This window comes from Eptesicus fuscus, chromosome 4, assembly GCF_027574615.1.
Source record: "Eptesicus fuscus isolate TK198812 chromosome 4, DD_ASM_mEF_20220401, whole genome shotgun sequence".
In the NCBI taxonomy this organism is placed as follows: Eukaryota; Metazoa; Chordata; class Mammalia; order Chiroptera; family Vespertilionidae; genus Eptesicus; species Eptesicus fuscus.
The window spans coordinates 45,413,717-45,990,432 of record NC_072476.1 but is presented as its reverse complement, the minus strand read 5'-3'; the positions used below and the strand labels follow the sequence as shown (position 1 = coordinate 45,990,432).

General features: G+C 39.9%; 1 protein-coding gene, 2 long non-coding RNA genes and 1 other non-coding gene across 4 annotated transcripts; 1 reads left to right on the top strand and 3 right to left on the bottom strand.

Annotated features, from left to right (window-relative positions):
• Positions 1 to 15,820: 15,820 nt before the first annotated feature.
• Positions 15,821 to 15,902, bottom strand: MIR9239 (microRNA mir-9239). Its single transcript, NR_128940.2, has one exon. It is a non-coding gene; the product is annotated as a microRNA mir-9239 (primary transcript).
• A 103,283-nt stretch (positions 15,903 to 119,185) lies between these two features.
• KCNN2 (potassium calcium-activated channel subfamily N member 2) lies at positions 119,186 to 271,221 on the top strand. Its single transcript, XM_008144465.3, has 9 exons — positions 119,186 to 119,207; positions 120,052 to 121,343; positions 121,993 to 122,088; positions 165,329 to 165,747; positions 238,626 to 238,767; positions 251,747 to 251,857; positions 261,521 to 261,648; positions 267,830 to 267,899; positions 270,616 to 271,221. The coding sequence occupies exons 1-9, from the start codon at positions 119,186 to 119,188 to the stop codon at positions 270,901 to 270,903; spliced, it is 2,568 nt and encodes an 855-aa protein (XP_008142687.3). The 3' UTR covers positions 270,904 to 271,221.
• Positions 248,230 to 251,890, bottom strand: LOC114232586 (uncharacterized). The gene is made up of 3 exons (XR_003618659.2): positions 251,803 to 251,890; positions 250,967 to 251,088; positions 248,230 to 248,404 (listed from the first exon to the last, which is right to left on the bottom strand). It is a non-coding gene; the product is annotated as an uncharacterized LOC114232586 (long non-coding RNA).
• Positions 265,047 to 393,047, bottom strand: LOC129148842 (uncharacterized). Its single transcript, XR_008555822.1, has 6 exons — positions 392,878 to 393,047; positions 270,823 to 270,899; positions 268,844 to 268,980; positions 265,676 to 265,813; positions 265,422 to 265,583; positions 265,047 to 265,326 (listed from the first exon to the last, which is right to left on the bottom strand). It is a non-coding gene; the product is annotated as an uncharacterized LOC129148842 (long non-coding RNA).
• Positions 393,048 to 576,716: the final 183,669 nt, after the last annotated feature.

Sequence of the window (576,716 nt, the reverse complement as noted above, 5' to 3'; positions counted from 1 at the left end):
GTTCCTTGGCGCATTGGTAATCCCCATAGGGGCCAAATGCTTGCTTTCAAAGAATGAGCAATGAGAATGGATTCACGGTACCGAGGCAGCAGTTGTAATTTAGACAAGGCAAAGCTACAACCTGAGTGCCTTTCAACCCTCCCACACTTAAAAATAAAAACTTTCTGTGAAGGAAGATTTTAAAAGCAACCTCAATGTTGATTCAAAGGAGTAATTTTCGTAGTCATCGACAACTAACTTCTATGTTACAGCCACATGGTTTTGGTAACAAGAAACAGATGGTACCTATCATCAGTTCCAAATGAATAATTAGACACGATCTCTCTTATTGTTTACAGTGGAGATCAGAGGAAAGGTTTACTTATCACCTTCACATAACCAAGGGCGTAGGAAGTGGGAGAGATGTATTAGTTTGGTGACAGTTTATTTTGCCAATAAAATAACTTGGATATATTTAATGAAATATTTTCATTTTTCAAAAGGACACAGTTCACAGTTTGTCTTTGTATTGTGTAGGAAGCCAGCAAGATAGCAATCATTAAAATTTTATTCCTATTGAAATATAGACTTGTCAGCTATAACCAGGGTCTAGTTTGAGGATAGAAACTCTAATCACTTTTTATCTTCTCTACTACAGTGAATAAAAAGAAAATTTCTAGAGGGTAATTTTGAAGTGGAAAATATACTTTATATTCAGCTTGGAGACAGAAGCTAGATAAAGAATAGTAAAAAAGAGTTACTTTTCTTCATTGCGGAGCATATTCCTTATGCTCAGTTATACTAAACCCTTTCCAGCATGATTATGAACTAAACCTCTAAGGCAGGAAGGGGTCATGCTGGACCCAGGCCTTGAAAAATAGTCAAATGTAGTCACTATAGTTAAATCAATAATCTGATTAGAACTCAAGACACAAAACTATTACAGATCAGACCTCCCTTTGCATTCTCTCCTTGAGCCACTCTCTCTTCACATCAAAATTTCCACCAGGTATTTCTGCATTGGCCAGTTCCTGTATCCCGTGCCTCTGGTAAGAGATAAAATGGGAAGGATGGACTGTTATCTCATCATCAACTGAGAATCACCTGTAGCCTTCACATTTTAGAAATGCTTTTTGTACTTTTATGTTAGATGGTGGATGTAAATTTGCCTTGGAACATTTCTGTTTGGGCCAAAATTCTTGAGCAGTTTTTATTTCCTAGAATAAAACCAAGAAATTAACAAGTTTTAGTGCTCTACCACCTAGAATAAGAGGCATTTTTTTGTTAACTGGCCTGCTATCCAAGTTACACTCCGGTACAAATGTAACATTTAATTCTTTTTAAAAAAATTGAAGTATAATTGACATATAACATTAGTTTAAGATGTACATAATGATTCAATATTGGTTATTTTAAATTCTAACATACAACTCAGTTATTTTATTGAAAAGAACATTAAGTTTGGTTTGATGAAGTTACTTCAGCTGGGATTCTACTCTCTGGCTATGGTTTTCAAATGCTCTTGATTTAGTGACTCACTACTTTTCAACCAATAACTACATTTCTTTCATCAGTATGACATTACTATACCAAGAAAAAAGAAATAGTTTGAAATTTCAACCTGTGTAAAATGAAAACCAGAAAGTAACTTATTTTCTCAGCTTTGGTCTAAGAAAGGAGACTGTACTTTTTAACAAATGTTACTAGAACAAATAGTATTGGGTTGAGCTAACATAGAAGATAATTGGCTATTAGCACAGGGCCCTGTAATACATGACAATTATGGATGCTCAATTGATTTAATTCAGTTTTGAGCACTTGAGAAAACTTAGGTTGCTGGATCTCCATGTTCCTAAAACCATTATGTCTGCACTTCCTAGGACAGAAGATCTCAAAGTGTGGTCTTAGGACCATTGAATCAGAATCATCTGAGGTCCTATGTGAAAATAAATGCCTGTGCTTCATTTCTGATATATAAAATATGTACAAGTAATATGGTGAGAAACTGAAAGCTTTCTCACTGAGATTAGGAAGAAGAAAATGATGTCTGCTGTCACTACTTTTTTTCAGCATCATACTGGAAGTCCTAAGTACTACAATAAGAAAAGGGAAAAGAAGATATGCAGAATGATAAAAAAGAAATAAAACTTTGTTCACAGATGACATGATTCTCTATGTAGAAAATGTAAAAGAATTGACAAAAAAGCTCCTGGAACTAATAAGCAATTACAACAAGGTTTCTGGATGCAAGGTTAATACATAAAAGTAAATTACTTTCCTGTATGCCATCAATGAACAAGTGTAATTTGAAATAAAAAACACAATACCATGTATATTAGCACCTCTCAAAATACCTAGGTATAAGTCTAACAAAATATGTACAAGTGAAATGAAGAAAACTACAAAACTCTAATGTAAGGAATCAAATAATAAGTGGAGAGATAATCCATGTTCATGGATAGGAAGACTCAATATTGTCAAGAGGTCAATATTGAGTCTATAGAGTCAATGCAATCCAAATCAGAATCCCTGCTGGTTATTTGTGGCTATTGAAAATTTTATTCTAAAATTTATATCAAGAGGCAAAAGATCCAGCATACCCAACACAATATTGAAGAAGAACAGAGGACTAGCCTATTCTGCTGCAAGACTTATTATAAAACTATAGTGATCAAGACAGTATAATATTGATGAAAGAATAGACAAATAGATCAATGGAACAGAAGAGAGAGCCTATAGACCTGCATAAATTTAGTCAACTGATATTTGACAAAATAGCAAAGGCAATATAATATATAAAAGATAGTCTTTTAAACAAATGGTACTAGAACAACTGGACATTTACATGCAAAAAAGAATGAATCTAGACACAATCCTTACACTTTTAACAAAAATTTTGTGAAAATAGGTCACAGCCCAGCCGGCATAGCTCAGTGATTGAGTGTCAATCCATTAACCAGAGGTCACAATTGGATTCCCTGTCAGGGCACATGCTTGGGTTGTGGGCTCGATCCTCAGTAGGGGGTATGCAGGAGGCAACCAATTGATGATTCTCTCTCATCATTGGTGTTTCTATCTCTCTTTTCCTCTCCCTTCCCCTCTCTGAAATCTATAAAAAATACAAAAAATAGATCACAGACCTAAATCTAAAATGCAAAACTAATAATTCCTAGAAGATAACATAGGAGAATATTTAGATGACCTTGAATTTGGCTATGACTTTTTACATATAACACCAAAGGCATAATCCATAAAGAAAAAAATGGTAAGTTGGACTTTAATAACATTAAAATTTCTGCTCTGCAAAATTTCTTCTTTACACTGTCAAGAGAATGAAAAAATAAGTCACAGACTGGGAGAATATATTTGCAAAAGACATCTGATAAATGACTATTATCCAAAATATACAAAGAACTCTTAAAACACAGAAATAAGAAAACACCAACCTGATTTTAAAATGGGCTAAAGACCATAATAGGTATCTTGCCAAAGATGTACAAATGATACATAAGCATGTGAAAAGATGCTTCATATCATAAGTCATCAGGGAAATGCAAATTAAAACAACAGTAAGATACCAGTACAAACCTATGTGAATGGCCAAAATCCAGAACACTGACAACACCAAAAACCGGTGAGGATGTGAAATGAGGGACCCTTACTTATTGCTGGTTGGAATGGAAAATAGTACAGTCCCTGTGGAAGATTACTAACCTTACAAACCTATAAAATATTTTTGAGAACTTCTTGGTTTAATAAATAGTACAGTAAATGTATACTTAAAACTTTAAATTAAAATACTATTGTTCTTTTTTAAAAATATGTTATTGATTTTAGAGAGAAGGGGAGAAACATGATTCCTGCATGCCCCCTACTGGGGACGAAGCAAACAACCTGGGTATGTGTCCTGACTGGGAATCAAACCAGCAAGCTTTTGGTACATGGGATGATGCTCAACTAACTGAGCCACACCAGCGAGGGCTAAAATACTACTGCTAATTGAGGTATCGACCACCTCCCTCAACATCCCTGACATAACAGTGCTAGACAAAATATTTTAAAATACATATTTAAAATATCTAGATGTTATATCTCTGTGGCAAAAGGGAAGAGGAGAAAAATTTGCTTAAGAAGATGAACACAAAACAATGAAAGATGGTCAATAAACTCAGTACATGAGTAAACTATCATTTGAAGAAATACAAATATTAAGGCAATCTTTCAAAACAGATTTTAAAATAAGTATTTTTTGTAATCCTAAAAGGTCAAAGGATGAGTATCATTCATAAAACAAGAAAAAGAAATTGTGACATACAAACAGACAGATGTTTTCCAGAACAGGGAAAATAAAAAAGAACCAATTAGAAATTCCAGCACTGAAAACTATGGTTATTTTTTAATTAATAGATGGACATAACTAAGGAGATAATTAATAAACTAGAAGACCCAAAACAAAATACTAAGAGTTTTTTAAAAAGTGAAGTTACACCTGGTCAGGAAATAGATTAAAAAGTTCCAAAATATGCCTAATATGTGTTCTAAAAATGAAAATTATAACAATGGGAAAGAGGCTAGATTTGAAGAAATGAGAAAGTATCTCCTGAATCGAAGAAAGAAATAGAACCTCTGACAGATAGTGACCAAAGTGGTGAATATGAGAAGTAAAAATTCTATATATAGTATGATGACACCACCAAGCTATATGACACCTTTTTTTGTGAAATATAAAACAGTACCCTCTGACGATGCTGTTCTTTAATTTCATGACTTGAGTGAGCGCCCCTTAGCCTAGTTTTCAGCCCCAACTTGTTCCCTTCGCCGTATTCCTTTGAATGGAACAAGAATTGCAGAAATGTACATAGTGTGGCCTCAAGTAAAAAATGAGAGAATCAAATTAGAATTTGTTTTACAGACTTCTTACAAAGTAGCAAAAATTACATTGAGATTACTCTACCCCTTGTGTTAATACTAAAAGCCAATAGAATAAAATCTTTAAATGATGAGGGAAAAGGAATCATAACTGCAGGCTCTTACGGTATACAAGAAAGACTATATTATCATTCAAGAGTAAGTACAAACAAAGTCTAATGAAATTTATTTCTTACAGATTCTTGCTGAGAGAACTATAAAAGGATGGACTCCAGAAAGTGGAAAAGTGAATCCAAGGAATGGAGTGGGATATAAGCAATAGCGGTGAGTAAAAATAGTAGTAAAATATGTGCATTTAATTAAAACCTAATAGATACCTTTTACGTTTAAACATGGTGATTTTGTTGAAAAAGCTGATCAAGTTAGGTCAGCTTGAATTTACTTCCATTGGACTCCCCTTTCTGCCTATGGTTTCAAGTATTTTCAATGTAGGAACTCACTCTTTTTCAGCAATTAACTGTTCTTTCTCTTAGTAGCTGACCATAATTATATTAAGAAAAGATAAACAGTTGGAATTGCAATAATATAAGAAAAAAAAAGAAAGTCACTTTTTATTTGTCTTTGTAATTCCTGGGAAGTCTCATCTTTTGCTTAGAGAAGTGACTACCATGTAAAAGAAGTTCAAAAAGTATTTCTCAAGTTAATAAATATATTCTTAATTAAATTTTAAGAGACAGTATTTTGGTGGGATTATAGAATCATAGAATTGATTTCTTCTTACCAGAAGACAGTGATAAAAATGCAGCTGGCTAACAACATGTTACAATGTCTATATTTAAAGGACGTATAGCAATCTTCAAAGAGTAATTTTTGAAGAGGCAGTTTTCTGTGGAGTATTTTTCCTTAAATTAATCTTAGGTTTAAAAAATTACTTGGTTTTCTTTGGACAACAACAAAAAAGGTTATTGTTTGAAAAGCAGAAACATTTTTAAAGATAAAGTTCTTAGTGAAATTTTCTTTCAGAATATGTCACACCGTCATTTCTATATGGAACAGAGAGACATAAGCTTTTCACCTTGACTTGCTCAGCATAGAAGCAATTTTTACATTGAAGCTGCATGGCTACCCTAGTATTAATTTTGGGCATTTTCAAACAATGGCCTGGCAGCTCCAACCTTGTGGTAAAATTATCATCTTCGCAGAATAATGGTCATTTTCCTACACTTTTGCTCCATATTCAGCTTGCTAGTCAGTAGTTGCGTACATGTATGGTACTGGCGCGAATAGTCAAATTCCTTTTGTTAATTCTGTGATTACCTTAGAAAGACATGGCTTTTGTCCACGCTCTCCGGGCTGCCGAGTCTGAGTGAGACATTAACGTTAAAAGCCAGACTTTTCATGAAACAGGTGGTCCTGGTCTCAAAATATCTACTTGGTACTTGTTGGCAAGTCAACTATGAAAATGTCTAGGTCTTATATGTGGGTGTTGTTGTTGTTTTTTAATCTGAGGTTATTGATTATTAAAACTGGTGATGTGGCTACCTGCTGAGAGTGAGCTGCCATGGACAGGACATTTGGATTCAGATATTTAATTACTTAGGGCAGCAGGACGGATGCCAGGGCTCACAATCCGTATTGAGGTATTTTTCTGCTTTCCTGCCCTCTGTCTTCCCATGAAAAGCCGTTAGCATCTACGGATTTACAACCAAAATAAAACATAAACCTAGTAACTATCCAATAGTTTCTCCTATCTTTTGCTACATATTTAAAAGAAGATGTATACTTTGGATCAACAGTTAAAGAAACGTAAATACATAGACACAATTATACTTCAATTAATAGCATTCATTGTTTGACATTAACACTTTCCCAGGCTTGGTAACCATGATTAATCTACTGGAATGAAATGATTTACAAAGAGATATAGTGGGAACTCTGGAGCTGTGGGGCTTCAGAAAAACTTGTTTGGAGAAAAAACTCAAGGAAATACATTTATTTACCCCTTCAAAATCAACTTGAATGAACTGCTTTGAAATTATGAGGAAGAGGGGATCCATTCCATTTTTCTTTATCCATATTTGTAAATGTTTCACTAAAATATATCAATAGTGTAGAGTACATTGCACATGTAATAAAATGAATAGTCATTTTCACAGACAGAAGTCACACTGGGTACTCGAAGATAGTCGTGATGAGGAGGGAAGTGTATTACTCAGACTTCATTTAGGATATGGAAACCACAGCAATTTTATCAGGATTTAATATAATGAGTTGTCATCCAGGAAGTCAAAACCTATAAAAGGGAGAAGTAAGGTTTCACAGAACATCCCTAGGGCTAAATAAAGGGAAGAGTTTAGGATTAGTAAAAATGTAGAAGCTTGAATGTGGGGCTCAGTGCTTGAGACTCTGATTTCTGGGGATCTGCATTAGTGCTTCAGGAAGGCCACAAAGTGCTGCATGGGACTGGGAGCCAAACCTTTGAGGAGGGGGCACCAGTTGGCTTCATGGGGGTCCTGTGAGGGGCCACGGTGATATTGGTTCTGCCAGTGCTGGAAAAAAATGTCTAACTGGAATTAACTGCACTCCTGGAATACTCAGCAAAAGGACTGAAAACAGGACCAGGAAATAACCTAGTAGCAAAGTACATCTTCTATCTCTTCTTATCTACTCTCTCCCAAGTGCACCCTTTTGGCAGAACCTAAAAATGATCTAACTAGCAAAAAACTGCTTTGCAGAGCCCCAGCCTCAAGAATCACAAAAACAGTGAAGAAAGAAGAGTAGATTTGTAGTTAAGAGATGATAGTTGAATATCAAGCATAAGGAAAAAAAAAAAACTGACTTGGCTTGCTTGCCTTTTATATGTTTATTTCATGAAGGTTATATTCAATATTTTGGATTTCATATTTTTAGGTAAAAGTAACCATTTTTCAAAAAAATATTATTATTGCTGAATTAGCTCAATGATAATGAAGAGAAAGTCATTGAATAAAGATGGTTGGCTGAACAAATGCTTGTGCTTCCCCAAATCTCTTAAAATGGCTGAAACAGTATTTTTAAAAATAACCTTGATTATAAAACAATAATAATTCATGGCAGAAAGAGAGGACATGAGGTCAAAAGAAAGCAGATGAATTTGATTCATGCAGAATGACACTGTAGAAAAGGCAGAACACAAACGGAAGAAGGCGCACACCACTGCAGATGTGGGAGTGATTCGCAGGGAGCTGCAACCTCAAAGTCGGTGAATGCAAGAAGCGGGTGCGGCCTCTGAAACATGGGGATCTGTAGTAGTGTAATTCCTTTCTGAGGATAAAAAACAGTCTCCAGTGGTGCTGAGCAGGGAGCAATAGCAATTCACTGTCATGATAAAGTGATGACTGTATGTAGCTGTGAGACCAGAGAGGTAGTCCCTTGTGTGGCTAGTGGCCTCCAGGAGGAGCATGGAGCTGCAAACAAACTCACCCACAAAACATGCCCAGGCTTCTCCACAAGCCCCCGAGGGAGCTATCCAAGAAAGGAGCATCCATCTCAAGAGTCAGACATTGACTCTGGATCATCAGAGAATCAAGGATCGCATATGGAAATCTATCTCTATCAGAGAGTCAGTACATTCAACCAAATAGATGACTTGACACCTGAAAGTTCAGTTAATTGCATAAAGAAAAATAGTGAAAGAAGCTATAATTGATATTAAAGAGATGATGTCTATTTTCAAAAGCCATTATTGGGAGAAAAATAGATATCTTGGTAATTATAAATCACTAGAGGCCCAGTGCACAAATTTTGTGCATGGGGATAGGGGGTCCCTCAGCCCAGCCTGTACCCTCTTGCAATCCGGGCCCACTGGCTCCTAACCGCTTGCCTGCCTGCCTGCCTGCTTGCCTGATCACTCCTAACCACTCTGCCTGCCTGCCTGATAGCCCCTAACTGCTCACCTGCCTGCCTGATCTCCCCTAACCACCTCTGCCTTGGCCCCAGCTGCCACGGCTTCATCTGGAAGGCCATCTGGAATGATGTCTGGAAGGTTGTTCGGCTGTCTGGTCTAATTAGCATATTATGCTTTTATTATTATAGATTGGTAATTTTAAAATAATCTTAATTATAAAATAACTCATGACAGAAAGAAAGCAGATGGGAAAAAAGAAAGCAGATGAATTTGATTCATGCATTAACATGGATTAACAACAGTACTTATACCAATTTAAGTATCTCAGTAGAAATTTCAGTATCTCATTAGTTAGCTTAATGGCAGAGTAGACACAGATAAAGACTGAATTTAAAGCGTCAAGGGTTTCTTCAATACAGGGAACAAAAGACAGACATTACAAATGGCTATTGTAAAAAATTTCTTAAAAACTATGTTATATGGAAGATGGGTCTAGAATGTGCAATATAGCTGTCTTATGAGCATTCCAAGCACATAGAATAGAGAGGGTGAAACGGAAGAAGTAATCAAATAAATTATTTAGAAAAAAATTTCAAAGTGAAGTAAATATGAATTCAAAGGGCAAGTGGCCAGTGGATTAAATAATAAAAGACATCTGTCTTTTGTCATCATGTTATATCCATAACATATAAAACAGTGCTTGGCCCATAGTAGGTGCTCAATTAATATTTATTGAATGAATGAAGCTAAACATAAAATGATAAATTTTGAGAACACCATGGATAAAGAAAAAAAAAAACCCAAAGGGGAGTGAATAAAAAGACAGAAATAAGAATTAGGTTTGCACTAGACTTAACAATAGGAGATACTAAGTGGGACAAAATTTCAAATTCTGCGGGATATTTATTTTGAACCTAATATCTTATAGCCAGTCACACAAACATTTAAGGGTGAGTATAAAATAAGACATTGACAAATATGCTAAGACTCAGAAATACAATCATCTACAGACCCACTGTAAAATAAGTATTTAAACTTGTGCTCTGGCAAGACAAAAATGATTGGAGAAGAATATAAACTTGTGAGCAGGTAAATAAATAAAGCGGGTAGTGAAGTCCATATAATTATGCTTCATTAAAAGTCATAAGCCCTGGCCGGGTAGCTCAGTTGGTTCAAGCATCTTCCCAATACGCCAAGGGTGCAGGTTTGATCCCCAGGTCAGGGCACATACAAGAATCAACCAATGAATGCATAAATAAGTGGGAAAAAATCTATGTTTCTCTCTCTTTCTCTCTTTCTCCCCGCTCCTCCTTTTTTTCCTCCTCCTCCTTCTCCTTCTCCTCCTCCATTTCCACTCTCTCTAAAAACTCAATGAAAAAAATATCCTCAGATGAGGATTAACCAAAAATAAATAAATAAAATTGAAAAATTAGTAACCCTTCTCAATTAGTAACCCCATGGAGACCCTTCTCAATATAAGCCTCAAAATAAAATGAAAAGCATATGAATTAGGGGTTCTATTAGGTGAAGTATACAAAATATATATAAAAAGTAACATGCAGAACAAAAGAGAAAATCTTGATATGGCATTTACCAAAATAACAAAATAAAACTAAGTTTGGTGACTGCATTTCACATTTTAAACAAATTTAAAAAGCAGTCAGCTTGAAATAATTGTAAATGGTTGGAATTTTTTCTTTAATCAGAACAAAGACCAAATAGTAGTATAATGCCTGAAATTTAAAGTTCAGTAATTTTTTTATGTTGTTCCATTTCTGGTATGTAAATGGAGCTTTCTGAGTCAGTTCCTTTCTTGAAAAGTGTATGTTCATCATTTTTCACCCCATGCCTTTATTTTATTATGGTTCAGAAAGTGGAGAATATTGTCAATCATTACAAGAAAAAGGTTAATTTTGGATTAATATGATTTAGACTTTATATTATGGCGTTCTCTTTTTACACATAAAATCTGTCATTTACTTTTTGTTTTGTTTTGTGGTTTTGTTTTTACTTTAAAAAGACAATAACAGCAATAAATGATCAATTTCATGGACTATTACCTAGTGCCCCTAATATTTAAAAAGAACATTAGAATAGGTTGTTTCTGAATATAAATATAAAAAAAATAGTTCAGTTAAATTAATTTGATTTCCTTAATTTTTAAAATAATTACCTTAATTAATAGAAAAAGTGAAACTTCAAAAATATATGATTATCCTAGAAATGAAAACAAATGTACTTATCCTTTTTTAGAACTTCAGGTGAAGATTTTTTCATTATATTACTCAATGTTCATTTTCAAAAAGGTTCATGTGATAATGATTTTTTTTTTTTTTAGAATTTTGAGCCCTGGAAAATACGAACCACTAGTTTGTTGTCTTTTATCATCTAGTAACATTTCGACAATTGCTTTTTGCTTTCTTTGTGTCTAGGAGCTTTCAAGTTTCCTTAGTATTCAAATAGAACAATCATAGCACCGTTGGCATAGTTACCTCCTCCTTTTTCATAAAAAGCCCTTCCTTTTATCTTAATGTTAACCACCTTATAGACCCTTGTGTTTTATATGTATGTTCCTGAAGTTCCTTCAAATATTGTACATTTATAAAAAGCTTTCTCTTTAAAAATTATATTTGTCATTATTTGATTTAGGAGATAGGGGAGCAATAGTTAAATATATATGTATATGCAAAGGAAAAATAGCCTTGTTTTGTTCAGATTTAATTATTGGAAAAAGTCTAATTACTATTGTGGGTACTACTAAGAAAGATAGAAGCAACTGGACCTTTGAAACTATGTGACAATCTAGTGATGAAGGTACAATGAAATAAGCCCCCATTCTAGAGCCAGAAAATGGGGTGGGAGGTAGGCAGAGGTTGAAAGAGGACTGAGCCCTGGAAATGGACTTGAACTTGCAGTGGTTACTCCTCACAGCTGGAGCACACCTCACAAAATCTTGCCTGTTTTTGCTTGGATTGAATGTCAGATACCAAGTTGTTATAACAAACTAGAGGCTCGGTGCACGAAATTTGTACACTTTAGTGTCCCTAGCGGCTGCTGGCTGCCGACTGGGTACTCCCTCCCTTCCCCCGGCTGCCTGCCAACACCACAGGCCAGAGCCTCCCTCCCTTCCCCTAGCTGGCCCTGCCATACTCCCGGACAAACTCCTGGTCTAGAGGATAATTTGCATACTATGCTTTTATTATATAGGATAGACTTAAAATTGGAAAATGTCTCAAACACAATAGAAATGAAAGAGTTTGACTTAAAATAAGAGATTGCATTCCTCTTGAGATGCGTTCACAATTAGTTTTGTTCTTTAAATGTATTTATTTTTAAAGAAGAATTATGGGAGGTAAGTTTGAAGCTAAAGTAGGAGTCTTCATTTCTGATAAATATTGACAATCATAGACCAAAAGATGGGTTGGTGGCATTATTTTAAAGTTTCCCAGGGAAACCATTCTGCTGTCTGACATTTAGTTTCTTTATATGATGGTAGATGACATTGTGATCAGTTATGCAGATAATGACCACCATGGTCACCTTTATTAGCCTTCTACTTCTAATATTTCTCTAACCAAGTGTAAATTAAGTTTGCCAGTTATGGTTTAAAAACTATGACAGCCAATTAGAGAAAATTTAGGCTGAGTTGGTTGGCTGAAATTTGTGTAATTAGGAAAGGTGAATCCTCCAGAGCCCTGTCTATCACTGGATGACTTAATCACATCTTATCCTCAATTCCATTAAATACTTCGCTTTTCTATTAAAACCTTAAACTTGGCATTAGGCTGTAACAGGTAGAAAGATCTGTAGAATAATTGGACTTGAGGCCATTCACATCTGAGTTGGCAAAAATAAGTTTAAATGAATTGAGTTCAACGTATTAAGTTCAGTTAAAAATTGCAATTTTAATCCACTGATTTCAATTTACTTTTTTACTTTTAAGACTTGTAGTGATATCCCAAAGATAAATAATATTGCAGAAACTATGGGAATCCCAGCATCTTTATATTCCACAAAGAATCTGTGATTTGGCCATACTTTTTATTGTTTTGAGTTGAAATAAAACATGGCACAAAGAAGTAAATTGTTAAGATGAGAGGCTTCACTAAATAGAGAAATAATGGAATAGTATGAATTGGAAATAGAATCAGAACATGTCATCAGTACTATTTACAAGTTATTACATAAATTTAATTCTAAATTAGTTTAGTGAACATATATAAAATTAATATTCTACCTTAAATTATGCAGTCTTCTCTTCCTTTATAAATTATAAAAATCACATTTAAAATAAAGAAAACTAAATGGTCACTGGTAACCATAAAAAATCATTTCAAATTTGCATATTGCCTTCCAATCTGTCCATATGCATATCAGCCTTGTAACATCCTAGTTACATGAGGGCTTTTTATGTATTCATGAGATGCATAACTATATTCACAATAGGAATATGTCAAAATAAATCACTCTTAACTAAAAGTTTCTCCAAAACTTTATCTTTAGATAATCTCATTTGTTTAAGTTTTTAATAAAAATTTTTCATTTTATTATCTTCTCTAGCATACAGTCCTGTTTTTTAACCCTGTGGTATCACATACTTTTATCTTAAAGGAAATGTTAATAAATTTATAATAAAATCAAAGAACACTGTGTTCAGAAGGATTCATATTTTAACAAATGATTAATTAGCAGTGCTGCTCATGGAAGCAAGAGGTTCTTATGAAGAAGAGAACAGTTATTATTAATGTTCAGAGGTATTTTTTTTGCATTCTATTTAGTTTTCTTACCAGATACAAAAATAATTATCTTGCCCTGTTCTTTGTTTGATAATACTTTATTTTTTAATAATTTTTTAATTTTTTCAATTACATGTGACATACATTATTATATTAGGTTCAGGTGTATTCCTTATTAATTAGACATTGGATAACTCACTAAGTTATCATCCAGAAATCTAGCACCCATCTGAAACCATACATAGATTTAGAATGTTATTGACTGTATTTCCTATGCTGTACTTTATATCCCCGTGACTATACTATAACAACCAATTTGTACTTCTTTATCCTTTCACCTTTTGCACCCATCCTCCCAACCTCCCTCCCATCTGGCAACCATCAAAATGTCTGTATCTTTTCTGCTTGTTCATTTATTTTGTCTGATTTTTTAGATTCAAATGCTGATGACCCTTTAACATCTTACCTAATAAAAGAGAAACATGAAAATTAACCATCACTCCGCTACACCCAGAGCCAATCAGAATGAGTATGCAAATTAACCCAACAAAGATGGAGGTTAATTTTCATATGCAGGCGAGGAGCTGAGTGAAGCCTGCTATGAGGGGAAGGGGGGCGGCAGAGGGAGCTACTGGAGTGGTGCTCCAGACAGAAGCGAGGACTTGCCGGCTCCCGGGCAGCCCGGGAGTGGGGACGTGTAGGCTCCCAGGTGGCAGGGGAGCGGGGACTTGCCAGCTCCCGGGCGGCTGGGAGTGAAGCCAGGGGAAGGAAGGCCTATTCTTGCACGAATATCATGCAACAGGCCTCTAGTTTCATATAATATTGGTTTGGTGGTAGTGAATTCCTTTAGCTTTTTCTTGTCTTGGAAGAGCTGTATCTGTCCTTTGATTCTAAATGATAGCTTTGATGGGTAGAGTAATCTTGGTTGTAGGTCCTTATGATTCATCACTTTGAGTATTTCTTGTCACTCTATTCTCGGTAGCAAAGTTTCTGTTGAGAAATCAGCTGACAGTCTTAAGCAGGCGTCCTCAAACTACGGCCCGCAGGCCACATGCGGGTGTTTTTGCCGTTTTGTTTTTTTACTTCAAAATAAGATATGTGCAGTGTGCATAGGAATTTGTTCATAGTTTTTTTTTAAACTATAGTCTGGCCCTCCAACGGTCTGAGGGACAGTGAACTGGCCCACTGTTTAAAAACTTTGAGGACCCCTGGTCTTAAGGGAGCTCCCTTGTAAGTGACTGCTTTTCTCTTGCTGCTTTGAAGATTCTCTTTGTATTTAACTTTTTGCATTTTAAGTATAATGTGTCTTGGTGTGGGTCTTTTGGGTTCATCTTGCTTTGGATTCTCTGTGCTTCCTGGTCTATCTACTTCACCTAGTTAGGAAAGTTTTCTGTCATTATTTTTTTCAAATAGGTTTTTTTTTTATTTTTTTTATTTCTTGTTCTCTCTCTTCTTCTTCTGGCACCCTTATGATGTGAATGTTAGTATGCTTAAAATTGAGGCTTCTTACATATTCTCATATTTGGGGGATATTTTTTCTTTTTGCAGTTCTGATTGGGTGTTTTTGCTTCCTTAGATTCCAATCACTGATTTAATTATCAGCTTCATCTCCTCTACTATTGACTCCCTGTAAATTCTTCATTTCAGTTAACATATTCTTCATTTCTGACTCGTTTTTTTATGTTTTCTATTTCCATTTTTATGTGTCCTATCTCTTTGTTGAAGGTGTCACTAAGTTCACCTACTCATCCCCTAAGTTCATTGAGCATCCTTATAACAAGTGTTTTGAATTCTGCATCTTGTGGATTGCTTGTCTCCATTTTGTTTAGTTTTTTTGTTGTTGTTGTTTTCTGGAGTTTTGTTCCATTCTTTCATTTGAGACACGTTTCTTTGCCTCCTCATTTTGGCTGCCTCCCTGGATTTGCTTTTGTTTATTAGGTAGAGCTGCTATATCTCCCAGGCTTGGTAGAGTAGACTTAGTTGGTAGGTGTCCTGTAGGGTCCAGTGGAACAGCCTTCCTGATCACCCAAGCTGGGCCTTCCAGGTGTATCCCCATTGTGGGCTGTGTGCACTTCCCTATTTTAGTTGAGCCTTGATTGCTGTTGGCAAATAAATGGAAGGGATTTATCCCCAGGCCAATCAGCTGCAAGGACTGGCTGTGACTGCAGGCCACCATGGAGAATCAGCTGTGCAGGGGCCCACTCCAAAGAGCAATACTTACTTTAGCAGGCTCTGTTGTCCCCTGAGTCTGTCCCTTAGGTGTGTCACTTATGGAGGTGATTGGATGGTGATGCTTCAACATGGTCTGAAGCTGTCCACTAGGTGCTCTGGCTCTGGGACCTCCCAGGAGGTACAGGCCAAGGTCAGATGCCACCTGTGTTCTTCATGAGGCCACCCAGCATGAGCTACAAAGTGATCTGAAGATGGCTGCTACTTGTGCTGGGTTTGGAGGAACCCAGTACAGGCCAAGCTGCAAAGCAAGGCCAGCTACTGCCAGTGCAGAGGCTGGGGCCACTTAGGGAGAGATAAAGGGCATGCTGAGGCCAGCTGCTGCTTGTTTAAGATATTTAGATAAGTCTGAAGCATGAGTCAAGACAGGCCATTCATATGAAAAAGCCACTTGAAATAGCTTGAATGGGTCTGCAATTGGGGTGGGGCATGATCTCAGGGAATTATAAGGGTGGAGTCAACAGGGTGAGCCAGGTAGATGGAGTCTCAGATATGGTGCTCACCTACTGGCTCTGTGGAGGGAGGGGTCATCAAAGGAACAATTGCCTCTGCCAGTGCTTATGTCTTGGAGAAAGCCACCCCTTCAGCTCTCGTCCTGATGCCAGATAATTCAGTTCTTCCTCATATGTTTCTGGTCCCTTTCAAGCTGCTGCTCCAGTGCTGGAGCTCAGAGGGAGTGAGTCTGAGTTGGTCCATGCACAGGCCCTTTAAGAGGAACTGCCTTGTACTCCAGCAGCCCTCTCTCTTCCTCAGCCTCAATCCCCACTGTTTTTTACAACCCAAAGTTATGGGGACTTTTCTTCCTGGCACTGGAACCCTGAGCTGGGGGACCCTGGTGTGGTGCTGGGACTCTGCTCCTCTGGGGAGACCTCTGTAGCTGAGATATACCTCCCAATTGTCCACCACATGTGGGTGTGGACCAGCCTGTTCTGCATCTCCATCCCTTCTACCAGTCTTGATGTGACTTCTTTAAGATCCTAGTTGTAGGACTGCCATTCAGCCAAATTTCAAGCGGTTCTGAATGATGGTTGTTCTGTAGTTTAGTTTTAATTTTTATGTGACTGTGGGAGAATGTGAGTCTCCTGCTTACCTACACTGCCATCTTAACCGGAAGTCTGACAAGGGTTATTCTGAAGACATCATCTCACTGAGATTGATAGTTGTGGGATCCAATTTGGATGAAAATGGACCCTCCTCTCCTTACTTTTCTCCTCTCTTCTCTTTACCTCCCTTCCCCTTTCCTTTTAGAAAGCCCAGGGATGGAAAAGCCTATGGAGAGTTAGAAATGTCAGCAACTTCTGCCTTGTTGCCTCATTACCCTTACTACATTGATTCCTCCTTATAGTCAAGCTCCAGTCATGACCGAACATTCCAGAGGGCAGGAAGGCAGGAGAGGAAATGCCAGTCTCTTGCCTTTTAAAACTAGTTTTCCTTCTTATAACAATGATAGGCAGCTCTGAATCCTTGATCATGTTCTATGTGTGGGTCAATTGGAGTAGCTCCTGACATATTAACATGCAAATGCTATATATTATGATCACTCACATGTCTGAGAACATATTTCTTTCTGCCTTAGTCATGAAAAACAGCTTGTATAGAATTTTTTGAAAATTGTGTCACAATCTTCTCTTATCATTATTTGCATGTTTTTTCCTGGAGTCCTTGTATTTTATAATATGGTGAACATGTCTAGAGCTCACTTAGTTTGGGTCATTTGTTAGAAACTGTTTTGTTTTGTTTTTTTCTCTAATGTGAACTAATATATGCAGATTTTTTTGTTTTATTTTTATAGTTTTAAAACATACCAGAAATTTATTTTTTTCTTATAGTTCAAAATTTGCTAATATGTTTATGTAAATCAGTCATTCTCAGAACACAAGTCTTTTCAATTTGCTCTGAAAATATGGATTGTGCTTTATCTCTGATTGCTTTTGTTCTGATGCTTCTGCTTTTACATTTAAGAAAACTACATAGTTGTTTGCATGTTTTGTTTTCCATCAGGCATCACTTGCATTATTTTAATTTTATCCCATTCTTCAGAGTACTGAGAAGCTATTGAGTTTTCACACACTTCACTGATATACATCTCCTTAGAACTGACACTTCTTACTACAGTCTCCAACATGAATTTTAACTTAGCTATAGCATTTATTTTTAGCAACCAATCTTTATCCCATTTATTTGACTTTTCAACTAGCTATTTCAGTCTTTTATATCATAGAGGCCATGTCTCTTGAACTTTATTGAAGATATCAAACAGTTCTTGGAAGTTTTCTTCTGATTCCTATTCTGAATTATAGGAAGTATAATTTATCTTCTGAATTTATACCTTATTTGACCATATTTTTCATAGTTCCATGTATTTTTTTTCTCTCATTCTCAAACAATGTAAGATCAAAATTTTCAATAAATGGAGAGAGAAGACTGACCTTGATCTTGCCCTTTGTTCAGATGTGTGATGTAAAGTTTTCCTTCTCAGATAGACAAATTGATCTGAGAAGTCAATATGTAGCTTCCACTTAAATTCTTAGATTTTAGATTCTTCACTCAATAAGATATTGTTTGGAGAAACACTCATCCAAAAATGCACTGTGCTACTTACTTCACAGTTGTCAGGGATCTGCAGTCTCAGTTATATGTTGTGTTGAGGAGGTGGTGGTATGAAGACAGGGGAGTGAGGAAGTGTTCAAGGACAGCATTCTACTTACCCTGAGTGGTAGTATCTAGGGATTGTAGCAGATGGCTCCCAGGCTAGTGAGTAGTGTGCCTCCTGGGAGCAAAGACTGTTCTAGTTTGGCCTTTTCCACTCTTTTTTGAGATAGTCTTTAGATCATGAATCAAGTTCAGGATATTTCATTAATTAAAGCCTGGAAAGGGTTTTCTTAATCTGTGTAGACTTACACTCAGAAACTTAAACATATTTATGTGCCACATTGGAAAAGGGGCAATGGAGATCTGCTTTAAGTTTCATAATTATCTGTAAACATGAATATCCTCTTGAAAGCTTTATTTTCTCATCTTCTCCCATATAAGAGCAAAGAAGGACACCCAGTATATCATTTCAAAGTCACCCCTCTTTGTCCTTGCCTGTCCCCAGGTAATAGGGCTCTCTCTTTCATCAGCACATGATTAACCTAACTACTATTCCAAACAAAATAGCAGTTATTTTCGTAAGCATGCTTATAAAATGTGAAAATCCAACTTCTCCTTTGTTTCATTATTGTATCCATTATTTAGTTTCATTATAAAACATTGAGGGTGAGAAAGGATAATTAATGCAATTAAGTTCTCATGGTTTATTAATTCCCTAATTTTAGCACATGTTTTAATGGAATTCTAGCACAAAAATGAAGGAGAAATTCATTACCTTCATTATAGTAGTGCCACATAGAATAAAAGAATAACTCTGAAACTCAAAATATTCTATAAATGAGAATTGATGATTTAATAGAGAGTCTCTAAATTACACATACAGACTACAAATGTGTATGCATTTTTCTTTTGCTATGTATCTGGATAAACAGATTTAGGGAAATGGGAGGAGTGAGACTTAGCTATTCATTTTTAAAGGACACATCTGTATCATCACACTGTAGTTTGCTTGAAATATTACTGAATACGCAACTCAACAATCTTTTTCTTGTTGTCGACTTTGAGATTAAAATTCAATCAGCATGTCTTGGAATACCACTAAGTATTAGATCATGTACTAACAATATTTGCATTTACTTTCTAATGCTCACAACAATGGCTGGGGAGACTGGGGTATAAAAACTGTTTGGGTGATATGTTCAAATCACCCACTTGGTCAGAGGAGAAAACTGAGTGAATGTGGTGAGAGGGCACCATGCTAGCATTGTTAGGATATGAAACTAGAAGTGGAATGCATTCTAAGGCTGCCTAATTTAAACTATTCTGGTTCTATTTTATCCTCTTTAGGTGAGGGGGTATGTGAGTGTAGTATGCAATACCCATCATTGAATGGATCATACATATTTTTCTGTTCCTTGGGGGCATGAAAGCCCATGTTATTTTTAAATTGGGTATCATTCATCATGTGTACTCTTTAGGTAGCAGAATAGTTATTTATTTATCTTTACAAAAGCTACTAATATTATCAAATAATTGCTAATATTCCTTTCAATATTTAAACCAAGAATAGTTAAGTGTTTATGTGGTGAGCTTATGGAGGGATAGACAAACAAGTTTTTCCTCCATTTTTTTGTCCTAAAATTTATTGGGGCTCTTCACTATTATATTTTTCCTTTAGACATAAGACCCATAATTAAATTAATCACAGCCTTAGGTTCAAATCACATGCTCCTTGTTGCTCCATATTTATCTAACTGTGAACCCAGAACCTAAAGCAAAAGCTAAGACCTTGGAAATAATAACGCATCTTTTGCCAACCTCAGTCTAGGCTAAGTATTATCTTGAATCATGTGTTTATCATTGGCCTGTCTTCCTTTCTGTATGTGAAATACATATCTATTGCTTCCGTGTATATTACACAAATACATTTACACACATATATAGACACACTTATTTTTGTTTAACTTTATGAAAAAATACCATGCTATATGTAATGTTTGTAAATTAATTTATTAAAATATTACATTGCCAAGATTCATCTGTTTGTTTGTTTTTTTGTCTGTTATGGTAGTTTATTCATTTTAACATCTGTGAGATATACCACATCATGGTATCAACTCTCGAAAGTAAAATCACTATTCAGCATAGGTTCTTTCTATAGTGAACAAGGCTGTTAAAAATGTTCTTGAAAGTACAAAGATCTGTTGTACATGTGCATGTGTTTCTCTTGGGAATATATTCATAAGACAGGAGTCTCTGGGCCACAGAAGTTATGTGGTTTTTCAGCTGGAGGAGTTCAACATTAATGTCAAAATGTCAAACTGATTTCTAATATGAATATACCGCTTCCCACTTACAGTTTGAGTTGTTTATTGTTACCTTGGGTATATACAAAATTGATGCATCCTTTGATGAATATCCAACCACTGATATTCACTGAGCATCAACAGGTGGACAGTGGGCTAGGCTTGTCCTCCAGGCAAACCAAGAAACCTTCCTTTCAAAAACTTTTCCATCTGGTAGATTCAAATCTTCATTTCATGATGTGGGTTGAAAAAATTCACAGAGAAGGGGAGATAGTGATAAAGATACAAGAGAAAGAGAGATCTGTTCTGTCTGTGTGAGAAAGAACTTGAGCAAGCCTTATAAGCTCTTAGAACTTCTGCAAATTGAGGGAGGTAGACTAGATTGGTACTTTTCAAATTGTATCTTGTGGTGACCTTGCTCAGTATATCTGTGGATGTCAGAGATTATTTGGTGGCTGAAGGTGGAGGTAAGGTAGGGGAAGAAGAGACTTGTCTAGGACTCTAGGACATCCACCAACACTGCTAACAAAGCAGTTTTACTTTTGTCTGTAACTATTTTATATTCATGTGATAAAGGTCTTCTGTTGTTGAGACCAATCAAAAGTGTGAAACATACTGATATAGCTGATCTCTTAAGTCCCTTTCTCCCATAATGTCCTGTGATTGCTCACTGTGTTATTTGGGGTAATTAATGCTAGCTGCTAACACTGATAGAGCCCAAATCCCAGTGGCTTAGCTAACATAGATTTATTTTTAATTCACACATATCCTGCTAGGCGCTGGCAGGGGCTCTTTTCCATTAGGTGACACAGAGCACAGGTCTCTCAGTCTGGTGATGCTGTGCTCTCACCCTGTGGCCTGTTGGGTTATAGCAGGAGAGGTAAAGAACAATGAAGGAAGCATACTCATCTTCAATTGACTCAGCTCAGAAGTGACACGAGCTCAAAGCCCATTGGCCAAACCAAGTAACATGGCCCCAACTTCACCTTAGAGGAGGCTGTGACATATAGGGGAACACATCAAATATTTGGCACATACTAACTCCAGTGCATGGACCATGTACAAAAAACATAAATCAGATGCAAAAGGGCAGAGTGATCACAGACAAGGTGGGATATAGTTGCAGAGATTTCCTCAGAAAGGTGCTTTATTATTCTCATACAGTTATCCCTTTCAAAATATTTCAATGTGTTTTCTAGAAAATATACAATGTTCCCACAAGGACCCATATTTTCTTGTTTTTATGGTTGAAAGGTAAAATATAAAAAATTGGGATATTGTGATGATGTCAGAGGAATGGTGGAGTGAGAAATCCCGTTGGTCTCTCCCCTTGAATTTTCAACAGTTTGAACAGGTAAAATTCAACAAAGGATTCCCTGCTCAATTCTTAAATGCATCTGAGAGATCTGCACATTGAAACATCTAAAGATAGGCAAGTGGCAATGAACCAGGGAGGTAAGGAGGGGGAAGAGCTCAAAGGAGACCTGGACACAGCCCTCTAGCTAGGAACTCACTGAGCCTGGGGAGGGGAGGAATTAGGTTGTGACTAGCACTCCCTTCAGCCAGAATGAGCAAAGAGATTTAGTGAGCATTCCTGCAGGAGTGGGCAGTTCAAGCTGTGACTGAGCCCAATGACCTGGGCAGGGATAAAGCACAGAGGTGCAGCCACGGTTGTCTGGCAATCAGCATTCCAGACAGATAGACAAAGCCACAGAGGCTGTCCACCTCCACTTACTTCCCAGAGCCTGCCTCCCCTTACCCTTTGTGTCAGGTTGCAAAGCTCATTATCTACAAACCCAAGAGCTGGTACTACAAAAGCACTGTTCCTTGGGTGAAGCGCACACTCTGCAACTAATCCCAGGGTCAGGTGGAGGTGCAGGAGGGATGCCACAGAGGTCTACTGGTTACCATGGCGAGGAGGACAAAGCAACAAAAGAGGTGGCTGGGTCACCTGCACATCAAGGCTGTACCTGCAGGTGGCATCTGGCTGCTGGGAACAGCACTGGGATTTCACAGATATGAAGCCCCCTTGCCCACCACATTTCCCTGTGGTGTTGGAACCCTGGGACTGGGGTGACCAGATCACAAAGAAGGCATGCACCTTCCCAGGGGACACAGGCCATTTTTTACTACACCATGGAGATCTTTCAGCCAGAGAAGTGTTTCCATCAAATACTATGAATAACCAAGGAAACAAAGCAGCTCAGAAAGAAAATGAAAAATCTCCAGAAAATAAACTTAAATGTATGAAAATATATGATTTAAGTGACTGGGAATTTAAGAATGCAGTGCTGAAAAGTACCAATGAAATGCAAGAAAACAGACAGTTTAATGAACTCAGAAACAAAAAATCAACAAACAAAATTAGTACTTTACCAAAGAGATTGAAATTTTAAAAGAACCCAATAGGAATTCTGGTTATGAAGAACTCAATAAAAAAGATCAAGAATTAACTAGCTAGCATAGGAAATAGAGCTGACCAGGTGGAGGAAAGGATTAGTGATCTCAAAGATAGAAATACTAGAGGCCCAGTGCACGAAATTTGTGCATGGGGGCGAGGGGATGTCTCTCAGCCTGGCACCTCACCAATCTGGGACCCTTCGGGGATGTCGGACATCCCTCTTGCAATCCGGGACCGCTGGCTCCTAACTGCTTGCTTGCCTGCCTGCCTGATTGCCCCTAACTGCCTCTGCCTGCTGGCCTGATGCCCCTAACTGCTCCCCTGCCGGCCTGATTGCCCCTAACCACCTCTGCCTTGACCCCTGCCACCATGACTTTGTTCAGAAGGACGTCCGAAAGATGTCTGGTCTAATTAGCATATTATCCTTTTATTGGTATAGATGAAAATGACATAGGGAAGAAGAGAGACTTGAGCAAAAAAAAAAAAAAAAGTGAAAAAATTTTATGAGAACTGACTCAATCAGAAAGAGCAATATAAAGATAATAGATATACCAGAAGAAGAAAGGGAGAATGAAACAGAGTCTATTCAAACAAATAGTTGACAAGAACTTCCTAAACCTATTGAGAGAGCTATATGCTTGAATCCAACAAGCAAACAGAACACCTAATTACCTAAATTCAAAGAGGCCTTCTCCAAGGCACATTGTATTAAAACTGTTAAAAAATAAATGACAAAGAAAAAAGTCTCAAAGTAGCCAGGGAAAAGAAGAAAGTAACTTGTACAGGAAAACTCATTAAGTTATGTGACTTCTCAGCAGAAACTCTACAAGCTAGAAGAGAGTAGAACCAAATATCACACTACTGAGTGAGATAAATTACCAGCCAAGAATAATATATCCAGCAAAGTTATCCTTTAGATATGAAAGAGAAATACTTTTCTGAGAAGCTGAGGCGATTTATCATCAGAACACCTTCACTGAAAGAAATACTCAAGGGGGTTATTCCACCTGAAACAAAGACCAAAATGTCACAAAACTATGAGTAAGATCACCAACAAACTTACAACTTAAATAGAGATAATTTGTGACAACAAACACATAAAAGGGGAGGTAGTGAAGATCTGAATTTTCAAAAGAGGATGGAGATTAGATGCAGTCACTTTAACCTCCCCTTCATAATTTCAGGAAATTCTGGATTTGGGGGCAAGTCCTAACTAGATGTAAATGAAGCACCTTTTTAAGCTGCCCATTAGTCCAGCCAGCATGACTCAGTGGTTAAGCTGTATCTATGAACCAGGAGATCATGGTTCAATTCCTGGTCATGGTACATGGCTGGGTTGCAGGCTCAATCCCTAGTGTGGGGTGTGCAGGAATCAACCAATGGGTAATTCTCTCTGATCACTGATGTTTCTATCACTTCCTCTCGGAAATCAATAAAACATAATATTTTTTAAAAAAAGATGTGGTACATATATACTACTCAGCCATAGGGAAAGATGAAATATTGCCATTTGCAACAACTGGATGGACCTTGAGAATATTATGCTAAGTGAAATAAGACAGTCAGAAAAAGCTAAGACCCTTATGATTTCACTCATATGTGGGATATAAAGTTGAAATGAATAGACACAGACAATAGTATGCTGGTTACCAGAGGGAAAGGAGGTGGGGGATAGTAAACGGCAAAGGGGGGGAAATATATGGTGTCAGAAGATGATTTGACTTTGGGCACACAATGCAATATACAGATCATTTATCATAGAAATGTATACCTGAAACCTATATAATCTTATTAACCAATGTCACCCTAATAAATTTTTTTTAAAAAAATTGGCCTGCTTGTCTCTATTGAACTAAAATTTAATTTTTAAGAAAGCAAATTTATCAGGTTCTACCACAAGCAGTAAGTGTAGTAACTTATGTTAATTTAGTATGTAATTCCCCAACCCATGGTTTATCAGCCTGAGCAATCTGTTTTCTTTTATACAGATTGAAATGCAAAGGCCCTTTTCTCATGAAATGTGTACTTGTCTTTTGTGTGTGTCGTGCTGAGATGAAGTAGAACAAAAAGTACATAGTCTTTCTTTCTGACCATCTCTGATGTGTTAATGGCATTCTTGAGCTTGATGACACATCTTTACCATCCAGTTTTGTGTGCCATTTCCTAGTGGTACACATGCTTCATATGTGGTTCACTTTCTGAAACAACAAATTTAATTTTGATATTGCTCTTCATCTGGAGAGATTCAAAGATTGCATCAGACGCAATTAAATCATTTCAGGAAGGGGCCACTGCTGAGTTAGTCTGCTCTTTGGAGGGTGATTCTGGTGACTCAAAGCAATGGTAAGAGTGTAATGAAAAGAAGCCCATGCCAGTGTGGGGGTGTAGCTGAAGGAGAATTGGAAAATAGTTCGGCTCTAGAAGCAAAGATAAAATTACAAACCCAGTGATGTAGAAAATGCCTGCCTTTATGGGACATGTTTCAGCTGCTATGAGAACTAAGAGAGGAAAAGTTTGCTGGTATGAGAAATAGAGGCCCGGGAGCAGATGTTTATTGAAATATTTGAAGAAATATATTTAGGAGCTTAAGAAAATCACTTTTGCAAAGAAAAAAACAATTTTGTTTCCTGACCTTGTTTTGAAATGGAGCCTAACTGGGGCAAGGCAGATTTAGGAACAAAGAAAATGGTATACAACTATATTATTCTTCACCCTGTCTCTCTCAGTTGAAGGCACTCTTGAAAAAGGAGCAAAAAAACTGTTTATTTATGCTCAACAATTTGAATAGTTTGATAACTGTTTGTCCTGCTGCTTCCAATGGTTACTGAAATCCAAGTAGTAAAGATGGTCCTTGGCAGTATGACTTAATGAAGTAACTCTACAATGGTTTTCTGGTGGGACTTTGCTCCTCCCAACCATTTACTTTTTTTTTGACAGTTTTACTGAGGAAGAATTCTGAGATCTTTATTTAATGTCAAAGCCTTTCAATCATCACCTGTAAATACCAAAAAACAATAGCCATAAGAGATATTAGAAAGGTAAATGGGACTTAAGATGATTTTTATAGCTGAATTTTAATTAGACCTTTATAAATAATGTAATTCCTATATTATTTAAAGAATTCAAGGAGTAGAAAAAATTTGGAAACTTCCTAATTCACTTTAAGAAACCAGCATACTTTAACAGCAAAACCTTATAGAGATAGTACCCCATAAGAAAACTAAAGATAATTTTCACTTATAAATATTGATGTGAAAATTCAAATAAAATGTTAGCTTATCCAATTCAGCCACGTATGGAAAATCTAATAATCTGTGAGTAAGTGAAACTTACTTCAAGAATGCAAGCATAATGAACTTACATAAAGAGAAACTAAAAAAATACCCTACTTACCATTGCAACAATAAAATTAATATACATAGAAATAAATTTAACTAAAAAAGTAAAAGGCCTATACTTGAAAAGCTACAGGAAGCTGAAAAAAGAGGTAGAGGAAGATATAAACAAGTGGAAGAATATACCAAGTTCATGGATTGGTAGAATCAACATCATTAAAATGTCCATACTACCCTAAGCAATCTACAACTCCAATGCAATCCCCATTAAAATGCCAATGGCATATTTCACAGACCTAGAGCAAACTCTCCAAAAATTTATATGGAATAAAAAAGACTCCAAATAGCAATTCTGAGAAAGAAGAACAAAGCTGGAGGAATCACAATACCAGATATCAAGCAATATTACAAGGCCACCATTCTCAAAACTGCCTGGTACTGGCACAAAAACAGACACATAGACCAATGGAATAGAACAGAGAATCCATAGAAGCCATTATGCTCAATTAATATTTGACAAAGGAGGCAAGAACATACAATGGAGTCAAGACAATCTCTTCAATAAATGGTGTTGGGAAAATTGGACAGATACATGCAAAAAAATGAAACTAGACCACCAACTTACACCATACACAAAAATAAACTCAAAATGGATAAAAGACTTAAACATAAGATGGGAAACTATAAAAATCTTAGAAGAAGCCATAGGCAGCAAAATATCAGACATATCATAACAATATCTTTACTGATACAGCTCCTAGGACAATGGGAACTAAGGAGAAAATAAGCAAATGAGACTAAATCAAAATAAAAAGTGTCTGCACAGCAAATGAAACCATCAACAAAACAATAAGAAAGCCCACTGCATGGGAGAAAATATTTTCCAATGTTACATCCAATAAGGGTTTATTCTTCAAAATTTATAGGAAACTCATACAACTTAACAAAAGGAAGATAAACAGTCCAATCAAAAAATGGGCAAAGGACCTAAATAGACACTTTTTGAAAGAGGACATACAGAAGGCCGACAATTAACATAAACAAAAGTAAAATAAATTTTATACAGATGTTTAGATCACTTTTTTAAAAAGCAATTATTTATTTAGTGGTTGATTGGTTTTAGATAGAGAGAAAGGGAAATGGAGCAAGAGAGAGAGAAACATTGATGTGAGAGAGAAACATCGATTGGTTGCCTCCCATATGCACACCAACCAGGGACTGAACCTGCAAGCTGGGTATTGACTTGGAATGGAACCTGCGACCATTCAGTGCATGGGATGATGCTCCAACCAACTGAGCCACACAGGCTAGGGCTAGATCACTTTTAACATACAATGTTATGTGAGTGTGTGCATGTGTGTGCGTGTGTGTGTGTGTGTATTTAATGTGTGTGTAAATATATATATATATATATATTTAATATGTGTAGTTTTGACCCAAAAATCCAGTCTTCATAAGTACTTATTTATAAGGATACTAGAGACCCGATGCATGAAGATTCATGCAAGAATGGGCCTTCCTTCCTCTGGCTGCCGACACCACCTTTGCTCCAGCCAGAGCCACCTTTCCACCTTTCCACACTGCCCAGAGGCCCAGAGCAGCTGGGGCAGTGTGGAACACCTGCCCACGGCCGCTCAGCGCCTGCGTATGCAAATTAACCCACCATCTTTGTTGGGTTAATTTGCATACTCACTCCTGATTGGATGGTGGGCATCATGAAGGTATGGTCAATTTGCATCTTATTCTTTTATTAGTGTAGATTACATATGCATTGTTTATAGTGACAGGTATTGAGATACAACCTGAATGTCCATCAAAAGAAGAATGATTACATTAATTCAAATATTTCTCTATTCAGTTATTAGAAAGGCCAGTGTTAGATATAATTTCTATTGAACTGGAGGGAGATTTGTGTTATAACATTAGGTGGAATAAAAGAACTTTAGAGTAAATGTTAAGGAGAAAGACAGGGAGAGGAAGTGAAGGGGAATGAGGGGAAAATAGAAGAAAAGAAAGTGTGTATACTTGCATATGTGTGTATGTGCGTATACATATATATATATGTGTGTGTGTATGTATATATACATATATATATGTGTGTGTATATGTATATATACATATATATATATATATATATATATATATATATCTTTGTGAACATGGAGAAAGGGATAAAATAAATAGATTATATTGGATTCCTTAGGGGGAGTGCAACAAAGGGGGGTAGCTATTAACTTTTTCTAAAATGCTGTTCACCTTTTGTTGTTTCCTCTATTACAAATTATTTAATAAAAAAATGAAAACATAAAATGGACTGTTACTTTAGTAATAAATGAGTCTCAACATGTTATGTTTGGACTCATTCATTCATTTGTTCATTAAACAAATATTATTGAGTATCATCTGTGACTATAGCAGTGAACAAAAAAGTTTTTTCTCACCTCATGGAAATTTTATTATAGTGGAGATTTCAGAAAATATGTAGTATATTTCATACTGAAAAAAAAAATCCCTTAAATCTAACTTGTTTGGATTATGGCTTGGAGAAAGGTATTGTAAATTCTCACTGTTAAGTGGAAAGGAAAAGATAAATAAAAACCTACAATGACATCTGAAGTCAACTCAACCATAAAACAACAATTCATAAATATGCCCATTTTTGTTACCATCAGAGCAGTACTTTGGACTGGAGTAAACAGGAGATGAGGAAACTCCCATCCAGAGGCCTTTATTGTTATAAAAACACTCTTACCCCCCTATCTTCAACCATTTCAGTGACAAGTACTGGATCCCAAAAGCCAGGATTCACTGAAAGTAACTTCAGGACGTGTGGTTACTGTTGAACCTCAGTGACACCCAGCAAACCTCACCTCAGCAGTTGGGCAACTAATACGCAAGTGCAGGTGAGATTGCTCCTGAATGATGTGGTCCTGAGAACCCAGAACTTAAGGGCAGCTTTACAAGGTGCTTTATCCACATCTAGTTAGGACTTTCCCACAAATCCAGAATTTCCTGAAGTTAGAAAGGGGAGGTTAAAGTGACTGCACAATTTTCCTGTTGGAGCAGGTGGTAAACAGATTTCAGGCAGTAGTGTCAAGTAGAATTTTTAGACCTAATAACTACAAAGATTTTTTTTTTTTGCTTGTTTCCTTAAAAGAGAAAGAGAGTAAGCAAGAAAGAAAAGGAAGTGTGTGGACTTGTCCAGACATGTTTCCTTGCTGAAGTTCAGGATGGTAACAACAGCCTCCTGGTTTTATGTTTATGTTTTTCATTGACTGTGCTGTCTGAAGCTTTGCTCGTTGAGTCTAATGTTACAGGTTTTGGGTCTCTAAAGTTATAAATCTAAACTCATTTATTAGAGGGTTTGCTTATCACTTAAACTGGTGTTTTCATTTTGGAGCACCTAGAACTGCTGCATTATCCTATAACTCAATGATAACAATGCAGGTGAAACCCTTAAATAAAATAAAGCCAAAAATGTTCATGGCTGTCTAATTACTTAGCATAAAGCCAAGAAATAATAAATTTACAATGCATTGACTGTTTAAAAAGAATTGTCTAATTAAAGTGCTTACTCAGTTGCAAACAAATTCATCAGACAAAAGCAGGAACTGATAAAATATTTAAATCCTTAAAATAATAAAGGAAGACTAAGGTGTCAAAGTTGATGAAAATAAATGTCCCATGGAAAACGCAGGATAATTTTCTTTAATCAAAAAACTCTGCCCCTGCTGTCACTGTGCTTGCCTTTGGTATGCAGGTGAGGGAGAAGAAGAGGAATTGGGTGTCTGGTCAGACTTAAAATGACATGGATATTGGCAGGATTACTGATGGATAGGCTCTCTCTAGGTGCATAATAAAACGCCTCACATTTGTGCAGCATTTTATACTTCACCGAATATGTTCACATATATTATTTCATTGAATCTTTTCAAAACTGCTGTTAGGAACAAGCAGTTCAATGGGGGAAGATGAATTGCCTGAAGTTTACATGGAAACTCTATCAAAAGTAGATTTTCCAATTTCCCGCACAGCATGCTTTCAGCCACATTATAGCTGCTGTCTTTTTGTTCAGAGCAGCCCTGATGAGCTGCTTGACTATTTGCTCTAGAACAACTTATCTGACTGTAACATAACAATATAAGCAATTTTCTTGACAAGTTCTAATGTTCTTTCTCAAAAAGAAAAAGAAAAAAAGATCCAGAGACAGAGAAACATCAATCAGAACGTCAAACCTCAGAGGGAAGGTAGGGGACGGGACGGTGGGGGTAAGGGGGAAGAGATCAACCAAAGGACTTATATGCATGCATATAAGCCTAACCAATGGACACAGACAACAGGGGGGTGGGGGCATGAATGGGGGGTGGGGGGTAATGGGGGAATAAGGACACATATGTAATACCTTAATCAATAAAGAAATTTTAAAAAAAAAAAAAATGAAAAGCAAAAAAAAAAAAAGAAAAGAAAAGAAAAGAAACCAAAAAACATAGAGCTGCCTGAGACTATCAACTTCAAGCTGTTCATTCCCAAATGAAGAAAGTGAGGCCTAGACAGCAAAACCACTCTGACAGGGTCGTTCAGCAAGGTGGGGGAGCATTGGGAATGCACTAACACACCTGACGCACTGAGCCAGGGAGTACTCTTTCTGGTCTCCTGTGCTCCTCTGCCTAGCTCATCACCCCATGTGCACCCTGCCCTTTCCCTCCCCACACCACATTAAAACTCACAGGGCATTCGTTCTGAAGATCAGTGAAGTTGTTGGCCCCTATCCCTCAGGGACATAAAGGCTTACAAAGAGGTTTCCTAGGATAGAAATGATTTCTTGCAGCATCAGGGTGGTCTTCAGGTTTCAGTCCAGCATTCTGATTTTGATTGCTGGTTTCCACCGATCTGTTGGTTGAATTGTCTCTGGATTTAATTCCTGCCTTCAAGAATGTGAAGCTCTCTCTGTAATTCTGTCTATAAAGCTCTCTCTATACTAGTACTTCCAGAAGTAGCTCTTTCCATAAAATTGCCTTGATAATACTCAACTACTTCTTTGAGATCAAAATGTGTTTCTAATACTAAGGAGGCCAAGGACTACTGTAATTTTGTTTATTTATACTTATAAAAAGCACCGAATATGTGTAATTTGGGATGATTATATATCCCTAGGTAGTAAAATTATTTGTGATTGCTTTAGGCAGTAAGAGTTTAAACTTTTAGAGGTAGATTGTTTTTGAAATTTTAGAAAAGGTAGCTAATGTCAAGGTCATTTTTCATGTCTATTATTTTCTACCTATTTAAATGATGTATTTTGGCCTCTGAGCTGAATTGTTTATAGAGTAGAAAAAAATCATTGAAAATCCAGAAAGGCTATATAATGATTATGCCAAGTTAAATCACCATTATCATCATATAAAACTAAAAAAATATAATGTTTTGTATCTTACTACTGAGTCTTATTGCACATTTTTTAAGTTGATCAAATAGGAGAACATTTGTGAAAGTCATCCTTCCAAGAGAATTTCCAAAGCCAGTTGGTCTTTATCTTTCAAATGAAAAACACAATGTTACTTTTACTCCATTTATAAGCCTTAATAAATAATGTCTTTTTCATCTAACATAATGTAATAGTAATTTCTAAAATCTAAATTAATAAATTATTGGAATGCTTGTAATTGATAAAGAAGAAGAAAATAACATTTTCATTGGAATCTACGTCCTCTGATTTGCCTAATTGTTTCAAGGACAGAAATCCAACAAAACATATGTTACCTGGCAATAGTAAGATAGTATTACTGGCTAATGAGTAGAATCAAAAAGTGATGTGAACTAAAAGGAGAAGGAATGTATGTGCTGACACTGTCTATGATGAACAGTTTTCTGTACCTGCTTATATCCTCTTGTTATTCACTTGAGGGACTAATCTTGGTCACCATCTTCCCATAAACATTTCCAAAGGTTCGTTTAGATTTAAAGGTATCAACAAGTTCAGTTAGTTAGATTTTGAACTCTGGTTCTATTATTTACAAGCACCAAAAAGCTAGCAAAATGCTGGACATGTGGCCCAAAGAATCTTCTCGAATAACTTCTGGGAGGATTTTTAAAATATATTTTTTAAATTGATTTCAGAGAGGAAGGACAAGGGAGAGAGATATAGAAACATCAATGATGAGAGAGAATCATTGATCAGCGGCTTCCTGCACGCCCCACATAGGGATCGAGCCTACAACTGGAGCATGTGTCCTGACTGGAAATTGAATCTTGACCTCCTAGTTCAGAGGTTGATGCTCAACCACTGAGCTGTGCTGGCCCCTCTGTGGGGATTTTTAATGAAAGGACTTGGTTTAAAAACAGATTTAGGACCTACTTTCAAGTTATCTGTTGAATACTTACATAACCTGCAAAAGATTATTACCTGAGTAATCTTTTTCAGTGGCCTAAACTTGCTAAGGCCATGCTCACTCACAGCCCATTCCCTGATGGAATTTGGCAGAATGATCTTTTTCTCAGTGAGTTTTGATGCTGGGACAGCTGTGAACTTCCTACTAGCCACACTGTGCTAATTTGCATATTTTAGAAAACATGGCAGGTGTTCTGTAAGCCTAGTTGAATCAGATGATCCAATGGTGAGACATGCCTACAAAGTTGGTAAAATTATACCTATTTTATAGGGTGTTTAAATGATAAAATATTTTTAATAAGCCCCCCAAAATATCTGACATCTAGGCTGTATTCTAGACCCACGGAATGTTGAGGTAAGGGCCCCGGAGACAATTCTTAACAAGGAATGGATGAGACTTTATGTTTTTGGCTCAGAATGGGTTGGTTGGCCAGCATTTGGGAACTAATTCTAGAATTTTATAAAGCACCTGGCATTCTACCTAGTATATAAATGGTTGCTACTGATGCTACTTTTGTTGCTGTTCTTTATGATTATTCATTTCAATAAAGAAAAGAATAGTCCAGCCGTTAGAATTGCTCAGAAAATATAATGGGTTGCCTTTGAAGATGCTGACATCACTGTAATAAAACTTGAATATGGATGAGTCTATAGCCTGGTGATTAGACTCTCTGGAGCTACACTGCCTGAGTTTGAATACTAACATTTCCACTAACTAGTTCTCTATCCTCGGTAAGTGACAATGATACTGTTGACTCATCTGTTAAATTAGAGATAATAAATAGTACCTATTTCCATAATGTAGTTGTGAAAGTGGTCATATCTCAAAGTATATTCTAAATCAGTGTTGTGTCATAATATAGTTTGGGGCACTTTTTTTCTTTCTTAGTGGTATACAACATAATGATGGCTTCTTACAATTAACAGAAGTTTAGATTTAATGAAATATGGTAAACTATTTAATCCATGGAAATTGCTAATAACAGTGTCTGCCACGTAGCAAGTTCTCAAGAGAGTAGCTATTATTGATTTGTTTCCTTTTTTTCAGGGGAGGAATTATGTTTCATGTGTGTCTCCAGATTTGATAATATATACCTCCTCCAAGTTTAATTTGAAACCTTCCTTGTGCCTCACTAAGCACAATTATTTTCAGAATCGAGTATTAATTTTCTAAGTTTTCCACCTGAGACTCTGGATTTCCCTTTCTTTTTGCTTTCCATCTCAATTTAGAGCAGAACTCTAGGCTCCTCGCCAGATGGATAACTATATAGAAGGGTTCTCCATGCTCCCTGCATTATTTGGATTGGGTCATGGCTGTTTAACTTGATACTCTCAGTCCTAGACATTCGTGTATAAATAATACCATTTCTTTCATTCAAATTCTTACGTGGGCAGGGAAGGGGAGAAATGTTAGGGGCTCAAGGTAATCTGGATACACATGATTTCAGTTTGAGAGGAGTTGTTATCCTCAAAATGATATTAAGAAAACTCATCATCCTCAGTAGAATGCTGACCAAAGGTAGTTTCACAGCCGAATGGTACCTCAAGTACCACTTTTAATTTATCTCAGTTAGAACTGACAAGGCTAATGACTGGTTTAGTTATTTTTGGAATATTCCAGTTAATATAAAATATATACTTGACCAACTTCCAAAAGAATATGTGAGGTGCATGATAATAAAAGGTAAGACACTTTGGAATCAAAGAGCTCAGAATCTGTCTGAATGAAGTAGAGGGTATACTAATAAATGTTCTAGGTACTTTTATGAAAAATTGTATAGCTTATGCAATAAGTTGGGTTTTATTTACTAGCAGTATAAGTAAAAATTAAGTGTAGACCTGGCCGGTGTGCTTAGTGGTTAGAGTGTGGACTTATACACTGAAGGGTCATGGGGTTTAGTTCTGGGCCAAGGGCACATACTTGGGTTGAAGGTGCAATCTCCTGCTCCAGTCAGGGCACATGCAGGAGGCAACTAATCAATGTGTCTCTCTCATATCAATGTTTCTCTCTTTTTTTCTCTCTCTCTCCTTTTCTTTCCCTGCCTCCCTCCCTCTCTCTCTAAAAATCAATAGGGAAAATATCCTTGAGTGAGGATTAACAACAACAACAAAATCAAGTGTACACGGTTTTGTAATCTCATTTATCAAATACATAATGATATCAATTTATTTACAGAGAAAAAAACAATCTTTGAAACTAGTTTAAGCAACTATCATGTTGATTTCTGATCATTGAGAGATATACTGTACATTATATAATGCAAGCATTTCCAAATAATATTACTGGTTCACTTCCATGATAATGAATATATTATTACCAAATTCACTTACGTTGCTCCCATTAACCTGGAAGTTGCAGAACCTTCTCTGAGATAATCACAACATGTAGTGACCAATCTTTCAAACTGGAGCAGTGCTGGGAGGGAAGGCAGCGCTGTTGACAATTGTGCCAGGACAGGAGGAGAGAACCAGGACTATCATGGTGAAGACCGCAGGATGCTCCACACTATCCTGTTCAGACCTACGCTGATAGGAAGTATTCAAGAGTAAAGTGCTATAGAGATAAGGATTTTGCATAAAATAAAGCAGGAGTACAGTGTAGACAATCAAGCTAGCAAGGCATTATGTCAGTTCTAGGGAGGGATCGAGGCAGCCGCTGTGGCTGCGAAGGCCTACTCTTGCACGAATTTCATGCATTGGGCCTCTAGTACTCTTATAAAGAGACTAAAAATACCAAGTCTAGGGTGAGCATTTTGGGAAAACCTTTAGTAAAATGAATATTGTATTACAAACTAGCTATACTGTTTTCTTAACTGATGCCTCTGCCCAAAGTCAGCATGATTCCCTGTTATGGTAGCGGGTGTGGATTTAGGATCAGGGACCTTGACATCATGACTGGTATCTTGTTGGATTTCTAAGCCCACCCACCTAAGGTCTCGGGAGAATTGGAAGTGCCTCTTTTATTGAGGAGTAAAGAGATCACTCACTTAGTGTTGAGCTTATTTTCAAAGGTCCTCTGATACCAGAGGCTTAGAAATGAAAGGTTGCTGTATGTGTTTTGATGTGTCCAAACAAAATTAGAGACATTTCCAGTACTTGGATGAAAATGTCAGCTGATAATATGAAAAGGTAGAGTGCACAGGGCACATCTCAGGAAGTCCGATGAAAATATCATCCAGGAGATGGCTGGTAATTGGATACCAGAAATGATATAACGAAGTCTCTGCCCTCTGAAGGAATGCAGGCATGAGTCTGTGAAATATGCAAGCACGATTCAGAGTGAGTCACACCATGGTCTGTTTGGGCCACACATACAGCCCCATCGGTATGACTGAGTTGCTACTACTGTCTGAGTCTCTGCCTTGTAGTAATTGAAAGGAGATGAATACTTCTCTCCAGCTGTCCCGACACCATTTACCCATCCACAGTGCTGAGTAGATTGTGATTGCCTGTAAGCAGGTTATCTCTGGCTTTAAGGTTTTAAGGACATACCCAGACCAGATGATATCCAGGATGCAGATGCAGTTTGACTGGCCAGCCACATTAGTGCCAATACTTAAAAATAGAATAATTTCACACACAAATATTGATTTCTAATTCTCTGAATAATTGCAAACTCCTGTAATACTGGCTCCACATTGCATCCTGGTAGCAATCACTGCAACCCCTTATCGCATGGATTCCTTGTAGGGGAAAGTGCTCTCAGCTCACCACAGGCCTTTCTTCAATGCTGAATTGTGGTGTCTGCTATTTCATTATAGGGTGTCTGCTTAGCCTTTCTAAACATTTGGCTTTGTAACCCTGATCTAGACTAATGAGAAGTCACCATGGCTTAATGAAAGGTTCAAAGGCTTGGGAAACAAAGAGAGATCTTGAGATTCTTTCTATACCATTTATTAGTTGTATAGCTTTGAAAAAATTACTTCTTCGAGTCTCAGTTTACATATTTGTAAAATGAAAGGCCTGATGCCTACTTTGCAAGATTGTTTTAAGGAGTCAAGAAAATATATAGTAAAAATATTTTAAGAAAATTAATATATAATACGTAAATATACAAGTATATAAATTGCCATGTTGCCTGTTGTATAGAATAATAAATAAGTGCTAATTATTATTTGGTTCTTTCTACATTGTTATTTAATAGAATAAATTACTTCATTAAGACTTCTCTTTTATAACATTAAAAAAACTCTAAAATAAAAATAACTGTGCATTAGATATGGTAACAATTGCATTCCATCGGTCACTGTTATATTTTACATCTTCTCATAATTATATTGTACTTATAGGTTATTTTGTTGTTGTTTTTTCCTTACATTTCCTTTAAAGTATAGATTCCTTTACTTCTGAGTTTATTTTCTTATATTTAATTGCAGAAATACAATAATATAGTAACATAGTTTATGGTATATACAATTTTTCTCTGTTTCTTATACTACTTTACAAATATTTTCGTGTTTCCATTGTACTGTATGTGTGTGTATGCGGGGGGAGAGGGGAAGGAGAGAGATGGTGAGATAATGTGATGATGTTTGTGGATGGCCACACTAGAAGGAAGTGGGGAGTCAGGCAGGGCTATCCGTCTCACTGACATTGCCCTGACCCATCCCACCACTCCAACAAGCCGCTTTGCTGTCACATGCATCTCTTTCATGAGCAGAGTCTTTCCCCTGGCTTGTTAAAAACTGCTTTCATCCCAAGGAGCTCTCTTTCAAGGGTAGCACATATTTTTTTTCAATCCTCAACCGAGAACATGCTTAGAGCGAGGAAGAAAGATCAATCAGCTGCCCTTTGCACATGCCACAATTGGGGATGAACCCACAACCCAGGTGTGTGCCCTGACTGGTAATCGAACCAGCAACCCTTCTGTGCCCAGGAAAACACTCAACCAACCGAGCCACTCCAGGGGGGCAGGGTAGCACTTCTTGAAAACCCTTTCTGTACATCTTGAGCAGTCAATAAGATGCTTTCCATTTTTGCTCATAAAGGAAAGTAAAAGTTTCTTTTCCTTTTTTTTTCCCCCTTGGTAAAACCCACTGACTGCCTTCCATTCCATCTGGGATGCTGGGGCTATGGGCCTAGATATTTTTCCTAATGCCTTCAACTCCTAGATAATGAAGCTCTGGAATTAATAATCAGATAGAAGAGGCTGTCTTGTGGGAATGCCTAATTGATGGGAAGAGCAGAGCACCTGGTAGAGTACACAGAAAGAGAGGAACCCGTTTCCTATTTGGCCAGGACAGAGGCAGTAACAGAGGCAAGATGGGCAACAGATAAATGAAAGAGCTTTTATCTAGATGCTCACATAAAGCCCACAGAAATAAACAATGACAATGTGGTTTTTCTCATTTGTTGGAAGGCTTCTAAAAATGATACTTTAAGAGGAGGAGAAGATCTATCTTTATCTCTTCTCATTATAGCTATTCCATCTCTACCCTATTTATACCATGGGCTTTTTACAGCTTATGCATCTTTTATAATTATTTTTCAGAAAGAGTTTCATGGCTGTATTAGATTGTCGAATGCTTGTTAAATCTTTATTGAATTCTTATTATGCAATTAATCTGTGAGGCTTGGAACTGTACTTTAAGGAGCTTTATTTCATAAATAAATGGATGTAGGTGTACTTCATCAGCATGGTCACTGTGGAAGGCTCTCAGATGCTCAGCAAGAGGAACTCAACAGCTCACACTGTTTTCGCTAATTATAAAGTTTATAGACCTTTTATTCTGAGATTTGCTGACAAAAAATATTTATATACAATGAAAACACTTCTGGGGGAAAATATGAAACCCTGAAAATATATTGCAATATTTTATAATAGACTATTTAGAAGAGGCTTCATCTTATTGAAAAAGCAATACAGAAAGATAGAAAATAGAAAACATACTCAGTATTGCCATCTATTCTTTACTTACTTTTTTGATATAAGGAAATGTATTCTAAAAGACATTTATATGTTTCTACATGAAGGAAAAAGAAAATCTTCCAAATGCAATATCTGAATCTTGTATACGTGCAAATTAGAAATGTTTACTGTACTGATCTTGAGATTATAGGGAGCAGATAGCAGCTTCTCTGAAATGATAAATCATTTTCATTTCTTTAAAACTCCTATCAAGGCAGCTGTAGCTAAAATGCACCTTAGTGTAGGTCATCTAATTTCTGCAGCAAGGTCTGAACCCTTGGTAGAGCAGAGCGGTTGAGTTGAAGCAGCTCCCACTGTCTGCACAATGGGGCTTACAAAGAAGTTTCACAATAAATATTTCAGAGAAAAGTAAGCAATCATAATAAGTATTAAGTTCTTTTAGCTTATATTGTTTTTTATGTATTTTAATATTGCACTTGGATTAAGCCTTTTCTTTAGCATATTCATGCCTTAAGACAGTTAATTATTTACCCTATGTTGCCAGTGCTTATTCTATCTCTTAATCTCCTGAAACTCTAACTTAAACACACACACACACACACACACACACACACACACACACACACTTAAATGAAATGTGTTCATTTTACTTGGTTCACACACAATTGTGTTGAAAGATCAGATCTTACCATCCAGTGACTATCTATAGGCTTGGCTTTGCCAAAAATAAATCTTAAGTAATCTGATGAATTTATGAATTTGGATTTATACATTCTGGTAAATCAATAAGAATTTATTGTTCTGCCACTTAAAAAGCGGGTTGTTTCCAGAGCATAGGTTGCCAAATACAGAGCTCTAAAGTTCGGGAGACAGTTTGTTTTAAGTTAGCCATGCCCTTCTTACATGGTTGGGGTAAGGGTGATGTTACAGAGTTAAAGGAGAAAGATGGACGGATCAGCTGAAGATGTGCCATGGAAATGTGGTGCTTAAAAATAGTCCTCTTCTATAGACAGGTTCTACAGAAGAGGTGGAAACCCCAGGAAATGCTGAAAGTCCTCCACAGTGACTGGGAAGGCTTTCACATTTCTCCCTGGCATATGTCATAGACCTGTGTTATTTAAGAATCATTCTGTGATTAAAAAACAAAGTGAAATGGTCAAAATTGGGAAATATCTTTAGTAAATTTCAAACACTGTTGTGCTTGGTTTTTTTTTTACATTCTCATTTTCTAATTTGTGTCTCCATGAGCATATCTGTTATTTCTTTAGCTTAACTTCTGAGTTGAAAGAGGAGACTTTGATATTCAAATGACTTATAAAATGTAAAAATACTTTTACTCACTAATAACAAGATCAAAGTAGATTCTTTCTGTTTTTAAATGAAAAATCTAAATAGTCTCATTTTCTCTCTAAAGAATACCTAGTCCTAGATTGAACCATTGTTGACCATTTTGGGCTGCCTGCTGTTTAATGAATATAATGATTAATTCATAGAGATTTAGGAGGTGGCTGGGGAGGAAAAAGTAAAGATAAAAAGACGGAAGGAGCAGAGAGACCTTGTGGGTGATGGGTAAATTTAATGAGAAGAATATATTATAGGTAAAAGTAAAGTCCTGCTCTTAGCTTCAATAAATCAATGGCATAAGTACAGCTTATTCTCTAGATCAGTAGATATGCAGAAGGCCATGTGGCTTCCAGAGAAGCTAATGTGATCAGGGCTGCACAACCGGAGAATTTTGTCTAGGCTGAGCAACAGAATAGTCTGCCTGATTCAGTCACTCCCTGAATTGTGCCTGGTCTAGGAACTGTTACTGAAGAGACTACCAGGGCCAGTAGCAAATCCCATACTACCTAATAAAAGGGAAGTATGCAAATAATCATCACTCCGCTACGCCCACGATTGGGCCAGTGGGAGGCTGGGGGCGGGACTCAGGGTGGATGATTGGGCTGGCAGGAAGAGTGGGGGGCAGGGACTCATGAGTCCCTGCCCCTGTTCCTCCTGCCAGCCCCAATGGCCAGCGCTGCGGGAGGACCCATGGGGCCGGCAGAAGGCGCAGGTGGCGGAACTCGGGGTGGCCGAATGCGTGGCTGCCGGCACCAGTTTTCCGCCAGCACCAGTTTTTCTCTGGCCACCCGCTGATCAGAGTGCCTCCCGGGGTGGCCGATCACGCTGGCGGGAGGTGCTCCAATCGGCGGGTGGCCAGAGGAAAACTGGTGCTGGTGGAAAACTGGTGCAGGCAGCCAGGTGAAGGAAGGTCTATTGCACGAAACTTCGTGCAACGGGCTTCTAGTTGTAAATAAGAACTGGGTATGTCTTGGCAAAATGCTGATTCAAGTATACAAAAGGATCCTCCCAGGCTTCCCCATCTTTGTTATTGTTTATTCTGCCTCCAGAAAATATTAGCATTTATTTACTTCTATCTGTATTACTACTACTCTTTACTTTCCAGTTAGGCAGTCTCTTCACTGCAGCTAAAGCACCCTTTTAAACCCATGTAATTCAGCTCATGCCACTATCCTGATTACAGTCCTCCAAATGCATTAAGTAGACTAAAATCCAAACTAATCGCGTGCCCTCAGCACCCTCTGTGTTCCAGCCCCTGCCCATCCTTTCAGCCCACATCCTACCACCCTCTCTATGGCTCAGAATTCTCTAGCCACATAGCACTTCCATTCCTTGAGTACCCCAGAGAGAGTGCATCTCTATCTATGAGCTCTTGAAGTAATGATCCCTTCTGTCTGGAATCCTCTTACCCCACTCTTCCCAATACTTGACCCCCAATTTAAGAACTCTGTTGTCTTTATCAACTCAACCTATATTATTTTTATAGGACTTACCACACATAATTTCCCTGTTTAATTGTTGTCACTCTGTCTCTCTTTCACATTAAACTATAATATGAAAACAGAGATCCTATCTAGTTTGTTGACTCCTTTAATTCAGGCATTTAATACTGTAAATACATGAAGAATTAGAAAAGCATGGAGGCCTTACGACCAGTAGATAAAGAGAGATGGACAAAAAATGTAGTGGGTATATGGAGTTAATAGTAAAGATATTTATGCAGAGGCTAGATGACTGCTTGATAGAGATAGATGTTTTTCACTTAATTGCTTACTATTGATCATTTGTATGTATTAGTCACTGTGAAGGCACATTACTAGTAGGTATACAAAGAGGAAAACATTAGATGCCTGCCTGTGCCTGCCCGTAGGAGTTTTCAATCCAAGGAGGAGGAAAGTATGTGAACAAGACCTTATGAGTGCAGGGTAATGTTGGGTTAGAGCTATACACAAGGCGCAATGCCAACCATTTGACTGAATGAAAGAGGGTATAGGGAACTTCAGTGATTCTTGGAAGTAAAGAGGACTTTTTCAGGTGAGTTAGGAGTTAAGAAGGGCTTTCTAAGTAAGCCGGCAATATAAAGAGGGCATGGTGTGTTCTGGGAAATGTAATGAACTTTCTGTGGCCTTATGGAGGATTTGTAGAGGTGAGAGAGAAACCCACGATGAGATAAGAGATGGTGAGACAGGCAGGAGCCAGATCAGGAAAGGCCTTGTATGCTCCTGTAGGGAATTTGGATTTTATCTTGTAAGCAGAGAAGAACCATTGTGCAATGATCCAATTTTCATTTTGGAAAGATGACCGCAGCAGCAGGGGAGTGGTTTCAGAAGACTGAGATTGAAGCAATTTGGAGTTATTTTTACAGTCAAATCAGAAATGATAGAGGCTTAAATTAGAGTGTTTGGAGGCCATGGGGATACATAGAAACTTAGGAGATAGTAAAACCAAGGGTTTAGGTTACCCTCCTACTCTGATTCAAAAGTTGTTCAAAGTTTTAGAAGAAGAAAAATATTTAGATATCATTTCTTTTTTCCCTCCTATTTCCTCCCAGCCCACACCCAATTCTTCAGCAAGTCTTTTCAGTTTTTTCTCAAAAGTTTTTCTAAATTTGTCTCCTAACCTATATTTCTTCTACCCTACTATTACAAGATACCACCATCTTTTGTATAACTATGCAAGAGCTCCCTGTCTTCCTCCTTCCTCTCTAGTCCCTCAATAATCCATTCTCCACAGAGCAGCTGGAGTGATCTTTCTAAAAAGCAATTCAGACTGTATCACTCCCCTGCTAGCACCTTCACTTTCCACTTAGAATTAAATCCCAAAGCCTTTCCCTGGTCTACAAAATGGAGTCTGATCTAATCTTGAAATGACAACTCAGCTTCATTGTCCTTTTCTCATTGCCTTTGTCTGCAGTATTCTTCTTCCAGATCCTTTCATGCTTTTACCCCCTTCTTGTCAATCAGATCTTTGGATCGTGCTGCACGAATAAGCATCTATAGGTGTTTGTGGGTGTATAAATTTATATGTGCAGAGACCAAGTGTTATTCCTTGTTGTAGTTTTAGTTCTTTAAGAGCAAAACCCTTGTATATCTTGTCCTCTGCTGTATGCCAGTATCCAGCACAGTGCCTGGGACATAGCAGAATGTGATACATACTTTTTAGAATGAATGAATAAATGAAAGAAAAGAGCTCTGTCTTGGTGCCTTTAACTGCTTTTTCTCCAGGAGAACATTTTAGGGGAATCCCTTTCCCTTCTTTGTCTGGTTTGCCTTCCTCTTCCAGCCTGAAGTCTCCTCTTACAGCTGAGTGTTTCTGGAGACTCTGGTAGTTGGCTTTTGTTTGCAAATGGAAAACTGGCAACCCTCTCCCCTTTCTGTTCTTACAGTGTTTGCATGGAGTAAGGCAAGCCACAAATCTGCTCCAAGCTTACCAGCTGAGATTGGAGAGCAGAAGGAGGGGGAAAGACATGGAGACTGTTTCCCTACAAGACCATGTGGCATAGGTCTATCACAGCTCAGTACCCTGGGCCCTTGATTTTCCCAGCGTCATTATGCTAATTGTGACTTATTTTTAAATGGTTCAAGTATAAACGTGTGGTAAATATATGGGGTCTAAATTAATAATAACACATTCTCAGGTGTTTTGTTAACATTTGAAGTGCCCCTTTCAGGAATCTACTCTCCAAAGATCTCTACAGAAATGATTACAACATTATGATTTAAAACGACAAGCATATATGCATATATGCACAACCCATGGACACCGACAATAGTGCAGTGTGGGTATGTGTGTGGTACAGGGGTCAATGGGAGCAAAAGAGGGACATCTGTAATATTTTCAACAATGACGATAAATTTTAAAAATAATACGACATCTACAGACTCATTCGCCAGCAGCAGAGATTAGAGAATTACATTTTCTTTGGTGAAATGAGTCGGGTTCAAGACACTCAGTTGGCTGGAAAGATGACAAAGGCACTTTTGCCCTTTCACGAGGAGAGTAAGGACCTGGGATATCTGCCCTTCTGTGACCCATGCAGGTGGCAAGGCCCGCACGTCTCACAGCACTTTAGGTTCAGACCTCAGTTTGTCCTAGTCCTACTGCCCACTCATCCCTCCCCACAGGTCCTGGGAACACGATGTCGTGAGAAGGCAGGCTAATCACCCCATCAGAATATTGCATGCTGGCCTACAAGCGAATCTTTCCTATAAAGTTCTAATCAGAGTGCCCACAGGCAGAGAACCAGAACATGACTGAAATTATGGGAGCAGAATGTATAATGTTTCTGCACCTGCCTCATAAGAAATGTTTGTACGTGATGTAGGATTCTCTCTGATAATTATTTTTGCCTCAATGTACGACTAATCATGAGGGTGTGGGGGAGAAGGCACCTGTTAATGTCAGACACTGTTGGCATTTATTAAAGATCCTGGTCCTGGTGAATAGCAAGATGACTTAGGATGTGCTCAGCTCCCTCATATCACCTGGATACCAGCAATTGAGGGCCCACCAGCTTTCCTTCGGGCCCCACTGGACAGGGCAGTTGCCATTGAAGAGAAGGCCTGGGGAGAGCTGGACATATAGTGCTGATTGCCTTGGTTGGTCACTAATGACCTGCACATCTGGACATCTTGCCTGGGAAAACTAGGAAGGCTCATTCAAAACAAGCACAGAGCGCTGTGTACCCCTTTGTTATACATTTGAATCCCCATGGTGGCATGGCTTTTATGAAGAGAAAGCTCAGTGTGGGGCTTCAGTAATATATACCCAAACCTAAAGAGATTCATGTCTCAATTTATATGTCCTGGCATCAGCAGGTTGCTAATGCTGATCGGTATTTTCTGATTTGACTTCATTCCCATGCTCATCCAGTTTTCCTGAACCAGCCTTTTCTTATGCAGCATATTCAAACATAACTGTGCAAGAAAGCAGTCTCCTGCTATTAATGGCTCAACTAGTTTTCTTCATAGTTGATCCTGCAAAAGTACAAATTTAATAGCCTCTGACTCTGAAAAGGGAGAATGATATCTAAAGTTCAGCCATTTAGAAAATTAGTATTTTGGTTCATTAAAGCAAATTGCAGTTAAAATGCAAAAGTGTTACATAACTTCCAAAGTTAATATAAGACTTACCAACATGTTTCAAGAGAGTTGAGTTAGCAGAGTGGATAAGAGCATGGCTTCTGAGCCCAACTGCCTGGGGGTGAAGCCTGGCTCTGATGCTGGCTACCTGAATGAACTTGGAAAATTTATTTCACTGTGCTGCAGTTTCCCTACCTATAAAGTGACAAAAAAAAAAAAAAAGAATATCAGCTGTTAATGGGATTGATTTAAAATTAAATTCTGTAAAGCCTGAGAAGTGCTTAAAATATGGCTGAAACTTATGTTTTGAAAAATTATCAATACTTTCGTAATCATCCTTAATTATAACTTTGGTCTACAGGAAGCTTGTAATGGAAAGAATGATGGTTCCTATTTGCAGCATATCAACCAACCATCTCTGGGACTTTTAAATAAAGTGATTTGACTTTTCTGGGCTCTATTCCTCTTATTTATAAAGAGAGAGATTGGCCTTGATAATTTCCATGTTTTCCTGTAATACCTGAATGGTATAATTCTGCTATATCATTCTCCTCTGGAGTTTAAAGGAAGTATTTTAAAAGAGAGCCACAAAAAGACATAAGAATAATAAGGTAAATATAAAAGAGAGTGTGTTTAAATTTCTTTTGACTTGGAGGCAGAACCAACTGGGGCCAGAGCTGGCTACTTACTTGTCTTTCCTAATTTGTTCCAACCTTCACTTTTTCTTCTTCTTTTTGGTCTGGTCTGTTTCTTGGCAAGCACATTGATTGGAAGATAAAAAAGGAAAATGCTTTGATTGAGGTTAAGTGATTTACAGATGGGTGTGATGAGTGTGTGTGTGGTGGTGGGTATGTGTAGGCACACATCTTGTCTCAAGAAGCCTGAAAAATTCAGTATCCAGAGATAGTATGAAAGTCAGGCTAGTGGTCTTATCTCAAAGATTGATTCCTGCACCTCATGGGATCGGAACTGAGAAAGCTGTTATTTTTATTTAAAAATATGTACCCCATGATATACAATTAGAGAGACTTTCTCCTGTATAGCAAAGAGCTCTCACTCCTTACCACACCATGGATGGGTTGCCCTATTCAACTTGTGTTCTTATCTTGACACCTTTGCAACTCAGTGGCCAGTATAATCCACAATCGGGCCTCTCCTGTCCCAACAAGATAACTCTAACTATTTCTGGTTCTTAAGATCTTTGTGTATCAAATATACAAATTTCTGCTTTCAAGGTTTTTCTTATATAGGGAATCCTGGCTTTTCTGAAAAGTGATCCTGTTTGTTAAAATACTAAGTGATCAAACAATAAAATGGCCAACTTGTCCATCACCTTAAAGACTGTTACATCACCCTTCTTCTCCCAGAGGAGTTAGAAACTTCAGGGAGAGTCTCCTCAACAAAGGGATATTTGTCCAAATGGTGCCTGAAGGTCAAGAGCTGAGGGCAGGGGAGTCTCAGTCAGATCCCCTCACTCACCCTGAGCTTGACCCAGAGACAAGCAGGGCCATTTGAGCTGCTACTCTCTCAAGGACATGGCGAAACATTCTCTACCCCACAGCTGTGCAGTGCAGTTTAGTGAGGAAGAGTATGTGTGCCTGATTTATGGACTAGAAAACATCTTTCCAATTAGGTGATTGCTTTAAGCTCCCAGTTAAATATGCCTTAATGATCCACTCTACCTTTATAGTTAGAAACGGTTTACTAGTATCTTCTTTCCCCAAGAGCTTGAAGTTTCCTATCCTTTTCATTATTTCTATACCTTTATGCACTTTCTTCATGCTTGGGACATGATCATTAACAATACTCGTTCTGTGACTGTTTCTGTGTATAATTGTAATGTGTGCTTTGTATTAGCAACCTTTCGTGAGCCACAATCCCAGTCCTTTTGAGCTTTTCTTTGCATAGCACGTACTTTATACCAGTATAAAAAGTGAGGCAAACTAGAGAAATCAACTGGTCTCTTTAGATCAAGCAAAACTTCATAAAATATAAATTTAAAAGTTCTGGTGCTTTCATCAGATAACTCTGAACTATAGAGTAGTAGTAACAAGAAAGGAAATGAAAGTGACTTCTTCCCTATTGACAGCACAGGGAAGGCCCCCCCTCCTGGTATCAATGTTTCTCTGTCCATCATGGTTGCAGCCCTCCTACCAAACCTAGAAAAAATACTCTAGGTTATTATTTTTGAACATTGAAGATTTTAAGAGAAACTGGAAACTGTTTTCAAGAAAAGCAGACTGCAAAGAGTTGGTTTCCTCAGTGAAGTGAGAAGAGTTCTACCTCTAGGCCTGGTATTGGGAGCTGAGCTAATGCTGCTAGATTCTTTGGGTTCATGGATCTTCCCACACAAATGACACCCACAAATGGCATCAGTACCCCCACAGGAACCCATCTGCCTCTTTGCTCTGTAAGTCGTGTCTTTACCTTCTAGTCCCCAGAAGTGTACTACCCTCCTGATGACAAGAGGAGCAAATGCCCCTAGTGATAGACGCATGTCAGATGGACTCTACCCACTGCTTAAAAACCTAATTCAGTATATGCGTTTTTTAATGGGATATATATTTTCTTTGTATCAACCATTTGATTTTTAGTATTTTGTACAGAAGGGAGCTAGGACTAAATGATTTTTAATTAGAGATCATAGACAGCTTTTGAGGGACCAAGCAGTTTCTTCGGCATCATCTCCTTTAACTCTCACACTATCCCTGTAAGGGAGGTACTGTTTTTATAGGAAAAAGTTGAGATTCAGAATGAGTAACTTTTCTGTGTCCCTGAACTAGCCAGTCATAGAACCATTGGTAAAATATATTCAGAAAACTATCCTCTTATTTGCTACCTTTTACATTTGTGATATTGTGAAAGATTCTTTTATAAAATCAATCAGTGTTACACATGTTGTATTAGTCAGGGTTCTACAGAGAAACAGAGCCAATAGGATCTATGTGTGCTTGTTTATAGATATACATATACGTATACATATACATATACATGTACATATACATATACATGCACATGCACATGCACATCCTATCTAATAAAGAGGGAATATGCTAATAGACCCTCATGCCATCGCAAAGATGGCGGCACCCATAGCCAATAAGGAGGGAATATGCTAATTGCTGCCCCGCCCTCAAAGATGGTAGTGCCCACAGCCAATAAGGAGGGAATATGCTAATTGACTGCCCTGCCCTCAAAGATGGCGGTGCCCACAGCCACAAGATGGTGGCGCCCAGTCCCCTCTGCCACACACCTGCCTCCGGAGTCCCCCAGTCCCCTCAGACCCCCAGCTACCCAGTGCTGGCCCAAGGCACTGGCAAGCCTCAGATGGCGCCTGTCCAGTTGACGCCCAAGGCACAGGCAAGCCTTGGATGGTGGCTGCCCAGCCACCCAGGGCCGCCCGAGGCTCAGGTAACCAGGGCCAGCCGAGGCTTGCTCTGCCAGCAGTGGCAGCAGCAAAGGTGTGTTGGGACATCACCTTCCCCAATCACTGGGTCGCCTCCCGCCCCTGAGGGCTCCCGGACTGTGAGAGGGGGCAGGCCAGGCTGAGGGACCCACCCCTCAGTGCATGAATTTTCATGCACTGGACCTCTAGTATACATATAAATACACATGAACACATATGTGTGTGTATATACAGGGAGATTGATTGATTGATTATAAGAAATTAGGTCATATGATTATGGAGACTGAGAAGTTCTAAGATCACCAGTTCACAAGCTAGAGACTCAAGAGAACTGATCATGTAGTTCCAGTCCGAGTCCAAAGGCCTAAGAATCAGGAGAGCCAATGGTATAAGTTTTAATCCAAAATCAGGCAGGCTCCAGACCCAAGAAGAGCCAGTGTTTGAGTCCAGATCTAGGCAGTCAAGCAGGAGGAGTTCCCTCTTACTCAGCACCTTTGGTGTACTTTAACTGATTGGATGTGACCTGCTCACATTAGATAGAGCAATCTGCTTTATTCACTCTACCAATTCAATCGTTAATCTCATCTAAAATCACTCTTAACAGACACACCAGAATAATGTTTGACCAAATGTCTGGATACTCCATGTCCCAGTGAAGTTGACCCAAAGCCTTAACCATCACACATGCAGGATATGGTTTTTAGGCAATCAGCACAGTGTTTATTGACTGCCCACCTGTGCTCAGCTCCCTGACAGGCACTGGAAAAGATTTCAACAAATCAGAGCATATTGTATCTGCCCAGGAGGAATTAGAGAAGACAGGGCTGACCTTACCATCAAGAGGAAATGTTCTTTGGGCCTCTAGAGCAGTGCTGTCTGTTAGAAATGGAGGGTGAGCCATAAACATGAATCACATGTATAGTTTTAGATTTCCCAGTAGCCCCCTTTTTAAAAAGCATTTTTAATAACATACTTTACCCTATATTTCAAAATCTTGTAATGAGTAAGCAACATAAAAATTATTAATGAGCTACTTTACACTCTATTTTTTTTTGTCCTAAGTCTTTGAATAGGGTGTATTTTGCAGCTACAGCACATCTCAGTTCAGACCAGCCGCTGTTCAAGTGCTCCACAGCCACACCTGGCTAGTGGTGGCTGATTGGCAGTGCAGCCACAGCACCTGCTGTCAGTGCTCTACTTACATCTCATTGTGTGTGGCTCTTAGACCAAGTGACTGAGGGTTTAGGGCAGGTGTCCTCAAACTACGGCCCGTGGGCCACATGCGGGTGTTTTTGCTGTTTTGTGTTTTTACTTCAAAATAAGATATGTGCAGTGTGCATAGGAATTTGTTCATAGTTTTTTTTTAAACTATAGTCTGGCCCTCCAACAGTCTGAGGGACAGTGAACTGGCCCCCTGTTTAAAAAGTTTGAGGACCCCTGGTTTAGGGGGAAAAGCATCTGTTTGGAGGATTGCTATAAACACAAGAGAGGTCTAAATGGTATTTCTCAGGGCAAGCTTCCTGGGAAGATCAGACCTGGGTTATTGGCAGTTACTGTCTATCTACAAACTACCAGAACTACATTGTTACTTGATTATCTGTTTGTTTTTTGGTTTTATTATTTTTTTAAGACCAGAATAGGCTTATTCTTGGGCAATCCTGCTTCTAGCTATTGCTTAATTAAAAATTAAATTTATTGATTTGACTTTGGTTAATAAAATTATATAGATTTCAACTGTACAATTCTATAATGCATCAACTGTATATTTCATTGTGTGTCCACCACTCAGAAAAACAGAATCACAGACAAATGAAACAGAAGTAAGAGCCTATAAATAAAGTCACGTGTATATGGGCAAATCATTATTAACAAAGGAGCCAAAAACATACAGTGGAGAAAAGAAAGCTTCTTCAATAAATGGTGCTGGGAAAATTGGAAAGCTACATGCGAAAGAATGAAACTAGACTGCTGTTGTTTCCCATATATAAAATTAAATCAAAATGGATCAAAGACCTAAATATAAGATCTAAAACAACAAATTACATAGAAGAAAATGTAGGTACTAAACTTAGGCACCTTGGTCTTAGAGAGGATTTTATGAATTTGACTCAAAGGCAGGGAAGTAAAGGCAAAGATAAATGAATGGGGACTGTATCAAACTAACAAGCTGGTAGCTATTACTCCTTGCTCTGCATTACTCATGTCACTTCCTTCTCGGGTCTCCTTTACTGTTCTATGCCACATGAGAAATGCCTGGGCCTGGTGTGCAAAAGAATGAGCCAAATCACACTTTATACAAGTTTCTTATATTGCAAAACAATCAAGTGTGAGAATACTAGCGTATCACAAGATTTTACCGATTTCCATGAAATGTACATAATTTATGCATTTCTCTCATTTCTAGTTCCCACCAGCTGCCCCCTTTTAGATAAAGTTCTGCAGTTTCCCCTGAGGATACCTTATATATCACACACATACTCTTAAGATAATGAGAGAGTTCCATTTCCAATCAACCTTTCTCAGGTACCACTGGATTACTGATAATAAGATGGTACAGGAACACTCTCCTCTTTCTTTCTCGATGAATCTTTCTTAGGCAGACTTTTCCATAAGGGCATTTCATTATTCATAGTCTGATTCTCTTCCAGCTCAAGAAATTGCCTTTGATCGCTTTTTTTTTTTTTTGTATCAGTTGGAGGGTGGACAATGTTATTGATATTACATATTCAGGGGAAAATCTTCTCAGCTCTCAAGGAACCAGGGCCACAGAAAGTAGTGGCTGCCCCTGAATTTTGAGGTAGAATAGATTTAGAATCTAGTGCTTATTGTTCTATAATGGTATTTTTCTTAAAACATAATTTTGCTTAATAAAACAGAGAACAAGTTTTTAAATCACCTTTGTCCTCTTAGATAAAGATTATTTTATTTTCCCTGAGAAAGTAATAAAACAATATTCCCTGAATAGCCATTAAAGGGTTTTTCCCTAAAGAAGGGGAAAAAAATTTAATATTCTATTAACACTTACATTAATGTCAGACTTAGTTATGTAAATGTAGCTAATTCAGGCACTTGGGTCTAGATCAGTAGTTTCCAACCTTTTTTTGGCCATGCCCACCTAAGCATCTCTAAAATCCTGATGCCCCCATGACATATAATTCTTATTATTCAAAAAGTGAACTCCTATTCATGTGGAGGAAGCCTAAAAGGTCATTGACTTGACCTAAACAAGCTTCTAAAGAACATGGCATCCACAAAAGAGAAAAATAAAAGAATGAAAGGACAGTTGAAGTACTGAAGAAGAAATCACTAAAAAATTGTTTAAAAAATAATAATAATATGAGGTGATATGAAAAATAGCAAAGTTTCAAAACATATAATAGAGACCTGAAATGCATAAATATGTCACAATAGATATTTATATACTATATATGAGATCCCCTAGAACCATAAGAAATGCAAAAAATTCAGTTAATAACTCTTTCTTGAATTGCCCCCCTTAAAAATCAAATTGCCGCCCCTGTGAGGCATGTGCCCCACTTTGGAAACACTGATCTAGATGCAGAAGTTTTGAGTCAACTTATAGTTAAATTATTTTTCCTTGATGTCTGAAACCAGTCTTTCTTTTCCTCTCTTCAGAAGCTCTATGACCATTGTTTCTTCCTGGGACAATGCATGTTTTTTTACAAGGAGCTCCCTGGAGTTGTGCCAAAACACCTGAAATGCCACTTCCTGTTGATCCCACCCCCACCACTTCTTGATATTTCCCAAGTTGCCTTGTTTGCCCCGCCCCCAAGTTGCACACAGTGTTCACTAACACTCCCGGAAATTCATGTATCTTGGCAAAACCAAATTAGAGGAAAACGCAAGAGCTGATGAATAAAGTGTCTGACCCATTGTACCAACTCATTTATCATGCATTAATTTGCCTTTCTACCCTCATTTTCCTGATTTCTGTCATCAGCCTTTATTATTATTTTTATTAGTAGTATTTTATTATTATTAATGGTGATGAAAGCCAGGGCCAGCTTTTATTATTAATATGCATCTTTATGGTTATTATTCTTTCTATGTCGAATTTCTAGAATTGGAGTCCAGTTCTCTGTTCCCAAGATTAACCAATGATTCATACAAAAGCAGAACAGCCCACAGAGCTGCAGAGCTGATTGTGGTAGCCTCTCTCACCTTCTGCCTCACCAGCCTTTTATTGCAGCACTTTGCACTCGCACAGGTTAATATGAAGCCTCCTTGGTGCAAAAACCAACCCGACTCCTTCCACTGTGCACAGGTGGGTCAGGGCTTGTGTCGGGATACCTGAACAGAAAGAGCAGAGGAAGGAGAGCTTGATCAGAGGTGCCTCCTAGGAGCCTGGGGGCTTACAAAACCGGAACCACTCTCCAGAATCCAGCCTGAAGTTCTGACGGCAGGTCTCAGGGGTCATTTTTCTACCAGGGAGAACCGTTTGATCTAGTCCCTGTGCTACAGCTCTTGGGAATAGTGCTGCCAAGCTAGACAACACTGGGTTATTTTATTTTTACTGTCCTAGAGCTCAAGGTGAGAAACTCAACTCAAGAGTATGAGTGCAGCACAGAGGGCTGTTCCCATTGCCAGGGCAGCAGGTTCAGAATATGAAAGAGAAGCAAGTCATTCTCTCTCAGGACTCCCTGCCATCTGTGGGGGGTCCGCTGCAGATCCCCAGAGACTGGAGGTACATGAGACCCTCTAACTGACAAGGTTGAACCTTAAATCATGAGCTCACCCATAAGGCCTTGAAAAACATATAGGCTCCTCCTAGAAGCTAGTTTTATAAGGCATAACTGCACACACAGAGTACCCTCTCCTCCTTAATATGTCTCTTCATTTCACCCATGTGTCTCCAAGGATCAGAAGCAATATTCTCCAGGTTCACAAACTAGATCTTAAATGCTCAGTTTTCTCTCTTTCCCCCCATCCCCTGCTTTTTCTTCTTTATTGATTAAGGTATTATATATGTGTCCTTATCCCCCCATTGCCCCCCACCCCCCACTCCTCGCCTTACCCCCCTCCAGTGTCTGTGTCCATTGGTTAGGCTTATATGCATGCATACAAGTCCTTTGGTTGATCTCTCCCCCTTACCCCCACCCTCCCCTATCTTCCCTCTGAAGTTTGACGGTCTGATCGATGCTTCTCTGTCTCTGTATCTGTATTTTTGTTCATCAGTTTATGTTGTTCATTATATTCCATAAATGAGTGAGATCAAGTGATATTTATCTTTCTCCGAATGGCTTATTTCTCTTAGCATGATGCTCTCCAGTTCCATACATGCTGTTGCAAATTATAAGAATTCCTTCTTTTTTACCACAGCGTAGTATTCCATTGTGCAGATGTACCACAGGTTTTTAATCCACTCATCTGCTGATGGGCACTTAGGCTGTTTCCAAATCTTAGCTATTGTAAATTGTGCTGCTATGAACATAGGGGTGCATATATCCTTTCTGATTGGTGTTTCTGGTTTCTTGGGATATATTCCTAGAAGTGGGATCACTGGGTCAAATGGGAGTTCCAATTTTAATTTTTTTGAGGAAACTCCATACTCTTCTCCACAGTGGCTGCACCAGTCTGCATTCCCACCAGCAGTGCATGAGTGTTCCTTTTTCTCCGCATCCTCACCAGCACTTGTCATTTGTTGATTTGTTGATCATAGCCATTCTGACAGGTGTGAGATGGTACCGCAACGTTGTTTTGATTTGCATCTCTCAGATGGTTAGTGACTTTGAGCATGTTTTCATATGTCTCTTGGCCTTCCTTATATCCTCTTTCGAAAAGTATCTATTTAGGTCCATTGCCTATTTTTTGATTGGATTGTTTATCTTCCTTTTGTTAAGTTGTATGAGTTCCCTGTAAATGTTGGAGATTAAACCCTTATTGGTGATAACATTGGCAAATATGTTCTCCCATGCAGTGGGCTTTCTTGTTGTTTTGTTGATGGTTGCTTTTGTTGTGCAAAAGCTTTTAATTTTGATGTGGTCCCATTTGTTTATTTTCTCTTTAGTTTCCATTGCCCTAGGAGCTGTATCACTGAAGATACTGCTTTGGCATATGTCTGAAATTTTGCTGCCTGTGGATTCCTCTAATATGTTTATGGTTATCTTGAATTGTCTGTGACTATATAACCTAAAACTATGGCCTACACGTAATCTTAAACATAAGTATCTCTAAAGGCATTTAGCATGATGTAAGTTTCAATTCGTTTTTCTAGTCTTCTTTCCTAATCTCCAACTCTTCACTATCAGCCTAACACATGAACTTTCCTGAAGGGGGCAAGAATGAAGTAGTTTCTTTAAAGTTCTTAGCTGATTGGCAAAATCACAAGTTTTCATCCAGTGATTCTTAACTTTTTTTCCAGGATTGGAGAATGGAGATCACAGAATGCTCACCAAAATAATGACACATGCAAACAAATTCACACTTACAGGTTATTTTACAACTCCATGAAGTCTATCCATTAACCCAGATCCATCCATCCATCCTAAGCTAGGGTCTTGTGACTAGAAGGAAGTCTTACCTTCCAATGAAAATGAAAACCTGCCCATCAGATTCTAAAATATAAAGACACAAAGTCCAGGCCTTCCTCTGTGTGCAGATACTAGGAGAAATGGCAGTTTGCAACCTGGAAGAGGGCCCTTTACTTCCAGCTTTCAGAACGTGAGAAATAAACTTTTGTTGTTTATAAGCAATAAAATTAAATAAATAAAAATAAAGACACAAAGTTCATAGTGGAAAATAATTTGATTGTTTCAACTCTTATTTTAGTAATAGTGAAATTAATATTTCTTACTTTTTAATCAGCATGGATTCAAAGTAATAAAATGAAGGCCATTCTCAGACTTTTCCAAAATAGCATGTGCAAACATTATTTTTCTGATGAATTTTGGTTCACTTTTTCCCCTGGGTACCTATTGGCTGTTTATAACAGCATGCAACCTATCAGGGCTTCTTTGGTCTTAATATTTTGAGAGTTTCTGCTGTTTTTTAAATGCATCTGATCCATACAGTTTGGTCCTGTTACCTTACTTTTTATTTCTATTGAGATGGAAAAAAATTATGGTAATTGTGGCCATGTGAAGGGTCATAATAAAAAAATATATTAGCTCTTATTCAAATGTGAAGTGCTTTTATTGTCTAATAACTTCAAGCAAATCAGGCTGTACAGTGCAATTTGCTTTAGATAGAGAACATGTTGAAAATATGGATAATAATCCTGGCATTTACATCAAATTTTAGTGTTCAAGACAAGAATGTGATAACATATTGTAAAAGCCATTTTATCTGGCATCTTATCAGGATTTTTCTCTACTTATTAATACATTTGAAACCACTAATGCAAAAACAATTGATATATATGAAACTGAAGTACAATGGGACCCATTAAGGATTAAATTATATTCACAAATGTTGTATTGTAATGTACCATCTTTTACTCCCAGTATTTGCAAGTTGGTAATTTATGTTTGATAGATCTGATAAGACTGTACTCAGAACACTTTGTAACAGTTTTAATATCAAATAAGTTGCACAGACAGAGTAAAATCTTAAAAATACAGGAAAAAGCAAAGAAAATTTAAAGTGCCGTAATCCTATTACCAGAGTGACTATAGAATGATAGTGATTTCTCATAGGAAACTTTAACCTCTGTCATGATAGCAGAAATTTTAATCCTCAGTCATCTATCATGTTTGCTTATGCTTTACTTTTTTTCATTTCAACATGATCTTTCTTTTTAATCTCTGTTTTTTTAATAGGTAAACGTTTTGTAGTGTATATATGATGTGTAAGACTTTTTAAAATTTAAAGTGAGGATAGCATAGTGGATAGGCGTCTGAGTCAGCTCTTTCCATTCCAAGCTTGGCCCTGCCATTTTCATGCTGGGTGAACTTGAGCAACTTGCATTTCTCCTTTGTTTTAACTTTATCACCTGTAAAATGGTGATGATTGTCATACCAACATCATAGAGAGAGACAGTTTTCCTAATGGGAAATGAATGAATTCATACATGTAAAATTAAGTGCATTACCTGGTACTTAATAAATGTTAACTCTTAACGCCAGCTATTAGTGTGAACATAGGTTGTGCTTTTGAATAAAAGCAATTTTTCCCTATGTATCACTTTCAAATGTATGTTCTCCAAAGATGTTTGAAGATTGATGAGTGGGCACTGAAGCCACACTATCTTAGTTCAAATGCCTGTTCTGCACTTATTAGTTGCGTAATCTGGGTCAAGCAATTTATTATCTCTATATTTCCATTTCCTAATCTATTAAGTGTATTAAATGTACTTACCTAGCTGAGTTATTATGAGGAGTAAATGAATTAATATGTGTAAAACATTTAGAGTTATATATAGCACATAATTCATAATAAACGTTAGCTATCATATCCACATATATTTAAACATATATTTAAAACTCCTTTTTTCTTCATCAGTGTCTAAAATAGAACAAAATATTTTTATTTCTGCAGAATATTAGAATAACCTGAGAACCACAATCCTAAAATTTTTCATTTTTAATCTATATTTTTATGTCAAATTATTATACTTTAAAATATTCTCTTCAAAAGTTTTTAAAGATTTTAGTTTATTTTTAGAGAGAGAAAAAGGGAGAGGGAGAGAGAAACATGTGAGAGTGAAAACTGATTGGCTGCCTCCTGCACGCCCCCCATCTAGGATCCAGCTGGAAACCTGGGCAGGCCTGTGCTCCCACTAGAACTTGAACTGGCAACCTTTCGGTGCACAGGATGACACCCAACCAACTGACCCATATGACCAGGGCTCTCTTTAAGATTTTTATTGTTGGCTTTTGTTAATAAAGTTACATTTAATCAATTTAGATAGTTGGCACTTGAAAGCTTTCTGTTCAACAGAAATGATCTCATTTTAGCATCTACAAAAAGAGCTATCTTTGTCTTTTGATGGTGAGACTGTTGAAGCCTGGGAAATATTTAATCACTTATTCAGTTATAAGAAGATTAATATGTTAAAAGCTGTAGTCAAAAAGGTAGATACCAGCCGAAACCGGTTTGGCTCAGTGGATAGAGCATCAGCCTATAGACTGAAAGGTCCCAGGTTCCATTCTGGTCAAGGGCACGTACTTAATTCTCATTTACTTTTTTAAGAATGGTTTCGGGCACATCCCCAGTAGGAGGTGTGCAGGAGGCAGCTGATCGATGTTTCTCTCTCATCCCTCTCTATCCCTCTCCCTTCCTCTCTGTAAAAAATCAATAAAAATATATTTTTTTTTAAAAAAAAGGTAGACACCATCCATAATCAGATGGGTAATATCAGCAGAGAAGGCAATTTTAAGAATAATCAAACAGAAATGCTAGAAATTAAATAAAGATGTAATTTAAGTTAAATGAGGTCATAAGGGTAGGGGCCTGGATTGAATAGGAATAAGGTCTTTATAAGAGACACCAGTGAGCTTTCTTTCTTTCTTTCTTTCTTTTTTTTTTTTTGTGTGTGTGTGTGTGTGTTTGTTTGTTTGTTATAGCATTGTTTATTTTTTAAATTTTTTTAAATTTTATTTTATTGTCTAAAGTATTACATATAGTAGTACATATATCTCCTTTTTTTCCCCATCGACCTCCCTCCATCCTCCCCTACCCCTTGTCACATGCCCTCATCCCACCCCCCACCCCAGTGTCTTGTGTCCATTGGTTGTGCTTATATGCATGCATACAAGTCCTTCGGTTGATCTCTTTCCCCCTCTCCCCAACACTCCTGAGCCTTCCTGCTGTAATTTGACAGTCTGTTCGATGCTTTACTGCCTCTGTATCTATCTTTTTGTTCATCAGGTTATAATGTTCTTTATTTTCCATAAATGAGTGAGATCATGTGGTATTTTTCTTTCATTGCCTGGCTTATTTCACTTAACATAATGCTCTCCAGTTCCATCCATGATGTTGCAAATGGTAGGAATTCCTTCTTTTTTATAGCAGCGTAGTATTCCATTGTGTAGATGTACCATAGTTTTCTAATCCACTCATCTGCTGATGGGCATTAGGCTGTTTCCAAATCTTAGCTATTGTAAATTGTGCTGCTATGAACATAGCTTGCTTTCTTTATCTCCACATGCATGCACCAATGTGAGGACATGTTGAAAAGGCAGCTGTCTACAAGCCAGGAAGAGAGCCCACATCAGGAAGTGAATTGACCAACACAGGATCTGGAGCATCTATCCTCCAGAACTCTGAGAAAATAAATTTCTGTTGTTTAGGCTACCCAGCTTTGTTGTTGTTTATTTGTTTGTTTTTTGGTTAAGACAGCTGAAGCAGACCCATACTGTGGGATAAAAGACACTGGCAATGCCAATTGGGGGAGAAAACCTAAACAAACACATGAAAGAAAGAATGTGTGGTCTGTTAGGGTATATCCAAGTGGATTAATATTGCTAGAATGTGAAAAAACAGGACTGTGATAAATGAGGGAAAATGGCAATAAAAATAATGATAAAGAAATGAGACCATTTCCTAGGAGTCCTTAAACATCATACTAAGGAACCTGGAATTTATTCTTAAAAAAGTAAATGAGAATTAAGTAGTGAATTCACAAAGTTATATCTGTGAGGGTTTTTAAATTATTATTTTAAATAAGCAATTAGCAGTTGATGACTTTGTTGTGGACATAAATTGAGGTTGAGGAGGTCATTAGGAAGCTGTTTCAGTCTTCCAGGTAACAAATGATGAAGACTTAAGCTGCTACATTAGACATAAAGATGGAAAGGGATGAAATAGATCTAAACACTATTGTGTAGGTAAAATAACAATTAAGTGTTCTCCTTGAAATAAATTTTAAGTGAAATAGAAATATAAGAGTCCTTGCAGGTAGAAATGGATCCCTATTTTTAAGGACCTGAAGCATACAATATGGAAAATAATGCAAAATTATAAAATAAAAATTTGCTCAGCCCCACCCAATTTAGCTTCATGATAAATGCACCTCCATTGGCATATTTTATGTTTGAATATGAGGGTAGGGCATGTGCCACTAACTCAGCTAACAGTGATAGAGAAAGGGCAAAATTAGGGAGAAAGATTGTGGGCTTAGTTTTGGGTATCCTCATGTAGACATCAGAGAAGCAAGTAAAGGCATTTGAAAGGGCGTTGGATTTAATAGTCTGAAGTTTTTGAAATCTGAATTTCAAGAATTAATTTGAGAGTCATAAGAGAACAAGTACAAGTTGAAACTAAGAAAAATAATTATATCATTCTGGAGAAGATGAGAAGATTGATAAAAGGAAAAGAGTGAGTATGAAATACTGAGGAAAACTAACATTTTAGTGTAAGCAGACTCAGTGCAGAACCAGGTAATATTATAGTTCAGTGGCCTAGGTATTAATGGCCACGGAACTATTAATACCTAGCAATGGAATTGAGAGAAGGGGTGTTGTTTCAGAAATTTTAGTTGACTAATAAGACTAGAAGAACAATTTGACAATGAAGGGATAAAACAGAAATGTGGAATAAAAATGATAATGAGTTTCTAGTGCTTGGGCAAGTTGAGTAGGTGAAACTGTCATTTTCTAATATGGGAAGTCAGACAGAATAGGTGTAGGGAAAAAAATGTTAATTTGAAGTGCCTCTAGGATATCATGATACAAATATCTATTAGTAGTTAGAAATACAGTCAGCAGTTGTTGAATCTCTTCATTTACCAATGTAAAGAAGTTCCAAAATGTTATATCACTTGTCTAGTGTTGCATGGTAACTGGTGCTCCTACAGATGGTGAGTTCAGAATCATCAGCAATTAGTGGTATTCTAAGCTTCAAGAGTGGGGGCAGTTACTGGAAAAACATTCAGAAGATACCCACAGACAGCATCCTGGAGAATACCAAACACCAAGGAAGTAGAAGGTGAAGAGCCAACTTAAAAGCAATTGCTCTTAATCCCCTCTTCCCTCAACTCCTTGACAGTCACCAATTTTGCTGTCTGTCTTTATGGATTTACCTATTCTGGATAGTTCATACAAATGATGCTATATCTTTTAGAGACTTTCGAATGTGGCTTCTTTTAGCATAATATTGTGTGGTATTTAGATTTATCCAAGTTATACCATGTATCAGTACTTCATTCCTTTTTATAACCAAATAATATTTTGATCTGTGTATATACCATAATTTGTCTGTTCATCCACTGATGAACATTTGGGTTGTTTCCACCTCTATAGTTATTACAAATAGTGCTGCTATGAATATGTACATATATTTGTTTGAATATCTGTTTTCAATTATTTTGAGTATATACCTAGAAGAATTGTTGGTTCATATGGTAATTCTGTCTTTTTGTGGATTCACCAAACTGTTTTCCACAGCAAGTGAAATCATTTTATATTCCCATCAGTAATGTATAAGGGTCCTAATTTGTTCACATCTTTGCCAACATTTTTTTGGTGTGTGATAGCAAACCTTGTAGGTATAAAGTGAATCTCATTGTGGTTTTGCTTTGCATTTCCCTAATGACTAATGGTGTTGAGCATCTTTTCATGTGCTTGTCGGCCACTTGAATATCTTCTTGGAAGAAATTTCTATTTATAACCTTTGTTCATTTTATTATTGGGTTGTTTGCTTTTTGTTATTGAGTGTACATGTTCTGTATGTTCTGGAGACTAACCCCTTGTTTGATATGTTATTTGGAAATATTTTAATCCAATCTGTGGGTTGCCTTTTCACTCTCTTGCTAATGTCCTTTGATGCACAAACATTTTAAATTGCTGAAGTAAAAATTATCTATTTTTTTATTTTCTTGCATATGCTTTTGGTGTCATATTTAAGAATCTATTAAAAACCAAGGTTGTGCCCTACCCAGTTTGGCTCAGTGGATAGAGCATTGGCCTGCAGACTGAAGGGTCCTGGGTTCCATTCCGATCAAGGGCACATACCTCCGTTCCAGGCCCTGGTCAGGGCGCATGCAGGAGGCAACCCATCAATGTGTTTCTCTCACATTGATATTTCTCTCTGTCTTTCCCTCTCTCTTCCACTCTCTCTAAAAATCAATGGAAAAATATCCTCCAGTGAGGATTTAAAAAAAACCAACAAACACACACACACAAAAACCCAAGGTTGTAAAGATTTACTACTACATTTTTTTTCCTACAAATATTATGGTTTTAGCTCTTTATTTAGGTCATTAATCTATTTTTAGAGTAGAGGTCCAACTTCATTCTTTTGCATTTGAATATGCAGTTATCCCATTACCATTTGTTAAAAAGATTAATCTTTCCCCACTGAATAGTCTTGGCACCTTTATTTGAAAATCAATTGGTCATAGTAGTCTGTGTTTATTTGTAGACTCAATTTTGTTTCATTGGTTTATATGTCTATCCTTATAATGGTACCACACTTTTGATTACTGTATCTTTGTAATAAGTTTTGAAATCAGAAGTGAGTCCTCCAACTTGGTTCTTTTTCAAGATTGTTTTGACTACTTAATCAGTTTTAAGAGTTTTGGTTTGCAATTTGAATTTAAGAATTAATTTTTCTTTTCTGTGAAAAGGTTTGTTGGAATTTTGATAGAATTGTTTTGAATCTGTAGATCACTTTGGGTAATATTGCCGTCTTAAAATATTAAATATAGGCTATCTTTCCACTTATTTCAATTTTTAAAAATTTTCTTCAACAGTTTCTTTTAATTTTCAGTGTATGTCTTTCACTTCTTTGGTTAGATGTATTCATAGGTATTTTATTCTTTTGGATGTCATTGTAAATAGAATTTTTATTAATTTCCTTTTTGTATTATTCATTGCTGGTATATAAAATTACAGCTGATACTGTGTATTAATCTTCTACCATGTATTTTGCTGAATTTGTTTATTATTCATTAAGGAATATTGGCATGCAGTTTTCTTGTAGTATATTTGGCCTTTGGTATCAGGGTAATGCTGGGCTTAAAGAGTAAGTTAAGAAGGATTCCCTCCTGCTCTATTATTTTAGAATGGTCTGAGAAAGATAGGTATTAATTAATTTTTATGTTTGGTAGAAATCACCAGTGAATGAAGCCTGGTTCTGCACTTTTCTTTGTTGGGTGGTTGGCTATTAATTAAATTTCTGTGCTTGTTATAAGTGTATTTGGATTTTCTATTTCTTCTCAAGTCAGTTTTGATAATGTATTCATTTCTAAAATTTTCTGTTCATCCAGGTCATATAATTTGTGTACAATCCTTTATAGTATTATCTTATAATCCTTTTTGTTTTTTATAAGGTCAGTAGTAATATCCCCACTTTCATTTCTGATTTTAGTTGTGTGCATTTATTTTCTTTTTTCTTAGTCAGTCTAACTAAAGTTTCATTAATTTTGTTGATTTTTAAATTTTTATTATTTTTATCATTTTTATGATAAAAATGATAAAAATCAAATATATGTTATTGATTTTTTACAGAGAGGAAGGGAGAGGGATAGAGAGTTAGAAACATCGATGAGAGAGAAACATCGATCAGCTGCCTCCTGCACACCCCCAACTGGGGTACTTGCCCTTGATTGGAATCGAACCTGGAACCTTTCAGTCTGCAGGCTGACGCTCTATCCACTGAGCCAAACTGGTTAGGGCTTTGTTGATTTTTTTTTTAAAGAATCAACTTTTGGTTTCATTGATTCTATATTTTGCTATTTTCTATTTTATTTATCTTTATCATTTCCGTCCTTCTTCCAGCTTTGACTTTAATTTGCTCTTCTTTTTTAGTTCCTTAAGGTGAAAAGGTAGGTTATTGATTTGACATAGTTCTCTTTGTTAATGTAGGTATTTACAGCTATAACTTTCCCTTTGAGCTCTGCTTGTACTGCATTGCATATGTTTTGGCAATATTGTCTTTTTGTTTTCATTTGTCTACATTTTTTTGTTTCCCTTGTGGTGGTTTCTTCTTTGACCTATTGATATTTAAGACTATGTTGTTTAATTTCCACAATAATAAATTTTTCAGTTCTTCTGTTGTTGTTTTCTAGCTTTATTACATTGCTATTGGGACAGATACTTTATATGATTGTAATCCTTTTAAATTTATTGATATTTGTTTTGTGGTCTAACATATGGTCTATCCTAGAAAATGTTCCACATGCACTTGAGAAAAACGTGCATCCTGCTATAATTATTTTTTATGCATAAAATAAGATACATCAGATTATAAAGGAAAACTTAGAATACAGTTATTAAAATATTTTAATTTGTGTAATATAGTAATATATGGCTTTTAAATTAAAACCTTAAATAATCTACCATAATCTTAAATATGTAATAATGCATATAAACAAAATTTTCAAAATATCTGCATAATCTAATGTGATATAAAAATATGTCATTTCTATTGGTGACAAAGTCATAAGTACTACTAATACTACTGTAGTATTAGTAATTAGAGAAAATAATGCATTTCAGTTAAAGGTTAATGAAAATAAAGGTACCAGTTTTTTCCACTCAAGCTCATTGACACTGAATTCTATCCTCAGACCCTCAGGAGGCCTAAGGACTTCAGGTTAAAATCCCTTGTTTAAAAAACACTGCCATTGGATGAATCTTTTTCCTGAGATTAAAGGAAGGGAAATGGGCAACATCCAAATAGCCCTACAACAAGTCATGTCCAGCCTAATGCTTCCTCCTAATGGCAAGGCCCAAACTGGAATCAAACAATGCAAGTTCATCCTGGTGTCTTGATGGAAGGAAAAGGCTGAAATTCTTCTGCTGCTGCTGATGCTTAGAATATAGCTTTGGGGGCAAAGCCTTAGACATTTCATAAGACCAGAAAAGAAAGTCTTATTTCTGAGGCTTAATTAGTATTTATGAAGTCCCAAGAGGTTTCAGTAAAAATAGCCTTGGGAAGAGTAAATTAGTGTTTTTAATTATTATCATTAAAAATAAATATTTACAGGAAATTGGACTGAAGGCCATCTGGCCTAAGCACATTTGTAAGGGAGGCCATAAAGCACTAAAAGGGCATGGGGAGAGCATGGTACAGAATGGAACTATCTATAGCTTCTCAAGGTTCTAGTTTAGGTCACCAACTGGAAAGGGCATTTACAAATTAAAATGAGCATCAAGTGACTCAGTACAAAGAATTAATGAGTATTGTTTGTCTTTTTAATTTTTGAAAACATTTCCTACTTTGACATTGAAATGTGGTGTTATATATTTCTTTCTTTTCCACCTTGCATATAATCTTTATTATTTTATTGAGAGTTGTAAAATAAAGCATTTTAAACATTATGCTATTTACATGTGGCCTTGGTTTAGGTCATTTTATTTCAGTGGCTCTTTGTGAATAGTATTTTCTCCTTAACTACTTCCTTGACTGAGAATCAAACCATGACTTCCTGGTTCATAGGTCAATGCTCAACCACTGAGCCACACCGGCTGGGCCAACATAATGTTTTAAATACAGATGTTAACTTTATTAGTCAGATCATTTCTTTTACCTACATTTCTTTTTTTTTTGCATCTTATTTTAATATCAAAGGCACTTAATATATTTACTAGTACAAGGAAAATATCCTTTAAATAGTGGACTATAACATTTTTAACTACTATAAACATATTTTTCATTAAATACATTCATTGGTATTATGTTCATGTTTTTTTCTTGAATTGATTAAGTTATTACATATGTGTCCTTCTCCCCCCATTCACCCCCATCCCCCCACTCATTCCCTCACCCCCCTGGTGTCTGTGTCCATTGGTTAGGCTTATATGCATGCATACAAGTCCTTTGGTTGATCTCTCCCCTGTACCCCCACCCTCCGCTACCTTCCCTCTGAGGTTTGACGGTCTGATTGATACTTCTCTGTCTCTGAATCTGTTCTTGTTCATCAGTTTATGTTGTTCATTATATTCCACAAATGAGTGATATCAAGTGATATTTATCTTTCTCTGATTGGCTTATTTTGCTTAGCATAATGCTCTCCAGTTCCATCCATGCTGTTGCAAATGGTAAGAAATCCTTCTTTTTTTACCGCAGTATAGTATTCCATTGTGTTACCTACATTTCTTAATTATTACAAAATATTATTTACTGATAAAAACAAATCAGAAAAAGAATGATCATATATTTTTATATACCACTCAGAACAAATCAACAAAAGAACACTGTTAAGAACTAGTGATAGGAAGAGTTTGATAGGAGGACTCCCCTGCTTTGCTGTTGGGAAAGTAAACTGATATAACATGTTTGGGAAGTAAATTGCAATTTATCTCATGAACCTTGAAATAGCCATACTATTAGACTTCATAATTCTACTGAGCATGTTTCCTAAAATAATTTTGAAATATAAAAAAATCTTTCTGTGAAAATATATTCATCACAGGACTATTTATGAAATTAAAAAGTGAAATAATCTTAATATTATATAATAGAGGTTGGGTTGTACTATTTATTTGGTCATTAAAATAATATGTATTAAGTGTTTGTAATAACATGGGAAAGGTGCAGTATATAACAAGAAAGCTTGCTTGTACAGTGGTAAAACCATAAGCTCTTAACTATGTACTGGGCCAAGTTGCTTAAATTCCCTGTGTCTGTTTCTTTATACTAGTATGTAAAATGGGAGGGATAAAACTGTAACATGACAGTAACTCCTTTGTATGATGACCATGAAGATTAGTAGTATATGTCAATTGCTTAGAGTTAAGTGCTAGCTGTGAGCTGCTAGGTGCTGTTAGTATCATCCTGACTGTAGGCTTATGGCAGTAGACTCAGGCAAAGAAGCCAGTAGATACCAGCAAAGAATACAAGTTCTTCAATGTGGGCAAAAGATCCAACTTATTGCAGAGAGATGTTCTGCTGGGTAAGAGACGCAGAAGTATTCATAGTCAGAGGATCAAGATTCCCTTGCCACCCACCCCACAAGGTCCAGTGCCCACCAGCTTACCAACTGCAAACCACAGTAGCAATCCTGGCACACTCCTAAGTGATCACCAGGAGAGGAAAAGTTGAATTTAAGAACTTATATACATATATGCATAACCATGGATACAGACAACACTGTGGTAGGTCTGGGGGGATAAGGGCAGGGTAGATGGGTCAATGAAGAGAAAGGGGGGGATATCTGTAACACTTTCAACAAGATAAATGTTTTTAAGTTGAATTTGGGTTAGTTTTTTAGGCATATCTTGCCCCCAGCAGGCCCAATCTTTAGGGTTGTGAAACATATTTGAAATTAAATGTTAAGTGAATAAACTAGGACAAAAATGATGATATTAAGTATCATCACAAATACTATAAGAAATAATCCTGAATACAAATCAAGAATCAAATTAGAGAAACCAAAATGTACCCAGAAGTTGTTCTTGAGTAGTAAGGCCATGGATCGATTATTTTGTACTTTCAAATTTTCTGTTTTCTAAAATTCTATAATTTGAATGTACCATATATACACTAAAATGTGTCATATATATAAACTAAAGGAACGACAGTGACTAAGTTCTTTATAATGTGTAATACCTCTATCTGGTGGACTCACTTCAGTGTACAGTGTTTTTCATGAGGCATTTGTGTAATAGGTTGATAAGAATATAGCCAAGCCACATTTGATCAGTATCAGTATAAATTAGGATGCTTCCATTTAAAAGTATCAGAAATATTGATCAAACCTGAATAACAAATATAGGGAATTTATTAATAATCAATACAGAGGGTAAAGGTTAATTTAATGGCTTAATAATGTCATCAAGAAGCCCATCTACCCCCCACCCCACCCTGTCCCCTTGCTTCCTTCTTTCCTTCCTTGCTCCCTCCTTACTTTTCTTCCATTGTCTCACTCTTTTTTGTCTTCTTTTCTTGCTCTTTCTATCTCAGCTTCTCTGAAGGTAGTTTTATACTAAGCCTGTTTCCTCTGTATTTGTCAGCAGCAACCAAGACTATAGCCCTCCTCATTCACACATACACAAAGGTCCTGATTGGGCAACTGAAGTCACATGATTATTTTTGAACCAATCATTTTGGCTAAAAGAATGTCATACACCATTTGGCATAAGCCTGATTTTTTTTTTTTTCTCATTTCTGAATCAATGACTGAGCCAAAGTAGAAAGAATTATCCTGAATGTTTCAGAGCACAATCAGAATTTGCTTTAAAAAACTGTTTAAATGAAAAGCATAAACCCAGCTCTTAAGAGTTGCCTCTTTTTCCCTTTCCTTCTGCTGCTTCTCCTCAGGGTTCAGTTCAAATTCAGGGAGGATGGTTACTGATGTGTCCTTCCATCCTATGGTAAGGCTGTGACATCTGTGTCTTCTGTCTTTACTGGTCTCCACTGCGACACTATCGCATATGATTCCATCACCGTGCCCTGGCAACCACAGTTGATATCTCTGGTCTTGCCCAGCACCTGCAGGCATGAGGTCCATGGACTCTGTTGCAACTTCACTGTTTTGGGGCCTTCCACTTCATTTTCTGCCACTTCTGTGCCCCTTTGAGTAAGTGGTGGTGCCCCAAGTAGGTTGTTTGGGACTTTGTAAACCTACAACTATGTCCAAACCTGCTCAGTCATTTACCCCCTTCAGTCATTACACTGTTTACAGGACCATGCTGGAAAGTAACCTCCACTACAAGGCTCACAGGTTCCTGGGCTACACCCTTGAAAGTCTGGTGTTGAATCATCCCCAAATGGGGTTTTGTTGTCCACCCAGTACTCAGCCTTCCTATTCTCTTCATAGTCAACATTTTTTCCCCTTCTTACAATGCCATTAGTTCTCTCTCTAATAATTTATTTTCCACTTAAACTTTATGACCTCTTCCTTCAGGGTTTAGCTCTTGATTTTCAAGCAAAGTTTTTAAAATTCCCCAAACTTTTTCAGTCTCATGCCCAGCTCCATTCATTTAAAAGTGATTTTCAGGACTATTACCTATACTATAAAAATTTTTAAATCTACTTTGGAGTTCAAAAGCCTGGGAATAAACTCTTTGTTCTCATTGAGTTATTTTCTGTCTTTTCTTCCTTGGGGCAATAGACCTCAGCCTCCCCATCTAGTTTTAATTACAGAAGGGCTTTAGGGTAAAATACAGCCTTCAAGTAATTGCATTGAGGAATATTTTAAAGCATTGTCTTTCTGCCATAATAAATGCCCAGAATCATGCCTACATTTAACAGTACAGGGGTTCAAAGAAAAAAGAAATTAAGTTCTAGCAGAGAATATCAGATATTATTCATGAAAGTAGTGGGACTTGATCTAATTCTTAAAGAATGAGAAGTTTGTTAAGAAGAAAAGGAGCCCTAGCCAGTTTGGCTCAGTGGCTAGAATGTCGGCCTGCGGACTGAAGGGTCCCAGGTTCTATTCTGGTCAAGGATACATGCCTGGGTTGCGGGGTTGATCCCCAGTAGGGGGCATGCAGGAGTCAGCCAATCAATGATTCTTTCTCATCATTGATGTTTCTATCCCTCTCTCTCCTGTCCCTTCCTCTCTGAAATCAATAAAAATATATTTTTTAACAAAAAAAGAAGAAGAAAAGGAAAAAAAGAAATGGAGTATTTTTGGTGGTTTTCCTTTGTTGTAGTAAATTACATGGTAGAATATATTCTATGATGAGCTACTTCTTTAGCAAACTGAGACAGGAACTGATCCGCATATTTGTAGCTATAATTATTTATCACAAATATCATTTCCCTCAAGAGGACACTTGTCTTAGTCCATTTGGACTACTATAAAGGATATCAGACTAAGTGGTTTTCAAGTAACAGAAACTTACTTCTCACAGTTCCAGAGGCTGGGAAGTCCAAGATCTAGGTGCCAACAGATGTGGTGTCTGGTAAGCCCTGCTTCCTGTTTCAGAGAGGGCTATCTCCTCGCTGTGTCCTTACAGAGCAGAAGGGGTGAGAGAGCTCTCAGTCCCCATTCTCCCTCAGAACTCCATATGCATCCCTCCTGAAGCTATGCGCTTGGTGGAGGAGGACAGCTTCTCTGATAGAGGAGAGGACTGCTCTTCGGTCAATTTCTGAGGACTTTTTTTATAAGGGCACTGGTTCCATTCAGGAGGGCTTCACTCTCTGACCTAGGCACCCACCTTCAAATACCACCACACTGAGAGTTAGATTTCAGCATATGAATTTTGGAGGGACATTCAGCGTATAACAGTACTTCACATAGTCTCAACTTCAGAAAGTATTTAGAGAGCACGTATTTGCTCACTTAACTGTCTTAAATTTCATGCTGCAGTTGGTTATCCAGTACTGTTTACACGAAGGCACTGGATTGCAGCAGTGCCTCTCACAATGGGGTCACAAGAGATCTTTGTTCAGTTTCCTTTACATGATAATGTGAAAAACAAACAAATAACAAAGACAAATTTCTTATTTTTAGTGATGATTCACAATGGAAAATATTTTCAAATAGTAAATTTTTAGCTTCTTTGATTAGTGTTCTTATTTGTTTGTATTTATTTACTTTATTTTCAAACTAGAATCTATAGATTGTTCTTAAGAGTTCTTATACTACCATAAATAAACTCTAAGGAGTATCTTCTACCAGAAACTGTTCTTACTAATACCTAAGTTTGAATTACAGTTCCATTGTTTTTTAGCTCTATAATCTTGGATATTTATTTAAGCTCTCTGTTTCCTCTTCTGTAAAATGGGAATGGTAAACATCTCTCTGTAAGGATTAAACGAGAAAACGATATAAATCCTTGCAGCTACTTTCATTATGATTAGAATTACCTACTAGCACAAGTGCAATTTCCATATTGTCATTTCCCTCATCCTAGGTCTGCTGAGGGCATGTTCTTTCTGCCTTTTCTCCATTTACACAAAACTCTCATAAGCTATTATACTCGAATGCTGGTGTCATGAATACTCTGTCAGTAGCTGTACATGGGCCTGCCCTTCTCCTCATCTTTTTGGTGGCACCCTTTCTGAGAGGCTGGAACTGTTTCAGCTCCCCATACACCATGCTTTCTTCACAGTCTTCCTCCTAAGACATCTGCACTGAGCAATAGAGAAGGCAGTGCTGGAGCCAAACTGACATGGCTTAATATTGGCCGCAGTCAGCACTTCCCAGCTGATAGGACTCTGAGTCCTATTTAACCTCTTGGCTAAGAAGTTACTCCATAGAAACGTACAGGAGGGCAGAACTGATCCTCTCAGCACTGGGAAGATTTGAACTCACAGGATAAGAACAATTTTTATGCTGAGGTGAGACCGAATTCCCTTATTTGACTAAAGCAATGTAACACCCAAGGTTTGTTAAGTCACTGGTAAATATAAAACACTTTACATATATTATTTCTAACACTCCCTTCAAAAAACTATTATTATTTCTATTTTAGATGTGAAACTACTGATACCTATTATTAAGTGACACCAAGAAGTATTATAATTCACATCTGTCAAACTTCACTATATCATCTAATCTAATAATAGACAAATATGCAAATTGTCCGCACCTTCACTACACCTAAGCCAAGCCCACCAGCCAAGTCACGCCCACCAACCAATCAGGACGAGTATGTAAATTGCCCCAACAAAGATGGCGTATGTAACGTATGTCTCCACCGAGTAAATTGCTTATGGATTGAGATCTTATTTGTATTTCTTTACAATACCCTGTCATATCTAGCATGAACATTTGTTCATTCCAAAAATATTTATTTACAACCTACTACATTCAAAGAACCATATTAGATAGATGCTGCTGCAGGAAAATATAAAATCACGAGCTCTCTAATTGTGAGGAGGCTCTTTAATAGCAGAGCTAAAACAACTGGAATACTAGTTATCATGGAAGAAATAGAAGTAGATGATGGTTATTGGTGTTTTGGAAGTAATTAGAAAAATGAGATTAGATGGTTGGCAAAAAAAAAAGAAGAAGAAGAAGACCAAATAAATAACAAGATGCAAATAGAATGTTATTATATTTATTTTACATTACATTCCTCTGAGAAAAGGAAAAATAAGAGAGGAGTCTTTTTCAGACCTTTGATTCCATCCTTGCATCTGAAAGTTCTGAAGCAATTAGACTGAAGTAGAATATTCTGGATCGTTTGGTGAATTTTGGCATAAGGTCATGGCAGACTATTTACAACCAAGCCTGGGTTTAGAATAGGTATCTCCGATGCAGCTTAGTATTATAGTTGTCACTAGCAGGTTAAATAACTTACCCAAGCATGTGACACTCTGCATTACAGGGGCCATATTGGCTAGACTCAGAAGGTAAGGGATAACATAGTCAAGCCACTGTAGAAGTTCAAATGTAAGAGAGAAGACTTCTCCCTGATGTCAAGGACCAGAAAGGCTCCATAGACAAGGACATGCAGGCAAATGTAACAATCTTAGCAAAGCACAGTGGCAGGAGACTGGGATATATGCCAGTATACTGAACCCAGTTTGCCAAAAAGTCAATTAAATTTGGCATACTAGCCACTGACTTTTGGTGAATTGTCCTTCTTCTGGAAATCTTAGGACATATGAAAAAGAAGAGATGAGTAAAATGCATTATTGCTCTCCTACTGGTGCTTTGTGTATTTCACTTTCTCACCAAAGCTTTCTGATAGGCATCCTATATAATAAAAGGCTAATATACAAATTGACCTAACGGCAGAACAACCAGTCACTATGACCGTCCACTGACCATCAGGGGGCAGACGCTCAATGCAGGAGCTGCCCCTTAGTAGTCAGTGTGCTCCCATAGGGGGAACGCTGCTCAGCCAGAAGCCGGGCTCACAGCTGGCGAGCACAGCGGTGGTGGTGGGAGCCTCTCCCACCTCCATGGCAGCGCTAAGGATGTCCAACTGATGGCTTAGGCCCGCTCTCTGGAGGGAGCGGGCCTAAGCCATCAGTCAGACATCCCCTGAAGGGCTCCCAGACTGCAAGAGGGTGCAGGCCAGGCTGAGGTACCCCCTCTAGTTAATTATACTATTTTTCAGATGAGAAAAACAACATAATAGTCATAGGGTGAGGGCCCAAGATCCAAGTCACTTACTTAAAGAGCTGTGATTTGAACACAGATTTGCTTGGCTTTAATGCCCTGTAATTCCTGCTTCAACACACATCCCATGTTTCTATTGAAGTAGAGTTTATGAAGAGAAATGGGTGGAAAGAAGTTGATAAGCACCGTCAGGGGCCACAGCTTGAATGCTAAACCAATGAGCTTAAACCTGAGAACAGGAAACCACTGAATCATTGGAAAAAGAGAGTGGCAGTACCTTAAGAAAATTAATCTTGTAGTCAGTGTGCAGTACCAAGACCAGTTAAAACCCTATTGCAACAGATCTGTAAGAAATAAGAACTTAACTAGTGTTACAACACAAATAGGTAGAAAAAAAGATTTAAAAGAGATAGAATGAGAAGTCCATAGGCAGTGTTGTTATTGAGTGAAGTAGAAGCCATTCTAGAGAACGAAAGCCTTCAGGAGGAGGATGTCTTATATTCCTGATGTTTAGAATTTGAGGTATCAATTATACACACAAGCAGAGCCATCCTTCAGGTAGACAGAAATTTGTGACTTGCCCTTGGAAAAGTTTTGGCTGAGATATGATTTAGGAGTCATTTATATAAAAAAGAGAAAGTAATGAGAAATGGTGCCAAGCACTGTTGCATACTTCATTTTGAATAAAGTTACTTAAGAAGGAAAATGCATTTAGAAAATAGAGTTGGGATGAGGACTATGCCTCTACGTACATTAGATCATTGAAGAGGATCCCTAGAGGGAGAAGGGTTGGTCAGAGAAGGTGGTGAAACAGAAAAGAAGACTGATTTTCAGAGGCCAGTAGTAAAAGGGGAGGAATTGGACCATCAATAAAACCAATTATTTCAGACAGTTTGAGGAAGCTAACACCATTGTATATTTTAGTGAATGAAGAAATCACCATAACATTAGGAAATATAATGTGATGAAGAATGACAACCAGGAAAGCTATATAGCTGGAGGTTAGGGATTGGGTGGGCTATTGGCTATGAGGGCTGAATAGCATGCCAAAAGCTGTACACAGAACCTTCAAAAATCCAATGAGACCCACTATGTGCTATGTCTGTTTTTTGTTTTGTTTTGTTTTTTTGGGGGGGGATTTGTGTTGTTGTTTTTTATGTTGACCTTAAACAAAAAGATCACCAGAAATTTTTCTAGCCAAACAGGTTTATTCAGGAAAAACAAACAAACAAAAAAAATTGCAATTCAGGACTTGCAGTCTAATGGCAAACCAAGTTTTAGTCCAGAGAAAGAGAGGAACACTCTTTTATAGACTTGGAAAAAGCTATTGTAAAAGCTATTGTAAATCCATTGGAGGAAACTGAAAGTTCAAAGTATAGTGACTTTTCAGTGGCTGAGCTATGGCAGCCTCCCATTGGCTGAGTTGTTACCAGACAAGGAATCTTTTCTTCTTCCTACTTAGGTAGTAAAATAGTATCACTTCTTATTGCAGATGTAAGTTATGCCTCTTCCTCTTGGGGTCAGTAATGTGTGTTGAGTGAATTGGTAAGAGTTCTCTCTTCTGGCCTCCTGACTCCATTTTAAATGAAGTTTCTGTTTATTAATTTTCACATTTCTCCCCTTTTGATCAAGACTGTTCTCCAAAAGCATTGTTGAGCAAGAGTCAGGTTTTTCCAGGTTCAATGGCCTTTTGTCCCTTGATGCCAGGAAGGACCTTTCCTGGTGTCCTGTCTCACATAGCAAGGAAAGTGTACAGATTGAAAACCTGTTGTGGTCACATCTGAGTCACAAGGAGAGGTAGGAGGGAGATCTCTCAGGCATTTCCCATCTAAAGTCTGTATCGTAGAATAGTGAATAGGGAGAAGGTACATTCAGAACTGAAAGAATTAAGCACTTTGGGAAGACACAATGTAGGATAAAACCTGAGCAATTATACAGTATGTTATTACAAAAGAAATTGTTTGGGGGGAAAAAGTCATCAATAATACAGCCGGTAGGTAGTTTGCAAATCCAGAGACTATGAATTGTAGAAGAATACAGAGTCAGTTAATAGTCCAGATGAAAGAGAGACTTCTGTGAATTTTAAACCTCCTAATTGCCTGGTCTAAACATCTTGGGAAAGCTGTCTCATCAGGTGTCATCTGCTTCAATTTCAGGAAATCTTCACCTTCAGGTCATCGATGGTGTGCAGGTCCAGTCAGGGTTGGGTGCTTTCTTTAGATGTGTCATGTGAGTCCCAAAGTCTACTCCCTGGAGTTTGGCAGCACAAGGGTTGCTTAGCGGGACTGGAAAGGGCCTTGTCAGCTAGGTTGAAGAGTCTTGCTAGAGGTGTCTTTTTCAATATCCAGGTCACAATGTGTTTGGTTTAAGGTCATCTCCACAGAACACACTGTGTACAGATTGTTCTATCAGGACATGGTTAATTTTGGTAGAAGCAATTAGGCCTTTAAAACATTGAAGTACATCTCCTTTTATCAGCTGCAGATCAAAAGAGACAAGGGCCAGGTACCTTGGCCACCCTGCGACTTTCTCAAAGGGTGAAAGTTTATGAATTCCAAAGGGGGCAGATCTGAGATTTAGAGGGACCAATGGCATTGTGTTTGACCATGGTATTTGGAGGGTTTTTACAAATGTTGCCAATTGAGTATTAATAATGCTATTAATGTGCTTGACTAAACCTGAGGCCTGAGTGTGGTAAGTGCAGTAAATGTGTTACAAAATCAGCCAAAAATCACAGACTTGTCAAAAACACCTGACTGGTAAAAAGAGTTCCTTAGCCAGGCTGGTGTGGCTAAGTGGTTGAGCATTGACCCAGGAGGTCATGGTTTGATTCCCTGTCAGGGTACATGCCTGGGTTGTGGGCTCCATCCCTAGTAGGGGTGTGCAGGAGGTAGTCGATCAATGATTCTCTGTCATCATTTGTTTCTTCCTATCTCTCTCTTCCTCTCCCTTCCTCTCTGAAATCAATAAAGGTATATTAAAAAAGAAAAGTTCCCCGAAGTGCTTAAGTTTGTGACAATCTCTTTCCTATTGTCCTGGCTCTTTGCCATAATAGCAGAAATTAGGAGGTCTTTGGTTTCATATAGGGACATTTATCTACCGGAGTTATGAAATAAGAATATTAGTGGTTTTCCCTTCAGATGATGCATCTGGGGTGTGAGCAAGCTGACTTGCCAAGTTGACCAAATCTAGTGTGGCCACAGTCTCCTATTACATTCTGGTCCTATTAACTTAAAAATAAAGGTCTCAGTTCAACCCATTATAAACAGAGTTAAAAGCTACTGGAGTAGGATCAGCATCTGAAGGAAGACCAGAATTTTAGTTGAAAACAATCTGAAGTCAGTTGTAACAGTCATGGACAGCTTCATCAGACTTTTGAGAGTAAGCAAGAATTTTGTTCCATTCAGCAGACTTTGGGAAAGCCCTCAGATTTGCCCGATGAAGTCAAGGATTTCCCAATGCCGATTATATAACCAGCCAGCAGCATAGTCTCATGGTTGTAATCCTAATGATCTTTTGGGATTTTCCCATTCAGCAGTTTTCATCCATTGTTGAGCCTGGCCTTCACCAACAAGCATATAAACTAGCTCATATAAATCAGATTGATAAGTCTGAATGACTATATTAAATTCCTCAGCAACTCTGTGGAGATCTTCAGTTACTTTGGGAAAAGCGTCCACTGTGACTCACAGTTCAGCTTTAGTCCAGGGAATATAAGAAATTGGGGAATTAGCCTTTTGATCTTCAGAAAGCTTACTTTAAAGGGACAGGCAGAAGGGGTAGGGGGAGGTTCAGAGGAAGAAGAAGATGGCATAGAAGTGGAGCCTGAGACAAAGGAACCAGGGAACAGAGCATAAGGCTTGAAGAACCATTTTGCCTTTCCTTAAGTGTTTGTCTCAGTTAATTTTAAAATCTTATTCTGCAAAGAAGTGATTTAGACTGCTGGTAATGTTTGGAAGCCTCAAAATACTAATCAATGCAGGCATTCCATTCAGTTTTGACAGTTTTAGCTTGATGGTTGTCCAATTTGGTTTTAAGAAAAGTAAGTTTGGAGACTTCAAAAGTTCTGTATACTGTCCAATGGACTGATATTGGTCAAATCAGGCCATTTAATTAGAAATGTGCATTAGGAAGGACTGCAGTTTCTAAACATAAAATTGCCAGGGTCCAAAAAAGGGGAGGGGGTGATAATTAGGATCCCATTTTTGTAAAAATCCTAACCATCTTGCAAGACAGACACCAGCAAAGTTTCGCTAGAAACAGTATGATTTCAAAAAGTTGAACCAAAGGTTGAACAGCATAGCTTCAGTAGGAACAGTCTAGTTCCAACAAGGAATTGAATCAAAAGCTGAACAATGGATTTCTAATAGGAACAGTCTGATTCCAAAAGGAATTGGGCTAGCATAGTTCCAGTGGAACAGGCTGATTTCAAGAATCAGTCCCAAGTGCCGACCAAGTACTCACATACAAAACAAGGCCTTAACCAGAAAATGATGAAGTCTTCAATTAGATCCTAAATAGAGTCTGGGTAGGGTCAAAATGCAAACAGTTTAGAAGTTCAGATCCAGAAGAAAGACTCACCCTCAAATTCTAGGGTCTGCGAGCAAGCAATTACATCAGTGGACTCTGTGGGTACCATAGCTGTTTACTCACTACCCCACTTACCACCAGCAGTGGGCCCTTACTGCTATTTGACTGGTAAGTGATCCAGTTCTAATTTCCCACCATAGTATCTTTCTACAGTAGTCTTGATACCAACTATTTTATCCTTGGTTCTACTGAAAGCCCAGACTGAGATAAAGACTTGTGTGAAAGTAGTTTATTTGAGAAGATATCCCTAGAGAGCAAGAGCTGGAGTGAGGGAATTGGGAAGAAAAGCAGAAAATGAGAGAAAGATTATGTGATAATGCACTATCAAGTTGGCCACCTTGCAGATGACTGATGTTTGAGCCTCTGTTTGTTAAGAGTAGCTTCGTTGTCATTAACTCCCCTGAAATTCTAGGCTATGTATTTCCACAAATGTCCCACATGCCAGTATCAGGAAACCCCCATAATAAGGAGCAAGAGCACAGTTGAGGCATTGTCATAGCATGTGTGAAGTTGGCCAAAGATAGTGCGGAACAGGCAGGAAGATAATGGCTCTAGTAAGAGTTGGGGCTGAAAGGGTGTGAAATACTGCATAATAGTTATCCAGCCCACTACGAGAGCACACGGCAGTGGCTCACACCAGGATGGATGGATGATTGGGACTAAATGAAAAATAAATGAATCCCTATTTCTTTGCTTCATATACTAATTTATAGAACCAAAATCTGATGCCAAATTATTCCCTTTGTGAAGAGGAAAGTGAAAACTCGTTAACAATTGTAATTGAGAGAACATTTGTTTTCATGTTCTAACAATTCTTTGTCAAAGGATTTGGTAATTTTATAGCTAGCTTTACCTCAGGACTCCAGATTCAAGAAACTAGAGTGTTGAATTCCAACACTTGGTGTAGGCCCAAAGGAGCTGAACACTTAATGTTATTATCTGATTTATTTTCTTACCATTAGTGAACTAGCTAAAAATATATTTCATTTGGGGGATGTCCGCAATTATACTCACTCACTTATGCCCATGTGAGAGACTTCATATTACCTTTAAAACACTTCATATGGGCCAAGAGTTTTCCCTGAAGCAGACAAAATTGGAGTAGTATGTTACAGAGGAAAAGAGCAATTCAAAGTTAAAATCAGGGTACATAACATAACGTAACGTAACGTAACATAACATAACATAACATAACATAACATAACATAACATAACATAACATAACATAACATAACATAACAAGACTAAATCATGAAAGCCCAGTTCAGCTTTCAGCTTGATCACTCATGGAAGCAGTGGAATAATAAATCAATGTTTATAGACTGGATTATCCTCCTGAGTTACATATATTCCCAGAAGAAAGCAACATGCAAATCAGCCTCATTCTATCATTCCATCTTTCATTTGTATAAGTTGAAGCTTATTAATATACTAGAGGCCTGGTGCACGAAGTTCATGCACTGGTAGGGTCCCTAGGCCTGGCTGGCGATCAGGGCCAATCGGGGCCTTCCCTCCCCCAGCTGCCAGCTGCTGGCTGCCAGCTGGGGCCTTCCTTCATTCCACACTTCCCCCTGGTGGTCAGTGCACGTCATAGCAAGTGGTCGAACTCCCAGTCGGTCAAACTCCTGAGGGGACAATTGGCATATTAGCCTTTTATTATATAGGATTTCCTCCCAACTATTAGGAAAGATGAGGCAACCATTGCTTGGATTAGTCCTTTGCAAAAAGGGCAGACAATTGATGCCACAGGTCAGTGGACATAATAAAGGGAAAGACAAGTGAAGTCATTCATTTATTTGTCAGAGAACCACTTCAGATCTATGATACCTACCAGGCTGGGTGCCAAAAGGGACATGGGAAGCTGGGAAGAACTAGCTGTCCAGTAGAACCAAGACTATCTACACAGACACATGTAAAACAAGAAATGCTACAAGACAAGTTCAAAGTGACTTCTGGTTCAAAAAATGGAAAGAAAATATGAACAGCTTCTGGTGTGGCAGCAGGAATGTCTTTGCAAATAGGCCAGAGTCTGAACTGCACCTTGAAGGGACAGACTGGGTTTTGAAAGGTGAAAGTAAGGTGGAATGGCACCTCTGCCATCCTTTAAGACCCAACCCAAATACAGCTCCTTTCACGAAATCTTTCCTTAGTCCATTCAAGTTGCAGAAATCACCTTCTCGTCAAGCTTTCTGTACCACTTCCCTAGCATTTAAAACATACTGTCTTAGATCATTGCTGCATGCATGTCTCGGTTGCCCTTACCAGAGTGAGGACACAGCTTGAAAGCTGGGTTCATGTCCGACTCTCTCATGGAGCACCAGTGTCCTGCACAGCACTCCAGGTGGGGTAATTATGCAGTAAAACCAAGGCATGGATAAGAAAGGCAATGAGGAGCACAGCAAGCAGATCTTGCTCTGGTCTTATTCTGAGAATACTTCTTTATTCACCTTATTATGTTCTCACTAGCCTAGTCCTCCTTTCTGCCCTGTGGCAGTGTGCCCTCCTCTGTTTACACACTAACACAAGAGAGAAAGAGAAGGAGGGGGTGAGAGACAGAGGATCCGCCTTATTGCATAGACACCACAATCCTCTCATGATAGCACCCGAGTGATAAATGGAAGAGCCTGTGCAAACTCAAGGCTGCCTTTCAGCTGTGGAAGAGCAGCTTGGCAGTGCAGAAGGGATGTTTCGTTTTCTTTCCTCCATTGAAAAATAAGTTTTAAAAAACAGTAGAGTGAGGGCCAGAAAAAAAACTAAAAAAGTGTGGCTTTAATAATCAACATTTGATAATATGTCATTTTCTTAGAAACTCATTTTCCAGGGGGGACTGTACAGTTTCCTTACTAAACTACTCCCAAGGTTATTTTTTTCCCCCCAATGACCATTCACTAAAATGTATTCAGAAAAAACTGGAAAAGTATGAACAGAGGGATAGGACACGCAACTATGCCTTTATTCGACATGGATATTTCACAAATTAATAAGTTACTGAAGGGTTGGCATATGCAAATGGGCAGATAAAATTGCACTTGCCTGTTTAATAATGTGCAGTGGGAAGCGGAGGGCTAAGTGACATATGTGAAACAGGAGTCTGTGCTCATCAACTGTGGCCTGAATCAACTAAAACGCTCCGGGTTTTAAAGCAAAACTCATTTTCCTTGCCTGAAGGCAAATGTGTACCAGGAAATGAGGGACAGCACTATCTAAGCTCCAATATATTGTAATATTTGAGTTGCTCATCAATCAAAGTCTATTTTCCTTCACAGTCACATAACAGTTTCCTGTCTCATACAAGCTTGGGAACAGGGGAAACTTTTGAGCTGGAGAATCTGCTTTTCTATAAACTTGAGCAATCGCTGGCTGAAAGAAGGTCACATTAACATTAAGCCTAAGTGGACTTCATTTAAAGTGACCTTTTGTCTCTGTATTTTTTAAATGTTAGGCACTGGTAAATTTCCTCCTAAAAAGATATTGGCACTGACTAGAAATGACTTTGCCCAGACATATTTGTGGTTATTGAAGTACGAGGTAAACATGTAAATAAAGTACCATTTAATTTACTGTCTCATTTATGGCAGATAAAGATACTCTTTGGATTCAGCAAATTAAAGGGACCCTATTAGCAAGCACTGATTTATAAAATAAGAGTCTCAATGGTTTATTTAGCCATTGGCCATGAATGTGGAATCTATCCAATGAGAGACTGTTTTTGGCCAGCACCCTTTGGCAACATCTTCTTCATTTATAGTCGGATGAAAATTATTATTTTTTTAAAAGTCGACTTTTACTTTTTTTGGCAGACTCCCTCTCTCCTGGAAAATCATGCCACAGTCATTTCTATCCTCTTTGCGCCTCGCATTGTTGTGGTTTTTTTTTTTCTTTTACAGTTTTGTTTTATCAAGATTCAGGGAGTCAAGCATGCAAAATACATAGCCAGGGCCAAATATTTACTAGGTGTTCAGTTTGTTACTGTTGTAATTAATAGGGTCTTTCCTCATGGACTAGGAATGAACCTTTGGTTTCATTTGCAATACATTTGACTTGGATGTCCAAGTTCTTGCTCTGCCACTTATTATGTTGATATGTTGAGCCAGTTACAATTTCCCTGAGCCTCAGTTCCTGGCCTACAAATGAGAAAAGTCTGTACCATCTCACAGAGCACTCTGATGTTTAACGAGATGAATGCAATAATGCATTGGATTCTGTGAGCACAGTACACATAGTATTAGTATTGAGAGGCAGAAAGATCCAAACCTCATAATGAATTATTCCCTGTGTTATCTACTTCTATTTATATCAGTGAATCAGGGACATATCTCCAAAGAGTGGAGAGAATGAATGGAAAGAAAGATCTTAGGAGCCCACTGTAGAAATAAAAGGAGGGAGAAATCTCCTTGGCTTTCTCAGCCCCCTGGCGAGTAGGACCATTGAAATGCTAATGAACAGGAGGGGTGGGGCGGGCGGGCTGCCCCAGCTCTCTCGGTGCTTCTTGGCTGAAGTCTCTGGCACAGCCTCTCTCCTCTTCCTGCTGCTGGCTCTCTGAACAGGCTGTCCAGGCATTTTTAAGTTTGGCAACCAATGCGATGAATTGCTTCTTCTTATAATAACTCAAATAATTTGATTTGGCTTGCCACTAGGCCTTTTCCCCCTTGATTCATTGTGTAGAAATAGAAGCGGGAAATGAAAATGTCCACATGGACCCAGCCTAATTCCATCTCTGTACAAACCCCCATATGGTCAAGAACCCAAGCGATGCCCTTTTCCAGAACAGCTGACCCTGTCCAAAATTCTTTAGCACTAATGCCGAAGGCCTTCTAAGGATCGAATGGAACCCCTGGAAAATTTGTATTTGCAGAGGTATGTAAGCTATCCTCATGTAAATTCCTGTAAGGGTTAAGCCCTAATGATTGAGGAAGATATAAAATGGAAAAATCAGATATAACTGGAAAGGATTGCACTTGACATAATATCCTAGCAACCTCCCAGTTTTCAAGGCAATGTTGATTTTATGTGGTGCTATTCAAAGCTATGCCTTTAATGTTATTGCTAAACATGGCGAATTTTCTCAGTAATGTATGTAGCTCAAGGAAGAGCTATAAGACTGAAAAACCCAAGTTATAAGTAATTGAAAAGTTCCTGGTTAATTATATTTTTGAGCTAGAAACATGTCTTTTTCTGATTTTCTGTATTGCTATTGTGTTTATAAGCTGTACTGCCCCTCTGGAATCTTGTTTTGATCTCTGCAGAAAAGAAGATACTGGCCTGAGTAGTGGTTGTTATATGTTTTCTTTGTTTTTGTTCATTTGGCTTCCACTTACATCGCTCCCGTAGTTGGCTTCATCATTCAAACATTTATTCTGAAATAAATAGAGCTTTAGTTTTCCTTCCGCTGGGACATTGAATATTATCAATTCCTTTACATTAAAGTAGACCTTCTCATTCCCAAGGGGACCATCTCAAGGCCTTCAACAATCCTCAGCTGATTAATTCCAAGGGGCATTTCATTTCTCCTTCCACAAAACAGTTAGAAATAGCTGATAATTTTAACTGAACTCAGACCCTTAACAATTCTAGGTATATGAGCAGAAGTCATTTTTATGTATTTAGATGTTAAAGACACACTTAAAATAAGCCCAATCCAATATTATTTATAATCTTTTCCTAGTAGCCTAAATCAGCAAAACTGCTACAGTGATGATAAAATGTGCTGAAGTGTGGACAAGGATGAAGATGAAGATGAAATGTGTTACACAGCAGTGTGAAGTAGGTCACAGCAGCGCGGGAAGGTGACCCTGAGCTTGGGGCTGTATCTGTAAGATATCAGAAATGTTCTGCCCTCAGACTCTTTAGACTTCCTTCTTGGATATGCACATTTGCAAGAGGCATCTTTATTTAATATATGTCCATTTTCTTTCTTAACCTCTGACGGCATGTTTTTGCAGCTCAGTGGCCCTCTCCTATTAATTTTACAACATGGGACATTTCCAAAAACACTTCCTAAGACTTAATCATGGAAAAGCTCAGTCCAGTCTTACTAAGTTGTTTTGTAGAAATATTTGCTCAGGTGTTGGCTTCTTGCAATATCACTGTTCAGTTAAAAGGTTTTGGGTATTGTTGTTTGTTTATATAACCAGATAACTACTTATTAGATTTTTTTGGAAATTTTATCACTCTTGCTGAAATGGTCTCATGGATCATTTTTGTTTTTTGTCATTACAGTATTTACATAGCTATTCTTATAGCTATGAGCCACCTTCTAATAAATTTTTTAATTAATATACTTTATTTTTAGGGCAGTTTTCTGTTTATAGAAAAATTGAGCAGAAACTAGAGTTCCTACATAACCCTCTTCCCCTGAACACAGTTTTCCTATTAACAACTGCATTGGTGTGGTACATTTGTTAAGATTGGTGAGCTTGTATCGCTACATTATTATTAACTAAAGCCCATAGTTTACATTATTGTTCACTTTTTGTATAGTAGAGTTCTATGGCTTTAGACCAACAAGTAGTGCCATATATCCATCGTTATATTATCATATAGAATATCTTCACTGCTCTAAAATTGCCCTGTTCTCCTGTTCATCTCTTGCCCTTCTGCCCCACCCACCACCCTCCAGCAACCCCTGGGAACCACTGATCTTTTTACCAGCTCAAGAGTGTTGCCTTTTCTAATATAGTAAACCCTCGATCTTGTGGACCTTGATTTAAGAGACTTCGGATTTAACAGACAAAATTTCCGATCCTTATGTCATATGTGAAAATTAACATCCAGTTAATTTTAAAATGCTTTTAACCATTATTTGGTTATAATTAAATTAACAGTTGTTTATTTTTGGTTATTAATTCACTGTTATTTTTAACAAATTTTAGTGAATAGGCCATATGTTGGGGAAAACACTGGAGTAATTTTGCCGACATAAATAAATACTACATGTCTACAACTATAGTCTACATACTTAAATCCAAGAGTCACTGCTCATAAATAATGTTTGGTGAATGATTAGCATGTGACCACACCACATCACCAGCAGTAATTGGTAATGCTGTGCAGTGGCATGACTTTCTGCAGCAGTTATTTTTTTAATATATATATATATTTATATTGATTTCAGAGAGAAAGGGAGAAAGAGATAGAAACATCAATGATGAGAGAGAATCATTGATCAGCTGCCTCCTGCACACCCCACACTGGGGATTGAGCCTGCAACCCAGGCATATGCCCTGACCTGACTGGGAATCGAACCATGACTTCCTGGTTCATGGATTGACACTGAGCCAAACAGGCTGGGCTTTGAAGCAGTTTTAATTAGGCCAGTGTTCCCAGCTGTGCACATTTATTTACTCCCGGTGACTAGTGAATGCATACATTTACTAACTAGACCTATTCAGTATAAATTTATAATTACTGTAATACATATGGAAAACCTTTCTGTGAAATTAAACTTTTCATAGATACTTAATTTTAATTATACAAACATGTCTACATAAGTAAAAACAGGTAAACAAATTTGTTAATTTTTTAACAGATGCATTTGGACAACCTACTTTATAATGTATTACATAATGTTTCATCTTTAATGGACACCCCCTTGCCTGAATTAGTTGGTTATATCCAGGTTTTACTGAACAACTATTCCCTGTTCACACAAATATTTTCTGGCTAAGAACCATGCCTTTGACTTACATTATTTTCCCTTCATTTTCATTGCTGAACTACCAGATATTTTTTAAGAAAAATATGAATTTTACTGCCAAAAGGTTAGTATCAAAGTAGCAAAAGTGTAGAACAATAATAGCCAGCCTGAGGTATAGTATTTAGAGGTCACCTCGGAGAGGCCCACTCACTTGCTAAGTTACGCCCTTTTACATATGAAGCCTTGAAGCATACGAGTCTAATTTATTCCTTAACAAAATGATACATTGCTATGTGGCATGGACCTTCAGGTGCTCTTGGATTAAACCCTGAGAGTTAAATCCTCAAATTCACCCACAACTTAGCTTGACTCGTAGGCTATTAAATCAATGGAATCAGAAGGTATCAGTGACCACAACACAAGTGTCTTAGAATGGGAACAAATAGGAATTCGAATTCTCTCAACAATAATCATTGATCTCAACCATCCTTGCACCAAGTGGTGAGCACCTCCGTTCTCTTGTTTTTGTGTATGAGGTGTTGTGAGTTATGTTTCTCATAAACTATGGTACCTGGCAAATCCAATTAATTCAAGCAACACAGTTACCAGTTACAGGCCCCTAGTAATTTGAGCTCTTTGGTTATCCTGTCAGATGCAGCGCCAGCATTTATTTTACAGAGCTATCAAAAGGCAAGTTTAATGCATGCCGCGGAACATGACTAAAATAAACAGCTCAATACTATACTATCCGTGCAAGGCAGAAACTTAAAAAACACACACACATATCTTAGCCCTGGTTGGTGTGACTCAATTGGTTGGAGCATCGTCCCATAAACCAGAAGGTGGTGGGTTCGATTCCCAATCAGAGCACATACCCAGATTGTGCGTTCAACCCCCAATAGGTGCACATACGGGAGGCAACCGATCGATATTTCTCACTCCTTTCCTCTCTCTCTCAAATTAGTAAAAACATAAATACACACACACACACACACACACACACACACACACACACACATACATACACATATATATATATATATATCTCACATCTGTTTAAAAATTGGCTGTTTTATGATTTAGCATTCATACTCATATTTTATTGCTCCTCTAGTGCTGAGGTGGTTTAAAAATAAAATATTTTACTATATTTTCACCTTCCATGAAATAAGCAGCATCAATTAAATACAGATTGCAGTAGTTGTCAACTCCCATTACTGCATATTTAGGGAACAATTCAAATTTCTTTATTTTGTTTAATATGGACTAATCAAATATTTTGATTGTTGAAATGATGTGTTTCTTGAAATAAAGTAACCACGTTAACACTTTTAATAAAATTATATATAGAAATATATAATAGAAACAGAGAAAGAACACTCAGGAGTTCTCCAGGTCCTTGATAAAGGAGCTTCTCTGTGGAGTGATTTTGTTGGAACATTCCAATCTTAGAAGCAAGGGTTATCTAAGACTCGCAGATACATAGAGTAGGGAATCAGGTATCATCCTGAAGGTGGCATTTGGAGGGAAATAGGAAAACCATTTGGCCTAGGCCTTATATTTACCAAGGACCTCAAATTGAGAGGCTGTCTTCAAATAAGTTTATGCACGTGGCAATGAGAAACACTGACAGCACAAAAAGATGTCCATCGCATACCTTCTATAGCTTGCCATTTTTGTGAGTTCTTTTAGCCTTTCTTCATCTATCAAGAGCCCACTAAATGGAAGTGGCCAGGGGATATTCTGACTTATAGGAGGTGTGGCGTGGTACCTTACAGAACGTACAGGTCTGTATTATTACAAATTCCTTTTTAGCAAGAAGGACATTCTATGCAGAGTTTCAACATACAAAACACAAGGATCAGAACTGCTCTCCTAGAATAAGGTCACCTGAGCCTCCTCCTGGCCTTCAAGGTGACACTGAAATTACCTCTGAGGAAACTTAGGACTTCAGAAAACAAGTTTTGGAAATCACTGGACTGGCTTGATTCCTTAGAACTGTAGATACCAAAATCTAGGCTGAGAGGTTATCTATCCTTGTCAAAATTGCCAAGTAGACTTCCAGAAACACGATTGAATAATTTCCCCCAGTAGCAATGGTAGTTTTTCTGTGACCCTGTGTTATTCTGGGTTAACAAGCCAAGGGTCCTCAGGAATGATGGTGGTAAGCTCTTAACCTGGGCCCACAAATAAACCCATATAGAAAACATACCACAGCCTGTCATGTTAAGAAAACAAATGTGTATAAATATTTAATACATATCACTAATTAGCCCACTCATTTAAAACATGCTGCATGAAGTTATATTAAGATTCTTTCTCTCTCTCTCTCTCTCTCTCTCTCTCTCTCTCTCTCTCTCTCTCCCTCTCTCTCTCTCCCTCTCTCCATATATATATATTAGAGGCCCGATGCATGAAAATTTGTGCAAGAGTAGGCCTTCCTTCCCCTAGCTGCCGGCACCAGCTTCCCTCTGGCACCTGGGACCCAGGCTTTCCTTCGGCCCCACCAGCAGGCACCCAGGACCCAGTGGCTTCCCTCCAGCCCTGGCTTCATCTGGAAGGACGTCCGGTCTAAATAGCATAGTACCCTTTTATTATATATATATATATAATATGTAAATTATATATATGTAAATTTATATTACATATTATATATAAATTTATATTACATATTATATAAATTATATATGTATATATATATAAATATATATATATATATCTGTAAATTTATATTCACACACAAGAACAGTAGTAACAGCTGACTCCATATACACACATGCACAAAAAGAAGGCAGGGAAAAGAGCAGGACAGGCTGCTCTGTGAATCATTGAAGTCACTTAGCAAATGTTTACGGAATAAATTCCAGATTCTGAGCTCATGCTAAAGCCCTTTGAGATCAGCAACTGCCTTCCAGAAGGGGCCTTTTCAGAAGAGTAGCATCCTTGCAACTTCTTCCTAGATCATTCTGCTTTGATTTTGTTTTGTTGCTGCATTTCTTCATTTCTCTTCCTAGTGAACACCTACTGGCTCTTTGCTGCTCCATCACTCTCTGCTTTTGAGACATTGCCTCTAGAGATCTTATAGAAATAAAAAGAAAATAGAGGCTTGTCTGGACTGCAGAAATTTTGAAGCTTATTGATCTCTTTTTTTTTCCAGGAAGCCAGCTGTATAATGTCTGAAATCCAGCTTAAAGGAACATGCTTTTTACAAAGCTTACATCACCCAGTCTTCAATTCCCTATTAGAGCATCATTTCTCAATACACTTTCAGTTAATCCCACTTGCCCAGGTAATTTTGACTTCATAGATCCCAGCCTCAAAATAAAAGGATCCCAAATGGCTGATGCCAATTCTATAAATAATTGTTTAAACTTGCAACAGTAGCGAAAATCACCTGTTCTTCCTTAGACTGTAATTGTTAGACTCACACCTGTTTTGATTTGAAATCACTTGTTTCTGACTTTGATTCTTCTTGGAATTTTACTTTCATATCTAACACTACCCCATCCCCATTTTTGGCTTTACCTATGCTATGGAGGTGGCAACTAGTCTGAAATGTCCTGCCTCTCCATGATGCATAACAGCAAGGCTTAGAGGGAGCTAGCATTTTGGAGATTGATCTTCAAGCCATTTTTCAAGTGAGTAGTAGGGGCTCAGGGAGATAAAGTGCCTTACAGAGGCAGGAGGCTATTGGTGGTATCACTATGGAAGTGAAGTACTGAGAGAAGCAGATCCAATATCAGAGACCTGAAGGGATGGTTAAGAACAAAAAGAAGAAATACCAGTAGAAATGAGAGTGGCTTACACATTAGCTATTATACTAATTTCTACAATAATCACATATTGAGCAAAATGGGCATGAAGTGTTGCCGAGGAACTGCCCACTGCCTGCTGATCTTTACAGCAGCACAGTGTGGCCATGAAGTGGGTTGTAAGACAATGAGGGAAAAGGAGAAAAGGAATCAGGAGGGGACAGAGCTAATGGGCAGATCAAACCACAGAGAAACCATACGCCTGGACATTAGCTCCAGTGTATCAGAACTAAACACCAGCGTGCACCTCCCTAAGCTGCTTTGCATTGCTACATCAGGCACTACACTGCTCTGCTCCCGACATCGATGTGCTCATTCCTGTCTACTCTTCAGCTGGACTTTTTACATTCCTCCTCTCTGGAAATGCTTGTTAATTCCGTTTACTTTTTGCCATTCAGAATAAAGCTGTATTTGAGAAAAGGCAATACAGTTTAAAGACAGGCTCTTTACATGCCCTATCTGCAGATATTGCCTTGAATTCATTTTGGAACATTGGAAGTACATGGCCACATTCTTATAATCACTCATAATTTTTTGTTTGATGTCCTCATGGAACATCTTTTCTAGTAAAATCTGGACAATGGCCACATATGTAGGTATTAGTGGAGTATATATATTTTGTTTACTGTATTTATAACTCCAGATCTGAAAGAGTTAAGACTTCAAACAATACACAAATTAGCTGTAGTATACTATATATCATCATATCTAATAATAGACAAATATGCAAATTGACCGCACCTTCGCTACACCTAAGCCACACCCACCAGCCAAGCCACGCCCACCAACCAATCAGGACGAGTATGCAAATTGCCCCAACAAAGATGGCGGCTAATTTGCATGTCAAGACAGTGTTGAAAGAAGCCAAGAGCTGCAAAGGGGAGTAAAGCTTCGAAGAAGCAAGCAAGCCAGGGGGGCGGAGAAGGGAGGAGCGAAGTCAGGGCCATAGGCGAAGGGAAACGAAGGCGGGCTGGAGGAGAAGGCGGGGCCGGCGGCAAGGGCGGAGCGGAGGCGGGGCCGGGGGAGAAGGGAAACGTGGGCAGGTTGGAGGAGAAGGCGGGGCCGGCGACGAGGGTGGGGCGGAGGCGGGGCCGGGGGCGAAGGGAAACGCGGGCGGGCTGGAGGAGAAGGCGAGGCGGGCGGCAAGGGCAGGGCGGAGGCGGGGCCGGGGGCGAAGGGAAACGCAGGCGGGCTGGAGGAGAAGGTGAAGCGGGAGGCAAGGGCGGAGCGGAGGCGGGGCCGGGGGCGAAGGGAAACGCGGGCGGGCAGGAGGAGAAGGCGAGGCGGGCGGCAAGGGAGGAACGGAGGCGGGGTAGAGTGCAGCAGGAAATCCCATTGCAGGAATTTTCCTGCAACGGGAAAGCTAGTACTATATAAAATCATATACTTATAATAACAACTAGAGGCCCAGTGTGCACGAAATCATGCACAAGTAGCTCACTTCCACTTGCCTCAGCTGGCCACCCTGCCCATCACTGCTGGTAGCTCACTGCCCCACCCTCCGACGTTCATAGCTCTCCCTCAGCCACTAATAGCTTGCGCCCTGCCCCGCCCACCGCAAGAGCCGCTGTTTGTTTGGTCGTGACAGAATTACGGCGTGATGGCCACGGCCTTTTATATAAGAGATTATAATATAATATGAGAACACATGTGATAATCAATTTTTATATATAAATTGCAATACCATATTATTGTTCATTGGTTGACAGGCACTGGAATTATATTATTTCACTAATATAAATTAACTCAGGGTTCAATGACTAAATTTATACACTCTGGCTAAAATCATAGGTATAGTTTAAATTTTCTTCCTTCACAAATCATTTTCCAAACTCCCTACAATATCTATATGCCCTTTGGAAAGTCTTATTTCCTACATAAGGATGTGTCATTTCATGTTTAGTGTTCTTTTAAGCCATTTTCAGTGAACAATGTAAGTGATAAAGCTGAGTACTATCAGTGGGGTCTGGGATAGGTCAAACACAGTATACTTTTTTTTTCTTTTTTTTTCAGAAAATGCTGTAATTCTCATAGTAGTGGGGGTAAAACAAGATTATAAGTAACTTCAATTCTGGTGTAGCCATGAAAAACACTTTTAGCTTTTGGAAGATTTTGGAGAGAGAGAGAGACAGAGAGAGAGAGAGAGAGAGAGCGAGAGAGAGAGAGAGAGAGAGAGAGAATGTATGTGTGTAGAAAGAAAGAGACAGATATTAAGACAGACTGAGAAGAAAGCACCCCCCTATGTTCCCAGTTAGAGTCGAAACTTGCCAAATGGAACGGCAAGGACAGGGCCAAGGACTTGGGACACACAGATTGCAAAAATGTAATTTACCTAAAAATGAAAGCTCCTTCATAAAGACCCTTTACTGAACGCCTAGTGTGGTCGGAAGGCGGTGAAGGCAACCAGCTGCGGGAAGAGAGCTGAACGTGGACCACAGGCAGGGAAGAGTTGGTTATGCCTCGAAGAGTCTGAACTGCACCCAAACTGGGGGGTAGAGTTTTACAGAGAGGCAATGCAAGGTAAGGGAGCATTCCAGTAAAAGAAGCCACGTGGACAAAGTGGCTAAAAGCTGAAAGTGAAAGGTACAATCTGAGGGCCGTGAGAAGGATGATGAGGCTGGGCTATGGGTGCTGAGGGGAAGATGGATCTTCTGCCCAGCTGGGAAGAAATGTGCAAAGAGTGTGCTTTATTGTCTACAACATGAGCCACCAGAGGCCTCTAACAGAGAGTATTGTGGTCATATCTGCCTGCAGCCATATCTTAAAAAGTGGGGGCATCTGGAAAACTGCTTCTCAACAATTGCTCTGCAAGCTCATGAGAGACCAAATCTTGCCACACAAGGTTTGGTCTCTCATGAGCTTGCCTTGTGGCCCATGTTCAGCTCTCTTCCAGCAGCTGGTTGCCTTCACTGCCTTCTGGCTTTCTCTCCCCATCTAGCTCCTCCCAGCAAATGTTGTTAAAAAAGCAGACTTTAAAAGGGCCAAGAGCAAATCTCTCTCTCTCTCTCTCTCTCTCTCTCTCTCTCTCTCTCTCTCTCTCTCTCACACACACACACTCACACACACACACACACACACACACACACAAATGAGAGGTGAAGTGGGATGAAAGCAGAAAAAAAAATGAGACCAATGTGTTTGCTCTCAATAAAAAGTCACATTTTTCCTGAGCCCAAATGAGAGAGCAATTCTTAGTTTAATACTCTGAGAAGTAGACAAAGGATCCCAGCATTCACCCTGCAAGACATTGTGAACAGTCATTTGAAACAAAGTCTTGGTGGTTATTAAAGCATCATCGGTTTTAATTTTTCTCAGCTTCCTCACTTGAAATAGATGTAAAAGTTGGTTTAATTTCAGTTGGTTTAATTTCAGTTGGAGTAGAGTCCCACAGATCCCAGAACCAAGCTGTCCTCTGGAATGTCCTCCAGTTCACAATGGGATCTGAGTAAATATGTTTGGTGCAGTGCTTTTTTGATCTTATAACCCAGCTGCCATAATTACATGGCTTCAAAAGCACAGACCAAGGTCACAAGTCTATCCTGAGTTGATTTCAGTGAGGTATATTGTAAGAACTGAGGAATAACTGGCCAAAAATCAACAACACAACAACAAAGTTTCATAGGACACAGAGGCTTGGAATTAGATAAATTATTGAAATCCAGATCAAACTAAATTTGTAGAATCAAAGGGGCAATTTTCTGATACTGGCAATGATCATCACTGTTATTTGAATTGTCTCAATTTGTTCTTTCTTTTTCTGTGCTGTGACTTCTTTTGGACCAAAGATGAGGCAAAATTTGGGCAAAGATGTCTGTGTTATTCACTTCCAAAAGGAAAGGTTAGCTTGTTCAATTTTATAAATCAAAGAGATAGATGAAAATATAATAAGGACACTGATCATTGCACCTCACACTGCCAGTCCTAGGGTAACAAATGCTACAAGACAATCATCAATAGTCCTTTCAGATGGCTAAAAAGACTATGAATTTCTGCCTGATGCAGTCCTTAATTACATTCCCACATCCCTGTCCTCAACAAATGCTTGCCTTCATCATTCCTTTCTTAGAATGTTCCAACAGCCTCTTTGTGTCTCTATATATTTTTTACCTGTAAAAATATTACCAGCTAAATGTTCTTGCTGTAGACTAAATATCCCTTATGACTTTTTCTTCTTCCTGGATACTGATAATATCCATCCATCCCTGAATGTCCTTAGCACATTACACCCATCTGCTGCTGCAGAATACCCAGCTCCCACCAAGTCTAGCTCCCCCAAGAATCCAGAATCCCCAGAAGGTTTCTTTCCCATATTTTCTACTGCTCAGCCCCCACCTATTGCCACTTCTCTGCCAGGGGTGGTGTGGCCTTGATGCTGCTCTGTCCTGCTCATTTGGGTACCAGCATTTCTCCTGTTGCTCTGCTGGGCATAGTCTTTCTCTATGGGCAGCAACCCTGTACCCCCCTGTGAGAATAACCCTCTGCAGGGGTTTGCAGCAGAGGAGGGAAAACTGACCCTGTCCCATGTGGGCACTGTTCTCTAGATGGATCCCAAGGCCCAACTGTGTTATGAGGTTTGTTGAAATAGCCCATTTAGTTACTCCATACATTTTTCTATTTACACGCCCAAACCATTTTTTAACTCCTAGCAATTCCCAGGCCTAAGTTAGGTATTCATCACATTTTGAAAAGTTGGATTGTGTAACCTCATATTTTAAAGACTTTCCATTATATACAACATGTCAGAGCTCCTAGAATGGTCCCTATAATCCTACAGATAATTCTTTTTTTTTTTTTTTGCCTCATTTCCTGCCACCTTTTAGCACCCCATTCTCTAGATAATAGTTTCCTGTGGGTCTTTGTCAACATATATGATTTTCACATCTCCAACCCTCTACAAGGGTTGTTCCCTTTCTGGGAGCAAACTGTCCTCAATCTATGTGAGGATGCCCACACAACTACTGAGGTGCAGTTCAAAAGTCACTTCTCTGGAAAGCATCCTTTGGTGGCTGTAGTTACTTCCTCTTCTGATTCCTGGGGGCACTCGTCCACACTGAAGGAATTGCTACTTGTGTGGGTAATCATCCATGAGCAGGATCTCCCTCTCACATTAAACAATACTTCCCTTCCAGATAGGATGACCTTGACTTAATTTTATACCTCATTTGACTGCAGAGAAAATTAGCAGTAGTGCTCAGTGTTCATACATGATGGCAAAGTGTGAAAAGAACAATGCTATGATTATATACACATCTTATTTACAAAACAGACCTACCTTATTGTCCTGAATTAACTCCTCACCAAATTTCCTGATTCTCTAGTGGATTATTTGCTCTCCTCTATCACTGGCTGAAGTGCTGCAGAGCCATCAGGTAGCTCGATGGCTGTGCTCCAGCGGTTGGAGAAGCCGTCCAGTTTCTGACAACAAACATGACAGAATTCTGAGGCATGGAAGACAAGCTAAAGGTTGGCTTGGAAGGAAGAAGATGGAAATGAAAAATGAATGAAAGAGAGTCTGAGAGGGGGGAAAGGGCTAGAGGAATTCAGCTTGGGGATGTAAGAAGCTGCATGTGGATGAGCTGGATATGGAAGACTGGGGGGCCACAGGGAAAGGGCGCTGAGAGATGGAAGTTGAGCTACTCCATGAAAGTTTTATTTAACCCTCACAGTCTGAAGAAGGCAGTGTGGTGTAGGATAAGGCTCATTCAGCAATGAATCAGCCACATGCAGGCCAAGAAGACATACTGGTATTTTATCAATATTAACAAAACATCAGTAGACACAGAAGCCTCATTAATTTGAATTCTATTAATATTAAATTTTTGGTATTTTAAGGGGATGTGATGAAATGTAGCTTTTTGCTCCCTGCAGAATTTACTATGCAAATTTACAGTATAAATAATTAATCTACTTAAGAAAATCAACTGCTTTCAAGTACCCTCAGATGCACTGTTTACATTAAAATAATGATTTATTTTCTTCTTTAATAAGTGACCAAATATTTTCTCTATAAACATCTATCAGTCTATTCTTGGTTAAGATATTTTTTAAAATATATTTTTATTGATTTTAGAGAGAGGAAGGAGAGGGAGAGAGAGACAGAAATATCAAGGATGAGAGAGAATCATCCATTGGCTGCCTCCTGCATGCCCCCTGCTGGAGATAGAGCCCGCAACCTACTTGTAGGCATGTGCCCTGACCAGGAATCAAACTGTGACCTGCATCATGAGCCGATGCTCAACCACTGAGCCACACCAGCCAGGCTCAGTTAACATATTTTAATTTATAAATGTCTGTAAATAACAGAACTGCATTTCTTAAGAAGAATTCCCTTTTTCCCAAAGCAGAATGATCTTCTACTTAAATAACACCCATTGGTAGGTTTCCCCCCTTCATTGTTTGAATGTACTAGTCTAGTGTATTGAGCATCTGCTCAGTTACAGGACTTGTGCTCCCCAGCTGGGACTACCAGCAAACCAACCTCAAATCTGTTCACAGATGCTAAGAGTTTAGTTGGGATTTTTAATGTATGCAAAAATGTCTACACTACAAAAATGGAAAACCTAAAATTTTCACAAGGAAGAGTACGCATGAGTTCTTTGGGAGCTCAGCGGAGGCAAATATTGTATTAGTTATTTCATTTGTTTATTCTTTTAATTCCAGGATTTTGAATTTCAGGAGCCATGCAGATTAAAAGAATAAATATTCTCTACTCTCAGGAGTTTATAATCCAGGGCAGGGTTGAGTAGAAGAGACTGAAAGCATGTGACAGAGACAGACTGGTAGTTAATTAGTGGGAGAAGTGGATGACCTACAGCTGGGTGTCTCATCAGCAGCAACAAGTGCGACTTGAGGGAAAGATAGCTTATTAGATAATGGATAAAAATTCTCCTCCACTTTTTGCAACCCCAACAAGGAGCAAGAATTAAGTGAAAGGAAATAGCACAGAAGATTCCAGAATAATTTAGTAGTTAGTAAACCTAAATAATAGGAAAATGAGGAGAGTGGTGATTTGACAGGCAAAGCTGAAAGGAAACTATAAAATGACTTAATTGTCGTGATAAGGATTGTGTAGTTTGTTTGGGGTTGTTATTCAACCAGATTTGAGGAGATTGAGCTCTGAGGAAGTCTTAGTCTCCTGAACAGCTACCCCATAGTGACAAAACTGCCTATAGCCAGCTGGCCAAAAGCTCTTGTCATTATCTGCACACTTGATGAGGATGTGAAGAAAAGGGAACCCTTGTGCACTATTGGTTGGAATGAAATTGGTGCAACCACTACAGAAAACAGTATAAAGATTCCTTCCAAAAAAAAAAAAAAATAGAACTATCATATGATCCAGTAATCCAATGCTGGGTATGTATCCAAAGGAAACAAAAGCACTAGAAAAAATATATGCACCTCCATGTTCATTGCAGCATTATTTACAATAGCCAAGATCTGGAAACCACCTAAGTATTTATTGATAAATGATAGATAATGAAATTGTACATATGTATACAATGGAATATTATTCAGCCATTAAAAGAATGAGACCTTGCCATTTGCAACAACATGGATGGACCTCAAGGCCATTATGCTAACTGAAATAAGTCAGAGAAAGATACATATTGTATGATCTCTCTTATGTATGTAATCTACAAATCAAACAAACAAAACTCAAGCTCAAAATAAAGAGAACATATTGGTGGTTTTAAGAGTTGGGGAATGGGAGAAATGGATGGCCTGATGTGTGTTTTTGGTGTTGTTTCATTTTAGTTTAAATAAATTGAATAAAAATTAAAAATAAATAAAAAACATAAAGTAATAATTAACTTGTCATTAGGACTGGTGAGAAGATTGGACCAGAATTGGCAGATTATTTCCTAATTAAGTTGTGAGATACTATGAACTTTAAGTATGGCAGGAGATTTGTGAATGGAAAGAAAGAATTTAATATATGAACCATCTATTCATAGTTGACAGCACTGGTTGATAGACCTATAATAAGAGGCTAAAAAGGTTAATATCAATTAAAAAGCTAAGTCTTCCACCCCAAATGATGAGGATAATATTAGGATCATTCAAGGAAACTGGGAAATGATTCCAGCCTATAGAGAAAAAGAATACATTCAATTTCACTTGTGTATAGTTGGTGCAGTTATAAGTAGAAGATTAAGTCAAACCAGTCACAATGACATTTTTATGTGCAATGGTCTTTTTGCTTAGCAAAAAGTACTTGAATTTGAAATTAATATTGAATTTATTAATTTTTTTAAAAAATAATGTAATTTTCCTTAATTTTTAATATAAACTTATAAATATTGTTCTTTATAAATCTAGAAGATCATGTAAGATGAAAACAATTATTTTCAAGGGATTCTTTGAATAATATTTAGTAAATTCAACAGTATGAATCCATTAAATAATTTGTCCTATTTTATATCTTAATTAAATCCCCTTAAACATTAAATTGCATTTATAAATTTAATAGAATTCATCTAAATTTTAAATACTTCCCATGTCTGATCTGGAACACTTAGAACCCTCATGTGCAAATTCTTCTAAATATGAATTTGTAATTTCTTATTAATCTAATAAAGTTTGTATGTATAAAGTATTACAGAATATTATATTACATTATAATTTATATGTATTTTATTAGTATGTATTTTATTAAATACACTAGAGGCCTGATGCACGAAATTCATGCATGGGTAGGGTCCCTAGCCCTGGCTGGCAATCAGAGCCGATCTGCGGGTAAACCTGTGGGGCTACCGGGAGGCCTCCATTGGTACCCGCCTTGGCTGGCCTGGGGCCTGTGGGCTGGGGGCAGCTCCTGCATTGAGTGTCTGTCCCCTGGTGGTCAGTGTGCATCATAGCAACCAGTTGTTCCACTCGTCGTTCTGCTGTTCGGTCGATTTGCATATTAGGCTTTTATTATATAAAATATTACATAATTTATAATTATATATAATTTTAAGTCATATATATATATCAATAATTGAATAGACTTAATACAATTTATTATAACTTTCAACTTAAAATCACAAGTCTAAAATTATTTTTATATTTGAAACTGGATTTCAAGGTTAGTATGTCAGATATTCTAATATTGCTAAATTTTCTCACACATTACAGGCATTATAAAAGTGAAATACACAAATTATCTTGATATTCACACTAAAGTACTAATATAATGCACTTAATTTATTTCATTTCTATATTTAATTTTAAATTTTCTCATAGGTAAAAATTAGCTCTCATTAAGAGAATCCATGTGAATAACAAGAGGTTGATTATTAACCAGTGATGTTTGAACAGGACAGAGGTCCTGAGAGCTATGTGGTTTCATGGTAACTCCTCTGGGCTGCAGATAGACACATTGTGTATTTTTTATGGTCAGTATGGCCACTGGGACTCAGAGTCCATCCTCTTCAGCTAAGTCTGGTTTCTCCTGGATTAAAATTCCCCTCTGTACCACTGTATTCCCACAGAGGTCGCAGCAAATATCCTTCACTACTAGATGGGATTCTGCCTATTTTTAGTTTTCAGAACATTGTATTCTGCCTGTTTTTAGTTTTTAGAACACTTGAAGGCCATTTAATATTTCTTCTGTGTATAAGGAAGCCTGCATTTCTAGCATGACAGTTAACTGCCTCACAAACCTCCTCAAATGCCTTCTGAATTCTCTATTCTTTCTTTATTTTCCAAATCATTTTGTCAGGCCCCATCTCTAAGCATTTCAATGCCATCCATTCAGTTGTGCATACCTCACGCATCGAAATAGTCATTCCACTAACAAATCTAGAGAGAGATTTTGGGTAGTCTTTATAAAATGCAGATGAAGCCTGTATCCATAGAAAGGAATGAATGTATTGTTGGTGGGAATGTAAATTGGCACAGCCATTATGGAAAACAATATGGAGGTTCTCAAAAAATAAAAAAAATAGAACTAACATATGACTGAGCAATTCTATTTCTGAGTACATATCTGAAGGAAACAAAATCATTATGCAGAAGAGATATCTGTGTCCCCATGTTCATTACATCATTACTTACAACAGTCAAATAGCCAAGATATGGGAACAACCTAAATTTCCATCCATAGATGAATAAATAAAGAAAATGTGGCATAAATATATACAGATAGACAGAGACACGTACTGTCTGATCTCACTTTTATGCAAAGTCTAAAAATAACAAACTTGTAGAAACAGAGATCAGATTTGTGGTTCCCAGAGCAGGGGATGGGGTGGGGGAAAATGTGTGAAGGGTTCAAAAGGTACCAACTGACAGTTGTAAGATAAATAAGTTCTGGGGATGTAACATATAGCATGATGACTTTAGTTAACAATACCGTATTGTATATTTGAAAGTTGCTAAGAGAGTAGATTTTGAAAGTTCTCATCAAGGAAAAATGTAACTATGTGAGGTAATGGATGTTGACTGAACTTACTATGGCAATTATTTTGCAATATATACATACACATATATAAAATCTCATATCGTACACATTAAACTTATAGAATGTAATATGTCAATTATTTTTTAATAAAATTAGACAATAATGAAAGAAATGAGTGCATGTAGAAATGAGCAGACCAAATTATAGAACCCTAAGTGTTGCCTAAGTTCAAGAATCAAGAGAAGGAAAAAGCAAAAGAAATAGCAAATGTAGTTAGAAACACGGGAGAAGATCCAGGATCCCATGGAGCCATGAAAACTAATGGAAAGAGCTTCTTAGATAGTTTAATGGAGGCTGGTGGATAGTTTCAAAGAACTAAGTGGTCATGTGAAATTAGGAATGAGAAAAAGTATTCAGATTTGATTGGTAAGAATCTAGTTGAGGACTGGTTTTTATTCAAGTCATGTTCCTGATATTACCGTTAAATTACTTTCTCAAAAACTAAATGATGAGAATGATTGTAAGTTGACCCCTTGAAGACAGTCTACAGGAACAAATTTATACTGTTCAAGGCTGAAATAGGGTCATGATTGCATTTAAGTATATGAATAAGTTAGTTGTTTACCATGTTTAGCAAAATGTTTTAATGACAGCAAATATGTTTAGAGCATGCACGTACAAGAAATAATCATTAAATATAGAGAAGAACATCTTGAGAGCTATTGGAGTATCTGACCTTAAGTATCTTTAAGAAGACCATAGAAAATCATTATACATTTATGTATGTATCATCTTTTTAGGAAAACAGAAAAGTGAGATATTTAGGTTCTTTTAAAAGCCTTGCTCTTACTTGTAAAGGAATTGAATAATGTTTCTGAAATGCCAAGAAGAATTCCTAGAATATAAAGAGTACTCAGATTATATTAGACATCTTGTCACCAGCTCTAGATATTCATTCAATCATTCCAAAATTTATGAGCATCCTCTGTCCTAAGTACTAAGGATAAATTATTGAATAAGATATTATACCAACACCCCTACATCCTAATGGGGGAGACATATTACAAAGTAAACAAACATATGAATAATATAATTATAATTTATTAGTTGTTATGAAGAACCTCAATATGGGGACAGAAGTGCAGAACACCTAAGGGCCCTGGGGAAGGCTACTTCTCAAAGATCTTTAAGAATGCCTCTCAGTGAGTTCAAATACTGGGGAGAGGATGGATACCAGAACAAAGATGGAGAGACAAGATGGAGTTTGGAGACACTATTGACAGGACCTGCTGAAATATTGGATGTGATGAAGGAGGGAGTTGGGGAAAAGATATTTAGGGGGTGCCATAAACTGAGATAGGAAATCAGGTGGATAAGGTCTAAGAGAAGTGTGCGATTAATAAGTTAGCATTTGCACTCACTGTGATGGAACTGCCTAGAATACATTCAAGTTGTCATACCGAAGTATAAAAAGGGTGTCCTGTGGAGTTAGAGAAAAGAACACACAGTAATAAATACAGCAAAGAAGCAATTACCATTATTCGTGGAATAATAAGTCGACATATGAAAAAGTGGACACAACTTATTTAAGTACCAAGGGTACACAGTTAATCTTTTGTGGAATGAATCAGGAAAGGTTTCTTATCTTGCATGGTCTGTGGCAGTATAGCTAATGGCTCCTTTGAACAGATATACAAAGTTTGAGAATGTAGCCAGAACTTTCCTTATTGCCATAACAAGGTTTGCTGATTTGTGATAATTTCAAGTTGCTCTTGCTGAATGACCACTGTCAATAGTATTTTCGTCCAGGAAAAAAAAAATCCACATTTGGCTAGTGCGGAATTTTAACATACAGAACCCAGCATGAATTCCTAGCTTCAGTCTAACTAGATTTTTCTTTCTGGGACAAATAAGCCAACATGTTAAAAGTTTTATTTAACATTTGACTTGCCTTCAGTCATTAGACAGAAAAATTAAGGCTGCAAGTCTGAATTGCACCTTTGATAAAAACCAGTCACTGGGAATAAAAGATTTGATGCATTGAATTTGTACCAGTTAGAGAATCTGGTTATGTTTTCATTTTTCTCAAGTCATTTCCTTGAAAAAAAATCAACCAGCTATGCACTTTGAGTACCTTTGTAGGACTTTTTATGAGTAGGATTTTTTAAGGTCCATTAAGCCAACATTGTAGTACTTTCACTTCTGTATTTTAAGTTGTGCTTTCCTTTTATCTTTCATGCACAATTTAGCAGGTGAACACAAAGTATTCAAGTTCTATTTCCACCTGAAATCCTAATACTAAAAACTGGTTAAAGCCAAAAAGGACTTCCATGAATTAGTAATAAGCACAGGGAGGTGATGATAAAGTAGACCTAAGCTGTCACTGAACACTTGTAAGTATGCATCCATAACTAGGGTCAAGGAAAGGTCCTTTCGGTATCTTAATTAAGTGCCAGGCTAGGTTCATTCTCAGGACATTCCAGAAAGGTAGGCACTTTACAGAATAAAGTATTGAAATTTAGAAAGATCAAGTAATCTGACAAGAAAATGGGTGGAGCAGTATTTAAATTCAGGTCTTCCTCTATAGCTTTTTCAACTACTCTATATCACCATATAAGGAGGTTAGGTACCAGAACCAGCCTATCAAATTAAATATAACCCATGAGGAGGATGAAGAATAGTACATACTACAGTTACAGCGTTGGAAAACCCAGCATTATTTCTGGCTTTGGGATTTTCTTGTGGGAGAAGTGACATTTTTTTGTCCCCAGCCCCTGTTGGTGACCCCAGCAGCCTTGGTTCCACGGAAGGTGAAGGTGAAGAGGAGAGATGGCTAATGAGTTGAGAGGCATCTGTTGATTTCCAGTGCACCTTTTCTTAAAAGTTACTGAAGAAGGTATTCCAGCAATATGAGGGAGAAAAAAAATCAGAATGGCCCTGGGCCATTCAAGAACCTGGGGATTTATGGAGTCAGTCCTTGGTGACAGCCCAGGCTGTTCTTCGGTGTGTAGGCCCCTTGGCCCATTCAGACTGGCGGTTCTTCTTTTCTGCCCAACCCAGGTAAGGCTGGTCCTCACGAAGGATCCCTAACTAACAGTACTTGGTGTGGTTTCTCATCGTCAGCTAGACAGCCAGCTCTTGCTGAGGTCTTGCTGCCCCCTAGTACCATCTTGGAGAAGGCCAGCCAGAAAACCTGTCACTCAGGCCCTCCTCCGAGGTGTCATATTCGGTTAGTCCCAACCTCTACTACACCCTTGTCAGAAAATACAGTTTCAGTTCTTCATGGTCCTGGCCCCAAGTTGCAAATGTGTGGTGTTAAACAAACTCTGACTTCTGCCTTTGTATTTGAAACATCTTTAAAGCTACAAATATTTAAAAATTAGAAGAGCTAACATAAAATGTTGGATTTCATGCTTCTCTTAAAAATGCAGGAAAGCTGGCAATATTGGCCCCACAGACATGGATGGCAACAGCTAGCTCGAGATGAATTGGGTCAGTTTCCTTCAGGTGGGGCAGGCACTTCTCAGTTGGCACAACCCCCACCACTCCTATTGTCTTATACACAAAAGGCTTTACTCATTTCAGACAAGTCCCCTGTAGGCATTGAGTCTGCAACCTCTACCTAGACCACACCACAGAGCCAAATTTATTAACCTCTCCCTGCTGAATAAAGAGAGCCCCAGTCTGGGATACAAAGTTCTAGTTCTAGATTTCTCTTGAAAGGGATGAAAAAAGAAGGAAAATAAAATACAAATTGACATTTTTCTCATTCTGCCACCTATAACAGAAGAAACTTTGCTTAGAAAAGATGAAACACTTGCCTATGGATACATAATTCTAATCAGAATTTGAATTCAGGACTTTCTGCGTTCAAAGTCCAAATCTTTTCCAATTCATAATGAAAAAGAGCATTATGAAATAGAGAAAAAGTTTAATATTTTCCCCCAAAAGGAGAGTTTATTGATTCCACCCTGAAATATTTAACTTCATCTATGAAAAGAGAAATTCAAGTGATCACTTGTCAAAAGAGTGAGCAGATTGTCATTGCTTAATTGTGTTCTGTTTAAGTTTTCCCAACCTCACACTTGACAACCAAATTACAATGTATTATTGTACAATTATTTTCACTATTTGTAGCCAATTGATTAAATGCCAAACAACTATGATTTGAGGATTGCTAATGTGTATATATATATCGTATAATGTATATCACATGCATATTGACACATACAAACACACATACACATATATATGTATATATCTATATCTATCTATATATATCTCTCTCTGTCTCTCTCTCTCTCTCCATATATATATATATATATATATATATATATATATATATATGTATATATATGTATATATATATATTTATATATATTTATATATAATGGTTGATATTGCTTCCCCAAGCAGGTGTCTTTCATTAAAATGATCAATAACCAGAGTATAATGTAAATTTCTATAAAAATATGCCATTAATCATAAAATACTAATGACAAAGATTTATAGATTTTTCTATTCTTAGGTTTACTTTTATGGCCAAATTATATAAGTTTTAAAAACTTTTAGTCTTTTCAATTTTACTTGATAATGGCACAAGCCTGCTATTGGTTTAAAATAAGACATAAAACAGAAACTAAAAAGTTTACATAATGTATTTTTTTTAGATTATATCCCCAGAATGGTGTTTTTACAATCTATGTAATCACTTAATCAAATAGCATGTTAAAATACATCCTTAGGCAAGGTATTGTGAGGAGTGTCATAAAACACAAGTTAAATTGACATATTCCCGTAGAGCATTTATTTTAACAAATAAATGCTGAATTGATGTAGTTACACAGAATATCAAGAATTACAGAATTTCTCATCTCAAACAAATCATGTAGTATATGTGGGAAGGGAGGGAGGGAACATTGATTGTTTTTATGGGATGTAGATGAAAGATTCCCTTCAGAAAGATTTATTCAGAGTTAACAGTCAAACCAAGATATATGACCTGCAAATAGGTACTCCATAGTAAAGCCTTAACAAACTCGACTACATTGATTTCTTGGAAAACTAGAATTATTTTTAGAAAACCAATATTCTAAGATAAAGGTCACATAACTAGAATATTTATTTTAATAATTTTTGAGACAATTCTTTAAAAATGAGATATATTTCTCTGTTTTAGTAAATAGACTATGGTTTAAAGTTTTCTTGACCCCCTCAGGGTTACCACCTGTGACAGTAAATTTTGTGTGCCAACTATCAAGATATTTGGTGGAACATTATTCTGGGTGTGTCTATGGGAGTTTTGTGAATTAAATTAACATTTTAATTGAAGACTGAGTAAAACAGATCACCCTGCCTAATGTGGGTGGTCCTATCAATCACGACTTGAGTAGAACAAGAAGGCTGAGTGAGAAGTAACTCTTCAGTCTGACTGCCTTGAACTGGTACATCCGTCTTTTCCTGCCTTCAGACTTGAGTTGAAATATTGGCTCTTCTTGGGTCTCAAGTCTCCTGATCTTGGAATGAAATTTACACTGTTGGCTCCCCTAGTTCTGAGGCCTTTGGACTCAGCCTGGAACTACACAGCATGTGAGCCAATTTCTTATATTAAGTCATGGTAACATGAAGGGGAGCTGAGTGAAGACTAAATAGAACTCTATATTATTTTTTTATAAATCTAAGATTATTGCAAAATATAAGTTTAAAGAAATAGTGAGAACCCTCCCAGAAAGAGTTTGAAACTTAAGGAATGATTCTCAAATTATAATAATTTCATAAAGTGACTTAAAATAATGTGTACAATTAGGACCACATTATCATTCTAGGAGATTAAATGGAAATTGTATCTCAAAACACAGGCAAAAAATACAAAGAAATGAAAATCCTGAGTGAAAAAAAAATATTTGGAAGACATATCTAGGACAAAAAAATATGTGAATTATTTATATTCTAGAAAAAAGGAAAAATAAGAGTTGAAGAATAAATAATAAAATATACAGAGGAAAAATACCCCAACATGAAGAAAGAAGAGAGCTGTTAGACTGACTCATCAAGTCTGTAGAAGAATTCATGAGGAAAAAATTCCAATATATTGAAGTAGACCCTAACAAAAGTTTCTGAATTCCAAGAATATAGAGAAAATCTTACAAGCTTCCATCTCAGAGATCAAAGGTTATTTTCATTTGAAAGGAAATCAAACTAGCATCTAGATTCCCAGTGACAACACTAGCAGTTAAAATATAGTAAAATAACATATGCAGGGTTCTCAGAGGAAATGAGTCCATTCCAAGAACTCTATAACCAGATATCCTAATATATTGTTCATCTGACAATAGAAGGACATCTGAGAGATGTAAGGATTCTGAGAGTATTTAATTCACTAAATGGAAAGTGAATTAAAACATCGTTGAAATAAAGAATGACGAAGAATACAAGAAATTGTGATAAGCAATGAATCATATTTATATACGATATATACACTGAGTGGCCAGATTATTATGATCTCTGAACGCATAATAATCTGGCCACTCAGTGTATATCCTATATAATAAAAGGCTAATATGCAAATTGTCCCCTCAACCAGGAGTTCAACCAGCAGGCAGGCCAGCCAACTGCCCATGTCCCATCCCCCTGGCCAGGCTGGCCGAACCCCACACATGCATGAATTCATGCACCGGGCTTTTACTGAGTGGCCAGATTATTATGCGTTCAGAGATCATTATAATCTGGCCACTCAGTGTATATACAAACACATACATCAAAATTCACTGGAGTGGTGATGAGAATATGAATAGGAACTGTATTATTACAGAATTTTAAGCTTCTCTAAGTCCTCTGATGTAGGAAGATATTGATGAGCAAATCAAATTAGAGAAGGAAAAAAAAGCTTAATATGTATTAAATTAACAATTGCAAAGTTCCTCACAAATATTATTTAGAAACATTTAATTTGCAATGATTATAGTTTTGAAAAATCTACTTATTTATTTGCTACAGAAGATATTGCATGTGGCTTTACTATTTTTAGCTCCCTGAACTATTAGTTTTACCCATTTTATTTTCTTTAAAAGTTTCTCAAATCGTGTATTGTTTTTGGTTGTTTATTTTATTAAAAGCTAATGGGTGTGTTTTTGCCCACAGTTCTCCTTTAGCATGGATTATACAAAAATATTTATTTTTTTATACTTGCTGTCCACATAAAATAAATGCATAGGGTTTTTAACGCTATAGAAAAACTATTGCCACATGAGCACAACCACCTCCACCCCCACCCCCCGAACCAGTGATAGATGAAATAGTTCCAGAGTTAAGTGGAATTAACTATTTATAGTAAAGTTCAGGAAATTGTTACTTTAGTTGGTCTAATGGTCCAAAGATCATTTACCTCCTAAAGGTAAATAGGTACTTCATTGGTAAAACTGGACCCAACCTGTGGTTGATCTCTAGATTCCCTCTTACCTGCATAAAAATCTGATTCCTAGAATCTGATTCTGTCATGGCTCTTGCCCTTATGTGTCCAATCATTTCCATTTTGGAAAAAAAAAAATTCATTGGAGGCCTAATTAACTCTGGGATGGCAATTGGTATCTGGACTTTAGGGGCAACCAACAGAGAGTATTTAGTAACCTTGGAGAAAGACCACAGAATGGTTACATTTCCATAAAGCAAAACAAAACAAAGCAAAAAGAAAAAGTAAGTCCATATCTATGAGTTCAGTAATTTACTCAATACATCAATAAATAAAGTAACAAGACTGATTCTTTGGAAGTTTGTGTAGCCTCTAGGTTTTTCTTTTTGCCTAAAGCAACAACTTCGTATTTATTTAACTTTAATTCAGCATTAATTCAACAAACACCTATTGCATATCTCCCCTGTACCTGATGCTAGTGGGGATGAGGAACCATTGGTTACAATGCTGGGAAATACAGAACTGGGCATGTAAGAGATCATGAAAAGGCTCAGAGTATGTTTGCATGCCTGAGTCTTATGTTGTTGTTTTTTCCCCTCCCTTTCATTGTATTTTAAAAATGTATTTATTGTACAAGTCTCACCTCACAAGCAATAGCTAAAAGCTGTCCTTCATGCCCACAGCCACATCCACTTCTCACTACTTACCATTATCAACCTGATGGTCTCCTTCCTATAACTTTATATACAAACTAGGGGCCCAGTGCATGAATTCGTGCACCTTGAAAGAAACTGTGGGCTGCTAGGCTGTCGTATGCACAAGGGTGGGTCTCGGCCCCTGCCTGGCCCCTTCCACCGCAGTCCCCGATCCCCTGTCTGCTGGCAGCCCCGCTCCAGTCACCACTGCTCCCATAAGCTGACAATGCCGGCCCCATTTGTACCCACTGAAGGTGTGGAGCGATTGGGGTTGGTGCCAGCAGCAGGTGCGAGCGGGGCCAGTGCAGTCAGAAAGTGTGAGCAGCAGCTGCTGCCCTGATCGCCCCTCAGGAGCAGGGGGAGGTGGAGAAGCCCTGAGGGGCGATCAGGGCCAGCAGCCGCTGCTCACACCCACTGATGGCGCCAAGCGATTGAGACTAATGCCGGGCACCAGCAGTGAGTGCCAGCAGTGGCTCCAGTGCCTGCTGCAGGTGTGAGTGGGGCCGGTGCTGGCAGTGGGTGTGAGTGCCAGGCGGGACCGTGGCATGCGGGAGCAAATAATTTTCAGTAACCACCAGAGGCTCGCCCCAATGACAGTGACCGGTGCCCCGCCTTGGTCTAGCGCTCTCGCACACCTGCTCCACCATCCCGCTGCGGGCACACGTCATAGCGACCAGTTGTTTGGTTGTTGAGTTGTTCTGGTTGTTCTGCCATTTGGTCTATTTGCATATTAGCCTTTTATTATATAGTACTATTATATGGGATAGAAGCACATAATTTTTATTTGTGGAATCATGCTGTATGAATGGTTTTGTCACTTGGTTTAATCTAATGATAAATGTTGGTCATTCCAATTCTTTACATATATGTCCTAGCCATCCTTTTAAAAAATTATTGTAGGATCTTTTTAATGAGCATTTATTTTATTCTGCTTTTTTTCTGTAATGTATCATGCTACAGTGAAGAACATTATAAATATATGCATGAAAATATTTTTAAAGAATAGGTTTCTATTAGTGGACTTATTAAGTGAAAAGTTGTATATTTAACATTTTGATGTTACAAAATAGGCTTTACCAATGTATACTCCTATCTATGGTGTATGAGAAAGCTGATTTCTTGCAGCCTCACCAATGCATTATATTGTATCATCATTCAATCTAATAGAAAAAAAATTATTTCAGTTTGCATTTCCTTGATTTTTCAGGTTTTCTTTGACCATTTGTATTTCATCTTTTTAAAATTTTTTAAAATATCTTTTTATTGATTTCAGAGAGGAAGGAAGAGGGAGAGAGGGATGGAAACATCAATGATGAGAGAGAATCATTGATCGGCTGCCTTCTGCAAGCCCCCCACTGAGGATTGAGCCCACAACCTGGGCATGTGCCCTTGACCAGAATCGAACCTGGCACCTTTCAGTTCACAGGCCCACGCTCTATCCACTGAGCCAAACCATCTAGGGCTCATCTTTTTTTAAATTACTTGTTTGTATCCTTTTATTATTCCTCCATCCAGTTTTTAAAATTTTACTCTTAATTTCTTAGACTTTTTTAAAAACATGCTTGATATTAATCCTTGGTCTGTTAAATATGGCACTCATCTTTTTGGTTTTGGTCCCTGTGGATGTCTTATCCTGCCATAAGATCAAATCAGCTGTCTTTTCCTTTATATCTGTTGAATTTAGTCAATTACTTAGGAAAATCTTCTCCATCTTAAGCTCATAAAACTATATCTCCTTTACATTTTTCCATACTTCTCTAGTTTTGCTTCTTACTGTTAGAGTTGCTGAAGGAGGAACACACGAGGCCAAAGTGGTGAGGGATTATAAATTTATTAGGTAATCTGGATACCAGATGGGCTGAGCCCCAAAATGGCGCCAGCCCCCAAAGACGGGGAGTCAGAGGTTTTTAAAGAACCCTAAGCAGGCTTTTTCTGGGCAGGTCTGGAATTCTCTCTGCAGGTCTGGATTCTGGGAAAGTCCAGAGGGGAGAGATAATGGTCTTAGCAAGTGGAATGTGGTCTAAGCCCGTGGTCGGCAAACTGCGGCTTGCGAGCCACGTGCGGCTCTTTGGCCCCTTGAGTATGGCTCTTCCACAAAATACCACGGCCTGGGCGAGTCTATTTTGAAGAAGTGGCATTAGAAGAAGTTTAAGTTTAAAAATTTTGGCTCTCGCCGAAACCGGTTTGGCTCAGTGGATAGAGCGTCGGCCTGCGGACTCAAGGGTCCCAGGTTCGATTCCGGTCAAGGGCATGTACCTTGGTTGCGGGCACATCCCCAGTAGGGGGTGTACAAGAGGCAGCTGATTGATGTTTCTCTCTCATCGATGTTTCTAACTCTCTATCCCTCTCTCTTCCTCTCTGTAAAAAATCAATAAAATATATTTTTTAAAAAAAATTTGGCTCTCAAAAGAAATTTCAATCGTTGTACTGTTGATATTTGGCTCTGTTGACTAATGAGTTTGCCGACCACTGGTCTAAGGAAATGGAATATCCATTGTGAAGTGGCCTAAAGGTCAGTTCCCAGGGGAGGGGGTATCAATTCAATTATTTGATCACAGCTAACCCATATAGTGAGTTGTATTTTTAAGGATTAGTCAGAGCAGCCACATGAAGAAGACTTAGGTTTCTAAACATTTATTTAAGGTAGTTTTCCAAGTTTTAGAAATTGAATGAGAAAGAAACAAAGTGCCTTGTCCTTGGAACTTCTTGAGGACATTATCTGTGTTCTATCCATTGGTATATTCAAGTGTACCCTGATGTTTCCTCCTCTTGTCTATTTCCTCTTCCAGTCTGCAGATAACTGGGCTCTCTCTAGTTAGTTATCTGAAAGACTTCATCCTTCTTTCATTCCCTGACCTGTCCTAATGACTGGGAAACCAAGAATCTCCTTAAGCCTGGGAGAATGAAGGCTGCTTCCTAGGAAAATTCAGAGATTCCTCTCAAGGAAAAAAAAAAAAAAAAAAGGAAACAGATCCTAAGAGCCTCCTAAGGACTACAAGCCTGAGACATGTAAACATAAGCTATTTTCTGTGCAACTTGTTAAAGAGAGGGACAAAGGAGAAGTGAAAGGCCCTTTCTTGCCCCTGTCTTATGTGAATCCCTATGAGGCTAACTTCTTCCGTCCCTCTGCATGGAGCTCTAACACACAAGGCCAACACTCAGGCCCGCTAAGGGGAAAGTGTACCAGTTGTAGCAAACGCCGATTCGAGACCGCCTTCTCTCTGTTGTTCTCCAAAGCCCTGATCTGGGGATAAGCAAAAGACAAAAATCTAGAACAGGAAACCTAAGAGTCCTTTATCTTGGGGCGCCCTTTAATAACTGAGAAAACACTTTTTGCTTAATCTGATTTCAATGGCTTGGTACACGTCATGTAATTTATCTTCCAGAACAAAGTGTTCTGTTCCTACATCTTTCTTGCATTGTCTATGGGACTACTAAAAACTTGAAAAAAAACAAAAAAGTTTTTTACTCTTAGCAAAGTACTTAATAAGTTTAAACAAAACATGGCTTTTATCTTGGCTAAAAACGCAAACAAAAAACTTCATGAGCAAATTATTTCATTGTGTAAGAATGGGAAATGGTCAGGAATTTTGCTTTCCTCTGATACAATACCCACCTCCACACACCCTTAGATAAACATCTGTGAGAGGGTTTGGAGCTGTAGGCCCTGCCTTCTTAACAGGGCCTCTGACTCGCCTGGTCTCTCTTTTGAAGTGAGCATGAGTGTGATCCCAGTGCTACTGTCACTTGTCAATATCAAATAAGTGTCCTGCCCCCTACCGGGTGCCCACCTTGTGCTGTGCCTTCTTGGTTGCTGAGTCCTTTAAGATGTGTGTTCAAGTAGCTGAACCGCATGCTGCAGGCTGGCTGTGGAGTGCACTCTCGTGGCCAACCCTCAAAATGAGAGCATACATAGTACTTCCAAAATGGCCACTGATAACCTCTTACAAAGGCTTCAGTCTCACCGTGCTGTAAGTATATGTCTGTGCTACCAAAGGGTGAGAGAGCGAAGGTGTTCAGAGACAATTACTGGCCATGAGTAACCATTACTAGTCATCTTCAGAGAATGCTATGATTTGCAAATATATTCTCCCACTCTAGATTGTCTTTTCACTCTCCTGTTGATGTGCTTTGAAACACCAAAGTGTTAATTTTGATGAAGTCCAGTGTAGCTATTTTCTTTTACAACTTATGCTTTTAGTGTCATGTCTAAGAAAGTATTGCTTAATTCAAAGTCATGATACACATATGCTTTTTAAAAATAGTTTCACAGTGTGTTTTTGTTTTGTTTGTCTTCACATTTAGGTGTTTAATCCATTCAGAATCAATTTTTGTGTTTGGTGCAAGGAAGGGGTCCAAGTTCGTTTTTTTTACATGTGGCTATCCAGTTTTCCTAGCACCATTGTTGAAAAAACTATCTTATCCTCATTGACTTATCTTGGCACCTGTGTTAAAAATAATTGACCTTAAATGTAAAGGCTTATTTCTAGACTGCCAATTCTATTCCATTGATCTCTATTCTTATTCCATTACACACTTTTAAAAAATAGTAGAAATAGGTTTTTATTGTAACGTCTATAGCATAGACATGGGTAAAGTTGACACTTGTCAAGTTATCTGCCATAATACAAGAATTTTAGACTACCCCACCTTTCATTTTAACAAACATGACAAACATGCTGAGATCAAGCAGCTTGTATATTCCAAAGAGCTAGGATGTCTTTCAGAAAAAATCAGTATCTATTATGAGTAAACTATTCATGAGGCATGTATTCAGGTCTTTCCACATTATGTAGCCCCTACTAGGTACCTGGAATTGTTCTAATTGTTGGGGTTACATTGCCCAGAAAGCATGTTCTAGAAGGCATCTCACAATGCAGGCTCCTATGAGCTCTGCTATTACTCACTATCTTGATTACTATAGCTTTGTAGGAAGCTTTTATTCAACAAATGTGAGTAATTAAAATTTGTTTGTATACTTCAAGATTGTTTTTGCTATTCTGGGCTACTTGCATTTCCATGTAAATTTTAGAATCAGTTTGTCAATTTCTTAAAAAAGTCAACTAGGATCTTGATAAGAATTTGACTGACTCAGTAGATTAATAATATTAAATCTCCTAATTCATGAACATAGCATGTCTCTACATTTATTTAGGACTTATTTAGTTTCTTTCAACGATATTTGTTAGTTTGTGCAAAAAGTTTTGCACTTTTGTTGGTGCATTTCTAAATATTTTTATTGTATTGCACATTAAATTGTTTTTAAATTTCATTTTTAAATTACTCATTGCTAGTGTAGAGAAATACAGTTGATTTTTAAATATTAATATTGTATCCAGAAATCTGCTGAACTTATTAGTTCTAATAAAATTTTAGTGGATTCCTTAGGAGTTTTCTATATACAAAATTATGTCATCTGTGAATAGAGATAGTTTTACTTCTTTCTTTCCCTCTGGGTGACTTTTATTTCTTTTGCTTGCCTAATTCACTGGCTAGAACTTTCAGTGCAATATTTAATGGAAGCAGACAGATCAGACATTGTCTTGGTTCTGATCTTAGGAGGGAAGCTTAGCCTTTCACCAGTAACTATGATATTAGCAGTGAATTTTTCATAGATGCCTTTTATAGGTTTGAGAAAATACCCTTCTATTTCTAGTTGGTTGGCTATGTTTATCATAAAAAGGTTTTGAATTTTGTCAAATGTGTGTTGTTTTTTTTTTGTCTATCAAGATGATGATATGGTTTTGTCTTTTATTCTGTTGGCATGCTATATTACACAAATTGAATTTTGATGTTAAACTAACCTTACATTCCTATGATAAACCCCACTTCTTGATATATATATATATCATACTTTTTACATATTGGTGTATTCAGTTTGATTATATTTTGTTGAGGATTTCTGCATCTATATTCATAAATTATGTCCGTTTGTGATGTCCTCAAAGTCAATGATTTATTTTCCTTCCAGCTCAAATCTACTGTTGAGATCCTCTAATGATTTTTTTCTTTTGCATACTATACTTTTCACCTCCAGAATTTCCATTTGATTATTTTAAATAATTTCTATCTCTTTATCAGTATTCTTTGTTCCATGAGTCATTCTTATTATACCTCCCTTTAACCATTCTTTAAGTATGGTTCAGGGCCTAGTATGTTAACTTAGCTGCTTTGAGACTGGATGATCTGCTTTCCTCTGAATGATGGGAGTGTGCTTTAGAAGCCTAGAACTGCCTGAGTCATTTTTCCTACCTTAAGGTAAAATAACATGAGGATTAAGCCAATATATATAAAGGAGGACAATGATGGGAAGAGATCCAAGGAAAGTGTTGGAACGCTGATGGTGTCTTAACATATGAATAAATCTGCACTGAAGTCTTCCCTAATTATATTTTCCGTTATATGAGCCTAGAAATACCCCTTGTTAAGAGAACTTGGCTTGTGAATGAAAGTATTTAATAGTTTTAACTAATTAAACATGTAGCAAGGGCAAAACACTGTGTCAAATATTGAGTTTTGTCATTATATTTGTCTACTATATGTATGTTGTGTGTTTTTCCTACTATGATGTATTATTTATATCATTTGGTACATATGGATAATTATTGTACATTAATAATTAAAATGGTATAGAAAATGTGCTACTGAGTTTTACAGCCCTAAAATACTATGCTGGATAAAAACCTGGTATATTAGGTGAGGAAGAATAGGCAGATGTTGAAGAAAATTTATCAGTATTTAGAGTGTTTTGTTGCTGATGACACTGTTATGTGTAATTCAAATTAGAAAATTGTGGTTCTTTCTCTTTATTTGAGTAGGGACCAATTCTCCTTGCCCTAAGACAATTATTTGGGGATGGGGTTTTACAAATAGTTTCTGATAGGGAGAAAATAAGATAAAAATAAACAAAGGGTGATAGATTTCTTGAGCCTGTTTGGAAAGAGGTGGAAAAGGAAAAAGAAAAGCATAGAGAACTGATGAATAACACATGGGAATAGTATTAACAGGAAGAGAGGGAAAAAAAGGGATAATGAATAGCATGTCCTTATCCTAAAAGAGAAGAAAACAATGTTGGGAAAATATATTGGATTTCAGGGGAAATAAAGCTTGGAGAACTTTTGTGGCCTCATTATATTTTAGTATTGAGCAACCATGGAACTTTTGGGATCACCAGGTGGTCGATATGACCTCATTATTTAGGGATGGATTTGCATATCTTTGGCCCCACAGGTGTTAACTCTTGACCCCAGCTGTGAGACACAGGGGTTTCTCTCTCTTTATGGCACACAGCCTGGCTTCCTTTCTTGGAATATAGGGAGAAACAACAAGAGAGGACAACTCTTCCAGGGCACAGAGAAGCCAGGGCAGCAGGCTGGATCTCTGTAAGACTGCAAACAAGTTCCTCTAAGCCCCAGGGCAGGGAGCTTAAGTCTGTTCCTTCTCCCTCATTATATAAAAAGACAAAATGGACATTGCATGTGTCAGTATGTACACTTTGTTGACCTTCAACGTGTATTATGGATGTTGCCAAAAATAAGGAATGCATAAGCTGCCAGCAAAGCAGACAGAATACTGTGTATGAATAGACCAGGATATGTTTTTCTAAAAATACTTTTTAATTAGGCACCTTGGACCTGCATGATTACATTCCTGCCATTTCATCCACACTTGTATTAGATCCTTATATATTATTCTACTCTTCAAATAAAGTCAACAAGAGGACAATAGTTAAGGATCACAGAATCCCAATCAAGCCAGTGAGGAAATGTCAGTTAGGCTATTCAAACGCAGTGAATGGTAATGTTAAGTCACTATTGTCCATTCCTGGCCTATCAGTAAAGTGCAAGCCTGTATGAGTTGATTGAGTAATAGGTTATTCTTGTATGAAGGAAAGGCTAAGAGAATGTTAAACAGACTCACCAGACAGAATCAGAAGACCGTGTTTGAAGTCTGGCTATTCCTTGCTACTCACTAGCTATGTGATCTGTGGCAGCTCAGGCAGTACATCTCAAGTGTTATTTATCATCACCTATGATAAAGATGATAATAAAACTTTTTCTACCTTCCATAAGGGTTCTTAATGAGATTCAAATAAAATAACACACAAGAAACTGCTTTATAAACTACAATGTGCTGTCCATTAATATTTTTATGAGAATGGATGCGTGTTTCTAAGTGCCAAGGGATATTTGTTTATGAAATCCACAGACTATTTTTAAAAGACATCATAGTCAATAATTTCAACCTATTCACCTATTTAATTACATAACAGATCAATTCTACTAGCAAAACTAGTATAGTTTCTGCTTTTTTTTCTTCTAGCACTGCTGAGACTTTTTTAGACACTCTAGTTAGCAGAGAAGTAATAGGGGACAAGGATGAGAGTAGATAAATTTGGAAAGTTAATGAAGTTAGTGAATAGGCCCTAACATGATAATTAGTCCCTGAATAAGAGTAGTATTACTAAAATTAACAAGACTATCATCAATAATCTTATTCAGGTCTTGATACTTTCTAATCACAATGCAGAAGAATAGAGAACAAATATAATAAATATTATTCTAATGTTTTCTTTAAATGTAGTAAATTTTGTACGAAGCTAGGGCAATATGTGGTTTAAGAATAACAGCCGTTTTATGACTTTTAAAAAAATTGTTATGCTCCAGGAAATTTAGCTAAGAAAACAACTCCAATAGTGCCCTGACTCCCACTTGCATTTACTGCTAAGCCGGCTAAGTCCAGAGAGGCTGAATCTTATCACAACGTCTGTGTTTGGCACCACAAAATAGCTTACTCACCTGGCAAAGAAAAAAGGAAATCTCAGGAAAACATTTACTTTGTTTCCCTCACCCCGCAGTGTGGGGCACAGATGCCCTGGACCCCTGCCTCTACTGCTCTGGCTGCCTTTGGATATAGATCTGAAACTTCCAAATTCAAGAGAGTCCTGCTTTTTAAGGAACAACAAAGAGAGGGAACACTGACAAAAAATTCCTATGAATAGGAGAATTATAAATAATGGCATAATATAAATCTGAATAAAATAAGGAACCAGAGTGCAAACAACCAGTTTTTCCCCCAAGTCCCTGAAGTCTGAGAAAATTATTCTTCTAAGACGGTTAAGTGTGTATGGGGTGGGGGGACGGGACGGGGGGGTGGAGAGAGAGTGTTCTATGTATTTGCATATTCACAATCTTGAAATACAACAAATATGGGAAAGCAATTATTCTAGTATATAAGGAAAAAATAGACAATTTTTACAAAATAGCTATACTGGTGGAAATAAAGGTGTTTAATTGATTAGTTTTGAAATGCATTTCATGGATGAGTAGGACCTCTGGTGTTAAACTAGAGAAAGTTCACAACTTATATATCTTACTGGCAGAAAGAGAAGCAAATGTAATTTTCCAAAAGCTTATCATTGGAGGTTGTGGGCCGTTGTTTTGCGACCTTTCCTTCAACCCTTCTTCATTTCCTCCCTCTCTCTTCGCCTCCTCACTCTTACAAATATAAATGAGTGCCTATTATGTGCTAGGCACTATCCACATGGAAGAATATCGTCTTTGTTGTTCTGATTGCTTAACTTTACATATTACATGTATTTCTGCAATCCTATGTGGGGGGGGGGGAAGCAAGATTACAGTAGACATATAGCATACATATTTTAAATGTTTATATCTTAGCTTAAAATTCATTTGTTAATTTTATAAAGAAAAGAAGAATGATGAAAACAAGAACCTCTTAAGTGTGCCCCATGTCATAACCCAATAGTGTAAGATGCCACAAACAATAAAGTCAGGAGGATTCAGACAAAAAAATGAAACATAAAATTGCTACGACATCTTTTTAAAAAATATATTTTTATTGATTCTAGAAAGGAAGGGAGAGGGAGAGAGAAAGATCAATAATGAGAGAGAATCATTGATGGGTGGCCTCCTACATGGGGATCGAGCCTGCAACCCGGGTATATGCCCTAGCCAGGAATCGATCCATGACCTCCTGATTCATAGGTCGATGCCCAACCACTGAGCCATGCTGGCTCGGCTGCTGGGACATCTTGTGATTTTTCATCATCATACTAATAGAGGGTTATCAAACTCCCCAAATGCAGACATCTATTAGCAAGGTCATTTTTTTGAGTGTGTGATCAGATGATTCCTGAAAACAGAAAGATAAATATCTGATGGACTTTTCTCCCCCTCCAATCACAGTGGGTTTCACATTATTACGTCATGAGCTTTTTCAAAATATTGGTTAGGTGGAAGCATTTTCAATCTGAGTTTTGCTATTCTGACAGTTCCTCAAGCTGTAGTGCAAATCTCTTTCTTCCTTACCTTGTGCATTCCATCCTTCCCTGAGCCCCCTTTGTGAGCAGTGGGAATCCCACACATAAAGCCAGGAATCTCAGTAAACACTCCTTGTTTCTACATGATCAGTGGCATTGCACCTAATGCCATCCTAAGGCATGGAAATGGACATGAAAAATGATACAATATTTTTCCCTGTTACTTTGTTTATGGAACCTCTTTGAAAGCCTTGACTTTGCTAATTGAGAAAGTCAGTTCAACACAGAGGGTGCAGCCATTACCTTTCTTAGGATATTTTGTTAACCCTAGAAACCTATCTAATGTAATACTGGTAGCAATATTTACATATTTTGGGGGTGGTCTATGTAATTTTCCATCTAAATTTACGAAAAGCTAATTAATTTTCATGAAAACATTTCTTTGAAGTATTTAGATTTGTAAGGATAAATCAAACTTCTTCACTCAATCAGCATCATCGAGCAACTAGAAGGCAGCTGTATAATTTGTTATAAAGTGAAAATAAATGTGATGAATATTGTAATTGAGTTGGATTTTGTTTCACACCAGGTGAATAACTTTTATCTGGAAGTTTTCATTGTAATTCCAAATTACTCATTAGAATTGTTTTATTTCTTTTTCTTTTTTAAAGAATTGTTTTTAATAGTCATTCTCACCACACAATTCATGCAGTATCTACTCAGCCACCCCAAAGATTCAATGAGCTTCATAATTCCAAACAAGTTCTATTAAACTGCCAAAAATCCTAATAGATTATAAAAATGAAACGCTGTCTCCAATTTTTAGCCATACGAATTCTATTCTTAACTATTGAGAAATGCAAGTTCTGACACTATTCATTATGTCAAGTTGAGGACTGTGGAAATAAAAGCAAACCTCCTCCCTTCCCCCTTCTTCTGTATGTTTTTACTTGCACGTACAAAAAAATTAAAATTGTTTAAGCCATGTCCAAAGGATACCCTAAAATGAATTATTAACTCCATGGCATTGAACACACACACACACACACACACACACACACGGAGCTGGTACGCGGTAAGCAACTTCAGGGCAGGTGCAGTGCGAGTAGAATATCAGGAAATTGGATCCAGCTGAGAATTCCAATTACCTAATGAGGGTGATCTGCTTTCACTCTAATTTCTTGGTGTATCTAATTCATTATCATCTCTAGCATAAAAATCATGCTTTAAAATCACACTTAAAAACGGAAATATCTGAAACCGGTTTGGCTCAGTGGATAGAGCCTCGGTCTGCGGACTGAAAGGTCCCAGGTTCGATTCCGGTCAAGGGCATGTACATTGGTTGTGGGCACATCCCCGGAAGGGGGTGTGCAGGAGGCAGCTGGTCGATGTTTCTAGCTCTCTGTCCCTCTCCCTTCCTCTCTGTAAAAAAATCAATAAAATATATATATATTTTTAAAAACGGAAATAAATATTCAACTGGCCGATTTCTTTCGTTTGGGTGGAGGAGACGGAAATTTCAAGTTACAAAGAAAAACAAACGATAAAGACTTAAGATGGAGCAGTAACAAAGAATCCTCGAAAGGGTCCGCTGCTGCTTTGTTCTGGTACATTGCTTAAGAGAAGGACACATCACAGGGAACTGGTGAAACACAAAATGCAATTTTTATTGGTTTATTGGGGAGTAAAATAATTATACCTAACTCCAGCAAAAATCCAGCATTGTCCTCGGGCAGCTATTATTCAGCCCGAGTTATCATTATTAGTAATTTCCCAGCCAGGCTGTGACTACCGGTGTGCATCAGCCCGCGCCAGGCCCCTCTCTCGCCCGCCGCAGCAGTCAGGGCTTGGCCAGGAAGATGCTTGGGGTTTGCGCTTAGGTGACCCGCCTTTGCTTTGTGTCTGTGCTGCAGGTGGGGCGGAGGAAGAGGAACGGAGGAGGAGCTGGCGGCCGGCGGTCGCTGAGCAGCCCCCCAGACCCTCGAGCAAGCCTCCTTTCCACGGCCGGAGAAACCCACGGACCTACCCACTGGGGTGGCCAGAGGGCCTGAGCGCGAGAGCCCGGCACCCGGCGGTCGGGGGCGCCAGCCCCTCATGTTCCGCAGAAGGCGCAAATGTGAGCAGGCGGTAGCGGGGAAAGCCCTCCGCCCCCGCCAGGGGGACCCGGGAAGCCCGCGCGGGCTCCTCCCGCGGTTGGCGGGGATCCCCCTCTCCGGCCCCGCCCCCATCCTCCTCGGGCCCGTGTGTCAAACCGTTAACCCTACCCGCGCCGCAGATCACTAGGGCGAGAGCTCCGCGCCACCAATCCCGCCTCCCGGGCGCTGGCACTGAGCGGCCGGGAAAGATCCGCGCTGATTTTCAGGACAAACCTAGGCTCGGGCCCCGGGGTTATTCCCGAGCCCTCGTGTAGCCAGTCGCCAAACTTTTTTCTCTCCAAAGCGGGTCCCCCACAGTGATTTGCCTGGCAGCCGCAGCCCACTCTCTGCGGGACAGTTGGGGAGAGGTGGGTGTGGAGCGAGGGGGCTGCGGTGCTGCAGCCTTTGGAGGCGTGCCAGGCGGCGGCGGCGGAGGGGCCGGGCTCCGCACTGTCCCTGCGCCTGACCCTTGGCCGGGTGGCCCCACGTGCTGCAGTACCCGGCGCAGGTGATCTAGACCGCACGTCCGGCAGTAGTTAGGTGGGGGAGAGGGGGGGCGCGACACGGAAGGAAGGGAGGGACACCCCTTTCTTTTCTCCTACCCCTGCAGCCTGGCTGCACTGCCTGGGGGCTCCCCATCCTTAGCGGTGCTCACGGGCGCTCCCAATCGGCAGGCGGAATCCTCGCCCTCACCTTGTCCTGCGCACCCTTGGACTGTCACCCTGCAGATCGCTCTCCCTATTTTCCCTCTCTCTCTCTCTCTCTCACACACACACACGCTCCCCTAAGCCGCGCGCGCCGCAAACTCAGTCTTGGTCCCCGCAGGTGATGTCATGCCCATTGTTTTGGTGCGCCCAACCAATCGGACTCGCCGCCTGGATTCTACCGGAGCCGGCATGGGCCCTTCCTCGCACCAGCAGCAGGAGTCCCCGCTCCCGACCATAACGCATTGCGCAGGGTGCACCACCGCCTGGTCTCCCTGCAGCTTTAATAGCCCTGACATGGAAACCCCATTGCAGTTTCCGCGCGGCTTCTTCTCGGAGCAGCCGCCGCCGCCGCGCTCCTCACACCTGCATTGCCAGCAGCAGCAGCAGCAGCAACAGAGCCAGGACAAGCCGTGCCCGCCCTTCGCGCCCCTCCCGCACGCACACCACCACCCGCACCTCGCGCACCAGCAGCCGGGTAGCGGCGGCAGCAGCCCATGCCTCCGGTGCAACAGCTGCGCCTCCTCCGGTGCCCCCGGGGCGGGGGCGGGGGCGGGGGATAACCTGTCCCTTCTGCTCCGCACCTCCTCGCCCGGCGGCGCCTTCCGGACCCGCACCTCCTCGCCGCTGTCGGGCTCGTCGTGCTGCTGCTGCTCGTCGCGTCGGGGCAGCCAGCTCAATGTGAGCGAGCTGACGCCGTCCAGCCATGCCAGTGCGCTCCGGCAGCAGTACGCGCAGCAGCCCGCGTCCGCCTCCCAGTACCACCAGTGCCACAGCCTGCAGCCCGCCGCCAGCCCCACGGGCAGCCTCGGCAGCCTGGGCTCCGGGCCCCCGCTCTCGCACCAACACCACCACCACCCCCACTTGGCGCACCACCAGCACCACCAGCCCCAGGCACGCCGCGAGAGCAACCCCTTCACCGAAATAGCCATGAGCAGCTGCAGGTACAACGGGGGCGTCATGCGGCCGCTGAGCAACTTGAGCGCGTCCCGCCGAAACCTGCACGAGATGGACTCGGAGGCGCAGCCCCTCCAGCCGCCCGCGTCCGTCGGAGGAGGTGGCGGCGCGTCCTCTCCGTCGGCAGTCGCCGCCGCAGCTTCGTCCTCAGCCCCCGAGATCGTGGTGTCCAAGCCGGAGCACAACAACTCCAATAACCTGGCGCTCTATGGAACCGGCGGCGGCGGCAGCACGGGCGGCGGCGGCGGCGGCGGCGGCAGCGGCAGCGGGCATGGCAGCAGCAGTGGCACCAAGTCCAGCAAGAAGAAGAACCAGAACATCGGCTACAAGCTGGGCCACCGGCGTGCCCTCTTCGAGAAGCGCAAGCGTCTCAGCGACTACGCGCTCATCTTCGGCATGTTCGGCATCGTGGTTATGGTCATTGAGACCGAGCTGTCGTGGGGCGCCTACGACAAGGTACGCGCTCGAACCCCTGCCCACCCTTCCGGGGCTGCAGAGCGGGAGGCCAGGTGGTTGGGGTTGGCACTGGCGGGAACTCCCCGCCTGCCAGTTGCGAGCTTTCCCGGGGCCATCGGAGGGCAGTGCCGCTGGGACCGTGAACGCGGCTCCGAAGCGCACGCTTAGTCCCGCAAGGCAACTCCGGAGAGGAAGCCTTTCCGTGCGCAAAGTTCTGGAGACAGTGAGTGCCCAGCGCGTTTGGGTAGATTAAATAAGTGGTTCCAGGAGTGTGTGGGAAAGCATGCTTTACTCCTCTTCTGGTGCTCGGGATTCAGGAGGCCCTTTCGACCCGGAGAGCTTAAACGCAGGAGTAACTTCCTCTCCCGTTCCTAGAGCTAGGAGCTGCACCTGGGTCTGTGATGGTGAGACCCCGCTGCCCGGCTGTCTGGTCACCCGCCTTCCCAGCTCTCCTCTCCTCTCGCTTGCCTTTGAGGCTAAGAGATGTGACAGATCATAGAGCCAAGATAGGGGTCCCCCAAACCCAGCTGGGAGTTCAGGCCCACTTGGTAGGGGACTCGCTGACCCTCCCAACCCCTCACCGCTCAGGGGCCTAGGGTGGTTGAAAGTGCTTCTTTCTTAAAAGTGCTTCTGTCTGACTGTGTTGCAGGCGTCGCTGTATTCCTTAGCTCTGAAATGCCTTATCAGTCTCTCCACGATCATTCTGCTCGGTCTGATCATCGTGTACCACGCCAGGGAAATACAGGTAACTTAGGTTCTGCTGTTTATGAATGACCCAGAGTCATGCCTCCAGCCTGGAGAAGCTCAAGGCAGCGGAGCTTTTTTCCAACCCCTCATGTCCTTGCTTGAGGTTACAGAAGAAACATGCTGCATTCTTACATACCACCTGGCCTGTTCCTTCAAGAAGTTAAAAACAAAACAGTGCAGCATGTAAGCAGGCAGTCATTTCTGGGATGTATTTATCAAGCCCTTCAGATTTTCCCCTGTCTTCTTGCAGGTGATCTGTCCACTTTTGCACTTCTTGTCCTTAAGGTCAGTTATGCACCAGCCTTAATCTGAAGGGTAAACGTGTGTTCTTGTTTGATACCACCTCTTCCTAGTGGTGCCTCATTATGGAAGATTACATCCATTTGGATCATCTCCTATCATGTAGCCTAGAGAAGAAAATAGGCTGGTGATATTCCTAGCTAATGTATATAAATAAGACATGAGAAATCTCTGTTTCTATATCCCCCATCATTAAAAAATAATTGTAAGTTTTGAATACAAATTCTGTATATATGGTATGTGATAGATTCTGCGCTACAATCATTACATCATTTTTCAAAAATGTCAGTCAAGAGCAAAGGCTACTGCTCTTGTGAGCAGTCTTGTTAGGAAAATGTTTTAAATGCAGCCAGGAGCTCTATTGTTAGATTTGGCTGTTGCTGACAACTTCAGAGTCCTCTCTACAAAATTCATGTGTTGTATTTTGAGTGGTTTACTTTGCTGTAGCCTTTAGTCAAAGATATATTAAGATTTGTGAATTAAAATAGAGTTTTCAAAAATGAGGAGTGATTGGGCTTTTCCAGTGTAGAATTTACAATCGGATATATTTTCTGATATTTTTGGAGCAGTTGTGAGACATTTGGTGGAACTATTAAACCATCATATTTAACCTGCTGTCTTTTAGGAGTGGCCTTTGACTTGAAAACATTGTATAGAAGGTGCCATTTAAGGAACTTAGTATTAATTAGAAATTAAATTAATTTTAAGTTAGTAATTAGCAAACATACACTAATTATGGAAGAACCCAATTTTAACAGTTGTCCAAACAAAATAAAAATGCACATGACCTCAAATGAGGAGGGGAAAATTACTTCATTTTGTGTTCAAATTTGTAAAAACTTCGAAAAGTGTGATTTTGAAGGAATGAGGTTAGAGAAAGAAAATTAGAAAGAGAGAGAATATTTAGAGTAAGTAGTAAAACTGCACTGGCAAAACCAGGCAAATACATATTTGAACTCTTTAAAATTTAATAACTTACATAGATCTCTCTTTAATTAGGTACTAATGGTCATAGGCTTTGGAGATTCAAACATTTTAAAGTGATACTAAAATGTAATTTAAACATTATGAGTGTATCTTTTCATTTTGGCTTGAAGAATAGACAGAGCTGGAAGGAACAAAATAGGGTCTAAGGATTCTTTGACTCAATTTTCAGATGAGGACCTGAAGTCAGAAGAGGTGAGTAGCTTGCTGGATCACGCAGCTAGACAGTACAGAGCGTGACCAGGCCCAGTCCTCCGAGCGTGGAGTCCAGAGTGTTTCCTGCTCTTCCTGCTGTATGCTGCTCCTGCTTGCCAGCAGCCCTGAAATGTGGACACTCCGTTTGGTTTCTCTCTACATCCAAATGTTTGGTATATGAAGAGAGTTAAACTTAAAAGATTATAATAGAACATTTTAGGTATTTTTTAAAAATCAAGTAACTTTTTTTTTTTTTTCTTGGAGATCAGAGTGGTTTTACTCAGTTCACTCTAGAAAGAGACCTTGCCATTTGCTGGTTTTTTGTTGTTGTTGTTGTTTTACTTTTTAATAAACATCAGCCTTCCTATTATTACATGTTCCTTCTGAAAAGCACACAGCTACATAAGCATTCCTGAGGGAGGACATTTGATGGTATTAACATCAAAAAAACAAGTGTCTTCCTAAAGACAGTGACTTTTTAAGAATTATTGAGATATTTTTGAAATAACATAAGAGTGTGAGAGGAGCTACCAAATGTTAATTACATGTAAAAAAAAATGATACCATCTTAGAACTCTTGAAACTTACAGAAAATAATAAAATATCGGAAATCATATTTTTATAGATTATGTCACTCTTGAAAGAATTCTGCTCATTGTCTAATTTTGAGGACAACTTCTGTTACAAAAATGCATAGATATGTTGGTTATGTATGGCATGAGTGAGAAAAATGAAGATAAGCACAGCGAGCTTCTCTACTGTTGGAGTCATAAAACATTACAAAATGTTAGATTTTTAAAATTGGGTTTATTTACATGACACGGCTTCTGTTCAAATAATCACACTTAATAGAATTTTAAAATACATGCTTGTGTAATATCAGTTGTTTTGGATATAGATTTTACATTCAGTATTTTATCTAGAGCAGTGATTTTCAACCTTTTCCATCTCATGGCACACATAAACTAATTACTAAATTCTGCAGCACACCAAATATATATATAGCTAGCCAATCTGACAAAAAAAAAAAATAGGTAGTTTTGATTCATTCACACTGGATGGCTATAGTTGTGTTGGCTGTTGTCATAGTTTTTATTTGACAATCTAAGGAAAAGTGGTCAGTGCCCCTGACTAAATAGTCAGGTATTGCATGTTTCAAAAATTCTTATGGCACACCAGTTGAAAATTTCTGATCTAGAGGAATTTCCTCAGGCTGAAGCTCTATATTATTACCTGAAATGCTTAAAAAAAAAAAAAAAAATAGAAATTGACCACATGAATGTGAAAATTCTGACCTAGAAGTCAAGAACCAGAAAAAAAAAACAAAACAGGATTGTTCTAATAGATTCAGAGGATAGAGTTGGTGGTACTGCCCAAATACTTCTGAAGCTCAATGAAACCAAGCTCTCAGACTTATTTTTTACTTATAGATGTCACTACTCTAAGTTCTTTCATAACTCTTAAGCAAATAGACAATCTCAGTTTACTTGTAAGAATTCTTAATATATTTATTAGCTTTGAGTTAAGGAACTAAATGCAGGGGTTATGTTGCCATTCAGAGCATGTTCTTGGATGTAGCATATGTCTAAAATGGCATGTTTTCTTTCCTTTTAGCATATCAGCATGATGATGGGAGAGAGACCTAACTAGTGTCGGTTTCTGGTGCATGGTATGATTTCTCACTGCATTCAGGAAAAGTAAATGTTCTAGCCAACATTCTGGCTCTGTATATCAACATTGATTAACAAATCATGGGGAGACCTTGACATTTCCAAGGAGAACCTTGGAAAGCAAGTCACTGTGACCTTTGTAGAATGTTTATACACACACTGGCAAAATAAGATGGTTCAGGTGAGTCATGGACGGAAGTGCTTGAATTAATATAGTGTAATGAAGAGCAGAGCTCAGTATATTTCAGTTTGGTGTCATTTTTCAGTACCACAGACAGCTCAATGCATCAAGCTATAGCTTGTTCATTTAATTGATTACTTGTATACCCCTCCAATCAAAAATGAAATCACTATATTTTTTATCAGAAGGTTTATATAAAAATCAGATTTAGTGGGCCGAGTTTTCAGCTACAAAGATATTAGACTTTTTCAAATAGACATTTGGCTTTACTTCATATAGTCTTCAGCAAAGCCCCCCTGCCCCCCCCCAAAAAAAAACAGCACAAAATGTATAAATAAAATAACCTAGGTAAATGCCTATCTGTGTATCACAACCCTCTGACAAAGGAAAGATACTATAAGCTAGTTACTATCACTTGATACTAACTAATAGGGGGAAAACCCCAGAGGCATGATATTCCATGACTTTTCTTTTTGTCTGTCTCTCCCTGCCCACCACCCCACCACCACCACCACTTTTTCTGTGGGGTTGGAAGTATTTCTTTGATGGAATAAATACTAAACAAAGTTCACATACTCTTTAAGATTTTCAACCTGAAATGTTTTGTAGATTTCACTTCATCTTTTCAACTTTAACGTGTTCTAATTTCTCTTAGGGAAGTAGCTTTAGTTGAAAGAGCTGTTTAGTATTCTGAGTTAAGCAAACACAAGATTCTAGGTTGGAAAAGAAAGCTCTTTGGAGTCTGATCTTTCTAGTTCTGGTGGGATTAGGAAAAATGGAAAGTACTATACTTTAAAGTTGAAAACATTTTTTGTTTGATTTCATTTTTGTAATAATATAATTATATAATAAATAGCATTAGAGGAAACACTCATTTTTCTTTGGGATCATTTGCAGTGGAATAACTCTACTCATTCTCTTTCAAGGTAGCTTTTCAGAGATGGACAATATAGATCTAAAACTGGAAGATCATAAATTAACATTTCTCTTTGCTTCTGCATCTAGGCCACACAAAGGATGCTCTCTTTCCTACTCCTACAGAGAGCAAGTAGACACTTCCAGACCATGCAGAATATACTGCATATAGTCATTTTTCTTATTAATGAAGTAATAATAAATACACACAGTAAAAATAACAGATAGTACAGAAGAGTTTAAAATAAGTGGTATATTCACATTCTCCATACTCTCAGTCTTGTTTCTCAGAGACAACCACTTTGAAGTTTTTCATATATGCTTCCAGAATTTTCAAGAATGAACACTTATGTGTGTTGAGATAACACACATGCTTTTATTTTGTAATATATCTTGGAGGTTTTCCTCATCAGCACATGGAAATCTGTCTCATTCTTTTGTAGCAGCAGCATATTATCCCATTATGGATGTATTGTGGTTTGCTGATAGGTGCTTTGAGTTTTCTAGGTGTTTGCTATTATAAGCAATGCTAAAAATGAACACCGTGGTATACTTATTTTAATCTACTTATTAGAATATATGCATATGGTAAGTATTCAGTAGTCAGATTTCTGGATCAAAGGGAGTTTGTGTTTTAATTGGAAAGGTATTGTTCACCAGCCCTTCAAAAAGGTTCTCAGAGTTGACATTCCCTGCTTTCCACACATATTCTTCAATAGCATGGTTAACACTGGATGTTATAAAACAGAATTTTAAATATCTTCGGCTTCTAAAATGTTTTCTGCCTTCCTGAAAAACTTTTTGGAGAAAACTTATTTAAGGACAAAGTGCATAGCCTCATAGGCTTATTTGCAACATTCCCTAATATCTAGTGGTGCATTGTCTAATCTGATAAATAGAATAATCATCGTAAAGTTGCCATCAGAATAAAATATTTGCCAAATTTTAACTTACTTTTCTTAAAAAAAAAAACTTGGAGGAGGTTGGTGAAGATGAAAGAAGCTAAAAACCTAGAAGGAATGGTCCTAGATTGGTCTTTAAGTCTCTGCTTTATCTGCGAGGGAGATGAGAATTACTGGGGGACAGTAAGACTCCAAAAGAGAGAGTGGAAAACTTGCATGCATTGCTTTGCTGTGTGGTGGTCTGTATTGCCAGCAACTTCTACATCAGTTGTAATGAGACTCTCGGTCCCTTTGACTCAATGTAGACTCTGTCGTAACGAAATCACTCGGGACTAATTTTCTCCGCCTGTCTGTGCAAAGATCTCTGCATTATTAATGGGTGTGCCGCTAAATAAAACGATCCTGGTGTGTTTACAGAGCAGCATCACAAATGAATGAAGAGTGGAACTTTAGGTTTACCACAAGTGGGTTTGCTTCATCTGCCAAGTTGTTTCTGGGCCACATTTTGTACAGCTTGGAAAGAAGGGCACTGTGGGCTGTTATTGTCCCAACCACCTCTGGCAGGGCACACTGAGGGAGCTTGCACTGGTTTAACTTCAGGGGAGTTACTTTTCATCAGGGTAGAAGGTGTCTAAAGGGGCCATTTTAAATATATTTTTATTGATTTCAGTGAGGAATGGAGAGGGACAGAGATAGACACATCAATGCAAAGAGAGAATCATTGATGGGCTGCCTCCTGCAAGTGCCCTACTGGGGGGTCAAGCCTGAAACCTGGGCATGTGCCCTGACTGGGAATCCAGCTGTGACCTCCTGGTTCATAGGTCGACACTCAACCACACCAGCTGGGCTAATGGGGCCATTTTAGAGGGAATTTTTGCTGATGAGGAAATAATTTGATGTTTGCCACTTTAAAAGTATATTCTTAATCTGAAATTCCCTAAGCATTCTATTAATAAAACTAGAAACCGTGTGGAGGGGACCTGAATTGTTATCTGGCCCAGTTCTCACCCAGCATGGGAACTCCCTTTATGTCAACTTTGATAAAAGTGGTTGCCCACTTTCAGCTTGAACCCTCTTCCCAGGATTGTCAGTTCATCTGTACAAGGCTGTCCCGTTGCCAGATAGCTCTTATGTTTAGGAAGATTTTTCTTAGGTTGAGACAAAGTCTAAACAGTTTTTGAGCTCTGCAAATACAGTAGTGATAAGGCAGTAAGGTCCATTCCCTCTTGCAACTGACATTGCAAGCTGGTGGGGTTAAGGAAGCACAAATTAAGTAAAGAAACAAACTCCTTATTAGTTCTGATAAGTGCCATGAAGGAGGTATAAGGGCTGAGACAGAAAATAATTGGGGGTGCAAGGTTGATGATCAGTGGAACACTCCCTAAGGCAGTGACTTTTAAGCTGAGATGCAAAGGGTAAGAAATAGCTAATTTGGCAGAATCTGTGGGAACAGTCTGTGCAAAGGCCTGGTGACTGAATTTACTGCACCCAAACACATGACAGCAAACCAGTGTGGTCCACACTGGGAGAATGGTCCTGGATGGGGTGGGAGAGGATGCAACGTTCTGATATTGAAGGGTCATAGGGCATGGTAAGGATTATTGGATTTGTTTCAAAATGCAGTAGGGAAGTCATCGAAACACTTAAAGCATGGGAGAGTCATGATTCAGCTTATGTTTAACCAGACCTTTTGTTGATGTTCTGAGGAGATTGGTCTGGAGACTATTAGGAGGCGCTTGGCAAGTCATGTCACAGTGAAAGATGATTACCTGGCTTCGAAGCAGTAGTGGAGGTGAGGAGAAGTGGTCTGATCTGAGATCTATATTGGCGTTAGAATGAACTTCCTAGTGGATGGGATGTGACAAGTGAGAGCAAGGGTCTATACAAAGATGATTCCCAGGGTTCTGGTTGGAGCAATCGAATGTATGGTGCCAGGAGGGGAAAACTCAAACTGAAGGGTAAGACGTGGAATCAGAAATATGTTTTGGCATAATACAGTGGTCGGCAAACTCATTAGTCAACAGAGCCAAATATCAACAGTACAACGATTGAAATTTCTTTTGAGAGCCACATTTTTTAAACTTAAACTTCTTCTAACACCACGTCTTCAAAATAGACTCGCCCTGGCCGTGGTATTTTGTGGAAGAGCCACACTCAAGGGGCGAAAGAGCAGCATGTGGCTCGCGAGCCGCGGTTTGCCGACCACTGGCATAATACATTTGAAATGCCTCTGACTTTATAAGAGAAACTAGAGTTCAGAGGAAAGGTATGTTTAAATTTAAGTTTGGGAGTAATGAACAGAGGGACTATTTAAACCCACAGGAATTAATAGAATTGCTGAGAGAGAATAGAAAGATGAGAAGGTCGACAGCCAATCAACCTCTGACATCTAGAGATTGAGTAAAGGAAGAACTAGGAAAGAGAGATAAGAGTGAACTGTACCCGAGGTGGAGATGGGAGTGTTGTAAGGAGGCACAGTGCTGTGTATGGAATACTGTGACATCTGTTAATGAGGGGTAGAGAAGTCCCTTTTGAAGTTGGAAAGTTGAAGGTCATTGCTGACCTTGATGAGCTGTTTCAGTCGAATGATAAGAGAGAGAAGACAGACTGTAATTTCCAGTATAAAAGAAAAAATTGATTCCCCCTTTTACAGAATCACAGAGCAAACATTTAAATATTGGGTAAGTCCCTTTCAATGTCTTCCTAATTAAATAGTCCCAGTTTCTTTGAATATTACTCATCAGACATAGAATGTCCCCAATCACATTCTTCTGGGCTTACTCTGTTTTGTTGAATTCCCTCTTTAGAGAAGAAGGTCAGAAATGTACCCAGTACTCTCAGATGCCCATGGGGTTGTTACCTCCCTTCATTAGAGATGCTCCCTGATGTTGACTGTTATTAGTCTAGAATGGTCATTGCTTCACAGGAACTGTTGCCAAGTAACACTTGTAAAATTGTAATTGAACTGAATGTTTGTTTTATATTTATTAACCTTGTTAAATAGCATCTTGGTTTAAGACCAAGGTTTCATCCTGTCAGAATTATTTGAGTCCTAATTTTGATGTTTATTTGACAAACACTTTTTTTCGTTTTGGAAAATGCTGTGTGTGGCCTGGCTAGGGGATTGGTAAGAACCAAGGTTTCAAATTAGTGTTAAGTTCTGTTCCAGAAACAGAGTCAACGTTAGTATCTGCTACCTGCTTTGCACATCTGCCAATGACACATTTGACTCTTCTTCCTAGCTTTACGCTAACCACGAGTTTGAAAAGTGATGGTGTGCATGAGCCAGTCAGAACTCAGCAGGACTTTTCTGTCCGCTCATCTATGATACTTGATACAGCCTTTTAAGTAATAACAACTCTGTGAACCCTGATTGTTATCCAGCCCACATTTCTCACAAGAGTGTCATGAGGACTGTTCCATCCCTTGCTGAAATCCGCATGTTCTCTGTGAAAGGCAATCTCATCATCTATTAGTGATATCCAAAAAGAAAACAAGACCGATGCAATGCAGGCTTCATGACTACATGCCTTTCCTCTAAAAATTTTGGTTTTCTCTCCAGATTATAAATTTCATAACCATTCAAGTTAGAAAATCTATAAAACATAGAAAACACTAAAAAAAAGAATATGTTAGTTTAATCCCACCACCCAGAGGTGATTATTATTTATGTTATAATGTTTTATATAAAGTAGATGGTCATAGTATTTACTATATAGCTGTATAAGAAATTTGGTCTTCTTTTCATGTAACTTTCTATTAATTTCCCCATGCTATTAAACATTCTCAGTAGCCCCCATTTCCCCCCATCATATAAATGTAATCAATTTAATTATTTCCCTTATTTTTAGACCTTAAGAAAAATTAGAAAGAACCTATTTGAAATTACCTTTGCATGAATACTATTGCAGATGAACTTTTGTGAGCATATCTGATTATTTCCTAAGGATAAGTTGCCAAGCAAGAAATTCCTGAGTTAAAGGATATTATTTAAGACAAACTGATAGTTTGTCAAATTGTCCTCCCCGAAGTTTATATTACTCCTTTCATTTTTAAAGTACTTACAGACCAGTTCATTAAATGACAGATGTGGTATTTCCTGGAATGTCTAGGTCTAATTGACCGGTTAGTGTTTTGAGTACTTTGTAAGTCTGGGTAGTCTTCTCTACCTTTCTATTTCTCCATCACCTTGGTTTCTCAGTATTGCCTAACCAGATTGGTAAAAGAGGATCTGTTCGTTTTTAATAGTTAAAGTTTATGTAGAAACAGTGTGAAAGCAGTTTTGGAAGATAACTTTGTCCCCAAATGTTCCCAATCCTTTTTATTATAGAAGCTGTAAAAACTATAATTTCTGACATGTTTCTCTAAAACTTTCCTGCTGAGCAGAGCAATCAGACTCTCCTTTGAGCTGTTTAAGGTTTTCTGCAGCATAGCCTCATGGCTTTGTGCACTGCCTCTGGAGCCACTGGGTCTGGGCTCTTTCCCAGCTTTGCCACTAATTAGCTGTGTGACCTTGGGCAAGTTACTTAGTCTCTCTGTCCTTCAATTTCCTTGTCTATAAAATGGGAAATATAGAGAACCTTTTTCTTTGAGTTGCTATGAGAATTGAGTGTGTATGTATACACATACACGCACACACACACACACACACACACACTCAATATGTGTATGTATATAAATGAAAGTGTATATATATATATATGCTCATATATGTATATATACACATTACACACACACACACACACACACACACATAATGTACCTAGAACACTGATTGGCATGTAGTGATGGCTACGTAGGTGTCAGCTGCTGGGTATTTTTAGCTATTTTGGGGTTAACTGGGATGGAAGGGGAAGAATTGTAGCCCAGCCTCTCTGGTCTTTGGGAAATACTAGTAGTAATGATTTTTTTTTCTTCTTTTTACAAGTCTTATGAGAGGGAACAAAAAGATAAAGTGGGCATTTGAACAGTGACCATTAGTTTATTAATAATCTAGACTGTGCATATGTGTGTGTTCTTTTTGGAAAAAAAAAAAAAGCTTTGATCTATAGATTCTATATTGAGGATAGCCTTTTTTTTTAAACTGAGTTACTTCCTTAGGCAAATTGGCTATCTGAAGACATAAATGTTCATTCTGGGTGTTTCAGGTCTGTAAACTAGTGTTACAGAACTATAATGTTATGACTAACAGTTCTTACCAAAATAGCCATTTCCCCTATAAATCTACCTAGGTGTGGCTTCCTGCTGGTGGTAAGGCTGACAGCATCTCCTCATCACTAATTAGGACCTTGGTGACTTAAAGGGCTTACGTGCGGCGCTCTGAAATGTAAGCAAAGGGAATCATTTAGATAATGGAAAATTCTGGTATTCAACCTCTGGTATTCAAGCCAAAGACAAGAGCTTGTTATTGACAGTATTGGAAGCCTATAGGGTATTGAAATATATTTTTTTTCTTTTTATGGACAGGGTTTATGTCTGGTAAGAGTTTTATTTCATATGCCACCACCCCAACCACAGTGCTTGAAGTACAGGTCTGAAAGAATTGAGAAGAAGAATTTTTATGTGTTAACATGACAAGTAGCATCTCAAAGTATTCTTGGGCCAGTGACTAGATTTTTTATAGAGAGCTTGCATCCTCTTTTTTGTTTTCATTTCACTAGTTGAATGTGTACTATGCCAGCCTCTCTTTTTGTTATTGTTGTGTGAGTTTTGGACTTGGCTTTTTGAATTTATAAAACACAGTGGGATTCAGACATCACAAACTTTGAACTGAACCATTGTAGACAGACCAGTTTTAACAGCCAGTATTCTACATCAATAATTTGTCCTTTGCACTCTTGAATATTCTGAGTATTTTTACCCAATTATGTACTTATCTATAATAGTTCTCCAACAGGTGTTATGATGGGGTTGTTTCCAAGCAACCTGACTATTGAAATTTGGATTTGTAGGCTTTATTGCTTGGTCACTGAGGTGGTCTTCTTTCTACCAGGAAGTTTTGGTCTTCCCAGGAAATTCTAAACAGTATTTGGAGATTAGTTTCAACAGAAACATACTGAATTCTGCAGAGGAAGCATTAAGCACTATAGTACTCTTTTCTTGGTTTTGACCTTGGATAGTGCTTTTCTGAGAATAGTGTCTACTGTCATGAGGGTTAAAAAAAAATATGGGTACTCATTTCTAAATTGCTTAATTTTTTACTGAGTGGCTAAAGGAAATTATATCCTGGTATTGGATTTAACATTAAGGTCATGGATTTTTTTTAAAACATTCAAAAATAATAATTAAGCTGAATATTTATTGAAGTGCTTGCATATAATGTGATATAAAAGTGATGGCTGCGTGATTTATAATAGTCACCTCATGCTTTTTCAAAGGCATATCTAGTACTTCTAGAATATATGCAAAGCTATTGACAGATAACAATTCAGTTTATATGGGTTTAGTTATGAGAATTTTAGACTGAGTCTTGACTTTTAGAAACTTGACATAGGTCAATATTCATATTGGTGAATCCTCCCATACTTAGGAAATGTTCTTATATCTGTCCTTGGGAGTGAGAATAGCTTAAGATATATTTATTTAGTTAAATATGCTATTAGTTTGCTATCTAAACCTGTGAGTAATATTGCAAAATTATAATACTCTTTTTTATGTATTATTTATTATATTTTATTTTTCCATCACCATTTATCCCTCTATGCCCTCTTCCACCTCCGCTACCCCAATCCCAACACACACCCCCCCCACCACACACACACACCAATCACTACACCATTGTCCATTGTCCATGTCCAGGAGTTCTCTCTCTCTTTTTTTTTCTTTTTAAAAAATATTTCGAATAGCATTATACATTTTGCATTAGTCTTTTAGTTAAGATCGTCACTATTTGTTTCTATTTGCCAATGTCAAAGAGGATACTTATAGTGAAAATGCATTTGGTCAGACTTTGAAAAATTAAACAGTAGTGCTACAAAGAGAAGTATCCAATATGCCTGTTTTGAGGCAGGGGAGGAAGCAGCAACACTGTAATTAGGATTGAAAACTACTTTTTAAAAAAATTTCCTTGATTTGGAATTCATTGGCTTGTATAGATTTTTAAATATATATATATATTATTGATTTTTTACAGAGAGGACGGGAAAGGGATAGAGAGTTAGAAACATAGATGAGAGAGAAACATCAATCAGCCGCCTCCTGCACACCCCCTACTAGGGATGTGCCTGCAACCAAGGTACATGCCCTTGACCGGAATCGAACCTGGGACCCCTCAGTCTGCAGGCCAATGCTCTATCCACTGAGCCAAACCGGTCAGGGATTGTATAGATTTTTTTATATCATTAAGAAAAAACTCAATCTGTGTTCTTTTCTTTTCTTCCTTCAGTACATTTATCTTCCACCATCTTTTTTATCCTTTTGGAGAACTATCCCTACTTTTTAGTGGCTGTGTGTTGGCCACGTACTGCTTTGCGTCTGGGAATCTGCCCCTTGGGTGTTCCTTGCATTGGGCGATGAAGATCCTGCCCATGCGCTGTCATAGTCACTGTCTCTCTAAGTCTGATACCGTGTACACAGATTGCTTCAGTGGCAGCTATTTCAAAATAATGTATCCATCAAGTGCATCTCTCTCTCTCTCTCTCTCTCTCTCTCTCTCTCTCTCTCTCTCTCTCTCTCTTTTTTTTTTTTACAACTGGCCACAGAAGGAAAGCGAACATGTGTTAAGGACTTAGTCCCACAAGCCCATGTCAGAACATCCTGCATGGAAACCACACAGCATAATCAGTGGGTAAGCACTTGCTCTGCACCATTTGCCCAGCAACAAGCGGTCTTCTCTGCAGCACCGTGCAGGAATGCACATAACAAGATGATCAGTGGGCTGGAGGGTGGGCTGAAGGCTCATCTTCAAGACCTGAATTATGACATGCTGCCACACGGGAACCTATTCAGCAAATGCAAGGGAATAGGATTGAGAGGCTGGAGGGGTAGAGGTGATTAGCTCAGACACCAAGGTGATTCCCAGGCTGAATACGAATTTTCGCTCATTTTCTCTCATTCCTTTCTCCTCTATTGGTATAATGATGACCTGTACCTTCACAGTAGGATTAAAACAGTTGATTTTTACCCTTTTTTCTTAAACACAATGGGGGGAATTACAACAAAGCACGACAAATCTGGTCCTCTTTACCAGCAAGGTAAGAGCAGGATTTCAAAATCATTTCATTGACTTTGTTTTAAATTTGCCTATTGGATCCTTTCTTCTAAGGAGGGCCCTCCCTACCCAGCAATCTCTGAGGCCCCTACTGGGTGTGTTTACATAGCCCGTTGCTCTCAGCGCCCCAGCCTTATTTTCAGTTGGGAATAGTTTGGGGAAACACACGCTGTGTTCTGAGATTGCTAGCCATGTCAGGATTCCCTAGCTGACTCTGATCCTGAGGGACACGGGGAGGATACGTGCAGCTCTCTGATCCCCTTGGGTGCGTCACTGTTGCTGGAGGGAGGACAAATAGGCATACACGTAACGTTTTCTGGTCCTGGTGGACGGTATTTGGCACTTGTATTTATGCTGAGTGGTAAAACGTTGTGAAAAGTGGAAGAGACACAGCCTGGAGGCAATGGGTGCCATCTGGTGGGGCCTGTCACTGTCCAGCAGGGTGTGGGAGGCAACACAAAGGATAGCCGCCCAGAGGACAGGGTAGGACGAGCAGCTGGACAGATACACCTTCTATCTGTCCAGGCACATGTGCTCCTGGGAAGCAGCCAGGGGACAGTTAAGAACTCTGGCTCTGGATCTAGACAGATTGGGGTTAGAGCTCAGCTTCACCCAGGTGACCATGAGAAGAAAATTGTATCCCTCTCAGCCTCATTTTCTATGTCAGTACAGTGGAGATGATAAATATACCTATCTCATTAGATTGTTTGGAGGATTCAATGAGACAGTGTTTTTGAAGAACCTAGCATGACACCTGGCACATTATACATGGCACATTCAGTAAATGTTAACGCTTTCATCATTATTGTTAAAGAGTAAGTACTGTAGCCCTCACAGGGAAGCAGAGCCTAGAGTGTAGGAGGATCTCACGGTAGGGAGGTGGGGGGTAATAATGCGCTGTATTCCAAGGAAGCTGATCCAAGTTCTGGAGAGACACAAATTGGCCAGAAAAGGCTGATACTTGATTAGTTCGAGCAAAGGCGTGGCAAACTGGAGCCCACAGGTCATATCTGGTCTCCTGGGAAAATCTAGCCTGCCTGTTTTTACAAATAACGTTTTATTGGAACACTGTCACGCCTGTTTACATATTGTCTGTTACTGCTTTTTTGCCGCTACAGCAGAGCTGAGTAGTTGCACCAGAGACCATGTGGCCTACAAAGTCAAAAGTGTCTATTCTGGTGCTTTACTGAAAACGTTTGCTGACCCTTGAGTTAGAGCCCAGGATGGTGCAGAAAGGCAGGGAGAAACAGGCACAAAAATGTTTCTTCTGCCTTTGCATGAAAAGTAATTTTTATTCTGTGCTCTGATTTTAGTCTTGCTAAGGTATGTGTTTTGTGGAGGTTCAGGCAGACCTGCTGGCAGCCTGGGAAGTGAAGATTTCTGCTATGACCCCAATCCTCAGTCTCCCTGTAGGAGCTTGCACTTCTGGGTCTGTGGTGAAATGGCCTGTTGGAATTAGACTTATGTCATCACGTGCGAGTAGAATGGCTGTAGTAGGAACTACTTTCATTGGGAGTCTAAGCGGGAACTGGGGGGCTCAGAGTCTTCTGGTGGAGGCCAATGACAAGAGTCTGGTCATCTCAGACCCTTTGTGTTCTGTAGCTGAGTCTCAGGAAAATTAGTCTGGGGGTGCCTTACAGGCCAGCTACACCCCTTTCAGGATACAGGGCTCATTTGTTTCATATTTTGAAGAAAGTGTTTTATAGTTGACTGTTCTCTAATTCCATAACTTTTCATTTAAAAAAAAAATCACAAATTAAGTTGGAAAATAGTAGAGTGTTGTTTTTTTGTAAGTCTGGGATTCTGACTGTGTGTATAATTTATTAATTTACTTATTTATGTCCCTACTGATTAAAGTTCTATTTTATATAGATAATCTCCACTCACTCTCAGCTGCCTCAAGGACAACACCCCTTGGAAGTCCCGTAGGCACTCTCCATCCCCCCAGGCCCCTCCTCAACCTCTTTCATCCGTTGTTCTCTTAACAAAGGATTGCTCTCTAAGCAAAGGACTCCAGCTCTGCTATCCACCCAGGGCCCCAGTGAGGAAGCTTGCTCTTTTCTCCTCTCCCACTCATCTCCCCTCCTTATTCCTCACCCCTGCCCCTAAAGAGTCACTGGGTCCTACAGGTATTACCTCTGCTTCCTGGCAATATTCTCAAATGCCTTAGTTTTGCATTTCTGAACTTTGACTTTTCCCAGGTCCTCCTATAATCTCTACTATATTTATATTTAATTATATTTTATACTAGAAGCCCGATGCACGAAGATTCGTGCAAGAATGGGCCTTTCCTTCCCTGGCTGCCAGAACCGATTTTCCACTCTGGCCTCAGAGCTGCCTCTTTCCACTCCAGTCCCGGAGCTGCCTCTTTCTGCTCCAGCCCCGCCTTCCCATGCTGCCCTGAGGCCCTGAGTGGCTGGGATGGTGTGGAACGCCTGTGTCAATGCCTGTGTCCTGCCCTGTCCCTGGCCACTCGGTGCCTGCATATGCAAATTAACCTGGCATCTTTGTTGGATTAATTTGCATACTCACTCCTGATTGACTGGTGGGCATTGCGAAGGTACAATTTGCATCTTTCTCTTTTATTAGTGTAGATTATGCCATATTATATGCTATGTTGTATATATTATGATAAGATAATATGCAATATGTAATTGTAACTATATATACATATATTGTACATATTACATATTGAGACTTATATAATATATACTTATATATTATGACAATATTATGTACTAGAGGCCCGGTGCATGGATTCATGTACCAGTGGGGTCCCTTGGCCTGGCCTATGGGGATCGGGTCAAAACCAGCTCTCTAACATCCCTTGAGGGGTCCCGGATTGCGAGAGGGTGCAGGCCAGTAGAGGGATTCGTGCACTGGGCCTCTAGTATGCATATAAGATATTTGGTTAATCTCTTCCTGCCCTCCCCCTTCCCCTAAGACTCATCAGTCTGTTCCATGCTTCCATGCCTATGGTTTCCACTCCTGTGTTGAGTGCCTGACCCCTGATCATAGCTACTGGCCAGTTGGCTGATTGCTTAGGTTTTTATATATATAGATTACATATACACTATCCTAGCTAATAAAAGGGTAATATGCAAATTAACTGTCACTCCGTCACAAAGATGGCAGTGCCCATAGCCACAAGATGGCAGCACCCAGTCCCCTTAGCGGCCGCTGAGAGTGGGCAGCGTGAGCAGCCTGGTGGAATGTTTGCTTCGTTGCCACGGCGACAAAGCAAGCAGCCTGCCCTGGCCACGGAGGGCCTCTGGGCAGTGGGCATGGAGCTGCCAGGCCCTGCAGAGAGCTACTGGTGCATGGATTTGTGCGCAGGGCTACTAGTTATAGTATAATATAATATCTAATATAATTATAGATTGTATTATATAATATGTTTAACATATTATATAAAATAAATATGTATATCAAATTTATTTAAAATATGTTAAAATGTTAGTATCATGTTATACCATATGTTATATTTTAATATTTATGTTATTTTATACTATATTTAGTATTTTCTTTAAATCAACTTTTTTAAACCTCATTTTAAGTAACAATACCTGTAATATTATGGGTTTTAGTATAATTGCATATATTTTCTAATGCACAATAAATTACAACTGTAAGTAAACACCGTTCCTTCTAGAATATTCTAAGAGATGCATGCAAAGCCCCTTTGGGAATTTTTGCCTTGGTTTTTACCCTTGTCGTGTATGAATGTATTCTCCCTGCTTCCAGTTTGACAATCTTCTTCTCCCCCCCTCGCTCCTCCCCCCACTTCTTTCTGGTGGCCCAGCCTTCTACTGCTGCAATAATATCTACCCAAACATAAATCTACTTCTGTCACATCACTTCTGAAGTGATTTCATGGCCATCTGTTGTTGTCAGGGTGACCTTCTTCAATGTAGGTGATTCACAACACACCTCTCATGATCTGGCCCTGTCTGCCTGTCCACCCCTCTCAGCTCTGTTCGTAGCCCCCCAATATACCACTTCTGCTCAAGCAATACTGAAATTTTTGCAGTTCCCCAAGTAGTTCAGTATTCCAAGTCTCTGTGCCTAGAATACCTTTCCCCCTTTATTTGTCCAAATTCTGCTGCTGCATGAAAATTCCACTTCAGAGTCATCTCTGCCTGGCAGCTTTCCCTGCCAGCCACCTCACTCAGTTGGACTTAGCTGCTCTCCTTCTTTTCCTGGCTGCCCGATAGTTTCACATAGTGGTAAAGAGCCCTGGCATGAAATGGAACTTGATTCAAACCCAGGTTTTTCTAACTTCCTACCAATGACTTCTGGCAACCTAGTCACAGCTCTCAACTTTACAGTTTCTCATCTGTAAAATGGGGAATGGGGAGAATTGGGCCTATCTCATGAGGTGACTGTGAGTATTATACTGAGATTATACACTTAGACCAGTGCTGAGCACATGGTAATCACATAGACGGTGTGATTATTCTTGTCTCTATTGCATTAGCCATTAGTAATCATTAACTCTGTGATCCTCAGTTTTTTTCATGTAACTGGGGATAAGGATCATGGGGTTCTGTTACAACTGCATGATGGGTTTGGGGGGCAGTTAAGGGGGGAGAGAATGGTGGTGTGCTTGGTACAGCATATGGCCTTTGGGGTTCATTAATGGAGACCATTATTACAATAGCATTGTTTAGGCTGACTCCCACCTCAGTTGTCAGCTCCCTGAGGGCAGGTGTCATGTCTGGTTCTTCTGTACATTCCCAGAACTGAGCAGTCCAGTGAACAGACCTGAAGTGGATACATCTGAGGTTCATACATCTTGCTGCCATCTATCTCTGTGACAGTAAACTGAAGTAGTCATCTTAACAGTCCCCATGTCTTCATCTGTGAAATGGGGACAGCCATTGCTACTTCTGCTTCTAAGTTTGCTGAAAGGTAACTAACCGTGTGTGTAAAACAACTTGTCTTAGTGGAGATGGTATGGCAATCTAACACAGACAATAGTTTCATTAATGTGCCTTATCTTAGCATAAGCTCTTTCTGCTGTTGTATTTTTCTACCATAATTTCTCTATCACTAAAGAAATTTAGCTTTCATTATTTGTAATTCAGCCTGACTTTGAATTATTAAATCTAGATATTAAAATGAGTGAAAGTACAGTTAGATATCATTGGTTATAGTTATGGCAGTGCATTTGCTTCTACTCTTCATAGCTCTATCAAAAGAGACAAATTTTGTAGATTTGGCTGAAAGAAATGTGAAAATCAATCGATCCAGACACAACAGTGTATGCTAGTGTAGCCCTGATCATTTAGGAGGGGGTTGTGATGCAAGTGGCTCTGACAGGCGGTAGGTTGGCTTCCAACACTTCTGTCTGATGGCAGAGCCTCCTCTTTGGGCCGCCCTTCATTTGCTGCAAGATGATCGTGATGGTGTCTCCCACTGTGCTTGTCCCCGTCTACTTCTTGATCCATAGAAAATACTCTCTGCCTTTTTCAGCTAATCTCAACCACCACCTTCTCCACGAAGCCTCACCTGATTACTTCAAACACTTAATCTCTTCCTTTTCTGATTGATGTTTGTAGTTATTGCCATTCTGTATAATTAGGTCAGACTCTCGGAGTTATTTTCTGTGGATATGCTTTAATCCCTCAAGGGCTGTTACACATCTTTTTGCCCCCAAGCAGCATCACCAGCTGCACCACTGTATGCTGCCATCCCTCACTCTATGGAATTTACCAGGGGAGGGGCCATGGCAGGAGCAAGTCCTCTTCTCCCGTCCATATTTTCTTTCTGACAGTGCCAGGACTGTGCTGGGCGTTAAGGGTTGGGTGGGAGACCTACCTTTTGATTGTACAATTTCCTCTTTAACCTGGAAGAATATGATAATATTCATGGATCTAGATAATTGTACCTGTAAGAGAATGATAAATTATCATCCTATTATTAGATGAGCCATGAGTTTAATGTTCACTCATGTATATAACTTTTCCCATATTTTAATCATGGTTCAGAAATAGGCTGAAAATGGTTGCACAGTTGGGAGCAACTTAGATGGCCACGGCATATGTTTTCTCTTCGTTTTACTTTATTAATAATCTGCAGTGCAGTCATGACTTCCATGGATATTAGAGTGGGTTTTCTAGCTTTTCAGTTAGTCTTAATAGGTGACCGCCTCTAGCATCCATAATATCTCCAAGTCAGCTGGTGCCACTGATCCTTTCTATGATAGACAGCCATTTCTGAGGTTAGTTAATAAAGCCAATTGTTGTTGGCAGTGCATATTGGCCAGCCTGAACCTGAATTACAATGGTTTGATATAGAGGTATCTGCATGAGATCATTGCTGCCTCTGAGGGAAATAGTAAATCTGTAGTCATGTTTATTCATGTGTTGGCATTTATGTGCTCTGTGTCCAGGTGATAACATTAGGAGACTTGAGTTACTCTGTTTTGAGGCATTTGACTTAGACACCTCTTTCTATGCATGTTAGCACAGAAAAAAAAAAAAAAAAAACCAACCTGGGAGAGAATTCCTCTCCCTCCCAGGACTCAGTACTTCTCTTGTCCATTTGTGCAACCTTTTGTCATCCCTGGACATCAGCCACTCCCAGGATTAGCAACTTGCTTGTGTTAAACACATGTGATGGGACCTAGTCCTGTTGAGAACTTCTCTCTGGACTGTTTTGTGTTTAATATCATGTTCCTGGTTTAAAGACTGTTTGAGTGAACTTTTTGTGAATATGTGAACCTTCTTGAGTATAGAAGATGAAGTTAATAGGAACAATGAGTCTCTTTATAAAAGTGTTTTCTAATTTGCCCATAGCTATAATAACCAATCTATGACTGTTAGTGGAAGAACTGTTTAGCTAGGTTTTGTGCAGTCTTCAGAAGATTTTGGACAGGTTTTCTTAGTCTAAATCTCTGGTTCCTGAATTTGAGCCTGTAGGCTACAGTGGGGTATGTATGTGTAGATCCTGTATTTTCTTTTCTTTTTTTTTTTTTTTTGGATCCTGTATTTTCTTATTACTCTCCCACTCCTATGGTACTTAGTGAATATCTAAAAATTAGGTGTGGTGACAAAGGTAACATTGAGATGAAAGTGATATTTCTTAAGGAATATGCTAAAATATTGACGCCCTGAGGATAACTGTGTCCTTAAAAGAGAAGATCAGGCAAAGGGGACATATTGGAAGACGTACTAAGAAGCACATAATGCTTCTCAGTGGATGTGGGAAAGGAATAGAAGACCAGCAACATGATTAATGTGGAAACTTGTTGAGCAATGTAAAAGAGAAGTCAGGGTTTGTTAGCCACCTGCTTTATTCTTTGGAAAGGCAAATAACTAATATGTATTAAAATAACCAATATGTGTCATGTATCTGTTGTGGACAGGCAATGTGCTAAGTCTATTTATACACATTGTCTCATTTAACGTAGATTATAATTCTTATTCAGCTAGTGAATAGTAAAGCTGAGAGTCAAATTCAAATCTATGACCTCAAAGGTTCTTTTCTTTTTGCAACATGGCCCTTACTGTTAGGTATAATTTTATCTGGAATATATCAGAAAAGTACAATTTTCCATGTCAGTTAAAATATAAAGTGAAGTAATGACTTCCTGAAAAGCTATGATATTCAAACATTGACTTCACTTTAATATATATGAAGGAGATGGTTTCCTCTGAATTTTACATTATGTTACCTTTAACTCACCATAGTTGATTAAGGAGACTGTGGTAGAACAATCTATATCCATAATTAATCCTTTGATAAAATATGTCTTATTTAGTCTTTTTCCTATGTCTCTACGAGTTGTTCCAAAAGAGCTGCAAGTGAAAGCATAGAAACCAACACTCAATTATCCCTGAAGGGGAAGTATAGGATGGGAAAGAATGCTAATGACTAATAAAATTTGGACAGTATCGGAGTCTGTGCCATAACTGTGCTCCACTCTTGAATTCCCACCTTACCCCCTCATTCAGGTCTGATGACACTTACCTTCACATATTTCCCTAGTGTAGCAATATACTCAACCAAACCAAGTGGCTTGGTAGTCCAAGGAAATATTTCTTTCAAAGGAGACTTGTAATTGACTATAGCGTAGCATTGATAATGATTTTTAGACCACAGAAGGGCTGTACTGGCAAGGACCTTGATTGATTAATCGTATGTACCATGGGTATAGGCCAGAGAAGTGAGTGGCAGCCTATCTCTTTTCTGTTACCGTAAACATATAATTTACCTTAACTTCTCTAAGGGTATAAACTATGAATCTTTGAGTAAGGAAGGTACTCAATTTAAAAAATAATCATTGCCCGACAGGCGTGACTCAGTGGTTGAGTGTCGACCTATGAACCAGGAGCTCACTGTTCTATTCCCGGTCAGGGCACATGCCCAGGTTGCGGGCTTGGTCCCCAGTGTGGGGTGTGCAGGAGGCAGCAGATCGGTGATTCTCTCTCATCATTGATGTTTCTATCTCTCTCTCTCCCTCATCCTTCCTCTCTGAAATTATATATATTTAAAAATAATAATAATCATTAAGGAAACTGTCATGTTAATTCTGCATGTGTAGATTTGTTCCTCTCTTAGGAAGTTTACTTTAATAAACATGGAATGAATTTGGTGTGGTGAAATGCTCTACCTTCTAACAGGAAAGCTAAGCAGATATGTGACCCCTTCCTTGTTAAAAGTGGTGACTGTGAAGATGTTATGAACTGTCAGGCCATCAGGCTTCTCTCTCTCCTGCCTGCCTGCACATGTTTGCTTCCTTCCTTCCTCCTCTTCTTTTCTTTCATTCATTCCTTCCCTCCCTTTTTCATTTTACTCTTTCTCCCCTTTTTTTTTTTATAACATGGGACCTAAGTTAGACCCTGGACACTAAAACCTTACATTGTTTGCTTGTACTGTTTCATATTTGAAATTTAAAAATACCTACTTGTTTTTATGTATATTACTTATGTCATCCATGAGGATCACCTTCAATGCATATAGTGAATACTAGGAGCCCAATTTGAAATCACGCGGTGCCGCCCACCCTCGAGTCGCCAGTCCGGCCCTGCCTTGCTCCCTGGGCCCCACAGCAGCCGTGGCCGCTGCCGGTCTGGCCCTGCCTCCCTCTCCAGCCCTTGAAGCAGCCTCGGCCATTGCTGATCAGGCCCTCCCCCAGCGCAGGTGCATGGAGGCCCCTGCCACCCCACCCCGACAGCCTCCTCCTGTCTGGTTGACCCGTTATGGTGTCCCTGTTAATTAGCATATTTCCCTATTATATATATCTATATCTAGATAGATAGATAGATAGATAGATAGATAGATAGATAGATACTAGAGGCCTGGTGCATGAAATTCGTGCATGGGGGGGAGGGGGGCTGTCCCTCAGCCCAGCCTGCACCCTCTCCAATCTGGAACCACTCAAGAGATGTCCGACTGCCCATTTAGGCCCGATCCTAAACAGGCAGTTGGACATCCCTCTCACAGTCCAGGACTGCTGAATCCCAACTGCTCGCCTGCCTGCCTTCCTGATTGCCCCTAACCCAGTGGTCGGCAAACTCATTAGTCAACAGAGCCAAATATCAACAGTACAACGATTGAAATTTCTTTTGAGAGCCACATTTTTTAAACTTAAACTTCTTCTAACGCCACTTCTTCAAAATAGACTCACCCAGGCTGTGGTATTTTGTGGAAGAGCCACACTCAAGGGGCCAAAGAGCTGCATGTGGCTCGCGAGCCGCGGTTTGCCAACCACTGCCCTAACCGCTTCTGCCTTCCAGCCTGATCACCCCCTAAGCACTCCCCTGCCAGCCTGATTGATGCCTAACTGCTCCCCTGCCAGCCTGATTGCCCCTAACTGCTCTCCCCTGCAGGCCTGGTCACCCCTAAGTGCCCTCCCCTGTAGGCCTGGTCACCCCTAACTGCCCTCCCCTGCAGGATTGATCGCCCCCAACTGCCCTCCCTTGCAGGCCTGGTCCCTCGCAACTGCCCTCCCCTGCTGGCCATCTTGTGGTGGCCATCTTGTGTCCACATGGGGGCAGTCATCTTTGACCACATGGGGGCAGCCATCTTGTGTGTTGGAGTGATGGTCAATTTGCATATTACTCTTTATTAGATAGGATAGATTGTTGAAGAAAAGTCATATACTTTCTTGGACTTACAAGTTTCTTTGTGATCTGATCTTTCCTATCCCTTCAGCCTCATTAATCATTAACAGCATACCCTCCCATCTGTACACACACACATACACACACACACACAGACACACACACACACATTATTGGAACCATCCTAAACCACTTGAAGAGCCAAAGCTATATGTCATTCTCTCAGCTCTCTGTGCCTGTCTGTGCTGCACCTGTTACCTGAAATATATATACTCTCATCCATCTGCCTTTGGACCTGCTCAGGTTTCCCTCTCTGGCAGGAGTTTCCTGATCCCACAGGCTGACCTACTTGTCTTCCTCCTTTACTAGCCTCTTGTACTAATATAATACTGTCATGATGATGATGCACATGGGTAATACTTACTTAGCCCTCTCTGTGTGCCAGGGTGTGTGCAAAGGGCCATGCGTAGATTGCCCTGTAATCATAAATAACTTAGAGTAGTAGGCATTTTTATCTCATTGAGGAATGTGAAGTATAAAGAAGTTAAGTGACTTGCCCAATATCACAATGTTTGACTGTGGTGGAGCCTTTCCAGTGGAATTCTAACCAGTGATTTGTACAGATTTTTCTCCCCTGTATTGTGAAGTCCTTGACATCATCTCCCCTAAAGGCTCACTTGTGGCATAGGCTCAAAACATTGCTCCATTAAATTTGATTGAAATTTTATTTAGAATAGACTATCCAGTCTTTCTATCACTTCTCCAGAATTTAGAATGTAGCAACACAGAGTCAACTGATTTTATTTATTTTCCTTGAGGTTTTTGTGTATTCTCTACCAATTTAACTATCATATATCCTCAGTATCACACTTTGGTAGTAGCCTGAGTTTTGAATTTAATATGTTCAAAATAAATACGGAACTTTAAAAATCCTGCCATCTGAAAGATTGAGCAAGATTTCTTCCTCTCATTCTAAATTTCTGTGTCACTAGCATTAACCTCAGGAACAGAAGGAGGGACAGATGATGCTCTGAATAAGGTAAAGAACTAGATGACTAAAATGATAGCAAATATATTCTTTCTGCCTCTCAGAATTATTTCGCCGTGGACAGGTTCCACTCCTTATTTACTGCCACAAGATTGTTGTTTCTTTTTCATAACCTTCCTTAAGAAGTATGTGGCGTTTTACTTTCTACTTTCCCTTGTTAAAATATTTACATTTTTTTTCAATTACAGTGACACACTATATTATATTAGTTTCAGTGTGAAGTATAGTGGTTAGACATTTATATAACTTACAAAGTAATTACTCCAATAAGTCTAGTACCCATTATATATAATTATTACAATATTATTGATTATATTCCCTATGCTGTACTTTATATCTCATGACTGTTTTTATAATTGGCAATTTGTCCTTCTTACTCCTGTCACCTTTTTCACACAGTCCCCAACCCTCCTCCCATCTGACAAATAAATTAACATACTGTACTTTCTACCTTCCTTATTTTCTGCACCCTACCTTTAGGATTCAGTAGTTTTATGTTAGGCCATTAGGATAGAAAAAGTGGACCTAACATGGGTTCTGGAGAAAATCAAACTCGATTATGACCCATCTGATTATTTCTTCGTTAATGGAACAGGGAGAAAGGCTATTTGTCTAATTTGAATTCAAAGAAAATAAAGTGATAAGTTACCAGCCCCAACTGACTGGTCATATACCATGTCGGTATTCAGAACTAGTCCTCATGATTAGGACTTCATTACATTAATTCAGGCATGGCTAGTTGTGGCAAATGTGCACTTACTGTCAGTCAGGTATAATGTTTTTAAAAGGAAGTTAGTGCATTTTATTTAACCTTGACTGCCATCAGACTGGGTTTAACATATTTTATAATGCTCTATTCTAACTAACTTTGAAGGCTTTGCTTTAAAACATAAAACACAACACAATAAAACAACGAAAAAAATTCTCCCTGTGGTTTGTACTTAGACTTCAGGCTCTTGTATCACATGCTTCTGGGATGTGTTCCCGGTTGCCAAGACTCTGAGCAGCTGAGCTAAGGAGTCATTCTGGTGATCTTCTTCTTTCACAGCTTCTTCAGTGGGTTCAGCTCCAGCAGCCTTTTGTTGTCCATGAGAAAGGAAAGAAGGAAGTCCCCCAGCCCAGTGCTGCAAGGGAGACTCTGAGACTAGATTTCATGACATTTCAGAAGTATTTGTTCTCAGAGGCTATCCAGCTTTTTGCCTGTCAGCAGTAGAGGGTTTTTGTCCCCTCACCCCCACCCCAGATTTTATTTATCATGGGTGAAAAAGAACATTACCGCCAGAGGTGAAATATTCCTCATTTTCTTCCAAATCTCATTTTCTCCTTCTGTCTACAGAGGCTCCTGCCATTCAGAAATGGATGTGTATCCTTCCAGTCCATGCTTGCATATGCTCACAAAATAGAAATGCACTTGTAAACAATCTATAGTATTTGTACTTCTTTACATTTCTCATAGATGCTCTGCCATATCTATCATTTTACAACTTGCATTTTTTTACTCTACATCATATTTTGGATGTATAGTCTAGTTCATTTACATTAATTATAGAAACTGTTCTTTTTATACTTTATTTCTGACACTCATTTTGAGTTCATAGTGCTTTCTCACTACTTGTATCTTTCTCTTTTCTTTCCTTATGTTTTGTGATGTGAGGATTTTTTAAAATTCACTTTTTTTCCTCTAACAGTTTAGAAGTTATACAATTGGTTTTGCTTTTTTAGTGGTTACACTTAAAATTTTACCAAATATATATTTTTAATGGTGTCTGAAGTTAATCAGAAATTCTATCATTCTTCCACACAGTGTAAGGACTCTTGAGGCTCTTCATTTAATCTCCCTTCCTCCCTTCATCTATGATGTCCAGTATTTTATTTACATCTTGCTTTTCCAACATTATCCAAGTGAGTCATTGTGATAAGGTTGATGCTTATAATTATCTATAGTCAATTTTATTTTTTAATATTATTTTTACATATATTTTTATTGATTTCAGAGAGGAAGGAAGAGGTAGAGAGAGATAGAAACATCAATGATGAGAATCATTGATTGGCTGCCTCTTGCACGCCCCCTACTGAGGATCTAGCCCGCAACACAGGCATGTGCCCTTGACTGGACTCGAACCCGGGACCCTTCAGTCTGCAGTCTGACGCTCTATCCACTGAGCCAAACCAGCTAGGACTCAGTCAATTTTCACTTAGACTTACTAGCATGCTTACTTGTTCCTTTGCTCCTCCCACTCCTTCCTTCTGGATTCTGTTTCTTTCTAGTCTATAGTATGTCCTTGGAGTCACTTCCATTCTTCACTTTATGTCTGAAAATGTTTTGCACCTTGTTGCTCCTGAAATATACTGGATCTGTGTATAGACTTCTAGACTAAACCTTAGAACTTTGAAGATTATAATCCATTATTCTACATCAATTTTTATTTTAACAATCTAGAGCAGAACATTTTTAAAATTTACACATAGGTGTAATGTAATGATTCTATATACCATTGCCTTAAAAAAGAGAATCAGTTAAGTCTCATAGAGTCTTTGTTAAAAGTCAGCACCATTGCCTGGACCAGGAGATTTTGCATTGTTCTGTAATATGGTGATGCCATTTTGGTGATTGTCATGGATAGATTGTTTGGTCTTTCATTCAGTGAGTTAAGACTGTTGGGTCTTTTTAGACCTGTGTCTGCTTTATAGAGTGTGTGTGGTTATGTGTTGTGTCTTTCCTCTGTGTCAGAGGTAGGAAGTACAGCTGATTTACTATGACTGATATCATGAATATAACAGTTCTCTTCTTTCAGTTTGTTGTTTTCTTCCCCACTGCTGAATGCTACAGCTCTAGATAACCGAACTTGTCAGTAATACATGGGTTCATTTGATGTTCTTACTAACATTGTCTCTGTTTTCTTCCTAAAATTGTTTTATAACTAATATTGTATTAGTAGCTAAGTATTAATGAGTAGCAGTAAACTTATTATAGTCATAGATTCTAAAGCTGGATTGCTTGGGTTCATATCTAACCCCGTACTTGAATACCATATAACCCTGGCTCATTTCTTAACCCCTGAGCCTCAGCTTCCTCATTCCAAAGATAGGGAAGAAAATAGTATCTACCTTTTTGAGTGGTTGTGTGTTTATGTGAAATCATACATGTAGCCGGTTGGAGCAGCAGCTGGCCCTATTCAACACACTTTAAAACAAAGTTCAAGTTTCATCTCAGGTACTATGTGAAACTCAATACAACCAAAGCTTTACACTGTTCAGGATGAAGAATATCTAACTTGGAGAAAGCCTAAACTAGGAAGTAGTCTATTTCTGTTACCACAGGGCATTAAGTGCAAATGTGCAAGTTTATTTAAGTATTTGCTCCTGCCAGAGAAGCAGAAGGTCCAAGGTGCTACTGTCATCTAAGATCATCAGGGAGTAAAGATGTGACATTTTAGAAAGAATAATGTAAATTACTGGGTAAGTGGTTATTTGCTTTATAAATATTTTATTTGCATCCAACTTTTCAGCTCAACCTGATGCCCCCATTAAATATTGTGAATGCTAGACGACCTGAACTTTAGCCTTGGATTTTTCAGTAATTCACAATGTGACCATGACCAAACTTTTTCAATTGCCTCTGGCTTTCATTGGACTGTTATAAGGGCAAATGTGATAAAAATGTGAGCTGCCTTTTAGCTAGCTATTTTATTTTTAAATTACTGTTGACATTCAATATTACTTTCTATTAGTTTCACGTGTACAACACAGTGGTTAAGCAATTATATAATCTACAAAGTGATTTCCCCCAATAATTCAAGTACCTACATGATACCTACATAGTTATTACAATATTATTAACTACTAGAGGCCTGTTGTGCGAAATTCGTGCACGGAGAGGGAGCGTGTCCCTCAGCCCAGCCTGCACCCTCTCCAATCTGGGATCCCTCTCACAATCCAGGACTGCTGGCTCCCAACTGCTCGCCTGCCTGCCTTCCTGATTGCCCCTAACCGCTTCTGCCTGCCAGCCTGATCACCCCTAACCCCTCCGCTGCCAGCCTGATTGATGCCTAACTGCTCCCCTGCCAGCCTGTTTGCCCACAACTTCCCTCCTCTGCCCGCCTGGTCACCCCTAACTGCCCTCCCCTGCAGGGTTGATCGCCTCCAACTTCCCTCCATTGCAGGCCTGGGTCCCTCTCAACTGCCCTTCCTTGCAGGCCTGGTGCCTCCCAACTGCCCTCCCCTGCTGGCCATCTTGTGATGGCCATCTTGTGTCCACATAGGGGCAGGATCCTTGACCACATGTGGCATCCATATTGTGTGTTGGAGTGATGGTCAATCTGCATATTACTCTTTTATTAGATAGGATAGAGGCCTGGTGCAGGGGTGGGGGCCAGCTGGTTTGCCCTGAAGGGTGTCCCGGATCAGGATGGGGGTTCCCTTGGGGCATGGGGCGGCCAGAGCAAGGGGCCTGTGGTGGTTTGCAGGCCAGCCACACCCCCTGGCGACCCAAGAGGAGGCCCTGGTATCTATAATTTATTTACCTTCTACAATTGAAACTTTGTAGCCTGGAATGGAGCCAAGCCTCCTGCTTGCTCCGTGGCCAGCAGCCATTTCTGTTGGGGTTAATTCACCTTCTACGGTTGAAACTTTGTAGCCTTAAGCGGAGGCCTGGGCTGGCCAGGGTGTGCGGAAAGCTTTGCTTTCTCCGTTGCTGGGGCAACCCTGACCTGCTCTCTCCAGCTCCGTGGCTGCCGCCATTTCTGTTGAGATTTGTTTACCTTCTATAATTGAAACTTTGTAGCTTGAGTGGAGGCTTAGGCCTAGCAAGGGCAGGCAGAAAGCTTGGCTTCCTCCATTACCTGGTAAACCTTGCTCTCTGTGGCTGTAGCCATCTTGGTTGGGTTTATTTGCATACTCACCCTGATTGGCTGGTGGGTGTGGCTTAGATGTAGCGAAGGTGCGGTCAATTTGCATATTACCCTTTTATTAGGTAGGATGTTCCCTATACTTTATTTTACACCTCAGTGACTATTTCATAACTACCAGTTTGTACTTCTTAATCCCTTCACCTTTTCACACAGCTCCAATACCCCTTCCCATCTGACATCCACCAATTTGTTTTCTGCATATATGACTATTTTCCATTATGTTGTCCATTTATTTCTGTAGATTCCACATATAAGTAAAATCATATGGTATTTGTCTTTCTCTTTCTGACTTATTTTACTTAGCATAATACCCTATAGATCCATCCATGTTGTTGCAAATGGTAAGATTTAATTCTTTTTTATGGCTCAGTAATATTCTATTATGTATATGTATCACAACCTCTTTATCCACTTATTTATTGATGCACACTTGGGTTGTTTCCATATCTTGGCTATTATAATAATGTTGCAATAAACATAGGGGTGTACATATCTTTTCAAATAAGTGTTTTGGGTTTCTTTGGATATATGCCCAGAAGTGGAATTGCTGAGTCATAGGGTTTGCCATACATGGCCTTTACATATGAGAGTTCCCTTTTCTCCAAATCGTTGCCAATACTTGTTTTTTGTTGGTTTATTGATGATAGACATTCTGTTAGGTGTGAGGTGATATCTCATTGTGGTTTTAATTTGTAGTTATCTGATGTTTAATAATATTGTGCTTCTTTTCATATGTCTGTTGGCCATCTGTATGTTTTCTTTCGAGAAGTGTCTATTCAGGTCCTTTGATTATTTTTTTTAAACTGGATTGTTTGTTTATTTTGTGTTGGGTTGTATTAGTTCTTTATAAATTTTGGATATTGACCCCTTATTGGATGTATTATTGCCAAATATATTATTCCATTTAGTAGGTTGTCTTTTAATTTTGTTGTTGTTTTCCTTTGCTGTCATTCAATTGTCTTTCAGCCCCAGGAGAGAAATACTCTAATCAGGCCTTAACTAATGATTAAACTGAGGCTTAGAAAGGTTAAGTAATATTTATGAGGTCACAGAATTAGTCTGTGGTAGATGTCAGAGTGGAATCTAGATCTGACTATTCTAGAGTCTAGAGCACAAGCTCTTAAACCATGTACCATATTGCTTTCTATGATATCACTTCTGTTGAGAGAACCTAAAAGGGAATAAAATACTTCTAGCTTTCTGAAAAAGTTCAAAAGTAATTTTTAAAGACGATTTACACAAATTCCAATGCAATGTGAGCTTAGTTAACTGATAATACATCAACATGTATAAAATGCCTGAGTGGAACAGCAGAAGGGGGGGCCCACTTGTAAGAAAGGGAGTTAAGATTCTAAATAAGTTTTAAGATCAGCAGGGCATGAATTTATGACAACCTTACCTAGAATTAGACAATTCTAGGATTTTTGTCTATAGACAAAGCTCTTGTCTAAGTCAGAAGAGAATTTCAGAAATGCATAGTTTTCAGCAAATGTTTAGAATTCTTTCAAAAATAGGTACAGTCGAAGTTTCTAGAGCTCTTTTTTAATTCTGACTTTGCTCCAATTTGTCTTTCCTTACCAATTTCCCTTCCTCCTTTTCCATGGCTAAATTTCCCATTTTCATATCACAAGTTAATATTTAATTCATGTACTTGCCCCTCCTGAGGATCCATGGAATATTATTAGTTATTCATGGAGTAATTTTTACTAGAGTGGGTGGTTGTCTTGTAATAATCATACAAGGTTGAAATTATCTTAATTTGTTTGTAGATGACAAACTGATGCTGAGAGGGATTAAGTATCTTGCTCAAAGCCACTTAGTAAGTGGTCAAGCCAAAAATTAAATCCAAGTTTTTCTGTCTCCAAAACATGTGTGTGTTTCCTAGGAGTCATACTACATTATATTCTGAGCAGGTGGTTGATATTTAAAAAGGATGAACAAACGCTGCCCACCCAGAAATAACTCCACCACTCAATAGTTATTGTGCTTTAAATTATTCGAGATGCACCCCTTTTGGATTGTTCCCTTGTTGGCTGTTCTTTCCTTGAAGTGTTTAAGTTAATAATTATTCTTTATTTTTTAGACCTTGACACAGCACTTGAATGTACATTAAATTAAATGTAGGAATACTTTTAGCTGCTCAAATAATAGGAAACTAACTAACAAGGTCTTTAAAAAAATAGGGTAAGTGGTTGTTGCTGGCTCAGTTGACTTAAGATATCACGCTGGAATTATTGTGATTCTTTTGGACTTTTTTTCATGGTCACTATGTAGCTAGCTGCTACAGACTCAGGCATCTCCTCTGTTAAGGTTTGGAGGAAGGGAAGGAAGAGGGCTATGCTAGCCAGATGTGTGTTTTTTTTATCCAAATAAAATAAGCAAAGACATTCTAATTAGTTCTTCAGCAACCTTTTGTTTATGACTTCCAGTCTGAATTGAAGTACATGGCTACACATACCTGCAAAAGACTCTGAGAAAGTCGATATTTCTGTAGTGGAGATGGGCAAGAGAGATGAGGGATGGGAATTAGGTTAGAGAGTTAACAAGTGTTGTCCACAACATATGGTATGTGTACATCATTGTAATTACTTTCAGAGACAGCAAATGTCATTTCTATTTTATAGATGATGGAAATAAGGCCCATGAAGTTTAAATGACCTCTCAAGGTCATATAACAAACTAGACTATCTGGAATCTGATCCTTGGTTTTCTGCATTCCAGGCCAGGGGAGAGGTCAGGAGAGGCTACATCATAGAATGGTATGTGGTGCCTTCCCCTCATTTTCCCTTTTCTTTATTAAAATATTTATTTTCTCACATGGCTCCAAAATTAAAAAGCATTAGATATTATATAAATAAAAGTCTTTTTTATTTCTGACCCCCAGCCACTGAGTTCCCCTCCGCTAAGTAGCACTTATCATTAATTTCTAGAATTTTCTTTCAGAGATATTTTATGCACATTAAAATACAAATGTATGTCTACCTCTTAACAAAACTACACAAGTAGTGGCATATAGTTTGTTTGTTATTGTGTTGTTGTTTTTAACTCAGTTACTGACTAGACCACTTTCTTTAATAGTACATAATTTTTCTCTTTTTTAGTGGTCATTGTGTGGATGTCCCTAATTTGTTTAACCCCTTTCCCTATTAGTGGATAGTTAGAGTTCTTCACCCAAGGAACAGTTAGCTATCCAGAGATGAATACTTTACTGCACTAATTTTTGAAATCCTCCTCCTTGGACACAGAAAACTCTCGGGGCAGGGTGAGTGCACAGGGCTGCTGGATTGGGCAAGAGGCTCTACAAGCAGAGAGGCTACAGGATGTGTGGTGAGGGGATGACAGACAAACAGCTCTGCTTTTTTCCTCCCAGTTTTGCTCCGAACTGGACAGTCAGTATGAATTCTGAACATAGCCTTCCTGTTCCGCCCTCCCCCCCACCCCCATAATTCTGTGCTGATGGTCTTAGAGGAAATCCCTGTGAGACCATTGAAAAGTCTTCTCTCTTCCCCTGTTTGTCCTTTGACCTAGTCTGTGACGGGCAATCGTGGTCTAACTTCTTTGTTGATTGAGTCTTGGCAATGCCTTAATTAAGAAAAACCTCATTCTTTGGCTTGCCTCTTTAGTGGCTTTTTCATTCTCTTTCATCCAAAAGCTGATTTCTAAGGAAAGAGCCTCTTTTTTGGATGCATGCATTTCTGTGAATTTTCTTTTAAACCATTATTCCCCAAATATCTTAGAACTCAACTTGGAGGTTCAGAGTCCCGAGTTACAGGGTTAAGGCAACCACTGTGAGAAAAAAGGGTGGGCTCCAGGTACCGTTCCATGGTGTAGCCCCCCCGACCCCTTTCCTGCTTTTCCTCAGCATCTTCTTCACTCCCCTGTTACAGCAGTTTCCACAGGCACTGTGATCATTCATCTGTACTTACCTTCTTCACTGCACACTAGGAGGTTTTCTTCAACTTTGTATCTATAGAACCTTACAAATGGAAGCATGCAACAACTAAGTGAAATAAAAAAAAGGGCTCCGTTTTCTTGAATATTTGGTTTAAACGTTAACCAAGAAATTATATTTATTTTTGTTCTTTGTGTTGAAACAGTTATGTAATGTAATGGTTCAAGGTTTTGCTTTAGTAAGCAGAATATTTTAGATATAAATTGGACTCAACATGTTTGGTCCTGTGGGTTGTCCTTATGAATGTCAGTTATTTCTTTCTAGTTTTGTAGTTTTGTACATTTTGGACTATTTGTTGGGATGCATTTGAATGTCTAATGATCTCATTCGTTCTAATTTTTTCTTCCTCTCTTTTTTGCAATTATTTTCTCTTATATTTATTGTTAGCATATTTATTACTTACTTAGTTATTATTAACTTATTTATTCACATGGTTACAAAATTTAAAAGTAATAGAGATAATATAATTAAAAGTCTTCCATTCATTTCTGATCCCCACTCAGTTCATCACCCCTAAGCAAAACTTGTCATTAATTTCTAGAATATTCTTTCAGAGATATCTTATACATGTACAAATACAAATACATTTCTTCCCCCAAGAAGATTTCTGCACTAATTTTTAAATTACTTTACTGCATTAATACTTACTAGACCACTTTCTTTAATAGTACGTAACAATTTTCCTCATCTTTTTTTTAATGGTCATTTTGTGGATGTCCCTAATTTGTTTAACCCCTTTCCCTATTAGTGGAAATTTAGATTATTTCTAGTCTTTTGGTAATATGCAAGCAATGCTGTAACAAATGATCACATAGGTTCACTATTAGAGGTGCAAATATATCAGTAAGACAAATTTCATGTAAGGGAGTGGAACTGCATGGTCAAAGAAGATGTGCATTTATAACCTGATAAATTGTCGTACCGACTTATACTTCTACCTACAATGTGTGAAAGTAACTGTTTCCCTATACCTTCACTAGCATAGTGTATTATAAAAGTTTTAGGTCTTTTTCAATATGACAGGTCAAGAAAAATGGATCTCATTTTTCTCATGGCTGAGCTTTCTTAAAGAGCCATTTTTAGTTCCTTTTTCATTAACTGCTCACTTTTCAGGTGCACTGCCCACCTTTCTTAAGGATTTGTAGGAACTTTGATCTATTAGGGAAATTAGACCTCTGTAGTAACAGTTGTGAACATTTTCTCCAAAGTTTGGTGTTTGTCTTTTTATTCTCTTTACTATACTTTTGGCCAGGTGCAGAACACAAGAGCTTAATGTAGTCAAATGTATCACTGTTTTCTTTTAAAGCCCTATTTTGTTTTGTTTTTGTCAATTAAATGGCCTTCCTTTTTGTAAACTTACAAAGTCTTATATGATTTCTCTTAATATGTTGGTCGATTTATTTTCATATCTAAATCTTCATTCACCTAGAATTTTTCTTGACATATTGATATGAGACAGCACTTCAACTTTATATTTGTCCAGATGGTTACTTAGTTGTCCCCAAGTTATTTTTTAATAAATTGTGTTTCCCCACTGATTTGATTGTCTACCTTTATAATAGTATGAAATTCCTAGTGTATTTGGTTTATTTTGGACTTTCTACTCTGGACTCTCCATTATTTTATGTGCCAGTTCACTTAGCTTTAATTATTAATTTGTTTCATAATTTATACAGGCTGTTTCTCCCTTATTACTCTTCTTTTTTGGACTTTTCCTAGTTATTCTACCTATGCTTACTTTCTTAATCAGTTATTTTATTTAGTATGTATTTTTCTCAGCTACAGTTTGCATTTAATATTATTTTATATTACTTTCAGGTGTACAGCATAATGGTTAGACATGTATATAATTTATGACTGATCTCCTAATAAGTCTAGTACCCATCTGGTAATAACTAATGCATAGTTATTACATTATTATTAACTATATTTCATATGCTGCACTTCATATTCTGTGACTATTTTATAACTACCCATTTGTACTTCTTAATGCCTTCATTTTTTTTCAACTAGCCCCTCAACCCTCTCCCATCTGACAAGCATCAGATTGCTCTCTGCATCTATCAGTATGAGTTTGTTTATGTTTTGTTTGTTTGCTTATTTTGTTCTTTAGATTCCACATATAAGTGAAATCACATGGTATTTGCTTTCTCTGTCTGACTTATTTCACTTAGCATGATACTCTCTAGGTCCATCTCTGCTGTCACAAATAGTAAGATTTCACTCATTTTTATGGCTGAGTAACAGTCTGTTGTTATATATGTACCAAATCTTCTTTATCCTTGCTGGGCACTTAGGTTGCTTTCATATCTTGACTATTCTAAATAATGCTGCAGTGAACATAGGGGTGTATATATCCTTTCAAATTAGTGTTTTGGGTTTCTTTGGATAAATACCCCAAAGTGGAATTGCTGGGACATACGGTAGCTCTTTTTTTTAATTTTTGGAGGAACCTTCATACTGTTTCCCATAGTGGATGCACCAGTTTACAGTCCCACCAACAATGCATGAGGGTTTCCTTTTCTCCACATCCTTGCCAATCCTTGTTACTTGTTGATTTATCGATGCTAGCGATTCTGGCAAGTCTGATGAGATATTTCATGTGGTTTCACTCTTCATTTCTCTGATGATTAGTGACATTGAGCATCTTTTCATATGTCTATTGGCCATATGTATGTCATTCAGTGTGTAGTTTTTAAGAACCACTTTTGTGCTGAGCACTACCCTGGATTCTACTAGAAAGGAAAACCAATATGTATAAGACACTATTCCAGATCAGACCACAAAGCTTACAGCCTCATCGAGGAGGAAAAGCACATGTAGAATGTGGCCAGGGCTTCTGCAGCGGAGATCCTCCCTCTCCCAGGCTGGCTGAGCAGAGGTTTCCACACCAGCAGTTGATCTGATCATGTGGCTGTACTCCTCCCACTAAACTCCAGACCCCCTCCCTTCCTGCTGATCACTCTCACTGCCCATTCGTCTTGGACAACAAGCTTGAAGTATGTGTTGGGTATCTGAGCAAATATCAAACAGCTGCACTGAAAAGTTCAAGTTGTGATGGGATATATGCTGAGGGCACATTCTGTTTTACTGCAAGTTACTTTAGTCCTTTGGCAAAACCATTAACCATAGCTCAAGAATTATAGTAGATTAAACACACTGCCATGCTTTCACTCTACAATCTTTCTTCTCTTAGCAACATCAAAGTGAAAAATGAATATAGAGATGTGTTCATACCTGTCATGCCAATTATTTTAACTCCCCAAGTCATCATAAAACAGATCATATGTAGTATATTGGTCATGTAGGATATAATAGGAATATTTTTATAGTTAGATTTTAATACTTGACTTGGAACCAGTTTTAGATAACTATGATGTTTAAAATGTTTTCATTTTCTATATAGAATATCAAGTGCATTAACATATCTCTACATCTAGTAAATATTATTATACAGTTTGAATCACAGCCCTCTCCCTTGACTCCTAGGACAAAACTTTCTTTTCTTCCTACTTTACAGACTGGCTTGGCCTTCCCACTGCCCTCCACATTTGGGGTTCCACAGCACTTGGCCATTGTTTCTTTGAATCTCATAAAACTACCTAAATACTGAAGCCTTCCAAATTTATTTCAATAGTTCAGACTTCTCCTCTGAATACTGGTATATATTGCTGCCTACATGGCATCTATACTCAGATGACAGAAGCTAAAATTGAACCTTTCTTTCCTCTCTCCCATCCCTTCCCCCCACACCAACTCATTGTACTCAGGAAATGGCGCAGTCACCCGCTGTGTTTCTCCCAGTAGAAACTCAGTTTTGTATGTTTCTTCCCTTTTTTAAAATCACTTCCACTTTAGAACTTCCATCAGAAAGTTCTAGCAAGATCTCCAAACTATTATCTCTAGTGAACCCACTATTTCCATTTCTATCGCTACCCTACCCCCTGATCCAGGTCATGGCAACACTAACTGCAACCAATCAGATGCATTAGAACTTCCTAACATCTCATTCCTCGCGTACTCTGGTTTCCCCATAGCAATAAGGATAAGCCATGTAAGCTATAAGTCAGATGTCGTGATTTCTCTGCCTAATACCCTTCACTGGGTTCCCGCTGCACATGAAATGAAATCAGTCTTTATACCATTGCGAACAAGGTCCTGAATGTTTTGTCCATATTGTCTCTTCAGTTTCATCTCCTTTCACTCTGCCCCAGGATGATTAAGTTTCAAGCACTCTGGTGCTGTTTTTTTTCCTTAGCATGTAAGCTTTTACAATGCCCATGGCCTTTACATGTGCTAGCTCCTCTGCCTAAGATGTTCTTCTCCTGGCTCTTTAGATGGCTGGCTCTTCTCATGACCTGTCCAGGTCTCATCTTAAATGGTACTTCTCCAGATGCTTTCCCTGATGACCACATCTGCTGTCACCTCTAATTTATTGTTCTGTATTTCATCTTTTGTTTGTTTCCTTTAGAGCAGTGTCTACAGACATAATTACTTTATTAAATTGCTCTAAGTCTGCTTTCTTGACTTTGTCTTCTCTGATGGTAAAGTTAGTTTCATGAAGCTGATACTTCGTCGGCTGTAAATCCTATTGTATGCCTAGAACATAGCCCAGTGCCTGGCACATAGTGACTATGCAGTATACTGCATATTTAGTAAATAAATGAATAAACAAAGGCATAAGCAGCAATTGAGAATGAGGATTATGTGGAGAGTAGAAGAAAATATTTCTTCCTTAACTTTAGCATTGAAATATGTATATAATGTGGTAAAATTATTTCAGGTGTTGATGAAATCCCTGATAGAATTAAGCCACTGTGTAATAGTAAATTTTTTGAGGGGGGAAGATACTGAAGAAGAATGCTATTGGACTTCCTGTGGAATTGCAAAATTATGCTGCTGCAGTGACTTAGCATTTAGTAAGATGTGTTCCCTACAAATTTCAAAAATGTCATATATTTATTTCACTTGTGTTATGCTTTAGGATTCTTTTCTTCCATGAACATTTTTATTGATTGATTAATTAATTGGTTTGTTGATTGATGAGAGAGAAGGAAAAAGAGAGAAACATCCATTTGTTGTTCCACTTATTATGCATTCATTGGTTGTTTCTTGGATGTGCCCTGACAAAGGATCAAATTCGGAACCTTGTTTTATCGGGAAGACCAACTGAGCTACCTGGCCAGGGCCTTCTGTGAGCATATTTAATTCACATTAGGGCCTACCCAGTGATCAGGATACTCAATATTAAATGAGAAATAGTAAGGCAGTTTCTTTAATAAACATTTACCTCTACTAAATGGACATGACTCCTGTCTTCAACGAGCCTCACAGTCAAGTAGGGGTAACATACTTACAAAGAAATCCTTATTGTCCTCTGTGACAGCAGCTATAAGAGATATATACAGGGGCTTGGTAGAACAAAAGAGGGGATTTTTAGATTTGGCTGTGGCCTGGACAGTGTCCTAAAGGAGCTGACTTTGGAGTTTTGTTTGAAAGATGTTCCAGTCCATAGGATTGTATGTACAAAGACTTAGAAACATGATTAGGGTGGTGTGCTCCAGAATCTGCAACCAGAGGGAAATGCAAGTGGAGTCATAGGCAATGAGGTTAAAGAGATAATCCAACTGGATTGTGGAATGGGAGCCTTTGAATGGTTTTAATATTGACAGCCATGGAATTATGTAATTCCACATTTGAAAAGGGTTATTAGAGGATGGAGGGTAGCTTCCAGTAGGAGGAATGTGATAGTGGGGATAGAAGGCATGAAGAGATCACTCAGGAGAGTAGAGAGGAGTCAGAGATGGACCTCAGTAGAGCAGAGGCACTTAGTTGGGGAGGAGGAAGGTGGTTTTCAGGGAAACTGAGATGGAGCCTTCAGAGTGGCAGCAGATGGAAAAAGTAATATGTCACACAAGCTAAGAGAAGGTATCTTTTTTAGGAAGGAAGGAGTAAGATCAAGTAAGATAAAAATTAAGCTGAAGGAGTGACTTCGTAATTAAGGTGTCTTTAACAACCTCTATAAGAGTAGTCTTGGTAGAGTGATGGGGCAAAAGCCACTTCAGGGTCTTGGGGGGATAAAAAAGAATTCAGGCCCTGACAGGTGTGGCTTGGTTGGTGGGCGTTGTCCCATGCACCAAAGGGTTGCCTTTGATTCCTGATCAGGGTTCAGGCCCAGGTTGTGGGCTCCATCTCCAGTACCCACCTGGCCCCATACATATTACAATATTATGCATGAGGCAGCCAATCGATGATGTTTTGCTATCACATCTATGTTTCTCTCTCTCCCTCCCTCTCCCTTCTCTCTCTCTAAAAATAAATTAAAAATATTTTAAAAAAGAATTCAGAAAATCAGTACCACCTAGATCATACATAGAGGTTCTTCTTTGTTTGAGAGCCTCTGTTTCCAGTGAACAGTAGAGATTTGACCTTACTTGTAGTCTGCTGAGAGAGAGAAGAAGACAGAAACTAGACTAAGAAAATAGAAACAGCTCATAGATACAGAGAACAGACTGGTGGTTTTCAGAGGGGAGGGGCATTGTGGGGCTGTGTGAAAAAAGGTGAAGGGATTAAGAAGTACAAATCGATAGCTACAGAATAGCCTAGGGGATGTAAAGTACAACATAGGGAACATAGTCAATAATATTGTAATATGTATGGGGCCAGGTGGGTACTTAAAATATCGGGGACCACTCTGTAAAGTACAAGACTGTCTAACCACTGTATTGTACATCTGAAACTAGTACAGATTAATACTGAATATCAACTGTAATTGAAAAAAAAGAAAATAATCTTTCTCACTACAGGAGAATTAGATTTTGGTGTAAAATTGCTTTAGACAGGTAGAGCAAGAGAAAAGGGAAATATGGAGAGAAAGGTGAGATGTAGGTAAGTTTGTAGCTGAAATATAAAACAGAGGATATTTCTGATATTGGGGAGAAAGTGTGCTGAGAGAACAAGGGACAAAGATAGCCCTTGGGAAGAAAGCTGATTGTTTGAAGCAGATGCTATGGAGACAAGGAAAAGATCACAGGAAAAGATGAGGAGGGTTCAGCTGTGCTTGAAGGCATGGGCATGTGGTGGCCCCAGTCCACCCGAAGCAGCGTGGACATCAGGTCCCACTTTTGGAGGTTACGTGGGCAGGCCCACCAGAAGGTCTAGGGGGTAGGGGCTGCCAGGGAGATAACGGTTGAAGTGATGGGAATGAATAGAGAACCAGCCTGGTCAGGGAACTAAGCAGAGGGGACAATGAAAGGGGCCCTGAAAGAGAAAGTAGAGTGAGGTCAGAGGAGCCAGTGCACCGTGAATAATCGAAGGAGGGCCAGTCCCGGAATTGTACATCTAAATTGGAGTTGCTTTCCAAGTTACCTGGGAAAGTACTTACTCTGCATTTATGCTGCTGTTGCCCAAGATGGTATTGAGAAATCTTGGAATTGAGCTCAGAATCTTCGGCACAGCTTTTGATTATCTGGAGTGTTGTTTCTTAGCCCCTTTGGGGATGGATTTGATTTTTGCCAAGTCATTCAGAGCTAAGTTCAGTGAAGAAAGTAGACAATCAAACTGGGTAATACCATTTTCAGTAGAAATGGAAATATAGATCTAAGTAACAATACTGGTTTCTTTCTGTCATTTGTAACAGGACCTAAGAACAATTTCCGAAGAGAGCGGGTACCACATTTTTGGAACATGTGTATAAAGCCCCGCAAAGGAACTAGTTTGAGGGACACATTATTTTGGATATAAACATTTTAGGAGATTTGGGGATCACATTTCTTCAGAGTTACACAGTACTCAGTAAATTACTGACTGATAAGAAGTTTAGAAGGCTTCTGCCATTGCATCTATACAATATTTTGTATAAATTATTGAAATCCTTTATGCCGATATGATATTCAAAGTAGTGATATTGAAAAGGAATATTTCTATAGCCAGCTTGGGATGCTTTATTTATGATCTATTTCTTTACTGGACACTGGAAAAACATAATTTTTGTTATCTATTAGCATCTGTCAAACACTTGAAGGTCCCTAGATGAAAAGTTATGATAAAGGCATACCTATAAGCCATTATGTTGTCATAACTTAATTTGTTAAAACTTGGATATGTTTCTGAGAGATTTTGCTCGTTTTCATCTTCTTGAGATACTAGAAAAGAGTAGTAATTTTGTCCTCAGATGTCTGCCCTTACAGAGTAACACTGATGGCAGTGTTTAATGACAGCATGAGAAATAACTACGAGCTGCGGAAAAATTCACCTAGAATGGGAATTTGCAATCATCTAAAATGGGGGGGGAGGTAGGGGGGTACTTTCCTGACTCTAGAGGAACAGAACATAGAATCCAGCCCTAGGGGAAACCTGCTTTCCCAACCTTTAAGGTTTAATTCCCTGAGAACGTGCGGTTCTTATTTGGGTTGCTTTCATCTCATGCTTTCTATTTAAGCTGGCTACTTACCAGAAGGCAAAAAAAATATGTCATCTTTCCTAGTGGGGGAGCACTATTGGCATTCTGGCCAAACAGGTCTTTCTGGTGCGTGGGACTCCCAGAACTTTGCAGCATGGTTGGCACCCTTGGCTTCCTGATGCTAAATACCAGTAGCCCCCACAAAGTCATTGTGGCCCTCAGAAATGTCACCACACATTTGCAAATGCTTCTGGTTGTTCATGGACTCCTAGAGCATGGTGGACTTGTTTACTGAAAAGACAGGGAAGCCAGGAAACATTCCCCACCTTTCTCTCTCTCTCTCTCTCTCTCTCCCTCTCTCTCTCTCTCTCTCCCTCCCTACCCCCCTCCCTCCCTCCCTCCCTCCCTCCTTCCCTCCCTCCCTCCCTCCTTCACTCTCTCTCTCCCTCTCTCTCTTCCTCTCTCCCTCCCTCTCTCTCTCCCCCTCTCTCTCTCCCTCCCTCTCTCTCTCCCTCCCTCTCTCTCCCTCTCTCTCTTCCTCTCTCTCTCCCTCTCTCTCTCTCTCTCTCTCTCTCTCTCTCTCCCCCTCCCTCCCTCTCTCCCCCCCTCTTTCTCCATCTATCTATATATCTAATCTATCCATCCATCTATGTCTCCTTTTTCTTCCTTTTTTTTAAATTTTCTTTCATTGTGGTGTGAGGAATGACAGAAATAGGAAAAAAGGAATATTTATTAAAGAAAGAAAGATTGAAAACAAATAATCCCAGATGACAGAAATAGGAAAAAAGGAATATTTATTAAAGAAAGAAAGATTGAAAACAAATAATCCCAGATGACAGAAATAGGAAAAAAGGAATATTTATTAAAGAAAGAAAGATTGAAAACAAATAATCCCAGGGAAGGCTAAGGGAGAGCAGAAGAGAGAGAACATATAGCAGGGTGAGGGATACTGGAAGAAAGACTTCTGCCACATTCGACTGTAGTCTCTTGTGATTTTCTCTCTGAAGCCAAGAATAAGATTTCCTGTAAGAACGCTCATGTGTAGTTGCATTATAGGGTATAACTGATTGCAGAGGCACCATAAATAGATTTCACTGAAAATGTGGTTAGAATTGTGTAAGGATTTAGATCCAAACCCTTCAAGGGAAAACAGGTTGTCATAAGGCAAGTTCATCCGACTTCATCTAAGGGGGGTGCTTTACTGGGATAGGCCCCAGCCCCCTTATTTTAAAATGATGTTCCTTACATGATTGGCCAGGAGCATGGACCCCAAAATAATTTCAGCTCCTGGGTAGCACGTTTTTAATTTCTACAAAATGAAATTCTCCTTTTGTGCCAATACCACTTTCTAAAAATAGTGTACCTGGCTAGCATTTAAAATCATACCCTCTAGCTTGCCATGATTGCTAGAAGTCATCTGTTATGTATTTTTAAAATCTGCACTAACACTTGTGGACCATTCATGCCATACTGAAGCTGATTTTCTACTTTATTTTTTCAGTTGTTCATGGTGGACAATGGAGCAGATGACTGGAGAATAGCCATGACTTATGAGCGTATTTTCTTCATCTGCTTGGAAATACTGGTGTGTGCTATTCATCCCATACCTGGGAATTATACGTTCACATGGACGGCCCGGCTTGCCTTCTCCTATACCCCATCCACAACCACCGCTGATGTGGATATTATTTTATCTATACCAATGTTCTTAAGACTCTATCTGATTGCCAGAGTCATGCTTTTACATAGCAAACTTTTCACTGATGCCTCCTCTAGAAGCATTGGAGCACTTAATAAGATAAACTTCAATACGCGTTTTGTTATGAAGACTTTAATGACTATATGCCCAGGAACTGTACTCTTGGTTTTTAGTATCTCATTATGGATAATTGCCGCATGGACTGTCCGAGCTTGTGAAAGGTAAGTTTGTTTCTTTTCCTGAGAACATAATTTGCCATATGGTGTCCTTGAAAGCGGGAGAAAGAACACATTTTAGATTAGAGGCCCACAGTGACTCACTCTTGAAAATTCTGGATTCTCAGATGGGCTTCTTTTAAATGAGTACGACAAAACTTTTCTTAAGATTTCTGCATACATCAAATGCCTTGATTATGTATATTTCTTTTCAATTTGATCAGTTTTCAATAGATGGGTGCCTTTATTATCTGTGAAAAAGTTTGGAGACTTACAAATTGAATAGGAGACTTCTAGCAGAAATGTTTGTTGAAAGGATATACTGAATCATTTTGGTGCCTCATTGGTTATAGCATTCATTACTGTTGAGACAGAAATCCAAGGGGAAAATGGTGAATGCAAGGTGTCTGAACTTTAGGGAATATCTCGAAGTGGTTTGTTGATTGTAATGCCTATATGTAATAGTGTTCATGTGATTACTAATAAGGAGCTTATAGGTATAATATTCAATTTTATCGAACTCTCCACAGTTAGTGAAAGGTAGCAGTGTGTATTTGTTTTGTGTCTGAAGAGCCATGGTGTTCTAGAACTAGACACACATTCTCAGAATATAGGAGCTGCTCAGTGAGTCCGAATTAATCAGTTATGGCATCAGTGATGTTAACCTTACTACTTCACGAACAAACAAAAAAAGAGTTGTTACATAGATGGGAGGAACTCTGTCATGACAGGGGGAATCTCATGTGACCTTGGTTAAGAAAAGTCGAGTTGAAATTAGAAATAGACAGGAGCTATTTAAAAATGTATAGCACTCTTAAATATTAGGGTGTTGGTCTTTGTTGTAACAAGGTGTGTTTTTTTTTTTAATTTAGTTTTTGAAAATACAAGTTTTATACACACACACAGTTTAGTGAAGAAAAATATCTGTATGAGGATTGCTGCAAAAAAAAATAAAAAACAACCATAACACCCCTCCCCATTTCTACTTTCCAAAAGTAATCACTTTAAATTATTTTAGCCATTTCTTTGGTGATTGCTTTTCTTATTTATAAATGATACTGCTTATATTGCTACATCTAGATTTTTCATCTACATTTTTATGGAAGCTGGGGTTTTAGTTTTCTTTCACTTACATGTACCTACCCTTTTATGACTACCCCCCCAAAGTAATTTCTATCTTCCCAATAAGTTATGTAAACACCAATAACCTATATTCCATGTTTATATTATTATGACTACGTGAATTGCAGTTGTAGTTGAACAATGTAGTATATTAGAATCATTTTGCCTTTCCTGCATATTTTTTTATTTTCTCTGGAATTGATAATTGTCTCATTTTATTTGCTAAGTTTTCTTTATTTTTTATTTGCTTAGTTTCCTATCTACATTCCACTAAATCATCTCTAAATTCTCAACATCATGTAAATCTTTTTATATTAGACTCATGTACATTGGGCAGCCTATCAATTTAACCTTGGATAAGTGATTCTTGGGGCTCTTGGACCTGCTTCTCCATAATGTTGGGGATTTCCTTTGTCTTTTTTATGTGGAGAACCCTTTTCCTTGAACGTTGGTTCTCCTTCTTTCTTCATTTATTCCTTTGTTTTGGCAGGATCTATCCTCTATTAGCTTTTAAGAAACGATAGTGGGTGGAGATGTAGGTTTTGAAACTTTTATGGCAAGTATTTATTCTCCTCTGATGTTTAAGTAATAATCAGGCTGGATATAAAATTCTAGATTAGAACTCACTTTCCTTCAGAATATTGAAGACTTCATTTTCCTCTGGCATCCAGGGTCCCACAATCTTATGCTATTCTCATTTTTGATCTTTTATATCCTGAAATCTTTTAGGATCAATACTCTAAAATTGCACAAGGATGTATCTTGGTGTGAATCTATTTTAATACAGTGATTGGGAATTTAGTGGGCCTCTTCAATCTTGGGATTGGTGTCCTTCAGTTCTTGGAAATTTCCTTGAATTATTTAATGATTTTTTTGTCTGTATTTTGGTGTGCGGATATTTGCTCTCCTGCATTAGTTCTTTACTTTTTTTCTGCATTGTTTTTCATCTCTGTTTTTGCTCTATAGGTGGGAGATAACCTTAATTTTATCTTTAAACTGTCTATGGGGATTTTATTTCTTCTTTACTATGCATTATTTTTAATGGCTCATTTTTTAACTCTAAACGCCTACTTTTTAAAAGTCATATTATGCTTGTCTTTTATAGATGTACCGTTTTATTTCTCTGGTGATGTTAATGATAATTTTTTTTCTCTTTGTATATTTTTGTTTCCCTAAAGATTCATTTTTTTTTTCTGTTTGTTTTTGGCTTCGCATTTAGAAGCTTCTAAGTGTTTAGGTGACTGTCTGTCCATACTGACAAGTGAGCTACTAAAGAGCTGACTGGATACTTTCTATGCAAATCTAGAACTTGTTACCGGGGCTTCACCAAAGGGTGATTGGGTGTGGGGCGTGGAGCACTGGTTTAGTATCTTTACATATTTTCTGGGGTGGGGGGTTCTGAGCAATCTGACTGCTCCTTGGGAAGCCTGTTCTCCTGTCCTGCCATGACAATAGAAGCCTGGATGATAGCACTCTGTGAACTGAAGGGGTGAAAAAGGGTCTCAACAGTTAATATGTGAACATGTCTTCATTTTTCTAGTTGCAGCACAGTAGGCCTGTTCTCTACAGTGTTTGATGCCCTGTAGTCAGCCCACAAACCTTGGGTTTTACCCCCTCCAGACAATAAACTTCCAGACTCCTGCAGGTGGGCAAAAGGCATTACCAGTGGGAAACGAGGTATCTAACTGCTTTTATGTAGTATTTGAACCTGTGCTCACCTTTAAGGCTCTGCCATTGTCTCCACTTACAGAGGTACTGGTGTCTAAAATTCCTGAGTCTTTATGGGGTGGGTGGTGTTGATTCTCAGTGGAAATTTGGTTGCTTCTTGATTTTTTTCACCACGGCCCGGTCTAGAATTCTTCTTTTTCAGGTAAGTCAGTCATCAGCTGTCAGTTGGCTTTCTAGCTTCTTTACTGTTGTCTTGTCACTCACTCTTGTTGTCCTTATGATGCCAGAGGGCTCACGCGGAGGCCCAGGGAGGCCTCCACTGAGTGGCTGTGTCCAGGTTCTTGTCACCAGACAAGAAAGGATTCAAGAGCATGACAGAGAGATTCAACAAAGCAAGCAGATTTTTTAAAGTGGCAGTACACACTCAAGGAGGGGCGTGCTGGCAAACTCAAGTAGTGAGTCACATTGATAGGATCTGGGTGGAGGTTTAGATCAGCTATGGATAAGGGGAGGGAGTGGGGGTGGTTCATGGTCTCCGACACTGGGGAGGGGGGTGGTCTTCCAGGCAGCTCATCTCAGTCCCTCCTCTCTGGATGGTGGCATGGTGAACTGAGGGCCGAGCGGGTTCAAAACTGGGAAGTAGGTCAGCATAGCTGCCAATTCTGGCAGAGACCAGTTTTTGTTTGTCGCAACTATTTTTTTTTTTTTTACCCCAGAAAATCAGGAGTGGGACAGCCAGGGGATAGGTATCTAGCCACAAGTCCCATCCCAAGTGTTCTAACCTAGAAGAGGAGGGGAGAAATAGAACCAGGGCCTCTGTTCCCTCTGATGCCTTTCCTGCCTCACTTACGGGTTTCTACTTGTTCATTCCTTTTTTGTTTTAAAATGATTTACAGTCATTTTATGGGGATGTAGGATCAGTGTATTTGTTGACTTGGTCTCCTCTTATCAGAAATTCTGAAGTGTCTAGTTTTTGATATTATGTATCTGAACCTTTTTTAGCACTTCTCTACATAACTATGGCGTGTGAAGGATTAAAGTTTCCTTTTAAAGAAAGGTAGGCTCCTTATGGCAATGCTTTGTTTCCTAGCAATCACAGTATTTAGAGGCTTATATTTTCTCCAGCAGATGTACCAATGAAGTTTGAACAATAAGTATCGAAAACCTTACTTGACATACCTGTTTAGTTTATGGAGATTATCTAAATTAAAAGGTATGCATAACAATGTAACAGTGGGAGGAAAAGCGGTTTAATAATATGAATATCTAAATGGGTGGCCCTTGTACATCTGCTTCCCAAGAGCCAATTAAATAAAACAGCCTCAACATTGTGCACATGCTTTCCATTTTCTTCTCAGAAACAGTTCATCTTAGCTGTTATCATAACCCATTGTTGCCACATACAGTAAGCCTAAAGCAAGTTGCACCAAATCTTCTTAGAAGCTTGTTTTTTAATGTGCTCAAATTGTTAGATGAGGGATCATTCCTGTTTCTGTCTAGAAGGCACTAGAAAGTGGAAATTACCTATTTCCTATCAAGAATGAGAGTGTTTCCAGCAGGTACATAAAAGGGACCCAATCTGTGAAGGTGGGGAAGGGAGAAACATCTGACTTTGGACTGGCACACTGGGATTAAGTCCTAGTGGTACCATGTAAGGCTGAGTGTCCTCAGACCAAGCAGCTAACTTCTCTTTGCCTTTGTTTCTTCATTGAAACCTAAATGGATTGATAAGCTTTCAGCTTCCCAAGGTAACATTTTGTAATTTCTTGTACAAATGTGTAAAAGAAAAGAAAATCATTAACCAGCCTTGTGATGGTAGATTTTCCACATTTTGTTTTTCCTTAAACTTCCCATTTTGGTGCACATAATCTCCATTATGTGGCTTGTAAGAGACAAAGGTATAAAAAATTTGCTTTGTTTTTCACAAAGTTGATTTTAAATATGATGTCTTCTGCATCTTATACTTTTTTAGATGTTTACTTCCCTCCCTTTAGTGAAGTTCATAATACTCAATACTACACACAACTCTCGTATTTCTTTGGTTTGGAATTTGGATTTGAATGAACCCCACCAGCTCCATCTTTGGTCAATGCAAACATTTTATCCATATTAAAAGAGGATTCACACTTGATGGAAATTCTCTTCTTAGTTCATTAGAGTGTCTAAGAATATTTTTAAAAGGAGAGAGCTATGGGTGGGTGGGTGGGGAGGCAGATGGCTTTCTAGAGAAGTTGGACCTATCCCTAGCCTTCTAGCACAGCACATCTAGAGGTTTCTGGGAAAGGTTCACTCCTAAGGTGGAGGGCATCCTGTAGGAGGCATCTATTCCTGGTGCTATTACTTTCCCTGGTAGCTCATACACTGCTGATTTACCCATAAGTAATTACCATCCTTCTTCCTCTGAATGATAGGAGGAAGCAGAGTGGCAAGAATTTGTCTTATTTCTGTGGCCCACATTTGTCAGGAGGAGGCCACAGTATGTCTTCTCTCTGGTTCTAGTTTCTCCTTGTATTTCAGTGGATTTTAGGCCTGGAAAGAGCACTCTCTTGTGAAGCAGCCTGGGGAGTGTTGTCTGATGCTGATAAGGGCTCTCATGGCCATGGAGACCTAGGTCCAGGCATTTAATCAGATATGTCAGTCAGAAACATGTCTTTGAAGAAGTCCAAATTCGAGGGCTTGGGGTCCTGAAATTTTGGAATTAAACTACCTGGAGTTTTGAGGTTCACTGGGTCTATAAAGATAGCATGTTCAACCCAAAGTGGGTATATATATATATATATATATGTATATATATATGTATATTATTGACTTTTTACAGAGAGGAAAGGAGAGGGACAGAGAGCTAGAAACATCGATGAGAGAGAAACATCGACCAGCTGCCTCTTGCACACCACCTACCGGGGATGTGCCCGCAACCAATGTACATGCCCTTGACCGGAATCGAACCTGGGACCTTTCAGTCCTCAGGCCGACGCTCTATCCACTGAGCCAAACCGGTTTCGGCCCAAAGTGGGTTTTGATGGTTCTATAAAGATAGCATGCTATCTTTACCACTGGAGAAGGTTAGTAGCTGTTTTGCAAGGAGCAGGACTGGATATCATGGGCCAGTGCTTTGTTACACAAAGAAAGCATTTTGTTGTGTCTCTTTCTTTTTTACTATGAAAGTTCTCTGAGCATTTAATATGTGAATGTGTATTGGGAATATCCAAGAGGAAAAAAGTATTTTATTTGGCACATCTTCTGGGAAACCCAGTTAGCATATGTCAGTACTGAAGTTCAGAAATAGAAAAGGATGGTAGCTTTCTACACAGTTTGGGAATTTAGATTAAAAAAAAAAAAACAATAGTTCTTTGTTTAACATATTCTATTGTTCCTCCAAGTTCCATAACGTGGAAGAGAGGGCGAGTTTGGGATGGAGAAGAAAAAGGGGGAAAGAAAAGGGAGCTGGGAACTATGTGGCAATTACCAAGCACAAAAGCAGATGCTGTAATCATCTCTAATAAACTGGAGATGCTCAGAACCATTTCTCTTACTGAAAAAAGATTTATTTAGTTAAGACATTAGCAGCTACATTACATAAACTTACTGTTTTTATTTATCTCATTGTTATATCTCTAGGAACATTTCAGTATACATTAAGGAGATGCATTAGTTAAGAGAAAAGTTTTTCTAAAAATGACAAGAATGGTTTGCTTTATTCAAAGTGGAAAAATTGGAGAAACAAACCAATGGAACTTGTTTTGAATAGACTCTGATCATCTAAGCTTCATTTTAGATCTATTAGAATAATATTTCATCACTAAAAACTGGTAGATGAAAATTAATGGTATTTATTTTTAAAATTATCAGACAGCCAGGTGCTTCAGTTGTGTTTAGCATCTATTATACAGTTTATTAAAAGTGTGTTTCATTTCTTCCATTAATCAAGTTAGGCTTTTCTCTGTCTTTTTAACTCTCTCACAAATAATCTCCTTCATTGCACTTTTTTATATTGCCTGTAAGATGATTTCTGAAATGTACCTGATACTTACTTTTTTATAACATAGAATATTGTGAAGTATAACAGTCAAATCATGGCCCAAAATAAAACCTTATATAACATACATCTCATATAAAATAGCTGCTTTAAAAAAAAATCTTTATTGTTGAAAGTATTACATGTGTCCCCTTTTTCCCCATTGACCCTTTCTAGCCTGCCCCCAATCCCTGCCCCAGGCCTTCACCACACTATTGTCTGTGTCCATGGGTTACACATATATGCACATAAGTTCTTTGGTTGATCTCTTCCCACCCACCCACCTCCACCTTCCCTCTGAGTTTAGACAGTCTGTTCCATGCTTCTGTGTCTCTGGATCTATTTTGTTCATCAGTTTATTTTGTTCATTAGATTCCACATATGAGTGAAATCATGTGATAGTTTTATTTCTCTGACTGACTGACTTCGCTTAGCATAATACTCTCCAGGTCCCTCCATGCTGTCTCAAAGGGTAAGGGATCCTTCCTTTTTACTGCTGCATAGTGTAATTGTACCACATCTTTTTTATCCACTCATCTACTGATGGGCTGTTTCCAGATCTTAACTGTTGTAAATTGCACTGCTATGAACATAGGGATGCATACATTCTTTCTGATTGGTGTTTCAAGTTTCTTAGGATATATTCCTAGAAGTGTGATCACTGGGTCAAATGGCAGCTCCATATTTATTTATTTTTTTTTTAGGAAACTCCATATTCTTTTCCATAATGGCCACACCAGTCTGCATTCCCACCAGCAGTGTACTAAGGTTCCCTTTTCTCCACATCCTCACCAGCACTTGTTATTTGTTGATGATCGCCAATCTGGCAGGTTTGAGATGGTACCTCATTATCGTTTTAATTTGCATCTCTCTAATGATTAGTGACTTTGAGCATTTCTTCATATGTCTGTTGGTCATCTGTATGTCCACTCTGGAGAAGTGTCTATTTAGGTCCTTTGCCCATAAAATAGCTACTTTTAACACAAGAATGGGTTATGTCTTCTGACACCAATACTGTGTTACACAGAAGTTGGTAAGGAAAGCCCTTGAAGGACAAGAATATCTTATAACTACACATGTTTCCATCCTTGTAGCATGATTTATAGAGGCTCTATGACTTGGGGTTCCACTCTGTTGAGTATGGGCCTTTAATGTCACCTCAGTTTTCTTACATACTAAGGTAAAATGAATAACCTTACTCCTGAGAACCAATAACCAAATATAGAATGGTAGTTGTTTGTAGCTAGGAAATTACTTCAGCATTGCTGTGGTCACCCTTTTGTGGCTAGGCATAAATCAGTTACTCTAAGATCATACCCGATGACTTCCTCTACATAGAGCAGGATTTGAAGTAAAACTGAACTGTAAGTTTCAATATGTGGTAAACTATTTAGAATGCTTAAATGAACTGGGTTCTAATTTTCAAGTTTCTCATTTCAAAAGTTTGAGTGTGTTTTCATTGTTTATATGATAGAAAACATTTTTGCAAGGAGGGGGAGATAGGTGGGATCTGAAATTCTCATTTGTGCTATTTTTTATTATTATTTATATTGGATAAAGTGTAGGAGAATATGAAAACAGGAGCTACATTTTCAGACACTAGCTTGTTTTCTTGATTTACCATTCATGGTTTTATTTTATATTTTTAGGAGGCTCCGAGGCCTGCAAATTCTCAAGCCCTGCCCCTCGGAGCTGCTTTATTTCTTTTTTATTTACTTTCATTTGAAACACGTGACTTGTGATTGAGTTTCTTCAGTAGTCATAGAAGTAGTCATAAAACATGCATTGCAGGGCCAGGGAAACATCCTGCCGGCACCCTCTCTTCATACAGTTTACTGAATCATTTGATTCTTTCTCACCACTTCAGGTTCCAGCTGTTGCTAAGTAAACTCGAAGCATTTCATCAATGGATTTGTAACTGGTGGTTGATGGTAATGTAATACTTTGTAAACTAAATACTTCCAGGGTGTGATTCATACATTCAGACATAGCATTTTCGGGCTCATAAGTGAGTCACAACTTTAAAATGGGCTCTTTCAAGGTATAAGAACTGGCAGTTTGAAAGCATTCAGGATGCATCTGTGACTTGCGAAGCATCAGTGCTCAGTATAATGTTTTCCAAGCAAATTGGCCATGACGTCTTCCAGAAAGAAAAGCCAGTACTCCCTCAAGCTCAATTTTCTCTTCATTCCTACATACATATGATTTGTTTGTTGTCTACCTCCTGAGAGGACAATGAGGATTAATATTTGTCGGAAAGATGCTTTCAAATCCTGGTTTGAAGAGTGCAGTTTGAGAATATCAGCAGTGATTACATGCAAGCAGAAAAGACAGCTCAGAAATTCAACCTCACTGATCTCAGAGTACATTAGTCCTCCCATTCCTGACACCCAGGCTGATGTTTACACTTTGTGGAAAATGGGTCTGGAGCACCTTTGGAATATGGAAAATCCCTTTGATCATCCATATAGTATTTTAAACAGGGTGCATGTATGCAACTCATGCAACTCAGAACCTTGGTTTCAGATAAAAGCAAAGAACATGTCAATGCTCTAACATTTTGTCTTTAAGGAAATTAGTACATTTCTTACTAGTAGACATACGTGGGGCTTGGTTGGAGAAAACTCAAATTTTTCCTACCTGCCTGCAGGATTTTCTATTTGTTTAAAGTTTATATCCTTTATTTTTAATGTTATCTTATTGCAAAAGCATTAAAATAACAAAAGAAACTTAAGATAAGTGGCTTTATGTGCTGTAAAGTGTACACATTTGAAACATGCAAACAGCTTAGAAAAGTCTTCCTTGTATTATAATGTTACATTTTCCTACCCTTAGCACACATTAATGGGCTCATTTAATGCTATGGCAATTCATTAGTGAATAAGGTGGGTTTCAGAATTGTATCTCAGAGCCGGGGTATGGAGCACCTGCTGTTTGTGAGGCAGACTGCTTGGCTTGAAGTCCCTGGGAAGGACTGGATGAACCATTTCTCCGCCGCTAGCTGGGCTGGTAGAGCAGCATCTGGTCTATTGATACTCTTTGAGGCCCTGAGGAGGGAAGTGTCAGTCCTTGAACTCTCCAACTCTGCCAGTTCCAGCCCTGAGTGTCCCTGATTCAAAACCCATGGATTAATAAATAATCTGATCACTGCCAAATTCCTAGGGATATTGGGAAAGGCCCAATCATCAGATATTTAAACCTAGCATGGTGGCAAAGTCAAAGCCATTTTAAGAACATGGTCATTTTTCAATAATTTATTGAAACAAAGGAATAAAAAAACTTCATGTGCAGTTTCACCATACTTTTTAACTTAAGTGTGAAAAGAAAAGAGGATTCTTGTCATTTTTGTGGGGTTTTGAAACAACTTTATTGAGGCATAAGTTATGTACATATGTTGTGAATATACAGTTCAATAATTTTCAGTGAATGTTTATAGCTGTGCAACCATCACCTCTATTGAGTTTTAATGAGTTTCATCACCCCCAAAATATCCCTCTTCCCATTTGTGCTAAGTCCCTGTTCCCTTTAGTTGCAGGCAACCACTAATATACTGTCTCCATAGATTTACTTTTCTGGGCCTTTCATAGAAATGGAATTAGGTAATATATAGCTTTGCATCTGGTTTCTTTTACATAGCTCAGATTTCTGGTGTACATATTTGTTGTAGTATGTATCATAGTTTGTTTCTCTTTATTTGATGATGAATAGTATTCTATTGTAAGGATGTGCCACATTTCAGTCATCCATTCACCAGCTGATATACACTTAAAAGGTTTCCTGTTTGGGGCTGTTTTGAATAGAATTGCTATGAACTTTTGCACAGAAGTCTCTGTATGAATATATGTTTTTGTTTTTAGTAGACATATAGGAGTGGCTGCACCATTTTACATTCCCACCAGATATCAGCAATATATAAGGATTCCATTTTTATCACAACCTTGAAAACATTGTCATATATATGGATATAACACATTGTCAGGCATATACATATACATATACATATACATATACATACATTTATTTATATAATCTAATACTCACCCTAGTGAGTATAAAGTACTATCTTATTATGGTTGTAATTTGCAATTCTCTAATGACTAATGATGGTGAGCACTTTTAATATGATCATTAGCCATTTGTATATTTTCTTAGGCAAAATATCTATTTAAATTCTTTGCCCATTTTTAAACTGGGTCATTTGTCTTATTAAATTGTAAGAATTCTTTATTTATTCTTGCCGCCCATCCTTTATCAGATATATGATTTGCAAATATTTTTTGTGGCTTGTCTTGTCATTTTCATTCTCGTGTTTTTGTACATGTGGATGCTACATATACTTGCCTTTCTCTAAATCAGTTTGCCTCACCTCCCAAAGTCACACAGGAAAAAAAGCCAGCTACTTATACCCAAGGAATGTGAACTTTTTGAAGAGACTTGATTTTCTTAAGTTTTCTGCTTTCTATGCTTCTCTTTGCTGGCCTTTTCCTACCCTGACATCTTGCTTTTCTAGGAAACCCTATTTCCCAGTAATAGTAAAGAGTGGAAGGAGCAAGGGAGAAATATCTTTCTAGTTTCTTGCATTGCTTTTACAATTGCAGTATCTATGAAGAATGAAGTGCAGAAAGCATGTCATTTTTACACTGAGGGTGAAAGAAGTTCCTGAATTGCCTCCAATGGGGATATTTAAAATTCTTGGTTGTTGTTTTTTTGTTTGTTTGGGTTTTTTTCCCCCCGTTGGGGCAATACTTTGTTTTCATAGATCCACAGCTTTCTTCATGACCAAGGGCAAACATTTGTAACATGTCCGACCCTACTTTAGGTATGTAGATAAAGATTGTTAAAAACCAAGCTGCCACCTCCCTTTTGTGTGGCCTGGCCAGATTTTATGATGGTCCACCCGCATGACTTTGGAAGAGTATTAATCAGGCCATAGGCTTCCTGACCAAATGACCACTATTAGACTGTTCTTCATGGTGCGCGTCATATCACAGTGACAGGATATCATAGTACAGCACACAAGGATGTGGCAATTGATGTTTGCTATTCAGTATCCCACAGTGGCTCAGGGGCAAAAGATTTTGAGTGACTACTGCCTAATATAATTGCTTTCAGGTCTCCTCTCATAGATTTAGTATTCTCAAAGCTTTCTGTGTTACATAATATATACTATTTTCATTTATAGAATTGTATTTAATATTCTAACAAAAGAAGATGATATTGTAAAATAAATTTTTGCAGATTCTGTGGTATCTAATGTTGCAGGCATAGGACCTCTTATGAAATTTCATGTGAGTATCCTTGTCTGTAAATATAAAGTAAGGTACTATGTATTTAGGTCAGGGGACTTGGCAGGAAATCTCTTGCCAATGATCATAGTGAAAAGTTAAATTTAGTAGCTTTCTTGATTTAAAGAAATGGTTCCTAATAGTTCATGTGAATCAGTATATTGGTGATCATAAGTTCTCTGGTTTTGGACAAAAGTACGGCTTTGCTAGGTATCTATGGAGAATCTCCCCATATGATTATTTTGGAGGCAGTTGTATTACAAAATGAAGCATCCAGTACAGAAAGATCACTTTGGTCAGAAATTTAACTTTGTTTAGTGGTGGCCAACCCTTAGAATTTCTGACTTTCTATATGTCTGGAAAGAGATGATTATATTTAGCTGTACTAGTTACTAAGGTAGTCTGCCTACTGTGCTTTCTATTGATTATTAAAGTGTTTTGCCTTGTTTTTTATTTGTTTTAAATAGGTTCTAAGAAGCTCGGGGGTGTCAGTTTGAAGTGAGAGGCAACTCTGTCAGGTTCTGTATTCCAGTTTAAAGATACTTCATTTTTGATATCCTGATAGCTTTTATTCCTCTTCTCATCCACCATTCACCTCCTTTATCATCTGGATTCTGTTCTTTCGGCCTTACTAAGGTCATGGGCATTTATCATGATGGAGTATGTGTTTTGGCTAGGTGCATGATGATGGAGGGTTAGATGGTAAAATAAATTAAGATGCCAGCAGATTTAATGTGGTCTTGAAGAAGAACCTGGAAGACTATTGTAGTCATTAATCATGGGCATAGTAAGCTCAGAGCTTATATCTGATCTGGGTTAGGGGATGAGTTCTCCAGTTTTAAGGTATTCTTTGAGTGCCTATGGTATTCTACACGCTGTGCAAATGGAGGTACAAAAGCCCCGCCTGAACCAGCTTCTCAAGGATAAAGACAATATCTGTACATCTTGATCCCCACAGCCCAGAGCCCTTTAATAACTGGGTCAGATAAGACCTTACAAGTCACCTAACTCTATCAGGTCTCAAGGGTAACACCAAACACCAGCGCTCCACGTGGACCTGTGGGGTGAATGTTTCTGCACAGATAGGCACCATCAGTCAGAACAACAGAAGGCTAATTAGCAGCGCTTCGTGAATTACTTCATATGTTAAAGTGCAACCCAATAAGAGTCATTATAAGGAACACTACTAATGCAAATAATGTATGATGAATGTGGAAAAAACTCTTACGTCTTTATTTCTAGGAACTGGTTCATTTGCAAGTAATTAGAGTTTTACTATTTAGTAAGTTAACAAAGGTTAATGGGGAGCTCTGTGTTCATTTAACATTTCTTTGAAGCAGGAGTGGAGACAGCCCTGGCTGAATTTTTGAAGACTGCAGGCCCACTGGTCTCGGAAACCTGAAACCTTCATTATGCGCTGGCCCCACAGGCTCAGCCTCACGGGAGCCTGACAGGCAGCGCAGCCCTGTGTGACTCCCTCCCAGCGTCCCTCTGCAAGGCCTTTCATTGACTCTGCTGGAGCACACAGACTTCTGACAGACTTGCTTGGTCTTTTATCTTGGATCTTACTTTGTGGGCTCTCAGCTCCTGTGTGGCTACAGTCACTGACTGTGATGAGCAGAGGGAGGGCAGAGGGAACCCCACCCTGCGGCAACTGTTGTGACAGCCCTCCACAGAGCAGAGAAACATGCAGCCAGATGGGGGTGCCCCTAAGGCAGCATTCCATCTTTCTTTCACAAAATTTCTCATGTTCTGAGTTCATTGCTCTTGTCCCTTCTGCCATCAACTTAGGTCCTGTGGTGTGTTTAATGTCATGGGTACTTCCTGAAAGCCTCCTTAATGGTAGAATAGGTGTAATAAGCAACCTAGCCTTGCTCCTGTTAGAAATGCACACAGCAAGGGCTGTTCCCGTGCTCTGCAGGACTTCTGAGAATCCTAGCCACAGGAGAAAAGGAAAAAAGCATCGTGAGTTTTAAACCAGGAAGTTTAACTTTCTCATGCAATCATATGCTTAACCACAGTTTTGAAGGGGTCCAAGTAGGTTTTTTTTTTATTATTATTGTTATTGATTTTTTACAGAGAGGAAGGGAGAAGGATAGAGAGCTAGAAACATCGATGAGAGAGAAACATCGACCAGCTGCCTCCTGCACACCCCCTACCAGGGATGTGCCCACAACCAATGTACGTGCCCTTGACCGGAATCGAACCCGGGACCCTTGAGTCCACAGACCGACGCTCTATCCACTGAGCCAAACCGGTTTCGGCTCAAGTAGGTTTTTTGAAATATGACATAAGACTTTTGTTTGTGGTCTTTTCTTTTATCTGGTTTAGTCTTTGTCTTAATCTGTGCATCTTATTGATCATTTTTTAGGAACAAATACCAGGGAGAACTGAGGGAATGAAAATATTCTTTCCAGTGTACTGAGCTCTCTATAGCAGGGGATCTCAAACTATGGCCTATGAGCCAAATTTGGCCCACTGTTTGTTTTTAGACAGCCCATGACCTAAGAATAATTTTTACCTTTTTAAATCATTGTGACAGAGACCATATGTGGTCTGCAAAGCCTAAAATATTTATTATCATTTTATGGAACAAGTTAACTGATTTGAAAGTAGCATCATTTTTGTCAAATTTGTTTCAAGCACAATATGATATTATAAAAGATTTTTCTAATTTTATTTTGAGTTTCAGATAATGAATTGATATTTGTCACAGCTTAAATAAGGCGTTTTATTTTTCTTTCTTTCAAATGATCATTATAATATATTTAGGACTAAATATAAACTTTTTGTGACCAAGGATCAATCATTGATGTTGGCTTAAGTGATAGGTCCAGGTGTCATAAGGATGTTAATCAGTGACCTAAGCTATGCTGACTAGTACTAACTAAATGCTGGTATAATTTGTTTTGGCTACAAAATAAAAGAAAAACTACATCCTTTGTCCACCTAAATATAATGCAGCGATATATGAGAAAAGTGCTCTGATCTATTGAGGGATCTAGTCTCAGGGGTTCTGACCTCATTGACCTTGAGTAACATCAGTGGAAACACTGAATCATTAAGATTAGCCAAAGAACATATATGCATATATGCATATATGCATATATGCATATATGCAGAGCCCCATGGACACAGACAACAATATGGTCATGGCTGAGGGGCTGGGGAAGAACTGGGTGGAGGGTCAAAGTGGGGGGCAAATGGAGGACATCTGTAATAATGTCAACAATAAACATTAAAAAAAGAAATATATCCACTGAGCCAAACCGGCTAGGGCAATATATATATATATACATGTACACATACACACACACACACACACACACACACACACTAATAAAAGAGAAACATGCAAATTGACCATAACTCCACTATGCTTACCAGCCAATCAGAGTGAGTATGCAAATTAACTCAACTAAGATGGCGGCCTCCATGGAGCTGGAGCGAGCAGGAGGCTTGGGTTGCCCTGGTGATAGAGGAAGCCAAGCTTCCTGCCTGCCCTGGCTGGCCCTGGCCTCCGCTCAAGGCTACAAAGTTTCAATTATAGAAGATAAATAAATCCCAGATATCCTCTTTCAGCCGGCCCTGGCCTATGCTTGGGTCGCCGGGGGGCGTGGCCGGCCTGCAAAGCACCACAGGCCCCTCGCCCAGGCCACCCCATGCCCTAAGGGAACCCCCACCCTGATCCGGGACACCCTTCAGGGCAACCCAGCCAGCCCCCACCTGTGCACCAGGCCTCTATCCTACCTAATAAAAGAGTAATATGCAAATTGATCATCACTCCAACACACAAGATGGGTGCCCCCATGTGGTCAAAGATGACTGCCCCCATGTGGACACAAGATGGCTGCCACAATATGGCCAGCAGGGAAGGGCAGTTGGGAGGGACCAGGCCTGCAAGGGAGGGCAGTTGGGGGCAATCAAGCCTGCAGGGGAGGGCAGTTAGGGGTGACCAGGCTGGCAGAGGAGGGAAGTTGGGGAAAACCGGGCCTGCAGAGAAGGGTAGTTGGGGGGGACCCAGGCCTGCAGGGGAGAACAGTTGGGTGTGTGTGGGGGGGGAACCAGGCCTGTAGGGGAGGGCAGTTGGGGGGAACCAGGCTGGCAGGGGAGCAGTTAGGCATCAATCAGGCTGGAAGGGGAGTGGTTAGGGGGTGATCAGGCTGGCAGGCAGAAGCGGTTAGGGGCAATCAGGAAGGCAGGCAGGCAAGCAGTTGGGAGCCAGCAGTCCTGGATTGTAGGGATCGGGCCTAAACGGGCAGTCGGACATCCCTCAAGGGGTCTAAGATTGGAGAGGGTGCAGACTGGGCTGAGGGACACACCCCTCTGTGCACGAATTTCATGCAGCCGGCCTCTAGTGTATGTATATGTGTGTGTGTATATATAAATGTGTGTGTGTGTGTGTGTATATATATATATATATATATATATACATATATATATATGTATGTATATATGTATATGTATATATTTGTGTTGATTTCAGAGAAGAAGGGAGAGCAAGAGAGAGATAGAAGCATCAATAATGAGAGAGAATCATTGATTGGCTGCCTCCTGCATGCCCCACCTTAAGGATCAAGCCTATAACCTGGGCATGTGCCTTGACCAGGAATGGAACCATGACCTCCTGGTTCATAGGTGGATGCTCAACCACTAAGCCACATGGTGCAATTTTGTAACATAGAAACTCACACCTGAAACCTATATGTTCATGTTGACCAAATGTCACCCCAATCAATTTAATAAATGAAAAAAAAAAAGATTAAGAAAAAACGAAATCTAATATGGACGTTGTGGAGGGGCAGATGTTGGGATGGATTTAGAACTAAAGCCTTCCAAACATAGTCATTTACCATTGCTAGAATGATTTCACTTTGACTAGGAAGATAATCTAAAGTATCCTTTGCCATGTTGTTCTCCACAATATATAGCTGAGCTATGGATAAAACAGTGGCTTCATGATGCTTATTGTTGGCACTTCTAAGGGTAGAATAGTCTTTAATGTGGTTATGTTAATGGAGTGTCAGCATAAAATACCATGATTGTTTTTGTCCTATGGTCTCTGCTTCCAAACGCAGAACTGTTTCTAGCAAGTCAGCTTATGTCACTTTATATGGGACAAATTGACCAGCAAAAGATTAAAATAATTCCTGTTTGATTTTCTAGTATGAATCTCTAGTAAGTCCTTTGTGAGTTTTTTTTTTAGCTATTTCTCTTAAGCATTACTGCCTTTTCTATAAACACAATGTTCCTCAGAGAAGTATAAAGGGAGAAGTATAATTTGGCTAATATACCAGATATCTGGGACAATATCATGGATGTTGATAATATTATTTATATTACTTTAGGAAAGCATTCAGAGAACATGTTTTATAGGAGATTCAGAGCTTTAATGGCATTTTTGCTTGATAAGAATTTCATGTTATTGTTGCATCACAGCTTCCTCCATCTTCACTTCCTCCTCTCATCTGACCCTTCAGACTGACTGTAGATCTATCTCATTTTGGCGAGGCCTGCTCTCACCCCAAAGAATTATCATTTCATGGCAGTTTTCATACTCAGTAAAAATAATGTTTTCCTTCCTTCCCCGATGTTTTTTTTTTTTTTTTTTTTTTTTTTTTAATATATTTTATTGATTTTTCACAGAGAGGAAGGGAGAGGGATAGAGAGCTAGAAACATCGATGAGAGAGAAACATCGAACAGCTGCCTCCTGCACACCCCCTACTGGGGATGTGCCCGCAACCACGGTACATGCCCTTGACCGGAATCGAACCTGGGACCTTTCAGTCCGAAGGCCGACGCTCCATCCACTGAGCCAAACCGGTTTCGGCTCCCCGATGTTTTTGATGGCCACATTTCTCATACTTAAGACAGATAGGTGGGATGTGAAATTGCAATTTGCTTCTTTCTCAAACTGAGTTTATCTTTTGAATGCTACAGATTTTTATACTTTTCCAACCCAGCCTTAAGTTGTCTTAACCACTTTCCAATCGATTTTGCACATAGCCTTGGATGTTCTTGTTTAAGCATATATTACATTTGCTTTTTATAGATTGTCTTTGTTGGGAAAGAAGAAATCTGGGTAATGGTTACTAGTGAACCAATGTACTTAGGTGAAATTGTATAAAAAGGAAAATAAATGAAAAATAAAAGCCAACATGTGGGTTAAACTTTGTTATGGTAGCTTAAATTTTAAAAGAATGTATCTGCAATTTGCTTGCTTTTATTTAAATTGAAAGTAATCTTGGCACGATTTGAAAGGAAGCACCGTGTTTGAACCATCCTTATGTTTCCCAGTTTTTCATGATCAGCATTTAGTCAGTGGTATTCTACTAAAACCATTCTGCTAATTTGTCTTTTCTCAAATCACCACTAGGCACAAAGGAAAAAAGAGAACTTGTGCTGCTCTAAGTGGCATCTCCATATTAAGGAGATTATTTATATGTGTCTTAGTGTTCTATAAAACCAGAAAAAGACTGTATGTGCAAGTCTCTTAAGGACTATGACTGGCTGGACAGTATATATAACTAGAGTGGTATATATAATACTAGAGGCCAGGTGCACAAAATTCATGCACTGGGGTTGGTGGCGGGGGAATCCCTCAGCCAGCATGCACACTCCCACAGTCTGGGAGCCCTCAGGGGATATCCGATTGATGGCTTAGGCCCACTCCCCAGATGTCAGTAGGACATCCTTAGCACTGCCGCAGAGGGGGGAGAGGCTCCCACCACCACCACTGTGCTTGCCAGCCATGAGCCTAGCTTCTGGCCAAGCGGTGCTCCCCCTGTGGAACTGCACTGACCTGTGTTGAGCGTCTGCTCCCTGGTGGTCAATGTGCATCATAGCGACAGGTTGTTCCACTGTTCAGTCTATTTGCATATTAACCTTTTATTATATAGGATTATTATATTATAAACAATTTGAATGCCATTGGATCAAGGGGGAATCCTTCTTGTCATCATGGACACTGTGGTGATGAGGCCAAGCCAGTAAGTCTGGCTGCATTGTCCCCTGCAGTTTTCTTTGGGCACAGCTATAAGCTATTCTCTCTGAGCAAACATGGGCCTCATAGAACCGGCCATCGTGAGAGACTTATAGATAACTGGCAGACACAAATCTGACTGGAATTGCTCAGAAAGGAAGTTCTACTTAGGTCAGTTGGTATTTCACCTGGCAAATGATTAGCACTTTTATAGTCGATAGAGTCCATAGTTTTATGAGCCTTGGGGCTTGTTAGTATTGATTAGCCAGATACTGTCTTAGGAGGTAAAAGTCAGAAATCATATACTGTGGCAAATAAAGTTAAAACAGGGAAATACACTGGACCCCAGGACCCAGCAGATGAGCTGGCGCAAAGCCTGTGCTCAGTAAGTTCATTAATTGCCAGTTGAGAGTCACCTGAAGCAAAGCAACAAGGCACACATCCATTTACAAGAAGTACTATGTAGGTGATTCACAGCGTGGCTCCTGCAGGGCAGGGTGGTGGCTTTGACTTTTCAGGTGCTCCTGACATAAACCCTGGAACAAAGCCAGCAATCAATAAAGAGTTGTTACGTAAGAGAATCAATGGTTAATTCTGGATGTTTTGCTAATTTTTAAGGTCTTGTCCTTAAGTCCTCAGATCTAATTAAACTGGAACAGAGCTTCCCACCCACTCATCACCCACCCCATGCCCCCAAAAATACAGGCAAAAATACTGAATCACGGAATGACTTTAAATGAGGAGACAAATAAAAATCTAACCACTTCAGAGACTTAGAAAGTGTTTCATATGGTGTTTTCTACTCTATAAGTTAGAGTTGCCTTTTTTAGTATTAAGACCTATTTCCAAAGATACTCATTTATTAAGAGAAAAATAAATGCTACAAGTGGGTCCTGGAGCAGGCAATGAGATGAGAAAGAAAATTCCCACCCATTATCTCATTTACTAATATACATATACATTGGGGAGCATAAATATAAGAATGGTATAGTCTTTGCCCTCTAGGAATTTGCAATATAGTTGGGTAAATGTGTAAATAAACTATAATATGAGCGAGAATAAGGTAACCACCATAGCTGAGGGACAAGCACACAGATCATAAATCATAATTTTAAAACTTAGGAGATGACTTCCTATAGAAGAATACATTTGACTTGGGACTTAGAATGTCAGAAGGCCAAACAGTGAGGAAATCTAGCCCCTTCTGAGGAATAGCCTAAATAAGGGGTATGGAGAAGGTAAAGTACAGGGCATGGTAAAAGGGCATCTGTGTCCACAGCAAAGAATTTATAAAGGATTGTGGTTGGAGATTAGCTAAAATGGGGCTGATGTGCAGGACAATGAGGAGTGTGGCTTTCAGATCTATTCCCAAAAGACTTCCTTCATAATGTTTGTGTTACCTGCGTTATTATTTTAGTGCAACTTCTATTAAATTGACATTTATTTTTCTGGAACACATTCACTTTAAAAGGAGCTTACTATCACTATGGCAAATAATAACCCTATATTACCTGCTCTAAATAAATCCAGAAACCCAATACTGGTATTAAATTCTAATTTGACCTTGTTTCCTTTCTACTGCTCTGAGCTGAGCCTATAGGTTTGTTATGGTGGGAGGTGAACAAATGTTTAAGAGTTGATCCTGACCTGCTAGCAGCACAAAGCTAGTGCTTTTTCTTAGCCCTGTCAGAAGGATCAAAAGAGGAGCAAAATGAAAACAAATGACTTATTAAAAATATGATATTTTTAAATCCTGAGTCTCTGTGCTAGTGAATTTCACCTCAAATACCTCTTACAACCTTGGCCTGGGCCACTGCCCCAATCCTATACTTTCAGAAACTTTGCTCCAGGCACTGGAGAGAGCCTGAAGGGTTTTAGGCATATGAGTAATTTAAAAGCTGCCAGTACTTTAGAAGGAAAATCCTGGCAGTGGAATTGTAAAGGGCATCTGGGAACAGGAAATCAGCTGAGAGGCTATCACAGGATCTAGACCAGAGGAGAGGGGCCTGGACGAAGGGATGATCCTTCCACATGCCAGGTACCAGTGACGTATGGGGCTCAGAGGTAAGGCTTTGAAGAGAAATCTGAGATTCTAACTTGTATGAAATGGTGAAGGTTGTAGGGACTTAAAAATATACTGAACACAGGAGGAGAGAGTTGAAAGGGGAGCAATGAGGGATTTATTTTGGAGATGCCAAAAAGATGTTGAAAAAAGAGAATAAGGTCCTTAAGATAAGCCACTGGGATCCCACCTTTATCTAAAGAGATGGGAAGAGAGGAAGAGGAAAAAATAGGTTAAGGCTCAAAGAAAAGGGAGTTAAGAAGATTCCCATCAGATGACCTTCAGTCTCTCTGAAATGAATGATAAAGCTTTGTATGCAAAGCAAGCTTGGTGAAGACATGGTAATCTAAATTCAGTAAAGGAAAGATATTGTAATCTGTTCTACCCAAGATCTTGGTATGAATAAGAAACTGTCATGCTTTTAAATATTAAAAATTCTCCATAAATCTCAAAATATTGCAACTTCAGATTCACTTGACACCTACTAAGGAAGTTCAGCTAGAAACTAATATACTCTGATGTGAGATTCCCAATTCTGTGTGACCTATACCTACAGTCCTACAATGCACAGATCAACGTGTCAGTCACAGGATTTTCAAGTTTAGGGATGGGAGGAATTCTCAAGGTGACCTGTCCAACTATTAATTTAGTTCTTGAATCATGTCAACCTCACAAAGTATCATTCACGCCCTTCTTGGAACCTCAAACGACGCCCAACTCCTGCAAAAGCCTATTCTTTCCTTGGGCCAACTTACTTTATTTTTAAATACACTGAAATTCCCTCAGAGTAGTATGTACAATAAAAATTTTAGTGCATTACTGGCTGGCTGAGCCTGAGTTTCTAGGGGATGCTTCCTTACCTCCCTGCCCTAATGAATCCCATTGGAATAAGAAAAAATCATGCTGGCACCTTGGTTGATGGCCACAGGGTTTACTTAATGTAAATATGGGTTTGCTTCTGTTAGATGATGTTTGGAGTAGTTTAATTATATACTTATAGTGAAAGACCATTCGAATACATATTTGAAAATGCATCGTGTTTCTCTCTGTAGAGCTTCTAAAATACTTTCCTCTCTAACCTGCTTACGCATCTGTCCTCACGTCTACCTGGGATTACACATACTACTCTGTCTGTTTGTGTTGGACCCACCAGACCACAAGCTATCTAAAGCATTCTCTTTCATGTGTTACTTCATTTATCCATCTGTCCACTGCACCGTGGTAGGCTCTGCTCCAGGTCTTGGGACAGGTTGCCTACATTCTCTGGACTCTTCTGTAGATGAGTCAGCAGCCTAGCTCAGTGCTGGGCACATTGTAACTAATGAATCAGCAGCCTAGCCCAGTGCTGGGGACACTGTAACTGTTCCATAAATAGCTGATAAGTCAGTGGAAAGTGTTGGATAGTGACTTAGAGGGTGGTAAGGTCTTTTGCAGCTAAGGTAAGAAGGGTGAGGCATATGCCTCATAGAATTTAAGGCTTAGCAAATTAGCAAATAGTGTTTTGAAATACATTCAAAAAATGAACAAACAAAATCTGTGCCTGTGCCTAGCCCCCAGGACATCTAAGTGCCACAGAGGTGAAGGGTGGGTAAGAAAGCAGTTGAAGGAGCTTAAATGCTTACTGTCTCGTTCTCCATCCTCCCCAAGCATCGGAGGCCCTTTCAGTGTAGCCTTTTATCTGCCTGATGAGCACATGGTTCTGCCTTGGCTGCCAGCACAGCTGGTGTTACAAAGAAGGAAAGCTAGCGGTAAAACATTTATTCTCAAAAATGTTGGAAAGGACGGCTGAACGGGGGTGGCGCATGTGTGAATAAGTGCAGGGTTGAACTGTCCTTCAGTGTTGTGGGAAGTTGGGGGAAATGGATACACGTGTATCATTAGGCAGCATGTCATAGTTCAGGTTCCAGGGAGGGCTGTACTTTCTAATAATAGCACCTGATTCAACCCTGTCACAGTGTCCCTTCCCTACCCTGTACCTTCTCACTTCATTGTCCCAATAGCAATAGATTCTGCCTATTGGTTCCTCAGGGCATAGTTTTGCTTTATTTCACAGGAGGAGGGGAAACTTACAGTGATTTGAGAACAAGTCTTCATTATCCTCAGTTAGCCTCTACAGAAATTAGCAAATAGTGTTTTTTTTCCTAAAATAACTGGGAAAAATATATGTTTTTTTTATTATTGTCAGTTAAGAACTAGCCTTGAACTTTGATTGGCAGAGAAAAAAGGAGAGGATGACATTCCCTTCAGTTATGCCCATGACACAATTGTATATGACTGTATGTGAGCTTTGGTTTCTAGCTTCTGTGATTCCAAAACTTCATTGAAAAGCTCAGAGATTAAGAGAATTGGAAAAATTAAGAAAGCCTGTTTCATAGATATTTCTAAATGTATACCAGACTCTTTTGTATTAAATAATTAACATAAAGGAGTTTTTAAAAATCTGGAATTATGTTACCCAGTTAAAGCACAGTTGAATATTATGTTTTGCCTTTCCTTTATTCAAGTTTCACAAATTAAAAAGGATGTAAACATTTTTATAAGGATTTGTCTTTACTGCCTGTCAAAACCCAAATATGCTTGTAGCTCTATTGGAAGCTTCCTTCCTAAGAACTGAGGTTAAAAAAACACAAATCAAGAATGGATCTGATTTACTCATTTGCAAAATGAAGTAGTTGGACTAACCAGTCTAGGCCCTCCCAGCTGAAATTCTGTTCTTTGTGCTCTGGGATGGTTTGGAGGCCGTCAGTAGGCTCTCTAGAGATGAATCTTCCGGTGATTAAGATTTGTTGAGCCATTGACGTCAGTTAGTCCAATCTAGCAATCTGTGATATAGTGATGCATTATGATAAAAACATTTTCCTGTTCCAGGGGAGGCATGCATGTACTTAGATAAACTACTAAGACGTGAGTTTCATGAGAGAAAGATCTGAACTACTGGTATGCCTGGTGCCTGCTCATGCTCATGAACTCTTTGCCGGACTATCCTGGAAAATAGACATCAGTATCCCAGACATTCTAACTAGGGGAGCTAGCACCTTCAAGGGGATGAACATAGGCCTTGAGGGAATGAACAAATTTTGCTCTTTTGTATAAAATTTAAACATACATAAAATATAAAATTTGATCTATAGTATCCTATGGTGGTATAATATCACGTGGGGTGATTAGGTAATAAAAAAATAAGGCTCCTTAGTGGGGTGATGTGAAAAAAAGGTTAAGAAATAGAAATACAGATTATGCTCAAAGTTGTAGCTGAAGAGTCTAAGGCTCAGAAAGGTGGCCTGACTTGGTTACCCGGCAAGCAAGTGGCATGGCTGGCCCTTGGACCCACCCTGACTGACTCCAAAGACTACTGTGCATTGCAAGCTAGCTGACTTTGATAGGTGGCTGGGAGGGGTCAGCAGGGCAGGCAGGCTTTAGAGACTTTGGTTTGGGTATTATGTTCATAAAGTTTAGCCCAGTGTTGATGGCGTTACTGCGGAAGCAGGGAGGGCTAAGCTCCCTATGTTTCTAAACAGGCTGTTGTGTCGTGCAGAGGAGCGTCCTGTACTGGTGCTTGTTCTAAATTCATTTTACTTATTTCTATGGCAGCCACAGTGGAGTTTTTTAAATGTGTATTTTAAAAGGAATTTCAGGGATTCTGAAAAAATATGACATTGTAAATTTAAGGCCTAGGCCATTGGCATAGGTTAAATCCACACAGGCAAATCATTGTACCTATTTGCTGCCTTCTGGCGGCAAATTCACTTGTTCTCAGCTCTTGAGAATGCACCCAAATGTAGGAGCCACTGGATTATCATTGAAATCTTGTGATAACTTAGATCTTCTTGTGCTTCGAGTGAATGATACAGGTTGAGATGATTTGTAAGAACAGCCTTGCAGTTTTGGGTCCTGTTTATGAATTTAGCCAGAAGCTCTGGGCGGGGAGGTGGGTGTTTACCGAGAGTGAGACCCAAGTACAGCACATCTCCTTGGTGACATGTGCTTGTTCTCAGAGCCTCACCACAGAGGTATTTTCCATTCAAGTCACCTAAGGACGCTCTGCCAAACACCTTTGATGTTCCTGACTTCTAATGCTCCAAGTTAAGAAAAGATTAGCAAAGGAATCACAGTGGGTGCATTTTGGATTTAGTCTAATGAATGTAATGATTCAGCATGGAAATTTCTAGGGTGAGAAAAGAAAAAAAGGAGGGAGGGAGGTTTCCCTGAAATGGAAAGGAGAACTGTAAAGGGAAAATGTGTTTAAATTGCAGCAGCAACGTTTCAGGTTAATGTAAGGAGAATAAGTACCTTGGGAGTGAGAGTCATTCAATACTGGAACCAGTTATCCAGGGAGGTACTGGCATGGCCTTCTCTGTGGCTCTTTAAATAGAAGATTGATTTCTTATCTGCCTGGAATGATGTTGGGATAAGTCTACTTGGAAAGTAAACACAATTTGCCTTGGTTTCCTATGTCCAGTGGGTCTCTGATTTTTCCTTTTGTTCACAGTAACTTTATATAGAGAGTTGAAGAGAAGCAGTACAGTGGTTGTAGCGTTGAGCCTAAAGCTTGATGACTTGGCTTTGAATTCCAGCTCTGCTGCCTCGCAGCTAGAGATCTTGCGGATCTTACCTAGATTCTGTGCCTCCGTTTACTCATCTGTAAAGCGGGGTAAAATTGTACCTACGTGTGAGATAGGTGTCATTAGGATTCAATAAGTTGATATTTTTTTAAATGCCCTATAAAGATTTATTAAAATAAAGTCTTTTAAAGACTTATTAAGTCAAGGCTTTGTCATCTTTATTTAACAACTGCAAAAGGCTCTTACCAGTGCCATTAAAGCTGTATGCACATATTATGAGCTCATATCTAGAAGCACTTTTTTTAAACGAACCTTTACATGCTTTGAAGGCATTTCATGTTTAAAGATTCAGGTATTTGCATGGTATGTTTGAATTATCAAGAGAATCCGAATGAATAAAACCTTCCTGTGTTTTGATGCTTCTGGCACCTTGACAGCTGTGGGTCAGATGGTGTGTTAGTTACATTCGGTAACCTACGCAGGGCTGCCTCAGAGGACACTGCTTCCTGGAAGCTCTCTCCGGTGGTGCTGGAGGTGCTGCCTGTGTCCTTAATGCTCCTGGTTTCTGCTTACAGGCCAGCGATCTCTCTCCCTGTGCCTTAAAGACCCCAGCACTTTCGCAGCACATGCTGCAGATGCTCCTCCTTGTGACAATTCTGCTTGCCTCTTGGCCACTCCACCTGGTACATTACATGTTTACCGACTTTCCCATCATTTCAGTCATATTTCCCGATGCTTTTGATACCCACATGGACAGCACATCCATCACCCTGGGCTCCAAGGTCATCAAGCCTTTGTCCTTGTTCTTTATTTTACCTCATCCACTCACCTCCCTGGTGCTACCCTAGACTAGTGCTTCTCAACCTTTACCATGCAGAGAAGTCACCGGGGTTCTTGTTCTTGTCTGGCTTGAGAATCCGTGTTCTAAGTCCCTGTGCTATTCTGCCCTCCACTCTTTGTGAGATATAACTATATATTTTAGAAATGTTATCTAACATATAAATATGTGTTTGCTATTGCCTAGCTCTCCTAATGGAATGTAAACTCCATGTGGGTGGGGACTTACTTCATTTAGCTAACTGCTGTGGACCCAGCACCTAGAACCCTGCTTGGCACGTAGCAGGCACCCAGGACACTTATTGGATAAATGGATTCTGCTGGTGTTACTCTGCATTTAAAAGCACCATTTGATTGTTTAAAGAAACGTATGTTAATATTAGTATTTTCATGAAAGTATGAATGGGGCCTTTTTTATATTAGAAGACTATGTTACTTAAGGCATAAATTTTTAACAAAACTACTTATCATTACATATTTAGAACCTAGCTTTTCTTAAGAATTTAAGCTCAACTTGTAAATCTTAATGTACTGTTGACAAATATAATAAATAAAAAACAAGCAGCTTTACTATTTCTTTTATTAATGGTTGATTAATTCAAGTTGGTCAGACTAAATTCTTAAATAGTCTCATTTACAAACTTGGTTAATTAAATTGACTTTGCTTTAAGTTCTATTTTAATGTATTCATTTTTCTTTTTATGCATTTCAAATGCCTGATAAGAAACATTTACAACACAAGCCAAACTTCTCAAAAACTTAAATTGCTCTTATTAATCTAATAAGCCTAGCTTATAGCCAAATTCACTTAAATATTCTAACACTTTTTTACAAACTTAATCAAATTGTTTAAATCTCAGCATAAAATCATAGCTTTAGTAGAAAAAAATAGATTATTCCTTAACTTAACCTAAAAATAACATACAAAAGGGTTGATATACGGCATTGTTTCTGTTAAATTTTAAGCCTATTTAGTATTTAAATGTCACCAGCCTTTCGGAGAGTTCTTGCCTCCTAGGCAGGCTGAAGCACTGACCCAGCTGCTCACTGGGGGTGGGCACAGGACATAGAGGCTGTGCTCATGTGATCAAAAGATGTACCTGAGCTGCAAATGAACATGCTAGGCCTTTTGTTCTAGTTGCTCTGCAAAGAGGGCTCTCAGGCATCCTTCCTCAGATGAAATCGATTCTCATTTCCAAGTCTCACCTTCATATCCCTTCCTTACCCAATTCTTTTGCAATTTTTTCTTCAACTTTTAGACTTCATTGCAACTACTTCCCTGACTGTGTGATTGAATTCTGTATCCTTTCCCATTGCTCTGACTCACATCCTTGAGTCATAGTAATGACAGTCTCCATTTGTTGAACTCTGTGTATTTCAGTTAATTGCTTTTTTTAATTAATAGCTTTACTGAGGTATAATTCATATGTATCAGTACACATTGCATATATCAGTGCTTCATTCTTTTTTGTGGCCCAATAATATTGCATTGTATAGATATACCACATTTTGTTTATCCATTTGTCAGTTGATGGACATTTGGGTTGCTTACAACTTTTGCCCATTATGAATAATACTGCTATTAACACAAATTTTTGTGTGGACATACATTTTTAAATCTTTTGGGTATATCCCTAGGAGTAGAATTGCTGGACAGTGTGGCAATTCTATGTTTAATCATTTGAGGAGCTTCCAGACAGATTTCCAAAGTGGCTGCACCATTTTACATGGCCACCAGGAGTATATAAGGGTATGAATGATTTCTTTCCTTTTCTTTCTTTCTTTCTTTCTTTCTTTCTTTCTTTCTTTCTTTCTTTCTTTCTTTCTTCCCCTTTCTTTCTTTCTTTCTTTCTTTCTTTCTTTCTTTCTTTCCTTTCTTTCTTTCTTCCTCTCTTCTCTCTCTCTCTCTCTCTCCTTTCTTTCTTTATTTATTTATTTATTAAAATATTTATTGTTGAAAGTATTACATATGTCCTCTTTTTCCCCCATTGACCCCTTCTAGCCTGCCACCACCCCCGGTCCCAGGCCTCCACCACACTGTTGTCTGTGTCCATAGGTTATGCATATATGTATATGCATGCAAGTTCTTTGGTTGATCTCTTCCCACCCACCCCCTTCTACCTTCCCTCTGAGATTGGACAGTCTGTTCCATGCTTCTATATTCATCAGTTTATTTTGTTCATTAGATTCCACATATGAGTGAGAGCATGTGATACTTACCTTTCTCTGACTGGCTTATTTAATTTAGCATAATGCTCTCCAGGTCCCTCCATTCTGTCTCAAAGGGTAAGAGATCCTTCTTTTTTGCTGCTGCATAGTATTCCATGGTATAAATGTACCATAGCTTTTTTATCCACTCATCTACTGATGGACACTTTAGCTGCTTCCAGATCTTAGCTCTTGTAAATAGCACTGTTTTGAACATAGGGCTGCATATGTTCTTTCTGATTGGTGTTTCAGGCTTCTTAGGATATATTCCTAGAAGTGGGATCACTGGGTTAATTTTTCAATTTGTTGTGAAGTGGTATCTAACTGGTCTTTATTTGCATTTCCCTAGCAGCCAATGATATCAGATATATGATTTGCAAATATCTCTCATTGTGTGGGTTGTCTTTTCACTTTTTTGATAATACTTTGAAACACAGAAGTTGTTAATAAAGCCCAATTTAAGTATTTATTTTTGGTAGTCATGTTTTTTATGTCATATGTAAGAAATCATTTCTAAATTTGAGGTTATACACTTAAGTTTTCCTCTAAGAGTTGTATTGTATTAGTTCTTATATTTAGATATTTCATCCAGTTTTGAGTTAATTTTCATACCTGGTATGACATAAGAGTCAAATTCATTCTTATACCTGTGGCTATTCAGTTGTCCCTGGACCATTTTTGAAAAACTGTCCTTTCCTCCATTGAATACTTTTGGCACCCTATTGAAAATCAGTTGACCATAAATATATAGGTTTATTTCTGGACTCTCAATATCTATTCTATTGACTTCTATGTCTGTTCTTCTGACACTACCACTTTGTATTGATTATAGTTGCTTTGTGGTAAGTTTTGAAATTGGGGAGTCCACAATGCCATTCCTCTTTTTTCTTTTCTTTTTCAATTAAAGTTGGCATTCAATATTTTATTTTGAATGTACAGCATAATAGTTAGATATTTATATAACTTAAGAAGTGATCACCCAATAAATCTAGTACCCACCTGGCAAAATACTTAGTTATTACAATATTATTGACTATATTCCCTTATGCTGTACTTTATATCCCATGACTATTATGTAACTCCAAATTTGTACTTGTTAATCCCTTCACCTTTTTCATCCAGCCCTCCAATCCCACTTCCATCTGGCAAAGATCAATTTGTTCTCTGTATCTATAAGTTTGTTTCTGTTTCATTTGTTTGTTTATTTTGTTTGTTAGATTCCACATATAAGTGGAATAATATCGTATTTGTCTTTCCGTGTCTGACTTATTTCACTTACCATAATACCTTCTGGGTTCATCCATGTTGTACCAAATGTTAAGATTTCATTCTTTTTTATGGCCAAGTAATATCTCATTGTATATAAGTGCCACATCTTTTCTTTCCATTCTTCTATTGATGGACACTTAGGATGCTTCCATATATTGGCGGCTGTTGTAAATAATGCTGCAATGAACATAGGGAAGCATCTATCTTTTGGAATTAGTGTTTTGGATTTCTTTGAATAAATACCCAAAAGTGGAATCGTTGGGTTATATGGCAGTTCTATTTTTAATTTTTTGAAGAACCTCTATGCTGTTTTCCATAGTGGCTGCACCAATTTACAATGCTAGCAACAGTGCACAAGGGTGCCCTTTTCTCCATATCCTTGTCAACACTTGTTTGTTGATTTATTGATGATAGCCATTCTGGCAGGTGTGAGGTGATATCTCATTGTGATTTTAATTTGCATCTCTCTAACTATTGGTGACATTGAGCATCTTTTTATGTCTATTAGCCATTTGTCCTCTTTGGAGAAATGTCTATTCAGTCCTTTGGCCTTTTTTTAATTGGATTGGGTTTTTTTGTTTTGTTTTTTGGTGGTGAATTACATTAGTTCTTCATAAATTTTGGATATTAATCCTTACTGGGTGTATCATTGGTGAATATCTTCCTCCATTTAGGTTGTCTCTTCTTTTTGTTGATGTTTTTCTTTGCTGTACAAAATCTTTTTAATTTGATGCAGTCCCATTTGTTTATTTTTGTTTGTTTCCTTTGTCCCAGGAGACATATCTAAAAAATTTTTTACTAAGAGTGATGTTAAAGAATTTACTACTTATGTTTTCTTGTAGGAGTTTTATAGCTGTTCCTTATTTCAAGAAAAATTTGGCTATTTGTAGTCCTTTGCATGCTATATGAATTTGAGGATCAGTTTATCCATGTCCACAAAGAAGCCAGCTAGGATTCTGACATGGATTGCATTGAATCTGTACATTGATTTGGGAAATATTCCCTATCTTATTGGATGCTCCAATTTACATTGCCACAAATTGTACACAGAGTTCACTTTTCTTTATATCCTTGTCAATGTGTTATCTCTTGTTTGTTTTCTTAAAATAATAATAATTCTAATAGGTGTCAACTGATATCTCATTTTGGTTTTGATTTGCATTACTCTGGTGATTAATTATGTTGGGCTTTTTTTTTTCCCGTTGGCCATCCTTATATCTTCTTTGGAAAAATATCTATTAAGATCTTCTGCCTATATTTAAATTACATAGTTTGTTTTCTTGCAGTTAAGTTGTATGAATCCTTTTTATATTTTAGACTAGAGGCCCAGTGCACAAAATTCATGCACTGGGGGGGGGGGGGGTTGTTCCTCAGCCTAGCCTGCACCCTCTCCAATCTGGGACCCCTCGGATCAAGGGATCGGGCCTAAACCGGCAGTTGGACGTCCCTCTCACAATCCAGGACTGCTGGCTCCTAATCACTCGCCTGCCTGCCTGCCTGCCTGATTGCCCCTAACTGCTTCTACCTGCCAGCCTGATCACCCCCTATCCACTCCCCTGCTGGCCTGATTGACACCTAACTGCTCCCCTGCTGGCATGATCACCCCAACTACCCTCCCCTGCCAGCCTGGTCACCCCCAACTGCCCTCCCCTGATCTTGTGACAACATGGGGGCGGCCATCTTGTGATGACGCAAGGGCGAGACGCCACCTAGGCTTTTATTAGTATAGGTATTAGCCCTTGATCAGATTGTGATTTGCAAATATCTTCTCCTATTCAGTAGGTTGCCTTTTTATTTAGCTAATGGTTTCACTTGCTGTGCAGAAGTTTTTATTTTCATGTAGACCCACTTGTTGATTTTTGCTTTTGTTGCTTTTTCTTTTGGTGTCAGATACAAAAATTATCACCAAGACCTATGTCAAGGAGCTTACTGATATTTTCCTTTAGCAATTTATGGTTTCAGGTCTCACCTTCATATCTTTAATTCATTTGAGCTATGTTTTGTGGATGGTATAAGCAGTAGTCGAGTTTCATTCTTTTGTGTGTTGCTGTCCAGTTTTCCCAACACCATTTATTGAAGAGACTGTCTTTTCCCCATTGTATATTCTTGGTTCCTTTGTAATAAAGAAATTGATCATAAATGCATGGTTTTATTTCTGGGTTCTCTATTTTGTCCCATTGATCTATGTGTCTATTATTATGCTAAGACCATACTCTTTTGATTACTATAACTTTGTAATATTGTTTGAAATCAGGGCACATGATGCCTCTAGCTTTGTTGTTTCTCAAGATTGCATTGGGTATTTGGCATTTTTTATGGTTCCTTACAAAGTTTAGGATTTGTTGCTATTTCTGTAAAAAATGCCGTTAGAATTTTGACAAAAATTACACTAAATCTATAAATTTCTTTGGGTAGTATGGGCATTTTAACAGTATTGATTCTTCCAATTCTTGGGCATGGAATATCTTTCTATTAATTTGTATCACCTACAATTTCTTTCATTGATATCTTGTCATTTTCAATATACAGGTTTTTCATTTCCTTGGTTAAATTTATACCTACTTATTTTATTTTTTGATAAAATTATAAATGAGATTTTCTTAATTTCTATTTCTAATAGTTCATTATTTGTGTATATAAATGTAAGAGGTTTTTTGCATTCTGCAAATTTATTGAATTTGTTTATTAGTTTTCACAGTTTTTAATGGTGTCTTTAGGGCTTTCTTTATATAATACATGTCATCTGCAAATAGTGACAGTTTTACTTCTTCCTTTTCAATTTGGATGTCTTTCATTTCTCTTTTTTGCTTAATTGCTCTGACTAGGACTTCCAGTAGTATGTTGAATAAAAATGGCAAGCATGGGCATCCTTGTATTTTTCCTGATTATAGAGGGAAGGGTTCCAGCTTTTCATCATTGAGTTTGATGCTACCTTAGGGCTTGTTATATATGAATTTTATTATGTCTAGGTATGTTGCCTCTGTATCTGCTTTGTTGAGTTTTCATCATAAATGAATGTTGAGTTTTGTCATATGCTTTTATTGTCTCTATTGAGGTGATAATATTATTTTTATCCTTCATTTTGTTATGTGGGGTATCATATAAGCTGATTTACAGATGTTGGACCATTCTTGCATCTCTGGAATAAATCCTACTTGATCATGTTGTATGATCCTTTTAATGGGTTGTGGAATTCAGTTTGCTAACATTTTGTTGAGGATTATGTTCATCAGCAATATTGGCTTATACTTTTCTTACTAGGTCTTTGTCTGGTTTTGGTAGCAGGGTGATGCTGGCCTCACAAAATTAGTTTGGAAGAGTTCTCTCCTCTTCTATTCTTTTTGGATGACTTTGAGAGGGTTGGTATTTATTCACCAGTGAAGCTGTATGGTCCTTGACTTTGGTTTCTTGGGAGGCTTTTGATTACTGATTCAATCACCTTACTATTAATTGTCTGTTCAGATTTTCTATTTCTTCATGTTTCAGTCTTTGAAACTGTTTTAAGTGGAATTTCTTTCTAATTTTATTTTTAGATTGTTCATTACAAGTATGCAATTGACTTGTGTATATTGATCATTAATCCTGTCACCTTGTTGACTTTATTAGCTGTAATGTTTCTTAGTGGATTTTTAGGGGTTTTTATATGCAAGATCATGTCATCTGTGAATATAGATGTTTCACTTCATTTACAAGTGCATTTTTTTAAATTTCATTTTTCAATTACAGTTTGCATTCAACATTTTTTGTATTAGTTTTAAGTGTATAGCATAGCACAATTGGTAGTTACAAAGTACACATGGAGATGTAAGGTACAGTATAGGGAATATCCTATATAATAACAGCCTAATATGCAAATTGACCGAACAGCAGAACAACTGGCAGAACAACCAATCGCTATGATGTGCACTGACCACAGTGGGCAGATGCTCCGACTGGTAGGTTAGCTTGCTGCTGGGGTCTGGCCAATTGGGACTGAGCAGGACAGGCCGGACAAGCCCTGGAGCCTTACCACGGTCCCTCCCTGGCTGTCCAAACTCCTGCATCCCTCCCCAGCCCCAATTGTGCACTAGTGGGGTCCCTCAGCCTGGCCTGCACCCTCTTGCAATCTGGGACCGCTCGGGGGATGTCAGAGAGCCTGTTTCGGCCCAATCCCGCTCAATGCAGGATCTGCCCCCTGGTGGTCAGTGTGCTCCCACAGGGGTAGCACTGCTCAGCCAGAAGCTGGGATCACAGCTGGTGAGTGCAGTGGCAGTGGTGGGAGCCTCTCCTGCCTCTGCAGCAGCACTAAGGATGTCCAACTGACAGCTTAGGCCTGCTCCCCACAAGTACACAAATTTCATGCACCAGGCCTCTAGTATTGTAATAACTATCTATGGTATTAGGTGGGCACTTGAATTATCAGAGGGAACACTCTTACTCTGTAACCAATATGAATGCCCCTTCCTTCTTTCCTTCCTTCCTTCCTTCCTTCCTTCCTTCCTTCCTTCCTTCCTTCTATTCATTCTTTCTCTTCCTTTTTATTTCCGCCAATTGAGATACTAGGACATCTGGTACAATGTTGAATAGAAGTGGTGAGTCCTTGCCTTGTTCCTGATCTTAGAGAAAAAGTGTCCAGTCTTGGTAGGCGCCGCTGCTGCTCGCCGGCGACGTGCGCTCTTGGGCAGCGGCTGCAGCGCGTGCTCCGGCCGCTCGGCCTCCATGGCGAAGCTGACGGGCCGCAGGAAGCAGATGTCCAGGCTGGACTCGGAGGAGGCGGGCGAGCAGTTCTCGAAGAACCGCCTGGAAGGGCTCCTCGTCGTAGGGCGCGGGCAGCGCGAAGATCTCGCCGCCATACTCGAACTCCTCGTAGGCCGAGGGCGCGAAGCCGCGGGCGTCGGGCAGCAGCTCGGCCGGGGCGCGCAGGGAGCGCTCCACGTTCCCCAGCGAGGGCTCGGCGGGCGAAGGCTCGAAGTCCATCTCCGGGATGGACTGCAGGGGCCCCGAGAGCGCCTTCACGTCCTGCTCGGCGGGGCAGAACTGCGCCGGCGCCAGGAGGCTCTCGGGCCTCTCGTGCTTCCGGCCCTCCATCTCCCAGTCGCCGGGCTTCCCGGGCTGCATGCCGTCCATCAGGCTTTGCTGCTGCTGCTGGCTTTTCTTCATGGGGGGCATCAAATGCCTTTAAAGGGGAAACGGTACAAGAGAGGCGTGCTGACGGTTAGCGTGGGCCTCTCGCCGAGCAGCGCAGGCCGGGGGCAACGCGAAGCCTGACGCCGCTGAGGCGCAAAACGGCCAGCTCTCCTCTCTGCCCCTCCCAAGCACCTGTAGGTGTTACCTGCCAGGCCCCCAGGAGCCCTGGCCCCTGCACGCAGGAGAGTGAAAAGGAAGTACCCGCCTGAGCACGGAGGCACGGCGGGGAGATGGCTGGTGGGCCAAGGATGGTCATCACTCCCCACTTCGAAGCCCTGAACCTCCGCACCACTTGTCAGGGCCCCAAGGAATAAATCTCCAAGGACTCCTTGGCGTGGCCATTTCAGGACCCTTTCCTGCAGAGCATGAAGCAAATCTAGGTGCTGCTGGACAAGGTACCGTAAAGAGCCAGGGAAGAGGCTTGAAACAGAAGAGAGACAGGATCACACAAACCAGGTGAGCACATCAAGTACCTGTAGCACTAGGAAGAAAGTACAGAAAGAGATGGAAAGGGCCAAAGACAGTGTCAGCTTTTGGAACTTGTCCCCCTTGGCCCTGATGATGGTAAGTTGCAGAAAGGAAGGAGTAAGTGAGTGAGGGAAGATTAAATAAGTTATAAAATTTGGATGAATTGTCTATTAAATAAATAACTTTTTAATTAAGTAAACCAGTGATTTTCAACCAGTGTGCCACAAAAATTTTAAAAACATGCAATACCTGATCTCGAGTGTTGCCGCGCGAACTGCTGGGGAACGTCCCGGGGCTCTCAGAAAAGTGGGACAGAAAAACGTGGAGGACCTTTGCACTCCGCCAGGGGACAGGGTAAAGGAACACCTAGGTCCGACCCTGCGTCCACAGGCAATGCCTCGCTTTATGAACTAGCTGGAGTCTGACACTTGCAAAGCTTTAACCGAACTCACCCCCCCCACCCCCCCAACTCCCACGCTCCCCTCTTCCTTCAATAAAGGCACCAGCATCGGAGTAAGAACACCAACAACAATCAAGACTTAACTATACAAAGGAGGACCAAGATGGAGGCATAGGGCGGAAGCCTGATTGTTGCCTACCACAACTTTGAGACTACGACAAGAGAGCAGAGCAGACACCATCCAAGACCACCATAGGGCTGGCTGAGTAGATGCTCTACAACTAGAATAAAAGAGGGGTATGTGGGATGATGCTGATGCCGGTGACCCAAAGACCACACTTTAAGAACTACGGCTCAGGCGACACAAAAGAACTAAGGCTCAGGCGATACAACAGCGGCCTGGAACGTGCTCGGCGCAGATCCCCCGGCGGTCTCCGGCTGAGGGGACGGCTCCACTGGCAGCCAAGCACGGACAGACGAACCCCTATGAGACATGGGGTGGGAGACTCCGCGCTTGCTGACCTCTGAGTCCGTCAAGAATCTCAACGCCCCGGAAGCGGCCAGGTGCGCATGCTCGGCGACCAGCCACCGATGCAGACCCAAGGGCCGACGCAGCGACGCCAGACTGGCCCACCGCCATGCACCGGGTGCACCGGAGCTTCGCCGAGCCGCCGCCCGACGAGTTCTGCAGCAGCCATACTGGAGCTCTGGAAGGATGGCCAGGGGAAATGCTGAGGGGGGATTGACCGGCAGGAATTGGGATCGGGAAGACGGGGCCCCGCTGAGACCTGGGTGCGGGCGGGGTTGCGCGCCTCTGGGCTCGGGTGTGGTCACACGCCTCTGGGTATAAGTGAGGCCTCACGTCCCTGGGTCTAGGTGAGGCCACATGCCCCTGGGTCCAGGTGAGGCCGGACTCCGGGTCCGGGTGAGGCCAAGTGCCCCTGGATCCGGATGACGCTGGATCCCGTGCCCGGGCGAGGCCAAGCGCCCCTGGGTCTGGGAGAGCCCACACACCCCTGGGTCCAGGCGAGACCATGTGTCCCTGGATCCGGGTGAGGCCGCGTGCACCTAGGCCTGGGTGAGCCCAAGTAGCCCTGGGTCTGGGAGAGGCTAAGCGTCCCTGGGTCCGGGTGAGACCATGTGTCCCTGGATCTGGGTGAGGCCTCGTGCACCTAGGCCCGGGTGAGCCCAAGTGGCCCTGGGTCTGGGGGAGGCCAAGCGCCCCTGGGTCCGGGTGAGACCATGTGTCCCTGGATCTGGGTGAGGCCTCATGCACCTAGGCCCGGGTGAGCCCAAGTGGCCCTGGGTCTGGGAGAGGCCACGCGTCCCTGGGTCCGGGTGAGACCATGTGTCCCTGGATCTGGGTGAGGCCTCGTGCACCTAGGCCCGGGTGAGCCCAAGTGGCCCTGGGTCTGGGAGTGGCCAAACGTTCCTGGGTCTGGGTGAGACCGTGTGTCCCTGGATCCGGGTGAGGCCTCGTGCACCTAGGCCCGGGTGAGCCCAAGTGGCCCTGGGTCGGGGAGAGGCCAAGCGTCCCTGGGTCCGGGTGAGACCATGCGTCCCTGGATCCGGGTGAGGCCTCGTGCACCAAGGCCCGGGTGAGCCCAAGTGGCCCTGGGTCTGGGAGAGGCCAAGCGTCCCTGGGTCCGGGTGAGACCAGGTGTCCCAGGATCCGGGTGAGGCCTCGTGCACCTAGGCCCGGGTGAGCCCAAGTGGCCCTGGGTCTGGGAGAGGCCAAGCGTCCCTGGGTCCGGGTGAGACCATGAGTCCCTGGATCCGGATGAGGCCTCGTGCACCTAGGCCCGGGTGAGCCCAAGTGGCCCTGGGTCTGGGAGAGGCCAAGCGTCCCTGGGTCCGGGTGAGACCATGTGTCCCTGGATCTGGGTGAGGCCTCGTGCACCTAGGCCCGGGTGAGCCCAAGTGGCCCTGGGTCTGGGAGTGGCCAAACGTTCCTGGGTCTGGGTGAGACCGTGTGTCCCTGGATCCGGGTGAGGCCTCGTGCACCTAGGCCCGGGTGAGCCCAAGTGGCCCTGGGTCGGGGAGAGGCCAAGCATCCCTGGGTCCGGGTGAGACCATGCGTCCCTGGATCCGGGTGAGGCCTCGTGCACCTAGGCCCGGGTGAGCCCAAGTGGCCCTGGGTCTGGGAGAGGCCAAGCGTCCCTGGGTCCGGGTGAGACCATGCGTCCCTGGATCCGGATGAGGCCTCGTGCACCTAGGCCCGGGTGAGCCCAAGTGGCCCTGGGTCTGGGAGAGGCCAATCGTCCCTGGGTCCGGGTGAGACCATGTGTCCCTGGATCCGGATGAGGCCTCGTGCACCTAGGCCCGGGTGAGGCCACGTGCCCCTGGGTCTGTGAGAGGCTAAGCGTCCCTGGGTCCGGGTGAGACCATGTGTCCCTGGATCTGGGTGAGGCCTCGTGCACCTAGGCCCGGGTGAGCCCAAGTGGCCCTGGGTCTGGGAGAGGCCAAGCGTCCCTGGGTACGGGTGAAGCCAGATCCTGGGTCCGGGTGAGGCCGTGCGCCCCTGGATCCATCCGGGTGAGGCTGGGTCCCAGGCCCGGGTGAGAACACGCGCCCCTTGGGTATGGGTGAGGCCACGTGCCCCTTAATCCGGGTGACGCCGTGCCCCTGGGTTCGGCCGAGACCAAACCAGAGGGAGTCGGACCTCCGTTACCGCCATTTGTCCACCATCCAGAGCTGAGGGGTCAGTGCTGACATGTACACATAAGGAACTACTGGACATCGAAATTGGGTCTCAAAAGAACTGTTGGTCCAGGGGGAAGCTCGCTACAGATTGATTCATTTGCCTGTCAGCATAAATATTATTGCTCGTCTCACATTCAGTTCTTATTAGTATATATCTAGTGACATATGATCTCGTTCATCTAGAGGAAATGATGAACAACATAGACTGAGGAACAAGAACAGAACCAGAAGCAAGGAGGCATCGATCGGACTATCGGGCCTCAGAGGGAGGATAGAAGAGGGTAGGGGGAGGGTGGGGGAGGGGGAGAGTTCAACCAAAGGACCTGTATGCATGCATATAAGCCTATCCAACGGTTAAGTTCAACAGGGGATTGGGGCATGCGTGGGGAGAGGGGTGGGATGGGAATGGGGGGATGAGGACAAATATGTGACACCTTAATCAATAAAGAAATTAAAAAAAAAAAAAAAAAAAGTGTCCAGTCTTTTACCAGTAAGCATGATGTTAACTGTGGGGTTTTCATAGATGGCCTTTTCCAGATTGAGGAAGTTCCCTTACATTCCTAATTAGTTTAGTATTTTGTATCATAAAAGAGTGGTGGATTATGTCAGATACTTTCTCTGTGTTTATTTGAGATGATCAGGTGATTTTTATTCTGTCAGTGTGGCATATTTTACATTACTTGATTTTAGATGTTAAATCAAACACTTGTGTTCCTGGGATAAATCCCACTTGGTCATGTTGTATAATTCTTCGATTATATATATATATATGATCTGAATTTTTTTGCTGGTATTTTTTGAGAATTTTTGCCTCCATATTCATGTAAGATATTGGTCTATAGTTTTGTGTGTGTGTGATGTCTCTGGTTTTGTTATCAGGTAAATACAGTTACTAAAATGAGATAAGAAGTGTTCCCTCTTCTCTACTTTGGAAGTGTTTATGAAGAATTGGTATTAATTATTATTTAAATTTTTTGGTAGAATTCATTGATTTCTTTTTAGGATTCTCCTTTGGCTGTCTGTTCCATCTCACTTCTTCTTAAAATTTATAGTAAATGTGAATATCTATAACATCAGTGGTTACTTGAACTGTTTTTAAAACATGGTAGCACTTTTTATTGCTATTATGGAATGAAGAGCACTCAAATGAAAATTTTTATAGAATTGTGTATTCAATGATTTCATATGGGGGAGGGGCAGAATCACCTGGATTATTCATATCACATAATGTCTAGTAGGGTGCTTCTTGTTTTACTTTTCTAATCTTTCCTCTCAGTTTTTATATATATTCTGTAGTGGAAGTATAAAAAGTTAACTTTCTGAAACCTTTCTATGTGCTGAAGCACTGTAAGATTCTTAGAGGGAAAGGTAAGTTTCACATATCATAAACTGTAAGAGAATTTTGCTTATTATGGGGTAGGAAACTTTTAATGGCTCCTTCTAAATGAACCAAGTGGGAACATACATGTTGCCTGTCACCCTACAGGTCCTGAAGTCATCTCTGTTTTGCCACTATCACACCCCATGTTTCCCTTACTTGTTTCCTTTTTACCTTTTCCCAGAGCATACATGGCCTGGCACTTCCTCTGAATTCTAGGTCTCTGAGGTTTCTTCTTTTCTGCTAACCAAGTACTTTCATAATCTTGCTATTTTCTTTGAAATGTTTTCTAATTAATAATAACACAAAAAATAACACTTGGATGCAATGGGAGTGCTCAAACTGCAGGGGAGAAAGCAGAAAAGGGAGAGATATTAAATAGAGCTAGATGGATGGTGAGTATGATTGGCCACCGTGTGGATTGTTCAAGAGGTGGGGATGGTGGATTACAGGTGACAAGGGCCATCCGAGTGGCCATTCGGGTATTTTTCTGGCTTGTAAATTCCCATCAAACCCATCCCAGTCTTGTTAATTAAAGTCTAAATAATGTTAATATTGGTCTCAAGGATTATAAAATCTATTCTCTGATGCTGTTTTACTTCAATTGGTGATAAAAGCACTATAGAAGAATATTTCTTATATATGCTGATTTCTCCTGGAGTATTTCCTAACAGCTTTCAGTAAATGGGTTCTTCTCCTGATTAGTCTCTTTCTTACAAATCTTTGAAGACTGGTTTGGAACACTAAGGATTAGCCTTATTAATAAGGGGGGAATGGCCTAAATGATCTGAGGCCTTTGGACACTCAAGTGTTTTATTCTGTTTAATCTTTTAATGATGCCTTTTGACCTACTTAGCATTGCACCATAACAGGGTGAATCCATCATAGACATGTCTAAATAAATTAGTAGCTTTAATTTAAAAGTGCTATTTCAGACCTAAATTTTATGTGCCTCTAGCTTGTGAAATTGAAACACATCATAATGGGCCTTTGCTTTTATGAAAGGGCAATATATGCATGAGAAGATTAAAGAAGTTCTAATGTAATACCTCAGGCCTTATTCTGTCACAAATAGGAATAAACCATATTCATTTCAGAACACTTAAGGGCTGGTCAATGATTATTCCTTCTTCCTCTGTTTCATTATATCTTTCATATTTATTCAATGAAAAGATGATAGCTCTTTTATCTGTTTTCAGTCTAAATTTTACAAAGTAATTTTGTTAGAATGTGGTTTTTCATTTCAATGTCTCAACTTTATGGGGATTTTCTCATTATAATAATGAAAGACTGTGTTTTAATAACAAATATAAAGTAATAAGTGCTTTAAAGAGATAAGTATTAAATGAATCTGTTACATCCTTTTAAGGGAGATATTAGTTTTTTCGGGGCTTATTTGCAATACATTATACTCATGGAATACTTGGTATCTCCTAAAGTGTAATTCTAATTCTGTTCCTTGCACCTACAAAATACTAGTTTGAACACTTTTAACACTTTAGAAAATCATGTCTTCAATATAAAAGTATTTTTAAAATATAGGTAGAATTTTTACAACATCACCTAAATAATTAACCAGGTATAATCAATGTTAATACTTCTGTCTTTTCTAATGCATGTTTTTTAAACTTTATTTCTGTTTGTTGGTTTTTCCCTTCTGAAGACTGTAACTAGGATAGGATCCAAAGCTGTCCGCGAGGTCTTGAGGATTCATTGTGTCTCCTTCACCAACTTCATCTGTAGCCATTCTCTCCTCCCCTCCCTGACTTTGTTGTTCCAAATACCACACAAGTCTTTCATTTGTTTGGGCCCCTCAAAAAGCCAAGACTTCACTAGTCTCAGTACCTCGGAATATGATGATTCTTTACCAGAATATTTCCTTTCCAATGTCATCTATCCCTTTTCTGCACCTTAGTTGCAGTGTTGAGTTTGTCATACTCTGCAGTTCATATAATCTTTATTATTCTTTAGTAGTTTATTATTTTTCTTCTTCAAATCCCCTGCCTACTCTCCTCTCCTTCCCCCCAAGAAAGGTAGCCATTCAGTTTTGTTAAGTACAGTTGACCCTTGAACAGCATGGGTTTGTACTACATGGCTGTATTTATATGCATATTTTTTCAATAAATGTACAGTTGACACTTCATATCCCCAGGTTTGACATCTACAGATTCAACAAACCACAGACCAAAATAGTATTTTTGATCTGTGGTTGGTAATTCGGGGATTTGGAAGGCCAACTGTATGCATTGTTCTATGCCATCTATATATATAAAAGCCTAAGTGACTGGCTGACCCACCAACAGTTTGCCCATCCAACCAGTAGCTATGATGCGCCCTTACCACCAGGGGGCAGATGCTCAACGCAGGAGCTGCCAAGCTACGGTGACTTGGCTGCTGTGGTTCTCAGGTGATGCACCTGGAACCAGAGAGAAGGGAACCTGATTCCGGGGTGCATCACCTGAGAACCACCCTCTTGCAATCCGGAACCCCTCAGGGGACATTGGAGAGCCAGTTTCAGCCCAATCCCCGCAGGCCAGTCCGGGGAACCCCACATGCACTGGGCCTCTAGCCTATTGCAGAGGTCATGGGTCTGGCCCTTACAGAAACTTTTCGACTTGATTAGCTAACTGATGAGATGTGCAGGACCAACTGGCTACAGCCCCAATGTCTGGCACCCGTGCTGGCCCATCCACTTAGTATTGATTTCCAGTGGAGGCAGCAAATTTTCCCACTACCACTCTCAGCTGGGAAACCGGCTGAGGCTTTCCTCCTTCCAGGCGGGTGGACAGTAGCGCCAGCGGGCAACCTCCAAGGAAGGAAGGAGGTGAAGGAGCAGCTCAGGTGGGAAGAAGGAGGTTCCCGCCACCACAGGACTCCACCTGGGCAGAAGTGCCTGGCTGGGAGCCTGACATTGAGCAGGGTCCTGCCCTAGGCCGACTAGATTCCAGGCTCAGTAAATCCTGTTTGCTAAGTAATTACATTTTGTAGCTAAATGCCCTCAAGTCATCAGTTACTACCAAACTTAGGGTAAAGTGAGATGAAAGAAGTGAGACATATACAGAGAGAAAGTGACATAATATTGGGAAAAGAGAGGAGGGAGCCCAATTCTGGTTTGCATCACCCAAGAACCGCCCTCTCACAATCCGGGACCCCTAGGGGGATGTTGGAGAGGCCAAGGGACCCTACTGTGCATGAATCCATGCACCGGGCCTCTAGTTTTATATAAGGGAGTCAAGCATCAGCAGATTTTGGTACCCACAGATAACAAGGGGTGACTTTTAGTTAAGTTTTTGGAGAGTCAAAACTCATACTTAGATTTTTAACTGTACAGGGGGTGGGTGGTTGGTGCTTCTAATCCTGTTGTTTAAAGTTCAACTGTATATGTTTTGAGATATGTCCTGTCTTTAAAAGCTATATAGTGTTTTCTGTGGGTGCATGTGTTTTTAATTTTTATTAATGGTATTGTGTTAATAGATCTTATCCAGTTTCTTTTTCCTTTCTAATACTGCTTTGGGACTCATCTGTGTTGCTGTTTGCAAATCTTGCTTATTATTTTGAGTGCTGTGTAGTACTCCAGTGCATGCATCACCGTACTTCACTTTCCTCCCAGTGATGGGCACTGTAGCCATGCTGTGACTAACATTCTCAGACAGGTTTTTCACCCATCTCTTCACAAGATTAATCCCAACTCCTCATTAGATCTTTTTTTAATTTAATTTAATTTAATTTTAATTTCTTTATTGCTTAAGGTGTTACATATGTGTCCTTAATGTCACTTCCTCAGAGTCACGTTGCCTGGCCTTATTAACACCCTACCCCCATTCCCCATCTAAATTAGGCCCCATGGTGGGCTTCTGAGACAGTTCTTGAAATATTGATACAGTTGACTCTTGAACAACACACAGGAGTTAGGGGTGCTGACCCCCACACAGTCAAAAATCTGCATATAAATTTGGAATCCCCAAACACTATAGTCATTTCTAGGTGTCTGCAGATTGGTTACAAGACTCCCTACAGATGCCAAAATCCGTGGATGCTCAAGTCCCTCATACAAAATGGCATAGAATAATGCATACAGCTAGCCCCCCACATCCCCAGATTCCCAAACACGGATTGAAAATACTGTTTTCAATCTGCAGTTGGTTGAATCTGCAGATAGGGAACTGGGGATATGAAGGGACAACTGTATATTTATTGAAAAAAGTCTGTGTGTAAGTGGACCCATGGAATTCATACCTGTCCAAGGGTCAATTTAAATGGATGCCGGTGTTTCCCACCATTTTATTTTAGATGTTTTTAATTTTATTGATTAGTGTGAGCTCTTGACTGTAGGGCAGGGGTGGGGAATGTTTTTTCTGCCAAGGGCCATTTGGGTATTTATAACATCATTTGCTGTCCATACAAAAGTATCAACTTAAAATTTAGCCTGCTGTATTTGTCAAACATTCAATTAAGTCACCCCTAATGCCTTGGCAGGACCAGACCAAATGATTTCGTGGGCCTTATATGGCCGGTGGGCCAGATGTTCCCCACCCCTGCTGTAGGGACTGAATCTTTTTGGTTCATGACTCTTTCCCTACTGCTTGACATGCCTTTCACTCCAACATCCCTGCATATCTGAGTCTGGATGATGCTTTCTTCATCACTTCAAAAAAAATGTTTTGCCTTTAAGTATGTGTTATTCTTATTATTTGAAAGCCAGAGATGAGATACTGGGTAAGAGTAACTGAGGTAGACTGCTTACCTGTAACCCTCTGTTACTACACAGGAGCCCTATTGATGTGTGGGGGCGCATTGTGTGTCCTAAGCTTAGGTCTCGGTCTTTCAGTGAATCCATGCCCCTTGCCTGTGATCATCACAAGGGCTTCTCAGGTTTTTCCTCCCTTGAGGTGAGATAGGATGGCTAGAGGGACTAGAGTTTGGCTAATTTCCTTCCCCCTTATCCAATTTTGGGAGGGCAGGAGTTGGCTATTTCCCTTTTCCCAGTTGGTTATGCTCTGCTAAAACAGTTTCCTATGAGAGCAGGCTCATGTTAAAGGGAACGAAGTGCTCTGGGCTTATTGTAAAACTGTTATTTTTCCCGTGTGGATTCTGAAAGCAGGATGGGATTTTTCTATGATCTTCCCCCTACGGTCCTAATGGGGCTCCTGGAGGTGAAACTCACAAAAGGCTGATACCTCCCCTGCTGGAGGCTCAGGCCTCCAGGAGTTTCCTTTCTGCAGCTAATTGCTGTCTCCAGCAATGAGTCAATTGATTACCCTTTAAATATTCTTACCTGTTGCTTGCCTCAGAGGTGGTTTCTGGGCAGTCTCTGTGCCAGGTAAGCTTCGCTTTTCAATGTCTGCTTCTGTCTCTCGGTTTTCAGGGTGCTTATTGGTCCTATGGTTTCAGTTCTCTGCAGGATCTAAGAACAGTTGTTGATTTTTAAGTTTTCTTGTTGTGAGGATGAGAATGACAATTTCCAACCTCGTTATATGGCAGACTAGAACCCGGAAGTCTAGAAGTTTTATTTTTAATTTCTGCATTGTCTGGATGTATGTCTAACTCTTGTTAAAATTTTCTTTTGAGAGAAGAAAAAATATTTTCATGTTAGCAAAAGCATCACAGAATTGTATGTTTTTTTTAAACCAAGGAATTCATTTTATTTTAGATGTTTTTAATTTTATTGATTAGCAGGCTGTTTAGATTCTTCTCAGTTAAACCTTGCCTTCCACACCTTTAGGAATAAATGTGGTATATTACATAATAATCATTTTAAAATCTATAATTTTAAATTTGTACATGAATATAAAGGCAAAGTTTACTCATTCCTTCTACAAGGAAACTCTCTTTCTTTGGGGTTATTTTCAGGAAGGCACACACAATTCGTTTACTAGATAAATTAATGAGTATTTGAACGTTTATTTTACTTTTATTATTGAACTTCTTTGTAAGGATTGCCTGACATTCTGCTTGTCATTGTTTTCAACCCCAGGTGTGAGTTTTTCTCTCTGAAACTGGTTAGCAATGTAGCTTGTTGGTTTTAATCTGTTCGCACGTGCTTGAAAAGCTGCATACCTTGTTTCTAAAGAAATTGTCAAGGTCATCTCATCGTAGTTGAAATATAAAATGACACCCTGCAGCTCATCATCCTCTAACTTCAAAATAAGGAAATACTTCTAAGAAAAGACTCTACCAGCTTAGGTTATAATTATCAAAGTGGTTAGAATATTTACATTGGTTTTTGTCGCATTTTTTAGGTTTTAGGTATTTCATAGGTATAATACATTTAGGCATGGTTTTCTGTCAGCCTGGAGGTAACCCTCTTTTGGAGTTGATTGTGTGAATGTGGTACTAGTTCGGGTGTTTCTCTTTTTTCCCCTATGGAACCATTAACCCATCATAAATTTAAGAGGGCAGAGAATGCCTTAAATTGAACAGTTGTGGCTTTACTTGTATGTAATGTGATTAGTTGGATAAGCCCTTAGAAAATCAACCCCATGAAGTCAGCATAGAAAGTCCTGGCTTTCGGACTTGATGTTTATTCTGGAACTCCACCTGGACACACAGACACCTGAGAGCTGTTTGTCTTTCATTCTCCTGATACTTTGGTTCTCCATCTTTTAATAGACTGTATCTCACATTGACATTTAATAAATACTGGTGGTAGATTTTTCATTTGTTAAATGAAGCAGGTAAACATGAAAGGAAAAAAGATACAATGCATTATGTATTTCAACTTTCCAGTGTTATTTTCATATTCTATAGTTATTTTTAAACAGTACTGCCCAGCAGAACTTTCCACAGTGATGGCACCGGGTTTGTTTTTTTGTGGGTTTTTTTGTTTGTTTGTTTGCACTATTCAATACTATTAGCCATATGTGGTTACTGAGCCTTTGCAATGTGGCTAGCATTATGGAGGAAAAGATGTTAAAATTTTATTTAATTTTAATTAAATTTAAGCAAGCACTTTCAGCTAGTGGTTACCATATTGGATAGCACAGATTTCAATATTTGTTGGCTGGTTATTCTTTTGATATCTATAAAATTGTGTGTGCTTCTGTACATATACTGTAAAAAAGTTGAACTTTAAGCCTTTCATCCAAAGAAAGCTATCAAGAAGAAAAATTGGCACAAAAAACTATAGAATTGGTGTTATATATAGAATCTGTAAGAATTGTCCAAGAGATCATTTAAAACATAATAAACTTGGTACTCAGCATTAAATGGACATCTTCCCAGAACAATGAGAGAGCAGTCTAGGAATTGAAAAGGGTGTCTGCTAGAAAGAAGGAGAAAAGGGGACAGTCGGGGAGAGAGGGGAAGTGAGGATATGGATGGATGTAGGAGTTATTTATTAAAAATTTTTAAATCTAATTGAGGTAATGTTACTGCACTGGCTCTCTAATACGGTAGGGGAAAAGCTAATTTCATCTGGCTGCTTTCTGTAGTGAAAATAAACAGTGTTCTGCACAGTCTGTTAATTCCTTCACAAGAGATAACCTTCTTTCAGATTAAAGATAGAAAAAGCTAAAAGTAGAAAATAAAAAAGTGTTAAATTTGCAGATCTGGAGGCTACTGAAAGTATTACATACTAGTAGTTCAGAATGCTGATGATGAACGCAAAGGGTTTTTTCTAACTATTGTGGTCCTGTGGTATCACTTGAAACTCAAGAGCCAACATTCTTGTCGGACTACCTGGTATAAGAGGATTTCTGTCCTAGAAGGTGGTAAGTTGTGAGTCTGGGGAGTGAGGGAGGGGTCAAGCAGCAGTGCCTGGTAATGTTTGAGGAGTAAGACTGTCTGGTTGGGCAGTAAAACATTTTTTTCCTCTTTGAAGCTTTATTTCTCTATTACGTTTCTTCATTAAACATTTCTTTTTCTCTAGTTACATCTGTCTTGCTTTTTAAAAAAATCTCTCCCAAAAGATGATCATCCAGTTCGGTGGGCATGGTAACATATTTTGACCAGTTAAACCAAAACAAAACACAAAGCCCCACCTTACCTCAGCCAATCTGTTAATATATTTCATTTCACCTTTATCTCCTTCTTAGTGTTTCTAAAGCAACTGTGCAGCTGTTTCCTGTCTTGGAGAAAGAAAACAGATTGGTAGCAATCTGCCCAGTTTCAGGGTTGTGGCCAGGGTGTGACCGTCCCGAACATAATGGTTGCAGGAGAACACCCTTTCTGTGTTTACGGTTTAAAATGTGGCAGTGCCGCAATGCTAACATAGGGGAGGTTGAATGTTTTGGAGACTGACATGCTGAGCACCAGCCTAGTTTGGACACACTGCCCTGTGGACTGATTCCCATTACTCCACGTGCCTGTATGGAATTTTGGTCAGTGGCATTTGGGAGGATTAAGATAGGAGAAAGTGTTGAATTCCAGAGATGGGACATGGCAGTATTAGAAAAATATTTCTGTTGCATCTTTTGATGTGTTGGGGACAGGATGAAAATGGGCTTAACAGCTAGAATCCCTAATCTCACACCTCACTCTAAAAAAAAAAAAAAAATTATTCAGAAGAGCTTTGGGAATGTGCCTGGGTGTCCCCAGTGGCTAGTTTAGCCATGCCAACACCAGCAACACCAGCCAACAGTCTCTGTGATGCCTCCTCCTGTCCCAGTTCGCGGGGAGAAGTCGGTGATGTTTCCATGCTTCAGACATGTCCCGAGCACGTTGTCAGTTGGCTCACTGGTCGTCTTACCTTAGCAGATGGTCAAAAAGGGAATTCTGCTCTGGTTCCTCCCCTGGAGTTGTGGCTGTTTTCTCTTACTTTCCTGCCTGAAACTGTTGTTCTTGTGAAGTGGGCAACGAAAACGTCAAAGCCCTGGTCTTCAAGAAACTCTTTTCAAAGCCCCTGTCTTGAAGAATGTGTGTGGAAAGGCATGCTTAATAACTTTCTGTGGTGTCTTTGTAGGATATATTAGTGTCAACAGAATATAACTACAACACATTTTAAGGGTAAGCTTAACTTAGACATTATAGTACCTGTTTTTCAATACACTTCAAAGAAAAAAAATATATAAAGAAATCTGGACTTCCATATTCAGCAATATGGTAAATTTGATAATCCTGGTTACCTTTTACAAAACACCTAGAGGGGCTAGAGGAAATGAAAATGCATAGCTGAACATGCAAGAAAGTCAGAGAAACCTCTAACTACAAATTATATAGATGTCAGTAGAAATGCAGATATAAACTGGCTCTCAGGTTTCAGCTCCTCTACTCATAGTACCCAAGAGGTTTAACTTTTATAGGTTTTTTTAAAAGGAAAAAAAAACATAGTAAAGGTTGTAATTTATATTGGAACATGATACATACACGCACAACAGCAGGCAGCAGAGTTTGTAGCAACATGCGCAGTTCTGAGGGTCCATGTTAAAGTATCGTCTGTTATATTGTATTCCATTCTGTTTTGATTCTAAAACGCTGGTCGTGATGGTGATTCTCAATCTTGCCTGTTCATTCAGGTCACCTGGGAGCTATAAAAATATACATTGCTGATCCCATCCTCTGTGATTCTGATTTAATTGGTCTTGGGTTGTAGCCTGGAAGTCAGGGCTTTAAGAGCTCCCTGGGAGATTCTAATGGGTAGCCAAGGTTGAGAACCACAGCACTAAATTTATTTCACTACTAATGGGACATGACAGTAGTTTGAAAAGCACTGCTCTAAGGGGACACACCTTTAATGAATGAACAGACTAATAAAATCTCCCACCCAGAAGGAAACCAAACAAACAAAAAACACAGCTATCTCCCAGCCGGAGTGGTGCGTGTGCTTGGTGGGGTTGGATGTAGAAAGTGGGCTCCTGAAAGAATATGTAACCACAGGCCTGCTCACACTTGTCTTTGGATCTATACTACTACATGTTGCAACATGAACATCTGAATCCCTGGTAGGTAACACCCTGAGTTATCTGGCAAAAGCAAATACAAATCTCTGTAAAGGAACACACCTCAACCCAGGTCCAGCAGGACGTCTTTCCCAGCATAAGACATGAGCCTTTCTCCAACCAGCCAAAGCTGCAAAATGGATGAGGATACAAACCACCAAGAGAGTAAGCAGAAATAACATACAGAAAAACTGAACAAGATGTCCAACCCTCCCCTACACCCGCCCCAACTGCCACCCGCAGAGCTTCAAATATGGAGAAAAAAACCCTAAACTGATTGAAGATCAAATAAAATGCAGAATTACACTATCAAAAGACCCCAAAAAATCATTTAAAAGTACCAAACAGAAATCCCAGTGGTAAGTGGCTGATTAGACACAGCTAATTCACAGAGAATTAGTAAACTGGAAGATAAAGCCAAAGAAATACTTCTCGAATGTTGCATATTTTTTATTTCTAGAAGTAGATGGGAAATCTGAATGAAATGAAGAGACATAGGGAACAGTGAAAAGGTTTAAATACCTCAAATGGGACTTCCAGAAGAAGAAAATAATGAAAATGGGGTACATGACTTGGAGTTCTCTTTAAATTGAGATGAAGCCTCAGATTCTGGAAGCCCAATAAATCTCAAGCAAGGTAAAGAAAAATAAATCTACATATTGTAGACTTGTTGTAGTAACATTACATAACATCAAGTGAAATATCTTAAAAGGAATCAGAAAAGATAAATGTGTCACAATGATTGCTATTCCTATATCCCAACTTAAAAATTAAATAAATAAAAACAGAAACTGGAATACTGCGGCATATCTTCAAAATAGAATTCTACCCCTACCTAAACTTCATTTTAAAACAAGGTAAAAATTAAGCCATTATTAGACAATCAAAAAGTGAGTGTTTCTCATCAACAGATCCTCCCTAAATGGACTTCTAAATGATGTCCTTCAGAAAGGATTAGATTTAAAGCCTTCTGTAGGCCAGATATTACTCAGGGAGAAGGAGACTTACTGACCTGAAATCTAAAGTCAAGTATGTTTTGTTGAAAGTTATAAGGATAACCATTAAAATAATAAAAACTGGAATAATTTAAATTATTGATAATTTAAATAACAATTAACAAGCAAATAGAGGATAAAAAAATTTATGGTATGGAGGAAGCACATAGCAAATAGGTGATTAGAAATTTTAAAATAATATGTTAGAAACAAACCCAAGAATACTAGAAATTACAACAAATGAGATTAGTAATTTTCTTTTAAATTCTACCTATATAAATTTATGAGATATATCTAAAACTTAAGTACATAAGTGGGTTGAAAATAAAAAGATTAGCCCAGCCGGTGTGGTTCAGTGGTTGAGTGTCCACCCAATGAACCAGGAGGTCACAGTTTGATTCCTGGTCAGGGCACATGCCCAGGTTGTGGGCTCAATCCCCAGTCGGGGGCATGCAGGAGGCAGCCGATTGATTCTCTCTCATCATTAATGTTTCTGTCTCTTTCTCCTTCTCCCTTCCTCTCTGAAATCAATAAAAATATATTTTAAAAAATAAAATAAAAGATTGGGAAAAGATGCAGTAGGAAAATACTAATCAAAAGAAGGTTGGTACAGCTTTGTTAATATTAAATAGTCTTTAAAGCATAAGCTTTATTAGGAATAAAAAAGACCATTATGTAACTAAATTACAGTTCATCAGAAACATATAAGAATTCTAAATTTTCTCTTACCATTTGCAACAACATGGATGGAGATGGAGAACATTATGCTTAGTGAAATAAGCCAGGCAGAGAAAGATAAATATCACATGACCTCACTCATTTGTGGAATATAGTGAACAACATAAACTGATAGAAAAAAAATAGATCCAGAGACAGAGAAACATCAATCAGAACATCAAACCTCAGGGAAGAAATTGTGACGTAACCAGAAACCCAAGAATGCCTGAGAACACCTTTCTAGTCATGTTAGCAATCATCAGATGTACGAAAACAACTCCGACACCATGTGGATTCCAGCAACAGAGAGGAATCGACAGGACTACTCCAGCCATGAAGACAGAAAAGAAGCAGTCCAGAGATGGAAGATGCTGACGTCACCTTGCCATACTAGCAGTCAGCAGCTGTGCGTCACTGCAGGTTGCCCAGGACCAAACCAGAGAGGGTCAGACCTGCATTACCACCATTTGTCCACCATCCAGAACTGAAATATCATTGCTGACATGTGCACATAAGGAACTGTTTGACATTGAAATTGGGTCACAAAAGAACTGTTGGCCCAGAAAGAAACTCACTACAGACTGATTCATTTGCCTGTCACCATAACCATTATTGCTTGTCTCATTTTTGTTTCTTATAAGTGTATTTCTAGTAGCACATGATCTCACTCATCTAGGGGAAACGATGAACAACATAGACTGATGAACAAGAACAGACCCAGAAACAAGGAGGAATGGATCAGACTGTCGGGCCTCAGAGGGAGGGTAGGGGAGGGTGGGGATATAGGGGAGAGTTCAACCAAAGGACTTGTGTGCATGCATATGAGCCTAACCAGTGGTTAAGGACAACAGGGGGGTGGGGGCATGTGTGGGGAGGGGTGTGGGATGGGAATGGGGGGATGAGGACAAATATGTGATACCTTAATCAATAAAAAATTTTAAAAAATTCTAAATTTGTCTGTATATATTGAACTCTGTAGCTTCAAAATACATTTAAAAAGACAATAAGGAAATTATTAGCACTAATTTACTCATGCACCATCATAGTGTGAGATTAATACAATCAACATTTAGTGGGTCATGCAGATAAAAAGTTAGAAAGATATATATGTATGTATATATATATATTAGTGTCCAGTGCATGGATGCGTGCACATTGAAAGGAAATTAATTAGAAGAAATATTTTAATATTGCTATTCATGTCTTGCTAATGAAAAGAAAATAGGATTCTACCAAGTCTTCTATCTACCTACTCCAGGACTTCTGTGAGGATCAAATGAGATGAGGCAAGGGAAAACATTGCACAAACATTTGGTTAAACTGTAAAATGTTTGCACCTGGCTATAAAGCAAGTCGGGTTCCTGGGCTGAAGAAACTCCAAGGAGGCTAGTCACTAGGGAGAGGAAGCCAGGCATTGCTACGTAACATCATTACCTGGCACCCACAGCCACCATTTCTGGGCTGGGCTGTGGGCCACATTTTGCGCCATGGGGTCTTGGTAGTATTGGCTGCAATTTGGTGGGGTGTTGCTGCAAGATGGTGGTGGGGCCTGTGTCCCACTTGGGGGAAGCCTAGCGTTGGCTTGTTGGCACCAGGTCCGTGGTGCCATTTATTTTTAAATGGCCAGTGTGTGGTCATAGCAGTTCCTGAGTTGAGCGTCTGCCCCAGGGTGGTCAGTGCACATCATAGCTACCGGTTGGATGAACGGACACTTAGCCTTTTATATATATAGATATCTTATAGATAATTTAAATAACAAAATTAACAAGCTTGATCTAGTATTCATATATTTAATGATACAGCCAGAAATTAGTGAATATATATTCCTTTCTGGCATTCATAGAGTTATTCAGTAGTTACCCATGATTCCTGAAATGTCTCAGTAGATGCTATATAATTAGTATCAAAGGATAGTCTATATTCTTGGACAACAGTGCAGAGAAGTTAGAAATCAGAATTACAAAGGTAACTAAATCTAAAGTAAAAATACCTCCCTTTAGGTTTCCTAGTACCTAGCAATAACCACTATTTTCCCTGACAGAAGCTCCATGATCATGAGGCTTGTATCCTTCTAAACTATAAATCAATACAGAATTTTTTTCAAAATCAGGATCATTCTTATGATTACATCATTCTGTGTGTGTTTTTTAACTCAGCAGGCTATCACAGATATACTAGTATTTCCGTGGTAGTACACGTGGCTGTCCTTCTATAATAGATAACTAATATAGCCTTCTATCTAAAACAATTTAATAAAAGAGGTACATGACCTTGGGTTGCCTCACTTTGCTCTCAGTGGTCTATTGTTCAATAGCCTGTCCTTCTAGAATTCAACTAAGAAAGAAGACTATCAATGAGTAGCCAAAAATATAGGTTTTAAAGCTGTGATGGGTTTTATTCATAGAAAAAAATAATTGGTGGTTTCAGCAAGCATTTTCTTCCTTTTCATTAGACAATATTTTTGTGTTGCTCAAAATACCATTTCTCCAATGGCCGAAAATTAGAAAGGGAAGGAAGCTGCTGGAGTAGGGATAATGGCAGTTAGTGACAGCCTGACAGTATGGCAGTCAGATAAACAACTACAACAGCAAAAATGTCACTACATTAGAAACCACAGTCTAGCGCATTTTTATTTGAGGACAAATTCCCTCCCCAGTGGAGCATCTCTGTCACAGCAGAACAAATATCTAGAGTCAAATATAGAGAGACAATTTATGTCATGAAGAAAAAAGTATCTTCTGTTGTACCTACTCAGGAGGACAAGGACATGTATGTAGTGAATTGGAGGGGAGAGACTATAAGCAGTAAAAATGGTTTGATGTAGAGAGTTACCTGGTTATGTGGGATTCGGTGATCAGAAATTCACCGATGTGAGCTAAACTTTGACAAGACCCTTCACCAATTAGGACCTCAACTGTGTACAGTTGTTTCCTCCCTGCCCTCTTTCAGCAAATCTCTGTTGAGCACCTGCGCTTTCTAACAGACCTTGCCAGATGCTGCCAGGGCTGATGGGTGGCCATTTAAAAAGACTGGGATCGTGGACCTGCCTCTAGAATTCACAGGCTAGCAGGATAGCTGAAAGAGGTGCACCGGTAACAATAGTGCATGTTAGAGATAAGTGCCCAAGAGAGGGACAGAAAATGTTATGATAGTATGAACTATGTGTCATTTGAACAAGACCTGGAGACGATTACACAATTGTGAACCAAGGGAGAGATGGGGGACAAGCTGAAGAGAGAACACACAAGTGGGTAGTTCTGTTCAAGAACGTAGTGTGTAAAGGTGAGGTCAGAGAACAGAGTGGAACCTCATTTAGAGGACCCCCAAATGCCAGCATAAGAGAGCGTTTAAGTGTTTTCTACAAGAGAATGCCTGATTAAATTCCTGAGAACATGGGGGTCTTTAATTCAGTACTAACAGTTGATTTACATTTTTGCTGCTTCAGTGAAAGTCTTATAAGTTATTTTCAGCATTTGGTCACATAATGTTCATTGTTCTCTTGTAGAAAGAACTTTACAATCATTAGAAGCTGCTTCATTGGGATTATGTAAGGAATGTCTTGCTTCCCGAGTCTAAATTGGATTGAAGAGTTAAAAAAGAACAAGAACACAGGATCTCAAATTATCCATTGCATAAAATATTTAATTTCTTATGAATAAGTGGATTTCACTAAAATTATTTTTCAGTCTTCAGGGCCTCTCAGGAAAGCAGTTAATGAAGGATACTGATTTTAGAAGCTTTTAAAATTTTTATAGTAGAAATAATATGTGAAGACACATGAAGTAGATCCATGAGTAGCAAGTATTGAAACCCTGATGCAGTTGGCAAGCATCTCACTTACTAAGAAGAGGAAGCCTGAGCATGTGGTTGGGAGTGTAGAGAGACCTGGGTTGTAATTCTTGTCTGCAACTGATTACTTCTCTCACCTTGGACATTCAGTTCACACTTCTGGCCTTTAATTTCTTTAGCTTTTAAATGAGAAGGTTAAAATAGATGGCTTCTAAGATCCTATTTATCAATTTATAAGTATAGGGAAATAAGACAGTGAATATGCAGAGAAAAAACTTTGGGGAGAAGAAATGTAAGTTTTAATTACTAGTTATCCAACTTTCTTTCTTTAAACATGATGGAGAAGCTATTTTTCCCCCTAGTTTTTCTAAGCTATCTTTCTATCTTGTTTCATTTACGAATGATTTATTGATTGACTTTAAAATCCACTACTGTGGTACTTCCTAGCCTAATCAACCCCTTCCGTTTGTGCAGAGCCCTGGATTGCCTTTTGTCTTGAGGGTTTTGTAGTCATTAGATCCTTTGGAACTGAGGCCCGTTGCTATTTATCTGTGACACACATACATTGTAATAACTTGGGGTATTTAATACAGTTGTTGTAAAATTTGTTTGCTGTTTCACTGTGTAAATCTTGTAGGCTATTTCTAGAATTTTGTCACATAATCTTCATTGTTCACATATGGAAAGAATTTTTAAATCATTAGGTGCTCTTTCATTGGTATTATATAAGAATTACCTTTCTTTTAGAGTCAAAATCAAACTGAAGCGTTAAAAAAAGAACAAAAACACAAGAATCACAAATTAGCACATGCCTAAAATATATAGTATCCTACACATTGAGGAGTTTGTCCTTTTATCTTGGGGAAAGGAGTTAATAATAATTGTATTTAATCTGATAGGTTTAGAATTATTGAACTAAAACTAATATATCCAGATTTTCACAGAATTCATTAAATGTTAATTTGTTAAAGTTGAGACACATTAGCAATCAACAAATTACAACATATTACAACACAAACAGTAAAAACTGTAAGTAAGAGCATGAACATTAATATTCTAAGTAACATATTTATCTTACTATTTGGCTACATGACAAAAATACAGGTGTGTTAAGTTTTGTTTATCCTGCTGTTATGTCCCTATTACAAGCAAATAACTTCCAAAATTAGAATTTCTTTAGTGATTAAGTGTGTAGGAGTTGAACTTCTTGTAATTCATTATGCATTTATTGGGCTCTGACTGGGAACCAAGTATTGAGCCAGTCAGTGGGGTTTCAGAGGCATTCCCCCCTTGGGTGCTCAATGACCATGAACGAGACAAAAAAACAAAATGAAATTGTAATTTAACACAGATGCTACTGTATACACCTGGACTTGTGCCTAAGGAAAGTATGGAATACTTCTCAGATGGGTGGGTGTTGAAGATGGGGAAATGAGGTAAGGACAATTAGCAGAGCCTGGCTGGTAGCTGGTGACAGGAACAAGTACAGAAAAGATGGGTTGGGACCAAATTGTAAGTGACCTTGGATATTCTGCTAAGGAGATAGGAATTTTCTTTCTAAGGAAAATTGAATGTTATGAGACAATAGGAGACATTGAACATTATGAGACAAAGTAACATTGTTAGAATTATGTTTTAGAAAGGCAAAGGATGCTGCAGAGTGATAGGCCTGAGACCAGGAGACTGGGACGCTGGTCAAATGTTTGTTGCATTTGACTAAGCCTCCATCATCTCACTCCTAGAATAAGGTGGAAGTAGGAATTCTTTTACTTATTTATTCACTAAAAATCTATTTTTGCACATCTACCATGCAACAGTCATGGCACTAACTAGCAGTGGGCACATAGCTTTGAAGAGGACACAGCATGCACCCCTGTGGCAGTGGTAAGAATGCAGTAGGGCTGATTACCAGTGCCAAGAGAACATGTGGAAGGGAGTGCCTGATGCACTCTTAGGAGGAGGAGGGGTGACAGTGTTGAAGGTGGGATGTTAAGAACTGGAAGCTAGGTTAAAGGGGAGTTAGGTATAAGAAGAAAGGACATTGTGTGTAGAGGCCTGGAGGGGTCAGAACAACTGTACCCCGTGAACTGAAAGTGCTTCAGCTGGAGCTTAGAATGCAAGTTTGAGACAAGCAAGAACTAAGACTGGAGAGGCAAGAAGAGTCCAGGCCAAGAAGAAATGGCCCAGTTTGGAAACATTTGAAAGTGGATGCCCCAGAACATCAAGGTTCCTTGATTCTAGCGATGAGGCGTAGTTAAAGGTGATGCCAACTTGTCTGATTTGGGGCAGCATAGTGTCTGGAAGTACCCTTAACAGAGCAGAGGAATATGGAGGGAAGACAGCCATGTGATGCATAAATGGCACTGATTGGAGACAGGACCATTGGTATGTCTGGGTGCTGCCCTGACCTGAGACTCCCCAGAGCCCTTGTGTGTACCCAGCTGTGGTGAACACCATACTTCCTGTCTCAACCTCCAGTCAACGTATTAGGACTCAGACCTGGGGGAAGCCCACTGCCCTTTTGAGTTAACCCTCAAATTGCCCCGAAATAGTTTTACTCCTTGCACCCCACATTGCACCAAGCACCATGACTTGCACAGTGCTTCTTCATTGTCTATGAGTTACGTTCTGTTGCTAAGCCACCATTTCAAGGCCACCAGGTGTCCTTGCTGATCCCGGTCATTCTCAGAAAACAAAGTGGAGATGGTCCCTAAGTTGTATATGATGGAGATCACAATTCTGAATGCACTAGTAACATAGCATATCATAGCATATGCCCTGGACAGTATATAAAATGACATCTGCCAAGGGATTGCCTGAAAAGCACCCCTTGTAATGTGTGTGTATAAACTGAGAATCAAATAAATCCTTAATATCCTAGAAACAAAAATGCCCTACAACATACTTTTTTTATCTCCATTTGGTGACTAAGAAAAAATGAGTGGCAGTTATTATTGAGCCCCCTCTTTAATTTTAGAAGTAAACACTTTGATAAAGTGTTCAGCTGCCTTTATGTCAGTGAGAGACTTTATGAAAATGTTATTTTTAAAATTTTTATTTTTGATGCTATTACAAATGTCCCCCATTATCCGCCCCTTTGTCCACCTCCACCCAGCCCCTGCCTGCCCTTCACAGCACTGTTATCTGTGTCCATGGGCTAATCTCTTCACCTTCTTTTATCTAGTCTCCTTTCCTCCCTCCCCCCTGGCAGCTCTCAGTCTGTTCCATACATCCTTGCCTCTAGTTCTATTTTATTCATCTTTTTATTTTGTTCATTAGATTCCACATATAAGTGAGATCATATTGTATTTGTCTTTCTCTGGCTGGCTTATTTTGCTTAGCATAATGAAGCTCCATTCTGTTCTCCACAGTGGCTGCACCAGTCTGCATGCCCACTAGCAGTGCACCAGGGTTCCCTTTTCTCCACATCCTCACCAGCACTTGTTGTATGTTGATTTATTGATGGTAGCCATTCTGGCAGTTGTGAGGAGATTGAAAATATTATTTTTTTAAGAAAAACATACAAGCTAAGAAACACGCATGTTAATTAAACCAAATGGAGCAAAGGAAAGCCATTGTGGGCTCTATTGCTCTTCACACAGCTTCAAAGTTATTGCTATGTATAAGCTACGTGGCTGAGTAAGTATTCATTCACACCATTGAAACATCTTTTTTGAAATAATTTTGACATATGTCAAAACATAGAATATAAAAGGTCATCTATGCACCCATTCCCATGACTTCTTTCTATAGTTTGCTATCAATATACTTATCACTAAACAATACACAAAATTATCTTATAAATGTATGAATTGTTGGATCCTGATTCTGTCCTTTTTTTCAATAGGACACCAAGTGAGCAGAGTTTGAATACTGATAATGAGAGAAGCACTCTGGGGTTCAGGTTGTTTGATTTGGAAAGCTGTCAACCCTAAAGACACCTGCCCTGCAATAACGTTTGTGGTGCCCTCCTTGAGCACCAGCTGTGTCCCACAATGTGGGCAGGACTTGGGAAAGTGACTAGAGGAGGCCTAACAGGAAGAACGCGGGGGGGCGGGGGGGGGGTCTTGGCCTACCTGTGGAGATTACGTTTTCCTTCACTCATTGTTCTGCAGAATTGTTGGGGAGGGGTATTTGGCCTTCCCTGGTGGCCTCAGCCTGCCCATGACTGGGGAAGCATTGAATGTTTGAATGAATTCATATACACAAAGTAATCAAAATTCAATTTATTTCTTTAAAATTCTTTTTTCTTCCTTTACCCAAGAAGCATAACAACAAAATAAGCTGCCAAATGATAATAGAGCATGGATTATCATGCTAAATGTGTATGTCGTTTAAGGTCCTTTAGCCCATTCTACTTTGGTGGAAAGAAAGTTGAGAGTGAACATGATGGTCAAATTAAAATAGCCATGTTTTTCAGGTATGATCATTGGGTTCTGTGGCTCTCCTGCCTCTGCTTTTCTTGCTGTCAGACATGACAGCTAGTCACCCCACATGGCTATTTAATTTTAATTTTAATAGGCACATGTGGCTAGGGGCTACTGAATTGGGTTGCACAGACATTAAACATTTTCATAATTTTTGCAGAATGTTCTTCTGGACAATGCTGTAATGAAGTTCATACTTACCATTCTAATTGTATTTTTCAGGTCAAATATTTTCTATAAGCTGCCTCAAAGCCTATGTAGAACACATACAAATACGTTTGCCCCTGCGGTACCTTGTGTTTGCCAAGCTATGCTCATCCTAATTGTTAACCTGATTTGGTAGCTGGAGGATAAAGGTAGTGTTGATCCTGTTGACTTTTACCTGCATAGCTAGTACCTGCATAGCTAGCTAGCCAGCCCTTCATCTAAGTTCACCACACAGAGGACTCTGTGCTTTTAGATCCAGCTGTTGCATTTGGCTAAGGGTTTGACTGCTATGATTCCCATTTTGTCTTTTTAATGGCAGGAAATGTTTCTGGGCTTGGAAGGCTCACCTTTGGTTAGTACAATTGAACAGGCATAGAATTTAAGAGATCATATCATTGCCATGTTGGTCGTACTGCAGAGTTGACTGACAGGCATCGCACAACTAAGCTTAAGCTCATGGGTTTGTTTGACTTTTGTAATTCTGATCCTGGGTGGCTTTCCATTGCCTGCAAGCGGCTACAGTGCAGAGGTCATTGTCCATCCAGGTTTCCCTTTGCAGTATTCTTTTTTATTGATTCCTGAATTCTCTGTGTACCAAAGTTAATCTCACCAGATTGGCAAGCTAACATTGTGATCCTTGGGGAGGAATGTTGCTGTATGTGGCATCATCGATCATTTTACCTGTGTATTTTGGGGAGCTGAGTATGTAGCCCACTTTGCTAAGAATGCACACTCTCTGCTTTGCTTCTCCAGGTGATGAACATTCAGCCCGGAAGTGTTTTTGTTAACATTTTACATTCTTAAAATACTAAAATATGAAAGATAATGAAGGAATTTTTAATTGTTTTCCTGTTCTCGTTTTCCCTTTCCCAGAGTAGTTGGAAACTTCAGTCGGAACTAGTGAAAGCTATGTGATCTATTTGGGCATGATGCTAAGCAAGGAGGGTGGTTTTTATTTTTTTAACTTGTTAGTAGGTTGTCTAGAATCAAAGCTTTTTGATTATTCATGGTTTATGTGGTGATTTTTCTTCCACCATTGTTTACATTTTTTCAAACTTTCATTTGTAGGAATTTCAACTGTTTACTCACTTTCATTATGCTCAGCCTCTCTGTTTCTTTCTTGTTACTCCACTCTCCTCTTACCTTCATTCTTTCCTGTATTCTGCTTGCATAACGTTTTTTTCTACCTTTAATAAAACATATTGTTTCAACTGCAGTTCACTTTGTTGTTTCTGTTCTGAGGACTCTACACAGTGGGGAATTGATAGGCCCTTGGTGCTGGGCTGGGTTCAAGGAAGCTCTGTCCCTGCTCTTGTTCCTCCTTCGTGAGCCGAGACTTGTGCTTTAATTCAGTGAGTGATGTGTGGCATTGCAGTCTGTAATTGACCTACGCTGGGTCAAGCAAGGTGCCATTAGTAGGCAACCTACGACTAATTTTTAGAAATTAAGTGGGAAATTTAACTGGTAAACCTCGAAAGCTGTCTTCTCAGGAACTCTGCGGTCCTTCTCCTCAGCCTCGTTGAAGTCACCTTCAGCTCCGTGTCCCTGACAGCTCTCTGCACTCCTGATGTGGTGGCTCAGTTTTCTGACTCTGCTTCTTCCTCTCCGAGGAATAAAACGATGACATTCAGGAATGTTTTGCTTCCCTGGAGCATAGCCTGGAATGGGAAGTGCTGGAGGCTAAGACCTCTAAGTAGGAATTTTCATTTGCTGCACTTGGAAAATTAAATATTTAGAAATCGTTTATGATAAGTGCCTACTGTCAGTGTTGCACCTTGGAGCTGGGTTGATTTGGATCACTGGGGCATATTCAGCCCTACACAGGAGCCCTGCCAAACATTTCTCAGAAATACATGGTAGACACTAGACACAGATGTACCTTCCTTCCCCCACCTGCCCCCTAGGAATGGAAGTACGGGTGTTGGTGGGAGGAAGGGCACTGAAGAGGCGGGAGACCGAAATGCATAGAAAGGTTGCAAGCTTTTTTCTTTTTTTTTTTTCATTTGGACTTCTTATTGGTGAGCATCCCTTTTGCTTCCTACTCGCCTTACTGATGCACCCTCACCCCATGGTGCTTTTGCTCTGCCAAGAGAGCTCCTGACTCACGCCTCCTTGCCCGCCTTCCTCTCTGCAGTCCTTTTGCTCTTTTACATCTGAGCGGTGCTGTGTTCATTGACAGTGAGTGACAAAGGGATGTGGGGCAGGTAGAAAGGAACAAAAAAACTGAAAGCTGCCTATGCTCGCCAAAGCCCTAACATTTGCCACCTTCTCTGTGTGCTGGTAGGTACACTCGCACAAGTAATGACTTTTCTTTGTCTACTTTTACACAATGGAGAACACAAAGGTGAGAACTGACCAAGTAGCATTTGTTTGTGTTTGTTTAATCTTTGTTGTTGAAAGGATTATATTGGTCCTTCTTTTCCCCCAATTAACCTCTTTCAGCCCGCTCCCCGCCCCCCCCCCCCGCCACAAGCCCTCACCACCCCGTTGTCTGTGTCTGCATCCAAGTTCATTGGTTGGTCTCTTCCCACCCGCCCTCCCCTGCCTTCCCTCTGAGGTTCAACAGTCTGTCCATGCTTCTATGTCTCTGGGTCTATTAGCATTTGGATGGTGCTTCGTGAGCTCCACACTCACAGCCATCCTTTGTGTATCCGGTATGATCCTCCCGTTGGAGGAAAGGAAGGCTCAGACATGAGGACTCACTGCTTTAGGTCAGAGCGGAATTAAGAGGTGGGTCAGGATCTCTGAATCCAGAGCAGTCCTTCTTTGACTCGATCTCAGAGTAAGTAAAAAAGACCCTAACTTTTGTATCTTCAAATGTTGATTCAATTCCAACATGGCCTAGTTAGAAAAATCCACAGGAATTTTTTTTCTTCTTACGGATTTAGGAAACAAAGCCTGGTCTTCGGTCTAGAAAATCTCAGGGGGGTGAACTATGGAGACGTGCTGCCACCTCCGATTATGTTAGATTGGATCCAGAATGGAGTCAGGGTCCAGACATACGCACGCATGCCTCAAGGGTGTCCCTAAGAGGGCTGCTGGGTGCAGGAGTGACCGCGGCTTGTTTGCCTCAGCAATGGCTCCTATTTCCCACATGGAGCAACACCTGCTTCCAGGTGGCCAGGAGGGGGCTTTCCCTTGAAGGTATTTCTAACAATGACCCTCTCAATCCTGACTCTGGCACTGGTCAAGCCAAACTCAGCAGAGCAGCCTTGGAGATAAACTGGTGTGGCACTGCCACCTAGTGACTGCCTGCCCCACTGCTTTTGTTGGCCTCCAGAAGGGAAGTGAACCTGTCTGCTTACTGCCACCCAGGCAGAAAATCACCGAGGGTAAGTTTTAGTAGGAAGCTTCTAAGACCACAGGCCGCCAGGTCAGTGCAGACACGCTCTGTCTGCAGTCAGCTGAGCCTGGCACACATTGACATGAACTATACTAAGTGTCTATGAAAAATTGACTTTTTGGTAAGGGAATCTTGAATTCTTGCTGAGCATGGCTCCATCTTTGTCTCTTGGCCGTCACCTTCCCCTTGGAAGAGCTCACAGTATGTGCAAGATGCAGGCACAGAGCAGGAGCTGGAGGAATTAGCTGCCCCAGATAATTAAAATAACTACTGGTTAGGAAGTTAGTAAAGAAACAGAAGGGGAGAAAAACTAGTTCAAAAATGCTAGCCCTGGTTATTACATTGCTCTGAAAGTTGATATTTCTTTTATTCCCTAGGGAGTAGCAAAGGTTTGAGAATATAATTTGTCCCAAAACGCCAAGTTTTCTAGCTTCACTGCTCTCCAGATTTTCTGATGGCCGTTGCGGAGTCCAGCGGCCCTGAGACTCTAGACCAGTGGTTCTCAATGGTGGTAGTACTGGCCATGTGGGCCATTTTGTTAATCTGTGGAGAGGTGTGGGGTTTTTTGTTTGTTTGCTTTTGTTTGTTTTTGTTTTTTGCTTGTCATTCAGTGAGCCAGGGGTACTCTGTACTCTGTACTGCATTGCACATTCCCATTCAACAAAGAACTGTTCTGCATCCCACTCGACCTTGGTCTGACCTCCTGGACATTCTCTGTACAAAAACTTTGTTTCTAATTTTCTTCGTTTAGACATAAATCCATTTTAAATAAAAACAATGTTTTTGCTCGGTTATAATATACACTTAATTTTTACATGTGTGTAAATTAAAGGAAAACTGTCATTTGTTTATTTGTAATTTGACCAAAAGTTTTTCCCATCCCAGAAAATCCCATCAGCTATGGAAGTGCCCCTGTGACATTTGAATTGCCAGCCATCAGACTAAATTTATTCCAGTGCTTTTACATGTAGGTGCTAACCACGGGACGCTTCTTATGTCTTACAGGTTAACCTTGCCTGAGAATTTAGATACTGAAATACAAGACTTATTGTAAACTAGTGGCCCAGCGCGTGATATTGCGCACAGTAGGCCGCCCATGGGAGCTGGTGGGAGGGAGCCGCACTGCTTCCGCAGGAGGCAGGAGCAAGCTGCCGGCGCCCGCGGGAGCCGGGTTGGAGCCATGCAGCTTCCGCGGGAGCTGGGAGGGACCCGCACCGCTTCGGGAGGGAGGCTGGAGGGAGTCACTGCCTGTGAGAGCGGGTGGGGGGAGTGGCCTAGAGTTGCTCTATGCGTGTGCAGCCTGTTGAACGGTGGTTACTGTGATGCCGTAACGGGCAATTTGCATATTACCTCTTTCTATATAGATAGATTACTGCTGTTTTACATCTCCAAATCACAATTAAGATAGTATATTGATTTTTGTTTTATAAATCATATATATAGATAACTTACATTATCTGAATTTCATTTCAAAATATTAAAAGAAGACATTAGGTCTACTAGGATTGAGAACTGATGATTACATGGAGTTTTCCATTCAGGGGAATCTCTCATGATGGATTCATACACACTGTGGTCTTTCTCCATCTCACGTTTAGGAGCCAGACTTAATACCATGGTTCTCTGACCTGGAAGTTTTCCCCTAAACCTGGGTATATTTCACTAAACCCCATTATCAAAGAGGAGCTGAATGCTGATTAGACCTGTAAGATCTTTTTATAATACTAGAGGCCCGGTGCACGAAATTCGTGCATGGGGGGGGGCGGTGTCCCTCAGTCCAGCCTGCACCCTCTCCAATCTGGGACCCCTTCAGGGATGTCCAACTGCCCATTTAGGCCCGATCCCAGGGCCTAAACGGGCAGTTGGACATCCCTCTCACAACCCAGGACTGCTGGCTCCCAACTGCCCTTCCCTGCTGGCCCGGTCCCCCCCAACTGCCCTCCCCTGCAGGTCTGGGTCCCCCCCAACTGTCCTCCCCTGCAGGCCTTGTCCCCCACCAACTGCCCTCCCCTGCAGGCCTGGTCCCCCACAACTGCTCTCCCCTGCAGTCCTGGCCACTCCCAACTGCCCTCCTCTGCTGGCCTGGTCACCTCTAACTTCCCACAACTGCCCTCCCCTGCAGGCCATCTTGTAGCAGCCATGTTGTGTCCACATGGGGGCAGCCATCTTTGACCACATGGGGGCAGCCATCTTGTGTCTTGGTGTGACGGTCAATTTGCATATTACTCTTTTATTAGATAGGATGTTCATATGGTACCATTGTGTTCATAAAGGTTTTATTGTTGTTGTTTGGTTTAGATTTTGTTTTGTTTTTTGTTTTAAGGTATTTCTTTTTTTATTATTCAATTATAGTTGAAATATAATATAATATTAGTTCCGGTGTAGCACATAGTGATTAGACATATATAACTTAGGAACTGATCACCTAGTAAGTCTAGTACACAACTGACACCATACATACTTATTTTGATTATTTTAGCTTATTACCTATGCTGTTATTTTACATTTCTGTGACTATTTTCATAACTAGCAATAAGTACTTTTTAATCCCTTTCCCTTTTTCGCCCAGCCCTCCAACCTCTCTCTCAGCTGGCCACCATCAATTTGTTCTATGGGAATATATATATTATCCAGTAGTTGATGAACACTTACGTTACTTCCATATCTTATCTATTGTAAATAATGCTGCAATGGATATAGGAGTACATATGTCTTTTTGAATTAGTGTTTTGGATTTCCTCAAATACCAAGAAGTGAGATTGCTTGGTCATATGATAGTTCTATTTTTAATTTTTTGAGAAGCCTCCATACTGTTTTCTATAGTGGCTGCACCAATTTACAATCCAACCAGGAGTCCAAGAAGGTTCCATTTTCTTCCCATTCTCACCAAGTTGTTTGTTGATTTATTGATAATAGTCATTCTGACAGGTGTGAAGTAATATTTCATTATAGTATAATTTGCATTTCTCTGATTGATGATGGTGAGCATCTTTGCATATGTCTATTGGCCCTGTGCATATCCTCTTTGGAGAAATGTCTATTCAGCTTCTCTGCCCATTTTTAAATCAGATTCTTTTTTTTTGTTGTTGTTATTGAATTGTATGAGTTCCTTATATATTTTGGATATTAATCCCTTATCAGATGTATCTTTGTTGAATATCTTCCCCCTTTCTATCAGTTGTCTTTTTAATTTGTTGATGATTTCTTTCACTGTGCAAAACTTTTTAGTTTGGTTTAGTCACGTTTGTTTATTTTTTTTATTTTGTATGCTGATCCTTTGCTGTTCTTTTGGTGAGTGGAGCTTATTATTGTACAATGAATTCATTGTAAGGTGGCTAGGTGGAAAGCTGCATTTTTTATAGAGAATTCTTGTTATTAGTATGTGATTGTCTTTTCATTGAAGCTGTTCTGTTTATCCAGAGAAAAAGTATTCTTTCTCTGTACTAGTTAATTCTAATATAGAGTTGAGAATGGGGAATAAAGAAAGGAAAATAGGAATGCTACTGTTCAGTTTGGAAACTTGAATTTATAGCCCATGTTTTCAGCCTCAAACATCTTTCTTGACCTTAGCTGTGTCCTGGGTTAGAATCTCCAGTCTATCCCTAGAGGAAAAAACCTCTATCTCTTGTTAATTATCTGGCGTATCAGGTAGGGGAAGGAACCTGAGCATCTATTATCCCACATATTTAGATATAATCAATTCTCCTGTTTTCACCATGGGATCTCCAACTTGTGAATCTTCCATGGATTCTTTGACTATCAGTGCCTTTTAACTGGGAGTATTTAGACCACTTATATTTAATGTGGTTACAGATATTGGTAAATCAGTCCTCTTGCAGTTTGCTTTCTACTTGTCTCATCTCTTCTTTATTCATATATTTTTCTCTCTTTCTGCCTCCTTTTGGATTATTTCTTTATTATTCCATCACATATTCTTTATTTAGTTATCAGTTATTACTCTTATGTATTATTCTATTGGTTCCTTTAGGGTTTATAACATACCTATATACTAAGGCATATTATAATTAAATTATCAGTTTTATCTCCGCCCAAAAGTTACACTAGTACCAATTACTACAGCCTATCTTCAAGTGATTCTGTACCACTTTAGATATAGTACTTCCACTTTTCCATCCTTGGATAGTTTTACATGCATGTACTGATCAGTTAGTACTCAGCTGAATAATCAAAACCCCTTGGTGGGTCTCTGGATCTCTCTCTGTGCAGATTTGTCCTCTCTGGTTTTTGGCCCTGTGACCTCCCCGCATTCCCAGCTCTGTCCTTCAACTTGGGGAACCCTTACTGGGTCTATCTGGTTTCCCCCATGAGCTACTTCCAGAGGTTCTCATCACTTTGGTTGTTTACCATCTCTCAGGAGTCACTGTTCTTTGTTACTAGATTATGTATGTCTTGTTAACTATTGTTACAAATATTTTTTCTGGTTTTGTAGCTGTCTTAACAATATGCATAAATCCAGTTCCTTGTTCCATCATAACGGGAAACAGAATTCCCTGTGCACTTTCATTGTATAAAAATGTGTTATTTCTTATTCTCTGATTTATCCTTTTCTTTCTTTTTTCTTTTCTTTTTGGTCTTGTGGGTTTATACCTCTCTTTTTATAGCCTTACTACAATTTTAGTGTATTTCTGAAAAGAGAGCTGATGGTTGATTGATCCCATGCATTTAAATCCTCATAATACTTTTTACTATATAACTAAGGCTAATATTTGAGATCCGAGCTAACAATTAAGATGAGATGATTTTACCATTTATAATGCTAATAGTAAGTTTAGTAGAAAAGCACTAATGAACATAGTTTGTCAGCTATTAACCTCCAGTGTTGAATTATTTTCAAGTGTAAAAATACCATATATGTTGCATACAGATCTTGGATATAACATGACAAATTCGATTCATGTCAAACAATGGCCAAGACTTATTTCCATCCACGTTTTGTATCTATATATGTGATATTGCAGGCCTAGCATGTGGCCAAGGGCAAGTCAGTTTAAGAAAAAATGTCTTACAATGTCACACTGATTAATTAAAAACACACCAATTACCTCCTATATTCGTCTAAGCACTGTGTGAAGATATAGCAATGAAAGAGGCACAGTCTTTTTCCTCAAATTTTTTATAATTTAGAATCTAGGGGTATTCTAGATGAGCCAATTGTATGTTACATGTCTTATGACCCAAGAGAACATTGATTGGTGGTGCTAGGAATATCCAAGAAGCTCCTGGCATACAAAGAGAGTACTAGTGGTCATGCTGACCAAAAGCTATGTAAAGTTTGGAGAAAGGGATCCACGAGCAGATTCTTAAAGTACAAATCAGAGCTAGGAAGATGGGAGACAGTGGTTCCAGGAAGAGGGAAGTGTATCTGCAGAGAGAGCCATGAAAGAGGATGACGTCATTGCCAGCCATTAGTGTAGCCAAAGGTCCAGTTACTTATGGAAGGTACTGAGGGTGGTGCAGGAGTGCTGGGCAGAGGCTGCCTCATTCAGAGGGAAGATAATTTCTGTGAATTTAAACAAATATTATGGAAAGCTGTCATATTTATGATCTAAGAAAAGGAATAGTGGTAGACGCACAGTCAGCAATGAATGAAGAAATGAATGGAAACTAAGAAAAGGAACATTGTGCTTCTTTTAAATCCTTAAAGCTGATCTCACAGACTTTAAGTCTATGAGTCATGTAGTGCTGTAAAACAGTTCACTAAGTTTTCTCCTCAAACCCCAAAGTCCTTATTTTAAAAACTTGAGGTTATCAGGCATTTCTTGCACTAAGTTTTTATTGATCAGAATTGGAAATTTGTCATCCGAGTCATTTCTTTGTCTTTCCCAGAACAGTTCTCCTTGTGGAGAGGATTGGAATAGTCTGAATAAGTGTGTGATATGAAATTCTAGAAGAAATGTTTTGAAATATTTTAACCATTGAAGTTATACATATTAATCATTTGCAATGGTGTGAATCTGACATAAATTCAAAGCCTGGCAGTGTTCTAAGTGATAATCTCATGTTATAATGTAATTATGTGTAAGGATTTTCTATATAATATACATGATAATATCATGTTGTTAAGTCTAATATTTATGCCTGAGTTGCCAAGAAAGAAACCTTGATTATTCTAATAGTATCTAATATGGTCCCTAATTACCTACCTCTTCTTGACTATTCTCAACTGAGTATGTCTGAATATAACACCAACGTTAGCATAAGATATTATTTTTCCATTCTGAGCTATTTTTCAGGCAAGTTTACTATTTCATAAGGAGAGAGAGAGAGAGAGAGAGAGAGAGAGAGAGAGAGAGAGAGAATTTACCACTGGATCCCAAATTCTAAAATACCAACTCCTAAAAAGATATTTACTTCTAATTAGGCCCTTCAATATGGGATTACAATCTCTGACCCAGTGTAATGTGCTTAGCATATAATAAATATTGACTAAATGATAATTATGGCACAATACTTGACAGTGTTTGGCAAAGAGTCAAATGATGATGGAAGAAATTTGTGTATTTAAAACTCTGTATTAATTAAAGGTGAGTAACTAAAGAGGAGTCAGTTTCCCTAAATGTTTTAGTGAATGCTTTCATTTTTTTTAAAGCACTTACTGCTTCCAACTTTGAAAAGTAGAAGTGCTACAGGAAGAACAGACTCCCAAACCTGTGCCCAAACTAAGACTTCCTGTGGGCCCCAGCCATGAAGGCGCCCCCAGAGGCCTGTGTTTATATATGAGCTCTTGCACTCCTCTTTGTAGTTGCTCTACCAAAGGACAACCATGTGCCCCGCCAATTTGTTTTAGTCACTCAGGAGTAGAAATAACTTAAAGATTTCATTCAGACATGGTCACGTTTTCTGTCTAGTGATTGAGGACACTGTTGAAATAGAAAGGGTGGAAGACTATAACTTTTTCAGCCATGTTTCAGATTTCCCATGTCTTCAAACATTAATGTAAAATGAGAATGAATGCAAGTCAGGAACTGAGCACATACTAAGCACTCAACAAACATTTTATATGCACCAGGGAATTAAGGCCACCAACTCTTAAATGCATCAGATCTTTATGTAAATCACGCTTTGTTAAGAAGAAACTGTCTCACAATTAAATACTGAATAGGCAGCGATTTTCAACCCGTGTATAATACCTGACTATTTAGTCAGTGGCACTGATCTCTTTTCCCTTAGATTGTCAAAAAATAAAATAAAAAATTACAACAGCCAACACATCCAATACCCATCCAGTATGAATGAATCAGTGTATGGCAGAATTTTAGTTTATGTGTGCCATGAGATGAAAAAGGTTGAAAATCACTGTAATAGGGTATGAACTCTTTTGCCTCACTTCTTTTGTATTGCCCACACCCATGCCAGGGAAGTGCATTCCCTGTTTTAGGCAACTGCCTAATGAGGAATACTCTAGACAGAGCCTCAAGGTCATGAATGGGTTAGAATCCAAAGCTTACATCTAAGGGTCTTGTTTGAAATGAAAATCACATTCTGCCATGGAAGCCCCATTACACAGGCCTGGCAGACTCCCAGAGCAGTTTACAGAGCCTGTGAGCTCATACTGTAGCTCAAGGATAGCATGGACCATATCACCCTACTCATATGTACCTGTTATTAAACAGGGGAAATGCACTTACTTGTCTTCCTGGAAAGCTAGAAATACCTCTTGGCCTCCTTGTTGGCAATGAAAGTCTCTCTACCGAGCCATTCTGGGAGAGGGGAGTCCACAGCTAGGACATGATGGCAGTCCCTGGGGTAGAACAGTGGAACACTCTGTCCTTCTGCAACCAGAAACTCTCAGGATGCTCATCAGCAAGGGTTGGTTTTTCTTTCAGAAGATACAGTGATTGCTTTCTCTCTTACTTACTCTGGGAATCTACCACTCTGGACAGGTTTACTCTTTCCCTAGACCAGAGTAGCTTGAAATACTATTTCTTAGCTTCTCTTACTTACTTGGGAAAAACAAAGGTACGGAAGTAATAAGCATGGGTCTTTCTGTATCCAAAAACAGCAGTAAGATCCACTAATACTACAGAGGAAAGCCCATATTCTATGAACCTTCTAAACTTCTGGTTATAGCAGCAGGAGCCTTGCCATTAAATGAAGGACAGGGGGAAAGACACAGAATCCATAGGCCCAGTGTAGGTTGTATGTGGGGTCAAGCCTGGGCTCAGGCCAGGGGGCAGCCTCCTTACCAGATAGCTCTGGCAGCACAGTGAGCCAAATCAAAAGGCAGGACTGAGTGCATGCAAGCCAGGAAGTTATTGGAGATGATCAGATTGCGTTAAAAACAAGAAACGAAAGGAAAGTCCTCCACACTGGCATCTGAAAGCTGGGCAGGAAGGGTGATCCATACAAGAAGTTGGGTGATGAGCAAGAAAGGCCTTTAGTGACCAGAGTCTGGGGTCTGACTGTCATGGAGACAAAAGAAGGGCCACTTTGCCCCATGACTTCATAGAACATGCATGCAGAGCACGTTCTTCTAGGAAACAACCCACAGGTGGTACGCAGTGGATGGCAGTGTCCACAGGGTGGACCAGGTTACTGTTTAGTATTCCTAATTCACGCAGAACGTTATAGGATATGTTTCTGAAATAAACACTTTCCTCCTCACTAGAAAAACTTGATACTTTAGAGAATAATCAGGATAAACTGTATCCCTTCCCTCACTGTAACTCTGTGTGTGCAACTATTGAGGCAACAGCTTTTATTAAGCTCTGGTTCTTAGCAGGGACTCTGTGATCAAAGGTACAGTTTTTGTACAGCGAGTGCAAGACCTCCAGGTCAACAGTTCAGCATAGTCCTATGATGGAGAAATACACAGGATATTGAGGGAGAAATACACATGATACTGTGATGAAGAAATACACAGGAGGGAGCTGGGACAAGAGTAGATAGAAAGGGTCCCACTTGAATGTCTATTGAAAAATGACTAAAAGTAGGCCAATTAGGGAAATTAAGTTTGCAAAGGACACTCTAAGCAAAGGGAAGAGCATGGCTCCTTCTGTTACAAAGGTGTGGATTGATATTGAGCAGCTGCATATTAACCTATAAGTCGCACACACCAGTGAGCCTCAAGTAATGATGAGATATTACCAAGGGCCAGGGCAGGGCTCAAGGATAAATATGTATTTATCAACTTACACCAGTGAGAAAATAGCGTTTTATATTTTACAGTTTCTCTTTCAGATTATTTTTAAAGTTGCAGAACATCCTGATGTCCTTCAGATTGCATAGGTGGAACCTCAAATTTATAATTGAGAGCTTTGAAAACTTCTTACTAGAGCAGTTTATAGAAGATACTTAGTGAATTAATTGAATTGAATCAAACTGGCCTTAGCAACCACAATGTAGATTAATTATAAAGGCCTGGCTTTGTTTGCTATTTTTCAGGTACCATGATCAACAGGATGTTACTAGCAACTTCCTTGGAGCAATGTGGTTGATATCAATAACTTTTCTCTCCATTGGTTATGGTGACATGGTACCTAACACATACTGTGGGAAAGGAGTCTGTTTGCTTACTGGAATTATGGTAAGTGTCTTTTTACTTTCCATCTCTTTTGTTTATACTCAAGAAGGCACTTAAACTGTTGGGTCAATGTGCAGAAATCATTGTAAGCTATTTGGGTTCCCAAGCAGGGAATCCATGTAATAAATCAGTTCTGTGTTGGGAGAGGACATCAGTTTTGATCTTATTCTTCTCATCATGCAGCTCTATTGAGGACATAGAGTTCCTAGATTGCTCTTTGTGGGCGGTGCACTAATTTGATGAACAAAATATCTTAAAGTTACAGCTTCAGAGTCAGAATGTTCTTTGTGTAAGTTTGGGTTCTGCTATTTCCTGCTAGCTGTGTGAACTCGAGTAAGTTTCTCTTCTTTGAGTCTTACTTTCCTCATTTGTAAAATGTGAATCATAATAAGAATCTTGAAGTGTGTCAAAAGGGTTAAAGAATTACATGACATTTTATCAGTTAGATTAGATTAGGTTTATTATTTTAACAAATATTTGTTGCGTGCCAGGCACTGGCCCATATACTGAATATACAGCAAAAAAAGACAGAAACTGTTCTTGCCCTGCCTTCTTGAAACATGTAGGGGAAGAACCTGCACGTAAAATAATCCTATCTAATAAAAAAGTAATATGCAAATTATCATCACTCCGCTACATCCACAAGCCACGCCCATCAGCCAATCAGGAGCAAGTATGCAAATTACCCAAACCAAGATGGCTGCAGCCACGGAGTGAGCAGGAGGCTTGGGTTTCCCCAGCAATGGAGGAAGCCAAGCTCCTGCAGCCATGGCCTGCCTTGGTCTCCGCTCAAGGCTACAAAGTTTCAATTGTAGAAGATAAATAAATCCCAGATACCAGAGCCTCCGCTTGGGTCGTCAGGGGGCATGGCCGGCCTGCAAACTACCACAGGCCCCTCGCCCAGGCCACCCCCCATCCCAAGGAAACCCCCACCCTGATCTGGGACACCCTTCAGGGCAAACCAGCTGGCCCCCACCCGTGCACCAGGCCTCTCTCCTATCTAATAAAAGAGTAATATGCAAATTGACCATCAATCCAACACACAATATGGCTGCCCCCATGTGGACACAAGATAGCCAGCAGGGGAGAGTAATTGGGAGGGAGCAGGCCTGCAAAGGAAGGCAGTTGTGGGCAATCAGGCCAGCAGGGGAGGGCAGTTGGGTGGGACCAGGCCTGCAAGGGAGGGCAGTTGGGGGCCATCAATCCTGCATAGGAGGGCAATTAGAGGTGACCAGGACAGCAGAGGAGGGAAGTTGGGGGCAACCGGGCCTGCAAGGGAGGGCAGTTGGGGGCCATCAAGCCTGCATAGGAGGGCAATTAGAGGTGACCAGGACAGCAGAGGAGGGAAGTTGGGGGCAACCGGGCCTACAGGGAAGTGCAGTTGGGGGGGACCAGGCCTGCAGGGGAAGGCAGTTGGGGTGACCAGGCCTGCAAGGGATGGCAGTAAGGGGTGACTAGGCCTGCAGGGGAGGGCAGTTATGGGCAAACAGGCTGGCAGGGGAGTGGTTAGGGGGTGATCAGGCTGTCAGGCAGCAGCAGTTGGGGGCAATCAGGAAGACAGGCAGGCGAGCAGTTGGGAGCCAGCAGTCCTGGACTGTGAGAGGGATATCCTAAACGGGCAGTCGGACATCCCTTGAGAGGTCCCAGATTGGAGAGGGTGCAGGCTGGCCTGAGGGACAACCCCCCCCCCTACCCCCTGTGCACGAATTTCGTGCACCGGGTCTCTAGTTAACAAATAATTGTTAATCACACTTGTGACAAATATATGAGGAAGTAAAGCTCAGAGAAATAGATCTCCATGAAGTTGCCTTTTAACTTTTCACTGAGGTGGGAAAGGGGGGTAGCCAGGCAAAGCGGGAAGAAGGAAGGGCATTCTGGAAGAAGAAATGGTTTATTTGAAGATAATGAGGCAAGGAGGAGTGCGATACATTTGAACAAGTTTACTAGGCCAGGAGTGTGCACAGTAAGTGGGAAAATGTCATGGCATGAGGGTGGGGACAGGTCTTGTGGGATCACCTGAGAAAGGTGTGCTGCCTGGAGTGACCTGCCACTGTTCATCAGGGATGCCTAGCAGGCTCAGATACCTCCCTTGCCCCTTACACGTATACTGTTTGTGTTAGATATATGACAACTGTAGGCTAACACACCATCTAAAATTCATTAACGTGATAGGAACTCTTAAATGTTTAAGCCAGAGGTAGTTTCAAATTATTGCACCATTTTGAGTGACTTAGATTCTTCTTATCTGCTTTTGATTATAGCGAAGAGTGTTATCTTGATATTTGTTTGGTTTCTGCCTACACAAGGAAGGGAACTGCTAAGGCAGGAAATTCCCAGAATTTCTGAAGCTAGTCCTGCCCACTCCCACACGATGGCTTTTGAATGGTGGCCAGGGCAGCATGTACCCTCCCAGCAGCTGCCCAAAGGTTGTTCCAAGAGTCAGAACTAGCTACGAGGACTGAGTCTATGGCATCGAGAGGTGGGAACAGTCTTCTCCCACTTGGTAGTATTGAACTGGGAAAAGGCAGCTGGCAGTGAATATAAAATCCAGTTCCAATGTTAAGGTCACACATAGTAACAAGATGACCATTCCAAGTCCCAATTGTGGAAAATATGATTTGGGGTCATAATTTAACTGTAAAAATAAAATTATAGTTTTGTGAATTTTAGAGAACTTTTATTTCATTACAATTGTTATGGTCCATTGTGTTTACTATTGGATTATTTCCTGAAAAGATAGCATTTTATTATATAATATAATGCTTCGAAAATAAAATTTGCATGGATATATTTTTGGAGGGTCCATAACAAGCCCACAAGAGACAAGGATGATGCTACTTATAAAAAATAGAACCAATAATTGCAGTATCCTCCCCCCCCCGTCCCGACCCCCCATGCTTTTTAGAAACAACTTTCTTGGTGTTCTTTTTTGGCAAGATGTCCCTCACTTTATTTTTGAATTAGGTATGAGTCAGGATTTGTGCAAACAGCCTCATTTGCCATGGGATCAGAGCCAAATTTAAAGTTAAGTTTGCCAGGATCTTGTGGTACTTTTATCTTTCCTCTATTTTTTTCTTTGTCCTTAATGTCTCAAGAACAGTTCCTTCAAAATTTCATCTGACAGCACAAATCTTTTATTTGAGTGCTTGAACTACTTCCTTACTTAGGTTTTACTAGTCGTCTTACTTTGTTTTGAAAATAGAAGTTATAAGCAAAAGCAATCTTAATTGATACGGGCAGAAAAATGTTATGTGCAGTTAAATTGACAGTGATGTGGTCCTGTCTTCTAAGCTCATGGTGAAACAGTCCTTCACTCCTTGGGCTAAGGAGCTCATCCCATCCCCCTCATAAAGAATAGACTTTTTCCTAATTGACCCATCAAAGATCATTTGCGTGTTTTTAGAGAAATGCAGTAATCTTTGACTAGCCTATTTGAAATACTGTATAGAGTTGGATTGTCTCTATCCCTGAGCCAAAACATGGAGACAAACAGTCTTCTGGGAGTTGACTCTATTCCATATCATTTCCTGGGGAGCAAGAGCTTACAAATGGAGGTTACCTAGAAACTAGTATGGAGAGTATTGGCTGACAGTATGGATTTCTAAAAAAAATAATTTTTTTTTATAGTTCATACAAAGGTTAGTTTCCTTTAGATGAAATAGATTTGTTTTATCAGACAAATGTTTGCTTTTGTTTTCAGGAACTTTAAATAGCAGTTTATCACTTTTGAATTATCTAAGCCAGATAGGACTTGTTTTTATTTCTAGCGTTTTTTGGGGTATTTTTTGCCTATTTCCCCTTGGACTTTTGCAGTGCATGTTTAGGTAAAATGTGTATTGTCAGATTTCCCATGAGTCATCTCTCTGTCTCTGTCTCTCTCTCTCCTTGTGCCCTTTAGTTTAGTAAATTGTGAAAAAGAAATTCAATTTATAACACTCCTGAGAGAGGCCAGGGTAATTCCTGAATCTTCTTGTATATTTTTTCTGAAGTGCCCTGTGTCTTTGTGCTTTTACATTTAGATTTTCTCATCCTCTCATTTATGAAATTTTGATAGAATTTATACCTTTGTGTGTTTTTTTCACTTTGGAGTAAAATACAATTGATCTAAATGCTAATACCTACAGAGCTTTCCCATTTCAAAAACGTACATGTAAAGAAATTAGCTCTGCTACTTTTCTTCATATAGCTAATAAAAGTAATGAATTATTTCTTAGCATCATCGTAGATGTTCATATTTCATTAGAACTCAAAATTAAATTGTAATTTAATAGTTTTAAAGCTTAATTTGTGCCATGAGTTATATTCTGTGGAGCCAAGGACATTAATATTAACCTGCAGTGCTCTGAGCAAAAATGCATTGCTAAACCATTAGGAGAGAGTTTTCCAGAATATTTCTAAAAAGAAACAAGTGGCCTTATCAAAAATAACCTCTTTTCACCTGAAATGTAAATTGTGAATCCAAATACCATTGAAAATCCAAGACCATCATGCTAAGCTTTTCTTAAAATTTTTAGGTTGTGTTTATAATTTTATACATAGATGATAATGGAAATACTAAGATAAGTGTATCTTAAATACTGAATGCTTTCACAGAAATTCCATTGTGATAGATAAAACAAGGCAAGAATAAATGTTCCTTTTACCAAGACTAACCTACTTAAGAAACAAAGATATCTTCCTCTCTCCTGGATTTAAAAACATAGGATTTTGCCTAATAGACCAAGTCTCTCATTAACCTTCAAGAAAAAGCCATAAAGGTTGTATTTACCTCTTCTTTTCCTGTTTCTTCTATCTTTCCTCTCTTTAAGAAGGTACCAAAGACTTGAAGATTTATTATTGTGAATGTCATAATAACCTGTGATAGGCTCAATTTTAAGGTAGTAGGCAACTAACATTGTTCCAGCATGTTAGCTTTCTGTGAGCAGCGGGTAGTTGCTCAGTATCTCCAACTTTATAACAGAGAAAGTAATTGTTTTGCTTAACACTTAAAAAGTTATCCTATCTACCATTTTATATTTGTACATAGGTATAAAGCATGCTGAAAGTTTTAGTTTTTCTTATCTATAAATATACAGGGTGGGGCAAAAGTTTACAACTGTGAGTATACAAAAGAGTTTATTCTTATATTACTAATTATTGCATTATTCTCCACACAAACAACTGTAAATCTACTTTGACCCCCAACTTATATATGATGTTTCAAGAGTATAGCCTCATTGGTAAGAGTAATTTTTTTATTCTCCTTCTGTAAAATTATAGCAGCTCTTACCACATAGGTATGGATGATAGAATTCTTTGGCATAATTATCTTTAAATATAGAGTAATATCTGCCCATTCTTCGGGACACAGATGATCTGATAAGCAGACCTCTAAAGTGATCTATAAACCCCTAGACATGTGTGATTTAGACTTTCTGCTACTTTCTGTCTTTGCTTTTAAGAATTTTTTCCTCTGCCAGTGGGGGTAGAGAAAGTAGACTACAGCCAGCCATCCTGGGTGTTGCATATGTGAATAAGCAAAAAAAAAAAAAAAAAATAGAAAAAGAAAAGAAAATCCAGGGTCTTTTTTACATGTCTTATACAATTTGACATGAGGTGGTTAATCCCAAATAGTAATTTGAAAGAGGTTATTTTACTTTTTGTTTTGGGCTTTCTCTGGTGTGTTCATTGAATCTCACCGAATAAAATCCAGTGAGGAGAGAGTATCTTTAAGTTATTATAATAGTTTCTGTTTTGTGCAGAGCTGCAGCAGAGGAGGGTGGGCCTTTCCAGACTTAAGGCTCAATTCCCCACCAGTGCCCTAAGCAGACCTTCTCTTCTCCCCTCGGAAATGTCTGAGGGAATATGACAGCTGCTTTCTTCCAGGTTCAGGCACGTGTAGCTGGGAGTTGTTGTGGCCTTCTAGCATTCGACCTGTTTGTACAAATCCACCTAATTTTTCTAAACTGTCAGCATATTTACTTGGCAGAGCTGCCCTTCCTATCTCTAAAATACATATGTTCACTTTAACACTGTTGCTTATAAGGAGAGATAAACCTAGGGATGACTCATTACTGATGACCAGTTTTATGTGGCACTTCCTTCTTTCCTGGGCCAAAGAACATAAATGAGCTGAACAGGCAAATGACTAAAGATTTGGGTTTCCCAAGCCCAGGTTTTATCACTGAATTAAAAAAACCACACATATCTCCTCCCCTCCTCCTTCAGATAAGGACATTTGAGTTGATCTCTACCCTCTTATCAACAAATATCAACTTGTATTTGAAGACCCTCAGAGGTAGGGCATGAGGGAATGTGTCTTCAAAATACCCTTGAATGTTGTTTATATTTATGACCTACAGAGATCTTGCAAAACTCTAATGGGATATAATATTAAAGCTGAGTGTTGTATAGAATTTTATTTGCCAGAATTGTTTTACATAGTTTTATGAGAGAATAATTATACATGTCAGGCAGATGCAGAGAAAATATAATTATTGCTCCAGGATATTGTCAGTCAACCCCAGGACAGAAAAATGGGTAACAGTTGCAAATACTCATTTTACCTTTTGTTTGGAGGACAAGTTGATATTTTAAAATGAAATTTAATCTTAAAGTTGTTTAATTAATTTAGGTGTATATTAAATAAAAAGCATACTTTTTTCAAATTAACTATGAGAAATTTTAATTACTGAGAGCCTAATAAATTGGCTCTCAAACAAGTTTGATCTTTTAGGAGCCATTGTACATAGGAAGATAATTAATTTAATGCTGGAAATATTTTGAACATTATCATTTTTTAGCAGTCATTCTCTGGAGTGAGAATTCTGGAATTTCCAAAAATATTGTTAAATCTTTTCCAGATATCATTTTCCAGTGTGTTTTCAAAAAATATCTCTATTTTTCAGTTAGTTTACATAAAACTTATTAGTTTCAAGTGTACAATATAGTGCTTAGACATTTATATAACTTACAAAGTGATCACTCTAAAAAGTCTAGGACCTATCTGATATCATACATAGTTATTATATTATTGACTATATTCCCTATGCTTGTTTTTATAACTGGTAATTTGTAATTCTTAATCCCTTTACCTTTTTCACCCATACCTGCATCCCACCTACCCCCAGCCCTGGCAACCATCAGTTTGTTCAATTCCACATATAAGTAAAATCATATGGTATTTGTCTTTCTCTGTCTGACTTATTTCACTTAGTATAATACCCTCTAGGTCCATCCATGTTATCACAAATAAGATTTCATTCTCTTTCTATTGTATAAATGTTCCACTCCTTTATCCATTTGTCTACTGATGGACACGAGTTGTTTCTGTATCTTGGCTATTATAAATAATGCTGCAGTGAACATAGGGGTGCTGTCTTTTCAAATTAGTGTTTTGAATTTCTACAGATACTCAGCCATGATATTGTTGGGTCATATGGTAGTTCTATTTTTAATTTTTTTGAGGAACCTCCATATTGTTCTCTATGGTGTCTGTACTAATTTGCAATCCCTCCAGCAATACAACAGGGTTCCCTTTCCTCCACATCTTTGCCAACACTTGTTGATTTTAGCCATTCTGACAGGTAGAAAGCAGTATCTCCTTGTGGTTTTAATTTGCATTTCCCTAATGATTAGTGATGTTGAGCATCTTTTCCTATGTCTATTGACCTTCTGTATGTGGTCTTTGGAGAAATGTCTCTACAGGTCCTCTGACTATTTTTAATAGGATATTTCGGGGTGTTTTTCTGGTGCTCAGTTGTATGAGTTCCTTATTTATATTTTGGATATTAACCCCTTATCAAATGTATCATTGATGAATATCTTCACCCATTTCATTATCTGTCTTTTTGTTGATGATTTCCTTCCCTGTGCAAAACTTTTTAGACCCATTGTTTTTGTTTTTCTTGCTTGAGGAGACATTTCCAAAAAGAAATTATTAAGAGCAGTGTTAAAAAGTTTACTGGCTATGGTTTGGGTCTTACTTCAATCCATTCTGAGTTTATTCTTGTATATGATGTAAGAAAGTGATCCAGTTTTCCTAAGAGCATCCATTGAAGAGACTGTCTTTACCCTATTGTATGTTCTCACCTCCTTTGTCATAGGTGAAGTGACCAAATGGGCTTGGGTTTATTTCTGGGCTCTCTTCTGTTCCACTGATCTATGTGTCTGTTTTTATGATAGTGCCATGCTATTTTGATTACTATAGCCTGTACTATAATATCAGTCAGTATACTATTAAAGAAATGTCCCTTTTCTATAGGGTTGTAGTCTTAAGTTATGATCCCTGGAAGTATTTGTAGGATCTGCATAACCAAGTGATCTAAAGTAAAAATATCACTTCTTTGAATTTTTGAAATATTATGTGATAGATGATCTTGGGGAAACGGGGGACCAACATGACTTACAATTCCAGTGTTATGATGGAGAAGAGTACTACATTTTAATTTGGCAATATAAAAGGTGTCCAAAAAATGTATACACATTTTAACTGTTGATAGCTCAATTTTAAAAATTAAAAGCATTTTAATAAACACTGCCTTCATAATTATTCAAAGTATACGTATACATTTTTGGGGGAGACACCATACATAAGACTCTCTAGGTGCTGGGGTCAAATATGCTGTCTGATTATCAGTTCACTTTGGTGTGGCATAGGATAATGAGCATTAATAATTATATTTTCTAAGGACAAGGCCTCTTCCTCTCCCTCTTGCAATATCTAATTTGTTAGAAAGATGATTTAAAAAAAAAGATATAGGTTTTCCTTGACTAGTTTAATATATTGTCTTCATTTCATTTTTGGTGGCCTAAGCATCTTGAAGTGGCAGGTTAGTGATTTGCTTAGCTTTTCCTGAGAACATAAGTGAAATGGGAGACCAGTAATCAGGATACATTTTCTGACTTTGCTGAAAGGAATATGACTCATCTTGTTAAGGCATACAGGGATCTTCATTTCATAACATATGTTAGCCCCAACTGTTTCTGTACCCATTGTGATGATGACAAGCTTTGGAAAAAATGTTATGAAAGCATATTTACTTGCATTCTTATTCACTTTATGAAACAGAATGGTCATGGAAATTAACAATGAGTGGACATTAACATCATACCATTACTTAAATTACTATAATAATTAATGTATTGGCAGGAATTTACCTTGAACCTAGAAAGCTTTGGAGGTGAGCCAGTTTTGCATAACTAAAAGAGTGAGTTATTTTGAGTTATTTTGAAACCCGATTCTATCTATATCAAACCGTCTTATGATTTATTAAGAACCTAGGGAGTTTATGGTTTCCCTAATTAAAATAAGGCAGATAAGGAGTAAAGGACTTCGCATTTGAACAATCATAAGGTTAAATTACTAAAGAGGCCCTTGAGGTACAATTTAAAGGATACATCTAGGATAATGGAATGAGGGATAAAGGTAATATTAATTGTCAGATTCACTTGTTTCTCCAGTTTGCAACGAAGGTCCTCATTTTATTGCACAAGATTTGGGTGAGCTAGAGAACACGCAGCAAGAAATGGGCCAGCAGCAGGAAAAATAGAGCCCAGAAATAAAAACAAATTAAAGGTTTCCAAAGGCTCTTGATACCAGTGATTTTCCACTCCTGTTAGGATTTTGATTTCTTTCCAGAAGGATCTCAGCAGTGGCCACCTGCCAGGGGAGAACAATATTCAAGTTAGAGTGCCAGCTGCCGCTCACAGCTATCTTTATAGCGATTAGAAGTCCCTCAGATTTTTACATTCTCTGCTTATTCAGGAATCATCCCCACACTTGAATTTCCCATGACTCATTGATTGAGGAGTACCTGAGCGCATACATGCAGCAGGTGATCCTGTACAGTAAAGTCCTCACTTAACATCATCTGTAAGTGAAACAATGTATAACAAAACCAATCTTACCATAGGCTAATTGATATAAACAAGAGTTAAGTTCCTCAGGCATCCCATCAACATGAAAAGGAAATGACTGAACAAAATGACATTATTCAAGGACCTGCTGTACTTGTCAAGCAACTGTCATATTGTAGTTGATACAAATGGCTATCGTGAGTAACCCCTCATAGTATAACAACTGTTTAGATTCTGTGGCAGATGTTTTCAAGTCAACAAAATAGGTATAGCTGCTTCCAAAGGCCGTTCTTTTCCTTCACTGGTACCCAGCTCTGAAGTCACCTTGCTTCCATTGTCCACATACCACACAAAATATCAGGAAAACCATCCACCAGCCCAGGCATTTCTGACTTGTCTGTCTGTCGTCGGCCTGCACTTCCCTTGTTTATCATTTCCTAAATGTCTTTATGATGAAATGGCTCTGATAAAAACCTTTAGCTTGTTTGTTCAAAATAGAAAGTAGTATTTTCCCTTAATATTCTTTCTCATCTAAAGCGGTGACTCTGTTGGAATCACCTAGAAAGCTTTAAAACAGTCTAATGCTTGAGTTTTATCCCTGGAGATTATAATGTAATTGGTTGGGGGCACAGCCTCTCAGCATTGGAATTTTTACAAACTGTTCAAGTGATTCTAGTCAAGGTTAAGAACTACTTATTTCAGAGTTGTACCAGTTTTAAATAGGAACAATATTGATTTATTTTGGTAATTAACCATATTGCTCAATTTTTTGAACATTCATACTATAAGAGTTTATCATAAAATAAGGTGAATTTGCTATTCTTGTTTTGCTTTGAAATACAATGCTTCATAGATATGGAAATGACCACAAATAAAAATATAGGTGAAAGGTATTATCCGATGAGATAAAGGATGGAATATATCAGTGACAATTACAGTTAATAACTGAATAATCTCACTCATTTTAGTTGTCTCATTTCTGAAATCAGAGGTTAAACCACATAATGTCTAAATACCTTCTAGTCTCTTTCTCTGATCATATGACCAATATCACTTCGTTTCTGAGGACACCGATTTCTTCATAGAGCTATATGAAAGCCATACATATTCAAACCCTCTGGAAATATTGTATTAAAAAGGCCATGTCTTGGTCATAATTATCAGGTTGTAGAAGACAGGGCAAGTGTATTTATTTTTTTCATTCTCAACTTGTCTCTCCTGCCAGCTTTATTGTAATACTAACTCATCCCAGTGAGCCTAAAAATGCCTTCTTTGGTCTGTAACTGAATAGCTAAATTACATTTATTAATTCAAATAAAATGAGTCTATTATTAATTGTATAATAAAATGTAAGTGATTCAAAAGGATCATTTTCCTAGGTTGAATTTTTTTAAGATTAATATGTAAAGATTAGGTTAAATGTTTTCTAAAACCACAAATTGTTGTCACTTTTTAAACGTATAATTATTTTTTGCATAAGTAATATCTATTTATTATAGAAAATGTAGACTATACAGAAAATCACAAAGAACAAAATAAGTTATTGATATTTCAACCACTGAAATAAACTTTTCACAGTTGGGCTAACTACTTCTTTTCAGTTTTCCAAATATGGATCATTTTTTTTAAATAAAATTAGGAGCAAATTAAAAATAGTTTTCTAACTTAAGCTTATTTAAACATTATATTATCTTTAAATATTCTAGAAATAAAATTGTAATACAGTAATATATTATGGATATGCTGTAAGTAATAATCATTCCTCAATGTTAGATGTTTAAAATGTAGACCACCACATTTTTAAGGTACAGAGTTGCTATTATAACTAGTGATTTTTAGAGCTGCTATCATTTTGACTCACATAAAGGGAACGCTATTAAAACCTGGTTTAAAAAGATTCAAATCTGTTGAAAGACCCAGCAGTATTGCCAACATCTAATTGTTTGTGCCCCTCTTCACTGGGCTCTTGCCTTAACCTTCCTGTTCATTATCTGTCCACTAAGATGGCTTGGTAATCTCGACTGCTCTGTGGTCCTTTCAGGGATGAGATTCTGTGTGGCGCTCTGGACTTCCCTTTCATAGCACCCAGGTAGCTCCTCAGTGGCCTCGTCCCTCCCTACCAAAAGGCGGGCTGTGTGCAGGTCCAGTGAAGTGGCTGCAGCATGACCTTACCTAGGCTCTCCCATAGGTGCCCAGCCTGGTCTCATTACCCTGTATGTAATGAGCCAAGATGACCCCACATCTCATGATTTTGATCATGGAGCAGGGGTACACAGAGAACACCATGACCATAATTAAAAAAGAAGGTAGTCCACACCTTTCTTAGTGCTGGTAAACCCCTCTAGTAGTAGAATGGTTCTCTTACCTTCAGCACGTAATACATCAGTGTGACCTTTCTGTTATATATGTAGAACAGTTGGAAGTTGTACAATGCATCTCTTTTCATTCCCGGTATATCAAAGTTGATTGGCCTAAAGACCTGCCGGTCTTATTTTGAGAGAAGATTATGAAAAATTATTTTTAGACAATTCTTATTTCTACTCTGTGCATTCATCTAATTTATCCATCCCTGTTATATGTATAGGTATACAACATTTATTCTGTTTTTAAGAAGTCTCTGAAAATTCAGCAAGTTGCTTTTTTACCATCCATATTTTATAATTAAGATATGTCTGGCCGAAACCGGTTTGGCTCAGTGGATAGAGCGTCGGCCTGCTGACTCAAGGGTCCCAGGTTCGATTCCGGTCAGGGGCATGTGCCTTGGTTGCGGGCACATCCCCGGTGGGGGGTGTGCAGGGGGCAGCTGATTGATGTTTCTCTCTCTCATAGATGTTTCTGACTCTCTATCCCTCTCTCTTCCTCTCTGTAAAAAATCAATAAAATATATTAAAAAAAAAAAAAGATATGTCTGATTCACACATCATGCTTTAGTTCTTAACATTTGTGAACTAAGTTTTTTTAATCCCAATATAAAGACACATTGCTTGCTGACCATGTATTTTTATAGTATTTATTAAAGATACTGAATATTATAGTGGGTTTTTTTTTACTTCCAGATCCTTATGTACTTGGTGCTAAACATGTTCTACTCTGGTTAAGACCAGAAGTAATAACTCTTTGGGTTTCTCTTTTCTCTGGTTTTTAGGGTGCTGGTTGCACAGCCCTGGTGGTAGCTGTAGTGGCAAGGAAGCTAGAACTTACCAAAGCAGAAAAGCACGTGCACAACTTCATGATGGATACTCAGCTGACAAAAAGAGTAAGTCGCCACCCCAGTATCTGCAAAGGGAATATTATTTTGGGTGTTTTCAATGTTGGATAACATGCTTTTTATTTTGACCTCCAAAGCCAAAATGGCATGGCTTAGTCTTAGAACCAATTCCATATTTTCACATTTCCAGAATAGACTCTTCCTAACTTTAGGTCAGATAGGAAATAATTGGACAATCTTGGTATTTACTCAAGGATAAAAATATACCACATAAATCTTAAAAATAGTCATTCTTAACATTTAAGTTGGCAGTATAGAAGAAGAGACCAATATCGGATTGAACAGGAAGGAACACAGTGTCAATGTAATACAGAAATTTTATGGGAAGGTGATTCAACAAATATTTTACTGACCTTCCATAAGCCAGTCACTGTTCTAAAGACTGGGGTTGCAAAGACAAATAAGCAACAACCCTTCATGTTTAGGACTCCGAGGTGTGAGGGCAGATACAGACACTTTCCATGACTTAAAGGCTGTCAGAGAGATGTTGAAAATAGCATCTGGAGGGGAAATCAATGTCCAGTTATAAAGACTCAAGGAAAACAGTAATCACATGTGTACAGAGTACTCACCCTTTGCCAGCCACTGCTCTAAGTGTGTCATGTGTAAAAACTTGTTTCATCTTCACAACAACCTGATGAGGAAGTGCTGGTATTATGCCTGCTTTTAAAGATGGAAGCCAAGATTCAGAGAAGTTTGGTAATTTACATCAAGGAGGAAAGTCATATAAAAAAGGAAAATGATTTTTATCACACTAAATTTTTAGCCTCCCTTTAGAGTCACTTGAAATACCAAGGTCAAAAATAACTAAAACTTACTTTATATCAGTGTCATCTTGCTATATAACCACTTCCCAAAGTAGAATTCAATCAGGTTGTCATTAAAATAACAAAATACATGGTCATTTGGTAACTTCATTCATAAAAGGATCAATAGAGATTTCAAGCAGGGCTCCATTTTCAAAGTTTTTGCTCACTTTTGACTTTGGTTCTGTGTATAAAAGTAATCATGTTTAATTTGGTAAAATAATTCCTAATAAGTCAGTCACTTTAATGCATATTTTATTTGTTTGGATATTTATGAAATGGAAAGATGAATTCCAATTGCCCTGATAAATTATGTCTCACCTATCAGACACTATTGTGAGACTTCATTGCAGTTAGCAAGTCCACATAAATTCTAGATGATCAAAGCCATGAATATCTAGATGTCATGCTTTCATACTGGATTTACCACTCTACACAATTTTCGCTCAACTCCTGAATTCATTCTCCAAACTAATTTCTAAATGTTATAGAAAAGCACATGAAGAGTAGACGGAGAAGTAAATGAGCTGAATGGAGAATTAGGTTCTTGTCATTTTCAAAGATATGCCATACTGGGAAATGAAAACACACACACATTAGATTATTGTGTGTCCACACCTAATCCAAAATTGTAGCAGATGTTTTATATATCTCATCATGTACTTGTTTGGATGAGTTCTGTACTGTGCAGTTTGTGTTTAAGAGACAGAAGTTGTACAATATCAAAAGAATCCTTCCATAAAGTGCTAGCATAGTCCAAATAATTTTACCATGATAATATTATGTTCTTTCACAGGAATTAAGTTAATGCCACACTTAAGATACTAGGCAGAACAATATCTTAAAACACCATATGTAAGTCTTTTCAACAGTGAAGAAAAAATGTGACAGAATCACAAATAAGAAAACCAGCTGTCACGCTTAGGCAGATTTCCCCCTGGTTCACAAGCAGGCACTTAGTTTTATCTTAAAGAAAATAAGTAACTCCTTTAAATTTACCTTGGGATATTGATGCTCCATATCCATATTATTGAAGCATTTTAGAAAAGACAAAGGCTTTGATTTTTAAAACCTACAGTGTAACATTATTAAAGAATTTTGTGACGTTCAGAGATCTTCCCATTCCAGGTTGGCTTTTTAATTTAGTTATTTCAGCACTATTGTCCTTTCGGACTAAATAATGCCTTGCCTTGCAGGACTTTGTGTATTGGTGGGTGTTTAGCAGCATTTTGTCCTCTGCACACTAGCTGCCAGCAGAAATAGCCCCCACACACATTTGTGACAACCCAAACTGCCTCTACTCATTGCCAAATGTCCCCGAAGGATATAACATTGCAACAGTGAGAACCACTGCTTTAGCTTGTTATTGCCCAAGGATTCAGAGACTGAGATAATTCCTTTTAACAGATAATCTTTAAGTGTACTGAATTTATTGTAATCTCCTTCCTGGGACTAATAGATATTCATTTACCAAAAATATGCTGTGTACCTACCAATGTTGGGGTCCTGTGTTAACTGCTGAGGATAGACAGCTGAAATATCATATTCCAGGAGACAGAGTATTATGCTTTTATAGTACTGTTCTTTTAAGCAAATCGGATGAAGGCTCTGTTTTGGTTTTTTTTTTCTCTGCTTGGCCAAAAAAATGCACTTGTGTTCTTTCTCATGAGTCCCCCCTAAAGTCCAGTTAAGTTCTTAGATACTTTAGATAAACTCCCTATCGGTAATTTTCTCTTATGAGTCAGATTGTTTGTAAGAAATAGTGTTCTAGTTTCAAATTCTCCACAGTGCTTCATTAATTCTGTTTATCTCATTCCTACTTAAAAGGGTAGCTACTCTGCATATTTCTGTGGACCAGTCTCTTATAGGTTTGAGAAGACTTTCCATCCAGCAGGCTTGCTGACAGATTGACTTTTATAGGCAACATGTCGCTAAGTACAGGTACAGATGTTTAAATGGCCTTAGAACCAAAGGTAAATTTCTAGCTTAGGCTACTGTAATATTGATAATATTATAGTCAATACAATATTCGAAGATAAGATAATAATTATTTTATACAAAGTCATCAACTTAATGAGTGTTATTTACTTGAAACTTGATTTCATTCATTTATTTGTGGAATGTCTAAATGGGCCCATTTAGAATTTTTAACTATTTAAATAAAAAGTCTAAAATACTTAATGATCATTAATGAATGACTCCTGGGGGATAACCAAGAGTAGACGAGGCTCTAGAAAACTTACATAGTTGCTAAGATGAAAGATTAAAAATATAAAATTCAACTATCCCCTGAAAACACTACCTAGGAGAAATCATATTCTCTGATGGTCAACAGAGGTAATGGGCACAGACATTCTGAAGTCAGAATATGTCTGTGAAGGATACGCAATCTGCATGTTAAAAGATAGGTTATTCTTCCAAGCAGAAATGCCCTTTCCAAATCTTGCATTGTATTCTGTGTCTTACCTGAACAATTACATTTCTATAAAAATGATTCACCACATATAAATTTCAGAGGAACAATCTGTTTGACTACCTCAACCATATAAAATACTGTGTGTTTGAAAGTAGGACACACTACTCATTGGGCAGCAGAATGAAGGAATGTTTTATATAAGTCCAAAAGTTTACATGACACTCTGCGATTTAGAAGTGGCCTATAGGTACAAGTACACAGAATAACCTGATGATTTCAAAACGAAAGCATCATAGCCATAACATGTCACTGGGCTTAGTATGAGAGGACCAGCTATCTAACAGACTTGAAGTTTATCACCTCACAGAAGTAGTATTTATCATGCTGTATTTTTTGGAAATATATTATTACTGTTCATTTAGGTCTGAACCAAGAGGAAATCTCAGAGTTCAGCTCTCTGAATTCTTTCATTTTGGAAAGAACAAATTTTTAAAATAGCTGGGTGTACCACGAAGGATAATTATACATATTAATGTCCACTGTGGGTGTTTCTAATCCTATTAAGAATTCTCAATAAGATCCATAATAAGAACACTATTATGTGGTTATGTAATTTTGTTTCTTGTGTCTCTCTTAATATGGGAACAGAAATTCTAGAGGATTTACTCTATGTGGCTCTTACATTGTCCTTAGCTACATAGCCCAGTGGCTTGAAACACACGATGAATGGATCCCTTGACCTTGCCCTGTTCCACAGTCACAGCATTCACCCACCCCGTACCTGGTCCATAGGAGAGCTCGGTGGGCAAGGTGAGAGCCCTGGGAGCACGTGACATCCCAGTGCACAGGCTCAGTAGCATTGCCTGTATTTGTCCCAGGCATCACCCTCAGCATATGTGGCAGCATTTTACTGTAGTTTCCAGCTTGAGAAGCAAGAAACTCTCCTGCTTGGTTGGGGTGGGAAAAGATGAAAGAGATTAAGAAGTACAGATTGCCAGTTATAAAAAACAGTCATGGGAATGTACAGCATAGGAAATATAGCCAGAAATATTGTAATAACTATATTTGGTGCCAGGTAGGTAGGTACTAGACTTATTGGGGTGATCACTTCGTAAAGTACAGAAATGTCTAATCACTATGTTGTACACCTCAAACTAATGTTATATGTCAGCTGTAATTGGAAAGTAAGTTTTAAAAAAATGGTTCTTTAAAAAACAACTGTCCTCCTCCTTAAATCAGAGATTATGTTCCTTTCCCTTACATTTGGGAGGAGTGGAAATACTGCACTTAAGCCTCAGAAGGAAGAGGCAAGAGGAAGAAAAAAAAGCAATATATGTTGAAAAAAGTCACGGTAATATAAAGGAAAGGAAAACGATAAACAAAGTACTCTTTTAAACAGTGCTCTAATTATATGTGTCATTTACGGTTGAACAAAGCAAATTGTCAGTTAAAAGTATCAGCATTAAGTGCTTTTTTTTTTTTAATATTTTTATTGAGGTATTATATGTGTACATATCTTACTATTACCCCCCCACCCCCCACCCACACATGCCCTCCCCCCCCAGAGTTTTGCGTCCATTGTTTATGCTTATATGCATGCATACAAGTCCTTCGTTTGATTTCATAACTCCCCCACCTTTCCCAAACTTTCCCCCTGTACTTTGAAAGTCTGTTTGATGCTTTACTGTCTCTGTATCTATCTTTTTGTTCACCACTTTATAATGTTCTTTACTATCCCTAAATGAGTGAGATCATGTGGTATTTTTCTTTCATTGACTGGCTTATTTCACTTAGCATAATGTTCTCCAATTCCATCCAGGTTGCTGCAAATGATGAGAATTCCTTCTTTTTTATGGCAGCATAGTATTCCATTGTGTAGATGTACCACAGTTTTCCGATCCACTCATCTGCTGACGGGCACCTAGGCTGTTTCCAAATCTTAGCTATTGTAAATTGTGCTGCTATGAACATAGGGGTGCATATATCCTTTCTGATTGGTTTTTCTAGTTTCTTCGGATATATTCCCAGGAGTGGGATTACTGGGTCAAATGGGAGTTCCATTTTCAGTTTTTTGAGGAAACTCCATACTGTTCTCCACAGTGGCTGCACCAGTCTGCATTCCCACCAGCAGTGCACGAGGGTTCCTTTTTCTCCGCATCCTCGCCAACACTTGTTGTTTGTTGATTTGTTGATGCTAGCCATTCTGACAGGTGTGAGATGGTACCTCATTGTTGTTTTGATTTGCATCTCTCGGATAATAAGTGACTTTGAACATGTTTTCATGTGTCTCTTGGCCTTCCTTCTGTCTTCTTTTGAAAATATTCTGTTTAGGTCTGTTGCCCATTTTTTTATTGGATCATTTATCTTCCTCTTATTAAGTTGCATAAGCTGCCTGTAGATGTTGGAGATTAAACCTTTATCAGTGATAGCATTTGCAAATATGTTTTCCCATGCAGTGGGCTTTCTTGTTGTTTTGTTGATGGTTTCTTTTGCTGTAAAAAAGCTTTTTATTTTGATGTAGTCCCATTTGTTAATTTTCTCTTTAGCTTCCATTGCCCTAGGGGCAGTGTCAGTGAAGAAGTTCTTGTGGCATATGTCTGAGATTTTGTTGCCTGTGGATTCCTCTAGTATTTTTATGGTTTCCCGTCTTATGTTTAAGTCCTGTATCCATTTTGAGTTTATTTTTGTGTATGGTGTAAGTTGGTGATCTAGTTTCATTTTTTTGCATGTATCTGTCCAGTTTTCCCAACACCATTTATTGAAGAGACTGTCTTGACTCCATTGTATGTTCATGCCTCCTTTGTCAAATATTAATTGAGCATAGTGGTTTGGGTCGATATCTGGGTTCTCTATTCTGTTCCATTGATCAATATGTCTGTTCTTGTGCCAGTACCAGGCTGTTTTGAGAACAGTGGCTTTGTAATACAGCTTGAAATCGGGTATTGAGATCCCACCTACTTTATTCTTCTTTCTGAGAATTGCTGAGGCTAGTCGGGGTCTTTTTTTATTCCAGATGAATTTTTGGAGAGTTCTTTCTAGGTCTGTGAAATATGCTGTTGGTATTTTGATGGGGAGTGCATTGAATCTGTAGATTGCTTTGGGTAGTATGGACATTTTAGCATTAAGTGCTTTTTGTGGTTGATAAAGTATTGTTACACTTTATGGCTTTAATATTTTATAATTACCTATAAGTCAGCAATATAACAGTTCATATCCTTTATACCCATGAAAGTGGGTTTAAGGCATCTGGGGAGGTGGTATTACTTTTAGTAGTATAAATTATTTTTAGTGCCTTTCTTTTCTCAGATTATTATTAAGCTATCTGATTATTAATCTGCCTCTCAGTATTTCTGATAAAAGATGTGAATTGGAGTTGAGCATTAGTGAGACAGAACAAATGTTATTTCCCTTTTCCCCTGTGTGTGTGGAGGGGGGATGAGAGAGGAGGCAGAGTCCTTTCCTGCTAAGAAAGAATCCTCCTCTCACTCTCCTTATTTTTTGAAATATAGGAATTAAGTTAGATGTCATAGTGCTATTGGCCCATTAACTGGCACTAAATTTCTGAGGTATATTTGTGAATTCCTCATATGAACTGTCATGGTATCTAGCATGTGGTGGAGACTCAATAAACATGGAAATGCACTGACCCATTTAGATTCTAGATCTCTTCTCTAACCTGTACAACCTTCTTTCCAAGAGGATCCTTTGGCTGATAAATATGCATCTGCTTCATGATCAGAAGTGGTTATGATGCAAATTATACACACTCTGGTGCCAAATTTAACCCTGGAGACATTTATTTCGTACCATCTCTAGGGCCAAGGCACTGAGCTAGGGAGACACAAAGATTCATGACACAGCTCCTGCCCTCCAAGCATTTGTGAACATCCTGGGAAAAGGAGTAAGGCAGTGGTTCCCAACCTTTTTTTGGCCATGCCCCACCTAAGCATCTCTAAAATCCTGATGCCACCCCCCGCCACCGTGACATATAATTATTATTCAAAAAGTGAACTCCTATTCACATGGAGGAAGCCTAAAAGGCCATTAACTTGGTCTAAACAAGCTTCCAAAGAACATAGCATCCATGAAGTAGAAAAATAAGAGAACGAAAGGACAGTTGAAGTACTGAGGAAGAAATTATTTTAAAAAATAATAATATGAAGTGATATGAAAAAAATAGCAAGTTTCAAAACATATACTAGAGAACTAAAATGCACAAATATATCACAATATATATTTATATACTGTATACGAGGCCCCTAGAACCATAAGAAATGCAAAAAAATTCACTGTTAACTCATATCCCGTGGGGGATATGCCCACGTTGGGAACCACTGGAGTAGGGGCTCCAGGGTTACATTGTTAGATGACTGACCTTAGGGCTCTTAATTGTGCAAACAAGGGACACTTTCCCCTGATGCACTTCTCTTTCATGCTAATGATCAGAAATGCATAGAGCCTGCTTCTCCTGTAAGTTTGTGGATCACTTTCAAGTAACAATCCCCTACAGATCAAACCTGTAAAACACGGAAGTGCTTTCCACCCTGTCGTCTCCCTGTCTGTTGTTCCCTTTCAACCCTACAAGGGACTGGAAAAAACTACTAGAAACACACCTGACCATTAGGCAAAGGACACGTTTTTCTATTTGTGGACATACTGTTTTGTGGCTCCTATTTTTGAAAAGTATCAGTTAAACTTGATGCTTTGAGAGGTTAATTCCTATGTTTGAAAACCTATTAGAGAATTATAAAAGGGGATGTTTCAACATGAATGCATACATATGTATATTTAACAGGTTTTTAAAAGCAACTGTAGGGATTTTACTTTCAAATGAGAAGTCATTTTCAGTTTCAGCCTGTCAGCTAAGATGAGTGAATACAAATACTGCAACATAAGGCCTCAGGCGTCACTCACCCCATTGAATTCTGAAATTGAAGTCAACAACTTATACTGCATCCAGCTCCTTACCTCTGAAAAGGTCATACAAGGGTCAGATGGAAAAGCCTTCTGAAAGGTGATTCCAACCTCTGTGAGGAAGAGAAGTGTGTTTCTATAAGAACGAAGAGCCAAGAATTACCTGGGAACACCTTTGAACGTCCCTGTGGATGGTGGTGATTTTCCTCATCCGCACGGCTGCAGCTCAGCCTCTAACGTATCAGTCGCTGTCCTGTTGGTTTCAGAATGCTGTCCATACAGAGGCTGGTGAATGTCCAGAGGATGTGACCAAAGCCACTCCTAAAAGCAGTTTTAGGAAACCAGTCATTTTCTTACAATAGGTTCTAGGGATACAGTTTCACTCAAAAATAAAACTCTTCAGCACCATGAAATAGGGTGTTTTCCTGGCTAATATGAAAAAATAAACATACAGACATGAGCCCATAATCTTAGTATAATGCTAAGGTTCTTTCTTATTGTAAATTTAAGGGCTAAAAAGGACTTGACTAATATTTCTCTTGAACCTCACATTATGATGAGGAAACAAAAGTCGTACAAGGTTAGCTAGACCCCTTGACTGGACTTGGTTAGTAGAAAGACCAGAATGTACTCCAGCCCAGCTCACTGATCCGTCTTCCCCACCACAATGCCGTCCTTAAAGTGTTGTCTGCCTCCACCCAGTCCCCCACTAGCCGGCAGCTCTCCATGTGAACATCTTTATGCATCACTCACATGGTTGTTCTGAGAGCAGGTGATTAACAACAGGAAGCCCACACGAAGGCTCTGGGTCTTCAGGTTCAACATCTCTGGGAAGTATTCACACCTTCCATCAGGTCTCGGCAGTGTCACTGTAATGCTTTCATCCTTAGGTTTGTCCCATTCATTTGAAATGCATTATATTTCAATTACCAACAAAATCATGACAACATAGACAGCCTGTCAATTAATTAAGTGAGCTTACAAACATAGTTTGCTAAGACACTCTGGGAGCTAGGAGACTGGGTCCCCGGTACAATCAGCAGTGGAAATTTGCCCTTCTTCCTATAGTGCACAGCCAGACATGCCGCGCAGGCTCACAAAGGCAAGATTAACCTTGGCCTTCAAGCATTTTGCCTTTCTCCAGGGAAATGAAGAACACCAAGAGAACAATTGCAATACAAGGTGGAGAACTAAACACCTCTTGATTTTTTAAAGTACTTGATTGAAAAGGAAGTCCCTGATAGGGTAGAGTTTGGCCCAGGAAGAGATCAGTAGCTCCCTAATATTTCAATTTCAATAGTTCCCACTCAGATACTGGTACTTTTTAAAACTTTTAGATCCATGCAAATTCGGTTTTTTAAACGTTTAGATTTATGTAAAGAATTTTTGAGACATAGTTACTAAACAGAGCTAGAAATTATCATAATCATTGGGGTGAAGAATATGACCCCCAGCCAAGTTGCAAAGGATTCTGCTTTGGAATTCATCAACTGTTTTTGTTTGTTTTCCTAACAGGTGAAAAACGCAGCTGCCAATGTACTCAGGGAAACATGGCTAATTTACAAAAATACAAAGCTAGTAAAAAAGATAGATCATGCAAAAGTAAGAAAACATCAACGAAAATTCTTGCAAGCTATTCATCAGTAAGTACCATTCTTCACTTTCCTCCCGCTTTTGTATGTCTAGGCTTTAATTCTAGCACTTGGTTATTCTCCTCTCATGAGGGAGGACAAAAAGAAAACGTCGTCAGGCTTGTTCCCAGAAGACGGTATTTGGCAATTTAATAATTTCATAAATGAAATCCTGAGCAAAGTTGTCAGTTCTTGTATGATTAAAAGTCATTTATTATTGGGAGAATAGTCATTTAATATATATAGTAATTGAATGTCTTCTCAGTTCCTTTAGAAGCAATCATTTCAGTTAAAATTGTATTTCTTAATTTAACTTATTCATATAGTTTGGTCTAACATGTTTAGTTTGTATTTACTGCAAAATCTTGAAAAAAATTAACATTTTATTATCTAGATTTTTTTAATACTCTGCCAGGCATCTTTATGTGAAGGTAGTACTATAGTTGATTCACTACTTGAATTTTTAAATGAGTTTTTAATCAGGATGTGGGGGGTTTTCTCTGTGCTACGTGTTCATTGTAGTTCCTATAGACCCTGTGCTCTTTATCATTGTCCTGACTTTATTCAGGCCACCAGATTTCAAGTCATTCGTGCCATTTCATTGATACATTATATCACTATCATAGACTTTAAAGTACAGATTTATATCTAGTGAGTCTCAGTGATAATCTGAAAGCACCAGGTCTTTCTCCCCAGGCTGGCGGCATCCTTACCGTAAGTACATTCACGTGGTTGTCCATTATGATGCTCCACAGACTTGCTCTTAATGCCATTTCCAAATGGGGACGAGCAGACATGGTTACATTTGTGGGTCAGCAAAGTGGCTGTCCTCATGCAACCTCCCGGGGTAATCATAGAAAGGTGGGGAAATACTAGGTCTCTTGACTATTCAGTGAAATGTCTTTGAGAGCTAACTAGCACAGCAGAGGAGAAATCTCTGAGGCTGGAGTTCTCATTTTCTATATTTAGATAATATGTCTTCTATTTCACTAATATTCTGTGAGAAATCACTAAGCATTCATATTACCTGTCCAGCCAACTTCCCCTTTTAACTAAGTATCACTGAAAATGTGGACTATGTCTATAATTATGGTCATATACGAACTATATTGAAATTGCAGCTTTCTTAATGAAAAGGGAGTTCACGTACTCTGTGACCTAAACTAGAGGGAGCCTGCACACAGGCTGGTGGAGTAGCTGGCCCTCAGTGCTAGTCTCTCACACTCTTTTCCTTGCTGCCACCAACACCAAAGGAACATCATTCCTCTTTTAGCTCTGTGACTCAACTAGATACAGACTACGCTATTTACCCAGTCAAGCTAATACTAAAGATAATATTCTTCTAACATCTGGGAAAGAGTAAAAGGGAAGAGCAAGAGGGAACAGTGTTTTGATGTGGCTCCCGAGAGGGAGTTGCTCCCTGGAACTCACAGCTGTCTATGACTGGGTCCCACCACCTAGGAGCACTTGCCTAGACATCTCCATTCCCTGAAGCTTGGAGCTACGAGAAGGAGTCCCCTGACGGATGCTGAGCCGTCACCTCTGCTCTCATCAGGCCTTTCATCCTTTCTGAGGACAAGCTTCTTCCCCAAGGGTCACCTGACACAACTCTCCTACACCCGCAACCATGTAACACAGTAACCCCAACATTCACACAAGGGACACTCATGGTAGGCTGTGGAGAAATCATTCTCTGCACTCTTAATTTTCTAAGATTAACACATAGTAATATACATTAAATATATTAAAAAGAAAACTCACCTGTGTGGGAGTGAGATGACATGGAAGTGGGCGGGTTCAGTCACTGTACGTGTCCAGCAGCCACACATCCCCTTTCCTCCAGGATTGTATTTGTGTCCCTCTCTGTCATTGTGACCTACTAAATTAAATGTGATTTGCCTTTGATGCCTTGGATAAATTTTCATATTCTTTTTAAAGTGCTTTGACAGGTTGTGTGTTTTTTTTTTTTGTAATATAATTCTGTAGCCATGTGTAAATGGTGGGTATTTATGTTGTCACAGAGCTCTTAAGTCTGAATATATTCACACTCAAAAATTTGGGGGACAATTTAAGGGTGTTCACTATACAATCTTTTCAATTTTGCTATGGGTTTGAAATTTTTCATAATCAAATGTTAGGAAAAAATATCTTTTAGTGAACTAAGTTTAAAAACTGTCCCTAAGCTGTTGGGGCATTGACCTGATCGTAAGCGTTTCGTGGCTCCTTCAGCATGCTTCTTTTGGATAGAGATAGACTAATAGAGGAGAAAAACATGTTATTCCTCTGCTTCTTGCAGACATTTCTTACTCTGTTTCTTCTGAGGCAGTGTATACTTCTAAAGCAGATGAGCTTCAAGCAACTCAAAAATGTTCTGAATTGTTTTATAAATTAGTCTTTGGGTGATTGGGTTTCCTTTGAGGTGGGAGGGACCTTGTACTTTGTGAGGAAGTGCACCTGAGAACTTATGTGGGCTGGGTTTGGCTAGTTTATTCTAACCATGCACTAACTATCTTTCATTTTAAGTTAGTGAAGTCACACAGGAAAGCACATAGGGCTCGATTCCTAAGGGCAAGGCCTTTATTGCCCACTGTCCACACCCAGTGAGACTGTCAGCCTTGTGTGTCAGCACTGGGTGAAGTCAGACTTTGCTAGTTGAGGAAAAATTGACATTCATTTGCTAGAGCTCTCCTGGCCTCTCCTATTCTCTGATTTGTCCTGAGAGCTTTGTCAATAGCTCTCTCTCTCCCCTTCTGCCAGCCCCCCTCTACTTCAAATCTTTCTCTTTTCCAAGCTTCATAGCCTTTCTCCCCGACACGTGCCCTCTCTAGTCTCAGATGGAAGCCGAACTCTGTGGGCTGTGTCCTCTTCTCAGTAACATATCTGTCTTTGTGGATAGTCACTCAGTGCCACGAAGCAATCTGTTTCTATAACATTTCACCCTTTGTCTGGTAGCAGCTTTAACTTTTAAAGTTTATCATTCTTCTATCTCACCACTATAGACCCATCAATCAGTATAACTTGTCTCAGAGCCAAGAAATTCAACAAACATGGTTTTTATAACATAGAGTGTTGCATTACCTACCTTTCAGAAAGCCAGGCTTCTAAACAGCCCCACCTCAGAAAAGATATACCCCTTCAAAAAAAACAAAAACATCATTATAATCCTATTGTTTAGAACATTGTCTTTTTAACCCTGTGCATTCATATTAGGCAAAAATGTTTCCTATTGTTTACTTAAACATTCTGTCTCAAAGAGGCCAAGATGTCATGATACAAGTTCTTCCTTCCGAACTCTAGTTCTGGAGGAAACTATGGGCTTTCGGGTGGGGCAAGAATAGCAGCAATGAAGAGGGATGATAATATATTGAATAGTGTTTCTCTTTGATCAATATGCCAAAATCCTACAGAATCTTAACAGGATCTTCCAGCCAATGAATCGAGCCCCTTGTGCACCACTGAACACCACACTGTGTTATTTTGTTCCAGAGTATTTCACAGTTTCTTTTCTTTTGTTTTGTCTTTTTATTTCAACAAAATGAAAATAGAGCTCGGAAGTAAGTTGTGTGAGCCGCTCCTTCAACATTTGCAGAATTCTCTACCGGCTGCATGCACCCAAGCGGATCCTTTATTTGTGAATTTTAGTAGTCTGATTGCTGCTATGGAAATGTGATCCAAAATCATGATATTTTCCTGTGATAAGTGAAGTTCACAAGGAAGAAATCAACATATGTTTCTTATTCCTTTGGAGGGGGGAGAAAAATGTAAAATACACATCTGCGTGTTACCTTTTATTCTGGCAGCTGCAGCTTAAGTAGGCTTTTTCTACCCGTTCTACATCACAGGCAGTCTAAGCAGCAACAAAGCGAGATGCTTTAAGTTCAGGGAGCAGCGAAAGGGAGTCCAATCAAATAGGGCTACTCTAGGTCAGCTTTCCAGGTTAGTAGAAACTAAAATGGGCAAAATTCTACTGTCAGAAACATAATCTAGTAACCCAGGAGAAGAAAATTAGGCTCCATTGATTGGAATATGATGCACTCACCTCAGCCAAGGGACCAGCTCTGGACCCTCCTTCAGACTTGCTGAGTCCAGTACTTCCTCTGCATGTATAAGTTGCTGGAGGTTTCTGGTCTGGTGACCTCAAACTTCAGGCATTCTGTGCCAACTATACGATTACTTACTTACATTTGAAAAGAAAGCTTGATGTAAATCCCTGTCATAAATGGATAAGACATATATCCTTCGCAGCCAAGAGAGGTAAAAGCAATATCAATTGACAATTAAACACTGGTACTGAATTCTACCCTCAGGCTGTTATCGGTAGAAACTCTCTGAGCTGAGAGTGATAGAAACAGTATAGGGCTGGCCTAAGACCTTTTTCTTATAATAATCAGGAATTAGAAAAGAATTAAAGGGAATTACTTTCTCTCCATCTGTTTTAGTATTGTTTAATGTCTTATTTGAGCATCACTTAGTCATCTAGAGTACCTCTTGGTAAAAATCCAGCACTTTGGAAACATTACAATAACCTAGCCCACTTTATTTCATACATGAAGAAATTGATGGTCAGTTTAGGACCAGGGAAAGGATGGAATCCATGTCTGACATTGTGGTTCTCTCTGCTGCATTTCTCTATAGTAAATCACACATATTTAAAGTTTGTGTGGTGTTTTGTTTTGTTTTAAAGGGGGATTGCTTTTGGTTTTGACTTGTTTTTTAAAAGGCAGACATCAAGACTTGAAACCCTTGTAAATACTTAAGGAAACATTTCTCAACAATATATTACATTTAAATCTATGTTTGTAAATCTCTTTTAGACTAGGACATATTCCATCTCTATAATAGCATGAAAAGGAGCCATTCTTATAAACACAGTCGCAATGACAAGTTATAACCTTAAACTGTTTTAGATTGTTAAAGAGCATGATGTAGGCAGGTGTCAGTTAAATTCTTCCTGGCAGAAGGAACTATATCTTCACTGTAAAGCAGATTTGGTGACATATTGGATACCCTAGTTTCAGAACAAAATCACTGAGCATTGTGAACATTTGTTACAAAAATCTCCCTGGCAGTAAAATCTTGCCCTGTGAATATTTTTTTCTTCTTTGTAATTACCTTTAAATTAATTTTGGAAATAATAAAAAGTATTCTCTCTAGCATTGCCACTACACTTTGTAAAGTGATTCATAAGCAAACTAATAAGGTTAGCATAGATACATATTTTTTATTAGGTGGTTCAGAGAGACCTGCTTCTCTTTTGGAGCAAGACTTTGAATTGTTGGCTTAAAAAACAAAACAGCACTTTTTGTTGGAAAATCTTAATTTCTTGGTGCCATAGTAAAGACTGAATTAAGTATTTGTTAAAATATTACAATAAATTAAGTAATAGTTCTCATTCAGAATGATTTTTTTTAACAGTGGCTTTTTGACTATCAGATATAGTCAAAGGTATTCCCTATGAGCAATGGTATTTAAAAGTATCTAAAAGTAACTTTATAAGTAACGATCCCATCTGTCAGACACTTTAATTGTCCTCTGACTTTTATGTACAATAAAAAGGGAAATTCTCCCAAGGAAATGGTCTGGCTTCTCTTCAAGTTCAATGGCAGTTTAAGATAAAAGTCAAGTGAAGAATAAGAGAATTATGTGTTTTGAGTTATCTTGCTGCTGGTTGAATAAAAGTTGTATTTTTGCTAATAAGAATCTCACTTATCACTGTGTTTCATCAGGTTCAAATACCTAACCCAATCCATTTCAGACTAAACAGGGCTAACACCTGTATCTAGTCACATAGGCATAGGAAGGTGCTCACTGCTCCAACAGTGATGCAATTCCAGTTGCTTTGCATATTTCTTCCTATGTCTATTTGCCACGATACTGGGGCTTTAAGGAATGTTTTGGCTTTTCTCATATGGTTAATTCCTTATGAGCCTTTCTTAATTCAATGTTAACTACCTGGTGAACAGTTGTCCTGTGGACACCTCATCCCTTACTCTCTCTCCTTTCCTTTTTGCGGTGTTGAGGAAGCATGCTTCTCATTGTAGCAGATACATAACCAGTTTGGACTTTACCCCCAAATATTTAAGGCATTACCCATGCAGTTATCGCCTTTGTCAATTTTGTGCATGCTCTTTGGAAGACATATGATAGCCATAGAAAGAAAGAAACATTTCTGACTTCAGATTCTGTCTTTTAGATTAAGAAGTGTAAAAATGGAGCAGAGGAAACTGAATGACCAAGCAAATACCTTGGTGGACCTGGCAAAGGTAAGCTGGGGTCTCAGCCCTCATGATTGCATCTGTTGGAATTAACCATGACACAATAATTAATAATGCTGACACAGGGGCTCACCCTAAATTTATTTAATAAGTCAGCCAACCAACTGCCCAAAAATGATGGTCCAACTTAGAAGAATTTTTTTTAAACTCTTTTACTTAATATGTTCTTTTCCTGCCTGCATACATTATTCAACTGCATTCTAAAAGCTTTTCTACTTGCAGTGATTTGGACCAACATTAAGAAACATAAGTGGAGTAGGAGACAATACCTTGGGATTGTTATTTGTAGTTCAATCTCATCCCTATGAGAATAAAACTACATCTTGGGTTTAACTAAGATGGACTCAACAATAAACATTTTTAAATGTATTTTAAGCAAAATCAGAAGAATGTAAATTTAAAATACCAGAAATTACATCTTAAAATGAAAGTTGTCTTTAAAAAAAAAGGTATCACTTTTTTATAATTTATGGTTATTTCTCCATTTCATAATTTAAAAATTAATAGTTCCCAAATTCTTCTGATACATTTATAAGCTGTATCTGGTTGATTTTTGCTTGTTCTTCCAAGTAAACTCCACTTTTAAAATATAAATATTTGTCAACAATTACAACATTGCATTTTCTTGGACTAATTATAAAGATGGGATTAGGATAGCATTTATGTGTGTTCAGCCTTTTAATACAAAAGCTTTGAAAGAGGTAACTCTCAATTGGACCTGTATGTTCAGTTGTTTGATAAGTCAGCTGTGTCATTTGTAAAGCCTCAAGTATAATCTATAAAATCCACACATACTATTTCTGGTATCATGAAATAATACATCTAAAGTATATTCACTTTAATGTATATCAGTAACACATAAGATGTAAATGTTGAAGATGAATAGTTGATATCTCATAAATAGAATATAAGTGAAGTATTTAATGACTTACCTCTGGGAGAATATATATCACACATTTAAGCTGGGAAGCACACATATGAGACTCGGAAACATCCTTGATTAATATTTACACATGACCCTTGCTTGGATACTTCATGAACAAAGATGAGGCAAGCTCTTTCATCACTCCTATGTCAAATAATAAAAGAACTTAGATGTTTTTATGAAAAAATAAAACAGACCACTTGGAAATAATATATATGTTATATCATGATATAAATGATATATAATTTTACTTATGATAATATTTGTTCTTTTTTTTAATATATTTTATTGATTTTTACAGAGAGGAAGGGAGAGGGATAGAGAGCTAGAAACATCGATGAGAGAGAATCATTGATCGGCTGCCTCCTGCACACCCCCTATTGGGGATGTGCCCGCAACCAAGGTACATGCCCTTGACCGGAATCGAACCTGGGACCCTTCAGTCCACAGGTCGACGCTCTATCCACTGAGCCAAACCGGTTAGGGCAGTATTTGTTATATATAATAGCTATATAATTTTACTTTATATTCTTTAAGAGTATATCTATGAGGAAAGATACTGTTTCTAATTAATTCTTTGGTGCCATGCTTATTATTATGACTGCAGCATTGTCTATGCCACAAGGGTTTAATATTTTCTGAATGAATGGATATTGCTCACATAGTCTCAATACTACATAGTAAACATAAAGTTAATGTGTTTTGTCTCCATGGCCAAACTTGCCTGTGTTCTGAATAGTAACTTCTTTATATAATCAGTCCATTTATCATCATTAGGAGAATGTTCTACAGGCTGGTTCAGCAGGAAAAGAGCACATGTTGCAAAGGGAAATGAGGTAAAAGAAGGAGGCTCGAAGAAAGGGGACTGAGACTTGGGGAAACGGCATGGCCCTAAGGCTTACATCTCCAGTCTTCCCTTCCTGGCCACCCTCTCCCCTCTCTACCTCTATGCCAATCATCCTGGAGAGCCTCTGGGATACTTCTGGAAATATAACTGGGAGTCAAGAGTCATGAACAGCCTCTGACCAAGACAATCAATTGCAAAATTCACTAGGATACCAAAAACATCTTCCATTTCAAACCATTTAGCATCTGATTAAACCGTAGCCAACAAGCTAGCCTGGTAACTTCAGTATCGCCAACTTATAGTCTCTCAATGATTATCTGTAAAAATGCTCCTTAACCCACACAGAGCCATAATTTGAAACATGGGACAGCAAAAGATATTCAGAAGTTTTTTACAGCTTTAAGTTCCTAAATTACACAATCAAATCAGTTTTGTCCTAAACTTCATTTCCCACCCTTAGAATTTGTGCTACTTCCCAATACCATCCACACTATTATTTGTTTTTCTAAAATCTCCTGTTTTTAAGAATTAGCCTTGCCCTAATTACTATTACATGTTACAAAATGAATGCGGCGCACTAACGTTTGTATAATCGTTTAAATATATACAAATATTAAATCAAAACATGTTTGTCTATCTGTATACCAGAAATCATTGGGCATACCACCTACAGTACCTGCAAAGTATTTTCTGCAGCTGGATCTAATTAATGCCTAAGATATTACAATTCTAAGTCCTGGCATCAAACACACACATAACCTGAAATTTTCTTGGCAAGATAAAGTGTCCAGTTAGCTGACGCCCCACTCCTGTTGCACTGATTGTCCCTTAAAGGAGACCAGCCCTCAAGCTCAGAATTGACCGTTTCTTCCAGGACCTGTGTAATTAAGACCTAAATTTGTTTTTCTATTCCTCTCAATCCTGTTTTCCAGACCCAGAATATCATGTATGACATGATTTCCGACTTAAATGAAAGGAGTGAAGACTTTGAGAAGAGGATTGTTACCCTGGAAACGAAATTAGAGACTTTGATTGGTAGCATCCACGCCCTTCCTGGGCTCATCAGCCAGACCATCAGACAGCAGCAGAGAGATTTCATTGAGGCTCAGATGGAGAACTACGACAAGCATGTCGCCTACAATGCCGAGCGGTCCCGGTCCTCGTCCAGGAGGCGGCGGTCCTCCTCCACAGCGCCACCAACTTCATCAGAGAGTAGCTAGAAGAGAATCCGTTAACCACAAACTAAGACTTTTTGCCATCATATGGTCAATATTTTAGCTTTTATTGTAAAGCCCCTATGGTTCTAATCAGTGTTATCCGGGTTCTGATGTCAGAATCCTGGGAACCTGAACACTAAGTTTTAGGCCAAAATGAGTGAAAACTCTTTTTTTTTTTTCTTTCAGATGCACAGGGAATGCACCTATTATTGCTATATAGATTGTTCCTCCTGTAATTTCACTAACTTTTTATTCATGCACTTCAAACAAACTTTACTACTACATTATATGATATATAATAAAAAAAAGTTAATTTCTGCACATACTGGTTTGGTCAATTGATATTTCTAAAGATTCATGTCTCTCCTTATTTTCAGGTAAAATGACCGATTATTACCTGATACACGTTGATAATTTTGATTTCCAGAAGTTTGGCAGGTTGGAGAAAAACTTTCAATTATTATATACCCTATTTACTAGGATGTTCCATCATTATGAAATATTATAGTCACAATCATTTGACCCAGCCCAGTTTTCTATTTGAGTTTATAGCCTCGGTTCTAATTTTGTTTCCAAATTATGTGGAAAATGAGGTGGTTCTATCAAAACATATAAAAATAAGAAGTACAAATGTTTTCAATAATTATTTCATTCCAAGTTTACAAAAAAAAAATTTAACTTGAAGAAATTATCAGGGTACACCATTGTCTGTGAAGTGATATTGCAGAATTTAGGTCTAAATTAGTTGTCATCTCTTTCCATATATTCATTTTTATTTGGGCCCATGATACACTCTACGTGTTGGGATTATACACATGCATTTACATACTTCCTACAACTTAATGCACATAAATGAGCATAACTTTTAACATGGTACATATCACCTAACAAATGGTCCCCATTTGGTCTGTACTTCCTTACTTGGTACAAGGAAGTAAATGGCATCTGGTAAATTTAATGAGCTTCATTACACTTGTTTCATGAGTGGTTAAGGTTGGTTTCTGTAAGAGAGATCTGGATAGTTACTGCTGCAAACACATCTCTTTTCCATTGGTTTTAGAACAGCCATCCTTGAAATGACACAATGTGGGATTCCCTCACATGGTGGTACTTGCTGAGTCTGCAGAAAGAACTGACCTGTGGTGGTAGGGGTAACACATCATAAAAATAAGGCTTCACTTACACAGCTGTAAACCCAGCTGCTTGGTTGCCCTAAACCTAAAAATGACCCCTTTATTTGCAGAGAATTCTGCTTTGCCATCCTCCCCTTTATTTCACACCATTATCTTTAGGGTCTACCTTACAACATTGCAAGTTGCTAGGATACCAAGTATTTTTCTTCTGTAACATAAAACTACAATGATATATTTCATCATCTTCCATAGTTCAATAAATAAAGTCACTTTCATAGCTAGTCTCCATAATTGATGCAAAATCTAACATTTCCATTCAAAATCAAGGATATAAAACTGATTCCTTTCAAATGCCTGAGAATAACTTAACATTATTACCCATCCAAAGTGGCTGAAAATAAAGGTCACTTACACATCTTCTATATGTCTATGTAGGATGAGGACAAGGTTTGGAATGTCCTTTAATAAGTGAAAGAAAAACTATTAGAGCACATTTATAGGAGTATACTGCTTCAAAAGCCTGCATTATCAGGATTTCTACTTCATGAGTGAAACTAAAATTTCCTTTATGTATTCTGGGTTGCATACAAAAATACATCAAGTATTTGGTGTAAACATTGGATGTAAGAAAGAAAAATTTTGAAAGATAATTTGTTCCTGCAACTGATGCAGTTAATTCTTGTGTATATTCTACCTCTATTGTGACTAAAAGGTAAAGTAGCAGATAATTAAGTCTAATTATCATTTTACTGATGAATTAGCACTACCATCCCAAACTACTAAAAGACTAAGGAAAAAATAGTATTTTCTTCTGTTGAAGGAAAGAGGGAGGAGAAAACGTTTTAATTTCGATGTCATTATCTTGTGTTTATTCTCTTCTTCCAAATTAGCAGCAATTCATGTAAGATGTCATTCTTTTGTCTTCTAAATTGATCTTACTTTTCCTGTTCCTCTTTGCAAAGTACATGAAGACTAGTAGAGATTCAAAAAAAGTGTAGGATCTTTTGTCTATTTTTTTTCTAAATACCAAGAAAGTCACAATTTAAAAGAGGAAGAGAGGACCCATGTTTTGCATAGACATTATGGTTGGCAATATGCTGAATGAACCCAACTTCACCCTACATTACCAAGACTCCTCCATGAACATTACGCAAAATCCTCTGAAGTCTCCTAAAATGACTGCTCTTTTGTGGTGACATATGCCTTGCTATAATTTGCACTTTGTTTTTCAAATTTTCTAATAATAACTGAGTCTTGTTACACCTCAGCCTACCACACCTTGGCCTCACTATTTCTCCACAGCCAGTACAAGAGCATATGGCTAGAACAAACCACTTTGAATTACAGTGACACCACCTTCCTCAATAATTTTCTTAATTTCCCCTTCTTGTTCACAGTTGACAGAAGATTCCAATAAAGATGAACCAAATTCATAACAGGTAGCAGATCTACTAAATTTCACATGATTTCTCCCTAATTTCTCCTCCCTTGGTGATTGCTTTACAGAGACTCCCCATCAAAGCATCTGGAATAATCAATTTTATTCCAAACAGAATATGAAATTTGGAGAAAAACCAATTAGTTAGAGTTAATATGAATCTTCAAAGATGGATTAAAATACTAGAGCCTTCCTATTTTGCCACTTTGCCCAGTCTTGAGAAATAGAATGATGAAGGGAAAAAATATGAGGTTAAAAGTCAAGTCTGGGTTTGGAAATTAGTTCTGCCTCTTGATAGCTCTATGTATTTGAACAGCCTTAATCCTTCTGCCCCTTTTTCTCATCTACAAAATGAGTATTCAAAGATAGTTATCAGTGAGACTCTTGCAAAACCTGATGTTTTAACAAATCATGGTAGATCCTTTTTGTTACTATTTCCAGTATAAGGCAACAAACATTAAATATCCCATTACATGCCTATTTTATTTTATTATAACTTTTAACAGCTGGCAATATAGTTTATAAAATCTCTCTCTCACCTATCTAATTCTTAAATCAAGTGACTGGATTCTGGGTTAGTTGTTCAGTTCCTGGTCCTAGCACCGATTTTTGTTTAATCTGATCTAGAATACCAATAGGTATGTATGTGTTGTCTTTGTGATTCTGACATACTTTTTCTTCTTCTTGGCATCTCACAAGATCTGTTCATGAATATGATCTGGGAATGTAGAGGGTTCTTGTCCTCTGTGCCTAGGACTTGGGGTACTCACTTGGGGATGTGCTGGTACAGTCACCCAGGAAGTGGGCCAAAGGGCTCAACTTCTCCATATCCAGCCCTGAAGTTCATGAGCCTCCAGGTACTTCTCCCAGCCTGAGTAACACACTGATCCAGTTTGTGCGTTTTAACTGAATTGTCAAGTTAATCCACTAAGAAAAAAGTACCAAACTGGTTGTTTGATTAACAGAATCCTACTAAATGTTGTTGGGCTTGGAGTCCCCTGGAATAAGGGCCATGACCTCAGGAACTTCTGCCCATCTCACTGTCTCTATTGCTAGAGTCAGGTTCTTAGGCCAATGAAGAAAAGAAAGAAGAAGAAAAAAGCCTGTCAAGGCTGCTTTCCAGTGCTTCTGTTAAATATGTCCTGAATCAGGGAATCCAGAATTAGAAAATATGTATTATAACTTCACAGATATGTCCCCTCTTAATTTTTAGAAATACTCTGAATTTGCACCCCCCCCCCGAAAATTGTCTTTTCTATACTTATGTATTTTCTTCTGCCCCAATGTTTACAGTCCCCAGATGGTAATGAGATGGGGGATGGGGACATCTACAAAAGAAATTAGAAATTACCAGATGATAATAGGGTGAAGGCCTGGGGAGGGGACTGGACTCAGGGGGAGGGCTCAATGAGGAAAAAAAAGGGGACATCTAAAATACTTTAAACAATAAAGATAAAACTTTTTAAAAAAAAGACATTACTAGATGCCTACCTGCTGGTGTTAGGAGCACCAGATTGGAGTTCGCTCAAAATTTGGAGCAGCTAAAAGCTGAGTGTGAGGAAGGCCATGGTCAGCTGACTGTGGCCAGAGATCTGGACAGAGGGATGCTTTCTCCCACCTTCCAACTTTGTAATAACCTGACTCCTCTACTTGTTAGGAAAGCAGCTCTTCTCTCTCTTTAGAGCCCAACTGCATAAGTATTAATTGGGGGGAGGGGGGATAATTGTTGGAGAAGGGGTTACAAATGCAGAATGGAATTAAGCTAGGAAGAACCCTGTGGTACTGAATTGGAATTGAAGGCATCAGTATGAACTCATGGATATAGAAATAGATACAGATGCATGTTTATATAAATGTATGTTTGTATATTTATTTTAATTCCATTTGCTGAAAAGACCTAGAAGCAAAAACCTATTGCTTTGTCCTTGGATGCTGAATACTATTCTCCTTGTAAAAATGGCAGATTTCAGGAGTGTACCAGAGAAATTCAAATGAGCCTAGAACGTCGTATGCTAGAAAGTAAGGAACATATAAATGAGGACATGAGGACACAAAGGCTAGCCTGCACAAATCATAAAATCATAAATATGGGATCATTGGAGCATAAACAATATTAATAGTTTATGACCCATAAAATAGTCCTTGCTTAATAAATAAAAAGGGAAAACTCTTCTGCATAGTGGGTTAAAGTCTGTGAAGAACACGATGTATATTTACATAGTATCAGAATATCTTTCAATACATTTATTTTACTAATTACTAAAGGTTAATGATAATTTCACTTTTAAGAAAAAGGAAAGGAAAAACTAGGGACCAGCTCTTTACCCATGGAAACCAAGTAACATCACCAATAATGGTGCAGACCTATGTCATATGCCTCCTGAAATGATGTAATAAGGACACTTCTAACATATTCCTGCCAAAAATGCATAACCTAAATCTAGTAATGAGGAACTATCAAACAAATCTAAAGACATAGACCAACAATGAATAAATAAATGTAAATTGATTTTTTTAAAACAAGCCCTACTCTTCAAAAATGTCAATTTTTAAAAAGACAAAAACAAAAAATTAGGAAATGTTCCAGATGAAGGGAAACTTAATAGACATGACAACTAAGTGCACATCATCTTTCTGGATTAGATTCTGGTCCAGGAGGAAAATACATAAATGACTTTACATGGACAATTGGCAAAATTTGAAAATGGACTATGGGTTAGGTAACAGTTTTCTATCTCAAATTTTCTTCTTTTTCTAACTATATTGTAGTTATAAAGGACAAGTCTTTGTTCTCAAAAAATACACATTCAAGAATTTATCATAATGGAGCATACTGTCTTCAACTTACTCTCAAATGGTTTAGAAAAATGTCACCTGTACATGAGGTGGAAAAGAAGGTGGATGGAGGGAGGGAGAATGATAAAGCAGTGGGAAAAACATTAACAATAATTTAGTTAGAGGCACATATAAGTTCTTTGTATTATTCCTACAACTTTTCTGTAAGTTTGAAATAATATAAAATAAAAGATTACAAAATAAAGGACCATCGATAGAAGATAGATATAATTCTTTACAGAAAGTAAAAAGAATGGGATAGGTCTACATACAGTTATGGAAAGCTTGCCAATGTAGAGTATTATAGATCTTTTTAAGTTTGGAAAACAAATGGATTATTATCCCACATATGTAACATACAAAACCATATATGTCTCTGCATTCATATAACCATGTGCATAGAAAAATTATGAAAGACTATATTTAAAAATATAGTCTTGGTTATCTCTGAGCAGGAGTGAAAAGGGAGTGTTCAAAGAAGACATCTACTTCATCAGTGGCATTTAATTTTTTAAGAAAAATGTGTTCTTGTAGTAATTAAAACCAAATAAAAGGAAAAATGTTTAAAACATACTAGAAAGTGGATAAGGGATAAAACAGGAGAAAATGGGAAAGTATGGACTCACAAGTACTGGGAAAGGATTACTTTTGAATAGAACAATTATGTTTGTTCTAATCCCCAGAAAGAGGTTTTCTGAAGCTAGACACAGGTATAGACATGTTTGGAGGTCTGGGTGAGGGAAACTCTTTCATATCTAAGAACCTCTGCCTCTCTAAGCAATTGAAAACAAGGTCAACTACTAAATAAGTTAAAGAGGGGGCTTTCAGAATAAACATAGTCTGAAGAAAACAATGAATAGGAGACATGATAGTTTGTCCTCAAATACTTGGAAGGCTTTGAGAACCATCTAGATCTTGAAAGGTTTTGGCTCAAAATCATGGTTTTCCAACAATGGAACAGGCAGTCTTGACTGGTAATAGGTCCCTGGCATCAGAATTGCTTAAGCAGAGGTTTGAGGATATTATCGACCACATTCGGTGTGTAACAAAATATGTCAAGTCTCTGCCTCTTGCTGATGGTCCAACCACTCTCACCAGTTTTCTGTCAGAAGTGAAGAAGCTATATCATAAGGCCTTCCCATTGCCAAATTACTTGACTCCAGAATGCATATCTTTAAAAACATTATAAGCCAGTGGTCAGCAAACTCATTAGTCAACAGAGCCAAATATCAACAGTACAACAATTGAAATTTCTTTTGAGAGCCAAATTTTTTAAACTTAAACTTCTTCTAAGGCCACTTCTTCAAAATAGACTTGCCCAGGCCGTGGTATTTTGTGGAAGAGCCACACTCAAGGGGCCAAAGAGCCGCATGTGGCTCGCAAGCCGCAGTTTGCCGACCACAGTTATAAGCTATTTCTAATGATACTAAAATATAATTAAAAATACACTCTATCACCTATCTTAAAAACTAAAACATCTCAAACTTGAAATCTATTGTATTCCTCATATTGTACCCCCTTTTCACTGCATCTCCATCTCCCCTACCAGAGCTAATCGTTATCCTTAACTAAATGTCTATCTTCCTCTTGCTCTTGCTTTTTAAATATTTTTATAACATGTAGTCTCTATTTGTATTTATTTTATGACTTATTATAACTTTACATTTTAAAAAAATAGTATCTATACTAATAAAAGAGAAAGATGCAAATTGACCGTACCTTCGTGATGCCCACCAGCCAATCAGCAGTGAGTATGCAAATTAACCCAACAAAGATGGCAGGTTAATTTGCATACACAGGCGCCCAGTGGCCAGGGGTGGGTTGCTTGCATCATCCCCATAGAGACAACGCAGGCGTTTCACACTGCCCCAGCTGCTCTGGGCCTCTGGGCAGCATGGGAAGGTGGAAAGGTGGCTCCGGGCCGGACCAAAGGCTGTGCCGGCAGCCAGGGTAAAGAAGGCCAATTCTGCACGCATCTTCATGCATCGGGCATCTAGTTTAATATATTTCACTATGTGTTATTTTTTGTTAATTCCCTTTTCAGCTCAACATTATGAAATTCATAACTGTGTGTGGGAAATTAGATAGCTTATTATAATATCTTTATTTTGGTGATGGACATTTAAGTCAATTTCAATATTATCATCCCTACACATGATGCTGATATAAAAATTCTTGTGCACAACGTCGTGTACATATATGTGTGAGGGTTGCTAGAGCCCAGCTTGCCAGCCATTGCGGTATGGTCCCCCATTTGCCATGACTGCTTTATTAGTGAGATGAGATGGTGACCCTGTTTAGGCTTGACGTTGACCAGGTGTGGCCTGGGGTAAGATTACCATCTCCATTTACTCTAGTGTGTCATGAACTATTATCATTGTCTCTATTTCTCAAGTCACGTGCGAGTGTTAAGAGCTGATTTAGAGCAATGCTTCTGAAACTCTACAAAGAAGGATTTTAAAGTCCTAATTGTCTGCTGATAGTACTTGCATAAAATACAAAATAGATGACATGGCAACATCAAATTCCTCTCAAAGATTCTAAGTGCTTTCACCTAGTTTTTGTTATGATGTCTTCATAAATAGGTCACAACTATTTCCAGATTGCTACTTATCTAAGAGGCCCACACTCCAAGTAGCACCATTCTAGGTTATATACCTAGGAGTTGAATTTGCACATCTTCAAATTTACTAATTTGGTCAAATTACTCTCCAAAGTACTGGAACCAATTTGCATCCTATTGATGGGAGAAAACTGTTCACACTATATCATATAGTTACCAACTATTAGTATTGGTACAATTTTTAACTTTTGCAATCTGATAGGCATGAAGTTCTATCTCCTTGTGGTTTTGAGTTTGAACACCTTTTCATGTTCATTAGATGTGGAGGTTTCTACTTTTTAGTTGCCTATTCATTCCTTTGCTCATTTTTTCCTATTTAGCAGTATTTTGTTTAACTGATTTACAGGTCTTCATATGTTTTGAAATTCCTCATTTAATTTTGGTTATGATTGTTAAGATATAGATTCATTGCAGGCTTTAATTTGCTAATAGTTCATTCAGAAGTTTTGCTTTATGTTTTTACATGATATTGGCCTATAATTTTATTTTCTTATACTGAATTAACATTGTAAAAGTAACTGTTGAGAACCGAAGTGACCCTTTTTGTCTTATTTTAGGACTTTATTTTTTTATTTTATTTTATTTATTTATTTTTATCTATTTTATTGATTTTTTACATAGAAGAAGGGAGAGGGATAGAGAGTTAGAAACATCGATGAGAGAGAAACATCGATCAGCTGCCTCCTGCACATCCCCTACTGGGGATGTGCCCGCAACCAAGGTACATGTCCTTGACTGGAATCGAACCTGGGACCCTTCAGTCCGCAGGCTGATGCTCTTCCACTGAGCCAAACCAGTTAGGGCAGATTTTCTCTTTTTAAATTCGTTAAATTGCACTTAAAAATAGTTGACAGTTTACTTGAACTTGCATAGAAAATTATCGGGCTCCAATTTTCTATGGGAAGATAATTTACCACTAATTGATTAATTTTAAAAAATTAGTTTTGAGTTTACTGAAGAGTTCTCTTTTCTGAGTCACTTAAAATGTTTTATTTTCTAACAATTCCATTATACGTTTGATTTTATTTGAATAAAGATTCTCATGGTATCCTTTAATTTTTTTCTTTAAATCTACTATGTCCATTGGCATAACTTCTATTTAAACTATTTAATAAATAATAATACAAGAATAAACTTTGTTTCGCATACTCACAACTGTAAACCTACTTTTGCCCCACCTTATATATCTATTTCTTCCTCTATCTGTATTTTCTTTCATCTTTATTTTTGTGGGGGTTTTTTTTAATGGTATTCTTTTTCATATTTTCTAAGTTGGACACTTAGCTCAATGTTCAACCTAAAATTTCCCCCTTCAAGAACTAGTTAATTGTGGAGAAACCAAGATGGTGGCATAGGTAAACACCTAAACTGCTGCCTCGCACAATTTCAAAACTACAACTAAAAGACAAAACAGACATCATCCATGTTTATAAAATTAATAAACATTTAGTTAATGTGATTAAGACTAACATAAAACCAAATAGTCAACATAACTTATGGTAAAGAAGAAATCACAAAAAGTACCACAGACATAAAAAAGATATTAAAAGGATATTATAAAAAATTATAAGCAGTACATTTGAAATTTTAGATAAAATGATGTTTGTAGAAAAATATATTTCCAAGACTCACTAAAATAGAAATAGAAAGTATGAAGAGGCCTATATTACTAAGGAAATTATATTTATAATTAGAAATTTCACCATAGACAATTCCAAGGTTAGATTAAGTTTATCTTAATCTACAAACTTATCTTGATAAGTTTTCAATGAATTCTTCCAAACATTTAAATAAGTAATAACAAGAATAAACATACAAAATACTTCTTAGTTCATTCTATGAGGAAAGAAAAACCTTCATATTAAAACTTGAAAAGCATATTATAAGAAAAAATACTATCCACCAATCTCTCTTATGAGTACCAATGCAAAAATTATGAAACAATATATTGATACACTAAATCTAAGCTATGTCTATGCATGTATTTATTTGACCATCTATCTGAGTTTATTCAAGAGTTGCAAAAGTGGTTTAACATAAAAATTCAATAAGAGTAATTCACCACATTAACAGAATAAAGGGGAAAATAAGATTATTTCAATAGATTTATAAAAAGCACTTGATAAACCTAAACATCTATTTATTAAAATAATTTGGCAAACTAGGAGGATCAAGTTTCTTCCTTAATCCAACTGAAGGAATCTACACAAGATCTACCATAGACATCTTATTTATAGTAATTCCCTCTTATTCACAAGAGATACATTCCAAGACCCCCAGTGGATGCTTGAAACCTTGGAACATACCAAACCTTATATATTATATGCTTTTCCTATACATGCATACCTATGATAAAGTTTAATTTATAAATTAGGCACAGTAAGAGGTTAACAATAATTAATAATAAAATAGAACAATTACAATAACTTTCTGGAGGTTCTTCAGAGGCTCTGCAGATTCTTTATGTAATTTAGTTTCTTATGGCCTCTCCCACTATTTGGCTATGCATGTGTATATAGGTCAACCCCAAGCAGTGACATGACTCAAGTTCCTTGCCCAGGAAACTCCTTTGTTCCTAAGCAAATCAGGAGATTCTGGGATGGATATTGACTAACCACAAGTACCCTAGATCTGTCTGAATCCCATCCAGATAGGAGGATGCTTATATGTTATTCAAGACCTTCCATGTTTTTCTTCAATTTTGCCCTTTTGTAGCAGAGTGAAATGCTTGGCCTCTCTCACTCCATCTTGTTCAAGCCTGCTTTGTTCCCACAACCTGTAGCTTGTTGCATATAAACATATTAATCATTAGAGGAATTCTGCTTGTGGCTTGAGTTTTACAAAAATAGTCAGTTACTAGAAACTGCCTCTTCTGAGAAGAAAAGGGAAGTGTGCATTGTTTATCAAAGGTTTGCAGAAACCTATTGACTGGACTCACACCAACTAGGTCAACAGACTAAGCACAATCTTCCTCAAACCCGTGCTGGAGGTGGTCATCCATCACCTCTTGGCCTTCCTGTTCCCCCTTCCCTTGATATAAAAGAAGCCTGGACTCTACTTTCTGAAGATGGATTTGAGGCACCACTAAGTCTCCCATCTTCTCAATTGGTTCCTTCTTGATCAATAAACCTCTCCTTACTCCAAATTCTGACATTTTGAGTTTTGGCCTTTGCAGCTTCGGGCACACAAACTTTGGGCGCACGAACTTTGGAGCAGTTAACACTTTCACTTTCTTGACCTTGTTTTCCTTTAATGTGTCCTTGGAATTCCTTTTTCCTCCCCTAATCCTGCTGTTATACTCCTACCTCTTGTCTGGGGCTCAGTTCCAATGCTACTTCCTCTGTAGCCTTCCTTGCTAATCCCAGCTGAAAATAAGGGCTTCTTCCTCAGGCTCTCAGACAGCTTCCACAACATTCTCCTTGAGTTCTTAACATACCCTGCCTCCTGCGGCAGGTGAGATCATCAAGACCCCTCACCCACGAACAGAGAACAGAGTCGTGTTTATTTAGGGCTTCCCTCCGAGAATCAACAAACAATGAATTGTATATGGCAGGTGCCCGTGAATGTTTACTAACTGAACAGAAGTGTGTTGGCCTTGCAGCCAGGATCCTAGCAAGGGTCCTTGGTCTTGATTAGAAGAAAAATACTCATCGTCTCAGATCAGCCTGTTTTGAGCTCTTGGTGTTCTCGGGATGGCATCTTGAGCAGTCAGTTATCTTCACACCGAGAGCTTGATCTGGCGCTTCTGCTGCGTGGAGCCAAGCAGCAGGCTGGATGTGGCTGAACCACATTATGGCCAAGTGCCAGGGATATTTGCTTTCAAACACTTAACATTTGCTTTGTGTTACCCTTTTATTCCAAAGATTAAAATTGAAAGGGAAGCAAGTGAGGCAGGGCTTTCTTCTTTTCTTTCTGCAAGAGCAGCTTGTTTCCATGACATTTATTCAGGGAGCTTTTTCTAAATGACAAGCAGATTGTTAGATGTTATTTTCTGTCTCTTTGCTTTGGATCTTCACTTAGTGGGTGTAATGTAAGAGAGACAGCCTTACTAGGAGGGTGACTGTCAGGTATACGGATTCGGGAGGGGAGCGGGTGGGGGGTTCGTTGAGTCCTCTCTGCTGGGGTTGCTATAGCAGCAGCCTAGCAGATTCTGGCTAGAAGTTGTAAGATGTATTAGTGTATTTTTTTACATGGAGTAACATTCCTGCAGATAAAAGTGTCTGCTCTTTTTAGCTTTTTCTCTTAGTGAAGAAAATGGAATACTCATAGCCATCCAGGGGGATAGTAGGAAGTCCTGAGCACCCAGGCCCAGATGAAATGGTCGAGTTTAGGCTGGTGTTAGGATCTGTCTTCTGTAGAAAATAAGTCAGTCTCAGAAGTATCCAGTCCCAGGTCTCCTCCCCCAGAGCTCTGAGTTCCCAGTGAGGCCGCATCAATGGAATAAGGTATCAACAGGCTCTACAACCCTGACCCCAGCCACTCTCCATCTAAGAGGTTGACATCGCCATCTGCACCACACTGCTGGTTACAAATTGTTTTCACTCACATTATCTCTTTCAAATAACTCCAAGGAGACTGGCTTCATTCTACATCAGAAGTCTCTCCTTTTACTAAGCCCCCTCCTCTTTCTCACTGTGACTGCCTTGGTTCAGGCCTCATCACTGCTCACATGAATTTGTGCAATGTGCCTGTAATCCCTGGGCATTTAACCCACTCTTTTTACTTTCGCAAGGGCAATGAATTACCCTGTAAAACAAACCTTTTTATGTCACTCCACCTCACTAAAGAACTCAACTGCCTCCCTGCTGTCTAAAAGGTAAAATCCAAACTCTTTAGGACAGCATAGAAGGTCCTTCACTTCTAGTTCTAAATGTCCTTTCCTCCTTGCTCATTCCCCTGACAGTGCTGGCTGCCCCTTCCCCCTTACCCACAGCATCCTACAGTGTGGTCCTCAAACATTATGCACAGAATTATCATTATATGGCCACAGATTTTTATTCGAGCAGAAAAGCATTTAAACAATTATTTCGAGCTTAAAGAGCTTTAAACAGGCATGTACCTCTAGTTGGACACAGGCCCCTTTAGTCTTCTGCTTCCCTCCCTCCACTCTGCATATTTTTATCATTTGCCTGGCCCCTAAAGGCATTTAATTCATATCTCTTGAACAGGAACAGCATTTCCTTCCTGGTAATTAAATCCCCACCTTTCGTAACCTAGAGCAAATATTACTACCAATTCAAAAAGTGGAATGGCTTGCCCAGTAAGGCGGCTGCTGCATTTGCTGCTGTCCCTCCCCCTCTTCTCATTCCTCTACAATAGCATGGATGAAACTGTGATAATTAGTGTGTATGTCCCTCTACTCAACCATATTGTCAGCTTCCTTGGAAAAAGTCAATCTTAAAAATTTCTATATACACACTGACTAGCAAAGTGCTGGACTGAATAAACATTTGTTGGATCAATGATCACCATTTTACAGGCGGTGACAAAACCAGGTCTCGAGTTGGTTAAGCATATTCAATGGCATAGACCTTGTAACTGGCACCACCTCAAGTTGAGTCCTTATCTTCTAACTCTAACACCAGGTTTTTCATAGGTTCATACACTCCCAGAGCCACAGAACCCAAACAACCACCCGTTTTTTATTCTAGTCAACCATCTTCACTGAGTATAGCTGGGTCTGTATATCATGGGAGGTATAACTAAAACATCGATTAATTCCATGTGACATTTGTGGTGTAGACAATGGCAAAAATATATAAATACTAGAGGCCCAGTGCATGATTGAATCATGCACGTGTAGGGTCGCCTACACGCTTTCGCTTTCAATCGCGGGGGAGCTGGGTGCCTGTCCACTGGTGCACCAGGCCTTTCAGAAGCCTCCGGCTCAGCGGAGGCTTCTGAAAGGCCTGGTGCCAGAGCAGAGAGGCACCCAGCTCCCCCGCTTTTGATGGTCCGCAGCAGGATGTGAGCTCACTGCCCCAGAGGCCCCTTCTGTTCCGCAGCACAGCCATGGTGCAGACACTGAGCGACGCGAGCTCAGCGTCCCGCTGGCCCAATCGGCTACCCCGGCCACCCTGAGTCCCACCCCCTGCGCCTCCCACTGGCCCAATTGTGGGTGTAGCAGAGTGATGGTAATTTACATATTACCATTTTATTAGGTAGGATTCCCAAACTTTCTCCTTCCCTCACCTTCTGAGATTAGCTGTCAGTCCATTGTTGTACTTCAGAGGGCAATGTAAGGAAGCAGAAATGAAGAAATGAGCTGAAAGGAGGGGCTTGATGGTTTTAAGAGAATAACTGGAGGCATCTAGAGAAGAAAATATTCAGAAGTAAAAAGATGGGAAGAAAATCTACTGGGTCATAGCAGATTTGGTGAACATGGCTCAAAAGAATTTTGAGAAAATTTTGCTCTATGTGATGTTGTCTAAGTTCCTGCCTCATTCCTCCCCTGAAAAAGGCCTTCACCATGGGAGGCTCTGTGTCCCCTCCAAGCCATAGGAGTCACTTTGGGGGTTGTTTGGGTTGTGTCACAGTGTTATGCAAAATAATATAAAGGCTCAGGGTCATTTTTGGTAGCATCATTACTTATTATTTCATATTCAATCAAACTTAGGAATCATCAGATATTAAAGCAGAGGTCGAGAGAAACTACTTAACTTTTTAGTTCCTTACAAAGTCAGAGGAGAATCTACCCCCCAAAAAAATTTGTTTTGGATGCTGAGCAAGAGCCACCTAAAGATAGAATGAAGAGCTAGGATCCTCCAGGGTGCTAAGAAATAAATTATAAGCATGGTGAATTAAAGAAAAAAATTATTTGAGTGAAAACTGAAATTTTCATCCATGAAGAAGGAAGAAGGTTGCTCCTCTGTTTGATGGGATTTGTAATCCCATCAACTGCTGTATCCCTGCCCTTTAATATCAAGGAAGGGCAAATGAAGCAATGCCTGAAAACCATATGTACCCAATAAAATGCTTCACTAATGCATAGAATCATTACTGTTTTTTTCATCAGCTATCTCTAATCCATCCATTTCTGGATCAAGTTAAGATCATAGCAAAGACATTCTAGTATCAATGTTTTCGGAAACATTTCATTTGATAACTATATTTTCCTTCCTTTAGATATCAGGCAGCATAGTGCATAATGAGAATACCTTTCTATTGTCATTAAAATAATGATTCAGAAGTGGCTCAAAGAGGTAAGGAAGTGGCTCTGAAAGGCAAGAGATGACCATACATTCATATCAACATGAACCAGCGAAAAGCATTGAATGGTCCGCACACATTTAAGGATGTTGGGCTGAGATTCTACAGTCTGCAGGTTGCCTAGCATACTTGACTTTCTCCCTCTGTGCCATCAACTGACTGTGTAAACTACCAGGGCATTCTTCTGGTTCTCTAATATTTCAAGTACACTATGATCATGCATTACAGTACTTAATATTGGGTTAAGGCAGTGGTCAGCAAACTGCGGCTCGCGAGCCACATGCAGCTCGCAAGCCGCGGTTTGCCACTCTGTTGACTAATGAGTTTGCCGACCACGGGGTTAAGGCATTAATTCTCCTTAAATTAATCTATAGATTCAATGATTTCCCATCAAAACCTCAGCAGGTAATTCTATATAAATTGACAAGCTGACTTTAAAATGTATATGAAAATGCAAATAACCTACTATAGCTAAGACAACATTGAAAAATAAGAACAGAGATGAAAAAATCAAATCACCTGACTTTAAGGTTTACTTAAAATTAGTGTGATTTTTGGCATAATGATATATCATGTACAACAATGGAAGAGAATTCATAAATATATATTCAGAGAGAATATGAATAAATATATACATATATATAATATGTTTTGTGTGTGTATGTGTGTATATCAATTGGATAGCCATATTTTTAAAAAGTAATGACTTACTTCATACCACATACAAAAAATAACTAGAAATTGATCATACACTGAACAATAAAACTGCTAACATAAAACACAGTAAAAAGTCTTTCTGACCTTGGAATTAGCAAAGATTTCACAGACAGGACACAAAAGCAAGAATCAAAATAAAAAATTGATAAACTGGACTTCATAAAAAATTTATGGTAGTCAAGACACTATTGTCACATTTTACATTATAATGCATGTATAATTACTTTGGGAAACATCTTGACATTTTCTTCTAAAATTAAATAGATACTTATCAAATAATGCAGAAATTGCACTGTGCCCAAGAGAAATGACAGCATATGTCTAGAAAACACTTTTGTATGAATGTTTGTAGAAGTTAAAAACTGGAAAAAAAAATCCACCAACAGACCAATTGTTAAACAAATTGTCACATATTCATAAATGAAATCCTACTATTCAGCAAGAAAAGAAAAATGAACTATATACACAGTATCATGGATGACTCTCAAATATAGTAGGCAGAGCAACAAAAGCCAGACACAAAAGAGTTCATATTTTGGCTCCATTTATGGGAGACAAAATTAATCCACTGTGATGAAATTAGATCTGTTGTTGCCTGGGGCAGGGAGAAAGGAGAGGAATTGACTACCGAGGGGCATGAAGAAACCTTCCTGGGTGATGAAAATTTTCTGTATCTTGATTTGGACGGTGGTTACATGAGTGCATACATATATCAACATACATATGTACACTTAAAATGAATATGTATTATTGTATTCAAATTACATTTTATTTCATTGGATTTTTAAAAGTGTAATCACATTGCAGTTCAATCTAATGATGGAGCTGAGGAAATCATTTTATCTCTACTGGATTTTCAGTCTTAAAAGTAGGTGACATATGTTTTTTTTCTATCCTTGAGTTCATAGTTAGCACTACTCAATGGATGCTTGTTACATGAGCCAGACTCATGCTGAACTTAAAGGTAGATCAGAGTAGCTGCTCTTTACTTAACATGATGTTAAATGACATCAACGAAACTAGGGCACTGGTTTTTGGTTTTCCAAAATGTCATGGGGTTTGGTAGTCAAAAAATATTTTTCTCTCCATAAGATTATACATATTCTCTAATGGGTCTACAGTCAATTCTGTTCAAAGTAAACAAATACTACAAGTTCAATGCCATCCTTAGAGAAAACTATTTTCTCTAAAAGCATCAGTGGAGATTTTACTTTTTGTGCTACTTACTTTTTACCCTTAAGGATAAAGGAAAATGTCACTTTTAGTCAGAGAAAATACTTTGAAATTTCATGGACTCCCATTATTAAACCCACGTTTGCTATATAGTCCTTCGTTGTATTCTAAAGTAACAGTGAAAAGCCTTGGTAGTGTTTGGATTTTAATGTTGTTTTTGTTACCTTCATAAAACTAGTAATTTAGGACACTGGCACCTAAATAAGCCAATAGCCTCTGGGATTGTGGATTTAAGAAATGTTGTACTTGGTGTCGCTAAAAATTGTCCAAGCATGTAAGTTTTGCTGAATGACCATTCTGACATTGTGATTGCCTGTTCAAGTCATCAGTTTCTTTACTGCCACAGTCTATCCAGAGAAAAAAAAAATTCTTCATGATCCCTAAGGAAAAATCAACTAATTCACCAACTTTCAAGTATGGCAGTAAGATGGAGTCCATGAGTCATTGATTAAAGAAAATATTGGCAAAAGTTAATAGCTATTTATTAGAAATCTCCTATATACCAGATATTCTATGGGGTGTGAGATTCAGAAATAGATAAGGCATTATCTCTTCTGTGGGAATCTACCAGTGTCTCTGCAGAATTCAAGTAAAAATGTATGTGGATAATGTCAAATATATCCACATGACTCAAAGTATATGTAGACACCTTAGAATTCCAATAGTTCTGTAAGTGCTTCAGTTCTCTATTCAGTGTGATCTTGATCTGATAGATAAAGCACTGAACTGGGAATCAGATCATATAGCCAGTATTTTATATCACTTACTTGCTACTTCACATCCTATCTATCCTCCCGACTACAACATGAGGTAATTCATGGAGGAAAATGCATCATTTATCTTTGTAACCCCCACATCTATCTAAGTGTTAGCACTAGCAGGCATTAAATTAACACTGTTGAATGAATGAAAGATGCATTTAGCTCCAACTATCTAGAGTTATAAGTTGTGGTTCTTAATCCTTTTTGATTCATAAACTCATTGGAAAAAATGTGTATTTACCAGAAACAAATGCATATAATGCAGTAATGTGCATGTTATTTTAGGGCAGTGGTCGGCAAACTCATTAGTCAACAGAGCGGCAAACTGCGGCTCGCAAGCTAGTTTGCCAACCACTGTTTTAGGGATACTGTGAAGCTCATTCTGTGGTCTACATATTAATTTTATATAGAAAGTTTTAAAATTAATATGTATTTTCTTGTCTATAAATTAATAATCTGCTATTTAGCCTGTCAGATCTCTTAAAATTTGCTTTGGAATGAAAAATGCTCTAAAAGGCTACGATCCAAATTATATTGGTTACATTTCTAGCTCTACCATTAATCAGCTGTGTGACTTTGGATGAGTTCCATACACAATCTGGGCTTCAGTTCCAGACTTGTAAATTAGGGAGGTTGAACTAAGATAATTTCTGAAGTTCCTTATGTCTCTGAAATTCTCATTTCCAAAGCATTGTAATTTCTCTGATGAAAGAAGGAATTTGTGAAATACAAGTAATGACTTTATTTACATAGGAGGGGAGCATTAAGCATTGTAAAGATTTAATAATTTTTTAAAATCATTAAACACCGTGAAGATAGCAGGAGTCCAAAATCAGATTTAGAGCTCATACATGTATAAATTTTCAGGACTCTTGAGCTTTCCAATGTGTAAGAAAGCAATAGCCTCTCTCTCCAATGGTTATTTGACTTTTAACATAACTTAAATACTGGGAATAGCCCATTAGCCAAAATACTTCTGATTCCCAAGTCTATAATAAGGGATGCTTATAGAAAATAAGGTTTGGGCAAGATGATGGTATTCAAAATGTAAAGTATTTCCTGTGAGACTGAGGTCTTTTCTTGGAATCAGATATAATATGCTGTGACAGTATTGTATTAGATTCATTTTTCTAAAATGCTACTTATAAATAATTTTTATAGAATAAGCAAATGAATAAAAATAGAGTATGCCTATTTATTTTTAACTTATTTAATTGTGACACATGAAGAATTCTCCTCGGACTAACAATAGCTTAGAGATCCTTAGGTTTAGGATGGTCATATATCCCTGGGTTACATAGGACAGTTTTAGTTTACATGTTTTGTCCCATGTAACTATTAATAGTTTCTATTTTCCTTAAATTCCCAGTTTGTACAGCAGTTTTAATGGTTACTCTACTTCAAGAAATGGTTTTGTACCAGCTAACCATAGCCACAATAATATTGTGTAACAACCACACAATGTCAGTGGCATACAAGTATTTGTTTAGTTCACAAGTATGGGCACTGGCTGCTGGTTAGCTAAGTTAAGCCAGGGTAGACTTTTTCACCTCTCTCTCATCCTCTTTCTCAGACTCAGTGGCTAACATAGGCATCATCTCCTCATAGTGATGGCAGAGAGCAAGACCAAATGCATGATATTTCCCAAGATTTTTTTTATCACATCATGCCCACTAATATTCCACTGACTAATGGAAATCACATAGGAATTTCAAATTAAGGGGTAGAAAAACATCTTTTGTGGAAGGAGCTGCAATGTCATATGGCAAAGCACCTGAACACAGGAAGGATGAAATCAACTATAGCTCTTCAAATGGCAAACAATTACCACCACGTTTGAGAAATTCATGAATGAACCACCTACATTGCAAGGTAGGTGCTTTTTACCTGTCACATTACACTCCACTGTCTTTCCTAGAACCACGGGAGAGGAACTTTATCACAAGCTGAAGCTACCTGGCTTTTATAAAGCATTTAAGGCCAATAGATAAGAGTAAAGACAGTGGTGGATTGCTTGATGTTTTCCTCTGAGATTCCTGTCTCTAACCCTGTACTCTGATTGCATAAGAATGGGGCTAAGAAGTTTCCAAACTATGTACAAGTCCCATTTTTCTTCTGATGTCTGTTATAGAACATTCACTCTCCCCTCAGCCAGGCAGGAGACAGGCAACAGGAACAGAGACAGAAGCCACTGAGTACAGCCTGAGCTGTACAGCTGTACACATTTCCTTAAGAGCAAAACAATTGGACAGAGTTAATGAACTTCTAAGCTGCATAAACCACGTTTTATTGATAATTGAGGAAAACCCCATGTTTGTTTCACTGAAACATTTCATCAGGATCCTGCACTCTATGTTCTAAGTTTAAGGATCTGGATTCATATAATCTCCCTAAACCTACCTGCTGTATGATTTTTTTTTTTTTTTTTTGTCCTTCAAGTGGGATATTGTCCAACAGAGAGGAGTCTCTCTAGCAATAGCTACCATCTCTTGCTCCTCTTATTCCCTATCCATCAGGAAGGTGAAAGAATAGAACATGTGTACATCCAAGATGCTGTCAATTTTCAAGGCTCTGAAAAATTAGGTAAGTACATACTGGCTCTCATAGCCGATCATTCTAGCTCAACAGACAGAAGCAATTATCCAGAAATCATCAAGTTGAATGAGATGGGACGCTGGAGCACAGCACCGGAAATGGCTGGTGAGTAATCAAGTTAGGTTCTACCATTAAGTTAATGTGAGATGTGAGATCACTGGGCTTCCATTTTCTGATCTGTATCAAATTGTACTGAACAGTTTTCATGATTCTTTCCAATCATCTCAGAATTTATGGAGTCCATGATAAATGTATGATGCAGTGCCAAATGTGGATGCTCTAAGCTTTGGGAAATAAATACCCAGCCATTACAGGATCCTGGACAAGGAGAGAGGTACTAATATTTCTTAAAAGGGACATTTTGTTCCCTCTCATAAGGAACAAAATCCTCTTTTCATAAATTAATTTCCTAAACAAATCCTACAGCTCTCCAATTAGGAACTTGTCGTTTCCTCCTATCAAGGTCAAAATACAAGCTCATCCTCACACAATTCCTTTTGGAAGCTGGAGAATGTAAAACAATTAATGGGTAAATGGTCAGTGACAGAAACAAAAATGGTGTAAGCATAAATCCTCTATCCTCTACTTTAACATTATTAATTTACTCAAACATTTGCAGAACTAGGAATCAAATTAAGGTGAGGATGCAAAGATGAATAAAGAAAAAGAGAAAGTTACTTCTTTCAAAGAGTACAGAATTCAATAGGCAGATAAATTCACAAATAAAGACCATTTAGCGATAGCAGTGTCAAACATGTTATAAAGATTCATAAAGGTAGTCATGGAGGTCCAGACATTGAAGACCTAACTGCAAATAGCTTTTCAGTAATGATTAACATTCCTACATTGAGTCATGCATTACAGAGTCTTTGACACAGATTATTTTGTTCCCAAATGTCCTATGATAAATATATGATGCTTTTATTACCAGCCTCCTCCTCTTGCAGAAAAAGAAACTAAGTCTGAGAGAGATTTAATACCTTGCTTTTAGACATTATTGGAATTATACAGGTACTCTACTGTAAAAAAACAACAACAACACACAACCTATAAAGACACTTGTAACCTTTACACTAGTAATTCCACACCTAAGAATTTAGCTGATGTGACACTTTTGCATAGACAATACAATATCCTGAGTTAAGTTCATTTTTAGCCAAAATTCCTATATCTTAGAGTGAAATTTGTAATGGTAATCAGATTGATGACTCATAAGTACGGAAATACCTTTGATTGCTTAAAAAAATTATCTCAATTATTTTAGTTATTATATTCTCCTAAGATGATAAAATACATCATTAAAAAGATTTTCCAATAAAGACAAACATAGAGAATCCCCTATCATTAATAAAATAAATATTTTGCTTAAAAAACAACAAACATAAATATGTATTGAAGAAAAATCTGTATTTCCTGCCTGAGCAGTATGGCTCAGTTGGTTGGAGGGTTATCCTATACACCAGAGGTTGTGGGTCGATTCCTGGTCAGGGCACATACCCAGGTTGCAGGTTTGATCCCTGATCAGGGTACATAAGGGAGTCAACCTATTAATGTTTCTCTCTCTCTCTCTCTCTCTCTCTCTCTCTCTCTCTCTCTCTCTCCCTCTTTCCCTCCCTCCCTCCCTCTCTCCTTCCCTTACCCTCTCTTTAAAATCAAGATTTTTAAAAAATATCCTCTGGTGAGGATTTAAAAAACAATCTGTATTTCCTAAGAAGCCATTTTATCACTTATATTTAATTTAGAACAAAAAAAATGAAGACTATTTTAGATAAAACTGCTTTCTAACCTGTATATATATTTTCCCCAACTTTTAAAATATATTTTATTTTTTCCAAATCTCTAAAAATCTTTATTGATACTTCACATGAGAAGCAATGAAACAGTTTGATTATTGACCTTTCCCATATACCTAACTTCTTCCAATGTACAGTCCCGCCTCCCTACTCCAGATTTTAAAAATAACTTATCAAGTCTTTTGAGAGAAAAACCACATCTTAAGGGAAAAAGCAAAACATTATGTTCCTCACAAAAATAATACCATGCTAAGAAAAACTGCAATAAATACATTAAATATATTTCTGTTTGATATCACAGCTTTAAGCATACCCCAGAGTAAAGGAAAAATTGCTTTGCAATATACAGTGGTGTGCCCTGATTTAAGTAAATCTGTGGATATAAAGTGATGGTTTGCATTACATGAATCTTCTCTACTCTAACAGAAAACTTCCCAATTTCATAAAAGTGTTGCTATAGAGTAGATAACTAGACACTACATAGAAAAGGGGAAGTAAAAACTTGGGGTGAGGTAAGATAAAAGCTACAAATTAATCAACCAGTAAAAGAGTTAAATATTCTCTAAAATTACAGGATAAGTCAATTAGAAAATGTTATCTGATTTACAATCACACATATATGCACATAGACAATACAATATCCTGAGTTAAGTTTGCTTATAGCCAAAATTCCTATATCTTAGAGTGAAATTTATAACGATAATCAGATTGATGATTCATAAAGTAAGGAAATACCTTTGAAGTTACTTTACCCCAAATTTACAGGTCCTTATCTGCTACATAAAGTGAATCACAACTTTGTGTTACTGAGTATTTTTCAGTAATTTCATAATGTCATTGTCATTAATTTCAATTTATTAACTGTTTGTTTATGCCAGGCACTTCATGTATCACTGGATTTTAATTTTCACAATTCTCATAACAGAAGAAAAAACAATTACAGGTCCAAAGTGATATGTCCAAAATGACATAGTTAGTAAGAAGCAGAGTTGGGATTTGAATTCAGGTGTAACTAATTCTCATGTGTCATTTTCACCACACTATATAAGTCCTATGTATGTATGTATTGTGTTCTTGTATGTTTTTCCTTTATTCCTCTTATCACAGACTAAAATGTTAAATATCTGAGATATTTCATTAATATCTGTTACCTTTCAATTGGAAAGAAAAAATTTTAAATGTCATTATTTGCAGATAAATTGATACTACATAGAGAGAACTGTTAATGATTCTACCAACAAACTATTAGAACTAATAAATGAATTCAGCAAAGAAGCAAGTACAAAGTTAATATTCAGAAATCAATTGTATTTTTGTACACCAATAAACAAACTATCAGAAAGAGTAATTAAAACAACAATCCCATTTACAATTGCATCAAAAGGAGTAAAACACGTAAGAGTACATTTAACCAAGGAGGTAGAAGACCTATACTCAGAAAACTATAAGACATTGGAAAAATAAAGTGAAGAAGATACAAATAAATGGAAGCATATACCATGCTAATGAATAGGAATAATTAAAATAATTAAAAATGCCCACACTCCTCAAAGCAATCTACAAATTCAATGCAATCCCTATCAAAATGTCAATGGCATTTTTCACAGAACTATAACAAATAATTATAAAATTTATATGGGAACCACAAAAGACCCAAAGCAACATTGAAAAAGAAGAGCAAAGTTGAAAGTATCACACTACCTGATATCAAACTATACCACAATGCTACGGTACTCAAAACAGCATGGCCCAGCCTGTGTGGCTCAGTTGGTTGGACATCGTCCTGTGCACCAAAAGGTTGCCCATTCCATATCTGATCAGGGCACATGCCCAGGTTTCAGGCTTGATCCCCAATAGGGGGCATGCAGGAGGCAGCGAGTAATGTTTCTCTCTCTCTCCCTCTACCTCTCCCTTCCTCTCTCTGAAATCAATGAAAATATATATTTTTAAAAAACAATATGGTGCTTGCATAAAATCAGACACATAGACCAATGGAATAGTATAGAGAACCCAGAAATAAACCCACGTCTATATGGACAATTAATTCATGACAGAGGATGAAAGAATGGGGTAAAGATAGTCTCTTCAATAAATGGTGTTGCAAAAACTAGACAGATACAGGTGAAGAAAGGAATAAAACTGGATCACTTTCTTACAGCTTATGTGAAAATAAACTCAAAATGGATTAAAGATTTAAATGTCAGACTGGAAACCATAAAACTCCTAGATGAAAATATAGGCAGGAAAACTCTTTTATGTCACTCTTAGCCATATCTTTTGGGTATCTCCGCCGGGCAAGGGAAATAAATAAATAAATAAATAAATAAATAAATAAATAAATAAATAAATAAATAGGACTACATCAAACAAAAACAGTTTTTGCACAGCAAAGGAAAACATCAACAAAACAAAAATATAACCTACAAAATGGGAGAGGATATTTGCAAATGATACATCAGAGAAGGGTTAATATCCAAAAAATATAAGAAACTCAGACAACACTAAAAAAACATACAAACCAATTTAAAAATGAGCAGAGAATCTGAAAAGACATTTCTTCAAAGAGGACATACAGATGCCAATAAACATGAAAAGATAGTCAACATCACTAGTCATCAGGGAAATGCCGATTAAAACCACAGTGAAATATCACCTCACCCCTGTCAGAATAGTTATTATCAATAAACCAATAAACAATAAGTGTTGGTGAGGATCTGGAAGAAAGGGAACCCTCATGGCACAGCCACTATGGAAAATAGTATGGAGATTGCACAAATAATTAAAATAGAACTACTATATGACTCATCAATTCCACTTTTGAGTGTTTATCCAAAGAAATACCAAACACTAATTTGAAAAGACATATACAGTCCTATGTCATTGCATTATTTATAATTGCCAAGATATGAAACAAGCTAAGTGTATATCAATAGATGACTGGATAAAGAAGAGGTGGTGCATATACACAATGGAATATTACTTGCCCATAAAAAAATAATGAAATCTCACCATTTGTAATAACATAGATGGACCTAGAGGGTATTATGCTAAGTGAAATAAGTCATACAGAAAGAAAAATACCATATCATGTTACATATGTGTGAAGTCTAAAAAACAAACAAGCAAAACAGAAACAAACTTATAGATACAGAGGACAAACTGATGGTTGTCAAGTAGGAGGGTTGTTGGGGAGCTGAATGAAAAAGGTGAAGAATTTAAGTACAATTTTTTTCATGAAAGATAATGAGACTATGATTATATGAAAAAAAAACAAAACAAAACAACAAACAGGTAGACAGTTGGTTTGGAAACTTACAGATTACAATTTGCCAGTAATAAAAATAGTCACAGAGATGAAAAGTACAGCATAGGGGATATAGTCGACAATACTGTAATAACTATGTATGGTGTCATACGGCTGCTAAATTTATCAGACTGGTCACTTTATAAGTTATCTAATCACAACGTTATACACCTAAAACTAATATAATATTGTATGTCAACTGAAATAAAAAATAAATTTAAAATAAATTCAAGCAGTAGAAACCATGTACAATAAAATCTCATTTTTTATAAACATCTCTATATCTGGATTTACATTTGAATGAGTAAGAATAATGGAAAAAGTACACACTAGGTTATCTTATGGAGGTAAAGGGGGAGATTACTTAATTATTTACATATTTTTATATTCCTTTACTTGTTATATTAACCATATATTTCTTTCTAATTAAAAAATCTGACATTAAAATGATTTTTATTCCAATAGCAAGAAATAGCATACATATTTTTAGGGTCTGACATACTACTTTTATTAGTTGCTATTAAAAAATTTTTTTTTGTAATTGGGAAAGTTTATTTTCTGGTAATCATAAATGCATGCCTATTCAATATTTAGTATGTATTTTTATACCCATGCTGTTTTTATTAAATGCTGTAATTTACAGGTTTATAATGAAGGGTAAAAAAAAGCTTTTGAACAAATGCATGTTTATACTCATTACATTCATAACACAACTCAGAGCAAAATGTACTGCCCATGAGTTCACCAAAGCTGCTCTTGTTGACTTCTAATCAATCCTGTTGATGGAAGCTAATTAAAACAGCTTAATGAGCCTAAGGGAATCTTCACTGATGTTCTCCTAACAAACCAGCATTTTCAGAGGGACACTCTAGGCCACACTGGATCAGTGTTTAGCAATGCCAGAAGCCAGTTCAAGTTACGGCCTTTTGTGGTAGATGGGTGATTTTCTGAGAATGTGATAAATTAATATGATGAAAAGAGCCACATCTTGAGAAGATCTGACTCCATTGAGGCACACTCAGAAGAATAGGAAATGATAAATGGTGATGTACAACATACAGCCACTTGGAGAAATATTTGGAAAGAGAACATAGATTTGGAGTAAAACAAAAACCTGGACCTCTTAATTTGGTTTGAAACTTACTTATTGAGAGCATAATATGTTCATTCACCTATTTAACCTACAAACCTTTTATTTAAATTTCAGATTACATTGTCAACTTCTATGATGTAAGGATAAAGCAATGAAAAGACCAGCCCTGTCACCAACCCAAATGCTGCCATTTTAAGAAATAGAAAGTGCCACTCCTTTCTCAAGATGATTTACTGCCATCCACCTAAAGAAAATGTTGTGAGAAATATACAAATCTAAGATGACTACAGATATGAATGGTTGCCCTGGCACTGTGCAGTGTCCAAAGTACACAACATCCTAGCAACTGATACATAAGATGAACATATCATCAGACCACTTCAATGGTGAGTGTCTAAGTCAGAGATACATACCAGGGGCTAGAAGGACCCAGCCTACGAGTTCAAAATATGCTTTATTGAAGAGATAATGACTGAGCTCTGTTTAGGCTAACTTTTTCCATTTTAGTATGCTTTTATCTGAATACAAAGAATAGGTGAGTCTCTGACAGATGCAGGTCACAGCAGTGAAGGGTACTTGAAGGTAGAGGTCCTATAGGCAAAAAGGTGGGTAAATGTGGCAGGAAGGTATCATTCCATTCCTAGAAAGTTATTTTCTTCAGAATAAAGAAAGAGCCATTCTCTTCCTCACCCTTTTCATCTATAACAAGTCTCAACCTTTTGGTAACAACACCATAAAGATCCCTCAGATCTACAATACTAACATCATCTTTTGGGGGAATGACTGGACATCAGGGAGAGAAAGGGAAGTCAGAGGTTCACAGAATGGAAATTCTTGGCACCTCCACAGAAAAGAAATTGCAGCCATGTCTCAGAATCATGTGTATGAGCTCTAGTCTTAGTTGACTGAGAATGAGGAAATCCATTATGTTTGCAGATACATTTGCTAAAAGCAAGAAGAGAAAGAGCAAGAGTATCACTTAAAAAGAAATGTACAGCGTTGGCCGGTGGTACTCAGTGGTTAGAGTGTCAGCCCACCTCCGAAGGGTCTCACATTTGATTTCCTGTCAAGGGCATGTACCTGGGTTGCAGGTTCGACTCCAGCCCATTCGGGGCTTGTGTGGGAGGCAACCCACCAATGTGTCTTTCTAAAGACAATGTTTCTTTCTTTCTCCCCCTCTATCCCTTTTTTCTATTCTTTCTAAAAATCAATGGAAAAAATATCCTCAGCTGAGGATTAACAAAACAACAACAAAAAAGGAATGCACACCATATGTTTGCCTAGCATCACCCAAATCAAACATTGTTGGGCCATTAAGCCTCTATGCAAAGGTCAGAAACTAAAAAAAATAAAAATAAGGGGGTTAATGGGGGGAAGGGGGAATATCTGTAATACTTTCAACAACAAAGATAATAAAAAGAAAAGAAAATACATCAAGGAATCTAAATCCTTTCCTGGGTATCGGGATGCCGGAATGGATCCAATCTTTTGTGCCAGTCTGGCTAACTCTGAATGTACCAAGAATATACCTCCTAGACCCCGGGCCTCAAGTGTAACTAAAGTGACAAGTAGAGCAAGAGAGGGGCAGCAGATGCATTTCAGCTTGGGGTTAGAAGAGAGCATACCGGGATCATTCTAACTTCAGATATATTTGGTTCAAGGGGTCTTACGAACATCTTGCAATGCTTCTGCCTCTGAGATGTTAAAAAAAAAAAAAAAAGATTTGTTACCAGGCTCCTTTCTGAGCAACTAAAGGAGTAAAATAAAGCATTCACAGAGGATGTCTGTATATCATCTAGGATTGCTATGCCCCATTATAATGGCACCAAATTATAACCAGAAGCTGGACATACTGGGTTTTGTTTTTGTTGTTGTTTTTAATGGGCAGATTCAGGCCATGGAAACTCCAGTGAAATAAAAGAGCCCAGCACTGAGGGTGGGGTTTTGAGACATTGATCCTAACTTAAAAGCTTTAATTAATTATCCTACATCAGGCTACCAATAGATCTGTGCCTTTGCTCTTAGCACCACTACCTTTATAAAAAATACATGGATAGAAAATGTGAAGAAATAAAAGAGAATGATGAATGTACTCACATTTAAAGACTGAAAGGAGAGAAGAGGAACCTTTTCAAATGCCACATGGGAGAACTTAGTGTTTTTCATTCAAAAGTTGCTTATCATATTTCCTGCCCATTTGCTCGACTCTGTTTATTATTTCAGTTTTTTCTGAACTTTAACAAAATTTGGGATAAAGACAAAAACAAGCTTTTGGATGATTGGTTCACCCCTGATAATTGCTTTTCTAATTTTTTGAAATGTGTATAACAACACGGCCTCATGCTACAAACTGAAGTTTTTGAAAAAAAAAAAAAAATTTTTTTTTACAGCAGTTTTAGGTTCACATCAAAATAGAGTGGTGAGTACAGAGGGTTCCAATATACCCCTGCCCTCACATATGCACAGCCTCCCACATTATTAATATAACCACAACAGAGTGGTACATTTGTTATAACAATGAATCTACAGTGATATACCATAATCACTCACAGTCCATAGTCTAAATTAGAGTTCACTCTTGCAGTTGTACATTCTATGGATTTGGACAAAAGTGTAACAACATGTACCCACAATAATATCATACAGAATAGTTTAACTGCCCTAAAAGTCTCCTGTGCTCCACCTATTCATCTCCTCCCTTCCCCTACCCGCTGGGCAACCACTGACCTTTTTACTGTCTTCATACTTTTGCCTCTTCCAGAATGTCATATAGTTGGCACACAATACGTTGCCTTTTCAGGTTGGCTTCTTTCACTTAATAATATGCATTTAAGGTTCCTCCAAATCTTTTCATAGTTTGAAAGCTTATAAATTTCTTCTGAGTAATATTCCATCGTTTATCAGGGATGGGGAACCTTTTTTTCTGCCAGGGGCCATTTGGATATTTATAACATCATTCGCTTTATATAACTCACTTAATTTAAATTTATAATGCTACTAGAGGCCCAGTGCACCAATTCATGCACGGGTGGGGTACCTAGGCCTGGCCAGCGATCAGGGCAGATCATGGCATCTTGCCCAGTCCTGATCGGGCTGATTGGGGCCGCTCTAGAGTAGGGGCCATGGGAGGTTGGCCAGCTGGGGGGAGGGGCTGCGGAGTTTGGCCAGTTATCCCAATGGGGCCAATCGGGGCCAATCAGGGCCAGCTGCCAGGGCGAGGGACCAAGAGAGGTTGGCTGTGGGAGTACACTGACCACTAGGGGGCAGCTCCTGCATTGAGCATCTGCCCCCTGGTGGTCAGTGCGCATCATAGTGACCGGTCGACCGGTCGTTCAGTCATTCGGTCATTTGGTCGCTTAGGCTTATATATATATATGTAGATGATAAAAAAAAAAAGCTCCTAGATTTATTGAATTTTGAGTCCTGCCTGCGGTTGCCTTGGCAGAGTCAGACCAATGATTTCATGGGCCTTCTACAGCCAGCAGGCCAGATGTTCCCCATCCCTGGTTTAGATGTACCACATCTAGTTCATTTGTCCATTCCCCTACTGTAGAACATCTTAGTTGTGTCCAAGTTTGGGTAATTATGAACAAAGCTTCTATAAACATCCACATGCAGGATTTTGTGTGGATTAAGTTTTCAACTCCATTGCGTAAGAATCAAGGAGTACAACTGCTGGATCGTGTGGTGAGAATATGTCAATTTTTTTAATTAACAGCCAAACTATCTTCTAAAATGACTGTACTTTTCTGCATGAATGTTCCTGTTGCTCCACATCCTCAGCAGCATTTGGTGTCAGTATTTTGAATTTTGGCCATTCTAAATAGGTGTGTAGGAGTATTCCATTGTCATTTTGATTTGCAATTCCCTGATAACATAGGATGTTGATCATGTTTTCATGTTTATTTGTCAGCTGTTTATCTTTTGGGTGAGGTGCTTGTCCAGAACTTTTGTTCATTTTTTAACTGGGTTTGTTTTCTCAACAACTTTTAGAATTCTTTGTGTATTTAGGGTAACAGGCTTTTATCAGGTATGTCTTTTGCAAATATTTTCTCCCAGAACATGGTTTGCTTTCACACTTTGACACACTGAGCTTTTTCATAGAAAAAATTGCTTATTTGGGAGAACAGGATATTTTTTGGCAGTCTGTCTCTTCAGTGATGGTGCACATCTACCCAATTTATTATTCTAGAAGAAAGATTTTCTGGATCCTCCCCCATTCAGAAAGACAGGTATTTTATACACCCCAAAATTACCTCATTCATAAATTAATTTGGCTAAACTTTAGCTCCTCTCTTTTATTATCAACCATTTCATTTTTTCTTTTCCTACCCATTTCAAAATTGATAGGTTTTGGCATCCAACTGATTTTTGCCAGAGATCAGCAATAAATTGACTTTTGTGTGTAATAACTAGGAGAGTTGGAAAGCATAGCATACCCCAAGCTGCTCAGCTATTATTTTACTTTATGGCAAAATACTCTCTTAAGGTTTATTAGTGGGACGGCCATAAAGAGAGATCACTTTGGCATTAAGGCCATGCATCCTACAGAGAAACGCATAAACTTATGATAGGGAAGAGAACGGAGAGTCATTCCTATTTTACAATGCCTCATTAGAAGATTATAGGAGATTTGTCCAGGAGCAATGGCACTGACCAAAGGAAGGAACAACATGATAAAGATTAACACAGGGAATCCCTAGCATGAGCAAGGTAGGGATTCGTTTGCCTAGATTAGAATGAAAACCAACTGCTTGTCTTTTCTGAATACTCACAAGGTTTCAGGGAAAACTGTCACACTTGACAGGGAAACAAAGCTCAATGTTTACCATTTCCTAGAATTAGTGACTGAACTAAGCCCAGAAAACATTCTATTAGGTACGTGATTATTTAAATGGGTCCTGGTTAAATACAAAGAAAGCAGAACCTTCCTGCCAATTATTTTCTTTACAGGAGGTGTTGTCCTTTGTTGTGGCTGCAGTTAAGCACTGAATATTTCAGCAGGGAGAGCTTTGGCTGGAAAGGGCAGCTCACACTCAAGATCCCATCAGAATCATATCATCATCATCATCTGGAACTAAGTACTTTGTTGCTGAAGACACACAGAATCCTACCCAGGTCTACACATTCAGATCAGATTGAGAGAGTCCTAGGGGTAGGAGTGATGGAAAGGAAGTTATTTATAAGCAATTCATGAGGCCTCTCAGGAAACTCCAAAAGGGTAGACCACTCCTCATTACAAATGAGTTAGAAAACTGTGGTACATCTACATACTGGAATACTACACTGCTGTAAAAAAAAAAAAAAAAAAAAAAAAGGAATTCTTACCATTTGCAACAACATGGATGGACCTGGAGAGCATTATGCTAAGCGAAATAAGCCAGTCAGAGGAAGATAAACATCACGTGATCTCACTCATTTGTGGAATATAATGAACATCATAAACTGATGAACAAAAATAGATACAGAGACAAAGAAGCATCGAATAGACTGTCAAACTTCAGTGGGAAGGCAGGGGAGGGTTGGGGGGGCGGTAAGAGATCAAACAAATGACTTGTATGCATGCATATAAACATAAGCAATGGACACAGACACTAGTGGGGTGAAGGTATGTGCTGGGGGGGCTGGGGAAGGCCAGGGGAGGGAGATCAATAGGGGAAAAAGGAGACATATGTTCTACTATTTGTAATACTTTAAACAAACAAACAAAAATGAGTTACAAACAAAACCCGTAATACAGGGCTTATAAAAATTTTTTTCCCTACATAAAAAGACGACAATCACTCTAAAGAAAAGCATGTAACTTAATATTTTCTATAAGAACAAATAAATACAGCCCGGCCAGAGCAGTTCAGTTAGTTGGAGTGTTCTCCCATGCAGTGAAAAGTTGCCACTTCAATTCCCTGTCAGGGCACATGCCCAGTTGTGGGTTCAATGGTGGGAGCGTGTGCGAGAGGCAACCGATTGAATGTTTCTCTCCCACCTCAATGTCTCTCTCTCCCTTCCTCTTTCTAAGCATATCCTTGTGTGAGGATTAAAAACTAAAAACAAAAACTAAATGTGAGGATAATGCCTAGTGCATACCATCACTAATCCTATATAATAAAAGGCTAATATGCAAATAGACTGAACAACCCATCGCTATGATGTGCGCTGACCATCAAGGAGTGTGTGCAGAACATGGTGGGCTTTGGCCGTGGCAGGATGGCGGAGCAGGTGAGCAGGGGCGCCAGACCAAGGCAGGGCACCAGTCACTATCATCAGGGCAAGCATCTGGTGGTTACTGAAAATTCTTTGCTCCTGTGCGCCGTGGTCCTGCCCAGCGCTCACACCCACTGCCAGTGCCTGGCGCCGGTCCTAATCACTCAGCGCCATCAGTGGGTGCGAGTGGTGACTGCCAGCCCTGATAGCCCCTGAGGGTTTCTCCACCTCCCTCTGCTCCTGAGGGGTGATTGGGGCAGCAGCTGCCACTCACACCGGCTGCTGGCGCCGGCCCCAATCACTCCGTGCCATCAGCGGGTGTGAGCGGGGCCAGTGCCTTCAGCGCGTGAGAGTGGCAGCAGTGGGAGTGGGGCTGCAGGCAGACAGGGGATGGGGGGGACCACAGCGGGAGGGGATGGGCGGGGATGCGGAGGATGGGCCGAGACCCGCCCCTGTGCCTACTGCAGCCTCACAGCCCACCATTCCTTTCAAGGTGCATGAATTCATGCACTGGGCCCCTAGTGTTTAATAAGAGATACAAGTCAAGGACCTGCCAGTGAAATAGGGTCCATAGGAGTGTGCTATTTGGCTTTACCAAATAATGTGTGTGACATATGTAAATTATAGGTGTTCCCTGTTTTAAAAATTCTGGATTTCTTTGTTTTTTAATAAATTGAGTTATCTGACAATATTTACTCCCTGTTCCCAAATGTGGACCAATGGTTTGGACCCAAAAACCAGCCCTTGAGATGAGCTCAATGATACCCCACACCACTCCATAGAACATTATCACAGCTCATTATTTCATTTGCATGACAAATCTGATCCCTGAAGAAATGTGGATCCATAATCCCTGACATATAAGAAACATGGATTCATTGAATCCAAAGAAGTCTTATGTAATTTATAGTTAATATAAAAATGTAAAATAGATCATAAATATTCAAAACTGTATGAAAAAAAGGTAAAGCAGAATGAGGGCTATCACCCCTCCCACATGCACACACAAAAATAGTCTAGATTTTGCAATAATTTGTACATATAAAGGATATACACTGAAAGGCATTTCCCATGGGGTAGAGGTGACAAATGAGAGTGGAGAATAAATACAGAAGATTTTCATGGAGCAATGAAGTGATAAGTAAAATATCTGAGATATCTGATTGACTCAACCATCTGCAACCAAGGAAGGAAGAGAAGAAAGGAGGAAAGAAAGAAGGTTGTCAGAAAGAAAGGAAGCATGGGGAAGGGAGAGTGGAAGGAAGGAGAAAGATTGAGAAAAAACAAAAATGGAAAAGACTGGATGAAAACAAAGCAATAGTAAAAGAAATAAAATCTGTATTTGAGGTGATAAAGAAGTAATCTCATATAAAATTAAATTGGAAATAGAACACTTTAGGGAGATGAAAAATCTAGAAAGCTGAGGGCAGAAATATGATCCAGGGACAATGAAGCTGCCTTTTATCCTTGTCTCTTTCCCCTCCAATGATAAGTATTATGGCCTTCCTGGTGCTCAGTTTGGTTCAAGAACAAGGACAGCCCCATGTGTTAAATATTCCTTGAACAGGAGTGTATAATTTTTGCTGTAAGCACTTTTGAAAACGGTGATATAAGCCTGAGTATAAAAGGGCAATGGTCTAATGAGAATTTTTACTTTTGTTGACTCCAACAGGATTTTGCCTCCTTGGAACACCCCACTGGGAAAATTAATACCAAATTAGATTTCATCTTAGTAAAATTTATCAATATTAAAAATTATGGGTTCTGCCTTTTAGAATTCTTTCCCATCCTGAGATTGTTAAAAATAGTTGCAACCGGAAAAAAAAATTAATACCTTATAGGTGTTGCTGTACTGGTCAAGTTATAAATTGTGGTGAGAAAATTTTATAATTCAGAATACATTAAAATAGGGACTATCTTTGGCTACTTGGTTGAGTTTGGCTATAAAGAGGGTCATTAATTATTATGAGAATGAGTTATAGCCATAGAATCACATGCACCCTTCTGAGAATGGAATTTGACCCAGGCCTTAATACTTGAAGGATTTGGAACTAGGCAGAGGTCCTTCCTGTGTATCATGGAAGTTCTTAGTAACTGCTGTAATTTAGTTAATAAATTGCTGGGCAAATAATTCACTCCCCTCCACCTCTCCACACAAATGAAATCTTTGAAATTTTAAATCTTGGCCCATGAAACTAGAAACACCAATCAGAAAGGATATATGCACCCCCACGTTCATAGCAGCACAATTTACCATAGCTAAGATTTGGAAATAGCCTAAGTGCCCATCAGCAGATGAGTGGATTAAAAAACTGTGGTATATCTACACAATGGAATACTACACTGCGGTAAAAAAAAAGAAGGAATTCTTACCATTTGCAAGAGCATGGATGGAACTGGAGAGCATTATGCTAAGCAAAACAAGCCAGTTGGAGAAAGATAAATATCACATGATCTCACTCATTTGTGGAATATAATGAACAACATAAACTGATGGACAAAAACAGATCCAGAGACAGAGAGGCATCAATCAGACCATCAAACCTCAGAGGGAAGGTAGGGAAGGGGGAGAGATCAACCAAAGGACTTGTATGCCTGCATATAAGCCTAACCAATGGACACAGACACCAGGGGGGTGAGGGCCTGAGGTGGGGCGGGGGGCAATGGGGGAATAAGGATTCATATGTAATACCTTAATCAATAAAGAAAAAAATACAAAGAAAAAGAAAACCAGCCCTAAAAAAAATATATTAATTCTTGTAACTACCCATTTTACCATAATCAAATACATAAAAATATAGAGAAATAGCTACTGTGACAATCAAATATGAAGATAATTAACTAAATGAAGCTTTCACTTTATATGATGGAAAGATATCATGTGCTCAGGAACAAAGAGAAGAAGTGCATGAAAAAAGAAAAATCAAAGTACAGCATAGGTAATATAGTCAATACTATTTAATAACTATGTATGGTGTCAAGTGGTACTAGACTTACCAGGATGATCATTTCATAAGCTATAGAAATGTCTATTCACTATGTTGTACAGCTGAAGCTAACATAATATTGTAAGTCAGTTGTATTTTAAAAAAACGTTGTGAAGGAGGTGGCTCTATAAAGACTCACACATGAAGGAAAAGACAGGGCTTGGTCAGTGAGGTGTGATGTTCTAATTCAAGGGCACAGTAGAGATGCCTCTGGAAGAGTACATGTTGAGCAAATGAAGATGGGGGTTAGTAGATTAGGCTAGAAATAGCATACAGGCTAAGCTGGTGACTAGAAAGGGTAAGAAATGCTCAGTAAGTAGAAAAACTTAGCCTCGAGCAGTTGCCATAGACAAAAGAAAAGGGTAAGGATCTGAGAATCTTCAGAAATGATTGACTACAGGAGAAAATTTGTGATGAAGCCCAGATTGTTGATTCTAAGTAATAAAAGACCAACCCATCCAGCAAAGAATAGCTTATAATCAGTAAATAATAAGAAAAGAACTTGCTAAGTGCTGAGGACCACAGCATCTTACTTATGTTAGTCCAAAAGTCAGAGCTTGGTTTGCTATTTTCTCACCACTATATATAGATGTTTGTATCCTTGCGGAAGACTTCATTTCTTTGTAGTTGGCGAAATTGCCATAATGCCTACTAACAGTGCTATGCATTCATTATACTCAGTACGGTTTGAGTTCCAGAACAAATTTACCACATTTTACTAAATTTTGTGAGCTGAATCCTGAACACTTTCTCCAGGCCAAGCATTCTCTAAGTGTCATAAGAGTGGCCCCAATTATTCTAAATATTCTCAAAGCAAAGAGACTTTTAAGACCAGCAAAGTTAAAAAAAATTTCTGACACAAAAATATATATGCCAAGTTCCTTGTTTATTTCACCCCCATTATTTGTTGTGCCTGGATTTTTTACAGCTGCATCACCAAGCTACAGCATGACCCTTAATTCAATGTGTGCTGGTGAATACAAATATATTTCTAAATAATTCTATTACTTTAGAAAATAACTGCTCAATAAATTTGGTCTGGGATGAAGCAGCTATGCCCTTTGAGCTTCTAAATAAAAATAGATAAACACATACATATTAGTATATCAGGAGGGAGTTCATTGTACTTGTTCTGGGCCTAACTATTATAATCTTAGTGAAATAAGCCATAAAGAAGAAACTTTCAAAATCCATACTTAATACTTCTAGCTTCTGGTTCTATATGTAATGATCTTGGAATCACCACTCTGTCCTAAGAACAAGTAAAAAGCTGAACACACTGAAGAAAATCAACAACTTTTCTTGGATCCATTAAAGAAAGGACACAGAACAAACCACTGCCCCCAAGATTAGAGAAACAGACAGGCAAATGTAGGGAGCCCTGGCTTACCACAGCAGAGACTCTCGAGGGGAAACCACCATGGGAAGCAGTGCTGAGAGAGGGAAGCCCGAGCTGCAATTGATGAATTGTCAGAGGTTCAGTATGGACAACTCTCAGAGTTAAAAACTTCAGGGGAACCCAGTCATAAGGGGGCCTTCGCAATACTGTGAGATTTATTTCCAGCAGCTCAACCAGGTTCCCTTAGGAAATATCAAGGGGAAAAAATCTTCTCAAGCTTCGGGCAGAAAGTGGAGAAAAGGAACTATTTGGAAATATACCAGATCACTCTATTCTTCTTAACCAGGCCTGGTCTCAAGATAACTATTTAACCAGAGCCTAACCTACTAGAATATTATGAGCTTAACCAACTGGGAAGGGAAATGGCCAACTCCAGCCCTCTCTAGCCATCCTGTCCCCCCAAAAGGAGGAAAAAACTTAGAAATACTTGTGAAATTCACAGTCCAGAACACAAAATCATTAAAAGACCGAGAAATTACAGGACTTTAGAATGCTTTACCACCCCCCACACCTCACAATCACATTACTGATGGCACATTTAAAGCAATTATTTTTACCAGGTACATCATGTCTGGCTACCAAAAAAAAAAAAAAAAAAATTACAAAGCATACCAAAAGGCAAAAAAAACACATCTACAATTTGAAGCGACAAAGTATCAGAACCAGACACAGCAGGAATGTTGAAATTATCGGACAGATAATTTAAAACAACTATAATTATTATGTATGGGTTCTAATTGATAAAGTAGACAGCCTGCAATAACAGATGGGCAATGTAAGCAAAGAGAAAAATTGAGAAAGAACCAAAAAGAAATGCTGGCAATCAAAACACTGTACCAGAAATGAAGAATGCCTTTGATGGGCTTTTTAGTAGGCTGAATACAGCTGAGGACAGAATCCCTGAGGTACAGCTATATCATAAAAATTCTCAAAAACTGAAAAGCAGAAAAAACAAAGACTGGAAAAAAAGATCAAATATAAGGATATTGGGACAATTGAAAAAGGTGAAATATATGTGTAATGGGAATACTAGGAGAAGAAGAAGAGAGAAAGAAACAGAAGAAATATTTCAAGTAATAATGATTGAGAATTTTCCCAAAATTAATGTCAAACACCAAAACACAGATCCAAGAAGCTCAGAGAACACCAAGCAGAATAAATGCCCCAAAATAACACTGAGCTGTATCATTTTCAAATTACAGAAATTCAAAGATAAAAAAAATCCTGAAAGAAACATACCTTACCTTTAGAAAAACAAAGTTAAGAATTATGTTCAACTTCTCTTCAGAAACCATGCAAGCAAGAAGAGAGGAGTGAAATATTTAAATTTTTGAGAAGAAAAAAAGCAACCTAGAATTCTGTACTCTGTGATATTATCTGTCAAAAGTGAAGGAGAAATAAAGACTTTCCTAGACAAATAAAAACTGAGGAAATTTGTTTGCCAGTAGATTGAGAAAGAACCAAAAAGAAATGCTGTCTGGCAAGAAATGTTAAAATAAGTTCTTCAGAGAGAAGGTAAATGATACTGCTCAGAATCTCAGACCTACATAAAGAAAGAGCATCAGAGGACAAATAAGTGAAGGTGAAACAAAATCCAAACTAGACCTTGAGTAAAATGAGAAGTGTGAGTGTGGGAGACAACCTAGGATACTGAGAAACAACTTTGTCTAGTTGGGTATCATTTTGATAACTGGAATAGCCTTTTTCTCAATTTGTGCCAACAATGTGAAAGAATGACATTAAGAAAGGAAGAAAGAAAAGAAGCTACTTTCACAAAAACTGTCTACCCTTTCTGCAGTCATAGAAATTCTAATGAATGAATGAGTGAATGAGTGAATGATCTTCCTGTGGCTGCCTTTTCTCCTAGTTCTCCTTTATGTATTACTCATGCTGACTTGATCCAAATTACATAAGCTTAAAACAGAGGAAACTGGTAAAGTGGAAAGGGTAGACAGGGACCCTTGGTTCTAATCTACACTTTGCTTCTAACTAAATCATTTACAAGAGACCAGGTCACTTAGCCTCTCTGGGCCTGATTTTCTTCATCTGTGAAGTAGAAACAGTTAGTTAGCCTAGATAATAATCTCTGCAGACCCTTGTGGCTCCAAAATTTATGGTTCTAGTTAGGAGACATTCCAATGGTTTTAAGAAAAGTCTTAAAAAGTGTTTCTCTACCAGAACACCTGGGATTCATTTCACAGATGTTATGCAAATATTTATAGCAGAGAACGGGGTGTTACAACAAATCTTTATATAGATTAATTGCAATTTGGGATAGTTTGGTCTAAATAAAAGAATAAGAAGTCAAAAATTCCCTTATGAAATCAAGTAGAAAGAAAAGGGCAAGTTATCTCAGGCCATCAGGATACCAGATTCCAGCTCTGGATGTGTTTCCCATTCAAATCAATTATATGTTTCTTTGCCACAAAACCTTTCAACTTCTAAGCAAAAACATGAAGACTTCCCTGATTTCCTTTACTAGAAGAGACCTCTCCATTCTCTCAATTCCTGCTGGCCCTCCCACCTCTCACACAGCCCACATCACTTTCCACACTATTAAATAATTATATGAATACAAACGTTATCTTCCTTGGTAGACCAGGGCTTCTTTATTTATCCCTGATGACACTTTGTCTGCTTTGCAAATACAAACAGTCTTTATCGATGGATGGGTGAGTGAGTGAGTGAATGAATGACTGGGGGAAAAGGGAGTTAACAATATACACATGGGTGCATATGTAGCAATGCATGAGATGGCATCTAGTTCCATAAGGGAACTAAAACTCCTAAGTATTGGAACTATGAACATAGTAAGAATTGCACTCAATAGAATGATCAGATCACTAAGAAAATGGGGCTTGAAGGAGAAGAAATGACCTGCCATATATGAGAGGACAATAAAAATACTTACTAGCCGAAACCGGTTTGGCTCAGTGGATAGAGCATCGGCCTGCGGACTCAAGGGTCCCAGGTTCAATTCCGGTCAAGGGCATGTACCTTGGTTGCAGGCACATCCCCAGTAGGGGGTGTGCAGGAAGCAGCTAATCGATGTTTCTCTCTCATCAATGTTTCTAACTCTCTATCCCTCTCTCTTCCTCTCTGTAAAAAATCAATAAAATATATTTAAAAAAAAATACTTACTAATCCATCCTGGCCTGGCTCATTTAAGGTGCTAATGCCTTGACATGCTGGTAATTTCTCAGGGGTAGGGGTTCTCATATTTAACAATGTTATATAAGCATCTTAAGCTTCCTTCTCCCCTTAGACTCGAACCATGAATATCACAGCTAATTGGTCCTCATTCTTTCCTCCCAACTCACAATCACTTTCTATCCTCTTCCTTAAAGATAGTGTTTAATGGGAACAGGACAAAATTTGGACCTGACAAAAGCTAAACACTCTCCACCATCATATCCCTTGGTATCAGAATTTGCATAAGAAAACCCTTTATAAACTAAAAACAAAGCAAAAAGAACTTAAAACTTTAGTTTATGTTTCTCAAAGTATTAGCATAACTGTAGAGATCGGGTGGGTTATTATGCACAGGGAAGCAAGAAAAACGTCTTAAGATGTAATTCTTAAAGCAAACCACTCCCTGCCATTTATAGCCACAAACAAAATGATATCAGCTTTCATCTTAGGAAATAGAAATATTAAAATGTGACACCTTCTTTTCTACTTCTGCCTTACAAATGTCTTTGTCATGTGACTAAGAAAGGGAAATGCTATTAGCAATAAAAATCAAAGGAATTTTTACCTTATACCAAAATAAACTTAAAGTCTGCTTAGACCCAATAACACATTCTGATGTATTTAATTATAAACTATTGAATGTTATGGTTTTGTTTGTTTTTTTTTGGGGGGGGGTGCTATTCTAGGTTATAAACACTCCAAAGGCAGCAACATCTCAGGAAACAGAACTACTTCTTTGCACCCCAACTCCTGCTCCAATCCTCCACACATTAGTTTTGGTCACCAAGCTGTCACAACAGTTGGCAAGCTGGTATTCAACACAGACATCTCCGGACAAGGAAATCGTACCTCCAGCAAAATTCAAAGTACGTCTTGAAACTTAATGAACATCTTATCCATTTGAACAAATGAAAGCTTAAATTAGATTGCTCCAGGATCTCAATGTTAAATATGTGTACAATTCAATTACTCACACCAACACTGTCCCCATAACTTTTTTCACTCCACTTCCTATTCAAGAAAACGAGCCCTAGAGCAAAGGAGGTAATGATGGAATGCTACGTATTTAGATGGAGCATTTAGTCAGCACATCAGAGGGAAAGTTCAGAGAATGTCAGAAGCAAGACCTCTTTCTTTCTGAGCACAGCAGCTGCTAATCAAGGCTGGCTGGGACCTCCATGAAACTTGAAACAGTGAAGAATCAGACTGAAACTGAATAGCCCAAACTCCATGCTTGTGCCTGGAGGTCAGGGGCCATACTGCTGGAGCCTGCTTCCCTGGCCATACACATGGCCCAACCTGGCTTCATGTCGTCAGACTACTTTTGTCCCATCTATTTTAGAAATATCTCCATGAGAGATCTTCCAGGGAGATTCAAGCATGGATCCAGGACTATACTAGCATATCATATTGGAGACAAAAACAAAAACAAAACCCCAGTCTCTAACATCAAAAACATGAAAGCCAATTACTTTTCCTGGATATACTTTTTTGGACAAATGCCTGGATTGGCTAGTTTACTTACCTGTATAGACTAATTTAAGGTAAATATAGCATAGACTAATTTAAAGTAAATCTAGCAACCTTCTTGAACTCTGAGGTGTCAGTGCTTGACCTTCACTCGGAGTGATTCAGATGTCACTTTGCAAAAAATCCAAAAGGCTTTGAGTGTGGGTCAAATCCATTTCCACATATGCATTCTTGGTGTCATGAAGATTGAGAGTGGCCATCTGTAGGCATATATGGAGGAGCAGCACTTGGAACAAGTGGACCCTTCCTGATTCAAAGCAGGATTAATCACAGGATGACTCAGAATATAGAAGTTTGGGTGAAATCAAGTGTACAGAACAGTGGAGAATAAAGAAGGAACCTGGATTTTGCTACTGTTTGCTATAGGTTTGCTACTGTGGTGAGATCACTAGCAAGTCATTAAACTCTTTGGGCCCCTGTTTTTTAATGTGTAAAAATAAAGAAGTTGAACTATTAGCATTGATTTAGTTATATTTTACACCTCACCAGCTCCAGAAAAGGAATTGAACTAGTAGGATTTCTAAATTTACTTTTAGTTCTTACATGATTTTGTTCCTTTGAACAAAATCAAATTAAGTGAGAATAATAGCTCTTGAGACAATACTTCTATGATGACAAATGAGATTCTCAGTCACCAAGCAAATGCCACCATAGCAAAGCCACCAATTAGAATATCAGGATGCGTTTGACCTCAAAAAATAGATATCCTCAATGCAACTGTATTAAATAAGAGGAAAACATTTTCCTCTCTTATTAGAAGATTTAAAAAATTTAGTGCAACTGAAAAATGTTACCCAGGACCCAAATTCTTAACATTTTGCCAAACTTACTCCATTTAGCTTTTCTAATGCTTACAAGTGACTACAGCAGCTCTAGGAATCACATCCTCATGACAATGTCCAGTAGAAAAACAGGAGCCACATTTTCCCTTTTTGGTGCGTTTCATTATATCAGCAAAAAGAAGAAATTTCCAAAAGTTCCCAGCAAATTCTCATTCAAGTCTCAGAAGAAAAAAGAAAAAAAAAAGGTTGACATTTGCCTTTACTCACACCACCCATTTGAAAGTAAAAATGGACCAGGAAGTTTGGCTTAGTGCAATTATAGATTCCCAGTCCTGGTCCTGGAAATGCGGCTGGCTTCCCCTAAAGGCATTGCTGTGTGGGAAATGGGTGCTATTAGGAAAGAAGTGGGGGAACTTCTTTTGAGGGGGAACCAAAATTGCTACATAGGGAAGGTCTCCGAACCATACATTACTTTATAGGAATTAGCTAGATCAATGATCCATTATTATAAAATTGGATACTGCTCAAATTTGCCATTATCTTAGAAGGGCATACTTAGCAAATTAAGTATAATACCAAGATGATTTCTGCCTCTTTACAGTTTCTGATAGATTAGTAAAACAATTTTTAAATAATAGTATAGTAGATATCAACCTGATCTGTCCTAGATAATCTTTTTTTTTTATCTTATTGGATCAGAGGCATGAGGGAAACAGAAGAGAAGGTGACTAAATAGTACAGACTAGAGCCAATTAAGTTACTGAATCAATACAGAGAGAATAATGCTGAAGTATAATTTAAGACATGAGTAACAGGCAGAATTAGCAGCTGCTAGTGACTGGATGTAGATGGTAAAGGAGAAAAGGACAACATTTCCAGGGGAGAAATGAGAGATTATAAATCCAAGCTTGTGGACAGTTACATTTGAAGTTCCTGTTTGAGTCTGTGTTTGGCGTTCAGCTCAGATGCTTCCCAAGACTTAACATCTTTCTCTAGGAGGAGAATGAAAGAGAGAAGGAAAGAATAAGGAAAAAACTCAACCATAAGGAAATGAACAGGGAAAGAAAAATGTTCAGAGAGAGAAATATTGGAACCAAAAGAGAAATAGGTCATGAAGGTTAAGGAAATACATATTTAAAGTAAGAGAGTAGTATATACTAAATAAAATGAGGTTCCAATGTCATCAATTCATTTTAGCAATAAAAAATAGACTATTTAATGGGACATGGCATTATAGATGTGAAAGAAAGATAACAGTGGCTTCAGGAGAGAATGATGCGAGTTTAGAGATTGAGAACTAGAGACATTAGAGTAGCCAGAGGGAGTAAGGATTAAGAGGGGACATTTGGTTTAGAGGATTGGCAGTCCCAAGCATCTGTATAGGCTGCACAGACGGAGCATTTAGAGATAAAAGAGGTTTAAAAACAACAGGAGAGGAGATAATAATCACAATTAATAATATAGTAAACTTTTTTAAAGTCACTTCTGATAGACATAATTAATTTAACAAAAATTGTTTGAGTGGACTATTGCAACCCTGGGTCAATAGCAGGGAATAAACCAATAAACACTATTTTTCTAGTAAAACATTATGACTACTCAAATTAATTCTAATAAGAAATCAATGATACATCATATCTCTTACTTACAGTTCTAGAAACTGTAGATCTTGCTAGGAAAATTGGAAAAGCTTAGACATTGTCTCAGTGGAGAAACCCCACGAATAATAGTTATAGTTGTAATACAAATAAATAACACAGATTTAATACATAATACAAGAATAGAACTCCATGTCTTCCATACGCCCAACTGTACACTTACTTGTGCCCACCCCTGTATATTCCTATGGCTGTTTTGAATACCTGTCCCTTGAGGCACTAATGGCCTCTTTTTTTGGGGTGGGGGTGGGGGGGTAGTGGAATTCTGGGTCCTCTCAGACCAAGCAGAGGAACCACTTTAAGATTAGGATATCAGAATAGAACTAGAAGAGAAGTTTCTGTAAACCTGATGCTGCGACGTTTTCTCTGTTTCAGAAAGGCAGCGTAATCTTTAGGTTACAAAAGCCATGGCATCCTAAGCACTGTGGTCAGGCCTCCAGCCCCTCCTAGAGCCATCACCCACGTGACTAACAACTTCAGATAGAGAAACCTTAGGGAATCTTGTAGTAACTGCTTCCACTGTCTCTCACTTCTAAGCATAGGTCCCTCCTAAATGCAGCAACACAAGCCTTTCTGAGGATCTACACTCCTTACTCTTAGCTCCTACTACACCCATACTCCTCTGTATTACTTTGCTTTATTATGCTCCACAGATACTGCCCTTTTTTTATTTTATTTTATTTTTTTTTTTACAAATTGAAGTTTGTGGCAACGCTGTCTTCTGCACATCTGTCAGCGCCATTTCTCCGGCAGGCTCAGATGATGGTTAGTAGTTTTTAGCAATAAAGTATTTTTAAATGAAGGTATGCACATTGTTTTTATAGGCATCATGCTATTGCTCACTTACTAGACTATAGTATGGTGTAAATATAACTTCTCTGTGCACTGGGAAACCAATACATTTGTGTGACTCACTTTATTGCGATACTCACTTTGTTGCGATGCTCTGGAACCGCAGTGCAGTATCTCTTGAGGTACGCCTGAATTGTGATCATCCTCGTCTCTCCTCGCCTGAGTTGACAGCCTCAGTTTCTTTTCTGGAGGATTTCTCCTCTCCCCCAAATCCTCAAGCCCCCAATTTGCCACTTCTCTAAAACCAGGATTATTCACTCCTCAGTTCCCACCCCAGGCCTTTGCACTCACCATTGCTATGCTCAGAAAACTCTGCCCTGGAAAATCATGAGGCCCACTTCTTTCAGGTCTCTGCTGGAATGTCTCATCAGAGGGGAATTTCCCGATCTTTCTGTGAGAATAGCACCCCCTTCAGTATGCATCAACCACCAGATTATTTTCTACATAGCACATTTCACTACCTGTCACATTTGTTTCCTTTCTGTCCCCTACCGGGTCCCAGCACCAGAATGTCAATTCCACAAAAGTAGGGATTTTTTGTTCACTGCTGTATCCTCTGGGCCTGTGACAGAGCCTGGCACATAGCAGCTGCTCAATCATCATGGCCTGGATGATTCTGCAACACCACAGTACATCACTAACACTTCCACATGACTTGTTCCTCCTCTTCTTCAACATCATTTCCTCCAGGAAGCACTGCCTGGCCTTTTCACGTTTATCCCCCTCCAAACCCAGGCTCAGTTCATTACCTTTCCATCATAGCACCTGGTTGCTGAGAAAAGAAATAGACCACAACTTTCAAAATGTACTGTGACTCACAAAACAGATGATCTGCACCAAAACAAAATGTCAAAACAACTAAGCTGAAAACGTTTTAACATCAACTCGTTCAGATTCATATGTTATGAGAGAAGACCCCGGACCAACAGATTTAAAAGTCCAAGAGAAACACTTCAAAATGGAAATCCACTCTAAAAATCTACTCCTATATAAAAGCAATGATCCAAGTCAACTCCTTTACAACTCTAGAAATTAACCAATGATCTGCAATAACTCCAAGCAGCATTTATTTAGGAAAACTGGCTCAATCTCAGTAGAAACAGCAAGATTCATGGCTCCCTACTCTTCTCCATAGCTCTGTGGTAGCTTTGAAAATCAGAAGCTTCACAACCATGCTAGCCATGAAAGCCATCAGCCTAGCTCAGTGGTCGGCAAACTGCGGCTCGCGAGCCACACGCGGCTCGTGAGCCGTGGTTTGCCGCTCTGTTGACTAATGAGTTTGCCGACCACTGGGATAGGGGCTTAATCACAAGGAACAACAACAGCCTGTAATTATTGGAATCGAGAGTTTAGGTCAGTGGTCGGCAACAGAGCGGCAAACCGCATGTGGCTCGCGAGCCACAGTTTGCCGACCACTGGCCTAGCTGATGCTGGCTGATCACCTGCACTACATGAATTCTAAAAAGTAAGACCACTCAATGGCCCAGCACTCACCTAGTTTGCAAATTTTGACTGATCTTTATTCAGATCTTACTTACAATTTCTGCCCTAAAACCACCTCATGACAAAGCCAAGTCCTTGTTCCCCCTCCCACCACCACCATTTCTGTGAGAATGTTTCTCCAACTTTGCCTTTTGTAGACATGGTTGAGACTGTTAGAGTGATGCTCTTCCTGGTTCAGCAAGTCTAATAAACACAGCTTTGCGTGATCAGTGGCCTCCCTGCTGGTCTTCGTCTTCGTCTTCTTCTTCGTCTTCGTCTTCTTCTTCTTCTTCGTCGTCATCATCATCTTCTTTTTCTCCTCCTCCTCCTCCTCCTCCTCCTTTTCCTTCTTCTTCTTCTTTTCTCTCTCTCTTTCTCTCTCCCTCCCTCCCTCCCTCTCACTAGCCTATGACTCAATTTTTCTCTATAGCACCAAGGGGAGCACAAATCCTGGAATGTAGTAGACCCTAAATTCTTATTAAGTGACTGAATTTATTCAAGATTAAAAGTTGGGAGATTTAAAATGTAGCATCTGCAGTTTAGTTTGCAGTTTGTTTTAATGAGAAATTAAATACCTGAGCCCACATGTCTTTGCCTACTCAGTGAAAGAATAGAAGCAAAGGCAAAGAACACGGGAACAGAACAAGATGCCAAGAATGTTCTCTTCAGAGAAGACAGAACAGCATGCCAACAGGAAAGAACTGGAGCCATGCTTCATGGTCATGGGCAGGGATCACAGCAAATGTTCTCACAGATATCAAGTCACAGAATTCATCTTAGTCATTAAAATGATACTGTACATATATAACATGTGCTAAACTAAAATGGCAAATTTGACATACTCATAATGTTTGTTTCTTTTGAGGAAAACATTAATGTGATCAAGTTAATAGAGAAGAGAGCAAATGGAACGCCCCCTCTCACCACTCCTTTTTTTAATGCGGACTGTATGGTCTATCTTTCATTTTCGCCCTTTATATAGGGACATGGGTACAGAATAGTACTTCTCTATGCAGAACAAACAACAATGTAATGATGAGTAGATGCTGACACTAGGTGTTGGTGTTGGGAGGCAGTAGGGAGTGATGGAGACGTCACAAAACTGGTTATGCCACTTCTAATGGGAGGCAGGTGCCATACAGAAAGCAGATCTGGTGCCACCATCCCTCCCCATTTCCTAAGAGAACCTAAACAACATGTATTGTTAGGTGGGTTTTCCCAATATTTAGATGTTATTCTAATTTGATGAAGAATGAGGAAAAATAAATTTAAAAGGACAGGGGTAGGGGAAGGAAGGGAAGAAAGAAATATTGTGAAACAAACACAAAAATGTCTGTGGACCACCCGTTTCCACCCTTGCTCTAGTCTACCTACTGCTTTCACAGATGGGGAAAATATACCAAGAGAAGAAACAGGGCTAGTCAGTATCAGGAGCAAGAAACCAGGTTGCTATCTTCCTGAGCCTCTCCTTTTAGTACATCTTCCTAATGTTGTTTGTCACATAACCTTTATCTCAATCACATAAACATTTTCTTTTGGCTCTTGATAGCCTTTCTCCTGGAAATGCAGTGTGCTGACAAAGTAATGCCACTCGCTGCCACTCAGGGAAAGAAGAGCAGAGGTGAGCACACACTTCTCTTTGCGTGAAAGTACTCAATGAATCTTGAGCTTCTAAGAGGTCTACTTCCTGGATCTTTCACAATATGACCCAAGGGGCTGGGGAGTGCTCAAAGGTGAAAATTTTTTTTTAATTCCATCTTACCATCAAGCTCGCCTGGCACAGTAATTTTCTCCTGAGCCTCTCCCAGCATTTTAGAACTTTCCATCTCATATGTTCACTAATCAAGGTTGCCCAGGAAAAGATTAGTCATGCTGATGAAGATTAGGTATGGATAACAGAAAACTTAGACCTGGCAGACAAGAATGAGAGCTGAGAGTGGCTGGGGCGGTGGGGGGGGGGGGGGGGGGTGGAAGGGCAGGGGGAAGGACAAAGAACAAAACAATGCAGTGGACCTCCTCTCCTTTCAGCAGAAAGTTTAATTTCAGAAACTCTTTCTGAAATGTTTTAACGTTATTGCTCTTTCTGATGCTTATGCTCTGTTAACTGCTTATCCTTTTCAGTAGCTGTGGCCCTTTTTGATCCCAAAGTAAGTTAAAAGAATCTTAAGAGGAGTTGTGATTATATGACTGACAGGAAAACAGGATAATGAGCACACAGAAGGTACCAAGCTAGAGCCAAAATGCTCTGGCAAGGATTTATATCAAGAGAGAAATGAACCCCTTTTCCTAATATATAGTTTTATTTCTTTCTTAGGGGATCAGACAACCACCCCTGCATCTTGATTAGCTGCTGCCTCTCAATATTAGTAAGAGTCACCCGGAAGAATGTTAAGAATACAAATGCCTGAGTCTTACTCCAGACCCCATGACTTAGCATTCTCCCTGGTTGATCCTGATGTACAAAATGTTTGGGAACAAGGAAGCTGAGGAAAAGTTTCACATTCTAAGACAAAAAAATAGTGCAGGGTTTTCAGAGGGTGTCTCAGTGTGACAGAGCAAAAAACACTGCACTCTAAGTGAACAATGAGGAAAATGCATTAACTAGACCAATTTGATCACCAAGAGTAGAACTTGGAACACTCCATCAATTTTGAGTGGAATTATTCTAAGGAGATGGCTGCCATAGATCTGCCCTCCATTTGCATACAAATGCTCATAACAGCCTTATCCATTAGTCCCAAACTGGGAACAACTCAGATGTCCTTCAACAGGTGAATGGTTAAACAAATGGTGGTACATCCCAACCATGGAATACCACTCAATAAAAGAAAATGAACCATTGATTTATACACAACAACTCGGATAGACCACAAAGGAAAGATGCTGAGTGGATGAAAAAAGCCAATTTCAAAAACCTACATACTGTATGATTTCATTTATATAACACTCTGGCAAAAACAAAATAACAGAAATGGAGGAGAGACTCTAGTGGTTACCAGCAGTTAAAGAAGCCCCCCAAAAGCTTCTAGCATAGGGGGGAAAGTCTCTTTTTAAAAAGAAATTTGAAGTAGATTAACATAATTTCTATCAGTTATAATAGAAGCAAGAATTTGCCTAGTTCTGAAGGAAAATTGGTTATGATCCTAGAATTTCATGCCAAATAATGAATTATTTAGTTGTGAGAACAAAATAAAGACTTTCACATATTCAAATAAGAAAAGAAACAAATTAGCAGGGAACCTCTCAAAGATCTAGGACATAGAATGTTTGCTTCATATATCTGAGAAAGATTTTACCTGCACACTTTATTGCTACTTTAGGAGTTGTCTATTCACTAGTACAATTACTAGAAGAGAAACCTTTAATAGGTTGAAATTATTCCAAACATCAGTAATAAAAATAAAAGCCAGTGGGTTTAAATATCTACTATATAGCTGTACTTAACATTAAAATTAGTTCTATGTACCAGTCATTTTGTTAGTATTTTATAAGTGCCCTTTCTAATTTCATTCTAGCAACAATTTTATAGAGTATTCCATAAGTATATTATATAGACACTAGAGGCCTGGTGCACAGAATTCATACATGGGGGTTAGGGGGGTTCCCTCAGCCCGGCCTTCACCCTCTCCAATCTGGGAACCCTCAGGGGATGTCCGACTGCCGGTTTAGGCCTGATCCCGGATCGGGCCTAAACCGGCAGTCGGACATCCCTCTCACTATCCAGGACCACTGTCTCCTAACGGTTCGCCTGCCTGCCAACCTGATCACCCCCTAACCGCTCCCCTGCCAGCCTCATGGACTCCTAACTGCCCCCTTCCAGCCTGATCACCCCCAACTGCCCTCCCCTGCTGCAACCCACCTCCTCCACACAAGGTGGCGGAGACGCCGGGAACAGCCTCCTCTGCGCTGCGCAGAGCCACGGGACCCCCAGGCCTCACGGTGAAGAGCGGCCACTGGGCCCTGTCTCTGCTGTGCAAGTAGCCATCTTGTGGTGGCCATCTTGTGGTGGCCATCTTGTGGTGGCCATCTTTGTGGTGGCCATCTTGTGGCGGCCATCTTGTGACAATGTCACACATGAGGGCGTGACGCCACCTAGGCTTTTATTAGTATAGATAATACTCTATATTAGTACTTCATACATGAAGAGACTGGGGGTCAAAAAATTAAAATATATGCATAGTATCTTATAGCTATGAAGGAAAAGAGTGAAAATGCAAATCTAGGAAATCTAACTTCAGAGAACATGTTCTACAAAAGTACTTTCAAGTATAAAGGGAACAAATAAACTTAATGCTATGAACTCAGGGACTATTATTCTCATGAATACTTTGTGAGGAATCAACTAGAGAAAAAGGTTCAATCCACCAAAATATCTAAAGAGACATTAACATAAAGTCTGGTGGTAAGTATTAACTATATTAAATATTATTCTAAATAAGCATTAAAGGTGAAAGTTTAGCAATTAATGGTTATATACTCCAACAGTGCAGATTAAGCAAAACTATATAAAATAGAGGGAGAGTAGGAAAAGCATATACATATATTTTCATTAACCACATTGATGGTGAAGTATTTGTACTGTTATTCTGAGACTATCATGTTTTGTATATAACATGAGATAAAACAACTGAACATTTCTGGAATATTCCTATCATGAAACAAAGAGATACATAAGTAATACAGAAGATGTTAAGTAATATTTCTGTAGTCCTGAATGTGAACTGGGAAAAGTAGCTTTCTTTCACAATCTATTTTACACATGCACTCATACAAGCACACTTGCATACACTGTAGTTCTGATCACTGGAATACCCTCAAGACAATGATCCACACAGTAGTACTGAACATCCCTAGGACACAGATGATAGTCTTGAAATCCTAGCTCCAATCACAAGGAAACAGGGCTTCTTGGACAAGGATTGATTCCAGGTATAAAGCAGAAAATGGACAAGATGACCCTTGAAAATCTTGTCATAGCACATAGGGAGGAAGCAATCCTCAAGACTATTCCAGTCACGTCAAAAGACTTAAGAGCCAACTTGAAGAGGCTTCTCCTGGCTATGTATATAAATATATATATGGGAAATTTTGAGTTTCAATAAGGATAATAATTGAGATAGATTAACACCCATCAAATATGTGTATAGACATGAGCTCATAATGATAATATACTAATTCACTAACTCAGAGGATCATAAGGAATCAATTAATGATCTACAAAATTGATAAATAAAAGAATCAAGCATTTATCTTGGTTAACCAATAGTTGTGAGCATCACTTACTGACTCATTCTTCAGCACTGTCTACCTTGGTAACTATCTCATCGGGTAGGTCTTCATATTAACTATTATGTTTTCCATATCTAATATTTCCAGTTATTTTTAAAATATAACTCATTGTTTTTTCATATTGTTTATAGCCTCCTTTATCTCTTAAATATATTTATTATAGTTATTTTAAGCTCTGTTCCAATAATTCTACTTTAGGTTAAACATGCTTTTCAACTTATTGTCTTGCTCTTAGAGCAGAGGTCAGAAAACCAATTTTTCTATCAAGGGCTGAGTAGTAAGCATTTTTTGTTTTGTGGACCAGATGGTGTCTATCACAACTAGGACACAGAATAGTTCTACCACTGCAGTGTGAAAGTAGCTATAGACAATACATAAATGAAAGAACATAGCTATACTCTAATAAATCTTTGTTTATAGACACTGAAATGTGAATGCTGTATAATTTTAATGTTGCAAAACAGTATCCTTCTATTTTGTTTTCAATCATGTAAAATGTAAAAACCACTCTTGGCTTGGGGATCATATATAAACAGTGGAGGGCTGGATTTGGTCCAGGGGCTGCAATTTATTGACCACTATATATAGTGAGTGGTTGTACTGGTTTTTGAGATTATGTTTCCTGGGTATTTTAGCTGCTCTAAATCTTTCTATTTCCTGTTTAATGCTAATACATATTTAAATAAATACTATTTGGTTAGGAATTAACTATGACTTTACATTATTTCTATTGGTTAGTCTTCGATAGACTAACTTTCTACTAATCTCACTATGAAGATCCTAAAAGGACCAGAAGCACTGAGATAGTGATGATTTTAACCATGGTACCTCCAACTATTATAGCAAATCCTAAGAACCTGGTATTTTCAGTTGAACCCACATCTCTATTGATTTTATTTGTAATGAGTGTGAGAAGACTGAATTTCTCTGCTTTAAAAAACAACACAACCAACTGTAAGGAAACTCTAAATGTGCGCCAAGATTAATCAGGCATCACCCTGTTTATATCTTTTCTTTAGGAAAAAAAAAATCAGGAAGAAACACAAAGCTATCAGTTGAACACCATATGGAGCTACAGGAGGCCTGGAACAGCCAGACACTTTTCAAGTTCTGAATCACATGACTATGCTGTAGTCCATGAAAGCTGTCTTTCCCTGAGCCTCCTGAAACCACAAAAACAGGACACTAGAAGCATCCAGGTTTGGAAAGATCACAATTCTGAAGCTGGGTGGCTAATTTTCTTTCAATAACATTGTAATAATCATTACTCTGACTCCCTGTATTGTTCTATGTTAACTGCCCACTCTGACCTGCCCTAATTCTCTCATGGTATAAGAGGCAAAAATAGCAATCTATGAAGCAGGCTGCACAGTCACCAAGACTGTAGAGTAAACTCCCAACATTCCCCAGTCCATACTTCCACCAGGCAATGAGGCCGAGAAGTAGAAAAGGTGACAAAGTAGATATGCATCTAAATGATGTGTAATTTACATAGACTTTGAATTGTAATTGAAACAAAAGGCATATTATTCTACACAGAAAGTCTTAGCTCAAATGATTACTTAGTCTTCCCAATATCCTCCCTAGAATTTCCACCAAAGTGGAGCCTCTTCCTCTAATTACAATTTACTTCATTTACATGTGGTTTTTCTTGTTATGTCATTGTCATGAGAAGAGAGTCTCATTTTCTGGGCAACTAGGAACAGTTTGGTCTTCAATTGGTCAAACTGCAACTGTATTCTTGGTTCGTCTTGTCTTAGTCTTTGTCCACCCTGTTTTTTCCCTATTTCTCTGTGCTGGTTCCTTTAAAATATGATTTCATACATTTTACTTCAGCTTCTTCTGATCCATATTGACCAGTACAATGAAAGCTTTTTATCATATGCCCCTATTATCTTCAGTAAGTACTCACACTAAATAGTAAAAATATTTTCTAGACAGTACTCAGAACCTCCTCTCTTATGCTCCTCTCACTCATACATATAATCATTAATTAAAGCACAGAAGTTTATCTCATTCATTACATCACCTGCTACAATTTTAAAATTCCTATCATACACCATAGCTTCACACTCCAGATCATCTCAATTTAAATTAGGTAAATAATTAAAATCTAAATCTTAAAATATCCTTGCAAAGTTAGGTTATTTCCCTCTTTACATACTGATGCTCACAAGGGGTTCATTTATTATAGTTGAAAGCATTTAGAACAAAATTAATTTTCTGAAATGAAACCTAGAGAGTCAGTTTCTACTTGAGGCATGATCACCAAAATCTTAGTTTTAAGATATTGTCAATAACCTTGCTAATGTGCTTCTAAGGGATTGGATACATGCTAATGGGTATATATGGAGACAGGAAGGAACAAGAATCGGCACTGTGTAAATAGGCTTTACAGGAATTCAGAACAAGCCAGTCAAACATGGCTCAAAGTAAAGGAACAGCAGCATCTCTCACAGGCAGCTTAATCTTACTACATCAAATCGAACTCATGATCCCCCCACCCCCACCCCAAACTTGCTCCTCCCCAATTCTTCCCTACCTTAGCCCATGGTAATACCAAAAAACTAAGAGCCAAATTTGATTCTTCTCTATCCCTGTCTCCTCCCATTCAATCTTCAGCAAGTTCCTTTTAAGTATTCCCATTATTGTTCTCTTATAATCCACTCTACATAGCACTCAGAGTGATTTTTTTAACCCCTAGATTAAATGCCCCAGCTACAGGCTTCCATTTAAGGTAATATCGACAGACATCATCAAGCTGCCTAGTTCTTGAATCTGCAGCAGCAAAGCAAAACTCACTCATTCCCGAGGGGGAAAGCAGGGTCACCACCCAGGTGTTCCTGAGGAGCACATGCCTTCCCTTTGTAGCATGCCTAGCTACAAATGCCCATTTCCCAGAATCCTTCTGACAGATTTCTCACTGCCTTAGAAGGAAGTTTAAAATCCTTACCATGGCCTACAAAGCCAGCCTGATCTGACTGCCCCCTGCTTCTCTGACCTCACCTGGTACTACACTCCCCTGTGCTCAGGGTCTCTGTTAATAACTAGAACTTAGGAAGGACTTTCCTCCCTGGGATCTCTGTATTTGCTGTCGCCTCTACCCCAAATCCTCTTTCCCCAAATTTGTTCTAATGAGCTCCTTCTTCGCATTCATATCTGTGTCAATGTCATCTCCTCACACAGGCCACTCTTTTATTTCCTTCTACAGCTTATAACTACCCAAAATTGTGTTGTTTACCTATTTGTTTGCTTATGTATAATGAGTCTCATCTCATTAAAATGTAAGCTCACTGGCAGGAGGAATCTTACTTGTCTTTGCTCCCTATTATACCCCTACTGTACTCCCCTGGCACAGAATCCATTCTCTTAGGATCTTATAAGAGAGACAGATATGGTTGAGAAACAATAGAAGCAGCTTAGGCTCTCCATAAATGTTTGATGAATGAATCAATAAAGGTGGACAAGGGGAGGAGTCAGAGGTTGGTACTTTGAAAACTCCACAGAAATATCTCTAGGCAAAACCCTAAGAAAGGAAATGTGGTTCATGAAAAAGCACACTGATCCTTAGGCTATGTCAGGATTAGGTGGGATTGTATCATAGAGAATAAAAAGCTCAAAAAGAAAAGATATTTCTAGTTTGTAGATAGGATCTGAACACTAGATCCTAACTACATTTCAATACTGTTAAATTTTTACAAGGAACAAATATCTTCAATGTAGACAAGAGTTTATTTTCTTAAAAGAGAAATATTAATGTTTCCTGAAGATTAACATAATTACTTTCTCTGTAACTATATTTGATTTAGGACAGAAGGACAGGAAAATAGTGTTGTTTTGTTTTGTTTTGTTGTTTTAAATGTTATCTATGAAAAGGGAGCCCCTCCAAAATGGCTTTCTAAAAAAGCCCCTTACGAGGCACATTGCGTAAAAGCAGGGGGTGGTGCTGCTTCTGGACATATAAACACAAAATTATCATGTTGCTGGTAATATTCCACTGGATAAAGCTCTTCAAAAACAAAATCATCAGCTATTAGATAGCTCTTCTTGTTGGATAGATAATAATAAAAATCAATCTGCAAAATACTGTTTCGGGTCAGCTTTGCCTCTCTCCAATCCTGTATCAGTCTTTAAATCAATAACAAAGGGCCTTCTTCTTCTAAATCAGTTTCAGATCACAGCCAAAAATGGGTAGTGAAGAGTTTAAGATTTAGCATGTAGGACAAAATAGCAAAAACAATCTTTAAAGTTCTAGCCCAAGTCACCAATTCTTCCACTTGTATGACCAAGGGCAGTGGTCGGCAAACTCATTAGTCAACAGAGCCAAATATCAACAGTACAACGATTGAAATTTCTTTTGAGAGCCAAATTTTTTAAACTTAAACTTCTTCTAACACCACTTCTTCAAAATAGACTCACCCAGGCCGTGGTATTTTGTGGGGGTCGGACATCCTAAATGGGCGGTCGGACATCCCTTTAGGGGCCACACTCAAGGGGCCAAAGAGCTGCATATGGCTTGCGAGCCGCAGTTTGCCAACCACGGACCTAGGGTAATAATTTTCCCACCCCCAGGTCTCAGATCTCTCATCTTCACTAAGAGGGCAACATCAAAAATTATCCCTAAGTTATGTTTAGCTCTTGGATTTGGTGGAGACTTACTTGCATCCAGCATCTGAGACAATGCTGTAAAAATAATGAAGCACTCATGCAGAATCTGTGAGACAGGCCCCCGGGCTACATCACGGTCTGAGAAAGGCTCATCTACTGACTTAGGAAGAAATTTGGGTGAGAAAGAGTTACCAGGAAGCACCTGTGGGTGTGTTTTTCCCCATGAAAGACTTGGAATCAAGGAAGAGTTGATCATTCAGTCCTACCTGCCTTGTTTTTACTTGGTTATATTGAGCATTGGCACCCCAGTTTCAACTTAGGTCAATGGCACACAAGTTGTGGTGACCTTATAGGTATCTATTTGTTCATATGACAATATGTAGAACTAAAATGCATTCCAACTCCCTGCAGTGTTTTTGCACAACTGTTGAGAAGCAGGGGCCAGGAAATTCTGATGTGACTGTTCATTATGAACTACAGCCACATGGATTGAATTGTTCACATGTCTGCAGAATGCCCTCAAATAACCATCACTAAGAGTGAATGGCAATGCACAATACACATTCTTTTATCAAAAATGTCCCTGCTTTTGATTAGAAAACTCCTGCTTTTCTCATATACTTATTTTAAAATCAATCACTTCCTTTTTATTTAAAACTCTTTCCATTTGGGGAAAGGCTTCATCTAGTTTCTTGGAAAGGCTCTATAAAATGTTCATGCCTGTATCTCTAAGTACCAACCTCTTCTCTTATTCAAAGAAATGTTTTCAGTGAGCATAATGCAGCCTTTATGAATTTTTAACTGACATTCTTTGTACCTTTTTCTCTCACTAAAATGGAAAATTGTCTTCTCAGGAAGCTTTGCTGAGCCTTAAATTTTTTTTAAGATTTTTAATTTTCCATTTCTAAGTTTAGCACCACACGAATGAATCTAATCATTTCATGCCCTAATCATTACAAGATGGGCATTTATAAAACCATCGCTAAAACACTGGTTACGGAAACCTTTCATGGCTCCCAGCTATTCAGGGATAATGATAGCAAAGGGTCTTGCTCAGGACTGGTTCTCTCAGGAGAGCCTCTGGGCCTTCCTAACACCACTCTCCACATCAGCATATGCTCAGGGACTTCCGGTGGCCACCCACCATATGCGCCAAATTCTAAAAATCTCTCTTCTCTTTGAAAGGCAGAGGTGACCGTAATGCCCATGTCTACCTCCCAGCAGTGCTGTACCTTTAGAGTTCTCTAGGACATTCACTGAGGACAGTGAGGCAGGAGCCAAGTGGGTTTTCTTCCTAGAGCACTGAGGCACCCTGCCTGGGCCTATGTTCACCACAGGTCCTGCATATATGTGTGTGATTAAAACTAAAATACTTCTGAGATCCTATCTAATAAAAGAGTAATATGCAAATTGACCATCACACCAAGACACAAGATGGCTGCCCCCATGTGGTCAAACATGGCTGCCCCCATGTGGACACAAGATGCCACCACAAGATGGCCACCACAAGATGGCCTGCAGGGAAGGGCAGTTGTAGGAAGTTAGGGGTGACCAGGCCAGCAGAAGAGGGCAGTTGGGGGAGACCAGGCCAGCAAGGGAGGGCAGTTGGGGAGGACCCAGGCCTACAGGGAGGGCAGTTGGGGGGGTGACCAGGCCTACAGGGGAGAGCAGTTGGGGGGGACCAGGCCTGCAGTGGAGGGCAGTTGGGGGGGTGGGGGGGACCAGGCCTGCAGTGGAGGGCAGTTGGGGGGGACCAGGCCTGCAGTGGAGGGCAGTTGGGGGGCACCAGGCCTGCAGGGGAGGGTAGTTTGGGGGGGGGGGGGATAAGGCATGCAGGGGAGGGTAGTTTGGGGGGGGAGGGACCAGGCCTGCAGTGGAGGGCAGTTGGAGGGGACCAGGCCTGCAGGGGAGGGCAGTTGGAGGGGACCAGGCCTGCAGGGGAGGGCAGTTGTGGGCAATTAGGCCAGCAGGGAGGGTAGTTAGGGGTGACCGGGCCAGCAGAGGAGGGCTGTTGGGGGGGGGGGACCAGGCATACAGTGGAGGACAGTTTGGGGGGACCCAGACCTGTAGGGGAGAGCAGTTGGGGGGGGACCAGGCCTGCAGGGGAGGGCAGTTGGGAGCCAGCCCACTGGGATCAGGCCTAAACGGGCAGTCAGACATCCCTTTAGGGGTCCCAGATTGGAGAGGGTGCAGGCTGGGCTGAGGGACACCCTCACCCGTGCACAAATTTCATGCACTGGGCCTCTAGTTGGATATAATTTGGAAGGAGGTAGGAGTTCATTTATAACTTTCAGTAGAATGCAATGTCCTGAGCAGAATAACAGCATAAAATATCAGAATTCTTGCCACTGCAACCTTGGCCAGGTATTCTTCATCCTTACCACCTTGCAGTCGTGGAGGGAAGAATGCACCATAAGAAATGCATCAACAATTAAACTAGCCCTATATGCTCTCTCCTCAGGTCCATCCCAGGATGGAAACACTTTCAGAAGAAAAATAAATCTCACTTGCTAAACCCTGAAAAGTCCTTCTTTATTGAAGTTTTCTTGAGAAGGCAGCATACAGGAAAGTCAGAAAGCAAATTATTTCTGAAATTCTTGTTTACATATCCTTCTCCCCAATATCCCACATATACTCTCCTTCCCCCCATCCTCCTGCCCCTAGTTTTCCTTATCTCCTTATTTTTTATCTCATTCTCTCATCCAAAATAATTTGCCCTGCTATAAAGTTCTATTATCCCTTCATTTTACCCTCCTATCAGCATGATAAGCACCCCACTCTTTTCTTCTTTTCTCTCTCTCTCACATGTGATAGGAGCTATAAAGGAGCTGAGACTGGAATGCAGAAGAGCTAATAGACAAGAGACAGAGTGAGGGCTGTATTTACCATCTCAGATGCAGAGACCACGTACAGTGGGACACCTGTGTTCCCAGGTGTAGTATTCAACAGATGTGTTCAGCTCTGCTTCATGTAGGAAATGATGTGGGGTGCAGGATGAGGGAGGAGCACTTTCCACTTAGAAAGAGAACAAATGTGGGCTCACGTGCAGCATGTACATAAGCCAGATGAGGAAATCCATTGTTGGAAAAAGTGGGGCATGGAAAGACACAGAATCCAGCCTCTGGGAGCAAAGGGATCACATAAGTCAGAGAAGCTATCTGGACTCCAGGCAAGTAGCCAACTTGATCAAAAAGTGAGTTTATTGGAAGGCTACAGAATAGTTCACAGAAATGAAGACAATATTAAGATTTTTAATTTTAATCTGAAAGGCCGGGAACCAGATCAGCTTCGTGAAACCACAAGACAGAAACTAATGGGCACTGTTTTTAGGATGCCACCATCAGGATGAATTAATCCCAATAATTTTTCTGTTTTTCTGTCATTTTACTTGTGTAAGAATCAGAGCTGACATGTTAGTGAAAACAGTGCCAAGGGGAAGCAGGAAGTCTAGGGAACACGGTGACGTGGAATCACTCCCAGGACACTGACTGTGGCTCCTGGCAGGAAGGTTCACTGCCAGCCCCGGGAATGGGCGGCTGAGAAACAAAACCAAGCTGGGCTCATAGAAGAGCCTAGCAGGGGTTGAACACACCACTGCCCCTTGTCTGATACCAGGAGAGCCAATGCTGGGGCTCCCTGAACCGTTTTGAGTGCTGGGAGGAAAGTGAAAGAAAAGAGAGCAGCTCTGCCTCCGTCTTTTAAACAAACAGGAATTACAATGCAAAATAGACTGGCATTTTAAAGATTTCTTTTTTTTTTTTTAATCCTCACCTGAGGATGTGTTTGCCGGTTTGAGGGAGGGGGAGAGAGAAATCTATGTGGGAAACATTGATCAGTTAGTTGCCTCCCATATGCACTCAAACCAGGGATCGAACCCACAACCCAAGTATAGGCCCTGACTGGGAATCGAACCAGCAACCGTTTTGGTGCAGAGGATGGCACTCAACCAACTGAGCCACCACCTGGCTGGGGCAAGATTTCTGTTTTAAATTCAGAGTTGTAGTCTATAAAATAGGAACTCTTAAGCCTGATGTGCCCACTTTATCTAAAAGCAGTATCAAGATACCATGTTTACCTTGTGCTGTATACACTGTGTACACTATACACTCCCAGAACTAATTACTACCTTTGTTAGAAACACTGAACTTGATTAGCCAGCCTGTGATTGTAAACTGGTTTTTCATATTCTCAGCTACAGAGAGGATAGGCGTATGCCTATCAAGTTGTTTCACTTAGTTTTCTCCAATCCCTACACATGCCCCATTTCTTCTTTCACTCCTGCTGGCGATGGGCTGGCTATCACTGCACTCCATCCTATGGATACTTCCTAGTCTGCCAAAATGTAAGTCTATTCATGAGAAGCCCTGTCTTCATTTGGTATTGTATACCCCATCTGAGGAGTCTCAAAGAGTGAAACAGAAGTTCCTAAGATCCCACTTCATAAGGACATAATTCAAATGTAGAATAAGATGCTTGTGGTTTAAGTACCATATTCGTTTTCTATTGCTGGGCAAGAATTACCACAAACTTATTTAAGATTCAAAACAATACCCATGTGTTATCTCCCAGATTCTGTAGGTCAGATGTCCAAGCATTGGTGAGCTGGGTGTTCTGGCTGAGGGCCTCAACGGGCTGAAATCAGGTGCTGACCAAAGCTGTAATTTCACCCGAGGCATGGGGTCCTCTCCCAAGCTCATTTAGATTATTGGTAGAATTCAGGTTTTTGCACTTGTAAAATACTTTATTGCTTAGTTACACATACCTATTTAATAGAAATGCTGGGTGGGGGCCATGAAAAGTGAAATTAAAACTAGTGTGCTAGATAGAAGTCACCGTCAATTAAAGATCAATCAGCCAGAATACATAATGGAATTATAATGTAGATAAGAAAAGATCCAATGTAAAATTTCTAATAAACATGTACATTTTCTAGGGTAATAATAAATAGCTTTTGCAATAATAAAGAGCTCTTTTACAATCAATCAAAAAAAATATCTAAACTGCAGTTTACATTAGTTAATATCTAGCAATATGAATATTTACATATTAGATTACTAGTAATATCTCAAAATATCCTATATAATAAAAGCTCAGAGACCATAACTGCAGAACTATCAGAACGACCGCTCGACCAGTCACTATGAGGTGCACTGACCACCTCTTGGTCCTTTCCCCGGCCAGCAGGCTCCGATTGTCAATGGCGAATGGGAAACCGGGGTGAGTGGCGGGGGATGCAGGTGGCACCAGGCCAAGGTCCCTGCCCCACCAGTCGCCACACACACAAAGGGCAACCCGCAGCAGGGGTGGGGCCTGCGAGCAGGTGGGAATGGCCGACCTCTTGGTCCCTCCCCTCGGCCAGCAGGCTCCCATTGCCCTATGGAGAACAGGGAACCAGGGTGGGTGGCAGCAGGGGGCAGGGCTGGCTGCTGGCAAGGATGGCCGATCGCAGGCTAGGCCTAGGGACCATACCCATGTACGATTTTGTGCACCAGGCCTCTAGTATAAATTATAATGACTCTAAATGAAAGTACCTTGCAGACATTTGGTTTCTTCAAGATTTCTGATCATTCCTAAATCTCACCTCACACCTAGATGATCCTGCCAACAGTTCACTGAGAAAATGGAGATGATTAATTCTGTGCTCCACCTTCTCACTACCAGTCCACCAATTATTTGCTTTTTACACAAATACACTCATGTCCATCTCCTCCAACCTCCTCAAAGCAAAGTTTTCCATTCATATACCATACTTCACTCCATCTTGACTCTTCCCGAATAGACTGCATTATCTGCCTTTCTCCCTCGCACCCTTCATAACTGGGAGCACATACTAAAATGGCTATCCTGACACATATGAAAGCAGATGGAGTTTTAGAAAGCACTTTTCTATAACCATTATGGCATCTGTAACATTTTAGACATCCAAGCAAAAACAAATGATAATGACAACAACAAAAAAGCAAAAGCAGAAAAGCCATTAAGAAGATGCTGACTGTGGTGACTGCTAGCTAGGAGTCTCCTCTGAGACTTAAAGACACAGGGCTGCATCCCCAGCATACTGCTGTCTTATGAAGAGCCTGGGCAATTGGTCTGACCTTTCCACATTTAAGATCTTTTTCTAGCAACCTGAGAGGCACTGAGAGTTAGAAAACAAAGAATTAGAATACTTCAAAGGAAATGCATCCAAGCAGGTTTTGATAACACTGCTGGGCCCAACATTCAAGCCTTTTCCAGTTGGTCCATTGCCCTCTAACAAAATAGGTTGGCCTGAACAAACAGATCAAGCTGGGGTCAGAGCCTCTTCCCCAGTGGAAAGTTTTAATCTACGTGTTAGTCTTTAAAAATGATAAAACTTTATAATGATGACCAGAGCTTAACCTACTGGGTTGAAACAAACACTTTTCTGTATAAAAACCACTAAAAATGGTGTAAAGTGTGAGTCTCAGAATAAACAAGTGGAAAACAAGAAGCCCATTCTGAAAAGACTTTTCCATGCTGTGTGCTTGAGGCGACTACTTCATCGTGCCAAGAAGCATGTTAGAAATGTGTCAGGTCCCTTTCTCATTGAAAGTTAATCGCAAGCCAAGACCATTACCAACCAAAGGCATTAACCCTTAGTTCATTTACCAAGAGATCCCCCATCTCAGCCCCAGCATAAAATAATCTTAAAAGTTAATAGCACTTACAAACAACATGTCTTAGATTAATATGCTTAATTATAACACTTTAAAAAATATTTAATGGAGCAAAGCACAGGTAGTTTATATAACTTAGAGTATCCATGGCTCTATCAAACACACCTCCTTCTTCCAATTCAGCCAGCTCCAGAAAGTCTCAATTGGCTATTATTAATATTGATAATGCTGTACCAAATGGCTTAAACATAAATGGACCTTGAACATTCTCCCCAAATCACATAGTAACCCCCCCCCTTTCCTTTACCACACCATATACCAAGACTCTTACCTTTCAGTTTCCTGAATGTACCAAGCCCATTTCTACCCTTCTATGGCCTTCTCTCATGCTATTTTGACCTAAAACACTTTTGTCTTCTCCTCAGACTAACATGAAATATCCTTCAGCTACTGGGTAATCTTTTCCCCCAAAACTGGACAGAAAAATCTGCTTAATGCTTGCAAAATTTCCTATGCTCTTTTAAAACCATATACAAATTATAACTTGTATAATGTCTCTATCCCCTATGCACCGAAAACTCCATGAACTCCATGATTATTATGGTCTTGTTCACCATTCTATTCCCAGCACTTGACATATTGCCCAGCACATAGTAGGAAATACTGATATGACCAGATTGGTTATTGCTGAGAATTTCTTAGGCAGAAAGCCTCAGCAAATCTCTTACTGCATAAAAATTTAAGCCTTTAAGGCACTTGTTAGTTCCCTGATGGTCAGTCTCCTTTGACCATAGTAGACACAGTCTTAATGATAGTAAATAATTTAGTTCTCATTTTTAGCTGTTATTGCTCAAAAACTCACCCCTACCCAAATCAATGATGTCTATGAACTTGAGAAGAGTATTTGTTGCTAGCAAGTTTGTCTGAGTGATTCCAAGAAGTCTACAACTCCCTGTCAAAGCTGTGGCATTTCTCTTCTGCTGGAAGATTAATTGATGTAATTAGCAACAACTCTTGGATTACTCAAGGGGCTTAGTCAGGGATCTTATTGATCAGCCCCTGAAAAATACCATGAAAAGAAATACGAGGAAAAGGTTAATAGTGGATATAAACTTGGTATTTATGTTGATTTTAAGCCATTAAAGGAGAAACTCAAGGATCCTTTAGGCCAGTACATTTAGAAGGATGAAGGAGAAATACCTCATCTTTAGCAAGGCAAAGGAACTTTTGACAAAATTTTACCACCATGAAAAATCCCTCCTGAGAGAGCTATGGCTTCATTGTCACTGGCTCCACAAGTGAGGGGTAGTTGTGTAACTATTACCTGCATAATGCTGATATCAAGGCCATAAAGGACAGTTAGAAAAGCATATTAAGGACCAGTATCCCTCGTTAACATAGACTCAAAGTGATTAATGATATTATCAAATAGAATATAGACATGTATAAAAGGGATAAAATGAACAATAGGATCTTATCTCAAGAATAAAGATTGGCTTAATTTATGAAATTTAAACAATATAATTATCAGAGTAATGTATTACAGAACAATTATATTATCATTTAAATAGGTATAGAAAAAGTATTTGACACATCCATTCATGATAAAAAATACTTACAAATTTAGAAGCAAATTTCTCAACAAAATAGAGTATCTAAGGAAGACAAACAGCTACTAAGATACCTAACTTTGAAATACTGAACACTTTTCTCCCTGAGATCAGATGCCTATTCTTACCATTTCTATTCAACATTGTATTAGAGGCAGTGGGGAGGAAGGGGTAGCCATTGCAATTAGGCAAGAGGGGAAAAAATAAAAATAAAAATTGGACAGAAAAAAAGTCAAATTTTCTTTAATTGGTGCAAATATAAATAGACCATTTAGACTAAATATAATGTCTAGAAACATCCTAATTTATAACAAAGTTACTACAGGTTAATCTCTTCAATAAATGATGCTAAATCAATTGGCTAACATGAAAAAAATAGCTTTGATTCCTTCCTCACGTAATACACAAAAGTTAACTTCACATGGATTCTACGTATAAATATTAAAGAAAAAAGGTTTTAGAAGCTAAAATAGGAGGATATTCTCATGACCCTGAGTTAGGCAAAGATTTCCTTATCAGGAAAAAAGACACTAACCATAAATGAAAGACTGAGAATTAGAATTTATTAAAAATACACAATTTCTGTTCATCAAAATGAGCCATTCATGAATGAAAAGCCAAGCCAAGGAGAGGAAGAGGACATTAAAATCTATATAGAACAATAGAAAAAAGAAAGACTAGTGTCCAAAGTATATAAAGAATTCCTACAAATAAATAAGAAAAAATGAATAACAGTAATTGGGGGGGGGCAGGACTTAGACACCTCAAAAAAAAAAGAATACCCAAATGACCAATCAACAGCAACAAAATCCCTGACAATATCAAGTGTTGCAAAGATGTGGAACTGTGGAACTCTCACTTTAAAAGCTAAATATTCACAGGTCCAATGATCTATCAATTCCATTCCATTATTTACTAACAGCAATGTAGGCATATAAGACTTAGGCAAGGGTGCTCCTGGCCAGGAACAGGAGGAGGATAAATAAGAGAAATGGGTAAAGCTCAAAATTTAAGGAGGTCTCACTGTCAGGGTGATAAAAGTGCCAGTGTGATCATGAGAATGAGTGCTTCTTTAAATTTTGTTACCTCAGGTACCATTTTTGCCTCCCCCTAGTCTCTGTTCTGGTCCTGGCAGCAGTATTTATACTAGCCAGAACAGCCAATAGCTAAGTAAACTGTGTTATGTTTATAAAATTCACTATATAGCAGTGAAAAGAATGGACTAGTAATGTGCAATGGCACGTATTACAAACATAATGTGAAGCATAAGAAGCCTGTCACAAAATAGTACATGATTCTATCCACAGAAGATTAAAAATAGGCAAAGCTAATCAATTTTAGTCAGAATAATGATTAGTTTTGGAAGGGATACTAATTTTGAGGGTGCACAAGGGAGGCTCCTGAAGTCCTGGCAAAAGTCTGTATCTTAGTGTGCAAGTTCCATGGGTATATTCACTTAGTCAACACTGATTGAGATGGATATGACCATGAGGTATATATGTTATATATCAACATATGTCACAATTTACGCACTTCTCTGTGTGTGATTCAATGGAAAGGTTTGCCCCCGAAAATCCAACAAGCACTGGGAAATGAACAATCGCTTCTGGATAGTGACATTGGAGAAAAGGAGCGTGGGCACTGTACAGGGGAGAGGTACCAGTGGACTCCCCTGTCGCTGTAATGTTCCATTCACTTTAAATTATACCAAAATAAACATGGAAAAATGGTAGGCTCTGATGATGGCGAGGAAACAGTTCATTGTTTTACTCTATACTTTTCTCTTTCAAACATTTGGTACTTTAAAAATGCGTGTGTTATCTGGAATTGGGATCTGATTCACCAAGAGGACGGTTTAACCCACATAATTACCAGCACCTTTTACAAAATGCTATAAAGCTCTTCCTTCCCAGTAGACTTCTCATTCTGCTCCCTGCCAAGGCAAAATATGATATCTGCAATAAGCCTTTCAATTTTGTGTGAGAAAATCATGCAAAATGAGGAGAGTTTGTTTTAGCTTTTCTTTAAAATTACAGGTTTTAAAATCGAAGCTTCAAAAAGAATATCCTGCTCCTTTGTGTCTCCATCAAAGTCTGATATGTTTTGAAAAACAAATTACAAGTGGTTCTGTTCACCTCTCACTGATCCCAGATCACAGAGAAAGAAAATAAATACGATGAACTAACTTTGTACTTGCCAGGCCTTCTGTGTGACAGACCCTCAATTGCAGACCCAAAGCTGGAAGAGTTTATCTTCACTCTCCCTTTTGCCTTTTAAGGTTAGTTTTATAAGAAGCTACCAGGAATGCTGGGACTTTCCATTACGCTTCCGTTAGCCTTTTGCTCACCTCCATTGAAGAAATAGTATCCTCTCTTATATGAGAGGTAGACCGACTAGAAATACTCTACCCTCCCCCATATCATCTGTGGGAATGGACTCCCATGGTATAGGACAGAACCAACAGAACAGCTTTCAGCAGATACAGACCAGCCCAAGATTAGGCATCCAACCTACGACAGACAGGCTCTGTGAGTAAGCTCTCTGTGAACCTGCCCTTGATCTCCATTGATTACAATTCTCTCCTAGCTCTAGGCTCAATTATAAGTTATAAAGGGGAGGGGAGGGGTACAGTGGAGGACATCAGAGATGGATCCAACAGTATGTCTCCACACTCCATCAACCATCTCCTGTTACAAATGGGCAGGGCCCAAAGGATCTTCTGTGAAATATTTGTCCCTAGAGATGCCTTTTTTTTTTTTTTTTTTTTTTTGAGGTGAAGAGAAAGCTTGCAATAGTCAAATGTAATTTGAAAAAGCAAAATAACAAACCCCTCCTGGAGATTCACAAGGCATGTTAATATGCCAAAGGCTTTAAAAAATATAGCCATAAAACCCCAAAACATCTGATGAATAATTTTAACTTAATGTTTCCCAAAGCCTGAGTGCCCATCAATCTTTCTTTTCCATATAACAGATATTAGCACATTGAGAGGGGCATATATTGGAAAACTCTATTCTGTAGCTTTTTTTAATGTTGACACTATTACAGATGTCCCCCATTTTCCTCCACTTTTCCAACCTCCACCCTGACCCTGACCCTGCCCCCCACTCTGGCCTTCACCACTCTGTTGTCTGTGGCCATGGGTTATGTATATATGTCCTTTGGCTAATCTCTTCACCTTCTTTCACCCAGTCCCTCCTCCCCCTCCCTCTGCCATCTGTCCTGTAGCTTTATAGGCACAAGGAGATTGGAAGTATGTGTGGGTGACTTGACTCTCATCTCCTATCCCAAATGCTGATGGAGCGGGGAGGGGAGGAAAGGGGAATGGAGGGCTTTTCCTATAGGCACACCTGAGAGATTCAATTTATCGCCACTATGTGTGAATGACTATAGTTATGATTGAGTAGCCAAACATGCCAGAAATTAGTAGGCTGAAGCACACTACACAGATTTATAACTGGACAGTTTATAGCTGATTCCCAGACATACAAGAGAAGAGCTCTTTTTTTCACATCCCTCAGGCCCATTGGAAAAACTCAGCTCTGACTGGCTTGATCAGCAGTCCCTTCCTGATGAATCACTGGCCCAGCACCACCTTCTTGGGTTACCTTTCAGCTGGACCCTAAAGGATTTATGATTCAGTTCAGGCAAGTCCCTGGGGTGAAGTGCAAGAGAAATGTGGAGAATTGAGGGAGATCAAGCCCTGTTTAGTTAGCTATTGCGTCATTAAAAACCACTCTAGCACTTAGAGGTGTAAAGCAATGATTTATTATTGCGCACAGTTTTGTGACTTGGCTGGTCTCAGCTGTGCAAATCTTTTTCTTCATGTTGTATAACTGAGGCCACTCATGTGGCTACATTCACCTGGAACTGGAATATTTAAGGTATCCCCTTATCCTCCAGGTCTCTCACACCATTGCTCATCTAGTCTGGACTTCCGTATAGCAGGGCAACTGGGCTCCAAGAGAAGGTAAGAGCTCCCAGTTATCTTATGGCCTCAGCTCAGAAATTGCAGAACACCATTTGTGATACATTCTATTGACCAAGGCACGTTGCAAGGCCAGCCCAGATTTATGGGTCCAGGCCTCACCTCTTGATATGAGAGAAGCATTCACATAGGAATAAGAAGGTTGTGGGTGGTTACTTTTGAAGACCATCTATCAAAACATCCAACACTTCACATTCCACAGCTTCAGTTGGTAGCAAACAGAAAAAAAAAAAAGTCAACATTATTCCAACAAAGAGGGCCCTATTAAAGCAAATTCAAAACTTGGTCCTTTTTTATCAAACTAGATGATCCTTTAGAAAGACAAAGAAAAAACATGACTGACCCCTCCAGTAGAGACTAATGGAGCACCGAATTCATTCTATTCTCTCAATTTCTAAAGTTAATTCCTTAAGAGGTGACTAGAATAATTTATCCTGGATTAACAGTAAGTTCCATTTTGGAAAAATTGTGTTTCCTGGCTACTCAGTAAATTATAAATTAAACTTCTAATTTGGTTCATGTTTTTATGCCTCACTTACACTCCTTCCCCATGAATAAGCAAGTATCCTCCTTATAGAGTCCAAGTGACCTATCAGGCTGGATTTAGACAGCTCCAAGGGAGAAAGCTAAATATTTATTTAACAGTATTATCACCTTCCCTTAAAGGAACCAGCTCTTCTTTTTGCCTCATTCATGATATGAAGCATAAGGGAAAGATTGAGTAGATTGGGGAGCTGCCCATGTAGTCCGTTTTGATAGATGCAAAGAAAGGGCCCTGCCCCAAAATAATCCTCACAGCTGCCGAGATATGATGCCTGAAATTCCACCACAGAGATTTATTTCATTCAGTTATGGTACTGACTCTCCTGGGATCCAAGGACAGAATTCAAAGACCTTAGGATATGGGAACACATGGCATCATTATCATGCATTAGCTTCCCAATGTGGTGTCAATGACTAAACCAGGGCCTCTGAACAGCGAGGAAAACCCAAGAAGAGTTGGGGGTCTGTGAGGGCCAGAAAAGTGGGTGTGTCTCCTTAGACAAGCTAAATGTGCCTGGAGGCAGGGGCACCCCAAGGGTAAAGAAGGATGAAGAACCAGGGCATGCCTCCTTAATTTCAAAATGTTCTGAAGAGTGTTTGTGGGGGGGAAAGAGAAGGCACAGGAGAGAAGAGGAAGGGAAAGAAAATTAAAAGGGTACATTGCAAGTACATTCTCCCAAAGTTACCTTTTCAATAATTTTATATTTTTCCATCACTATTGTTAAAACCATGACGAAAAACTTGAAGAAATCCATGTGCATAGCAAAGAGAATTAAAAAAGAAATTTTTGACTTAAGCTTTATCCCCACACAGGAAAAGTGCAAAAAAGATTGTAAAACAAAAAGCTAATACTTATATGATATATTCCATGAGTCATATTATATTCTGTAAACTTTACACATATTAGTTTATTTGGTTATTGCAAAAGTCCTGTGATGTAGGCGCTCTTACTATTCCCATTTTTGAGATGGGAAAACTGAGGCCAGGAAAGCAAACAGACTTTTCAGGGTGTCACAGCTAGTAAGTAGTAAAGCCAGAATTTGAACCCAGGCATTTGGACAGCTAGAACTCAGAATCTCCCTTTATCACTACACTGTGTGCTTGCCAGGGACCATAATGTATCCAAGTGCTTACATATGCAGAGAACATGCTAAAGGGATAAGGAACTGTTGTCAGTTCTTCCCTCTGAGAAAATAAAAATTTGAATCTGGTGTTATTTCTTATTGAATTACTATTAGTATTATTAGAATTTTTATTGGGTGTGTTTTACATTTATAAAATAAAAAAATATTAAAATAATGTTTCCTTCAAAAATAACAATATTTTTCTATAAATCACTTTTCTAATATTTAGTTAAAGTGAACCCAAAATTCATGGTCAATAATGAAAAAACTGCTAGAAAGTTAAATCAAATCTCCACCTCTGAGAAGCATCATTTCTTCCCTTCTTTTCTCTCTCTCTCTCTCTCTTTTTTAATCCTCACCAGAGGATTTTTAAAACTGATTTTAGAGAGAGAGGAAGGAAGAGGGGGAGAGAGATATAGAGATAGACATTGATGTGAGAGAGAAATATCAATCAGTTGCCTCTTGTACCCGAGTGGGAATCGAATCCACAATCCGGGTATGTGCTATGACTGGGAATCGAACCAACGACCTTTTGGTGTACAGGATGATGCTCCAACCAACTTAGCCACCCAACCAGGGCTTCTCTTATTTTCTTAAACCAAAGGTTGTGTCACAAAGTCCAGTTGCCTGATGCTTGGGCATACTTGACACCCCAATGCACCTCAGGGATTGTGACCAGTCTGACCTGGCTGGGTGTCAGGAGGCCTCTTGGCAAGGGCGAGAGCAATACACACAGCAGAACCCGAGGCCAGCTCTGAAAATGTACCTCTCTCTATTTCTTGTTGGTTAGGTATTTGGTCAACTATAAATGCCAGAGATGAGGTTTAATCTTCATCTATCATGTTCTCTACTACTCCTCTCCCTTTCTTCCCCTGACCAACCAACCTTCTCCTCAAATGGTGAAAAGATTGAGTCATTTTGCTTAGGTGAGAGAAGAGCTCAAAACTTTAAGTAAAATTACTTCCATTGATTGCCACCATTAGATCTAGCCACTTAGACTAATTTAATAGAAATCAAAGTTAGATTTTAGCCAGAGAAGGCAGGAGCATCACAAATGTACCATCATCAATCTCTATTCGTAAATTGTTAATGCTTGAAAGCACTAAGTCTGAAGATTAGGAGCTTTGCTTATTGGGATGGAACTGTAGTATTCAGCATTTAAAATCCAGTGAGAGAACTTCCTGCCCTACGATATGGCTTTGAGTTAATTGAAGCAAATCATACATTCGGAATGAGAAATGAAGTTTCCAAAAGGTGACACTAAAATCCTCTGCAATTCATCCAGAGGAAGCAAAAGCATCTTCACCTCCTGTGGAGTTGCCCTCTAGTGGTTTCCAACCCAGCTCAGCACTATGCTCCTCCCACTAAGCGGCGACTAGAAATACCCGCGGAGCTTCCCTGAGTGCTCACAGTGATTGAGAGGTACTGCTGGCATTGATGACTCTTAGCCAGTGTTGCTAAATGTTCTGCAATGAGCCATAGAAGGGTGCTGCAGAGTGAAGAATTTCCTAACTGAAATAGCATTGAGAGCACCCTTATGGAATGATACCACATTAGACAGCTGTCTGCTTATCTGGATGAACAAATTGAGTCACCATATTGGAAAGTCATATCTCCTCCTCATTTTTAATTAAGTGAAAGTCTGCAATTCAACTCTACCCTGTCCCATTCAAAGGGATCAGAGGAATTACTTGAGTGATGGGTATACCTGGGGAATAGAGAATACTAGGAGAAAATCCTTCTTTAAGCACAAGTAATACCTGTGGAATTCTGTGACATAGGAGGATATCAAGTGGTTGGATTTGGAAATGAGGCAGTGGATAAAAACAAAGATCTGAGCCAAAGTAGGCTATCATATGCCTTTCTCCCCTTCTCCCCTTTCTCCCAAAATAGTTATTGAATGACTGCTATCCTGTCAGGATTGCGTGAGACACTTTGAACAATGATGAACAACAAGTGACATGGTTTTTACTCTCACAGAGTATACATGCTATTGTGGGAGGCTAACATTAATAAAATAATCACACAAGTAAGCTAATTAATGAGAACCAATGTGATTGTTAGTTGCATTACCTCTAGATGCAAGGAGCACCAGACAAATATTACCTTTGTCATTTAATTCCTAAATTCCATTCCTGAGCCACAGAACTTGAATAACCCCATCTTTTCTGAGGCATGCAAATGCACATTGGCTTGGATTACAATGTGGGCTCTAAGTGGTTAGAGGAGAACCTTGTAGATTTTCCAGAACAGAGCACTTAAATATGACTCAGTTCAGAATGTGTCATCAGAGATGAGTGACCCTACTTCCAGACAGAGTCTTGATGCCCCCCTCCCACAGAGAGTCCACAGCGCTATCAACAACAAAGGTGGTCTTGAGATCGCTCCTGGGGCTTTCAAGAACAGTCAGTATCATTAAACTAATTCCACAAATGCTTATAGAATGCAAACTCTTGGCCTTGCTCCCTGTGTGTACACAAAGATGACTAAGCAGCAGCTCAAGGGGCCCCAGTTGAAGGAGATCTGATCATACAATGTGATGTGTCACATGAACCCAGTGGCCAAGTATCATGGGACCACAGAGGAAGAGACTGCTTATTCCGGCATTGTGTTCTGAGATAACTATCTGATTCCAAACAAGATGGAGAACTTGTTTCAGCCTTTCCTGGTAGACAGAGAGACATCCAATGTTGTTTGCTTTAGTAGACTATCCCATGACAAAAGGTCTGACTTTAAAAAAATGTTTTTATTGATTTTTAGAGAGTTAGGAAGGGGGTGGGATAGATAGAAACATTGATGAGAGAAAAACTTCATCCATCAGCTGCCTCCTGCATACACCCCCAATGGAGATTGAGCCCAAAACCCGGGGATGTGCCCTGACTGGGAAGTGAACCAGTGACCTCTTGGTTCATGGGTCTATGCTCAACCACTGAGCCACACCAAACAGGCAAAAAGATCTGACTTTTTAAATTGAGTCTGGATTCTCCATATTCTTGTCCAAACCTGTGTGCGAAATGCTACTTTACTAGTAGGATGATTTAACTCAGGTTAGCTGAATGAGGAGTTGGGATACTTCCATGCAACATGCAGGGAGGCAGCTGTGACTTTCTTTTTAATACCTTGTGAGCACTGCCTGCCTTCATTCCCAGAAACCTGCCGCTACAGAGAAAGGAAGGGCCTTTCTGCACCTTCACCCCTGACTTTTCCCAAAGAGGAGTGAGAGTCCACAGCAGTCACCAGGACGCAATCTGCCGACTCTCTTCCTTGATGTCAAACTAAGGAGAGCTCTGCTGCCTCCCAAGGCTGGAGAAGCTGCTTGATTTACTTTTCAGGGTTGGTCTCCATCTGGGAAGCAATAGGGCATCAAAGCAAAAGGCTCATTTAGCTGCTAGGGAATCTGAAAAAGAACTTAAGGATCCACTGGGGCATCAGCAGGGAGAATCCCAGAATATAAGCTCCTCCTAGGCAACAGAAATCCACGTAGTGAAAATAAGAAAGAGTTGGAGACCCTACCTACCCTTCTGGATCCTAGGCTTTCTCCCTAGCTCTCCCTACCTTCACCTCATTATCTTAATACCTGGCAGTTCCCATTTAGGGAGGCAAACTCAGGTCTGGTTCCACCAGGACACAGCAGTGCATAAGGAAGCAGTGAGCATCACTTAGGCAAGGCACAGCAAATATTTCCCTGTGCACCACACTGAACCAGCTCATAAGTTTCTACCAATTTTTTCCACAACAATTTCCTAAAAATGTCTCTGGTTTAGCTTCAGCCCATTTCTTCCAGCTCCCATGAAAGGTATCAAAGGTGGGAGTTAGAATAACACCAGTTCTTTCCTTAAAAAGCCAGTACATCAGATTATGTCAAAGGATGCAGTGTTATTTATACGCAATATCCATGAAGATTAAGATGGTGAAGATATTTATGTATAAAGTACACCCCTCTCCCAAACATCTGAAGAGAGTATGAGGCAACTTTTACTATAGTAAGGCAGCAGAAATAGGTGGTAATAGCATCTTGCAATTTGGGCTGGAGGCAGGCATTATTAACCACATGTGAGAGCTCAGGAATGCAGCACACAGAGGTAGTGATGCCCTCTCCACCCTGCCTTTCTCCAGTCTGCCTTTCTAGGTGGTATCCTAGCTCTGGTCTGGGGACCCATGGCTGGTGAAAGTCACCACCAGTTCTCCTGGAGCAGCATAGAATGACTGACCAAGCTAAGATGAGATCTGGGGGGCATGAGACAACTTTGCCAAAACCTGGGAGGTACAATATCGCAACTCTGATGCTGACACTTTAGAGGCCGTGGAACCATAGATCGATGTAAAAGTATCTGATCATCATCCAGCCATAAGAGACTACTTTTACCATTGCCTATTATTCTTTAGAGGAAATGATCTTTGATAAAGATGTGCATCATGTCCAAAGGATAAAGCATAACTATTTTATCATTATTTCCAATCAGCTAGTGGATTGCGCTAGTATTATAACTGTGGGACTTAAGAAAGGTATACTCCAAGAACTTACTTCTACACTCTGGCAAGGCAAAGAGTACCAGGGTTAGGGAACTGGAACAATAAAGCAGAAACATCTATAATAATAAAAGCATAATATGCTAATTAGACCGGACAGCTGAACGACCTTCTGGACAACCTTCCAGATGAAGCCAGGGCTGCGAGGGCCGAGGCAAGCCACCACGGCTGTGGCTGCCAGGGTCAAGCCCCTTACACAAATTTCGTGTGTCAGGCCTCTAGTATATATATATCATCCTCTCCTCATCCTCAGATCCCCACATTCCAAGACTTTGGGAGCCACATCCAGGAGCTGCCAAGTTCTAAATACCTCTCTAATCCACCTCTTCCTTTCCACCCCCCTGGCCAGTCATGTACTCATGAAGCAAACCTTTCCAAAAACCTCCCACCTTGACCCTGTCAATCTCAACTCCACATCATCATCAATTATCTTTGACAAAATCAAATTTAATAATGTATTCTACTGCTATAAACGATTTAATGACTTCCTATTAATAGATAGAACGAATGACTTTCAATCTAGAGGTGATAAAACTAAACTCCTTAGTGTGGCATCTGAGGACTTTTAACTCACAGTCTATCTTCTCATATTTATCCCCACACTCCAATATCACAGCCTTCTCCCCATTCAGCACACATCATGCTCTAAACTCCCCAGAATACTCTAGGCAAGCTCTGTGCTTATGTGCATCTGTGCTTTTATATATACCAATAACCTTCACCTAAAGTGCTCTTTCCCACCATCTGCACCTGGAACCCTTATTCGAATGTCAGTTTGCCTGAAATCTCTGGGCAGAATCATCTATTGCCTCTATATTCACCTAACACTTTGTGTGTGCCTGTCCTCTTTACACAATGAGTGGGTAATTCTGAGTGTCTGCTATGTGCCAAGAATACAATAGTGAGTAGAGAAAGAAGAGACCCAGTTCCCATCAACATGTGGCTTACATAGAGGATACAAAGGTTACAAATGCAAACATTACTAAAAGTACAACAGGGAGAGGCATGTGGGCTTCAAGAATAAATAAGAGGTGTAAGTGACCTACAGAGATCAGGGAAGGCTTTCCTACGTTAGAGACTTCTGAGTTGAAATCTGATGGGTACACCAGGCAAAGGGGAACAAGAGTTCTATTAAAACCAAAGTCTTCAGACCCATTCCACTCCTGGGACTAATTATCATCATCTGTAACAACATGAGGCAATAATTAAGGGTAAGCACAAGATTTTAGAGCAATTTGACAGTCATTTTATATCTCTTAAATCTCATAAAAGTGAGGCTTGCATTGTGGGCAATTTCTTTTAAAGATGATCAATTCCTGTTGAGAGGGAGAGGTTGAATACAGAAAATAGAGAATATATAAATAGTTTATGTTTTCTGAGAAAATGGATGAGGTTGGTAAAGTAAACTTAATCCCAGAAAAGAGAGTGTTACTGAAACAATGGCCTGTGAAATCTAAGGCGACTAAAGAGGAAGGAAAAGAAGGGAAGATAAATGGGAAGAAAGTAGACACATGGGTGGATGGAGGTGTTTGTGAGTCCAAAGATCAGTCACTGTGGGAAATAGTGAGCAAGATAGCTAGAAGGAAAGAACATTAAAATCAGAGAAGTGAATCCTTGGTTTAGTGATTTTTAAAGAGGATATATAGCCCCAGATTTTTCATGTGTTGTTGTATTTTTCTTTGATGTTTTACAGTTCCTCTTCAAGCTTTGTTTTGAAGATGATTTGTTGTCCTGTATTTGTTTAAACTAGAGAAAAGCATATGTCTGAACTCTTTATTATCTAGGAGGATTCCCAGTCTAAGGTATGTTGTCCCTCTCTTTGCTTCTGCATAAACGTGTGCCAGTTTACTACTTATATTCACTGTGTGGATGCACAGATGCTGAGCTGCTTTCTTCTGGTTATTAATCATGTCTGCAGCAGCCCTGTCCAGCCAACTAGCGCTAAAGAACAGGGAGGGGCGAGGCCAAGGAGCTCAAGCAGTGCCAGTTTTTATTTGGGTTTGTTACACTCAACTAAATTGGATGTGTCTTCTGCCATGAGCCACACCTCCCCGCAGAGTTCACACTTGGGGAGTCAGGGGAGCTCACATTGAGGCCCTGAAAGTTCCAAAAACTTTATCAGTGCTATGGCTCCCTCTCGCCCTCCTCATCCAATGCATTCCCCTTGCCTAGACGCCTCGCCATTAGCAACTCTGCCTCCCCAACTTGTTATAACGTAGAATTGGGTATCTCTGGGACACTTCTACTCCTAGAGATCTCCTATCTAATCAAAGAATCATTAGATGGGCCTTGGAGAATTAGGCCACTTATTTTTTGAGTGGGGATCACAGACTGGCAGCCCACAGATGGAATCCAGCTGGCAGATAATTTTGTTTGGCCCACACAGTTTTTGAAAGAACATTTCATATAAAAATCCATCTTTCCAGCTTCTCTTAAAAAAAAAAAATCAGATGACCTGGCAATCCTCAATGCCACTTTTTCTGCATGGCAAAAAGTGGCTAGATCCGAGCTTTGGCTGTCCTCTTTAGAGGGGCATGCCATAGAGTTCTCCCTCCTCACCCCTCTGCCCTATTCCCTATTGCCTTAAATTCAGCCCCCTTCAGAGTTTGCTGCTCACCTGGCCCCTGGTGTTAGAGGACCTATGTGGTATTGCTCTAACTGTCTTTCCTAGTCCTCATTGCACTCTGACAGTTCATTTTTATCCCTTATTTTTATGGTTTCTGTATTTTAATTATCTATTCTTTCACCTTTCCTATTTGTCATTTTTTTATTATTTAGTGTGTTTAAAGAGGAAAAATATAGTACACATTCTTTTATTTCTTCATAAATACCTGTCCTCTTTACCTGACTTTCTAACTTTATATATACTACTTCTAAAATGGGCAGTAAGCAAAACAGATTGTAAAATGCTTGGTTATCAGAAATAAATTGTTTAAAAATGCTTTCTTTAAGCCTAAAAAATGATATTGCAAAAAAATTAGTAATGGTCTGTGTATTAATAGAAGAATGAAGCAACAGAACAAAGAGAACTTTAAATCAACCCATTTTCCTTTGTTTCATTTTTCTTTAGTTTTCATGGTAATCTGGCTATTAAAAAAAATAGCTTCTTTTTTGAAAAATCCTTAAGACATAGTGTCAGAAGTGAAGGAAACTTATAAAGATGACCCATTCCTAGCTGGAGGCAATCTAGATGGCTAGTCTTCAAGATGTAATATAATCTGCTAAAAGTGTATGATGCTATGCAGGTGGATTGGAACATTCTCTTTCTGAGAGATCTGTACCCTCAGAGATAAAGGCATGCTGATCAGAGTTTGACCTCATCACTTCCCAGCCGTCCCTCTGCCTCCTTTCTTGCCCCTTCTGCCATCCATTCTCCCATAGGGCAGGCAGGGACTGCTTTAAAAACATACTCCACTAATGTTCATCTGTTTGAAACCTTTTAATGGCTTCTAACACACTTAGGATAAAATCCCAAGCATGGCCTTTGAGGCCCTATATAGTCAACCACTGCCGCCCTCTGACCTCTGTGTCCTCTCCCCTTTTTTGCCCCTTCCTCACTGTGCTCACTGACCTCCCTGTTGTTCCTGAACAAGCCATGTGTGCTCTGGCCATGGGGCCTTCTCGCGTGCTGTTCCATATGCCTCTCCCCCAGCTCTTTCATAGCTTGGCTCCTCTGTCATTGGGCCTCTGCTCAAATGTCATTGTGTCAGAGTTCTTCTCTAATCATGCTATCTTAAAAGTATCTTTTAGTCACTATCTGACACATTAAACTTTTTTATGATTTTCACAGCACTCATTACCATCTGAAACCATCTTGCTCACATACTTATCTGTTTCACCCTCTAGCAATATTGTCTCCTAAAGAACCAGGGACCATGCCTTCATTCTTCACCACTACATCCTCATCCCATTGGTTGAATTACTGAGTTTTATTGACAACAACATGAAACTTAGAGAGGGAAAATGGCTCATGCAAAGTCTCACAGCTCATCAGAAGCAGAGGTCATCATGTAATCACACCTGCTGAAACAATCCAGGAATTTATTCATAATCACATTATTTTCTGTATAATCTTCTATTATTTTCCGTATAATCTTTATTATTTTCTCAGCCATAATGAGGTTTTTATTTTATAAGACTGTATCACATTTAATATATATTCATATTCAGTAAAGAAATCTTTTCAAAGAAAATGCACTATCTGATAGATTCTAAAGGCTGCCCACTGATTTCATTAAATTTAATAAGAATTATTTAGGAGCAGTCTAATCAACAGATAAAGATAGTCATTTGGTTTCAGTTCATTTCCTATTATATCTCAATGTTTTATTTATTAGCTGTGTTTTTATAATAATATTTATTTTCAAAGAATGACATGTGATGCTATTATTTATCATTCCACATGGTTCTTCAACCACTTTTAGTAATAAGTTTCATAACACAGCAATATAAAGCTATTAAATGTATAAAAGTTTTTTGTCGTCCTAACAAGTCAAATTGCTAGTGAGTTTAAAGTTTCTTTCCCAGACAACACATATGCAATTAATTGCCAATGTTACTAATTGAGTAAATTACTCTTGAATGACTCCAGGGGTAGATGAATTCCTGTAAGCTGGCGGTATGAATGGTATGAATCTTCCCTTTGACAAAAACTCAGAGCTGTATTCAAAGCTAAGTACAGATCTTCTCTCAGAAAGAGAATGTTCCAACCCACGTGCATAACATCATACACTTTTAGCAGATTATCATACGTCTTGAAGACTAGCCATATAGATTGCCTCCAGCTAGGAACGGGTCATCTTTATAAGTTTCCTTCACTTCTGATATAGCATAGTAACTCACTACTACAACAGGTAAAGAAAAACCACACAAAGTGTTTTTTAAAAATGGGGTTGTCTCACACTGGCCAGGTGGACTAGTTGGTTAGAGCATCATCCTCTTCACCAAAAAGGTCTGTTTGATTCCCATTCAGGGCACATACCTAGGTTGAGGATTTGGTCCCTGGTCAGGGTGGGTCTGGGAGGCAACAATCAATGTTTCTCCTCTCTCTCTCTCTCTCTCTCCCTCTCTCTCCCTCTCTCTCTCTCTCTCTCTCTCTCTCTCCCCGCCCTCTCTCTCCCCCCCCTCATCAATAAAAACTGGGGTTGCATCCAGTTTTGAACAATCCATTCCCTAGAACAAAGCAGCAACCTGACTAAAGACTGAAAAGTGTTTGTAATCTCAAATCTATGCAGAAAAGGAGGGGTTTCTTTGACTCATGACATGGAGAAGTCTCCCGGAGCGAGAACCATCAGCCTCCTCGCTGCCTGTCATGCTTCCATCCAACACAGCAGGCACGTGGAAGGGAGGTTTACAGTACAGTTGTTCTCTGAGCCTATGTGAATTTCAACCCTGTTAAACTACTAGTAAACCCAAATCCACAGCTTCTGGTTTAAGTTTAGGTGGAGAATGGAGAAGGGGATGCAGACTGGAGGAGGAGCATGTACCCTGAGAAGACGCGGGGTGGGATGCACTTCCTGAAGCCTCAATGAAGTTACTGGGGAGTCAACACCACAGAGGTGGTAGCTGTGACGTCAGACATTCAGGAACATGACTCTGTGTTCCTGATTTGGAATCAGGGAAAACCACAATCTTTGGGACATGAAAAATCTTCTCTCTTTTTGGACTGTACATCAACTAGGTCAACGAGGCCATTAGCTAGAGAACTGAGCTCTGATCTTTCTAATTCTAAATATTTTACTTAAAAAGAGGGAAAATCCTCTACTCCCAGCTCCAGATAAAATGTACAAAAAGCCTGTTAACCACTCTATGGCAGGTCCTTCCTCAGCAAACAAACCTACTTCTTGTTATGTGATAATTCCACTTGGACATGGAGAAATATCCTGCCAGAATGAGGAAGATTGAAAGTGAGAGAGAGAGTTTTGGGTAAGGGATTACATAAACCCAAATGTCCTGACTCCTACAATGTGCAAATATTTTAAGTAACAGCAGAGACCAGGTTAGTTGAATGTATGATACCTATCACCCAAATTACTAAATATTACTAGAGTTCATTGAGTGGGTGAAAGGGAAAGCAGGACTTCCCCATTAATCTGATTAAGCTATTTTCCTGCTCAAAAACGTTCAATGACATCAATATCCTGCAAGAGTCAAATCTGCCTTTTAAGGTCTGTCTGAACCTGATGCTCCTACCATACGACCCACCACCCTCTTCTCCTGTTGACATGCCTTCCATTCCAGGGTGCCTGGCCACCTTTGTCCTAAAAGTATCCAATATAATTTTCCTCATCCCATATTCATTTTTTTTCATCTAAAACATCCTTTTTGCAAATCCAGATCTGCTCAAATCCCCTCTTTCCCTGATAATCTCACCTTTCACTGAATCTTCTGAAAGGGATTACTCTCAGATAAGGCACCATATTATTTGGTTTACATTTCACATTCTTCTTCATAACTAAAATTAAAATGTTGTGAACATAGAATCCATTATTCCCCACTTCTTTATGAAGTAAAAATGCCTTGGCATAATAGGGAGTACTTGGTAAATTGTTAATGCACTTTAGTTATTTATTGTCCTGATTTCTGACTACTATTACACATGCTAAATCTCATGATGATAAATACAATTTTGTTAGGAATGTTTTTGACAAATTTGCCAAAGCTCAATTAATACTTATAATATTAAAGTAACATGGTCAAAAGCCAAGCTACTTCATAAACTGTATTTGTAATACATCCTTATAATGATGATTCTGTGCTTTTTAATTCCCAAGGAATTTGAATTTAAACCCTTCTACTTGCCACCATATAAGTTAATGTGCCATATACTGGTATAAGTATAGGAAAATTTGGGAAACCCCATAAGAAAAGCCTAAACGAAACCTCGTGTCCAAATTATAAGTCAGCCAGCAGGATTCCCCAGCCAGAAGGCAAGAATAGAAGTGTTATTTTTTATATCTTTCAGGACCTGACAGTCTCAGTTCTCTTACTTCTTTTACTCTCTAGTTTCAAAGGTCATCATTTGAAAGCAGTGGGTATAACAGAAAGAATCCAAAAGGATTATAAATTGTTTCCTTACTTCTTTCTCCGTGAGTCTCGGGGGTGGGTGGGTGTGTGTGTGTGTGTGTGTGTGTGTGTGTGTGTGTGTGTGTGTGTGTGTTGGGGGTGAATATAAAGTGAGAACTTCTTCATTCCTAAAGAAATAGCCTTTGAAGAGCTCCTAGCAAGGACAGTTAACTGGTTGACCACTTTCCAGCAGGAGAGGAGGGCAGGGAAGGGAATACCCCATAAGGTAGTTTTCATCTGACTTGTGAAGTATCTGTCCTGGGAAGGCAGAGGTTCAAGGTCACAGGATTTGAACAACACAGGAAAAGGAGAGGGCTGTTTTTAGTAGGTCTCTTGTATCGTACAGAGATAACAAAAATTCCCCAGAAGCAAAGTTAACCTGAGGATCCAATTCACATACTTTGCTTTAGGTTACCCTTAATGAGTGGGAAATACATGCTCTGTCTGTTGAGCCAAGTTTGAACACAGGAGTTTTAAAAGGTTGGCTTGACCCCCCCCCCCCAATACATTTCCTTAGATATAACCTGAAATTCTCAACTTTACAGGTATCCTTTTGTTTGATATATTATTACCAGGAAGCAATGTTTATTTGCATCTGCAGCCCTGGGCAGGTGGCTCAGTTGGTTGGAGCAGCATCCCATGCACCAAAAAGGTTGCGTTTTTGATTCCCAGTCAGGGTGCATAGGGGAAGCAACCAATCAGTGTTTCTCTCTTACATCAATGTTTCTCTTTTTCTCCCTTCATCTCTCTCTAAAATCAATTAAACATATCCTCAGGTGAGGATTAAAAAATGCAACTGCAATTCAGATGTTAAGTGAGAATCCTCTCCATCCTGACTCCCCTAACCCAAGTGGAACTGGCTTTAACACAGCCAAAAGAAAATTAATGTTCTCCTAGAGATTTCTACTAATACTCAAAGATCTGAGATCCTTCTGGCCTTATCTGCCTCAGGGACACTAAATAAACCTTCCCTCCCTTTCCAACATCAGTTTTCATGTAACCCTCAACCTTCTCAATGATTTACAAACAGGTCCATACATAGTACATTCATCAAACACTTTAGGAGTTAAGTCAACTTTCACTTGAATATCTCAGTGACATCATCAAGCATAGACTAGTCTTCTATTACTTTCTCTCCATCCCCACTCTTCCTTCCCACACCTCCAATTGTCTCCCCACACACCCACCCCACCCCCCCCCCCACACACTCTTTTCTCACCTCTCTCCTCCTCTCCTATCTTTCTCTGGAACAAAACAACTCATCTTGCCTTTTTTTTAAATTGCACTTTATTGATTTTAGACAGAGAAAATGAGAAAGAGAGAGAGAGAGAGAGAGAGAGAGAGAGAGAACATGGATCAGTTGCCTACCACACACAACCTGACCTGGGAACAAACCTGCAACCTGGATATGTATCCTAACTGGGAATCAAACCCACCACCTCTTGGTGAATGGGATTACTCTCCTATCAACTGAGCCACCCAGCCAGGGAGGCTCCTCTTCTCTTAGTCATAGCTACTTTCTGAGTACTCTGTGTTGCTTGAGCATGAGCTTCTGGTTATCTCCTGTTTGTAATCAGGATATCCAAGTATTTCTTCCAAAGTCAGGGCTTTCTCCAGCTGGAATTCTGGCCAATATGCTGCTAATGTGATAAAGCAAACCACTCATCATGATACCTTGGTTGACAAAGTCAGTAAAGAAGAGAAGAGTTGAAGAGAATGGGAACCTGAGCTCTCATAGACAAGAGAGCTAAGTAAAAGTACCCACCCAGAGCCTGGAGAAGCTGTAATAGGGTCCTGAAAATACTGATGGCAAACCACCTGGAGCCAAATGTCACCTGCTTCTTCTCAGTTTTACTGTTGAATGGTCCCAATTAGAATCCTTAACTTACTTAAATAACATTTTGTTATTTTTCTTTTTAGAAGGAAACACTCTGCCACTCAAAAGAAATTATACCTAACAACATCCTCAGCATCTACTGGTAAGTGAAATAACAGAAATATTTTTTCTAGTTACTTGTGTCCATTAGTGGAGCCTCAAAGCCATATACCACCTACCCCCTTCCTACCCAACTTCCAGCCACAAATGCTATGGTGCTTCATGACCCAGCAACCGGCACTAATATGAGTCCCTCTAACAACCCATGCTATCTTGTGATCTCGTGCCTTCCTTATGCTGACGCTCTACCTGGATTATCCTTTCCTCCTGCCCAGCCTCCAAAACTGAAATTAAGTGTCTCTTTTCCTCTTTCCTACTCCAACTCCCCTCTGTGGTGACGTAGACTTCGCTAACTACTTATGTGTACTTTTTTTCTAGGCATGTCCTTCTCTTCTGCTAGAAGGTGTCCTTGAAAGCATGGCTAGCATCTTAATTCATCTCCACATCCACAATCTAATGTGGCCCCTTCCATAGGAAGCATATGGTAAATGTTAAATTCATACATTTCTCCCAGTTCCATAAGCTGCTGGAGAAAGAACAGCATTTTCAATCTTTGCAAGCCCAACTCACCCAGTGATGATATTTGTAAATCATTTTTAAATTACTATAGGGTTATATAAGGTGTATAAGAGTTAAAGCAACACTCCAAGGAGACACAGCTGCCCTAATCACAAATGCACACTCCAGCAGAGGACAGCTACATTTAATCTATGAGGCCATATCCCAAAGGTAGCTTTCCATACCTCTCTCAGTCAACACCAGAGGCTATTCTCATTAGCATAAGCAATTTCAGCATTGCATTTATATTGGTGAAAAGAATGATATTAAGATTTGTGAGGTAATGTCATCAAAATGTAAGGATAGGAGTTTTCTATCATCTTCCCCACCCTCAACCCCTGGTACCAAAGTACACTAATTTTGATAATGTTCCATGAATGCCTCTGTGGAAGTTAGGGAGCCCAGCAGAGAAGTCCCAGCATACTGGAGCAAAATAATTAAAGTTTTATACATTGAAGAGGGTAACAAGGGTTTCACTTTACTCGGGACCTTCCTCCCCCAAGGTGACACAGTTCAATGCCAAAAGGGACCCTCTCGGTCCATGGTTAGTCCCATAAAGAAAATGAGAGCATGTGAGTGAACACCCAACTTCCCAGCTGTGCAGGGTACTGCCAAAGAGTCCCATTTTTTCTCACCCCATCTAGAATACTGAGGTGTGCTGTGTGATAGTGGAGAAAATGGCTGGGAGAACAGCAACCTGAGTTCTTGGAGGACATCAAAGGGATGCAGACCCTAATAATCACTTTTCAGACTCCATTAGAAAGCCCATCCATAAACCACAGGGGATGCCTCAAGTGCAGATCCCACCCACTGGCCCACAGACACACCCAACACTCCACTCAACTTACCCACACATGCACACCCTGACCCTGTGACCAGCTCCCTATACACACTCCCAAGGGCAATGAGGGTGAGTCTTTACAGATGGCTAGTGAGCATAAGCAGAAAGCTGGCCCATTTCTCTGTTTTGGGGAGAAAACACAAATTTACACATTCAGCACCATCCTAGGAAAAGCAAACAGGTGACTCTCAGCAACTGGCTTTGAAAAACCAACAGAAGGCATACAATCTTAATATTTTCTGCTTAAAGGGAACAAGAAGTGTGGAGCAGGATATCTACAGAAAAAGTCTGAGAAAGCCTCAGAATTCATAAAAGTGCTGATGGAAGGTATTTCTCTCTCAAATCCTATCTGTAATCACTAGAGGAGAAAACTGCTTCTTCAAATTGAAAAATAATAAAGCAAGACTTTAAGGAACATGGAAAAACAAGGAAACATGACACAAGTAAAGGAACATAATCTTCCAGTAACTGGCCCCAAAGAAATGGAAATCTGTGATTTGCCTAAGAAAGAATTAAAAATAATTGTCTTAAGGAAATTCAGTGAGACACAAGTAATCACTGAAAGACAATTCAACAAAAACAGAAAAATAATACCCAAACAAAAAAGTTTAACACAGAAATAGAAATCATTTAAAAATTCTGTAGGTGAAGACTACAGTAAATAAAATGTAAAATGCAATAAAGATCATCAATGACACACTCAATCAAGCAGACTAAAGAATTAGTGAAGCAGAAGACAGTTTATTTGAAATTATCAGTCGGAGGATAACAAACAAAAAAGAATGAAAAAGGATCAAGACTATGTGAACTATGGAATACCATTTAGAGAAACAACCTATGCATTATTGGAGTCCCAGGAGGAGAAGCGAGGAGAAAATGGTCAGAAAGGTTATTTTTAAAAATAGGGGCTGAGAACTTCCCAAACCTGAGGAACTATGTGGACATCTATATTCATGAAGCGCATAAGATCCCCCAAAATTTCAACACAAAAAGATATTCTCCTGCCGAAACCGGTTTGGCTCAGTGGATGGAGCATCGGCCTGCGGACTGAAGGGTCCCGGGTTCGATTCCGGTCAAGGGCATGTACCTTGGTTGCAGGCACATCCCCAGTAGGGGGTGTGCAGGAGGCAGCTGATCGATGTTTCTCTCTCATTGATGTTTCTAACTCTCTATCCCTCTCTCTTCCTTTCTGTAAAAAATCAATAAAATGTATTTAAAAAAAAAAAAGATATTCTCCTAGGTATGTAATAATCAAACTACCTTAAATTAAAATAGAGAATTTTAAAAGAAGCAACAGAAATAAAAGTTTTCCCATAAGGCAGTGGTCGGCAAACTCATTAGTCAACAGAGCCAAATATCAACAGTACAACGATTGAAATTTCTTTTGAGAGACAAATTTTTTAAACTTAAACTTCTTCTAATGCCACTTCTTCAAAACAGACTCGCCCAGGCCATGGTATTTTGTGGAAGAGCCACACTCAAGGGGCCAAAGAGCCGCATGTGGCTCACAAGCCGCAGTTTGCCAACCACTGCCATAAGGCAAAAACCTTACAAGCCAGGAAAGAGTGTGATGATATATTCAAAGTGACGAAAGAAAAAATACCCAAGTAAGAATACTTTACTTACTGGGTAAAGTCTTTTAGAAATGAAGGAAAAACATACTTTCCCAGATAATCAAAAGCTGAGGAAACTCATCCCCATTATACGTACATTACAAAAATGCTAAAATAAAGAGTTTACTCAAGGTAAAATGTAAAAACACTAATTGGTAAAATGAACACTTGTGAAAATATAAAACATATTGGTAAAGGTAAGTATACGGTCAAATTCAGAATAATACTATAATATGGTCATCTGTTAAACACCAAACTGTAGTAAAAAGGTTAAAGGACAGAGTATTAAAAATAACTCTGCAATAATTTAACAAATACACAATATAAAAATATGTAAATTGTGACATCATTTTCTTGACTAATTGCCCTAGTTGGAACCTCCAGTATATCTTGCTCTTTTCTTTACATTTCAAATCATATAATGACAGTTAGCCTATCTCCATTTCAATCTCTTTCCATTTCAATCTACCTGCTTAGGATACTCCCAGCCAAACTAATGCTTGAGAATCATAAAAACATGACTTTTAAAAGGTAGACTGTATTGTTCTGTGCCTGTTTTGTCCTTCCCCAACCCCTAGATCCTTAATCTCCTCATCTGTAGATTTGGAAGTTCCAGCTAACTAGTCTCTAATACAGCAAATAAGTGGGTGACTTTGACCTCAGTCTAACTTGGTAGGAACCCCTGCAGTGTGCCCCACACACAGCAGCTAGGGCAAGCTGTGGGAAGAGACTATTCTAGAGTTCGTACTCATTGAGGTTATAGTGTGCTCTCTCCTTGTTCACTTGATGGTGCTCAGCAGGCTAAACAGATTTAATAATTGTTAATATTCATTAACAACTCTCCCAGGTATGACAACTGGAGAAATATTAAGATCAAGGAAATCAGAATGTCACTAGAGAAATGCATTGATTTTAATCAATTATGAAGGAGAGTAACTTCACCTCAGAAACCTCTTAAGCTCACATGGAACAGAAAAGTTTTAGACTCAATGGACACGTGTGAAAACCCCTGTTGTACTGGTTAAAGCCATGGTTATTTTGATTAAGAAAAAGGCGGGGTTACCTTGGACCTTTTCAAGTTAAGCCCTAGGTTGCTATTGACATTTTTCTTATTAGTTTTTGTTCACCAGGATATGCAGAAAAGAACTATGGGAGTTTGTATAGGGAATATAGCAATATGGTCCATGTAATTACTGTGGGTATTACATAGTAACTTGATGGCAACTTAAATGAGCTGGCCATTTCGAGTTTTCATTTCCTTATAAAACTGTGTTGCTGATTTCCTCTGATCTCGAGTTTCTATTTAAGCTATTCATTAAGCCTCCATCCTATGGCTGAAAGGGGTTCCAAAATGAACAGCAATCAATCAAGCACAACTTTTAGATTATTTCTGACAGATAATGGTAGTTTCCCCAAAAGTTTGAGGTGAAAGTGGGCTATTTCCCAGCAATTTTGCTACCCAATTATAAAGAAAATATAAACTAAATTGTCATGATCCTGAATTAGTCAAAGCCTTCTTAGATATGAAACCAAAAGCATGGACAACAATCAGAAAAAAATAAATTGTACTTCATCAACACTCAAAACTTTTGTGCTTCAAAGGATACCATCAAGAAAAAGACAACCCACAAAAACCGAAGACACATTTGCAAATTGCCTATCTGATGAGGAACTTGTATCTAGGATTTGTAAAGAATGTTCACAACTCAATAATAGAAAGGCCGGGGGAAGGTCAATGTGGGGGGAAAAAAAGAGACGTATGTACTACTATTTGTAATACTTTAAACATTTGCAAAAGAATAAATACCATTGGCTCGGGGTGAGAGAGACAATGACTCAAGGTCATGAGCTCACTAGAAACAACTAGAAAACATTCAAGTCTGACTTTAAAGAATATACACAAGCAAATAACACCATAAATAAAAACAAAATATTGGGAACATGTAACAGAAAAAAAGTTTAACACCCTTGATACACAAAGAATTCTTACAAATCCAAAAGGAGAAGAACTGATTTTAAGAATGGGGGAGCCTGGCCAGTGTAGCTTAGTGGCTGAATGTCGATCTATGATCCAAGAGGTCATGGTTCGATTCCTGGTCAGGGCATATGCCCGGGCTGTGGGCTTGATCCCCAGTGCAGGGTGTGCAGGAGGCAGCCAATCAATGATTCTCTCTCATCATTAATGTTTCCATCTCTCTCTCCCTCTCCCTCTCTGAAATCAATTAAAAATATTTTTTTAAAAAAAGAATGGGAGGGAAATACTAACAAGGAAAAAAGAGATACAATTGGTTAATACACAGAAGAAGACACATTCAATCTTACTAGTAATAAAAGACTATAAAGTTAAATGATAGGTTTTTATTCTCAGACTGAGGACAATAAAAAAAAAAAATCATACTGTTGAAAATTCTCCTGTTCCTATTGCTACATAACAAATTCTCCCAAAATTTGGCAACTAAAACAACCATTTAATTCCGTGTACAGACTCTGTGGGTCAGGAATTCAGAAAAGCCACCATGGTACAGCTTGTTTCTACCCCATGATATCTGCAGTCTCAGCTAGCAAGACTCAAAAGCTGCAGGTGGCTAGACAGCTGGGGCAGGAGCCACTTGGAGGGATCTTCACTCACATGGCTGACAGTTGATGCTGGCTGTAGGCTAGGAACTCATCCGGGGCCACAGGCCAGAGCACCTACCTGTGTCCTCTCCATGTGGCTAGACATGAAAGCCTCACTCTTCTTACATGGTGGCCAAGGCCTCCAAAGACAAGGGTCCCACACAAGCAGGTAGAAGCCTATCACTTTTTAAGACCTAGCCTTGGGAGTGACAGTTTCAAATCCACTGAAGTAAAAAACCTGCCCAGATTCCAGAGGAGGGAACAGACCCTGTCTCTCAGTGGGAGGAGTATCAGAGTCATATGGCCTGAAGATCATGTGAGAGGGAGGATTTTGTTGCAGCCATCCTTAGAAGATGCAATGTGCCACAGAAAACAGTAGGAAAATGCACTCTCTCATAGAATGCCAAATGTGAACGGGTATCTTACTCAGGGCTAACCTGCCCCTGTAAATCAGGGGTCTTACAAATGTTCTAACCTTTACTTGCAAAGTAAGTTTTCCTTCTTAATCGTATTCTAGCTGGGGAATGGACAGATCCATTTCACTTCTCAAATACATCAATTATAATCTTTAGCAGGTAAAGAACTGAAGTTTCACAGCACTTCATTTAGTGCAGATTTTTATCCTGGTATATGTTTTACTGATTGAACTCTTACACATTCATTCAACAAATAAGTATTGATTTCCTACTAAGTGCCAGGGGCTCTGCTAGGTGTCGATCAAACTGGATACCATCCCTGTTCTCAGGGCATTAGATACACTGGAGAGCTGAATATTTAATAATGATATAATTATAATTATGCCCTGTGAGAAGTGCTTTTAAAATAATGTAAACTATGAGAAGATTTTCAGGTAGAATTATATTAGGTTTAAAGAAATTGGTACTTAAATTGAGAATTTTAAGCATTACTAGAAATGTACTATTTCAGGGTAGAAAGATATTCTAGGCAGTGGGAAGAATTTATCAAAAAGCCATGAACTAGAAAACAAATAGGCATGTTAGACAAACATATAGGTGGCTAATGTTTGCCTGATGTACTTTGAGTGAGAAGGAAGGACAAAAGCAAAAGGAACCCAGAGAGGCAGAGAGCACCCAGATAACCCATGGCTTTATATCCATATTAAAGATTTTTGAGGCCTCTCGCATCTGGCTCCGGGTGAGGCCACACGCCCCTGGGTCTGGGAGAGGCCACGCGCCCCCGGGTCCAGGTGAGGCCACGTGCCCCTGGGTCTGGGAGAGGCCACGCGCCCCCGGGTCCGGGTGAGGCCATAGGTCCCTGGATTCGGGTGAGGCCTCGCGCACCTAGGTCCGGGTGAGGCCACGCGCCCCTGGTTAAGTTCAACAGGGGGTTGGGGCATCCGTGGGGAGGGGTGTGGGATGGGAATGGGGGGATGAGGACAAATATGTGACACCTTAATCAATAAAGAAATAAAAAAAAAAAGATTTTATATTTTATTATCTGTGCATCAAGCCCTCTTGGAAAGTTTTAAAGAACTAGGGCATTTTCCTTTTGGGTTTGTAAGAGTTCTTTGTGTATCAAGCACTCTGGAAGGTTTTAAAGCAGGAGCACAACATGGTCTCATTGATTTGTATTTTCAAAACGTTCTGATTTTTCTCTAAGGGATGGAGATCGTGGAGTAGTCAAGGAGGAGACTAGTTATGAGTTTATGGAGGAAATCCAGGCGAGAGGCGAATGTGGCTTGGGCTAGTTTGTTGACAGTGTAGATGAGTTAAGATATAATTTGGTAGGAAAATGAAATTTACTTATTTAAAAGACAAAACTACAAATTTCCATGCCATTCATCTATAATAATAAAAGCAGAATATGCTAATTATAATTATAATATAATTATTAATTATTATTATTATTATTATATAATATAATAAGCAGAATATGCTAATTATAACCAGACATCCTTCTTGATGAAGCCAGGGCTACCCAGATCCCAGGTGCCTGCTGGCAGCCGGAGGGAAGCCTGGGCCCCGGATGCCAGAGGGAAGCTGGTGCTGGCAGCTGGGGGAAGGAAGGCCTACTCTTGCACAAATTTCATGCATCGGACCTCTAGTAAACATATAAATGGGTATAATTTTTCTAGATGACAACTTGGCAATATATTGAAAGTCTTAAAATTCCCTTTAACTCAACAATTTCATCTCTAGGCATTTATCATAAGGAATAATTATGGATATGTGCAAAGAGTTAGCTCAAGGAATATTTAGAGCAATGTTATAAATAACATTGAAAACCGTCAAAAAATTGTTGCCCCAAGCTTGGTTTCTAAATGTAATTTTCCCACCAAAGGAACTAAGGCTGCTTTGATAAATGGTCGATTCTGGGTCTTGGGCAGAGGAAATACAAGTTGACCATGGAGCAGAAAATAAGAAAATGCTGTGAAAACAACAGGATAAAGGGAATATCAAAGGGACACAGGAGCCAACCTAAAAGATCTCCCAATGGCCAAACCTAGAACATTCTTAATATAAATGTTATAATAATAAAATTAATAATGTAGTAATAGATTAAAAGCTAATGTACAAAATAAATATGTCTGAGTCCCCACTGACATATAAATAATGAAGGGGAAGAGACAATTTTTCCTTACAGAATTCCAATTAATTTATGCAAATAACCCACTCCAGGAGAAAGGCCTCCCAGTTTCTAACTCCTCTACCCCACCTCTCATTGAGTGTTGGATTTAGTGACTTCCTACTAATAAATAGAGAATGGAAATAGGGAGGAAAGGTAACTTTACAGTAGAGACCTGCTAAACCCCACCTTGACTGGACTGTCAAGGTTAACATTGCCAGGGATGCGGCATTTGATACCATGCTAACAATGGAATATGAGACAAAGGGCACTTCACTTCTGTGTTATTCTTCTCCAAACCCATTATCCAGTCTAATCATAAAAAAAAATACAAACCCAAATTTAAAAACATTTACAAAATATCTGACCAGGGCTTCCCCAAATTATCAAGATTATGAGAAAGAAAAAAAAAGGAAAAGAGACTAGGGAAGTGACTCAATACAATGTGGTCTCCTGGACTGTGTCCCAAATAGAAAAAGTGTATTACTGGAAACACCAGTGAAATCCTAATGAACTGTGGCGTTTAATTAATAGTAATGTACAAATGTTAGTTTCTGAGTTTTGACAAACATACCATGGTTATGTTAACAATAGAGGAAGCTGGGTGAGGGTAAATGGGAACGTTCTGTACTATCTTGGTAACTTTTTGTAAATCTAAAATTATTCCAAAATAAAAAGTTTATTTTAAAAATAAACTTACAGCATGGCTGGAGCAGCAGGAATAACACCACTGAAACAATTACAGAATTACTAGAGGAGGAGCAGAGATTCCCTGGCTGGTGATTCCCCACCCACATTGGTTCACTGCCAGCACTTTATGTTGCTTTCTTATATATGCTTGCCTGATGGTTATAATTTTCTTTTGAGACACTTGGAATTCCTGAAATTTAAAAAAAAAGGTTCTGTGAAATTTGTTTAAAAGACTATTGGTGAAATATACTATCATATAATAATAAAATGGAATAGAGTTTTAAACTTAGAAATAATGTTGTAGATATGACACTAGAGAGAGAACCATAAAGATTTTACCAAAAAATAATAGAACTAATAAATGAATTCAGTAAAGTAACAGTATACAAAATTAATATTCAGGAAGTGGTTGCAATTTTATATACTAATAATGAATTATCAGAAAGAGAAATTAAGAAAACAATCCCATTTACAATTGCATAAAAATAAAATACATAAGAATAAATTTAACCAATGAAATAAAAGACCTATACTTGGGAAATTATAAGACATTGAAGAAAGAAATTGAAAAATATACAGATAAATGAAAATATATACTATGCTCGTGGATAGGAAAAATTAACATTGTTAAAATGTCTATACTGGCCAAAGAAATCTATAGATTCATTGTAATCCCTATCAAATACCAATGGCATTTTTCACAACTAGAACAAATAACCCTAAAATTTATATGGAACCATGAAAGATCCCTAATAGCCCAAGCAATTTTGATATGAAATTATACTGCAAGGTTATAGTACTCAAAACAGCATGGTACTGGCATGAAAACAGACACATAAATCAATAGAACAAATAGAGAACTCAGAAATAAACCCACATCTATATGGTCAATTAATCTATGACAAAGGAGGCAAGGATATACAATGGAGTTTAGACAGTCTATTCAATAAATGGTGTTGGAAAAATACATTCAAAAAATGAAACAGATCATCTTCTTATAATGGATTAAAGATTTAAATGTTAAGACTCAATCAAAAACTCCTAGAGAAAACATAGGCAATAATTTCTCTAACATTTCTCTTAGCAATATTTTTTCTGATATTTTTTTCTTGTGCGAGGGAAACAAAATAATATAAGTAAATAAATGGGACTACATCAAACTAAAATTTTTTTTTCACAGCAAAAGAAAACATCAACAAAACAAAAAGAGAACCTACTGAATGAAAGAGCATACTCGCCAATTTTAATCAATAACCAAAATTTATGTAGAACTCAGACAACTCAACACTAAAAAAAAAAAAAAATACCTCATGCTTGTTAGAATGGCAATCATCAACAAATCAACAAACAGGTGTTGATGAGGATGTGGAGAAAAGGGGATCCTCCTGCACTGTTGGTGGGATTGCAGATCGGTGCAGCCACAATGGAAAAGAATATAGAGATTCCTCAAAAAAAATTAAACATAGAGCTACCTTATGACCCAGCAATTCCAACTCTGGGAAAATATTCAAAGAAATTCAAGACACTAATTTGAAAAGAAATATGCAACCCAATGTTCATTGCAGCATTATTTACAATAACCAAAATATAAAGCAACTCAAGTGACTATAAATAGATGAGTGGATAAAGAAGTGGTACATATATGCAATAAAATACTTGGCCATGAAAAAGAATGAAATCTTACCATTTACAACATAGAAGGACCAATGTATTATTAATACGAGGTTCCACTGTTGGATCTTCTCAGAGTATTCCATACTTGTCTGTCATGGGAATTACTGTTATATGGAATTCAGTATTTTTGTTCTTAACTCTATAACTGAGCTCCTTCTAATTCTTTGAACATGTGAAGGCCTTATTCATTTAGGACCTCTGCACGTACCCTGTCTTCATTTGTCTAAATGTATGGCCCCAAGATTTTTTCATGATCAGCCTCTTCTTGTCATAAATCTCAGGTCAAATGTCACCTTTTTAGATATTTTCATGACTACCTTATCAAAATAATACTTGCTACCCCCATCACTCCGTCAAATCACCCCCTTTATTAGTCTTCATAAACGCTTGCCACCATCTTAAATTACAGGATTATTTGTTCACTTGACTATTGTCTACCTACTCTTCTTCTACAATAAAAGCTTCATGAGAAAAGGGACTTTGTTCCTCTCCTGGCCACTCTACACCCAGAGCCTGGTCTGGGATCTCACGGGGGTGGGGGTGGGGAGGCGTCACCTGGTAAGTGCCTGTGGCAAAGATGTGTAAGTGGGTCTTGGCTGGATACATAAACTCAGAACCCAGCACATTGAAATAATGAAGAATGGATAGTATCATCTAGGTGAGGAATTCAGGAAAAGGAGGGCTAAAAACAGCCTAGGAAGCATAAGTAAGTACCAAGTGGAGGAAGAGAAGACAGAGAAGTGGGGACAGGGGAGGGGAATGAGGTCTAGGACAATGTCCTTTGAGCCAAGAGAGGAGAAAACTTGAGGCAGGAGATGCAGGATACCTCCGGCATCACTAAATTTAGGATCAAGAAAAGGCAATGATTTTAACAACTCTAATATCTCTAATGAGCACAGTTTGCTTGTTTCTAGAGCAGAGCATATAGGCCTTCACTCTAAAACCTGCCCCCTCCTTATATACCATAAATAAAGCCTTGCCATATCTCATGATTCTTAACATCAGCAGGGGCAGTATTGCTGCCTTATCATTACACCCTCACTGTAGTATGTAACTAAATAAATGCATGAAGAAATACCAAGAGAGATACGAAAGTTTGTGATATATTTTCTATACTTTACATTGAACAAATAAATATTACCCTCTAAATTGTGTGGTCATGAGGAATTCTTTTTCTACCTTTAAAAATATATATTCTGCATGTTTCAAGCTTTCATAAATACACGTTTATAAAATATTTATGTATTTGACATGCTTGTCCAATTAGTAAAAATATAGATAACTAAAAGTCCATTCATATTGTACCAGACTGTCACCTTTTATTTCTAAGCATTAAACAAACCAAAAACCCAATGACTCTAACATCAGCTGTAGAAGTCTTGTGACAGAATAAAACACCCTGCTTCCTCTAAACTTTACACAACACCATTGTCTAAATGCTTTCTTTCAAAAGAATTTGGGTGAATAGACCAAAGCATTATTTCAGATGAAAATTCAAAATGTTGATTTCCACAGAATTACCAGGTATTTGACAGGCAGCTTTCACTGTAATTCATTTAGATGTACAGTAGCTAAAACCAAGATAACTAGAGCTTTTAAATGATGCCATGAAATAAGTCCTTATAAATTAAGAAATATTAATTACAAAAATGTAGGGCAGAAAACTGTTTTTAGTTGAGAAGTAAAGCAGCAGGGTTTGATGGGAGGGCCTAGAAGGAAGGTCAAAGTGTTAACTCCCCAGAGCTGTAGGGGATCATCCCAGTTACTTATTCTATTGGATTACATGCTCCTACTTTCCTATATGCTTCTGAGGTGGCATCTGCCATCTCTCATTTCTCATTGTGTTTTAAAATATAAATTTAGGAAATGTGAAGGATATTCCCATGTTCGATGATATTTTTATTTATGTCTTTAAAACCTCCTCCAGAGAAAGTCTTCCATATATGAAACTACACTACGAGAAGGAGAGAGAGAGAATGAAGGAAGGAAAAAAGGAAAAAAGGAAGGAAGGAAGGAAGGAAGGAAGGAAGGAAGGAAGGAAGGAAAGGAAGGAGGGAGGAAGGAAAGAGAATTCAAGGCACATATGCTGGGAGACACTTAACAGAAACCCAAATGACATTATGTACAAACTAGTCAACAATCACAAACTCTATATTTTTTTCCTTTGTTTCTCATTGTTCCTTGTACTTGAGGGATCATCTATGGTGACTCTTAATGTTCATCATGACAAACCCATAGCTCTCAGCATATTCTGAGCCTACACTGCCCACCTCCACCTTCAACTATGACTCTGGAAGGTTTAACCTGACCCTTTAGGACTCCTTTCTTGGAAGGGGTATCTCTTCAACAAAAGAACTGGTAACATTTCAGGTTGACTTACTGAAGGTACTTAAACATGTATGAGCCTTGACACCAAAGAATCAGATTCTACCATCATGCCTGATACCTGATCCATTTACTCACACAACAGAAGGAAAATTTCATTAGAACACAGATTCAGCTTTTAACACTGCCAAACATAGCTACAAAAAGACAAAATTCCATAGTGAACTTATTCCTCCACACTAACTCTTAAATCTAGGAAAACACAGTCATCCTTTGTTAATTAGAACTGTGTATGCTCTGAGAAGTGTATTTTTCCCATTTGGGAGAAATCCAAAAGATTGAAACTGTAGGGTTTGGGTTCCAAACACATTGGAACCTCTCTACCCTTTGGTTCCAAGATACTGCATAGATTAAAAAATCTAAATTTTCCAGCACTAATTCCCCAACAAAGAATTTTAGAAACAATCAATTGTTAGGAGTAAGGGAAGGACTGGGTCCACTTGCAGGTACAATGGTGGCCAACTTTGAGAGAAACAAATAACCCTTTGATTGCCTCAACTAATTACTAACATTCTCATCAGGGCTCATGCTCCTCCCATCTCCTAGGTCTGGGAACCTCCAATTTAAATTGTGTATTTCAGTTAGGTCTTAAGTTATGAAAAATAACATTATGACAGATTTTTAGAAATAGCAGATATGATAGAGAGCATCTAGACCGTTCTTTACATTATCAGGTGCAGACACTGATGTTCAGAGAGACAGAGTGGCATGGGCAAGGTTACCCAGATAAGCAGAAGAAAAGATTGTCCTTATACCCTCCATCTAAGGCTTCTAAGTGGAATATTCTTTTTTAAAAAATATATTTTATTGATTTTTTACAGAGAGGAAGGGAGAGGGATAGAGAGTTAGAAACATCAATGAGAGAGAGACATTGATTAGCTGCCTCCTGCACACCTCCTACTGGGGATGTGCCCGCAATCAAGGTACATGCCCTTGACCGGAATCGAATCTGGGGCCTTTCAGTCCGCAGGCCGACGCTCTATCCACTGAGCCAAACCTGTTAGGCCTAAGTGGAGTATTCTTGATGTGTGTACAAGGGCCTAACAGCAAGACCTCCACCAACATAGATTATTTTCATTATAAGTATTTCTATGTGTATATTTCTTGAAAAGTGGTCCCAAACCAGCAGAATCAGCATCACCTGGGAACTTGTTAGAAATGTACATTTTTAGGCACCACCACCACCACCACTACCACTCCCTCCCCCAGATCTATTAAGTTAGAAACTCTGAGGGTGGGTCCCAGAAATACAGGTTTTAATGAGCCTTGCAGATGATTCTTACTCTACTACATTTTGAGAGCTACTGCTCTCTATGAAGCTTTTCATACCCTTACATAGGTCAGGGGCCTTATTTTTTTTTGTTCATCTGAAGCCTGACACAATAAAGCATTTATTTTCACTGAAACTTGGTATGAAATAGATCACATGTAAATAATAACTACTTGGGGATCTTGTTAAAAAAGCAGAGTCTGATTCAGTAGGTCTGGAGCAGGGCCTGAGATTCACCATTTCTAATAAGCTCCCAGGTGATATCAATGCCACTGGTCAGTGAACCACGCTTTGAGGAGCAAGGGAGTCTAGTTAATTAGCTCCAACTGGCTTAAAAATTGGGGCTAAATGCCTTTAATAGATGAGGGTTGAAAACTGCAGTATCTAACCATTTATGTGACCTCTCATAGTGTCAATACCTTTGACATCCCGGGGTTCTCTGTGAAGAGGCACCCAAATCAATACACCTTTATTCCTAACACCTCAGCATTTATTAGGTCGTTAGTGGTACAGGTGCAGTAGTGCTTTTAGAACAAGGCATAGGTTTGAGGAGGGAGTTGGGGAGGTTCGGGCTGCAGTAAAAAGAGCCACCCAGTGAGCAGCATTCTGAGCAGCACCGTCGGGGGAAGGCTCCGAGTACCCCTGAGAGGGGGACACAGACAGATGTGCTAAAAAAAAGGAAGTTGATAGGCACTGAAAACAAGCCCGACTGACTTTACAGTTCTGAGGAGGGTCAGCTCAGGGCGGTGGAATGGATGAATGTCAATTAACTCTACACAATGTGGTCCCAATCACGTCCAATGGGATGCCTTCATCTCAACTCAGTGTTTGGGCTTTTATCATAAAACCAGCCCCTGTGTCGTAAGACACAGTAATATTAGACTTGCCGTTTTTTACTTTTCTTTTCTTTGCTTCTTTCTTATTTACATTGGAAGCTTTCATCAGAAAAATAGTTTTCTTTCTCCACAGCTGTCATTAAAGAAGACACCTGGATGCCCAATGTAAAAATGCTGTTGGACTGCACACAAGGAGCATCTGACTGCCATGAATTATTCTGATTGATGTCCCAGTGATGGATGGTGTGCAGTGTGGCTGAACGCTCAGCACCAATGTGACAACGAGGCAAGACAAGGTTCCACTGCCTACGGGCTGCTGGCAATAAGGGACTTTCTTCTCTGATTTACAGGCCTGCATTCTATAATCAGTTTTCACACTCCTCCTTGCTTCGGACTTGGGCAACTGGATAGTTCCTGGTAGTCACACAGTCCGAAGGGCAAACAGACACAATGACTAAAGCCATATTCATGGAGGACAATGGGAGGGCAAGTCCCTGACTCATATTCCTGGTACAAATGAAGGCCAGACACTGTGGTTCACTAAGAGAAGATTGGATGTTACTCAGGCCAAATTACCGCTGCTGCCCTGGCTGACCCCTCATAATGGACCTTGAAACAATGATGTCCCAGGGCACATTACAGAGCACAGCCTCGCCATCCAATGGAATAAGACTTCTAGTGCCAGGTCTCTCTGATGGGACTCAGGAAGGAAGGTGAAAAAATATCTCGTCTTCTCCTTCAAGTGACTTTGATAACAAACAATGTGTTGGCATGTAAACATAGTTAAACTGCACTCTTCCTATTGCTACAGAATAAAGAAATGAGCTGGTAGGGACCAAAATATTCCCCTTGTTGGTGGTTCTATATTTTAGTTACTGGTGACTTGAAACTTATTTTTAACAAGGCTTGAACCCTGAAGTATTCTTCCCAGTATGGTTCAACAGCTGACATTTATGTCTGCTCTCTCCTAGGCCAAAAGAACCTCTTTGCCTTTCCAAATATCCTGCCAGGCTCCACCAGGGAATTCTGGATGGCGTAGAAGATTCAGGAAGTGAACGGAGGCTGCCAGGAAATCTTCATCCAGGTTTATCATCTCTGTAGACTAGAGGAGAAAGAAGCAGGCTGGCTGGCTGAGTGATGCAGATAAGCAGATGGCTTGGGCACAAGTTAAATGAACTGCATATTGGCTTCCAAATTCTCCTGCATCCACGGCCATCAAAACAACGTGATGTTGCTACAAATTTCATTATCAACTTAATGAACATTTCCCATGTTGGGAGAGAAGGGACAATAAATTCAACACTTTGTTACCTTTTAAATGTGAAGTTCCCTTTGACAACACATATCAAATCATTCAGAAAATAAAATATAAAAGACATTTGTGTATTTAACTTTTAAAGGTAATTCTAAATTCATATTTGTATGGTGATAGTGAGGAGTCCAAATAAAATCTAAAAAATTATTCAAGGCAAGCAGAGACCAAATGTTATTTGAAATGTTTTATGGTACATTTACTAATAGAAAAAAAGATTGCATTCAGTTGCATGAAGATTTCATTAACTTAGGAAATGAAAGAAAAACATTATACATTTCTGCCATTGAGGACAAGCACTATTTCTTCCCAGAGAGTTCCATGACTTTAAGTTATCTGAATGAGTACACACATGAAGAATAAATTTAGAGTCATATTTTCTTATTAGAAAAACTTAGGTAATGTCTGTAGCATTGAGTAGCAGGAGGTTTATCACCATCAGATTACATTAAGTTATATACAAGGTCAGAAAACAATGATGATGAAAACTTTGTGTAGTGATCTTATACTGTCCCAGAGAAAAAAAAATAACTTTCTATTAGTTGGAATTAAAAAACACACCAATCACTTGATGAACAAAGTGGAAAAGAAAAAAGTTTTGCTTAGTATCTACGTATATTGTCCCTCATGTTGAAATGTAGACAAGTGGACATGTAATATAACAAACAAAGGACTGAGCTCTTGAATACACACAGAGATATGTTGAGGTTTGTGGGTCCTGATAACTCACTGGTTTTAGTCTTATTTATGTTATTATAAAAGATTACAGTTTCTGAAGGCTGGAGCAGAGGGTTTTTTTAAATAAAAATAGAAACACGGCAATTATAAGTAAAATGTTTTGAGGACTGGAGAAGCCATATAGCAAGTAAAAGTCAACATGACTTCATAGTATATTATGTTGCTTCAAAACAGGTCCTTTCTACAAACCTAATGTATTACATGAAAGCAATCAGTATACCTTGATTCTTCTACAAAATTGTGTTAAGCATTTGCTATACGTGAATACTTCTTGGGCACAGAAGATACAACTGTAGTTTAGTAGACATCTATTATTTTGCCCATGCAGTAAACATTTTCCCTTCTGTGGGTAGCAGCACTCCCTGTTTCTAGGGGTAACTGCTTCACTCCTATTCTAATCCTCAAGAGTGGTGGGACCCATCACTGTTCTCCCGTCACATATACACAAAGATGGACACTTGACCCAAAGTAGGCCAACCCGAGCACATGGTTGGTGCTCTGAGGAGGTCTAGGGATGAGCACATGTCTCAGGAAGGACCAATCAGAGTCTTAATGTTAAAGAGGGCAGAACTTATGCAGGTAGTTGTCATGACCACCACCACATGGTAGTGTTGAGAGAACAAAGCTATCAATCAGAGGTAAGAAGAAAAGAGAGTGTTGATGACATTAAAGTCCAACTGAAGTCCTTTAAATCCCTGTAGCAGCTGAACATTCTGTAACATTTCTTCCATTCCTGCAAACTACCCCTGTAGCCTTTCAAACAATTTCTCTTTGTGTTACATATAGTTTGAGTTGACTTCCTATCTCTTAAAATCAGAAAAGTTCTGGCTACTTAAAACTAGTAGGCCAAATCGACCCAGTCTATCTTCTGACATTACAGTCCATGGGGAAAGACCATCAATCAGATGAGAAGTAAATCTGTGATTTAAAACTGTGGAAGTAGTATGAAGGGCTGTGGCACAGACTTTAACACTTCACATAGCATGGTCATCAGGAACTGTGAAAACGAACCTTGAATCAGTGGCCGAACAATCTGTAAACTCAAGTTTTCCAATCTGTGCTGGAGTATAACTTCAGAAACCTTTCAGAGAGGGTTTGTCTTAATCAGGAACCCCATGCAATGTTTTAATCACATGCTCACTGGCTGGGTCTGGCAAAAAAGGGAGATTGGCCAGTTACTCTGCCTGACAACAACTGTGGGCTCTGCAGGGAAAGTGTTAGAAGTAAACTGGCCTTCAAGCTGAAGGTGCCATTGTTGGCAGTTAAAGCAAAGAATTAAACATTTATTCCATATTTCCTGGTAGAAATATACATTTGGATAACAATATAGTCTGTTTAACAAGAGAATAGTTATTATTTACTGAAGAATTCAAGTTAGTTGATGTGAAAGCAAAATTGGAACTAGAACATTACCATTTTGCAATCCCATGCAACAGTCGCCAATGGATAAAGGCATTTGATAAAAAGAGGATGGGAGCATTCCGATGGAGGGACAAGCTGTTACCACCCGAGCCAGTGAGCAATCTTACGTCTGTAGAATTAAGAAAACCAGACACTGTGACTCACAATGAGATGCAACATGACGCACAAAACCATGACTACAAAGTGTTCTTGCCAAAATAGGTAAACCAGAACTGAATCAATCCTGTAGACATCTCTCATCTATTGGAAAGGGAGGATTAGAAGAGCAAGTTAAATATCACCCAAAAAAGGAGAAGACAAATCCAAAGAATGAGCTCAATGTCTGCAAAAAGTCACCTGCGAAAGGGAAGAAGATGACTTACACCAGATTAAAAAGATTTAAGAAAAGAACCAAATTAAAATGTGGATCTTGTTTGGGTCCTATTCAACCAAACGAACAGTTAAAATGACCTTCCGTGATAATTAGAGAAATCTGTGGAATAGATACCATATATACCAAAGAATTATAGTATCAAAGGTATGAAACAACATTGTAGTTATATTGTGGTCTATATTTTTAGAGAAGGATGCTGAGGTATGTAAGAGTGAAACAACAATGTGTGAGGTTTGCAAAGCAATACAAAGGATGGGTAAATATTGCAAATGGGGCAAAAATCTTGATAAATGATAAAACTGAGTGATAGGCAAATGGAGATTCATGTCCTATTCTTTATATTTAATGTCCATTTAAAAATTTCCAAATAAAATCTTGTTTTGTTCTTTGCAAAAAGAATTATCTCCTTTTTAAAGAGCATACTGTTAACAATTACTGTGAGACAAAACACATATTGCTATTAAGCATCTTAAAAGTCAATCAAGAGAAAGGCCAGCTTTCAAAAATATCTATCTCAATAACAAAATGTGTTTAATAGCAGAACATTACAAGATACCACATTGGATGATAGTTGTTAGTTTTCAAATTTTTAGCAAAGAAAAATAAACTCTTTAGTAACAGAAAAATAATTTTTAAAAGTAATTAGAACAGCTGAATAATTTTTGAAATTCAGGAAATATGCTTTTTTAATGAAAATAAAACATTTTACTTTATTAATCTACTAGAGGCCCGGTGCACAAAATTTGTGCACGGTAGGGTCCCTAGGCCTGGCTGGCAATCAGGGCCAATCTGTGGGGCAACTGCTGGGGCAATCGGGGTTCCCATTTGCACCTGCCTTGGCCTGGTGCTGCCTGCTCATTTGCTCCACCATCCCACTGCAGTCCCGCTCTCATCAGGGCTCATTGGGGCCCGCAGTGCCTCCACTGCTGCCTGTTGCCAGCGCTGTGTCGCCAATGCCCACCATGTTCCACACCGCTCCCTGGTGGTCAGCACATGTCTAACTCCTGGTCAGTGGAACTCCCACCCATGGGGACAATTTGAATATTAGCCTTTTATTATATAGGATTTGTATGCATGATTTTATTCACCATTTCTTTAGATCAATCCAAGCTTAGATATTTGTTTACAAATGATATTGAGTTTCAAAGACTGGATTTAATATAAATTTTCAATTCACAATAATATTTACCACTTAGAATCTTAAAAACAAAATAGAAAATACCTAGGTTTTGTTGAAAACAGGAATGGATAGCAACAAAATGATTATCAGTAGAGACAAGTGTAGTACAATTTAATGAAGACAGAAACCACAATCTTCCCAAACAAAATGCATCAGGTTTGCAATAAAAGATGCGGGGATATGACAGAACTCAAGATAAATGCTGTATCAACAATGTTGTAGTAACAAAAAGCAAATCCAGGGACATATCCTGCCCACCATTTTTCCTTGAAATAAAATTTGAAAGTCATAAGAAGATATGGATTTAGCCAAAGGAAGAATTTTTTGTCTATAATGTTATGTAACACTGAAATTTATAATTAAAAAATAACACAGCTTTAAAAAAAAAAAAAGGAAGAGGATGACTTTATCTACCATGACTTAAGGACTACATGCTTACAGGTCAAAGGGTGATTGGAAACCCTCTAGATGTCCCTGCTCCTGCCTTTTTACAGCCTCTTCCTTGGGTCATCTGCTATCACCTACCCAACTGACCTGCTCTCCAAGAAATCAAAGGCTTCTTAAAAATCCTCTCATCCTTGAAGTGGGAGATAAGTACTCAAAAGGTTTCAAACAGTATTACATAATACCAAAACTAACTAAAAATAATTTCAGCCAGAATTCTAACACTATTAGAAAAACGAGGGGGTGGAAATGACACTGAGGTAAACATTGAAGTAAATGTAAATGATTCTGCCATTTGGCCCTGAAACATGCCCCTTTTATAAGACGAGGATTTTAACTTTGACATAATGAAAATGACAAATGATCCCACAAGCCTAAAGTGTGACAATGTTTGTTCCAGTGGACACCTTTCTTTTTTTTGGGGGAAGGGGGAGAATGTCTGTTTTTCTTTTAAGATATTTTGTAAATTATTTACTAAAGGTAAGTACTAGAATAAGAGCCTCTGTCATGTTTTTCCTCATCTGCTGTGACTATACTATTAGAGTCTAGCTATGTACAGAAGGGTTAAAAAAAATCACTTTCATTTGGGACAGAGCTTAATCACATGCTTTAATATTTCCTATATTCTCCAGGAGTGAGTAGAATTGGAAAATTCTCCAAACCTTCTCTCCTCTCATTTGTTCCATCCATGGGAGAAAGGGACACTATCTAGTTTTTGAAAACTGTAGCTGATGTGATCCCCATTAGAACATGGTAACTAGGAGGCATGGCAACTGCTTCCGATTACTGTAGCTACTCTGCTCTAATTTGCAGTGAAGCATCTTCAAAGAACTGGCTATAGTTGTGGTCTCCTCCCTCATCCTCTCCCCAATCTCTTCCTAACATGCTTTTACCTCTGCCATGTCCCTGAGACTTCACAAGATCAGCAGTCACTTTTATGTTCCCAAATCCAGTGGTCATTTCTGTCTTTCAGTCACTCAACTTTCAAGTGTTTTCTTTTTCACACTTTTTTTTTCAGTGAACCATCTTCTCTGGGTGACCCTAAGGCCACACTTTCTGGCTCTTGTCCTTCTCTCACTGGCCACTCCACCCCTGCTCAGGCCCCTGATCTGGCTCCTGTTCCACCTCTAAATACCAATGTATTCCTTTCAAGAGAAAGGCATGAAGAAAATATCAGGATTTCTGAAAAATTACTTTCTTCCTGTTCAGTCAGCATATCTTCTTCTTCTTCTTCTTTTTTTTTTTTTTTTTTTTGCCTGAACTGCAAGAACAAAAGAAGTTTCATTTTTTTTAATATATTTTATTGATTTTTTACAGAGAGGAAGGGAGAGGAATAGAGAGTCAGAAACATTGATGAGAGAGAAACATCGATCAGCTGCCTCCTGCACACTCCTTACTGGGAATGTGCCCGCAACCAAGGTACATGCCCTTGACTGAAATTGAACCTGGGACCCTTCAGACCACAGGCTGATGCTCTATCCACTGAGCCAAACCGGTTAGGGCAGAACGAAAGAAGTTTTAAAGTTTCTTTCACCATTTCATCAATTTTTAGACCACTGAGATCACATAAGTCTATAGATTAGAGAAAACAATATCAGTGATGTCACCATGCACCAACAACTTCTTGGGTTGAGACAGAAAACAAACTTCTCTCAAATTATTATAATCCCCCCAAAATAATGAAGGAAATAAAATAGCCTGTGTTTGGGAAAATTATTTCTATGAATTATCTTTGCTCAGAGACTCAGAAGAGTGGGGCTATTTAGAAACCCATGAAAAAAATTGATAAATTTTGAGAAACATATAACCTACCAGGAAAGAATCATGATGAAATATGAAATCTGAACAGAATAGCAGTGAGTAAGGAGATTGAATTAGTAATCCAAAACCTCCCAGCAAGAAAAGTCCAGGACCAGATGGTTTCACATGTGAATTCTACTCAACATTTAAAGAAACATTATTGCAAATCATTCCCAAACTCTTCCAAAAAAAATTTGAAGACCAGGGAACACTCACAAACTCATTTTAGGAAGCAACATTAACCTTATACAAATGCCAGAAAAAAGATATTGCAAGAAAAGAAAATTTTAGGCCAATAATCCTGATGAACAGAGAAGCAAAAATCCTCAACAAAATATTAGCAACCCCAATTCAACAGCGCATTAAAAGGATCATACACCATGATCATGTGGGATTTATCCCTTGGGTGCAAGGATGATTCAACACATACAAGTCAATAATTATGATACACCACATTAACAAAATGAAAAGATAACAACTATACAATTATCTTGATAGATGCAAAGAAAGCATTTGATAAATTTGACATGATTTCATGATAAAAATTCTCAACAAATAGGGTATAGAAAAAACATGCCTCAACATAATAAAAGCCATATAGGACAAGCTCACAGCTGACATCATACTCAATTGTGAAAAGCTGAAAGCTTTTTCTCTAAGATCAGGATAAAGACCAAGGTGCCCCCTTCATTTAAACATAGTAGTAAAAGTTCTATCCCAAGTAATTAGGCAAGAAAAATAATTAAGCCACCAAATTAAAAAGGAAGAATTAAAGTTGTCTCTGCAGATGACATGAATATCTAACCCTAAATTCTCCACCAAAAATATAACTATCAGAACTGATCAATGAATTCAGTACATTTGTAGGATACAGAATCAACAGGCAAGAATCAGTTGCATTTCTCTACACTAACAGCAAACTATCTGAAAAAGAAATTAAGGAAACCATTTATAGTAGCCATCAAAAAGAACTTAGGAATAAATTTAACCAAAGAGGTGAAAGATTTTGCACACTGAAGGCAATAAGTCATTGATAAAAGAAACTGAAGAAAATACAAAAAAATGAAAAGATAGATTATGATAATTAATACTGTAAAAATAGCCACACTACCCAAAGTGATCTACAGATTCAATGCAATTCTATCAAAATTCCAATGGCATTTTCACAGATATAAAAAAAATTAATCCTCAGATTCTTATGAAACCACAAAAGACGCTAAATAGCTTGAGAATTCTTGAACAAGAAGAACAAAGCTGGAGGCATCACATGTTCTGATTTTAAACTATATTACAAAGCTAGAATAATCAAAACAATATGGATTGGCATCTAAGCAGACACACAGATCAATGAAACAGAAGAGAAAGCCCAGAAATAAACCCATGCACATATGGTCAATTAATTTATGACATAGGTGTCAAGAATACACAATGAGGAAAGGATAATCTCTTCAATAAATGCTACTGGGAATACTGGGCAGACACATGCAAAAGAATAAAATTGGACCCCTGTCTCAAAAATCAATTCAAAATGACTTGAAGAATAAAAAGTAAGACCAGAAACAACAAAACTCCTAGAAGAAAGCAAAGCAGGTAAGATCCTTGACATTGGTTATGGCAATGATTTTTGAGGATTGACACCAAAAGCAAAGGCAATAAAGGCAAAAATAAACAAAACTACATCAAACTAAAAGGTTTCTGCATAGCAAAGGAAACTATCAACAAAATGAAAAGGCAACCTACAGAATGGGTGAAAATATTTGCAAGCTCTATATCTGATAAGGGGTTAATATCCAAAACATTTAAGAAACTCATATAACTTGCTCATGAATATTCATAACTTTTATTTGTAACAGCAAAAAACTAAACATTAAACAATACCAATGTCCATCAAAAAGTATATGGATAAGCAAATTGTGATATATCCATAGAACAGAAAAATTTCTAGCAATAGAAAAGAACTAGTGTGACACACAACAATGCAGATAAAACTCAAAATAATCATTCTGGGTATGGATAGAAGAAACCAGAAAAAATGATTCTTACAGAATGATTCCATTTACAAAAATATTCTAGAATTTGCAAGTTAATCTAAAGAGACAAAAAGCAGATCAGGTTTGCTTAGGGATGGAGATAGGTATTGGAATTGAAAGGGTATGTGGCAACTGTGTGAATATCTTGACCACACTGATAGTTTTATGGGTGTAATACATATGCCAAAATTTATCAAATTGCTTACTTTAAATATAAGCAATTTAGTGTATATAAATAATGCATAAGAGCCCTAGCTGGTTTGACTCAGTGGATAGAACATCAACCTGTGGACTGAAGGGTTGTGGTCAAGGGCATATGCCCAGGTTGCGGGTTCTATCCCCAGTAGGGGGCATGCAGGAGGCAGCCAATCAATGATTCTCTCTCATCATGATGTTTCTATCTCTCTCTCTCCCTCTCCCTTCCTCTCTGAAATCAATAAAAATATTTTTAAAAATAATAATGCATAATAAAGCCCCACAGAAAAATTATGGAATTAGGCTTTAAAAAGATATTAAGATGACATAATAAAGGTAATCCAGGTAAGGTAACCTTAGTCTCTTGTCCTACGTTAAATGTTAGCTTTGGAAAGAAAACTTCCTGGTACTCTCAATCAAGTATAAGTGGGTAAAATATGTTTGAACAATGAATCATCTAAACCCAAAACTCAATAGGAAGTTGAATTGATGGACACAAGATATTTTAGGACAATAAAAGCCACTCCCTGCACAAATGGAAGAATTCCTTCATTATAATTTTCTAGTGATTTGTGAAAATATAGTCATTAGGACCCCATCTTGGTGACTAACACAGCCTTAACACTTCCTTCAGCTTGGCTAAATGTTAGTCTGCCTGGATTCAGATCCTTGCTCAGCCACATTTTAACTGAGTCACCTTGGAGGTAAGTTACAATGACTTAGTTTCCTCACCTGTGACATTGAGATAATGTTAATAACAGCACCCACATCAGAGTTGTGAGGATTAATCAGATCAATACACATAAGGTGTAAAGACCATCCATCATTATTATCGTCATCACCATCATCATCATCACTCCTATTTTAAAGATGAGAAACTAAACCTCAAGGACATTACTTAACTCACATGCATATGTGAGAACAGAGGACAAAATTAAGGCCCCTGACTGCTAGTTCAGCATTCTGTCCCATGCAACACAACGATTTCCTGAAGACAAAATATATATGCAATCTGCAGTTCACACTGCTGATCAGATAAGAGCAGGCAAAACTACTCACCACTTAACAAGCTGGCAAACCAAAACCTGGCAAATTTAATCCTGTGCTTATGTGGGAAGGCCTTGCATCCTGCTGACAGAGACTTGTCTAAGAATAATGGGAAACCCTCCCCAGATTGAAAGTCGGAAGGGGGGTAAAAAGAGTGGTGATTACAGACTGCTGAAATGAGCTGAGCTAGGTGAAGCTGCTCCTCGACAGCTGATAGAAAGGGAGAGAGGTCACCAGTTAATTTAAGTGTATTGTCTTTCCTGGAAAAAAGAGTGGCTTCCCTTCAATTTAGTTCTTGTTCAGGTAATAAAACTCACAGGTGGCTCCCTCCATGCTGAGTTTTCCCAGAGTGCTATCTCACCGGAGCCCAAGATCTGACCGGGTATAGTCATCACTGAAGAAACAAACTAAACCACACCTCCCTTTACCCCTCAACTTTGTGTCTCCAGACATTTAAGAACTTGAAACCGAAATAACCTGAGCCTCCGACTTGAATTTTAACTTCCTATGTGTCTATCAGCCTTTCCAAAGATACTCAACCTGCTGTTTATAGTTCTAATGCTCTTCCAGGTGCAAGAGAGGAGGCTGCAGATGCATAAAACATGTAACTCCTCTTCTCACTGCATTTCCTTTGAGAGGGTTAGAGGCCTCCCATCACCTCATTTGGCTTTCTTGGGTCAAGTTCTCCACAGAAAATGAAAGGGTCCTGAAAAATATAGCTTTGTTAGACTACCTCCTAGCTTTCCCCACACGTTAAAGCCAACAGTCACTTTTGGGGTGCTTTCTTTTTCCGGAGGACACCCATACCTTTCCTCCCTCTCCCACCTCACAAGGTTCATGTCTCTGTCCCTTTTCTAAGCTCCAAGGGCCCTTCTTTTGACTCTATAACTTGTTTCCTGAGCCCAGTTATTATACGGCTCACTTCTTCTACCTCTGTGACTTCATAAATAAACTTTTTCTTATTAAACATTTTTTAAAAAGGCAAAAGTCACTTCTTTTATTCTTGTCTTGGGTAACCACTGTGCTCCCCCTGCCCAGTAAACCTCTCACTGGGCATTCAAGATGCTCCCTCTCCTTGTGTTCCCTACCTGTGCTCTCAATCTTTCACTCTTCCATTTCTCCTGAGAAAAGGGCTCACCACCATTTATCAAAGTTGCCTGAACCCACCTCCCATCACACCTCTTACAAAAATGCTAATTAAAGGATTCTCACACCTGTCAGGCAAGTAGAGCACACTTCTGAGAATTCATGGAAAACCCTCTGGAATCCAGCATGTGATCATAGGCTAAGGGTTTGTGTGTATTTGATTCGGGGCAACAATTCATGGAAAATATTCAAGCCTTCCTGAATTTTCAATATGAAAATACAATCATCAATGTTCTTTTCCCTCCAAATGTTGGGGCATTTTGAGAATTTATTTGATGGCAAACTCAGAACATCTGCTTTTCAGTTTTATTAACCATGTAGCCACACTGTAAAATCCACATCTCAAACAAAAATAGGACCAGAAATGAAGTGCACAGAAAAGAGATGGTGAAAGAAAACCCATCAGGTATGGTTACCATAAAAAGAAGTCAACTCCCTTTGACAATGAGAGTGACTGATTAAAAAAATAAAAAGGTATTGCTATTCATTAAAGTGTTTTCACAACTCATCTATATAAGTCTTTATTTTTTAAAGTGTTTTCACAACTCATCTATATAAAAGCCTAAGCAACCATTACAGTGGAACGACCAGAACGACCAGTCGCTATGATGCGCACTGACCACCAGAGGGCAGATGCTCAACGCAGGAGCTGCCCCCTGGTGGTCAGTGGGCTCCCACAGGTGGAGCGCTGCTCAGCCAGAAGCTGGGCTCACAGCTGGCAAGCGCAGTGGCGATGGTGGGAGCCTCTCCCGCCTGCACAGCAGTGCTAAAAAGCAGCAAGCCGGTGGTAAGGAGCAGCGAGCAGGTGGGCGGTAAGGAGTAAGGGTCCCAGACTGTGAGAGGGCACAGGAGGGCTGAGGACCTACACACACACACACACACACACACACACACACACACACCAGTGCACAAATTTCATGCACCTGGCCTGTAGTGTTCTTTATAAAGCAGGTAGAACAACACTGTTAATTTGTTTGTCAGATTAAGAAAAAATACAACACAGAGAGGTTCATTAACTTGCTAGAGTTCACATAGAAACAGAAGGAGAACCAAGGGTCTCTTGGCTCACAGGAAATAATCTAAACCAAGACACCTTTCCCTCTTCAATTAAATTATCTTTAGATACCTAAAACCCAACAGATTGGTATTCTGCCAATCTCAGACCTGAATTTCATTTCAATATGAGCTTCAAGTCTGTGCTCTTTCCGAGGGACTGGCATTTAGTCCATGTGCCCACAGCTCAGCCTCCAGAGTCCTCCTTGAAGAGGAGAAAGGCCTTGGGTGGGACCATCATTATTCAGAATTCTCAAAGTTATTGCTCCTTTGAATTATACAACTGATGAATTCAAAAGCCTATCAATGGCAGATAGACATAACTCATGGACACAGTGTAGTGAAGGCCTGGGGTGAGGGGTGGGAGCAGGCTAGAAGGGGCCAATGGGGGAAATAGGGGACAATTGTAATACTTTCAACAATAAACATAATTTAAAATATTTTTAAAAGCATATCAACAGGCCAGTTGTAGGTAAGGTCTCTCTTCTTTCTTCAGAACAAATATTTAACTTTTTCATTAAATAAAGTAAAGCAGAAGTTTTCTCCTCCACATAAGCTACTCTTTTAATTTACAAAAATAATAATTTAAGATATTTACTAGTATATCAAGTATAGAGGCTTTATCATCTACCCTGATGAAACCAACAGCTTATGGGAATATTTAAATCTACTCATGATGCTTATTAGTGATGAAAACAATTTTCTTTTTTTAAAAATCTAAATAAGGCAATAAGAGTTTTAAATCATGCATTCATTTATTCCTGTCACCTTGCAAAAATAACGATTTAAACAATATTACAAAAATACATATAATATGTTAAAATAAGAGTTGGAAGATGCAATCAAGAGCCAAAACTACTAGACTGTTTAAAACAGAAATTGAACATTTGCCATGCCAAGGACTGGACATTGCCCTTTTAAAAAGAGGGAAGGGGGACACTACAGTTGAATTGGGTTAAATTCTGCTTTAAATTGTTTCCTGGAGCACAGCCAGCATGGCTAGGTGGTTGAAGTGTCGACCTATGAACCAGAAGGTCATGGTTTGATTCCCTGTAGGGCACAAGTCTGGGTTGTGAGCTTGATCCCCAGTGTGGAGTGTGCAGAAGGCAGCCAATCAATAATTCTCTCTCATCATTCATGCTTCTCTCTCTCTCTCCCTCTCCCTTCCTCTCTGAAATCAATAAAAATATTTTTTAAAGATTGAAACAAGATTTTTATTTTCCTGGTCATTCTTTTAAATCTTAAATAAATTTGAAAAATGAAATTAGAACAATGTTTCTCCTGTTTTCCCCCTTTTTGTTTCTGCTTCTACACCTAAATAAGAAATTTTCTTTTCCTTAACTTTCTGCTTATTTACTTTTCCAAATAATGTGTCATCTTTTAATATACAAGACAAGTTTTTGTTACCTTTCCTAATGGGGCTTTTCCTGACAGAAGTAAAGTGTGGTGAAAAGGAAAAGCCTGGACTAGAATAGAGTCCACTTGGGTTAGACCCAGAATGTTCTGAAACTCACATTTGATCTAGGAAAAGTCACTTTTCCTGCCTCAATTTGAATTTCCTCATTTGTAAAAGAACCAGATGAGCTCTCAGATCCTTTTCAGCACCAGCATTCTGTTTACTAAAGCACGTTTCTGCCACTGTTATTTTCTAGAAAGCCGCAGCAAGTGTTGGTCTGCTAAGTGCAATCATGGAAAAATTTGGTCTCTGGCTTTGCTCAAATGACTGCACCTTTTTATAGTTAAAACTCTTTGACTCTGTCCAACTGCATTCTTTACTAGTATACTGTTCATTTCATTACATAATTTATTTTACCTGTTTATTTTGCAAAATCCAAGAGAAACTGAAACTTTGGCCCCTTTTGCTGACCACGTCTTATGGCTCCATCTATCTGCCATATCCCGTGACCCTACCTACTGACCATGAGTCAATCAAAACTACCTGTTGATCGTATCTCAACCCCACTTGCTGACCACTGAGACAGCAGACACCTTACAATTCAGTTGCCTCGCCAATCAGAAAACGAATGATGAAATGTTCATCACTGTCTTGTTTCCCTAGCAACCGCACCTTTTTGATTATCAACTTCTCAGAACTCTCCCCTTGACAACCCTTGCCTTTTTCTTCCCACCCTAGAGCTTGTCTTCAGTTTATGCCAAAGGCTATATTCTGATTTACAAATCATATCAGAATAAAACTCTCTTATCCCTCAGAAGAGTCCTGTGGAACTTTCGTTTATACGTATATGGATTAACAATAGACATCAGCATTCATTTCTTCAAATCAAACCAGTCAAGGTTTTATGCCGAATTTTCGTACTTTGTATATCGTTAAGGTTCATTTCTGATCTCTGAAGACAACTTTCATACCCATAATTCTTTTCAGCAAGAAACCAACATTTTTCCTTTCATGACCCTATTTCTCTGCAAAATAAACAATCCAAACTTAATTACTTTCAACCACTGTCTGCTGCAGAGTGTAATAGGTTTTTGTGTTATCCCAAATTTGACATGTGTAATAGTGTGTGCCATCGGACCAAGCCCTGGGTAAGTGTCTTCTGAGAGCTTTGCACAGTTCTGGGTCAATGATGAACCCAGTCACTGGTGAACCAGTGACTTCCTCACACCATAAGACTGTTAAAATGGAGGAAATTTCAGACTTCTTGATTTAAAAGACAGATAATGAAAGGAACCTGTTTTTCCTTTCTTCATACATTTATTATGATAGTCACAGAAGCCTGAGAGATGCAAAATCTAGCAGCACCGGGAATATTAAACAGCTGCTTGCAATACACCTGGAGGAATTTGGACTGAGAAGAGGAAGGAAATGTATCTGAAATAGAAGAGCCAGAAAAGACAACATGGAAAATTTCCACCCAACAGCACTGCAGACCTGTATTGCAGAGACAGGTGATTACCTAACTACCACTCAAAACCAGATTGAGTCAAAGACACTTTGTAACCCTACTATTCTCATCACCACCTCCTTTATTGCAGCTACCTGATGCATGTGACTCCTGGAAATGTGATGTGTTAGGTCAAGGAAATGAGCAGATGTAACAACACATCTTGAGAAAGAACTTGGTAACAGAAGGGCAGAAGTGAGAGCTATGGAAGCACTGCTTCCTGGGGAGCTGCTACTGTGTGCGCGCTCACACTGACAAGGAGAAAATGACGGACCCTGTTTTCTTAACAACAGTCTAATGTCAATGGACAATTAGGGAGCAGGAGGAAGAGAAGACCTTCAGAGTCTAGCAAAATCACACCAGAAAAATCATCAGGAAATTTGGCATGGAGATGAGCACATCTCTCTGTCCTTCGGGCTAACATCCTAGGGGGACTGCATTCATCCACAGTGGAGAGACAGAAGGAATCAGGTAAAACTAGCCATTTAGTCTGTTAACAAATCCTTCCTTTTTCAGAAACAAACATAAAATTGTGTGAGAGAATCCACAACATAAATGAGGATACAACACTTAATAAAGAGAAGAAAAGCTTTCTTCTGAAATACACACTAGGGAAGATGATAACAAATTTCAGCAGAAGGTACATTACACAAAAGCTAACTTTTCTATAAAATTGAATGCAACATTAGAATTAAGAGCAATAGGGAAAGCAATAAAAAATGCCTCTTACATTACTAAAAATGCACTGAGTTTGTTTTTCATATAACTGCAAATCTCTCAAAATGCAGACAAAATGGCAATGTAATTGAGAAAAATAAAAGCTATAAAGAGAGATAATGAAGAGTCAGCCTAGAAATTACTGGTATTTTTTTAACTGTGTTGCACAGTATTACATGCCTCATATTCTATTTGTTAATAATATAATGTTTACCTCTCTTGTTTAATGTTAGTTTTTAGTTCCTCAAATATGTCTTTTTTCTACTAATGTTACTGGAATTCGAGCACTTTCTCTTTAAAACCATATGATCTTCTAACTACTATTGAATAAGTCATCTTCATGATAAATATATATAGCCTTTATTGCTGCTGTAAAAAAATAAATTATTCTATTTCATAAACTGAAAAAAAAATATATTGTAGCAAGGAGTAACTTCTTTACCAGGAATTCTTGTTTTGTTTCGCTTTATTATCTTGTTTGGGAATGGGAAAAAGATATATGTTCCTTTTGTTTCTTTTCAGTCCAAACTTCATCTTGTTTCTTGTTCCCTTCACCAGACACTTTCTGAGGATGGCTTTTCATAGCTTTAATGCTCTCCTTTGCCTGGGGTGTTAACTCTCACGGACTTTACTCATGTTTCACACACACATGCTTTCAAGTCCCTTCCCTGCAGTCAGTGCTGTGGCCTACCACTAGACTTTTTCTATATTTCCTTATATTTTTTTCTTTCTGTTGGTTGTTTCTGTTAGATTTATTTTCCTCCACTGCTATCTCCCCCATTTTCTCCCTTTTGTGCAGTTTCTTGCCGAACTGCCTATGCAGTCCCCAAAGATTTGCCGTGGGGAGCAAGGGAAACAGCATGCTGGGATTTGTGTTTATTTTTCCACTTACTGCTAATTCGAGGTTTGAAGAGTCTGACTTCTAGTTATAGTGAGGGAATGGAGTTTGTGCCGTTTTGTTGTTCTTTATCTATTTTTCCTTTTTTGAGAAGTTGGAAGAGTCAAATTTACATATCCAGCCTTGGCTCAGCTATCTTTCAATTTCTTGAGATACTGACACAAAAAATGAGGAGCCAATTATGATGATGGGCATCACCATCCAAAAGAGGTGACTAGCCCAGTGGTCGGCAAACTCATTAGTCAACAGAGCCAAATATCAACAGTACAACGATTGAAATTTCTTTTGAGAGCCAAATTTTTTAAATTTAAACTTCTTCTAATGCCACTTCTTCAAAATAGACTCGCCCAGGCCATGGGATTTTGTGGAAGAGCCACACTCAAGGGGCCAAAGAGCCGCCATGTGGCTCGCGAGCCGCAGTTTGCCGACCACGGGATTAGAGGACCCAGCCTATGGATAAAAAAGGAAGTATAAATGAGAGATATTTCAGGGAGCTGAGCTTCTTTGGAATTTACCACTCTCAAATTCTAGTAGCCTTCCATGACCTCCGGGACATAGGAAGTGGGCAGAGTGAGGGAGCAGTAAATGGCAAGTTTGAGGAAATATTAGTCTTAAAGGATTCCAGTTATATCATTATCAGATACTTAAAGGTATCCACCACCTATAATACTATACTAGCACAATATGGGTAATAACAAATGTAGAGAAAGGGTATCTAGGATCTTCTGAATCGTCTTTAGACAGAAACATGAAAACTATCAGCACACTTCACAAACAAATAGGATTCCTTAGGATTATAAGTGTTTTGGAGTGAGTAGATAGGTAGAAAACAATTTCATTATCAAAATCTGTCAGTAGTCCAACAGCCACATTCAAGATGGATGGCTTATTTTACTTTCATGGCAAATTATGCCATTACATCACATTAGGTTTCAATGGAATCTCCTGAACCACCTTCTCCATGTGAAAAATTAAACATCTGCTCATGTCAGACACTGTTTAATGATGTGTGCCCAACTTAATGTAACTGCCACCTGACACTTCATCACTGACGCTGGAGGACCATCCTATATTCCAGCATTCCTTCGTGTTCCAGCATTGTTTTCATCAGCTGAACACTAAAAAATTAACTCCCTCATTAAATCTTATCATATGTTCTCCATTCTGTGCTATATTTTGAAAAGTAAATTAGAAACACTTCATTTCCATTTTGTGTGTGTGTGTGAATCAAAATGAAAAGGTATCTTTCTCATATTATTACCAATACTTTATTTAATCTTTGCTTTTTACCTTCAGGGGTCAAATACTGGTTTAGGAAGGAAGGAAAAAAGGAAGGAAGGAGGGAGAAGGAAGGAAGAAGGAAGGAAAGAAGGAAGGAAGGAAAGAAAGCAGGAAGGAGAGGAAGAAGAGGGAGGAGAGGAAGGCAGGAAGGCAGGAAGGCAGGAAGGCAGGAAGGCAGGGCTTCCTTCTCCTGATTGTTTTATGATGACTTAGCTGCTTCCTTAGGATTATGAGTGTTTTGGAATGAGTAGATAGGTAGAAAACAATTTCATTATCAAAATCTGTCAGTAGTCCAAAAGTTTTCTGAAAAAGTTTTTTAAAAAATGCTCCTTTTTCTTTTTCTCAAGAATTTCTAGCAAACCCACAGAAAAAGAAGGCATTATTTACTTCTGCTTCATGAAACTCATGCTGGTAATTACTTGATAAATATTAATCTTCCCTTGTTTTTTAATCCATCAACACAAATATTTTTTTAAATATATTTTATTGATTTTTAACAGAGAGGAAGGGAGAAGGGATAGAAAGCTAGAAACATCGATGAGAGAGAAACATCGACCAGCCGCCTCCTGCACACCCCCCACCGGGGATGTGCCCGCAACCAATGCACATGCCCTTGACCGGAATCGAACCTGGGACCCCTCAGTCCGCAGACCGACGCTCTATCCACTGAGCCAAACTGGTTTCGGCAACACAAATATTTTTGGAGGGTTTTGGTTTTTACTATATTTTTACTCTCATGATTACTGTTCTATTCAGATAAATTGCTTTGAGTCAACTGCACATTTTTAAAAATTTTTTAGAAACCCATCTATTTCTTATAAAATCCCAAGTTTATTAATAAAGTTATAGTTGTTCTTTTAGTTAAATTTTCTAAAAGTTTTAATTCTATCTCTTTTTAATTCTTGAAAAGGTTTGGTTCTTTTGTATCTCTAATCAGATTTGTCCAGAAATTATCTATAGTCTAAACAAAATAAAAAAAAAGTTAACTGATAAAATCTACACTTAAGTTTTTTACTAATTTATGCTTTTATCTTTATACATGTCTTGTTTTTACAAATATTACTCCTTTTTTAAGTTTTTCTGCTTTTTTAACAAATGTGTTTGAAAGTATAAATTTATATCAGAATTATTTTATTCCAGTTCATTGATAACTTCTCATTCTAGTTTTGAATTCTCTATTCCAGTTTTTCTATAAAAATAACATGTGCATCTGAGAAGACTTTGTACTCTATAGGTTACAATTCTATATATAATCCCTCTGTCAAATTTGTGGATTATACCACCATATTCTAATTCATTGTATCTACTTGATCTATCAATTTCTGAGTGAAGTTTTCTGGTGTATGGTGTTTTTTAATCTTCCATATTGATTGTGAATTTGCCCATTTCTCCTTATGACTTTTTAATATTTGGTTTATATATCATAACCTATGTTACTAAGTTTATGAAGGTTTCTTATTCGTTTTTAAATTAATTTATCTATTTTTTTTAGTTTGTTTCGTGTTTTTTCCATACTTTTTTTCTTCAATCCCTTTTTGTGCTGGTTCTGGGGAAATTCTCTAGCCTCGTATTTTTGGTGATTATTTTGGTGCATAAATTGTGTTGCTTTTGCTATTCAAGTTAGCAGAGCTTTTGTTTTTTTAAGTTGGACAATATTACCTGATTCCCAGACTTTCTAAGATTTTACTGTAATCTAACTTTCTTGTTCTTATTTTATACACATAATACCCTCTCACCTCATGGAAGACAATAAATATACTTCTTTTGAATTCCATTATAACCTCAGATATTAACGTCCTCTGTTGAATTGTTAGTGTCTGTCCTTCAAAGAGAGATCTGAAGATCTGGGTTGCTGGCTTATCTTTGTGCCTGGTTCACTGTTAGCCTGTTTGTTCATGTTATTTGTTATTTTTACCCACAGCCTTTCTCTAGTTATTGGGGTTGGGGTGATTATAGTATAAAAGTGGCTAATCTTTTTGGTAAAGGAGACACACACACACACACACACACACACACACACACACACACTCTGCTCCTAGTGGCCACGGTGATAGGTGGAGGCTAGTACACCTGCTGATACAAAAACCAGTTCCCTAATGATTCTCTTAGGACTCTTTCTTAACCTGATACCCCAAACTGCTTTTAGAGAACCTCCAAATCTGTCTCCATAGGCAGCAGCCATCTTCTCCTATGCTTACCTCCCCACCAATTAAATCCTATCTGCCTTCTTTCTTTCAAGTAGTCTTCAAATTCTGTTCCAGTGATGGCTCCTCTTTCTGTTTTATTGTTGCTATGTATTTACTCGTTATCTTTTAAATATGTGATTCACTACCCAAGAATCCAACCAATTGAAGTAACCCTCTGCCCAGAAAACCACATAGGCACTGAGGTTTCAGGGCCCCCCGACTCCCATCAACCTGCTGGGGAGAATGGACCCAGGGTCATGTCACTGACTGGCCTCTATTCACTCCAGCTTTTTTCAGAAAACATTTAAAATTCCTACCTCATCGTTTTACCCTGGCTTAATCACAAGGAACAACAATAGCCTGTAATTATTTGAATCGAGAGTCTAGGTCAGTGGTCGGCAAACTCATTAGTCAACAGAGTGGCAAACCTCGGCTCGCGAGCCGCACTTTGCCGACCACTGCCTTAACCTGTTTATCTTTCAAGAGCCTTTCTAGACTTTCAATTAGTGACTCCTTCATGTCAACCCTTACCTGGTTAGATTGCCAAGACCACTGCATGACTATGTTAGATGCTAACATACGTGTACCTTGCATTTGCTTTGCTTTATAGCCACAGATCCATACTGGAAGAAAAGAAAGAACATGTTTTCAAGAAAGAAATCCAAGAGAAGGCAGAGCAGACATCATATCGCTGGGCAACAGGGAAGCTGGGTGGGAGAGGACCCACAGGCCAACAGCCTCAGCTGCAAACAATCATAGACAATGATGAATGGTGTTAAATGGTGGCAAAGAGTCGTGGTTATCCTCAGAGAGGGGGACAGCGTGAGATGAAAATGAATATGTTTGGGGGAGAATAATATAACCTCATCTGGTATGGATGGGTGGCCTCAGCAGCTAGACTGCTGGCTAGGAGAACACGCTGACATTATTTATAGCTACAATGCAGAGCTATGACAGAGATCCATTGTAAACAATGCCTTCCAAGGCAGCTGCTTTCCATTAAAAACATATAACAGAAAAGAGTTTGCAAAGGGTTGCTTAGGATGGCGGCATTAAAGAGGGCTGTCTTCTTTGTAAATGGGGAACTCATTTATGTCCCTATTTTTATTTCCATTTACAGGTTTTTTTTTATATCTGAGAAAACTTTCTAATTTTTTTAAGCCAGTAAGTTTTTTTTTTTAAGATTACAGTTCTATTTAGAGTTTCTCATTACTTGAAAATGGGCCAAACTATACATTTTTCTAAATATGAGGAAACAGTATAAGATGCCCTCCCCACATTCATCCACAAAAAGTATTTTTATAAAGAGCTTCAATGCCGAAGTCTATTAAGGAATTGCCATTCCCAGGGGAGAAGTCTTATTTTATATGAAAATAGGTTAAAAGGTCATTAACAGCAAAAAAAATCTGATTATAAGTGAACAAAAACTGTTCATGTCCTGAGGGTAGAATATATTAATCATGAAACATGACCTAGATAAGTCCCCACGTATCTAGTGCCAATCTTTCGTTGTAAAACCACAGGTTCTTGACATCAGAGGAAATTAGAGCCCCTGCAGTGAATAATATTCAAAAGTTCTGGTAGAGAAAGAAGTTCAGGATTATGATTCTACTTCACAATGTTTTGTAAGATCGACTTTAGAAGCCAAGGAAACAGAACTTTCATAATAAAGTCTGTAGAAATCTCTCCTAAGTTCTTCCCCAGTGGCTCCCTCTTATCTACCAGGACAAGCCAGTCCTACTCCTGGAAGGTCGCTGCAGGGGCTCCTGCCAGCCTCATCTGCAGGGAATTTTCTCGGTCCCCTCAAGTTCAGTCAAAATGTTTCCCAGTAGCCACAGCCTTTTCTTACCTCCGCACCAACTGGCTGAGCAACTTATCCCTTTACAACTCTCCCGCTGTCTCCCCTCACTTTTCCCCTGGACTTCTTAATTCTTCCTCACCCCCATTATAATCCTGACCCATGGCTCATCTTGTTGTGCCCTTGGTGCAGGGCCCGGGTGAGATGAGCACTCCAGGATCGGTTCTGCGGTGTACATACCCATTCTGGTCTCCTGTCTGCCTCCATCGGTTTCTCTCTTCTCCAGAACAGCCAAAGGCTTGGATTACATCTCCTGTCACAGAGGTTTCTCTTTCTAAGCAAAGTCCAGCTAAAGAGCTTCGTGCTGGTCACCTCCCCTCTCAGACTGGGCAACTCAATGGACCGTCCTTAAACAGGATTCAAGCTGGAGTGTCAATAACACAAAGTACAGATTCTAGAATCTGGATTCTTACAGGCAAAAGGGGGGCTCTGTGACCTACTGGCGGCATCACTTACGCAAATCACTAATCCTCTCTGGGCCTCAGTTTATTTGCCTATGAAATGGAAATAATGTTGCCTTCCTTACAGGGTTATTGTGAGATACTAGTAAATGAGTTAATGCATGTGGTGCCTTTATATGATATATTATCAGTAAATGGCAGTGTATTACTCTCCCTAAACGAGTTTACTTTGAACTTGATAGCAAAATCAAAACACAAAGAAAAAGAGGAAAGACACGTATGCCAGTGCAATGAGATCTAACAAAACTAGTCAAGGAACTTTTTTTTTTTTTACTCCTCACATAGAGCTTTCAGCAGTGATTGGGACTGTTCTTCTCATACGACACTTTCTGTGCCAAGTATAGTCATTCCTTTGCTGCCTTCACAGGGGCTTTTGAGTTTCCTTGTTGAGGCATTAGTAATTGTGACCATTAACATTATTATTCATACACTATTAAATACTGGGGAAGCCAAACACCTCTTAAAATTCATTGCATAGAAACAAGTCTTGATTTTATTTCCCAGCTTTATCCTCAAGACACTCTCCAAAGAGTCCTCAACAGGACAAACAGTAGCTGATGTTGTTGGGTAATCATTATCTCTGAACCTCTGCAACCACAACAGATGCAAATATATCATCATCTACCCTCTTGCAGAAAATAGATGTGTCTTTGAGTTTTTTCAAATTGACCAATTATTCTCTCAAAACCTTACAGTCATTAGCCCTGGTTTTTCTAGTGATCCCTATTTAAATTAAATGTATTGGAGTGGCATTGGCTAATAAAATTATATAGGTTTCAAATATACATTTCTATACTACACATCATTTGTATATTGCATTGTATGCCCACCACCCAAAGTCAAATGTCCTTTAACCATCATACATTTGCTATCTCTGCCCAATCTCCCTTATTCCTATTTTTGTTTCATGTATATGTATAGCTAATTATGATTTAAAAAATAGTAGTTTGAGATAAAACACAATTATTTAAAGTATTGCTCATATCAATTTCCCCTTCAAAGTAGGCCAGACCTAAAATGGATAAAAGACTTAAATGTAAGTCATGAAACCATAAAAATCCTAGAAGATACCATAGGAAGCAAAATCTCAGACATCTCTCATAATAATATGTTTGCAGATACATCTCCTAGGACAGTGGTCAGCAAACTGCGGCTTGTGAGCCACATGCGGCTCTTTGGCCCCTTGAGTGTGGCTCTTCCACAAAATGCCACGTGCGGGCACGCACGTACAGTGCGATTGAAACTTCGTGGCCCATGCGCAGAAGTCAGTTTTCAGCTCTCAAAAGAAATTTCAATCGTTGTACTGTTGATATTTGGCTCTGTTGACTAATGAGTTTGCGGACCACTGTCCTAGGGCAAAGGAAACTAAGGAGAAAATAAACAAATGGGACTATCCTATATAATAAAAGACCAGAGGCCATAAGCATCACGACCCAGGACGACTGCTCGACCAGTCACCATGAGGTGCGTTGAGCACCTCTTGGTCCCTCCCCCATGGCCCACAGGCTCCAATTGCAGCAAGGCGGGCAGGGCAGAGAGCAGTGGCGGGGGCGGGGAGGCGAGCACGGCAAGCAGCAGCAAGCTACCACACACGATTTCGCATGCTGGGCATCTACTGTCAAAATAAAAAGCTTCTGCACAGCAAAAGAAACCATCAACAAAATGAAAAGGGATCCCACTGTATGGGAGAACATATTCAGCAATGATACATCTGATAAATGGTTAATATCCAAACTATATAAGGAACTCATACAACTTAAAAGGAAGACAAACAGTCCAATTAATAAATGGACAAGAGACCTAAATAGAGACTTCTCCAAAGCAGACATACAGATGGACAAGAGATATATGAAAAATGCTCTCTGATAATCAGAGAGATGCAAATTAAAACATTGAGGTATCATCTCACACCTGTAAGAATGGCTAACATCAACAAATGACAAGTACTGGCCAGGATGTGGAGAAAAGGGAATCCTCATACATTGCTGGTGGGAACGCAAACTGGTGCAGCCACTATGGAAAACATTATGGAGTTTCCTCAAAATATTAAATACGGAACTGCCATTTGACCCAGTGATCCCACTTCCAGAAATATATCCTAAGAAACCCAAAACCAATCAGAAAGAATGTATGCACCCCTATTTCATAGGAACCCAATTTACAATAGGTAAGGTCTGGAAATAGCCCAAGTGCACATCAGTAGATGAGTGGATAAAAAAAGTTGTGAGGATCCAAAAAACCAAGATCTGGTTCTTTGAAAGGATAAACAAAATTGATGAACCTCTAGCCAGGCTCACCAAGAAGCAAAGAGAGAGGAACCAAATAAACAAAATCAGAAATTAAAGAGGTGAAGTAACAACCGATGACACAGAAATACAAAGGATTATGAAAAAATACCATGAACAACTCTATATCAACAAAATTGACAACCTAGATGAAATGGACATATTCTTAGAAAAATACAAGCTCCCAAAACTCAATCAGGAAGAATCTAAAAACCTGAATAGACCAATAACTACCAAAGAAATTGAAGTAGTGATCAAAAATCTTCCAGCAAACAAAAGCCCTGGTCTGGACAACTTTACAGGGGAGTTCTACCAAGCATTCAAGGAAGAACTAAAACATATCCTCCTCAGATTATTCCAAAAAAATTAAAGAGGAAGGCACACTTCCAAGCTCTTTCTATGAAGTCAGCATTACCCTAATTCCAAAACCAGATAAAGACACCACAAAAAAAAAGAGAACTATAGGCCAATATCTTTGATGAACATAGATGCTAAAATCCTCAACAAAATTCTAGAAAATTGGATTCAGCATTACATTAGAAAGATCATACACCATGACCAAGTGGGATTTATTCCGGAGATGCAAGGATGGTACAATATCCGCAAAATAAATGTGATACAGCACATAAACAAACTGAGAGACAAAAATCACATAATCATATCAATCTATGCAGAAAAAACATTTGTCAAAATTTAACACCCTTTCTTGATAAAAACTCTCAGCAAAGTGGGAAAAGAGGGTTCATACCTCAACATAATAAAAGCCTTATGACAAACCTATAGCCAACATCATACTCAACAGGCAAAAACTAAACTCATTTCCCCTAAGAACAGGAACAAGACAGGGATGCCCACTTTCACCACTCCTATTTGATATAGTACTGGGAGTGCTAGTCATAGCAATCAGACAAGAAGAAGAAATAAAAGGCATCCAAATAGGAAAAGAAGAAGTAAAACTGTCCTTATTCACAGATGACATGATACTATACATAGAAAACCCCAAAGACTCCATCAAAAATCTATTAGACCTAATAAATGAATTTGGCAATGTAGCAGGATACAAAATTAACACCCAGAAATCTATGGCCTTTTTATACACCAAGAATGAACTCACAGAAAGAGAAACGAAAAAAAAAACAATCCCATTTACCACTGCACCAAAAAAATTAAGATACCTAGTTATAAACTTAACTAAGGAGGTAAAAGACCCATACTCAGAAAACTATAGGACATTGAAAAAAGATAGAAGAAGACAAACAAATGGAAGAACATACCATGTTCATGGATTGGTAGAATCAGCATCATTAAAATGTCCATACTACCCAAAGTAATCTACAGATTCCATGCAATCCCCACTAAAATACCAACTGCATATTTCAAAGATCTAGAACAAACTCTCAAAAATTCATCTGGAATAAAAAGAGACCCCAAATAGTCACAGCAATCCTGAGAAAGAAGAACAAAGTTGGAGGGATAACAATACCAGATATCAAGCTATATTACAAAGCCATAGTTCTCAAAACTGCCTGGTACTGACACAAGAACAGACATATTGACCAATGAAACAGAACAGAGAACCCAGAAATCAACCCAAGCCAGTATGCTCAATTAATATTTGACAAAGGAGGCAAGAGCATACAATGGAGTCAAGACAGTCTCTTCAATAAATTGTGCTAGGAAATTTGGTCATATACATGCAAAAAAATGAAACTAGATCACCAACTTACACCATACACAAAAACAAACTCAAAATGGCTAAAGGATTTGAACATAAGACGGGAAACCATAAAAATCCTACAAGACTCCACAGGCAGCAAAATATCAGACATATGTCTTAGCAATATCTTTACTGACACAACTCCTAGGGCAATGGAGACTACGGAGAAAATAAACAAATGGGACTACATCAAAATAAAAAGCTTCTGCACAGCTAAAGAAACCATCAACAAAACAACAAGAAAGCCCACTGCATGGGAGAACATATTTGCCAATGCTATTTCAGATAAGGGTTTAATCTCCAAAATTTACAGAGAACTCATACAACTTAACAAAAGGAAGAAAAACAATCCAATCAAAAAATGGGCAAAGGTCCTAAATGGACAGTTTTCAAAAGAGGACATACAGAAGGCCCAGAGACATAGGAAAACATACTCAAAGTCACTAATCATCCAGGAGATGCAAATCAAAACGACAATTTGGTACCATCTCACACCTGTCAGAATGGCTATCATCAACAAATCAACAACCAACAAGTGCTGGTGAGGATGTGGAGAAAAAGGAACCTCGTGCACTGCTGGTGAGAATGCAATGCAGACTGGTGCAGCCACTGGAAGACAATATGGAGTTTCCTCAAAAAGTTAAAAATGGAACTCACATTTGACCCAGTAATCCGACTTCTAGGACCATATCACAAGAAATCAGAAACACCAATCAGAAAGGATATATGCACTGCTATGTTCACAGCAGCACAATTTACAATTGATTTGGAAACAGCCTAAGTGCCCATCAGCAGATGAGTGGATTAAAAACCTGTGGTACATCTACACAATGGAATTACTATGCTGCAGTAAAAAAGAATTCTTACCATTTGCAACAGCATGGATGGAACTGGAGAGCATAATGCTAAGTGAAATAAGCCAGTTGGAGAAAGATAAATATCACATGATCTCACTCATATGTGGGATATAATGTTCAACATAATTTGATGAACAAAAATAGATCCAGAGAGAAATGGCAGGGGAGGATGGAGGGTGGGGGGGGTTAGAGAGCAACTAAAGGACTTGTATGCATGCCTATTAGCATAACCAATGGACACAGACATTGGGGTGGTGGGGGCTTACCCAGGATGGGAATGGCTTGGGAGGGGAGGGTCAATCAGGACACAAGGAGACATATGTAAAACTTTAGACAATAAATAAATAAAAGTTGTGGTACATTTACACCATGGAATACTATGCAGCAGTAAAAAAGGAGTGGATCTCTTACCCTTTGAGACAGCATGGAGGGACCTGGAGAGTATTATGCTAAGTGAAATAAGTCAGTCAGAAAAAGATAAGCATCACATGATCTCACTCATTTGTGGAATATAATGAACAAAATAAACTGATGAACAAAATAGATCTAGAGACATAGAAACATGGAACAGACTATGGATTCTCAGACAGAGGTGGAGGTGGGTGGGTAAGTGGGAAGAGATCAACCAAAGAACCTGTATGCATATATGCGTAACCCATGGACACAGACAATAGGGTGGCAAAGTCCTAGGGGGAGAGGCGAGGCGATGGCGAGCTAGAAGGGGGTCAATGGGGGTGGGGTGCATAAAGGGGACATATTTAATACTTTCACCAATAAAGATTTGGGGCGGGGGGACAAAGCAGGCCAGATCTGACTCCACCAGCAACTACTCACCTGCCAGGTGGGTTTCTCAGGTTTGGGAGGAGCAGGAGTTCCTGACTCAGACAGTGGAAGTGGATTGAAAACTAGTTTTTAAAAGATACTGAGAGCCAGTCAGGAAATGGAAAGATTCAAATGGAGAGAAATTAAGAGCACTTTTATGCCCAGGGAGTTAGAGGCAGGATTGTGGTTGAGGTTGTGATAACAAAAGTTCAAATTCAGTAAAGAGATAATTGCAGCACAAAGACAAGTAAGGAGTGGATTCAGAGTGGCTGCTATGGGCTGATGAATTTAAGGCTCACCTTTATTCCGGCAGGTGGGTGGACCTGGCAGTTTTTTAGGTCCCAAAATGACATGTACCCATTATTGCCCAAAACATCTCAGCTGTTTGTTTCAACATTCACCTCCAGTGATCATTCATTTGGAAATTCTCATTATATGTTTACCATTCTGATTAAAGGGTTGCCCATTCATTTGAACAACAATCCAGAGCACTCAATATATATCCAGAACCAACCCAGGTGCTGGATGCATGAAGGTGAATCTCTGCTACCACGAGTCAGTTCTTTAGTAAATTTGATAAGAAAACAGATTGTTTTGGGGTGATCAGTGAACACACTATGAGCCAACAAAGAAACTGTTAACCCTACAGGGGACATTCTGGAGCATGACCTGGAGGCAGCATTTAGGATGGTCTGGAATGAATAAGGAGTATGATTGTATAAGTTTGGGGGAAGTCATCTTCTGAGCAAAAGGGCAATTTATAGGTGCAAATGTGTGAAATTCACTTGAGTCATGAGATAAAATATTCAGAGAATAGAATAGTTTAGTGTGACTGGCCAGTGGGTAATGCTGTGGAAATGATCTTGAAAGGAGGGAAAGCAAACTACAAAGAACGCTATCAGACACTGTAAGGACTTTGAAGAAGCTTAATCTGGATTAGATCCCAGAAGGTCAACACTGCAAGGAAAGCCAGAGCTATTGCCGTAATTACAGTATGTGTCAGGTTACAAGACTCTGAAATAAGGCAGAAATCTGGATAATGATAGAGGTCGGAAAGTGTTTAAGAGAGACTTAGTAAGTCTTCAGGTATCAAAAATACAGACTGAACATGACACCCTCAATATCTTGTAGGCATTGTAAGTTCTCCATATTCAGAATGAAACTCATTTCCTTCCCAACCAAATCTAGTCCTCATTGTTTCCCCATCCTGCTAGGGCTCCTTCATCCATCCATTTTCCCAGCCAGAAACAAGTGAAAATTCCAACACTACTCCTCCCTCCTGCCCCTCATCTCCAGTTGGTCATCAAATCTTATTGATTTTAATGGGGTGGGGTGGGCAGTAGGTAAAATGGAAATTAAACGTCAAAACTGCTCAAGATCAACATGAAAGCAAGAGTGCTATATGCCCTTTTATGTCTGTGAAGTCTGGCTGGCTGAGAGGGATCGACTTACCATTAAGTCCAAAAGCCTCTAATCCTAAGAACAGTGGTATCTCTAAGGCCAAATCTGTTTTCCCTGCTAAGTGCTCTCCTCGCTTCCAAACTGTCCACTGCAATGGCAGCAAGGTTAAGGATCTTACCTCACTTTCTTATTTTTTCATCTGGAAAACAAAGTTATTTTAAAGATCCTTCCTGAATCCTTGACAAGAACAAAGTCAATATTTTGCAAAGACCTTTAAAAAAATGTGCTAATGAAAAGCCGTAGAGTAATGTTTCTCAATCAGGTATAACTTCAAGGTCATATCTAAGAGTAAAATTCATTTAGGAATGAAGGAGGAAATATAATAAACTACTAAGCTAATCAATTTAGAAGCTTGAGGGGAGAGGGCAGGGGAAGAGCAGAGAATGAGAATAAGTGTACATACAAATGAGATAGACAGAATTTTCAATTGTGAGAATGCATTGTCAAAGGCTATGCAAAGAAAAATAAAACCAAGAAGAAATGGAGAAGAAGATATACATTACCAAAACTAACACTAGAAATGAAAAGTAGAGGGGTGGGGGACAAAATGTTATCAAAAAAAAAAAAAACTTCCTCACAAAAAAACAGGTGCTGATAATCTCACAGGTGAATTCTATAAAACCTTCAAGAAACAAATTGTTTAAAATTTTCCAACACAGATGTAAAGAACACAAACTGCCAATTTTCTCAAAAGCCTTCATGATGGTGATATAAAAATCTGATAAACATAGCAAAAAAAAAAAAGAAATTATAGTCTAATTTGATTCATGAATATTAATGCAAAAATCTTACATAAAGATAGAAGCAAATAGAAGCCAGAATCACAATAAAAGAGTGATGTATGAGTAACCATGCAAGGAAAATTCAATATTAAGACATATATTAATATAACTCACTTTATCAACAAGTCAAAAGAGAAAAGCACCCTATATTATCGGCTTACAGATGTTGAAATGGCATTTCATTTTTAAAAACTAAAATGAAGAATTCAACTCTTAACGCAATATAAATATAAGAAAACTCCAATGCATGATATCACATATATCTCAGGGCATATACCAGCTATCCTGAATAAGTTAATGTATTTAAAAGTTAGAAGAGTTTTTAGAACACAATTTGTATCGAATACATGTTCACTATTATTTATAATCAACATAGCCATTATTAGAAAGATTTTCATAGTATCAGTTATTAGTAAAAAAGTAAAACATATTATCATCATTAATATTTAACACTGTTTTGAAAGTTCTCATCAATTAAATTATCTAGGAGAAATAAAAGACATTAAAAATTGAAATAAGGTTAAACACTCACCATTTTAAAATATCTGACTTCACACCTCTAAATCCCAAGAAAATTCGATGAAATGTATCTTATTACATTAATATATCAATATCACTTCTTAATAAAAACAATGAGCAATTACAATATATGAAGGAAACGCTTATTTACAATTATACAAAAGGAAAAAATATGTGGATCTGAAATTTGCAAGAAATGTCCCCATTATAAAGAAAATTTTGAAACACCAAAGCAAAATATACATGATGGTGAATAAACAGAAAGATACACCTTATTCTTGGATGAGACTCAAAAATGTAAAGGTAGCAATTTTGTCACTAGTTTTGAAGGTAAACAAGTTGACTCTAAAGAGCATCTATACCAGTGGTCGGCAAACTCATTAGCCAACAGAGCCAAATATCAACAGTACAACGACTGAAATTTCTTTTAAGAGCCAAATTTTTTAAACTTAAACTTCTTCTAACGCCACTTCTTCAAAATAGACTCGCCCAGGCCGTGGTATTTTGTGGAAGAGCCACACTCAAGGGGCCAAAGAGCCGCATGTGGCTCGCAAGCCGCAGTTTGCCGACCACGGATCTATACAAATCAGAATTCTCCATTAAAAAACAAACAAACAAAAAGCAGAGAGTCCTGAGAGGGGACTGGCCAACCCAGGTTATGAACAAACATATCACAAATGGAATGGTTGGTACTGGTGCCTACATAAAGAGACCAATAAAACATAGTAGAGAGTTCAGAAATAGGTCTAACTATATAAGGAACTTAGTATTATAATAAATTTGGCATCCCAAATTAACCAATGATATTAGGGTAACCACCCACCAACCTGAAACTGAAAATATATTTTGTTAAATCTGACTTGTTACACTAGTGAAAATTCCAAATAAAGCAAAGATTTCCATCTATATTTTTATAGTAAAACTGCAGAATCTTAGGCCCATTGCATTATGTGGTAGTGAGAAATGTGTATGTTTTCCAAGGTAGAGGGCAAGGTCTCAGATATGAACTGCTCTGAAGAAAATCTCCCTGTGATTGCCACCCGAGGTCTTTCTCCTGGTTAACTTGAAATGATCTAGGTCTACTCAGAACTATGGGTTTGAACACCATTTCTTTCCCTTTTTCTGAGTTATATTTTACTCAAAAGAATAAAATAATATAGCAATAGATTAAATTCCCTCAAAGCAGAAGCAGTGACTTTCTTGGTTCTTGGAACTTAACTAGTGTCCGTGGTTTGTGGGACTGGGCCCCAATCTCACCCTCAGGGAAGAGTATCTCAGTGTTCAGGAGCCTCTCTAGACCTTTGCCTATCCTTCCTCCCTTGCGTCCTCTCTATGCACTTTCTTAGCTTTATTTGGAAAAGTTGGCTTCACTGATTCAGATCCCTGGTCTACTCTTGAAACAACCCCAAAAAGGACCGCTTGAACTGACAGTGTTCAACATAGTGTGTTCTTTTTTTTCCCCCCAAGTAAATTTCAGGGCACTAAATGTTCTGAAACTGTTCTACCTACAGCCCAAATTTTACAATCCTAAAATATGAGTTTGAGAAAGAAAATATTAGGAATTGACACAAAGTTTCAAGTCTCCATGTGTTTATGGCTCTTTATAAAATGCCAAAATGTGATTATAAACACAATCATAAAAAAGTACATTCAAAGGACTAAAACAAGAAGAAAATATGAACATATGAACATAATTGTTATGCTAGCACAGTAAAACAATGGTTACATTTCTTTCTTTTAATTTTTTAGTATTTTGTAACATAGATACAAATATTGAATTACAATTATGTTCATTGTAAACAAATTTAAATTTCAAAGACCATTTAAAGAAATCAAGTCTATTATACCATCCCAGAAAGATGTTACTATTATGATTTCCTGTCTTTTTCCTATGCCATTTTATTTGCACACATACACATTTCATAAAAACATGATATTTTGTACAGTTTTTTATTTAACTTTTAGATATAAAATATTCTATGTCACTTAAAATTCTTTTTTTTAAAGATTTTATATATATAGATAGATTTCAGAGAAAAAGGGAGGGAGAGATAGAAACATCAATGATGAGAGAGAATCATTGATCGGCTGCCCCCTGCACACCCCTTACTGGGGACTGAGCCCACAACCTGAGCATGTGCCCTTGACCATAATCGAACACGGGACCCTTCAGTCTGCAAGTCAATGCTCTATCCACTAAGCCAAACCAGCTAGAACCTTAAAATTCTTTTAAAATATTTTATTGGCTACATAACAATCCAAAGAAAGCTTATAAAATAAATTTGTTGACTTATTTCACTATAGTTGGACATTTAGAGGTTATGCTAGCAAAAGATTTAAGACAAATGCTGTAACAAAAATCATACCATTTCTGACCACTTAGGATAGATTTTTACAAGTAGAATTGCTAGTTCACATTTTTTAATTTCCTATCTGGATAGGTAGTATAAAGTTGGTTTCCATGATTTTCTTAATCAATATTAACCATGCACCATCAAGTATATTCTCACTTTGGTATTTTTTCTTCACACTCATGATAGCAACTTATTTTAATTATATCTTCAAAAACAGACAGATGAAGGTTTTGAAAGACTAGTTCACTAGTTTATTCTTAAAAATTTGATTCCCATCTTTTCAAATCCATTCTCTAAGACTTTAGGTTAAAAAAAGCTTCAGTTGGGAAGAGCATAGAAAACTCCCCACAACTCCCTCAACTTTAATTTTAAGGACTCATGAAACCCATGGTTCTCAAACTTAGTGTCCATCAGAATCAACTGGGGGGCTTGTTAAACACGGATAGCTGGGCTCTGTCTCAGGCATTTTCAATTCAGTAAATCAGGTTGGGGCCCTAGAATTTGCATCACTAGCATCCCCAGTGAGGCCAATGTGCCTGATCTGAGGACCACACTTTGAGAGTCACCGCACTAAATGGCGATATTGAGTGTCTATCGTGGCCCTAGTTCTGTCTCAGGTGCAAAAATAATAAACAAGACAGGCAAGGTTCCTGCTCTCACAGAGCTTATTATGCTCATAAACAGACATCAGACAACAGGCAAGTAACCCAATGAGCAGGATTTTCTGGCAGTGTAAGTGTTAAATCCTCCTAGGAAATCTCTAGGGTGAGAACTGGCATCTCCAATTATGGACTGCTGGTCCCTATTTTCCATCTGTGTCCTTTTTTTTTTTTCTGGATAGAATACAGATGGAGCCAAGCAAGACCGATCCAACTACCTGATATTGTTTAGCAAATCTCTTCTCAAACTAGGCAAAAAGACTAACTCTGGGCCGAAAACCCAACAGTTAGCAGGGGTCCTCAAACTTTTTAAACAGGGGGCCAGTTCACTGTCCCTCAGACTGTTGGAGGGCTGGACTATAGTTTAAAAAAAAACTATGAACAAATTCCTATGCACACTGCACATATCTTATTTTGAAGTAAAAAAACAAAACGGCAAAAACACCCGCATGTGGCCCGCGGGCCGTAGTTTGAGGACGCCTGAGTTAGAGAATAAAGGGCAGAATATTTCTCCCATTTACATTTTTGGAAAACACAGTTATACTTTTTAGAACCAGGGGAGAAAATAATAGGCCTATTTGTACCAGAAAACTGAATTCTCACTGCCACTCTTACTCCAGGCCTAATTATCCACAAGGAGAATCAATAAAACAAAATTATACGTTCAAACTATGTGTACAGACCACCTGACTTGGCAGAATCAATGGAAATGGGACAAATAAAGCTTGTGCTAAAACGACTTCCAACAAAATGGAAATAAAGTACTCAAATGTAACTGAACACCATGTACCTACTTCACATTTATAAGATGCCTTCTTCGCAAATGCATTTGCTATTAGGTATTAAAGGACATTAGATAACAGCTTTTATCTCACCCCACTTATCCTGCCCCCCAAATCACCACAGCATTGCCTTAAAGATCTCCTCTTAGGGGAGCAAAGGGCCCTGTTCCCTTTGGCTTCCACAGAAGCTTTAAGGTAAGACCAAACACGTGGTCTTTGGTAGAAATAACCGAGTTTCTTAGCATTTGCTTGCTGCTTTTGCTTTAGGGCATATGATAGTTCATTTCACAGTTTTCCTACTTCAAAGCTGGCTTTCAAACATGTTTTACACATGTTTCAGAGTAAAATACATATTTTCACACAGTGAACCAGGATACACAAATATATACATATCTGAAGCAAAGTTTTACAAAATAGTATTGACTGCCACAACACATGAAGCATGCTAACATTTCCAGTCTATTTCTTTTGTTTTTCATGCCAGTAAAAACCCACTAAATTTATTTCACAACCTAACAGGTCAGGACCCACCATTTGAAAATCTCTGTTCTAGGGTAGATGTAAAAATTCTACAAATCCAGGAGAACCACCTCCCAAAAGAAATGTTAGGGTTACTCTTACCTTAAACTTTCGAAGACAGAGCGAGGAGGAAAAAACTGTACTTATTCGGTAGGCAGCCCAGGTTCCAACAACCCCCACGGAGCCAGGGACTGTGTTTAAGTACCTAGTCAGAGCCGCCTGTATAACTCCCACCTGTGCCTGCCCTGGCCTTGGTGGAAACAGAAAAGCTGTGGCCAATTTCATGATCCAGATCAGCTCTGACCAATGGAACTTTCTGCGAGAATGGAAGCGTTCGTACCTGTGCTGTTCAATACAATCGCCATCAGCCTCCTGGGACTACTGATCACTTAAAATGAGGCTAGTGTGACGGAGAGCCCGAGTTTTTTTAATTTAACGAATTTAATTTAGGTTTAAGTAGACACAAGTCTAGCAGCTACCACAGTGGACAGGACAGATCCAGAGTCTCAAAGTGTCTGCCACATTTCTGTAGTGAAGATTTCTGCCAGGCAAATTAATATTGAACATTCTGTCCTCCTAGTAACCTGAAAATGTTGTTTACCTGGGACTCTACGGTACTTCTCTCCCTTCAGAACGGCTCACGCAGGCAGGGATTGTGAAGATTTTTTCCGAAACCGAGGGACGTGCCTCCTCGACCACTTTGTTCTCCGCAGTGAGAAGCGCTAGCTCAAGCATGGGGAGCTCTCGCCCTTCTGGTATGCGTCTACTCCAGCCCAAGGAGGCCCTCATTCTCCCCGGACTCTCACACAAGCTGATTGCCCGGGGACACTTGACTTCTATGTTCCTCCTACCTGCCAGAGACCCCAGAAACCACACACCTACCCAGGCTGTGAGGACTGACCCACCAGCATTGCCTTTCTCCTGGTTTGCTCCTTTCAGCAACTTGGTGAAGAGCATACACAAGCTACGGAACGTGAAACAGAGAGGATGTGAAACAGAGACAGGACTCCCCCGGCATTTCTATCCGGAAATTTCTCTTTGATCTCTCAGTAGTGACGAGAGCTCTGGTGTCAGCTTTTATCAATAGCTTGGACAACTGGAGCTCTGGGTGCAAGGTGGCCCGCAATGGCTGCACTGTTACTCAGCCCTCTGCAGCTGGCACAGCATTAGATGTCCAGTGGCCCTTGGCAATTCAAGGCAAAGTCCAGGAATCATGCTTTTCAACTGAATTCCCCAACCTCCTCCACTCCCTAGTTTTCACTGGGAGCCAAGATCTAAGAGAACTAGACAGTACGGTTGGTTTTCCCTCTCAAGTGAGCCAGGGGTTTTGGTGAAGGCGGGTGTAAAGCAAAGTTATTAAGCAAATGAAGCTCATCTTCCACGCCATTGGTCTCCTCTGCTGTCACCCCCAGTCCTATTACGGTAAATGTTGGTCTCCAAGTTCCCAGTCACTTCCTACTGCCCATGGTCTCATTCTGAGACACAATAGCTCAGACATAATAACCTACCTTCATCATTTAAAAACACTCATCAATGTCTTGTTCTCAAAACTTATCTACTCCAGATGCAATATTTAGGACCTCACTAGATAAAGTAATCTAATAAAGCCGCTTGCCCAAAGTGTGAATCTAATAAAATAAGAGTGCACTGAGGTATATAATGACCTTGCAGAAATAATGCCTTCACTCATTTTATGGTTAAAATTTCATGCCTCATAGCAGGTCTAGGAGATATATTTTGACTTACAAACATCTTAAAACTTTTTAATCATATAGACAGAAATTTCTTCTGCCTATATCTATAGTAATATCAGTGATAAATCAAACTGAACTGCCTCAAACATCCACATAATTGATACATCTCTGCTCTGGAGTTCATAGTAACTTCTGAGTGAAGGTGCATGAACTCTTCTGGGTTTCCAAAGTGTCATTAAATTTACCTGATCCAAATCAGAAGCATGGTCCTTGTTTTAGGTAAGGCATTTCCCAAATTCTGCCTTGTTCTATCCTTTACCCCTTTACCACTAATACTGTTAGACTCAGTGGCCTCCAAATATTTAGCCAAATCATCCAATTCACCTTTTTTTAAAAAATATTTTATTGATTTCAGAGAGGTAGGGAGACGGAGAGAGAGATAGAAACATCAATGATGAGAATCATTGATTAGCTGCCTCCTGCACGCCCCACAATGGGGATAGAGCGCGCAACCAGGGCATGTTCCCTAACCGGGAATTGAACCGTGACCTCCTGGTTCATAGGTTGATGACCAACCACTGAGCAACACTGGCCAGGCCCAGTATACCTTTTGAGAAGTTGATAACTCATTTAAAGGTGGAGAGTTAACAATAAAACCAGATCCTATCAGAAGTCTTGACCCACAGACCTCTCAAACTGTGCAGTATGAATAATAGACTATGACTGAACTTAGACTCTCAAAGGATTAAAATCAAAGAGGTTCTCTAAAGTGTATTAACTGGACATAAGCTTCAGAAGGGTTACTGGTACCATAGAGAAAGACTATATACATACATAATATCGATATTTCCTTTTTGTGATCTGTGAGTCTCAACCATTGTTTCTCAAATGCATGTTTCTGGGGATACATCCTGCTCCCCACTCACTCTGCTGAGGGACTTATATCTCTAAAGGACTTTCCCGCCATGAATTTAACCAGCCAGAACTTCTGAGCAACATCAGTGACATGAAATTGCAAGAAGTTGCTTTGTCTGTTACCTCTGGTAATTTCCAATATATATTTAGTTCGATTCAATTCAATTCAGAGTATTCTCCACTCTCAGCAGCTCCTGGGGGCACAGGAGCGCACATCACACTTGGATGTAAACAGGTCTCCCAAGTTAGCAAGGTCCAGCCTGAGCCCCTTATCCTACACTCCACTAGCCTGCCCTCCCCAGTCTTCCCCATACAGAGTATGGCAATTCCATTCTGCTAAATGCTCAGGCCAAATCATCAGTTTGATGTGTATCATGACAAACATTTTCCTGTGGCCTTACAGACATGTATTTCTTATTTTATATAATCAATTGTGTGTATGTAATTATAGATTTCCTTGTTTGTTTTTGCTTTTTACAAAAATGTGTGTCATAGACTTTCCACAAGGAGTATACAAGCAGATGTGATGTAACTTACTTTTTTAATAGCTGCATGATATTCCATATCATGGACACACCAGCCTCCTGATGATAATCAGGCTTTCTCTACATTATTGTTACAAAATGCACAGCACAGCATTTTGAGGCAAATGCTTTCAATTTTAAAGAGATCATAAAAGGATAAGACTCTGGCTCAGGAGAAATTTATGACAAAGGGCTTTTTAAAAGATGATTTTTTTCCCTGCAAGACTGCTTTTCTGACACATTTCTATTTCCACTTTGTTGATGACCGTGTTTGTTCACATTTTTTTGAAAGTCCTACTGAAATTAAAAAGAAAATGCCAAGGCCAACAACATCCTAGACTCTACAGTGAATCCTGCAGCAAACCTTTCGTCTCTGCCTTCCAATTATACTCAGACCCTGACCACTACTCACCACCTCCACGGCTACCACCATGCCACCACCTTCTCTCACCTGATCACTGTACAACCTCGGGAATCTGCCTGCTAAGGAATCTCTCATTACCCCCTATTTTCAATGCAGCATCCAGAGTGATCCCGTTACAGTGTACATCAGATGAAGTTCCCTCCAGGCCTTGCATTACCTTCCCACATCACTCAGAACAAAAGTCAAGATTCTTACAGTAATCTATAGAAGCCTGTCTTATCTGCCTTCTGACTCCTGCCCCTAATTCTCAAACTTCACCCCTCCCACCCTGCCCCCATGTCATTCTGCTTCAGCCACTACCGTGGGCTCTTTGCCATTCCTGGACCCAGTTAGAAACTCTCCTGCCTCGGGGCTTTGCACCTGCCATCTTCTCTACCTATCATTCTCTCCCCTCAGATGTGTGCCTTAGCTCTCACCTTCTTCACCTGAGAATTTTAGCAAATGTCACATTTTTTATTATTATTTTTTAAATATATTTTTATTGATTTCAGAGAGGAAGGGAGAGGGAGAGAGAGAGATAGAAACATCAATGATGAGCATCATTGATCTGCTGCCTCCTGCACGCCCCCCCCCCCCCACTGGGAATCGAGCCCACAACCTGGGCACGTGACCCCGACAGGAATCGAACCCGGAACCCCTCAGTCCGCAGGCTGACACTCCAACCACTGAGCCAAACCAACCAGAGCCAAATGTCACATTTTTTAATGAGGTCTTCCCTTGATTCCTAATCTAAAATTGCAGTTCCCACACACGTTTCCGCGCACACACATACACACACACATACACACACACACACACACACACATGCACTCACTCCCTGTCCCCCATTCCTGCTCTATCTTTATCTGTGGTACACATCACTATTTAGCACACCATATATTGCATTGTACTTATTTATTTTCTTTATTGGATTTCTCTCCTCTTTGAATATAAGCACTGTGAAGGTGAGAATTTTTGCGTGTCTTGTTTCATTGTTGAACCCCCAGCTTCTAGAACAATGCCAGAGACACATAATAGGTGCTCAATAAATATTTGGTGAACTGGAAAAAACATTGATATGTATGCAGCAAATGTGAGCTGATAGTACCCTCCTGCATTCTTTTAGGACCTGAAATTCCTTCTATCTCGGGCAATCCCAGCAGGTGCCTGGCATGAGCAAGTCCTTGCCACAGCTGCCCTGTCTGCCCTGCTCTGCTCCAGCTCCTTCGTCACCACAGGCAAGCCAGTGCCTGTGCCACCGGCGCTCTTGCCCTCAAGCCCCCTCTTGAGTTGACGGCCACACGACTTCTAGTCACCACCGCAGGCCTGGGCTACTGCTGCCTGTACCACCTTGGCATTAATCCCTGTCCTCCCGTAATATTCTGGCCTGAACATGACCACAAGCCTTTTTCTTAATTCCTTGGGGCAACTTCTTCACTAACTGGTATGATACTAAGCGAATGATTTAACCTCTCTACTCTTCAGTATTCTCATCTGTAAAATGCAGCTAATACCTATCTCACTGCATGGTTAGAAGATTGGAGCTAATATACGATGATCATCATCTTCATTACTGGTCCAGTTGTGGTGATCATTGTTATTGTTGTTCTTTAGAAGAGCTCTTCCGGGAATCCACAGGCCCTGGCCTGTAGTCCCAGGCTCCTCAGAGGGCCAACTTCCTGAAGAACTCCCAGGCTTCCCTGTGGGAAGACACATAGCAGTCCACCATGCAGTTATATCAGGGCATCTATGAGTCCAAGCCCCAAAGAGCAAGACGGCCCATGTAAAGGCATGAATGACTCCTGCTTTGGATCTAAGTTCCACCTTCCTTCCAGCGCCCTGACTCCTCCCCAGGTGAGCACCAGGGTAGATAGCCATGCCTTTTAAGGGCAACCCTATGCCCAAAACACAACAATGTTACCTATTTAATCACTAACTAGTAACATCCTCACCAACACCAGTAGCAACTCATTTTCTTCAGCTTCCCTTTCCTTTAAAAAAAAAAAAATGGCATCAGCTCTGTGACCCTGGGAAAATTGCCCAAATACTCTACCTGATTTTCTCACAGCTATAAAGGTAGAAAAATTGTATCTGCCTCATAAGGTTGTTGTGTGGATTAAATGAGTTAATACATAATAAGAGGTTAGAACAGTGCCTGGCACGCGGTAAAAACTTTAAAAGATTAATGACTACTCCTCGCCCATAGCAATATTATAGAACAGTCTTCTGGCATTCAGCCCATTATAAACACCACCTGATTTATCTGGCCATTGCCCATCCAAGACTTAAAATCCTGAGGATTAGAACTGATTTTTCTTCCCATTTCTATTTTCTGTGCATAGTTGAGGGTCCAGCACAAAGTAGACTCTCGGTGCATTTTTATTGAGTAAATAAATAAATGGGTAGACGCATTCATGAATGGGTGATTTTCTTATTCAGGGTCATAGTAAAGCCCAAGTTATTGAAAAAAAAGATAACCTGTGCAAGCAAGAAACAGGAAGCAAATAGGCAGAGAAAGAAGCATCTCAAAGAACTAGGCTATTCCTTGTGAATGTGGCAGAGGTTCGCCTCATGATGGATGGAGCTCCTGGGAGGCATCCATCACTTCTAATCCCGGGCTCCGCTGGAGGAAATGAACCCCACATGCATAAATTAGTGAGAGGCATGAGAGTGATTCCTGTTCCTTTTGCAATTTCCTCTTCTGCAAAGCCGCTTATGCAAATTGAACAAGATGTCACTGTTACATCAGGAGCAAAGTGAGACACGGAAATTGATAAAAAAATAAAGCCTTATTCTGGACTTGGCCTCAAGGAAAAAACTCCGCACAAAAAAAGGGGAACTATTATTTTAATGCTGATATTTAATGATATTGTAAAAGCCATCCTGAAACTGCTATGCGAAAGCAAAAAGGGAAATCATAATTGTAAAACCAGTGGAAAGAAAAGTGAGATAGGAAACATCTAAGTAGAATTCCTGAAGTTTAAATCACTATCTGAGCAGAAATGGCGGTATTAGAAGCCACAGGCTTCGGGGGGCAGGAAACCCAACTCCTTTGGGAAGAAATTCTCTCACTGCTATGAGAAAGTATTAGGTTAAGCAATGGGTGTGTTGCGTTACAAGACAGATCACTAGTGATTATCACTAAGAAACTGAGCCTGACAAAGCTATATAATACTAGCAAGCAGTTTCACATAAAGGTTTTAACTTGATGCTCTCAATTCATCCACAATATGGGTGTTAAAGTTATTCTCATTTTTCAGGTAAAACTGAGAAATACAAAGTGGCATTCTCCAGATCAGGCCATCAATGGATAGTGAGTGGCCCTGGCACTCAGGCATTCTACCCTAGGGAATCCATCTCTCCCCATCACGTGTCCGCAAGTCAGGCCCTTCTATATAAGTCATGCTGAAAGTGATAGAAATTCACATATGAAAAGTATCTCAATCTTCAGTCAGTAAATACTGAAGAAAGAAAAGAAGGAACCAAAGGTAACTTACAGAATATGACACAGGGAACATCTGCTAGGACCAGGCATACTAACCTCCTTAGTTAATTTTTTTTTCAGAAAGGAGAATTTGGAGACAGGAATTCTACTCACATTGGCTGCTATGAACTGAAGCAAAACTAAAATCACATGTGATATCCTGAAAGCGTGGGTTATGATAAATATATCTGTCTAATTATCATCCTAGACTGAAGAAAGCCATAATAGCAGGAAGCTAAACACTTATTTATGTTAATTAAAGTAGATAGTTGAAACTTAAAGGCTCAAGTAGAACATGAGTATTTGTTTTTAGTTAGCATATTCATAAAATGTAACACTTTGTAACATATATCCCAATAATGCTTATGCTATTCTTCAGACTTTCCCCCCAGATTGGCTCATATCAATGACAAAACCAGTGATATGAGAAATCCCCACTGATGCCCAGACTGGCCATTTCTATAGTACAGACCCAGGGAAGACATCATGTCTGACGAGCCCCTAGAAAATATTCTAAGTCAAACTGGAAGCCAGCAAGCTCCCAGAAAAATCAGTGTTTACCCTAGGTTAAAATGCAGAGTCAGAAGTTTTTTCTAAACTTTGAGAAGAGAGAATGGAAAAAAAAAAAAAAAAAAAAAAAAACCTTTACAAGTCTAACACAGAAGGTCTCATCTGAGATGGTCAGAAATGGGATACGTTTGCTCCCCCTGGAATTCCAGTTCCATGGGCCTTGTCAAATAAATGGGCCAGATAGAGGCAAATTGCTCAAACTTTTGTTTACTTGCTGAGCCAGGATGCCCAGGAAATACTCTTTGTTCTCTGCATAGAGAATTCCATGTTCTCAGAGGCCTGCTATGAAGGATCAGGCAGAGGTGGGAACAGAACAAGAACAAGAAAGTATAACCACCAGAGCAACATTTCCGGATCTCCAAGCTTTTATGCAACAGCATGGTCCCTGTGTCTCTATCATTTCAGTCACTTTCCCTTTCTTTGCACTCCATGTAGATGGAATCTTTTAATCTTACCTCTAAGAAGTAGGTGCTATTATCATAGCCATTGTAAAGGTAAATAAATAGAGGCTCAGAGATCTTGATCAGCTTGAGCCAAGTCATAAAGCTAGTGAACAGAACTGAAATTTGAACGCAGAAAGTTGAGCCCAGAGACCACTGTGTTCCCACATTTTAGCTGCACCCCACTATAAATGTCCTTGCACTGAGCATACAGGACCATGGAGCTGGGTTCAGGATCTTCAGCATGTTTGGGATTTTTTTCTGCTTCTGTTCAATTTAAGGCAACACTCCTGAAAGTTCTTACTTGTAAAAATAGACTATTTTTATAATCTAACTAAGGTTTCCATTCCTAGAATTCATTCCAGTAATAAAACCACTTAAAATTCAATTACTGATTTGTCATTTCTTGAGAAAAATGCCTTCCTGGCTCCGAATTCTCCAGGATCCTGGCTGGATGAAAAAAAAAAGGGGGGGGGGTCATAAATATAACTCCTGGCTAGCCACAGGAAGGGGTGCCCCAAACCTGCAATTAATTGGGATAACATGATTCCCCCAATTGTGTATATTTAGGGGAAATGAACCATTCTAGCAGGCACCCAGATATTTTCACAGTATACATATATTTAGTTCTGAAAGAATGCACTTACAGAAATAACAGAACTGTGTCCACAAGCCAAGAAATATAACTCTAGGTCAGTGGTCAGCAAACTGTGGCTCGTGAGCCACATGCGGCTCTTTGGCCCCTTGAGTGTGGCTCTTCCACAAAATACCACGGCCTGGGCGAGTCTATTTTGAAGAAGAAGTTTAAGTTTAAAAAATTTGGCTCTCAAAAGAAATTTCAATCGTTGTACTGTTGATATTTGGCTCTGTTGACTAATGAGTTTGCCGACCACTGCTCTAGGTTAAAGGGCGGGGGGGGGGGGTTCCTTTCTCTTTCTTTATGACATCATAATTCAGCCTTTCAGCCATGTGCTGCCATGCTTGATCTTTTCCCGTGATTTATTATTTGTGCTACTGCTTTTGGGATACTTTTACATAAGGGACTCGAGGGAAGCAAGCATGTTGCTTCAGCACCATGATGCCTCTCCCTCACCTGGTTTCTTTCCAGTTCACCCAAGTTGTACCCTGCATGAACTGGAACAGAGAAGGAATCTTATCTGAAGAGTTTGCAAAGCCATAGGGCAAAGAGGCGATGGTATGAAAACAATTCCCTGAGCCTCAGACTATCAAAGCTTAGGTTTGCCTGCAGTGTTCCTTCACCATTCATTCCACCAATATTTACTGAGCACCTAATAAATGCTAGGTACTGTGGCGGACATAGGGATGCGGTACATGACAAATACGGCTGACTGCTTACCAACAGCCATGCCTTTCGATGTCCTTGCTTAAAGAACACTAACTTTGTTTCAGTAGCCAACCCTCAAGGAAGGCAGCCCTGTCTCCACTCCAGCTGATTAGTATATGTCAGGAGTCAGTCAACTACTGCTCACAGGCCAAATTCGGCCCATTGGCTGTTTCTGTAAATAAGAATGTGTACAATCACATCATTCATTTACACATCGTCTGTGAAAGCTGGCATACTACATTAGAGAATTGAGTAGTTGTGACAGAAACCATATGGCCTGAAAAACTATATTATTTTCCATTTGACCCTACTGCCAGAAAAAGTTGGCTGACTGCTGGTCTAAGCCAATCATAGTAATACCATGCCCCTTGCCAATGTTTGGTTTAGTTTACAGATGGACAAGTGACCGCCAGTGTTGATAAATGACATTCAAACGAAGTCTGCTGGGAGTAATTAGAGGGGGGGGGGTAATTTTCTTCATTGGATGTGATCTCTAAAATAATGTGATCTCTTGCATTCATGAGAGAGGCCAGTCTGAGGACCATGTTAACATACCTGGGATGATTAGAGCAGAAATAAGGAAATAATCTGAGACCTTGATGATGTCTTTGAGCTACTGAAATGGCCAACCTTGGAATTAGATACCTCTGCATTCCTTGTCATGTGAGATAATGTGCCCTCATTTTTAAGCAAGATAAATTAGGATTATCACCTCTCCTCTTGATGAACTGATCCATTCCCCTTTATGTTTAAGAAATAACCTTCTTTCACCCTGGTAATAGTCTTTGCTCTAATGTCTACTTTGTGTGATATGAGTATAGCCACTCCAGCATTCCTTTGGTTAGTGTTAGCTCATATACCTCTTTCCATCCTTTACTTTCAACCTACTTGTATTTCTTGCAGGCAGGACGTGGTTGGGCCTTGCTTTTCATACAATCTGGCAATATTTGCCTTTCCATCAGGTATTTAAACCATTTACACATAATGTGATCCTTGGTATAGTAAGTTTAAATCTGCCATCTTGCTATTTGTTTAATTGTCTCATCTGTGCTTTCTGCCTTTTTCCTCTTTTTATGCTTCTTTTGCACTATTTTATGAATCTATAATAACTCCTTTCTTGGATAATTTTTTAGTGGTTGCTTTAGGATTTGTAGAATGCAAAGTGATTTTACATCACATCATGTATTGTACATGAATCTTATAACAGTATACTTCTATTTCTCCCCCTCACAACATTTTTGCTATTTTTGTTACCTACTTTATTTTACATGTTACCAATTCCATACTGCATTCGAATTATGTTGATTAAATAGAGTTATAATTTTTAAAGATTAAGTAATAAGAATCTTATGTAAAATCAATTACCATTTTAAAAGATTTGAGTAATAAGAAAAAAATCTCTAATCTGTACCATTTCTGGTGTCCTTTATTCTTTATATAGATCCATATTTTCAAATGATATTATTTTCCTTCTACCCAAAAACTTGTATTAATATTTCTTAAAGTACAGGTCTGCTGGATGAATTCTATCAGATTTTTTTTTTTAAGCTCGACTTTTTTCTTCATTTTTGAAAGATATTTTCTCTGGACATAGAATTCATGGTTGACTGCTTTTTATCCCCAGCACTTTACAAAGTTGCTCCATTGTCTTCCTGCTTGTGTTGCTTCCTTGAGAAACTGCTATAACTTTACAATTGTCCCTCTATGTAACATGTTTTTCTCTTCTGGCTATCATTAAGATATCTCTTTATCACTGATTTTAGACAATTTAAGATGTTGTGCCTTGGTGTATTTTTATTCATGTTTATTGTGCTTGAGTTTCATTGAGCTTCTTGGATCTGTGAGTGTATAGTCATCAAATTTGGAAAAATTTTGGCCATTATTTCTTCAGATATTTTTCATATCCTCACTTTTTTTTCTCCTTTAGGGGGATTCCAAATATATATATATATTAGGCAGCTTGAAGTTGTCATCATCCCACAGTCACTAATGTTGTATTCATTTTTGTTTTAATCCTTTTCCCTTCTGTGCTCCATTTTGCATAGTTTCTATTTCTGCATCTTCCAAATTAATTACTCTTTTCTTCTGCAATGTCTAATCTGCAACTAATCCCTACTCCATAGTTTTCACTTTTAGAAGTTCAATTTGGGTCTTTTTATATCTTCCATGTCTCTACCTAATGTTTTGAACAATAACTGTTTTAAATTCCTTTTCTGTTAGTTCTAAATTTGATGTCAGTTTTGGATCAGTTTTGATTAATTGGCTTATCTCATTATGGGCTGTATTTTTCTGCTTTGTATGCCTCATAATTTTTTATTGGATTCTAGCCATTGTAAATTTAATCATGGTAGGTGCTGAATATTTTTGTATTCTTGTAAATGTGCTTGACCTTTGTTCTGGAAAGCAGTTAGGCTTCATGGATATAGTTTGACTCTATCAGGATTTTCTTTTATGATTTGTTATCCAGAACCAGAGAGGAATAACTATAGAGCAAATTATTTTCTACAAGGCAAGACCCTTTTGTGTACTTTACCCAATATCCCTTGACTTATGAGGTTTTCAATTCTGGCATACTTATGTAGGCACTAGGCACTGACATCGCTAATATTTTGGGGTGTTGTTTTACCCCCACCTCTGGAGACTCCTGCATGAAATGATTGGTACACAGCTGAATACTCTTTATTATCTTCTCTTTCTCAGATCTCCTCAATTCAACAGCCTCAATAGCAATCTTGTCCTCCGAGGACACAACAGAAGCTACAGTGACTTTTATATGGTTCTTCTCCCACATACTCTATTTATCAACACGTGTTATTAGGCATATTCCTAGAAAAAAATCAATAAATCAATATTGTATATTCATAAGATTTAATGTATTTTTCAAAATGATGTGAACATATTACTTACAAAGAAATTTATACATTGATCCTCACCCAAGGATATTTTTTCCCATTGGTTTTTAGATATAGCAGAAGAGTGGGGAAGGAAGACAGAGGGAAAGAAACATCTATGTGAGAGAGAGAGAGACATCGATAGGTTGCCTCTCGCAGTGCCCCAACCAGGGCCAGGGATGGAGACTGAAACCGGGTTATGTGCACTTGACTAGAATCGAACCCAGGACCCATTAGTCCACAAGCATATGCTCTAAACACTGAACAAAATCTGTTTGGACTTTTTTCTTTTAATATGTTTTTATTGACTTCAGAGAGAGGAAAGGAGAGAGGAATAGAAACATCAATGATGACAGAATCTTTGATTGGCTCCTCCTGCACACCCCCTACTGGGGATCAAGCCTGCAGCCCAACAATGTGCCCTGACTGGGAATCAAGCCATGATCTCCTGGTTCATGGGTTGATGCTTAACCACCTTGCCAAACTGGACAGGCTTACAAATATTTTTAAAGAAGCAAATTCATCAGTGAGAGTTACTTTGAATGCCTCTTGCATTCAAAGATCATTCATATTAAAGGCCAAACATTCTGTCATCAATGATAATTGTCAGATAGAAATAAAAAAGAAAGAAAATTAAAAACGAGGAGTCAAAAGAAAAGGTTAGTTAATAATTTGTGGGTACATTGCTTTTTAAACTTTGTAGGGGCATTTGATGTTTAAGAAATAGTGAAGGAAATAGCCTATCAAGGAGAAATGTGTTATACCTGGAAATTAAAAGAAGACTAAAAAGGAAGTTATATATTAAAACTATTTCTAATTTACATTCTTAAGGCATTTTAATTTGTATGCTAGCATGGAGAGCTATTTTCCTTAGAAAAATATCTGTAGGGACACATGAGCTAATGTGGAAGTTCTCACTAATTTTCATTGCTGCAGTGCTTATAAATCACTAGAGATCTCATTCTGAGTGAAGAACAAGGATAAGTTATGAATGGACTACAAATTAGAGGAAGGCGAGGCTACTTTGACCACATAATGATGTGGGAAGGCTAATATTTGGAAGTGGCTGGCACTTGAAACCAGGGAGGGGTAAGCCAGTACGTACTGGAAGATATAAAGAAATGACTAATGTGGAATGCCAAGTTCCCCCGACCCCTGCAAAATAAATAAATAAACTGCGAAGATCCAGAAGCGTTATACTAGTCCTGGTACCACTTTGCATAGCAGTCCCTGAGAAATCCCAGAGGTAAAATGATTTGTTTCTAGACTATGTGAATGATAATAGAGTGTGGCTGATGACAACAATTTCAAAAATACAACTAGAGGTCAGAACGGACATCGTCCAGAACCACAGGAAAGTTGGTGGACTGAAATGCCCACAGCTGGGGGGAAGGAGAAGGCCACGAGGACAGTCGGGGAAGCCGTAAAAGCCTGAGGTATGGAGAAACTGGCGGAGACACAAGCACGCGCGCCTGCGGGGAGGATGGAACCGGAGAGGAGGGGGCGGCTGATGACCTGGCCGGAGTTCACTGGCAGGAAGGAGATAAAGGCTCCGGATTGCGCTGAGCACCGGCTCCGATTGCACTGAACCCCATTCCGGGCGAAACCCTGGGAAACTCACTCACTTTCGCAACTCCGCCGCCCCCGCAGGCCGCCTGGCCCTAGACGATGGGGACGCCGCCGCAGCGGCAGCGCCCGGAGCCCGGCGGCCTCCCAGCACCCGTCCCCGCCGCGCAGCCCCCGCACGCCTGGTGCCGCGGGCCGCGCGCCCCGCACACCGGACGGAGGCCCGGGCGCCCTCTCCGTGCACCTCCCGGCGGCGCTAGACTTCAGTAGAGTTGACTGAATTCAAGGGATTAAGAAGTATAAATTGGGGGGACGCCGCGGCAGCGACGTCCGGAACGCGGCGATGGCGGTGCCTGGAGCTCGGCGGCCGCCCAGCGCCCGTCCCAGCCGCGCGGCCCTCGCGCGCCTGGTTCCGCGGGACGCGCGCACCGCGCACCGGACGGAGGCCCGGGCGCCCGTTCCGTGCACCTCCCTGCGGCGCTAGACTTCAGTAGAGTTGACTGAAATGAAGGGATTAAGAAGTACAAATTGAGAAGTTTGAAAAAGATGGCGGCGGAGGTTAAAGGCTGTTCTGTTGCCTCGCACCCAGCGAAATCGGAGGGGATGAGGTGTGGAGGCGCGTGGGTCTGGCTGGTGGCGGGGGAAAGGGGCTTTTGTTCCAAACCTAAGGGAGATTAGCTCTCCATCACCCTGAAACCCATCTTCTGGCGAACCCCGGGAGACCCAGATGCCTGCGGGGAGAGGCGGGACTCTTGCGGAGGTGCGCCCAGCAATCAGTGTTTGCTGCGCTGGAGTGCGGAATGAGGGGACTTAGATACGTGGAAGGCAGAAGGACCAGACTCACAGCCATCGCGGCTCGCCGCACCATGGCCTGTTGGCACCCTGAGACCCCGCCCCGCCCTGGGACCCGCCCCGCACGTTTTGAAGACCTGCCCCGCAAGTCTTGCAGGCACACCTGCGCCCCAAGCAACGGCTTATGCATGTGGGTGGCCTGCCCTCTGGCAGCGGACCAGATGATCTGCTGTTCTAGTCGGACTGCTCCAGGGCCACTCAGACGGGAGGAAGAAACTACAGTTTTTGCTGTAATCCTTGCTGAGTGCCTAAGGCAGTAGCTGATCTACACCCCATTGGAGACCCAGAAACGAGGGCATCTAGTGGTCTGTGGGAGATGACACCAGATTTCAACCACGTGCATAAGGGACACATTCAACGGGAATATTCAGTGAGCGCCAAAGCTTTGCTGCACCAAGACCCGGCCCATAAACGTGTCTCCTGCACAGCAACTCTTCCTTTATAGGCAAAGAGAGCCCCCCCAGTGACACCAACAACAATCAAGACTTAACTATACAAAGGAGGACCAAGATGGAGGCATAGGGAGGAAGCCTGATTGTTGCCTACCACAACAACTTTGAGACTACGACAAGAGAGCAGAGCAGACACCATCCAAGACCACCATAGGGCTGGCTGAGTAGATGCTCTACAACTAGAATAAAAGAGGGGTATGTGGGATGATGCTGATGCCGGTGACCCAAAGACCACACTTTAAGAACTACGGCTCAGGCGACACAAAAGAACTATGGCTCAGGCGATACAACAGCGGCCTGGAACGTGCTCGGCGCAGTTCCCCCGGCGGTCTCCGGCTGAGGGGACGGATCCACTGGCAGCCAAGCACGGACAGACGAGCCCCTATGAGACATGGGGTGGGAGACTCCGCGCTTGCTGACCTCTGAGTCCGTCAAGAATCTCAACGCCCCGGAAGCGGCCAGGTGCGCATGCTCGGCGACCGACCACCGATGCAGACCCAAGGGCCGACGCAACGACGCCAGACTGGCCCACCGCCATGCACCAGGTGCACCGGAGCTTCGCCAAGCCGCCGCCCGACGAGTTCTGCAGCAGCCATACTGGAGCTCTGGAAGGATGGCCAGGGGAATTGCTGAGGGGGGATTGACCAGCAGGAATTGGGATCGGGAAGACGGGGCCCCGCTGAGACCCGGGTGCGGGCGGGGTTGCGCGCCTCTGGGCTCGGGTGTGGTCACACGCCTCTGGGTATAAGTGAGGCCTCACGTCCCTGGGTCTAGGTGAGGCCACATGCCCCTGGGTCCAGGTGAGGCCGGACTCCGGGTCCGGGTGAGGCCAAGTGCCCCTGGACCCGGATGACACCGGATCCCATGCCCGGGCGAGGCCAAGCGCCCCTGGGTCTGGGAGAGCCCACACACCCCTGGGTCCAGGCGAGACCATGTGTCCCTGGATCCGGGTGAGGCCGCGTGCACCTAGGCCCGGGTGAGCCCAAGTGGCCCTGGGTCTGGGAGAGGCCAAGCGTCCCTGGGTCCGGGTGAGACCATGTATCCCTGGATCCGGGCGAGGCCTCGTGCACCTAGGCCCGGGTGAGGCCACGTACCCCTGGGTCTGGGAGAGGCCAAGCGTCTCTGGGTCCGGGCGAGACCATGCGTCCCTGGATCCGGATGAGGCCTCGTGCACCTAGGCCCGGGTGAGCCCTAGTGGCCCTGGGTCTGGGAGAGGCCAAGCGTCCCTGGGTCCGGGTGAGACCATGTGTCCCTGGATCCGGGTGAGGCCTTGTGCACCTAGGCCCGGGTGAGCCCAAGTGGCCCTGGGTCTGGGAGAGGCCAAGCGTCCCTGGGTCCGGGTGAGACCATGTGTCCCTGGATCCGGATGAGGCCTCGTGCACCTAGGCCCGGGTGAGCCCAAGTGGCCCTGGGTCTGGGAGAGGCCAAGCGTCCCTGGGTCCGGGTGAGACCATGTGTCCCTGGATCCGGGTGAGGCCTCGTGCACCTAGGCCCGGGTGAGCCCAAGTGGCCCTGGGTCTGGGAGAGGCCAAGCATCCCTGGGTCTGGGTGAGACCATGTGTCCCAGGATCCGGGTGAGGCCTCGTGCACCTAGGCCCGGGTGAGCCCAAGTGGCCCTGGGTCTGGGAGAGGCCAAGCATCTCTGGGTCCGGGTGAGACCATGTGTCCCTGGATCCGGGTGAGGCCTCGTGCACCTAGGCCCGGGTGAGCGCAAGTGGCCCTGGGTCTGGGAGAGGCCAAGCGTCCCTGGGTCCGGGTGAGACCATGTGTCCCTGGATCCGGATGAGGCCTCGTGCACCTAGGCCCGGGTGAGCCCAAGTGGCCCTGGGTCTGGGAGAGGCCAAGCGTCCCTGGGTCCGGGTGAGACCATATGTCCCTGGATCAGGGTGAGGCCTCGTGCACCTAGGCCCGGGTGAGCCCAAGTGGCCCTGGGTCTGGGAGAGGCCAAGCATCCCTGGGTCCGGGAGAGACCATGTGTCCCAGGATCCGGGTGAGGCCTCGTGCACCTAGGCCCGGGTGAGCCCAAGTGGCCCTGGGTCTGGGAGAGGCCAAGCGTCCCTGGGTCCGGGTGAGACCATGCGTCCCTGGATCCGGATGAGGCCTCGTGCACCTAGGCCCGGGTGAGCCCAAGTGGCCCTGGGTCTGGGAGAGGCCAAGCGTCCCTGGGTCCGGGTGAGACCATGTGTCCCTGGATCCGGATGAGGCCTCGTGCACCTAGGCCCGGGTGAGGCCACGTGCCCCTGGGTCTGGGAGAGGCTAAGCGTCCCTGGGTCCGGGTGAGACCATGTGTCCCTGGATCTGGGTGAGGCCTCGTGCACCTAGGCCCGGGTGAGCCCAAGTGGCCCTGGGTCTGGGAGTGGTCAAACATTCCTGGGTCTGGGTGAGACCATGTGTCCCTGGATCCGGGTGAGGCCTCGTGCACCTAGGCCCGGGTGGGCCCAAGTGGCCCTGGGTCGGGGAGAGGCCAAGCGTCCCTGGGTCCGGGTGAGACCATGCGTCCCTGGATCCGGATGAGGCCTCGTGCACCTAGGCCCGGGTGAGCCCAAGTGGCCCTGGGTCTGGGAGAGGCCAAGCGTCCCTGGGTCCGGGTGAGACCATGTGTCCCTGGATCCGGATGAGGTCTCGTGCACCTAGGCCCGGGTGAGGCCACGTGCCCCTGGGTCTGGGAGAGGCTAAGCGTCCCTGGGTTCGGGTGAGACCATGTGTCCCTGGATCTGGGTGAGGCCTCGTGCACCTAGGCCCGGGTGAGCCCAAGTGGCCCTGGGTCTGGGAGAGGCCAAGCGTCCCTGGGTCCGGGAGAGACCATGTGTCCCTGGATCCAGGTGAGGCCTTGTGCAACTAAGCCCGGGTGAGGCCACGTGCCCCTGGGTCTGGGAGAGGCCAAGCGTCCCTGGGTACGGGTGAAGCCAGATCCTGGGTACGGGTGAGGCCGTGCGCCCCTGGATCCATCCGGGTGAGGCTGGGTCCCAGGCCCGGTTGAGACCACGCGCCCCTTGGGTATGGGTGAGGCCACGTGCCCCTTAGTCTGGGTGACGCCGTGCCCCTGGGTTCGGCCGAGACCAAACCAGAGGGAGTCGGACCTCCGTTACCACCATTTGTCCACCATCCAGAGCTGAGGGGTCAGTGCTGACATGTACACATAAGGAACTACTGGACATCGAAATTGGGTCTCAAAAGAACTGTTGGTCCAGGGGGAAGCTCGCTACAGATTGATTCATTTGCCTGTCAGCATAAATATTATTGCTCGTCTCACATTCAGTTCTTATTAGTATATATCTAGTGACATATGATCTCGTTCATCTAGAGGAAATGATGAACAACATAGACTGAGGAACAAGAACAGAACCAGAAGCAAGGAGGCATTGATCGGACTATCGGGCCTCAGAGGGAGGATAAGGGAGGGTAGGGGGAGGGTGGGGGGAGGGGGAGAGTTCAACCAAAGGACCTGTATGCATGCATATAAGCCTATCCAACGGTTAAGTTCAACAGGGGATTGGGGCATGCGTGGGGAGAGGGGTGGGATGGGAATGGGGGGATGAGGACAAATATGTGACACCTTAATCAATAAAGAAATTAAAAAAAATAAAAGAAAAGAAAAGAAAAAGAGAGGAAAAAAAAAAAAAAAGAATGTGGCTAATTGTGATCCCTGAGAAGAAGGTGATAATGGGGCTCTAAGATCCCTCCATACATGCCATGCCGCTTCACCACAGAACACGTCACCAGAAACAGGCCCTTCTCACCAGCAGTGACACTATACATCACCCTGTCCCATCTATTGACAGGGATTTCTGACTGTCTCCCTTAACTGAGTTTCCATCTTGGGATATAATATTAAGCACCTGAGAAAACTGGCAATGGTAACGTATTCTGTCAAATAAATTATTTTTATCTCAGTGTTTAGTAATCCCTTTCTCCACGTTAACTTGGTAAACAAATGAAACATCTAACAAACGAGGGTCATTGTGAGCTCTGCTTTTTCTCCTCCGCATTCTCACACACACACAGTACACAGAACTGGCTGACCGGGTGATTCTCAGCTGGAGGTGTTCTCTCCACAGCAGCCCAGCCATGCAAAACACATCCTCTCCCTTGACTTGCGCACACACTTGTACAAGCTCACCAAGGCTCTCAGGTGCGGGGCAGACAAGACTGAAGTTCAGGTAAAAGGAAGGGATCACAACACAGCAAGAAAAACAACTAAAGCTCCAATATGACACATCCCAGGTTCCAGAGTCCCTGGGCCCTAGCTACCAAGGCAGCCATTAGTTTCCTGCACTATCGTTCTAATCCCTATGTCTGTCCTCTTTCCCAAATCCCATTTCATCTTTCCTCTCTCCTGTCATCCAAAAATGTATGTCCATTTATGTAAAATAGTTCAGTTCTTTGTTGTCTCTTTAAAACTTATGCCCATTTGGCCTCATCTTCCGCCCCAAAACTCTAAGGAAAGCATTTAATACATAATATATTTTGTAAAAGAAACAAGTGTCCTTTAGTGAAATGATCGTATTTTTTACTCCTTCACAGGAAGCACATTACGAAGTGCCAGACAAATAGAAGAGACCATTATTGGCCACTGCTGTTAATGCTTCACACCTCCATGGCCAACAGGAATTTGTTTGTTCAGGATCCCTAATTCCTGCAGGCCCTCGCTATGCTGCACACCTGCCCCATTAGCCAGGCCCTAGTGCTCCAAGTCTCTGGGACCATTGCCCAGAAGGAGCAGGAATTCACTCCTAGTGATCTCGTAGAATGTCAGGACCCTGGCCCCGGGTTCCCCCAAGAAGTGAAGGCTTCTTCGTCCTCACCATTTCTGAAGCCCACTGCCCTCACTGCCCACAGACTGTCATGTGGTTTCTGCTTCCTGCCTCTGGGCCACTGAAGTCTGGCTATTTTCTAAATCTCTCTCTTTCCCCTAAACATGCAAATACTTTCTGTTCCTATTGTTGCCCAGAACCAGAGAGCCCCATCCTTGAGGTCTCGGTAACTCAGTGCCAGGAGCCAGTTAATTCCAGAGTTCAGAACATTGCAAAGTACACACAGATCCCTTTTCCTGGGGGTGAGGGGAAGTGCTGCTGAGTTCTTCCATGTTCTTTCTTCCTTCTGAATTCATGGAGACTTGAGTCAGTGGGTTTCCGTTGGGCCTGGAAACGTTTTTCTGAGAGACCGCTTGCTACACAGCACTCCAGGGCTGAGAATTCCAAAGGACTCTTCCAACTACAGTTCAGACCCCTCACTCACTGGAAGTCACAACACTGATAAGCAATACCTGACATTGTAAAGAATGCTTCCCGCCGAAACCAGTTTGGCTCAGTGGATAGAGCTTCGGCCTGTGGACGCAAGGGTCCCAGGTTCGATTCTGGTCAAGGGCATGTACCTTGGTTGCGGGCACATCCCCCGTAGGGGGTGTGCAAGAGGCAGCTGATCGATGTTTCTCTCTCATCGATGTTTCTAACTCTCTATCCCTCTCTCTTACTCTCTGTAAAAAATCAATAAAATATATTTAAAAAAAAAAAAGAATGCTTCCCATGAGCTAGGCTAATGTTAAGCACCCCATTTACATGATCTCATTTAAATATCCTTAAAACCCAATGATGTCGGTATTTTTATTATATTTATTTTATAGATGAAGAAAATAAAGTTCAGAGAAGTTAAGCAACTTGCCCAAGATCATAGAACTAAGATGTCAAAGTCAAGTCTGAATGCTCTTATCCAGTAGGTGTGCTGCCACTGAAATCATTTCATTGACAAGTCCCCTGAAATTAGCCCTGAGCCTCCTACATGTAATTGGACCACACATTTATAAGCCAGTCTCAGATGTCCCCTCTAGTCAAGAGGCCAGCAGATGAAGCATGGTGGCCCAGCCCAAAGAAACGTGCTGAGAACTGCTAAGCAGAGCTGGATGTTTCCCTGAGCAACAGCTCACACAGAAAGTTTCATTTGAGGCCCTAGGAGATGTTCTGCAACTCAGCGTAGACACAGATTGCTCAATGTAATCCCTGAAGAGTCAAGGTCAACCCTTGGAGTCACTGCCTATTAACTGCAGTCACCATTCCCACACACCCCTGAGAAGCCATCAAGCTCTCTGACAAGCTTACAGAATTAACTAAGGCCCCGGAGTCTTCCATGGTATCACTGGAGGGTTCAGTGGGAGTCCCCAACGTCACTATACCAATTTATAAACCTCCAGTCAGAGTAACCAAGGCAACGGATATCTCTGATCTAACACTGGAACATATTGGCCAGCCTCAGGGGGCCTCCCTCAGGATCGCTTTAAAATTCTTAGGTATGTTAGAGCCGTGGTCAGCAAAGTGCGGCTCGCGAGCCACATGCAGCTCTTTGGCCCCTTGAGTGTGGCTCTTCCACAAAATACCACAGCCTGGGCGAGTCTATTTTGAAGAAGTGGCGTTAGAAGAAGTTTAAGTTTAAAAAATTTGGCTCTCAAAAGAAATTTCAATTGTTGTACTGTTGATATTTGGCTCTGTTGACTAATGACCACTGTGTTAGAGCTATGTGGAGCACCCTCAATATTTGCCCCAGAACCTGTGTCCCCCAAACCCTGAGCTCCCCACCTCAGGCTTGAGCTCCCCAGGAACTCCCATGCATGTAAGAACCTGCAGTTTGTTCAGTCCCACCGCTGGAGTGTTCCCTAGTTGTTCTTGCTTTCTCCATTGCCTACGTCAACTTACACATCTGATTCTAAAGGACCAATCCCTGGGCCTTGCTTCATTCGTAGACCTGAAAGCACAATCCTGACTTCTAGTTTGTCCTGCTCCATGGGTGCCTGAAATGCTAGCATTTCCTCTCTCTTATTTATTTGCCATGAGGCATTGACAAGGCACTTTAGTACAAAATACAAGCCAAGAAATATAGGCAGCAGTCCCAAGTGTGTCACTAACTCGCCAATTCACTGACCTTTGCAATGCTCCAGCCTCATCTCTGGGAGGAGCAGTCTGGATGACTGCTGAGTTTCCTTCAGCTCTAAGTTTCCAGGTCTCCCACTCCAGTGTTTCACTACCATTTAAAGTTAGTAACAGCTTGTTCCTTCGCTATCCCTCTTCTTATCTTCCCCTAATTGCTAGCATTTCAAGTTTGTTCCCTAATGACTTAACCTGGGAGAAGTCTTTGGGTTTTTTGTAGGTTTTTGCCTACATAAATAGCCTAACAATGCCAAGTTCTGCTGAATGATAGCACTAAAATCTATTCCTCTACCACCCTTTGTTTCAACCTCTATCCATGCCATTTTAACTTGTGCATAAACTTTTCCAGTGCTCTTGATGAAGGGTTTTCAAGCGGTCCCCAAGCATATTCATCTCAGGTTACCTCCAGGCTTATGTCATTTTACGTTTTTAGAGTGAAAACAATAATCTTAAGCAACGCTTGAAATAATGGCTGCTATTTCTTTCAGATGCTTAAACTCAGAAAAAGGCCATAGAAAGTTATTTGCTACTTATTAACATCTAATAGCTTGTGTTATCCCCAAAGGCAGAGAAAAAATAGCAATTGCAATTTGACAGTGACATAACCACCTGCCTGGCTAATGAATTCTTTGCCAAGTGCATGTTGCAAAGAGAAGGCAATGTCACCTTTAACATAAGTGACTTTTCCTAGAATGCTGGAGCTCCACCGAGGGAAAGTAAGAGCTGTGAATAGCATAAATGAAAAATTATTGAAGCTATGTCTCTGGGAACATGAACATGGGAACTATCACATCATTTTGGTTCACCATACTATAAGTCCCATCTTTCTCTCAACGCACAATAAAGTGCTCTCTTTTCTAAGTCGAGAGGCAAATTACCCAAATAATACAAAAATGCACCTTTAAGACTAAAATCACCCGGCTCTCAAAGGTGCGAAGTGTAACTACCAAGAAAACAGATTTCCAAAAACCTAATATACACCAAGATTCTTGTAGGTTGAGACTCTTCCATGATTTATTACACGTGGAAAAAAGGAAGCAAATATAGGTAGCTATCTAAAGTTTCAACCTGCTTGACTCCTCCCAAACCACTGCATTTGGGATGTCCTTTCTCCAGGCAAGCACAGCCTCCCTGTGTGGGTCCACCTCTGAAGGACATGCTATGCATGAGCTATACCGGTAGAGACAAATATATCCATCCCTTCTGAAAATGACATCTCCATAGGTGAATCCAAGATGGTACCACTCGATCATCAAACTTTGCCTTCTAGAAGCCTATATTAGAGCAAGGTTTCAGAAATGTGAGCTGTCCGACCTAACTCTCTAGTAGTTGCATTTTGAGGAGCTGTTATTTTCCCAAACGTTTTTCAATGTAGATAGTCCAGCCGTTGAAAATTTGCTGCACATTTAGACAAATATTATTAATGGTGATCTCTGGAGAAGATTTGTATTTCCTTTCACTTTGCAAATATGTTCTGACCTAACTCTACATGTTCCTCTGCTCAGTGTGCAGCGTGCTGTCTTCAGACTGTAAGGGTGTTGTTATAGGGAACAGAGCTACTGAAAGGTTTCTCTAATCACCCAGCCTAATTACAAAGAAGAGAAAACCACTAAACATTGTGCCTTAAATATAATAAAAAGAATAACTTAGCAATCCAACAGGGAGCTGTTCCCTCAGCAGGATAATGCCATACTAGTTTATGTCCAGGAAATGCACCTCAGTGCTTATTATAATCATCATAATCACTGTTATTTATTATTTGTAAGTGGTGTTTAGCACTTTTGGGGGGTTTCACAGAACACACACCGTTCTGGTGCCTGTGTGGGCCTCATTCAGGTAGTACTGGCCAAAGAATCATGGGATTTAAGAAAATATCACTTGGAATTCAGTTGAGCCAGGTACATTTATCATTCTCAAGACAGGATGCTGCTCAAACCCAGAAACCTTTTCAAACAAAACTGATTTCTCCCCTTCAGAGACTTAAGAGTGAAGTTCTTGTGGCTTCAGAGTCCCTGTTACCTCCAAGTCCTGCTATATTTATGTCATGCTAATCAAGGACCCAACCCATCCATGCCCCACCCAACTCCCTTCCTCAGCCCTCCCTTCCCTCCACCAATTAGGACAAAACATCTGTGCACACTGTTTCTGCCTCCTCAAAGCAGCATTGTCAAAACTATCTCCCACCAAGTGGAGAGTTTGGCTTAACTAATTAAAGCCTGGGGTTAATGAGGCCAAAGCCAAAAGCCCTATTTGAACCCATTAATTTTACTATATGTCATGTGAATTTATTGCATTCAACTCCAGCAAAACTCAAGGAAATGATCATGGGTAAGGTGGATAGAAAAGGAAAAATGCCCTCAGGGCCTACCTGTATCCTATCTTCATCTAAGTCAGTGTTTAAAGTATAAAAGGCACTCATTCCAAAGAAGAAATTTCCTCTGCTAATTCTGTCCCTGAATACCAGCAAATAATATTTAGGGGAGATACATTATCCCCAAAGCTCAGCCTCTATCTTCTCTAAGTTCCTGTAGGGGCATTTCTTGAAGTCTTCATCCTTCAGATTCAGGCAGCCCCAATAGCTGATCCAATCACCAAATAGCTGGGACCAGCCAATAGGGGTTTGAACTACTATTAGGAGCTCCATCAAGACAGCTGGCCTTCTGTTCAGCCTGACAAGTGGACGCCCAGACAAGGCACAGCAGGACTAAGTGCAAGCTTTGAATTGACCCTTGAGCTAAGCTCTGCTTAGTCCCTGGATCCTGGCACCATTGCCTCCATTGTGCAGCCTGCTGCCCTTTCTAGTGCCCAAGCCCAACTGGGACACAACCCATTTGGCTTGGTTGGATACTCTCTTCTATGTTGTATTCCAGAATCCTCTCCTAGGATGAAGTGCCACCCTCCAACCTGAAGGCAGGATGCTCGTGCTGCCTGGGAACTGCAACCACAGCCTCTCTGATGCCCTGGTGTGCAATCATTCCTGCATCCCCAGCATCCCCCTGTGATAGGCCCAGTACCCATTTTGTACCTGGGATCATGGCTTTTGGACTCTATAACTGGGCCCACCCTCCCCCTCCTCCTCTTCCTCTACACCCACAATGTCCTGAGTTGCCAAGGACCCAGAAGGCCTCACACCTGAGCTACAACATAAGGGCTAATACTACCCATCTTACTTTGCCAAACTGCAGAATTGGAGAGCAGCTGAATAAGCACATGTTTTAAAATGGTAATGAGGGGTTGTTTAAAAGAAAAGTATCTGGGAACAGTTGGCAGAATATTACTTTCTGTGAGGGTAAACTGTTGTCACTCTGATGCCTGATTTAACTTCCTAATCCACCCCCCTTTCCTATACTGTGTGTTCTAGGGCTTGATGATTTATTTTCAAGCTACCTTAAAGCAAATGGCACTGTGACCCACTTAATTCTGAAATGATAAAACACAGGCCCAGGAGAAACCATTCTCAGAGGATAAAGGGTGAAAAGCAATCCTGACAGCTCTGTCTCTTCCCTGGAAATCAGTCTATGAAATGTTCTTCTATCCTGAGCCTGGAGCATGCCATGGGTCCAGGGCTGGCTGGATCTGCCCTCTTGCCACAGATTCTTGGGAATCTTCCTTACATCTTCCAGTCTGGACCCTTCTTTCCTCAAGACCACCGGGCAGGTCAGCAAATGTTCCATCACCCACTTCCCATTCCTGAAACAAGAACAATCACCAATCACCTCACTGTTTCACATCCCTTCTTCAGTAAGCGTGGAACTTGCTTAATCCTACCCCTGAGGGAAGCTTATATAGGTTTCTTCTTATTTCCAAAGACCAGCTTTTGGTCTTGCGATGCTTTGCTTATAGCATGCCCAGAGCTAGTCCAAATTACTTTAGGAGGAAAATTCAATAGATAATCAACAAGGTGTTTTTTTCACAGGCAAAGGGGAAAAAATAGCTTTCTTCATTCCCAAATGCTACCACTCCACTTTTACATACCGTTTTATCACCATAAAAGCACATTGGCAGGTATAGTTGGGTCATTTTGTCTTCATAAAACCTCAACATTATAACAAGGTGAACCAATATGGTGCCATCTACTCAACAGATGAGGAAATTGAGGCCCAGGGGAGTCAAATGGCTTGTTTGTGTTCATATACCTGATAAGTGGCAAAGCCAGGTCTAGAAACCATATCCCCACAAGGAAGAGAGAAAGAGAAGTCTCAGAAGCAAACTCTAAGACAGGCATTAAAGGCTCAAAACCGACTGTCACATAGACATTTGAGAGCAGTCCAAGGCAGAACTGTTGGAAGTTCTACTGAGGCCTGGACCACTTCCATATCTATATTTTAATGATGTGGTTGAATATATACTTATACAAAACGTATATTTTTAGCACACTTACACAAAATACAGCTGAACATAGAGGTTCATTTGGTTATAAATTTGGGGTGTACATGGGATGCAGGCAAGTTCCACCCCCCACCCCCATCACCATGCCTCACACTTCTTGATCTGCCCTGACCTTGGTATTTTCCTTATGTCCTTTTGATTAAGAACTAAGCAATAGTTTTTCTGTCCACCCCCACTTTGAAAAGCTGGTCAATTTAGTCTTTCCAGTCAGTACAAAATGAAAGGAGTTTCTTTATTTTACCTTTTGGCTTTTTTGCTCAAGAAACACAAAACCAGGAGAGCAGACTTATGGGGATCCCCAGGGCCTTGTGGAGACTTTTTAGGTTCCAGCAGGATCATCAATCATAGAACCGCCTGGCCTGGGATGCGCCCTTGCTGAGCCACGTGACTCGGGCGCAGCTGGACCCTTCGAAGTTGGCCGGGCACTGCTGGGTCTGGGCCCGCAGATGCCCAGCCACCTGCGGGCTCCTGGCCGGCCCTTGCAACTGTTTCATTTACCGTTTGGGACAGTTCTCCACAGGGCTCAGGAAAGCACATGCTGCTGCCGCACTCAGCTCCACTTCCCCTTCCAAGCCCTAATGAGGTGAGATAATGGATGCAGGAAAGTGTGCAAATGCAAATCAATATGGAACATATGCTCCAGCTCCCTCTCTTCCCTCCAAGTGGGGAAGAGCAACAGAAATGCTTTAGAAATATTTCTAGACCTGGGCTCCTTACTCTCCCCGAAAGAATTCCAACAAATGTGAAGTTACAGCTTCCTGGCCCTTTGCAGCCCTGGTCCAAGGTCAACTTCTGATTTTGATTGCTTCTCAGGAATGGCTTTACTGCTCATTTGTCTTTATCAGACAACACAAAACAAACCAGCAAGATAGAATGGGAAAGAGAAATTTGGCACCATTTCCCCATTTTGCTTCTGCAGATGCCCTAAGCATCCCCTGAGCATAAGAGGCAGACCCTGGACTGAAGAGAAAGGATGGCCGCAGGTCTCTGAACCTCCCAGAGGCCTCCTGACTCCTCTATTTTGGCTCAAGAAGCCCAGGCACAGGGCCAGGCAAAGCTGGGCCTTCTGCCCGAGCCATTGCATCAGTGGACTCAGCGGGCTGCACTGCTGGCCAGGGAGGTCTCCGCTTTCCGGAGTCCAAGGGATAGATAAGCTGGCATGACATTCCCCACACTAGCCAAATTCCCCTGTAGAGGGAGCTTTCTACAGGTCCTCTCAGAGTTCATGTGAGGCTCTGAACGAAGAAAGGGAAAAGAAACCAGCATTTTTCTGGGGTGTCTGCTCTGTGCCCTGTCCTCACCTCAACCCAGCACGGTTGTTGCTATCATCCCCATGTCACAGGAGAGGAACCAAAGAGACTCCAGGTCATCAAGTAAACAATGGAGGAAGGACGCAAACCCAGGACTGCCAGTCTCTCAAACCTGTGCTCTTTCCACTGTACAATGAGGCACTTCATTTCACGTATCCTGGTTATCGTCAAGACATATGTCAATTGAGCACTCAGTAACTAAGTCTCCAAAGTCATTAGGCAGCAAAGGTGATTAACCCTTTGCACTCGCTTGCTTTTTTCTCGATTCCTGCTACCGATGCTAACAGTGTCGAGTCACACTCGACATCCGAGTGCAAAAGGTTAAGTACCTTTCAAACCATCTTTCCTCCTCAAAGATCTCACATGACTTGAAAAGTGATCACTGGGCCTCTGCCGCTCCATCTGTAGGCCCTTATCCCAAATCAGTCAATATGGAGAATGTAAATGACACAATGGGCCTGACCTCAACACCTGTCAGGCTTGCAATATGCAGCAAACTCCTGTGCATCTGGAACTCTCAGAAGAGAAGTAGGAAGAGCCCCACAGTCCAGCCAGTTTAGGAGGCAGGGTTTGAGCCCCAATATCTCTTACCATCTTTGCAATCTTAAGTCAACTTGCTTATTCAGGGAAGCTGGCAAATCAGCTTAGCTTTATGTTCCTTCTCTATGAAATATAATGATAATAGTATATGTCCTAAAGAGCTATTGGGAGAATTAAATATATTAACCCCTGGAGGCACACCACCTCAGTTCATAAACCCAATCCACCACCACATCACCCTCTTCTCTAGATTACAACTTTGGGCACACTCCTTAACCACTCTGTGCCTCAGTTTCCTCAATTGTAAAATGGAATTAAACATTGTGCTTACCATATAAGGGTGTTCTGAAGATGGTATGAATTGAATTAACATTCTTAAATGCTTGGAACAGTACAGGTTCAGAATAGTGTTATGTGAATTTAAATTAAAATAAGTAAATAATGACCATGAAGTGCTTAGCGGCACATGGGAAGCACTCCACAATGGCAACGATATTTATGAGTGACTTGCAAGGATTTAGAATGTCATATCTTTAACTCCCAACAGTAGTCACAGTTCCGATTGTTAATTGAGCCATCTGCCGTTAGGATGGTGAGTCAACAGGCATTTCTCCAATGTATGGCATAGGCCCAGACAGTGTCATGATTAAGGAGCTCCGGTTCCGTGCACTACTCCTCTGGGTTTGATGGTCTCTGAATTAGCAGGCCTTGCTTCGCCACGAGCTGCAGATAAGTCTGTGACTGCTCTGGGGTAGCCATCTCTCTGGGCTGATGACTAGGGAAGATTCCAGCAACAACACAGGCAAGCATCCTGGATACTCCTGAGAGGATGTCTACTCTGTGCCCACTAGCTTGGAACATAGTCCACGGGGCCAGTTGATTCTGGAATCAAAGGTTATGGACCCCTTGATAACTTTAATGACTTGTAAAGTTCTCTGATGTAATGCCTAGATACAAACATATTTATTTTTCTAAGAACTCACAATGTGAAAAAAGGTCATGACCCTGCAGTGTTGAGTTTCTGGATAAGATATGACTGGAGACAGAAACCATGGCTCACGGGAACACTGTAGTACTAAAGGTCAGCCAGCATGTCTGCAAACCTAGTTTTGGACAGACCTGCTCCTAACATAAGTAGAGTCCCAACAAGAGTAAAAATGGAGTCCCACTGTTAAAAATATATATACACATATGTTCTGTCTTCCTACCTTGACAATAATGAGGTGATGGACTAGAGAAGGTCAGATTCAAACTTAAGAGTTCTTAGACTCCTCAGACTTCCATGCAGGAATAATATCCCTCCATCTGTACCACAAAGGACATCACGTGCTTGATGGACACCACAGACCATATGTCCAACCTCCACCCAAACTCCCTTCAAATAGCCACCCATCAGTCACCCCTCAGACTTAGAATCACACATCGGTGTCTGCCCCCCACCCTCCTCAGGAAAACATGCCCAGCCTAGATACAGGACAGTAGTTGTTTATGTGGAGAATTCCAGGAACCTTGAACCCAGAGTGTGACCTACCAGGGAGCAGTGTTTGCTGACTGAGGGAGAGTCCCTTGGCCCTGCAGATTCTTTACCCTGTGGGGAGGTATGTGAGTAAAGGAGGCTAGATTTGGGGCCTCTAAAATGCAAGGCTCCTTTCGCCAACCTCTATGTGCTAAGACCTCAATCTCTATCACTTAAAATGCTCAGTGATTCTGGGTGAAGAGTATACTATATGACTACACTGTCTACCCAAGACCTACATCACCCTCTTCTCTAGAACTAGAAACCTTCTGCTTCTCTTCCCCAGAGCCCCAAAGAATTCTGTATGACTTGAAGTTCAACATCACTGGTCCCTGAAAAGTTTTAATTGCTGAGCCTTCCTGTGTCTCTGATAGTGACATGACCTGCAGGAAACACATTTTTTAGGGCATCCCATGCTCCTCCATCTCATCTCTCTCAACAGAACATTGTTGCATAAGACCTTATTTCTGTCTTGTTTCTCATAGTCACATGGGCTGAGAAGCATGGCCCTGGACTTTTGGTCCCAGGGTAACCACCAACCACTTCTAAATACCATAAGTTGCCCATTTTTTCTATGGCTATTGCTCCTTTATTGTTGCTGTTATTTTCTTTTATAATTTTCCACTAGGGGCCCGGGGCACAAAATTCGTGCACTGGGGGGGGGGGGGTCCTCCTTAGCCCAGCCTGCCCCCTCTCACATACTGGGAGCCCTCAGGGGATGTCATACTGACGGCTTAGGCCCGCTCCCCACGTAGGCAGTCTGGCCTCCCTTTGTGGGAGACAACCGGGCTGATCAGGGAAAGGCACCAGCCCCATCACCCCACTGCTGCAGCCACTGCCAGCCACCACAGCCACCAAGGTGTTTTCATCAACACAGACTCTAGTCCCTTCACCATGAAAAAAATGACAACTTTCTTTAGGCATTTTCAAGATGTGTCTTTCATAGGATATGACCTTCCTTCCTTCCTTCCTTCCTTCCTTCCTTCCTTCCTTCCTTCCTTCCTTTTATCCTCACCTGAGCATTGACTTTTAGAGAATCTGGAAGAGAAAGGGAAATACAGAGAGAAACATTAAAGTGAGAGGAACACTTTGATTGGTTGCCTCCTGCATGAGCCCTGACCTGGGCCCCAGCCAGGGAGAAGCCTGCAACCTAGGTACATGCCCTTGATCAGAATCTAACCCGGATCCTGCGGTTGGCAAACCTAGGCATTATCCACTGAGCCAAACCGCGTAGGGCAGGTTATGACATTTCTTAGCCCTCCAGCAGCGGACCTTCGTTTTTTTCTCCAGGAATGTGGTGGAAAAGCCCTAGATCACCTTTTTGGATTCTTATACCCAAGTTACTAAGAATATTACCAGTGGCATACAGGGAGCTTAGCCAATGAGCGGTCAGAAAAGGTGTTTCCTCTGTAGTTCACACCTATCTCCTCCAATCTCCGGCATCACCCCTACCAAGGTCTAAAGCAGGGGTCCTCAAACTTTTTATTCAGGGGGCCAGTTCACTGTCCCTCAGACCATTGGAGGGCCGGACTATAGTTTAAAAAAAACTATGAACAAATTCCTATGCACACTGCACATATCTTATTTTGAAGTAAAAAAACAAAACGGCAAAAACACTTGCATGTGGCCCGCGGGCCGTAATTTGAGGACGCCTGGTCTAAAGCCTCCAGCCCTGGGCAGGGGAACCCCAGCTGGCTCCCATTGCCCACAGGGGATCCCAGCTGGCTCCAATTGCCTGGCTCTGACCCCAGTCAAGGCCAAAAGCCTCTGGCCGAGGCTCAGGCCCTGGGCAGGGACCCCCAGCTGGCTCGATCACCTGGCTCCACCTCCGGCCAAGGCCAAAAGCCTCTGGCCAAGGCTCGGGCCCTGGGCAGGGACCCCCAGCTGGCTACGATCACCTGCAGGGGACCCCAGCTGGGTCCAATGGCCCAGCTCCACCCCAGGCCAAGGCCACAAGCCTCTGGCCAAGGCTCAGGTCCTGGGAAGGGACCCCAGCTGGCTCCGATCGCCCACAGGGGACCCCAGCTGGCTCTGATGGCCCAGCTCCGCTCCCTGCTAAGGCCGCAAGCCTCTGGCCAAGGCTCAGGCCCTAAGCAGGGACCCCCAGCTGGCTCCGATCGCCCGGCTCCAACCCCGGCCAAGGCCAGCAAGGGCAGGCAGAAAGCTTGGCTTCCTCCATTGCCAGGGAAACCCAAGTCTCCCTCTGGTGGCCGCAGCCATCTTGGTTGGGTTTATTTGCATATTCGCTCCTGATTGGCTAGTGGGCATGGCTGGTGGGTGTAGCTGAGTTATGGTCAATTTGCATATTACTTTTTTATTAGATAGGATAAGACAAGAAATTGAGATCCATACTGAAGTTTTTTAAATTTAGAATAATAAAGTAAATGAGTTTTTTCTGGTAAGTTGCACTGTGCCATATATTATTCAAGCTTAGAATCTCCACTGATAGCAACTATATTTACTAGTCATAAAAATACTAAACAGAAACACTTCTAGTAAGGAATTGTTTGTTTTCTGTCTGAAAGCACTCTCTTCTGAAAAAAAAGCACCATCACTTAGATTTTAAAAACTTATTCCAGTGATGTTTAATGTCCCATCTCTTTACTTAGTTTTCTTCTCAGTTTCCCCATCAGAACAATGAGGTGATGGGCTAGGGCAGTGGTCTACCCCTTTTTGGTCTCATGACCCCTTTACACTTTTAATAAATATTTAGGAGCCCAAAAATATTTTGTTTAGGTAGACTACATTCACCAATATCTAATATATTAGGAATTAATATACTAGGGAAAGTTTTTTAAATTAACAATAGTAAACCCATTTCTTGTTGACCTACAAAACATTTTTGAAAAATAACTATTTTCCAAAACAAAAAGTTAATGAGAAGAGAACTGTTTTACAATTTTGCAAATCTCTTTAATGCCTGGCTGAGAGGAAGACAAACTAGATTCTCACAGATGCTTCTGTAGTCGATCTATTGTAATAGGTGTTTTAGGTTGAAGTATATGAAGAAGATCCAGCCTCACACAAGTATGTAGTTGGAAAAGGGAGGGATGTTTTAATAGCCTTTTCAGATACTGTCAATAGTCATCCATGATACTTCACCAAACTTCATAGGTTGTAGTTTCCTAAAGACCATTTGCAATGCAGAAGCCAGATCAATAAACATTTTGCATTCTGTTGCATGAAAACCCATGAGCCCTATCTTGCACTGTGAATGTATCTTTTACTGACAATATGATTTTGTCAAAGCATGCATTGTTCACTTGGAAATATTGGTTCACTAGTTTATTTCAGGTCTTCCAAATATTGACAAATTACTTTGTGCATCAAAAAAAGCATATTAATTAATTTACCAGCAATCCCATCAGGAAATCTTTAAGTATTAGGAAGATATTAAGCAGGGTGGGAGCTATAGGGTTTCCACAATTCTAGTTTTTGCTTGAAAGCTAAAATTTTATCACTGCAAACAAATAATTTCAGGTGTTTCTCTTGAGATAGAAAGCTTATGTCTTTTATTTTCCACCAGCTTTCCAGGTTTACATAAATATAGTTTGTCAGATATTCTTTCAAGTGAAAATAGTGTGCTGTGAAAAAAGTAACTGATTCAGCTTGCAGCTCAGACAATGTCACAAGTGCTGTTCCTAAAGGCAACTATCATACTTCAGTATGCAGCAGAAATGCTTTATGCATGCCATACAGAATAGTAAAAAGCCATGTACTCATGGGTCAAGATTTTAAAAAATAATGATTTGTACTCCTTCAGGAAAAATATTCTTAAGTAAAATTGGCATTTTTAAAATTATTTTTTACTGTGAGTGTGTTGATAAAGAGTACAATTTAGTGCCATGCTAGACCTGTGCTAAGGCACCCAGTTTTACCCACCATTACTTTTGAGCAAATGAAAAAGATAAATCATGTGGAGTATTATTAATGAAAATAGTATTGACCTCAAAGACTCCCTGAAGGGTCTTAGGGACTTTGGTCCATGAACCACATTTTGAGAATCACTGGACTAGACTAAGATCAGTGCTTTCCTTTCCAAGTCTAATGTTTGTTTTGTTTTGTTTTGTTTCTTTATTGATTATGATATTACATATGTGTCCTTATCCCCCCAATGCCCCCCCCACTCATGCCTTCACCCCCCTGGTGTCTGTGTCCATTGGTTAGGCTTATATGCATGCATACAAGTCCTTGGTTTGTTTTTGACAAATTTCCTTGAATCTGTAGACCAAGTAAGTTTTGGATATTAGGGTCTGCCTTCAACTCTCTGGTAGTTTACAACTCTACTTTAGCCTTGACTTCCAGCTCATGCAGTGTGTCAAGATCAGCCAGAAATGAGAAGTAGGACCCTCTCGTGTCTCCCCTGGGCATGCACATAACATAGCATATGTGTTTGGTCTTCAGGATTCCCAGGAATATGTCAAAGCTTTTCAATAAATCTAACATTTTATCATGTGCATATTTGCTTACTATTTGGTACTATGTACAACTCATGATTCTAATGATGTGGATCTCACTCGTCTCTCCTATACATTCTTCATCTTCAAACCTAATTTACCAAAAGCTCTCTTGCTTTACTTGCTTTGAGTCAACTGTTTTCTCATTTATCTTCACACCTACTTCTCTCTGGAAGAACTAATCTGTACCGTCACTTTCATAATCATCTTGTGATAAATTCATTCACTCATTCATTCATCAATTATACTCCATGAAAGCCCACTAACATGATTGCCAGAGCTCCAGACAGTGGGACACAATGATAGGCCACCGAGCTCTTCTTCCCAACAAGGTTCTTTGTCTCCTGGCAGAAATGTACATGTAAACAGAGGGTGGCAATGGAGGTTTTTAAAACAGGGTGTATGAGTGTGGCCCAGAAAGAAATAAGTCCTGTTAAAATGGTATTCAATAAAGGCAACTGGGGGTGAGAGGCTGTATAGCTGATTTTACCAAACTATACACCAAAATCTTGGCTAATATATAAAATCTAAGCAATATCCTACTCAGTATCTGTATATAGCAAGTGAAAAATATCTAGAGAGGTTTTTCGGCTCAGTACTTTAGAAAGATGAGAAAGGAGTCCCTAAGAATAACAGAACTCACAATTGATAACAGTTCTCAACCCCAGAAACATCAAAGTTGTGTATGTTGCTCTGTTTAAATGCCTTGTTTAAATGCCCTAAACCCCTCCCAGTGATTCAGATTTAATTGTCCTGGGGCAGGGCCCAGGCATCTGCTTTTTAAAAAGTTCTTACAGTGTTTGTAACATGCAGCCAGGGTTGCAAACCACTACTCTCTAATGATATTGATATAAAATGTTACTCGTTAAGGAAAACTGGCTGATGTTACGAACAAATCCAAAATTTCAGTAACAAAATGGAGGGTGCTCCTGGGCAGCCATGAGCTAGCCTCTAAGTGCGGACCCAGGGATGCAGGCTCTTTGCATCTTGTGGCTTCACTGTCTTCAGTACATGGCTTCCAATTCACTAGGAAAGAGAAAAGAGCTTGAAGAGAATACACAGGGAGTCTTTATGGGCCAGGCATGAGTGCATTCATCCCTGCCATCCACATTCCATTGGCCACCACTCAGTCACTAACTGGTCACTTTACTGGCAAAGAAGGATGGAAATGCATTTAGTTGTGTGCTTAGAAGGAAAAGGAAGCAGAATTGGTGAATGTCTAGCCAGTCTCTGCCACAGAGATGCTTACACCCATACAGATTAAAGAATATAGTTGTCTTGCGCTAGCCGGTGTGGATCAGTGGATAGAGTATTGGCCTGTGGACTGAAGGATCGCAGGTTCAAGTCCAATCAAGGGCACATGCCTGGGTTGTGGGCTCGATCCCCAGTAGGGGGTGTGCAGGAGCAGCCGATCAATGATTCTCTCTCATCATTGATGTTTCTATCTCTCTCCCTCTCCCTTCCTCTCTGAAATCAATAAAAATATTTTTTTAAAAAATAAAGAAAGAATATAGCTGTCTTCTACCAATTTATTGCAAAGAATAAGCAATCAAGATAGTGAAGGGAACCTGTAGATTTTAAAAGATCAAACAACATAAACCAATCACAGTTGGTGTATCTTATTTAGATTTTGGTTTCAACAAAATGGAAAATTGTAAGATTTATGAGACAATTAGAAGTTTGAATAGTTACTAGATATTTGATAGTTGTATATTGATATATTTACAAACAAACTAATACGATGTCTGGAATATGCTTCAAAAATCACATGGGGGCAAAGAGGATATAGGTGAAACAAAATTTGCCATGAGCTGATAATTGTTGAAGTTGAATAATGTGTATGTGTGTCTATTTTTATAGATGATTTAAATTTTCCATAATATGTCTTTATGAAAAAGAATATAGTTGTGATTCTAATTACAGTTTCAACCCCATCTCCCTGAGGAACTGCTGTCGGACCTGCCCTTGACCTAGGGAAACAGTCCCTGTGCTGGTCTATCTGCATCTTTTCTGAGAAGCACGATTTCTCCAGGGAAATTCTTATTGCTTCAAGGCCTTTGTAACTAAGCCTTGGTTTTTTATTAAATATTCAGTCATTGAGTCACTGACTTCTGCTGGAGGCTTTGTTTACTCAACACTGTCTATAAGACGCTGGCGGTGCCAGAGGACGCTGCAACCCCCTGCCTCTCTCGGAGCCCTCTGTGCGAGCACAGATAGGTAAGCATCCTTCAGGGAAGAATGTGTACCCAAAGTTCCTTTAGGCCAAAAGATCATTTCCTGCTTGAAAATAGGAACCAGAAGCTGAATACATACCAGAATAATCTTTGTATCATGTGTAAGAGCTTGAGGCAAAGACTGTGCATCACTTTATAGGTGATGTTGGAGAGGAGGGGGACGAGCCTTTAAATATGCAGAGATAAAATCTAAGTACTGTTCATCCTTGTTCATGTTCCTCTGCTCCCTCTCACTAGAATGTTCTCCTGCACCAGGTCGCCTCAGTTCTCCTGATACCCAGGACTTACCTTTAGCAATTCTTCCTTTTGGGCTCTTTTCCAAAAAAATTCTCTTACTGCCAAGGGACATTCACTTCTACCCATCTTCCATCTCCTCCTCTCTATTTGTAGAAAGACACAAAACTAGAACTCATGCTTGGTTCTTCCTACCCATTTACTCTATGTAGCCATATTCTCTCCAAGTCCCAAATCTTCTCTATCCCCAAGATTTTCCACATCTTTACAGCCACATCCTTTGGGTCCCAGCCTTTTCTTGTTTGTCTTGAAAGAAGCTTTCACTTAGCCACCTATCCTCTTGTTGCCCTTTTTTAACTTTATGAGCTTTAGGGCTTGAAATGAATTTGCTATACAGTATTTCCCCTTTCCACAGAGGATACATTCCTAGAACCCTAGTGAATGCCTGAAACCACAGATGGTACCAAATATATATATATATCTTTTCACTTAAAGGAAACACTTCTTCATGGCTTCTCTTAGTATATCCAAATTGGCAGTATCGCTACTTTTACACTTTGGGGCCATTGTTAAGTAAAATGAGGGTTACTTGAACACAAGTACTGTGACACTGGGACAGTCAATGTAGTAATCCAGACAGCTATTAAGTGACTAAACAAGTGGGTGGTGGCACATACAGGGTGGAGAAGCTGGACAAAAGGATGAGTTGTGTCCCAGATGAATGGAGCAGGGACAGCAGGAGATTCCATCAGCTACTCAGAACAACATTCAATTTCAAACCTATAAATTCTTTATTTCTGGAATTTTCCATTTAATATTTTCAGACTATGGTTGACCAACAGCAACTAAAACTAGGAAAAGTAAAACCAATAATAAGGGGGGACTAGTGTAGCATTGCCTTTTAGGACTCTACATACCCCACACTCTGACATGATTCTTCTGGATCCCTTCTAGATATCTTTCCTACTTTCCCTAGAGGGACATATTCTACCTCATCTGTTTTTCTAGTTTAGCAACTCCCCAGTTCAAGAGGCCTTTATTCATTTGCCTCAACAGGACCAAAACCATGGTAGATGGGGTCTGTGAGTTGCAGACATTTTTAGTTATTCCCCTACCTTTGACGAGGCATGAGGCCCACCGGCCGCGAGTTTTACACGCTTGAGCTTTACCTCCATCATGCAATGAGGTATTACAAGAAAGGCATTGTGCATCCTTACTGGGAGCAGTGTTACCAGGGAAACAGTGCCACCTAGAGATAGTGCAGAAATAATTAACTGAAGATCTTTAGGAGGGTTTAGTGTTTCTCCAAGTTCCTCTGCCCTCTCCATTGCTAACTCTGGAGGATCTGTGATTATTTTTAAATGAATGACTGTCAATAGTAATTACTTCTTCTCCAAACTTCTCACACAGAATTATCATAAAGCAAACATCCTTTAGAGGTGACATAGCATATACAAGAGAGAGAAAAATATAGTGACCTAGGAATTATGAAACTCAGTTCCAGTGCTACCTCTGCTACTAACAATCTGAAGCAGTCACCTAACACTATGAAGCGGTTTCCCACGAAAAGATGATCTTTGAGCTTACTTACAAGATCCAGATGTCATAGTTTTAGATGCCTATGTGAGCTATCATGTGTGTCTGTTTGTGTGCATATGCATATGCATATGCATATGCATATACACATCCACCTTCCCCACATATAAACACACCACACACAAATGGGATACCATCCTCATTTGTTTAATATCTTCCTCTCTGGGGAATATGCACAACAGTCTCTGTCAATATCAGACCCTAGAGAAGTAGATTAACCTGTGCTTAAAAGCCAAGAAATTCAATGTGCTTTAATTAAATCTAAACATTCAACATGAGAAAAAACAATCTTAATTCTTATGCTATTTTCTTCTGTGTGTATAATATAGCAATTGAAAGCACCGATTCTGAAACCAGACTCAGGGTTCAAATCTTAACTTTTCATTTGCTATCTGTATGACTTTAGACAAGTACTTAGCTTCCTAATATCTCAGTTTCCCTCTGTGAAATAGGAAGAGTAAGAAAACCTACAGTGAGGAGTAAGTGAGGAGATGTGTACAAAGTTCTTAGAACAGTGATTGGCATATAATGAGAGCTATGTGAATGTTCGCTGTGGTTCTTTTATCATTACAACAATTGGATAAAAAATTTATGTTAGAATGGCTATTATCAACAAAACAAGTAATAACAAGTGTTGGAGAGGTTGTAGAGAAAAAGAAACCCTCATTCATTGCTGGTGGGAACGTAAATTGGTACAGCCACTATGGAAAACAGTATGGAAGCTCCTCAAAAAATTAAGAATAGAGCTACCCTATGACCCATCAATCCCTCTTCTGGGTATCTACCCAAAAAAATGTGAAAACACTTATTCACAAAGATATATGCACTGTGTTCACTGCAACATTATTCATAGTGGCCAAAACATGGAGACAACCAAGATGTCCTCCAACAGATGATTGCATATAGAAGAGGTACATATATCCAATGGAATACTACTCAGCCATAAGAAAAGATGGAATACTGGTATCTGCCACAACATGGATGGATCTTGAGAGTATCATGTTAAGCAAAATAATTCAGAGAGAAAAAGTTAAAAACCATATGATTTCACAAAATTGAAAGCAATAAATGAACAAGGAAAAAAACACCTTATAGACACCGACAACATTATGGAAGGAGGATGGGGTAGGGTAATAAGGAGTAAAGGGGGTCAGATATATGGTATGGAAGGAGATTTGACTTTGGGTGGTGGGCATACAAAGCAATACACAGATGATGTGTCATAGAATCGTGTACTTGAAAACTATATAATCTTTGCCATGGTTTTCCTCATGCTTGAATGAAATCACATAATTTTTTAAATGACATGAAAATCTTTGAGAATCAACCAGGGTAGTTTTGTAAAGATGATGCACTTTTAAGTAAACAAATTTAATTCCTCCTACTTTTCAGATGATACATATAGACAAGTTTTCTCAAAATAGTGGTCTCCGAATTCTCCTTTCCCCATACACATAGACTCAAATTTGTCCCCACCCAGCACACCCCCATTCCTAGTGTATAAATGACAGCGCCCATTTCCTTAAGCCAGGACTCAGTAGTCAGCCTCAGTTTCTCCCTTTGCCTCGTCTTTCACATCCAGTCAGTCAGCAGCCATAGTCATTTCCATTCCCAGGATATATCTGGGCTCTATCCACCTCTCTCCATCTCCACAGTGTGATCTAAGCCGCCACCATCACTCTGAACAGTCCAACAGTCTCTAACTGGCCTCTCTTGTTCTCCTACAATTCAATGAACAAAGTAGTCATAGACGCTCAGAATATGCTTTCTGCTTATCATCTTCCATAATTCTGACAACAATGTGAAGCACATGGTACCGGTATTTGGTCAATATTTACTTCTTGTCCTCTTGGTTCTGATCCCATTTCCGATGAGGCCTTCATTCTCTCCCTGTTCAGATCTTCCTGGTCACATATTTTTCTCCAACTCCTTTCTTTGTTCCAGGTACATATCACTTGGTGTGTGCTGGGTGAATGGGGTGTGGTTGGGTACTAGATTAGCCAAAGTTAGTTTGCTAGAAACAGTTTTCTGCTTTCCCAATGACTACTTGACAGACCTCAGAGAATTAGCAGCGGGAGACCAAAGGAAGCCTGGCTGCATTTCCTTCTCTAAACCATCCTAACCCAGAGCTCCTAGCAGGGGGCCTGGCACTGCAGTTTTTCAATAAACACGAGATGGATTCATGCATGAACTAATGAATGATTGAACAAATGATTGAATAAACCCACCTGCTGGCTGCCCTACTTACATCTCTTATGAGTCAGTGAAGCCTCATTAGCATTAGCCATAAAAGATATTAGAAATATTGAATGTCCCCAAGCAGAGCCGAAGCCATGTAGCAGGTTCAAGTCTTCTAGGAGTGTCACCAGTGACAAATGTCTTCTCCAATTCATGCAGATCCCAGAGAGCTGAGTTATCACAAAAGCTCATCACAGCTTATAAGTCTCAAAATAAAAACCAGCCTATTTAACAACTAACAAAATGAAAACCTACTTCTCTTGGAGAACCGGAATCATCAGAAAGGAGAACACAGTAATAATAACTTATTTTATACGGAGTAATTAATAGTCTCAAAGTGTTATACACATGGCGAAATGCCCATCTCAAAGGGAGAGGAGCATATGGTAACACTAAACACATTCACAACAAAGAAGCAAAGGATGGTTAAACAGAAGGCTTCGGTTCCGAGCGCCTGTACATTTCCACTGTCCCCTATAGTCTAATTTTAAATTGGGACAGGTTTTGTGAGACAGGTCCATACTTGAACAAGGTCAAGCACTGCCAGTGACTATTGTTAGAACACAAGCTTTCCCTTCTTCTGCTGGTCCCTTCCTCCCTTCCGCACTCCTCCCTTCTGTCCAGCCCATGGCTAGAATGTGTTCAGTGAACTCCATTATCTACTAAACTAATATTTACTCATGGTAGATATAAATGGCAAGTAAGTGTATTAGGAAATGTGTTACCCTACTGGTTATAAAAGAAATGAAAAATTTAAAATTATAGGCACCATTTTATATCTATTCAGATTATGAAACAAAGCTAAATAATGATAATAGCAAATTCTGGCAGAATCATGATGAAACTGTACACATAGATTGGAATATGTTTGACAGGTTGTTTCAAGGACTATAACAATATTAATATCCTTTGACCTAATAATCTTAGGAATGTCTTCTGATTAAATAAAGCAGAAATAGGAAAAACATTACATACATGAAGAAAAAAATATTAAATGCTCAGCTTTGAGGAATGGTTAGAAGGAGTGTACAATGGACTTTGTCAGAGCCATTAAAAATTTGGAAGTATTTTTAAAGAATTGTCAGTAAGGAAGAAGACAAAATAGTGAACTGCCAGACAAAAATTTAGCTGTTTAAGGACCATTTGTGCTCAGGCATCATAACGCCAGGACACTTGACCATACTTAGAGGGCTTGGGATCAATGCACTAAGGGAAGAATCTGTGAGAAGCAGGGAAAATATTCTTTCTCAACAGCCCTGACAGCTATGGTTCAATTGGACTAAGGACAATTAGGGCATTTAAGAAGCAAATTTCCACTCAGTGACACTAGCAACTCTTTTTGTTTTTGTTCTGTGAAAGGGCATTGTTGCAAAGAAGTGGCCAAAATCAGGTATAGGACAAACATTTGCATGAAAAATCAACTTAAATAAATTTCAAAGACAGCCTCAAATATCTCCTAAAAGAGTAAACTACAAAGGAGGAAGCACTTATTTCCCCATTTGTTTCCTTTTAGGGTGAGAAAAGCCAACAAGAAACTGAGTGGAGTGACAAGAGAACCCGAGAAGGGGTTGGGGGGAGGACCTGGGCCCAGGAGGCTGGATGGTGCCAAGGAAGGTAAGAAGGCAGCCGCCTCACAGCTTCTGCCACTGCCTTTTCCCTTCAAAGCACCACGTGACTTGCTTCTCGAAAACCAGATCATTTTAGTTCTCAGAGAAGTGTTCACTTTTATGATACATTTTGCAAGCTAAATATCCTAAAATTTACCAAATTGTTTATAAAATTGAATCATGAAAGCTGTCAAGAGGCCTTTTTGTGAGGCTTCATTTAATTTCAGTAATTAGAAATACATGTTTTGGATTCTCCTTTTTTCTGTTTCGCTGATTGCATTCCTTCCCTCTACGTTTTCCGTGATAGAAATAAATCACAAGTCAGCATGGACCATTATCTCTGGAGGTGTAGGGAAAACAACATACTGCTTCCTTCCCCTGGATGGTTTTCTACGCTGTAAATGTTTGGCAGGGATCCTGCCAGTTAAATCAAGGAGAAGCTGCAGTTTTAAAGGTGATTCCTCCCGTCAGCCTTTGGTTCCTTAGATCAGTTAGTCATTCTTCAGCAGGATTTGTCTTAGTTATGCTGCCAGGATCACACCCTTCTAATCAGTGAATAGCCACTGAAAGGAGGAATGGATGTATGTAAACGTAATTCTGCCTGTGACTTTTGGCCTTCCTTGAACTAAGGAAGCAGGAGGTCAGCAGAGAAACTGGAGCCATTAGTCAGTCAAGTTTATAAATGAACCAGGAATGAAGGACACAGGATTCTACAAAAAAACAATGTAGATACTGTACACACTCATGTTGCCATGAAAAAGAAAAGCAGCATCCACTCTGTAGGATAGCAGTGCTGTTGTTAAGTATTACTCGATTGTGCAATTGTCAGATCGTAAAAGACTGGAGTTCACCCATCAAATAACCAAATACACGCATAATAACAACATGTTGTTGTAGAATCTACATTTGTTTACAATGGAAAAATAAATTAGCAACAGACGGACTAACTGGTAGAAATCCTTAGTTCTTTCTTCATAAGTTATGTTTTGCTGAAAACCAAAAGCCTTAAAGAAGCACGGCCATGGTCACATATTCAGGTTGTTGGGTCCTGAGCCAGCTGTCATGGGGAGCCCCGGATAGCTTTGGGTAAGTGCATTAAAGCAGAGATCCCGGGGTGTGGTTGGAAGTCAGCCTTGTTGCCGCAGCATCACCCAGGGGCTAATGGGAAATGGGAATTCTCCTGAATCAGAATCTCTGGGGCTAGGGCCCAGGAATTTGAATAGTAACAGGTGCTTCAGGTTCTTATGTGAGCTAAAGTTTGAGGAGCACCAGCGAACAAAGCATTATTCACAACTCCACTCTTGCAAAATTGGAATTACACTCAATTTTGCAAAACATCTCATAACTCTCCAATGCAGCCTGAGGTTCCTCCTCAGAGTGTATGCATCCACAGCTTCCGAAGTCATCCCAGCTCTGCACCGTGACTAGGGAACAGAGTCAGTTTGCCTAGATGTTGGAGGCAAATTCCTGAGCACCAGACAGTAGAAGAGTTCTTACAGAGAGACCCTAACTCTCCATCACTTACTCCCCTTCTTCCTGGGAGGAAACAGAAGCTCCGGGCACCAGCCTGCCAGCACATTTTGCAACTCAAAGCGGGTTCTGAAGGGCCAGCTGCCCAGGAGGGTGCAGGGGAAGTTTTTTGAGCTTCTGCGCTAGAGCCAAGGCTGGGATTGGGGGTGAGGGGGTGCTGTACTGGCTCACAGCCCCGGTCAGCAGGCCTCAAGTTCAGCCCAGCTTCTCAGAACCTCAATTTCTTCACTCATAAAATGAACACATTTAGCTTCACAACGTCCAATGACTTTTGCAGATCTCGCCTTGAGCCTTGGCCAGGTCGCTTGTGAGTCTCAGGTTCTGAGAGAGAAGAGCAGCTGACCTTCTAGGTTGGCAAGAGTGTGGGCACCCATGCCAGGCAGAGCTGGGTTCAGCCCACACACTACTTGTGAGCTGTGGCAACTTGGGAAAAATCAATTTGTTTCTCTATCATTAACTCATCTATAGATAGGGGTAAAGTACCTCCCTTGTAGGGCTTCTGGGCAGATTCAGTGAAATCATCTATGTTATCTTCCCAGATCAGGCTTGGTGCCTCCTAGTGGCTAAAGAATAAAGATTAGGGTTGATCCTTTCTACGGTGTGTGGTGTAATAATCACAGGAAATGTATATAAGTGATATATACTGTAAATGTGGCATGAAGTCCCCACAATAGCAAATGAGCTCAATGACCTCTGAGGCTCCCTGCCTCCTCTAATTCCACCATCACAGATACCTCAACAGCCTTGTGACATGATGCTTTAATTGCAACCTGTGTTCATACTTGCTTTTACATCTGCGCTCATTGTCATTAAATAGATTGCAATTAGCAGCAGGCTAAATTACCTTCACACAGTTTAAAAAGAAAAACATAAAACTGAGAAACTGATTGATTTCTGCAAACTGCCAGTTTGGTTCCAATTCCTAGGGGGTATTACTTAAAATAATATTGTTAAGTTTCCACATATCGATGCATAAAGTGAAAATCCCCTTTAGGGGTGGAAGGCACTCTCTAGGAAAGGGAATAGAAATAGTGAAGGAGCTTTCTGCTCTGTTAGAAAGAAGCTGGTTCAGGTTTGCCCTAAGGAGGCCACGATCTGTGAAGGGTCCTGAGAGCCATTTAATAAATATTTGCTGAGGTTGCTGAATTCTTAGACTCTGTCCCAGCTTCTGATGGATGTACCAGGTGAGGAGGGCTGACTCTTTGGGCTTGTGTGCCAAGTACAGTGATGCTCTATGGATATGCAAAAATGAAGAAATTCAGCCCTAGCCGGTTTGGTTCAGTGGGTAGAGCATTGGCCTGCAGACTGAAGGGTCCCGGGTTCGATTCAGGTCAAGGGCATATGCCTGGGTTGCAGGCTCGATCCCCAGTAGGGGGCATGCAGAAGGCAGCAGGTCAGTGATTCTCTCTCATCATTGATGTTTCTATCTCTCCCTCCCTCTCCCTTCCTCTCGGAAATCAATAAAAATATATTTTTTTTAAATGGAGAAATTCAGATTTTATTTATTTTACACACAAATCAATGTAAATAGAAAACAGCAGTCCTACTTTGAGTCTGTGCTGCTGGGGTTCAGCAATAGCTAAGTGCCAGGGCCTTGGAGAAACCTCAGGGAAAGGATGTGGGTGAAGGGAGTTGTTAGGGGGACCAACTGTAAGTCCCCACGCTGGGGAACTCCTCAGTCCCGGGAGTTCTGGGAAGGTGGTCATCCACAGCACACATCGTGCGTGGCCACGAACAGAGCCTCAGCTTGGGTCCAAGCCCGGTGGGGTGCTGTTGCTCAGTCAGCTTTGCCATCTCCTGGCCCAGCCTCCTCACTCCTTTCCCAGCACACAGACATAATCCTATTTGGGAACCAGAAATAATAAGGAAAAGGTAAGCACATTGACTCACTGTCAAGACACCAGCAGCACCATTTAGGAGCCCTCTGGGTGTGCCACGCCATAGAGAGATCTATCCCACTTCATCAGAAAGCACAGACCAGGGGCTGAACCACCGCACAATACAGCAAAGAGGAAGCGGTGCCTGGTAGACAATGCCTGCCCCGTGAAGGTGGCAGTGCCCAGCTGCAGGGAGATGGAGCAGGAGAAGGGGGGTGAACCAGGACTGCCACAAGCAACTGGCTGGGGACACCTTGCAGGCCACTAGAACTCTCACATTCTATAATTGAGCCTTGGCACTAGGTGTAAGCAAGAACCAGGAAAATGCTTTCTTTTTCTTAAGTATTTTAATCCGCTTATAATTATAAATTCCATACAATGATAATATAGAGCAAGAGGAGATGAGGAAATTGCCTTTTAAGTACCAACATATATTATTTTTTAGCTCAGAATGATGAAAACCTGGTTCCAGTCAGTTGTTTTGTTAATCTTGGGTTACTCAGTGCCTCAGGCTTTTTCAGTTTTGACAATGTCTGTCCAAGGTTACTTTTCAGTTATAAAATCAAATCTTAGAACATAAAGCCCATGGGGCTCCAAAGATCCAGTCTTTCCGCCTTGAGGCATATTCTATATTATTGTTATTATATTACTGATACTGAAATTTAACAGATCATTATATTATGAGCAACTCGGGCCCTAAGAAGTTGGTGAAGCCAATGTCTTGAGATAGTGTTCAGAGCAGAGACTAGAATGTGGGTTTGAGTGGGTAGGGGAGTGGGGAGTTTCCCAGGGCCTCCACTAATTAAATTTTAGCTATTAAACACCTCACTTACATGCCTGTGTCCAGTGGGAGCAAAAGTCCCCAGTATTATCTTAGGTCCAATCCTAGTGCTTCCCCATCTCTCAGAGTAGAGAGTCACTGCATGCTTCCCACCGCCCGTCCCTCTCTTTCCCCTTCCTGTGTTCTGGAATAAAAGTAAAGTCTGATTGTCTGCACTCTTTTGTTTTGGATGCTCTCATGTTATCTGTAAGAAGAATCACCAGGACAAAGCACGAGAGAAATTATGAACACATAATACAGTAGAAAGAGAGGCCCAGTCCTAAAGACGCATTCCGGTTCTTACTAAGCCACTAACTGCAAATCTAGGAAAATTACTTACCCTTCTGATCCCCCATCTCCCTACTGTAAAATAATGGGCCCTAAGAAATAAAGAAACAAAATACAGATAAGATGTATGCTTGGGGAAAATGACAAGATGAGGGCAGGGGGAGGTGGGAAAGGGAGGAAGGAAGAAAAGGAGGGACAAAAGGAGGGAGGGAAGGAAGAGAGGGAAGAGAAGGAAGGTGGGATGGAAGGGAAGGCAGAAAGGAAGGGAGATGGAAGCCTTAATACTTAAATCATTTCATCCAGCACCTTTTCAGCGATGGAGAATGGGTCGGAGGGCAAGCCCTGCAGGATCTTGATACATACTTACAGAATACAGATGATGGCTGCTCCTAGGAATTAAAGATCCTCACTTCAGCTCAAAGCATGGGGGACAGGTGGAGAAACTGACAAGACCAGACAAGACCAGTCTGAAGATCCATTAGGCAAAGAGGAAACACTGTCCGTTAAGGTAAAATGAGATAGGCGAGATGGAACTTTGTCCCTGGGGTTAGTTTGCCACAAAGACAATCTTCCAGTAGCCAAGTAATGGGTGGATGTGGCATATACGGGTTAAATATAAAATGCCAGTGAACAATAGCTAAAACCTATGTAGCGCAGCAATGTTATTTTTACCTTGGATTTTTATTGCTTGTGTCTTATGCTTCTTCTCCCAGGGCTTCTCATAGTTCTATTTCCCTTAGTGCTGCTACTGTAAAGTATATTCATTGAGCAGTCATAGATCTTGGCACAAAACTGGTATCCTAAGTTCCCAGGAGCCTACATATTTTTTCCTCATTTCTATATCATTCTTAACTCGTAATTCTGTCCTTATTCTTACCTTGAAATATTTTCTGAAATATTCCACCCTAGTTAGAAGCCATTCTGTACACAAACATGTAAATCCTCAAAGTTATAGGAAAATCAATATTGTCTTTTCAAGAAATGTTTTCCCCCAGTCTATTGGCACATTTCCAATGTCGTGCAAAGCAGTTTAACCAAGCTAAGGCAAATATATAAGAAACAAATCCTACATTTCCAGGTAAACTCTTGAGTTATATCTGGAATCAGCATAGGTAACGAATATGTGTTTGTTACATTATAAAGTTAATGTTCACCCTGAACAAGCAGAGAAAATAAAAATTTCATTGTTTAACAGTTTCATTTTGTTCTACAGAAAGAGTGTATTCCTACCTTGAACGTGCTAAGTGGTGTGGTGGAAGCTTGCCTCAACTGGGTTCCTACTCTACCTTTCCTTTAACATTGAATGCCGCTCTCTAAGAGGACACAAAGAAGGGGGAAAACACCCTGTGGACCAATAGTATTGTGCAAAATAGTGGGGAAAGGATTGCTTCAAATAGTTCAAAAGACAGAAGTGGATGCTCTTCATTTCTCATTTTCATTCGGCCTCGACCTTTGACTTTTTTCCCCCTAACCTGGCTAAAATAAGGTCTCTCCTTCTCCCTCTTGCTCTGCAGCTCTGTCAGATCTAGTCTCAAGTTGGGCAGCTGCCCACGGAGTCCTTAGTTAATTGCATGTAATTATACTGCATCCTACTTTCAAATGCTAGAGCCAGTTTCTTATATCCTTGTAACACAATAGGACTGAAAGCTCCGACTGCTGAGAGGCCCTGTGAGTGGCTCCGCCGCCATCTGAACTGCTTTATAAGACCACGCACTTTGCTGAGTGACGGTGATCTTTAAATACAATGCAGGACACAGAGCTAAATTAGTCACGGCAGCTGCGGACAGTGTTCCCTTGGGCCCTGATCAGCTCCGCCAAGGGAGGGCTTTGCTAAGCCAGTGACACTTTTCCTTCAGACACTGAAGATAAGTAAATGATCAGGTCAGTCAACTGGCAACCAGCATATTCATTCCAGTTGGTAGGAAGGCTTTTTTTTATAGCATCAACTTCAAAAATAAAAATTTTTTAAAGTCATCTGGGCCGGTAGACTATATGGTGTTATATACTGCCTTTCGGGTGCTCTCCTCTCATTTCAAGAGGGATAGCACTTTCCAGAAGACTGAAAACCCCCTTAGTCAATTCAAACCTTATACAGCTGGAGACAGAACCTTGAGTACATCTTGGTTCTCATTACACTGCTAAGCAAAGCAATCTCTAGATATTTAGAAGGATTTTGATTTTTATCTGTAGTTTTGTCTGAGAAGCAAAGGGAAATCTAGTTATCTTTGAGCACTTCCCTTTTTTTAACCTAAGCAAGAAATTAATAAAACTAAATCATTCTGCCAAATGCTCATAGCATCCCTTTAGGAGAGATTAGAAGAGACACATTGACATCATGCACATTACATACACAACAACTAATAGTGTACTAGTGAGACATGATTACCCCTTTGGAGGTCAGGATGGCCGGCCCAGCCCTCAGAAAGCCATTTAATTTCTCCTGGCAACTTCTCCTTGGCCTGCAATGAAATGACATTGCCAGTAAGATAGAACGTCATAAAGTATGGTCCACAGGCACTAGAATGACCTGGAGGATCTCATTAAGAATGCAGATTCCTAGGCCACCTGTCTCTGACGGGAGAACATGAGAATCTGCATTTTTATATGCCCCAGGTAATTTTTTTTTTTTGGACTTCAAAGTTTGGGAACCACTTATTCAAGCAGTTTGGGGTTTTTTTGGGTTTTTTTCATCATTAATATGGTTAACTGAAGCTCATACTAGCTTATCATCCCCCATGATTGTCCTTTCAAACATCAATCTTGTGATTAAAAGAACAGAAAAATAAAACATACAGTCCCAGGGAATATATCAAACTGTAAAAAATAAAATCTTCAGGATTAGCCCTCAACTCTCTCACTCATGTACTCGGGCTTCTGTCCCATCCCCTTAGGAGACTGTTCCTTTGTGTGGTTGGTCAGCAGTTCAAGAGCCAGATAGGCCCAGGGTCCCATGGTCCAAGGGTCTAATCTTGGCTTCATGATGACTACTTATGTGACTCTTGGCAAGTATAACATGTATAAGCCTCAATTTCCTTATCTACATTGTGAGGTTAATGATAGTGCCTACTTGATAGGCTTAAATGAGACATTGAAAAGTCCTTAGGACACAATGATTGCATCTAGATTTATCATCAATAACCCTTTCAACTTTTAGGTCAGAAGTCCTTGTCTTCAAGGATCAACATCTTGTATTCAGTTATTGTGCTGCCATAACCAGAACCTTTCATGCCTTCACCAAAGAAAGCTTAACTGCCTAGCGCAACCGAGTCAAAGAGCAGGGGACAGCTCACTCCTTCCGTGGCCTCTGCTGTAATGTTGCAGCTGACTACTGCTTCGTCTGTTTGACTTGCTGCTGACTCACACAGGGTTGGTTAAAGGAGCTAAGTTAAGTACATTTCCATCTGCCTCTAGGAGCATCGCTCCAGAATCTTATGTATAACCACGGTAGCAAAAAGTGGTTTTTCATCTTTCTTCATTATCTCTATCAGCACCTCCAAAGCCACTCCAAATAAACACAACAAAAAGCAAAAAAAGCATGTGCTTGCTATGCTGAGAGTTTTAAGACTTGTCCTGAAGCCCACCCTTCCAACCAGAATGCCTAAGAAAAATATAAGTCAGATAAATAAATTTTAAAAGATAATATGGCATTAATTGAATTCTTTTCCTTTGAGTTTATGGGAAGAATCTTAGCTTGGGAATAATAATACTTCAGACTTAAAATCCCCTTGCCTCTGTATTATTTTTCTTTTTTACAGGTTTTTTTAAACCTGTAGATGTTGATCTTTTTCAACAAAAGAAAGACACTTTGAAGGAGCCAGCTGTGTGTCTGTCAGCAGCCTGACAGCTGGAACTGCAGAACCCCGGTGTGTGGGGAAGAGAATATCCTGCCTCTTTGATGTGACCCCCCAGAGAGAGGAGCTTCATCTGGGAAAAGGTGGGGGCCCAGGTTTGCCTTGAATAGGCAACAAAATCGGATGAATAGATGAAGAGGCCTAACCTTGGCAGAGGACAGGATACAAAGAGGCCTCATCACAGGATGGCAACACACCACACAGGAGACCTGCCTCTTTAAAAAAGCTCACTTAGCTGGCAACTGCCAAAGGGAGAAAGAATGTCCTTAAGCTGAACTGTGACACAAATGCCCCCTCCTTTCTCTGCGGTACTCTCGGAAAGCCACTGTGATCCTTCTTTCCGTGCATGTGCAGAAGGAAGGGAAGCACAGAGACAGTAGGACGCTGGTCCTCAAGCCCACACAACAGTCAGTGTCAGGGAGACAATAAAAATGTCAGACATATGTAGTAGCAATATCTTTACCGATACAGCCCACAGGGCAATGGAAACTAAGGAGAAAATAAACAAATGGGGCTACATCAAAATAAAAAGCTTTTGCACAGCAAAAGAAACCATCAACAAAACAACAAGAAAGCCCACTACATGGGAGAACATATTTGCCAATGTTATCTTCGATAAGGGCCTAATCTCCAAAATTTATAAGGAATTCATACGTCTTAACAAAAAGAAGATAAACAAAGCAATCAAAAAATGGGCAAAGGACTTCAATAGGCACCTTTCGAAAGAGGACATACAGAAGGCCAAGAGACACATGAAAACATGCTCAAAGTCACTAATCATCCGAGAGATGCAAATCAAAATGACAATGCAGTACCATCTCACACCTGTCAGAATGGCTATCATCAACAAATCAACAAACGACAAGTGCTGTCGAGGATGTGGAGAAAAAGGAACCCTCTTGCACTGCTGGTGGGAATGCAGACTTGTGCAGCCACTGTGGAGAACAGTATGGCGTTTCCTAAAAAAAATTAAAAATGGAACTCACATTTAACCCAGTAATCCCACTTCTAGGAATATATCCCAAGAAACCAGAAACACCAATCAGAAAGGACATATGCACCCCTATGTTCATAGCAGCACAATTTACCATAGCTAAGATTTGGAAACAGCCTAAGTGCCCATCAGCAGATGAGTGGATTAGAAACCTGTGGTACATCTACACAATGGGATACTATGCCGTTATAAAAAAGAAAGAGCTCTTACCATTCGCAACAGCATGGATGGCCATGGAGAGCATTATGCTAAGCGAAATAAGCCAGTCAGAGAAAGATAAAAATCACATGATCTCACTCATTTGTGGAATATAATGAACAACATGAACTGATGAACAAAAATAGATACAGAGACAGAGAAACATCAAACAGACTGCCAAACTTCAGTGGGGAGACGGGGAGGGGACGGGGAGGGGATAAGAGATCAACCAAAGGACTTGTATGCATGCAAATGAGCATAACCAATGGACACAGACACTAGGGGGGGTGAGGGCTTGTGCTGGGGGTGGGGGTGGCCGGGGAGAGGTCAATGAGGGAAAAGGAGACATATGTAACACTACATGTAATACTTTAAACAATAAAGAATTTTTTTAAAAAGTGTAGGTGCCTGACTCCCAGAATATTGGAAAGTTTGGAAGGTAACAAGGTAAAAGTTGCCATCTATTTCATTTTTGTGAGTTGAAAATAGAAAAGTCCAAATTATCACATGGACTCCATCTTAGTACTACAAATTCCAAATCTATTTATCATATTTAAATTCAAATTTAAATAAATATTAATTGTAAATATTTAAATTCTCTATATGGCTTGCTATGCAAATGATATATTTACAGGTACTAACACATGATATAATGTAATTATAACAATTATCTTAATATGATAATTTATTTATTTTATAATCAGATATTCCGGTGCTTGCCTGGTCTGTCGTGTATCTTTAATATAACAAATAATTCTAATAAGCCATTTATTGTCATATAATTACTCATAATAAATATTCACTGAGTACTTAGTATGCACTAGGTACTATAATAGATACCAATCTACTCTCACTTCACTCTAAAACTTCTTAAAATTGAAAAGTCTTCAGTTACTCTAAATTGTATGATAGAAGAATCTAAAAATTACATGATTATTAAAGAGCCCCAAATGGCTAGTCCCTGTCCCCAAAAAAATGGTGGTGTTTGGTTTTGAGACAAGAAGGAATTCCACAGACAACTGCCACAAGACAGATTTAAAAACCTGAAGCATTCCTTCAAGGGTCTTGTTCCAGGCCTTGAATTTTGAGTCCCAGTAGCTGGTAGCCATCCACCTTCCAAATGAGAGCTCAAGTGCCAATGTACTCACATAAAAATCTGTAATAATAAAAGGCTAATATGCAAATGGTCATCACGCCATGATGCCATAATGACCGATCAGCAGGAAGTGCTGGAGCACCTCTTGGGCCCTCCCCACTGGCCCCCAAGCAGCAACTCCAGCGGTACGAATGGGAGGCAGGGCACCTCCTCACAAGGCCGGCGCGGATGGGAGACGGGAGGGCAGTTGGGGGCGACCACGCCGGTAGGGGAGGGCAGTTGGGAGTGACCAGGTCGGCAGGCAGAGGCAGTTAGGGGTGATCAGGAAGGCAGGCAGAGGTGGTTAGGGGCAATCAGGAAGGCAGGGGAGCAGTTATCAGCATCAGGCAGGCAGGGGAGCAGTTAGGGGAATCAGGCAGGCAGGCAGGCAGGTTGAGTGTTTAGGAGCCAGCGGTCCTGGATTGTGAGAGGGATGTCTGACTGCTGGTTTAGGCCCTAAACCAGCAGTCAGACATTCCCTGAGGGGTCCCGGACTGGAAAGGGTGCAGGCTGGGCTGAGACATCCCTCTTCCCCCACACCCCATGCATGAATTTCATGCACCGGGCCTCTAGTAAAAAGTAAAAACACAGAAGAGGAGAATTGCAACATTTTCAACATTTCTTCTAAGAGCTGACTCAATCCTAAAGGAAAACACATGGCCTCTCTTTGGCTGGTAATCAATGTGCTTGCCATACCTTTGTGATCCTGGTGATTCTCAGAAGTTCTGTGCAATGATTTCACACAATCATAAGACAAATGAATCAAAAAGGCATTTTCCTTCTTAGGAACTGAGTCTAATCAAAGACAGCCTAAGGTATTAAAAATTGACCAAAAGTTCTACAAACAGAAAGTAGAACGGTTGTTGCCAGTTTGGGGGAGAAGGAAATGGGGGGTTATTGTTTTTTTGCTTGTTTGTTTTTTAATTCTTTATTGTTTAAAGTGCTACATGAGTCTCCTTTTCCCCCCATTGACCTCTCCCCTGCCAACCCCACTCCCAAGCACAAGCCCTCTCCCCACTACTGTCTATGTCCATTGGTTATGCTCATTTGCATGCATACAAGTCCTTTGGTTGATCTCTTACCTCCTCACCCGCCCCCCAAGCCTTCCCTCATAGGTTGTACAGTTTGTTTGATGCTTCTCTGTTTCTGTATCTATTTTTGTTTATCAGTTTATGTTATTCAGCATAGTTCACAAATGAGTGAGATCATGTGATATTTATATTTCTCTGACTGGCTTATTTTGCTTAGCATAATGCTCTCCATAGCCATCCAAGCTGTTGGGAATGATAAGAGCTCTTTCTTTTTTATAACGGCATAGTATTCCATTGTGTAGATGTACCACAGGTTTCTAATCCACTCGTCTGCTGATGGGCACTTAGGCTGTTTCCAAATCTTAGCTATTGTAAATTGTGCTGCTATGAACATAGGGGTGCATATATCCTTTCTGATTGGTGTTTCTGTTTTCTTGGGATATATTCCTAGAAGTGGGATTACTGGGTCAAATGTGAGTTCCATTTTTAATTTTTTGAGGAAATGCCATACTGTTTTCCACAGTGGCTGCACCAGTGTGCATTCCCATCAGCAGTGCAAGAGGGTTCCTTTTCATCTGCATCCTCTCCAGCACTTGTCTTTTGTTGATGATAGCCATTCTGACAGGTGCGAGATGGTACCTCATTGTTGTTTTGATTTGCATCTCTCCGATGATTAGTGACTTTGAGCAGCTTTCATTATGTCTCTTGGCCTTCTGTATGTGCTCTTTCAAAAAGTGTCTATTTAGGTCCTTTGCCCATTTTTTTATTAGATTGTTCATCTTCCTTTTGTTAAGTTGTATGAGTTCACTGTAAATGTTGGAGATTAAACCCTTATCGGAGAAAACATTGGCAAATATGTTCTCCCATGCAGTGAGCTTTCTTATTGTTTTGTTGATGGTTTCTTTTGCTGTGCAGAAGCTTTTTATTTTGATGTAGTCCCATTTGTTTATTTTCTCCTTAGTTTCCATTGCCGTAGGGGCTGTATCAATAAAGATATTGCTACGACATATGTCTGATATTTTGCTGCCTATGGAGTCTTCTAAGATTTTTATGGTTTCCTGTCTTACATTTATGTCCTTTATCCATTTTGAATTTATTTTTGTGTATGGTGTAAGTTGGTGTTCTAGTTTCATTTGTCCTATTTTCCCAACACCATTTATTGAAGAGATTGTCTTGGCTTCATTGTGTGCTCTTGCCTCCTTTATCAAATATTAATTGAGCATAATGGCTTGGTTCGATCTCTGGGTTCTCTGTTCTCTTCGATTGGCCTATATGTCTGTTCTTGTGCCAGTACCAGGCAGTTTTGAGAAGAGTGGCTTTGTAACATAGCTCGATATCTGGTATTGTGATCCCTCCAACATTGTTCTTATTTCTCAATATTGCTGCAGCTAATTGGGTCTTTTTTTACTCCAGATGAATTCTTGGAGGGGAGTTATTGTTTAATGGGTATAGAGTTTCAGTTTCCAAGATAAAAAGTTGTAGAGATTTGTTGCAGAACCATATGAATATACTTAGCAGTACTGAATTGTACTCTTAATAATGGTTAAGATATATAAAGTTTATCTTATGTATATTTTACCACAATTTAAATTTTTTTTAAAGTTGGCTGACAGAAAAAAAGGAAGTATTCTAGATGAATGTCAGGAATTACATTTAAATTTGTGTTTCTATCAGGGAAAGAAAAAAGGTTTAGATATTCAACTGGGTTTTAAAAGTTTAGAGTATCTTCTAGAAACTAGTCCCTTCAAGCTTCCTACCAAATGAAATATTAGTTTAATACCCTGAATGGTAGCACTACTGAGTATATCATTATGGGAATAACACAATTTCTATTTTTCACTTAGTTCTGCTGGACCATGACCTTCATAAACATTTTTCTGCTAACCAAGCTCCTCTCCCTTCTTTCACTCTGTTATACTCTACAGAAAGGCACTAATTTAGAGAATTACCCTCATAACTCTTTGTTTTGTTATATTGCTTCTCCCTTTATAATTCAACTATACATACAATTTCTCGTCTTCACTTCACAACTCCTCTTGATAGGAAGACAGAGGAGGGGAGCTCACTCCTTTTAGGCCTACCACTACGCACCAGGCATTGTTTTAAGCATCTACAATATTTGTTCACCCTCTCGAGAAGCCTGTGAGGTAGATAGTAATGCATGTGATTAAAACTGAGGCACTGAAGTTAAGACACTTAGAGCTGGGTAGGTGTGGAGTCCGAATTCAAACCCAGGAAGTCTAATTCACACATATTCTAAGTTCACTCCAGTGCATCAAAGCTGATGAGAGTAAATGGGAAAACTACATGGAAAAGAATTTCAGAGACCTGGCAATTATTCTAGACCATACTTCACTGAAAATAAAAGAGAAAAGATAAGAAGAGACCATAACTTCTGAAAGTGATTACAAATGAGGCTGACGAAGACCTCATCCTAGGACAGTGCACCCGCTCTGCCTTTCTCTTGCTGTTTCCATGAGCTTACACTGATAATGTTGTCTCCACCCATCGTTTCTTTGCAGGAATCTTTTTAAGCCAATGTCCATTTTGTGGGGGTTAATTTGAACTAGATAATATAAGCCATAAATCTATATAACCACTGAAAGCAACAAATAAGTGATAACACCATTATCAACCACCACCAGCGCCATGCAATGGCGCTCCCACTCATCTTGCAGTACCTCAGGATTATATGATATCTGCCATCTGACAGAGGGACTGGTGAGCATCCCAATGTCAATCTGGAAACTAAACAGAAAATGATATATTTCTAGTTTGTTTAAAATTACAGGTATGCTAGATAGCATAAAAAGTAAAATCTCTCCTAATACAAAACTTAATTTAAAGTACAGAAATGATGAATAACACATACTGTCACCCATTGAGCTGAGCTTGAAAGAAAATTAAGAGTTCAGGAGCAAAAGGAAAGAAGATGCTGGAAATAGCTGATAAGTGGCAGCTATAGCTGACCTGTGCATCTTTGCCAATCTTGGTAACCAAGAGCCTTGCCTTCTGACAGCCACACAGAAGCCAGGAAGACAAGGTGGAAATTGGAACTGAGACCCTATTAAAGCCCAGGTTACACCTGGGGGAAGAATGGAAGAGAAAAATAATAATCAAATTGGCTTGCTGGCAAATGGAGATAAGAAAGTTTGTCTTCATCTGGGCTCAGGAAAGAAAAGAAATCCCCCTAAGCGCTTATAACCTTATGACTGCCCTCACATGGGTTTAGAATTTGAACTTGTACCCCCAACATGGTTTAGGAAAAAACAGGCATTACTTAAAATACTGTAAGACTCGTAGCTACCCAGGGTGCCAGCTAGAAGCCAACCCAAATTAACACAGAGAAAAGTTATCAACCCAAGCTCGAAAGATTCCCAAAGATATAGCACCACAAAACAAGGATTCAAAATTCAAAAGGACATCATTACTCAAGCTGTCATGAGTGAGAATCAGCAGAATTAGAGCCCTGGGAATTATAAAATTTTAGTACAAAATAAATACAGTTAAATGGCTTACTAAATTGAAATGAAATCAAAATATTAACAAGGAAAGGTAACTATCAAAATTTTGTATTAAAAAAAAACTTTAAAAAATTTAAAAGGCAATTCTGTGGGTAAGTTAATTCACAAACTAGACCTGGCTGAAATGAGAATTACTAAACTAAAAGTTACACCTGAAGACATTACCTATAAAGCAGCACAGAGGGACAAAGAGAAAATATGAGAGAGGTTAAGAGACTCAGAGTCAAATTAGGTCACACTACAGATGGATAAGACTGAATATTCAGTTTTGTTTCAAGGTTGCTGTTACATTGGTTTACTCCGGAAGCGATAAATAGGGAAATTAAAGGCATGATGGTTGAAGGGAAATGGAGGTGCATGTCACAGCTGCCTCCCTTGTAAGCGTCAGCAGCAAACCAGAAGGCGATGCTCTGTCAGCGCTGTGGAGTGAGGCGTCTATCAGGCTGCAGAAGCCTAGACCCGATCTTAAAAGATCAAACTATTTCCAAGGAACTAAACCATGTTCTAAAACAAAGCTCCAGAATATTTATAGGGATATAAAAACATACAGAACTCCACAAGGTAACACTAAAGACACAACATGCACACTGGAAAGGAAAAAGTAAAATTGTCTCTATTCACAGACAACATGATTGTCTATGTAGAAAATCCAACAGAATCTGTAAGGTAATCTAGTAGAACTAGCAAGTGAGTTCTGCATGGCGGAAAGATACATGTGTAATATTTTTTAAAAATCAATTGTATTTTAATATATTAGCAATGAATAATTAGAAATTGAAATTATTTAAATTTGCATCAGAAAACTTAAAATTCTTAGGAAGTAATCTGACAAAGTCTGTATAAGACCTATACATTGAAAACTATAAAACATTGCTAAGGGAATTTAAAAAAAAACTAAATAAATAGAGAAATATAATATGTTCATGAATCAACAGACTCCCTATTATTAAGATGTCATCAATTTTCCCCAAATTAATTTACAGATTCAACACAGTCCCAATCAAAACAACAGCAGGTGTTTTGTTGACAATGGCAAGGTGATTCTAAAATTCATATTGAAACACAAATGGCCTACAACAGGCAGAACAACTTCAAGAAAAAACAAAAATGAAGGACTTTCACCACCTTGCTTCAAACCTTAATATAAACAGCCAAAACCTGGAAACAACCCAAAAGCCCATCAATAGGTGACTGAACAAACAACCTGGAGTATAACCATACAAGGAAATGCCCATCAGCTCTAAAAAGAATAAGCTATTACTGATACACACAACATGAATAATTCTCAAAATAATTATCCTGATGAAAGATGACAAAAAATAGTTCATACTGTAGGATTCCATTTATATAAAAATTGAGAAGATGCAAACAAATCTATAGTGACAAAGCAGATCAGTGAGGGCCTTGTGGGGTGAGAGGGTGAAGGGAAGAACCACAATGGGGCATGAGAAAACTTTCGGGGTGATGGATATTATCTTGTAAAAGGATTGAAAAACACCATGACAGCAAGACCCCAGGTTCCCTTGCCTTCCCCTCACCTCCTTTTCTTTTTTCCTTCTCCCTTTTGTTTACTATTCCTCCCTTCCTGAGAACATTGACTAACCAACAAACCATAAGGATTAGAAAAATAGCTTTCAGGAGAGTTGTTCTGACAATTATCTAGATGGGATTGCAGTAACTGTCCCAAGCAAAAAGCACAAGAAAAAGGGGGCCAATCTGGAATAATTCTAGCTGTGAGATTCATAGCAGTTAAAACTAAAACTTCTCTCCCAGCCACCGCACAAGGACATGCATACACTTCTGCTCACCCTGTAAAACCCAGCTCTGCCTTCATTGGGAGTTAGCTGCTCTTCACAGGTTCCCTGATGCACACCTTTATTCCGGTCACCTAAACATTTAACATCTTGATTGGGGTGATGCTGTATACATATGTGAAAATATATAAGATTGTGTAGTAGTTTAAATATGTATGTTAATTATACCTCAAAAAAGCTTTTTAGAAAAAAAAAAAAGCCCTACTTAAAAGGAGGAAAATCAGTCAGAAGCATCCAAGTCTGAAGGTGGCAAACGGACAAGTGTTGGAGGCTACCAGAACATTCTACAAACCCTTTCCTGGGTCCAGAGAACTATTTAGTAGGTAACCTTTCTTCCAGTTTGAGCCCCACACTAGAAACTCTTCTATTCCTTCTTGGGCAGTGTTGGCCCAAGTGAAAACCCTTCTACACATGCAACTTGCAGAGGGAGCTTTCTCCTCTTGTGGCTTCAGTAGGCTTCATTCAGTCAGCTTTGTATAGTCCCCTCGAGGTCATAAGAATTGGTATCTCATCATCAGACTGAAAAAACAAGATTCTACTGGTATACTTGGGTTTCTCTTCAGATTAAATAAATCTTTCACCCTTAAGTAAAACAAGCAAACTCATAAAACTATTCTCAACATTTCTAGATAATATCATGTTCATTATATTACAAAAAGAACATATGTATTGCAGACCTAGAAAAAATACAGTATGCAAAGGCATGGGCATATACTCTTGATCCTCAGCTCTTAATAATTTGAGCTGTAGTTTCTTATATCACAAATACAAACAAAGTACACTGCTTTGCCTTTGGATAAAAACAAATCTCCAGCCTTCTGCAATCCAGGACTTCTTGTTTGACCCTGGGACCAGGAGCAGAAGGGAAAAGGAATGGGTAGGATCTGCCTCCATGCCCTATCTGAATACCTTCTTGTACTTTCCCACCCTAAGCAAAGTAATTAACCAGCCAAGGTAATGGATCCTTAGTAGTGTTAACCCTGTTTCCTATGAGATGCAGAAAGCCTCCAATGGTGCTGTAACAGGAGACCTTGTTGAATTACCAGAAAAAAATAAAAGAAGATTAAATAGAACATAACCACAAATTGAGTTCACTGGTTCTTAAATGAGCCACCTGGTTCCATATAACGTGAAGGGCAAATGCTAATTGCAAAGCAAGCTATCTGACAACTCTTGGCAGCAGCATCAGACTAATTTTAAGTGTGATTGGTCTCTGTGTTCTTTCACCCACAGTGGGGGTTTGGATATTGACTGTGACCAGAGGGGACCAGTATGGAGATCTAGCATACATGGGCACACTGAAGCTAGTTTGCTTGTGGGGTATAAAATCTTTCAGACACACTATTTCGTCTTTTTACTTCTTAATTTGTGTACGTGATGTTACAGTCTTAACTTGTATTTGAGATGTTAATAAAAATATTCTTTATGATGGCTTTAAAAAAATAGTATGCTGTAAGCCCTTTCTGATTTCGGAAAGGAATCAGAATACTAAAATCCTATACCCACCATTCCTGTATTCTTTCAAATTCTCTTTATCTCCCTTCAGTAGTTAATCCCCATTACTAGCTAAAAATTCTACTTATTAAATTTTCCCCATTGAAATTATATGTGCGGTTTTTGTCTCCTGATAGAGCACTGCACATTTCTAAGGGACACTTCCTGGAGTTGCAACCTGCCCAACTATACCTGGTGGCCCAGCCCAGCACCCCACACATTCTACTGCAATCGTCCTCATTCTACGTGTCAGTCGCTTCCACTCAGCTGCAGGCTCCTCTGGGGCAGTGACTAAGGAAGGGAGTCAAGTGTTAAAGGCAGTTTAACTGCTGGGCTCATACTGTGGCCCCAACCAAGCACTCAAAGGCAGTGGTCCGGACTTTCTGCATAGAGCTGGCTGTGAGGATTAGCAGAGGAAAAACACAGAAACCGTTAAGCGTTGTGCCTGGAGTAGAATACAAGTACGTGCTCAGTACACGTTAGCTGCTTCTACTATCTTATCCATCTGTGTATTCCTCACATTTTGAACAGTGACTACCAGTAGAACCTAGTAGCTGCTGTGTGAACTTTGCTTCTAAGATAAAAGACCAAAAGGAATTGATACGAAAGACACTTTATTTTTCAGTTGTTGGACAGTCTGTGGTTCCGGAAATCATTTTCCTATATCCTGCATCTATTCAAGGGGGGTCAGAGAAAGTGGGAGAAGAGAAAAAGACTACAAAGTGAAAGTAAACTACAGTAAATGGAAAAGGACATAGAGATAGCGAGCCAGTCACACAGAGGACATGAACCAAATATGGGAAATGAAAACCAAACCAGGAAAAAAAAAAATTTAATAAATGTGAGGTGAAGCAAAGGAAAAAATTAAAATTGTACAGAGAAATAGTTAGCAAAAAAAAAAAAAAAGGGAACATAGTTCTCTATGAACCATCTCAGGACTTTTTAATAGCACTCAATTAAATTAAGAACACTCAATTACTCTGTCCTTGTATCATCTGAGCCTGCAGCTGGTTTTGGTTTCATTTGCCTGCTCTTCCTCCTATTTTTCTTCCCTCTTTATCCTGCTCGATTCTCAGGGTCACTGGGAATTCATCTCTAAAAGAATGAATGTCCTTTTTGCTTGGCCACTGGCCCCTGCAGCAAACGGAGAACCTCACTTCCGCTCCCCCCGCTTTTCATGGGCTTCATTTACGAGGGCCAATTTCAAGGTTTGCTTGCTTTGTTTTGTTCTGTGCTGTTAGAAAGATAGGGAGAAAGAGTCTCTCCATTATGAGAAGCTGCACTAAAAGGGGTTACACTGGGGAATTTCCCTGTCTCAAAATGAAACTGGGTTAATTGGGAAGGGCATGCAGAATTACTGAAGCCCAATTAACAAAATCTAAAGCCTCCCAATTAGCAAGGTAATTGTTCAATGGCTCTGGGGCAGCATAGAGCTTCAGAAAAGAAACCACTTCTTCCTGGTTTACTCAGAGAGTTCCTTAGGATCCTTGCCACCCCGTAAAAGGAGCCTAGAATTACAGAAAGAGATTTCAAGAAGTTTGGATAGAATACTTGCGGAAATCTCTGAATGGACAGCATGTGTCCTGAGGGGCCCAAGCAAAAATATTTCTTGCATGTTGGACTTCATTCCAGGGATAACACCAAGGTCAAAACCTCCACCTAAGAGTGGCCTGGCATATACCCAGAACACTCTGGACCACCCATCCTCCATTTCTGTCTACTTGCCTTGATCATTATCTGTATTCCAATATTATCCCTTCCTTAATACACCATTTCCTCTTGGCACTCTACAGTTCTGATAGCATTTGCTACTTATCAATGATTTTTAAATCAAGATACAGTAGAATCTCCATGAAAGACCAAACCAGGATGGTGTGGGAGAGAGAATGCTTTCCTGAGCTGATCCCTGTGGGAGACCTCTCACCAGAAACCTGTGACTCATCCTCTGCTTTCAAACTTCTCTGAGACCAGGATGCCCTGAGAAAAATTCTCACAACAACTGAGAGGAACAGCGCTGTCCCTGGGAACACAACCACCTCCGTCACGAAGTAGACACTTGGCTCATAAGGAGAGCTCAGCCCTTGCCATGACAGAGCCAGCCGCCATCTGCCTTCTCTTAGTTCCCTGCACAGTCTGTACTCTCCAGGCTGGGCAGGAAGCCAGCTGTCCCTGCTCTGGGAAGGTGGCAGGCGAGGGTGCCTACCATGTGTGAGCAGAGCGCCCAGCTGGCCTCACAGGCCGGGGTCTGGGCTTGGGTCTGTGTGCACCTCCAGCCGGAGCCCAGGCTGGGCCCATGGGCACGTGTCCTTGGACAGCCTGTCAGCTACCGGGATTTTCCTGTGCTGGCATGATGTGTGTCATCCTTAAAACTGGTTTCTGGTTTTGTTTTTAATGTTGTGTTGCCAGGAGGGGAGAGAAAATCTAAGCTGTGGGTGTTGAGGCCTCCCACCCACAGCAGTGGGAGCTACCCCCAACAGGAACACATTTTCTGAGGTCCAACTTTAAAATACACTATCCTCCTCTGAAGTTAGCTGTCTTGCTACAGCCTGGGTTTCTTCAACCAAGCCTGATGTTATCCTCTTCCCTTTGAATTACTGGGAAAGCTTTCGGGATTACAAAAGATAATTTCTGCTCTTTGGGCTTCAAAGCCTTTAGCCAAAAGTCAAACTCATGTGGCCCCTTTTGTCCACAACTGTTAATTGTACATTTTCCTGCTCTGCCATGTGTTCCCTGACACCCTACAAGAAAGAGAGATTTTTTTTTTTCTCTCAAACAAATGGGATAGTTGGTAATTGGCCAAGATCATGGACCTGTCCCCCTACAAAACAATGCCCTAACACTTTTGCACTAGGCCTGTTCGAGTTTTATTTTTTAATATTCTCTTCCCCAATGTTTACCTCCAACAAGACTGGGAATCAGAACAGTTGTAGAGTATTCATATAGTAACTTCTTTAATATAATAAACCTCAAGAGTAGTACTCTCTCAAGTTCCCACACACTATAGGAAAAGCTCAGAAGCTGAAAATCATCAAAATGCTGGTGGCTAATTTGCTTTAAAAGTTCTGCCTCCCCAGAGAAGACAGGCTGGCATCTATAGAAGCCTACATGGACACTTCAGTCATCTTTTGGGGAGGGAATGCCCCACAGATGAATCCAGTAGCACCAACAGTCTCATCATCCTCCTTGACTGGATTTGAATTGGTGGCTTCTTCCCACAGAGCACAAAAGAAACTTGAACCAGGGCTCTGGTCCTCATGTCACCTCTCTATTAATGACAGCCGCGGCAACCCGCAGCTCAGCTGCTCATGTGCTGGGACTGGCACGGCTGGTGGAAAGTAATAGGAGATGTGTCAGGGAAGACTGTAGGTAGCAGAAGTGATAATGAGACCGAGTGTGATCCCCAGCTCCCATCAAGATTAAATGTGTAAGTGTCTTTATTCTCTAATTAGACATTTATATCATTCACTTTCCAGCCTTAGGAAACGTCCACGGAGAGCACCGAGCATGCCAATTTTTCTATTGACCTTTCACAGCTTTGCAAAGCAAAATTCCCCAGGGGTTGGGGGAGGGGGCAGTGTTGGGGGTTAGGGAGTACAGATTCAGCACGCCCTCCCAAGTCAAGCCCAGTCAGCCAGTCCTTCAGCAAGGCCCACTGTTACAAGTGGAGACTCTAGGAAAGAAGATATCTATAGGATGTTTGCATCTTAAATGCAAAGAATTTATCCCATGTGCTACAGGCAGCCTCAGATCAGGGAAGCATTTACCTGTGGTTTCTGAATGGAACAGCTTGTCTCTTCCAGCTGCTTTACAAGCATAAAGAAGAGGAAATAAATACTCAAGTTTTGGGTAAGTTATAGGCAAATGCTTAGTGCATCGAATCTTGCAACTGTAAACATTCATGCTGTCTTCTCTCCCCCCTCTCAAGCTTTTGGGAGATTTAGGGTTTTTCTGAGGCCACATTGATCTTTAACAGCGTCTATATTTTACTCAACCTATCTCTAATCTTGCTGCCCAAGAGATGCCAGTTGCTGTCATGAGATGTAACAGTGGAGAATCAGTGATGCTGCAGAAGGGGCAAAGGCCAGAAAGAGTGGAGACCTTGGTTCCAGGGCTGGTTACACTACTCACTAGCTGTTTGGCCTCAAACCAACCACCTCTCTGGGCTTTGGTTTTTCTGCCATCCGAAATGGAATGAGAGACAGGGAGGGCCAACCATCAACATGCTCTCCTATCTAATATTGGCCAGACTTACTCATGCCCTCCAGCCATTCATATACACCCTATAACATACACATACACACACACACACACACACACACACACACACACACAAGTACTTTTTACTTTATTGTTGAAAGTATCACAAGTATATTTTTTAGAAATTTAAAAATTAAGAACAGTTTTTAAATGAAGGCAGAGGTTGTTCAATAGAGAAACTAGAGGAACTCTCAAGGGCCCCCTGAAGGTCTAGAATCAATTATCTTAATAACAACAACACCCCAAGATGATGTAATTCTTTTCCACAAAATGATTATTCTCCAAACCTGCTCTTCCAACAGACTTCCTCCATCTCAGTAAGTAGCAACTCTATTCTTCTAATTACTCATGCCAAAACCTGGGAATCAACTTTGACTTTCTTCTCTCCCACCCTTCATCCCATCTACCAACAAGTCCCGTCTCCCTCAGAAGAATATACCTCCACTCAGAAAGCCCCTCCCCTAGTCTTTTATGTATCTCCCTATTCTCATTCCCCCCCAACCAAGTCTATTCTCTACACAATGGCCAGAGTATCTCTTTTAGAAAGTAAGACAAATCATATGTCGCTTCTGGTTCAATGCCTCTGAAGGTTTCCTTCTACTAGCTCTGACTTGATCCCCCCATCTCTCTGGCATTTGCTACTTCCCCTGTTCTCTCTGCTGCAGCAGCACCAGCCTCTATGCTGTTTCTCCAACACACCAGGTGTGCAGCCACCTCAAAGCCTTTGCCCAGGACATTCTTTTACCACCACCATCACCTTCAAGGTTTGTGTCCTCACTCTCTTCAAGTCTCTCATCAAATGTGAGTAAGACTTCCCCTGACCCCAATCCCACCTTTGACACTCCAAACCTCTTCACTCTGTCCTATCTCACTCTATCCCTCGCTCATTTATTTAGACAATCTGATTTCTCCCCGAAACTGGACTCATAGAATTGAAGCTCTATGAGGGCAGGGACTTAGTCTATTATGTTCCCTACTTGTATACCACATAGGAGGAGCTCAATAAATATCATGAAATGAATAAAAACACATTATTAGTGAATATCTACTCTGGGAGCCTAGTGACTAAAATAGATACAGTAGTGAAGGAAGCCAACACAGGCAAGACCTAATGGATTTTAGTGAAAGAAAACCTACTGAATGGATACTTTATTAATTTATCTATTTATTTAAATTAGATCATCTCAGGTAGTGATGAAGAGTAATGGAATAAGCAAAGGCTAAGGGTAGGGATGAAGAACTACTTTAAACAGGGCAGTCAGGAAAGACCTCTCAAGGGAAATACTTGGAGCTGTGATCTGAATGACAAGAAGGAGGGAGCCAGGTGTGGCAAAGCATTACAGGCAGAGGAGGTAGCAATGCAGAGGCCCTGAGGCAGGAACAAAGCTTGATGCATTGCAAGAATAGAAAACATCAATGTGACTGGAGCAAGCACGAGGACTGAGAGATAAACAGGGGTGAGACCACAGAGGGTCATAACAAAGCACTCACATTTTATTTTAAATCTAATGGGAAGCTATTGAAGGGATTTAAGCAGGTGAGTGATAGATTTAATTTACAATTTTTTATCCTTACCCAAAGATATGTTTATTGATTTTAGGGAGAGAGGGGAATGGGGAGAGAGAGAGGTGTGAGAGAGAAACTTCAATTGGTTGCCTCGGTACATGCCCTACCCAGGAATCAAACCCACAACCTTTTGGTATACAGGATGATACTCCAACCAACTTAGCCACCCCGCCAGGGCTAATTTACATTTTTACTTTACATTTTTACTTTTTTGCAAAAGTATCACAGTTTATCCTCCCACTCTACTAGATAGAAGTAGCCTGACCCTAAATCTCAGGGACACATAACAATAATTCAAACTAAATTAGAGGAAAAATCCAAATGCCTGTTATGTCTCTGTTTCCTACTGTTGTTAGTAGAGATAGCCAAATGCTTTTTGTCATTCTGCTTTAAATTCAAAATCACTACCGAGGACAAAGAGGACCATTTGTTACTGCCTGAGAAGTTCCCTTCCAAGTAATGACTAGTTATGAATATGCATATCAAGTAGATGAAGTTAAACTTCTGAGTATTTTCATAGAACGACAATAATAACAATAATTTCTTTTTCAAAATTTCTAATGTCCTGAACATCCCTGCCTTCTTGGTATTCTGACTAGGACAAACAGGTTGAAAGTTAAAAGAACAGATTCTAGACAAAAACAGGGGGGAAATGTCTAAGTGTCTAAACAAGCGCAGCCACAGACAACCCAGGGAACCAGGAGGCTCCCTCCTAGAGGAAGAATTCAAGTGGGAACTGATTAGAATGTCATAGAAGAAATTCAACATCAAATAACCCTGAGGATTTTGACCATAATTTACTGTAAATATCTATTGATCTCAGATTATAAAATAATCCTCCTGGAGAGACTATCATTTCTCTTTGACTTATCCCTGAATATAGCAACTCTGTCCACCCCTAAGAGAACAAGGAAGAGCTCACAGTCTCATATTCTAGTAGCAGAAGGGGACTTCCCTTCCCCAATGTTTGCAGCTGCCTTGACAAGTTACTCTTCCTGGGGAGAGCTTAGACATTGGTTGGGTAGATTAAGAAAAAGCCTGGGCTCTGCGACTTTTGCCAGTGGAGACCGGGCATCTCAGCTGCCAGCCCTAATAAAAGTCCTCTTTTGTGGCCCAGCATCCAGTGATGTACCTCACTGGGTGTCCAAGTTGTGGGCTGGATCATAGAATCCAAGAAAAACAAAACATAGTACTTGTTGGACAGATAAAGAAAAATCAAAAAAGAAAATAAAAACGTATGATCACATACAGACATCAGTATGAGTTCTTTCAAGAATTGGATTAGCATTTCTCCTAGTCAAATAGGATTCTAAAGAACTGAGAAAGGAAACAGGCGTTTCTCTTTGATCTCTTTATGTGTGGCTGTGAGGATGACATAGATTATTTCCCAACCACTCTGTTGGAAAGCCTCTTTCACAGAAATAACATGTTTCTTCAAAATAGTCTAAATCATTTGATGAGAGTGACCTTTTATAAAAAGCAAAACCAATCCTGATGTTTCCCATTCTCTCAAAATGATTGGCATTCCTTCCAAGCACCAAAATAATTTGTTCCCCCTTGCTTGTACTTAGATCCAAAGATACAGAAAAGCAATAAAAGGCCACTGGCAAAACAGCTGTACAACTCTCAGTGCTATGGAAGGGCAATTTTCACTCATAAAGTAGTTTTATTTTCATCTAGACCCATAAATGTACACACTGTTAGGGGAGGACTATAAATCTCCCAAGTTTGTTCATAAATGTTCTGAACGAAAAATACGAAGAGTGAGTTTCGTGGCGTACGTAAAAGGCCTTTGCAGAAGCTTGTCTGCTTCAGCTCTTTTATTCTTGACAGACACATTATGTTGTAAGCTCCTAAGTGCTAGCTCTGCCAAAAACCAGTCCTGAATCTTGGCAAGTTTAAAATCTGTGTGATAAGCATATAATCACACATTGTTATAAGGCATAGGTCTTTAAAAATATGGTGGAATGCTTACATGGGAATAAAAACCTCAATGATATAAAAAAATAATTTGATAGAGATAAATCAATCCAGTTCACATGGTTTATTTTTTTTCAGAGAGTGATTACTCCTCATGATTTTTTTGCTTTGACTGTTTTATTGTTGTTTAGCTTTTTTCTTCATAATAAGGGGAGGCTATATTATTTTTTAGGTGGCCAAAAATAAAGATTTTATACATTCACCACCTGGGAAAGTAAGCAAGGTAATTAATTCAGTCAATGTAGTATCAACTGATGCAGGCCATTCTCCTCACTGATTCCAGAATTATTCTAAACACTGGTTGAATGAGGTCATTCCCACTGTCACTGTCCATCAAGTCCGTGAGAAAATTCAAACACAGTAGCCTGGCATTCAAGGGCTTCATTCACCATCTGACCCCATCCAACTTTCTCACTTTATTTTGCCATTCCCTTTCTCCACACACACAATTTACAGAGACTCCAGTCACATTAAACAATACTTAGTTCTCCCAACATCTCTATATACTCCTGCCCTGGCTCACACCACTCACTCTCCACAACTGCACGTCTCCCTTCAGAGCTTGTTCAGATTTTATCTCTTCAGGGAAGCCTGATTAGCATTCTTTTATGGTTCTCATATTGGATACCACAATAGAGAGGTTTCTTAACAAATCTATCTCTCACCAAACTCCGAGCTCTAAGGACAGAGCTAATCCTTATTCTTCTTTGTAATTTTAATATAATCTGCCATGTAGAGGCCTCAATAAATGTGTCTGTGAGTAATTGAATGAATGAATGAATGAATGAATGCTGCATGCATTATGAAAGGCCAAAATAATACAGAAACACTAACCAGTCTAGAAACTATGCTATCTTACCAGCAAATTTCTTTTAATGCAACAGAAATATTAGAAATCAACCTACCAGTAAGTATTTCTTATAACTACCATATATTGATGGCAAATTTCTATCAATTATTCAAATACCAAATTGCCATGACAAACCTAAAAGAATTCAATAACATAATCCCTGTTTTTCAAGTCTTTTCAGAATACTACCTTATAATTTACCCTCTGAAAATAAATCTTTAAAAATTATAATAAATGTCCACTTTCAGCCCATAGGTTTTCCCTGGCGAATTATTAAAACTTATGTCTTCCTGGAACTCTGCAGAAGGCAATAGAAAGTAAACCAAAGTCTGAGCTAGAGAGCCTGTGCCTGTCAACTTCCTCTTCTGTCTCTTCCTCCGGAAGTAAGTGCTTTCCCTCGGACCTGAAGGATGAAAGAAAGTTGGAGGAGGAGCTGGGGCAGAAGCATGTTAGGAAGAGCAGAATGAAGATCTTAAGGTTAGAAATGACCTTGGTGTGCTTTAGGCCCAGAGGGAAAGCGGTGTGAGTGGAGTAGAGTGAGAAAGAATCCAACAGCCTGAAATAACCAAATAAATCACAGTTCTAAGAGTCTCAGAAAACACCAAGCAGGATAAATGTCAAGAAAACAACACTAAGCATATCATATACAAACTCCAGAAAAATCAAAGATTTTTTTTAATCTTGAAAGAAGCTAAAAGATAAAAACACCCTACCTATAGAGGAGCAAAGATAATAATCACATCCAAATTCTCTTCAGTGTCTCTGCAAGCAAGAAGTGAATGAAATATGTAAAGGTGTTGAGAGAGAAAAAAAAAAACAACTTAGACTTCTGTATCCAGAGAAATTATCGTCCAAAAGTTAAGAAGAAATAAGATTATTTTCTGACCAACAAAGATGTTGTTACAGCAGACCAAATTGACCAAGAGGTTAACATCCAGATATATAAGAACTCATGCAACTCAAAAAATATTTTTAGTAAACAAAGGACTTAAACATTCCTCCAAAGAAAATATACAAATGGCCAATAGGCATATGAAAAGATGCTTAACCTCACTAATAATTGGTAAATGCAAATCAAAATTACAATGAAATATCACCTCATACCCATTATAATGGCTACTATTAAAAAAAAAACCAGCAAACAACATATGTTGGTGAGAATGTGAAAAAATTGCAACTCTTATGCACTATTGTTGGAAATAGAAAATGGTACAGTCCCTATGGAAAATACTATGGCACTGCCTCAAAATATAGAATTTCTAAATTGTTCTGCAATTCCACGTTTGTTTTTATTCCCAAAAGAACTGATATCAGGGATTAGAAGTCATATTTGAACACCCACATTCATAGTTTCCAAAGAGTGGAAGCAACCCAAGTGTCCATCAAGAGATATATAGATAAGAAAATGTGATATGTACATACAATGGAATATCATTCAGCCTTAAAAGAGGGGGAAGGGATTCTGATACATGCTACAACATGGATGAAACTTGAAGACATACTACATGAAATGAGACAGACACAAAATGAAAAATACTGTGTGAGCCCACCTATATGGGGTACTTAGAAAAGTCAAACTCAAGAGACAGTAGTTAGAATGGTGGTTGCCTCGGACTGGAGGGAGAGAAGAGTGGGGAGTTATTGTTTAACTAGAGGCCCAACCCATGAAATTTGTGCACGGGTAGGGTCCCTAGTGGCTGCCGGCTGCTGGCTGCTGGCCACCGGCCAGGGCCTTCCTTTATTCCGCGCCACCCTCTGGTGGTCTGCGCACGTCATAGCGAGTGATCAAACTCCCGGTCGGACAAACTCCAGAGGGGACACTTTGCATATTAGGCTTTTATATATATATAGAGAGAGAGACTAGAGGCCCGGTACATGAAATTCATGCACAGGGGGAGGGGGTGTCCCTCAGCCCAGCCTGCACCCTCTCCAATGTGGGACCCCTTGAGGGATGTCCCCTTGAGGGATCCCTCTCACAATCCAGGACTGCTGGCTCCCAACTGCTCACTGGCCTGCCTTCCTGATTGCCCCTAATTGCTTCTGCCTGCCAGCCTGATCACCCCCTAACCACTCCCCTGCCAGCATGATTGATGCCTAACTGCTCCCCTCCCAGCCTGTTTGCCCATAATTGCCCTCCCCTGCAGGCCTGGTTACCCCTAATTGCCCTCCCCTGCAGGCCTGGGTCCCCCCAAACTGCCCTTCCCTGCAGGCCTGGTTGCCCCCAACTTCCCTCCCCTGCTAGCCTGGTCACCCCTAACTGCCCTCCCGTGCAGGCTTGATCGTCCCCAACTGCCCTCCCTTGCAGGCCTGGTCCCTCCCAACTGCCCTCCCCTGCTGGCCATCTTGTGGCAGCCATCTTGTGAGTTGGAGTGACAATTTGCATATTACTCTTTTATTAGATAGGATAGAGGACTGGTGCATGGGTGGGGCTGGCTGGTTCCCTTGGGGCATGGGGCGGCCTCGCCGAGGGGCCATTGGTGGTTTGCAGGCTGGCCACGCCCCCCAGCGACCCAAGCGGAGGCCCTTGTATCTGGGATTTATTTATCTTCTATAATTGAAATTTTGTATCCTTGAGCGGAGGCCAGGACCAGCCAGGAAGCTTGGCTTCCTCCATTGCTGGGGGCAACCCAAGCCTCCTGCTCTCTCCAGCTCCGTGGCTGCCGCCATTTTTGTGGGGATTTATTTATCTTCTATAATTGAAACTTTGTGGCCTTGAGCAGAGGCCAGGGCCGGCCAGAGTGGGCGGGAAGTTTGGCTTCCTCCATTGCCAGGGAAACCCAAGCCTCCTGCTCGCTCTGTGGCCACAGCCATCTTGGTTGGGTTAATTTGCATACTTGCTCCTGATTGGATGGTGGGCGTGGCTTGTGGACATAGTGGAGGTACAGTCAATTTGCATGTTTCTCTTTTATTAGTGTAGACTAGAGGCCCGGTGCATGAAATTCGTGCATGGAGGGGGGTTGTCCCTCAGCCCAGCCTGTACCCTCTCCAATCTGGGATCCCTCTCACAATTCAGGACTGCTGGCTCCCAACTGCTTGCCTGCCTGCCTTCCTGATTGCCCCTAACCGCTTCTGCCTGCCAGCCTGATCACCCCCTAACCATTCTGCTGCCAGCCTGTTTGCCCCCAACTTCCCTCCTCTGCCGGCCTGGTTATCCCTAACTGCCCTCTCCTGCAGGGTTGATCACCTCCAACTGCCCTCCCTTGCAGGCCTGGTCCTTCTCAACTGCCCTCCCTTGCAGGCCGGGTGCCTCCCAACTGCCCTCTCCTGCTGGCCATCTTGTGTCCACATGGGGGCAGGATCTTTGACCACATGGGGGCAGACATATTGTGTGTTGCAGTGATGATCAATCTGCATAGTACTCTTTTATTAGATAGGATAGAGGCCTGGTACAGGGGTAGGGGCCAGCTGGTTTGCCCTGAAGGGTGTCCCTGATCAGGGTGGGGTTCCCTTGGGGCGTGGGGCGGCCTGAGCGAGGGGCCTGTGGTGGTTTGCAGGCGGGCCACGCCCCCTGGCAATGCAAGCGGAGGCCCTGGTATCTGGAATTTATTTTCCTTCTACAATTGAAACTTTGTAGCCTGGAGCAGAGCCAAGCCTGGGGCTCCCTCTGAGGCCCCGCAGCCATTTGTGTTGGGGTTATAATTGAAACTTTGTTGCCTAAGCAGGTGGGCCCGGCCAGGGTGTGCGGAAAGCTTTGTTTCCCCTGTTGCCGGCGGCAACCCTTGCCTGCTCTCTCAAGCTCTATTCTGCCGCCATTTGTTTGAATTTGTTTACCTTCTATAATTGAAACTTTGTAGCTTGAGTGGAGGCTTAGGCCTGCAACAGCTGGCAGAAAGCTTGGCTTCCTCTGTTACCTAGGAAACCTTGCTCTCTGTGGCTGTAGCCATCTTGGTTTGGGTTAATTTGCATACTCGCTCTGATTGGATTGTGGGTGTGGCTTGTGGGTGTGTCGGAGGTATGGTCAATTTGCATATTGGTCTATTATTAGATAGGATAAGTACAGAGTTTAAATTCTGAAAGATGAAAAGAGTTCTATGCATGAATATGGTAATGGCAGCCACAATATGAATGTATATATGCCACACAAGAATACACTTAAAAATTATTAAATGATAAATTTTATATTACTTATTTCACCACAGTAAAAAATATTAAAATATGTGAATTAAATGTATAAAGATAAAAATTTTATACATAGATAATTTAAATTGTGTAGAATTAAAAAATTAAAATCTTAAGAAAAATACACAAAATATTAACAGAATTTTTTTAGTACAGTTATGGTTACTTTTTAAACATTTTACTTATGTACTTTCTAAATTGCTTCTAGTAAATGTGTATTACTTTTATATTAAAACAAACTAAGGAAAATTATGTAATTTAGGGAGCATACACAGCAAAAATGTAACCAGTATAAGACAAAAACTAAGGAATTAGTAATGTTCAAATAGAGTTAAAAGTCAGTGAGGGAAAAATTGTGGACATTAACTTGAAATTCACGCAGTAACTAAAAGTCAGTTTATGAGTTTGAGCTTCATACATATAAGCAGAAACAATATTCTGGTTTTAACAAAAATGCCAGACCTATTAAAATCAGGAAAGAATTGCCAATGTCACTTGGGTTGTTGTAGATAAAAACACTCAAGACAGACACAAATAAAAGGGAACATATTTTTTCTTAAAAGGTCCTGTATATTTACCACTAGGGTATTTCTAAGAATTCATTAAAGTTCATAGGAGTAGAACTATTAATAGTCAGCCTAGAACCCCCAGCAGTGAGTCAGCAGTGCCTTTATTTATTATGAAATACAAGAAAATCAACAAGAGAAAAATGATTCAATAAAGAAAAAGAAAGCCAGAGCTGAACAATAGGCAGGTGAGTTATGAGACTGAGAGACAATCTTCTCAAGGTATGTAAGAACTACACCATTTGAAATTGGGCTAGGAAAACAAATCAAATTACTTTTTAATATTTGCAAAGTAATTTTTCAACAGCTTGAGCAATAACAAATTTGATATTCCCCTCTCTAGTTATAAATTCTAATTCTTGTACCACACAGGAGAAATGGCTGGCTGACTCTTTTTTGTTTGTTTGTTTTGTTTTGTTTTTATATATTTTATTGATTTTTTACAGAGAGGAAGAGAGAGGGATAGAGAGTTAGAAACATCGATGAGAGAGAAACATTAATCAGCTGCCTCTTGCACACCCCCTACTGGGGATGTGCCCGCAACCAAGGTACATGCCCTTGACCGGAATCGAACCTGGGACCCTTGAGTCCACAGGCCGACGCTCTATCCACTGAGCCAAACCAGTTTCGGCATGGCTGACTCTTCTTTATACAACAGTTCATCCTCAGATACCCTAGCTTAGAACATGGCTCTGGCAAACTGTTAAGAAGACATAGTGGGATAGGGAGAAGAGACAAAGAAGCATTTCCATATTTCTAACATTCTAACCATAGTATCTAGCAAAATTTTAAATATGCTCGATCTTTGACCCAGAAATTCTACTTCTAGGAACACATCCTAAAGAAATTCTTGTACAAAAATATCAAAGTAACTGGATGTGATGTTCATGGCAATATTTTTAGTTAAAGGCAAAAATCTGATCAACCTGAATGTCGATCAATTTGAGAATGATCAAATCATGAAATGTTCAAACTAGGAATACTATACTGTCATTAAACAGAATCAGTTATATTTGTATATTCTGACATAAAAGGATGTTCATGGTATGTTCTTAAATTTTAAAAATACAAAATATTAATATATACAATGTAATCTCATGTGTTTTTATTTTTTTTAGTTTTTTAAATATATTTTTATTAATTTCAGAGAGGAAGGCAGAGGGAGAGAGAGATAGAAACATCAATGATGAGAGAGAATCATTAATTGGCTGCCTCCTGCACACTCTCTACTGGGGATCAGCGCACAACTTAGGCATTCACCCTGACCAGCAATCAAACCATGACCACCTATTTCATAAATCAATATTCAACCACTGAGCCACACCAGCTGGGTATCTCATGTGTTTTTAAAAAGTCTATGCAGTCAGATCCCACATAACAACATTTCAGTCAATGACAGATTGCATATACTAGTACAACTGCAGTCCCCTAAGGTTATAATGGAGCTGAAAAATTCCAATCATGTAGGTTCAGAAAACAGATTAGTGGTTGATAGAGGGGTGGGGTTGAAGGATGGATGAAGTGAGTCAACTGTATAATGATGAATGATAACTAGACTTATAGCAGTGATCACTTTGAAGTGTATACAGAAGTCAAATTATAATGTTGTATATCTGAAACTTATATAATAAAAGAATTTTTAAAAAAAAACTCTTATTTTGAATTATCCTCATTATAAAGTTAAATCATTTAACATAACCATATATAAGGCTAATATGCTAAGTGTTAGACCGTCTGACCAGTCGCTATGATGCGCACTGACCACCAGGGGGCAGACGCTCAACACAGGAACTGCCATGACACGCAGTGGCCATTTACAGAGAAATGGCACCACGGACCTGGCGCCCACAAAGCAACACTTGGCTTCCCCAAGTGGGACATAGGCCCTGCCACCACCCCAGAGCGACACTCAACCAAATCGCAGCTGACACTGCCGAGACCCCACGGTGCAAAATGCGGCCCACATCCCAGCCCAGCCCGAAAATGGTCACTGTGGGCACTGGGTAATGATGTCACATAGCAACACCCGGCTTCCTCTCCCTAGTGACTAGCCTCCTTGCAGTTTCTTCAACCCAGGAACATGACTTGCTTTATAGCCAGGTGCAAACATTGTACATTTTAACCAAATGTCTGTGAAGTGTTTTCCCATGCCTCATCTCATTTGATCCTCACAGAAGTCCTGGAATAGGTAGACAGGAGACTCGGTGGAATCCTATTTTCTTTTCATTAGCCAGAAAACAGATTTAGAAAGCTTAGAAACTTGACCTGACTGAAAAGAAGTAAGAAATGGTGGACCTTGAAAATGACTTCAGGTTTTCTCACTGCGCAGAATATAGTCAAACACTGCTGCAGTTAAATATTTTACCCTTTGTTTTCCCTACATGATCTACAATAATAATCTGCTTCGTGTTGATATTTACTGCTGTGTTACTGACAATTACCTGAAAGAGAAGTTGGGGTTTTTCACTGGGCTGGAAAAAGATTAGCTAAATCAGAAAGCAGTTCTAATTAAGAAAGTTTATTCTATATATATAAAAGACTAAGTTGACTCATGCATGCGTGATACATATAAAGCTCTCGCTGGTGCCAATAGTACACGTGTGTTTTGATCTGTCATTGTCGATCATGAATTTGGTTGACACTTCTATGAAGACAAATAGCAATATTAAAATATTTCTTCTAATTAATTTCCTTTCGATGTGCACGAATCCATGCACCAGGCCACTAGTTATAAATAAGAGCATATCCATATTCAAATAATCATAGCCCATAAAAATATTCTTGGGTACTGTTTACAGATCTAGAAATAAAGTAGCAGGGGTTACATTTTCATTAATGCAAAGGAATTATACTCAAAGGAATAGGAGTGCCAGACGCTGAGTGGGAGGCTGGAGGGAAGGAGAGCAGATCAGAACGCATCTGTCTTTCAGGACTTAAGCTGCTGTTTTGTTTGGTTTTGAGTTTTGGAAGTTTCTGATTTGGCATAATAGATCATGTCATATTTTTCCCAAGTTCTTTCTCTTTATCTAGAGTAGAAATTCTCCTGGTGCACAAGGAGGGATACTCCTAAGGGTGGTGGTGTATGCTAGAATGATGAAATGTAGAAAATGTGTAGCTTGAAAAAGCATATGATACACCTTGAGTAGAAAAGATGGGGGAAGAACTGTAAGGAATGACTCATAATTTGAGGTGTATTTCATCTAAAGAGGAGCAAAAAAAGTAGAGGAACTCTGCTCTTGATGGTTCAGATTGCCTCATCGAGATGTTTAAGAAGAAGACATTGGAAAGATGCCATCCCCAAGCGAGGAGTTAGCCCCTTGGAATCACCTAGGCGAGAACTGCCTCTGGGCACAATTGTAAAGTATGGCTTTTGTACAATCCAGTGTCTTCTAATGGGGGGTCATTTCAACCCACTGGGAGTCTTTTCTCTTCCTGCTCTGATTTCTGGAGGCCCAGTGCTCCTCTGCTGCACCCTTAATGCCCATACTCTTCATCACATCCCAGAAGCATGCTGTCTTCCAATACAGCACCACACGCATTGCATCAATCTCCTCCTCCATCACTGTGAAGCTCCCCCTTCTCAATGACTCTTCTTCCTGGGTGCTTCATGAGATGATAAGTAATTCACAGTAAATTTAAATGACTGATGATCTCTTATGTATCTGCCCAGTAATAATTTTGTTTAGACCTATGTGTTCTATGGGTAATTAAGCTGAAGATAGAGTGATGTTCTAAGATTAAATTGATTTGAAATAGGATACTTAACAAAGATGAGTACCTAGGTAAGTGAATTCTTGAGCTGATGGGATATAAAATTATAAGATGCAGTTATAGTGATACTATTTAGTGATACAAAAAAAGATAAAGGAGCCCTGGCCGGGTAGCTCAGTTGGTTGGAGCAACATCCTGTGCACCAAAAGGTTGCAGGTTCAATTCCAGATCAGGGCACATACCTAGGTTGTGGATTGGATCCCTGGTGTGGGTGTGTCCTAGAGACAACCCATCCATGTTTCTCTCTAACATAGCTCTCTTTCTCTCTCTCTTTCTCACATGGATCTCTCTCACTCTCGCTCTCTCTCTCAAATCAATAAAAACATATCCTTGGGTCAGGATTTTAAAAAATAATAATATAAAGGATATGGGAGAAAGATATAAAGAGGTTTCCTAAGCCAAAGAAGCAAAGATGATCATCTGTTACAGAGCTATGTTCTGTAACCCAAAAAATGAGACCAATATTGATTTCCAGAATATTTATAACCAACAATCAAGCCACCTAGCTATTTGTGCCAGCATCCGTGCACCTAATAGTTCACAAATTAGTGTAGTATAATGGTTATTGTATCAAACTCTCTGGCTTGTCTCTTGCTAGCTGTATGTCCTTGAACAATTCTTCATCCTCATTCTGCCATAGCTTCTTTTTTTAAAAAATATATTTTGTTGATTTTTCACAGAGAGGAAGGGAGAGGGATAGAGAGTTAGAAACATCAGTGAGAGAGAAGTATCGATCAGCTGCCTCCTACACACCCCCCACTGGGGATATGCCCGCAACCAAGGTGCATGCCCTTGACCGAAATCGAACCTGGGACCCTTCAGTCCACAGGCCGACGCTCTATCCACTGAGCCAAACTGGTTAGAGCTGCCATAGCTTCTTAACCATCAAGAGCAGCATTCTTTGCCCTAACTGGTTTGGCTCATGGATAGAGTGTCTGCCTGTGCACTGAAGGGTCCCAGGTTCGATTCTGGTCAAGGGCATGTACCTTGGTTGTGAGCACGTCCCCAGTAGGGGGTGTGCAGGAGGCAGCTGATCGATGCTTCTTTCTCATCGATGTTTCTAACTCTCTATCCCTCTCCCTTACTCTCTGTAAAAAAATCAATAAAATATAGTAAATTTTTTAAAAAAAAGAGCAGCATTCTTCAACTTTCTTTGCTCCTCTGTACACAGGCTGCTCTTTAGATGAAGTACACCTCAAATTATGAATCGTTCCCTGCAGTCCTTTTCTACTCAAGGAACATCATATGCTTTTTCAAGCAACACATTCTTTGCATCCCATCATTCTAGCATATGCCATTGTCCATCGTTTCAATGCATCTGTAAACTTTGAGTTCACAATATTTACCACAAATGTTTTTCATGATAACTAAGTGCACTGGTGAAGGTAAAGAACTAAGTAATGTATCTAGCATATAGTAAGCACTCAATAACTATTAGTCATTATTATTGCCAATATTTAAACAAAAGTTATCTTTACATCTTTGCTCTTTTTCAATTCAATTTTGTTGTCTTAATTTGCACTTGCTTTGCAAGTGTACTTTAATTTTTTCACATTATTAGCCATTTGTTATTTTTATATTGGAAATTGTTTACTTTCTTCGTCCATTTTCCCCATTTGCCTTTTTTTAAAACTGATTTGTAGATATTTTCCCAAGCTTAATATCTGGCTCTTAAGATTTTTTTAAAATTATTGTTAAAGTGCAGTCTCATAAAAAATAACTCAAACAATTTATTTCATAGACATAAAACCTATTTGAAGTATTATCTCAAAACACCAAGATCTTAAGGTCATTTTAAGAATGAAGAAACTGAAGCCTAAGGTCTTATAGCTACAAAATAAAATCTGAAAAAAATATACGTATATATAGATATAAAAGTAGGTTTACTGTTCTGAGTACACAAAACACAGAGTTCATTCTTGTGTTATTATGTATTAATTATTGTATTATTGTCCATATGAACAACTGTAAACCTACTTTTGCTCATATATATATATAATATATGAGGCCTGGTGCACGAATTCGTACACCAGTAGGGTCCCTTGTCCTGGCCTGCGGGATCGGGCCAAAACTGGCTCTCCGACATCCCCTGAAGGGTCCCAGATTGCAAGAGAGCACAGGCCAGGCTGAGGGACCCCACCAGTGCACGATCAGGGAGGGGAGGGACACAGGTGGTTGGCCAGCCGGGGAGAGACCAAGGGAGGGTTCCAGGGCCTGTCTGGCCCATCTCGCTCAGTCCCAATCAGCTGGACCCCAGCAGCAAGCTAACCTACCAGTTGGAGCATCTGCCCCCTGGTGGTCAGTGCACATCATAGCGAGCAGTTGAGCGGCCTTAGCATATCATTAGCAGATTACATTTTGATTAGTTGAACAAATGACTGGTTGACCGGATACTTAGCATATTAGGCTTTTCTTACATAGGATATATTTTTTTTAATGGGATTTTTATTAGAAAACACTTCCAAGTCCTTTTTATAAACAAGGGCTTGGGAGTATTTCACAAGTATGGCATGTTGTAGAAATGTATAACATCACACACTGTCCTTTCCTACCCTGCTCAGTACAGCTGGATCATCAACAAGACTGCTCTCCCCGTGAAATGCAGCAAGGCTGTCTATTTCAAAGTAAGTACATGCATCCAAGATGCCTGGAACACAGACAGCACCAGGACAGGCCGTTACAGCCTCCCTCTGGTAGTTTCAAGAGCAAGAGCACAGAAATTTGCATGCTCTATAAATAACAGAGAGAAGCAACTCTGCTTGTTTCATGAGAGCTCTTTCTTCCCTTATTTTTTTAATTAAAAAAGAAAGTCTGAGCTTCACTTAAACAATCCTAGATAGGACTTTATCTTGAATGGATAAATATCAATTAAGCTGATGTACCCCTCTAGCTGTCTCAAATAGGGTTTTGAAACATCTAGTTAATTGTCCATAAAACCCTTGTCATTACTTTTACTGTTTCTCAATAAAATGTAGTTTTTCGACACCACACACACAAAAGCAAGGGCCAGTCAATTATCTCCAACCGCTAGTATCCACTGTCAGCATAAAGATACTTAGATGTCTTCTATACTTCTTTATAGCTTTACTCAATAACAGTCATTGCTGTTCAAATAGTTGATGATTGCCTACTACATGCTGGGGCTGGAAATATACAATAAACATGGTAGTTCTTATCTCTACCAATCATGAAATTTAGGGACCAGTGACGGAGACAATGACAGAGTAAGAGATGTCAGGAAAGTCTAACCAGCTTCCAGAAGAAGTGACCTCCAAACTGAGATCTTAAAAATAGGAAGAAGCTGCCCTAACCGGTTTGGCTCAGTGGATAGAGCATCGGCCTGTGGACTGAAGGGTCCCAGGTTCGAATCCGGTCAAGGGCATGTACCTTTGTTGTGGGTACATCCCCAGTAGGGGGTGTGCAGGAGGCAGCTGATCGATATTTCTCTCTCATCAATGTTTCTAACTCTCTATCCCTCTCCCTTCCTCTCTGTAAAAAATCAATAAAATATATTTTAAAAAAAGAATAGGAAGAAGCTAAGTGAGCAAAGGGAGAAATAAATTCTAGTTCAGGAAAATACAACTGCCAAGTTGAGAAAAAAAATAACATAAGGCTTTGTCAATTATATCCCAATAAAATTATAACCTGGGTGAAGAAGGTGTTTTAAACAAAATACTCTCCTGGCCCCAGTGTTTACAGTCCCACTGGAAAGACACACAGACTATCACATTACATTGATAGGTAAATTGCTCACCAATCATAAGCCACTATGTAAAGCCCTTCAAGAAAACTAAGGTGTTTTGTGAATGGCATATATTTAAAATATTGGTAAATACATATAATAATTGCTCATACTTGGTGAAGTTAAACCATAAAGTTTGGAATCAGATCACCTGAATTAAAATTCCTGCTCCACATGTGAAGGAAAATTCCTTCTTGCTTCCCTTGCCTTCTCCCAAAGGTATAAAATGGTTTCAATGGGCCTCGCAGAGGGGGCGCCAGGTACTGGGATAATACACTGAACAAGGTGTGCTTCCCAGGCTTCAAAGATCTTACTTACAGTTTTGTAGGAAAGGTAGATAACAAACTCAGGTCATTTGAATTTGTTTAGCTACTCACTAATCATGAAGCAAACAGGATGGAGCAAGGAGAATGAAAAAATTAAAATAACAAAGCTTTAGAGGCAGCCAATCAATGATTCTCTCTCCCTCTTTCTTCATCTCTGAAACCAATAAAAAAAATTTTTAAATGGTTAAAATGGCAAATTATTTACTATATATATTTTGCTACAATAAAAAAAATTGAGGAAAAGAGTATTTCAGGAAGGAGGGTATGTTCAAGTGCTGTTTATTCTTAAAAGTCCTAAAAAGATTTTTTTTAAAAGTACAGCCCGGCCGGCATGGCTCAGTGGTTGAGCATCGACCTATGAACCAGGAGGTCATGGTTCGATTCCTGATCAGGGCACATGCCCAGGTTGCAGGCTCGATCCTCAGTGTGGGTTGTGTGGGAGGCAGCCGATCGATGATTCTCTTTCATCATTGATGTTTCTATCTCTCTCCCTCTCCCTTCCTCTCTCTAAAGTCAATAAAAATATTTTTTTAAAAAAGAAAAAACTACACATTTGAATACACTAATGAGGACGCCATTAGTAGTGTTGATATGTGCTTCAGAGAAGAGAGGAAGAAAGGAGTCAGGATGCAGTGGGTAGAGGAATAAATAGAGATGTGAGGTCAGCAAACACAAACCTTTAAAGAGCTTTGCCTAGAAAGAGGAGAAGAGAGGCAGGGTGGCAACAAAAGGGGGCCCTGCCATTGAAAGACTTTTATTTGCATTTTAAGATGGAAATAGTTGAGCATGCCCTTTACTACAATGCATTATTAGATAACGTTTTTGCCTCTCTGAATAGATTTGAGCAGAAAGGGTGGAGAAAAAAATCCTCAGCAAGAAAATCACCAATTCCAAAACCTCAAAGAAGTTAAGAGTTAGTTGCTTATCACCTGCCTTTGTTCCAGGTAAATGGTTGTCTCTTCCATCCCTAAAGAATCTCCAAGTAAGATTCATCAGCCCTCCCTATTAGTCCATTCCATGGTTTAATCATCCATAAGGACAAGAAGACCCTTCTTTATCAAACAGAACTCTCTAGGTGCCATTTCATTCCATTTTCTCTTGTTCTGGTCTGCACAGTGGGATATTAAGGGCATTTGCTAAATGACACCTCAGTCATTGATTCTTCAGATTAAATAAACCCAGCAAGTCAGCTCTTACTCCCAGACACTACCTCTAAGCTATTTTTCAACTCTCCTTCCAGGCTTCCTTCAATTTCTCAACGGTTGCTCTTGTTGATCAATATCTGTCTCTTTATTTCTACTTTCCCTCCTCTTTTCTTTGAAGCATGTGTCAAAGTCAATGTTTGATTCTGTTTTTAATCAATCAATCTTTAAAGAGTTGCTGAGAGGAGCTTCCTAACCAATTTCTTGCTTATGTAACCTGTCCTTGGGAAAATTTAAATTTTGGTTCTCATTGAATCTCTTTCCTTGGCAAATTCTGCAGCCTACGTCTCTTTCTCATGCTCCAACCTCACGAATGAATTCACTCATTTTTTCAGAAAATATTTATTGAGCCTGTCCTATGTGACAGGCACTGATTTTACAAGAGAAAGCAAAATTGATATAGATCCTGCCCTACAGTCTAGTGAAGGAGTTGAACATGAACCAAATAATCACACAAATACATTTAAAGTTGTAAGTGGGATGAAACAAAGTTGAGGTGGTAGGAGAACTGAAAATAAATGAATTCGACCTAGTTATTGAAATAAAAAAGGTTTCCCTGAGGAGGCTGTAATTGAGCTGAGACCTGGAGTAGGAAGGAGTAGGAAGTACCTGAGCTAAAGAGTGCATAAAAGAGAGAAGCGGTTTGAAAGGAGAGGAATTGGCATGTGAAAATATCCTATGATCAGACGGACTATGAGGCACGAAAGGGGTTGAGAGAGACCAGTAGGTATAAAGGGGGAAGAGTACTGTATTAAAAGAAGCTGGAGGTGCAGGAGGGTCTTGTTAAGGATTCTGTCCTTTGTCACAAGCACTCTGGTTGCAATGTTCAGTGCCGAAAAAAAAATCACGGAATCCTGGTCAGGAGGCAACTGCAGTGGCCTGGGACCAAGATAACGTTACTTGAGAGTAAGATGGATCCAAGAGGTAAAATAATAGCAAGTAAAATTGGCAAGACTTGATGATGGATTAGATATGGTAGGGGGGGCGGTGGTGATTTCTGGTTTCCATCTTGAGGAGCTGGGTGGAGGAGGATGCTGTTCACTGAGATAAGAGGCAGTGGGAGAGTCTGGTGAAGATGACTGGGGTTGGTGCAGCCTGAGGTCTGAATGTGTTTGAAGTGCCTTTGCAGCAACGAGATGTTAGTGAGCAAATGGAGCGGAGAGGTGTGCTATGCATCCCTAAGGAGGCACTCAGGTCATTTTAGGGCATGCACAAATTTTATTTTAATAACTATATGTTTAATTTAATGTCACAACAAATGATGTTAGAACTATTAAGTAGAATTCTGTGAGTCCATTTAAAATCCATTTTTTAAAGTAAGTAAGAAGGTCAATTCCAAAATGGCAGTGGAGTAAGTGGAAGCTACACTGATACTCTCCCAGGACCAAACTGGAATTACAACTAAAATACAGAAAAAACATCCTGAATTATCAACTGAAGACTAACTGGAGAGAACCCTGATAACAATTTCATCAGAGAGATGCAAATTAAAACAATGGTGAGGTATCACGTCACACCTGTCAAAATGGTTACCATAAACAAATCAACAAATAACAAGTGCTGGTGAGAATATGGAGAAAAGGGAACCTAGTACCCTGCAGGTGGGAATGCAGACTGGAGTAGCCATTATGAAAAACAGTATGGAGTTTCCTCAAAAAATTAAATGTGGAACTTCCACTTGACCCAGTGATCCCACTTCTAGGAATATATCCTAAGAAGCCAGAATACCAATCAGAACAAATGTATGCACCCCTATGTTCATAGCAGTGCAATTTATAATAGCTAAGATCTGGAAACAGTCCAGTGCCCATCAGTAGATGAGTAGATAAAGAAGCTGTGGTACATTTACACTATGGAATACTATGCAGCAGTAAAAAAAAAAAAATCAAAGAAGGATCCCCTACCCTTTGAGACAGCGTGGAGAAACCTGCAGAGTACTATGCTAAGTAAAATAAGCCAGTGAGAGAAAGACAACTATCACATGATCTCACGCATATGTGGAATCTAATGAACAAAATAAACGGATGAACAAAATAGATCCAGAAGCATGAAGCATGGACCAGACTGTCAAATCTGAGGGGAGGCAGGGGCGAATGAAGAATTGGAAGAGATCAACCACAGAACTCATAAGCATAACCCATGGACACAGACAATAGGGTGGTGAAGGCCTGGGGTGGGGGGCATAAGGAGAGTTGCTAGAGGAGGTCAATGTGGACATTACACATTCTGTGTCAAGACCAAATACTACACACTGATCAACAGTAGATGAAATGATGACAGAAAGCAATTCCCAGAAACCAGGTGAGACAAGCTGAGCCAGACCCAATAGAGAAGGACACTCCTTAGACCAGACTAACTTCCCTGAACCGCACTCAGTGGGTTAAATAAATCCCCCTGTGCCCTGATGCTTCATGGCAAGAAAGAAAAGAGAAGGAGAGGAAGAAAAACTCAGAACGGCTAACCAGGTAGGTACTTAAAAGAGATTAAGTTTATCTACAAGAGACAATTTGAGCCCTAACCGGTTTGGCTCAGTGGATAGTGTCGGCCTGTGGACTCAAGGGTCCCAGGTTCGATTCCGGTCAAGGGCATGTACCTTGGTTGCAGGCACATCCCCAGTAGGGGGTGTGCAGGAGGCAGCTAATCAATGTTTCTCTCTCATCAATGTTTCTAACTCTCTATCCCTCTCCTTTCCTCTCTGTAAAAAAATCAATAAAACATATATATTTTTTAAAAAGAGACAATTTGAGCTGAAAAAAATAGCAACCTTTAAATGGCAAATTTAATTCCCATCTTCTACTCCTGCTGGTAGAGAAAAAGTTGTTGCAGATTAGACTCATTTTAGAATTTAAAGAACTTTCCTTTTGTTGGAAAGATTGTTTGTCTGGGTTGGCGCTACTACATCTGTTCTTGCTTTCTGGTATTTCCCAGCGACCAGTCAAATGCCAATGTTTAGTAGGTGCTAAAGAGATATTTGATCGATGAATGAATGAATGAATGAATGAATGGAATTCCCTTTTCTCATTTATCAGAACTCACTTCACATATCACTCTCTCTGGAAAGCCATTCTGATGCTTTTATCTGCTCTCCTGGCTAATCCCCCTCCATCTGCATATCATGGCATCCTGTGCATACCTTGAGCATTATTTGTGTCTCCCTGTCCAGTACTTGTGCTCTTGCCTCTAGACTGTGAAACTCTTGGCTCATTTGTCTTTGTCTACCCTAAATGTCATAAAAGCATATCTTGTTGAATTAATTCATTAAATTGTGAATTATGTGCTTGAAGCAAAGGCTTAAGAGATGAACAAGCATGGCCAAAGTAAGGGGAGAAGGAAGGAAGAACAGAGCAGTGGTTGAAGCTGGGGCTATTCAGGCTGACCAATAGCCTCATCTTAGCCCTGGGGAGGAACCATCTTCAGAGCATCCTTAGGCAAGCTCTGGAGCAAGGGGAGCTTGGCAGGATCTGACTGTCGATACACACATTGTACTAGAAAGTATAGAAAAAGGACCAAACAAAGGTAGTCCCAGAACTCAGGAAACTGAAGTGCCTTTCAAAACTGGATGATTTCTACACACACACACACACACACACACACACACACACACACACATACAAAAGGGCAAGATGAGCTCACAAAAGAACTGTCATTCTCCAGCCACCTCCCACCTGGCAGCCTTCCTACCTCCTTGGCAAGGGTGGAGCAAACAGACTCTGCTCTGAAAGGAGATTGTGTCAAAAGGCTGACTTTTCTTATACATTTCTTGTATTTTACTTATTATTTTAAAATCCTGACATGTATTATTAATTGGTTTCATCCAGTTTGAGATCCACATGAGTAAGCTCCTATTCAAGCCAACTTGAATTAATTTGGCAAGTATTACTTCGCCAAGCATGCGCTGAGCAAAATCTAAATATCTCAACCAAGAAAAAAAAATTTAAAATAATAATAAATAAATAAATATCTCAACCAAGAAGATAAGCAACCATGGCTCCTTAGCTGTAAAGACATGTGACTAAGATTTCATTTGGGGGTGGGGGGCGGGGGGGGGACTCTCAATAAAGCCATATCTGGGTTTCTACTGCTGTTTGAATATTGATGTATTTTGGATTGTGACATTTTTTAAGACTGATGTTGTCATAGTTTTCAAGATGAGCAATTCCCAAAAGCTTCTTACTTCCTCATAAAAGTAATACCGCCTTTGTTTTACCCCAACCTGCTGCCTTCCTGAGTTCCCTTCTGCTGCAATTCATTCTCTATGATATCTTGAAAATAACACGTATGATTTATATAATTAGCACTCAGTGTTCTGGACAAAGCATATGATCTTGAGTTTTCATTAAGACTTCCTGAACTCTCCCTTAATCGTTCTTGGTTTGCACCAGATTTTACACAGTCTCGGCATCTGCGCTGTGGGGACGGTGAGAGTGTACATATTTGCTATGGAAAGCTCCTCCTACAGATGTCCTCTGAGGATCCACTGAATAGGAGCTCGTGTTCTCTCAGAAAACCATCTCAGATGCCAGGGAGGCACTGTGAAGCATTTGTCATTGCCTCCCAAGTTCTTCCTGTTCAGCTAAGGAATTCATGCATCTACAATGCTTTGCGTTTGCTGGGGTGTCACAAAAGCTGGAGAACAGAAGGGAAGCTCTGAAACCACATATTCTCCTGGCTCATTTGCTGAGAAGGGAAACACTTGAGACAAAAACAACGGTCCTTCGCGTTTCTCACACTCCTCTGTGCAGTCTGATCTTAGGAATCTTTGGATTCTCCCTGCTGTCGCTTTGGCTCTCGTCAAACCCAGCGTTCTCCCTTGTGGAGGCAAATGTAATGACTCCGGCACTACAAGCATCCTTTCCATTGCCGTATATTGTGGTGCCTTTGAAACTCACAAGAACTTTCTCAGCCCTGCAGTTTTAAACTGCCATGAGTTTTGCAAAATGGAAGGTCAAATCTTTCTTGCAGAACCTTATGTACCAGCGATTAATGCCACTATAAAAATAGCCCTAACCCTATAACCAATCAGCAGATGCGCAGGCACTGCAAGGAACACAAAGGGGAACTTAAAACATAGTCCCATCTTCTAAGAATTTACAGTTTATCTGAGGAAGTAAATAAGAAATAATAGAAAGAATATGTCATCCAGTACTCAGGGATATGAACAGGAATTACAATAGGTGATAAGAAAGTGGAGAGACCTGGGCCTCTGGGGATGTTGGAGGTGGTGCTGCCTTTGTGGTGGCAAGTCTTACATTAGGCTTTGAAAATATAGGGAATTTAATTGAACATAAAAGAAAGGGGAGACTATCTGAGAGGATGAGAACAGAGGCTCAGAAACACAGGTGAGCATCACCTGGGGAGGATGAGGGATCATCTGAACTAAACTCTGTAACATTTGTTCACATCCATATGGTCTCCATTAGCTGGCATTTTCCTTCATTTAAGAACTCGTGACTTTGTGGGTTTTTGCTTTTCAGGGAGATCGCAACATATGGGCTCTAAAGTGGGGAAAACCCGGGGCTCAGCTCCCACCTCTATCATTACTAGCTGTGTGACCTTGGTCATGTTGATTTAATCAACATCTCAGTTTTCTTAACAGTTAAATGGAGATGGTAATGTCACACTTTTCACAAGGTTATTTTGAAAATTAACTGGAATGTCTACAAATAATACATAGCCTGCCACACGGTAAACACAAAAATGTTAGTTATTTTATTAATGAATTAACTTTTTCTAGTGCTTCTTACTGATTTTCAAGTCCAAAACTCCTGCTTTAGCTCAACCTATCTTATTCCTTCTTGAATGAAAAACACTACCTCTTCTATAACGCCTCCACTGGTCCTCTGAGCTGAAAATAACTTCTCTCTTGTGAATTTTCATGGCTATTATGGTGATCAGATTTGGGGGTATTCGTCAAGGTTTTACCTTTGCCACCTTCCAGCCTATAATCTCGCTGATTGCTTGATTAAAAGACAAAACCCTCTTTGAGCTCCCAGCAGCACTTAGCACAGCTCCCTCCCGTTCATAGTGCACTCTCGTGAGGCCTAATAAACTTTGAGAACTGAATTCGATAGTGAATATTGTTGAGACAGAAAATGGGGGGGGTGAGGGGTTCCTACTTTAAAGCACATACCTGTCTGCATGACCTGGTCTGACTCTTGAGGTTGCTTTGATTATGACAATGTTTACTGGGACTTTTCCTGTTGTCTCCTCAGAGTTTGGGCTGAGGCCCCAAAGCAGAGAACAATGGCTGATGAGTGCCCACAATTCCTAAACAAAGATATCATGCATGTCCTTATAGAACTTGCCAAGATATAGCCAAACAGGCTCAGCAGCTGGCTCCCCTTCTTGCATGCAGGAGAAGGTGAGCGATGCTTTGAAATGGGGAGATTGTTTCCACAGGAATTCCAAAGAAGAGAAGGTGCTATGTGTTTTCTCCTCAGTTCACTAGCCCTTTCAAACGAGGAGCTTTGCTGGCTTTGATATCGCCATGCAGCTAGAGAAGGGTGAGGTTAAAGAGTTCCTGGGGAAACTTGGCACCTGTTCCCTGGATTCGGGGAGGGGCCACAATGGATAATGGAGCCTGGCTATTCCCGTGAGCAGGTTACGGGAAAGTCTGGCTGTACTGCACTTCAAGGATGCCAGTGTAGCTCCCCTAGACCAGTGGCTCTCAGCCTTTCTAATGCCGCGACCCTTTAACACAGTTCCTCATGTTGTGGTGACCCCCAACCATAACATTACTTTCGTTGCTACTTCATAACTGTAATTTTGCTACTGTTATGAATTGTAATGTAAATATCTGTGTTTTCCGATGGTCTTAGGCGACCCTGCTAGCGGTTCTCAACCTGATCATAGACTAAGTGATGCCATAGATGGTAACTGGGTTTGAGTCATCTTGAGAGAAGATCACACAGGAGGACCATCTGCTGGGAGTATGGTCCCCACAAAAAGAAAGGCTGGAAATAGGGATGATATTTAAAATGCTTACTATGGGGTAAGATAGCAGCACCAAACCATGGGGATGGTATCCAGCAAACAGTGAAATATCCAGTACAGATCCATATTGGCTATTCGAATATCAGTCTGGTCAGAAGTGTTTCCCAGGGAGCAAGAGCTGGGTGGATGGAGCTGGGATGTAAGAGGTCAACTACTAGGGAAATGCCCAATGTGGAAGTCCACAGTGGGAAGATGGCAAAACAGCCAACCAAAGTGCCCGTGAGAGAGTCACTATTGGGGCAATACAATGAAGACTTTGTGTTTCTCCCCTAATCTTCTCTCCCTCTGCGCCTGCCAACCAGCAGAAGGAGAAAAGTGGAGTCAGGAGAGGAAATGAACAGACCACATGTGCTCTTTCCTTTACGCTGGCTGGGAAAACCCTGGATAAGGGCCTGTGCCAAAGACAGGCAAGAAGCTATTGATTACAGGAGGTGAAGTCCTGATGCTCATTTCAGATGAGACAGTTCAAAAGTGATTGAAAAACTACAGAAGCCACCCAACATATTATCTAAGAACAGAAAAGAGAGACCGGCTTAAATATAGGAATCAAGAGAAAAATTATTTCCTAAGGCACTCTTCTGTGCCCAACCTTTTCAAAATACTGATTACAAAGCATTAAGACTTTCAGAAGCTGTCATGTAAGAATTCTGGCATTTTAAAAAATCACCCGTTTTTCACCTCTTTGTTGATTCTTCAGCCAAATAGCACTCTTAAGAGTATATCTCTGACATGGGCCATTTAGTGCAGAACAGATGAAAGGAGTTCATTTCCCAATGCTACGGGGACCCGATTATAACGTGCATGAAGTGAGGAAATAATTATGCTCTTTACGGTGGCTGAGCTAGAGATGAATATTGACATCAGTCCTTGGACACAATTAATTACCCTCTCTGATATCTCATTTCCACTGTGAGAGGAAAAATACTCTTGGTGGGCGAGGAGATGAAGGAGGAAGGGCAAAACTAAACAGCATCTCAGAGTTTTAATAAAAATAATTGGCTTCCCCACAGCAGCCATCTCTAATTCTCTGAGGGTAGTAGGAATAGAAGTGATGTAGGAAAAGAATATAGGAAAGGAAAAAAATGGCTAGCTAATTTCCATTTACCTTCTTATGTTGGTCATGACTAGGCTCAAAAGAATTAAAATTCCAAGTAAATTCTGAACCAGAGACAATGTCAACAAAATCACTAATATTAACCTTTTTTTAAAAGAGATTAATTTATATTCAAGTGATGACAGTAAACTCTAAAAGACATTTTCCTCCTAACAGGAGTGTGACACTACAATCAGGACCCCAGGGACTTAGATTAAATCTACCTCCTCTAATGGGTCTTCCTCCTACCAAATACCATTAGATGATAAACACTAAGGAACACTTCATAAAATATGTCCTATTTACTATGACTCAAGTAGACCAAAACTTCTAGACCAATCTTTAACAATATGCATGAAATTTGGTTGGAAAAAGAGAGTTCTCTATAAAATAAAAGTGAATCACTTCTAGGGCTGCAATGTCTTTGTTTGCCATTCCTCATAGACAAATCCTTGTAGGTAACGAGGAGAGGTTCTGGGAGATCAAAGGGGAAATTAATAGTAAAACAAGAGAAGTTGTGCTAGGCATAATAATGGCCTATCCATAATAATAACTTTCAAAAATGTCCACATTCCAATTCCTGGAACTTCTGAAAATGTTATGTTACATGGTAGGGAAGTTAAAGTTGCAGAAGCAATTGAGGCTGCTAACCAGGTGGCTGTGAGATGAAGAGACTATCCTGGATTACCCAACTGGGCACAATCTAATCACAGGAGCTCTTAAAAGTGAAGGACCATATACTGTATCTCAACTCTAATTGAAAAATAAAAACATATTATTAAATAAAAATAAATAAAATATAATAAAAGCGAAGGACCATCCCTGGCTGTAGTAAAGTAAGATGTAATGAAGGGGGGAAAAAATGGTCAGAAAGATGTGATGATGCTGCCTTTGCAGATGGAAGGAGAGGCCACAAGGCAAGGGACATGGATGACTTCTAGAAGCTGGAGCAGGCACAGAAACAGATTTTTCCCTTCAACCTCCAGAAAGAAATGCAACCCTGCTAAAGGCTTGATTGTAGCCCAGGCACCAGGATTTTAGCTTGAGACCTGTGTCAGACTTCTGATCTTCAGAACTATAAAAGAACACAATCAGCTTGTGGTCAGTTGTTATGGTAGCAATAGGAAATAAAGGTATATGATTTAGGTTATAGCCTGTTTCAAGAAAGCCTCCAGGTAATACTAGATATCACATTATGGACTAAAGTTAACATAAATCCAAATCAAACAAATAATATGGGAGAGAGGGAAGGTAATTGATATTACACAAAGTTGGCTTTGTTCAAATTTAGGTCTCTAAACCAACCAGGAAAAAAAGGACATCAGTCAAAAAGGAGGTGAAAACTCAAAGGAAGAAAATATAAATAAAATAAAACTCCATGATAATAAGTATTTGGTAGTAAGTGTAATTTTTTTATTTTTTCCCTTCCATTCTCTAGCTCTGGTTCTCTCTTGTATTTATATTACACTAGAGGCCCGGTGCATGAAAATTCATGCACTGGAGAGGGGGTCCCTCAGCCCGGTCTGCCCCCTCTCACAGTTTGGGAGTCCTCAGGGGTGGGAGGCAACCCGGTGATCAGGGGAAGGCAATGCCCCATCACACCTCTGCTGCTGCCACTGCCAGCAGCACAAGCCTCAGCCGGCCCTGGTTACCTGAGCTTCGGGCGGCCCTGGGTGGCTGGGTGGCTGGGCAGCCACCATCCGAGGCTTTCCTGAGCCTCAGGCCAGCCCTGGGTGGCTGGGGGGCTGAGGGAACTGAGGGACTCCAGAGGCAGGCACTGAGGGGACTGGGCGCCGCCATCTTGTGGCTGTTGGCACCACCATCTTTGAGGGTGTGGCAGTAAATTAGCATATTCCCTCCTTATTGGCTGTGGGTGCTGCCATCTTTTAGGACAGGGCAGTTAATTAGCATATTCCCTCCTTATTGGCTGTGGGCACCACCATCTTTGTGATGGTGTGAGGGTCAATTAGCATATCCCCTCTTTATTAGATAGGATTCTCTATATTCTGTTACTTAACTAATGTGCAATATCAAATTGAAGTACATTTTTGTTACATGTTGTATTTATCAGATAGAATGCTATGTTTCTTATTCTGAATTATTAATGTGAACAACTAAACTTTCATTTCTTTCCAGGAGTATAGCTCTCAATTGATTTTCTTCTGGGACTTGATGTTCCTCACACTCATATGCTATTTCTTAAGTGACAGAGGACAAGTGGTGTTAACAGGATTGACAATAGACTGATCCTACACAAAACCATTTGAGTGCTACCTTATTTGTATTTTCCAGAGAACAGAAGGTGACGAATCGATCCAGTAACTGCTTGGCCTAGAAATCTTTTCACTAAATGCTCTCAATGGGAAAAATTCTGAATAAAACAGGAGACACTGAAACCCTTCCCTTCCTACCACCAGCCCCCATGAGCAGAAAGCAATGAACACTCAGTCAATTGCCCATGAACTGTGTTCCCAGATCTCAGCTGCATTGCCATCATTTCAGATCATCCCCATCAATACCAGATGGCCCACCCAGATACATGCTCGTTAGTCATATGTTTTTAAATGAGCCCAGTTCACACACCCACCCGATGGTGGGAACGGAAATGATTACTCTGGGTACCATGACTGTGTGACTATCAAAACAACTGTTTAGTGTTAACTGATTTGCATAATGGTGGAGAACACCCAGAGTTCTGTTTTTGGAACAGCTTTCCTATTTCTAAAGTTCTACAGGCCGTGCTAGTTCCTAAGGGATGGGGAGTCGTGTATTAAAACCATGTCACCATGAACCCTCAAAAGCAGAGGCAGCAGCTGCCCTGGAAGTTTCCATGCCACGGATAATGTAATTGATTCAGACCCCAGGACAAGATCCAAGTGACCATTCAACTCTTAAAGGCAGATGAGAATAATCTGGTTGAACAATATCCCTCTAGCCTCATCATGAAAGAATGCAAAATCTTTTCCCTTCTTCTACCCAGTAGGTGAGCAGTGTTTTTTAATCTTCCAGACCTAACCCTTGAAGAGAATGGAGCTATTTGTTTCAAAAGCTTATGCTCATGGGGGAAAAAAAAAAACAGTTGAAATGGGGTTTTGCCCAACTTCAGTGTAAGAAGGATTTTTTGAATATATGGAGGATGGAAAGGTAAGTGGGTTCTGCCTATGACAGAGATCAGTGCCTCAACCCCACCTAATGCTCTAGGAGATCCTAGGACCTTCTTATAAAGCTGGAAGGAAGATTCCCAGGGACTGAAGACACATGCCTAGGGATTCATGGTCAAATTTCCTAAGGCAGAACTGGGGATGAAAAAAATAGACTTTTAAAATGAAAAGTGCGACTTCCAATGAAACACCATTTGGATAATAAGCAATTCTTCAGCAGGCCCTCCCCAACCTCCTGAACAGTGTTAGAACCCTCCCACTCTTATATACCCCAGAGAGTAGAAAGGGACCACCAAATATGTCTAAAATTTATTTTCTGATCAGATAGGCAGCCAAAACTCAGAGCAAAGTGTAATCTATAATAATAATAATAAAAGCGTAATATGCTAATTAGATCAGACATCCAGGGAAGGTTGGGTCCCTGGTGCCAGAGGGAAACCAGTGTCAGCAGCCAGGGGAAGGAAGGCCTACTCTTGCACAAATTTCATGCATCCAAATATGGTGGAACAATTTATGCCCCTTAGAAAATAATCAGGGTGAATCTTATCATGACTCAAATCCCAGTACAAGCCTCCCTGGTTACTTTCACCAAAACTCTTACACCTCCTTATTTTGTGACTTCATTTTACTTCAGACCCCTATTCTCATGGTCACACCATGGTTGGACCTTGTCATCACCCAAAAATATACAACTTTGGCATCTTAAATGCAAACATTTCACTCTCTAGGGAGTCTCCTCTCCTGCTATTACACTTACTTAAGTACCAACATTTTTAAATGTTTCAACACTTACTTAAGTACCAACATTTTAAAAACGTTTCAACCCTATCAGGACGTCTAATCCATTGGTCCTGTAATTTTTTCCTCTATCAGAGCCTCATCTTCCATTCACTTCCCTCCTTGTTCAGCTCAAATGACATGCTCCATCATTATAATTACACCATAATTGGTGTTTACAAATACCATAATTCCCTTGTCTCTTCTCTCCATCTACCATACCCACCGGGAGGGGAAAAAAACCACCCTGGTAGCCATTCACCTTTTCTGTGCATGCACCCAAAACAGCTTAAATATTGTCAGACAAATTCAAATAAATGACCAGAAGAATGGTTTCACTTTTAATTCATATTCTCACATCAGAAATAGAATCTCAACAGCCCAGCAATTCTACTCCTTTCCATAGTGAACTTGATTTCTGATTCTCTAAGATTACTCTTTCACGTGTTCACCTGTTTCTTCAAATTTCTCTCTAGACTCAACCTCAGCTGCTGATCTTGTCTCATACTTCACAAGGGGTTCTCATCCTTACACCACCAGGTCTACAGGTTGTTGCCCATGTGCATACATCTTCCACAATCTCCTCTGTTACAATTAAGGAAGTGACCTGTTCTTTTCTAAGTTTATCCCAGTGCAAGGACTTTGGTTACCATCACTGTCCTATGACCTGCTTCCCATTCCTCCTTAATCCTCCTCAACCAGGCATCTTCACCCATCTCCCTCACATGTCCTCATTGTGGATTGTGCATAGCACAGCTCTGGATTTCCGTAGTCATTCTAAATTGCTCTCTTAGATGTACCCAGATTGTGTTTTAATTTTCAAGTAGACAAACACATGTGATTTTTCTTCTTTGTAACATAATGCATATTATGTATTTTGTTCCTATAGCCTTTAAGATTTCTACTATAAAGTAGAATGGCAGCAATGAAAGCAAATAGAGCAGGCACCATTGACTTATTGCTAAATTTAAAGAGAAATTTTTGTGTGAGTTTTTAGGTGTTATTTTGAAATTATTTCAGACTTTAAAATGTTGCAAAAATAGTAAAGAATTTATATATATCCATACATTATAAATACATATAGACACACACACACAAACACACACAGCAGGAAATCTAACCTAATAATACCCAAACATGCAAATTGACTGCACCTTCACTACGCCCACAGCCAATCAGAACGAACAAGATGGCGGTTAATTTGCATATGCGGTGCTGAGCAGCCTGAGTTCTGTAAACGTCCTTCGGACCCAGGCCGCTCAGAGCCTGTAGGCCTGCGCTTAGGTCCTGAGTGGCCTGGGTCCCATAAACATCCTCCGGACCCAGGCGGGATCGCTTAGGTCCTGAGCGGCGGGGACCCCAGAACGCCCCCTGGCCACTGGGAGCCTTGGTGGGCGGGAACATTCGTTCCCGTCCCCAAACACTTGCAGCAGTCTGGGGTCTGGGAAACATCCTTCAGACCCAAGCCTCTCAGATCCTGTAGGACTGCGCTTAGGTCCTGAGCGGCCTGGGTCCCACAAACATCCTCAGGACCCAGGCCAGTCCGAGCCTGTAGGCCCCTTGCTTAGGTCCCGGGTGGCAGGGTTCCCAGAACGCCCCCTGGCCACTTTGAGCCTATAGGTGCAGGAGCCAAGGGGCTGGGGGCGGGGCGGGGTGGAAACATCCCCTGTCACCATAGTGCCCCCAGCTGCTTGGGAATGCTCCAGCACCAAGAGGCAGTTTGGGTCCATGCCCCCAGCCTGGTGCACATGATGGGGGGCTGGCTGCTGGCCTCTGGGGTGTGTGGAGACCCTTGGGGGCCACCACTGCGTGTGGCCCAGGGGTCCCTGCATGCCCCCCAGCCTGGCGCCCATGGTCAGGGCTCATACAGGAGGCAACCAATCAAAGTGTTCCTCTCACATTGATGTTTCTCTCTGTCTCTCCCTCTCTCTTCCACACTCTAAAAATCAATGGGAACATAACCTCAGGTGAGGATTAAAAAAAAAAAAAGCATATCCTATTAAAGACACATCTTGAAAATGCCTAAAGAAAGTTGTCATTTTTTCTTGGTGAAGGGACTGGAGTCCGTGTTGATGAAAACACCTTCGTGGCTGTGGTGACTGGTAGTGGCTGCAGCAGTGGGGTGATGGGGCTGGTGCCTGATCAGCCCGGTTGCCTCCCACAAAGGAGAGTGGGGAGCGGGCCTAAGCCATCAGTAGGACATCCCCTGAGGGCACCCAGTATGTGAGAGGGGACAGGTTGGGCTGAGGGACCCCCAACCCCAGTGCACGAATTTTGTGTACCGGGCCCCTAGTATTAACATAATTCTAAAAGTCAGAAATACACAGAGATATATACTCAGAGGAATGTCACTGTCTCTATCCCTTCTGCCCCATTCCTATCCCCTACTCATTCCATCCTCTTCCACTCAACAATCCTATGGTTTTTTTCCTTGTACAAATGAGCAGATACATATATATTTTGTTTCCTCTTCTTCCTTACATAAAAGATAGCAGCATATATATATATATATGTATGTGTATATATATATATACTAGAGGCCTAGTGCACACAAAATTCATGCATGGGGGGGATGTCCCTCAGCCTGGCCTGTACCCTCTCCAATCTGGGACCCCTCGGGGGATGTCCAACTGCCAGTTTAGGCCCAATCCCGCAGGGACATCCCTCTCACAATCCAGGACTGCTGGCTCCTAACTGCTTGCCTGCTTGCCTGCCTGCCTAATTGCCTCTAACTGCTTCTACCTGCCAGCCTGATTGCCGCCTAACTGCTCCCCTGCCGGCCTGATCACTCCCAACTGCCCTCCCCTGCTGGCCATCTTGTGATGGCCATCTTGTGACGACGTGAGGGCAGCGTGCAAGGGCTGGAGGACCACCTAGGCTTTTACTAGTCCAGATATATATATATATATATATATATATATATATACACACACTAGCTTTCCCGTTGCAGGAAAAATCCTGCAATAGGATTTCCTGCTGCACTCTACCCCGCCTCCGCTCCTCCCTTGTCCCCTGCCTCACCTTCTCCTCCAGCCCGCCCGCGTTTCGCTTCGCCCCCGGCCCCGCCTCCGCCCCGCCCTTGCCACCCGCCCCGCCTTCTCCTCCAGCCCGCCCGCATTTCCCTTCGCCCCCGGCCCCGCCTCCGCCCCACCCTTCTCCTCCCCCCCCCCCGCCCCGGCTTGCTTGCTTCTTCAAAGCTTTACTCCCTTCTGCAGCTCTTGGCTTCTTTGGACGCTGTCTTGATATGCAAATTAGCCGCCATCTTTGTTGGGGTAATTTGCATACTCATCCTGATTGGCTGGCGGGCGTGGCTTGGCTGGTGGGTGTGGCTTAGGTGTAGCGAAGGTGCGGTCAATTTGCATATTTGTCTATTATTAGATTAGATATATATTAATATATTCTTCTGCATTTTATATTTTTCACTTAAAATATACCCTTAGAAATCATTCCATATTTTTGTAACCCTCCAATATATGGTTATACTGTAGCTTATTGAATCACCTTTCTACATATGGGTATTTAAGTTGTTTCCTGTACTTTGCAATTTTTAAAGTGCTGCCATGAATAACTATGTGCATATATATTTTGAGATTATTGGAGGTAAATCTTCAGGGTAAATTCTAGAAATGGGATTGCTCAGTCAAAGAGTAAGTGCATATATAATTTTGTTAGATTTTTGCAACTGGATGTACCTGTTTGCATTTTCACCAATAATGTATTTAAGTTGCTCTTTTGCACAGCCTCACCAACAGCACCTTTAGTCATACTGTTTTGTTTTGTTTTGTTTTGTTTTTGATATATATTTACTAGAGTCCCTAGGCCTGGCTGGAGATCAGGGCCGATTGGAACCTTCCTTACCCTGGCTGCTGGCTGCCAGCCAGGGCCTTCCTTCATCCACACTGCCCCTGGTGGTCAGTGCACGTCATCGTGAGCGGTTAAACTCCTGGTCGGTCGAACTCCCGAAAGGACAATTTGCATATTAGCCTTTTATTATATAGGATTGATTTCAGAGAGGAAGGGAGAGAAGAGAGATAGAAACATCAATGATGAGAGAGAATCATTGATTGACTGCCTCCTGCACGCCCCCTACTGGGGATCAAGCCAGTAACATGGGCATGTGCCCTTGACTGGAATCAAACCTGGGACCTTTCAGTCCACAGGCTGATGCTCTGTCCACTGAGCCAAACCAGCTAGGGCAGTCATACTGTTTTTAATTTTCACCAATAGGATATGTGAGAAATAGTATCACAGTGTAGTTTTTCATGTGCATTTTCATAATTACAAAGAGCTTTTTATTAATATAATGAATGAAAGTTTATATCATTAGCTTACTCTCCAATCAACTTTTTTGAATTTTATTCTCTTATTTTTAAGAGTTCTATATTTAATAGAGATAATACCCTTGATGTACAATATATGATTAAAATATTTTATGCCAGTTTATCATTTGTCTTTGTTTATGGTGCTCTTTGACATACAAATTCTTATTTTTATATGGTGAAATTTATCACTTTTTTCTTTAATAGCCTCTGGATTTTGAATTACAACTATAAAACCTTTCCTTATATCTAGATTATAGAGGGTTTCATTCAATTTTGTTGTGCTACTTGGTTATGTTTAAAACCTTCCAGAATATAGAGTTTATTGTTTTGTGTGGTGTGGGGAAATGACTTAATTTTATCTTTTTCAAAGTAACAGTTATTTTAGCACTCTTCATTAAAAAGTACATCTTTGACTTGGTAATTTGAGATGTAATCTTTATCATGTGCTTAATTTTCTTGTGTACTTGAGTCTTTTTCTGAACTTTTCATTTTATTTCACTAGTCTGTTTGTTTACTCATGTACCAATATCACACTGCCTTAATGACAAAAGCTTTATATCATGTGTCAATGTCTGATAAGATCAGTCTCCCTCATGGTTTTTCTTTTTTGCTGTTTCCCTGGACATTCGTTTGTCTGTTTTTCCCCATGATATTTAAAAAGTTTCCTGTCTAGGTGCAGAAAAAATGTTATTGGTGTTTTTATAGGGATTCAGTTAAACTCAGGCATGAATTCAAGGAGTCGTCCTATCCAAGAATAGGGCATGTCTTTCCATATGCTCAAGTATACTTTTGAGTCTTCCAAGAGTATGTTAAAGTTCCCTCAAATAAGGTTTGCACATTTCTTATCAAGTTTATTTCTAGGTATTTCATATTCTTTTTTCCTGTTGTACGTTGGGTTTTCTCTGCCTTATAACCTCTAACTCGTGTGTGTGTGTGTGTGTGTGTGTGTGTGTGTGTGTGTGTGTGTGTGTTATGAAGGCTATTCATTTCTGTATGTTAATTTTATGACCTGGTAGTTTTCTACTTTTTTATTGATTGAGTTAGAAATTTTATCATTGGTTCTCTAGGGATGCTATCACATCATCTACAAACTGAAATATTTTTACTTCTTCTTTGCCAATTCTTATTCCCCAGCTGATTCTGCTTGTTTAATTGCATTGGCCAACACCTCCTATATAGTACTAGTATAAGGTTGAGTAGCAGTGGAGATAATGGGCATTGCGCTAAGTTACTCTGTCTAAAGTTGTTTACTGATACCTTTTGTATGTAAAGGGTAGCTTGGCTAGATATAAATTTTAGTTTACACATTTTTTTATTTATTGAAAATGTTGCTTCATTGTTGCCTTGCTTTTTATGTTGTTTTTGAGAAATCTGATGCCAATCTGACTCCTTCACTTTTTTTAATCTGTATGTGGAGACCTGGAGGATTTTGTGTATCTCTTAAGTCTAATTGTTTTTCTCAGCTATGTCTTAATTTTTCTGGCTTAATTTCACATGTATCTAATGGGCTCTTTTAATATGTAGATCTAGATTTTTTTATTTCTGAAAAGTTTTCTTGAATTATGGATTTAAATGTTAGTTTTGTTGTTTGTTACTTCTTCTTCAAGGGCTTTTAATCAATACTTACTATTTCTTTTTCTTCCATTTCAGCTACTTCCTCTCCAACCCATTTATTCTATCTTTATCCCATTTTTATTCTCTTGGTTATTTTTGTCTTTCTTGAATGCTCCTCATTAATTTTTTTTGAGTCTATTCTCCTTTGAGCAATTTGTAATTTAGTCTTTATTTGTGAGCTGATTTGGTCTTATTTCTTCTATTTCTCTCATGAGTTTTAATCAACTCTCTTTTCATTTCTTTCTGGGGTTTTGTCTATTTCTGTGTTTTATTTTTGCATTTCTTATTCAAAATAAGTTATCACATCCCCAAGTGCTTATTTGAGGATATTTCATCAGTTCAGAATGTTGACTTACAATTTTCTAATGTTTCTTGCTTGCTTTGTGTGTTGTGGGGAATTTTCATTAGCTGAAATAAACTGATTCTCGTTTTCTGATACAATAATTTTAATTGTATACCGATCTATTCAAATTTTTTCCTATTCATTTTGTGCATGTGAGGTGCTTTCCTAGATTCCACATTCAAAGGCACCATCTCCTATCAATAAGCAAAGTCCTGCCCTGACTGGTTTGGCTCAGTGAATAGAGCGTCGGCCTGTGGACTGAAGGGTCCCAGGTTCGATTCCGGTCAAGGGCATGTACCTTTGTTGCGGGCACATCTCCAGTGGGAGGTGTGCAGGAAGCAACTGATCGATGTTTCTCTCTCATCGATGTTTCTGACTCTCTATCCCTCTCCCTTCCTCTCTGTAAAAAATCAATGAAATATATATTTTTTTAAAAAATAACCAAAGTCCACTTTCTTCAGTGAATGGGTTTTGGTGTTTTAGCTTGTTTATATATTCTTTGTATTTTGGAATAATTTTAGGTTTATAGAAAAGTTGCAAGTATACAGAAAGCTCCTGTGTACTCCTCAGCCAATTTCAGTTTCCCCAGGGTTAATTGTAAAAACCAAGAAAACAACACTGGTATATTACTATTAACTGAACTCTGAACTTTAGTTGGATTTTCACCAGTTTTTCCATTAATGTGTTTTTCTGTTTCAAGATCCAACCTAGGTTACCACATGGCATCTAGCTTTCCTCTGCTCTATGACACCCTCTCAATCTTTATGAAGTTTTCATGACTTTGGCAGTTTTTAGAAGTACTGGTCACATCTTGTTGACTGTCCCGCAATTTAGTTTTATCTGATGTTTTTCTCAGATTAGACTAAGTTTAGGTCTGAAAAAAAAAACAAGGCAAGGTTGGAAAAGAATGCCACAGAGGTGAAGTGACCCTTATCACATCACATCACAGGGTATAGGATATTTTCATGATATTATTAGTGATATTAAACTTGGTTAAGGTAATGTTTGCCAGTTTTCTCCACGGGAAAGTTACTATTTTTCCTTTTCCATACTCTTTGAAAGCAAGTCATAGAGTCTAGCCCACAGTCAAAAGGGAAAGTGTAAGCTCTAACTCCTGAAGAGAGGAGTATCGACAACTATTGTATGTAGAATTCTTCTGTAGAAAAAGTAGTCTCTTCTCCCCCATTTATGTGTTTATTTCATCGTTTATTTATATTAGTATGAACTTATCTATATTTATTTATTCTTTGTCTTATAATCCAAGATTTGTATTTTGTTGCTAAAAATATTTCACCTTGACCATTGGTAATTCATTCAAGTTGGCTCCTATGTCCTTTGGATATACCTCCATCCTTCTACTTTTTGAGAAATTTCTTACTTCTTAGTACTATGTTTGATTTGGAGTGGGCATGTTTTGTTTTTCTGGAGGAGGAATTGTGGTCCTTTTGTTGTGTGTGTGTGTGTGTGTGTGTGTGTGTGTGTGTGTGTGTGTGTGTGTTTAATCCTTCTTTTTGGTCTCAAAAGACTCTAAATATCCCCCTATCTTCCCCTTTACCACTCTTCTTGCCTTCTTTAACCAGAAGCTATGCTTTCTAAAGACTGCCACCTCATATGCATATTTTTAATACCATGCCTGTAGTCAGTGCTCTGATCTAACAGAACACTTCTTTATTCTTTTTTTAAATTATAGTTGACATGCAACATTATATTAATGTCAGATATGCAATATAGTTATTCAACGTTCTTCTAATGTTTCACATAAACATATTCTTTCTGGTGACTTTACTTTAGAAAAATTTCAAGGCCCCACCCCCACCCCACCTCTCTAGTTCTCTCTTCCTCACAGTTTTTCTCTGAGCTGCCCTGACCTGCCACAAATGCTTGCAACAGAAGCATGAGCACTCACTCACTGGGATTAGTGCTTTACTGTTTTTCATTAAGAGGAAATTTGACTTTCAGTATATTTTACCCTTTACATATGCTGTAAGCATGATATGATGTGTTTTTGATGTTCTATATTGTATTTTAGAGGATATGGAGATACAGATGTTAGCAGTGGCTGTAACCGCCCACCCCTATGAATGATGCTTGATGCTTTGCCTACATCAACTTAAGGAAGTTTTATTTATCCCTAGTTTCTTAGAATTTTTCCTTTAAATGGGTGGTTATTCTTACCAAATGCTTTTCTACGTCTATTGATATGGTAAATGTGATAATTGATATTCATAAATTCTTTAATGTAGTGATTACATTAATAAATTTCTTTAAGGTGGTCCTTCTTCCATTATGTAATAACATCTAAGTTTCCTTCTTGGTATTTGTCATAATGTGTCACTCTCTCCTGATGAATTATGACTAACATGCGGCTGTCAGGAGCTCATTCCCTAAAGGCAAAGGATATTCTATTTTGTACATCAATCTATATTCAATATCCAGTGCAGTGCCTCAAACCTTATTAATGCTCCACAAAATTTTCCTGAATGGAGGAATAAAGAGAGAATGACTGCTAGACAAAGCCCTTTGTGGAAGAAATCTGTGTTACTTCTCAGGTGGCTCCTAGGAAGCCCAAGTTACATAGTTGTGTGTATGTGTATGCTGAAAGCATCAATTTGGGAGACTTAGGAAATGTTTATAGTGGGAGAATAAAGAATTCCAAGCAGATTGTTAAAATGGTTATTTAAATGCACAATGAATCTTTGCCACTTCGAATATCTGTCTTTGCTACATTTCTCTCTCACAGAGAAGACTGGAAATAATGACAAGGGAGCCATTATTTCCAAACCTTAATTTTCAAAAATAAAATGCAGACTAAGAACCAAAGAATCACTTGCAAATATATCACTTACTTCCAAAAATCAAAGGAAGCAGGACTAGCCTTCAATTACTTAATCAACCGATCCACAGATACCAAGGGCCTCTGCCATATGGTCTTTCCTCCATCTGTCTTCTGCTCTAATGACTACTACACTGCAGACAAAAATTACATTTCACTCTATCTCTCTGCATTTCCCTCCACCTGGAATGCCCCTCCCATCCCATCCTTATTCTACTCTGCTTTCTGATTTCCTGCAAGGTCAAGGACTAATGCTACATCCTCTAGAGCAGGGGTCCTCAAACTTTTTAAACAGGGGGCCAGTTCACTGTCCCTCAGACCGTTGGAGGGCCGGACTATAGTTTTAAAAAAAAAACTATGAACAAATTCCTATGCACACTGCACATATCTTACTTTGAAGTAAAAAAAAAACAAAACGGCAAAAACACCCGCATGTGGCCCGCGGGCCGTAGTTTGAGGACGCCTGCTCTAGAGTACCTCCAGTTCTCCCACCTGGAAATGAGTCTCCTCTGCTTTCTGAGATCAGTTACTTTGTTATTTGGGTCAGATGTGGGACGGGCTATGCGAAGAGTTTAGTATTCAATCTGTGACAGTGTGGATATTAAAATAAGAGTCCTGTGCTCTATAGTTCAAGGGTTCAAAAAAATCATATTGAGATTTTGCACCTGAATATGTACACTTAAAACTACATATAATATAATAACTGCAAGCCTGTCCTATCAAAACTAAAACCTCATGTAATTTAGAAAAAAAATTTAACTACGTGCTTGGAAAAAAACATCTTGAAAATGTGGTCCATGGTAGGGAAAGATAACAAATGGCTAATGATCAAACAAGAGAGCATATGAAAAGGTTGATGGTGGCCTTTAAGGAAAATTTCCAAGCCTGGGGTGGAGAATTGAGTAGAAAGTAATGTAACTCAAAGAAGATCTAAAATAAAAGTAGAGAACCATGTGAGGAAGGAGTGAGATGGGAGCTGTCAGCAATACTACAGAGGAGTGTGAATTCTTGGGCAATAAGCCCAGGAGTAAGGAGCTGAGAAGAGTTGACTGTTGACTTTCAGAATTGGAGCTGTATGTGGAGCTGCTGTGGAGCTGGATCCTTTAGATATACTTTGACCAAATGTGACCAAAGTACCCCTGAGACACATCATTACCTTGTCCGTAAGGCCACAACATCTTACATTGTCCGTGAGGCCACACCTGAGTGGTCTTAGCTGACAATCGAGGAATAAAATGGTCTAATTTAAATCTGAGTGAAACACTGTCTCACCTGGAGTTATTTGTGTGTATCCTTTTCTCTCTTTGAAAAACATTTGCATCACTGTATCATTCCATTAAAACATGCATATAGCTATGTCACACCCAGTGCATAATCAATCGATGTTGCTCTATGAGTCTTAAAATATTTCCAACATTACTTCTACAATCACTTCAACAACTCTTTCAGAACTTGGGTAAATCACCTAAATTATAGAGCTATTAAATTTTAACCCTGGAAGTAACAGTAGATAGGTTCAAGGTCTGGGAAGGCAAAAAATGAATTTGTCATGATTGCCAACTGTGATTGATTGCTCTTGACTGCTGAAAGTTCTGCTCTGAGAAGAACTTTATGGCCATTTCCTATGGAAAGGGTGCTGCAATTCATTAGTGAGTTCTACTAGGGCAGTGGTCAGCAAACTCATTAGTCAACAGAGCCAAATATCAACAGTACAACCATTGAAATTTCTTTTGAGAGCCAAATTTTTTAAACTTAAACTTCTTCTAACACCACTTCTTCAAAATAGACTTGCCCAGGCCGTGGTATTTTGTGGAAGAGCCACACTCAAGGGGCCAAAGAGCCGCATGTGGCTCGCGAGCCGCAGTTTGCCGACCACTGTACTAGGGGAAATAGTAGCTTGTATGCTGTGTATTTGCCATCTCTTGTATATAGGAAAATGCCTCATTTTACAGAAATGAGAACTGAGTTTTAGAGAATAAGTAACTTGCTGAAAGTCCAATAGCTACTTAATATCAAAGCCAAAATAACTTAGATCTCCTATATCCATGCTCATTTAATTATACAATACTAGTATTGAGTTTTGGGTTGTTGTTGTTTTCTTATAGACAATTCAATTTTCCTATAGTACTAATCCCATTTGTTTGGACATAAAGAAGGTAGCTGAAGAGACATTAATAGTAAAACTTCAAAACCCAACTTAAAGAAAGATTTGGCATATTACTATGTCCATATCCCTAAAAACAAAGCTACTTATTTTAAAAGACTATTATATGTTAACATAAAAAGTGGCATTATTCATGTTCCATCAAACCAGGATATATTAGTTATCTGTGGCTGTATAACTAATTAATGCAAAACATAGTGGATTAAAACTGTCACATTTCTATGGGTCAGACATTTGGGAGTGGCTTGGCAGGGCAGTTCCGCTCAGTCTTAAATGAGGTTGCAATCCAACAGTGGTTGAAACTGGGGTTATCTCAAAGCTGGGCTCCTCTAAACAATGGAGATGTGAATAGCTAGAGGCTGGAATACCTGGACTCCTCAGGTATCCTCTCTGTCTCCATGTGGCCTCTTCACATGTTTTCTCCAGCCCAGTGGCTTTAGGGTAGCCAAACTTCTTACATGTCAGCTCAGGGACCTCAAGATACAGGCACTGAGAGAAAGAGAGCCTCCTGAAAGCTGTCCTACCTTTAATAATCCAGCCTCAGAAGTCAAATAGAGTCACTTCAGCCATTCTCTATTGGTCAAGGCAGTTACAAAGTCCACCCAGACCTTAATAAAGGAGTGTCAATGTCACACTATCAGAAGACAGTGAGGAATGAGACATCCTATATAATAAAGAGGTAATATGCAAATTGACCATCACATCCTCACACAAGATGGCTGCCCCATGTGGTCACAAGATGGCCACCACAAGATGGCCAGCAGGGGAGGGCAATTAGGGGCAACCAGGCCAGCAGGGGAGGGTAGTTGGGGGCGACCGGGCCTGCAGGGGAGGGCAGTTAGGGGCGACCAGGCCAGCAGGTGAGGGCAGTTGGGGGTAACCAGGCTGGCAAGGGAGGGCAGTTGGGGACAATCGGGCAGGCCAGGGAGCAGTTAGGCATCGATCAGGCTGGCAGGGGAATAGTTAGGGGGTGATCAGGCTGGCAGGCAGAAGCAGTTAGGGGCAATTAGGCAGGCAGGCAGGCGAGCGGTTGGGAACCAGCAGTCCCGGATTGTGAGAGGGACATCCCCCAAGGGGTCCCAGATTGGAGAGGGTGCTGGCTGGGCTGAAGGACACCCCCCACCCCAGTGCACAAATTTCATGCACCAGGCCTCTAGTATAATATAATCTGCCATGAAGGATTAGTAAGACTCCAAAATTGTCCTTTCAGGAAAGAGTTCAAAAGGAATCATATTATAAAGTTTTTGGAATTGGGATAAGATTATTAATTATCTCTAATTATAGTTGCCACGGCACCCAGTTAAAGTTGAAACTCAGATAAGCAAATGAATAATTTTAGTGTAACTATGACCCATGCAATATTTAGGACATAATTATCCACCCAAAATTATTGAAATTCAAATTTAGCTAGACATCCTATATTTTTAGTTATGAAATCTGACAACCCAACCCCAGATTGAATCAGATAGTGAAGAATGAGACAATCTTCATGTCAGTGTCACCATTACTCTCCCAGTTAGCCTGACCAAAAGTGTCTTTTCTGAAGCTATTTCTATCTCTGGAGTGGAACATTGACTTTCATGTTCCAAGACTAGTGTGAATTTAAGATCATTGTCTTTTTAGCTCTCTGATTTCACAGAGTTTTCTTTTTCAATCTTTCAGCTGTGCATAAGCTGATCTCCTGGCACTGGTTTTGTTTCCTGACAGGCAACATTAATTCATTTTCACATTCACACTAAAATCACTTCCCTCTCTGTCTAACAACAACAATAATGGTGAAAGCCCATTTGGAAAACAGCTTGATGGAACAGCTGCTTCGTACTCATTATGAGTCTAACACTTTCTCTAATTTGGGGGAAGGGATGCCCACAAGTACAAGTATATTGCCATTCAGGTATCCCATAAACACTGCACTTCTTTTTCTGATTTATTTTTCTTACTCATGCAGTTAATTACAAACTGTTTACTCAATTTTTTTTTCATCTTAAATTTGCACCACTAATCTTTAGGCCTACCTAACCAGGATGTCTTGAAATGGTTACCCCCATTATTTCATAAGTTCCAAACCTGCCTCACATTCCCAAAGTCAAATACTGGCTTAAGTGCTCCCCTTTATAGAATATCATTCACTGTTTGTAATTCATTCTGTGTCCCCAAATTAAGATCTGAGACCTAACTACATAGTCTATTCAGCATTATGTCCTTCCTCTGCTACAAACAAGTACATGATGTGATGACTCATCAGAATTCGTGTTGCCATGGGAACTATCAGAGATGTACTACTACTTGTAGGAAATGGCCTTGGTAGCAAGATAATATTAGGCCCTAGCCAGTTTGGCTCAGTGGATAGAGCATCGGCCTGCAGACTGAAGGGTCTCGGGTTCGATTCTGGCCAGTAGGGGCCGTGCAGAAGGCAGCTGATCAATGATTCTCTCTCATCATTGATGTTTCTATCTCTCTCTCTGCCTTCCTCTCTTAAATCAATAAAGAAATATATATATTTTTTAAAAGATAATATTAAGCCCTTCCATTGAACTCATAGGTAGATTCAGCTTTCCTCTTTTATTGTTACAACAAAGTATGTAGTGGATACTGTTGGTGCCAACCCAACATTCACTGTCTTCTTTTTCCTTAATAACAAAACCTCAGTTTTATACAACTACCCACTCCCTCCCACCATGTGTCTTAAGGGACAGTTGGGGAGCACAGAGATCCAACACTAAGATTGATCATCATGTATCCTGATACACACCAACTGGGCTTGTGAATAGTCTATCAGGCGGGCCACATGCGGGTGTTTTTGCCGTTTTGTTTTTTTACTTCAAAATAAGATATGTGCAGTGTGCATAGGAATTTGTTCACAGTTTTTTTTAAACTATAGTCCGGTCCTCCAATGGTCTGAGGGACAGGGAACTGGCCCCCTGTTTAAAAAGTTTGAGGACCCCTGGCTCTAAGTCAAAGAGAAAAGGGTATTTCCCTGGCCACTGTTACTGGCCCAGGAGTAGGCAGGTAGACATGGAAAGGAGAGAGGTAGCCCAGTACACTGAAAGTGACCTTGAAGTAATGTCAGAACTAGAAGAACCTGGGCTCTTGATGACATTTCTGAGCCACTGCTTTGTAACACACCTGAATTAAACACAGAAGATAATAAATTTTCTTATTGATTAATCATTTTGAACCAGGACTTTCTGATTCTAGCAGCCTAAAGCATCCTCACTTACACAAGATACAGGATGAGGGATCCAGTCAAAAGGAAAAACAATGTTTTTAACTTTTCCCCCAAGCCCAATCCCTTGATTCTCTCTCTTTTTTTTAACAGGTACTTAATCCACTGTTGCCTCAAACACTGTGGTCAAATCCAGTTATGGTTTACAGAGATAGAGGAAATCCTGAGGCATAAGTAGCAGACAATAGATCCATAACATCCCATCATGTCATGTGACCCAACAAATTGTAAGCCAATAAGTTGCCTAACTCTCTCAACTTACATTTACCTATATAATCAGTCTCTACTTTACACCACTGTATTTTCAGGATCCTGCCATTGCAAGTATCAGACATTCTAAGCAAAAACACAAGATTTATTGGCTAACATTAAGTGAAAATACAAAAATCAAATTTAATTTCAGTTACAACTAAATTCAAAGTTTTTAATGATGTTGTCAATATTTTGTTCCTCCCAAATTTTTATTAAATTTATTTCATTATGGTGACCTTGAAGTAATGTCAGAACTAGGCTTGGTGGCAACCATAACTCCCAGCAGATCGATTTTTAACTATTCCTTAATGTCAGATATATAGGTCACTCTTTCTCCATCAGAATCCATATAAATCCCTAAAAAGGGACTTGATTAGTTCTGCTTCAAGTAACAGAGGTATTAAGGAATGAATTGTGTCCCCCAATATTTAGATGCTGAAGCCCAAACCTGCAAGGTGACTGTATTTAGAGATAGGTTCTAAGGAGATTATAAAGGTTAAATGAGGTCCTAAGGGTGTGGCCCTAATCCTATAGGGCTGGTACTCTTATCAGATACTAGAGGCTCGTGCACGACATTTCTGCACTGGAGGGGGGGGGGGGGCGCTTGTTCCTCAGCCCTGCCTGCGCAGTCCAGGAGCCTTCGGGGGATGTCCAACTGCCCTTAGCACTGCATGGAGGTGGGCTGCCTCAGAGGTGGGTCACTGTGCTCGCCAGCCATCAGCCCCAGCCATCAGTCCCAGCCATCAGCCTGGCTTGTGGCTGAGCAGTGTTCTCCCTGTGGGAGCACACTGACCACCAGGGGGCAGCTCCTGCATTGAGCATCTGCCGCCTGGTGGTCAGTGCATGTCATAGCGACTGGTCGTTCTGCTGTTCAGTAAATTTGCGTATTACCCTTTTATTATATAGGGTAAGAGCTCTCTCTTCCAGTTCTAGGTGCTTCAGGAGCCACGTGCTTAGATGCAGAGAAGGCCAAGTCCAAAAACTACACCATGGACAACTAGTCCCAAAAATGGCACAGAAACAGCATCCAGAAACCTCAATCACAAAGATACAATCCTCTTAGTGGGGGAGGGTAGACCCCAAGTTCCTGAGGAACATGCACTTTGCCAAGAAGCACAACAAGAAGGTCCTGAAGAAGATGCAGGCCAACAACGCAAAGGTCATGAGTGCACATGCCAAGACTATGAAGGCCCTCGTAAAGCCCAAAGAGATCATGCTCAGGATCCCAAAGGGCAAAAGCCGCATGTTCAATTACCTTGCCTACATCACTCACCCCAATCTTGGGAAGCATGCTTATTCCACCTCACCAAAGGTCTCGGGCTCTGCCGGCCAAAGTCCAAGGACATGGCTCAAACTGAGGCCCAGGCTGCAGCTCCAGCTCTGGATCAGCCTCCCAAGGTTGCCCAGGCCCCACAAAGGCTCCAGAGTAGAGGCCTCTATCTACAGATGTGAGAACAGATCTACAGATGTGAGAACAGAAGGACTGGTGTGACCTCAGAGCTGCTGTCTACATGAGGCTCGTGTCCTGTACTATTTGTACAAATAAACCTGAAGCATGATCTTTAAAAAAATAAAAAGGATATAAGAATTCTCTCTCTCTCTCCATGTACACACTCTGAAGAAAAGCCATATGAGCACACCTTGAGATGGTGGCTGCCTACAAGCCAAGTGAAGAGGCCTCAGAATAAAACCTATCTTACTGGCACCTTGATCTTGGATGTCCCAGCCTCCAGAACTGTGAGAAATAAAGGTCTATTGTTTAAACCACCCAGCCTAGGATGGGAAGATGGGAAGAGATAAACCAAAGAACTTATAAGCAAATATGCATAGCCCAAGGACACAGACAATAGTGTGATGAAGGCCTGGGGAAGTGGCAGGGGCTGGGTGGAAGGGGAAAGTGGGGCGGGGGGAGGAATAGGGGACATCTGTCTTAATGGCAACAATAAAAAATAAACTGGAACAGCATGTGAGAAGCATGACTTCCATGAAAGTGCAGCAATGATTATCAGAGTACAGCAGCTGCCTCCAGAATCAGAGGGACAGCTGAGATAAGGAGGGTCCCCTGGACTCACAGAACATGGTTTCTAAAGCCACCTCTACCTCTAACCATCACTAATGGTTCCGGATAAGTCACTTCTGTGGCCCCATTTCTTCACATGCAAAATAAAGGGCTTGGTCTAGGCTACTTGTCTTCCATCTTGCAGCAACATAAGGAAAAATGAGAAGATAGAAAGGAACTACGTACTTGATTTGAGTGCCAAAGAGGAAATACACTCATAGCTCAGAAAGTAATTTAGAGCTAAAGTAAGAAGTATGTCAACAGTGACCTTTCTTCATGCCACTGGAGTTCCATGTGCTTCTGCTCTGGTGGTAGGCAGGGATGGCATATTTATTCAATTCTTTCCGTTAGAAAAATTAAAATGCAAATGTATGTAAATTATGGACATTATAAATGAGAACAAGAAAGAAAAATAAAACCCTGATTACTGGTTGGCTGAAGGGACATTAACAGAATCCTGAAATAAAACCCAAAAGTCCATGCTTGGAGAATCACAGCCAAGATAAACCCTACTCTCGCCCCTGCATTTCTTCAGTCACCACCTGGATTCTCTGCCATCAGTGAGCACTCAGTGCTCTAGCTACATTAGCATTTCACATACGTAGGAAGTACAGAATCTCAATCCCCAAAGCTCAAGTATGCCAAAATTCAGCTTTATCTTCTATGTATGGCCTTACTTTCTACCTCAAATGTATCATTCCATCTTCTGGCAAAAACTTCCATCAGATACTTCTGGGTAAAATCAATCAAGTCAGGGTTTTCTTCTCTCAACCCTTATCCTTGGGGTTGCAATTAAGTTTCTAGAAGAAAGAAGTGGCAGCGACTGCGATACTTAGCATCAGAGCATGGGAAATGGGCTTTAGTCATGTCTCATCTGTCTTCACGGACATCCATTATAGTATCCTTCCAGTCACTGCTTGGCACCATTCCCCCTTGATGTCTGTCGAGCATGCACATCCTGTATGGCCCCCAATTGGCTGCATTCTCCATGCCAGCCACCCCACCGAGAGGCTTTCCCAGGTCCTGGGGCCTCTTGCAGCTATTTCTTCAGCCCTCTCTGCAGGTACATGGGAAATGTTTGGATGGTCTCCCCTATCAGTCTCAGATTGTAAGAAACCTGAGGGCTGTGTCAAGACACAGTCTGGACACAGTGTGACAGCATTTCTGTTCTGTTCTCACCACACAGTGAGGGATGCTGGATATTCTGTGACTTGTTGGTTTCCCTGGTTCTCACTCAGTATGAAGGACAGTTCTCCCCTGCCTTTAGATCACATATTATCTCAGTCCCCTACTCCTCACCAGGTTCCCTTCTCAGAGCTGCCCAGAGCCCAATGCCACATCCAACCCTCTATATTTCCTTCTGCTCTGCCAACATCAACAATTTACAGGTGAAATAAGTGAAGCCCGGCGAGATTAACGCACAGCCCAAGACCATACAGCCTGTTACTTCCGTCAACTCCAGGTTTCTTATTTACTGATCTAGTTGTTCATTCATTAAGTAAACACTTGTTGAATTCAAAGTTATCATTCCCCAAGAATAAGACATTATCACACTCTAGTGAGGGAGGCAGAGTTGTAAATAGGGAATGACAATATAGTTAAATAATAGGCCAAACAAGTGTATGAACAAGTGATATGAGGGCTATTCTGGGCCGCTCTCTGGAAGCTTCCCTATTGGAACCTGAACTTCCACCCACCCAGAAGTTTTTCAAAATGACAGAAGTAGCAAGCAGACTGATCATTAGCTATTATTAAGCAGTCATTAAAACAACAATAACTTTTCCCAGAAAATGGGTCACATATATTGAACAGGCAGAGAAAATAGCATTACATAAATATCTATTACTTAAAGTCTTTCTTTGTTTATGAATTCATGCATATGTATGTTTCTATAAAGGAATAAATAGAAAACTGTTTCTCAATATTCAAAACCATGTAAGTGCTTAGTGATTGAAGATAATTATGGACCGACATTTCTGCCATGAAGAAAATAACAAAGAAAGTGAGCACATGCTCCACCCCAACTGTGTAAGAATAGCGCAGTTAGGACTGCAGAGGTTTTGCCATTGAACATGGTAAACTTTCTCCAAAGCAGCTACATCAGTCCTGAAGCCCCGGAGAGTTCAGGCAGTGGGCAGGAGCAGGGCAGTTCATCCTTGACATTACTTGATACAGGTCCCAGTCCCCTGAAATTTGCAACTCATTGAAATCAGAGGATTTAGAGCAGAATCTATCCCAGAGAAGGAAGACAGGCCAGTGATCTGAAGACCGGAAACAGGGGCACAGAAGAAGGTGAGCGCAGCTCTCCCACCAGAGAGACATGAGGAGTGAGTGAGTAAGTGGGCCAGTAAGCTGGCAGTGAAATGGTAGCAGAGGGAGCGTTTTCCAAGAAGCTAGCAGCTAAGCTTTAACAACTCTGAAAGCGGCTCTAGATGGGGAAGACTGAGGGAGGCTGCTGGGAACAAGTCATGGACCACTCAAAGTAGAAATGTAAAGGGCTGCTGGCAGGAAAGTTGAGAAACTATGCCATCAGTAGAGCCCCAAAGTCAAGCCCAGATTACAGTCAAAGAAGCTGTACCTCCTGGGCCACCTTCAAGAAGCAAGATAGAATGAATAAGCATATAAACTTAAGAGCAGCCTTTGTTGTGCTTCCAGCACTTAGCACTAAAGTGAGGAAGCCATTAGGATAGGGCCAGACATGAGCTCATTCAGGAAGTCAGGAATTAAGTGGCCCAGGGGATGGAGGGCCTACCCATGGATTAGTAGCAGAAATTCAGCTCTCCTTCCCAAAGGAGCAGTTGTTCAATTCATGTTCTCCATGCTTCTTCTTTTGCAATACCTCATCTAGTTCCCGAAAGCCCTCATACCACTAAGTGCCAGATATGGCTGCTTATCTCCAAAAATATTTTCTTTCTTTTTTCCTTGAATTAATATTTTCCATGAAATTTTAGTTTGACATCTGGCTGACCAGCTCAAATGTATACTTATCAGCCTCCCTTGCAGCTATTTATGTCATGTGATTATGTTCTGGTCAACGCAATGAAGGAGAAAGTGATACTTGCAAATTACAGGTCATGCCTTCCACGTTACTCCCCTTCCCACTGTTCAGAATGTAGCTATGATGACAAGAACCCTACTATAAGATGGAAAGAGTGCATTGAGTATGGCAAAGCAACAAGATAGGAGAAACCTGGATCCCCAATATTGTGAAGCCACCATATTGGTTCTTTACTGCTTATGATCAGACTGTCACATGAGCTAAAAGTAAATTTATATCTTCTTGAAGCTACTGTTACAGCCATACCAACATCATAACCAAAATAAACAGTATCTTTTATGTAATAGGTATGAATTTTTTTCAACTTACTCAAATGTGCAAAATCTGTGGGTTAATTTTTTATGTCAATTTAATCTCTATTTGAAGTTTCATCTAATTTGATGGTGGAAAAAAATAATCTAAATCAGGATTCTCTCAGCCATTCCCTGATACTCTGAAAGTTTATAGTGTCTAGAGATGAGGAGGGAGTTGTGAACCTGGCCCTGATAAAGGTATCTGGCATCTTGCAAGTAGTAAGTTATTTAGGTATCTAGATTCCTCTAGTCCTCAGGTCCATGGGCCATCTATTAACAGGTCTGCACCCCCAACCATGAGGCCTGTCCAGATGTACTGGCCTTCTCTCAGCATGTCCATACTGCTGGCAGCCACATGGGAAAAGGACACCTTACTGTTCCCACAGCCCATTCAGGACACCTCATCCAGACTTGTGCCTCAGGCCCCTCAATCCAGGCACCCCATGTGAATGTCTGATCCCTGTTCTTCTATGTTCTCATAGCACAGGGCACCTTGCACTTTCCCAGGGCAATGAAAAAGGAAGCAGGGCAATGCCCCTCTATTCTTGAATCTACAAACTTCTCTGGTGATTCTCTTATCACCTTCTTCACCAACCCTTAACATTTCCAATTTAAAAATCCAAGATTTTGATAACTGCTGTGACAATTCCTCTTAGAGTAATGAAAGCCCATTATCATTACTCCATATTTGGCAAAATAATACCCTATTCAGGTTTTAAACAATTAAAATTCACCAACCACCATTCAGTGGGCTTAATTTCTCTTATATTCCAAATGACTCAATTATGTGTGACTTTTGACCAAATTGCTATGTACTATACTTTGGTTCCCCAAATGACCATGTAAATATTCTTATATCCATGATAGTCATACTTAGTTATATGTGTTTGTTGGGGATAGAGAGGGTAGAAATTTACATTTACGTTTTTATGAAATCGTCTTGAAGTTCATCTGCTTTTCCACTTGGGCCCGGGTCATACACATGATGTATTAAATGATACTAAAGAGAAATAGGTAGGAACAGTCAGCTCCTTGACCATCTCATCACCAGTGATCATTTCTTCTGCTTTGCCTGGGCCCCTGACATGGTTACACCCTGAACTATGCCATCACTGACATCTGCCTTTCTTCCCAAATCCCAATTTCAAACCTGCCACTCTCTAATAATGACTCTTACCCTTCCAAAAGATTTTCTAAAGAACCCGTACTGCCAAACTTTCTGACCTTTTACTGACCATGAAGCCACTTTCCCACTATCCGTTAGCTAATTATCCATTAGCTTTCCTTTTGTTCTCATCCATTCTGGATTCTGTGGCACAACATTATAATCATCCCCTTGCTAATGCCCTCCACTCTCCAGCTGCTCTCTGTCTGTCATCCTTGCTGGGGAAACCCTAGTCCTCTATGAGTCTTACCTTCTACCTTCTCAGGGCCTTCACCTGAGCAGCTGAATATTGCCAGAGCAAGACAACAACTGAGCTCATTCACTCACTCACTCATTCATTTAACAAATATTTCTTGAGCATCTACTCTTTACCAGTTCCCATTCAGACACCATGGAAACAGACAAGGCCCTGGACAAGTAACTCTGTTGGTTAGAGCATCATTCCGATACAAAAAGGTTATAGATTTGATTTCTGGTCAGGGCACATAAAAAAAAAAAATCAACCAATTAACCCTAACTGGTTTGTCTCAGTGGATAGAGCGTTGGCCTGAGGACCGAAGGGTCCCAGGTTCGATTCCAGGTCAAGGGCATGTACCTTGGTTATGGGCACATCCCCAGTAGGGGGTGGTGCAGGAGGCAGCTCATCGATGTTTCTAACTCTCTATCCCTCTCCTTTCCTCTGTGTAAAAATCAATAAAATATATTTTAAAAAATAAAATAAAATACTTTTAAAAAATCAACTAATGAATGCATAAATATGTGGAACAACAAATCAATATTTCTCTTTCTCCTTTCCTCTCTCTTCCCCCCCCCCCCTCTCTCTCTCTCTCAAAATAAATAAGTAAAAGTTAAAAAAGAAAAGACAGACAAGACACTTGCTCTCTGGGGTTCTATACTCTAATGGACAGGCCTCATTTGAAACTTATCAACTCAAATGTGCACTTCTGAAAGGCCAGTAATCATATGTTGTTTTTCTTATAAGCCTCCTTTCCTATTGTCTGATTTGATCATTTTATACCATCTGCTTTATTTCAAATCTTCATGTTCCCTGCTCTAACCTTATCCTCATCTGAGGGTCTTGTCTTATTCTTCACTGACAAAAAAATATAGACAAATTCACAAGCCACAGGCCTCTTCATCTATCTAAGTTTGTCTTCCTTCCTGTTAACAAAGTCTTTCTGCTTCTCTAGAAACCAGTCCTTCCCCTGTGCTCTAGATCAAGGGCTTTGCTTCTTTAGTTATTACCTCTCTGGAGGAATAGTCCCATCACATGTAATCCTGTTCTTTTCAAACCCATCTTTTGAAAGCCCTCCTTTTTCTCTTGACCTAATCATAACTGAACTTCTCAAAAGAGATGTCTATACACACAATATCAACTTATTGATCTCCATTCATTCTTCAACCCATTCTAATATGATCCCAACACAGCACAACCTAATCCAACCCACCACTCCACTGGAATGGATCTATGGTCACTGACTGTATCTCCATGTTGCCCAGATTCAGACCTTCTCTATCTTCACCTTACTGGACCTCTTACCAGCCTTCAATTCAGTTGATAATTCTCTCCTTCTTGAACTACTCTTTTATCTCTTGGTTTCTACCCCCTTAGAGATTTCCTTTGTGTTGGTAATTATACCTTCTCAATCTTCTTTGCTGCTCTGCCTGAGTTCTAAGCATTATTTCTCTAGGCTCTCTTTTCTCTCCACACACATTTCCTAGGTGACCTTTTTTTTTTTTTTAATTTCTTTATTGATTAAGGTGTCACATATTTGTCCTCATCCCCCCATTCCCATCCCACACCCCTCCCCACGGATGCCCCAACCCCCTGTTGATCTTAACCATTGGTTAGGCTCATATGCATGCACACAAGTCCTTTGGTTGATCTCTCCCCCCTCTCCCCACCCTCCCCTCCCTCTGAGGCCTGATAGTTCAATCAATGCCTCCTTGTTTCTGGTTCTGTTCTTGTTCATCAGTCTATGTTGTTCATCATTTCCCCTAGATGAGCGAGATCATGTGTCACTAGAAATATACTTATAAGAACTGAATGTGAGATGAGTAATAATAGTTATGCTGACAGGCAAATGAATCAGTCTGTAGTGAGTTTCTTTCTGGACCAACAGTTCTTTTGAGACCCAATTTCAATGTCCACCAGTTCCTTATGTGTACATGTCGGCACTGACTTTTCAGCTCTAGATGGTGGACAAATGGTGGTAATGCAGGTCCGACTTCCTCTGGTTTGGTCTCGGCCAGACCCAGAGGCACGACTTGGCCCGGACTCAGGGGCGCGTGGCCTCACCCGGACCCAGGGGTGCGTGGCCTCACCCGGACCCAGGTGCGTGCGGCCTCACCCGGACCCGGGACCCAGCCTCACCCGGATACAGGGGCACACGGCCTCACCCAGACTCGGGATTCAGCTTCACCCAGACCCAGGGGCGCGTGGCCTCTCCCAGACCTAGGTGCGCGAGGCCTCACCCGAATCCAGGGACACATGGCCTCACCCGGACCCAGGGGGCGCGTGGCCTCTCCCAGATCCAGGGGCGCATGGCCTCACGCGGACCTAGGTGCGCGAGGCCTCACCCGGATCCAGGGGCACATGGCCTCACCGGGACCTGGGATCTAGCTTCATCTGTACCCAAGGGCGCGTGGCTTCACCCGGATCCAGGGGCACACGGCCTCACCCGGACCTGGAACCCAGCCTCTCCCAGATCCAGGGGCACACGGCCTCACCCGGACCCGGGATCCAGCTTCACCCGGACCCAGGGGCGCATGGCCTCACCTGGACCAAGGGGCGCGTGGCCTCACCCGGACCCAGGGGCGCGTGGCCTCTCCCAGACCCAGGGGCACGTGGCCTCACCCGGGCCCAGGACCCGGCCTCACCCGGATCCAGGGGCACATGGCCTCACCCGGACCTGGGATCTAGCTTCACCCGTACCCAGGGGCGCGTGGCCTCACCCGGATCCAGGGGCACATGGCCTCACCCGGACCCGGGACCCAGCCTCTCCCAGATCCAGGGGCACTCGGCCTCACCCAGACCCAGGATCCAGCTTCACCCGGACCCAGGGGCGTGTGGCCTCACCCGGCCTAGGTGACCTTCTTAATGTGGCTTTAAACACTATATGTAAATCAGCAACTCCCAAACTTAAATCTCAGCTCAGACCTCTCCTTTGAGCTCTAGACTCACAGATCCAACTGTCTTCTTCATATTTAATCCCCCCGCAAATTCTGTCAATCCTCACAGATAGATGGATAACAGATTGACTGATTCAGTTCACTTTGCTCCATCTCCACTGCACCCCACAAGGCTAAGCCAACTGACCTACAACTATAGTCTACTGTCTCCATGCTGTCATTCTTGACCCTTCACCTCCCTACGTTCTCTACTCAGAGTCCAGAGAAATCTGAAAATATAAATGATTTCATGCATTTTTTCTGTTCAAGCAAATCTTTTAATAACTTTCCTTTTGTGGGATCAAATTTAAAATCCTTACCATGGCTACAGGGCCCTGTATGACCTGGCTTAACCTATCTCCAGCCTTATAACTTCTCTTTGCACATGCTGTTCCTTCCTTCTGAAATGCCCTTCCCTTCAATTCTTTTCTTGGCTAGTTCTTTCCACCCTTTCTCAAGTATAAAGCAATTGTTCCTCACACGATTGCTATTACTTCCTATGTGGATTCCTGTTGGTTTCTATCATGAGACTTATTAGAGTTTACAATTATTTTTAATAATTCAGTTGTTTTCTTAACAGTGTTCCCTGTATCTCCCATTCAAATGCTAACTTCCTATCAGCAGGCATCTTGTTCATCATGGTATTTCCAGCATCTAAATCAATGCCTGACACCAACTCAGAATTAAATTAGACATTTGCAGAATGAATCAATGAAAGAGTGAATAAAATATGGAGTCATAAAGGTGTATGTACCATTTTCGTAGCTATTAAAATCTTCATGTGGCAATAGCCTAATATCTTATTAATCCTAGCGATTGCCTTGTGTTCTTTTGGATATGAGTTTTTTTACACAGCCTTTGAGATGTGAAGCTCTCTAGGTTTTCAATTTATTTTTGTTGTGCATAGAGCATCATTCCTGGGCTTCTCAATTAGTATTTTGTTATACCAAAGCAAGTAGATTAGCACATTCAGAATCCACTCTCAAGTCTTCAGGGTGAAGTTTCTTAGGTGTTTCTTAAATGCATGCTGAAAGAAATCGGGGAGTAGCACACAGATTCTGAAAGCACCTGCAATAAAAGCAACCATTTACTAACTCTTACTGTTTCAGGTACTGAACTATAAACCCTTCACATCCATAGCAGATTTAGTCCTCACAACAACCCAGTAAGAGGGACCAATATAACTCCCATTCTAGAGATGAGGAGGCCAAGACTTCAAGACTTGGCAACTGTGACCAGGTTCCTACAGGGGCTGAGTAGTAAAGCCATATTCTAATCTCTCCCCTAGTCTACCTCTCAGGCCTGCAGAGACTCAGGTGAGACAAATGTAGAGAGGGGCCTTAGGACCCTTTTCCTTTCAGATGATAGGAGATAACCAAAGGCCCCCAGACTCCAGACTAATACCTTGAAATATTAAAATTATTCTTCCCATTAACAAAAACGCAATGACTGTATTTTGTCCCAATTTACCTCAGTCATTGTTATGCAAACTTCATATCCCACTCTTATTGCACAAGAATCCTCAAAGACTCTGGTGTGTGTGTCTTCAGTCCTGTAGAGGCACTCTCCTCTTTCAGAAGGCTTGAACATGATAAGCTAATGACAGCTGCTTTCCTGCAGTCCGGAAAGGTGGTCACTGGGTAATTTCTCAGAGTACGCCCCGGGGAGGACACGTTGGGCCAAGAGCCAGGGAGGCAGTCGTGCTCCCTCCAAACTGCACTTCTCAGCCACAGACTGCGTGAGGAGGAAGCCTGGCAATTAATAGACACTAATGAGGCTAGAATTAAAATTAATTTTAAGCCGATCCCCTTTGGCCCACGTTTTGTGGCATAGAAACTATTTGTTATGTGCCAGTTGTCCTTCACCTTTTCACTCTACTCACATCAGAGCAGGCTGACTACAAGTTCAGTCAAACAGTCAGCAATGACACAGACTTCACTCCAGATAGAAAGAGGCATGCAGGGAAAAGTCACTAATTACTGCATACAGGAAGCTGAATGCAGGTGTGCGGGACATCAACTATTAAATCTGACCACTAATGGTCAGATTTAATAGTTGCTTTCCCGCTTTGTTGGCCTGTTTTATTTATAAGTATTAATACTGACAGCCAACATTTATTGAGGGTTTTCTCTCAAGTCTTTTATGTGTATTAATTTATATAAACCTCACAACAATTCTATGAGGTACTGCTATTATCCCCCTTTTACTGATATGGAAACTCAAACTCGAAAAGTTACAATAATTTGCACAATGTCACACAGTCAGAAACTGAGATTGGAGGAATTATATCTGGGGGGGTGGGGGGGGCGCCCGAACCTGAATTCTTAACCACTATGCTCACCTGCCTCTCACAGACATATATATCAAATATGTACAAATATCATCCTGGATGCCCTTAATTCTAATCACTGAGTCATTGTAAAAGGGCATTCTGAGCTCAATTATAAAATAATAGATACTTAGAGTTAGAAAGGGCCCTACAGAGGCACGTGGAAGAAGGGGTAGTCTTAACCTATTTACTGCAGACAAACTAAGTTAGATAGCAATGATAGGGAGGGAGAGTTTACTCAGCTGGAGTAAGACTATCCTAGCAAATGCCACAGGTGGTCTCATAGGCTAGGTCTAGAAGTGGTATAAATCACTTCTGCTCCCATTCATGGGAGAGGGCTTGGTCATGTGACCAAGCCTATCTGTCAGTGGGGATGGGGAATGGAATATGGCTACCTACTGTAGAAGAAAGGGGAGACATGTGTTTCTTCACAGGCATTTTTCTTTCTGCTCTACAGCATTTTCACTTTACTTGTGGCTATTTTGAGAGTTGAAGAAGTATTTTTTATTGTTTTCTTCAAACTTACTATAGTTGTACAAGTTACAGATGATCATACTGACTGAGAAAGAGCTGAGAAATCTCAGAGAATCTGAAAATAATGTAAGTTTTGTAAATGCTGTGAGGCAGGGCATGGTAACTGCTGGGATACAAATATATAAATATATATACACTATTATATGTACACTTATATATAGATATATAGATATAGATATAGATATATAGATATATATATATATATATATATTTCAGAGAATCTGAAAGAAAGAATATGTTATTGTAGATATAATGTTTTAAAGAAAAGCTAACTAACTTCCATACTCAATTCCTGAAACCCCAAAGCCCCTAAACCTTCTAATACATCCAGTGCTTACATTTGTGTTTTTCTGAGTTCCTAATCAAAAATAGAGGGGGGGAAACAGTAGGTTAAAAACCCATTTCAGCTGCATGCCAGTGAAAGATAGAATCACAAAGCTGATAGTTATTTTTGGAAAATCTACTCTGCTCTAAAGATGAAAACCAAATCAGAGGGTTTTTCCACTTGATCAATTTTAAAGTGTACAAGTTGAGGGAGGTGTGTCTCGGCAATAGACTCTAGGACTCCATTTATAATTTACCATTTAATAAGAAAGGGGCTTTGTCTCACAAAGATTTGTACATTCTTTATCAAAGTACTCCATCCATCTATCCACTTCTCCCCAAAGACCAAAACCCTGACATACAAGGGCTTTCTCTCTACTCCTTTCTACTTCCCACTACTCTCTCTTTCTCTCAAAATTATTTGAAGTAGTCAGTGTTTTTTCGACTATAAACATAATGAACAAGAGCATTCTTCCTTTTCCCAGGATGCTCTGCACAACCAAGGACAGGTCCTGTATTTTCTTTCCTTGCAGCTAGAACAGTGACTTGTTGTCCTAATTGCTTACTATCTACTGACTGATAACAATGTCTTATTTGCAGGGAGAGCCTTGAGTCTAAGGGAAGAGCGTAAATTGGGGCATTGGCCACCTATAGAAAAAAAATTATGCTTCTTCTATAAAACAGAAAATTATATGGCCATAAAAATCACATTTTCAAATAATTATTAATGAAACCTAAAAATAAAAAAAATAACTACTTATAGAAACATTTCTAAAATTTCTAGTCATAAAAATATTGAACTTTTGCTTTAAATTTTAAGGTTGAAAACAATGTTTGGCATTCCTTAGTGAATTATGCAAAAAACTTATAAAAATTCTTTAATTTAAACATATCTTGCTTTCGATTGTCCTTAAAAAAAAAAAAAAGGTTGTGTTTATGAAGAATAGTTTCCTAGCCCTCATGGTTATTTGCTTTGTGAAGACAGTAATCTATTATGCCCCTGATCATTATTTTGAGAATAAAATTATAAGCATGGGGTCGGGGAATGTAACTACTGTGTAACATTATCCAAGAAGATTGCTAATTTTATGTGGGAAGAATTCTACCTAGTTTTATCAATAGCATTTCTACTCTAACTTTCATTTGCCCATTTTGCTACATAGCCAAGACTCTAGATACAATTTTTGCTCATATGAAAATTTGGGTGATATTGGAGCAAGAATGAAAATAATATTGCCATTTTAAGATCAATAGCATTCGTATTACCTTTGTCAACAGCTTTATGCATCTTACTACATTTGACTCATCTATTTTAGAAATGAGGAAACTTAGTCACAGGTTTAAATACATTTCCCAAGGACCTCCATTTTGTAAGAGTGACTCTGGGATTTGAACTGAGGGACTCTGACCCCATTACCCACACTGCTAATTCTATAGTATGCTGCCTCATAATTTTAGTGAGGAGAAAAGGACAGTGTTGGGGAAAATCAATGTCTTATCTTCTTACATGTCTATTCACTCAAGAACCTAAAAGAAATTAGACAGGAAGCAAATCTAGTCTTCACTAATTCTAGGCCACAATTTCCAGTGGCCATTCAAACTCTATTCATTAACTGATAAACAGAGGCTTATCTTTAAAAATTATGCCTCAAAAAACATATATACTGATAGGTAATCAATAAAACATATTGATTAGCTTTCAGTATAGAGGTGTATACTTTATGACGCACAGAGCTAATCAAGAAAAGCCTCTTCCAGTTTAGCACATAAGAGAAATTCAAAAGAATAATGCAATTTCATAAGTTTCCACAGCACAGAAATGACCACCTTTCTGGTCTCATCTTTCTTGCACAGCAGGGAATGAGATGATTAAATAGAAAATCATGGCATCATGACCATAAATTCCAGCTGATTGCAATTAAAATAACTCTTGAAAAAAATGACTGAAAAAAATAGGCCATAAGCTCAAATTAGAAATAGCAAGTCTTGGAAAGCATTCACATTTTTCAATGAAAAGGCAAACTAACCATAAAATAAACATTACCCCAATGGTACAAACTCAAGAATAAATAAAACCAGGCCAAAGACCAATCACCTACAAGCACATGTCATTTAAACCTATTTTAAAAATGGAACGAATGGGAGAATGATGCTGAGTGCACTGGGGCCTGTGCCCAGCGTGATCCCACACACAGAGGGATTGACACACAGAGCGACAAAAGTAGACAGTGCAGGATTCAAGGACAAGGATAATAACCTGATAATGAGCAGCCTATTCACCTGATTCTACTGGATTCGTTCAGTAAAAAGTTTTCCAAGAAGCAACAATGAACTCAATCAGAAGGCCAATAGAAGTGTACATCTACCCATGGGATAGGAAGAGGCAGGACAGAGGAAGACCATTAGCCACAGAAGTGGGTGAGAAGAATCCGTGAAGAGCATCATCTAACCTTCAGAGGTCCATGGGCATGGGAGTAAGGGTGAAAGAAGGTTTGTATTCAATTCCAACCATAGTTCTGCACCACTAGCCCAAGGGTTGGGGGAAGGAGGGAGGGGGAGGGATGAAAACCATCCATCACACTACAGGCAGCCACTAGGAGTCATATCCTCCTCACCCAGGGCCAGGGGTCCTTTTAGAAAAAGAAGACATTAACCAGGCAACACAAAGAAGGGTATGAGTTGAAAAAGTATGGAAAGAGCTCTTTCACAGTCCAGCTTCAGCTATTTGCTAACTTTAGCCTTTTATAATGGAAATAAATGGGAGGGGATTTGTTCCTTTCCCATTAGAACCTGGAAAGATTGAAGTAGCAATTCTAGAACCTCAAAATACTGCTGTGGAGGCTGAGGCACCCTCTTGCTTAGTCATATTAATTCGAGCATTCATTCTTTCAACAGACCTCTTTAGAATGTCTTTGACAGGTACTGTGACAGTGACATGGAGATGTCAAACAGCCACAAACATACCTGAAGGAATTTAAATTCGTTAGAAGTGCTAAGTCATCATCCAAATAAATATCCTATAACTCAAGATCAAATGTGCCAAATGTTGATGACAATTAGAAGGAAAGAATCATGACTTGTCAGGGCAGAAAGCCAGTCAGTGGAGGAGGGAAGCCTGAGCCAGATTCTGAAAGGAAGAGTCATCTGAGTCACATCTTGAAGGAGGGGTACAATTTCAACCAACAGACGTAGAACAAAAGAGCATCTGGAAGGGAAACAGAACTTGAACAAAGACTTAAGATGGGGGGAAATGAGTGATTAAGGAATGGGTGGTCATTTGCTTTGGCTATAAAGTGACCCAGAAAAGAGTGATGTAAACCTGGAAAGGTGAAATGGAGTTGAAATAGAGCTCCTAGAAAATCAATCGAAGAGGATTTTATGGGTAGCTACTAAATATTTTAATATGGGATGGATACCACCAGAGCTTAACCATAAGGAAGAAGTGTTCAATGGCTTCAAGGGGCAGAGAATGCAACTGAGGAGAATAATTATACATATTCCTCTGGCAAAAAGAGCTGGACCTAAGAAGCAGCAACAGGACTAGAAGGAGATGGCATTGAGAGAAAGAGGCAGAATCTGCTGGACTTGGTCTGTGGTGGGATGATTACATCAATAGCCCCAGTTCTTCATCCTGTCCTGTATCCACACTCTGCCATGTGAAATTGCAGTCACTCCACTAAAAAGGTGGCGTCCATTTGCTCACCTCTTAAATCTGGATTCACTCAATGGGAAGAAGCAGAAGGCAGAGGATGTCCATTTGAGCCCAGAATTTGAGAAGCTTTGCATGTTTCTGCTCATGCTCTATACCTTTGCCTTTGTTGTAAAAACATACCCAGCTGGTGTGCTGGAGCCCAGCCACACATCACCTCAGCCAGCACAGCTCAGGTGGGTGAGCCCAGCCAAGATCAGTAGAGCTACCTGGCCAGCCCCCACCCCAAACTTAGGAGCAATAAATTCATCACCAGGTGGCACTAAGATTTTGTCATTATGTGTTGTGGATAATTGATGCAGTGCCTGTTAATAGAAAAGAGAGACGGGCATGGCTTGAGGAAGTGGACAGATAAAGGGAGTCCCAGCTGAGGTATGTGTGAAGTCAGAGGGGTTTATGCCTAGAACAGTAGAGATAACCAGTAGGGATGTAGGACTCCAAACTTCACCATTGGAAAAGCACGATTGTTGAAAAACAGGCTATAGAAGTAAGTTTAAATATAAAAACCAGGCCATGGTAAACTATACCCCTTGAGCTAAATTCAGCCTGCTGCCTGTTTTTATAAATAAAGTTTTATTGGAAAACAGCCACACACACTTGATTATATACTGTCTATGCCTACTTTAGCACTACAACAGAGTTGAGAAGTTATGACAGAGACCGTGTGGCCCACGAGGCCTAAAATATTTACTATTGGGCCCTACACAGAAAATATTTGCTGATGCTTGATAGAAACAACTAAATTTTTAACATAGTATTTTCCTAAATGTATATCAGAACATGTTTCCTATAACAGACCACACCTTTAACATAGGCTCACTTTAAATTGTCCCTTTCTCTCTTTACTGTGTTTACAGTGTCATAATATTCACGTAGTATTAAAAACTTGATGTGTTACAAGGGGAGAAGTACTGAATAACGAAAATGGTAAAAATGTAGTCCAACAATATCTCCAACAGTATTGGTCTTTTCACCTGTCCCTCTGCTTTTTGTCACTAGTTATGTGACTGTGTTCATTAGATTACTGTTGAAAAGAGCCAGATTCACATCAGGCATGAATCAGTTCAGAGAGTTTTACACCAACCTTAAAAAATAAAAAAAAAATAGGTAAAAATTTGATGCATTGATTACATAGTGAGAGATAAAATGCATAATACTTATTATTTGAATTAAAAGTAAATATTAGTATTCGTTATGTGTTTTACTCAATTATTAAATGACGTGATTTTTTTAAAAGGTTCTGAAACCCATCTGGCTTTTGTAACTGTAAAAGTTATAAAAAAGAGTATGTTCTGGATGGGGAGCCTTCCCAGCACAACGTAAGATTCTGCATCCAGCGGGTTCAGAGGGCATTCACACGAATGGCCGAAAGCAGACACTCAGGTTGACATCAGGCAGAGCACTTCCTATGAGCAAGAAGCAATGAGACATCACGGGAACCATGTGGGATTTGGAATCAAACTCCAGCTCTGTACTCAGCAGCTGTCTAAACCACCTCTCAGCACCTCGGTGTCTCCATCTGAAAAATATTGAAGTGATAACACCTTTGCCCAAGTTATCTCACAGGGCATTAGTATGAATCAAAGTAGATAGCACAAGACAGGTACAGTATAAGAAATAAAGTGCTGTTGAAATGTTAAGGTATCTATAGAGATGTTTATAAATTTGTGAGCAAATAATATCAGGAATTAACTATGGCAAGTAAAAACCTATAACCTAGAAGACACTTATGACATGACCTTTTAGTAAATGGGGCAGGCTTCCTTCAGCACATCCAACTAAAGGGAAAATGTATAAAATAATCTCAACCATTAATAAGCTGGATTTCTAAAACTGGTAACTAATTTATATGCAAATCATTGAAAATATCTGCCAGTTGTTCAATCAAGTTTACATTGATCACATTTCTAATTATGGTTTCTTGGTGAGCCAGTTGACTCATACCAGTATGTCAATAAACTGACTTCTATAGGAAGTAATTTGGAAATTATTTGGGAACTGTTCTGTGATTGATGTCCCCAAAAGTTTCTAATTAGCCTTTAAAAATCTCCTGAGGTATTGATTGCTTTGTAATGTCACATAATGGTTGTTTGTTCATTCAAGAGCTCCTAGATTTGACTGTAAGTAGAAATTAAGCATGTTAGCAGGATTTTAACTCTTTGGTGAAAAAGACTGTGATGTAATTCCTGGGATACGTTTATATGAATACACATATAGAACAACCCAGCCTCATAAGGCCAACCTTTGAAAAAGGGGGGAAACCAGGACATCTTGTGTAGCCACTAACTAGCCATGTGACTGAGAAATTCACCACTTCCCTGGCCTCGTTTTATGAACTGGGGGCACCTGGATCCAGTTTCATCCTTAGACTTGGGCAAAAGGGGCCTTGCCCTGGGCCCAGTTCTGGATTTCCTTGGCCACATCCTCCCTTCTCTCACCTCCAATGAGGTGGAGAGACCATGACGTCAAGGAAACTTGGAGCCCACATTCTGCACTTGCTCTTCCCACTCCAGACACCTAGGATCTTCCAATTTTCTATCCAAGTGGTCATAATGCTGCCTCCAGGGCCAATGTAGACCCCTTACCTGGGTCCATCCTTCCAATGGAGGGACACACCGCATTGTGGGCATCCCAGGCCTGAAGGTCAACCAAGGGACAGCTGTTAGCATCAGTGTGGGTGGAATTTGTATATGTGAGTTGGTGAATCCAAAAGTGTCCATGCAAGACCCCTTGCAGTGCAGGACTAAGGGCTGAAAGAGGAGGGGAGGAGGACTGTGGGGAACGGGCTGTAAGATGACACGGTCCTTGCACCTGTAGGGGCTAGCAAGGCTGGCACCCTACCCACACAGATTTCCCAGGCCTGTTTGGATGGCAACTAATCAGTATAACGAGAGCAGCCCCTGCCTACAGAGCTTTCCCAGGGTTTGTTTATATGACTGCTATCAGTAGGATAAGAGCCACTTTCATGGCTTACCAAGAAATATGTATCCAACTAGTGAGATTTATTATAACAAGAAACCTGTCCTTCAACTTATCCCTCCAGTAGTGATTTTAGAGAAACAAAGAATGTTTTCCTTGTGATTCCCTGCTTAGTGTCTTATGTATAAAAAGCACTGTATTACTAATAAAAGTTGCCAGAGCTTCTCGAGAGTTCTGGACCTCCTGACCCCGCTGTTGTTTCTCTTGCCTTTATTTCTCTTATTCTTTTATTTCTCAATTCCCACCTCCCTACCTCAGCCCGGTTCAATCGTCAGGCTGGACCTGACAAATTGGCGCCCGACCAGGGACCTGAGGACTTGGGACACAGAAGGTGAGGAACTCCTCCGGAAAAAAGAGTGCACTCGTAAAGGTAAGGGAGGAGCATCTTTTTGGTAATCGGGAGTAAAATGGGGCAGTTAGAATCTAGAGATAATGCCCTTTATGGGCAAATGTTAAAGGCTATGCTCAACAGTAAAGGAACTAAAGTTAATGACAAGCAAGTAAAAAATTTTTTAAAATTCATTCAGGATGCATTTTCCTTATGGAATTTGATACGGGATTGTTTAGATCCCAGGCATGAACATAATCAACCATCTCTTAAGCCAGGAAAAAAAGAGAAGCAGTGTACTGGCACAAAAAAGGGGTCTAAAAAAGATAGCATATTAAAAAAGAGTAATGTAAATTTTAAAGACAAATTAAATCCTCAAGATGAGGAGGATCTTGAGGAAGTTACTGCTCTTTGTCATGATGATGATACAGGTGTTGTTCAGGCAAAAGAGGAGGAAGAATATTTTTCTGCTGGAACTGAAGAGGGTAGTGATATAGAGGATGTGTTAGAACAATTTTTAGAAGGATTAAAGCCATTAATTGATTATGTCTTGTATTTCTCTTAGAAATATAAAAGTGTCAATCTAAGAACTACTAAAAATATTTAATTTACAAGCTCTAAAAGTTCAAAGTACAGATTAAATTAGGAGAGATTATAAATATAGTAATTATTACCTAATATATAAAAATATATTTTTGAGGAAATAAAATGCTATGTTTCTCTAATAATTAAGAATTTAAAATATATTAGTTATTGGTCTGATTTTAAAAAGAGGATTAATTCTATAATCCAGTTTAAATATAATTGATATTCTTTAAGATAATTTAGGTATATAATTTTTAAAGCATATATATAAATATATACATATATGTGTTTAATCTTTCCAAGTTATTTCAAGACTAAGAGTGACTTTTGAGCATCTCATAGGGCCCTGATATGTTCAAAAGTCTGTTCTCTCTTAAAAGAAATTTTTTTTATTTAATTAAGCCAATTGATACTTGAAGTCACATAGAAAGCTTTATCAAATATAAATTAATTTTACTTATACATATATATTAAATGTTATAAAGGTTTTCGCCTGTAAGAAGGGCAAAAACAATATATTTCTTAAATATAGCCATACTTTTAGATCAGACCAATAAAGTATCAAACCTATTAGTTTTACTAAATAAGTTTCTTTATTTTAAATAAAGATACCTACTTTAATTACTTAAATATATTAGCTTATTAAATTGTAATCAAGGGTTTCAGCTTAAAGAAAAGCCAATGTCTTTGTAAGCAATTTAATTAAATATTCTAAGAAAGTTACTAAGGCCTTGTCTATACAAAAAGAAATTAACAGCCAATTTAAAATTAAATTACCATACCTAGAACAAAGTATGTCCTTACATAATATTATTCTACAATGTCATTATAATTTTTTAATATTTTACAACAGCATATTATACATTTATCCCAAAAAAAATTTACAAACTAATTTTTTGAATATTTGGCAGCAATTTAAAAGGACATAAAAGGATTTAATCCCTTCCACTATGTGGAGGGCCCTCTGGGAAGGCACCTGAGCATTCTATATTGGCCCTTCTTGCTCTTTTTACCAAGAGGGACCCTCTTCTCACAATGTAATTGCCCGCAGCTGTTGCCTGAGCTCTCTATTCATACTGAGGTTGAAGCCTCATAGTGGCTGGTACCATAGATCTGTCTCTTTCCCAATGGCGTGAGCTCGGCCCTCTCTAGAGAAGAAACCTGGGTTCCCCAAGACATGTGATCAATGCTGGGGCCCCGCCAGCAGGCGAGGGGATCCCAAGGCAGGTGCTAGGCGTGGAGGCCACAGGGGCATAGGCTACCAAGGAGACAGAACTAAACCTCACGTCACCCTGCTTGGCCCCGGAGGATGGCTAGTTAGTCAATGACGGGTAAGATTCCTCAAGGGAGGAACAACCTAAGACAGGCACAGTCGCAGAGGGGCCATCAGGAGAGAACTCGGGGGTCAACAGAGGTGGGGCACAGAACCTCACCCCCCCAACATTACAGGGGCCTGAACTCTAGCCCCTTCTGAGGGAGGTCTCCTGCCCCATGGCTGCTTCGCGCTTCCCACGCCCAGCCCGGATCGGGACCCAGGTAACAGACAGAGACTTGGCCTAGCTCAGATCGAGACCCAGATAACAGAGACATGGCTAATAGCAGCTGCCCTATATCTAAATCCAGCCTAACACCAGGAATGCTCAGGGCTTTCTCAGGGATACAAATAATCCTTTCCATTAATATTTACAGGGTAAACTAAGATTGTTATTAAAATATTAAATTTAAAAGTAAATTAGTAGTCAGCCTTACTATAAAAGTACTTATAATATAGCTAGCTAGTCGCCTATAGGCTCAACCTTCAAACTACAGCAGAAAACACAGAGCAAAAAACAAAGGTCCTTCAAACCCCTTATATTTCAGTAGAAATACAAGCTCTTATTTATACCTTAACAGATTTTACTATGAAGCCCATCAACCTATAGTAATAGTACTTATATAGTAAGTATAGCAAAAATTATTAAAACAGCTACTATAAGGCACACTAATTTACAAGAATTTTTCATTTAATTTTCAGCCTTTAAAATATTATTTAACAATAACAATTTCCATATTTTATTAGAAGCAATGTTCTCAGTATATTATCCACCTTCCTATACCAACTTTAGGGATAAATCCCCAAGGACTTAAACCTAATCATATCTAGCAGAAGAATGTCACTCAATTGTAGAAAGAACCATTCATACTCTTACAATCATTTACTAAAAAACAAAAAAGGGGAAGAGGTTGTGTTTTATATCTTTCCAGAAGGAGCAATGCAGCCAATTCGGGTGCCAGAGAGTTACGTGTGTCACCGAAATGGACTCAGACAAGCTCCTGTGTCCCTTCACTCGAAAGGACTAAGTACTACCCTAATGACAGCAAAGCAGAGGAAGAAGAAAAACTGAAAGCTACGCAAGGGACTGAAGTGCCAACATAGAGTCATCTGAAGAAGTTAACAACTGAAGTGCAGCAGATTATAGAAAAGCAAGAAGTTGAAGCTACTTCTTCAACCATGTTCCTGCTCATGCTAGCATCTGTTAGCTGCCAGTCTTCTGCAAAGTTTTACGCAGGCAAACAAAAGACTCTAAGTAAATATACAACAGGAACACCAGCAGCAAAAGAGACTTTCTTTCATTTAGTAGCTAAAAATATTAATATGTCCATAGTTTTGATTTCTTTCTTATTGTTTTATTATTATTTAATAGCCATAGTTTTGCTCTTAACATTCAAGTTTTAAAAATGATAACATGTATATAATTTAATTTTGCATTGGCATTGTTTTAATATTAGAGCTTTGTTATTGATATTTAAAATTTACTTTTATTATTAGTAGCCTAAAAAACAGACATCAGTAGATTACATAGAAAGATTCAAGCTATTAATGATACAGGTTCTACTCTGTTGCCTCCTAGCGAAGTGGCACAGAATATTTTTGATAGAATCCTAAGCCTTATGTCTTTTCATGGATTACAGTCATTTATCTGGTCTCTGTTGATTATTGTTATCCTTGCTCTCGTTATTCTCTGTTTAATTCCAGTCTACTTCCGAACCATTGGATCCAGCATCCGGTCCCTACAAATAGGACTACATGAACTTCTCTTAAAAGACAAAGAAGGGGGATCTGTGGGGAACGGGCTGTAAGATGACACGGTCCTTGCACCTGTAGGGGCTAGCAAGGCTGGCACCCTACCCACACAGATTTCCCAGGCCTGTTTGGATGGCAACTAATCAGTATAACGAGAGCAGCCCCTGCCTACAGAGCTTTCCCAGGGTTTGTTTATATGACTGCTATCAGTAGGATAAGAGCCACTTTCATGGCTTACCAAGAAATATGTATCCAACTAGTGAGATTTATTATAACAAGAAACCTGTCCTTCAACTTATCCCTCCAGTAGTGATTTTAGAGAAACAAAGAATGTTTTCCTTGTGATTCCCTGCTTAGTGTCTTATGTATAAAAAGCACTGTATTACTAATAAAAGTTGCCAGAGCTTCTCGAGAGTTCTGGACCTCCTGACCCCGCTGTTGTTTCTCTTGCCTTTATTTCTCTTATTCTTTTATTTCTCAATTCCCACCTCCCTACCTCAGCCCGGTTCAATCGTCAGGCTGGACCTGACAGAGGACTATGGCAGTTTCTCCCATTCTGCCACATTCTGGCATTGAACTCAGCAGTTGGAGATTTCCAATTTCAAATTCGGCCTTTTAGGTTGTTGTGAAAGAAGACAGAACATCTTTTGTTTGATTTTTGGCTAGTAAATATTTGGGAAATTAGTATGTGCAGGCCTCCATTTGTATTCTTGCCCTAGGTCCTAGAATGCTAGTGGTGTGTCTGCTTAGAGCGTACCTCTCTAAGGTCCCTTCCAGCTCTAACTTATTTCAGGGAAAATAAAAGAACATTGGTACTAGTCGTTTCTCGGTTTAAACCTTCAATTTGTTCAAATATCTCCTTGAGCAAATTGCTTAACTTCTCTAAGTATCAATTTCTTTGTGTATTAAAAAAAATCTATGCAAGGTAGTCATGAGAGCAAAATGACATAATCTATTGAAATGTTGACACTTAATAGGTCCTCAACATATGCTGGCTCTCTTGCCATGAGAGAAAATGAAACTTATGAAAGAATAAAGCAATCCAGCAGTCATGCTCCTTGGTATTTACTCAAATGAATTGAAAGCTTATGTCCACACAAAAACCTACATATGGATGTATATAGCAGCTTTTTTCGTAATTGCCAAAACTTGAAAGCAACCAAGATGTCCTTCAATAGGTGAATGGATAAATAAACATGAGTTGTGAAAAGAACAGGCATAGAGGAAATTTAAATGCATATTACTAGGTGAAAGAAGCCAATATGAAAAAGCTACACATTGCATATTTCCAATTATATGATAATCTGGAAAAGACAAAACCAGGGAGACAGTAAAAAAAAAAAAAGGCAAAAAACAACAGGAGTTAGGAGGAAAGGAAGAATGAATAGGCAGAGCACAGAGGATTTTTAAGGCAGTGAAAATACTCAGCATGATACTATAATGGTGGATACATGTCATTATATATTTGTCCAAACCCATAGAATGTACTTTTACAACGCCAAGAGAGCATTGTAATGTAAACTATGGACTCTGGGTGATAATGATGTGTCAATAAAAGTTTTTCAGTTACAACAAATATACCACTCTGGTGGAGGATGCTGAGAGTGGGAGAGGCTGTACATGTGTGGGGCAGAGATATATGGGAAATCACCATGCCCACCACTCAATTTTGCTGTGAACTTAAAACTAAATCTAAAAAATAGTCTCTTTTTTTTAAATGATAATTAAATTCTATTATAATGCATACACACTGTCTCTCACTACTTCCTCAACAACAATGAGCTTCTACTAAGAATTATTCCAAAGATCAATAACACTTTTTATCTGAAATGAGGAACTTTAGCTCATCCAAAAAAAAAAAAAAAAGAAGTCATTCAAATTATGAAGCAGATGTTTTTTACCAGCTATTTGCAGATAATCTCATCAGCAGTATCAGACACCGAGCTCCAGAAATATAAAGATGCTAAAACAGCAGTAATTCCAAGCTGTTTAAAGCAAGGAATTTAACTCTTAGAGAATGTGGCGGACTGTGTGCCCTAGCTGGATCTAGGGGTGCTTATCAGTGTTAAACTTGAACTAATAGGGCCTATATATTTTCGCAGTTAATCTAGTAACCAGTGTTTGCATACTATCTTGATTAACATGTGGTTTTATTTTTAAAAGTCATCAATATAAAGAATACCTTGGTTAGGGCTAATGACACTATATTCATGTCCAATTCTCATAACCCTTGAGGAGCTGAAGTGACTAATGCTCCGTGGGGAACATGCTGAATGTGGAGGGAACAGAATTAACCCAGCCATTGGAGAGCTCCCTTCTGAGGAAAGGATGCTGTGGAGTTTTCCAGTCTCTTGGTTGTTCAGGACCCAATTGTTCAAGTAAAAAAATAAAATAAGCCAAAACCGGTTTGGCTCAGTGGATAGAGCGTCGGTCTGCGGACTGGAAGGTCCCAGGTTCGATTCCGGTCAAGGGCATGTACATTGGTTGCGGGCACATCCCCCCCGGTGGGGGGTGGGCAGGAGGCAGCTGGTCGATGTCTCTGTCTCATCGATGTTTCTAGCTCTCTATCCCTCTCCCTTCATCTCTGTGAAAAATCAATAAAATATATTAAAAATAAATAAATAAATAAATAAATAAAAATAAAATAATATGACTTCTCTGCAAAGCTCCCAGTGCATTAGTGAGACTGGGGGGTTCTGGACAGATGGGCACAGAAAGAGGGCTATAACCTCCTTTCTTTATTTGACTTCAGACAAAACAAAAACAGAGGAGAAAGGAGCTAAAAGAAGTAACAAAGGCACACTTAAGCATCTTAGATGTATATCAGTTAAAGCAATGCAATGCTTCCGAAATAACCCAGGAAATCAACCTAAAATAAAATACTAGCTTTCATTGGTGAAAGCTCTTAGCCTTCTTGAAAGAAATAGTCATTGTTTTAACGCTGAATTGTTGAGCTGTAAGTGGTGGTGCTCCTAAGGTTCTAAAGAAAGAAATAAAATGTTTTGGGATTCTTAAAGCTAAATAACCCTCACTCGGAATAGGCCTTGCATGATAGCACAGGATCTATCGTTAGCCAAGTAAGAACCGTGGGTCAGCCTGCCTTCCCACTCAGCATTGGTCAAGCTTTAATTAACTACCCAGTTACTGGCTCAGTGACTGACGTGTGATACTGAGAATTTGGAAGAGGTCCAGGAAAGGACAAGGAAACTTATTAGGAAACATTCCACCCTGAGGAAAATATTTAAAAATGGGGCTTGGTTAACCTAGAAAAGAAAAGGCTCGAGGGAAACTTAGTAATTTACTTTAAATAGATAAAAGGCTAAAGTAAGAGTGATATGAACATGATTATTTTTACTGATAACAGTTTAAAAAATGACACACAGCAGAAAAAAGTTAAGTAGGTATTAGGGGAACTTGATAAGATTTGTGATCTATGGAAAGTTACGGAAAACCTGGAATAATTTTTAACAGACGTGTAAGAAAGGAATTCCCTAGCGATACTTTGAGTCTTAGGGGGGGAAATGGATGAAATTGGTTTCTAATTCAGTTTGAAATATAAGGTGTGTTGTTTATTTTTATTTTAGAGAAAGAGAAAGGAGAAGAGAGAGAGAGAAATCCATTAGTTGTTCCATTTATTTATGCATTTATTACTTGATTCTTGTATGTGAACCCACAACCTTGGCATATGAGACTATGCTCTAACCTACTGAGCTACCTGGCTAGGGCCAATATAAGGTATTTCTAGGATAAATAATTCAATACTACCTCATGGGTATCTTCAATATCGAAGTCTATTTATAAGGATACCAAGAATTTAAAAAGGTATATCCCTTGCATAAATAATTCAAATTAGAGTCGAGTAATAAACAACACAAGTTTAGGCAAAACAATTAAAAGAAAACATTTTAGTAATGTCCTAAAAATGACACTCAAACATGATTTTAGTCCTCCGCTCTACCAGCTGAGCTATCGAAGGGAGCACTCAAACATGATTTTAAAAATTCATTACTAGTCCTCAATCAAGCTAAATCTTTATTTTAATTACCTCCAATAGTTCATTCCACCAGCTCAGAAAATTTAAGTTCCCTTAAGGTCAAAGATTTATGCAGATTCATCCTGGAATAAATTTCCATCTGACTTTGTTATTTCATCTAAACTAAGCCTATACCTACTGGTTGGCTCACTCCTTTCTTTCCATCCTTATCCCTGTTCACAGTGGAACTGCAGGAAAACAAAGACAAAGATCCTAAAAGCAATCATAGAGAAAGGACAGATTACCTAAAAGAAATGACATTTAGACTAACAGCTGACTTCTAGACAGCAACAATAGAAAGTAGAATCCAGTGGAATAATATTCCAAAATTGTCAATCAATAATTGACACAACTAAGTATAAAAACTTTTTTTAGATAAACTAAAATTGGGCAAGTCTATCACCAATAGAATCTCACTAAAAGTTATCAACAATATATTTTAATGTAATGGATTCCAGAGGACCATCATACAATAAAAGCAAGTTGCTTTTCATATAGCTGGGAGGATTAAGCCTAGAGCTTCTGGGAGCCACATATAAGAGCCTGCCCAAGATTGAAATCAACAGAAGAAACGCAGAGATGAAAGACAGAGAAAGAGAAACCCATCCTAGAGCCCTGGAGTCAGCCATTTCCTATGGAGTTTTTAACCATGTAAGACAATAAATTATGTGTAAACCATGACAAAGAGATTCACAAAGTGAATCATACAAGTTAAAAACTGAAAAGGAACATAAAAATAATTTTGTTTAGGTCATCAATTTTTTTTAATTTTTATTTTTGTTAATCTTCACCCAGATATTTCTTCCATTGATTTTTTAGAGAAAATGGAAGGAACACAGAGGGAGGGGAGGGAGGGAAGGAGGGAGAGAGGGAGAGAGAGTGGGAGGGGGGGGGAGAGAGAGAGAGATGGATTGGTTGCCTCCTGCATGCTACCAACCGAGGATGGAATCTACAGCCCAGGTATGTGCCCTTGACCAGGAATCAAACCTGTGACCCTTCTGTACAAGTGGATGCTATAACCACTAAATCTGATTCTGATTCAATCTTTTACTTTAAAAACCCACTGGTTTTTCTCTCTACTAAGTAAGCTATTTCCAGAATGTTTTAATAGTATAATAAGGATAACAAATAATAAGCACATATAGCATAAAATATGGAGTTTCTTATCTTAAGAGTCAAACAGCAAAAAGTCACCTGTATTAATACACTTCGGCTCTTACAAAGTCAATGATTACACAGAGAGTCCCTGGGAATGCATTACGGTCTGATACATTGTTTGGAACATTCGGGCCAATTTTCACTTTATAATTGCTCAAGTCTCTCATCTTCTGTATTTGGAGAGTTAAAGTCCATCAAATTTTACTACATGTTTTCCTACTTTTTCTTAGCCTTTTAAAGACCACATGGCCTGTTTCTATCCATGCTGGTGAGCTATTGGTTAAAGTAGCACAAAACATTTGTTCTCACTGCTCATCTTGGATACCTCTTTGTTACTAGCCTCCATTCCTTACTCCATCCCAACCTCCAACCCTCCTTCCTGATCCAGCTTAAATCCTTTCCCTCAAATGCAGTTCAAAATGATCTTACCCCTGGGAGAAACCAAGATGGCGGCATAGGTAAACACCTAAACTGCTGCCTTGCACAATTTCAAAACTACAACTGAAAGATAAAACGGACATCATCCAGAACCACAGGAAGCCTGGCTGAGTGGAAATTCTACAACTAGAAGGAAAGAGAAAATCACATCGAGACTCAGAGGAGCTGCAGGAGGCAGAGGTACTGAGACGCGTGAGCAGAGAGGACTGGCAACTGAGTGCGTGGCTGGCTTTCTCAAGCCGGAGGGAGACAAAAGCTCCCGACTGTGCTGAACGCCAGTTCTGGGTGAGACTCTGGGGACCCAGACTCATTCAGGGAGAAACTGGACTGTCTGGCAGCGGGCGGAACTCGAGGGTGGCTTTCTCTCAGAGGTGCTTGCAGCGATTACCACGGGACACTGAGACACAGGGGCCTATTAGGGCAGGGCTGATGGGAAACCAATGCTGTCTGCTCCGCCCTGAGACTCTGCCCCATCCAAGCTGAGCACAGAGGCTTTTGCAAGTCTTGTCTCATAAGGGTGTCTCCAGCACAGAAGTTCTCCAAGCGTAGACACAGCCGATCCTCACAGCCAATTGGCCTGGAGGTCAATTCTTCCCAGTGATACCAACAACAACCAAGGCTTAACTACAACAAGACTGTGCACATAGCCCACAAAGGGGTGCACCAAGAGTGTCCACCTCAGGTAACTGGGGAGGCTGAGCCACTGGACCCTATAGGACACCTAGCACACAAAGCCACTCTATCAACTCAGAGAAGCAGCCAAAATGCGAGACAAAGAAACAGATCACAAATGAAAGAAATGGAGGAAAGCAAACGACTAATTATAGAGTTCAAAACCACGGTTATGAGGTTTTTCAAGAATTTTCTAGAAAAGGCTGATAAATTTAGCAAGATGCTCGAGGATATGAAAAAGGACCAACTAGAAATTAAGCATACACTGACTGAAATAAAAAATATTATACAGAGATCTAACAGCAGACTAGAGGATCGCAAGAATCAAGTCAAAGATTTGAAATACAAAGAAGCAAAAAACACTCAACAAAAAAAAAAAAAAGAATCCAAAAATATGAAGACAGTGTAAGGAGCCTCTGGGACAACTTCAAGCGTACCAACATCAGAATTATGGGGATGCCAGAAGAAGAGAGCAAGATACTGAAAACCTATTTGATGAAATAATGACTGAAAACTTCCCCCACCTGGTGAAAGAAATAGACTTACAAGTCCAGGAAGCACACAGAACCCCAAACAAAAGGAATCCAAGGAGGACCACACCAAGACACATCATAATTAAAATGCCAAGAGCAAAAGACAAAGAGAGAATATTAAAAGCAGCAAGAGAAAAACAGTTAGTTACCTATAAGGGAGCACCCATACGACTGTCAGCTGATTTCTCAACAGAAACAATGCAGGCCAGACAGGAGTGGCAAGAAATATTCAAAGTGATGAATAGCAAGAACCTACAACCAAGATTACTCTACCCAGCAAAGCTATCATTCAGATTGGAAGGGCAGATAAAGAGCTTCACAGACAAGAAAAAGCTAAAGGAGTTCATCACCACCAAACCAGTAGTATATGAAATGCTGAAAGGTATTCTTTAAGAAGAGGAAGAAGAAGAAAAAGGTAAAGATAAAAATTATGAACAACAGATACATATCTATCAACAAGTGAATCTAAAAATCAAGTGAATAAAAAAATCTGATGAACAGAATAAACTGGTGAATATAATAGAATCAGGGGCATAGAAAGGGAGTGGACTGACAATTCTCGGGGGGAAAGGGGTGTGGGAGTGCGGGAAGAGACTGGACAAAAATCATACACCTATGGATGAGGACAGTGGTGGGGGGTAAGGGCAGACGGTGGGATGAGAACCCGGTGGAGGGGAGCTATAGGGGGAAAAAAGAGGAACAATTGTAATAATCTGAACAATAAAGATTTATTAAATTTAAAAAAAAATGATCTCACCCCTGAACTTGGTGTAACTGGGTCTGCATAATTCACTTGATACTGTCATGTACTTGTTTTATCACATATCTTCTCTCATTGATTCCCTATATTCTGGGGCAACATTTAGATACAACCTTCAAGATTCTCCAAACTGTTGATTATATCCTTTGTCTTACCATGTTTGGACTTACTTAAAGAATTTTTATGTTTTGCCTGTGTGTACATATTCCACATATTATGATTGAATTACTCATTCATCCTAACTTGTCAGCTTAACCTTTTATTTTTAATCAAGCTATCTGGATTAACCATTTGCTTCAGTTCCATTTAACACCGGGCTAGGCACTGAGGATACACTGAGACAAATAAAAACAGGGTCTACATATAAGCAGCTTACTGTCTTCTGAATGAATCTGTGTAAGGCCAACTCTGCTGCAAAAATGCACAAGCCCTTTACATGACCAGAGAAGATAAAAATATCAGTGCCGCCCGGCCAGTGTGGCTCAGTGGTTGAAAGTCAACCCAGGAACCAAAAGGTCACCAGTTTGATTCCCAGTCAGAGCATATGTCCAGGTTGTGGGCTTGATCCCCAGTAGGGGACGTGCAGGAGGCAGCCAATCAATCTCTTAGCAATGTTTCTATCTCTCTCCCTCTCCCGTCCGCTCTCTCTCTAAAATCAATAAAAACATTTTAACAAAATATCAGTGCCTAAAACTCCGTATAAAGTATATTGGCTGGGAGGAGAAGAAAAAGAGCAAGAAGAAACCAAATAAAGTGAAGGGTCCCTGATGGAGGTAGAGAAAACCCAGTGATTATGTGTTGGTGCCAGTTTCTCCTAGAACATGGCAGATCAGAGGCTGAGCATCAACCAGTGTACTGGAGTCAGAAACAGCTACTCTTCCCTCTGAAAACCAGTCCCCTGCTCCGGGAACTCATGCATGGATTACTGTGATAGTCTCTCAGTAGTTCCTCCTCGGCTTTCTATTTCTAGCTTATAGTTGGTTCAAAATGCAGCTGCAACACTAATGCCTTGTCCATCTCCAGGGCTGCTCACATGACTTTCCTTTTCCAATAAGTATTATTCCCTTTTACTTTATTCCAAGTCCCTCTATAATTGTCTTGAAAGTACTTAAATGACTCTATATGCAAGAGCCCAGAGGCGAGGTCCAGATGTGGGTCCTGTGAAAGATTTGTATCTGGGTTTAGGGCTATATCCAATTCTTCTTTACCAAGTGGAATGCGACATCACCTGAAATTGGGTCAAGAGAATCTTGCTGCATTCTCAGTGTAATACCATCCCATCCCATCCCATCCAACCCCTGTTGCTATGTCCACAGCAAGACAATACAGTAGAAGATTCTAAATAAGTCAAGCAGGGAATAGAAAGAATATGGACTTCAAGGGCAAGCTGATCTGCCTTTAACCTGAGCTATTGGATTCACTCATTCTTTCATTAATTCACACATTCATTCATTAATACATTTATCAAGCACCTACTATACACCAGGAAATCAAGTGGTTGTTGGGGCTGCCATGGTGGGCAAGATCTGCTCCCTCCTTGCCTTTATGGCATTCAGAGCATGGCAGAACTTATAATCATTTCAAGAGAGCCAGTAGGGTGCTCCGATGGTGGGAAGCAGGAGGAGCTCTGAGAGTACAGAGGGGCACCTCCTGTAACCCAAAGAGGGAGGTTTCTCAGCAGACACACTGCCTGGGCAGAGCACTAAAAGGGGAGAGGGAGCTAGGCAGTTATTAGGGATAAGAGAATGTTCCAGACATGGAGGGCAGAATGTACAGAGCCTCCAAGGGTGCACAGCAGGATAGAGAAATGCAACAAGTTCCAGGTGATTTAAAAGTAGTGGGGATGAATGAGCCTAGCTGAAAATGAGGTGGGAACAAGACTTTACTTATTAACCTCAGGTGTCTGGAATGAATTTGGAGGATCATGGAGAACTTTTGGACAGAATGGACAAGAGAAAAAGAACAGAATCCGCGTTTTGAATTTAGAAGGTTCAATCTCAAAGGTTTGTAGAGAAAAGCACTGGAGGGAAAAGGAGACTCAGGGAAAGAGGCCAGTTGGGAGGCTGCTGCCGTAATGGAGATTACAAATATTATGAACCCAGAAGAACACCCTGGCAGAGGAGAAACAGAGGAGAGGCCGTGCATGAGAACGTGTTAGGAACCAGAACAAACCAAACCTGGAGGCAGGTTAAAGGGGAGGCGTTAGAAAGAAGAAGAAAGTAAGAAAAACTTCCAGGCTTCTGCACTTGCAACTGTGTCATTCCTAAAAGAGGGACTCCTGGGGCCTGTGAATATTTTGCAAAACCCAACGAGTTCAATTTTGGATGTGTTAAATTCGCGGTGCCAGTGACACGGCCAGCTGCAGAGGACCAGTGGACATTGGGCTAACTTGTCTGAGCTCAGCACAGAGATCTGAGCAGGACATCCTACCTTATAATAGAGAAACATGCAAATTGACCACACCTCCGCTACGCCCACAGCCAATCAGAGTGAACAAGATGGCGGTTAATTTGCATATGTGGGCGCTGAGCGGCCTGGGTCCAGGAAACATCCTCCAGACCCAGGCCGCTCCTAGCCTATAGGCCCGTGCTTAGGTCCTGAGCGGCAGGGGTCCCAGAACGCCCCCTGGCCACTCAGAGCCTATGGGTGTAGGCGCCAAGCAACCTGGCGGGCAGGAACATCCTCGCATCGCTATGTTCCGTCCCGCCCCCAGCGGCTACAAAGGCTCCTGCACAAAGCGGCGGTTTGGGGCCACGCCCCCAGCCAGGCGCCCAGGACCAGGGGCTGGCCGCTGGCCTCTGGGGTGTGCCGAGACCCTGGAGGCCACTGCTGCATGCTGCCCGGGGTCCCTGCAAGCCCCAAGCCTGAGGCCCATGGTCAGGCTGGCTGCTGGCCTCGGGGCGTTTGGAGACAGAGATGTTCCCGCCCTGCCCCAGAGGCTTTCCAAGCTCCGGCACCAAGTGGTGGTTCGTGTCCATGCCCCCAGCCCAGCGCCCTCCACAGGGGGATGGCTGCTGGCCTCTGGGGTGTGCGGAGACCCCGGCAGCCACCACTGGGTGGCAGGGACACACCCCTAGGCCAGTGGACACAACCCAGGGGCTGCATGAGTTGCAGAGGATACACCTTTTAAAAAAAAATTTTATTGATTTTTTTTTTTTTTTTTACAGAGAAGAGGGGAGAGGGATAGACAGTCGGAAATATCAATGAGAGAGAAACATCCATTAGCTGCCTCCTACACACTCCCCACTGGGGATATGCCTCCAACCAAGGTACATGCCCTTAACCGGAATCAAACCTGGGACCCTTCAGTCTGCAGGCCCACGGTCTATACACTGAGCCAAACCATTTTGAGAGTAAATACCTTTTCTGACAACTCATTGGCTAAGCTCCCTGTAGGCCACCAATTGCAGTGTTCTTGGTAATTTGGGTTATAAGAATCCAAGAAGGTAATCTAGGGTTTTTCCACCACACTCTTGAAAGAAAAAATGAAGGTCCCTTGAGGGGTCCCAGATTGGAGAGACTGCAGGCTGGGCTGAGGGACAACATCCCCCGCTACCCCTCCCCTCCCTGCCGTGCATGAATTTTGTGCACCGGGCCTCTAGTATGGATATAAGAATCATTGGCACATGGGTAGTAAAGTGAAGGCATGTAGCAAATGAAATTGCTCAGACGTGTATGCAGAGAGAAAAGGAGGATGACCCAGGAAGCATCAGTACTTAGGGATGTCCAGAGGAAGACAAGCCCATAAGAGATCTTGCGAAAATGATTCTGGAAAGGTGTGAAGTGGAAACATTTTCTCCATTAAAAAGCAAATAATAATATCTAACCCACAGGGTTGTTGTGTGCATGAGATAATGGATACATGTAAAGCAAACATAATGCCCCTGCTAGACCAGGTGCATAATAAATGCATAATAAATGGTAGATTTTGTCATCATTAATGTTACGTTTTTATAATAAAAATAATAGATGAGTTTTCCTTAAATATTTAGGTAAGTGTGGGTTTTTCATGATACCTCTTAACACAGATCAGCTCTGAGAATTTGTAGTATAGTTTATAATAGTTGGGATGAGAGTCTTAAAGTGGAAAATGCACATGTATATTCCAGATGACATTTCTGAAACAAACAAATGGAAGTATGAAATTCTGATATAAAATAATATCATTTAATAAATAATTTTACTCTTCTGTCTCTTCCGTATCTATGTAGTAAGTTCATGGAAACAGCAAAGGGACCAGACAAGGTTGAAAGTATAATTTGGAAAAATGTAAAGGACATTAGCCACCTCCACAATGGCTGGAAGTAGCAAAGCAATTGCCTGTGAGTAGGTGGCTGAGGGGTTTGAGAGCACTTCATTTAACCTAAGATGCAGAATAGACACACAGACACACTTAATCATGACTCACTAAGTGTGTGAGAGCTGGGCACACACAGCCGACTTTGGGGTTTCTCCACCCAGGCTTCCCAGAGGCCCCTCACATTGAGTCTATAAAGTGGACCTTACTATCTTTTCCCCAAAATTTGCTTTCCTCCTCACTTCCTTAAGCATTGTCACCCAGGCAGACACAGACTCTAGGCTCTGCTCTCTCTTGCACCCCCAAATCACTACATCCCGTTCATGGGACATCCCGAGAGCATTCCGTTCTCCATCTGAAGTCAGAGCAGTCTCTCTAAAACCCAAGTATCCCCCACATGACTCTCCTGCTTAATGCCTCCAATGGCTCTGCATGCCGCAGAAAAAATTCCAAACCTATGGATGGCATAAAAGACCCTCCACAGTCTGACCCCAGCTTGTCCCCCAGGAGCCCAACCATTCCGGTCCTACTGGAACCTCCATGTCATGCCTTTGGTCAGGGGTTTCCTTCCCGCCCAGGACGCCCCCGCAGACACACCTCTTGCACATCACCATAGGTAGAAAGAACTCCCTGCGTTGCATCCCCATCATATCTAACACCGTAACACAGACAGCGTTTCACTGCAGTTACCGGTACAGATGTGTATCTTCCTCCTGCAGGATTAGCTCTTTGAAAGTAGAGCCACCTCTTAGTCACCTTTGCATCTTCCGCATTTAGCACAGAGCCTGGCATATAGTAGGAGCTCAATCAGTGTTTGTTTGCATTTATATCTTATCTATTCTTTATGTATTCATGCTTATTTTTATTATAGTTGGTTTTTATTTGATGCTCTATTTATGCAGTAGTCTTTGTGAATGGATTTCGGGTAAAGCAGTTCTAGAAACTTGACATCTTTCTGTATATTGATAAACTCGTGATTCTGGCTTCAAAAAAATGCAGGAGTTGCTAGACCCATCTCTTGAAATATGTTAACCACATCAAGATAAATTCATCCAGGGAGAACCATCTGGTTTCTATGGATGACTTCTCGAGTTCCACCGACTTTACAAGAATCTACAGGGTGCTTACAGACATTTAAAGGAGTTCTTTGGGATTAAGTATAACAACTGGAGTTTTATGAAGAAAACTATAAAACCCCATTGAGGGATATAAAAGAAAACTTGAACTACCTTTAAAAGCAAAGCAGGCAAAGCACGGAAACTAGCAACTCACAAAATAAATAGAACCACCCACATAAGCAATTCAAGCGTTGTAATCTGACAAGGATTAAAAAGACTAATTGAAGCACACTCATGTACTGTTAACATGATAACACTGGGATCTCTTGTGGGGGTGGAGTTGGGGGTATTACAAGGAACTTTTCTTTTCTCTACTACAGATGTCTGGGATATTTAGGTTTTTATAATGAACACATGGTGCTTTTGTACTCAGAAGTTAACATTTTATTTATTTCAGGATTTCTGAGTCTTGGGGTATCTGTCAGAGAAATAAATATCACACTAACTAGCCCTAAGATGATGTGAAAGAACAGCAAATAAATCACCTTTATTATTGTTTTTATTTTATATTATTGTTTAAAGAATTACAAATAGTAGTACATATGTCTTCTTTTTTTCCCCATTGACCTTCCCCCGGTCAATGGGGGGGGGGGGGGGGGAGAGACATACGTACCACTATTTATAATACTTTAAACATGCTAAATGAATCACCTTTAAATGAGGCCGGTGCTGGGCTCTAGCTGCAAGGTGATTGCTGCTGTCTAAATGTCAGAGGCGGGACTGATCTGGGAGCCTGAAGGATGAGTCTGTGCGCGTGGACAGTTTGGTAATGAAGTGACTGCCATGCCGCCATCCGCGGCACCAGCACCCATTCCAGCCCCAGGCCCAGAAGTCACTGGAAAATAAACACAGGTCAGGAAGGGTGGGGATCTGCTGCTACCCAGCGCTAGACTGCTGTTTGGAGGGAATGAAGGCATTTACTGCGGCCTGGAAGGTCATACTCTCCAGTGCTCAGGATGGTAACATCAGAGGGTGTGCCAGTTTAGACATGGGGAGAAAGACTCAAAGGAGCAAGAGGAGTGGACGCCTTGGCGGACTGAGGCTGTGCAGTACCTCGCCTGACCGTGAACCCTGCACAGGAGAATGGAAAGCCAGCCTTCTCAAGATTGGCCTTCTAATGCAGCCCTCTCCCCCTCCACACAGGCAACTCTGCTCCATTCACTGTAGCTTCACATGAAATACATTAAATACCAGTGATGAGGACAGGGAGAGGGTGTGTGTCAGTTCATCTTATTCTACCTGCTGCCTTCAAAAACTCTTATCCTACAGTACAAGCCCCAACCCATTGTTATTATGCAAAGGCAATTGCTCATTATAAAATCTCCTCTGCACATTAGTACAACTGAAAAGCAACCTGAATTTCTTCCCACCTCATTAAACTTTCCTTGATTTTATACAGCCAGGGACCCACAAGGAGTTGACCTGTAATATATTAGTAAACGGCCAAAGAGTAACATATGATAAAGCGGAGCACACGGTGCCAAAGACCTAGGAAAGATGAGTTAACCCAATGTCCACTGGTCCTCTGCAGCTGGCTGTGTCACTGCCCCGCCAACTTAACACAACGCACTGGGCTTTCCAACATACGCACAGGTTCCAGGAGCCAGTCCCTCTTTCAGGAATGACACCGCCGCATGTGCAGAAGCCTCTCAGGGGGGGACACAGGCTCTGAGGCAGAAGAGATGACCGATAAGGGTTATAAGAATTGACTGCCAGCCCAAGGGCTATTGGATTTCTTCCCTGCTTAGCTGAAGGATTCTGCAGGAAAATTCTTTCAGGGCACTCACTGCCATCTGAGGTTGCAATAGCAAGCACCTGACAAAGTGATTATTTGAATTTCCTGCAAAACCATCAAAGCCCTGCATCTGGTCTTGGAGAGGGGAGGGGATGGGAGGGTGTGAAATTCCTGTCTTTAGCAGCTGACAGCTTTTTATTAAGAAAGTGAGGTGTCAGAGATTTGACATTTCTGTTACTGTTTTCATTGACTTCATACACCAGCAAATGCATTTGGCAGCCTTTTTCAGAACACCGAGACACCTGCCTGAGAGAGAAACCGGTTCAGGGAATGGATGTACACTCCAAGCCGGAGGACCCGAGCTCACTTCAGAGGGGAAGCCAGCGGGATGGAAGAGGACACGCCTCTGAAATGAGCTTGAATGGACAGCCTGTAGAAAAGAGGAAAATGCTGACATTCCAGTGTGGGGGGTGGACCCTAAGAAGGGCAGGACAGCTGGACTCTGTCCAGGGTGGTGCAGTGTGGCTGTTTGGGAGAGGGAGTGAGGTGAGGAAAGCCTGCTGTTCTCTGACAACTTCACAGTTGGCTACACACTGTCCAGGGGCATTTCCGGCAGCCACTGGGCCATCTCCACAGATGCACAGTCAGCTGGAGAAATTTCCATAAGCAACCAATGATCCCTGTCTCCATTGCTGGAACTGCATGCAGAATGCCATCATTTAAGTTCTCTTCCAGAAGATGTTCTGATCCGTCAGAATTTTGGCTACTGTCAACCATTCCCCTGGTGTCGCATCATAAGAAAAGAGGGTATTCAGGAATCTTATTCTCACATAAAATGGAATTTGTGAAGAAAAAGACCTGAAGGTCTTAGTCATCCACAATATCAATATGTGACAAATATGTGATGGAGAAATAAATAAATAAATAAATAAATAAATAAATAACTCTTAGGGTGCATTCTCCTTTCCAGAAGTATAGTAAGTAATATTGGAGGTGATAGTTCTATTGTTCTGTCACTGTTTTCTCTCCCAAGTGCTTCATTATAAAAGATAGGGTGCCTTCCGCAGCCGGTAACTGAAAACTCCTACTGAAACTACCACACATGCCAGCTTTTCCTGAAGCACAGGGATGTGTGAAGGAAGGGTGTAAGTCTGAAGAAATGCACTCTCTGTCAGGAAGAAGAGAGGAGGAAATGGCTCTCTGGTGGGCTGCTACTGCAGACACTCATTTATGGCACTATATGCAAAGGAGGGTGATAGAAATGTATTCTGAATGGCAAATCTCTTGTTCAGCTCAGAGTCCACTTCTGGGGGAAGGTTTCCCACTAAAGGTCTCTGAAAGTGAAGGTTTCCCTCATCAGGTATTCCTGACCGGATTGTCACAGACCAGGGAGACCTCAGGGCGTGTGAAAGCACATGCAGCCTCCGCCACCATCGGGCCTACAGGGCCATCACTTCCCGGGCAGCACGTGTGAGGCCTGCAGGTGCCTCCAGCAGCAGCCTGTGACAGGCCCGACGAATTCAATCATACAAAAGCAATGGTAGGAGAAACAAGAGTTGTTTAACTGCAAGAAAGAAGATAAGGGGGCACAGCTGCTGCCTTCTGGACACTAAAATACCACTTGTCCGATAACTAAGGATACACAGAAGAAGCCATGCCCAGACTGATAGGAGGGGCAGAGACACAGAACTGTCTGGTCCCACACCCACATGTGGCTGTGAAAACTCATGAGGGAAATCTCAGCACAAAGGTCTCCCCTGAGGAACAAGGAGTCCCAGTTCCACACAGGGCTCCCCAGCCCAGGGTTCCTGTGCAGGGAGGGGAAGGTCCCCGTGACTTCTAGCTGTGAAAACCAGCGGAGATTGTGGCTGGGACAGAGGGCTGCTGGAGTCCCAGCCGCTCATCTTACCGGGCCTGTGCGCTGTCCTACTTGCTGACACATTCACTTGTTCTGAGTTCCAGCACCGGGGCAGCAACTTGCAAGCTGCCAGGGACTTATGGGGAGGAACTGAATGGTCTAGCTTCAGGAGAGGAACTGATTTCTCCTGGACATAAATGCTGACAGAAGTCAGTTTCTTCGCTGAACCTTCCCCAAGCAGGTGCAGGCAGGCACCATATCTAAGTCTCCATCAATCTGGCTAGCATGGTTACCCCAACCCTGGTGATTCCCTGAGATCCCATCCCACCCAACTTGTGGGCTCACCCAAGCTGCTTCCAGTGGCTTTTCCATACAAATAGCCTGGCTTGGCTCATGCTTTGGACTTTCCTAAAATCTCTCAAAGGTTCACAAACCCCAAACAAGCAGCATCCAGCCAGGCATGCCCCAGACCTCTTGCTAAGAAACCCCACGCCTGGCACTAGTGGCACCTGGCCTCAGTTCACAGATTAGCCCAGGGGTCCTCAAACTTTTTAAACAGGGGGGCCAGTTCACTGTCCCTCAGACCATTGGAGGGCCGGACTGTAGTTTAAAAAAAACTATGAACAAATTCCTATGCACACTGCACATATCTTATTTTGAAGTAAAAAAACAAAACGGCAAAAACACCCACATGTGGCCCACAGGCCATAGTCTGAGGACGCCTGGATTAGCCTCTCCTATATACCTCCACGCCCAGCATAAGTGCCCACCATCTGCAGATCACTTTGTAGCTCAGATGGGGTACTAGACTTATCGGGGTGACCACTTTATAAAGTACATAAATGTCTAATCACTATGTTTTACACCTGAAACCAATATATGGTAATGCTGTATGTCAGCTATAATTGAAAAATAAGAAGTATCTAAAAATAAATTAAATATAGTTCAAGCTGTTTGAAGAAAAATTTTAAGTGACTCAACTTTAAAACTCACAGGTAGTAATCCAAACTGAGGAGATTAGCCCACATGTTAGGTTGTCTTTAATTGTGGGTTTAAAGTGAGGTTTTGTGTCATTTGAAAATACACAATCTGATTATGGGATTCTTACTCATCGAAAAGAACATCTCCAAAGAGTCAAAGGCAGAGAGAAGACCGAACATTGGAGGAACTGAAAGCCAACAGGGCTGGAGCACAAAGTCGTGAGTGTGGTGAGAAACAGTGCTGGAGCGGTCACATGGAGCCAGGTCCCACAGGGCCACGGGCCACCAAGCACCTTCCTGTCGCCTCTTCCTGCCTAACTGGACCCCACACACGCACCCCTCTGGGATGCGCGGCCGGCCCCTCCCTAGCAGGTCTGCCTGGTGCTGAAACCTAGTTCTCCCTCCCTGAGTCCCCTCCTGGTTTCAACCACCTTCAATGTCTGGCATCACCTAACTCGGTATTTTATTGTGAACCGCTACAGAGCCAGCGTGTGGCAGTCTAACAGTCACAAACCGGGAGGGTAGAAGATTTCAGCTTAACAAGTAGGAGTCAAACTGCAGACAGTCATTTTCCACTGCCAGCATTCAGGGTCTGTGGAGAAGCTGTAAATCCTGCCCTCTCCTTTGCTGGAGTAAAACATAAAAGCTCCGCCCGAAAGACTCTTCTGCTTCCTGGTGAGCCCAGATCAGAGCAGCACTTACTAGTATTAGGAGACCTCTGAGCACTCGGCGGTTTTTAATATCCGAGGGGCATTCAGTGTGAATGCTAAAAAAAAAAAAAAAAAAAATTTAAATGCAGCTTTGCCAACAATAACCAAAATAAATGTGAAGGACTTTGTCTTTCCAGTAAATGACGTGCGCGGCGATAAAGGCAGTTCAAGGGGAAAGGGCCTCGCCGCATCCTTCAGAGATGAAAGGGGATCTAGGAAAGAGCTCAGCCTTGAGACTCCGGGCTTGAAAGGCAGCGTTATCTTTTCACCGTAGTCAGTTTAAAAGCCTCACGTTGCTTCAGGGACAGGGGCACTCATAAATCCCGGGAAACAAGTTACAAAAACACCGAACGGAACCAGGCAGCCCTTTGTCCGGTCCCACAGTCCCCCTGCCCCCAGCAGCGCTGCACGGAGCGGACCCCAGATGGTTCTGCTTGAATCCCACCAGCAGACTCAGCTGGACCCAGACCACCAGAGGGGAAGGTCAAGATCACGGAAGTCTTCTATTTTTCTTTTTTTTTTACAGCTATGTTTGTTTAAAAGGTGGAGGAAAAGGAGGGGAAAAAAAAAAAAAAACTATATGAAGATATCACTTTGTCAACTTGATTAGAAGTTAAAAAAAAAAAAAAAGTGAAGGTTTTCTCAATCCCCCCACCCAAAAAGTGGAACCCACTTTAGGTTCACAATGCTTAACTTTTATTTCGAACCCAAGCTGCTCCTTTCTGCTATCAGTAGAAAAAAAAAAAAGTTCATAAACTATGAGAACCTCAAATATTCCTAACTCACCGTGTGTTTCATGAGGAGTGCCCCATGCTGAGGCGTGCCCACTGCAGCCCACCTTCAGCAACTTGTCAGGTCCCTTGGCGGCCCTGCACTCGGCCCTGTGCCTGAGCCCAATGCTCCAGGGCCTGGGCATGTGCATTTTCCATAAGGACCACAGGTCCTTTTAAGAGCAGACCAGTCTGGTCTCTTGTAATGGCCTTTCTGACACAAGAGACACACCAGTGTGACAATTTTGAAAGCCATTTCCAGCCTCAAATGAAAGTTTAGTGCAGTGGTCGGCAAACTCATTAGTCAACAGAGCCAAATATCAACAGTACAACGATTGACATTTCTTTCGAGAGCCAAATTTTTTAAGCTTAAACTTCTTCTAACGCCACTTCTTCAAAATAGACTCGCCCAGGCCACGGTATTTTGTGGAAGAGCCACACTCAAGGGGCCAAAGAGCCGCATGTGGCTCGCGAGCCGCGGTTTGCTGACCACTGGTTTAGTGGTTTCAGGTTTTTAAAAAATTAAAATAGAATACAATGGGAAAATCATCTTTGAGAGACTAGAGATTAAATTTAAATGGACCACTTAGCAATTATTTTCAAAAGCCAGATGATTTTGAATAAAACTGCCAGGACAGCAGAAGCTCAAGGCTTGTTCCCTTGCATCAAATGTGCTAATAAATGTGCTAATAGAGAAGACTGGTTTGGAATGCAAATGAAGTAAGAGAATGAGCTCACTTGAGATCTGGCTATATTTTTGGAGACTGTGCTCTCTTACACACTTAGGACCTGTTATTGGAAAAAGGGTATCCTCTGAGGAAATAACTAGGAAAGGTCCTGATCCCAGCCCATGGCGCAGGCCCTGACACGATAGATATTAAACTCTCCTCTTTATTCTCCAGCCTGGCCTGCAGAATGCTGGCTGAGAACACGGGCTTCGGAAACAGGGTAACGTGGATGGGTGCAAGTCCTCTTCCATGACTATGTCCTTGGGTAAGTAATTTACACTCTCTGGGTCTTGACTATAAAATAGGTTAACAATGAAAGCTCATTCTTAGGTTTACTATGAGTATAAAATAAGGAAATGTGCCTGGATGGTGTGGCTCAGTGGTTGAGCATTGACCTATGAACCAGGAAGGCACGGTTCAATTCCCAGTCAGGGCACATGCCTGGGTTGTGGACTCAATCCCTAGTAGGGGGCGTACAAGAAGCAGCCGATCAGTGATTCTCATCATTGATGTTTCTCTCTCTCTCTCTCTCTCTCTCTCTCTCTCTCTCTCTCTCTCTCTCTTCATGTCTGAAATAATTTTTTTTTTAATGAGGAATCGTAACATTGCATCTGCACATAGTCAATGCTCTGTAAGTATTAGTCAGTTTCATTGCTATTTTTATTGTGAATTATTGTTACTCGGTTTTTTAATTAGCACTGGCCTTGCCTGGACACTCACTGCAAAAATATTTTCTATTCTGATTTCCAAATTTGCTTGCTGTATATCTGACATCTGAGTTTTTACCTAAAGCAAGTAGCATCGTCCACTCCAGCATCAGAGCTTTTTAAAAATCTATTTCCAGCCCTAACCGGTTTGGCTCAGTGGATAGAGCGTTGGCCTGCGAACTGAAGGGTCCCAGGTTCGATTCTGGTCAAGGGCATGTACCTTGGTTGCGGGCACATCCCCAGTGGGGGTTGTGCAGGAGGCAGCTGATTGATGTTTCTCTCTCATTGATGTTTCTAACTCCCTCTCCCATCCTCTCTATAAAAAAATCAATAAAAAATATATATATATATATATATATTTATATTTTTTTTTTAGAAAAATCTATTTCCAGGCAATAAGTTGTTCTTCGTTGCCCTGTGATAAGTGCTCCTTAGGGGAAATGGCCTGGATTGTCCCATATTTAACTACGCTAAACAGTCAGATCTTACAGATATGTGTATATTTTCTATTTCCTGCAATGGGATTCCCTCATTCACTATTCAGCCACCCGTGCTTTTCCTTTAAAACCTCCTATGTGGCTTTCGGTGGCTTTCGGTGACTGTGAAGCTTGGGCGATCTGGCCAGGCCAGGCCGAGGACGTTGGATCTCAGTGTCCTCCCAGCGCTTCGAACCTTCCCTGAAGGCTCTCAATAAAATAGACTGCCTAACAAAAAAATAAAAATAAATCTTCATTAAGGGTGCTCCTCTCTGGGTCTCCCAACATAGAAGAAATCCAAGGGACAAATAGACCTGTGTATACTCATAGAATGGTTTCTGCATTTTCCCAGTTGAAATCACATATTCTGTTTTGTTTCGTTATAAAATTCAAAAATGTTCTACTGATAATCTTATCCACCTTTTACCTCATTCTTTCTCCTCTCCTTCCCCCTAGGAAAAGACAAATAAAAGATATTAAGGCCAAATTGACTCCAATCAGTACCACTTTCAGCATTCCCCAAAGAACAATGAACTCCGTAGTTGGCCAGCTACCAAAGAAAAGAAAATTACAAAAGCAAAAAGACCAATATCTATCCTGAAACAGACTAAAAATTTCCTGCCTGTCTAGTTTGTTTTATTGTTCATCCAGATGATTTGGCATCATGGAGACACAACTTTTTACTCTGTTTACACCACCTGCTCTCAAAGTCAATTCATAAGAGATAAAATAAAAGAATTGTAAAGCAATTCATAAATCTTGAGTGATGGCAGTTCCTGCATTTTGTTACCTTGATTTGACATCATATATTCTGAGTTTGATATTTGAATTCTTTCATCAACTTTCCTAGACCTCTAAAATGCAGAAGTTCCACCATATTTCCTTCTTCACTACAGATATTTTCCAATGATGTTTTAAGTTTGTGAGTCATTTATTATAGAAGTTGCCTGAATTGCATAGCCTAGTTGGAGTCCAAGTCACAGGTCACTCTCTTTGGAGCACTGGTCTTCATGCTGCTCTGTGAGGGCATATTGTATCCATTGCCCTGCTCACAGCCCTGCCCTCGGGAATCACTGGTCAAGAGGCAGAGAGAACATGAGTGTCAGTGGATTTCTACAAATTCATCACCATGACGAGAAGGAAAGTACAGATTGTGCTCAAGGTGGGTGAAAAGCACACTTTACTTAAAAAAAAAATCAGTGCAGACCCCTGTACCAAACATCAGTGCATTCGTTTGGTAAAAGAAAATATTCACCTCTCATAAAGTCAAGATCGTTGGAAACTTTTTCACTCCCTATTTTAAAATTATGACCAGTTGGCTCAGGTGGTAAAAACACGAAGGGTTATGAGAAATACCTATTCATTTCTCTCCTGCTCTTCAATAACATCCTCCTCTCTCCCTTCCCTTTCTTCCCATCATTCCCTCCCTGTTCCTTTAATTTGCCATTCCCATGCACAAAGGACCCAGGGTCTCTTAGAACAGAGTAGATGTCCATGAAAAGAGAGACTACACTGGGTCATGTGAAAATAAATAGCAACAACTCAGTTCTTCAGGCGGTAAGATTACCTAACTTCATTCCTTAACCTCCAAACACAAAATGGGTGGCACAAGATGAAATAGCTGAAACGAAAAAGACATTTAAATCCAAACAAGATTAATTCATGACGGTTCAGAATCACCCAGGGTTCAGTATTGCTTTTTTGGCCCTTCTTTCTGAGTAGCAAATAAATTCTGTACAAGGAAGTGAAATCACATCAGTCCTCTCTGGGAGAAAAGAGTTATTCTTGCCGAGTAAGAACGTACTAATGTTCAACATATATATATATATATATATATATATATATATATATATATATACATATATATATATATATATATATATATAGAGAGAGAGAGAGAGAGAGAGAGAGCTATATATACATAGATAGATTAATACGTTGATCAATCTATCTAGGTATCTAGATTGATCTAGATATAGATATATAGATATATGTATAGGTATTTCATCAGAAGAGATTTGAAAAATGGTATGCATGTTTGTATACAAAAAGGGGAGACAAATGAAGCCAAACCTAGAGGTTTTCATGGAAAAATATTTTTCTTCTCAAATGTTATCAGGTGGAGGACACTTGAAGCCAAGCCAAATAACACTGAGCTGCTTCCCAGAGGTTTTCATAGAAAAATATTTTTCTTCTCAAATATTATGAGGTGGAAAATCCGACAGCCACACAAGAAAGATCACAGTAGGTTACAGCAATCCAATTCACCATCAACAGGCTTTTGTTATCCTCACTGCACTGTTTTGGCAGATCATGTTGAGGAGAAAGCAATTCCAAGAGTTACGAGGAAAACCTATTACAAATGATTCCTTCCCTCCTTTGCCTTTCTAGAAAGAAATAAGCTCAAAAGCAAACCAACCTCCCTATCACAGCCTGAGATTTCTCAGGTCCCATTTATGGAGGAGCAATACCATGGAGTGGCTAAGAGCATGACCTCCATAGTCAAAGATAACGGATTCTACTTCTTCCTCTTTCTAGTAGTAGGACCAAAGCCTCAGTTTCCTCCTTAGGCAAATTAAGCTGTTACCTACTTCCCAGTATTATTATGAGATGTAAGATTAATGTCTATAAAGAACCTAGCCCAGCGCCTAGTGCAGTAATTTTTATTAATAAATTGATTAAAAGACTTATCATTAAAATTCCTTAAATCTTGATATTGTCATGAAAATCATGAGATTGGTTAACAAGACCGTATGTCTTAGAATTTCCAGGACAATCTCAATCTCAAACATATTATTCTATGGTTGTATATGCCGTTTTGTTTTAGGAACTAGGTTACTCACGGATAGATATTGCAGGTTATTTCAAATGAAAGATGGGAGGAAGGAGAAATTAAGAGAATGCAGGATCTATTGTACATGGTGGTTCCCAAACTGGGGTTCCTGAATCCCTAAGATACTAATAACACCAGTCTTTTTGAATACCTAAAGTCTTAATAGACATCTTACCAACTACACAGCCACAAAGATGCTAAAATATAACCAGCATATTAGATAAGTATACTGAATACTTTAATGAAATAGGAAATGAGAAATGCTTTTATAAATACAGTTTACCACTGAGGGTGCTAGTGACAAAAATAGTAATAAAAAGGCCATTTAGTGATAGAAAACTTGGAAACCACCCTTTCAGATCGAGTACTTCTATGGCTTCAGGGGATTGAACACCAATGCTAGGCAGACAGTGACCTAGGGATGTTCTAGTCTATCAGAAACTTGCCATTTGAGTTTTTGATCTGAAGAACAAAGGAAATGCCACTCTCATAAATGCTCCCCAAGCTCCTCTTATATCAAATCAGCAATTGCCTTCTTTTCAAACCATAAATAGATGTGAAGTGACACTTTTGAAGAAAGGGTTCAATAAAATCACATTTTAACAGTCAATAGGAAATGTAAAAATACATTTTGTAACTGAGGGTGCTGGCCTTTGTGTAAATAGAAAACACAACTTACGGGATGGTCTTGAAAGGGATGGTGATTCTGACTGACTTTTCAGTGAGGCCCGGGTTCTCCTCCCGTGCTTTTATCCTTCTGCCTGTCTATGATTCAACCACACCCCTTTGTTGTCTGGATTCAGGAGGGTCCTGTGGCTGTGGAGTGGAGCTTCCCTCTGTGGGGCAGAGCTTCCCTCTGTGGGGCATAACCAGCTAACGATGGGGGAGGCAGTTTCCATCTCCACCGCTTTCATGCCCACCTGTTGTGTCCGGCAGAGCTTCGACACAAGAGTTGGAAGTAGAAGATCACAGGTTCCCCCTACATACACCAGCTTGTAGTTTGACCATCACTACCAGCTCTTTTTTAAAAAAAATGTTTATTGATTTTTAGAGAGAAAGAGAGAGAGAGAGAAACATCAATGTGAGAGAGAAACACCCATCAGTTGTCTCCCACAGGGATCAAACCCACAGCCTTTGGTCTTCGGGATGATGCTCCAAGCAACTGAGCCACAACGGCCAGGGCTCACTATCAGCTCTTAATGGGACAGCACCATTAAGTTGGTCAGTGCACCAATAAGTTGCAGCACCATAAAATTGGAGGTGTGAAATTTTAAAACCAGAATGTCTATATCCACATTCAATGATTTCAGACCTGACTGTGACACACAACGCAAAAAAAATTCCATCCACTGAGATATACAAACCTCTCCACAGCGTAGACAGGTTTGTGGGTCTGAGGCCTGAGGCTGTTCACCCCAGAGGAGAGGAACTGGGTGGGATGCCAAGGAGGAGGCAGTGATGTCCCTCTTCCTGTGTCTGCCCTCCGCTGGGTGGCTTCCTTATTTTATTTCAAAATAGATCTGGTAATGGTCTGAACATATTCCTATATTTTCTTGCTAAATGAGCTTAAATGTGTCTGGACTAGAAAATATTGTATTGTTACTATCTGAATAAAATTAAGGCAGCAATGAATAATGAATACCAAGGGATGTACCTCCTTACAAAGTAAAGTGTTTTTATTGCCACCTCCAGAGCATGTCACGGAGGCGCTCCCACCCATCACAGAGGAGAACATACTGCGCCATCTCTAGGAAAGTGGGATTCCCCACCACACCCCCAGGGCAGACAGGTGCTCTGAGTGCTGTTTTCCCATATTTATTTCCCCTTGTGGCCAAAGATTATATTTATGAGATGCCTCCTTTATTTTTCCTCTCTTTATGCTTTAATAAATGTATACTCATACTAAAGAATAGCATTTATAAAGCACCTATTCGATTCGAGGCACGGTAATATGTTCATTTCATTTAACTTTGCCAACTACCCTTGAGTTAAGTACTATCACCATATCTGGAGGACGAGCAGTCAAAGGCTCAGGGAAGGTGCACAAAATCCGAGCAGCTGCCAGAGCTGGAATTTGAACCTAAGTCTCTTTGTCTAAGTTTTTACCACCTCACCAGACACACCTGCCAAGAGGCAGATTGGCATGTCCAGGGTTAACTGGATTACAGGGACTGGTGCGAGGAATACCCCAGTATTTCCTGCCTAGTCATGGCCAGTTCCTGAGTCCACACACCCATATTTCTCTCCGCCCCCTCTCCCCACATGGCTAGCCTGCCTTCACAGACCCCAGTCCTGGCTTTGACCTGGTAAACTGACTCCAATCTCTTTGCTTCTGACCTCAGTTCCTGTTTTTGATCTGCTTTATCCCAAATCCTCACCTCTAATCTGAGCTTAATCAACCAACCCTTCCCTAGTAGTTATGTCAGTCAGTCTGGAACCCACCTCATGGACTGGATGCCAGAAACAATCAGCATTCGGGAGCTAATGAAGTTTTTCTACTAAAGGTGTGTGAGGGGGAGGGGGAGGGAGTTAGACATAGATACATACACAGTATTAACTTTTTAAAAAGCAGCTATTACTAAGATGATGACCCTCTGCCTTGCTGGTCTGAGGAGACACCTGCTGGGAATCCTTTTGCTTCCTTCAGAGAATTCTTCACAGCACCGCACATCTGGGAAAACAGTCCAGCAAGATCAAACCGACTCACACAACCCTTTCTTGCTGTTTTCCCCGGGCCTAGCCTGCCACCTACTGGCAGGGAGTAGGAGCAACAACCTAGGAGCAAGGACCCAGAAAAAGAATGAAAGGACCTGAACAAGACAGCTGCTCGCAGCCAAGGACCAGCGTCCTTAGATCTTCCAAAGCCCAGATCTGCGGGACAACGGAGGAAAGGCTGGGGGCAAAGGCAGTTCTCACTCCTAAGCTGCTGTCTACCCTAAAGAAACAGCATGAATAAGTTAATGGTCTTTGTGCCCTTCACTGGCAGAAAATTTCCTTCCATTAAGAAAACTGCACGCCGCAAAAGGAAAAGCATCCGAGAGAAGGGACAGATTTGAACTTCCCAGAGAAAATCCGGAAGACTTCCCGGGAGGCTTTCACTATCGCAGTCCGTCAGCAGAAGTCCCCACGCATGAGCCCACAGCAGTGGGCCCAGCGGACACAGAAAGTGGGTCACTGCTCTTCCCAGGAGCTGGAACTTGTGAGCCCCAAGTTGAACAACTGCCAACAATGCAAGAGCCCAAAACTAAACCCTACCCTAACGTTAACACCTTTACTGACCTTCAAATGGGAAGAGTCTCTGAAAAATAATAGTATCCTTACCAAATTCATATAAAATGATAAATTTCTAAGTACGGTAAACATATAAAGCATACCATGCAAATGTGATTTCATGAAGATCTTTCAAAAGATCTTTTTTCCAAGCCCCCACCATCCTTGCAACATCGTGAACATACCAACAGCAAGACCTTCCAAAAATGACTTTCTTTTTTTTTTTCAAGCTTTAATTTTTTTACCCTAATTTTGTGCCCTGAGAAAAAATGAGAAGGAAGACCTCTCTGCCAGTCCTCCTCATTACCCTCTGCCCTCACTTGTCAGAAGCTGGCCTAAAGGGCTTTAAGTCCATTTTAAGTGTCAGGGTTTTTTCTCTATTTTAAGTGCATGTGGATTTCAGGTTAATCATGACAGATTGACCACAGGTATTCATTTCCTTTCCCTCCCAACACTCAACTAAAATGACAAGGACAAAATAAAAAAGATATTACCCACCAGGACAAATAGAATGAGAGAGGAGAAGAGAGCAGACAAGGACATTAGCACATCTGTGGAGGACTGAGGAATGGTGGACTTACAGGGCAGTGGTATTTCCACCTAACTGCCCCAGAGACCAGCACTGCTGAGAATGAGCAGCACAGAGTTCAGGCAGTAGCACTGCCGAGGCCCTGTGTATCAAGGCACCTGGCATCAAAGGCAGGGTAAAGCAAGGGGGTGGAGAAAAAGGACTTGGCTGAACGTCTACAAATAGTTGGAAGCCAGACTCCCTCCTCAACACCATTCCCACAGAACCAGGCAACACTCTCCTCAAAACCAATCCCACAGAGCCAGGCAACTCCCTTCCTCACCCACCATTGTGTTCCCTACCCGCACTGGAGACTGAGGTTTATTCTCCTGAGAAATTGAGTCTGAGAGGCTCCAATTTCTGCGATTTCAAATATAGCAAGGGCCTCAATAAGGCATGCCCCCCACCCCCCAAAAAACACAGGCTAAACAGGACTTCAGTGTGAACTCAGCCCTCCTCCTTCACCTGCACCCTCAATGGCAGCAACCAGGTTTATATGTCACTGTGGACTCAACAGTGTAAACACTAGTTATTTACTTTACTAAAATTATGTCACAATCATTACGGATTTAACCAAGGACTGTGAAATAACTATAGGGAGGATTGGGAGAGTAGAGGGCGTGGAGAGAAGAGTTAAAGCCTCAGCTACTACCACAGAAGTCTATAGATCATGTAAAATTGAAACGTTCTAAAATAGCAGTCAAGATTTAATATTTATAAATGTGCAGATAAGCATCAAAAGAAACCATTAAAAGAATAGAAAGTAATTGCCTCCAGGATGAGTCAAGGAGATGGGAGGAGTGGTGAACTGATCTTTGTTCTTTATAAGACTTGTACTATATATTTTTTAATTCTGTGCATGACTTTGATAAATATTTTAAAAATTAAAATAGCTAGGGAGTTTCACTTTGGGATGGTGAAAAAGTTTGGGAGATGAATGGTTGTGATGGTTAAATAACAACATGAATGTGGTTAATACCACTGAATCACTTAAAAATGTTTAAAAGTGTCAATTTCATGTATGTTTACCAAAATAAATATATTCTTAATTAAAATAGCATTTGATCATTAAGTCAGGGATGACTGAACAGTCAACCATTAGTTGCCACCTACATTATGTGGCAAGACAAAATGGTTTTTCTCGTATAAATATTAAGAGTTTTGGGTCAAGCTAGTTGGTCCAGGGCATTTGTTAATTTCACTCAAAAAGCTATCAACTGATATGACAGGCACCAAACTAAAGGTGATGAGAACAACAGAATATGAATTTTGACCTCAAAGACTTTAGATTTGAATGGAGGGAAAAGAGATAGCAACAATTTAGATGTAAGAATCTAAGGTGTAGTATGGGGACACATAGGTGGTGCCTTATATCAGCTACTCCATGAGTGCTTGTCAGTGCTGAAAGAAGGAAGCAGATAACTGCTATGGTATTGCTGATAACAAAGGTCTGTAAAACTTCAACAAAGGACGGGGAAGATTTTCCAGAGGACAAGTGTTTTATTTTTTTGTTTTGCTTTGTTTCATTTTTTTTTTTTGCAAGAACCTTAGTCTTTGGGAGGAGAGTTCAAGATTGTTTTTAATTTATTTTTCAATTACAGTTGGCATACAATATTATATTAGTTTCAGGTATACAGCCTAGTAATTACCTTATAAGGTGATCACCCCAATAAATCTAGTAGTACCTACCTGGCACCATACATAGTTATATAATATTATTGACTATATTCCCTATGCTGTACTTTACAGTCATAAAAAGAATGAAATCTTACCACTTGTGACAACGTGTATGGACCTAGAGGGCATTATGCTAAGTGAAGTAAGTCAGACAGAGAAAGACAAGTAGCCTATGATTCCAGTTGCATGTAGGAGATGCCTTTTGAACAGAGGTTTAAAGAGGATTCCAGGCAGAACCAATGTCCTCTCCTGGAGGCCCAGGCAGTCCAACTTACCGCACACACTGGAGCTTTATTGCTTTACAATAAAAGCTTTGCAATAAAGTCAACAACAAATGATTTTATAGGGCAAAGCAATGCTTTCTCTGACCACATGGTACCCCGAAGGGAGAGGCTGACAGTTTGAGAGGGAGGAGGCGGGTGTGGAGAGGAGGCAGGTTGATCAGTGGCCTAGTATTTGCAAATTCTCTTGGTCCTACCACCCACAGGCAATTGCCCTTCAACTTCACTCACTTTTTTTCTTTGCTTAAACAAACCAAAAAAACTCTGGCCTGAGAAAATGGCCCATATTTTCCCACCACCCAACAGAAGCAAACAAGACAATTCACAAAGAGCCTCGGGAGCTCAGAGAGAGGTAAACACTTGCCATGGCCCTCTTTCCTCTGCTGGCTTCAGAGCTCATCTCTTATTCGTGTTTGCACTACAGTGAGCCAGCCCTTGATTTTTACCTGGATGTGTCTCCACGCCCCACACACCAAGATCATGCTTTCTAGCAAAGTGCTAGATCTAATACATTACCATTAAGACCAAACATCACCTGATAGAGCTCCTTACAACAGAATTTTATGTGCATATGGAAGCACTTCTCTTCCAATCATCTAATCAGGTCCTTATCTGAGAAGATCTGTTTCAGGTATTCCTGGGAATTTTTTGAGACTTTAGTTTAGTTTAGTTTCTCTATTGTGGAGATCCCATGAACACTTTGGTTCTGCTACATTTCTACTGTCATGTTACTTGTGCCCTTTTTAGTTCCCTATGGAACTGGGAGCCCCTTTTGAGAAGAGACAATGTTTTATTCACTGTGAAAAAGCAGGAAGAATTGGTAGAAATAGAGAAACATAAAGCAGATGTTACAGGTGTCCTCTGCCAATTACCTCAGCCCCCTGTGATGGGCACCAGCAAGTTGCTCTTATTCCCACTGCTGTCTCCTGGCATCTCTATGCCTTGGGCCATCTGGTCATGGGAGTGGGTCAGCCTGTGCAAAACAGGCCACATGGTACAAGGAGTTAATGTCCCAGTGAAGGAGGAGAATTGATGGATGAATATCCCAACTTGCTGACCCAGTGGGACAATTCAGAGCTATGAGCCAAACAATTTCCATGTGCCCCCTACCAGCAGGGTCTAGCAGCGCATTAGAAGCTGCTTTCAAATCAAGATTTTCTTAGGAGTTCTTGTACTTCTCAAATTCAGGAGCTGGGTATGGTCAGATCCATATATATATGCCTGATATAAAAGAAATGCTATGTTTAGGATTGGGCCCAAGTAGGTCTGGAACACACAAAGGTATACATAAAGATGGCCCAAATCCTAAATTGCTAAATTCTCTCACTTAGCTCTTCTATGGCCTTATGAGGGATTATCTGAAACCAGCTGAAGGGAAAGGGGGAAAAAAAATGCCTGGGTCATGGATGGATCATGAAAATGGACTGCTACCATACTACAGTGCAGCTCAGGAAAGCCAGGGAGAGCTTCACGAAGCACCATTATGCGTGGGAGATGTGTTCAGAGGTAAGAAGATTCAAGAATTTCTAGACAGTGGCAACTGGCTTGGTAGGTTGGTCAGGGGCCTGGAAGGAGCAAGAGAACAATAGCTGAAGGTAGAGACAAAGCGATTTGGAGACAAAGCACATGGATGAATCTATGGGAATGGGCACGAAATGTGGATCTTTGTGATTCAGGTCAGTGCCCGCCAGACCATCCACTGACCTGACATTATACAGAAGGGCTCATCCCTTGGGTTCCAGCAAGCCTCTGTCCTCAGGCACACCAGTGTTTGCAAAATAGGTCCACAAATGGAGAAGTCATGATGGCAGGGTGGGGGCTACACATGGCCCCATAGCATGGGCACCTTCTTATTAAACCAATTCTTGTTATTCCCACTGCTGAAAGTCAGCAGTAGAAACCAGTACTGAGCCCTCAATATGGTACATTCCTCAAGGAGTCCAACTAGTCACTTGGTAGCAAGATGATTTCATTGCGTCTCTTCTAACATAGAAAGGACATGGACAGTTGATCATGACCCCAGCTTTCTTGCCTCTTGGTGGGAAAATGCTGAGTTGCATTTCACATTGCCTCTTAGGGGGATCTCAGTAAGACTGAGCCCCATTTACCCCAGAAAGCAACCCATTATTAATGCAGCCTAAACCCTTTTCTTCCTCACTCCCTCCCAGTGCTTCCCAGGATCGCCTCCCAGATCCATTTCTTACACTCAAATCCATGACTGAGTTCTACTGTAGGGCAAACCCAGGCTAAGACAAAAAGGAAAATGAAAGAAATTTTTATCTATCCAACTAATAGAATAATATGAGACCAATGAAAGTAAGTTTATAGGAATATTAAAAGACGCATGCATTAAAATGTTAACTGAAAGAATATTGTTTGTCCATTCCGATTACAATTACAAGCAAATGAAAGCATATGCTTATAAAGGGGATATGTAAGATAGACTATTGCTATGTTGGGGCTGAGGAAACAAAGTTTTTCAAGGAGGGAGGATAGTGTTCAAGTTGAAAATTCTGGTAGATAAGGCTGACTTTTACCCACGGTTTGTTTTGACCTGTGTGCACCATGTTATTCACAATGTTCTCAGCAATCACCGATCACAAATGAGTGGAAACGCTACCTGCCTGGGTAATGCCAGTCCCTTTCCCCAAAGCTGCTCGGTTGCTCACAAAGGAGGCTGGGGAGGCTGGGCTGCATCTGCCGTGGCTGTAGAAAGCCTAGCTGGGAGAAGCCAGATTAACAATGTACAAACCCATCCGGTTTGAGAGAAAGCCCGACTCAATGAGGGGATAGTCAATAGCAAAACTCATTACCCGAGGGGCCCCAAGCAAGCCTGACGTCCTTTCTGAGTCGAATGGGGCTGAAGATGCCCAGAATGACCTCATCATGGCCTCTGACATTGGAAAATTTTCCCTTTTACTGAGAAAAGAGATTAGTGTGGGTCATAGGCCAGCCCATAAATGAAAAATATTAAAAGGTTTACCACATGAAGTCACAAAAAATTTAGGAAATGAAATATACTCTAGAAAGAAAGTCAAAAGCTAAATAATACACTGGAAAAAACACATGTAATATATTATATATAGCAAAGGGTTAATATCCTTAGTCAATAAAAACAGGAGACAGATGGTGAATAATCTTTATTCATAAGCTTCCCCAACCTATTTGCCCTGAAAGAGACTGTCAGCCCTCAGCAGATATTTGGAATTCTGTGCTGACTTAAGAGAAAATGTTTAACGCTTTAATGGTAGGAAGAAACCAGCATTTATCAATGGCAGTGGAACCGCTAGAAATTGTGGAGGAATCCAGGCAATGCCTGGGCCCACTTTCCATGGTTTCACACCAGGCAAAATCAGGACGGGAAAGTGTTCCTGGGGGGCGGAACCGGCATATTTAAACTACAGAACAATATGTAAGGCTGTGATCTAGGACTTCCCGAGAGTTAGTCGCAGCAATCTAAGAGAATCATTCAATAATAGCTCTGTTTCTAATGTGCTAATGTTTTGACAGATCTACAGATTTGTTTATTGTGGCAAGCTTGGAAATAGTCATAAAACAAAATATCAGGTAATTATTTTGCTAAAAATAAAACAACAGCAAAACCCAAGAGTTCACAAAGAACAGAGGACATCAGTACCTGGTATTCCTCAGGGATGACCACACAGCCGCAGATTCGGACCCGAAAGGTTCCAGTGGGGATCATTTCCCTGACTTCCTCCACTGAATTCAACCTTTATGTATGGAGATCCAAAGGCCTTCGGCTTCTTATGCAAATAGCCACAAGGCGATTCATCTAAAGTCATTTCCAACTATCACCTTTGGGAAGGGTGTTTTTCCATTTAGCATGGGGCCCCAACAGAAGGAGAACTGAGACCCCCCTCAGGGGGGAACTGGGAGGGGCAAATATACATTTCTATCAATTCCATTGCGCCAGAAAGCATTCCTCCTGGGCCAGTGTACTCACAGGCACGTCTGAAAAGCATACAGCTGGAATGAGAACTTCTCTAGATTCCAGAGTAAATTGACTGCTGGAGTGTGGTGTGCTGGCTTGGATTAACCCCCCCGCCCCCCCCCCCCCCCCCCGGCACCTGAGGAGGCCCAGCTAAGCCATAGAATGGACAGACACAGACCATCTTAATGATAGGAGTTTTGGGTAGTCAAATGGGCAGATTTAGGAAATTTTAGAAAATTAAGGGGTCCATGGAAAAAGCACAGGGCTACAGAATAGCAGAAGGTATATTTCCATAGAATAAGAGCTGGAAACAGCAGAAGGTATACATTTACAAAATAAAGGGAAGGAAGCCCCTCATTGAGAAAGGGAAGAAAATAGCCCAAAGGGGATAGGAAAACTATGAGGAAGGAGGGGAAGAGAGCCTCACGTGTCCCATGTGAGGTTTGACCTTTGGGCTCAGGAGTTACTATAGAGACCAAATCAGAAGGGGATAGTGACCGATCAGAGGGCACAAAGGTCTGCAGCCTTTATAAATCATAGGAAAGGGGACTCAGTGGGACTCTTTCCCCTCTCCACGTGGGAGTCTGTGCTTGTTCCTCAATAAATTCCCACCTTTGCTACACCACCTTTCGTCCGTGGTTTCATTCTTCAACTCCACCAGACAAGAGCGGGAACCATCCTGCCCAGGGGAACACCCTGCGTTCCAGTGAAAGGGCAGAGCAGGACAGCGCAGGGTGTGCTGTGCCCTCCACCCTGTGTAACTATGTGTATGGCTCCTTTTTCTTAGAAAGCTGCGGGAATGTGACAGTTGCGTGAACCTGCCAGTAGGAATGTAGAGAGGTGGACTCAGTCCACCTTAAGCAAGCTGCCCAGTGTGCCTTTGTGTAACTGGACCCCTCACCCTACCCCTGACCAATCATAAACACTCTCCCTGCCCACTGCTTGAGACCCCCTTAAAGCCTTGGTGTTGGCGAGATAAGCTCTCTTGGTCCCCGGTGAGCGCTGGAGATGAGAGCTCGTGCTAGCACGAATAAAGGTTCTCTTGCAGTTACAGCGGGTCTTGGCTCCTTCCTGGGGGGTTTTTGGGGATTCTGAACACTGGGCATTACATTTGGGGGCGCGTCCGGGATCCCCAAGCCCTCCGAGGGACCCCCAAACCCGGAGAACCTGACTGGCCACGGTAGGTGTCTGTTTGTCCTATGTCTCTTGTGTGAGCTCAAATCTGAATTTCTGGCAGTGCCCGAAGCGATCTAGGCGGACGCGCTGCTGAAGGATCACGGGCTAGAGGCATTGGGAGACGTCTCGATCCTCTTTCAGGAGGGATGTGTATGCCCCTCAGTTTCTGGGACGAGGTGGGTCGCTCCCGCCGGTCGGCGTGAGGCCGTCGTCCACGCTTCTGGTTCTGCTCCAACGGACTCGCGTTGGAAGGATTTTCTTAAGGATCCTCTGTTTGTGTGTGTTGATTTGTTTTTGTTTTGTTTTGTGGACTCTCTTGACGGACATTATGGGACAGACTCAGTCCACTCCAAGTGAGTGGAAAGGGGAGCTTAATCTCCCCCCCCCCCCCCCCCCCTCGCCGAAGGCCATAGAGCGTCCTCAGGCAAATTAATCAGGTGTCTGTTTAAACTCTGGTAAATATCTAGTAGGAGTCAAAAACTCGGACTGTTTGGTATATAAATATAAATGTGAAAATATTTGTTATCTCTTTCTGCTGTTTAATTTATTTAAAGATAGGGCGGACCTGCTGTGGCGGAATACAGAGGTCTTTAGCAGCTGCTGAGACACCTTTTTCAGAGCCCTTTGTTCTCCGTCAGAGAGGGAATCAGCCCACTTAGATGATAAAAATTCCTCTGTTTGTATAAATGAAGGTTTCAGTTTGCTCTGATTTGTGAATTTACTGTATTAAATTGAATTTTAAAGTTCTAAGGTTGATTTAAAAGTATCCATTTATAACATTTCAAAGAACAAAGGAACTTTTATTTACAGCTTCCTTATCTCTTTTGGTGCTCGGAGACTCCCAGCTAACAACTTCACAGGGCAGAAAGATTTACAGGCCTGTGACATCATAGTCCAACGTGGAACTAAGGCTGAAGTTACTATTAACTCTTTATAGACCCCGTTAACCGTTTGTTTAACTTACTGTTTTCAGTTATTAGGATCCTCAGAAAGGACATAACCTGGACTTTCCCTTCCTCTCTCATCCTGATTCTAATAGCATCTGTAACTGGATTAAAAATCTTTTCTTTCAGGAGGCCATCCAGGCTTTAAGCTCACAATAAATCTTCTCCTGCGAGAGGAGAGAGGGACCCCCCGGAAGGGGCTGGAGGCTCTCCCTCCTGCGAGAGGAGAGAGGGACCCCCCGGAAGGGGCTGGAGGCTCTCCCTCTCAACAGGTGTTTGTTTTGTGTTTTGTCATGTTGGTATCAGGACTGTTTGTTTTGTCTTTTTGTCTTGGGCCCTATATGTATATATTATTTATTGAATTTTGATTTGTCAAGGTTTTGTCAGTTTGTTATCAGTTTGTTAAAATCCTCTTAGAGGACATTGAGTGGTTCTTCCCTTCCAGTTTAACCTTTGACTGTGTGATTGAATTACGGAACTTTTATCAAGGTTTTGCCTCTCCTGAAACAACGCTCCATGTGTAACCTGTCCCTCCCCAAGCCGGACTGCAGGATGATTTTTCCTTCAACACACTGGTCCCGCCCACTGGCCTATGGCAGAAGCCAGAAAAAGCGACGATAAGAAAGGGAGGCCCCCATCAGGGGACTTAGAAGCAGTGTTCCTGTTATCTGCTTAGATCCCAAGAATATAAGAATACTTATTTACTGAAATGATATAAGGACAGATGTTTGTTTGATATTTTGTTGTCTGCCTGGTTATAATTATTTGTTCATATATAGAAGAAAAAAAACAACAACACATTTAATTTGTTTAAGGCTGAGTGCTCTGACAGGTAGCAATCCCCCCGAGTGGCCACTGGGATTCTTTTTTCCCAGGGGTGTTTTCTCTCTGTCAGAGGGGAAATCGGCCTGCCTAACAACATTTCTGTTTATATTTATTAATGTGAAGATATAAAGTTATAACAATTGTAATCCAAAGAGACTTAAAGCAGGGACCACATTCTAAAATTAACTATAAGAAGGAAGCTGGAGCTGGCAAAGTCACCAAGTCTGCCCAGCAAGCTCAAAACCTAAATGAATCTTATTTCTGACACCCGCCACCACCCAGTCTTAATCAGTGGTGGAGGAACGGTCTCAGAAGTGTTTGTCTCAATTGGCCATTAAGTTTGATATGATTATTGTACATTGTAAAACCTTTAAAAGAAAAGGAAAATATTTTATAGGCCACTTGGTCCTTGTGTGTGTGTGGCAACTCTTAAGTTATAATTTTGAAATCAGTAATTTTTAATAGAAACACACTCAAGCAGAGTGGCTTTTCAGAAAGGTCAGGGAGTCTGATTACAGTGTAGGGGTCACCGGTTCCCCCACACCACCTTCGTTAGCAGGAGGCAAGCACTTTTCCCAGTGGGAACAGAGAGTGGGCTGCCAGATGAAAACGCCTCAGTGGGACCCGCGCCGCGCTCCCTGCCTCCGCCCACCCGGTGTCCCTCCCCTCCAGGGATTGTTTTAAGTGGCTAGAGGCAGCAACAAGGAGGGAAATTCCCTTGTGACCCCCTCCGCCCCAATGAGACCCAAGAACCCTCGGCGACTCCTTGGACACTTTTCACCGTGTTCTGTTAGGGGGCTTAAAGGCGGCAGCTAGA

What these genes read in the sequence shown, in the direction of transcription:
- KCNN2 (XM_008144465.3), top strand. Translation starts at nt 119,186, where the DNA reads ATGTTCCGCAGAAGGCGCAAAT. An exon ending in GTTTGCTTACTGGAATTATG is followed by an intron (nt 238,768 to 251,746) that starts GTAAGTGTCTTT and finishes TCTGGTTTTTAG; the next exon opens with GGTGCTGGTTGCACAGCCCT. An exon ending in TTCTTGCAAGCTATTCATCA is followed by an intron (nt 261,649 to 267,829) that starts GTAAGTACCATT and finishes TCTGTCTTTTAG; the next exon opens with ATTAAGAAGTGTAAAAATGG.